Here is a 465,574-nt window from a genome sequence, read left to right as displayed (position 1 = left end):
CTGGAACAAATGCATTTAGCCTTAAAGAACATGCACATCAACCAGCGAAGAAAAAAATCTTACTCATTAGAGCTTGAAATTGCCACAATCTGTAAAGCACAGAGAGGAAAAGAAGCCTTACCTGCCTGCCCTGTCATCGGCTGTTGGCTCTGTCTCGGGACCTGGAGAGACCTGGAGGGACCAGAGCCTGGGATGTGGCAAGATCCTCCTTCAGAGTGGCTCTCAGAGTCCCCTGACCTCCTCTGTCGGGTGCAGATCTCAGAGGCAATCAGACAACCGTCTGCGTAACTGCTATAGGAAGGCACACATCTGACTCTATATTTGATGTGTTCCTTTGGCTCTGACCCTGGGCGCTGTTTCCCGGGCTGAGTCAGGCTGGTTCTGCACCTTCTGTGAAAGAACGTTGCCTGTAGCCTGAAATACACAGGACAGCCTGTTCTCAAGGCTCTGACCTTCAAGGGTAGAACACTTTTCCATTCACACAGGGATAAAAAATTGCAGAAGAGAAAACAGCATGTGTCTTGTGGGAGGTTTACAGGAACACCATGACCTGACCTATGTGGACAAAGGATTCCGACACCAAGACGTCTGCAACCACCAACCACACCCCCTCTCCCCCTTTATCGTATGAAAGGAGCCTGGATTCTGACTTGGGGAAGATGGCTCTCCAGGACATGAGTCCCCCATCTTCTCGGTCCACTGGCTTTCTGAATAAAGTTTGTTATTCCTTGCCCCAACACCTCGTCTCCCTATTTACTGGCCTGTCGTGCGCTGAGCAGAATGAGTCTGGACTCGGAAACACCACTGCTTCTTTCAACAGTCACAGTCTCAAATCCCAAAGCCCCCAGAGAAGTGACAGAGACAGATGAAGCGGTCACCTGGGGGCTCTGTAATTAACCCAAGGAGGTGTCGATGCCCCAGCAAGGGCACCAGCCTGGACTCACCTCTGATCAGCCTCTTCCATGTCAGAAAGACCGCTGTTCACTGAGTCTCTGTGTTTTCAAGGGCAGCAGGAATGGTCACTTTTAATACACTTTCTATTTTAAAACGGTTGTAGGTTTACAGAATTACTGCGAAGGTGGGAGGGAGCGTTCCCAAACACCACACACCCACGTCCTCCCCATTGTTAACATCTGTCAGGTGCATTTGTAGCACTTTGTGAACTGATACGAATATTTTTAAGTCCAGACTTTACTCAGAAGGATATATGGTTTACAAGGGAAATGTTCTGGGATTTAAATGCTGATCATTGTGGTCGGCAGGGTAACTACAGACGTCCTTGCCCCCCACCAAGGATATGTACATTCCAAGACCCAGATTCTGTGAATGTCACCTTACATGGAAAAAGGGACCCTGCAGATGTAATTCACTTAAGGATCTTGAGACGGAGAGATTGTCCTGCGTCATGCAGGTGGCCCAGTGGAATCACAAGTGTCCACATGAGAGGAAGGCAGGAGGGCCAGAGTCAGAGAAGCAAATGCAATAACAGAAGTGGACGTCAGGGATGCAGCCCTGAGCCAAGGATGCAGGCAGCTTCTAGAAGCTGGAAAAGGGCAGGGGAGCAAAATTTCCCCCTGAGACTCCAGAAGAAACACAGCCTTGGCAACACTTTGATTTTAGCCCAGTACAATCCATTTTAGACTTCTGAGTTGCAGAACTTAAAAAACAAATTTAAAAAAATTGTGTTGCTTTAACATTAAATGTGCAGTCATTAGTTTCAGCAGCAAAGGGAATGCACACACTCACGAATCCGACCAGAAGGAAAGCACTCTGCCAGCCAAACACAGGTCCATCCCCAGGCCTCCCACGTCGCAGGGGCCCAGTGCCTGCTCGGGGGTCTCCCCCCTGGACGGCACGGCTCCTAACGGGAAATGAGATTACACCCTCTCCTGCATCACAGACCCCGGTGTCATCTCCGGCACAGAGAAGATGCTCAGTAGATGTGTGTTAAGTGGATGCTTTTAGCACATTAAAAACCACTCGATACATCATTAAACTCCTCAGACAAGGGGTAACGTGTATTCTTTACTCTCCTTGGGTAAAAAAGTGTCTATCTCCGGCCACTTAGGGCTCCTGAAGTACGTATCCTTACTTCTAAGCTGCTTTAAGCACATCTTTGATTTCTTATTATGGAGCAAAATGGGACACGTACTTACAGTTGGCAGCTGGCGTATCATTACCACCGAAGTAACTATGCTTTTGGAAATGGTACAAGTGGAGAAAGCAGTGTTTCAGAGCTCACTGTCAGTCCTTCCAGTTTCAAGGGTCTGGAAGGAAAAAAAAAAAAAAAAAGCTCCTTGCCCTATTTTCAATTTTTTTGTAGATAAGACTTTACCTCTGAAGCTTTCCGTTGGTTGGGCTCAGGCGCCTGGGGTGAGTGCCCCATGGGCTGAAATCTGCACAGAGATACTGCTCGGCTAAGAGGAGGTCCGTCAAGGCCATCATCCCCCCACTGGAGAGGCTGGTGTGTTACCTCCCTTTAGCCGTTCACCCTTTGGAGAGAGAGATGGATTCGGTGTGAGAAGACTGTGACCGAGTCCAAGTTCGGATGGCTCACCACACGACAGGCTGGAACAGTGAGAGATGAGTTGCTGAGGCAAGGAATAGCGACTTTGTTCAGAAAGCCAGCAGACCCAGAGGATGGCGGACTAGTGTCCCAACGAATCATCCTCCTTGAGTTAAAATTCAGGCTTCTTTTATACTAAAAGGGGAAGAAGTGAAGCCAAACGTTTCCTGGGTCCTGTCAGCCTCCGGAGGGGGTGTGTTAATTTCTCCCTTCCTGCGGTCGTTCCCAGGGGGGCCTGGTCAGGATGCTCCCTGTGAGCTCAACCAGGGTGTTTCAGCTTAACATTCATTACCTGGGAAGCAGGGTTCCCAGAGATGGACCATCATGTAAAGTTTAAGCTTACAGGCAACATCCCTTTAGTGATTCACCTGTAGCAAAAGCAACAGAATATGGAGGTGAACATAAAAGAAACAGACCCAGCGTGGCGTGAGAGTTGTTTCTCCCTGTCACAGGACCGCACGCACGTGAAGCACGCAAACCAGGGGTTGAGTACCGACGCCTCGGCTTTCCTTCCCCAGAGAGGCTCTGAGGGAAGAAAGGTCTTCCCGGACTTTGCTCCCCATCCCCGTCCCCTCTCCCTCCCTCTCTGTAGGACCTCACTGTGCACGTTCCTCCTGTTCATGGAAGACAACCGCTGGGCCCCGTCCAGGGTCCCCGCAGAGGCGGAAGCAGCCTGTGGCCTAGGGCGTCCCGGGCACATCCGCTGACGCTTGCTGCCGTGCGGTCCCGTGCCTTCTCACACACCCCTGAAGCCTGTGTGGTCGCCTTTAGTCCGTCACTCCCATCATTTCACGGCTGCGGTTTCAGACTTGCTGCTTTGGGGTTGTATTTCTGAGGATCTCGTTCTTCACAGGCACCCAGGAGAAACTTCAGTGGGTCCCTGAGTGGCAGGCGTGGCTTCAGGAAAATCTGGGCTCTCGGTTCTGGTTCTGCTCTTACCTGGTTATGGCCAAGGTCACCCCCCACCTCCCCGGCCTCTGTATCCTCATCTGTTTGAGGGCGATGATTCTATCTGCCCATCACAACTGTGAAGCTGGTACGCTCCCGGCTGCCAGCAAATGGCAGCTGTAATTTATCAGTCATTCATTCATTCTTTCATCCATCAAACCAGCATTCGATCATGGTCTGCTAGGTGCGGGACCCTGAAGTTACCAGGCTTTCGATTCAGACTGCGCTGGGTTCAAGCCATGGCTCTGTCGCCGACCACCTGGATGAGCTGGGTCAACTCATCTGCCCTCGACTTGCTGCGTCCGTGTCCCCCCTGTGGAAGAAGTGCTAAGGTGGTCCTGGCCTCAAAGGATGGTTTTACAAGGAGACTGACTGCATGCAGAGTGTCCTACGCAGAGCTGGCGTTTAGTAACATTCAGGTAATAATCCTGAGGCCATCACAATTACAGTGAAGCTCGGTCAGTCTGCCTCCGACCCTATGCGCTCACAACTGTGCAAAGCTGCCTACAGAATTATTGTTAGCAATCACAGATTGCCTTCAGTTGATTTCCGTTATTCAGGCAGGCTACGTCTTTGATGCTGGTGGGTCCAGTTTTGTCCCTGCCGGAGCTCTGGGGTCACTCGTGGGAGGGAGATCACGGGGAGAGGGGCTGCAGTGACAGGTCGGGTGTTACAGCTCTCACAGGGAATTCAAACTGCTGACTCGAGGCCCTCTTAGAAAGCCTGGGACCGAACCTTCCATGAGTTTCTCCTGACACCTGCTGGTCCTTTTGCTCCCGGTCCAGTCGCTGATGGTGAGATCCAGCGGGTGGTCACTCATGACAGCGTAAGGCTCTGAACTGGGTTTGATAAAAGTCTGCAGGATAATAGTGTAGCTTCTGGGGCTGGCAGTCCAGTGCTTTCCACGTATGCCAAGTGGAAACACACACACAAAGCTGCAACGCCAAGTAGAAGATGTTGTGGTTGGAACAGCACAACATCTGACTGTGGGTCCCAGTTTTGGAGTCTTGTCCCTTAAACCTGTGTTCAGTTCCTGGCGGCTGAACGTACTCAAGTTAAATAGCCCCTCTGTGCTTCCGTTTCCTTGTCCGCAAGCTGGGACTGACACAGGGCCTGCCTGCTGGGGTCTTTACGGGATGCGGCGAGTTAAGACATACACAGTATTAGAACAATTCTCTGCACGTTCCTTAAAAAAATGAGAGCCATTATTAACTCTGAAAGTGTGAGCACATACAATCCCCCCAAAAGCTACTTAATCAATCTGATTTGCTGCACAGCATAATGTATAATCTCCCATTTATAAAACCAGATTCCTAGCGGGTGACAACAGCTATTTCCTTTCTGTGTGTCTTCTCTCCCCAGAGCCCGCAGCGCTGCGGACAGCTGCGGGCAGCTCTGGGGGATAATAAACGTGGTATGTATGCCAGCTTCTCTGATCCCCTGCCTTTATTCTAAAATATGGAAAGGCTTGGGCGTAAATAAGGCCGTGAAGCCTTTTATCGCTCCTATTAACGTGGAAATGTGCTCGCGTGAGGCGCTCGCTGGTGCCCAAATCACCCCTCCGCCGCCGCCTTGCACGCCGTCGGGGAGAGCGGAAGCTGGGGCTGCTGCAGCATCACTCGCTAACAAGGACGCGGACGTTCGCGGCCCGAAGAGGTTTTAGTGGATTCGCTGGAAGCCCCTCCGTGAGCTGGAGGGTCTCAGCTGGTGACACTGGCCATGCACACTCACAAGGAGTGGTGACTGATGAAAACCAGAGGGTGTGGCACACCTCACTGCCAGCATTTGGTCAAGAGAAGTCACCAGCTGGAGCGGTCCTCGTTTCAGGAGGCAGCGTGAGCGGCGGCGGCACATGGAGGGTGAAGCCTGAGTCCTGTCACCAGGCCGTCAAGGGTTAAGTCCTGGCGCCACTGCTTATGAGCTGTGTGACCGTGGTGAAGTGGGTCACCCTCTCTGTTTCTGCATCTGTCTCTTTATCTGCAAAGTAGGAATGATGGTAACAGTACCCATCTAGTGAGGCCACGCTGAGGGCAGAGTGGTCCAGCAGGCGGGGACACTCCCAGAGCGGGAGGTGAGGAAAGAGTTAGTTACCACCACCATCATCAGCGCATTAGTTAAAGTCCTCATAGGAAATGCACAGCCCACATCGAGTAGGACGGGGTTTAAGAAAGGGAGAACTTAAATGGACTGTTCAGGACGAGCAGATAGGGCCCGGCCCCACACCCAGGACCTAGCCTCAGACGCTAAGCCACGACACTCCCCCGACCCCGACGCCCACCTCAACCAAGGGGAAGGGCCATTTCCAGAGCAGTGAGGGTCTCCCATCCAGAGGGAGCTGTGACCTCTCTGTAAGGGACCCAGATGATGCTAAATCGAGGAAGAGTGGGGAGAGAATGAGGCCATAAATCCCCTGAGCGCCCATCTGGACCCCCAAATCCCAGCGCCTCCCAGTGGAAAATCTAACCAGAAGCCAGCGGGTAGGGGCTGGCTACGGAGAGCTCAGCCTCCGGGGCTCAGGGTCGTGCCGGGGCGCTGGGGCAAAGAGCAGATGTGGAGGGTCCCAGCCCCAAGGCCAGTGGCCCTCAGACCACCTGCGCCCTGGAATTGGCTATGCAGTCAGCATGAATAAACCGAGCAGACGTTAGCAACGTAGCCGCGTACTCCACTGCCGGGAGGTGCTGAGGGGACATAAATGCTTCTCCTGTTCCCAGTCTGTGAGAATTACTCAGTGCTTTTGCATTGCGGTTCTGGGCCAGAGTCAGGAAGACGGGTAACCCTCACAAAAACAACCTGAGCAAAGACAGGGACAGCAACCACATCTCTATAGTACTTAGCACCAGTCACGCTGTCATGTGTTTGATCGCACGGCAGCCTTGTGATCGCCTTGCTGTCAAGTAGATGTTGATGCCCATTTCAGAAGTAAGGAAATTCAAAATGAGGAACTCAGTCGGCCAGGATCAAAACTCACTGCTTCATCCTTGTTGAAATTTCTTAGAGAATGCATGGAGAAATGTCGACAATATGGAGCCGAGGTTAAAAGAACAAGATGTACAATTTACTTATCTGTTTGTTTTATTCAAATAATAAGTTGAGACATTCTGTGGTTCATCAAAACCTGTTCCAGACATGGTGGATCCAGCAGGGACCCAAACAAAGTCCTGTCTCTCCCTGAGCTGTGGTTGCTTTGGAAAAAAAAGTCTGGAAGTTCCTCAGAAAGTTAAAATGAGTTACCATATGAGTCAACAATCACAACAGAAATGAAAACATATGTCCGTGCAGAAGCTTGAACATGAGACTGTTAGAATTAATAAATGAATTCAGAAAAAAAAGTCGCAGGATAAAAAAAAAAAATCAACATGCCAAAACCAGCTGTACTTCTAAACATTAACAACAAGTCATCTGAAAGGAAAGTAAGAAATTCATTTACAATAGCATCAGAAAGAATAAAACACTTATAAGTAAACGTAACTAAGGAGGTAAAAGACTTGCATTCTGAAAACAACAAAACACTGATGGAAGAAACGAAAGGAGACACAAACAAATAAAAAGACACCCCAGGACCCAGTGGAAACGGTTAGCTGTGGAAGGAAGGTGTTCACCTGACGTGCTCAGAAGCCTAACTCGTGAAGTCCACAGGATACGATCACGGGATTAGATGAATAAGACACGCTTTGGAAGGGTGGTTTGACACAGAACGCGGAGCACTGGTGGGAGGGCCATTCACTCAGAGGCAGCATCTTCTAGAATTCTGAGACAGCGACAGGACGCATCACCCATGTGGGAGGAGGAGTCTTGGAACTGACTGTGTTTAATTCCGGAATAATTCGTTTTCCAACCAGAAACTCCAGGCACCAGTGGCAGTATGGTGGCTTTCAGACACCTTGGGACCAAGAGGAAAGGGCTTCATTTGCATATAAATTAAATTTGCATAAATATTTCAGCAAAAATAAATAGAGCCAACCACAGTTTTTGCCAGGATTGTTCCTCTCGGGCATATGTTCATAGAAGTGGCCCGTGTTATGTTACTGTGGGCTCTCCAGCTGCGAAAGCTGGACGCCGGCACCCAGGGAAGGACCTGGAGACCCGCCCCGGGAGTAACGCACGTTCCCCGGAAACAGACTCCCGGACAGAATGAGTTAAGACGTTTTCATTATTCCACTTACTCAAATCACTACTGAAGATGGCCCCAGAGTTCTTCTAGAATTCTCAATTGTCTAAACATACCCTCTGTGAGAACAGAGTGAAATCTGGTTCTAATTAAATTCAGGCGATAGGGAGGCGGAGGCAGAACAGGACAGAAGCCAGCAGTCTGAGCGGCAGTGAGAGCCACGTGCAGAATGCCTGCTCCCCGCTCCTGTGCTTGCCACTGAGCCGCTCTCGCTCCCTGCTGCGGGAGGTCCGCGAGCATCCTGAAGGGGCGCACAGAGCCGGACTTCAGGTGATGGGGGGCAGCGTTAATGATTTTGGGTCAAGCACATGGGACAAGACAGCAACTGAAGGAGCCCCAGGCAGGGCTGGGACCCAGAGCCCAGCCTCTGGCACGTCTAGAACAGACCTCAGATCTACCCACGTGCAGCTTCTGGGCCACCGGCTCAGGGATGGAGCGTAGGGCCCTCAGGTGACTGCAGATGGCAGAGGAGAGGCCAGAACAACCTCCCTCTCGTCTCTAGAAGGCCATTCTCAGGGAATTCTACAGAAAGGAAGCCCCCTGGAGATGGGCGGGGCGTGGGTGAGGCCCCTTTGGAAATCAGACGTTGCACAGGCTCATGATTCCGTCCAGGAGCCCAGGAATGAACTAAATGTCTCCTTTCCACCTCCCTCCCAGTCCTGTATAATCAACTCCTCTCCATTTCATACATTCTAAGTGTTCACAGCTTTCCCCCAAAACGGGATCTTCAGTAACTCAGTCTTACAAAGACTCCTCAATCAGAGCAAATGCATTTTGAACACTCATACTTGTTCATAGTGAGGTGTGATGCTCAAGTCTGGGACTGCTTCTGAAATGCAAATCGCAGGCTATGCAAAATAGCTGCAGATTTAATGAGGGGGCGTTTCCAGCTGGCATGGATTTTTCAGCTTTTCCCTGTAGAGAAAATGGCTAGCTAGCAACGTGATTTTTTTTTTTTTTCTGATGGAGGTACTGGGGATTGAACCCAGGACCTCAGGCGTGCCACTCATGGGCTCTACCACTGAGCTCTACCCCCACCCCAGCGATGCGATTCTATATTTCTATTTTTTAACCGTTTTTTAAAAATCGAATTATAGTTAATTTGTAATGTTGTGTGTCTGTGTTACTCAGTTATATATATGCACATATATGTTCTTTTTCAGACTCTTTCTTATTATAGGCCATTACAAGGTATTGAATGTAGTTCCCTGTGCTGTACAGTAGGACCTTGTGGTTTATCTATTTTATATACAGTAATGTGTATATGTTAGTCCCCAGCTCCTGACTTATCCCTCCCCTCTCCCCTGTCGTTGTCCCCTTCGGTGACCATAAGTTTGTTTTCTATTTACAATTCCATTTTTCAGTGAAGCTAAGTGGTTGGCACACAGTGAGAAATCAATAAAATGTTGTTGAATAAATATCACGGAGAAAGGCTCACAGACCTCAGGCCATGAAGACACCTCTCTAAAACACTCTGTGGTTGTTACTCTGATGAAACGTGGCCCCAGCTTTCCCAGCCTTCCCCAAGGGGTATCAGAAATCTGGAATTTGATGCCAAATAGCTTTATTTTTTAAATGTGACAAGCAAGTCACTTTTCCTTAGTGTGTTGCAGGTCAACACTGCATGAGGCAAGTAGATAACAGACAAGCCTCAGGGGGCAAACACACCCTCCAGACAGCAGCTGACGAATCTCTAGATTTGGGAACTGGTTTTGGATTTGGTCTGCATTGAGTTGTTCCAGATGAGCTGTCCTGACACTGCTGGGTTCCGCCTGATAGGGCCGGCAGTTGCTGGTTCTGAATATTTTTCACAATGCTCCTAACTCACGTCCAGAGAGACCATCGTTCACTACTTAAGACCTGGACCCATGCCGGTGCCTGGAGGCCTGTAAGGATGCACGTGGATAGCTGACTATAGCGCACAAATGACCCCCGCCTAGTAAAGACGTTATCTGCCTCTGAAATGGAACTATTTCCACCCTCCACTCACATCTTGGCTTTGCAAGGGTTTAAACCTCAGCTTTGATCCATAAATTCAAGAAGAAAAAATATTAATAGGAACTATTTAAAAATATATTCTAACCAGAAGCCAGACTCCCTCGCTGTTGCGTGGGCACGGTTCCCCTTAACTTAGTGGGAGTTTCAGTACAAGTGGATCCATGCTAGGTGCTCACAGTCTGGCTGAGTTTTAATATTTCATGGACCATCTCAAAACCCTAAATAGACTCTCAGAAATGTGTTTTGCAATATAACAAAATGATAATCAAGTCTGACTTAGAGGCATCCATTTTTTTTCTATAGGCAGAAATGAAGCAACTGAGAATTTCTTCTAACTCTCTGTATTACTGTTCTCTGCCAGTTCAATTAAATGCTGTCGTGTGCACAGAAGAGGAATAACGTGCTTTCCCTCGGGAGGGATTGAGTCAAATGAGCAGGGAGGGCCTTTTAATGGATGAGAACAGTGAATCAACAGCCACGAGGCCAGTCCTTAGACATCCGTGGGCTTTTATTGCATTTGAAGTGAATCACAGGCAGTTTCCTACATTGGAATTTAATTTATCGGTTTGTTTTGTTTCTGCACAAATCAGCCAGGAGGAGGTGGTTTTCTGGAGGTTTTCTGCTGCACAAGGGCAGATACCACACTTGTTCAAAAAAATGAATGTTTTAGGGGGAGGGTAGAGCTCAGTGGTGGAGCACATGCTCAGCCCGCAGGAGGTCCTGGGTTCAATCCCCGGTGCCTCCTAGTAAAAACAAACAAACAAACAAAAGAGTGTTTGCTCGTCCCCTTTCACAGTGCTGGGCTCATAGCTGGTGCTCAAACCACATCATTTGTGTTTTAAGGACTTCAGAATTCTTCAATATACCGGTGTTGGTCAGAGGTGAGGGGATGCCCTGGAATGATCGTGAACTTAGCAGCTAGTGATGTGTGTCTGTGCCCTTCCTCGGAGACAAACCTACAGACCCCACATAGGCGGCATTTCTCATCTGGAAATGACATGCTTGGACAAAGTCAGTGCTGCCAAGACAGAGGGCATGCGCTTTGGCTGCAATGCAAGGTGATTTCAGGTGGCACCAGTCATGACATTAAATAGCATTCTGAGGATTTACTCTCCATTGGTAACCGCCTTGAGCCTTCTTGTGACACGGAGGACTAGTCTCTTCTGTGACAGCAATTTTTAACACTTTCTAATCTCTTGTTTAACAAATGGAGATCTGATCCAGGCTCAGAATTTTGGCAATATGACTATGGAGCTAGAATTTTATAAACGTGTTCATCTTTATTCGTTTTTAAGGCAAGACACGGCAATTTTTCTACTTGGAGTTCAATAAAATGCCGCGTTTTAAATAAATGGATTTAAGTACAACAATGTGTCAACTTATAAATACTAAGAAATAGAACAGGGGGATCTCAGGCGTGGGGATGTTTGTAGGTGGTACATAAAACACAGATACTCATGAAACACTGCAGACTGGTCTCAGGACCCTTCTGGTCTTAAAATCACATCTTTCTGTGTAATATCTGTTCACCCTCTCTTCCTCACTAGAAGTGTCCTAACTTTGGGGAGTAGGAAAAGTGTATCTAAACAAACCTACAAACAAAAACCACACGTAGTGATTTCTCTTGCAGGTAGACATTACCACGTGATTCCACCCTGGCCAATAAGATGGAAATGAGGGTTGTGAAGTTGTAAGATGAGCCATCCAAAGAAAACTGTGGTAAAGAGCTGACTCAAATCACAGTTGTCCTTTTGCTTTTCTCACCCCCTCCCTTTTCCTGTCTGGAATAGTGAAGTGATGGCTGGTGCACAGACGCCATCTTGTGATACTGAGATAATCTTGGGAAAAAAAGCCAAAGAAAGACAGGATGTGTGTGGATGTTGGTGGCAGTAATGCTCCACTGCACTAGCCCTACTGCCTACCTTTGGACTCTGTAATATGTGACAGAAAAATAAACCCCCGTTTTGGGAGAGATCTATGTTATCTGCAACTGACCAGAATTCCTAGTTGGCAAATCATCAGTGTCCCAAAACATCCTTAGTTCCTACATGTAAAGCATACATAATCCTTACCCCATTATTCTACTCACACTCACTCAGTCAGCCTCCCAAATCGTCATCTTTAGTGAATAACAGAGTTATGTTTATTTCTCTTTGTTTCACATGTCAGTGGGCAATACTCTTTACAACCAGGAAATCCCTGATAGTTCCCTTTGGCGAGTCCAATTCCTAACCCAAGGGGACTCATGGTTTGTAAAAGGCCAGCTCCCCTGTGAGTCCTGCCCTGCCTCCTGCCTCCCCACCTGAACCGAACGAGGTCCTCCCCGGACAGAAACATCTCCGCTTGCTGCTGATCAGTGAGGATTACCTGTCAGAGCAGCATGTGTTTCTGAGCATCTAATAACAGTGTGAAGCATCTTCTCCCAAGAGGAACGTGACCATATTAAAATGAAGCCACACCAATCCTTAACAGAAATGAAAACAATTTTAAAGCCGTGTTTTTGGAAACAGTATACGCTGGTTTCCATCGAGCCCCTGAGAAAGCCCAAGAAATCACGGAAATTGAAAGATAACGCCTGTCCAAACACGTGCTAAATTCCCAGCACTGCTGAAGTGGTGGAGGGTAGCGGTGGTTGACGGGATTTTCAATGGTTTGCCATCAAAAGCTCCCTGTTACAGTGAGACAGCACTGGGGGTGGTTTTAAAGCCTGAGGATGCTTACAAACAGAGCTGGGTAAGTTTCAGCTCCTCTAACAGCTTTTGAAATGACACATCAATTCTATTTTTTTTTTTTTTACTGCTTTCATCAATATATTAAGAAGAAAAACATTTCACAAACAACCTTTAAAAAGCTTTTAGCTTAATCAAATTGAGCTATTGAAAAACCAGACCTTTGCAACACGAATAGCAATTCTTTTCAGAATATTAAAATGATTAAAAATGGTAAGATCACCATGTTGATCCTGCTTGGATATTATTTCTTCAACTGTGAGCTAATTCTCAGAGGTAAATGTCAATTAAAAAAATAATATAGACAAATGGAAGTCAAGTTTTTCCCCCTCTAAAAATAAAATTATTCCTTCCTTCTCATTTTTATGAGAGTGATAAAAATCAAGTGAAAGGTCTCACTCATTTCTCCAGCAAAATTTGCATTTGCCAGTCATTAGTGTTTGGTCTTCCCGTACAAATGTCTATGTGCCTGGAATAAGAATGCTATTATGTAGAATATTTGGTGGTGAAAACCCTTCCAAAAAGGGAACAAATGGGATACTGGATTAAGTTAAAATAACTTATCCAGGTAGTAAGCTAAAATGCCACCAGCTGCCAAGGAAAGCAATATGAGTGAGATGGTGGGCGATTATAAGGCAATAGGGAATAGTGGCGACTGCGGCCAGCAGGGTAGCTCATGCCTTGCCCAAAATGGGGCAGCCGGGACAAAGCTCCAGAGACTCTCTGTGTGAAATCTTCAGTGTGCGGGGAAAGGTGACAAATCCCTTGTATTTTAAACACTGTCTGAACATCAACAAAACCCCACTTCTATGGCCCACATCCCAGCCATGTGTCTGCATGAGACTCAGTGAGCTCGGTCCCTTAAGGACTAGTGAATAATCAGAGATTCAGAAAAAAAGAGGGAGCTCCAGTGGGAGTGGGCTACTGGTCTCAGAAGGGTAAGAAGATAAAGAGATGGCATTCCATCTTCAATATTCCTCCGTTCTGGAAGTCAGTCTAATGGCTGGAAGGAGGATTGCGCTGAATCTCATGAAAGATGGGGCACCGTTAGCGCCGTGTTCTGTTACCAGCACACACGGAAATTTGCACTCAGTCATCCCCCATCTTTCTATGTAAGAATAACCCCCCTAATTTTCCTCCCTTCTCCCCACCAATAGGCAGGAATCCTAAATAATGAAAGCCAGTTCCTGCCACTTGGCTCTCACAGCCTATGTTGTGTACACAAGTCTCTTAAATTATGTTTTATGCTATAAATTTTATATATATACATATAGTCACAGTCTTTGCAAGTTTGGATGACTCTAACCGTAAATGACAGAACTATAACTCACAATGGCTTAATCATTAGAACATTTTACCCCCCTGACCTAACAGGAACTCCAGAGTAAGAATGACTTCAAGGCTAATTGTTTCAGAGGCTCGACATTGTCCTCAAGGACCCCAGTCCTTCGCATTGTTCTGGTCTCCATTCTTGGTGATGCCTTGTCTTCAAGATGGCTGCAGGTGGATGGCTACTGCGTACCACAGATTGCTGAATTCCCTTCTTTTTTAAGGCTGAATAACATTTCATTGTGTGTGTGTAAAGAGATACACACACACACACACATATATCACACTTTCTTTATCCGTTCATCCATCAGTGGACATTAAGGTGGTTTCCACATCTTAGCAACTGCAAACAGTGCCATGGTGAACACAAGAGTGCTAATATTTCTCCGAAATCCTAATTCGCTTTTGCAAGATGACTAATTTCTTGAGAGCTACCACACAACACTGTGCCTGTGGTTAGCGACACGGTATTGTGCACTGAAAAAAATCTCTGAAGAGTGAAGATCTTACGTTCTTACCACAATATGAAGAAAAGAAGAAAATACTGTTTAACAAGCTCTGTATCTAAAATATCCCAATTTGACCTATTTTTCGGTCAGAGAGCAGCGCCTCTCTCTCTCTGTATTGCCATCGCTCGTGTCTGAGAAGCCCATGTGCTTCAGGTCACCCAGATGGCTGAGCTTGGTCCAGAGGCTTCTACGGGCCGTGAGGATAAGATAAAACTCACCATAAACAGCTCACACTTATTAAACACCAGCAAATGTCAGGGGCTCTGTAAAGGACTCTCACCCATCTTCTTAATCTTCTCACCCCCCCTGCCAAGGAGCTAGTGTCATTTACACTACTGCGTACTACTATGCTACATAGCAGTGTACATACATTCATATATATGCTACTCCAGATGAGGAAATTGAGTATTAAATACATTTCGTGACTCACCGCATGGTAGATGGCGGGGTCTGGGTGGGGAGAGGGGCCTTGGGGACACTCAAATCTGTGTTTTTAACAGTATTATGGAGACAGAGGCATCTGATCATTGGAAAGACAAATGCCAGCATTAAGCCAGGGTGTGAGTGACATTTTTCAGAAAAATAAGTCTGGAAATTTTGCCCAGTTACTTTAAGGGACTTTTGGGAAAAGCTGAAAATTAGAAGCTTGCTTCAGTCCCTTTAGCTCCGTGTTGGTTAGAAATTATAATATAAGATTTTTTGTGTGTATTTTTTTAAAAACAGAGGTACTGGGGATGGAGCCCAGGACCTCGTGCGCACTAAGCACGCGCTGTACCGCTGAGCTGTGCCCTCCTTCTCAGTTAACAGATTTCTAAGGGACCTCGTGGACTCAGGTGCTTGGCGGGAGCAGACTCCTGGGCTGTAGCTGACAAAGAGCTGGAGAGATTGGGAACGTGTTCCTGAATATTCATACGCCAGTTACCATGAAACTGAAGGTGAAACTTAGCCTGGTGTGTTAGCACCGTAACATTAAGATTAATCGAAATAATTTATCGAAAAGAGCAAAGAGGTTTTCCAGATGTTAAAAAGGCTTGTTTCAATAGAAGCAGGACCGCTGACTCGTAACCCTGAGATGATGAATGCATACTCTGGGAAGTGATGTTTGTTAAGATGACTACGGTAGAAAAACACGCTTGATCGCTTATGTAGCAAACTATATCCTCCACAGGGAACTGATTTAATCTCTCACTTTGGAATCATTAACTTACAGCCTGTGCCCCCCATCCCCCCGAGTTTATTCTGTAACTTCAAAGCTGTCGAAGTAACCTGACTCCGTGTGCCGGTGGTGAAGCAACATGACTCCCTGTCTGGACTCCCCCCCAATAACCCGCAGATAAACCCCTGGCAGCCCGACCACGCTCATTACCAAGACGCAGTGCAAGTGTGCATCCCCCGCCCCCCTGTTCTCTCTACACAAACACAGTCCTGTACCTCCATGTGCCCATCAGCGGCTTGTTCTCCCCACCAGGGGCTTGTAGTCGCAGGGACACAAAAACTCGCAAACTTGAACCCGCGGGGGAGTAGGTCCGTGAGCGAAAGCACCTTGGTGAGCCCTGCGCGCAAAGCGTTGTCCTGGGAGTCAGTAACGTCGGAGAGAGTCTACAGATGCAACTGATCTGCAAGTGATTTTTTAGCTAGGGGAAACCGAATAGCGTGGCACGATCTCCTGCCTCCGTTTCCGCGTGCGCAGTGTGCGCCGTGAGATGCCGCAGGTGAACCAGTTGCTCCCGCGAGGGCTTCTAGTCCCCTAAACGGTCTTTTCATAACGTGCGCTGCCCTCTACCCAGGGGTCTTCCCAGGTGCTTCCGCCCTCGGATTCGCCAGGAAGGGCTGGGCCGGGTGAGTGTTTAAGAACATCGCCTCTGGCCAAGGGACCGCAGTGTTCCAAGGAGATCTCACAAAACGGTTCTTCACCCAAGCTGTTTCTATGACGCTGAGGGTTTTTCTTTTTTCTTTTCTTTTCTTTTCTTCCCTTCCCTTCCCTCCCCTCCCCTCCCCTCCCCTCCCCTTCCCTTCCCTTTATCAGAAAGTTTAAAGAGCTGTTTACAGAGAACTGCCCGCACTTTCTGTCCCCAGGTTGTTTCCATGTTCACAGCACTCTGGGCCCTATTTCCCCATCCGTGGTCAGTGATGTTTTCCAGAGACAGTGACGGATGAAGTGCAAAGAGATTCTGTAAAACTGCGTGAGGAGCAGGTGGCGCATTCATTCCGCCGCTGTCCAAGATTCAATTCAGCGGGTGAACCCTGGTGCAAAACTCACTTTAATGAAATGCTTTTTGAAAATCATAACGGGGGAAGACGTGACTGGCATCGCTGTTCAGCAACCATCCGCGAGGGTACCAAACCGCAATTACATTCCGAAGACTAAAATAAAAAAAAAAAAAGCTTTGTGCGAATAAAACAAATAAAAATTATTAGGATTTAGATGGGCAAGGACAGCGGAATTTAAAATGCTCATCTTTTATTAATCGATGCGTTTTGCATAAGCAGTTTTATTTTACTAGCTTGAGCCAACATAACTCCATTATTTCACACAATCATGGGAATAATCGGGCTATGACACTTTAATGCTGTTTTGAAAAAGCGTAATTTTGCAGGGGCTCAGATGAGCCAAGTTCACTGAGCTGTTTTCCTAACTTCTCAGTGACAGACTCTCTCTGAGACCAGTTCGCACTGACCAGTGGTTCCCGTGCAGCTGAGTGTGACCACCTCCCACCTAAGAGTCCCACTTCCACTAGGTTGTTCCCAGAGTGAGGAGGACGGAGGACCGCGGCACAGGACAACAGGCCGAGTTTAGACGGGGATGTGCTCCGCCACCCGTAAGCTTGTATCTCCTGAGCTGAATCACATGGCGGAAACATCACAGCAACAGGAGCGGCTAACCACAAGGAAACCAGAGCAAGCTGGTTCAGCTCCAAAAGCCCTGTAGCTCATCACCATCTCATTACAATAGCAAGCTCTCCGCCCAGCGGTGCCATGATGGTTCGAACTGCTTCCCACCCAGATGCCAAAGGACCAAACGAGGGCAGAGAAGAGGTGGCCCCCCCGATTCCAGGAAGACCCCACCTCTTCCCAGAAAATCAATATATGTGCCTCCTGCCTCATTAACCTGACCTCTGGCCTTGATCGCTCACCCCCCAACCCCATGATAGGTTGATTTGCAAACTAAGTCCCTGCGTTTTCTGACCGTTGAATACAGTTTGTGCTGTTTCAGTTTCGTTACTGGGTGTGTGAATCCAAACGAGAAGAGAACCTTCCCCACCACGGTAGGGGCTTCGCCCGTCACGGTCCCAAGTAGGGCTCCATGCCACCAACTCCGTAACAGTTCCAGGTGAAAACTGTACTGGAAGAGATTGATGGCGATTAAACGTCACAAGAGAACAGACGATTGAACTCTAAGGCATAACAAGAGAACATCTACGAAACGGAACACAGAGAGAAAACGGATTCCCCTGACACGGAGGGAGCATCCGTGAACTTTGGGACAACATCAAGCAGCTTAATGTGAAGACAGAGAGGGAAAATGAGAAAAGAAACATTTGAAGAAATAATGGCCCATAAACTGTCCAAACATAATGCAGACTATACACTCACAAATCCAAGACCTCAACAGACCTGTATGTGACCATATCCCATCTTTACCCCACACGGTGGGAAGCACCACAGACAATCGGGCAGCTGAGTGGACTTAAGTTGTCTCAAATGATAACTTGGATGAGACTGGTTCGGTTTGGATCAAATGCCTTTTATTTTATTTTATTTTTAGTCTCACTCTTTAGAGAATTTGTTCCATGTTTTAGTATCAAACATGGCAATAAGCAGCCACTCAGGTGAGGAAATTTTACATCAGTGAGAAAATTCACCATTGGGTAATTTTAGTGGGAAAGTCCTTAAAGAGGCATTTTGAGGGGCTTTCTTCGGGATGTGGAAACTGAAGGGAGCAGAGGTAGCCAGTCCACTGATAACTATGGAAATTGCCATGAAAACCATGCATAGTGCTGAGGCCAGGAGCTCTCCAACACCGACCCTGACTCTAGTCGCAGGCCTAAGTCACGTGATCGTCACACGTGTAAGTCACGTGATCCTAGTCGTCTCTGTTACCTTCTGATTCAAGGGAGAATGGCTATTTGCTTCTTTGTTTTGTTTTGTTTTTAAATTTATCAAATCTTTTTTATTATGGATATTGTTACAGCAGAATATAAAAATTAAATGATAAAAGTTTCTTCTAAGAGTACAATTTAACTTCATCTTTAAAAAGTTTATCTTTTTTTAGAAGACTATACATACTCAGGTAAAAAAAAAGGCTCTTTGACTTAAATTTATGACTTCAGAATTAAACTCTAGAAATAAATGCTATGGCCATCTAAAAGTTTATATTGACAAATTGCATGCATTTTCAAATTATAATGCAATATTTGCACACAGAATAACTATGTATACATCTCACTTACGTGGCTGATACATAGTAGTTACCCAAACTGTCTTGAGAAATGAGGTTTAATACAGATCCAAACTAAACAGATCAGTCTCACTTACAACATATCTTTCACAGCTAATAAGAGAGAATCCAAACATTTGCTGGATATAAAAAACAGCCCCATGCTTCGCGGTGTGTTCTGGGAATCCCAGTACATTTTTAGGTAAGAGATGCTGACCCTGAGGGAGCTCACTGCTGTGCTCACGGGCAAAGCTGGAGGAACTCTGGTCCAGAGGAGGGGACTGCCCTCCAGCCACTGGCCTCAGTGCAGCTCAGTTGGAGATCTGACTGAGTGAGAGAAGGCAGCCTGGCCGCTTGGGAGGCCTGCGTGGAGGCGGGGGAACAGCTCGGCTTTAACACGAGGGCCCGCTCCTGGGGAAGGGGCCATCCGGACTTGGTGCTCGGTCCCCTGGCTGGTGTGTAAAAGCCCCTTGTGATGTGCTGGTTCTTGTGACCTCCTCCAGGAACCTGAGCACGTTCAGCATCTCCGCCATCTCTTCTCGTACAGACTGCAGGGGTCTCTCTCTCTCTTCAGCTCTTGGATGAGAAAACTGATTTCCTTCCTCGAGCTCAGGCTGACTGTCATCAGCTTTCTGTAGGTGTCAGCGAGGCTTGGTGTACTTGCCGGCTCCCTCTCTAGCCTGGCGTCCTTTACAGTTGTCTCCATCCTGGCACACTCCTGTTTAGCCACACGGAGCTTGTTGATGAGGTGGCCTTTCTCCTCAATCTATGCAGCCAGTGTTTTTGCCAGTTGCTTCTCAGGTCTTCCATTAAGCTGACTTCTAACAGACTGAGTAAGTCTGAAAGTAAGTAAGACGCCCACCAATAAGGTTAGGACAGGCGGACTCACTGCTGCCTCCCAGAGGATGCCCTGGAACATGAGCTGAGAACACAGGCCACTGGGCAGCAGCAGCACCAGGACCGCACCCAGCTTCCTGAGGATCAGCCCGAAGCCAAGCTCCGCAGAGGGCGGCAGCCCCTCCAGTGCACTGACCCACCCCGGGCTCTGCACAGTTACCGTGGATCCCCAGCCACAACAAGCCCCGGGGGACACCCCAACATTCCGCCTGGAACCCAATCGGCAACTGACATCCTGGATTGGTCAGTCATCCGGTCAGCGTCGGTGGGGAGGAGGGGGGCCTGTCAGAGGAGAGGGCTGTAACTAAAATGTCATCCTCTCCATTATGGTCGAATGGCAGTTTTTTCTCACCTCTTTTTGTGTTTACATCCATATACAATAAAAATATAGTGAAATGTGTCAATGTAAAGTTTATAATTTCACAGATCTTTCAAATTCCTAACCCTCGACAGTATCAGAAAAGTCAGTGTATGAACCGTATGTCTGAGTCACATCCAATAACACAGAATCTATACCCTCTGTCACGTTTCACCTGAGGTTCACCCACTCTCACGGCGCACATCCATCAGTTGGATGTTGGCCAAACTTGACAAAAATGGAAAAAAACACAAATGTGTACTTTGCCATCTGTCCCTTTTGCTCTAAGTAATGTTTTTAAAGCTACAAGTTTTTATCTGACTGCACCAGACAGTGGCTCTTTGGATAGTTAATTTCAGGCTTAACGTGAAGGGACCACTGTTAGGTCTTAAGAACATAGACTCTTGTTTAAATTCCAGCTCTGTTGTCAGCTGTGAGTCCTCCCGTGAGTTACTTAAACTCTGTGTGCCTCCGCGTCCTCATCTGAGAAATGGGACTATGAATACTAAGTACTTCAGGGAAGAGATGTAAATATATATATATATTTTTAATGGAGGCACTGGGGATTGAACCCAGGACCCCCTGCATGCTAAGCATGTGCTCTACCACCGAGCTACATCCCCCCACCCAGATGTGAATGGTCTTGAAGGCATTACTAACACGTACTGTAAGTTGAATTACTAAGAGCCTGTTTGGTCTGTGCCAGCCACCGTGTGCCTAGCTCCTATTAAATCAGCCCCACTGTGTAAGTCCCAAGTAGCATTTTTTCCCCTTCACACCTGGTCCTTCATAGGCCACAAGTGGCCTCCTTCTCTCCCTTCCTCAGTGAGACATTTGATGGTGAAATTTCTTAGTTGGGGCAGGAATTGAGGGGAAGGGGACGGACGCATCGATCTTAGCTCATTTAAAAAGAAGAAGTTCACATCGAAATGGGTACCATGCCTGAAACCCTCTTCTCCAGCATCCCCGCCCTCACTCAAGTGCCACTACCAGTGAGCATGTCACCTGCTATCCTGCCAAGCTATTCACCCATCCAGGCTCAGCCTGGCCCTGCCCTGCTTCATGATTCCTCTACATAGAGCCTAGAACCATCCCACAGCCCGTGTGGTAGGTAATAGATGGCGCTTGGGCACGGAGCCCCACGAAGGGGGTTAGTGCCCTTAAGAGTCAATGAGAGCACTTCCTCCCTCCGCTCTCCTCCCTGTGAGATTACAAGGCGATGTTGGCCGTCTGCAACCCAGAGGAGGGTTCTCACCAAGAACCCAGCCACGCAGTCACCCTGATCTCAGACTGCCAGCCTCCAGAACTGTGCGGAACGTGTTTCTGTTGTTTAAAAGCCACAGAACGTGGTATGTTTGGTTTAGCAGCCAGAACCAACGAATGCAGGATGTTCACAGTAGCAAGATTCACAAGAGCCAGAAGACGGAAGCAACCCCAATGCCCATGATTGATGAGCGGGGTAAACAATAAACAGTCTGTTCATGCAACAGAATGTTACTCAGTCATTAAAAGGAACGAAACAGTGACACCTGTTACAACACAAATGAACCCCAAAGCCACGACGCCAAAGAAAGAAGCCAGACACAAAAACTGCATATTGCAAGGTTCCATTGATACAAAATGTCTGGAGGAAGCAGATCTGCAGAAACAAATGTAAATCAGTGATTTTCAGGGAAAGAGCAGAGGTAAAAATAAGGAGGGGGCCTTACTGAAAGGATACAGGGTCTCCCTTTGGGAGGGAGTAGAATGCTCCTCAACCAGATGGCAGTGGCAGGACATGTGAACGCACTTCATGCCACTGAACTGTGTACTTTGAAACAGTTCCTTTTATATTTTGTGAATTTCACTTCAATTTCTTAAAAATGCAAAAAAAAAAAAATAACCCACACGTATTGGGTGACAGGAGCCTGACAAGTCCCCACTCTGCAGGGTAAACTCTGCTGGATGGGCTGTGAGTTGAACCCATCAGTCTGATGATTTTAGGTTTATGCTTTAAAATAACACTCTGTGCAAATACCGACCCCCCATAGGGGGTTCTGCCATCAGAAATAAGATTTACTCCAGAATCCCATGGCTTTATGAAGACTCCATTTTAACAGTTTCTAAAAGCATCAGTAATTCACTGCCACGCAGTTTAGGTATGTTTGTGCTATAAAACCAACTTCCCTTTCATCGTCCGTACGAGCAAATGCTGCCTCCACTGTGGCTGAGGACGGGCACGTCCTAGGCTAGCACGGGTCGTTTTAAGTACTTTAAGGTGCAAACTCCACCATCAGAGGGCAGGGACAGAGATGCAAAGTAAGGAAATCTCAGGAACCACGGAGACTTAGATTTTGGAAGGAAAGGAGGTGAGACTCAGCTGAGTGCCGGCCCGTGGGATGCGGGCCAAGGGACAGACAGGGAGGACTAAACAGAGTTGTTAATAAACCCAAAACGGCTTAAAGACTTAACCACAAGGCAAGGCACCACAAATCTCCTCGGAGAGAACACAGGCAAAGCATTCTCTGACATAAATCGTAGCGAGATCCCCACAGGCAATGGAATTTAAAGCAAAAATAAACAAATGGGACCTAATTAAACTTAGGAGCTTTTGCACAGCAAAGGAAACCACAAACAAAAACAGAAAAACAAAAATGTTACTGTGACATCTCCCTATTTGAAAACTTTTTAATAACTGGTTAAATACAATTTTTTTTTAACTGAGCACTTAGAAGAAACCCCCACTGGGGGACAGATCAACCCTGAACACTTCCCGTCAGCGGACTGTGGAGCACACACTGATATTTTACTGGAGTTTTCTAGTTTCTTTTAATTTTTTTTTTGATAGGCTTCATTTTTTTTTTAAGAGTGGTTTTAGGTTCACAGCAAAATTGAGCAAAAAGTAGGGAGATTTCCCATATACCTCCTGCCCCTACAGCCTCCTCCCTTGTCGACATCCCACACCAGAGGGGTACGTGTTGTAATCAGTAGATCTGCCCTGATTATCGTGGTGCACGTTTACCTCAGGGTTCGCCGCGGTGTTGTGCCTTCTGTGAGGTTTGACTAATGCCCCCCCACCACTACAGCATCACACAGAAAAGATTCCTAACCCTATGCAGTTTCTTTTTGAGCTTATTGTGTTATTAGAGTGAACAAAACTGGTTTTTTTTTCCGCTTGAAATCATTATGTTTCCAGCCCTCTGCAGCTGGATTTAGAGTTGTGGGGAAACCCAGTTTTGCATTAGAAATCACACTTGGCTTGAGAAAATTAAGAGCCTCCAGTGTGAGAAATCAGAGCTGAAAGAGGTCGCTTTGCAGGAGTTCCGAGTGCATGTAAACCTGTTCCACTCCCCCGGCAGACAAAACTGTAAAATGCAGGTCAGGTCTACTTAAAAAGGACTTAGCTAAAAAGCTGTCCATAAAAATACTTACGATTGCATATTTCATTTGATTATTACAAGAACTGACATGATTGTAAGGTAATTCTACTGAAGTAAAGCGGAATTCTAGAGTAACCATTGGGTAAACAAACATTCCTGCCATAGAATGTCTTTACTGAAATGCTACTTGAATCAGATGAATATAATTATGCCTTCCTGTCTCCACTGAGTGTTGATTCACTGTCATTTGCGTATAAGTGTTGAATTTAGGACGGCTGTATAAGACAGGAGATTGCAAATTGGCTGGCAAGTCATGGTTCTGAAATACTTTGTGTAGGGAAAAAAATCCTGTTTTTTCGATTTTTGGTGAAATCCTCCATTCTTCAAAGTTGAAATCATTATTGGGAAGGACACAGAGAATATTTCAGAGAGTAAAGGTATTCTAGTTGTGAAATATTATGACAACAGAGAGCCTCACTAATTGTATTAGGTGGTAATTTTGCAGCTTTCTGTTTGCTGTTACAAACTTGATTTCTTCTAGTTGAATGAAAAACAGGGAGAATTCCTGAATAGGGACCACAATGTCCCACTGTGTTTTCTCCCTTTCTGAAGTGACTGACAGACTTCTATTGAATTTTTTTTTTTTAGATGCTGTTTAAACTTGTTAAGTGACAATAGAGTTAATAGTGATGGTCTCATCAGAGGCCCCGGCAAAAGTTTCACAAGATGCTGCTGTTCAAAGCGCAACGGTGAAAAAAATGTCCACCGACAGATGACTGGATAAAGAAGCTGTGGTATATCTATACAATGGAATACTACTCAGCCATCAAAAAGAATGAAAAATGCCATCTGCAGCAACATGGATGGACCTGGAGATTGTCATACTAAGTGAAATAAGTCAGACAGAGAAAGACGAATACCATATGATAGCACTTACATGTGGAATCTAAAAAAGGATACAAATGAACTTATTTACAAAACATAAAGAGACTCACAGACGTAGAAAACAAACTTATGGTTACCAGTGCAGTCCCTTCTAATGCAAGCATGTTTAAGCATTGAGAAAAATAGTACTTCTACAGTCCTTTCACAGATGCATGAGATCTAGGACCAGACACACTAAATGGCACACCTGAGGTCACACAAGTAATTTACAGAAACGCTATCTAAATCCAATCGTGGACCCCTCCTGTCCTGGGGTTTTCAACCTTACATTCTCTAACTCCCTTCAATACCCATGGCAGAAGGAAGGAACTGCAGTGGGATTCAGTGGGAGAAGTTCATTTGAATCTAGAGGGCAGAGGGGACATTGTTTTGGAAGAAACTGAGTTTCTGATAGCATTTGAAGGATGGGTGGGGGTTGGAATATGCCCCAAGATCAGAGATGTGCATTCCAGGGAGGAGAGTGAGAACATTCCAGGAGGGGGCGCTGGCAACCTGCGGGCACGGTGTGACTGTCACACCTGAGTGTGACATCCGAGAAAGACCACCAGGTGGCAAGGAAGGGACCCATGTCACATACCTGCAGACGACCCAGCCCTACAAACGCTGCAGTCTGGTGTGCGTGATGAGAACCGACTGGGACACACACAGGGCAGTAAGTCACACAGGGATCAAGGGACAGGCAGAAAGTCATTTTGCTGAAGTGGTATAGAAAAAAAATGTGGAGCATTTTGACTTACATCCTTAAAACATCCTTAAAACAATTGAATCACAGATTCAAATCTTGATAAACATTCTGTTATAGACTGAATATCTGTGGCCCCCTGAAATCTGTACGTCAGAGCCTAACCCCCAGTGTGATGATACTAGGAAGTGGGGCCTTTGGGAGGTGATTTGGTCATGAGAACAGAGCCCTCATGAATGTCATGGGCATCCTTATAAAACAGACTTCAAGGGGCAGGGTACTGCTCAGTGGTAGAGCACGTGCTTAGCACGCACGAGGTCCTGGGTTCCATCCCCAGTACCTCCGTTAAAAGAATGAATGAATGAATCAATCAATCAATCAATCAATCAATCAATAAACACAATTAACTCCTCCCCCAAAATAAATAAACAAAAAGAAAATAGTCGGATAAAAAAATTTTTTTTTTAAAGAGAGACCTCAGTAAGCACCTCTCCCCTTCCACCAGGTGAGGGACACGACCAGAAGACCGAGGCTAGGAGCCAGGAAGCGGGCTCTCATCAGACACTGACTCCGCTGGCATGCAGCCTCCAGAGCCCTGGGAAGTAATTTAGCATTGTGTGTAAGCCACTCAGTCTGGGGTCCTCTGAACGGACAAAGATACACTCTTTTTAAGAAATCAGAACCCTGCCGACAATGCTAACTTCCCTCGGGTTACCACGCCTCCCTCCTCCCCTGTGCGCAGGTGTAACCGTGGGGACCAGTTTGATGTAGGGGCTTCCAGGTCGTTTTCTGATTTTACTAACATGTTTGAACAAGGGTAGGAATTGAAACATACGGGGCTTCTGTGTGTTTTTGTCTGTGGCCTGTCCTACTGTGCGAGCTATTCAGTGATGAGCCTTAGGAGTTCTTTTGACCTCAGTATTGGTAACTCTTTTTTTTTTTTTTTTAATTTCCTCAAAGTAGTTCGTGGAGATATAAGAGTTTGATGGACATTTAGGCTTATTTCCCAACTTTCCACTACAACAAAACACTCCACAATGGGCACTCTCGGGCATAAATGTATGTGAGATTTTATCTTGAGATATTAGAAAATGTTTAATTGAAGGGCCAGAGGGTTCACCCATTTTAATTATTTTAACACCTTTATTATGGTATGATTTCTGTACACTAAATTACACGTATTTCAGATGTACAATTTGATGAATTTTGCTAGATGTACACACCCATGAAATCAGGACAGCGAACATTTCCATCACTCCCCAAGAGGTGCAATTTTCAAATTCCCAGTTTATCCCTTCCCACCCCCTTTGCCACCTAGTAACCATAAGTTTGTTCTGTTTCCGTTTTGTAGATAAATGCATTTGTGCCCTTTTTGTTAAGATTCCACATATAAGCGATATTATATGGTATTTATCTTTCTCTCTGTGACTTACTTCCCTTAGGACATTTTAAGGTTTAAGAGACACTCCCAGATGGCCCCGCACTGTAACTGTGTCAGCCCCTCTTCTACCAGTATTTAAGGACACTCCCCAGTTCCTCACAGCTGGCCAGTATTTGATATGATTAGATTATTTCATCCCTATGATTTTCATTTGCTTTTTGCTGAATTTTAGTGATTCTGGTCATATCTGCATGTTTACTGGCCATCTGAATTTCTCCTTTTGTAAGCTGCCTACCCGTTCTTTTTGCCCTAATAGTCTTCAAAGGGAGGGGACCAGCATCATCCTAGGGGCTCATACTAGTTAACGATATTGAGACAAAACTGTGTGACTAATGGTCTTCGTTAAAGCACTAGGAAGACCTAGGAGGTCCATCACAATCACTTTTTTTTTTTTGGCGGGGGGAGGTAATTGGGTTTACCCCATTTTTAGAGGAGGTCCTGGGGACTGAACCCAGGACCTCGTGCGTGCTAAGCACACGCTCTACCACTGAGCCCCACCCTCCCTCCTCTTCATAATTAATTTTTGATAAGCTCTCACTGTGTGTGAGGTGTCATGCAAAGTGCTTGACAGCTTTATGTCCCTACTTAATCCAACAGCAGCCCTGTGTGAGAGACTGTCATCCTCTTATGACAGATACGAACCTGGAACTTGGAGAAGTCACTTGTTTAGGCTCACAGGGTTAAGGCCCACAGAGGTGCGATCAAAACCAGAGCACGCCGTTAACCAGCTTAAATGCCCTCGGTGTCCGGGCTGCACACTACGAGACGGGGGAAGAGGGATAAAGAGACTGAAAATCTCACAGAATTATGAATCGAGGAAGCTGAAAAGTTTCCAACTGGCTACCTGAAACAGCCCAAGGTTAATTTTTTTTCAGTACATCCCTCAGTGTTCTGGATCCATCACCAAGGGGTAACAGGTTAAAACTTGAGCTTACATTACAGCGTTGTCACATTCAAGCTGGGTGACCTTAAGCAGCTCTCTTATGCTCTCCGAGCCTGTTTACGCATGGGTCAATGGGAACAATATTTCAACCCTTCAATTCTAAGGTATTTGTGCAGATTTCAAAAAAAAAAAAAAGATCATGATACAGAGTAGTTAACGCATAGCCCACTAGCACATGCACAGTCATTCCGCGATGAGACTGAAGATAAAAATTATCAGCAGGAAGGAGCCGGGGTGTTTACGAAGCCCACAGGGCTGTGTGCAGAAGGTCAGGTCTGACTCTTGAGCCAAGAGAGGATGCAGCTTAGAAAGAAATGATCCAAACCCTCCGATGTCACAAAAAAGAAGGTGTCATTTCTGATCCATTTCAGCCTGAGCGCCAAAATGTCATCAAATGTAAAGGCTCATTTTTATTCTTTGCCTCCACTAACCTCACCTCAACTTCTCCTTAACACAGCAGACAGGCTCCCCGATAAAAGCCAATCTTTCTGCAGTCAGTCATGCCCGCCTTTCCACTGGACCAACTCGGTCTCACGCCTGCGAGAAATCGGACCCCCCACTCCTAAAGCCGCAGCCGCGGAAAGAGCCCCCGTTCCTGCGTGAGCATTGCTCTTCCACGTCACCCCTCCCGCCACAAAGCTCGCAAATTGTTTTCCACCCGTTTCCAAAACTAGAAGGACTCTCACCTGAAGGAGGATTTGAAATTGGCCAGCCCCCTCAAGACATGAGCTTATTCCGTCAGCACTGCTCCCTCCTCTCTCCTGCCTCACTGGCCTGGGAGGAGACACACGCCCCTCGCGACGACAGACACACAGGCAAAGACAGCCAGCACGCGGGCGGCTCACCGCTGTGCCCCAGCTCCTCCCAGACACCCGCCCTCTCTCCCTCCCCTCTCTGCAGCATCCTCTCTTCCCGCAGCCAGGCATGCCATTCATAAACACCAACACATTCCATCCTCACCTCGGGTTTATTTCTCACCAGGCTTTTATTGACACCTTCCACTTTTTTGGATCTCAGAAGGTGCTGCAGACGATGCAGCCCACCCGTCCTCCTTCACGGTGCTGATGGGACAGCCGGGGTCGCTGAGGACCAGCCATGCCCTCCCTGCACACATCACCTCCCAGGGGTTCTTTCATTTGGCATCTACTCCAACCCCGTTTCCCAGACTGACTTGCTCGGTCAAGGGGGTGGTCAGTTGGAGTCAGGATTTGAACTCAAGCAAGCAACCTCCGAACTGTGCATTTTAACCATCACACCGCCGTCTCAGCGCTACAGCCCCGGGAGCAGGCCCCGGGGCGACGGCTCCTGAGCAGGCGATGAAATGAGGACGTGAACGTTACCGAGTCCAGACTTGCTCTGCTCAGCACACGGCGAGCCAATAAATCAGGAGACGAGGTTTCGGGACAAGGAATGAGGGCTTCACTCGGAAAGCCAGCAGGCTGGGAAGGTGGGGGGCTAATGTCCTAGAGACCCGTCTTCCCCGAGCCAGAACCCAGGCTCCTTTTATGCTAAAAGGGAGGGGGTGTGGTTGGCTGGTGCAGACTGCTTCGTGTCAGAACCCTTTGTTCTTGCACCTGTCCTGGGAGGTCACGTCAGTGTTGCTGTAAACCTCCAAGACACACTATTCTCTGTTCTGCAACTTTTTCTCTCTATCTGAGTGGGAAAATGTTCTACCTTTAAGGTCAGAGCCTTGAGAACAGGCTGGTCTGTGTATTTCAGGCTCTAGGCAGCAGGTGCAGAGCCAGCCTGACTCAGCCCAGGAGGCAGAGCCCGGGGTCAGAGCTAAAGGAGCAGACCTCGTATGGAGTCAGATTGGTTCTTCCCTATTAAACCTCCAGGTCAAGAGAACGGGGAACCAGGTCAGGGAAGGAAGAAGCCAACCAGGGTGGGATTTCAAACAGTCTCACGAGGGGGACCCCGTCGTGACTCCAAGGGGAAGACTGAGGGAAACATTACACCTTAGCGGTCACCTCACCTGGAGCAAAGGAATTGGGCCTCACATGCGGGTGCCACAGCCCCCAACAGAGGGCCACGGGAGGCCCTAGTGTCCACATGAAAAAATTACATCTCCTCTTAGTTCTGTGCCCAGCATTTCCACACCTTATATTTGACGCTCCGCATCAGGAAATGTGGAAATGGGAGCTGTCAGCCACTGGCCAAATCCAGCCCAGATTATTTTCCGTTCACCCAGAACACCTTTAAATACTTGATGGGCTCTGGGAGGACACAGAGTCCGCTCAACCCCGAAGCCCCACCGCGCCCTGCTGCCTCCGCGCGGCCCGCCTGCCCAGCACCTGTGCACAGCGAAACTCACGGCTCCTCTCTCACGAACGGCTCTCACCTATCAGACAGCGAGTTCGGAAACGGGAAGAAGTTTCGCCATACGTATGTTTTCTGTCCTAAGTAACAAGCAGTCAATGATACACAGTCGTTTTTTCATATGACTTTTTAATAATTAGCAGGGTCTATACTTTTTAAATTATTATTTCAAGTGTTATAGGTCTAGGAACTTCTGCCTTCGGGCTCTAAAATCTACACTGTCAGGAGGTTTGGCAGTGCTGAAAGCTTTTCAGTCTTTGCTCCCTGTGTAAATTCAAAACACTCACTGACTGTACTTCAATAAAAAAATATATAAATTGCAAAAAAAATTAAAAATTAAAATAAAGAGATATCTGCACCCCGCCCTCCCCAAAACCCAACATTTAGTCTACCAGTGCCCAGGCTGGGCTGGACTGCAGGACACCAGTCTATGCCAATTCCCCAGGGACCACCTTACAAACCTAGAAGTCTCATGTTCCTTTGAAATAAGCCATATGGGGGGGTGGGGGGGGTAATAGCCTAGTGGAAGAGTGCCTGCCTAGTACGCGTGGGGTCCTGGGTTCAATCCTTAGCACCTCCACTAAGAAAATTAAAAAGAAAAAAAAATTTAAAGAGAAATAAGCTGTATAGTTTATTGCAATTGTAGCAAAAGAACAGAAATGCTACTGTCTGTCTTTGTACCTTTCCTCTGTGTGTGTGTGTGTGTGTGTGTGCGCACGTGTATGTGTTAGTAAAAACACGGAAAATATTCTGGTTAATGTTCAGAATATCACCCGGAAAGTGAGATTCGAGAGGGGCAGGAAGACAGATACACTAGTGAAAAACACACTTTAAGGTCTCATTTACTTCGTATATTTCTAGACTTTCCTTTTGCAAAGCTGTAGGGCTTGCTTAGTCTAAAGAGAGAAAAAAAAAAAAGAACGAGCTTTTGGAAACAGCGCTTGCCTGCCTGTCACACATTGCCACCTGGAAACCCCCCCTCGCCCACGGTTAGCGCCATGGACCTTGAAAGATAAGAGGCGAACATGAGAATTTATCAGCAGTGCTGGGGACTGGGACTATGGGCATTGCTGCAGTGTAAACACCTTTGAAACATATTTTTCCTACAAAGGTGACGCTCCTGACAGCGCTGATTTATTCTGTATATTCTGCACTCACTTATTTTTCACAAATACTCTCTCTCTTTATTATACTTAAATAAATCATGTTAACCAATGAAAATAACCTTGTGTGTCCACACTCACGACCAAACGTGGCCTCCCTGTTCTAGTTTTAGCATCAGACACTTTGGAACATGAGAAGTCACCGCTGAAGTGTCTTAGCAGGCGCTCGCCTCAGAACAGGGAGTGACGCGGTGTCCCGAAGCATCTTTGAGCTTTGCTGTTGCAGCAGATGGTGGTCCTGACTGCTGGGCAGAAGCACCCCGGGCCTCTGGGACGCAGTCATTTCAGCACGCCATGCGGACCCAGCCCGGGCTGCACCGACACGGGTCGGCCCTGCTGGGGAATCTAAACAACGCGCGTGGAAGGGAACATCTCAGGGATGAGGTGGGAGGACCAGAGCTCCCAGCACGGACGACCTGCGTGGTTGTGCCTCCTCTGATCAGGGTCTGCAACTTACCCCAGAACAATTTACTGGAAATACGAGCTAGTTAGGAGTCGTTCAGAGACGAGAAATGGAGAAGCGAATAAATAGGAATGATTATCTGAAAAATAAGACTCAGAGCATGGATTTCAAGTACGAAATGGCACAAAGGCGTCTCTGTTTTTCGTCTCTGCTGCCGAGGAAGGTTATGTGATGTCATCAAGAACATCCCACGAATGCATCTCCATTAATTTTCTATTTAATGGGCTCCACCAGTTCCGCATTTGACGCTTTTTGTTCCCTTTATCCTTTCAACTAAACTCCAAAGATAAAAGATACTTTAGTTCAAAGCAATATGGAGTCCCTCAGTGAGTAAGCCACGTATCCGAGTGTAATGTTCACAAGGAGCATGAGACGTCCTGTTCTTTTCAAATCTCCACAAATCATCCTCTTTGGGGAACCATTAGCCTTTGTGATCAAACTGAGTGGCTTTTGCACATACCGAAAAACACATTTGCACAGGTATACAACTGCCGAGCCTATAAAAGAAGCCAAATATTGAAAACCACTCATGGGACTATAGGAGAGTTTGGTATGACAAAGCTGAGTTCACATAAAGTTTGTTGTAAGTCTGAACGGTCCAGTCCGGGTCCCACGCATTGTCCCTGTGTGTTTCATGGGTGCTGTTTCCAGGGCCCCTCCCCCTGCACATACAGCCAACACAGTCAGGGGAGGAGGACGAGGGGCAGGGGGCGCTCAGGCCAGCTTGGCCACTGGTGCACTGGCCTCGCAGTCAGTAGGCCAGGATGGAAATCTGAAGGATGCGTTAGCTGGCGTGGAAGATACAGTGAATTTCTCTGCCCTGAACTTCGCTGAAACAGACCGTGGGTCTGGTACCCCAAGGGGAGAAGCAGAGGTCCCCAGGCTGGGAGGCCGCACGCAGCAGAGCACAGGGGACAGGTCCTTTACACTGGCCACCCTGGGCTCACACAGGTCCTGTCCCCACACGGCTGGAGTCAGGGTGAGCAAGGCACTCAGAGGCCCTGTAACCCAGTCCTCCGCTCTACACCTGCAGGAGCGCTGGCCGGGTCTGACTACCTCCATCTCCCTGGCTGCCTGTGGAACCCAGCCCCCGATCTCCGTGCCAGCGTGTCCAACGTCACTGCAAGGCACAGCCATCTGCTACATAAACTACCGCAAGAGCCTCCCAGCTCCCCTCCCTGCTTCTCCGCGTGAGCATCCTGGCCGTCCCCACATGGCAGGGTGTGACGGGCGTCGAGCTGCGCTGTACCCTTTACCTTTGTTTCCTTTCAGTGACCTTGCCTCTCTGTTTTTTCCTGCTTTATCGAGCTACAATTGACAAGTAAAAATTGTCTACATTTAAGGTGTATAAGGTGACGATTTAATACACATACACGTTGTGAAATGATGACCGCAATCATGTTAAGCAGCACATCCACGGTCTCACAGGTTCACTGTGTGTGTGTGTGTGTGTGTGTGGCGAGAACACATAAAATTTACTGTCTCAGCAAATTTCCAACAAACAATACGGCATTATTAACTACAGTCACCACGCCGCTGATCCCCAGAGCTTACTCAGCTTACACGTGAAATCCCCATTTCTCCCGCCCCTCAGCTCCTGGCAACACCATCTACTCTCTGAATCTGTGGGTTCAACTTTTTAAGATTCCACCTGTGAGTGTCTGGTTTATTTCACTTTGTGTAATGTCCTCAATGTCCATCTGTGTTACCACATATGGCAAGACTTCCTTCTTTTTATGGCTGAATAATAGTCCATTAGACAGACAGACAGATAAATAGATATGCTGGCTGGATGGGTGGGTAGGTAGATAGATAGATAAGTAGGTAGGTAGGTAGATGGGTAGATAGATAGATAGATGGACGGACAGACAGACAGACAGAGAAACGGATGACGGATAAAAGCCATAACGTCCCCCTCAGTACCTCCCACCACTCGAGGATGAAACCCAAGCCCCTCAGCGTGACTGCAAGAACCTGCGGCCTCCCGGGGCCTCCCTCAGCAGGTCTCATCGGAGGTCACTGCACCACATTTGAGTTTCCTGCTTCAGAGGGATTGCTGGACCGTGTGGTCACTCTATTTTAGTTTTTCAAGGAAACTCCATGCTGTCTTCCACAGTGGCTGCACCAATTTACCTTCCCATCTACAGTGTAGGAGGGTTCCCGTTTCTCCACACCCTCTCCAGCACCAAATAAAACCTTGAATGTAGGAAACCACATGCAAAATAAGTGTATTCTTAACGATCCCACCTTTATAGAGCTGTGAAACAAGCACAACTTACTTGTGTGCTGGGAGGATGGGAGAATGGTTCCCTTCAGAAGAGCGGGGGCCAGTGGCTGGAAAGAGGAACTGTGCCCACTGTTGTCTGTGTCTTGACCGTGGTGGTGGTCACACGTGAGCAGGTGTGTGTTTACTATGCGATAATTCAAGGCACAATTTACTAATTGTCTCTGTGTACGTGTGCGTGTGAGTGAGCACGTGCCTGTGCTTTGTTCTTGCACACACACAGATGATGAGCGAATTACACTTTGCTAAAGCAAATACTTACAATTGATATGCACATTATCCACCCCACTGCGCTAACAAATGTAGAAAAATTACTGGAAGGAAAAAAAACGCTCCCTACCCAGCACTCTGTCTCTTCAAAACAGCTCCATAAACACCAAAGGTTTTACTATGAATTGTGGGACATTTTCTTTCTAGAATGAGCAAAAGGAGATTCAAGTCAAGGTTCGTGAGTCAGGAGCTGCATCCTTCTGAAGGCCCTGCGACAACCACACCCTGTCTATGAAATTCACACTGCGTCGCTCCTTGGCCTACATTTTAGTGGATGGGAGGGAAAGCGGAAGCTTTGACACATCTGCCTGCAAGCAGAGAGTACCTATCTGGACTATTTCACATGGGTTAGTCTTCTTGGATGTTTTCCCACCACAGTAAACACATCCACAGGGAGGAGCCGGCCCAAGGACAATGAGGTTGGTGGAAACCACACTGTGGTACTGACCCTGCAAAATACAGACACGCTTCTGTTAAAATCAGGTGCTGAGTGTACTGTTAAGGACCAAGCGGGTCTCTTTTGTAGACCCTCAGCACCCTCACCTCAGCAGTGGTGCAGCGCCACACGACCCGCACAAGGGACGGGCGGCCCCCGGCAGAGCCCCGTGACTCAGGCCGTTCAGCCTGCACTCATGCTAACTTTCCATTCCCCGGGAGCAAAAGCAGGCGTGCCCTCTCTGTTCTTATCTATTATAAAAATTGGTTTGGTTATTGGAAAAAGAAAAAAGGAAAAATGGCATTTATAGAAAAGACGGCTCAGCATAAAAGTGAAATGTTTTTTTTTTTCTGACAGTCTTTTGTTCCTTTTCGTAAAAGACGCTTTTTTTCCCATGAGCCATCAGAAGGGCACAAATACCAGAACCTTAGAGAAGTGCACGCACGGGTGTTAAGAATGAATTTTGACTAAGGTCGAACAGGACAGAGAATAGTAAACACAAAATATGCAAATAATGCAGATCATAAATATGGAATTTTTAAATAAATGATGAAAAATCATAATAATGTCAAACGGTGGTAGGAAAACGGTATTTGAGTATCCGAGGAAAGGCATTTACACTTGTATTCATTAAATTATGTACCTGATTCCTGTCTGAGTTTGCTTACATTAGATTCTAATTTATTTTCTCAGGATGCAAACCATCTTCTGTGCTAAAATCAGCTTAATATCAGCAAATGGAATTTCCCTCTTCTTGGTTTCATTCACCAGAGGTGCTTAGCACCGAAGGGCTTCTGCCAGAAACAGCGGGAGCTTCCCCCCACCCTCAGCGTCTGCCCAGAGCCCTGCCTCCCCAGAAGCTCCCGCCGCCGACACGCCTCACAGCTGCTGGCACCCAGAGGCTCCAGGGCCCGCTCCTGTCGCGTGGAGACAGCACTGATTCCTCCAGCGGAGACGCTGCTCCGTGTTTCCTAGCACGTCCGCGTCAGGGAGAGCCTGCTCGCACCCCCAGGAGCCCACAATCTCTAATTTGAGCAAAGCTGCCTTAAAACTTGAACGTGGTCCTGATTTGAGAATCCGTCTGATGCCAAGACAGCAAGCGCGTCAGGCCTGATGAGGGCTGATACGCTGCGGCGCTACTTGCTTTTGAAGCAGTCATCTCTGCGAACCCGAAAATGCCTGAAACCCAGAGCACGCTCAGCAAAGGAGGACGGCAAATGGACAGAAGTGCTCCCGAGAACTGTAAACTGAGAACGCGCGCCAGAGAGACATCGAGGCGCCACCTCACACCCGTCAGGCAGACAAGTGAACAAGACGGGTTAATAACCAAGGGTTGGGAAGGATGCAGGGAAGCTGGGCGTCTTGTGCCCTGCTGGGGCGGAGTCAACCCGGTGTGGCCATTCTGGAGAGGAAATGAGCGAATCACAATTAGAGAGATTCAACAGATGCGTGCCCTCGATCCACAGCCATCCTTGCATTGGGCTGTGCGTAAACATGCGTAAGAAAAATCATCTCAGCGGGGAGGGTGTAGCTCAGTGGTAGAGCGCATGCTTAGCATGCACAGGTCATGGGTTCGATCCCCAGTACCTCCATTAAATTAAAAATAATCATAATCAATCAATCAATCAATCAATCACCAACCTAATCCCCACCCCCACTCCCAAAAAGAAAAATCATCTCAGAGCCGTTAGTGTGAGCGAGAAGATGGGAGCGATTTAACTTCCTGTAATTAAAGAATGGGGATGAAATGGATACACATGCTTATCACGAAATGCAATGCAGCAATGAGGACAGACGTAACATACCAACAACGACGTAGACGAGTTTTGTATCAAGTGAAATATTTGGAACTCTTAGGGAACCTTTGAAGGAGTGAGATTAGGGATTTGAGCCACCCCGTCTCCTTTAGGCAACAAACCCAGTCTCCTTTGATCATTTTGAATCGGGGTCTTTATTTCTGCCATATTAAAAAGAACTTAGAATCAGAGTGGCTTTCTCAATAGTATGTTGTAAGTCAGAAAATCAAAGAGCAACACATTAAAAGGTAGACCACGGGGACAGAACCGAGAGCCAGAAATAAGCCCATGCGTATGCAATCAACTGACGGAGAAGGGGACAGAGATAAGCCAGTAGCAGGGGCTCCAAGAAACAAGGGAGGCTGTCACCGGCAGAAAATCACATTTGAACTACCTTTGTAGAAAACAGCGGAGCCCCTGGAAAATGCTGTGGACCTCCCAGCAGAGCCTGGTTTTAAAAGCCCTGGTCTGACAGGTGAGCACTGGGGAATAATTTAGAAAGGGATTTGTAATGAGTTCATAGTGTCCTTTTTTTTTTTTTTTTCAGATTCCACATATGAGTGATCTCATATGGTATTTTTCTTTCTCTTTCTGGCTTACTTCACTTAGAATGACATTCTCCTGGGCCATCCGTGTTGCTGCAAATGGCATTATTTTATTCTTTTTTTATGGCTGAGTGGCACAGGGAACTATGTTCAATATCTTGCAATAACCTTTGACGGAAAAAGAAATATGAAAACGAATATATGTATGTATATGCATGACCGGGACATTGTGCTGTGCACCAGAAGTTGACATGTTGTAACTGACTGCATTTCAATTTAAAAAAATAATAATTTAAAGAAAGAAAGGAAGGAAGGAAGAGTTGGGAAAAAAAGGGATTTGAACCCTAGTCCTGTCTCAAGGACACATGCCTGAGCCTTATTCCGTGCATCCATAGATAAGACCCACCTCTCAGGACTGTTTTATGAACTAAATGAGATAATACACTGGCGAGCCCTTGAGGACATCATGCGAAGTGAAATAAGCCAGTCACAAAAGGATAAAGGATGTGGGGTTCCACAGAGGCGAGGTACTGAGACCAGTCAGATTCAGAGAGACAGAAGGAAGAATGGTGGTTGCGGGGGCTGAAGGACAGGGGAACAGGGAGTTGTTTAATGGGTATGAAGGCTTGGTTTTGCAAGATGTGAAAGTTCTGGAGAGCTGACGCAAAGCACGGTGAATACAGTTAACACGCTGGACTGTACGCTCAGAGATGGTTAAGACGGTACGTCTTCTGAAACTAACATTGCAAATCAACTACACTTCAGCAAAAAATAAAATTAAAAAGATGGTAAGTCTTATTTTTTTTTAAATCACAATTAAAAACCAAAATAAATAAATAACAGAGAGACAGTACAGAGCCCAGCTGCCCGGATGCAGTGAAGGCTGCGTACCCGATGGTGCTGTTACTCCTGGTGCTGAACGAGAGCTGTGTTTGTAACAGGTCTGGGGTTTTCCAGAACAGAGGTTAAACACAGTTTAAAAATTAGGGCTGTTTAATCTGCTTTCTGACTTTCCCCATCCCCTGCAAAGGAATGTTTCATTGTAGCTGGATCCAAGCAACAAATGTAGGTGAGAAATACAAAAGCTAAGGAAGAAAAAGAAAACCCTGTGGGATTTCTGGTCTGTAGGAAAGAATGTTTTCATATTCTTGGGGAGAGGACGGCAAATCCGAATGCCTACAGGGTGCTTTTCTTGAAATCCGCATCTTCCAGAGCTGATCACTGGCACTTGAGAAAGACACAGGCAGGAGGAAGAATCCTCTTTCCTCTCCAATGATACTGTCTCATCACGGGAGAGAAGCGGGGTATGCGGCGCGGGGAGGTGGGGAGACTGGCAAGCTGGAGTCGCTCAGGGCACACCCTGCTGAAGCGACCCAGCAGCCTGTGAGGATATACAGGCTGCCGGAGCCGGAGCTCCAGATGCTCCACGAGACAAAAGAAGTCTGGAAGTTTATGTAAGATCATCAGATATTCAAATACCGACTTGAACATGTCTGAAACCCTTTGGGACCCAAACACAGCATGCCACGTGTCTGTGGACCAAACCTGGTTACAAAGAAGAGGTGTAACTCTTTCTTCAAGTCACAGACAAGGAATCCTCTATCCAGCCCCCTCACCATTCGATTTGGACCTGAAGTCCAGAGAGAGGAAAAGACTTACCCAAGGTCATCATGAACGAAAAATGAGTTTACACATAATCCCACGTCCTCAATCCAGGACTCTCCCAAAGCAGAAGGCAGGGCTCCAGGGGACCTCAACAGGCTTACCCCTCTACGATGGGGCAGCTGCCCTCACATTCATGAAGCGCCTCCAGGGCACAGCTGTGAAGTGACATCTATAAACACACAACACTGGGATTTACTTTGTTACTAGTAAAGTAACATTACAATGTGTTTTACAGGGAAAACACCATTTTTTAAGTGCGAGCCTTTAAGGGAAACTACATTTTTCACCTTCCTGCTTTGGCGTTTATTCGCTTTAAACAAGAAGCCTCAACAGTGGACGTGCTGCGGGTGGCTCCTGATCTAAGAGCAAAGAGCAGACCTGTGGTGCTTACGTTTTTGCATCTGTAAAGTAGGGATGGTGTAATCACCCCCCAGGATGGTGGTGAGAGGTGAACCCATGGTGTGAAATTGTTAAACCTGCCACAGTCACTCTCAAGCAAGAATTCATACCTCACACATTTAAAAAAAAAATTGATAATGTACCCGCATCCAGAAAGAGAAAAACAGACAATGAGTCCTTCTCCAACAGTGTGGGCTAAGGCAGAAGACGGAACTCTCAATCTTTTATTCCAGTAAAAGCATCATAGCCATAAAAAGCAAGTCGAAATGTTACAGGAATGGCAGGCCAGCCAAGACACAAGCACCACTCGGGGGGCCGGCGGGCTCGGGCTCTGAGCGCCTCCAGAAAGTGTGAGTGAGGGTTCACAGGGTCGCTTACAAGCTCGGGGCCCATCAACCAATAGGGTGGGTACAGCCAGGCAGTGTCATAAAAGGGGAAGCAAAGTCATCTCCAGTAACCCAAAACCGGTCTAGCATGGCGAGACTCAATGTCCATGAGCTGGCCCGGCCCCGTCTTGGCCAAGCCCACCTTTTCCTTCTCAATTCCCCTTCTTGATGCTCTCACAGCCCAGGGCGGAGCAGGCACCATCCTCCATCTGGTGCAGAGGCTCATAATGGGAAGCTAACATCTGGAGCTTTATCGCCTCCATCCGTTCGCTGACGAAACGGGTCAGGAATTTTAAGATTCAGGGCCCAAACAGCAGAGCTGCACTGGCCAGGAGCAAGGGGCTCATGAGCGGTGCCGGCCAGGAGGCCCAGCCCCAGGGTCCTGTCCATGGGCCCGTGCCCGAAACATGTTTCCTCCGTTCCGCTCAGTCCCATAACTCTTGGACCACCCTTCTGACGAGCCCTGACTGGTTGGCATAGAAACAGCACTCTCCGTTTAGGAAGAGGCACCGTCCCCCCTCTCTGGCCGAGAGCTGGCCCGGGCCCCTCCTGTTCTGTAAGACCACCTCGGCCAGGGAGTCAGTCTGACTCTGCAGAGCCCCCAGAGTTTCTGCGATGCGTCGGAAGTCCTGACTGAACTCCCCTGAGAGCTGATAATAGTGATGAGAGGGTGAGGTTATGCCCCCGATTCCCGTGCCCGCCCCCGTCGCCACTCCCAGCCCCACGAGCAACGGGATTCGCTGCACGGCCCGCTTTGCTCTCCGAGGCTGCTGGCGAGCTGCAGCCGGAACAGGGAGGCTCTGGCTGTTGGGCAGAACGCCCACCCGGGGGGAGAGGAAGGCGAGAGCACACAGCCCTGCCCAGTTTGCGGGGAGGCAGCGGTAGGCAGACTTGCCGCACACGAAGTAAGCCCCATTATTAGCGCACCACCCCCGGGTGGGCTGGCAGCCCCGGCCCACACAGGGAGAGGTGCTGTGACACTGCCTTGCGCTCAGACTGCCCCCTAACGGATTGGTTCCGTTGTGGAAGTAACACTCTGGTGCCTTGTAGGCAAGCCGCACCCAGTTCAGCCTGGGACTCCCAGAGGCGGAGGCGGCGGCGCCGGCGGTCGTGGTGAAGGCCTTCGTGAGGTTTGCCACGGGCAGGGCCAGGTGCTGGACGGGGCCGGGACGCAAGCACAGCCAGCAGTCCCTAGCCAGGTTTGGATTGGAACGATTAAGGATTCCATGGACCGCAGCCAACAGCCCGGCTACTTGCGGAGCTAGATTCCGAGGCTTGGCTAAAGGCTGGAGTCCTGCGGGCTCCCGGGCAGGCAGCCGCTTCTGGCGCAGCCTCCGGCCTGCTTGCTGGACGGCCTGCCGGCGCGCCTGGTCCTGTGCCCCTCCTCCATCACTCATCCCGTAGTGTGTGTGCTTGGTCCAGCACACCGGCTTGCCGGGCGCGCCGTAGCACTTGATGCCGGAGATGGAGGAAGCCTTGACCGTGCCAGTCCAGTAGGATCTGCCCTGGTATGTGCACTCTGAGGCAGAGTCATAGCATCGACTCGGCTGATAGGTGTAAGCTGTGAATACAGGTTGGTACTTGGTCCACCTGTCGCCTGGTTCAACGCAGGTGCATCGCAAAGCCCAGGGAAGGGAAGGCATTAGCGCCAGTACCACCAGCCTTGTGACTGTCTCAGCCATGCTGCCGTGGTGACAGAGCCAGTTGTGACAAGGTACAGAGGGCTGTCCGGACCTTCCGGCCTATGCGCCAGTCAGGCGGAGCAGTGCTGGCCAGCCCACAGCTAGCAGGCGGGCCAGTACAGCAAGTGAGGAGAGGGGCAAGGGGGCACGGGGGGGGCACGTCCGGCAGCCTCTCCGCAAGCTTCGGCCGTGCGCTGACCAGCCAGCCTCCGGGTGCGGCTAGAGCAAGGCCTGCAGTCTCTCTCCTGGGCTCTCCAGATCTTGAGCCTGACTGGGTCTCCCGGGACGCTCTCAGCTCTCCAGGGGCCTTCTGCCTGGGGTGGGGCCACCGGCTTAATCCTGGAGTGATGAATCCACGGGACGATTCCTGCAACCGTAACAGCCGTAGGGGTAGTTAACACAACCTCCCAGTGCCCCCTCCACGTTGGCCTCAGGAGCTCCGTCTCCCAGCCCCTTACCGACACTCGGCCTCCCGGCTTGTGGGGAGGCACCCGGACCCCTAGTGAGCCGGGAGTTCTATCACCCAACCCCAGCTCTCCCGTAAGACCTGTCCTAACCCTTGTAACTGGCGGTGGGGCTCTAAGTGGGGTCCTATCTCTGGGGTCCTGCTTCCTACTTTGACTATGGGCGGGGGCGGGAGAATCTCAAATGGGGAGTATCCCGTGTTAAGTCTTGGGGCGCATCGAATTTGCAACAGAGCCAAGGGCAAAATGTCCACCCAAGGGAGCTGAGCTTCTTGGCTGATTTTGGTTGTAATCTGTTTCAGGGTCCCGTTCATTCGTCCCACTTTGGGGTCGATATGCTGTAAGTTCCAACGGATGTTCAGTGCTTTTGCCACTTGTTGCACAACCTCCGCCATGAAGGCGGGTCCATTGCTGGACCCGATGGAGGTAGGCACTCCAAACCGAGGAGTGACATCTCTGAGGACAGCCTTTGTGACCTCTCTTGCTTCTTCAGCCCTGGGGGGTAGGCCTCCACCCGCCCTGTGCGATGCAGATGGAAGCCAGCAGGCACTCATACCCCCTGCTGGGCCCATGCTCTGTAAAGCCCACTTCTAAGCCTTCGAAGGGAGCAGTCCGCATAACTGTACTCCCGCTGGCCCGGTGGGCCCTTGCTTTGGGTTGTTTTGGGTGCAGAGCAAACAGCGTAGAGAGACTGATGCGCACTGAGAGTGGGGAGGCGAGGAATCAGGAAGTACGGCTTCAGGAGGGTGTCCAGAGCCGTGTCTCCCACACGTGTGGCTTCATGTTGTTGTCTGACTATGCGGTAGGCCAGGCGCGCTGGGACGGATATTCTCCCACCTGCCATGGCCCACCGTCGTCCTACCCGTTTTTCCCTTGTTCAGCCTGTGCCCGCTTGTCTTCATCGTGGCTATACTCTGGGGCAGTGCGGAGCTCTGGCGCTGCCATAACTTTGTTCACCAGATGTTCTCGGGCAGCTGCCTCTTTTGCCTTTTGATCAGCCAGCCTGTTCCCCTGGCTCACGGGGTCATTTCCTTTTTGGTGTCCCTTACAGTGGATAACAGCCACTTCCTTCGGATCCCATACTGCCTCCAGTAACTGCAGAACTTCTTCTTTGTTCTTGATTCCCTTTGCCCAGCAGTCAAGAGTCCTCTCTCCTTACAGACGGCTCCATGTACATGTTGGGTTGCAAAAGCATATCTGGAGTCTGTACATATACTGACTCGCTTTCCTCTCCCTGCCTGGACCAGAGCCCAGATCTCTGCTCGTTGGGCGGACCAGCCCGGGGGAAGGGGTCCTGCCCTGATCACATCGCAGGCTGTTGTGACAGCGTACCCTACCCGCCACTGCCCATCTTGCACGTAACTGCTGCCGTCCGCACAGAGCTCCAGGCCTGGGTTCTGGAGGGCGCGCCGGCCAGGACAGGCCTGCTTGCGTATGCTCCTGCAGTGACCTACTCACAGTCGTGGCCAGGCTGCCCTTCCCCTTCGGGTAGGTAAGTGGCTGGGTTTAGGGTTCGCACAGTCTCCAGGCGCGCCCTGGGATTCTCGCATAATAGCCCCTGGTAGTGGGTCATCCTTGCAGTCGTTATCCGCTTGTAGCCTTGCCGTTCATCAGGGTCACCACGGAGTGGGGCACTTTTACGTTTAAAGTCTGCCCCAGCTTGAGTCTGTCTGCCTCACTGACCAGGAGGGCTGTGGCAGCGAGCGCCCGTAAACAGGGTGGCCATCCTGATGCTACAGGGTCCAGTCTTTTGGACAAATAGGCCACAGGGCGCTGCCATGGCCCCACGCTCTGAATCAGGGCTCCAAGAGAGACTCGGTCTCTTCCGTGTATGAACAGGCAGAATTCCCGTGTCACAGCTGGCAGGCCCAAGGCCGGGGCCTGGGTTAATAGTTCTTTTAGCTGCCTGAAGGTATCTCTTGTTCAGCTTCCCACCGGAGGGTTTCCTTTCCTGACCCAGCAGGTGCCTCGTAGAGGGGCTTGGCTGTCCTCGAAAACCCGGGGATCCAGATCCGGCAGAAACCGGCTGCGCCTAGGAGCTCCCATAGTTTCCTTTCCGTTTGCGGTTTTGGTACAGCGCCGATCACTCATTTCCGTTCTGGCCCCAAGGCTTGGTGTCCTTCTGAGATAATGATATTTGACTGTCGTCCGGAGTAACTCCAGGAGGGCTCAGAGTCCCTCTCCAACAACCTTCTCCATCTGGACTGGCCAGTAACAAACCGCCCACATACTGGGGCAGGGGGCAGCTCGGTGCTTCCCCAGGGAATTTTACAAGGTCTGCGGCTGGCACCTCTCCGAACAGGGTGGGTGAGTTTTTAAACCCCTGGGGGAAGGCGCGTCCTGGTCAGCTGGGTTTTCCTCCCTGCAGGAGGATCCTCCCATTCAAGTGCGACTATGTGGTGGCTCGCCAGCGAGAGCTGAAGGCAGGAGAAAGCGTCTTGAAGGTCCAGACGTGTGAGCCATCTGGCACCTGTGGGAACAAGGCCTGGAGACTATATGGGTTTGGCACCACTGGGTGTATGGTGACGGTTACTTCGTTGACCTTCCATAGGTCCTGAACTGGTCTACAGTCTGTTCCCTCCGCTTTCTTCACCGGGAGCAACGGTGTGTTCCAGGGGGATCTGCGTTCAGTTAAGGTAGGTGCTGTGTGTGCTTCTGGATTCCCAGGTGTGCCTCGCGAGGCACAGGGCGCCGCCTCTGCCCGACTGGGTAGGTCCAGGCTCGAGGTCAGTTACTAGTGGTGCCTGATTACGTGCTAGGCCTGGCGGCCCACTGTCAGCCCGGGCCGATGGGAACTCTTCCAGGAGCCCATCAGGGTTTTTCTGGGATTCACTGTTTTCATACAAACGCCACTCCTCCTCTCGGGGGACGGAGACAGCCAGGGTCATGGGCCTCCCCGGACGGTCAGGTGGGCTTGTTTTCCGGGGACAAAGGTAATGTGAGCCCCCAGTTTAGACAGAAGGTCTCTTCCGAGCAATGGTATCGGGCATCCAGGCAAGCCTAAAAGTTCATGTGTCACGAGATGGCCCCCTACTTGGCAGGGTCGTGGCTGGCAGAAATGGCGGGCCATCGAGTCCCCAGTAGCCCCTTTAATGGTCGCCTTTTTCTTGGTCATGGGGGCTACAGGTTGGGTCACCACAGAATATTCTGCTCCCGTGTCCACCATAAAAGTCACTGGCTGGCCCCCATCAACATCTCAACCTCGGGCTCCAGGGGGCCCAGGGGCCTGAAGCCCGGTCCTTCCTATTCCGAGTTGATTCCAGCCAGTCCGACAAGGTTTTCAGTGGCGGCTCCAGGTGGTAGGCAGGCTTCCTGAGGGCCGCTCTCTCCCTATCCTTTCTGTTTTGGGCACTCGTCCTTCCAGTGTCCTGTCTCCTGGCAGTATGCGCACTGGTCTCGGCCCAGGGGCATCCACGGTTGGGGTCCCCTCTTCCGGGGTGGTGCAGGATTCGGGCTGAAGCTTGTTTTCCCCAGGGCTGGGGCAGGGAGTGCGGCTTTCTGCTTCATTCGCTGGTCTGCTTCTCGTTGAGCTTCCTGCTCTCGGTTTACGAAAACCTTGTTTGCTACTTCCAGCAGCTGTGTAGCATTCATCCCTGCGAACCCATCCAGTTTCTGGAGTTTCCGGCGTATATCTGGGTATGATTGGGCTACGAAGGCAGCGCTGACCATCTGCTAGTTCTCTTGGGCCTCAGGGTCAAACAGAGTGTAGACTCGGAACGCTTCACACAGTCTCTCACAGAAGTCAGTGGGGGTTCCGTCTGGCCTCTGGGTCACCGTGGTCGTTTTAGACATGTTAGTTGGCTTCTTGGCTCCCGCTCTCAGCCCTTGTAGGATGGCCTCCCGGTGCTCACGCAGTGCTTCTCTTCCTTCTTGGGTGTAAAAGTCCCAATCTGGTCTGGTGTCAGGGGCACGTGTCATGGCCCACCCCTCAGCATCCATTGTGTCCCCAGGGGCTCGGCCCTGCAGCCATTTTCGTGCTTCAGTGAGAATGCGTCTCCTCTCCTCCATATTGAAAAGAGTCAGAAGCAGCTGGCAGACATCTTCCCAGGTGGGCCGGTGAGAATGGAAGATAGACTCTACGAGATCAATCATAGCCTGCGGCTTTTCAGAGTAGGAAGGAGTGTGATGGCGCCAGTTGAGAAGGTCTGTGGTGCTAAAGGGTTGGTAGTAGAGTACGGGGTGCCCGGGCTGAACAGTCCCGTCCTCCCCAACTTGCTGAGGCCCTTGTGTCTCCCGCAGCGGCATTTGGAGGGCCGGTGGTGCTGGCTTCCCGGCTTGTGCTGAGCGGAGTCTCCTTCCTACCGGCTCAGGCTGGGGGCTGGGCTCTGCCTCTGGGTCCTCAGGTGGGGGAGGTGGTGACACAGAGGGTGGCGGTGTCTCCAGTGGGACGGGAGGTGTCTGTGCTCCGCCAGCATACGGAGTGGGTAGGCACATCTTGTCCTCTGCGTCTCCCTGGAAAACGGGCTTTTCTCTGTCTCCTTGTCCTGGACCGGCTGAGCTGCTAACACCTTGCATTGTCCAGGTTCATTTGAGCAGAACCAAATCCATGGGGGTAGAGTCTGGGCGATATTCAGCCAGGAGTCAATATAAGGGAATTGGTCTGAGTGGCCTGGGGTTCTGGTGACTATTCGATAGACTGCTCGCACTGTCGCTGGGTCCAAAGTTCGTCCTGAGGGCCAATTGACTCCAAAGGTCAGCCATTTGAGCTCACACAAGGTGCGGGGCTTGCCAGGGGCCATTTGGACTCCAGAGTCTCCCGTGAACCCCTTTTTGAAAGTCTCAACCATGCAGTCCAGGATGGGGGGCTTCGACTTCGAGCCTCCCATTCTATTGAGGCGTTTTAAGGGTGGCAGGCCTGCTGCTGTGGGTGCTCGGGAAGGCAGCCTTTGTATCTCCTCCTTCCCCGCTCCTCAAAGCACTGGAGCTCCCAGAGGGACCGCTCTCTTCCCGGCTCTCTGAGTCGCCTGAAGGCTAACTTGGTCACGGAGTCAGGGTTCCAGCCACACCTGGCGTCTCTGAAGCCTAAGGCAAGAGCCAGCTCCAGGGGCTCCCTCACCAAACCCTCCCTGCATCCTGAACTCCCGTACCAAGGGGCTGGGACTGACGCTGATGGCCGAACACACGGACCAGAAAGGGGACTTCTAAGGCCGGGTGAGCCCGGTCCTCAAGAAATCTCTGTTCTGAACTCAAGCCCTGAGGGTCTGGGGTTGGGCAAAAGGGACACTCGTTGGGTCAGTTCAGGAGCTGGGACCGCAAATCTCAGGTGGTCTGTGACAGGGTAAAGTAAGAGATTTTCTCAAAGAAATGGCGTCCTAGCCTCCAGGAGAACAGGGGGCGCTGATTCATTGGCCATTTTATGTCCCTTTCCCTCCCGGTGTGGCCACCCTGTGCCGGTGTCACAGACAAGACAAGGCAGGGTTTTCGCTGCATCTGCCTGGCTGCTCCCCTCGCGGGGACGAAGGTGCCTCTGAGCTTTGGCGGGTCAGTATAAGCCGCTGACTCCGATCGGGACCCTGAGGGACCGATACCGCCCTGAGCCGTATGAGGTCACCACAGAACCGCAGGTTGGGACTCACTCGAACTCCGTAGCAGAATGCCATGGAGCTACAAACTCGAGCCTGATCGCATGCTTCACAGGCCGCACATTCACTCACACACACAGACACACACACACACACACACACACACACACACACACAGGTTAACTACAGCCCTCCCACACTTCCCAGTGTCCTGTCTCTCTGCAGGAGGGGATCCGCCTCCTCTTCTGTCCACTGGGACGGGACCTGATTTCATCCCCGGGGTCCTACCTTGTCCGGTCGGTTGCCTGGTGAGTCTGTCTGTCCCTCCACCGAGTCTGGCTGAGGTCTAGCCTCACGGGGGGTGAGCTGCCGCCACAGAAGAGAACCTGTAATACCGCTGAGTAGCGCCACCTCATTCGTCGCTGGAGTCTTGTCCCCTGATTGGCCAGAACCACCAGTCCAGCGGCTCAAGGGGCCAGCATGGTTGAATCTCACTGGGGCCTCCAGAAATGTTACAGGAACGGCAGGCCAGCCAAGAAACAAGCACCACACGGAGGGCCGGGGGCTCAGAGGGGCGACGGCTCCAGGGCTCTGAGCACCTCTAGGAAGTGTGAGTGAGGGTTTACAGGGTCCCTTACAAGCTCGGGGCCTATGAACCCATAGGGAGTACAGCCAGGCAGTGTCATAAAAGTGAAAGCAAAGCCACTTCCAGTAACCCGAAACTGGTCCAGCAATGTGAAACTGAAAATTCATGAGTTAGCCCAGCCCAGTCTTGGCCCAGGCCAACCTCTTCCTTCTCAATAACTCAATTCTATATTCTTAAAAGAATTAACTTCAGTTGCTCATAATTGGTTTAAATGTTAAGGTTTGCATAATGCATGATTTCTTTATTAAAAAGGCCACAGCAGAAACACATATTACCCGTTTCCAAAAAAGCCCCAGGAAAAAAATCCTTCCTGTGGCCTCAGATGATTTAAAATTGATCTCCTATAGCTTGTCCTACTTTCATAGTCTTAACAGCGGACAAAATAGCTCCTTTCAACGTTAAGTCAAGCGGTTCTGAGGGCACAGGGTTGAGTTCTGCTGCTATTTTTAGAGTATACTCGCGGGTTTATTCTGTCTCTCCTTGGTAATCCTACTAGAGAGAAGATGAAAGGCACTACAGCATTGATTTCAGATTCGCTTATGTGCCATGAGCCTTGATTTTTCCAGGGATGAAACGTGTATGCTAGGCAGACGTGTCTGTCATGGTGCACGCCTGTGTGTGTATCTGTGGTCAAACGCACCGCACAAGGGAATTCACAGTTGTGAGGCAGACCAGGCACGTCTGGGGACGGGGAGCTGGTTTTACCATGGCTCCCAGCAGAAGGAAAGGGCTCTGCTTTGCCAGTAAGTTTCCTCTGATTGTCTGCTGTCAAGCCCCGTGCCAGGATGTGGCTGTGGAAATCAGAAAACAGCGAGAACACAGCCCCGGCACCGTGGTTCTGATGGTCTGAAAGGGAGGACAGGTGACAGGTGAAGGCGTAAGCACTGTCCAAGGTGGACGCACAACAGGAGGGTGTTGGAGAGAAGCAGGCGGACACTAGCTTGTGCGCGGGGGCCTCCGCTTTCCTGTAGAAAATGGGAATCTGGAGATTTGGAGGAGGCGGGTTTTGATTTGGGTCTTGAAGGATGCTTTTGTCCAGAAAGGATAAGAAATTCATCCTTGGTTGATGGAAAACAGGGAGGGAAAAACCATTCTTCAATACTTGATACAGAAGAATCCTTCGCCAGTGGGAAGCAGGGAGAGTTTTCTCAGCTGGTGAAACTTGATGGATGGGAAAGGAATGGCCCTGTCCCACCTCAGGACCAGAGATTACTGACTTTGCTTCAAGGCCCATTTACCACAGATTCAAGAAATATTTTATAATAATGCAATGACAATGTCTCACTGCAAGACTGTCTCCTATGTCTATGTCTCTATTTTGTGAAGCTCTTGACTCCTATTTTCCAGTAAATTCTAACCAACCAGATAGGTCTGCAGTGTTAGGGCAGTAAAGGGATTTTATACGGAGAACTCCAACTCAGACACCACAGGAAACATTCCCAGGAGCCGAGGACAATGATGAAGGTTTTCCTGGTGCTCCAATAAAAGTGACATCATATTATTAATGCAGGAGTAGAGAAATTAAAACCTGCCCTGTCAACATGTTGAAGTGTCTTTACAGGTTAGAAAAGGCCTCACCTAACTCGTAAATCTAAGTGTAACAAGTGTCAGATTACTGATCTGAGTTCTGCTGGGCTAACTCGTAAATCTAAGCTAGTAAGTGTCGGTTTGCTGATTCCCTGCTCCTGCTTTTTGCTAGCCAGCTGCATTTTCAGAGACACATCTGGCCTTGGAGTGTCAGTTTGCTGCCTCCCTGCCTCTGCTTTTGTGATAAGGATGCTGCTAAAACTGTTCCATGCCTATTGGCCACATACCCCAAGCTTGTAATTAACCCTATAAAACCTCATGCACACATCTTGGGGGTGCTCAGAGCTCTGGAGCAGAAGCCCCTCTGAGCCTGTCAGCGTAATAAATCTGAATACTCCAACCCTCCGAGTGGTGCTTGTTTCTTGGCTGGCCTGTTGTTTCTGTAACACTGCAACTTTCCCTGGACGCTTTAACTTCAAAATCAAGGGAATGGGGAGGATAAACAGCTTCTGAAATGTCCTCTCTGAAAACAGGAAGGAAACTGCCCTGCACTGAGCTCACTCCCGAGCCTCCACGGTCCATCCGCTTTGCGGTTCTCACGCCTCTCTGCACGGCATTCATCCCCGCAGCTGCCCTGGGAGGTGGTTATTAGGACTCCGATTTTCCACCTAAGAAGGCTGAGTTTGGGCAGAGTCAACGCAACCCACAGCCGAGATTCAAACCCACATCGCGGGGCTCCGGAGCCCAAGGGCCCGGGTTTGCACCAGGCTGTGAGGCTGGCTCCTCACCTGCAGGACCCACAACGCCCCGGGCGCAGGAGCTCGCGCGGCGTGGGGGCGGAGAGGGGAGACCGAGGCGGTCACAAGCAAGAAGGCCTCGCCGCCCGGCCGGCGCGGCAGCCACTCCCCGGGACCCTCCTCCTCCTCCCCCTCCCCCTCCTCCGCCACGGCCCCCCCGCGGCGGCCCGCGCTCCCATGGCAACCGCCTCCCAGCAACACCCCTCCCGGCAGCAGGGCCGGCGCATGCGCACACGCCAGGCGGCGAACCCCGCCCGAGCGCGCCCTCCGCCTCCGGGGCGCGGGCACCTGGCTGCCGGGGCCTTTTCCCCCAGAATCTCGACGCCGTTCTCCCCCATCCCAGCCGGGACCGTGCTCGCCTGTACCTGTCGGTAAAAGAATCGCTGCTGCTCCTCAGCCCCCTCCTCCGTCACCACGGTAGGCGGGCCCCGGCGGGCGCCCGAGGACAAAGGAGCCCGCGGCCGCGAAGGTCCGGTCGGAATTTCCCGCCGCGGCGCCGGCCGACTGGCCGCGCGAGGGGCCAAAACGCGAAGCTGCCGGGGCCGCCTCGCGCGTGCCCCCTGGCGGCGGCGCCGGGAAGGGTGCCTCGCGGCCGCCTGCTCCCGCCCGGCCCGGGCCAAGCGCCACGGGGACCCCAGACCCAGCTCAGTGCCCCGCCCGCGGGTAACGTCAGGTCTCGGAAAGAATGGGTGTCTGTGTGTAGGGACAGCGGCACGCAGCTCTTCACTGTAAATTGCATGCAGCTGTAACCTCTGCAGGCCTTGCAAACTCTAGTGTGGGTTTTTATAATTCTGTCACCACACCGTCACAGTCAAACCACGGATAAATGCTTGGTTTCTACCCCATTCAGCGAACAAACTGCTCACCCCATTAACACTGACGAAGGAGTATAGGTCTGACCCTAATGTTGGCTGATTTTCCTCTAAATCAAAAACTAAGTAACATGAAACTGAAAGTCAAAATAAAAAAAAAAAGAACAGATTTACAATGTCAATAACTGAACTGTACACAGAATCAGATGTGTGTGTGTATTTTTAATACCTTATTGTCTTGTGAGCAACAGCAGATTCTTACTTCGAAGCAAGAGTAAAGCAAAGATACAAAATCTGAAATGATTTTCAGGTTCTTATTGATTTAAACACATGGTAGTTGACGGGCAGCTGCCACCTTGGCACTGAGCTTGGAAATGTCATGCCAACAAGTCTTGCAATACAAGACAACTTTAAAAAAACAAACAAACAACTTCATTTTCACTCTCTGCTTCAGAGGAGAACGGTCATCTAAATTTCCTAATCATTTATGGCCAGCTAAAATACTTAAGCCAATTTCAAAATACAGAGGGCAATTGATCAAATCCCAAGCTGAAAAACTGCTTCCCTACACAATGTGAAAATACTGGGAGCAGGAAATTTTATCACAGGTCATTTGTGAGACCAGCGTAGGTTATATCGCAGTGTACTGTTATAGACACACATTAAGGCTGCAATTTGAAAAGAATTCCATCTTTGTAGATAGGAGAAAATTCAAATCAGGTACTCAAGGAGGTATTCTTATATATTTTATAATTTTCTAAATGCTAGAAATCCAGCATTCATTCTTAAATAAGTTTTTGAATGTATGGCAGTCCCTTAATCCAAAAAAAAAAAAAGACAATCAGAAGACAAGAAATATTGATAACATTCAAACTGATTTTGAGACAGCTTTCATATAGATTCTGTTATGCTCGATGCGGGATGTATCAACTTTGAAAATGATGAGGTTAAAATAAATAAGTGGTGGAAGCCATGTTAAATGGGAGCTTAGTGGCTGAAGAAGGCAGTAGAGTCCGTGTCTTGGTTATCCGGGTGTATTTTTAGTACATAGCACAGGCACCATATTTACTAAATGAATGAATGACCAGTAGATATGAAACTATATGCATGAGCCAGATTAAGTGAGAGCAATTTACAGCACAAATGAGAAGGCAGCTAATGGTGGGTAAATACTGAGGACACAGGCTCCACTCGTGCTTCTGCAACTAACTCATCCCATGATGTAGGAGAATATCACAGTCTGAATGTCACTTAGACCCCCTGTAAGGTGGGGAACTTGCCCGCGTAGCCTGGAAGGCCCTGGATTTCCATTCATGTCATGATTTTCCAGGGTGTGACAGGTGCGCAGATATGCACTTAAGATTTTGAGCTGATGCTGTGACTTAGAAAGCTTTTTTAAGCTCTATGCCACTTGTTTTACCAAAATCAGAACAAAAACGGAGGCGGCTACTCAGTTAGACTCTGTGAGCCCCACCCACTTTGTCACAGAGCGGGTTGAGGAAGCATTCATGGAGCGCCGCGTGTGTGCAGCAGGGCCGTGGAAACCGTCCCGGGATTCAAGACTGCAGGGTAGCGGACACTCACTGTGCAGGCTAGATTGATGAGCGTGAGTGACCCGGGTTTCGTGGGATAAGACCATAATGTGAGCCCAGCAGGTGCCTAGCTCCACCTGGCGGAGCGGAGGACGAGCAGGCACGCAGGGCATCATGGGAGATTCCTCAGAGGATGCGAGGACCGCAGTGAATCCTGAGCCAGGTTTAGCCTCCGAAGTTGTAACGTGATTTTGCGGGAGAAGAATCAGTAGAAACAGACCCATGAATGATAGAAATGATGGCCTTTCCATTAAGAGCATTAAAATAGTCACTATGAGTGTGCTCAACACACTCAAAGATTGAAGGAAAAGTACGATGTAATGAAAAGGAAACTTGAACGGTATATATTAAACTGCCTTATGCTGCCCTCGGGTCACTGGGGCTCTGTTTTTGCTGGTTTTTGTTTGTCGTTTGTTTCTTTTACACATCTTCTCCATGTGCTTCCTTTTTTAAAATCTTTTTCTTTGGATTGAGGTGTCACAGTGTCTTCTTCTGCAGGGCCTACACAGCTGTTAACCCTTTCCATTGAGATATTTGGTTAGAAATTATATATTTAATTTCTAAATGTGATTGGAGTCTAAAAAGGAGAGATGAGAAACAGGATTCAAAAATGATTGAAGACATAATGGCTGAAAATTTTTCAAACATGACAGTGATGAAGCACAGGGGCCAAAGAGACAAATAAACCCAAAGCAGAAGAAACATTAAAAAACAGTGTTTGCACCCATCATAATGCAATTTCTGAAAACAACTAACAAAGAATGAGTTGTAGAAATAGTAAAATTAAAATATATACATTATGTCCTGTGATACAAATGTAAGATTTTTCATCAGAAATTAGAGTCCAGAAGACCATAGAGTAATAGCTTTAAAGTCCTGAACAATTAAAAATAAAAGCTATTAATCTAAACTTGTATACACAGTGAAAATATTTTTTAACAATAAAGGCAAAACCATGACTTTTCAAAGGCTGAGTGATTCTGCTGTATAAAACCTCCAAAAGGAAACTTAGTCTCTCGTGAACGAAAGGGGACCAGAGTAGCTCAGAGTAAGAACCAAACAATGATAATCATGAAGAAGTGAGAGCTCAGGAATTTGGAGACGCTGTTCAAGGGCTGTGGAGAAGCACACGCCCTACAGGTGGTAGAGGACCGCCGTGGACAGTTGGGCAGGTTGTGCATTATACAACTCCAGGGGGTGCCATTCCTGTTCATCCGCAGCCATCATGGAGTTCTACGTTTTTCACACCAGGTTCCTTGCAGATTGCAGCAACATGTTTTAAGGAAGAGTGGCTTTTTCTAACTCATACTTAATAGTGCCATTGGGATAGCTGTGCTTGAAATGGGAAAGCACATGCTAAGTGGATTTGATAGTATTGTCCAAAATTCTGTGTATTTTAAAAATAAGTATTTTAAGGACAGAAAGTTTCGTTGTACAGAGCAGAGGTATCTGGAAGAAGCATTAGAAATGATTAACAAGGGTTCCTCCTTGAGAGTGGGTTTTGGAGGGGCCGTTCATTGGCTGGATTTCGCTTTATATTTATGTATAAGGTATATATTGCCTTTATAATGAAAACGTTAAAATGGCTATAAACGTTAAAAGCATTTTACAACACTGTACATCGACCGTACTTCAATAAAAATTTAATTTTTTAAAAAAGCACTTATTCGATTGGGTTTTAAAGTTAAAATGCACACTCGAGTGTTTCAAATACATGAAAGCATAGTTTAAACATTGCATAAATGAGGTCATAGACTCAAGGTATGTTTTCAGGTTCTGCTGCTTTTACACCCTTTGAAGACCCCCAGACCTGGGGCACACTTCTTTCTTTTAATTGACATATAGTCGGTTTACAATGTTGTGTTAATTTCTGGTGTACAGCATAGTGAGTCAGTTATATATACCTATATATTCCTTTTCATGTTCTTTTTCATTATACGCTATTAGAGTACTGAATATAGTTCCCTATGCTCTACAGTAGGACCTTCTTGTTTATCTGTTTTATATATAGTAGTTAACATCTGCAAATCCCAAACTCCCAGTTTATCCCTTACCACTCCCCTGCCCCCCTGGTAACCATAACTCTGGGAGTCTGCTTCTGTTTTGTAAATAAGTTCATTTGTGTCATTTTTTTTTAGATTCCACATATAAGTGATATATGATACTTGTCTTTCTTTGTCTGACTGACTTTACTTAGTATGACAATCTCCAGGTCCATCCTTGTTGCTGCAAATGGCATTAGTGCATTCTTTTTTATGGCTGAGTAATATTCCATTCTATAAAAATACATCTTCTTTATCCAGTCATCTGTTGATGGACATTTAGGCTGCTTCCATGTGTTGGCTATTGTATTTAGTGCTGCTATGAACACTGGGGTGCATGTATCTTTTCAAATTAGAGTTTCCAGTGGATACATGCCCAGGAGTGGGCTTGCTGGATCACAGGGTAACTCTTTTTAGTTTTTAAAGAAATCTCCACACTGTTTTCCATAACAGCTGCACCAAACTGCATTCCCACCAAGTGTGGCAGGGCTCCCTTTTCCAGACCTGGAGCAGACTTACTGCAGCAAGCTAACTTGCCAAACTAAGTGTTCTCTGCTTAATAATTGACCGAGAAACTTCTCCTTGTCCATGGGAACCAGGGAGATGCCAGCTTTCCTCACTCCTCCCATTTTCAAGTGATGACTGATGCAAGGTGCAGTCCTGTGCCTTCTCAGTTTATTTAGGGATGTGCGTTAGATTAAATGGAAGGCTGTCCAGTGACGCATCTGACACAGTTCAAATCCACGTCCTCCTGGGAACTGGCTTTCATTAGCTGCAAGGAGGAAGCCCGGAGTATATCAAACCCATGCTCAGAGTTCCCATTAGTATTGAGCAAGTGAAATTCAGTTAAATGACATGTCACCAGGGTTCCTGCAAGGAAGAGTGTGTGCTGAATGTTGAAATGGATTCCCCAGACCCTTCCAGAACCCACCTTGAGAGAAAGATAATGGGGACAAATTGTTTTAAGTCCAACTTCAGAAATGCAATTAAGGGCTGCCTCGGGCTGCTGTGGCTTTTTCCGTGTGATTCTGAGGCACCTTCAGAGTTTGGAATGCTTGCCAAATCTGTGAACCTTTTTTCCGCCCCTAAAGAGCTATTTGTTCAAATTACTTGCCTTGTAAGCAAGGTTCCAAAGTCACTGAGGGAGGAAGGACGGGGCGAGCTTTTGCTTCCTGCGGGGCCCCGTGCGCTTTCAGAAGCGTGGTTTTGCTGTGTTAGGTGCGTGCTTGGGGCGCCCGCTCCCTCCACCTCACAGATAAACAGGAGCCGCGACAGAAATCTTTCTTCCGTTAAGAAGATGGAGGATTTAGGAAAGTGCTTGCAACTGGGAGAAAAAAGCTACTGGCTACGTTTTTTTTTCCCCAAAACGAAATACAGAGGGGGAAGAAATGTCTTCATTAAATGTCTTGAATAGTTTCGGAAGGTGGCTACTGAACATCTTCCACGGTTGCAGCCCCGCCGGGCGTGGCTGTGAGGCCAACTGATCAAGCCTGTACCACCCTGCGAAGTTTATGATTAATTGCTTTGCAGGAGACTATGGGCCCTGGATCTATTACTCAGGTAATAAACAGAGAGAACAAATTAATTACTGCATTGTGGGCTTTCCAGCAGACTCTAAGGAAGCTCTGGGTGGGAGACAGGAGGTGGCAGGGGGAGAGGGGGACACTGATCCTTGAACTTTGAAAGAGGAAAATGATTTGAGCATCACTCGGAAAGAACAGTGCATCTGAGGCCTGCCCAACAGTGGCCTCCGGCCGCAGTTGCAGGAGGAGACACACACGTCCTCAGTTCTCCAAATGAAACGAAGCAAGCTCATTCACTCAGTGAGCACTTACGGAAAGCCAGGGCTAGCGATGAATTTTCTACTTTGTGAACGACTGGAGAATATAGACAAGCCTAGAGGTGTTTATTACACATTAAATGCCCTGTTATGGTTTGAGCCCAGGGCCGTGGGAGCCCGTGGGGAAGTGTCATGTAGACCTTCCAGAACATCATCAGCCTGAGCTTGGACTCCCAACCTCCTCACTTAACGTCATTCTTTCCAGGGTCACGGGTGTCACGGATCACACCGTGGTTACGGCGCCCGTTCCTGTAAGATGCAGTGGGAGTCTTTCCCTCCGCCAGAGAAGCGCCCACGCCACCCTGATGACTGACACGGCCTGTCTCCAGGCAGAGGGGTCAGGCTGGGTCCTGCATCTGAGAGGAATGAATGGGCGGCAGAGCCTTTGTCCAGGCTCCACCTCCAGGTGTCCTGGAGTTTGGTTTCGTTTTTTAAGCAATCAGATTATCCAGCCCCAAGCAGAGAGGCTTTCTTAATTTTGGAAAGTCATAAAACAGTCTTAGGAAAACTTAAGGAGTTATTTCCAGAACAGGGGACCCCAGCGATGACTCCTTAAAAAATGAAATAGTGGGAAAGAAGCAAGGCTGGGGGAATGCTGGGTGAGCAAGGGTGGTCCCGGCAGAAACAGCAGAGGCTGCAAAATTCTGGAAGATGAAAAAGTTGGTTCAGAGCTTTTAAAGACTTCAGTTTGGCTGGAGAAGGGGGATTCGTGGGGAGACAATTCATGAGGCAGCACAGGGTAGCAGATCCCACGGGGCTTGCTGACTGCCTGAGGTTTACAGCCCATCCTGGAGCGAGGAGGAGCAGTGAAAGCTTTTAAACCCGGAGAAGCACTGTCAGGATTATACTTCAGAACATCGCTCTGGACGACGTATGAGTCGGCGGGACGTCAGCCAGGGACCCAGGCAGGTGTTGGGGTCAGGGATGACGGGTCTGGAGAGGATGATCAAGGTGGTGGAAAAAGAAATTGGGTGCATTCGAGGAACATTTAGAAGGACTGCGTTGCATTCATTTCAGTTTCCAGAACAGCGCAGAAGAAAACTGTAAAATGTAAGAATCTCCTCGTATCTCACCAGGCTCAGGAATCCGCGTAATCAGATAAATACACAGCCTCCCTTCCACTAGACTGAACTGCCTCGGGTGGGGTCCGCCTCCTTGGGCACTGAAGGGGGCAGAATGCAACCAAAGTCGTCATCTGGTACCGATTGTAAGTACCAGTACCAGAACCCGTTTATTAAAAAAAAAAAATCAGGAGGAAACATTATGCAATCCTGGTCCTGCGAGTTGAAGCGGTTTGTGAACACTTTCCAGCTGGTTAGCCTGCCTGGGAACCCAGGCAACAGGAGACACGTGAGGTCTGCGTTTCCAGTGGATTTCTCCCCACCTAGGTTCCAAGAAAACCTCCTCCTGATCATCTGACCCATCCCCTGAGATCACTGATTGTCCCAGCACAAAGGTCTCTGCTGCCCTCTGCCCATCTTGTTGATCCGTCCGTGGTAAGCGGCCACTCCATTTCCAGGTGACCTTTCGTGTAAATCATTGCAGGGAAAGGACCCCACCCCTCTGCCCGCCCCACCACCCACAATCCAAGCAGCCAGAAATGGTGTCAGTGCCTCTCTGTCTCAGGGGATGCTCTGCTGGACGGAGCAGAATTCCAACCACGTGGTTCCCTCATCTCTCCCTTGTAAACACCGGGAGAGGCTGCAGCCTCTTTTTCTATAATTTGTCACTTTCCCCAACCTCCCAGGTGGAATCCCATTCTCTCTGTGTCTGTGAACCGTCTGTGTCTCTGTCCTCTGGGGAAAGCAGCTTCCCTGCTCACCTGCCCTCCCCACGCTGCTCCGTGTGTCTCCCCTTTTGTCTCTAGGGAGGATAGCACCCCACTCCCGACCTCCTGCTTCCTCCTCCTCTCCGAGGGCCTCGGAACGGCCAGGCACCAGCATTAAGGTTCCGTGGCAGAACCGAGGCTGGGACCAGCGGGTGGAAGCGAGCTAGGCTTGGTTCGGGCGCATAATTGTAGGGGGTGCCAAGACACTCACAGTCAAGACAGATCACTTAACAATTCAATCCTTTAATCATTGTAATATGTGAAGAAGTCAAAATGAATGCAGAAAGTTGATGATGGACGCAAAATCAAAATGTGAAAGACAGAGTTTAACAGAGCCAGGCTGGGCCATGCTAGGGCTGAGACAAAAGGAAATGTGTGCCTCTATGTACAGGTTTTTATGTGTGTTTTAGTAGTTTGTGGATTTAATTAAATATTGATGAGTTTGCTTCCATTAAGCTAGGAAAGCGAAATTATAATAAATCATGTTTGGGAAATAGATCAAACATTTAAATTTAGAAATAATATCTTGAGTTTTAATAGACCAACTTTTTAATGTACTGATAGTTTTCCAACTGGAAAAGACAAGCGTGAATAAGAGCCATTAAAATATGTACCTTTTTGTGGAGAAAAGGGAACCCTCCTACACTGTTGGTGGGAATGTGGTTTTGTGTAGCCCTTATGGAAAAACTATGGAGATTCCTTTAAAAACTAAAAATAGACTTATATATGACCCAGCAGCCCCACTCCTGGGCATATATCCAGAGGGAACTCTAATTCAAAAAGATACATGTGCCCCAGTGTTCATAGCAGCACTATTTACAACAGCCAAGACACGGAAGCAACCTAAATGTCCATTGACAGATGACTGGATAAAGAAGTTGTGGTATATCTATACAATGGAATACTACTCAGCCATAAAAAATAAAATAATGCCATCTGCAGCAACATGGATGGACCTGGAGATCATCATACTAAGTGAAGTAAGTCAGAAAGAGAAAGAAAAATATCACAGGATATCCCTTATATGTGAAATCTTAAAGAAAGATGACACAAATGAACTTAGTCACCAAACAGAAAGAGACTGACACATAGAGAATAAACTCGTGATTACCAAAGGGGAAAGCGAGGGAGGGATAAATTAGGATTATGGGATTAACAGATACAAACTACTACATACAGGGTAGATAAACGAGGTCCTACTGTAGAGCACAGGGAACTACATTCAATATCTTGTAATAACCTGTAATGAAAGGATATGAAAAAGAATATATATGTGTAACTGAATCGCTGTGCTGTACACCGGAAACTAACACAACACTGTAAATCAACTAAACATCAATTAAGACAGGAAGGAAAGAGGAAGACATGCATGATTACAGAGAAAATAATTTTCATTTCTAAACCGTATTTACTACTCATCGTGTTGTGGCCATTCTAGGCTTTGTAAAAGCCCAGTGCCTAAATTTGAACATTTCGAATTACGATGCATAACCCAGTGAGCTCATACTAAAATGGGAAATTCCCTGGGACGGCGTGAAGCCCGTCAGATGCCGGGGCAGCCGGCACGACGAGGCAGAGAGCCCGTCCCCACGCAGCGCGTCCAGCCCGGAGGCGGGAAAACTCGGGCCGCGCAGCGCCCCCATTTCCATCGTGCTTCCCGGGGGGACAAGCGGCTTCTGTTACGTCACAGTGTTTTCCTCCCAGAGGGGCCCGCGGACTTCCATTGGTGTCACTGCCCGCCGACAGATGGGGCAACAGGCTTGGCAGAGTTGGTGCCACGCACGGGGTCGAGGGGCACAGAGCAGCACGGCTCACGAGGTCACCTGACCGCAAGCGCCCCCCCCCCCGCTCCCCCCGCCCCCCCTCCGTGGTAGCAGCCCCGCCCCTTAAGCCCCGCCCTCCTCTTCCTACTCTAGAGCTGCCCCTGGTTTATCAGGGCGTCTTCATTTTGGAGGAAGGTTGTGCAACCTTTTCCCTGTAACCGTATCATTTTCCTTCCAAACATTATTGATGGAAAACAAAAGCAAGCATGTGGGCTTGAGAATAGATACAGGAGTGATCCACAGCCTGATATTTTAACCCTCCAATCTTTTATTTCCTCAATTAACTAATTGAGTCCTTTTGGAAAGTTCTGGTTTAAGGTGCAGATTTTTTTGTTGTTGTTGTTCCATCTACATTAAAGAGAGGAGTGGTCCGAGGAGGGTAACTGTCGGTCAGTGACATCAGGACACAGTAACTTCGTATGCTAAGAGGTTTACCCTGATCTGTTTAACCTAAAGGAAAATTGTTACAGTCTTTTCCTGTAGGTGTTTTTCCATCAGAGTTTGAGATGCAAAAGTCAGTAGTTATTTTTCTCATGACAGTTTTCAACCTCCAGGAGAACAATTGATAGAGTCACCAAACTTTAAAAAGCTCAGAAGTGCTTGTTTGTAAATCACGTCATGTTTACAGGGAGATTAACATTTAGATGTTGCAAAATAAAAAGAAGTCTCAGATGTTTGGTGTTGAGAGGCAGTTTTTGCAGTTCTTGAGACAAAACTGCCTTTATTGCAACTCTATTTATTAAAAAGATAAGATGCAACTTTAACAAAATAGGAATCCAAAAATGCTAAGAAGAGTGTGGGCTTCAGAATGAGGTATGCCTATGTGCTCATCTGGCTTGCCTCCCACCTGAAACGTGCCTTTTAGGGGCAACTTAGCTGCAGCAACGCCCTGTTTTTATTCTGGGGGTGGGGGGTCGAGGGGAGGTAATCAGGTTTATGTATTTGTTTTTTTAATGTAGGTACTGGGGATGGAGCCCAGGAAGGCGGGGAGGAAGACCAGGACTAGCTCTCGCGATGCTTACGTGGGTCTGGTCTGGCTGCTATCTGCGCGCCCATATCCCTTCGGCCTGGGTAGGGGGGCTTCTTGGACTGCGAATGGTGTAGCCCATTCACCAGCTCACCTCTAGTGGGTCCCGGAAAAGAAAGCTACCTTGAGTGAAACGACCAAGCTGTGCAATGTAGGAGGCAGGACCAGGGGAAAACCCGGGGTCCGTCTCATCCTAAGCCTGTGTAATAAGGACCCTCCGCGGCCTGGGCACCTCTGGATGGATGCCCTGAAACACTGTCGTAATTCCCTCGGCACACGTGGGGAGGAACCGGTTTTCAATGGTTATGATCCAGGGAAAACGGGCGAGAAGATGGCCATGTCCCAGGTCCCAGGCGAGTCCCTGGGACGCGCCCCACCAAGTGAGGGTCCTTAGCTTTGTGCAGGAAAAAAATTTAAAAATGAGTCATAGTTGAGTGAAAGTAAGTTTATTCACAGAGATGCACACTCCATAAACTGAGTGCAGGCCAGAGAGGCCACAGGCATGGGGTGGGTGTTTAGTTTAAAGTAAAAGACAGGACAGAGTGCCAGCTGTCCCAAAAGGCAGGAGAAAGGCCGGCCTAGGAGGCACATGCTACGGGCAGAAGAGGGGCCGTCTCACTCAGAAGGGAGAGCGATGGCCCCCGAGCCTGGGGTCGGCTAGGGAAAATGAGATCGGATGCGAGGTGTGGGCGTTGTCAGCTTCTACGGGCTCAGTAACTTCAGATGCCAACAAGTGTGGGGATTATTCCAGCTACTCTGGGGGAGGAGCTGGGAGTCCCAGAAACTGGACCCTCACCAACTTTCGGACCTTTCATGGTCAGCCTGGGAACCATCCTGGCCCCTGTGGGAGGGCCACTTCGCAGCTACTGTATTTCAAGGCGCGTATGTTGAAGCGCAAGGTCCACTGGGAGTTGAATCTTCCTCCATCGTGGGGCTAATTACCGTGTCATTCTTTTCACGGCTGTGGCCCACCCCCTCCCCTCCTGTCTCAGTTGAGTCAGTGGTGAGGATGCCAGGGGATCCCTGCTGTCCTGGGAAGTGGGCTGGAACAGACCTCAGACAAGAGAATGAATGAGTACCCGCACCTGTCTGTCCACTCTCAAAACCCAGGCTGAGAATGGCTTCCCCGGGGCTGCCCCTATTCGTGCAGGGCTCCCCCACCTCCCTCCTAAGACGGAAGCCAGGTCGTCCTCTTATTTGCACCAGACAGATGGAAATCCTGAGGCCCAGAGCGGCCTGGAAATGCAGATCCAGTGTGTGTATTCAGATTTAAAATGTGCATTCACTTAGCTGAGTGAATGATAGCACAGACCGTACTCAAGCATGGAGACGCAGGAGTAATTAACGAAATGCATCACTCGGAGAGGGGGAGACGGTTTTAGAAGCATTTGTTTTTTGTTTTCCATCACTTTATGGTGAACATTTAAAAAGTAAAAAAAAAGGAAGAAGAGCTGAAATCATCGTAGAGTGAACACCCTACATCCAACATGAAGTTTCGAGGGCTGTTTATATCCTGCTCCGTCTGCTTTCAAGCTTTGTTTTTGTGTTAACAGCTAGCTTTATTCTAATTGACTTGTCAGAGAAGAACTATAATTAGCACATGATGTGAATCATTCCGTGGATATTTTGACTTAGGACAAACTGAGAGTGAATATTTCAGTAAAGAAGGCAAGTCTGTTTAAATGAAAGCCGTCCGGCGACCGAGCAGTCGGTACCCACCCAGGGCAAAAGTGGACGGCGGAACCTGAGACACTGATTCCGGTTTGAGGAGCGGAGTCTCAGACAAATGAAACACCTGAAGTGGGGAGTGTTTTACCAAAATCTTTGGCTTTTGCCTTAAAAAAAAAAAAAGTCTGTAATACTAAAATCAATGGTGAATGCCTCTATGGTGTATTTCAAAAAATGTTAACATGATTTATTTGTAGATTTAAAGCCCTTTCTTTCCAGCAGGGCCTGACATCTGCTGACACACAGAAGCCAAAGCGCTCCCAAATCTGACGCGTGGACCCCTCATCACTGAGAGGTCTGAGTTCTGGGGGACAGGGAGCGGGTACCGGTTCCAGCGTTCACAGGGATTCTCAGCAGCGGCAGCTGGACGGGGCACCTGCTCAGCCTTGCGCAGCGGCCGTGCTTTGTTCCCGAGGACTGGAAGGGATGCCACGCAATAAACCTTGTCACGGGGCAGCTGTGGTCCCCACTCCCCTGACCGCCCCTCACCTCCTCTGTGGAAACACCATCCATTTTTCCCTTCTATTTATTGTCTCCTGTAAACACAAGAATCCGGATGAACATAACAGTCAGCAAACAGCCTGTGACCACATTTCTATAACTGAAGGAAATCAGTGCGAGGACAGATGAAGTCTGAAGGCATCATGAAATTCCCTGCATTGTGGTCACAAGGGATGGTCCACAGCCATTTATTCAGTGATGTGTTTATTGCCTGTCCTCTCCTGCTGACCCCGTTAATCCTTTTTGCCTAAGACCCCTAGGAAGAAACGCAGGTACAGAAACTTAAACCCAACATCTTTACAAAATAATGTCAAACATTGTAACGTACAATATACAACACACCTTATATTCTATTCTATTCTATTCTATTCTATTCTATTCTATTCTATTCTATAAGTTCAATTGGTTGAAGTGTCATGTCCCAGTTTGAAAGTTCCACGGGACTCTAAGCTGGAAGCTGGGACCCGGCTAGATTTGCACACAGTCGCACCCCATTAGCCACCTCCCTGCCTGTCATCTGGCAGGACCTCAAACAAATGTGTGTTGCCAGTGCGGACAAAGGATGTCACCGCCACTTCAGTAAACAAAGGATGTTGCAGCCTGGCTAGTAAAGCCCTCAGCCACTGCAGTCACCTCCCCGCCAGGGGACTCTGGATGGAGAAGACAGGACACTGGCCCAAGATAGGTGCCTTTCAAAGGAGTAATTTCAGTCAGCCCAGAGTCTTGCATCCTCCCATGCATGGAAAAGCGCTAAATTCATTAACTTGAGATGCCTGGTTTTTCTTCAATTAGTGGTAATCTCCTGATGTTTGCCTACCTGTTTACCTGTTTGGGGTTTGTTTGTTTTGCAGAAACTCCTATACACTCTGGCTCCTTCCTTACCTCTTCTGAGGGGGTGGTCCCTCAGAGGCACCTGAGAAGCTGGGTTCTGGGTTGAAGTCCTCAGGAGGTCCACAGAATAAAACATAATTCTCAACTTTCAGATTGTGTGTTTTGTTTCAGTCAATGCCTGCATGAGTGAAGGAATGGATGACTCTGTGCTGGGCCAGGCACTGGGAATTACTGGTGATAAGTATAGACTTGCTCCAGTTGCTTTCAGGGAGCTTACTGTCTGATGAAGAGACTGGAAAAAAAAAATAAGAAAACAAAATAGAAATGATTACATAAAATACCATCAGATAGTCAGTCAGCAAACCTCAAGCCACCAAAGAGCTGGTGGTTGTGTGAGACGATGCTAAAGTCAGTGCTTGATGAGTTGCAGAAACTCTTGTTCAGACAAAGTGTCCTCCGGTGGCATACTGATGACTGTTTCTGCTCAGGGGCCCTGTGGGGTCCGGGACAGACACACCTCATGTGGCCGGCAGAATTTTCAGATGACCTGGGATACCCACCCCCGGGTGTTACTCTCAAGATTATTCTGTATCACAAGGCAGAGGGCCTTTTGCAGCCGTAGCTGAGGATGCTCCTCAGTTGACCTTAAAATGGGGGATTATCAGGTGGCCTGATCAGAGGGCAGGCGCCCCTTAAAAGCAGAGCGCTCTCTCCAGCAGGAGAGGAGGAGGAAGTCAGAGAGGATGAAGCGCGGGAAGGTTTGACGAGTTGTTTCCGGCCTTGGCGGTGGAGGGGCCACGCGCCAAGGAACGTGGGTGGCCTCCAGGTGCTAAGAACGGCCCCTGGCAACAGCCAGCAAGGCAAGCCCTGCAGTTGCAAGAAACTGGACCCCGCCAAGGTGCTGAGTGAACCCAGAAGCAGAATCCCCCCCGGAGTTACAGGTAAGAGCCCGCCCTGCTATGTGCAACACTGGCCTTGTGAGAGCCTCGGCAGGGAGCTCAGCTGTGAGATCAGGAGCCAGGGGTGTGCGTGTCACTGTGTTACCAGCAATCAGAAGCTAATACGTTCCTTTTACAGGTGGAGCCAGGCTTGGTGGGACCTAAAAGCAACACAGTATTGGTAGCTCTGTTTAAAAGAAGAATACAAGAAGCTGAATACAGAATTAAGTATAGAAACTGGGAAGGGGCCACCTCGGTGTCACAGTGACGCTTCCTCTATGTGTGGTGTTCCATCCCATCCAGTCCCTTTCCTCAGTCTCAGAAAAAAACGAAGCTCCTCCCTACACGGGGCCTCGGACATGCTGTTCCCTTTATCCGAATGCTTGTCCCTCTCCTCTCAGCTGTGTTACCTGCCCTCCCGCTCTCAGACCTCAAAGGAAGCCTCACTGCCTCAGAAGGACTTTCTCTTCTCTCCCTGTCTGGATCCAGGTCCTTGGTCCCCTGTCCTCCTCTGTCCTTGTCCCGCGCAGGGTCACATTTGTACGCGTGATCATTCAGTTCAGGTCAAAGCCGTCCCTCACCCCCCCCACCCCGCCCCCGTCCCAGTGCCTGAAGCAGTTCCTGGGGTTGGAGTCAGCCTAGGACTGGAGGTGGTTTGTCTTTCAGGATGTGGTCGTGAGAGCGCTTTTGTCAAGCACGCGTTTGAGAATGCTCATTATTCCATATGAGTCAACTCCGGCTGGTTTCCTGGGAGCGCTCACAGGAATGGCTGCAGGTGCGTGACAACGCCTAGGAAATGTACGTGCAGGGAAGGCGAGACTTCGGTGTACAAACCACAGCACGCACAAGTCAGTTACTGTGTTTTGGCTTGAATGTTTGCAAAGTGAACATGCCCCATGTTCTAAATTGCTTTGAGCACAGCCCAGAGCCTGGGGCGTCCTCCTCCTGCAGCTGCGGTTTGAGTCTTGTCCAAGTGGATCTCAGCACTGCTTCTACTAGTCTTCTGCTCCTGGCCATTGCGATGATGTGTCTGTAGAAGACGACATGGAATTTGTTCCAAGTTTGAGTTGAAAAGTATTCATGGGAAATGGAGAAACATTTCTCTGTGGGTCAAATGGCAGTGTCACTCCCAGGCTGTCTTGGCCAAGCCTGAGCCACCTGGAGATATAAATGAACCCAGTGACAGATGCCACCCTGACAGTGAACCAGTGTCATTTTCAGAAGTTACCTGAACCTTGGGCAGCGGTGGTGTGCTAGATTCTGTACAGGCGGGGGAGGGTCTGAACATCACACACTTCCCTCACCCATAAGCTGTGGGGCCGATCCTGTTACCGAGTTGCCAATAAACTTGGAGACAAGGTGCTGGGACAAGGAATAGTGACCTTTTTGGAAAGCCAGCAGACTGAGAAGATGGTGGACTCTTGTCCCAAAGAACCATCTTCCCTGAGTTAGAATTCAGGCTTCTTTTATACCAAAAGGGAGGGAGTAAAGTCAAACACTTCCTGTTTCCAGTCACCCTCCAGAGGGGTGTGTTAATTTCTCCCTTCCTGCGGTCATTCCCAGGGGGGCCTGGTCAGGATGCTCCCTGTGAGCTCAACCAAGGTGTTTTAGCTTAACGCTCATTACCTGGGATGCAGGGCTCCCAGAGACGGGCCAGCATGTATAATTTAAGTTTACAGGCAACATCTCCATAGTGATTAACTTGTAACAATACAAGTTTCGTCCCCCTTACAGTCCCTCCCGAGGACAGTTGAAGACAAGTTGATGTGGGTTTACAGAAGCTCGGGGGAGGTTCGACTGTCTTAAGAATTGGCGGGTGGTGGTGATTGGTGATCCCGGTTCAAACCCAGCCTTTGATTCTTACCGGCTGGGGGGTCTTAAGCTACTGAAGCTTCCGCACTTTTTTTTGCCCTGGATGAGAATCAGGTGCCCCTCTCAGAGCTGAGGGAGCTAAGTGAGAGCTCCCATGTCAGTGATCAGAGTCACTCAGGAAACACTAGTCACGGTTAATATTACTGTTTTCCTATTGGACCCATTTTTTTCTAAAGCTTTGAAACCACCGTGGCCTCTGTCACATGGATGTAGGTTTGCAGTGTCAGGGAAATGCTTTTCCCCTGGGGTTCCGGCCTTAATTGATCCACATGTAATGTCTAGCAGACCCCTGACACCGTTTACCAACAGTTGGACAGCCTTCAGCAACTACTTTTCAAAAGACATGCGTAACAGGGGGCTGTATTCAGTACCTTGTAATAATGAAAAGGAATGTATACACATGTAACTGAGCCACGAGGCTCTACACCAGCAACTAACTCAACATTGTAAACCAACTGCACTTCGATTAAAAATAAATTAACAAAAGGCGCGTGTAGTCTCGCCCTCAGGAGGGTATTTATTTAGTAGTTGGCCAGCTGGTTTTCTTTGGGCACCGTATTCATTACCTAGGGTCCCTGCGACAAAGTACCGCAAAGCGAGGGACTGAGAAAGACAGAGGTGATTCTCTCAACAGCTCTGGGGGTCAGAGGTCCAAAGTCAAGGTGCTGGCAGGACTGGCTCCTTCTGAGGGCTCTGGGGGAGAACTTCTGCTCCAGGCCTCCCTCCGGCTTTTGGGCTTGCCCACGAGCCTCGGTGTCCCTTACCCATTTCCACCGCTGGTAAATTTCTTCCAGTTCCACAGGGCCATCTTCTCGTGTGTCCTCTCGTCTTCTTAGAAGGGCACCGCTCGCTGGATGTGCAGCCCGCCTCCATCCAGTAGGACCTCGGGTAGACTAAGTTCAGCAGCAAAGACCCGAGTTCCAAGTGAGGTCACGTTCGAAGGTTCCAGGTGGACACGCGTCTGGGGGAGGAGGGGCACCGTTTAACCCAGTACAGGCACCGGGCTCTTGATCTCGCCGGTCACCACCCAGACTCGAGCTTTTCATAGGCCTCTTTCTGGGGATGGGAAACAACGTTGGTATCGCTGCCCGGCCGGCTTTCCTCTTAATTAGGAAGCGGGGCTCACAGCTTACTTGCAAGTGGTGGTGGTGGAGGATAAGAAGCCCCTGACAAGATAAACTAGAAGATAAACTTCAACCAGGCTCTTTGGAAGCCTGTTTCCCCACATGTTTCAGACTGAAAGCCGACGGCAGTGTCAGCTGTAATTACCTGAGCCCATTACACAGCCGGGGGCAGGTGGCACTTAAAGAAATTGTGCAGAAGCTGAAACTGGTCTCACTGGTTGGAAACGCATCCTAAAATAGACCGGAGCCAAATCTGCAGCCAGCAGGTGAGGGAGGGGGTGCGGAACAGGAACGTGACAGGCAGAGCGGCTCCAGAGCCTGGAGGAAAGCGGTTTCCTTCTGACCCATCACCCGAACTCCTAAAGGGGCAGTTTCGCGTCCTTCTCTTTCAGACCGTTTATCGCCATCATTGCCCACACTGTGCTCAGGACGTCTGTGTCCCGCCCTGATCCCCTGCTAGGAGCGCCCCCAACTACGGGTCTTCAGCGCCAGCCCCTCCAAGGACAACCTGAGAGTTGCCTTTCCTAAGGCCAGGCCCTTCCTTCCTCACGTCTTCTGACTGGTCCATGCAGGGGTCTGTAAGCCCAGCCCTCTCCCTCGCACTGGGGACAGCTCTGCTGGACCAGCCGGTCCCAGAGGTGATGGGAGGGATCCGTCAAAGCTGCCTCTGGGCCTGCGGGGTGATCACATCTCCCCCCGGCTCTGTCCTTCATCCTTTCCACCCTCCCACAGGAGATGGTCCCAAGCATCTCCGCGCTAAACGTCACCTGAGAGACTTTCCCCGGAGCCCGACCTGCAACGTCATCACTGCCGACGTTTCTCGAGCATTCAGCCCTGCCCGCGGCCAGGCCTGGTGCTGAGTGCAAGGCGGGCGTGATCTCCGCACAAAAATAATCTGTGCGGGGTGTGTGAAGTGCGTGTGACACTGAGGCCCAAGGACTCTAAGTGACTACCTTGTACGTGGTGGATCTGGGACTGAACCAGCCCTCATGACACCAGATCCTCGCACTGTGAACGCTCCGCTCTCCTGGTCCCTGACGCGCGACACCAGGTGTGTGCTCGCAAGCTCAGGGGCTCGCGCGTCGTGCCCCTGGAAGGGCGGGCGGGGAGGGCGGGGAGACGCTCTTCCGCCTTGCGCAGCTGCCTGAACTGCTGTGAGCAGCCTTGAACTTGCGTCCGTATCGCAAAATGAAAGAAGCCACTCTGGAAAGGCCACATATTGTTTGATTCCCACTGTATGACATTCTGGAAAAGGCACCGTGTTGCCCACGGAGAAAAAGGCGAGTGGTGGCCAGCAGTTGGGGGGAGGGGAGGCATGAACCAGTGGCGCGCGGAGGACTTTCAGGGCAGTGAAATCGTCCCCATGAGGCCATGGCGGCGGCTACATGGCATCAGACATTTGTCCAAACTCACAGAACGCGCAGCCCCAGGCGAGAACCCTCGCGTAGACCGCGCCCTTTGGCTGGTGCTGACGTCGGTTGTAACAAACGCGCCCCCTGGTGGGGGTGTCGGCAGTGCGGGAGGCTGTGCATGGGGGGGCGGGGGCGTAAGGCAATCTCTGTCCCTTCCCGCCAGCTTTGTTGTGGACCCAAAACTGCTCAAAAAAAAAAAAAAAAAAAGTCTTAATAAACAAACAAACAAAAAATCAATTGGCAATGGGGAATATCTAATAAAGGATATGATACATTTTATCATTTGTAAATCACGTGCTATGTGGCCCTTATCAGTATAATGTCCAATAAACTTCAGAGAGCTCATCATTATTAAATAATCTGTACGTCACTGTGAAGGTATTATTTTGGATACCTAATTAATTCTAATACATGCATGAATGGGTTCTTTAAAAATAAATCTTGGTAGAGCAATAGCGTATATTAAATATGTATCCAATAAATATTTGTGGGATGACTTTATAAGTAAAATGAAAGTCAGTTCATCATAGATTTGATCAGCCGTAACCTGCTTAGCCGCCCCTCCTCCTGCAGCCGCGGTACATGGGCTGTCCCTAAGACGAAGCAAAATGCCTAAAACTGGTCATCGATGGTAATGGTTTTAACCTGAAGAGCTATGCAGACCAAACGGCCCATAAATATACTGGAGAATAACGCATATTTGTCTGAAATAGCGTTCTCTGAAAAACATAACACACATCTGGTTCGTTCAAGATTCGAGGGCAGAACAGCTTTCAGGTAAAATATCTCATTCTTCTGAAATGGAACAGACCGCTTGTGAAACGAGAAACAGTTTAGCGTAGAGTTATTAGCCCACCCACGCAGAGCTGTGGTCAAGCCAGTGCCCCAGGCAGCGTGGGTGCCCCGGAGTCTGATGGGGACTTGGCATCCCTGAGTCCGGCCTTTCCCCCTCCCAGGGGGTGGCGGGAAGACGTGGATCTTCCCAGGAAGCTCAGATACGACCCGGAGCACACAGTGAGCATGCTGCTGCCGTTTCGTTCATTTGAGTCTCTCGGGTCACACTGAGATCAGTGTAGGGCTCATGTGTTGCACTTTAAACCCATGAATCTCCCTGTTCGCAAGATGACAGCAACTTCCAGCCTCGAGCCTACATCCAGCTAGAGATGAGCAGCAGTTGGCTTCTAGAAGCTTGATTTTCATCAAGGTTATCCTCAGAGCTGTTGGGCCCCCCAGCTCCAGCCACCATCTCTCTGCACTCTGCCCGTGGAGATCTGACCTGCGTGGTCCCTCAGTATCGGCTGGGTTTGGTCGCAAGCCCCAGCAAGAGACCGGAAAGAAGGGGGAGCACGACCAGTGAGGTCATCTCAGGCTGGCTCTGTCGTGGCAGTGACAGCTGCTCCTCTGATGGCAGCCTGCCTCACACGACTCTTCCATTTTATGGGGACTCTCCTGTCCTTCACCCTCTGGGACCATGGGTGGTCTCAGTGATGCTGGTGTTCGCTGCAAATCCCTGCATTGTCCCAAGCATCTCCCTGCACCCGGACGGTTGGCATTAGCCCCTCTGGAACTATACTTCCCTCCTGTCTTCCTCACTGGCGTGTCCTGGTGGAGACCCTGACTGACACACCTACTACCTACATCACTGATGTTTGGCACCCACTTAATTTACTGGCGCAGAAGAAAAGACACCCTCAGTGTCACGATCGGATACAAAAACCTGTTCATAAAAGAGAACCCACAGTTTATCTGAGGCAAACACAGATCCTCCAATTACAATCGCTATCAAAGCATAGAACTTTCTAGAACAAGGATAAGCGTGCCAGCCTCTGTCCCCAGCCTCCTCAATCTGCAAGCACAGATGTCAAACCTTAAGGAAAAAAAAAAACAGAACCTTTGCCTTGTTCTCTTAGCTCACTGCACTTACTGTTATTTTTTAAATGTCTTAGATTGCCTGCCGAAATCTAAAAATTTGAAATTTTCATCTAAAAATCCAAATTTCAGCATCCTCTTGAAACTGAAGAAACTGACCGCACTGGGGCCCTGCCCCACCCGACAGCCCTTCCTGGGACTGACAGCGGCCCCTCCCCAGCCGGCGGGCACCGTGCCCTGCAGCTTAGCTGTTCTGCAGCAGGTCCCCCACTGGCCCAAGGGCAGGCGGGAAGTGGGCTTTGCTGCCTCTGCTCCCTTAGGCTCCCGGAGGTCAGGTAACCCTCAGTCCTGCCGAATGGGCCCCTGTGTCCTGAGGCTCCAGTTCTGGTGTGTCGGTGGGGCGATGAGCCACTCCCCGTGGATGTGTGGTGTCATGAGAGTCTTCCGTGCATGTCCTCGGTAGCCCTCCGCACCCAGATCAACACTTTTGCCTAGAATCGTATCCATTTAACAACAGCCTTCCTCTGTTCCACTTAGGTTAGGCTGATACGATTTCCCCACTGCTTCCTCGTACCTCTGTCAAATACATCCATTCGCTGTCACCGTGGACTTTGAGCCAAACCCAAAACATACACTAATCTTTAATTTATAACAATCCAGTGGTGCCTGGATGTCATTAAATCATACAGGACTAAAAGGCAGGCTTAGGTTTTAATCAATCCCAATATGCATTCAGTAAGACCCACTTAATTTCACATTTCTTCAGTGACTTGAATAAAAACTAGCCAAGGATTGTCGTTGGCTGCCAAGGGTGTCACCTTGCTTAGACCCTGTTAACAAATCGGTTGTTGGTTCCCAAATTTGATTGGAGAAAACATTTTCTATTTCAAACAGAAAAATGTATTTTACTCACTACAGAAACTTTTGCTCTGAAAATGTAATCATAGAACTGCTCATTATTTATTCTGTTATTAAAGAATTACATTCCATTTACTTTGTAATAGTCATTTTACCCACCAAGTGAAGAAATGAAGCAGGATTACAGGAATTATAATGATTGCTCGCTCTCTCTCTCTATATACTTATTGTGTGTATATATGTGTATATACATATACATACAGGTGTGTATATAGGTGTGACCATTACATATGTATGTATATTATATATAGCAATATATAACACTGATGTATCATATAGCAGCAATATTATTTTGTGTATATACATACATATATGTATATAATATATAGCGATGTATATTTAGTGCCAGTATATAATATAGTGGCGATATTACTCTGTGTTTATACACACGTATGGACAGGGTGCCCTCCACGCCAGGCACAGGCATAGCGCTGAATCTCCGCTAGGAAAGACCCACATCTCCCCCAGGTGCACGTGGAGGGAGAACCCGCCAGGAGCGGCACCTTTCTTAAGCTCAAGAAATTCAACTTCAGTGGTGACACTCACCCACGTGCCTGCCTCACAAGGGGACGTTGGCTGGCAAGAGTGTTCCAGGATGGATGCAGAGGGCAGGTGACCGGCCGGGCAGCCTGAAGGGGACATGGACGGCCAGTCTCCACTTGAAGACACGGATGTGGAAGATCACTGAAATGTTTGGAGGTTAGGGGACCAGCCTCGTTCTGGACTCCTCACCGCAAAATCGCTGAAAACAAAGCCATGATGTGGGGGTTTGGTTCTAAAATTGTATTCCCAATAAAACTGACACTTTCACTATATACACTTTAAAAGCAAACACACATGTATGCGTGGGCGCACCTACACAGCATGAAAAATCTGCTCGAGATTGATTTATTTTATGAAGAAGTTGCTCTTTTTTTAAAGAACTGACTTAAGAGTCTGAACTACAGCAGTTGAGGCTGAAATACTTTAACTGGGAATGTTTTGCTCCCTGGGAAAGGGCACGCTGAACGGCCATGCATTTTCCCAGTTGAGGGCATCACTTCTAGGCCATTAACTTGGGCCCAGTTCAAGTTCCCCAGGACGGACGGGCCCCTCCCACCCTTTCCTGGGCTGTTCATCACTGTCTGCAGGTTTGTGGAGGAGTCAGGGATGGGGCCCGGGGCCCGGGGGACAGGGCGTTCCAAATCCCACACGGCCCTGCTTGGGGGCCCTGGTCCTCGGGGACGCCTGTTCCCGGCAACGGTGCTGAGAAGCGGGTGGTAGCCTCCATGGCGAGATGTGCCGACTGAAATGAGTGCACAGCCTGAAAGTTGAAAGTTATGTTTTATTTGACGGGAGGACTCGAGCAGGATGACAGCCTCTCAGATCGCTCTGAGGGACTGCTCTGAAGAGGTGGGGGACGAGCTAGGATATACAGCAGTTTTACAAGAAAGACCAGGTAGTTGGAACAATAAAAGATTACTTGTTAACTAAAGAAACCAGGCATCTCAAGTTAAAGAATTTAGTGCTTTTCTGTGTATGGGAGGGAGCAAACATTTGTGCTCATTGTATTCATTCCTTTGACAAGCACCCAGCTATCTAGGGCCAGTGTCCTGCCCTTTCTTGTTCTGAGCTCCCTCAGAGGGCACCACTGGGAGTGGCTGCACAGGCCGGGCTGCAGGCTGGTCTTCACTGGGGGGTGGCGGCAGCCGCTGAGGACTTGATGGCTTCAGCATTCTTTGTGTACTGATACGGCTTGCAGTATTTTTCGATCACAGATGTCAGTCCCTCCCGCCCCGTGTGAGCAGCTCCCACCCCCGTGCTTCCACCAGGAGGATGGGTTTCATGTGAAAAAGAGGAAAAAAACCCAGGGAATCCCTGTTCCATGAGGCTTGGTGCCCAGCAGCTGTCACTAGTCCATGGCTCGGGTTTCTGTTTGTGTCAGGAATGATGGAAAGTGGCTCCAAGAGCCATTTACAGTCCTGGGACTCTGGCATCCACAGAAGGAGGAGGCCCCCTGAGCTGCTGTGCCTGGGGGGTTTTATGACTTAATGCAGAATACTGAGAATCCCTGGAACATTGAAATAGGGTCTCACCGCAAAGGAGCCTGGGGAATGTGGTCTAGCCCCAAGGGAGGCTGGGAAATGTAGTCTAGTCCCAAGGGAGGCTGGGAAATGTAGTCTAACCCCAAGGGAGGCTGGGAAATGTGGTCTAGCCATAGGACTATGGGAAAGTGAAGGGAGTTTGATGAAAATACTGTCCCTTTCTCATCCCCAAACTAAAGGTCTTGAGCTCGTGATTTCTTCTCTCCCAGCCCGTAGTTATTAGGCCCCCCTTCCGTCGACCAAGTGTCTTCCATCAGGGCTGGACCACCACACAGCCAGAAAGCCAAGTGTGGCCACGTCGCACTTTGGAGGCCAGGAAAGTTTCCCTTGTTTGCTGCCTTGCAGCTCACCCTGGGGAGAAGGTAGAACTATCAGAATTTCAGAATGAAAGGCACTCCTGTAGGACCTCAGTCTTATCAGACCCTAACATTCCTTAATGGTTTGAACAAACAGGGGAACCTGGATCAAATAATTAATTGCTTAAGTTGACGAGGGTGGTGCTAGACCTTACTGGGGAAAAAGCAGTAACGTTTTTAAAAGAGAAAATCTAACCCACCGCTGCAGATCTGGAAATAAAACCTCCTTCTTGTAATTCTCACGGTGGCTCAGTGTTTATCAGACAGCAGGACTAGCAGAAAAAGAAAAAGAAAGAAGAGTCACATTGAGAGTCGCCATCACCCAGAAATTTCATCAGCCTCTTTTGGATTGGACATTTCTGAGAACCTTCACACCAACCAGCCTGCCATCTGCGATGGGAGAGCCGCATCTAAGGTCCTGGGTTCGTAGGCTCAGAGTAAAATCCCTCGTCCTGGGACGTGTCTGTTTGTTTGCTGAGCCTTTCTGTTTCGTTCTTTGATCAGGAATGACGGGGGTTCAGGCGGCCACACACCTTGCTTCCCATCATCATGGTAGGATGGCCTGAGGCCCCAGTCCTGCTATGGTTTCCCTTCTCAGAATTCCGTCATCCTGACGCCTGGCCCACCAGAGCCCCCTTTCGGATGCATTTCAGATATGCCCTCCTCTCTTAACTTTGCCAAGAACACAGTGACGGTGTGTGGATGCACGTCACCCAAACGTCATTCACTCCAGGTCATACTGTGTTTTACAGTCTTTACCCTCAGAACCGTGTTCTAAAAAGCTCCCCAGGCTGCTCTCGGCAACTTTAATTTACTTTTTTGTGCCGGTTCCAACTGATAGAGTCTGACTCATCAATCCTGCCCCTACCTAAACAGTCCTGCCCACCCCACCCACACCCAACTCACACCCCACTACCCACCCCCATCCCCGCCCACACCCCGTCCACACCCCCGCCCCATGACTGCTCAGGCCTCTGGGTTCTTGACGCCTTAAAGCTGTTTCCAAGCAGAGAAAATACTGTTCACAGCTACTTGTTTTGTTTTTGTTCTTTTCAATATTCTATTTGCTAAACAATTGCCAAAATGATTTTACGAAAGCCTTGAAGTTCAGCTGAACATTTTTAAGATTCTATTTATAAAACTGTTATTTTATAACCTTTTAGGAGGAAGTTTTAATACGTTAGCAAATTAAACGCCTTTAAATGTTTCAAAATACATTAATAAATTTAACATATCTGGCTTCTTTTTAAGCAATGTATATGCCTCATTAGCATGGAAGGCTCTCTTAAATACTTAAACAGCCCCAGCAACTCTAATAAATAAACGTACAGAGGACCCTCAAGTTCTCTTAAACATTCCAATCTTGTTTATACTTAGGTAAATTATTGTACAATTGTCAACTTTAAATCGCAAACTAAAATTAATTGCTGGGGAGGGGGTGAGTATAGCTCAGTGGCAGAGCGCATGTTTAGCACGCAAGAGGTCCTGGGTTCAGTCCCCAGTGCCTCCATTAAAACAAACAGAAAACAGAAAAACTTTTTAAAAATTAATTGGTAAATTCTCTTTATTAGCTGGAATCACAAGTCTAATCTCTTAATTAATGTGACAAATTATCTTTAATATTATAAGCACTTTACATACAAAATATTCCCCAACAATATTTAAGCTTAACACAAAAATATTAATAAACAGGCCTGAATTACGTCAGCATCCCTTTTTTCATTATTAACCTTTCTGGATTTTAGACTCACTAAGGAAATAATTTTACCCTTTCCAGCAAATTGAGGTTAGGGACCTAAACAAATTGAGTTTTATCTCCTAATAATTAGTATGTTCTTCTCAGTGGGCTGACATTGCTCGTGGACAAAAAATTTTTTTGACCAGAACAGGTGATCTGGAGCCTCCAAGCAGCCAGGTGACGGTTCTTCCCACCCGGACAACCCCATTCATCTGTTAGCGAATTCCAACTTGAGTCTGAACCCTGCCTTCCAGGTTTCTTCACCCCTGACCAGATTCAGCCGATCTACTGACTTGTTTCTTCTGTTCTGAACTCTCGCCATGTTCCTCCTGCCTCGGCAAGGCCAGTGTGCCTTCCGATACCGGCATGACTTCCACGTGGACTTGCCGTTTCTCCCACGCTTAGCTTACGGGCTCCTTGCATGCCTGGCGTGTTCCCAAAGGCAGGTGCGTCTGGGGCTTCGTCCGCCCACCCCCACCTCCCCACGCTCTCATGAAGACCTCCAGGGTCCTCCTTTCAAACCCTCACTTGTTATTCCTCTGTGGCGGCACCACCTCCTGATGGGAGGGGTGTCCAAAGATTCGCGGATCTTTTTAAAACATCTCCACAGCTTCCACTGACCCAGTTGTGATCACCTTTAGCCAGAACAAAATAAAAATGGCAATGACAGTAATTGTGGTTTATTGAACTGCTATTCAACAGAGAAAAGCTGACACAAAAGGGAGAATGTGTATAATGTCTTACTTGTTTTAATAAGTAGTGGGTGATTGTACGCAGACATTTCATTTCTACTATTAATTGCACAGCTATATTCCTTTTTTTAAATTATTTTTTTAACGGAGATACTGGGGTTGGGACCCAGGACCGTGTGCACGCTAAGCGTGAGCTCTACCACTGAGCTCTACCCTCCCCCTGCCCTACCCCGTATACCTATATTCTCAAAGATTGGAAATAATGATGAAATGAACTCATTCCACTGAGCGGAAGTTTAAGAATGAGTTGGAGTCTGAAGTACTAAATCGTAAGGGCTTAAGACTACTGGTTATAAGCGAGTCACTAAGGTCAACCAGGGTCTTGAGATTTCAGTCATTGCGCGAATATCTGCCAGTTTCATTTCTACTGTTTAATTTTGAATTCTGAAATGATTGCAGATTTTACAGGAAATACAGAGAAGGGACACGCGCCCGTCACCCTGTGGCTTCATTTGGCGTCGAGACAATCGCAGACCTGGACGTTGAGGTGGGAGTGGCACACAGACCTCCTTAGATCCGCTTCTGCGTCACACTGTGTGTCCCAGCAGCACAGGTTCCCGTTCTCACCACTGAGGGTGCTCCTTACTGCCCATCCTACCCCACTCCCTGGAGTTCCTGCCCACCCCAGCCTCCCTCCCCTTCCCTTGAATCCATGTCTGGTACTAACCTGCGCCTCCAGCCTGCACTCTGCGCTGTCGGGAGGCCTTTGTGGGTCTGCTTGTCCCAGCACAGTCTCCCCCACACCCTAACTATGGGGTAAGGACCAGGTTGGATCCTGCTCATCTCTGAGCCCCCATCTGCTGCGGCATCGAACACGTGTCCCATAGATCCATGTCTGTTATGAAGAGGGGTCACCGGGGTCTCAGAGGAACCCGTGCAAATCAAAATGTCCCCCTTAAGAAACCTCAAAAGAGTAGCAGCATCAACTGGATACAGAGCACCAGGACGGAAAATTGTGTTCTTGGATAAAATCTCCCATAAACAGCTAGCCCTTCAGCACATCGTGTGACGAGGTCAAAAAAGCTACCAGGAAAAAGGGAAAACAACTTTACATTTACAAAAAAAACCCAAACCAACAAACAAAAAAATATGTTTTCACACACAAGGGGGTGCCACGTTTAGGATTCAGAACTGATTCCGCAAATTAGATGAGGTTCTTTTAAGACGTGATTAGTTATCCACACCAAGGCTATTTCCTCTCTAGCCCCCTAGACGTTTAAAACGATGTTTTTGACACGTAGAAAAAATATGTCCCACACTTTACTTCCAAATAGGCAAAATATCAACTTGAAAGAAATCGTTTGTTTGCACAACCCAAGGGGAACAAAGAACAGGGGTGAGGAAGCTGTGAAGACAGAAGTTCCATCTGGTGGGGAAATGTTACCTGTTGTTTCGTTGCTTAAACAAAGCAAAGAAGAAAGAAGAAAAGCACAGAGGAAGAAAGGAGGGAGGGAGGGGAGGAGGGAAGAAAATTCTATGGGAATACTAAGGGAATATTTTATTGCCTTTCCCAGGGAGCGAAGATAAAGTGGAAGAATGGCTTTCCCCTGGGCGTAGTGATTACATGGAGCTCGTTGTCTTTAATCGATGCCACTAAAATTAGAAATAGACTCAGGCGGAGTTTAGATAAATATGTTTAAATTACTTTCAATGAATACTTTAAAGGTATTTCATAAAATCTTCTGGAATACCTTTTGTCTGAAGGATGTCGTGCTGGAAATCCTACCGCAGCCTTCCTCTGGGGCTGCGTCCTGTGACTCTGCATTACGTAGTCAGTGTCCTGAATTGAACAGTGTCCGCCAAAACATTCCTGTCACCGGTAACGTCAGAATGCGACCTTGTTTGGAAATAGGGTCTTTGCAGGTGCGATGAGTAAACATGAGGTCATGCTGGATCCAGGTGGGTCACAGAGACAGTAACCGGTGTCCTTATAGGAAGAGAAGACACACAGAGATACGGACCCGGGGACGGGGGATCATGTGACGATGGAGGCAGATACTGAAGTGGGATGTGGCCACAAACCAAGGAACACCAGGGCCACCAGAAGCTGGAAGAAACAGGAAGGATTCTTTTCTAGAACCTTCCGAGGGAGCACGGCCTCCCAATGTCTTGATTGCAAACATCCAGCCCCCAGCACCAGAAGAAATAAATCGATGCTGTTGGAAGCCGCCCCGACGGAGGTAATGTGTTACAGCAGCCTATGGAGCGCATGTCATCAGACCACAGATGTTTCTGGAGGAGTCAAGGCCAGGCTAGAACGTCTTAAGTGGGGACGTCAGGTGTCAGGTCAGGTGGTAGCCAAAGGTTAAGGACACTTGGGGGAGATAAGTTCTTTCTTCACTAAGGATCCGGGGGAAATTGCCCTCCTTCTGCGCAGGGAAAACACGATCCAGGGCGGCATGTGAGTTTTCAGCACAGGTCCTTCTTAAACCCTCTGTCTCCTGACTCTGCCCTCACGTGTGTAGAAGACAGACGGGGGGGTGGGAGCGGGGCTCTGCAAAGCCGGGCTTCCCTCTGAGTTGCCCCTGACCATCCTCCCATCCAGGAAAGCTCGGAGCCATGCAGCGTGACGCTTCCTGGGAGGGGTGGCCCCCGCTCTCCCAGCGGGAGCCTCAGAGGCTGGAAACAGCCACAGCCGTTCTCCCTGGATGTGGGGAGGCCTCGGTGAGACGATGGCTCGAGGTGTGGATGGACCAAGTGTACGCGGGTGGGAAGACTGCCAAATCAGGAGGTGAGAGAGCTGGGGGCCAAATCAAAGTCTCCCACGGGAAGCCAAAACAGAAACCAAAACACCAATTAAGGAGAAAGGTACTGTGTTGCTTTCCAAAGCTGCTGTAACAATGGTGGCTTAGAACAGTAGAAATTTATTCTCTCAAGGTTTTGGAGGCTAGAAGGACAGAATCAAGGCGTGTGCAGGGCCGGGCTCCCTCTGAAGGCGCTGGGGAAGGGCTGTGTCCCAGGCCACCCTCCTGGTTTCTAAAGCCTTCGCTTGTAGCAGCAGAAACTCAATATTCCCCTGGCCTTCCTCCTGCGGGCATATCCGTCTTGACACCCAAGCTTCCTTTTTTATAAGGACACCTGTCATAGTGGACCAGCCCACCCTAATGACCTCACCTTACCTTGACCATCTCCAGGGACCCTATTTCCAAACAAGGTCGCATTCAGAGGTGCAGGGGGCACCTTTCTGGGTCACACAAGTCAACCTCCAACAGGTCCTAAACTCTACGAGACCTATATATATATATATATATATATATATATATATATATATTTTTTTTTTTTTTTTTCCTGCAAAGATTTCTCTCTCATCTTAAACATACAGCTTCAGGGCATGCAGCTCAGTTACTTAAATCAAGGATTATGCTAATTGAAAATTTGCAAGTTAGGAACATTCTGAAAATTCTTAACGGTGGGGAATGAGAAGCCCTGATGGAGTTGAAACGTTTCAGCCGTTAAGGCCACCATTTGATTCACGTGGCCTCGGGCGAATCAGTCAACCTCTCTGACCCTCCCTCCCTTGTCTGCCAAATGGGAATAACAGGTCGGGTTCTTGAAGTTGCTGGGAAGATTAAATGGGATGACATGTTACAGAAGGTCTGCGACGCGGCCCATGTCTGTAAAATATCCCTGCTGTTGCCAATATTATTAATAACATGGCCCTAATGATATTATCACTATTGCTAATAATAATAGAAAGAAATACGGTGAAGGGCTGCGTGGTTCAGCTGGAGGCACCGCGCGCCCCCTGGTGGCAGCACACGACAGCCCGGGTTTTGGTTCTTTCCCAGGAGAACGGGCTGCATCACGGCTTCATCTCCAATTATCAATTGAAAAAAACGAGAACCGATTGTCATTGAAATTCACAATTGAAAGTATTAAAGGGGAGGTCTTGATGCTCCCACTGGGTGCTGCTCGGCATACGTCAAGGAGGGGGTGTGCCTTATCTTCCCCCAAACCACCTGTCCACGTCCTGGTTCCCACGGATGGAACCTGGAAGGGTTAACCTTAGTCTGAATGCACTGCCTTTTCTTATGTATCGGGCCTGGCGGTGACGTAAATGTTTAATAAATATTTGTGGCGTGAAATAAGGAAGAATTTACTATTAATAATATCAATACCTGATATTTATTGAGCCCACTTCTCCTCTCAATGGATTATCTCAGGTGTCCCGGGGGCTGTGACATGTCAAAGAAAGTCCGTGCCCAGAATATCCGTAGGAGCAAAGAACTCGGACTAAGTCATGACTCAGTAGAAATTAACTTCAAAGTGGGCTGACCATGTGCATTTCCAACCTTTACAAATGCTGAATGACTGCATTGCAAAGCGGATTCCCGTTAAGCAGAGCCAGCGGGGCAATGATGCCAAAGAATTTATCACGATAACTGAGGAGCGAAGCTTATAACCCATGCAGGACACGTACATTCCCCAGGTGGATCTGAGATCCCACCCACACCCTGGCCACAGGTAGGTCACTGAGCTCAGAGCGCCTTCTGGACCACAGACCCGGGCTGCATCCTGAGCTGAGGGCTGGAAGATTTGGTTGAATTCACTGGGCTTTTTTTTCTGTGAGTCAGGAAGGGATACCTGCCTGTGTCATCAAGATGTGCACCTAAATTTTAAATGAACGGATTTACAGTATCATCCAAATAAATGAAACCCATGGGATCTAAGAACATAACCTTTAGGGTTCTGACTGGGGCTGAGTTAAACTGGAATCAGACCTCTGGACTCCCAGAGGGGCAGCGGCCACACCGCAGCAGGGAACCATGGGGGAAGAAGCTTAACAGGTGTGTGAGCCCCAGTTTCCCTGGCGTCACGCTGGCACCTGCAGATGTGACCCCTAAGCTGAAGTTATGAGCAACTTACTACAAAGGAGAGCGGCTGAGCAAGAAAGGAACCCACAGACAGAAGAGTAGAGTCAAGAGACTGAGGGCAAAACACCAGAATGGGCCAACGAAGACCTTTGTGAGTTTTAACAGTATTCATTAGCAATTCCCACTTCTTAAAACTGAGACCCAACGAATACATAATCTCCTTTAATTCTCTCCCGCCAAAATAAGTCCTGCTGCCCCTGCAATTGTTTGTCTGCATAAATAAATCTTTCCTTGCATGTATACTCCTGAACAGTTTGGATATAATATAAATAATTATAAAACCTATCACTAAGTCAAAAACATATTCTAAGCGAGACCCCCAGGTCCAAAGACCATTTGGCAGAGATCATTCTGAATCCCATCCAAGGGCCAGAGATATAACACGTGAGAAGGCCAGGGGCTGGTTGAAAATTGATGTGGTCACAACAGGGTAATAAGTGAATGGGAATTTGGATCCTTCACCTGAGGTTTAATTTGATGTATTCCTTGTACCAAGGAAGCAAGAGCTGAGCGCTTCCGAGTTCAAGGCTCTCAAGGAAGCCGCCCAGGACCTGGAGGAAGGGCCTGACCCTGTTTCACCTGTGAAGCAGACCAGGACTCAGCCTTTCCTTTGAACAGATCTGGGAATAATGTAGCTTTCAAAGTGTCACGTCCCGCCTGCCCTTGTGGGAAACAGCACGCGTCTGTGTCCCGCCCTCTGCCCCTCAGCCGGCTTTCTTTGCTTCTGCTCCCGGTCCTGGCAGTTCGGGTGGGGCGGCCTGCTCGGAGACCCCAGGGCCCCCATCCATCACCGTCCTGCTGGGCATCCTTGCTTTTTACAGCAGCCAACGCATCCAAAATCTTTGGCACTTCCGGCAGCTCCCGCGGAGTCTGGAAGCGCACCCGGACCCTGAAAGAAGCCCCTCCCCACCCCAGCAGATGAGCTTTGCTCCCAGAAAAGGCCCAGGAGGGGCGAACCGAGGATGAGGCTGGGCGGGGAGGAGAGGAGAGGAAAACAGAGGACGACGCTGCTATTTTTAAGTGGAACATTCTTTTCTCTTTAGACTCCGCGCGCGGAGCGGCGAGAGAGGCGAATGCCTGCTGAAAACGGATTTTTATTGACAGTGAAGCGCTTGTAAATGGGGGTCTATTTTTACTCGCGCTACAAAGTCCTGCTTTGGGGAAACAGGCCTTGATTGGCATCAAGCTTTGTTTATCTTCTCTGCGCCATTGTCTCCGGCAGCACGAGACGCGTGTGTGTTTTATTTGTTTAATCAGGCGGTTCCGTCTCCTTCCCTTTGCCGGATTCCAGACTCCCAGTTCGGCAGCGTCCTCTGAACAAGGAGAGGAAGGTCCCCCGGGCTCTCGCAGTTCTGCCCTCGGATCATTTGCAGCAGGACCGCCCCTGCGTGTAAGGCTTCGGCACCACCATTAGCTGCTCCAGACCCCGGCTCATCCCTTGCCATCTGGAGGACACCGGGGCGGGGGCGGGGGGGGGGGGCAGCCAGGGAGGAGCGAGGGTCACGTTCCTCAGTCGGAAGCTGGGGGTCCGTCCAAGTGTGCTCGTCGCGGAAGGATCCACCGTTGTCGGGGCTTCTGGCATGTTCCCCTGCTGAGCAGCCCTTTCCTGTTTCATCTGAGTTCTGACCAAGTTGAGACTAAAGGTTGAAGATGGGGGAAGAAATGCAGCCTTGGGGGGGAGGGCATGTAGAGCGCGCACTCGGCATGCGCGAGGTCCTGGGTTCCAAACCCAGGCCCTCCGCTAAAATAAACAAGTAAATAAACCTAAATAAATAATACATAAGTACATAAATAAAACCCTAATTACCTCCCTCCCAGACCCCCTCCAAAAAGGAAAAAAAAATTTTTTAAACAAAAAAAGAAATACTGCCTTAATAGACGGAGTCTGTTACTAGGTGAGCGATGCCCTCCCCTCCCCCCACAGCCACGCCCACATTTTCTAACCCCTGAACCCCGTGAATATGTCGAGTCACTGGGTGGAGGGGCGCTCAAGTTCCACACGGGGATTAAGGCTGCTCCTCCGCCTTAGGGGGGTCCTGGGGTAGCCCCGCTGGGTCCGCGGGCATCCTTGGAGGAGGGAGGAGTCGGGGGGCGTAACTGTGGAAGAGACACACGGGGATGCGCGTTGCTGGCTTTGACGTTGGAGGAAGGAAGGACTGGGAGCAGCCCTTAGAAGCTGAAGGAGGCACCCCAGTCCAGAGCCCACTTTCCTGTCCCTCCATCCCAGTAACCCCTTCCCTGCAGGTAGACGCCGGTCTGTGTCGCCTGGGAAGACAAAGGCACTTGGAGCCTGAACCAAAGCAATGCAGGGTCAGCCATTCAGAGGATGGATCCAGCCCTCAATCGGAAAGCATCCCTTGGATTCTCCCAAAGCGCATTCATCCACCTTCAGGGAGAACCTGAGTCTTGTAAATGCTGACCTCCTGACTTACTCTTGTTTGGAAGCTTGACACTGTCTCTGGGAAGTTGCAGACCCAAGACACCTCACTTGGTGACAATAGTGCTTCAGGTGAATTGGTAAAGGGCACCAGCCTAAAGGATGGACTCAGCTTAAGCCTAGGCCCTTGGTTTGGCAACTGGAACACAACCAAGATTTAAGTTCCACTCATCCCTTGAGCTGAGCACCCTTGTACAGTGAACAACCTGCACAACTGTATGTGGCAGCCCTCTTTTGTGCTGACTTAGAGCCAGATTGAGAAGGCTCACTGTTTCCATTCCAGACCCCTCAGAATCTCACCTCATGACCCTTCCAAGGCCTGGCTCGTTCTCAGCACTGGACCAAAGAAGAGTCCTGATTATTTTACAGATAAATCCTGCCTCATCCACCTCCTCCCACCTCACTCCCCAGTGTCTTTCAAGTGACTCCTCCCTCACTGAGTTTGCCGCACACCCCCTTCAAGGGTTAACTCTCAATAAAAAATGGAAAGATTAGTGTTGACTGAAAAAAACAAACAAACAAACCACACACACACACACCCTAAAAGTTGAGTTATTTTTTATTCGGCTGACTTACGACGACTTCAAGCCCAAGATACAGCCTCTCAGATCTTCTAAGAGATGGCTCCCAAGAGGTAAGGGGGAGCCAGGAAATATAGAAGTTTTTGCAACAAAGACCAAGTAGTCAGAACATCAAAAGATGACTGTTAATTAAAGAAAAGCAGACATCTCAAGTTAAGAAACTTAGCATTTTTCTATGTGTGGGAAGATGCAGGAGTCTGGGCTCACGGAAGTCACCCCTGTGATGTGCACCTCAGCTGTCTGGGGCCAGTGTCCTGTGCTTTCCCATCCTGAGTCCCCTCTGGGGGCACCATCGAGCGGAGGTAGTGGCTGAGGACCGATGGCTGTGGCGTCCGCTGTTTACTGATATGGCAGGCAATATTTCCATTCATATTAGCATCTTGAAAATAGTTCTTTACTCTGGAAAATGCTCTGGTCAAGGAAATGTAAGAGACTTGAAACTGAGGGAGGCAGAACATTCTAGGATCCTTGGGTCCTACTGAGACAGGAAGGGGGCAGGGCACAGACATTCAAGGAGTAACGCAGCAATTAACACCAGGATGGCGGAAGATTCAACCCCAGGAGGTCCTGAGGCTCAGGATGGTGGGAGATGTGACGTCTAGCAGACCTTGACCTTCATTATACGCCCATTGTAATATACACGCCCACGGGCACCATGGCAGCCCCGAGGCTAGCACAAAAGGTCAGAGTGGGAAAGGGCCAACTTCCAGGGAATCTCAGCCCCTTCCCCTTAGACTGGTCCTTCCACTTATTAGCATATGAAGCCACCAAGCCCATAAAAACCAGCAACATGGCGCCTTGCGGCCACCCCCCTCTCACTCTTCGGAGACGGCCCGCACTCTGCCCATGGAGTGTGCACCTACTTGTACTCTAATCTGAGCACCCAACCCCCACACCTCGTGGTCCTTCTCTCGCCTTTTGATGTCTCTCTCTGAATAAATCTACCTTCACTCAACTGCGGCTGGTTCTTGAATTCTCTCCTGCGTGAAGCCAAGGACTCACGCCTGGCAGGGCACGTCCCAGGGGCTCAGCCGAAGCCTGGGACCCAGCCCTCCTCACGCCAAGCGTCCATTTTTCCTGCATCACCCCCTCAGTGCATTTGGATCCTTTATCTAGTCTTCGCTTTGGGGTGTCAGGTTCCAAGGAATTAGGGATGCTGGGCCGGGATGCCAGAAAAATCCCAGTCCCCAGTTGAAAAAAGAAACGTTTCCGGTGGCTGTCATGGGGGTGGGCGACGCCCGGAAAGTGAGCACCAGGCGGGATGTGGCTTCGTACCCACCGCGTGTCACCTGTCATCGCTCTGTCTGCCTGGCTGCCCAGCGTGATGCTGTGAGCACAGCATCTTTGCGTGCAATGGGGTCGGGACAGCACAGGAACAAAGCCTGCTTGAGCTGAATCCTGCCATCCCGCGCCCTGGCCCTGCAGCCCCTGCAAGGTTTTGACAGCTCTGTGCCTGTAACGCAGGAGGAATGGAATCACCCACCTCTTCGGGAGGCTGGGAGGATTTAAATGAGTTAAAATGTATTCACATCCTGTGATAAGGAGCCCAGCGTGGAAGTGAGCTCAGAGCGAACACGACGTGGAGTTGGCTCCAGCCCTCTGCCCGCTGTCGCTCACACTGAACTGTCTAGGTTTTTGGGTACCTGGAGGGCATCGCAGAGGATTTCAGGACTGGCTGGTCTGCTGAAGCTTCAGGAAGTGTAAGTCGTCACCGCTGCCTCCCTGTGCTATGCCCAGCCTCCCTCTGCCGATGACATCTCCATCTCAGACCCAGAGCTTTGGGTCCTCGCGGCATGTCTCCATTTGCAGGGAAGGGTCAGCGACCCCCCTTAGCTGGAGCCAGGCTAAGCCAGCGGGACTCCGACCGCGACTCCGACCACTGAGAGGGTCTCCTTGCCCGCCCTCTGGGAACAACAAACATGTGAAAATGGGGTCACCGTGGGAGCATGGCCTTTACGGAGAAAGTCAGAGTTCAGTGCCAGACGCAGCCAGCGACGCCTCCGGGGGCCAAGAAACTCCCCTGTGTGCCAACTCGGTGTCTGCAAGTTGTCGCAGCGCCTGGAGAGCGGCTGTCCTGTCTGTTCAAATCTTCTGCCGCCGCATTAATTCTAAGAGGACCCACAGCTTTCCCCACGTGGGGCTATTTGCGATTCCTCTTGGGCCGAGGGTGGCTGAAAGGCACGCCGCTCGCCGAGCGGGCGCAGGTAACGCCCGGGGCGCCACGTGGGCCGGAGGGTGGCAGGCGTGCGAGGCTCTGATCCGGGCAGGTAAATCCCATCAGCGCCACTCCAGGCGGCCATGGTCAAGTCCCTCCGTCTCTCTGAGGGTCAGTTTCTTCAGGGCTGAAAGGGCATGAATTTGAGTGTCCGTCCTGCAGGGCAGCTCCCGATGGACATGCTTAATTCTTCCCAAGGAGACAGAATGGGCGTTGTCACACCTGCAAACACTTGGATCAGATCATTCTCACTGATATGAAGTGCTCCTGTGTCCTGTCGCTCTGTAACAGACCACCATGGATGCAGGCTTAAAACTGTAAGTGTGTTACCTTACAGTTCCAGCGTCCTAAAATCAGAGCGTGAGCAGGGCTGTGTTGCTCTTGGAGATTCTCGGGGAGAATCTGTTTTCCTGCCTTCTCCAGCGTCTAAAGGCTGCCTTCCTTCCTTCCTTCCTTTTTCAAAGCCGCAATGTAGGGTCACCAATACCTCGATGTTAATCTCATCTCTGACTCTGATCTCTGACCCGCCTGCCTCCCACTTATAAGGACACTGTGCTTGCATCGGACCCGCCTGGACAATCCAGGATCATCTCTGGATTAAGATTTTAGGTCCTTAAATTAAGATTTCAGGACCTGTAACTGAATCACATCTGCAGAGTCCCTTTTTTTTTCCCCATGTAAATGAACGTCTTCACAAGTTCCTGGGATTGGGACATGGGAGTCTTTGGGGGCACCGTTCAGCCTACCATAGTACTCACTAGTCATGAAATGACCGGTAACCAACCCAAATAATTATGAAAAAAAAAAAAAGAAAGAAAGAAAAGAAAAGAAAACAACGATCTGCAGTCAACAAATTCCTCCAGTCCTCGCCCATCTGTACACACGTCAGTCACCATGAGAAACAAGATCACACCCCACATTTAGTGTCAAATTAAACAACTAACTATTGATTAAAACCATATAGGGGGAGGGTGTAGCTCCTGTGATAGAGTGCTTGATTAGCATGCACGAGGTCCTGAGTTAATCCCCAGCATCTCCACTAAAAATAAATAGATAAATAAACCTAATTACCTCCCCCCCAAATGTTAGCAAAATAAATAAATAAAGATTTAAAAAAAAAAGAAAGAAAGAAACCATATTGATCCACACAAAGGCCTGTATACAGCTGTCCATGACTGCTTACTTGTAAAAACCAAAATCAGAAACCGCCCAGGTGTCCCTCACCGGGGAAACGCTAACCATACCATGGCATCGCCACTGAGCACGGTTCGGCAGTCAAAAGGGCTGGATTATTCGTACGCGTTGAGTGAGTCTCAGAGGCATTGTACTGGTCACAAATCAACAAAAACCAAGAGCAACAGATCGAAAGAAGACATGGAAAAACCAAACAAACAAAAAAAGGAACACCCACAGCCCTCCGCTGAGTTGGGGCAGTCCAATTTTGGCTAGAATTCCCCCCAGTTCCTTTAACTAATCAGGCCCTAGACTTGTGTTTCCAAACCAGCACTTTGCCTTGTCAAATGGAAGCCTTCTCTCCTCATTTTGTGGGCACCCCAAAAACAAGATGATGATAAAAACTGAATTTTTTTTACATTTTGTATTGATCACAGAGCAACTACATTAAAACACACACACACACACACACACACATACTGGTAATTTATTTGCAATGCAATTTCTTTAATTACAGATACACAGCAAGTTTCTACTGTAGAACGCAGGAACGCTATTCAATATTTTGTAATAACCTATCATAGGAAAGACCTGAAAAGGAATGTACAGGTACATGAATAACTGAATCACTCTGCTGAGCACCTGAAACTAACATGGTGTTGTAAATCGACTCTACTTCAGGAAAAAGAAGAAGGAGAGGAAGAGGAAGAAGAAGAAGGAAGAGGAGGGGAGGGGGAAGGGGAGGAGGGGGAAGGGGAAGGGGGAGGGAAAGGGAGGGGAGGGGAGGGAGAGGGGGAGGAGACTGGTCTGCTGGGCCTATTCATTTACTTTCACCACTCCTCATTTCTCCCTTCCTGCTGTTCTTGGAACCCAAGCCCAGCACGAACAGTGACCCCCGTGACCAGAGCTCACTCACTGTGTCCAGAACTCGCTGTGCATTTACTCCACGAGGAAGGAGCATCCTTGGGGATGCTGTGAGGCACATCAGAGTCTCCTGTGTCAAGCTCTGTCCCACCGCCGGGAAGCACTGTGTTGGCTTCTGCAGGAGGAGACAGGTAAAGGCCACGTGTCACGTCACGGGGTGGTGGTGGGAGAGCGTCTTCACAGCAGGTGCGCACAGGGGGGTGCAGGTGGCCCGTTGTGACAGCCAGCTGCAGAAGGTGGCTTTGGCTGAAGAATCAAGCAGTGACAATGTTCCCTCTTTTCCCCAAGGTCTTTGGAGAGCCACAAACTTCCCGAGAGTTAGCTCAGACTGTCAATTGCTTCAGGGGAGTGTGGCCAGGGTGTGAGAAAAAGAAAAATCTTGTCTAAAACCCAAAGGTCCACTGAAGGGTCTCTCACTGGCTCACAAAAAACAAATAGTTCAGCACAAGGTAAACTAGAGAGTCACAGCTGATGGCCGCCACGCCGGGTAGTGGACCTGGGTACCAGCTTTGAGTGGGGTACCCAACGCCGAGGGAATGAAATCTGGGGCAAAAAGCTTCAGAATGGGGTAAGGGCTCCACCCTTGAGTGGGGAGACCTGGCTTTCCAGGGGACTGAGGACAAGGGGAGGGTGAAGACGATGGCCAGTATTACCTAACTGTCTCAATGGCAGTCAAACACCCTTCCATCCCGATGCCGCACCTGGCCGCCGGGTCCGAACTCTGCCAGCTAGTCACCACGCTCCCTCGGCGGACCCTCATTTTCCTGACTTCTTTGCAGCAAGGAGGTCACGGGGCCGTAGAGAACAAACCAGACATTCTGCTGAGAGGCTTTGGGGAAAACCTCCTAATAATTTTATATATATATACATACATACATAAAGCTCATGTGTTTTTCTTGCCCACTTCCTTTCTGTTTGTGGCACGGTTATTGGGACCTACTGCTTGGCGCTCCGCCTGCTCGCTTGTGACCACGGGTGACCACCCTGAGGATGAAGGCCCACAGGGAGGCAAGAGAGGGTTGGTGGGGATGATATATGCAGGATGTTTATTCTTTCAATCTCTTCTCTTTTTTTTCTAACTGGACAAATAACTCATGTTTACCGCTGAGCCATTAAAAAAATACAAAACAAAAGGAAACAGCAAACAATCCATCAGTTCTAACCTGAAGACGTTAATAATTTTCTTTCTCTTGATCTTTTAGATCATCTCCCTCCCGTCCCAGAACCAGGGACCACACTGCATTTTTCAGCCTCTCTCTTCTGTCTGGTCCAGCTCCCCCACTTCCCAAATTAGGGGGAAAAAATTAGCTCTAAATAACCTCCAAAGCTTAACTTCAAAAACACTCCTCCGGGGGGCTGGCCTCCTGCACGGCGTCCTGGTGGTTACAGGCAGGGAGGCCCCCGTGGCTGTGCCCCAGTGCCCCCGGCAGCCCCGCAGAACCCCGGTGCCCCCCGGAGGGGCTTCTGTGCGCACGCAGATGCTCACTTGTTTGCTTCTCGCTTGAGTCTGAAGCACCATCTCTTCGGAGGCTTGGCAGGCGGAGGAGGGGACGGCAGTTTAATGCCAAGATAATCCAGTCCTAGTGGCAAGCCAGCCGGCTGAAGGACTGAAGTCGTTGTGACCCGAGAGCTGGCTCGGAATGCTAATTAGGGCAGGAGCACGGGGGCTTCTACGGGACCCTCTCCGGCAGCACAAAGAAAGCAACCTCACTGCTGATAAGGGGCGACTTAACAACCGTCGGTGCAGCTGGCCATTACGGGGCCTGGACGGAAGGTTTGGATGTGTTCTGATGCGGTGGGAAGATTGGGTTGAGAAAAAAATAAATAGATAAGGAGAGTAAAAGAATGTTAAGAATTGCCTTTAGAACTACTTTGATGTCAACATAACTCGAAAACATGCTGCTAAAATAAGACTCCCAACCCTTTATGGAGGCACCGTCATAAACACGTGCTGAGCTGAACAAAAGCCCAGAGGCTACTCTGGTTGAGCTTGCTAATGTTCGTGTGTGCTGCACTGTTGCACTTTTTAGGTCTGTAAATCTGGGCTTAGTAAGGAGGGAGGCTTGCTCATTTAGCAAAAGCACAGACAGAGCCCCGACGCCGGCAGAATGGAGCGACAGGGACGTGGCCAGAGCGCGTGGTGCTCGTAGCATCTCTGCCACGAGACGGGGTGGGGCCAACGACAGGCACAGTGAACACAAACGCATCACCCTCTTTGGGACAAATGACGCTTGTGAAGTCAGCGATTAGCTTGTTTATCAAAAGCGAGGCAGTCCTTATCAGCGCCACTGTCTGTGCAGGTCATACTTATTACAGGCTGCAAACAACAGGGGATGATGACATGATGAGTTTGGGTTGGGGGAGTTAGTCCGCAGAGGCCGGGTTATCTAGAGACAGGGCAGTGCCTAGAGACAGGGCAGTGCCGTGGGTAAGAATTTTGGGGCAGAATCCCCCGTGTTCAAATCCTAGCTTGGCAGCTGCTAGCCATGCGAACGTGAACACGTCTTGATCTCTCTCCACCTCTGTTCCATCCTCTGCAACATGGCAATGATGATGGCAGACTGAACTCAACAATGGACAGTGGTGAGACCATCGATGACAGTGGAACTCTGACCCCCCACAGCCTGGAATAGTCAGGACTTGATCAGTGACTGTCAAATTCTCTCTCTCTTTTTGAGATATGAGTGACATACAACATTATATTAGTGTCAGAGGCACAAGGTAGTAACTAGATATTTGTATCCGCTGAGGAATGACCCCCACAGTAAGCCTGCTACCGTCTGTCACCAAAGCCACAGATTCTTTTTCCTTGCGGTGAGAACTTTTTAAGACTCGCTCCTTAGCACCTCTCAGATCTGCAGCGCGATATTACTAACTGTAGCCACCAAGCTGTACACCACGCCCCAGGACTTGTTTATTTTATACCTGGAAGTTTGTGCCTTCTGACCGTCTTCATTCGTTACACTCAGCCCCACCGCAGCCCTGCTCTGTTCTGGCAGCCAACAGTCTGTTCTCTGTGCCTACAGATGTGTTTTGTTTTATTTATTCATTTGTTTTGTTTCCATACTACACATGTATGTGGGGAAATCACACAGTATATGTCTTACTCCGTCTGATTGACTTCACTTCGCACAGTGCCTTACGGGCCCATCCATGCTGCTGCAAACGGCAAGACTTCACTCTTCCTTACAGCTCTGCAGTGTCCTATTTTATATATACATATAAATATGTGTGTGTGTGTGTGTATATATATGTATGTCTAATGTATTGATGGACATTTAGTCAACTTCTCTTATTTTTTTAACCCTACCTTCTGGTTAGTCCTTTCTGAACCAAAAAGAGCAAGTCAAAATGTTCCCCAAACCCATCACACAGGTCGCCCCACTTCTAGAGAGCCCACCTCCGGCTGCCCCAGCCAAAAGCCTCCCATCTGGACACACCTGGAAGCTTCCATTTTTTCCCACGATAAAGCTTCCCGCCCCTCCAGCCCGCCTCGGAGGGGCTGTGTCAACCCGATGCAAACGATGGCGGCTGACGCCCCGGGGGCGAGCTCCGGACAAACAGGCTGTGACCGTCCGTGTGCGCGGCCTTCACTTACCCCTGCAGGGTCACAGCCGTTCTCGAGGCCGCCGCGAGGATGCGGGAAGCGCATAAACATAAAGGGCTTTCGGCCCCGCCCAGCCCCGTGCAAGTACCTGTGACTCCTGAAGGACACGGATTTGAACGGCGGGCGTCTGCTTAGGTGTGGCTTTTCTTCAGGAGTCAACACCACACCGCGGCAGGGCCCGCGGCTGGCGCAACCCGCAGGTGCAGGGCCGCGGGTACGGAGTGACCGCAGATACCGGGGGACCACGGATGCGGAAGGCCCACTCCTAGGGTAAGCACGGATTTTCAACTGCACAAGGGTGGGCGACCCTAACCCCCCACCGCACGGTTCAGGGGTCAACTGTACTGGCTCAGCCCACCCGATGGTCCCCTAAGCCCTAGACCTTTTGACAGTAGCCAGCAAGGATGAGGCACCCGTTTTCCGCTCTGCCCAGCATTCTCCTGAGGCAATGGACTGAAAGCTTAGCTGCTGCTTGAAAGAGGAAAGGGGAAATAGAAAACAAAGCTACAGGAAAAAGTGAACACTTCTGAATAACATTTCAGCCACCTCCATGGAGACAGCCGGCGGGCACCTCCGTCCTCTGTGCACACATGATCACCCTCAGAACCCGACCGCATAGGAAAGTGACTCACTCACAGGGCCGGCGACTTTATCCTCAAAAGCAGGGAAACACATCTCTGCTGGGGCCAGACGGAGGGGGTGAGCCGCATTCAGGGGGCTTCTCTTGCTGTGACCATTTGATTTTCCTGGAACCACTGAGGCTCAGGATGAAGGTCCCACAGGTACAAGAACAGATCTCCCGAAATTGGTTTGTTGGCCCCAGTGTTTTTGTTTTTTTTTAATTTATTTTATTTTTATTTTATTTATTTTTGAAGGGGGAAGGTAATTAGGTTTATCTGTTTACTTATGTTTTAATGGGGGGATGGGGGACGGAACCCAGGACCTCCTGCATGCTAAGCACGCGCTCTGCCGCTGAGGTACACCCTCCCCCATGCTGACTCCAGTGCTGATAAAGTGTGTTGCTCTCTCCTCTGCAAATCAGAAAGTGAAATCGAAGAAGCAACGCTTGAGAAAGATTTTTGATAATTTTTAATTTTGAGAAGGGTATGTTTGCTGATACAACTATTCCTGGAACTATTAAGAATGATGAATATAGATAACAACACCGTATTATAGTCTGGAAAGTTGCTAAGTGAGATCTTAACTGTTTCCACTACAAAAAAAAAAAAAAAAAAGAAAAGAAAAAATAGTAGTTATGTAAGACGGTGGACGTATTAAGTGACCTTAATGTGGTCATCATTTTGCAACATATACCTGTATCAAATCATTCACATTTTACACCTGAAACTTATACAATGTTCTAGGTCATTTATATCTCAATAAAGCTGGAGAAAATATTTTACAGATTGTGACAAATGTGCAGGATCAATTTCTGGAAAACTATGGCGAGACATGTTTTAGTACATCATGAGGTGATCATTCTTGCAAAATAATTTTTCCAAAAATATTTAACTCTTTCTCCAAATCATTTAGGTATGTCTGAATTTAGTTTAAAATGTGAGTTGACACCAAGGCATTTTAACGTTTCCTTGCACATCTGTAGTTTATGGAAATCTAACAAGAAACCTAAAAGGGCTTCATGATTCGTTTATAATTCAAAACATGCTCGATCTTCCATTAAAAGCAACACTTAAATTTAAATGGTGTCTCATTAATAATTGGCTCATCAGAAAGATCATATGAAAATACTTTTTTCCTCCATTGAATGCAATGATCTTTAAATTTAGCATCTGTGTCTAAGCCTGTGGATATTTGGTTTGCAATGTGGCAGGAGTTTTCAAAAGGAGATTCTAAGCTCAGAGGAATTCTCTAACTCCCTGGCATGCTTTATTGAAATGTCCAAGTGCACACTTTCATTTGGTAATAATTTACTGGCAAGTTGCAGTCTTTGCACAGATGTCAGAGAACTGGGCTCCGGGGACTGGCAGGCAAGCCAGACTCCCACTGCAGGTCCCTGTGCCGCCATCCTGAGCCCAGTCCTGGCCCCACTGCCCGCCCCGGGCTTCTGGACCCCCTGGGCTGCCCCAGGCAACCGTGTGTGTGCAGGTGAGGCAGCCCAGCCAGGGCTCGGTCCCCACACTGCCCGCGGCTCTCATTCAAGCCTCACAGCAGTTTCCTTCTGCTCATTTTTCTTCCAGAATTTGTTCAGCTCATCCCCCAGAGTCACAGTTAACCCTGCCTCCCCGTTCTCCTCGTCAGCCACGAGCACCATCGGCGGACTCTGCATCCCAGACGTCTGGGAAAGGAAGGAAAACGCAACCCAGGCTCTGGCACAGGACCTTCTCTCAGGCCACGTCTAGGGGGCCGAGAAGGCTGCCTTCCCCTTGCACAGTCTCCAAGGGTGGTGACTTGTAAGTGGGTGGAATAAAGGTTGAATCATGTACCTGGCCCCACCCTATTAAACGCACTGAGCATCACCACTGCCTGACAAGGGTCCCTGGTGCAGACACAGGGTAACACGGGCCGGCCGAGGACGACTTTATGTTCCGTGAGAGAAAAGTCTATTTTCACAACAAAAGGATCCTGACCTTCCGCTCTCAAGTAAGACTGTTGATCGAAGCCCGCCCACTGGGCCTCCCTGCTTGACGCTGACCACCATGGGGCTCCTTCTGTTTAAAAGGAAGAAAACCAAACCCTGAGTCCCACTGGAGCCATGATGGGGGGACAAAGCAGCCTGTGCTCTCTGCTCTGGAGGCAGCGCGCCACAGGAACCCAACTGCGATGGCTTGCGATGCACACTTTGAGGCAGAGACCTGGGAGACCGCTGGGCACGAATTCTCTCTCCCTGCCTCTGGATGCAAACCTAAATATTCCGAGTTCGAGACACACTTCTCTACATAAAACGGGTAAGCAACAAGGTCAGACTGCACAGCACAGGGAACTGTATCCAACATCTTACCGTGACCTAAAATGAAAATGAGAAAGAACATGAAAAGGAGTCCCCGTGTTACAGGCAGGACTGAAACAGTCCGCTGTCCCCCAGAAACGGACGCCACCCTGTGAGCGGGCTGGCCTGCACCAAACAGGTATGCAAGTAAGTAACTCTGAAATTAAAAAATAAATCAAAACCAATAAAACAGTTAAAGAATTACTAGCTTTCTATAAAACAATTACTTCACCTTAAAAATCATTTTTTTTTCTAGGTAAAAGAACTTGTATTTATTTTTTATATCAGTCATAAACTTTGTTTTGGAAAAACTGCCCTGAATATTCAGCTGTTGTTTGAACCTGTACTTTTTATTTTATTTTATTTTTTGGTGAGGGGGCAGAGAATAATGACTTTATTTGGAAAGCCAGCAGACTGAGAAGATGGCAGAGTAATGTCGTGGAGAATCATCTTACACAAGTCAGAATTCAGGCCCCTTTTATACTAAAAGGTTGGGAGGGCTGTGGTTGGTTGTTGCAAACTTCTTGGTGTCCGAATCCTTTGCTTTTGCAGCTGTCCGCGTAGGTCAGGTCACGATGTTCCTGTCAACCTCCAGTAAGACAGATGTTGTCCTCTGTTGAACCTGTCCTTTTTAATTGTTCCTCTCAGTGTAGAGTAATTTACCTGTTAGGATCTCTGAAAACTATTGTTTTTTAAAAGTTGCATCACACCCGGAAAATCACAGAGCACGTTTTTCTTTGACAATATTCTATGCGTTCATCTTTTAATGGTCTGCACATCTACCCAACGCTTGTATCTTATTTTTACTTTGAAAGATGTTCGTGAGGATACAGAACTGAATAGCACCAAAACCAAAATGACCGTGGCTCTGGGGTGACAAATTTCCCAACGATCTGGAGTGCAGAAGAACCAGACGCTTTTCTCGCTTTTCCGAAACCCTGTCCCTCCCTCATCTCCAGTCCTCCAGCCAGACCTGCCCCACCAGCCTCCCCATCTCAGTCAAGGCCAAGTCTGTAAGGAAATTCACCAGGCCAAGACCTCTTTTACTCTCATAGCCTACAACCCGCGACCCAGTCCAGCCCCACGGGCACATGGCCTGCACAGCCACAGAGGGTCCCTCACGGGGAAGGGGTTTCCTGCTCTGCGCTGCCATCTTGAAGTTCTCCGTCATCTCAGAATGAGGGGCCGGACGCCTTCATCTTGTACTAGGCCCCGAAAGTGATGTAGCTGGCCTGGACGTCACCTTCAAACTCTGCGTGGGCCCTGATGGCGTCTCAGCTTCGCATGTGCTGACACCCGGGTCCTGGCCCCACCATCTGTGCCTTGGGTGGCCGCAGTGGGCCCTTCAAGAGCTCTGTGCTGCAGCCCTGGTCTACGGTCTCATCTCAACAGCAACCAGATGGTGTCACCCTAGTCAGATGCGTCCATCCACTGGCCCCCGGCTCACCAGAGTCCAGGCCAAGGTCCTGACGGTGGCCTGACCTTTCTTGGCCCACAGTTTCCCCTCTAACTTCATCTCCCTCCAGTCTCTCCCTCTGCCTCCTCACAGTGCACCAAGCAAACTGCACGAGCCTGCCCCAGGGCCTTTGCACGGCTTATGAACATTCCTCCTCCAGGCACCCACGTGACTCCTTCATTTGCCTCTTCAGGTCTTATTCAATGGTCACAGTGAGGCCTTCAGACCCACGTGATTAAAATGAGAAGGATTCCAAGGTTAGCAAGTCAAAAAATAGGACCCTGATTAAATTTGAATTTCAGATGAACAATGAATTTTTTTCAAGTATAAGTATGTCCCCAATATTGCCTGGGACATATATAGACTTAACACAGATCACTTTTTCTGACTCTTGTATTTTAAACTCAACACCCCTCCCACCCATCAGCTGTGGCCCTTTTCTCCTTCTTTATTTTCCTCCAATTGGACTTACTGCCGCCTGACTGGCTATGTATTGGTCTTAGTTATCTATTTTTATTCCCTGCCCGTCCCACCACCAACCTTGTGGCTCGAGGAGGGTCTGTCACCATTCCAGCAGGACTTAGAGCCAGGTATCAGGGACAGCCAGCTGCCAGCCGCTCAGAGTGGTCCCTGAGATGTATAACCACTGACCCAGCGCTCCTGGGGCAGCCGTCCCCTGCCTCGTGCTCAGACAGCAAAGAAGGGAGGTGGCGCTGGCCAGTCCCTTGATGCTGTCTCAAGTTCCTTCCAGAAGCTGGCTGTGTGCCCACCCCAATTTCCCCCAAACACAGCCTTTTTATTAAGAACCCTCTGGTTTTTTTTGGCTTAAGCCAACTCTAGCTGGTTAATACTACTTGTAACCAAAGAGATCTTTTTAGCACTACAAGGACCCCAGGGGAAAGGACCATAGAATCCTGCTGAAACTCGGGACACTTTTCCCTCAGTCTAACCCTAACTCGTGCAGTCGGTTCCTTCCTTCTGCGCACAGGTCACAGCCGCCGTTCCTGCAGCTTCTGTGGACTCCTGTGTCTCCAGAACGGCTCTTGAGAGTTAGCTTAAAACTGCTTTTAAAAGGTGAAGTTTATTGTCGTTTATACGGAGCACGGAATAGGATTCAGCTTTAGAAAGGAAACGGACGCATTGCAACATGCATGACCCCCGAGGACGTGCTGCTGAGGGCAGGAAGCCAGACACGGAAGCTCTGACACCGCGCGGGTCCGCCGACGGGCAGCCACGCGGGAGTCCGGTCCGGTCCACCGGGAGGCGGGGGCCGGGGGCGCAGTTTGTGCCTGATGGGGAGGCGGCTGGAGTGCGGCAAGACGAAAAAGTTCTGGAGAGGGATGGCGGTGATGGGCGCACCGGAGCGTGAATGCCCTTAAGGCACTGCACGGGGCATTCAAAAATCACTGAAATCCCAAATTTGATGTTATGTATATTTTGCCACCATAAACAAAATAAAGCTTGGTAACTTTTTACAAATGGATCACGTGAGGACCCAGCTCTTTGGTGTTCGCCCTGCCTGTGTCGCCTGCCTCTCTTGTCCCCCAACCACCATTTCTCTCCTCCCCCTACTCCTGCCCCTTGGATCCCCAGCTGGCGCTCATCGGCTTCCCCTCGCAGAGCAGGAAGCCCACTGTGCATCCTCTCTTGGGACCTCGCCCCCTCCTTTCGGCCTCTGTCTTCTCTGCACCCTCCGTGGGGCAGGGACCGCCTGGAGGCCGCTCAGACGCTCCCCGTGGCGTGCGTTAAGCAGGGAGCCCTCCCACGCCCCGCCTTCCCAGGTTCAGGCATGCATCGGTTCCAGGACTTCTCCTAGCAATTCATGGCTTTTTTTTTTTTTTTTTTAATCTTTTGGGACCCTTGCAGCCACCAGCACTCACAGAATGCAGGGACCATCCTGGACCGTGGGACGGGAGCCTCCATGTCCATCCTGGAAGGGAGACAGACCCCAGGACGTCTCCTGGGTTTGTTTCTCGTTTTAAAATTCTTCACAGTCTCCTCTCCACGCAGAGAGAAACCGGGAGTGTCTCAGGTGACTCTTTTCGGTTCTCCTGCCCTCGCACCAGAACCGTGGGGGTGCCCAGGGCTAGGCCAGCCTGTGGAGGGAGATGCCATCGGCTGTGCATGCGTTTGCTGGGCAAGATGCAGGCTACCTGTGCTCTGAGCAACACCCAGGGGCCCAGGGTGGCAGCTGTCAGCACAGAGGGGAGGGAAATTCAAACCTTCCATGCGTGTGGATGGTGACCCGTGTGCCTGGGGACATCATTCAGCTCTACCTGTTTTTGTTCAGGAGAAACAGGGCGTTTCACTGCTGGCTGGGAGCATTTATCCCAGAGCCAGCCAGATTCCCCACAGATAGCGTCCCCGCCAGCACTGCCTCTGGAAAACAGAAGTTACCTGTGCTGCAGGGAAAAAAAAAAAAAAAAAAAAAAAAGTGCAGTGGTGTGATTAATCCCCAAGATGCTCAAAGCAGTAACAGCCAAAATACAGGTGGAGGAGGAGTGTGAGGTACCGTTCTGTCCATGAGTGTTTTCCCTAATGTAAGAAGGAGGAGACTGACTCGAGCACTGGCAAGAAGGCTTCTGTAAAGTCAGATGGTCCGCACATCACGCCAGGGAAAGTCGCCTGGAATTTCAGAAAATGGAAGGAATGATTCTTCAATCTTACCCCTTCTTATGCTTGTTCTAAGAAATTCTTGAATAAAAAAAATAACACCTTCGCTGACTAAATGAGGTTTCTAAGCAAAAAAGGCATTTTTGATAGTTAAGGTTTCTTTAAAAAAAAAAACCCCAAAACTGCAGTGGTTCAGAGTTTGGAGCAGAGAAAGTTTTATTGCAGGGCTGGCAAGAAGGGGCAGCTCATGCTCAAAAGACCCGAACCCCCCAAAGATTTTGGGGGGAAGACTGAAAATATAAAGGATGGGCTGAAGAATGTGTGACCTTCCCCTGCCTGGCTGGTCGGGGGGTAGCGGGGTGCTGTCCAGGCATCTCAGTCATCAGCCTTGTGGCTCCCGCCAGTCCGAGGTCCACGTGCCTGTGCTCAGCCTGAAGTTAGCATCCTCCACCTTCGTGGGGGCCTTCGTTGCGGTAGGAGATGTGTCTCAGACTGCTCTGCCCGCCCCCCAGGAGGACCCAGGACCCTGCTTCCTTCCTGCACTGCTGTTCCTTGACAGTTCCTGCTTTGCTTCTGTGTTCCCTCGCTCCCCTAACTGGTAACTGAATCTGCCCTTAATACTCAGGGAAGGTCTAGGAGGCTGAAGCCTTTTTCCTACAAGCAAGAAACAGGGGACACAGAAAGGCTTTTGTGCCTGGGAGAGCCCCCCCCGCCCCCAGGGTCCTGCTCAGCTTCACTTCAGTTTATGGCCATGCACGTCATACACTGGGGAACTGCAGGCTGTGGGAACCGTGCAGCCCCACACTGGGCCGCATCCCCGCTTGCAGCGCTTTTGGCTTTTCTGTTTTTACTGCTCTTCAAAAACAAGTCCGCTCTGCAGTCTCCCTGAGGCCACCCCCAGAGGCCTGTCCCTCTAATTGGATGCTTAGCAGCTGCTGGGAGCTAAAAAAATCCAGATAACCTAGACGAGTGATGTTGTGGGTAAACAGACTCTGAAGTCTTTTGCAGAGAAATGTTATAAAATGTTTTTTTTCTTTTTTGGGGGGAGGTCTTTCTTGTTAGGTCGCATTTTCTCAAAATGTTCAAGATGATTGTGGTGAACACATTCAGTGATGACTTCTCATCACCAACTCCAAGGAGCTTGAGGTCAGAGTGGAGAGGGGACAGGTCTGGCTTCTGGGTCCTGCAGACCCAGGCAAGGCTGGATTTTTCTCAGATTGTTTTGCGCCCCCCATCTCTCAGCAGTGCTTAGCTAGGTTGTCTGCAATCTCAGGCAGCCTCACGCTTGCAGCCAGCATCCTTCCAGCTCAGCGGCCCCTGGAGGGAGCGTCTCCGTGGCGGCAGGCAGAGCAGGAAACCTGGGACTGATGCTTCTGTGTATCCTAAACCCAGAGCCGTGAGCAGCAGAGGGAACAGGCAGAAAAAACGTCGTGGGAGCTGTGAACAGCTCTGGGGCCAAGAGGTGGGTGGTGACCGTCCCCCACAGCCCCCACCAGATGGACCGGGAAGACGGGAGGCCGGGTCCTCACAGGGATTTGAGCCACCTTTACTGAGATGTGGGGGATGTTACCGAGTGAACAAACACAGATGTTCACAACTGCCTTTAATTTTTCTCTTTTGCCAGATTCCCCACCCTACCCCATCATGTGTTTGTATATCAGGAAGCTGCCCGGGGCTCTAATCTGAGCTGTAAATGCAGATTTGGTGTCAGTGAACCATTTCGCCAAGCCTTAGTTTAAGCGTTTCTATCATGGAAGGTATCAAAGGAATATTCTGGACTGCAGAGAGAAAACCAAAGGTGTTGCTGTTGGCCGCGGCAGGTGGGCGGGCGGCCAGCCCAGGCTTGTTCCTGAAGTCCCCCTGGGCGATGTGGGAAAGCACCCCTCGGTGGAGACGTAATCTCAGCTCGCCTCCGGGGGCTCCAGAGGCTGAGAGCAGGAAGGGGCAGGAGCCAGGCAGCCCCTCGTCCAACCCTGAAGTCCTCTCCTTTCATATTCTTCATCTTACCTGTTTGCTGTTTAATAATACACGCTCATGTGTCTTTCCCTTCTACTTCCTAATTTGTACCCTAACATGCAGCTGGATTTCTTAGAATCTATGCAGGCAGAGCAGAAAAGGCAACAGTTCTGTTTCTCTCTCTCGATTTGACCACGCAGCATGACCTTAAACGACTCTAATACTATTTTGCGTTCGCAGCAGAAATAAACCGAAGGCGACAGATAACATTTAGGTCATGCCAAGTTATTTTGGTTTTTGTCTTCCCCCTAACCCAATAAAAGTGCAAGTCCTCTAACAAAAAAATCTTTCCAGGCAATTTTAAATATGGCAGAATAATAGAAAAGGGTGGCATTTGTGATTCAGGCTGTAGCCATCATTTAAAAACCGTCACTAACACATGTGTGAGTAAACAGACCCGTTTTTATGTGCTGCCGAGAGCTGATGTCATTTCTGAGACGCTCTTAAACTGAAGCATTGTTGGCTAAGCAAGTTGGTAGGATCAGATCCGTGGGTGGAAAAAATATTAATGTCGCCAGTGTGAGTCTGAGTGTGTCGTGGGGGGAGCTAAGACCTAGGGGTGGCAGAGTCTCTTCCAAAAGAAAATTCTGAGATTCTTGGATGTGAAATGCCCAGTTTCCCCAGGACTTGGAGTTTACCTGTAGCATCTGTGCAGGTCAAAGAAATGAAAGCATTTAGACTGGAATGAATCAAAATCAGTTTCAAGGGGGGTGAATTTCAGCTTGCAGGTTAAAGCTTTGTTCCACACGAGCCCGAACAAACACGTTGGTTTTCCAGAGTCAGCAGCCCAGGAGATCTCAGAGCCATCCTTTCAAGGAGGGTTGACAAACGTATTCCATAAAGGACCCGAGAGTAAATCTTTTAGGCTTTTCAGGCCAGAATGTTTGTTGCAACTACTTCGTTCTGCAGGTGCAGCAGGAAAGCAGTCCTAGACAGCAAATCGGTGAACAGGCACGACCGCATCCAACAGACCTCACTTACACAACAGCCAGGTGCCGGCTTCGACATGAGGACTACAGTTTGCTGACTCCGATTGAGGAAACAGTCCTCTGTTTGTTTCTGTCTATTTTGCATTTTTTTAAACAAATGTATCCACAAAAAAAAAAAAAAAGAAGAAAAGAAAGAAAGGAAATCCCCTCTTGTCCACCACTGCGCAGAGACTGGAGAAAAATAATATTTTGTTTAGGGATTTAATAGGAACTTGCAAGAAGTAATTTCCAAGCTTGGGTCTTGATTATCAAGGCTCAGGCTGGGGTGTGAGCTCCACTTCAGGGTAGCTGAGGGAAAGGAATGACCGTCGTGGCAAAGGGAGACAGGTGAATTTTACTTTAGGGTTAGGGTGAGATTGGGGTTCAGGATGGGGTTAGCAGAAGGGAGACAGGTGCAGGCAGGGATCGGCAAGCCAAGAGAGGCCAAGGCTCACGGCACAGACATGACCCTGGGATCCTTTAAGAATCCAGATGCCGAATGTCCAGTTTTGAGTTCTCTGAGGGTCTGAAGGTTCCAATTATCCACGTCTCCAGGTCTTCAGCAAAACCTGCGATACACATCCAGAGGCTTTGGGAGGGTGGGAATTAGATCGAGAATTAAGGAAATCTAGATGTCCAAATCCAGGATATCTGGGAGACAGTGGCAGCCTCACCGACAATCGGACGATTCACAAGCTGATCTGAAATGAGCCGGGGGAGGAGGCTGAAGACAGGGGCGGGGAGGGGGCTTGCAAGGTGGTGGAAAGAGCACTGAGCTGACCACCACCCGTGGGGCCGGGCTGGAGACCCCTGGACCTAGCAAATCCGTGTACTCAGCCTCCATCCGAGTGACGGTGCCGGTCCTGTTACTCGCTTGTCGGTTTGTTAGGAAGGGCGCTTGCTGGACTACGGACAGCTGTTTGCACTACGCGGTTCTGCACTGAAGGGAGATGGTGAGAACCATCGTGTCCACTCGTTTTCTCTTTCTCCAGCAGCTACCAGGCAACTGCGCTGTGCCCCGGGGCGTCCCTGCAACATTATTACCCCTGATTTTTTTAATGAGGAATGAAAAACACAGAGATTGCACGTCATGTAAGTCCTACATGGAGAACGGAGGTTGGATTCTTTCATACCTTTTGTTGGGTACCATCAGTCCGCCCATCCTTGGAAGGAGCCCCAAGGGTGGAAAGGTGGACAGCACACACTCCCCGCCCTCAAAGAGCTCACCCTACACCAAGGGGCACAGACACACCAAGAGGTACGTAGGTGTCACTGTGGAGGGTCTCTGAACCCCAGATTTCTTGGGGGGCAGGACCTGGGTCTCTACTTACTACTAAGTCCAGTGTTCGGTGTCCTGAGAACCCAAGAAATAGCCAGGGTGTGATGGAATGAAAAACACACATGCATACCGGAGCTAAGAAGACACGCCTGGTACACACTCCAGACAAATAGTTATAGTGAGGTTAAACAAAGTGAAACACATACAGCTCCCAAACTCCACCATGCTGCGTGACCAGGGTTGGCAAAATGATGTCTTATATGCAGGGAAATCAGATGCTGAGTGACACCACCACCCCGCCTGTCCAGACCAGAGATGTCTGAGAGGTAAAGGAACAGGATGCAGCCGAAAGCTGGAAATAGGCCTTATTATTTCCATTTAACTGGATCACCTGGGAGCACAATACAATGATGCCTTTATTTTAAAAGATGATTTTTGTTTTAGTTTTTTTTTTTTAATGCTACTGATGGATGTTCCTAAATATTGGAGCAAATGAAAAGCAGAGTAATACTATTTTTTAATTTTTTACACAGCCAAGTGCACCAAACCAAGGGCTTTTCCCTCCAAGATCCCAGAATATTAAAAAGGAAGACTTGCCAAAACAAGATTACAAAAAGTGGGACATCACTTGAATATTTCTATTTAACAAATTAACTCTTGTGATAGAAAAAGAAAATACTATCTAATTGTGAAATTCCCCAAATAACAAAAAGATTGGGAAAAGGTATTTATAGTACACCTCAGGCAGTATCTGTTACAGGTTTAAGGGTGTATGGGATGGTTTCTCTCAGCCCTGTTAGTATATCTCTGAGACAGAATGCATAATAACCACATGTCAATCATATCTAGTCTAAATCTTCAGACTTTTGTGAATAGGAGGCCTTAGAAAAACAGATCCTTCCACCATCTTTACTCAGTAACAGGCTTTGCAAAAAAGGGGAAAGGGCTTCTATTCTTTAAAAATCTTATAGAAAATCAGGTACATTTGAAAAATTTCTTTTTTAAAAAACCTTTCCTTTAAATGAAATAATATATGTGAAAATTCTCTATAAATATTCCTGCAAGTTTTAAGTGTCCTTATTACTTGGTTTCTGGAGAGGAACTTTAGCTCCAGATAGATACTAAATATTACTACACTGGAATAATGTAAATCAATAGTAAAAAAAAAGGTAGAGGGTTATCCTTGACACTGGAGGACATCCTGGGTTTCCAGGTGGTAAAATTATGTATAGACAAATAGATCTATAACTTATATGAAATGTGAAATCTTTGCTTTATGCATCAACCAAGAAGAACACTCACTCCTGAGCACTGATGAAACTGAGATATATAGGCAATGTGCATTCAACATGAAATAATCTTGTTTTAGTCACTTCATCTTTCATAATGTTTTATATTTTCAAATCTTTATGTTTAGTAACCCCAAATATAAAAGGTAGACCTAAAGCTTTTTTACTTTGACTTTGGTAAAGATTTTATAAATAAGGCACCAAAAGTATCATTTATAGGAGAAAGAAAATGGGTAAATTTAGTCATGATAAAAACTTGAGTTCTAGGAATGATGCTGTTAAGGGAAGAAAAAGCCAAGCCACAGGCCGGGAGAAAAGAGTTGTAAAAACGTATTTGAAAAAGGGTTTGTACCCAGAGTATATTAGGAACTCTCAAAATTCAGTAAGAGGAAAGCAAAAAGCTTAAAAAAATGAGCAAACCATTTGGACACCAACCCAGAAGATGCACAGGCAAAAAATCTTCATCATAATTAATCACTAAACAAATGCAAATTAAAATCATGAGATAATACTACACACCCATTAGAATGTTGATTTTAGTAACAATACTGAGTGCTGGCGTGTATACAAAACACGGCAGCCACTCAGGAAAAGTTTGGCATTTTCCTATCCAGTTAAACATACACACGTTCTCTGACCCCCAAATCACACTTTCGATATTTACCCAAGTGAAATGAAAACTGTGATGCCACCAAAACCTGTAGGCAAATATTTGTAGTAGCGTTATTCAGCATCACCCAAGACTAGAAACCACCTGAATGTTATTCATTTGTTAAATGGATGAAGTATGCCATGCGCGGCCAATGGAATACTACTCAGCCATTAAAAAGGATACGTGTGAAAACACAGATCAGAGGTTTTTTGAGATTTGAAAAAAGCTAGACTCAAAGGTCCCCATATTGTGTGATTCCATTTATTGGACTTTCTGGCTAAGGGACAACTCTCAGGACAGAAGCATCAGAGGCTACCAGGGTTAGAGGTTGAGTTCCAAGTGATACAAAGGAATTTGGAGAGAGTCCTGGATTATGGTAGTGGTTACAAAACTATAGACATTTGTCAAAACTCAGAATCGTGCACTGAAGTGGGTGACTCTTACTAAGTATAAATCAAGCTACAAAAGAACAAATTCAATGCCACCGCCAAAAAAAGGAATAAGGAGATGGACTTAGGCAGGGGTGAAAAAGATTAAGAGGTAAGAGGAAAGAATGAACATAATGTATTTATCAAAAGAGAGGGGGTGAGGGAGAGAGGAAAGGAGGGAGGGGGAGGGAGGAGGAAGGGAGAGAAGAGAATGGAGAGTTAATAGAGGAAGAGCGAGGTCAGCAACATTTTGTGGTTCCAGATACGATGGCACGATTTGCATCACCAGCCAACGTCCTATATCCTAAGGTTATGCTCAAAGTCGTTTTCCCTAAATCCAGATTCCTGAGCTACCCTGGCAAGGTTCTGCAGCCCCGCCAGGTCCCTGCCCAAGGGCACAGTTCTGATTGCTTCTATTTTCCATCCTATTAATAATATGAAAATCTAATCATCACTTCAGATACTAAAACACTCTCCCGTACATTTCACAATGTGTCTCATTGATTTTCTGGCTTTTAACTGTTCCATCAAATTGGTAATATTAATAATATACCCCCCCACTCAGATCTTGGCTCAGGTGAGCCCCCTTTGCTCATGAAGAACCCACCGGCTCCGGATGGGTGACAGTCGGAACGGGCTGTGGGCTTTGTCCACACCCGGCTATTCACCCCGAGCTTGGCTCTCCGCCTGGCCACGGACCTGAGGATGCCATGTCTTTGGGTAGATTTCTGTTATCAGCTCTTCCCCAACTAATTAAAACCAGTTGCAAGTCAGTCTGATTGGTACATTGGGTTCTAACCAGTCCACAAACACCATTTTTCCTGTGCCTTCTTTATACCCAGATGCACATCAAGTCAAAGGGTAGAAGAGATGTTCCCTTCACTGAGGTCGGTCATAACCTTACTGGGAAAACAAGATTCACTCTGAGTAAGTCAACGCATATACCTGATTATTAAATGATGTCGTACAAACTGCAAGTAACAGAGGGGGTTCAGGGAAGAGAGGTGAGCCCGGGGTCAGAGTGCGCCTTGTGTGAAGCCTGGGCTGGGACTCGAGATGAGATGTGCAGGGAGAACGGGGAAGGGAATTCCAGGAAAGAGAATCTGATCCAAATTGATTCTGTACCTCTGTTCAATTTTCCTGCTGAGGACAGTCATGGTTGAGAAGCAGAGGCTTAAAAAACCACGGACCAGCTCCTCCCTTCCCCAAAACACACCCATAGCCACCGTCTGCCCCACATGCCCTTCTCAGCCGAAAGGCAAGGTCGACAACTGATTTGTCCAAAGGAGCAGTCGCAGAGCGACAGGAGGAAACACTGTCCCGTGCATCTCCCTCCCTGACCGCAGCCCAGAGATGCTCGCCCGTAGCACACACTCTTACTCACTGGGTGGAAAAGCAAAGGGCGGTGTTGCCTTTCGAAGTTCGTGTCCAAGGCGTGGGCTTCTCCATGCCCTTACAAATGTTCAGGTGGATATAATTCCTTTAAAAAAAAAAAAAAAAGAAAGAAAAAGCCTTGGCTGCTAAAACCACCCTCTGTCCGTAGCCAAGTCCTGGGCACCTTCTTGGTTTGGGACGTCACCATCGTTTCATCGCCAGGCACACGCACCACGACAGCTGGCTTGTTTTCCAAAATGCATCCACCCTGCTCAAAGCACCAGCTACCTTACCACTTTCTCAGAGATCACCATCCCACGGGGGTGGAACTCAAGACAATCAAAATCCTTAGGACGGAAAAAAAATAATGAGAAGTCACTGCATACCATTTTGACTATTAAACTGAGGAGAATGAACATCTCCCAATTACTGGGATTTTTTTTTTTTTTTCCGTTTCAGGATTCCCAGCAAAACCAAGGACTTAGAATTAAGTCCTGCCTCGTACAAGGCTGGTTTAACGTAGTTACTTTGGCAGGTAACGATGATCCGTTGTAGACGTAGTGAACACGCTAGCTTTTTTCTACAATGCTGGTGGGTTGTAATTTAGTTTGTAAGTCATGCCACCAAGCTGATTACTTACATTCAGACATCACAAGGCAAAAATTACTGGATCTTCTAAACTCATTTACTAATGCTAACCTTCATGAATATTTCATGGAGAGCCCGGAGACTGAGAATAAGTGTGTGAGAGAGGGAAATTTATATGTGCGGAGAGTAAATTTTGCATTCTTTGACATTTAGAAGGAGAGTCGCGGTGTTTGTGTCCATAGTCTGCTTTGAATCCAAGTGCCCTTTGAGGGAAACTCAGAAGTGACATTTACTTGCTTGTGCTTCTAGGTTTCGTAGCTTACGCGGATAATGCATAATTGATGCCAGACGTCATTCGGCTCAACAAAAACTAATTTCGTTTATCCCCTTCCAGCGCAACTTCAAACACACATACGACAAGCCGTGTGGATTCGGGGCTGGGGTGGAGACATGTGTCAGAGCACAGTAAAGCTAGATGAAATGTTTCACTTTGGTCTTTTTAGGCGTCTTCAAATAGGATTTCTCTTGTTTTATGAGTGTCTTGATTTATTTTCTTTGAAATCGATCTTTACTCATTAGCAGTAAGCAAAGTTAGATGTTCACGTATCAGAGATAAGAGACAGTGAACCAGGGTAGCTGTCCCATGCCCTGAAATGTCTATAACACTCATAGCATTAAAGTGTAATTACTGTCCTCTTTCTATAATGACAATCTTTGTCATGGAACCCTAGGTGTGCCTGACCAGTTTAAACACTCAAATGTTTAACAGATGACTTCAGCAAAATGGTAGGACAGGAGTTTTTTAAAAATTGAAGTACAGCCAGTTACAATGTGTCAGTTTCTGGTGCACAGCACAATGTCCCAGTCACGCATACACTTATATATATTCGCTTTCATATTCTTTTTCATTAAAGGTTATTACAAGATATTGAATATAGTTCCCTGTGTTGCACAGAAGAAACTTTTGTTTTTTTTTTTAATCTGGGGATAGGCATTTCCTACTGTCCTCCCCCCAGCGACACCTCCATGTTTATGGCAGCTTTATTCACAGCAGCCAAGAGGTGGGCTCAACCCAAGTGTTCACTGACTGATGAATGGATGAAGAAGATGTAGCATGGCCATACAATGGAATATTATTCACCCTTAAAAATGATAACATATGCAATACCATGGATGAACTTCGAGGGCTTTGTACCAAATGAAATTAGCCAGATAGAAAAGACAAATACTGTATGATCTCACTTTCATGGGGAATCTAAACCAAAGAAAAGGTCAAACTCATAGAAGCAGAGAGTAGAATAGAGGTTACCAGGAACCGGGGGTGGGGGAAATGGAGAGATGTTTGTCCAAGTGTGGAAACTTCCTGTTAGAAGATGGATACAATCTAAAGTTGTAAGGTATAGGATGGTGACTACAGTTAATTACACTGTGTGTACCTGACACTTGCTACGAGAACAGATCTTAAGTGCCTGCACCACACACACACACACACACACACACACACACACACACAACGTACCTAAGCCTGTGATGGATATATTAAGTAACCTGAGTGGTGATTGGTTCACAAAGTACACATAAGTCAAATCACTTTGCACTTTGAGAAGGTACAATTTTATTTGTCAATGGTATCTCAGTGAAGCTGAAAAAAAAAACATTTAGGAAGGGCGGTGAGTTGGGAAGACTTTCACCAACAACCTGAGATGTGTCAGTAAATCCCTGCGGGGCACTTCCAGGAGGTCAAGTCTGCGGAAACCCACCGGCTTCGGCAGCTGAATTTACGACACTGGAACAGACCCCCAGGTGCTGTGTTTCAGGCGTTTGTTTTTTTTTTTCAGGGGGAAAAAATGGAGTTGGCGTTTTGAGGGCTGTGGCATGTCATTGCCTCCCTAATTCTTCTTCCCCATCTGGGAGGAAAGCTGTGTCTCTCGGCAGAACGAGAAGAGTGGGTTCAGTAGAAGGAAACGCACCTGTGGGGGAAAAAGGTGATTTTCCGCAGGTCTGAGGGTCACCCTGCTCAGCAGCCATGCTGGGCTCCACGAAACCCTGAAATAAACGGCACCCCTGGGCTTCTCCAGCTTAAAAAAAAAAAAGATGAAGCCTGTATCTGTGCTAATTAGAAAGTCATATACATCCATTGTGTTTGGGGAGGAGTGGAATCTCAGAACGAATAAACAAGGAGACGCCACATCCTTACTTCTAACCTCGAGATAAACGCAATTTAAAGTCGTGACCTACTTCCTGCCAGCCGTTCATTTATATAAAACGATGTTGTAAAGAGATTTCCGTATTCTTTTTTTTTTAATTGCATGGCAAGCATTTTGTACACTGGGAAAATATCTTTGAAGTGTTGATTTGAGGAATCTGTTTTCAATGTCAGTAACTATGATAAAATTATGAGTTTGAAAAAAAGCTGCCAAGAAATGAATATAAGACAGTGTTCATCATTTCATGACACGTGTCCAGTATCTTGCAACCACCCAAGCATCCTCCTCCCTGTACACACTTATTCCACAAGGTGATGTTTCTGGAATAGTGACTCATGTGACAGAGGAACAGAGGACTCACAGCCTAACCTAGGCGCCTCTAGCAAAAAGCCTGCTGCCATGTGTGACCCAAAGTGAAACACCCTCTGGCTTCCAAGGGGGCCCTGCTACCTCCTCGATGCTCAAAGTCCTCTCTCCCTGCACTTCCCAGGCTGCAAAAACCCAGAAGCCTGGCTCAGGCTGCAGAGGTGAGGTTGGGAGTTTTACTCTCAAAATAGCAAAGTGGTTGTTTTTTTTTTTTCAAGTTTCAATGATCAAGCTGATTTTCAGAGCCATGGGCCTCTAATAGTAAACAAAATGGGTCTTTGATAATAACTCTATCACATCTAGCTTGAAAAAGACACAGACACAGCGTCTTCCCTGCCCACAGCCCTCTCAGCCCCACATCCAGGTTCGCTGTTTTGCCATTTACAGTAATAAGCACACGACTGTTTCTAATGGAAGTGGAGTCGATTTACAACATTGAGTTTCTGGTGGACAGCACAGTGATTCAGTTATACATATATATATTTTTTCTTTTCATATTCTTTTTCATTATAGGCCATTACAAGGTATTGAATATAGTTCCCTGTGCTCTACAGTAGGACCTTGTTGTTTATCTGTTTTATATATAGCAGTTGGTATCTGCAAATCCCAAACTCCCAATTTATCCCTCTCCACCCCTTCTCCCCACTGGTAACCATAAGTTTCTTTTCTATGTCTGTTATATATCTTTGTTTTGTGAAAAAAGTTTATTTGTTTCCTTTTTTTTTTTTTGATTCTACATATAAGCGATATCATACGGTGTTTCCTTCTTTCTCTTTCTGGCTTACTTCACTTAGAATGATGATCTCCAGGTCCATCCATGCTGCTGCAAATGGCATTATTTTATTCCTTTTTAATGGCTGAGTAGTATTCCACTGTGTGTGTGTGTGTGTGTGTGTGTGTGTGTACATATATACATTTTGGTTGCTTCCAAAGACATGATTATTAAGTCCCGAGAATCACTGGGCAAAATTGTACCCTCTTTGGAAGCCCCCAGGCTCCACCTGGTGATTCCCCTCTGCCCCCGCCACACTGATCTCTGTCTCCCGCTTGGCTGGGAAGGGAGGGAGTGGGCTGTCTCTGAGTGGACCCCGTGGCCCTAGGATGGAGGGTGGAGAGTGCCCAGGAGTGGCAGCCAAGGCTCACTGAGCACCGGAGTTTTCCTTAGCTCCAATGGAGAGTTTAAAGCCTGTGCCAGAGAATCCTGCAAGAAAGAGGAGAGAGAGCCCTGCCAAGAGACCAGACTTCCTGCGGGTCACTGCCTGGGAGCTGAGACAGAATGGATCCCGTTTAGAAACAGAAGTAAGCGTGGCGCGGGGCAGTGGGGGTGCCTATCAGAACCCGCGTTTAGTTATGTATTGCACTATTGGGGCAGTGTGATAGGCAGAATGCCCACCGAACTTCCCCCCAAAATGTCCATTTTCTGACCCCTAGAACCTATAAATAGATATGTTATCAGGGGCTTAAAAAAAAAAAAAAAGACTTTACAGATGTAATTCAGTGTCCAGACCTTGAGATGGGGAGAGGATACTCAATTATCCGGATGGAGATTATCCAATCCCACATCCCACAAGCCCTTTAAATCAGAGGACTTCATCCAGAAGGAGAAGAGACCACCAGAAGCCAGAGACTGGAAGCCGGAGAGGGAGCTGAGGTCAGCCACACGAGGAGGCGGGGGTGCCGGCTGGACTTCTGACCCAAAGAACCAAGATGACCCAGGTGTGCTGTGTAAGCAGCCATGTCTGCAGCTGAGACAGGAAACCAGTCTGGGGAGGGGAAAGGACCTAGCCTTACACCTGCTGCCCGGAGCAGGACTGGAGCTGGATAGGGCGGAGCCCTCCCAACACAGCATGTGATACACCAGAAACCCTTCTTGGACTTCAAGTTGTTTCACCCCCAAGACAGCACAGACGCTGGGCCTTCAGAGAGCCTTCCAGAAAGCTCTGCGTTTTCCTGGAGGAAGCAGGGGTCCCTACTGGATGATCAGACTCTGAGAACGAGGAAGGAGGGGAATCAGTGAGTTCAGTGCAGGGAAATCCTTATCTCATCAGTTTCTCTACATCCTTCTAGGGTTTAATGCTGAAGCTTTTCATTGAGTTCAGCTGCCTCACGCAGCTATTTCTTTGGGGAAAAAAAGATATTTTTCATTGTTTAAATAGGGAGTAAAAAAAAATCAATCTACATAGCAAGGCCATTTTTAAAGGCTAATTTGGTGGAAATCATAGGAAGAATGTAGAAAATCAGTTTTTCCCTCCTAGTGTGGACCTGAGGTCTTTTCTATTTATATGCAAATATCAGATGCCTGAACTCATCTTATGTTTTACAGTTTTGAAATACGGCCTATTTCATAAACGTTAGATTAATGAAGTCCTGATAAGATAGTGAGGGCTTTAAGAAAGCGGTTTTAGGAGATGCATTCTTAGAAGTACATTCTCCAACAGGTATGTCTTTGTATTAAGCCACAAAGAGAATTTTAACTTTTAAATGTGATCTATTCTGGTTTTTTTTTTTCTTTTTTTGTGTTACTCTAAGAACACGTTGATCCTTGCTTAAAGAAAAATAATTAAATGTGACATTTAAAAAATAGACACCAGCCTTGTAGCAGCAAATCCAAGTAGCCGATACTCCAGCTTTGCTTGGAAATGTCTGCAAACTTCCCTTTATGTAATGACCTTCTGTTCAGAGTCTTTTCTTAGTTCTGCAGTATTTCCCTGGGTTCTAGTTGATTGCCTGAGCTTTAGCCGTACTTAACTCCCCTCCTTGAAGAAAAATATGATGCAGATTAGCTGAAATACTTGTTTTTAACCTACTGCCACATCATAATAAGTTGCAAAGCGCTTTGGTTCAGGCAGAAAGATGGTTTACCCCAGAGAGTGGCTACTTGGAGAAAAGTCGGCCTGATTTGTAACCACCTTGCTGCAGGAAGGCCGTGCAAGTGAATTCAGCCTTATTTCTATGGCTCTGGAATATGGCCGGAATATAAGCCAAAGAGAAAACAAGAAAGGAGGCCTTTGACTGGTGTTCCAGGTAGATTTCAAACCCAGAGGCGGGCTGGGGAGGGCGGGGCTGCTGCTGGAGGTTCTGCACGGACTTCAGACCCCGCCTGGCCGGCCACATGCAGCAAGCTTCCGCCCCTGCTCCTGGCAGCTGGCCCTGCTGAGTCTGAGCCACGCGTGTGTTTGCTTGCATATTCAGGTTCAAAAATAATTTTTTTTTAATTTAAGTATAGTTGAATTATAATGCTGTGTTAGTTTCTGGTGTACAGCACAGTGATTCAGTTATACATGTATATCCATATTCTTTTTCATATTTTTTATCACTATAGGTTATTATAAGATATTGAATATAGTTCCCTGTGCTGTACAGTAGGACCTTCTTATCTATCTGTTCTGTACATAGTAGTTTGTATCTGCTAATCCCAAACTCCCAATTTATCCCTCCCCCCCTTTCCCCTTTGGTCATCATAAGTTTGTTTTCTATGTCTGTGAGTTTATTTCTGGTTTGTAAAAAAGTTCATTTGCATCATTTTTTTTTAGATGCCACATATAAGTGATATCATATGATATTTGTCTTTCTCTGTCTGGCTTACTTAGCATGATCATCTCTAGGTCTATCTATGTTGCTGCTAATGGCATTATTTCATTCTTTTTTATGGCTGAGTAGTATTCCATTGTGTGTGTGTGTGTGTGTGTGTGTGTGTGTGTGTGTCACAACTTCTTTATCCTTTCACCTGTCAATGGGCACTGAGTTCTGTATTCCAGCTGCAGGGGAGTCTAAGAAAGCAAGTCGCTGGCATTTTCAGTTTTTATGGCAACTGACAATCTGCAACTCACATCAAGATTTTGCAGGTAAAGAATTACCCAAGCAGAAGAAAGGATTTCAAATGCTTCCCATGTTTGTGAAGGAGGCCATACCAATGGCTTCGTCCCTGCTAATAAAACTCCAGTTTTACTCCCAATGGCAGTCACATAGCCATGGAAGTAGGTGACCCCCAAAGTTGCAAAGAGGAATCACTGGTCTAGACCGGTCCTGGTGACCCTCTTTCTCTCTGCCCGTCCTCGGTCATGGAGCAGGTAAATATGAAATCGGCTGGAGGCATCTGAGAAGACTGTGGATAGAAGCTTTCTTCTCTGCTTGATCCACCCCAGCCTGCCTGGGATGCTTGGGGCTACATCACCCAGAGAAGAAAGTCAGGAGGTCACGGTCTGGGGAGCCACTGCTGTGCTATTACAGAGCTTCTGAGCCCCCTCACCCTGCTCCCTCCACACTTCTGAGTTTAAGCCATTATTAGTTGGGGATTCTGAGAGGGAGCCGGGATGGAAATCAGGGAATATGACCCCAAACCCTTCCCTCCCCAGTGAACATCCCACCCGTTCATTTGCATGCTCTATGTAACCAGCTTGCTGAAGCAGCTCAGCACAGCCGCTCACCTGAGTCTGCCCGCACGCCCCGGAGAGCATCACTCAACATACCCTCACTTTGTTTTCTTAACCTCCGCATCTGGTCTCGGAATTCTTTCTGCAACAAGACAAGAACCTAATCTCTGGCAACTCCAGCGGGCCTGGCCCCAGTCAGGTGGGTCCGTGAAGTATGGCTCCCCCCACAGGACAGGAATCCAGTGTCACTGGACTCCTACTGTCATTGCCCACCAGTCCCTGGTGACTCGCTCATTTGAACTGGCCCATCTTCCTCACTGTGAGCATCCAGGAGACAGCTCCACACTGGCTTCTTGGCTACACCGTCCAAGGCAAGTTTATGGGAGGCAGGTAGCCATTTGTCTGGACAACTTGAAGCTTTCAGGTCAAGAGCCCATGGGGGCGGACTGGAGTCATCTGGTCGTGAAGAGTGATCAGTCAACCTAGGACCCCCCCCCCAGTGCAGACAGGGCATGCTTTGGAAGGGGACAAAGCAAAAGTCACATACAGGGCACCTACTCTATGCCAGGCACCGAATTTTCAGAGGGGAATTTGACTTTTCCCACTGTAGGGGGAAGAAAACACAGGCGCATGGGTGTTACCCGCTGAGACACTGAATAGACACACAGAAAGTGAGCAGACTGTGGATGACTCTAGAACTCCGAGCCCCGGTCTTTGCAGGAACCTGGACAGGGAGCCAAACCGCCACCTCCACCCCAGCAACCAGCTGAGAACGTCCGGAGCTTTGGTCAACAGCCTCCAGCGTCCCTGTTTTTGCACCTCCTTCCAACTCAGAACCAGAGGAAAGCTAAACTTCAGGGGATGTCGATTCCTGGGCAGCGTGGACATCAGCTTGGCAGTGTGAAATTTCAGCAGAGAATGTAAGCTGCTTTATTTCAGTAAGATAACAACTAGCTTGTATAAATGTTTCTGGAAATGCTCTCAGTTCATCCTCATGATAATCCTTAAAGGCAAGTTCCTTGAAGATCCCCATTTCACAGGGAAGGAAACAAAGGCTCGGAGGTGCCCACGTGTTCAAGACTGCAGAGCTTGGACCCCGATCCAGGGCAGGCCAATTTCTCCTCCCTCGGACACTTGTCACGAGGAGGCTGGAGGAGTTCAAGAGCAGCGAGCATCTCCTCTCAGCACCAGCAGAGGGCCCAGCACTCCACGAGCTGGTACCCGATTCTAAGCTCTCTGCCATCTTCTTGCCTTTCAGACAGGGTCCATTTTGCTTTAGACGAAGTCCTTCACGATGTGGGGAACCATCTACAAAACCAGGAAGACTGATGGATGGGGAACGAACCAGTGGTGCTTCTGGTGTCTGAGCATCCCCACAGGACGTGCAGGAATAGAGAAACGGGTCATCGTGCGGCCAGAACAAACCACAGGCCACAAATTCAGGCGGTCAAGATGAAAAACTGTTTTTATGTAATTCCAGTTTCTGCTCTGAGCCTCCACTCTACCTTCATCCATTTGGATGTCCTCAAGCAAGATCCTTGCTTCCTCGTCTGTGACCCTGGGCACTGCAACCGGACCCACAGCACGGGGCCAATTGGGTTACCTGAACCCGTGTACACAGAGCATTTGCAAGACTGCAAAACATGGTCTTCATTGTTCTCCATCACTATTTTTGTTTTTGTTTTTTTATTGTTGGGTTTTTTTGCTTTTGCTTTTTGGGTTTTCTTATTTTTCTTTCTTGTTTTCTGGGTGGGGAGGTAATTAGGTTTATTTATTTATTTTAATGGAGGTGCTGGGGACTGAACCCAGGACCTCGTGCATGTGAGGCATGCACCCTACCACTGAGCTACACCCGCCCCTCACCCCCATCATCATCATCATTGACATGGGTCTCCCCTGCTTTTTCTAAGAGGTGTTTCAGAATTCAGGGAAGCGTGTATGGACTCTTGGTTGTATGGTCCACGTCGGCATCTGGCCCACGTGGCTTCCCCTGAGGTTCTCTCTTCCGCCCCTGCATCCCAGGTAACCGGGGCCCGCAGGTTGCTCTAACTAGCCACCTGGGGCTAGCTAAATTAAAATTCAATAATGCTAAAACTTCAGTTGTTTGGTTACACTTGCCACTATTCAAGTGCTCCGTTGCCATGTGGGGCTAGTGGCTGCCAAGCTGGATAATGTGCATGCAGACGTTGTCATGGATGGTTCTGTTGGACAGCCCTGGTCTACACTGCTCTTGTTTCCTGAAAGGCCCCTCCCTGCCCAGTAAGTCTCTGTCTCTTTGCTGGTGTTACTGGGCACACAGGGATCCATGCTGCCAACCCCATACCACTATCGGCAGCTAGAAACTCTACTTTTGTGAATATTGTGGTATATGAGATTATGGAAGAAATTAAGAGAAAATTGGCTTTGGGAAAAATGTAAAGATAATATTAGCAAGTATAATTATTTTTTGAAAAAACAAGCTGGAGTCTTTTTTGTAAGAAAAATGTACAATTCAGTATTTAGGAAATATTTATGCTGCGCTCTGTGTTCAGTGATACAGTCGCCATCTTCTCTGCCCATAGCACGTACTGGATAACAGTTCAAATGAAGATTAATTGAAAGATTTTACTTTGCCAAGAAAACAGAAGCCTGCGCTCATTAATCCTGGTAACTCTGTTCTCTCTTTCTCGCTCTTGTGATCATTTCTTTGGGTTTCGTTTTTCAGCATCTTTACAATTAGATTTTTCAAAGTTTTAAATGCATACTTAAGTGGACTGAATAACGAAGGTAGAAAAACATATGAGAGCAGAACAGGTCCAATATTTACAAAGTTTTGCTAAGAGAACTTATAATTGGTTTTTTAGACTAACTACAGCTTTCTTTGTTTTTTTTTTTTTAATTGCCTCTCCAGAAGACCGTTCTCCAGCCTGCTCTGTGTGCCAGCACACAGACCTAAGGATTTCATGAATGAGTCCCATACCTTTGGTTTTCCATGGGGTTTGGTCAAGGAGGACCTTGGCTGGAGAAGGGAGGGAAGCAGAGAGATGTCCTGACACCCCTTCCTCTGGCTTCTGGGCTGCAGAGGTCCCTCAGGCTGGCCGTGTGCCACATCAAAGCTCCCTGCCCCTCTCAAGAAGGTCTCCTCCTTTCCTCTCCTAACCTCTCCCTGCCCTTGACCCTCTGGCCTGGGGGAGGGGAGGGCAGCTCCACAGTGACAGTTACTCAACCATCCTTGGCTCCACGCGCCCACGTGCAGGAAAGCCAATCTACTGACACTGGGTGGTGGGGGAGGAAAGTGTAGTGTTTATTTTAAGGCACCGGACAAGGAGAATGGGCACCTGGTGCTCAAAAGACCTAGACTCCCTGATGGGTTTCAGCGAAACATTTTTAAAGGCCGGGCGAGGGAGGGGTCGCAGGGTATGTGATCAGATCATGCACAGTTCTCTAACCGGTTGATGGTGAAGTAACAGGGTGATGTCACAGGGGTTAACGTTATCAATTCTCAGGCTCCAGTAGGTCTGGGGGCTACGTGCTCATGGTCATCATGGCGTTAACACCTTCCACTGGGAGGGGGTTTTAGCTTCTGTAAGACAACTCAGGCAGTGTGCGTCAGATACTGTGATCTGGGTGCTCCAGAGAGGAGCTACAGCAGAGGACATGGGGGTGGGGGTCCCGGGAAGACCCTGTAGGGTCCCGTTTGGTTACAATTTGAGATGATTTCCCATGCTGTTCTCTTTCTCAGAGATATGAGAGCCCTTGGACCCCAGGTCTTCCTGTTTTGTCCCTTTCATATCTCATTTTTAAGAAAAACAGGAGCTGTTTTATTGTGTATAATCTTACCTGTATTAATACATAAACTTTAAAAAGTTGGAAGAAACGATGATGTTTACCAAAAATAATCTAAGCTACTGCAGCAAGACCAAAGTCAATTACTTAAACCCCAGACAATCATTGTCCACCCATTCTTCAGCTTATCAGGAAGCCATCACTCAAGCTTTATGTTGGGTTATGAAACCATTCGTCTTACAAACTTCATTAAGTCAAAATAAGAAACAATGTTTTCTTCAGCCGATGCTCCCTTTTTGTCACCCAGACCTGTCCCCTAAATATTAATCTACTGTAACGCGCAAGCTTTATATCCGCAAGAGTTGCCTCCAATTACTTTCACCTTGGAAAGCCACAAGGGCAAAAGGCTGCGTTCCCACTGAGTTTTTAAATCGCAATAATTCAGGGCAAAAACAATTAACTTCCATGCAGGCAAATACATGGTGTGAAAGTAAAGTAAATATTCAATAACGGGAGATGGAGACAATTTCTCAAGACGAAGCCCGGGTTGCTGACGCCCACAAGCGCACCCAGCGCCACCCTGTGCGGACGGAGGGCGTGCACGCCGGAGCCGAGCTGTAACGACGGGGAGGGCGCTGTCGGCCCCGGTGCGGGCTTGCTGGGCACGTAACTCATTCCACAGGAGTGGCCCAAGGCGAGGTGAAGAGACCCAGGAGCTCTGGGCCACCTGAAGCCCCCTTGTCACTCTTCCTCTGGATTCTTGGTGAGGCAGGAGGGGAGGCGGCGGGGCACAGCCATGAAAAGAATGACACAGCAATTGGCACCAAGGTGGCGCAAGCCTCAGCTCCCAGTGGACCTTGAACTTCAATACACGCCCATTGAAATACAGCAGCTGCTCAATGGCCCTCCCACAGGGGCCAGGACAGTTCCCAGTCAGACCATTAAAAAGTCAAAAAGTGGGTGATGACCCAGTTTCTGGGACTCCCAGCCCCTTCCCAAAGTAGCCGGAGTAACCCTCGCACTCGCTAGCATGTGAGGTTACCGAGCCCGTGAAAACTAACAACCTCGCACTTCGTGGCCTTTCTCTTGCCTTTGGAGACGGCCTGCACTCTGCCTATGGAGTGTGCATCTACTTTTACTTTAAGCTAAACACCCCCACACCTTGAGGCCCCGCTCTCTTGCCTTCCGAGGCAGCCCCCACTCCGCCTCTGGAATGTGTGTCTCACTAAATAAATTAGCTTTCACTCTGCGATGGCTCGCTCTTGAATTCTTCCCTGCGCGAAGCCAAGGACCCTCCCTTGATGGGGCGCATCCCGGGGACACCGCCGTCCTCTCATGCCCCACTTTCCTCTATCGCTGGGATTCTGACTTCAGCTTCAGCATCTGCGGTTTGGTACACTGTGTCAGCTGGGTTCCCAGTGTGGTCTTACGAATATGTTCCTCCATTTCTGTTATCAGTGTTTGCTCAGTGCCTTTAGCGAAGGCTCTTACATCACAGCCTCCATCAAAACAGCCAGAGCAGCTCGTCAAGTTCGCCAGCTCCTGGATTCACCGCAGGAGAGCCTGATTCAGAGGGTTCGGCGGGGTGGGGGCGGGGGCGGGGACGGCCCCAGGACGTGCATGCTTTTTCCACAACAGCCCAGCAACGTTCTGATGCAGGTCAGGGCAGCACGGTGGCCCCCGGAGTCGGTCACCAAGTATGTCCAGGTCTCCACCTGTGAGGTGTGTCCTGCCCTCTGTGGCCAGTACAAGAGCCACATAACGACTTCTGGCCAGTGGACTGTGACTGGAAATGACATCTGCTGTGTCAGAGCACGACGACTTCATTATCAGTTGTCCAGACTCTCCGCAGCTCTTTTTCTCCTCTTCTACGGTGACTGGCAAAGAGGAAAGGATGGACACACATGCCCCGTCATACTCTGTAAATATCCTGTAACTAAGATACAATCTCACATAAAAATGGAGAAATTCGTCAATTGACTAAGATTATGTTTTTCTGCCGTTTTGAACAATAGGTGCTTAAAACCGACGTTGACTTGTATGAAAAGAATGGTTACATGTCTTCCAGTTGAGCCGATGTGCTGAGTTTCAGTCCAGGACCAGCCGGCGCGAGAACACCATTTTCTCCATCTCATCACACATACTCCAACTGATACATGGTTCAGGGAACGAGGAAGACGCAGCAGGCGAAGATAAGTCTTAACATCAGGGCGTTAAGCATCACTGCTCTCCCCCGGTGACGGATGAGGACAGCTTAACACCCTGCGTTTGCTTCAGCACCAACTTATTCAGGAACAGTCTACAGTTGGATCATATCCACTCAGGGCTTCCACTGACCAAGCACATAGAAGGGACCAGGGAGCCCTTGTACATTGTCTCACTTCGCCCTCAAACCTGTGGACTCCACATCTACTCAGGTAAATGCCATTCAGTATTTTTCTGCTCTGAGTTGACCTACGAGCAAAGTGCCAAAGCCGTTGTTATGTGTATGGAATGGAAAGTAGGTGGTAATAACCTTGGAACTAAAAGGTGTGGCCGGCAGAGGGCGGAAGTTAGCCTGGGTAGGGAAGGAGGAAGAGGGCGCTGCAGAAGCTCTGTTATCTTCCCCTCGCACACAGAACCCGAGGCCCTGACTAGCATCGGTGGAACAGGACAAAGAATTTAGAGGGGCACCAGGAGGACGAGCAGCAGGTGACCATCTCAGAGCTGCCTTTCGGAGCTGGAAGGAGAAAGGCATATGAACATGAATAATTCCCATCTTTCCCAAAAGGGTAAATGTTCTCTAAAGCTGTTAAACATGGAAATGACATTATGAGCATATTAGAACATCCTGGAAGAAACAGGAGAAGCAGAGCTTCAGAGCTTAAAAGATGCTTCACAGGCATGGAGCTCAGTGTGAGGAGGGGTAGAATGGTGACTTCTGGATTTCGTCAAACTTCTGAATGATGAGTTAGCTACCATATACAAACATACCAATACCACAAATATATGTCTTAAGGAGGCAAGCAGGCAGTGGTTTGTTCAGGTGCACACAATCTGAAAGAGTGAGTGTTTTGGGGAAGCTGTAAGTATTTTAACACACTTAAACCGTGAAATATTACAAGATACCCTTAAATTTTCTCAACATTTAAATTTCATCTCAGTTGTGTGTGTGTGTGTGTGTGTGCTTATTTTTTGGGTGTCTATTGATACCTAGCCTAAAATCCAATCATTTTCCTGGGAGAAAAATTCTCCACCACTCTACTTTTCATTCTGAAACGTGATTTAAAATTTAGCATCCTATTTTGATACGCTCAGGTGCCCACCCGAGACAGAAGCGGTAGGCATCTTGGGGGAAGCCCCAGTACATGTTTCCACTTCTGGAGTCCTAGGTGGTGAATCTCTTTCTCCCATGGCCAGCTTAGCTCTGAAGGGTCGGGGGAGAGAGACAAGTGGACGTTTCTGCTTTGTTAACCAGCTGGGTGGAGCTGTTAGCATCACCATACCACTGCGGGTTCTGAACTCAATTCCAAGCCAGATGAGGGTGAAAATGGCCTTTTTCATTCTTATTCATGTACTGGCAGGGTTGTCTAAGGTCTCTGGGTTGAAAAAGAGAGAAGAATCTGGCAGATTTGAATATGCCAAAGTCTGCAGGGTGCTTGCAAGTTTTACAAGATCACCATTTCTGTCTTACTGCCACGTTGTCTTACTTGAAGTCCTTTCGAGTTCAGGGAGCAAGGAGATTCTGGAACCCACAGGATTCCCATAAGACAGATGCTCATCCACAGAAACTAGTAGGAACCCAACTCTAGATGCCTTGTGCTCTTCTGATTTCACTCCGTATGCCTCTGACATCCCTTAGAGAGGGCAGGCGCCAAAGTTGATTACAACAGTTGATTTAATTTTCTATGAATCAAGTTCTTGCAATGTGAGTGACTCCAGACTAGCTGCATCAGCTGTTACATTGCCTCTCCCAGACCAGGGACCACACACATTCAGACTGATTTGATTCTCTCTGGTCTCCTTGAGTCTCAGCCTGCAGCCCACAGAGGTGATAAGCGATGAACAGTCTTGAGGTATCTAATTTCTTTTTAGCGGGTGATGTGAGCAGGAGGGGGAAACAGAAAGAATCCTTCAGTCACAGGTTACTCGGTGACGAGACGGCTGATTAATTTTTACCTTGCACAAAGCCTGGGGAAATTAACTTGATAAGCATCTCACCTCCGCAGACTAAGTGAAACTTCCCGATCAAAGGAATTATGGGAGGGGATTGTTAAAAAACACAGACGCCAGGTGCTACCCTGGGAGACCCTGGTTCCTTAGGTGTGAAGAGGGGCCCAGGAACTGGTACATTTACGGAATCTTAATGTAATTGTGAAGGTCGTGCCAGTTCAGGGAACCCTGCCCCGGGAACGTGGGCAGGTTGGGATGGGCAGACAAGCCCATTTCTCTTCCCTCTGGGCTCACCCGGCTAGTTCAGGGTCCTTCTTAGCTGAAGGTCCTTTCCTTAATTACCTTAACTGTTTAACCTTGATTACGAAGTTCCTTTTGCCCTGTGAGACAGCATTCACAGGTCCTAGGGATTAGGGTGCAGGCATCTTTGGGGGGATGTTAACCTGACCACCATCGGCAGGATTTGGGTGGGGTGGTCAACCTCTTCATACAATGGAGAGAGAATGTCCCGAATTAGGAGGGAGAGTTCTAGGAACATTAGGGATTTTTGCCCCACTCTGACCCCCAAGAGATCAAGCCAAACGGAGATGCTGAGTGATTCTTTTTATACCACTTCCAGATCAGATGTGCGTTTCAGGGCCAAAGCACTGGTCCCAGATACAGAATGAGCACAGAAAACATGACTATAGACTACCCTGTTGACTGCTTTTCTCTGGCTCCTTTTGGTCTCTAAGATAAACTCCAAAGGAGCCACAAGCTTGCGGCCAATTAGATGTGTTTCGTTTTGCCAACCCCATGTTTATCTGAGCACAGCACAGGCAGCCTGAGGTTTGCTGCAATCCCCACCCCTCCCTGGTGTCTCCCGTGGCCGCAGACAGATGCCCGACACCAGCTGAAGCCACTCAGCCAAGCCCTCCGGCCCACCTCTCAGCTCCATACCCTCTCGTCCTCCACATCCTCCCCCTGGGCTTCATCCTCGTGGACCGCCTCGCCATTTTCCAAAACATGTCGCCTTTCACAGCTCACTCCCTTCTCCTCATCCATGGCTACCCCTTTCTCCACTTATTAAAACCCTCTTTATCTCTCGTGGCCCGTTTCAAAAGCCGTTTCCCGTGGCAAGGTTTCCCTAACTCTCCCGAAGCGGGGGCAAAGCCCTCTTCTTGGTGTTACCACCCCCTCCCTGTCTATACACCTGGGACCCCAGGCTGTTCCCACGGGAGGGTGGTCGTCTGTGCCCACGGCGGTCCGCACGCTGGAGACCAGCGCCTCCGTCGTGCTCACTGCACACAGGCTCAGAGCCGAATTCCAAGAAGAGACGATGACAAAGTGGACGACGCACCGAGGAACGCGGTTGTGATGACAGTGAAAGCCAGCGAGAGAGAGAAAGGACGGAGCTAAGGGAGGCGGAAGAAAACATTAAGGACAGAGAGAGTGATTCACACTAAGTTGTCAAAAATACTGTTTTTGGATTTAAATCTATTCAGATGATTGAATCTCATTTAAAAAAAAAAATCCAGAGCGATAATAGCTTCACCTGCCACGACCCAGCCGCACGCAACCTGCAGGGTAGGATCTGGAGGCTCGTGAACATCAGATGAACCACTTACTTCAACCCAGTAACCGTGCTCATCCAAACCCCAAAGCACTTCTCCGCTGGTCACTCCCCAGGTCCAATTTCAATCAACTGAGCAACACGTGCGGAGAAGCCAGACATGAAGTGCCCAGCACGGGTGAGGGAGCATCTGAAATATTTCTCAAGTAAAGGAAATGCTAACGGCCCTTTTGATGGATGGCGAGTGACTTGTGTCACCTTTCTCCGGGCTAATGGAGAGGGGGCCATGCTGGGTACCATCTTCTCCACGGCCCCTGCCCTCCTCCATCCGCGGACATATCACAGTTCCAGCCAGGCTAAAATTCCAAAGGCCACGATATGTGTTTGATTTAATAGTGTGACACCAACCAAGAAAAACAAGGCCATAAAAAGAAAAAGACACGTTGCTCTCCTAATTCATGTCACTGGAAAGACAGTAACAAATGGACACGGAAAGAAGAAGGAGCAATTAGGAGACTGGACGCCCAGAGTGGCCCTGTGTGAGTCTGCGGCTGGTGATGGACGGCTGTGCGAGCGCCTTTTAAACCTGAGTTGAGGACCCTTCCTCTGCCCTGGAGGCAGATAAGAGTAATAACCCTTATGTATCGGTGCCCAGCCTCCACGTGTTAATGCTCAGGAAAATCTATGAATGGTTTATTCGATCATCTTTTCTAGATGAGAAATGGAGACACAGAGAAGGCTGAGAAATTTATCCAAAGCCACACAGCCAGGAAGGGGCAGAGGATGGGTTTGAACCTAGGTGTCTGGTTCCAGAAATGATGGCCATAACCACCACACAGCACAGCCTTCCACAGGATCAGAGCTTTGGGGAGCAGGCGCCCGAATGATCAGAAAATAGAAGAGTTCAGGTGGTCCTTTGACCCCCACGGAGCCAGGTCCGGTGATAAACGTGCCCAGTCGGCACTCGTGCTTACCTCGACCGCCTCCCCAGGCCCCCCCAAAGGACGGGAAGGACAATGGGGGAGAAACAGGGCATAAACACAGGGGGATGAAGCAAAAGGGGAGAGGGGACATGAGCACAAATGTGGGAAATTGGGAAAAGCCTGGACCGAGGGTAGCTGATTCTAGAAAGAGCTGAAACTCAGGCTGCCACTGGGGAACCCCCCACAAAGCAAGTGCGCTGCAGGTCAGGGTCCAGACGTTCGAGGCGCCTGTGTGTCTGGGTTCAGCAAATTAAACAGAGCCAGATCATGCAAGTCTTAGAGTCTGAATCACACCCTGGTGACTCTTCCATGGGCATCTCCATCAGCCCTGGAGGCAGAGACCCAAATTCTAGTCCTGTATCAACGAGACAACATGTGAACATCGAGTGTTGCAAATTAAACATACTGGGCTGTGTCTCGAAGTCTCAAGCATAACCTAGGTGAGAAGATACTCGACATTATGAGCTATTAGGGAAATGCAAGTTAAAACCATGATGAGGTAACACTACACACCTATTAGAACCGTAAAAACAAAACCAAATGAAACGAATACGATCAAGTGGTAGATAAAGGGCCTTATACAAAGATTAAGTATGTCTTGAGACACGGGTGATGAACATTTGAGAATATAGTTTTCAAAGAATTTAAATGTATAGAATAGTCAGGGATGTATTTCATGAAAAGACCTTTACAATGAAAACAACAAAACAATGCTGAAAAAATATTTTAAAAGCCTGAATTAAATTAAGGGAGAGATGTAAAGTATATTCATGGACTGGAAGACTCAGGATTGTTACATTGTCAATTTCCTCCAGAGTGGTCCTTAGAGTAAACACACTCCCAAATAAGAGAAATACCCCAAGGTATGGCGGGCACACATTTTGTTTACATGTCCATCAGGTGATGGGCATGGGGTGCTTCCTCTTTTTATGAATGAAGCTCCCAGGGACATCTGTGTACAGTTTGTGTGTTCTCCTTGCTTCTTGCTATATGTTTTCAATACACTGTGTAATTCGAGCGTTTTAACTGGGTCTGCGAGCCCTTCTGATTTGTGGCCCCTAGAAGGGCTTGTTTAGCGGACTGTCTGGAGCCTCTCACTGCATCCTGATCATTTCCCTGTGTGACCAGCCGGGATGCTGCCTTCCAGTTCCTACTCGGCTATGAGAAGGTAGGGCCAGTTCGTGGGCTGTGACTAAATGCAGACTTCAGTGCCTGGCCCTCGGCGCAATGAATAAGCCTTCACGAGGAACCGGAGAGGAGCAGGATATGAATGAAGGCTTCCAGCGCCAGCGGATCACAGTCCAGCTCCTCTGACCCCGGGCTGGCGAGACCACACACACTGTACCCTCACGAGCCTTGGCAAATGCTAAGCGCAGTCTTGCCTCCCTTCGTGCAACCAAGAGGCTCCTCCTGCAAAGCCAGCGCGCAGAGAGCAGACACCCGTGTGCGCAGGCGCGCGGCTGCAGACAGGCTCCCTGGTTTATGAATAGAATTCCTGAGCGGAGCTCAGCCAGTGGGAAACTCGCACGGGTCACATGACCACGGCTGAGCCAATCACTGCAGCCCAGGGGCAAGCCCTTACCCTGATTGGCCCGGCGTGGTCCAGCGACCACCTGGAGCGCGTTTGGATTCGGAGTCCGGCGGGGATGGATCCCCAGTGAAAATCTTGGTTTGTTTCCTTAACCCTGGGAAGGAGCTCAGGCAGGAATAAAAAGTACTCCCGTATCCGTGCAGGATACTTGTAAACATCTCTCAGTTTTCAGGAGCGTTTGGCAGTCTGAACTTAATTTCTGGAAGTATTCATTAGACAGCAAACCACAGTACAGCCCTTCAAGCAGCAAACGCTTTTCATCAGTTTATCCTGTAAAGTACTTCCTTCCGAAGAAAACAGTGACAGACAGACATTTTCTATGGAGACGCAGAAAAATGAGTGCATACACATACATACACACACACATGCACACACACATACACACACATACACATACACACGTAGACACAGACACACATATGCACACATATACACACACATACATATACGCAAGCACGCACATACATACACACACACACACACAGACACATATACACACATACACATGCACATACACACACACATACACACACATACATATACACTCATGCACACACATACATACACACATGCACATACAGACATACACACACATACACACAGACACACACATACACATATACACACCAACACACACGTACACATACATACAGACACACAGGCATACACACATACACAGACACACATACACACAGAGACACATACATATACATACACACATACACGGACATATATACACAGAGACACACATACATACACACATACACAAGATACATACACACATACTTACACACACACACACACACACACAGACAGGAGTTTGAACAAAGACCTATTCTAGAACATCAGATGCCCGGACGTGCTTTATTCCGGGGGTCACTGCTATCTGACGCCCCACTGTCCATCACCAGTGTGTGCACCTTTCTCTCCCCAACCCTGTTTCTGAAACGCCTGCTGTGATTAAGAGTTTGTAGGAGATTTTTCCCAAAGCCGCCTGCATGGATGCATCTTTCAGAATGTTCAGTAACCCAGTTGTGACACATGCCCTTGGACCGAGTCTTTAAAGACCCCTGACATTTATTGACAGACAGTAATTAAGAAGAGATGACTTCTGCCACGTGCGTGACTTACCTCTGAGTCATCTTCTCCATCAGCGTTCCCTCCACATCGTCCTCTTCAGGAAGGCAAGCTGCTCTACTCAGTGCCACGGCGCACTCACCCCGGTGCACACTGAGGACCGCTCTCTGCTCTGTCTTCCTGGATGGGTCTTGAGAATGTCCACGTGGGGGAGGGAGGCCCCGGTCGCTGGTACTGAGGGGTGTGTTCCCAGAGAATCCAAGCCGTGCAGTCAGAACTGCTCAGAATTAGGGTGTCAGGAAATGTGGTTTTCTCAGGCACCGTAAGCAAAGGGTGATGGCTTAACTTAGTGTCCCCATCTGAGGGGGAAATGTTGGCTTTCGACAGCGAGGCCGTGAGAGTAGACTTCACCGGATTCCCCGGGGTGACCCGGGTGGTCTGGACACCCGTCTCAGTGACAGACCACAGCCCCCCATCTCACCCTTCTCACCCTGCGGAGTCTCTCTTCTCGTGATGAGCTCACTGTGGTGAGTTCAAAGGCCGCATCCTTATACGCCGTCCGCTTCCAACAGTTTCTTCATCTTCATGGCCCTAAACACTTTTCCTCGTGTTCGTTAGGCCACTCTTGGTTGCAAATGTGAGGAACACGTTTAGCCTGATGATCAAGTATTTTGCTTCCAATTCTCAGGCTGAGGGCACACAGCACCGAAAAGGGTGAGCCCTGGACAGAAAAAAAATCAAACTGATGGTTACCAAGGGTGAAAGAGGGCGGAGGGATAAATTAGGAGTTTGAGATTAGCAGATACAAACCACTACTTATAAAATAGATAAACAACAAGGTCCTACTACTGTACAGCACAGGGAACTACATTCAATTTCTTGTGATGACCTATAATGGAAAAGAATCTGAAAAAGAATATATATGAATATAGTATTAACTGAATCACTGTGCTGAACACCAGAAACTAACACAACATTGTAAATCAACTCTACTTCAATTAAAAAAAGAATTAAATAAATTGATGCACATAAAACAAACAAAACAAAATAACAACCAAATGGATGAGAAGTCATTTTAGGCCTAATGGCTATCAAATGCCTTGAGTGTCCTGTTTTCTTCTGAAAGTTTTATGGTTTTACATTTTTTTGGTCTCATGTATATTTTGTGCACCATGAATGTTGGTGCCCTGCGTACGTTCAGTGGATCTCAGACTTTTGGCATTTGACACACCTGGTGGTCTTCACTTGGTCCTTCCCTCCGTTTTTGTCTGTTTTTGCAAGCAATGCTCTACTTAATTTTTCTAAGCACAACACACCCCATGTTTAATTTCTTTGATCTGCTGCATTTGTTTCTTTCTCTTGTCTTCCGTAGCAGGATGGAATATTCTCAACTAACACCATAAACGCACAATGCAAGTCTCGAGCCAGCTCTCCGTCTTCTTCCCTTCGGGGGACGCCATTTTGGATGCCTTTCTTTGGGATGAACACTCATCCCATCTGGAGAGACGGAACATTCCATCCCTTCTATTGAAGAAGCCCCCAAAACCCGTCTTCCTTCTGTGCTGGTTCTCCCTGAAACTGGAGTCCGGCCAGTGGCTGGAGGCAATGAATGTCCTTCCAAACGGCTCTTCCCTCTGGGAAAACCCATCAGAAGAGGGAGAGGACTGATTTCAACTGGTTTCAGCCAGATAGGGGCTGTTTAATAGACCTTGGACACATGGCTTCTGTCCATGAAGAAGTGGCAGCCTCAAGGGGTCTCCCAAGCCGACCGGAAAATCAGGCACCAACCCAATAAAAGAGTCTGCGGTGACTGCTTCGAAGTCTGCGTGTGACTCCAGACAGCAGAATGCCAGGCCAAAAGAGGCTTACACATTGGGTTTAAAATAAGAGGCTTAAATAAACAGGTGGTTTCAGGGTTGGTTTGGTGACTCAGTGAGCTCAGGGCTCTGGATGAGCCTCTCTGTGACGCTCTTGGTCTTTTCCTCATAGTCACAAGAGGGTTGCCACAGCTCCAGCCATTCAGTCCATCTAATCCTCATGCAGCACCACACAAAAGCAGAGCTAAGGGAAGGAACCTCTGTTACATGTCTCTCTCTCTTTCTATTAGAGAGGATAATGGTGCTCAGAAGCTCCAAGGATTCTTTCTGTTCCGCCAGCCAGAACTGAAGGAATTCTCAAGCCCCAGCTTTAAAAGCAGCTGCAGTAGTGGGTACCTGGCATTTTCACCCTCCATAGAATGACAGAGAAGGACTCTGAAATAAGGAGAAGGGGCTGGGAATAGCTTCTGGCTGGGGAATCACAAGCCCTGAGGTCTGTATGGGCAGGCCATGTTTGTGTATGTCTGCATCCCAGCTTCTTCCCAGGAAAACAGGAGGGGCTCAGTGAGTCCACACCAATATGAACAGCACTGCCCCTCAGGACAGGGAGACCAGACCCTTTGGGGTCACTTTCCTGCAGGGCACCCATCAGCCTGAGACGCCCCCATTGGTCGGGTTGGCTCCCAGTGAGCTCCAGACCCTCGTTCCCTTGTTCCCACGTTTTCATCCCCTGCCCCCCGCCCCCACCCCCCGTTGGACCTGCAGCATTTTTGCTCATCACCTCCGACAAGTTACCAGGCTGGGAAATCTTCTAAGTTCGGTTTGGAGTTTGAAAACAGATTTTATTTTCTAAATTCATCAATAAAGAAACTCATCCATAAAAGAATAACCACCACCGAGAGTTTGGGAAAAGGCTGCTCTGACTGGGGAAATGCATTCCTAGGCGTGGTCAACAGCTGGGTCCTGCTTGTCCAGATTAGACTGAGCCCCGAGAACCTGCCTGCCATATTTCTGCCTGGAGAGTCGGGAAGACAAAGGGAATCCTCTGATTCAGGAAGAACCAACAGAGGGGGAGACGTTTGTCACTAGCTAAACTTGGGCCTCGGTCAGTCCCTGTCCTTGTGGGAATACACTCTGCGCCCTCCTGTCTGACCACATCCATCTTCTGATGATCCCTGACACCTCCTGGTGGCCGTTCCCCCTGGACTGACGGTGGAAACCAAAGTACAGCCTGCGGGAGGCTTCGACCCGAGAGAGAGGAGGAGCCAGGCCCCCGCCAAGCCCAGCAAGGTCACTTCCAGATGACCCGCTGGCCTCGGCCTTCACCGCAAGGAACCCACACAGACAACAGGGGCAGAACAGTGGCTTGTGCCCCTCACCTGATTCGCCACTCGCCCCAGAAAGGTCAGACGCACCTGCTTCTGGCAGGAGAAGTTGCTCACAGCTTTAATGAAGTGGGCAGGGCGACCCTGGGGTCTACCAGTTAACAAGGACCATATTTCTCAAGTGAAGGCCAGTCATCTGGCCCTGACAAGCGTCAGATAGCATTTCCATCTCCTCCTCTTCCCTCCTGGCACGGGGTGACAAGTACCGTCAGAGCTCCTTTTATTAGTTTTTGTCCAGTGTGAAAACTGAACCCTCCTGCGTGTCCATTAAGCCTCAGTCTCCCTAATCATCTCTCTTTTCCAGAATAGTGTTCTCAGGCCTCTTTGAGACAGAGGAGACAACTGCCTTCCTAAACAGAGCAGGTAATTTCCCTTACCCGACCCGCATCATCCCCAACATTGAGGTATCTCTGACCTCCCTTGATCTTGGCTTTCAACACCTCCGTCTGCAGGGAGGAAAATCAAGTGCCGACAGTGTCTGCCAGTTCCAAACAGCACCTGTAAATGCCTGCAGTTTCTTCTTACCTGGAAAAACGGAAACCACCCAAATAGAGCAACGCACTGGGTGGCTACCCAGATGGTGTGGTCATCGAGAGAAGTGCTGTATGTAGATGCACCACGTAAGGCATCGGCTGCTGTCATGAGAGCATGGGTGAGCGCCTGCCAGGCACCGGCCCAGGGCCAGGCATCCTTATGTACCAAGCGTGCTCCCGCCATGAGGAAGAGCCTTGGACAAAGGCAGCCATGAGGAGACCTCAGCCCTGAGTCTAAGGGAAGGTATTTCTGAATTGCCTTTGGAGAAAACTGAACTGCACAGAAAGAAAAAGAATCTGACACCCCGAGTCAGAGCTTAGGGTGCCAGGGACAAAGCGAATTCGGTGATGCACGCACCAAGGGAGGCTGCGAGGACACGGAATTCCTGTGCACGTGGGTCAGGCCGGGCTAGGGAGCTGGCGCTGGTTATTCCAAAGTGGGGTGGGGCAGGTGAGTCATGTCTGGACAAAATCTCCCAGTCACTTGGCACTGAATACCCAGCCCCGATCCCAAAGACTCAAGTACCTTCCGCTGGTGGTTAATTTAACTCCAGGTCACTGCTGAGAAAATAACTAGGTCTTTTTGATGAAGGTGACAGACGACAAATACGCAAAACAGAGAAGCATCACAGATCTCAGTGAACCTCCTCAGCGGTCGAACTAGCCATGTAAACATCTTGTGAATTCGGACTGACCTCATTAACCGTCTCTTAGTTTCAGATACGAGACACAAGGCTCTGAAATGACTGATTGTTCCACTGACTCCTACTGGGCACCTGTGAATGACGGGGTGGCGTTTAACAGACTGCAGGTTTTCTAACAAATGTTTAACCCACACTTGAAGCTCTGGCTTCAGGGGGTGTGGGAGGCTCAGGGAAGTGAGCTTCCAAAAGTCTGACTTCGAAGAGAGACTCGGTGACGGTCAGATGCAGGCAGGGGCTCAAGGCCATGTTTGTCTGAACGTGATGAGACCCGTCGACTTGGAACGAGAGGGGACCCAGGAGGCTAACAATGAAATTCTGTCCACGAGTGCCAGTGGGTGGCAACGGTGCGGGCAGGTGCTGTGGTTTTTAAAATGTTTCCTAATTAAAGGCCTGTTAAAGTGTGACAGTGTGCACCTCGGAAGAAGGGAACACAGGAGGAGCCGAGGGCACGCGGGTGACAGTTGAATGCTGCCTCCTTGATGGTCACTTTCTTCCCTGTACCTCTGGGCTGCATTTGAGGTTCTGAACCTTCCCCCATGTCAGTCCACGTGTTCAGAGTGAGCCAGTCCCCCTGCGAGCCCCGGGACCCAGGGGTGGGCACCGCATGTCCCGGCCGGTTAGTGTCGGATCTGCTGCTCTGACTTGCGGTCTTGGCTCCAAGATCCAGGGATGCACATTCGGTGAATTTTGCTTGTCAGACGTACAGCCATTCCAGCAAACCCTACAGCGCTTGGCGGTCCCCAGATGGACCCGCAGCTCCTTCAGTCCCTCTTTATGGCCCTTGATGCTAGTCATGAAAGGTGGGGGAAGGCACCACAGAACAGAGGGCTATGGGGTCTTGAAACTCTGAAACAGGGATCTGGGGGGCTCAGATCTCAAAGTCAGGCGTTTGTGGTGAAACAGAGCAGGACCCGAAGGAGCCCTGCCAGGGCCAACCCCACCCTCCCCACCCCGAGTCCATCGCCTGCCTCTTGCCTGTAGAAAACCTTTCGTCAAAGAGTAAGTTGAATCAGGGAAATAAGGAAATACGGAAGCAAAGGGAAATCATCAAGCAAAACAAAATCATGATAGCTCAGCCGTTAGCCCAAGTCGGCGACCTTGAGTTCCTCCTCTGGGGCTGTAGGCAATATTCTGAGCCACGGCCTCTGAGCTGTCCTGCAGACACGGGAACCTCCACCAGGTGGGAGAAGTGAGCTCCGTGCTGACCAGACTGCAGCCAGGACAGAAGCTGCCACAGTCCTGAGAAATGGGAGCAAACTGACCCAAGAACTAAAGACGAATGTGCTTAAAACAGACAAGGCGACGCTGATCAGACCACTGCATGGCCAATGGCAGGATGACTGTCAGAGCCAACTGTGCGGTTCTGCGCGTAGCCCCCTCCCTCCCTCTGCCTGTGCGCCCCTGAAGCTCCTCTTTAAAAGCTCTTGCCCCCTAATTGTCAGTGGGGGTTGAGGGGCAGCTGCCCTTTGGACAGGAGCCTGCCCTCCCCGGGTTGCCAGCCTCCAGAGCAAAGCAACCCTTCCCTCCTACCCGCACGTGCCTCTGTCTGTGTTGGCCCTCCAGCAGCAGGCAGCCAGACCTGCGTGTCGGTAACACTGGGTCCTTCTGACCACGCCCAAGGATTATTATAAAGTACACGTTTAGCTGCACTTAGCGAGGGGCTACAGTCGCTTACATATAAATTGGGGTCCTGGGAGGCTCACTGCACAAGCGACCTTGGCGGTCAGCTTGTGTAAGCCCTTTACTACAAAGACAGGGAAGCGGGGCCCACGTGGCAAGTAAGTAACGCGAGGTCCAGGCAAAGGCAGAACCAGGAAGGACCTGAGGTCGCCTGGGGTCTGGTTTGGGAAAGTTACGGTCAGTGCAAGGTGCAGGGGAACACCGGTGGAGGGAGGTTATGCAGCGGGAGAGGGTGAAAGCTGAGTGAAGGGGAGAGGGACCCTCACCCCAGCCCTTCCCGAAGCCGAAAGAGAGGAGGTCACTGGGAGGTCCCTGGGGACTGGCTTGCCTTTGTGCCCGGCCTCCTTCCAAAGCAGACCATTTCATGTCGCCGACACACCCTCGGGAACAAGTTCTGATACACTGGCCTCTTCTCCTTCACGTGCGTTTGTCACTGGTGTTTCCTCACCTTTTATAATTGTCCAAGCAAACCTAACTCCGAGCTCTCGATTCCTCAGCCTCATCCACCCCAACCTTTCAATCCCTCTCGACCCAGATAACAAGTGAGCCTTAGCCCAGACGTTTACAGCTCGTGACCCAGAAGCAGCTCCGGGGCCGTGCGCGTGAAGAGGTGACATTTACAGAAAGGTGAGGAGCGTCTTCAAAATGCAACCAGCCAGCCCTGAGTTTATGAATTCTCCAAGGGCGAGATTTAGGACCTTCTGAACCTTGGGTCGGGCTCAGGTGCAATTTGTCCCGTGGTAGATCAATTCTGCAGGTGCCCTGACACCCAAGACCCCAGGATAATTACAGACGGACCCTAGGGGCTGATGGTTATTAGCATTTTTTAGCATTATAGTACTGTTTAAATTAAGGCATGTACGTTGTGTTTTTAGACATAATGCGATTGCTCCCTTAATAGACTACAGGCTCGCGTAAACATAACCTTTACACATGCTGGGAGACCGAAAAAGGCGTGTGAATTGCTTTGCGGTGATAATTTTTTATTATTTATTTATTTGACTGCTTTACTGTGGTGACCTGCGACGAAGCCCCCACTATCTGTGAGGTCTCCCTGTAAATGCGTTGATGTCCACTGGCGACAAGGACAATAAAGGAGTTAGAAAAGAGAATTCAGCAGCGCCGAGGCTGCATTTTAAGGGAGGTCAGGGAGGGTCTTACTGAGAAAGTAGTGTGTGAGTCCTGCGTGATCATGAGTCATGCAGGGACCCAAGGGGATAGGGAGAGAGGGCCGAGCCTGAGAGTGCAAAGGCCCTGAGGCAGGGAGGAACCCCAGGGAGCAAGATGGCCCAAGAGGAGAGGAAATGGGGAAAGCAATGGGAAACGGCTTTGGAGGAGTAACAGGGGTCCACCTGGGGTGCATCTTTTAGGTCATTGTAGAGACTGCTTTTTCTGGGGTGAAATGGGAGGCACCTGGGAGGTCTGTGTTGGGAAGTGGCATGGTCTGACTTATTTGTATCAAGATGACTCAACAGTATTCTGAGATAGAATGCTGCAGCAGAAAGAATAGTGGTCCCCTAAACACATGTCCCCATCCTGACCCATGGAACCTCTGAATCTGCTAGGTTACCTGGCCAGGGGGAAGCTAGGATACGGATGAAATGTAAATGGCTAGTTAGCTGACTTTGAGGCACACGGATTCTCCAGGGTTGTCCGGGTAGACCCAACGTAATTACAAGCGTAAAGATGGTAAGGCATCTTTAAAACAGTAAGAAGAGAGCAAGAGAGAGTCAAAGTGGTGCAAAGTGAGACAGGCTTGACGGACCGTCGCTGGCTTTAAAGGTGGGGGAGAGGCGCCAAAGGATGTAGGAAGCCTCTAGAAGCTGGAAAGGCAAGGAATGGATTCCCCCCTAAAGCCTTTAGAAAGGGGTGTAGCCCTGCGAATTTGATGTTAATCTCAGCGACACCCATTTCATCAAAGGTTACAGTTCTGGCTTCCAGAACTCTAAGATGATAAATATGTGTTGTCTTCAGCCACTAAATGGGTGGCAATTTGTTCAGGAGCAACAGGAGACTAGAGTAGGCATGCTGGGGCCAGTTTGCCACAGTCCCCACCATTACCTATTACCCCTCTCCATTTCAGTTATTTCTATTTCCTGCCTGGCTCCCATAGGCACGTGAGTATTCAAACTCTACCTTAAGCCATCAGTCTTTCCCTGAAACCTTGACAGCCATGTGCTTTCCGATGACTGCGGGAGTCAGTATTTCTTTGCTGCATAGATCTTCATTGGGGAATGGGGAATTGTCAAAAAATGGATATCAGTCATTGACATTCTCATTACTGTGTCACCATTTTAGTGTTGCTGAGGATTTCCTAACATTTCACCCCAACTTCCCAGCCCTCCTCCAGAGCTGCTCTGTTCAGCTGGGTTTTCTCAAATAACTAAGTCTCACAACAGAGAGAGAGAGACTATTTCCTCGGGGGTGACCCCACTGGACATGCGGAAGAGAGAAGTGAGCTCATAACATAAAATGCAGTCCTTGGGGCATGCTCGTCCAGCAGACTGTGCGGAGAAGGCTCCTTTGAGGCGGGGGTGGGGGGGTGTGGTACAGGTGGAAAGACAGTTTTATCCACATTTGATGGACAAAGGAATGAGCTACCTAGTCTAGCCAACTTTGCGAGAGCCACACAGCAAAGCCACCACGGAACCAGAAACTCCTCTCTCATCCCAGAGGCTCCCCCACTACGTTCTGCCCTGCATCTTGGCTGTGACTTTACAACCAACTGCAAAACTCCTGACCCAGTGTCCCAGAGCCCACCCCGTCCCTGGGGCGAGAAACAGCTCCGACGTGGCGGGCAGCCCTCTGCCTAGCTACCTAACCCCCAATGCCCCCCATATAGTCATTCTCCACTTCCCAGATTCTTTATTTTTATCTTCTTAAATGCACAAGCTGTCCCAAATGCGACTTAAACGTTAACTGCATGTGTTTCCTCTCCTTGGGGGAGAAATCTTGCCGCAATAAAATTGAAGCTGTTATGGGCACCCAGAGAGTCTGTCTTTCCAATCCCAAATATGGCATAAAACGGCAAATATGATGTGCCTGGAATCTTCATTGTAAATGACAAAGTCTTGAGGATGACGCCCCCGGGATTTTGAAACACTCGAGGAATCTACTTAAGATCATCTTTCGGCAAGGTTTACGATGCAGCTGGTTGAATTTACATGTCTAGCCACGCGGTCTGCACGGTTGTCTCTTTGAAGAGGCTTAGCACGTTGCGGTGGCAATGTTAGAATGGATCGCCAGGTTTGGGAAAGGAAAGGCATGCATTGGAAAAATCTGGATTCAGCTTGCTCATTTAGTACAAACTATCATAGTCCAAGGCATTTCCCTGACTGGAAAAAAAAAAAAAAAGCAACTAGTAACTACTTAACAGATCCAGGCTTTCCTTGGGGGGTGATGAAAAAGTCCTGGAACTAGTTAGCAGGGGTCGCACAATCTTATAAGCGGTCCCCTTAAAAGGGTTAAAATGGCAAATTTTATGTTGGGTGTATTTTACCCCAATTAAAAAATAAATAAAACCACAGGTGCTAAAAAGATCTGAAAAGACAGGGCTTCATTCATTCACCCATCCAATCAGTGAGGGTGGAACACCCGGGGCCTCGGGGACACAGCCCTGCACCCGCTGGAGGAGAAGTCCAGACTGTCCAGGCGGGTACAGCGATTGGACCCTCAGCAGCTGGACTACATGTGAGGTGAGGCCATGAAAGGGCTGGGAGGGCAGCACAACCAGGGAGGGCGATGAGGCTGAGACGGAGCGAGGGCTGCCGTTGGGGGGGGGGGGCTTTAACACCGGTGCTGGCTCCCCCGCCCCCATCGGAGGCGGGCCGAGAGGGCAGGTACCAAGCAGGGAACCTCCTGGTGAGCTCCAGGAGCAGGGAGGCATAGCCTCCTAGGATGCTGCGTCCTTCAGAGGGAAGGAGGCCCTCTGAGAGGTAACTGGGGTTCCCTCCTGCCCCACCCTGCGAACCACAGGGATTTCACAGCCCTGAGCCCCGAGCCCCACGCTGGAGACTCCAGCCTCGGTCCTTTCCCCAGCTTGTCTGCAGCACCCAGAGCCCCCGGCCCTGCCCGCCCACCCACCTGGGCTGAGCCTCATTCCTGCCTCCCGCCTCCTCCTTCAGCACGGATGGGGCTTGTGCACGTAGCTCAACGTCAGGTTCACAGCCGGGGGCGGGGGGCATTAGAATGACCAGGGGAGCTTTCGGAAGTGTCTGACCAGTGAGTCGGGACCTGTGGGGCACACCCTGGGCGCTGGGCCCGCCAGACAGTCTGAAGGTGTCACCGCGGTTTCATAATGAGCCACTCTGTTCCGTCTTGAGAAACACACACACTTAACCGCTCTCTTTGGATAACGCATCTTAACCTGAAAGAATGACTTCCTTGTGGAGAAGGTGAGATTCAGTGACACCCGGCAGGGAAGAGATTCGTCGGGGGGAGAGACACCGGTAACCCCACTCGGACACGCGGAGACGGGGGCTGTTTTCCCCGGGAGCTTTGCAGAGCCGTGTGTGGAGGGCGGCTGGAGTGGCTTCTGTGCCACTCTGCTGCGTGCACCTCGGGTGGGGAGGCGAGCGGGCCTGGGTCCTCCTCCAAGGAGGAGCACGCGTCTGCCTTTCTCACTACACCCTGGGCAAATGGTGCTCCCCGGACTCGTGCCCTCAGCGGCCCCGTGTGACCTCATTTCCCCCTCGCAAGAGCAATGAGCTAGATCCTCTTAGTTATCCTCACTGGCTGACCAGGGAGACAGAGGCACAGAGAAGGCTACTAACTTGCAAAGGTCACACAGGCAGTGAGCTCAGACCCACAGTTTGGATGCAGGCCGGGAGGCAGCAGAGCTCACCCTCTGAATTGCCCCACGATGCTGCCTCTCCCTGACTGTCCCTGGCTCCCGGCAACGTGGACAAAGTTCCTGGGGTTGAGGATGGGCATCTCAGTGGTCCCTCCCAACAGAAAGACATGGACTTCACAAAGGCTGGGTTTCTCGCTCACTGGGTGGTGGGACTGAAATGCTTTCTGCTCCAAATGCAAATCAGCGGGGTCCCTCTCCTGCCCCAGGCTCCCTCCCCTTCCTCCCCTCCTCTCTGCTGCTTCTTCGTCCATCTCACAGTCTCCCTTGTTCAGTGGCCATCAGGGGCTGTCTCTTTCCAAGTCAATGAATCCTCCCGGCAAGCTTATGAGATCAGATTTACGATCACCCCCATTTTACAGAAGGGAAAACTGAGGTTCAGAGATATAAAGGAAACTGCCCAGAAGTTTCCACAGAGAGTCAAGGGCCAAGATGGTGCCCAAAGCCCAAACGGTCCTGGCCAGAGCCCTGCTGTAGCTGCCTGACTGTCCCCCCCCCTTTCCTTCCTCCGCCTCCTTTTGCTCTTTTCCTTCACCCAGGGTGGGTATGTACGCCCTTATTTTTTAATAAAGGAAGATGAGGCTGGGTTAGGGAAGAAAGGACGGGAAGTGAGAGGGAGTTAAAAATCACTTCTCCTTGTTAACTGACTACAAGGTTCTTCCGGGTGCCCTGCAGCTGTGGCTCCTTACGCAGGCAGCTCCAGGCTGCACCGTGGCGAGAACGCCTTCGCAGTCATCACGCAAAATCTATTTATTCTTGCCTGTTCGCGTAGACGAGGTCCACCCTCCTCAGAGCTGCGTGATTAAAGGGACAGCAGAGGAGAGAAGGCGTTCTTCGCAGAAGCGAATCTTGCAGACGCTGGGGCTCTCCCCTGCGTCCCCAGCACACCCTTGGGGAGCTGTCGCTCCTCCACCTGGAAGAGGAGCGGGGGGGGGGGGCCGCTGCTGGGGGTGAGACTTGCCCTTGGAGCTGCCGTGGATGCCTGTTGGTTTCGCCTGTCCGCTGTTTCCCTTTGGGAACCGGCCCCACCCTCGCCCCCCAGCCAACGCCAGTGGTGTCTTCCTGTTCCCCACAGGTCCTGCCAGCTGTGCGCTCAGGGAGGCTGTGCCCTCTGCATCCAGCTGGCCTTGGCGCATGGACATAGGAGCGGGGGATGGGAGCGGGGCCAGCAGGACCTCCGCTCCCGGCCCTCCCTGCGAGGTCTTCCCAGCTGGGCTGCATCTTTCTACCACACCGCCTACCTGATGACCTTAACTGTGTGGCCAGGGGAAAAAAAATGTGATCACCCACCTCTACTCCTTCCCCAGTCCTGCCTTCAGATCCTGGGGCGGGTTGAATGCTGCCCGCCCCCACCAAAACTTACATCCAACAGATAAACAACAAGGCCCTTCCGTACAGCACAGGGAACTCTATTCAATACTGTAAGAGCCTATAATGAAGAAGAATATGAAGACGAATGTATACACGTACAACTGAGTCACTCTGCTGTAGACCCGAAACCAGCACAACACTGCAAACTGACCACACCTCAACAAAACAAACAAAATACGTCCACCTAGAGCCTCAGAGCGTGACCTGCTTGGAAACAGGGTCTTTGCAGATGTAATTCAGGTAAGGATGGAACTGCGACCACCCTGGATGAGGGCGGCCTTGAATCCTGCGAAAATACCCTCCTAAGAGGCCGAGAAGGACACGCAGACGCACGCAGGGAAAAGGCCGCGCAGAGACAGAGGCAGACGTCGGGCGGATGCGTCTGAAACCAGGTGAGGCTCGGGGCCACCAGGAGCTGCAAGAGGCAGGAAGGACCCTCCCCTAGAGCCCTCAGAGGGGGCGCGGCGCAGCCCACACCTTGATGTCGGACTTCTGGCCTCTGGACCTGGGAGAGGGGAGATTTCTCTGTTTTAAGCCACCCAGTGTGTGCTCACTGGCCGCAGCCCGCTCAGAACGCTGTCTGACACACCATGTCTTTGTACGGTGTCTGCGTTTCCCCCAAAACATACCAAAATCTTTTTCTCCACGGGTGACACTGATGAGAAGACATCTGTTTATTCACGGAAACGGACACGATGCGCCCCCCCGGAGGGACGTCGCTGGCAGTGCCAGCCCCCCTGTGATCTGTGCAGCTCAGCCTGAGCCCGGGAGGGAGGGCAGCCCGGGCTGACGGCAGCGCCAGGTCTGCGGGAAGACCCCGGACCCCCTCCGCTTCTGTCTTCCCAGTTCCAAAATGTGCTTTTGTCTGCTCTTCATTTGTGACAGAGTCTCAGGCAGCCTCGCTTCCTGCCAGCGCCCAAACCAAGACAGCCCCCCAGCAGGACCCCAGGACCTTCGTCACTCGTGCTTTGATTGCAGGCAGGAGCAGTGATTCTAAGAACCCACAGGGTTTTATTCCACTGTCGCACCGAGGACGGGCAGGATTCTACGCCCTTGCACGGTCGCCGGCACGTGCGAATGGGGAGAGTAGCTTGCTGCTAAGTTTTCTCTGAGTATTTTTGGGCAGTGGTTTCCCAGGGGTTCTGTTTGCTTCTTTGGGACAAAGATCACAAAGTAGGAGCCAGAAGCAACCTCATAGGCTCGCAGGTTTTTTTGTTTGCTTGTTTGTTTGTTTATGTTTTTTGGACTTTTTTTTTAAAAAAGCTTGTTTCACACCAGAAACTAACATAATATTGTAAGTCAACTATATTTCAATTGAAAAAAAAAGAAAAAAAAAAAAAAAAAGAAGAAACTGCCAAACAGTAAAATAAATACATGAAAATTAAAAAAAAAATCAAAAGCTTTTTTCATGTTTTAAAGACATTAAATTAGTGGCCAACATTCATGCCTTAGGACACGTTACATAAAACTCAGGTCAGTTCAGCCACTCCAGGCCGTCGCTCACACAAGGCAACACTGGCCACAGTTGAACACGACCTGCCTTTTAACCCAGACGATGTATGTCAATTTGCCACAGACCCCACCTCTCCCTACTGCCTGCTGCCTGCTCTATTTGACCCTACCCGACGGGTCTCTCTAGATCAGAGGTTGCAGTCTCGGATCCAGGCACTGCTTTATTCACATCTTTTTCACCAAATATATCTTTAAATATGGACATTGGGCCAAACGCTGTTTTATGTGCTGAGGAGGCAACAGTGGGCAAGACAGGCGTGGCCCCTGCCCTCAGGAGGCCTCCATTCAGACAGATAACTCAGCTCCCAGCGTTATGTGACAGAGGGGCAAAACTCAATATTTGCAACGCCATCCCAAAGGTTTGGAATTTGTCTTACTGGTTTCGCCATAAACATAACGAAGTTTCACTTCTTGGGAGCAGGGCATAAAGTTGTAGCCAAGCCGGAAAGTTTCTCACCCAATTTCCGTTTTATTTGAGGTTCTTATTGGTCTCAGGAGTGTTCAATATTCTGTCTGAATTGCCAGCATCCTTCTGTACCGTCTGGATCCCTGTGATACCCTACTTGGTCCCTCGGGATCACAGCGATCCTAAAAAAGGGACATGCGTTTTGAACTTGCTGGCACTCATTAAAATTCTAATCCAATTAAAACTCCTTCCTCAGCCTCCAGAAACTGCAAACTCGGAATCTGTGTTTATCGTCTAATCAGAAGGTTGACTAACAAAACTTCATAACGTTTTTAGATGGCTCTTTGATGTATTTGAGGAAATAACCCGTCTTAGGGTTCATCAGTGGTTCCTTTCAATTAGGAGAGTGCCTTATACATTCACTAAAGTTGCCTGCTCTTCTCAGCATCCCTCTGTGTGGGTTCACACCCTTGGGAGCTTCCTGGCTGGAATCTGAAACTCGTCCAGGTACCCGGAGGGCGGAGAGAGATGGGAAGAAAGACAAAGGCATTCCAGGTGGCAGGTTTAATAAGTAGGGACTTCTCTCTGGGGCTTGTCTTGGTCTTTGCCAAACAAGGAGCTCTCAATCCACCTGCCTGCCCGGCAGCATCTTAGAGTTCACAGAAGGGCCGCCTGGGTTCAGGCACCACCCTGTCCCGAGGTCTCCACCACACCTGCTCTATTGATGTGCACCCTTGAAACGGCTCCCACAGTGGGCACAGGAGGCCACCCCAAGGACAGGGCAGGGGGGAGGGGCCTCCAATGCCCGGAGCCAGCTCACGGGTCATCCGGAGGTCCTCTCCGAGACCTCTTCCAGCTGTAACTCGTACCTGTTATAGAAAAGCAAAGCATTTCTGAAAAGTGCTTCCTTCCTGGAGACCTCGTATTTGAACAGCATTTGTAACTTCTCTCTGAACTTTCATGTCTCTTTTTCCAACGTGAACTTCAAAACCACCCCGTCAGTTACTACGGCAGGTGACATCGCCCTTGCTTCCCGGGAGGTGACCTCTCCCCAGGGATGGAGGCTAACAGTGGGGGGTGTGGCCGCCCCGCCCAGGCTGATGTGAATTTCCACCTTGGTCAGAAGGTGAAGTTTTCTCTTCTCACCCCTCACCCCAAAAGGTGTCCAAACCCTCCACCTGTGTTCACAGTGCTTGCTGTGTCTGGGGCCATTAGGTGGGGTGACATCTGCAGGTGACATGGCCGTGGGCAGGGGGTCCCCATTCAGGCACAGCTCAGCATTAAGTCACTGCAGCTGAGTTAGGGCCCCTCCTCCCACAGGGAGCCCCGCTCAGCCCCTCCGTCCCTTCCTTTCCACTCTCAGTCTCCCCTGCCTCCCACCTCCTCCTTCCCCTCCTGTCCAGTCTGCGGGGACAGAGAGCACTCCACCAGCAGGTATCTGGAATTTTCTGTCTCAGCCCAGCTCAGCGTGGGCTTGGCCTCACCTCTCGGGGGTGGACCCTGATATGGCTCTTCTGGCCGGGCCACGCGGCCACAGCCTGGCACTCCGCTCAGAAGGGCCACGAGGTGTGGCTACTGTTCCCTGCCCCAGGCACCCCCGCTGGCCAGAGATAAGAGATGCTGTGGGAACGAGGACCACTGAAGCATCCACACGTGCACACCCAGACGTGCAAGGGGTTCACACGCATGGGGTGCAACTATGACCAATGGGCGGTGGGTGTCGGGGGTAAATTCTTCTTCCCTGTGGCCTGCTCTCAGACCCCCTCCTCCTCACCCCCTCTCAGAAGCCAGGCCCACTTAGTCCTGCCGGATGCCAGTGAGCAGCTTGGCAAAGACCCTCCTCCCTCCTGCCTCCCCCCCGTGTGCAGAGCCTAGTGAGGGAAGCCTGCTGAGACATCACAGGGGTCTCACCCCTGGGCGTAGTCATCAGCGGGCCTGTGACCCAGAGTCTAGTTAGATGCCCCGCAGGAGGACATCTCTTCCTAGATAAAAGGCCAAACCTCGTAGGAAGGTATATTAAGTTTCTGTCGCTGCCACAACCAGTATCTCAGACACAGCAGCATAAAACAACACCGACTTGCCAGCTCCTAGTGCTGGGTGTCGCGGGTCCAGGTGGGCTCAACTAGACTCCCGGCGGAGGGTCTCCAGCAGCTAAAATCGAGGTGTCGGCGCGGCTGGACTCTTACCTGGAGGCTCTGGAGCAGCACTCCCCTTCAGGCTCACTCAGCTGGTTGGAATTCAGCTGTGTGCAGTTGCAGGACTGAGGTCCCGCTCTCCCTGCTGGCTGGCTGTCCTCTGGGGCCACTCGCTCTCAGCTCCTAGGGAGGCCCACATTCCATTAGATGAGGCCTGAGGTGGGAAGCCGCATAAAAAAAGACCGGCAGGACCCCCGGGCAGGGCCACTGCTCTCCTGCCGGCACCATCCGGTTCCCTGGCCCAGAGGCTCTATCTCACATTTTGCCTCTGAAACGGCTTAGTTCTAGGAAAGTGGAACTTACCCCTAAAATTCTATTGGTTCCCTGAGCTCACTCGTGATTGGTCCATTTGTAGTACTTCATTTGCATGGAGCTCACTCCTGATTGGTTATTTCTTTCACTCCTGATTGGTCCTTTCCCTCACTCCTGATTGGTCCATTTCTCTCACTCCTGATTGGCCCATTTCTACAAAGCTTGTTCCTAATTAGTCACCTTTGTTATACCTTATTTACATACGATATTACAAAATGTTACAAAGTCTAGACTGGTAGCCTATAAAAGCCTGTGTAAACCTACAGATGGGGTCCAGAACTTGGAGTGTTAACTCCTCTGGGCCTGCTGGCATGAAAAACTGAGTTCTCCAACCCTCCAAGTGCTGCTTGGTTTCTTGCCTGGGTCTAGGTTGCTGTCACAACTGAGCTGCAATGCTGAGCTATAACACTGAGCTGTCACACGCTTTTATGCAACAGGCCCACTAAGAAAACCTCCCTTTCGATTCATGCAAGGTCAACTGATTTTACATCTTGATTATCTCTGCAAAATTCCATTCATCATGTAAATATAATCACAGGCAGATAGTCTATCGTATTGACAGTGTCTGAGATGAGGGTGGGAAATCTCTGGGGGTTATCTCAGAACTATGCCTTCCACAGAAGGCCTTTTGATTTTTTTTTTTTTTCCCCTTCCCTTTTTCCTACCACCTGGAACACAGGCTTGATGTCTGGAGACACAGCAGCCACCTTGCAACCCTGATGCAGTCAGATGCTAATGACGGTGGCAGAAAAACAGAACTTGGGTCTATGTGACACAATCAAACCACGGTACCACTTCTGAAATCCCTACCTCTTGATTTTTATTAAATGCTTCAAAGATTGGTGGGGGAGGGTATAGCTCAATGATAGAGTGCGTGCTTAGCATGCACAAGGTCCTGGGTTCCATCCCCAATACCTCCATAAATAAACAAACAAACAAATAAGTAAAAAATTAAATAAACCTAATTACCTCACCCTACAAAAAATTTTTTTTAGTACTTCAAAGAAACTCTGATTTACTTCAGCTACAACTTATCCAGTGTTGGGTGAATTCCCCCCAATGCAAGCCTCTCTGATACTCCCGACCTGGCCCTTTCTGCTTTCCATAGATGTGTAAACCCACCCAAAGCTCGCACAGGTCTTCTTGATCAGGGATGGAGTTGGTGGTGAGAGAAGCTTCCAGGCCTGCTTCTCCTTCAATCCTCGGGCACTCCAGTGTCCTCAGCGACGGAGCCCACAGCGAGGGGAAAAGAGAAGACACCTTCTCCAGGACTCCAGTTTCCGCAGGTGGCTCGGTCCAGCCCAGTTTACAGACCCACCCTCTCCTCCTCCCCCCTACCCCCTCATCCCACTGCACGTCTGAAATCAGAGCAGCAGCTCCCACTGCAAATTGCATCATCTTGTTCTATGCATTTGCCAGCGAGGAGCCTAACGAGGTCAGACAGGTAATGTAATTCTCTCAGGCTCCCCTGCCATCTCACTAAGATGGAGCTTGATGTGATTTGTATTTTATAAAGCAGCCTCGGCATCGTGGCTTAACAAGAGCTTCCCTTTTCAATTGGAGCGTGGACTCTCACCTCTGCGTTTGTTTGTGTCATCCAAGAGGAATCTTTGGTCTTTCTTTTTTTAATTGAAGTATTAGTCAGTTACAATGTGTCGATCTCTGGTGTACAGCATGCTGCTGTCATACATACACATACACACATTTGTTTTCATATTCTTTTTCATTATGAGTTACTGCAAGATATTGAATATAGTTCCCTGTGCTGTACAGAAAAAATTTGCTTTTTTAATATAGATTATATATGTTAGTATTTGCGCATCTCAAACTCACGATTTATCCCTTCCTACCCCCATTCCCCCTGGTAACCATATATTTGTTTCCTCTGTCTGTGAGTCTGTTTCTGTTTTGTAGATGAGTTCATTAGCGTTTTCTTTTTTCTTTCTTATTTTTTTATTAGATTCCACATTTGAGTGACAGCATGTGGTATTTTTCTTTCTCTTTCTGGCTTACTTCATTTAGAATGACAATTTCCAGGTCCATCCATGTTGCTGCAAATGGCATTATTTTATTCTTTTTTATGGCTGAGTAGTATTCCATTGTATAAATATACCACAGCTTTTTTATCCAGTCATCTGTTGATGAACATTTAGGTTGTTTTCATGTCTTGGTTATTGTAAACATTGCTGCTATGAATATTGGAGTGCATGTATCTTTTTGAATTAAGGTTCCCTCTGGATATATGCCCAGGAGTGGGATTGCTGGATCATATGGTAAATCTATCTTTAGTTTTCTGAGGAGTCTCCATACTGTCCTCCATAATGGATGCACCAATTTATATTCCTACCAACAATATAGGAGGGTTCCCTTTTCTCCACAGCTTCTCCAGCAGTTATCATTAGTGGGCTTTTGAATGATGGCCATTCTGACCAGTGTGAGTTGACACCTCATTGTGGTTTTGATTTGTGTGTCTCTGATAATTAACAATATTGGGGGGAGGAGAGAGGAGGAGAGAGAGAGGAGAGGAAAAAGAGAACATGCATGTATTCGAGTCCCCAGTTCTAGAAGATGCTCAGCCCAGCTCCACGCTGCTCTTCCTAAAGCTGGTAATGCAGGATAATTTTTTTCCCCCATTTTTTGGTGGGTTTCTGCCAATTTCAACCAACCAGCCTGATCCAGCCAGCAGGAGGAGGAGGGGTGAATAGCCAGTTTTGCAATTAAAGAATGCGTTAATGACTGCCTTCATCTCGTCCGGCACATCACAGGAGGCTGCCCAATTTCAGGGGGAATTCTCATGCAGATGCTGGAATAAGTATCAGTGCGCATCTGTTGATAAAAGATGACACCACAGGCCCTCCCTTCCCTGCCGGGTCTCCCGGGTGCTGACTGCTGAGAGGCAGCCTGTTAAAAGGCAGCGCTGTGCAAACTCCCATCCTCACACGGAGTCCGTGAGGAACTCCCGCTGGAATATTACAGCACAGGGAACAAATGCAAGTCTACGTGCCCTTGCCCCCTGCCCTGTCTCAGCAAGCGCGTGCCTCATCCGGGCATTCTGTCCTTCACAGCTTCTAGAAATTAAAATATTTCTCATTATAGGAAATTGTGACAGCTGCTGACTGTAATTTGCAACTTGCTGTGTATTTGAACCATAATCTGCAAAATAAAACATTGGCACGTATTGACAGCCTCATTGGGAAATGTTTCTGGAGGATGGTTTTGCTTGCCCGGTATTAATTTTCCTCCTGTGACAAGCATCCCTGCTTTCCTTTTGGGGAAAGACTCTTCCTTCCTTCTCACTCTGTGTGGCGTGTAGGGTTAAGTCTGTTTCCCGGGCATGAGGGGATTGCAAGACCCAGGCCTGGCCAATCAGAGCTCAGCTCCTGACGGACCGCGGTGATTGGATCAGGATGAACACGTGACCAAAGCTACAACCAATGAGATGCAGCCCCAGGACTTGTGTTCCAGTTGCTAGGAAACAAAGTATGCATCTTTACTGAGGCTGGCGAGCTGGTAAGGTGCTCCTCTGGAATCCCCGTGGAGGGCCACGTCGGGCCATCCCACCTGAGAGAAGAGCCAACTGAGAAGACAAGAAAGGTGAAAGGACGTGAAAAGAGCCTCGGGATCTCTGGTTGAGCCCCAGGATCCAGGCAGGCTTAGGGCCACCCAACCTCTTGAATAATAGTGGCAAGAACCCATAAAGTCCCTTTTTGGAATCAAGTAGTTTAGGTTGAGTTACTGTCCTGAAAGCAAACAAAATTCCCAACTGGCACCACACACCGTTGTTCCGTGGAATCTGAAAGACTATGGAGAACTCAGGTTCAGTGGAAGGAGTGCCAAGCCAGAACTTCGATGATCTGGAGTTACTAGCTCTCTGGGCCTCAGTTTACTCATCTGCGAAATGGGTCGACTAATATATATATATCACCTCCTGTTCAGTCAAGAATTAACTTTGTTCTGGTTTGGGAGGACTCTGTGGGGATCCCTGCATGAGAAGTTGGGAGACTCAGAAAGATTCAGCAAATTCACCCCTGGTCAGAGCTTAAAACAGAACCTGGCCTATTGTAAATGTTAACACATATTAGCTCTGGTTATTTTTGTTTATTGGGATTCGGAGGAGGAGAGCATGGGCAGGGGCTGCAGGGAGGGGCCAGGGTTGCTGAGGGCAGGAGGGAGGTTCTGACCTTCAGAAGCGGTGGGTTCTGTTTGCCATGGAAGATGCACCCCAAGACGGGAAGTGACTCCAGAGTCAGGCATCCCCTTCACAGGGGCAGGGGTGCCCCTGCCCTGTGGTCCCCTTATCCCAGGCTCCGTGGTTCAAGGGCACAGAAGCCACCGTGCTGACGGGGCGGGGGAATCTCAGGAATCACTGTGCTGTCTTCTGGCTCCATTGTCAGCCTCTCCGGAAGCCCTGGGGCAGACTTATTTCTCGCTCTTAATTTTAGTGCTGACCTTCTTTGCAGACCAGTTTCTGTGCCCACACAGACCTCCTGGAGTATCTTTTCAATTTCCCTCTCCGGGCACAACAGGATCAGTGGGTGTTAGTCACCTCCACCTTCTCGCAGCCATTCAGCTGTTCACAGTAGCGAAGTTCTCAGGCTCAGATTTAAATGAATATTCTACACTTTCCCCTCGTGCCACCAGCAGCTTCTAAGGTCCCTGTATCACCTAAAAAGGGCCCAGCGAATGTTTATTGTTGATGCAATGGGCATATGTCCCACCTTTATTGGGATAATAATAATAAGAAGAAGAAGTAAGATTTTTTTCACCACTTACTATGCGCTGGTCACTGTATTTCATGAGTCACACATATAAGCCTCATATAATCCTTAGAACCTTCCTATGAAGACAACATTATTAATATTCTATGTTACAGATGGGCAAACTGAGGCTCTGGGAGACTAAGTAAACTGTAGAAGTGAAGCTAAGAGGCAAAAAAGAAACAAAAGTCGGCGGAGGAAGAAAAAAGAGATACATCAGACACATGATCCTTTCACTGACTCTGGATTCAGCCATACCTAAAGCCACCTGCATCCCTGAACTTCTCATTTGTGGGAGCAAATCAATTTTCCCTTCAGTTTTAGGTTATCTGAATGAGTTCTAACAAGAACAACCTGAACGGTAAGTATAATTACCCCAAATTTTAGTAATCTTTTAAAATAAGGCTGAGAGGCGAAGTCCCTGACCTAAGGGGTCCACGAAAGCTGGGGTTATCCTTATCTTGCTGACCGTGAAAGCTTCATCTCCTAACCAACTGCCTGGTACTCGCCTTTGGCAGAGGTGAGAAGGAGGGGAGGACAGAGAAGAGGGAAAAGGAAGATTCATTACACAGCTAAGACGTGGAAAAGGCAGGATTTTAATTTAAAGTTCATTTGCGTCTGTGGGCAATTTGAAAAAACATATATCATCCCTCTGTCTGAATGTATCCACCTCTTAGGTTTTCCTCTTGAGCCGATGATCACTTGCTCTTAACTGCAGGAACACAAAGCACTGGTTTCCCCTTGTCTGGTCACCATGACCTTACTGCTGCTTTCAGCCCAGGAAGCAGAACCATCGCTGATTCTTTAAGCATAGTTATCAAATGCAGGAATGAGAGAAACCACTGGGGTGGCCAAAGGAGGGGTTTTAGGCTCTGCTTTCGCATATGCCTGGCTTTTGAATGGCAAATAATTTTGGATTGTTTTCTGCACGTTGTAAATGTTATGCTGTGGGGATTCTGGATTCTGCTATATTCCTCAAAAAAGTGTTAGCGTTTTTGTTTCGGCTGGCGATCAACTTAGATGGATGCCCAAAAAATGTCTCCTGGCCTGTGGCTCAAATCAGCTCAGCACCTTTAGTCTGCATGAGGTTCACGGGTCCTCCAAAGACATAGGCGAAGCTGATGCACAGAATTTGAGGAGCTTCCTTTCTGGCTCTGACCACGATTTGACTCCTCCCCTTTCCTGTCCGGTGGCTGTGATTGTTCCAAACTCTGTCCTCTGGTTCTTCAGACCAGAAAGGGTGAGCTTCAGTAGGAGTAACAGTTGTCCTAGGCAGCAGTGACCGTGACTTCTTGGTGGAAAAGCCACAAACCCGGAGAACTTTCTCCATGCCTTTTCCTTTTCCCAGACGTCAACTCCCTTCCGGAATCTGCCTGCCTCCTTTCATGCCCCAGAACCGTCAGGAAATCTGTCGTGTTCACGTGTGTGTTTTTGTTTTGCATCGGAGGCAGAATTTCCCAGGGTCACCTGTGTGGAGATCCATCCAGTGGGCATTTAGTTGGCCACAGCGGGTGCTGAAACGCTTCGTATACACTTTGAACAGTGGACCCTGGAAGCTGGGCACTTCTGCCTTCCCAGATTTTCCTGCAAATTCCAGTATGTTCCCCTGAAGATACTGAAAGCCGAGCCTTGTCTTGAATCATGGGTCAGTGCTTCAGGGAAGCGGGCTGGCGATTTTTGCTTATCCTCCAACTCCCCCTTCTGGACTTTTTAATGTCTCTACGATTATATAAGGTCTCATTCCTCAAGCAAGTTCCCTCTTCACAGTGGTTCTGCTTCTCTCAATGGACCTCAGCTAACAGTGGCATTGGCGTTCCATCAGTCAAACACAATGCCAAGGACAAAGAGAAAAATCTTAAAAGAATTACTGAGAGAAGACTTTTCAACAGAAACAACAAAAGGCAAAAGATAGTGGAATATTCTTTATATTTTCCAGCTCTTGGCTAAAAATGTCACTCTGTACATCAGTCAAATACAAATGCCAAAGAGCTTCTGGATTTATGTGTAAATGATTTTTCTTCTCACCAGCTGTGTTTCTAGTCCCGCTGGCGGGGGCTTTAATCGCTCTCCTGTCCACTTAGGCAATGGCTTCAAGTGGGAAATGCCATCTGCAGAAATCCTATCAAAGATGGGCCCCCCTCCCCGCCCAGGGAGGATCTCGACCTGACCTCACAAGTCAGAGGCAGAGAAGCCAGTCGTGGCCAAGGTTGCCTCTGGGGAAGAAAGACACTCAAGAGTGTGAGATGCTGCTGAACCTAATGGCGCTCTTAGGACGTGTCTGCCACTTTGCTGAGACCCGGAAATCTCAGCTTTGCTTGCTTTTTTTTTCCCCTCGGCCATCAGACTATGCCAGCAGCTGCCACCAGGGGGCACTGTTGACTCTGTAACCATCGGAGGGAGCAGAGCTGTTTCTTACGTAAATTAACGGAATTGGCCTTGCATTGTTCCCTGTGTCAAAACAACACGATTTGGGCAGTTTTCCATTTGAAGCTCAATCTTTTTGTTGTTGTTGTTGTTGTTGTTGTTGTTGTTGTTGTTGTTACAGGCCATCAGAGAGTTTTCAGGGGAGTCAAAAAAAATGCAGGGGCTCTGGCTACAAAGCTCCTTTCGTTATGTGAGAAAGATGGTTGAAAACGGTGAGTCATAGTCATAGGTGAGGAGTGTCCCTCCTTCCCAGAAACTGGCTTGCTCTGCCGTGAATCTTAAGCAGCGCCAGAGCTTAGGACGCCGATCACGGTCGGCCAGGATGGGCTTTAAAAGGCAGATTAATATTGGAACTTAAGAGCTGTGTTGCATCCCGCAGTGGTGGATGCGTTTGGATTGAATTATTTCTTATGAAAAATGCAAAGTTGAGGTCCTAATGAGGAATGACTATAAAATTGAAAAAAACCAAAACAAAACCGAACCCTTAGAGGTGAAGAGGATGAAGCCGATACAGCAGCCGAATCCATCACAGCTCCATGTCAGTGACCTTGGAGCTGGTTTCATCTGTATCTTCTGCCTGGTGGTTACGGGGATCACCCGGGAGTAACAACTGCTGTTCCTGTTTCTGGGCCGTCCTATGTTCCTGTCTCATTCTTTCTCCCACAAAGACTCTGTCCTCCTGGCTTTCTTTTCCATCTTCACCGTTAATCTCCCAGCATCTCTGAACCCTGTGACCATACCTCCTCAAACGTTATCATTCTGAATTTATTCAACAGTATTTCTGGAGTGCAGGGTGTGTTCTGGCTCTGTCCTGGGTTCTGGGGAAATGGTTGTGGGAAGAAAGACTTTGCTGAGTGGGGACATTTGAAAGGAGAGGATAAAATAGCCAGGACATGGAAGCAATCCCACTCCTGGGCATGTATCCAAAGAAAACTCAAATCCAAAAATATACATGCATTCCAATGTTCCTAGCAGCACTATTTACAATAGCCAAGACATGGGAGCTACTTAAATGTCCATTGTCAGATGAGTGGACAAAAAAGATGTGAGATATATATATATATATATCTATTCAATATATATATATATTGAAATATTACTCAGCCATGAAAAAGAATGAAATAATGCCATTTGCAACAACATGGGTGGACCTAGAGATGATCATACTAAGTGAAGTAAGTCAGACAGAGAAAGACAAATATCATATGGTATCACATATGTGGAATCTAAAAAAAATGATACAAATGAACTTATTTACAAAATGGAAAGAGACTCACAAAGACAGAAACAAATTTATGGTTACCCACAAAGATAGAAAAAAGTTTATGGTTACCAAACGGGCAACGGGTAGGGAGCGATAAATTAGGAGTTTTGGATTAGCAGATACACACTACTATATATAAAATAGATAAATGACAAGGCCCTACTGTAGAGCACGGGGAGCTATATTCAATAGCTTGTAATAGCCTATAATGAAAAAGAATCTGAAAAAGAACATATACATACATATGTATAAATGAATCACTACATGGTACGCCAGAAAGTAACAAAACATTGTAAATCAACTAAACTTCAATAAAATAAAATATGTTTGAAAAGGAGAGGAAATTAGAAGGAGGCGACATCAGGGAGGGAGAGCAGCAGGTGCAAAGTGTCTGAGGGGAGAAGGAGCAGAGCCCGCACAGGGCAGAGAAGCGCGGGCAGAGTCGGTGGGGTGAGGTGGGCAAGGAAATCACTCTCACCTTCCCCGGCTCTTACCACATGTCCTTTGTGCCTGTTTTCTGGTGTCTATTCAAGGTGTTTGTATATGTCTGTTATCTCCCCCATGGCACTCTCTGAGGACAGACCCTTTAGCCCAATGCTCATCCAGAGCAATCGCTGAACAATGGCTTATAATCAAAGAATGGTGAGACGTGGAGAGTGTGATTCCTGCAACAAGACCCGATCATCCAAAAAGGAACAGGGGCGCAGCTGAGTGGGTGTCATGCAATGGATGTCCATGCCTGGTGTTGCAGTGAGGATGGGTTATGTTACTGCTCAGTAACAAACAACCCCCAAATGCCAAGCAGGCATCACTCATTCAGTCTGTGTGTGTGTTCGCTACTGCTTGGCTGGGGACTCTGCTCACCCAGGTCATGGGCAGACACCACCCTGACTCAAGGCAGACGCCACACTTACTCACTCTGAATATCGGGTTTAGTGACGGGTGGGTACTAAATGATTTTTATTAATGGACTGCATGGCAAACTCTCCAACATCCTGCTGCTCCTGGAAGGATGCGATGCACGGAGTGTGTCTAGGATTGCTTTGTGTTGAGACGCAGGAACGAGTTTTAACTTTGGTGAACTTTTCAAATATTCATAGTTTGGATAATAGGACTTTGGGTAAATAGGTAGGAAGTAGAATGAGGGAAGGGTGCAGGCAACTGCTGCACGGAACATGGCCCACTGAGGCACAGCGTTGAGATGATCTGGGGGCTTCTCAGGGATGCAGAGCAGTGAGCGACTGAATCAGAATCATCACGTTAACACGTTCTCAAGGCGACACATATGCACAGTGAAGACTGAGAACCGTTTACTCCGAGCAGGGATCCTAAAGCCAGGGTAACTGAGTCTGAACCCCAGCTCTGCCAGTTACTAGCTCTGTGACCCTGGATACGTTCCCTGAACTCTGTGTTTCAGTTTTTTGGTTTGTCTATAAAGAAGCAAAGTCATAGGGTTGTTGTGAGGGTTCAGTGACTTAACACGGCAGCTACCAGGAGGGAAACAGGATTAGCATCAGGTGTGGGGACGTTTGAGCATTGGTCCTAGAAGTTGTTCTCAGAGGCTGAAGTTCACCGCATCCTACCTGGGGAAGCTGGGCCTACGTTCTCTCCAGGGGCAACCAACCTCCCTGGAGGCCGAGTTCCAGGACAGGCGCCAGAGCAGCCCGAGGCAGCGGGAGTTGTCTGCGAGGTTAAGCGGAAATCTGAGAGGAACTGTTTTTCAGAGCTTGCTGAAAATAGAAAGGTCTGGCAAATGAAACCTGATACAAGGCGCTGGCCTAAGCCGGGGGCACCTCACGCAGGTGACCAGGACACCCAGTGTAGGGAACGGGCAGACCTGAGCACACTCTTGAACACGGCTCCGTGGAATGAATGATTCCAGATTCAACCCCACTTCTCCCACTTCCCGGCTGGGTGACCTTGAACAAGCCACTTAACCTCTCTGACATCAGTGTCCTGGTCCGTAAAATGGGATAAGAGTATGGATCCGTAGGGTTGTCAACAGGGTTATTTGGCAATTAACAAGCACCTAATAAATGTGATTGTCATTAGCGTGGCTGTCAGTCAGCATCATTACCGTTACCCGCGAAGGGAGCCGGAGGTGGACTGGGAATCTCGGTTTCCGCGTTTGTGTGACGGGGCTGGTCACCTACGGCTTCACCAGAGTCATTCTTCGGACAAGTGCTTCTTTTTGTGCACATACTCACAGGGTTTGGGAACATGGGGTGAGCAGGTCAGCCTTCCCCGCCTCCCACCCCCGAGCTGACCCGGGATGGGGGGAAGACTCAGAGAAATAAACACACACATGATCAAGACTGAGGTGGTCATGGCGCCCAGCGCAAGTTCCCTAAGAGTTATATCCTTATCGCACGGTCCGAGGCTGGAATGTCTATCCGCGTGCAGGAGGGGTGGGGGTGTGGAGGGAGGCAGGACATGTTGCCTTTGCATCCTGCTCCCCCCCACCCCACCTACTCAGCCCCACCTGAGCCAGGCTGAGATCCTAGAATTTTCTCAAAGGAGAGAGGATACAAAGGTTACGGCTCTTATCAACGGAAAGTCCAATTTTAACTCCTAGTTGGCAGCTGCGAGCTGATGACGCCCCTTCCGGGGCAGGCGGGGAGCTGATTTTTCAGTGCCACCCCAGCCATGTCCAGGCAAGTGAGTGAACCTCCTCCAGGCACCTCAGTTTCCTCACCTGTCCCAGTGAACCCCCAAGGCTGCTTCCCCACCCACACCCCCCAGTCTTTCCTACCTCCCTAAAGGGTACCTGGGCCTAAACCCTGGACTCTTCCTACTTGCCCACAGCCCACACCATCCATCGGCAAGGCTTTGCCTCCCCCTTGAGCAGGCAGCACAGTGGGTCCCTGCCTCCACTTCGCCACCCCAGCCTGCCTCCCCAGTCCGACCTGGATAGAGCAGGCGGCCCGCCCACTGTCAGCTCTTAACTGGCCTCCAGGCTTCCTCTGCTGCCCCCTACAGGCCGTGCTCTGCCAGAGGCCAGAGCGGTTTTTCTGAAAGAAAAACGTCTTTCCTTCCCCTCCCTCCTGGCCTTGGCGCTTTTGGTTTTCTCCTCCTATGCCTGGAAAGCGCTTCTCCCAGAAACCTGCGGGTTTACCCACTCCATCTACCCTCGCTAAAGCTGCACCCCTAAATCAGACTTCCCCTTATTCTGTTTTACTTTTATTCATCGCACACATCACTGTCTTGTGGGATGGATTTTTTGTATATTTCTTTAGCGTCTGTCGCCTAGATTGTAAGAGCCACGAGTTTTGGACCTTTGTCTGCTTTGTTCACTGCTAGAACCCCATATCTGGGCCTGACGAGTGACAGGCAGTAGACAAATATTTGTTGAACGAGTGAGATGTCAAAGGAGAGTAATGGTGCTCCCATCACTATTAGTGTGAGCATTAAATGAGATGGTGTCTATGTACATTAACAAAAATGCCAGCACAGAGTGCTGAACACATGCCTGCCTGCCTGCCTGCCTGCCTTCCCTCCTTCCCTCCTTCCTTCCTGTTTTTCGCCTCTAATAGCATGCACCGTAGTCAGGACTTGCCATTAGATCTGCAGGACAACCACAGCTGCCTTATGAGGCCAACATATAGCCGTTCTTTTCCACGTTCTTAGTAATGCACACCAATGGGCCCCTGCCTAGAGGCAGGCCTTTTAAGAAGTTCCTGAGCTAAATTCACAAGTTCCACCCCTCATTTTAGGCAATATTAAGAATCTGGAATTGAAGCACGAAGAACAACAACAACAACAGAATAATCTGAACTTGCCTTTTTGACTTACAAACCCCGGGCAGATGTGGAAGCAGTGGGTTTCCTCTTTCCAATATCTCCTCTCTCCTATAAATCATGTTAATTGTCTCCATGTGCCCACAGCCCGCAGGGAGTTTTGCAATAGCCTTTGAGGAGATTAGTGGTCTCTGATGTTGGTTATGAAGTTCAGAAAAGCATCTGGAAGTAATATAAGTGAAGGAATTAATGATTTGGGGGTTAAAAAATACATGCCTTAAAAAAAATAAATACAGGAAACTGTTAGCTCAGGGATGTCTACCTTCACACTCCTGTTTGCGGGGCGGGGAGGGAGTTAACTAAAAAAGAAATCAACCACATTATCCCTTTTATTTTTTTGTTTGGTTTTGTGTGTGAGTGTTTGGTTTTTAGAAGGCCACGTGGTAGATTAAATGAGATTTGCAGAAGAGAGGCACCCATTACCTGCGTATCCTTTTGTGCATCCTGGAAGAGGCAGGAAGGAGTCTCTCGTAGGTGATCCTCGGAGACTCCGTGGTTTCAAGGCACATCCGAGACTCGGATCACCCGAGGAAGGCAGGTGTCCCCGGGGAACTGTGAAGAACATTTATCTGATGGAGGCTCCTCTTCTCCTTTCAAATTTTTGCATATTTCCCTGTGGTTTGTTCAGTGTCCCTGTTTCTGATTATTTGAAGCATGGTGTCCCGGACCACAACCTGCATTTGGCTTTGCATTAAAGAGGGTGATACTCTGTTAAAAGGAAAGAAATGATGTGTGGGTGGAGGGTCTGGGAAGGGGACAGGGAAGCAAATTGTGAACCTACAAAGGAGAAGAGCAGGGGAGCAGTGGGCATAATTTGAGGCCTTTTCTTTTGTTCCCATAATCAGACAGGAAGGAGAGAGAATGCAGTGGACCCAAGCTCTCAGGAATGATGGGGTATGCTGTGTTTCTCACTGAGGCTGGAAATATTTAAATGAAAAATATTTATTCTCCAGAGACTTTCAGGCCAACAAATAAAAATGAGAAGGAAATGTGCCTTCCATTTTAGGAGCCTGAGTCTGCTTTATGACTGCCTCCCAAAGTTGTGTGTGAGCTAGCTGGATGAACTGAAGAATTGGGCAATTATCAGCCTAGTTCATTTAAAAAATGAAGTCTCTGCTACCCAGGACTGTCGGAACCAAGGTTTTACGGTTGTCTTTCTGGCCTGGCTAGTTTTCACAGCTGCCATCCCCCGAAATCAGGCAAGCACAGTGGGCTAAGAAGACCAGAGAGCCCCCTTCCTTCTGCAGGCTGTCGGGAAGCCCAGGGGCACCCAGCTGGGAGGCGGGGGTCCGGGGGTGGGGGGTGCCCTGGGAGCCTTTGCCCGCCCCCAGGTTCTCCTTATGCTCGGCTCACGATCCCCTGTAACTGCACTGGGATGGGAGAAAAGGATTTGCGGGGCTCACAACCCTTCACTTCTGTTTTTTCTCATCCAATCTGGGATTTTTTCTTTTCTTTTGAAATTCATTCCTGGCTCTGGTGACCAGGAGTAATGGTGACACGTGACCCAGTGGGTTTCTTTTCCTGGGTTGGACTGAGTCGGCCTGGGTGAGAGCTGGGCCTCTGAGCCCTACCCCTGAGGAACCCAGGACCCCTAGGGACCCCCCAGGCGAGGCTGAGGGGTTTGGGGAAGCGCACCGCTGGGGGAGGGCTGGGGCCCCAGGGCAAGGCGTCTGGGCCCAGAATGCACTGTCTTTCACTCACGGACACGAGGGGCAGTTGGGGTCCCGCATCAGCAACCGTGCAGGCAAACAGCTGGGATCCAAGCGAGGAGGGAGGGCGGCGCTCGGAACATGGGAGAAGGGATATCGGGGACAAAGTGGGGTAGCGAGTCCTTGTCTGAATCTGCAGAGAAATAGCTGTTGCAGGCGCAAGTCTGATTGAGGAGGTGGGGCATTCCCCCGGCCCCTAACGGTTAATAAAAATACACACGTGGGGTGGGGGGTGTTTGCGATATTCCAACAGTACAGAAGGATATGTGGTGGAAAAAGAACCTTTCTGTCACCCTGGCTTTCCAGTCCCCTTCCTGAGACACCGTGGTTGGCTTGCTTCACACACACACACGCACATGCCTCTGTAGCAACTGCGTCCCTCTTGAGTCTGTTCTGCACGTTGGTTTTTCCCACAGAAGCATCTTTCCGGGAGATCTTTCGGCATCAGCTGCATGGAACTTTAAATTTCAGATGTCCCCAGCTTTCAAAGTGAAAAATCGTGGGACAAGCTGAAGTTGAGGTGCGAGGAGTGAAGACCCCTCACCCCCGGCCCGCCTCGACCCCCGGAGGTTGTCGAGGGTCCAGCTCCTTCTGGAGCGGCGGTACCTGCGCGGGACTCTCCCGGACGCGGGGGGAAGGGCGCGAAGGCGGGAGGCCGCAGGGAGGAAGAGCGACCCCGCGTGAGCACCCGCCCGCTCCCCGCGCGCGCGCGATCGCCTTCCCAGCGCGCCTGCTCCCCCACCCGCCTCCCGCCTCAGGCCAGGGGCGGGGCCAGGGGCGGGCCCTGGGTGGGCGGGCCCGGTGGGCGGCCCGGGAGGCGGGGCGGGCCGCTGCTGCCGCGGCGGCTGGAGAAAAGTTGTCCCGGCCAGAGCGCGAGCCGCCGCGGGATCCGGAGCTGCCGCGGCGTGCTCCCGGCAGGGGCGGGGCGCGACCACCGGCTCCGCAGCCCGGCCGGCCGACTCGCTGCCGGGGGTGGCCCCGGGACATGGGACAGCCGGCGGGGGCCGCGAGCGGGCGCTGCGTCCCGGGCGGGCGGCGGGCGGCCTGAGCTGCCTGGACGCAGGATGCGCTCCGAGGGCGCGGCCCCCGGGCGGGTGGCGCCGCTGTGCGGGGCGCTGAGCCTGGTGCTTGGAGCGTTGCTGGGCAGAGGTAAGGCGGGGGGCGTCGGTCGCGCGGGCTCTCGGGAAGTTCCCCGCGATCCCCCGGACCCCGGGCGTGGGGAGCCGAAAGGTGGGGGTGTCGTGGGGACCTGGGTGAGGGCGCCGGTCGCTGGGCATGGAGCGGCCCCTTCCTGAGATGAGCGAACCCAGTTGGGCGCCGCGTAAGTGAGATAGGGGCGAATTGGGCAGCTCCGGTATCTCCGGGTTTGAGGTGCTTCCCGAGGGTGAGGAGGGGGCGTGGTTGAGGGACACTCTGTGTTTGTTCAGCGTCCCCGAGTCCCGTGAGGACTCAATCCAACCCCAGCGCAATCAACGTGGAGCTGGGGGTCCAGGAGCGGGGAGCCGCGTTCTTTGCGTCTCCTTCCTCCACAGCGTGGCATGCCCCTCCTCAGCTCACTGGGACTGGGACTGGTGACCCACGAGGGCAGACCAGGCCCTCTGCGCCCCCTCGCCCCCTCCGCGGGGTCCCGAGGACCAGTGTTGGCCCACGGAGGAATGCGCTGTCACCGCGCAGTTCCTGGGGATCCCAGCCTGGGAGAAACCCGAGACCCCTTCTGGGGACCATATGTGTCCAGTGTGGTCTGCAAGTGCGCAGAGATGCCGCGCGGGTGGGAGAGCCGGCGGTGCATCTCGGAACCTGACCTGGGCCTCCCAGCAGCTGGGCCTGGGTCAGGGGTGGCTTTCGCCTCAGTCTCCTCATCTTTACAGTGGGAATGACCACGGTGCCTTGGGCTTAAGAGAATTCAGGCAGAGAAAGCTGAGTGCCCAGAGAGCTCGCGGAAGGCTGATATTCTTAGGCCGGCTGCGGTTACAGGCGTGTGGGGCCCGGGCCGGCGGCGGGAGGGCCGGCGAGAAGGGCCTGGAAGCCCGGGAGCCGCCGGCGCCCCGCGCCTTTCCAGCCGGGCACGGGCGCCCGGGGCCGCGGGCAGGCAGGGAGGCGGGAGAAGGCGGCTGCGCGCCCCGCGGCCCGCCCGAGAACCGGGACCGAGTCGGCGCGTGGCAGACGGGGGCGCCGCTTTTCCGCTGCCCGCGCGGGGTCAGGGGGCTCAGGACCATCCGGTTAAAGCGAGACGCGCACGAGTGTCCCTGCCCTTCGCGCCGCGCCGCGGCTCCGGCCCCAGCCCCGGGCCCTGAGCGGCAAACCGAGTCCAGCCTGACGAGAGTCACGGCTCTCTCCCGCCTGGAGCTCTCCAGGCTGGGCTGGAAATGCATTCGGAGAGACAAGTTGCCAACTGATGTTAAAAAGTAGCGTTTGCTTTTCAAAAGTCATTGCGCACTGGCTGAAATTCCAGAAAAATCTACTTTCCTTAAGGCTACAGGTTTCCAGACACACCAACCAGACAAAATTGCTGTTTTAAATAATGTCCCTTTCTCCCAGGAGCTCCAGGTAAACAGGAGTGTGTGTGTGTGTGTGTGTGTGTGTGTGTGTGTGTGTGTGTGGGCACGCGCACGCGCGCACGCCTGCGCTTGGGCACGTGCGCGGATGTGAAGGGATGGGGCACACTTTTCTGTTTTATTCCAAAGGGCAAACATATCTAGAATCTGGTGCCTTAATTCTGCTGTTAGCTCTGGGTTCCATCATTTCTAGGACAGTTTCCCCAAATGTAAAATGGTCGTTCAAAAAAACCCCCCCAAATCCTTCTGGAAACACTTCCAGTGATGTTTGAATGGATATAAAGCCTTCTGTAGAGGGGGGTGGTGTCACTTTAAATTGAGCGAAGGGTGACAGAACCCCATCAGGTTTTCTCCCTCTGTGAGAGGTTTTAATCCGGTTAGAACTCTGCTGAATGTGCTTTTTAAAGTAAGTTGTGGACTTTCTTAATCAAAGCTTATATTCCTTTTCTTCCTCCACAGAGAGGATGTTCCTTTTGATTTGGAGAAGTGGCCATTAGAAATGTCCAGGGGCAGCGATTTGTTGGAAAGTGAACTTGGGAATTTTGTTTTGAAGATGGTACTTAGACAGAAAGGGGTTGGGGGTGTTGGAGGTAAAAGGGAGGTGTCCCACCCCTCCCCCCAGGCCGCCCCTCCCCCTGGCTTCCTGCTACCTCCGCGTGGTTTTCTCTCCCTGCTTTTGCTTGACAGTTTTCACCACGTGGTTTGGGGGCTTCTGGATCTGCAGCTCATCCTTTGCAAAATGTTTTTCACTTTCTCATTACGGAAAGTGGCAGTTCACTCCTCCCTTTGAGTCTTCTGCAAAGAAAATGTTTGCTCCCTAAGATTTCCTATAGAGAGGAAAGTCTTCTGACCTTTGTTTACATTCGTGCTGTCTTAAAAAAAAAAAAAAACAAAAAAACCATCACTGACTCTTCCTGCCCAAGGATTTCAGTGCTGATTTCTGGAATCCTTGAAACCACTGGTCAATTTTTAATACCGATTGTAAGTTTATTTTCAACTGTGGATATAAGGCTCTGTAATTCCTCAGGGTTTGGAACAGAATCATTGCTCTTGAGCGGTTCCATAAATAGGCCAGGACATGGGAAGAAGGGAATCTTCCTAAGATGTAAGATATGGGCTGAGGTCGGTGTCGTGAAGTGTCCTTGAGTTACAGTTTGAGGAACTGGCCGGGTGTAGAGCAGAGGAAAGGGCGGTGGTGGGCTGAGACGGTGAGGTGTTGTGATGGTTGTCAGTCACATGGTGACCCCTGGGAAAGTCACACAGGCCCGGAGTCTCTTTTCTGAAATCTGGGGCCAGATGTGTTTCCGATTCGGAAAGCAGGTAGGTAGGTAGACAGACGGCGGCACTGGGTCATACACGAATATTGCCTAACGTGTGGGCCGGGCGTGGGGTTGCACCTGAAATTGCTGCCATGCGGCATTCTGTGTGAAAGAGTCACAGAAAGGAGGATGAAGTCCCCGAGGTTGAGGGCAGCCTTGGTCACCAAGTGAATTAAAAACCATCCAACCTTTGGATTGTCAGAGTTTGGGGATTTTGAACTGCCGATTTGGGATTTGGGGCTGGGCAGATTTCACGAATAGGAGGAGGTTGTGGGCACGGCGGGGAGAGGTCCTTCTTGGCTCCCCCAGTGCACTGACGCCGGGCAGTGCTGGTCACGCCTTGTCCGACGTACACTCGAAGTCCACGCGCGCTGGGCACCCTTAGCACACGTTCCTTCTGCCCAAGTTGAAACTCCCCCCCTGCATTGGAGCCTCTCAGAAGTGATTTCAGCTTCTCGGAAGCCGTGCTGTGAAAACACCAGGCTCCCGGGCTGGCCCCGGTTCTCTGCTCTACACCCACTGCCCTTCGACGAGCGCTTGCAAACTTCAGGACCCGCAGACAAGCACTGTTCTGTGCATGATGTTAAAAAAAAAAAACCTATCAAAACTGAATGGGCTCCCCCAAATTGGGAGAATCCACATAGCAAAGTCGGGACTCCCAATTTCCCCGAAGACTGCGGGTGCTCTGCCAACCGTGGGTGTGCAGTCCCCAGGAGCAATGTCTCGCCAGAGCTATGCGTGGGGGTCCCCTGGCCCTGGAAGGGGTGGTTATTCAGGGCTGCTCTTCCCTCTCCTACCTGCCTGCCCCGTCCCCTTGGCCATTTGAGTTTGCCCCTCCCAACCTTCTTCCTTCATCTCATTGTTAATCACAAGGGTGGCTAGAGTTAGACAGAGGAGAACTCAGAACCTTCAATTATACGAGTAGTTAGCGCTTTCCTGAGCAGGGGTTAAAACGAAGCCTTTGAATGTATTAGATATTTCATACATCCGTAGTCATGAGAAGCAAGGTTAATAAAAATGAATCTTTGGTGTATTAATTGGAGTGAAAGGGAGTACTACTGAATTAATGGAATAAATGGAAAGTCTGATTGATAGAATATTCTTACAGCAACCTACTTTGTGGAAAAGTCAGGTTTATTAATAAATTTGCATATGGCAAAATCCACCGTTTTGAGGCCAGAGTTATAAATTTTGGTAAATGCACATGGCCGTGTAAATACCAACACAATTAAGGTACAGAACATTTCTGTCACTCCCCAAAATTCCTGGTGCCCCAGGCGCAGCCCCTGGCAACCACTGATTTGTTCTCTGTCCTTAAGAGTTTTGCCTTTTTCATAATTCCATAAAAATGGGATCATGTAGTATGCAGCTCTGAATCTTGTTCACGTGGCATGATACATGTAATATTCACCTGTTAGTCGTCTGTTCCGTTTTATTCTTTTTAAAATTGAGATACAGCTGATTTACAATGTTATGGAAGTTTCAAGTGTACAACATAGTGATTCAAAATTTTCCAGGTTATTATCTATTTATAGTTATTATAAAGTATTGGCTATATTCCCTGAGCTGGACAATATGTCCTTGAAGCTTATTTATTTCATGCATAGTAGTTTGTACCTCTTACTGCCCTCCCCCTGTTTTGCCCCTCCCCCTCCCCACTGGTCACCACTAGTTTGTTCTCTGTATCTGAGAGTCTGCTTCTGTTTTGTTTTATTCATTAGTTTGTTTTATTTTTTAGATTCTACATATAAATATTATCATACAGTATTATTGTTTCTCTGTTTGACGTATTTCCCTAAGCATAATAACCTCCAAGTCCATCCATGTTGTTCCAAATGTCAAAATTGCATTCTTTTTCATGGTTGAGTAGTATTCCATTGTGTATACATGCACCACATCTTCTTTATCCATTCGTCTGTTGATGGACACTTAGGTTGCTTTGATATATTCGGTATTGTAAATAGTGCTGCTGTGAACATTGGGTGCATGTATCTTTTTGAATTAGCATTTTCACTTTCTCTGAATATATGCCCTTGAGTGGAATTGCGGTGTCATATGGTAGTTCTATTTTTGGTAGTATTTTGAGGAATCTTCATGCTGTTTTTCCACAGTGGCTGCACCAATTTACATTCCCAGCAACAGTGCACCAGGGTTCCCTTACTTGCTAAATCAAAACTGCAATGGGAATCACCTCACACCTGTTGGAGGTTTATCATCAAAAGGGCCACAAATAGTCTGTTCCTTTTTAATGCTGTATACTAGTCCACTGGATGGATAGACCACCATTTATTCATTTCCTGATTGATGGACATTTGGATTACTTCCGTTGTTAGGTGTTTATGAAAAATATCACTGTAAATATTCCCAAACAGGTTTTCATGTGAATGTGTTTTCATTTCTCTTGGGTAATCCTAGGACTGGGATTGCTGGGTAGTATGATAATAAGTATATATAACTTTATCAGAAACTGTGAACTTTTTCCAAACATGGAAACGTTTTGCATTCCCATCAGCAAGTTGTTTTGTATCATCTTTGTGACTTAGGGGGAGGGTACAGCTCAGTGGTAAAGCAAGTGCTTAGCATGCGGGAGGATGTGGGTTCAATCCCCAGTCCCTCCTTTACAAAACAAAACAAAAAGCAATGATCAGCTTCTTTGTAACTTAATGTTCTCTGTTTTGTTTTGTTTTGTTTGATTTTTGTTTAGCAGTACTAACAGGTGTGTTGCAGTATATGTTTGAAGTTTTAACTTTCATTCTATAAGTAATGATGTTGAGCATTCTTTCTTGTGCTTATTTGCTGTCGTTATATTTTCTTTGGTGAAATGTCTTTTTCAAATCTTTTGTCCATTTTTTTATTGGTTGTTATCTTCATATTATTGATCTTTGAGGGTACTTTATGTATGATGGATACAAGTCCTTTTTCAGATGTGTGTTTACAGATATTCTTTCCTAGTATGTCTTTGGAAGAGCAAAGTTGTTGGCTTTTTTTTTAAATAAAGTTTGGTGTGTTTATTTTTTTTTCTCTTAGTAATTGTGCTTTTGGTGTCACATCTAAGAAATCTCTGCCTAACCCAAGATTCACAAGGATTATCCAAATGTCTATAGTGATGTTCAGGTATCTTATATTCCTGCTTATTTTTAATCTTTTTGTTCTGTCAGTTATCGAGACAAGTGTTGAAATCTCTGACTATGTTGTTAGTTTATTTACTTTTCATTTCAGTGCTGTCAGCTTTTCACTTATGTATTTGGAAGCACCATTTTAGGTCCATGCATGCTTGGGACTGTCATGACTTCTTAGTGAACTGACTCCTTTGTCATTACACAATATTCCTCTTTATTTTTGGGAATAGTCGTTACTCTGAAGTCTGTTTCATTTGATATTAATATAGCCACCTCAGCCTACTTTTGATTAATATTTGCATTGTAATATCTTTTCTGTCTTTTTTTTTTTTTGGAAAACTAATCTGTGTCTTATATTTTATGTTGATTATTTATAGAGGGCATTTATTTGAAGTTTGCCTGTTTATCCAATCTGATAATCTCTGTCTTGTAATCATCATGTTTAGACCATTTATATTTAATGTGATCACTCATATATTTATATTGAAATCTATCATCCAGCTTTTTGCTTTATGCTCCATCAGTTGTTTACTCTTTTCCCCTCTTTTTTCTGCCTGTTTTCCTACTGGATGTATTTTTTATGATTCCATTTTATCTCCATATTGGCTCATAATTTATACCTCTTTAAATTTGAGTCATTGCCCTAAGGTTTACAAAATATATCTTTAATTAATCAAAGGCTGCATTCAAGTTATGTCATACTGCTTTATATGCTGTATAAGAAATTTAAGACAATATAGCACCAATATTTTTTTTCCTTTTCAAGCATGTACATCTTACACCCTGGGTCTAGCTAAGAAAATTTTTACTTAGAGATTATTTGTATATACTTTGAAGAAGGATACCAATTATGTTTAACTGGCTTACCTTTGTTTCTGAGTGGGGACTTCTGATAGCCTTGAAATAGGACTTTATTCTTTCCTGCCCGTATGCTGAGCTGAACAAAAGTGCTTCTGCACCTTAGAGATTTACAAGTTACTGCCTTTAAGGAGAGGACAAAGGTAAAATACAACCCAGCCAGAGTCTGAATTAGCAAAGTTTCCAAGACAGTGGTTATAGGTATCTCCCGGAGTGGGTGAGTCCTTGTCTTCTGCAGTGCGTACATTTCTTTCTTTTTTCTTCTTTTTTTTTCTGTTTAACGATGCTCTCAGTGGTATATTAAGAGTGTTAAGTCCACATTTGCAAATGTCTGGGATCCTAGGTAACTCAAAGACTTGATGTAGAAGACCATGTCTTCTCTACATAAATTTTTATTATTATTAATTATTATTATTATTATTATTATTATTATTATTATTATTATTATTATTATTGTGTAGTTGACATATAGCATATTAGTTCCTGGGGTACAGCATAGTGATTGGACATTGACAGACATTATGGATTGGTCAGAGAAGTCTAATAACCATCTATCACCAGACAAAGTCAGTGCGATAGTGTTGGCTACGTTCCCCGTGCTGTGACTGATTTATTTTACAGCTGGAAGTGTGTACCTTGTAATCCCCTTCCTTTTCTTTTTTGTTTTTCGTTTAATTGAAGCACAGTCAGTTACGATGTGTCACTGTCTTGTGTGCAGCCCAGTGTCCCAGCCACGCATAGACATACATACACTCTTAATCTCCTTCTGTAAAATACTTCGTCTCCCTTGCTCAGCACCCTTCCTGTTGGCAGCAATCTGGCGAGCTCTCACCTATGGATTAATTACGGAGGGTCAGTGTCATCAAAGCAGAAGGATGAACTTGAGCATCTGTCCTGCTAGGCGCTGGGCGAATTGGTCAGAAGCCTCTGGTGCTAGCAGCAGAAACGCATCAGGGCCACCTAAGGAGTCAGGGGTTGGGAGCTTCTGGCCCTGAAGGTACGGAAAAGGACTCGTTTCCTGAAAGTCTGAAATTTCCTGCTCAAGATCCCTTGTAGTTACAACTGTTGTCAGGGTGTCACTGCTGGGAGACAGGGGCCCTGACCGTTGTATTTGGTTTTATCTGCGCCCGTATTTTAGATTCCAGAGAAGAGAAACCCAAGACCTTGACTGAACTTTATACTCATCCAGGAGTCTTGAAGGAAAGCTACTCCCCAGTGGGCTGAACCAGGATCTTTCTAGGGAGGGATGGAGTGGGGTGGGTGGAGAGCCAGGGTTGATCATTTCCACTTTTTAAAAGCTCTTCGGGCGATTCTCAGGTGTTTCCAGGAAGGAGAACAGGTTCCTTAGGGCCGACTCTGTCTGGGAAAGATGAAGACAGTCTGATGGACAGCTCCACCATGAGTATTCAAGAGAGAAGTGATGAATCTCTTTGAGTTAATTCTTATTTTGTGGCTGGCTTTATTCCTTTGGTGACTATGTAAGTTTAAAAAGCGAAAGCTCTGAACTGTCCCTGGAAACAATGAACAGTACATATATGTAAGTTTAAAAACATATGTGCAGTGAGAAAAAGAAAGAGCTATCAAGCCGTGAAAGACATGGAAGAGACTTGAAGGACAAATTGCTCAATGGAAGGAGCCAGTCTGAAAAGGCTGCGAACTGTACGATTCCAGCCAAATGACCTTCTGGAAAAGGCGCAGCTACAGAAACATTGAAAAGATCATGGTTTCCAGGGGGTGGGGGAGAGGGAGGGAGGGAGGGAGGGATGAACAGATGGAGTGCAAGGGATTTTTAGGGCGATGAAATTACTCTGTAGGATACTGTAGTGGTGGCTACACGTCATTATGCATTTGTCAAAACCCATAGAATGTACAGCATCAAGAGTGAGCCGTCATGTAAACTACAGACTTTGGCTGATAATAATGTGTCCATGTTGGTTGATCGATTGTACCAAATATGCTGCACTGATGAGGGATGTTGAGGGGAGGGGAGGGCTGTGTGGGAACTCTGTATTTTCGCTCAATTCTGCTGTAAACCTGAAACTGCTTTGAAAAAATGAAGTCTATTTAAAAAAGGGAGACGTGTATTCCTCCCAGAGAAAAATAAAAAAGCTGTTCCAAAGGAAGGCGGGAGGGAGGCTGGACACCTAGTATGTGGGTGGCGAAAACTAGGGGAAAGGATGGCTTTGCAGTCCTGCTTTGTGGGACTGTGAGAGTATCTCAATGGAAAAACGGGCGTGAGGTACTTAACACAGTGTGTTAGTTTCCAGAGGCTGCTGTGACCAAAGACCACAAGCTGGGGGGTGTAATATGACAGGAGCGTCTTCTCTCACAACTCTGGAGCCAGAAGTCCACACTCAAATGCAGGCAGGGCCCTCCTCTCTCCAGGACTCTGGGAGAGAAGCCTTCTGTGCCTCCTTCAGCTTCTGCTGGCTTCTGGCGTCCTTGCCTGCGGCTGCCTCCCTCGTGTCCGCCTCCATCTGCACGTGGCTTTCTGTCTGATAAGGACCCTGGTCGTTGATTTAGGGCCCACCCTGCTGCAGGATGACCTCATCCTGAGATCTTTAACTCAGTTACATCTAAACAGACCCTGTTTTCTCCAGACAAGACCTCATCCAGAGGCTCTGGGTGGACTCATCCTTGGGAGCCCCCACTCAGTCCATCACACACGTCAGATTTGGCACATAGCTAACGTCCAGTAAACCATCGCCATGATCGTACGCGTACTTATCCGAGAAGAATCATCCCCAAAATCCAATAGAAACTGCACGTGGCTATTTTATAACATCCCTGAGAATAATGTAAGAAGTAAAAAGAATGAGAAGAGGCGTGGACTTGACATTGTCAGGGACCAGGGAAAGCTGCCCAAGTGCGAGGTGTCCGTTTATTATCAGCCCAAACAGAGAGCCAGCGCTTCATATGCTGAGACGTCCCTTGATGTACTTCACGCTTAAATACAGCTTAGACCTAATTCCATTTGGCTTAGTTCCCTGATGCTCTCGATACTGTCTTAAACAGCGCTCCTCCCTCTGGGTTCACAGAGCCATCAGAACCATCCAGGGCAGCGCCCGCCCTCCCCCGCCTCCGTGGTTCACTTTTCCACCCGACTCTGCAGTTGACTCTTCCCGTCTTTCTTGCTCAGCTGGTCCCTCTGGCCCCTTAATTACCACGTGCGCTTTCTGCCGCGTTTCCTCGCCGTCTCTGTGGACCCGGATGCTGTAGAAACGTGGATATAACACTACCTACTTTGGCACATGGCGGCGGATTAGCATTCCTTTGAGGCCATAAGGGATTCTCTTATTCTCCAAATAAACAGAGGAACTTAAAGACCATCACCCCACCCCCAGCACACACACAGGACAGAAAGCTAGGTCTGTTCTTATCATGGAGTTGCAGCTTGGTGATAATTTAAGACAAAAACAAACAAACAAACAAAAAACCTCACACCATAAATAGGAGATGGCCCTGGGAGCATGACTTTGTCTCCGTTGGAAACAATGAGGTTGTGTTTGAGGCCCCAGGACAGCTTTTCCCTGCGTGCTCATTGGAAATGGTCTTTGAATACGCACCAAGTCATTCAGTTACTTAGCTGCAACCCCTTTAAGTTACAAATGCTGAAAAACCCAGCTTAAGCAAATGGTACCAAAGCCAAAAATAAGAATGAAAGTAAAAATAAATAAATAAAATAGGGGGATTGTTGAAAAAAAAAAAAAAAGTCGGGTCAGGTAACTGCAAATATCAGGTAGGCTTCAGGCATGGCTGGATCCAGAGATCAATCAATGTCACTAGACGCTGTTTCTTTGCATCTCTTGTCTCCTCTCTTCTCTGCATTGGCTTCAGTTCTGAGTGGTCATCACTGTCACCTGCAGCTCAAGTTTACATCCTAGCCACACAGCACACTCCAAAAAAAAAAAAAGTGACTTCCCAGATGATTGTAGGAAACGTTGATGGAGTGAATCTCGTGGTGCTCGCTGGTGTCCCTGGCTCAGCCCTGAGCCCGTCACTGTGATGGGAGGGAATGGAGTTTCTGACTGGTCAGGTCTGGGACACATCCGTCTGGGAGCCTGAGGTCATCTCCATCCGAACTACAAGGACAGAGTGCAGAAGGCATGGCTTCTGAAGACAGATTGGGCTGTATCAGCCTCAGGGAAATGGATGCCCGGCAGGCAGGACCCCATCCCACCAACCAAATGGTCAAAGCAAAGGAAACCAAAGGCCCGTTGGTCGGCTGCCTCTCACAGGGCTACTCGGAGCTCTTGTGGCAGCCCCCGCGGGGGAGCCAGCCTGCTCCTCCTGCTGTTCGTGGCATCAGCAGCGAGGTCGAGGACGCCCACCTCCCAGCACACCTCCAGTTCTGGGTGGCCTTCTCTTGGTTTCCGTCTGCTCTGGCTCCCTGCCTTTCATTCATTCATCCCTCCACCAGACACTTGCCAGTGCTGACCGTGGACCACGCACTGCGTCAGCACATCTTCCCTCGCTGGCCCCTCTCGCAGAAGAGACCTGCCTTCGCCCGTGAGGGCTGAGTTCCCGAAGCCGATTGGATTCCAATGCCTCAGCTGTGGAAGGCAACCCAGAAGGGCCCCTGCTCTGAATGAAGTCCGTCTTCATTTATGAGAAAAAAACACCCGCGGGCACGTCTCCACCTGGGTGTGCCTGCTCTCCTCCGGCTCTGTTTCCTCTCTCCGGCCTCCTAAGTGGCGATGTGCTCTTTGCTCTAATTTATAGAACTCGTTTGGGTCAGCACGCGGCCTCCGGTCACCATTCTAAACCAAAGAGTTTCCATTTTCAATTGTAACCAGTGAATGGACCCACAGAGCAGACTTTCCTCATCTGCCTTCAAGCTCAATGTTTTCGTGGATTGTGCGAAGGCCCCTGCCATGGGGCAGTCATCCCCCCGGCCGTGGCCTGGCCCTCGGACACCTCTCCCCCCATCAGTGACAGGAGGTGTCTGCCAGCAGGGGCTTTGGCTGGGAGAGTTGCCTGTTAGTCCTGGGGTTTGCACTCCCATTCACAGAGGCAGGAATTCTGCAACCCTCGGCTTCTTACCCATCCTCAGGGTCCGGGAGTCCTCTGTCTGGGGGGGTTCCATTCTCTCGAACGTTCTGACCTCCTGCTCTCCAAGCACGCACGTTGCTAAGGGTTTAGTACTATCAGTTTCTTTTTATAATTTTTAAAAATTGAAGTATAGTTGATTCACAATGTGTTAATTTCTGTGTTACAACATAGTGATTTAGTTATACATACACATATATATTCCTTTCCATATTCATTTTCATTCCAGGCCATTGCAAGCTATTGAATGCAGTTCCCTGCTCTGCACACTAGGACCCTGTTGTTTATCTATTTTATACATAGTGGTGTGTGTCTGCTAGTCCTGACTCCCAGTTTATCCCTCAACCGCCGACCCCTTTCACCCCTGGTAACCACAGGTTTGTTTTCTCTCTGTGAGTCTGTCTCTGTTTTGTAAAAAAGTTCATTTGAGTCCTTTTTTTTTTTTTTTTTTTAGATTCCACATATAAGTGACATCATATAGTATTTTTCTTTCCCTTTCTGGCTTACTTCACTTAGAATGACATTCTCCTGGGCCATCCGTGTTGCTGCAAATGGCATTATCTTGTTCTTTTTATGGCTGAGTAGTATTCCATTGTGTATGTGTGTGTGTGTGTGTGTGTGTGTGTGTGTGCGTACGCCACATCTTCTTTATCCAGTCATCTGTCAGTGGACACTTAGGTTACTTCCATGTGTTGGCTGTTGTAAATAGTGCTGCTGTGAACATTAGGGTGCAAGTGTCTTTTTGAGTTAGAGTTCCCTCCAGGTATATTCAATGGCAGTGAATCCACAGAGACAGTCCTTACTGTAACACCCGAGAGGAAGCCCACGAGGTCCTCCATCCCCAGCACGCGCCGCTGCGTCTTGGCTGGGGAGGTCCCCCACTCAGACGTCTCCTGACCAGCAGTCAGATCATGCTGTCTTCTGCTCAAAACCCTGTGGAGGCGCCTATCATATTTAGAGCAGAGGCTGCCATCTATTCAATGATCTACAAGGTGCTACATGAACTCTGAACCCTTAGCACCTTTCTGACCTCATCTCAACCCCCATGCCCTCACACACACACGCTGTTACAGTCCCATGGGCCCCCTTGCTGGAGCTCACCACCTCGGGTGGGCTCCCACCTCAGGGCCTTTGCACATGCCTGCTGTGGGGTCACATCTGGAAAGTCACTGGAGCTGCTGTAAGCTGCTTCAGGTCCCTGCTCAGAGGTCCTCTTCCCCATCCATGCCACCTGCTCGTCTCCATTATGGCACTTTCTGTGCCCCTTTCCTGTTGTGTTTTCTGTGCGCTTACCGCCATCTGATAGCCCATAGATCTGACTTACGTGTTAAGCCCTCTTCCTCTCCCCTGGAATGTAAGCTCCATGAGAGTGGAATTTCTTTCCTGTTCTGTTCACTGTTGTGTGTATCTGTGCTGCATCCGCCCCGGTGCTTGGCACCCTTGAGCCCTTAGTAGTTGGTGAATGAATGAGCAAACAACACATGACCTAATTCTGTCTTTGGCTTCTCGCAGTGTCTTTCTTTCACCCTGAGCTCATCTCTTAGCTCCTGATAGCTCAGAAAAGTGGGGAGGTAAGTTTGGTGTGCCGGAAGTGTCTGGATAGCCACTGTTTTATAAAGGGGTCTAGCTGAGAACAGAATCCGTCATTACCCTTTCTCTCCGTCCGTCACTCCAGAAAACTGCCCCTTGGATCAGAGCTGAGAGTGTTCATAGCAGGTGCGTGATGCTCAAACGAGCTGGCCAAAGGCAATGCAGGCACTGACTTCATTTCTAAGTAGACATCCTTCTCCGTACTCTCTGCCTCTTCCTTTTAGGTGAGCCAAAGGAGGGCCCCCTGCTTTGCAGATAATGGGTTCCCAGAAATGGCCACGTGAAAGAAATCAAGAGATCAACTTAAAACAGAGACCAGAATTTCGCTGTAGACAAGGGAAAACATCCTTGATTAGGAGTTCCTCTTAACAACTGAGTAAATACCGAAGTAATGGCAAGTGACTGCAGATGGGTATAAGATGCCTTATAAGGTGGGTGATGAAATTATGTTAAAGTAGTCATCAGTTATAGTTTGGTCCAGGTGTCCAGTGATGATAGCACAATGTTTTTTCTTTGGTTCCTTGCTTTGCCCATTACAGTGCTGGCTTCATTTTTAGGCTCCACGCCGTGGCTCTTAGCAGTCCCAGGACCCCACCTTTGCGAGGTCACAATACCTGATAAACCCAGGAAAGGTCATGCTGTGTCTCTCTGGTCCTGTTTGGTTCATATGCCGTTTCTGAGCCAGCTAACCTGGTCTGTAAAAGACAACGTGCTCCAGTTACTCTGTCTGGGAGCTGGGGGAGGAGTTTGCGAGGCTCAAAGTGGGGCACAGAGGAGAACTGGGCTACTGCTCCCAGAAAAAGGATGAGTGATTGGGGCCATTAAAAAACCAATAAATATTCCTACACCACCACATTCGGGAGCGTGAGCGACACAGGTCGGGAAGACAGAGGAGAGTCGTGCAAACGAGCTGAACCTCTTTTCCGCTGAGCCACCTCCCTGAGTCGGTGTCTGCGAACAGGAGGCAGCATCGAAGATGTGTTTTCCTGCTTGGGTCTGTGTCACAGTCGCCTGAGCCAAGGATACGCAAACATCATTTATCACTCACCGGTCAACCCAGCCCTGTCGTCAGTATCAGAGACAAAACGAGATGCAAGAGATGGGCCTGAGTACCGGCTGCAGACACAAAGGTGGGACCCAGGTGGATCTGGGTTTGGCAACTCAGGACCTCAGCCTCACCTGATCATTCCTGATCGGGAGGCAAGAGCAAGGCTTGGCGTTCACGCCAGCCTGAGTCCAGTCTCTGCTCCATTGTGTAGAGATGGGCGTGCTATTTAATCCCCCCCGAGCCTCAGTTTCCAGATCTGTGCAATGGGGCCAGAAAAGGTATCTCACAGAGCTATGGTAAAGGGTCCAATGGGCTCCTGTATATCTGGCTTCCCCCATCCCCCCACATTTGCCCACATTCCAGACACAGTCTCCGTCCTTCTCCAGCCTGCTCTGTGCCCTGGGAGGCTCGCTTCTGCCGGGGGCAGTTCCTGTGCTCGCTGCCTGAAGTGTGGGGTTGGCAGGAGTGTCGGGGGGCACTGGGGGAGGTAGGAGAGCAGGAGGAGAGAGAGGCCACGTGCTCCCTGTGCCTCTGTCCCCCCGTGACTCTAACCCCTGTCTGGAGTCCTCTGTCCAGGGCTCCTGCCCTCCGTGGGGTCGGGAACACTTCCTTCCCCTCCTGTCTCCTTAGATGATGGTGCCGTCCCCCTGTTTCTTATCTTTAGACCCCCAGCATCACTTTCGTATTTTCTCCTCAAGGATTCCCTCCTTCATGATGCTTGAAGCATCTGAGTTGGGTTCTCTGTCCTCCTGACACTGACATGTATACAAATAACACTCGCTCTCGCACAGCGGAGAAGAGGTGGGCGTGCGTCGTTGCTGGGGTTACACGGGCTCCAGCACAGAGACGAGTTGTGCGAACCGGCACCTAGAACCGTGGTCCCCTGAGCTGTCTCAAAGTACGTGACACAATAGATGCCCACCACCCCTGAATATTTGCCGTGCGTTTCCTCATCACAAAGGTGTTCTCTTCCAAAGCCACGATGCCACATGACAATCGGGAATAAACGTTGCCTCCTGACGACCACACAGCCCTCGGACCCTGATTCAGTGTCCCCTGTTGTCTCAGTAATTTCCTTCACGTCACGGGTGTTTTCCTTTAGTCCTGTCCTGAGTGTCGTGACCTTGGCAGTGTTGAAGATGACCGGTGACTTACGTTGTGGCTTCTCCCTTGGTTGGGGTTCGTCGGACGTTGCTTCAAGCTTAGCTTCCAGCCACACACCTCTGGCAGGACTGTCCCGTGAGCGGTTGCTCTGCTCTTCCCGTTGCGTTTAATCCGGCGGCGTATGATTTAAATTTGTCACGATATTAGTGACGCTCACTTGGTGAAGGTGGTGTCTGCCAGGCTTCTCGGCTGCGAAGCTGCCCTTCTTGACTTTAAAGACGAATAAATATTCTATGAAGAGATGTTCAGAGACAATGCAAATGTTCTGTTTCTCATTAGAATTTCAATATTTCATTTATGAGCGTATTGACAGAACGGGCTCATTGCGTTTTCACTCCGTGCCTTGTGCTTCATTACTTCCGCTGTTTATTTTGATGCTCAGAATATCCCAGCTGTGGCCAGTGGGAGCCATTTAATCATGGCTTCTGTGCCCTTCTGAAGTGTCCTCAGTAATTTTTTGAGCACTTCCTTCCTTTCCGGATGTAAGAATTTCCAGACTCATCTTGCCACTTCCCTGCCCCAGTCCTAGAATCAGCTCAGTTCATCCTGAGTGGAGAACGGTGCTTAGGAACCAAGATCTAGGCTCCCGACGTGCTCACTGCCGTCCGGGCGCGCCAGTCCTCTCAGTGGACAGAGCCAGGGAATAGCTGCACACACACTAACACTTCTGTGTGTCTGTGTCTTTCTCACAAACCAGGAGTTCACACGGGTATCTCAGTTCTAATCCAACAGCACGAGGCTCGTTGTAGACGTGTCCTTTCTTTATTTGTATCTCGTATCTGTGTGCAGGTCTTTCCCCCTCCCCGGTCCTCTCCAGCCAACCTGGAGCTGGCTGCCCTCCTCACCCCACCAAGGCTGGGACGCCCCGAGCTCCCCACCCCAAGTGGCCGCTCTTCCAGGCCCTCGTCCTCTGACACCCGCTCGGAGCCACTGCAGCCACTGCCCCCCTTCCTGGACGCTCGTGATGGTGGTGGCCTGGGCTGTTCTGAGAGGGGGAGCGTCTGGTTTGTAGTCTCACCTGGATTTCACTGTTCCCTCGTCTTAGAAAACGTCTATGCGTTTCAGACCAAAGGAGCGTGCTGCAGGCCCCCTGTCTCCAGGCGCCCGTCTCTGCCCAGAGACGACTGTGGGCCCCGTCACACTGACCAGCTGCCTTGCTTCCGAAGCTCTTTGTCCACAGGGTAAAGAAAGAATATGTGATTCTCCTTCCATGTTCCCTGATGTGCATCCGTGATTACTAAGACACCAGGTGGAGGGGACCCTAAGTGAACTCAGTTAAAATATTTTTGCATTTGTAGTACCTGAGAAAGGAGAGGGCATTTTTTTTTTTTGTGCATCTAAACACTTTTTTTTTTAAATAAATGAGTGGGGTTCTAGAAGGATCTTTTATGTGACAGATACACTCACTTATATATGTTAACTGACTGCCTCTTCACAGCAACCCCAGGAGATGAGTGTGGTTGTCATTCCTGTACCTGTGGCCGTCAGACTCTGAATGATTCCAGTAAACCAGGAAATCAGGGTTATTAAAAATGTGAAATGACCCAGCTTTCAAGTTTGGGCAACACATTCAAAATAGGTTAAATGTGTTGTGGCTTCAAACGCCTGGGCGCTGGCCTTGGGGCAGTTGGTTTGCCCGCCCCGCCTTCAGCCACGCAGCTTTGGTAGGAGGAGCGAGGTGCTAGGACGGACTCAACGGGAGCACAGTCGGGCGAGGCTCCGGCAGCACGGTCTGCAGAGGTGCTGCTGTCCCCACCCAGGGCACGTGGTTGGAGTTGGGAGAAGAGCCCGTCCCAGAGGAAGAGATGTGCTGGTACCAGAAGAAGGGAGAGAAGGGTTGTGAGGCAGACCAGATTAGTGTCCACCGAACCGGGTCCTGTTGAGCGTGGCAGAGGCGGGAGGATGCGCAGAGATGCCGGGCGCGAGGTGGAGAGCGGGCCTGAAGGGGACGTTGGCTGTAGCACATGGCGACGCGTCCCCAGTACCTCCGCGCCCGACGTCTGGGCAGAAGCACGCTTCTTTTCCTTTACGTGTTTAAATCAGGGTTTCTCAGCTTCACCATTACTGACATTTGAGGCCAGATGATTCTTTGTTAGGGGAGATGTCCTGCACGAAACTAGATGCCAGTAGCGCCCCCCAACCCCACCCCAGTTATGACAATCAACAGTGTCCCCAGGCATTGCCAGACGTCTCCAGGGGGAAAACTCGGCCCTGACTGAGACATACGGGTTGAAATAATGCCCACGGTGTATAAAGTACTTCCTGTACCACGGTGGGTTTTTTTCTTAAACTTTTTATTTCAAAATAACTTGAGACCTTAAGAAGAGTTGCAAAGCCATACAAAGAACCCCATGTACCTTTCACCTAAACGCCCCCAATTTAACATTTTACCATGTTGGTTTTACCATTCGTTCTCTGTGTATGTCTCTTTGTCTTCCTCTCTATCTCTGTATATTTTAAAAATTTATATATGTTTATATATATATATATGTCTTCTAAACTAATTACATTCATAATTGGTTGTGGACATGAATGCTCTGTATTCAGTGTGTATTTTCTTAAAACGAGGGCCTTCTCTTACATAACCGCTTTTCAGGGATAAAAATCAAGACTGTGACATTGTTTCCAGCGTGATTATCGGTTATCTGTGTACGTACTTTATTTGAATGTTGCAAATTGCCCTGTCTTGTCATTTGGGGCAAATTAAAGCTCAGTTTTCCCTGGTTCGGAATCCAATCCAAGATCACATGCCGTGTTCGGTCGTCAAGTTCCTTCAGTCTCCTTAAATCACAAACACTTCCTCAGCATTTTTTTTTTTTTTTTTGGGCTTTCATAGCCCTGAGAAGCGCAGGCCAGTTTGTTGGCCCATATTGATCTGGAAGTAATAGCTGTCTTCAGCGTGCGTCAGCCTGGCCCTTCCGGACGCCGAGTTCTGCGTTGGGATGATTATACGTTTGGAGTAATCTTTGTGCCACTTACATGTCCTCAGTGGTCCCTGCAGGACTCACTCTTCCCTTTAACGTCCCGATCAACCTGGCAGAAGGCCTCACAAGCGGACTTGCGGGAAACCCCCTCTCCCCCGGCTCCTCCCCACCATTCCAGCAATTTCTGGGATGTTCGGACCTCAAGGACGCTAGGTTTCTCCTGCCTCTGGCTCCTGATGACATCCTCTTGCTGAGAGTCTCCCAGAGACAGACATCTGGGGGCACAGTGGACTCTCTGGCAGGGGCGCTGCATTTCCCCCGGCTGCGGGGAGGGGACCCTGCACCCTTTTTCCCCAGCACAACAGGTCGTGCATTTTAACTCTACGTCCGGGCAGGTGAGAGGACCACAGGGGACCCTGCGTTGCGGCTGGAAGCAGTATCTCTGTTACGGTCATGGATCAGACGCCACCCTGGTCCCAGAAGCCTGGCACACGTGCTCGTACCCGAGCATCACCTGTTATGTGAGCCCGTTGTCACAGCCTTCCCTTCAGTGCCTCCTTCCTTCTCCCCGCTGCCCTCGCTGCCCCAGGCGGGCCCAGCTCTGCTTGGTTTTCCGGCTCCTGATGAAGCTCTTCCACACACGCGGAGCTCACAGCCTCAGGACTAGACGTGAGCTTTTAGCCCCGACGGAATCGAAATTCATATTTGGGAGAGAAAAAAATAAAGTCCCTCTCTCTGCGGGGCAGAGTCCTATTTGTACATCCATTTGCTAACTGAACACAACAGTTAACATCTTCATCGGGTTAAAGGGGACGTCCCCGTTTTCCCCGGGAACGTTGGGGACTTGGTTTGTAGGGATGCAGCTGAAAGCACACGCGCGCACACACACGCATACATATGCACACGCGCACGCACACATGCACGTACAGATACACAATGCACACATATGGACACCCACACACGCGCATGCACGCACGCGCACACACACACGCGCATATGCACGCACGCGCACACACATGAACACACACAAACTCATAAAACTCTTTTTAGAGGATTTTTTGAAAGATTGGAGGTATGCCCAAGAGGTGTATTTAACTTCTCATCTTCAAAGACAGAAAATTGCTCATAACGTTTAAATCCGTGTTTCCTAATTTGCAGTTTGTCCTAAGTGATTCGCAACCATTTTTGCCATAATTAGCATCATCTCTACTTCCATTTACTTAACGACAGTTTTTCTCTATCTCAAATTTTTTCATCTGAGCTTTGCCCTAAGCAACAGTTTCCACGAAAGTCACTGTTTCACATGCTAATTGCATTTCCCCCCCTAAATATTAAAATAAATACATAACTGCTAACATGTTTAAAAGTCCTTCTGAATTTACCCCCACATTCTCCCATCCTCCCAACTTTTGCAAACACTGGCCTGCGGGCAGGAGCAGATGGCAGCGGGCAGATTTGACGTCTGCTGCTTTTCCCCCACCCCATCATTTGAATTTCCCGGTTGTGTCCTCTGTCATATAACTTGGAACCAGAGCTTCCGGGAAAGGTGGGTTTAAAGACAAAGAAAGGAATATTCTTTGCAGTAGGACACTTGGTAACAGGGCGCTGAGAATCATGAGTAATGAGTTATCATACTGGGGCTTTCGTCCACTAAATGGTTACCCGTTTTGAACCTCCTTAATTGGGGGTTGCATTGTTCCAGACCTGGCTGTCATCAATTCACCAGCATGGAAGGCTGCGTTTCTCAACTTTAAACATATATGCTCTTTTCAGATAAGTCTAAAAAGCCAGAGTGTTTCTCCTCACCTTCTCCCGGAGGGGAATACGGTTCCTCAAGAATCCTGTCCTGTCTTCCGCAAGCCCAAAGAACTATATATATATTTTAACTTGGCCTTCTGTGAAACAGAAGTGGTTTTCCGATTTCCCCATAGGAGGTATTGAATAGCATCCTGAATGCTAAACGGACCCCCAGGATTCTGATGTCCACACATCCCACCCCCCAAGTTGAGAATGGCTGGCACGAATGGACGTTTCCATCATTTCAGGAAAGTAACCAGCTGTAGGCGAGGGTGCCGCCCTCCTGGCGAAGACCAGCACTGCAGCCTTTGGACCTGGACAACAGCAGGTTAACCTGAGCAGAAAGGGGGGACCATGAGGGAACTGTGGGATCTTAAGGGAGGTTCTGATGGTCTGAGCCAGTGGCAAGGAGGAGATCCCAGAAAGCTTCCGATCATCCACCCTCGGACAAGTTAGCAGTTAGAGGCGAAATAAAACTCACAGCTGTCACGCACTCATGAGGCGTTTTGAAGTCCATCCCTCCCCACCCCATCTCGCCACCCTGTTAATCCCATAGTTCAGGGGTCCTGTGTCTACCTGCCAGATGCCACCGGCACCCCCTCCGGCTTGTGACAGCCAAACACGGCTCCCTTCATGGCCCGCTGTCCCCCTCCTCTGGTGCTGAAGTGAGGCTAGGAGCCAGGAAGCCGTTCCAGCTGAGTGAATGGAGCCCATCCCTGTAGGAGGAACTGAAGCTGACACAGACCAGAGACAAGGGAGAGTCTGGAAGGGGCTTGAGTCCCTGGCTTACTTCCTCTTTTCCCCAAGGCTTGACTGATCCCTGCGCCTTGATGGCGTGCCCTGCAATTTTTCCCCTGGACGCCTGGAATGATTGACTGCCCGTCTGCCCCCAGGCCCATCTCTGCATCCCCTGCTCACGTCCCATCATTGGGAGCTGCTCCTCCCAGGTTCCTGGATACCTACGTCCAGGAGGAGGCAGCGAAAGGGGCTGGGGAGAGGCTGAAGGGGAGAGGCCGAAGAACCCCTTTCTTTCTCCTGTCTCCCTTCTCATGCAGCCTGTGGCCCGGGCTGGTCCTTCTCAGGGACTCTGGCAGCCGCCAGGCAGCCCCTCCCTCCCTGTCCTGTTTTGTGCCCGGCGGTTGGCTCAGGCCTCGGGAGCACCACTCCCGGCACTGCCTCTCCACCTCAGGAGCTGATGTCTGGGTGCCTCACCAACCATCTTTGGCTTCTTGGCTTTTGCATCTGTGTCATCGAGTCCTGGTGTTCAAGTCCCAGTGTCAACATAACTCAAACAGTTTCTGGTTTTTTTTCACACTGGATCCAGACAAAATAACCTTCTTTTTTTTTTTTTTTTTTTTTTTTTTTTGTCCTCATCCACGTTCAAGTTCACTTTCTGCTTCTTGCAGCCAAAAGACTCCCGACCAAAAAGGGTGGAAGGAAATGTATTTAGGTGAGGCCCTCGGACACAGGTCCGTCTCCTCAGATTCCAGTCCTTCTGCTCTCCGGGCCGGGGCCAGGTACAAGGGGCTTGCTCGCTCTGCCAGCACCTGCGTGGGGCGGACGTGACAAATGGAATTGTCTTGTTTCTCCCACTGGCTCTGTTAGAATGTCAGCTGCCCGAGAGCCGGGATTTTTCTCTTTTGTCTTCACTGGAACGCTGGTACTTAGTGCTGGGCACATAGTAGGTGCTTCATGTATATCTGTTAACTGAATCCATAGGAATGCAGTGAAATCAGCTTCGCGGGTTGCTACCAGCTTTGCTTTTTTATTTTTTATTTTTTTGGTTAGGTGGATAAATGCCTCCAGCACTGGCTCTTTCTTTTTTTTAACTGAAGTATAGTTGATTGACTCTATGGTTGTGATGGCTTCTGGTGCACAGCAAAGTGGTTCTGTTATACACACATGTATGTATATTCTTTTTTCAGTCTTTTCCATTGTAGATTGTTACAAGATATTGAGTATAGTTCCCTGTGCTCTACAGCAGGACCTTGTTGTTTATCTATTTCACATATAGTAGTGTGTATCTGCTAATCCCAAACTTCTAATTTATCCCTCCCCCATCCCCTTTCCCCTTTGGTAATCTGTCTATGAGTCTGCTTCTGTTTTGGAAATAAGTTCACTTATATATATATATATATTTTTTTTTTTTTTTAGATTCCACATATAAGTGATATCATATGATATTTGTCTTTCTCTGTCTGACTGACTTCACTTAGTGTGATCACCTCTAGGTCTGTCCATGCTGCTGCTAATGGCATTATTTCATTCTTTATGGCTGAGTAGTATTCCATTATAATATACGTACTCACATATATATGTATTTTTTAATAAATGGGATAGAACAGAAACTGTCTGAGTATATTTCACATAGTAGGTCTACATATTCTGTTAGTGTGTGTGTGTGTGCATGCTGACTTGCACTGTAAAATGCACTTCTTGTAAATGATCTTGATAAAAAAAAGTTTAAAGGCAAGGAGCAAGACTGCAGGTCAGCTTATTGCACGTACATGGTAGGCAGTTGTGTAAATCTGAGCACGTAGTGTGTCCTGAATTCTTCTCCATCAGCATTGCGGATCCACCTTAAAATCCAGGACCCTGGCCCTTCTCTGGCTTTAGCATGCACTTCTCCCTGGCATGAACCCCATTTTCCAGCCCTTTCAAATAACTTAATTCTGTAACTTTAGGATACTGTTTTATGCAAGGATGTAGCTTGTTCACAAACTTAGTAAGGTATTAAAAAATAAAACCTTTCAGTGATAAGAAAAGTCACAGGGTAAGTAGGTTTTATTTCTTGACTTTAATGCAAACTGTTGCTCCCTCCACCCTGAGCTTTTGCTTAATGGGACATCCCCCTACCCTGGGGGCAGAACACTTGTATTTATTTTTGAGCTGGCTCCATGCAGAATTTCGAACCACCTGGGGACACCCGAGTGTCCCTGTCTATTTGTCTTATGAAACAGGACCAATCATTCCTTCCTCTTTAAGGATTTTCTTTGGCTGCTGGATGAAGACGGAAGCTTGAACTTGTTTTCATTAGAGGAGAACATATCTCTTCCAGAAGTGGAGATCATTCGTAACCTCTCGGGCCTCTCACTGTCCTTGTTTCTCAACCTGCTAAGCTCAGGGATAATTCTTGACGACCAGGAGTGAAGTTTCTGGTGACGGTTACAGCCTCCCTCAGAACAAAGTCGAGCGAGTGTCTTGTGCATCCTCCCCGTCCCCTCCCTGGGTTTTATTTTAATTGCCGTTCTCTCGAAAAGCGTGATTCCTATTAAATTATTCATAGTGGGATAATGTTTATGCGATCAGAGTAATTATTATAATTATGCATTGTGAATTTTCATAATTAATGACCTCACTCCAATTTCATTTGGCACAGAATATTTCCAGAGGGGGATTGGATGATTGGATCTCCTGGGGCACCGGGATAAAATAGAGGGGCGACCTGTCTTGGGTTTTGCTAAGAAGTAGAAATTTTAGGCATTTGCCTCAAGGACTGGGGGTGGGAGCTGTCTTGAGGAGATGCGGAAGGAGTGGGGTCCTTCCCTCAGAGGGCATCAGAGGCTCCCGCTCTGCATCTCTTAGCAACACCCCCCGTGTGAGGTGCCCAAAGACATCCTGGGCGAACAGCAAGGTGACCGGGGGAGAACGGCCACAGGGCTCACTCCCCAAGAAGCTTTTGACCAAGACTGGTCCCCGCCCATCTCTCTTCTTACCCAAATCTGCTAAAACCACCCAGCAGTGGTCAACAGCAGCGAAACCTCTCCCCGTGCCTCCTGGGGGACGTTGCCAAGGACACAGCCTTCAGCTCACTTTCAGCCCCGATCCCTGAAAGAGGACAGCGTGCCCCGTCCAGAGAGATGGCTAGCGGCGTCCTGAGCGTGGAGAGACATTAGACATTTTACAATGAATACTGTCATCAGATCTGAAATATTTGATTTTAATGCCTCAGTTTCTCCATCTTTGGCTTGTATCTGTGGGACCGGTGTTTGCTGTAAGCCCCAAATAAATATCTCGTGGGGCTATTCCCAAACACCTTTCCCCTCCATTATTCCCTCTGGCCTCAAACCGCCGTGAGAGGAAGTGGACCACACTGAACTTCTGACATCTGGGGCTTTCTGGCCCCTTCCTCTCCGCTCAGTGCGACCCAACCCTTTGCTTGACTCTCAGGCTCCTTCCTCCACGTGCTTGTCAGTTTCCTCAAGGAAATTTTCAGGGTCAAGCACCACCTTGGTTTCTGCCAACTCCTGCTCCCCTGATTTCGCCTTCTGGGTCCATGCAGAGCACTGTCCTCTGCAGATCACAGCTGGCTGTGCTTTCTTCCATCTCTCCCTCTGCTCTGTGACTCCTCGAAGGCGAGGACCTTGCCTTGTTAACCTCTCCAGGATGCCGTGGGGTATACAATGTGCAGTAAGAGTGAGAGATTTCTTAGAAGAAAGAATAGGCGGTCTCCCCTGTCCCTCTCCTTGTCTCCATTTCTTCCTTGTGCCCAAGCCTCCTTGTCTCCTATATTTATTGCACTAACACTGCACTTCAGAGGCTGTTTGACGGTTTGATCAACAGACGTATGGCCTGAACCTGGGAGAGAACCCACTGGAGCTGATCTGGTGTTTAGACCAGAGCTTGGCATTCAGGTATCATAATTAGGGTGCTTAGACCAGCCAGTAAAATCAGCTTTAATGCAACCCAGTACAAACTCCAGAAATAGGGCGGTTTGCCCTGAATTGATCCTGTGGCTGATGGTTGCCCTTTAATGGCCAGCACCGTTGGGTCTTTTTCACTACTTCCTCAGGGCCGGCTTCATCCTCAAACTGATTGTCCTCGTGGTCCCGGGATAGTTGCCTGTGGCATTCAGGGTGTGTGATTTATTTCTTTAACGGCTGGAGGGAGAGACTGGCTTTTGGAAGGCTTTCTTTCAAAAAGTGTGGCCGAACCAACACAGAAGTTCCCTCTCTTCCTGTCTTGCTCATCATATTTGAAATTCAGAGCCGTTCCTTAGCCAGTCACAGGGAAGGGAGCTGGGTTAGCTGAGACAGATCAGAACCAACCCCTGAAACTGAGCATGGTGATGGCCTTCAGTTAAATTCACGGCAGAGACGGTGGCAAAGCATCGGATCTCCTGATATTTATCGGATCGCAGATGCTTACCTCCGTGCCCCTTGGGGAATCACCGAATTTAGACCAGACTTCCCAAACCTTTGCATGTTTCACCAAGACTCATTCTGTGGCCTTTGGATGGAATTAATCCCATGGTTTTATGGACGTGGGAGATGCAGCTGTAGGGGTTTTTTTTTTCTTTCCCTCCTCTAACTGCAGTGGACATAGATTAGTCTTTGCCTTTTTAAACTTTCATGATTCAACCAAAAGAGTCAAGAGGTTGTTTTCAGGGGTTGGACGGGCCAACTTCTCACTTGGCACCGGCTTGAAGTGAAGAGCGGCAGGTGGAATAAGTCAGTGCAGTGAGGGAGATAATGTGGTATCGACTGCTTGCCTCTGGCTAATTTTCTGTGCTGTGAATGCCACGCAGAGGCTGGGCTGGACGGGATGGCCCCCCGTTGAATTGGGGCCCGTCGCTGTGAATATGATAGGTTTGTAAACTCAGAAGGGCTTTAGTGTGGAGCCAGATTTATTTAAAGTCATAAATGGATTATTGGATTACTTCTTGGTCATGCCTCTAAGTAATTTATGGCCTCTAGCGCGGCTCCTAGTCTCTCATAAGCAGCGCCTCCCCAGGGTAGTGACTGTCTTGCCTTAATTAATGCTGAATCTCCCCTGCTCTGTTCCTCCTGCGCTGCGTTAACCTTTATCTGGGGCCTGCGGTCCCGGCTCGGCAGGTACCCTGGACCTGAACTGGGAAGATGAGATGTTAATTCTAGGCCCTCCTCTCTGCAGAGAAATCCTTTTGGAGAGCGTAGAATTACCTATTGATTGTCATCTTTTTAAAAATCTCATATGAACTTTTTCCTTCTGACATCCACAGGATGCTAGGGGAAAACTCGCTGAGTGTAATGGTTTGTTTTAATTTTAAAACATAGTTCTCAAAACAGAGAGTAGAATGGAGGTTGTCAGGGATTGGAGAGGGGGATGAGGGAAACGGGGAGGTGTTGGACCAAGGATACAAACTTGCAGTTCTGGAATCTGATGTCCAGCATGGCTACTCTAGTTAAAAGCACTGTATTGTGTACCTGAGAGAGCAGATCTTAAATGTTCCCGTTACAAAAAAGAAAAAAGTCATTCTATGAGGTGGTGGTGTGAACTCACCTTACTGTGGCGATCGTTTCATAAAATACACGTCTATCAAATCACCACATTGAACCCCTGAAACTTACAGTGTTATATGTTAATTATAGTTCAGCAGAGCTGGGGCAAAAAATAAAATAAAATAAACATAATCCTTTACCCTAGATCTGATCAAATCCCTTAGAGAGCCCAAACATTGCAAACAAATTATGGGTCCCTGCTCAACCTGGCTGCAATTTAAAAATACAGTGCTTAGCCATAAAGCAAAAGAAAGAAAAAGTTTAACGAAATATTTATTTTCTCATGCTTCTGACTTTAATATCAAATGCTTTAGAGAAACACTTCCTTGCCCTTTATTCTAAGTTCCCTGATTTGCTTCTGCTTAAAATAGCTGTAGGGTAATGCAGTGTTGTATTTAGCCGTGAGGGTCTTTTTTTTATTTTAATTGAAGCATAGTCAGTTTGCAGTATTGTGCTAGTTTCTGGTGTACCGCGTAGTGATTGAGTTACACACACACATATATGTGCATTCCTTTTCATACTCTTTTTCATCACAGGCCATTCATTGCAAGGTATCGGTTATATTTCTCTGTGCTGTGCAGGCCTTGTTGTTTATATGTGAGTGTGGTTTTAAAGGTTACAAAGTATTTTCAGGTTTTCCTCTTGTTTTATCTTCTCAGCAACTCTTGGATGGGCATCTTTCTTCCTTCCCCGAAACCGGGTTCAGGATGTTGCCGGAGAGAGCCTTCGAGAATGCACGCCCAGTCGTGCTGTTCCCATGCCGAGCCCCTCCCGGGGCTTCCCGGGGCTCTGAGCCCTGGCCCCGGATGCCCTGTGTGGTCTGGTTTCTGTCCAGCCTCTCAGACCTCGACCCCTTCCACTCTGCCCCGCCCCCAGGCCTCAGCCATTCAGCTTTGTTTAATCTGCCAACTTTTCTACCTACTTCTGGGCAACTCGCCGTTTTGATTTTTCTGTGTTTCTTTGCTTCCATTTTTGTTTTGAAATAATCACAGAGTCGCAGAAGGTTGCCAGGCATGGTGCAGTGGTTACATCTCGCGTAGCGAGCGGGTGACCTCAGAGCCAGGAAGCTGGCACTGACACGGTGGCAGGTGTGGACCCCTGCGCAGAGGCAGATCTTAATCGAACACACTTCTCTCTGAGAAGCCTGGGGTTTGGGTGGATCACAGGCTCGACGTGTGGTGGAGAGAAGCTGACTTCTCTCCGGACTTGGGGACCTTGGTGCCATCACCTTTCACAGAGCACGTGGAGGAGGTGTGGGCGGAGGGAGGGAGGGAGGGAGGGAAGACCTTGGAGGTGGGGGTGGGGAATGAAAGAGGAAAGAGGAAAGAGGGAGGGGAGAGGAAAAGAGTCAGGGGCTGACAGGGACGGAGACACAGAGCAGAAGACAGAGACCTGAGCCAGCTGTGGCCGCATCCGGCTGGCCCTCCTGTCCCCGCCTGTGGTGCCTGCCACGCCGCTGGGCTGCGGTCCACAGGTGCCCCTTGAGTAGGTCTTCCCTTTTCAAGAGTGGCATCCTTTTACTTGCATCCAAAGAGTTTTCAACACCAAGCATTTTTTTACATTAAAGTATTGTTGACTTACAGTGTTGTGGTACTTTCTGGTGATTCAGTTATACATGTACACATTCCTTTTCATCTTCTTTCTCAGTATAGGCTGTTACGGAGTATTGAATGTAGTTGCCTGTGCTCTACAGTAGGGCCTTGCTGTTCATCTGTTTTATAGACAGCAGTGTGTATCTGATGATCCCAAGCTCGTGATTTATCCCTCCCCAGCCCCTTTCCCCTTTGGTCACCACAAGTTTGCTTTCTCTGTCTGTGAGTCTGTTTCCGTTTTGTAAATGCGTTCATTTGTGAATTTGGGGATTCCATTTGTAAGGAGGAAGAGACAACATGTTAATTACTGGGGTGCTGTCCCCACCTTGAAAATTATTCTCTTTTCCCCAAATTGGCCAAGCCCCCGAAGGCCTGAATCCTGGAGGTACTGTCAAGCCTGAGAGCTGAACACATTCTCTAGACTTCAAGTTTCCACTGAACTTTAGATGATTCTGTGGCTTTGTGTTGTGGTTTTGTGGCTTTTTTTTTTTTTCATTCAGAATTAAATTATCTGGAATGACGAAACCACAGCTGTTAGACAGTGGGCATTAGATGACATTTAAACATCATTATCTTATGTTCTAGTGGGAGAATGGGGGGGTGATTAAATGCAAGATCCCCCACGGCTATCTGATGAGTTCCCGTTCGCAGATCGCTTATTCTGAGAAGACCCCTCCCGTCTCTCACAGAGATGCGGTGCCAGCTGCGTCTGCGTCTGCGTCTGCGTCTGGGTGTTTTGAAGAGGCTGCTCACTACTGGCAGAGGTTTCTAGTCCGATCCTGAAAGTCCTGAAAGTTTGCCTTAGACGGACAGTGCCTGGACCTGACGGACGCCCGGCGATGTCGATACCGTCAGTGTCAGTATTGCTTTAGGGGCGCGCTCAGGGAGTCAGGACTCCGTTTTCAGGGTTTCCTTGCGACTTGGTTCAGGCGTTCAGAGCCTCTCGGGCGCAATGAGTGAAGTCTGTCTGAGTCTGTATCCACCCCAGGAGTGTCCTGTTCGGTACCAGCGACGGGAGGTACCACCTTCCAGGTGGGAATGCAGATTTGCCATCCCAGGAAAACCTTCTGCCCTATTGACTTCAGCTTAAAAGGTTTACAAGGGAAGAGCACAGCTCAGAACACTCACCTCTTTGCCCTGTTGGAGACATTCTATCATGCAACGTGGCGGTTTATGCCTTTTCTTTTGTAATGGGTTTTTTTTTTTTTTTTTTGAAAGGCTGAAGGCAGACCCTCATCCCTGTATGAGGTGTAACGTTTATGTGACAGCAGGATTTCTGTGGCGAGTATGCACCCTTTGTTAGTGTTCGGGCTCTGAAGCCTTCAAGAAAGGCATGTAGAAAGAGGTGGTCTTTGCTAATGTCCACCGAACCTCAGTTTTCCCATCTGTCAAATGGATTATGGCTGAGGTTTGGGAGAAAAGCAGACATGAAAGGATTAAAGAGGGTTGCCACGGTCTGAGTGTTTGCATCCAGCTGCAACTCCTATACTGAAATCGTGACATCTCGGGTGATAGTGTGAGGAGGTGGGGCCTCTGGGAGGTGACTAGGTCATCAGGGTGGGGCCTTCACGAATGGGACTAGTGCCCTTTTACCAGAGCTCCCACAGGGCCCTCCAGCTCTTTCCACCATGTGTGGACAGCCTGGAGGAGAGCTCTCACCAGAACCCGACCATGCCAGCTCCCTGATCTCAAACTTCCAGCCTCCAGAACTATGCAAAATAAATTTATAAGCCACCCAGTCTGTGCTCTCTTATTATAGCAGCCCCCAAAGGGCTCAGAAAAGGTCTCTCCAAAAAGTTAAATTACTCTGGAAATGTGAGGTGGGTTTTTGCTTGTTTCTTCTTCTGTGTTGCTGCCCCCCGAACAGGGTGGCGTTGCTGGTATGTGGGGAAGGTGTGGGCGAGCCACCGCTGGGTGCGCTGGGGTTCTTTGGCTGTAAGCGAAGAAACAGCTCCGGCTGTTGTAAGCAAAGAGGATCATGGGCTCATCCCTAGCATTGGGAAGATGCTAGAAAACCCTGAATTATTGTTACAGGAATCAAAGGAAGGAACTGGTGGAAGCCTTTCACCATCGCTGGAATGAATGACCTCCTCTCTGGCATCCTTAAGGTTCAGAGACTTTTCGCTGGAATCCAGGTGGCCATAGTGGGACCAGGTGCCCACTGGTTACATGGTGACATGGTTACCATGAGAAGAAAGCAGCTTCCTGGGACCTTGTCAGCTTGGTGGATGGACTGGTGGAGGGGGGGAGGGGTGGCATCGTTCCCCCCTTCCCTCCCCCCAGGAAATCAGTGTGCTGTCCAGAGGGAGACAGGGTGCTAAGCTGTCAAATGCACGAATATTCACCCCAGCCTGGGGCCAAAACGTGTCTTAGAAACATAGGAATGTTTGAGTAAATTCTTAAATTTGATGCTAAGATGTTCAAAATCGTCTGCACATAAAACCCGAAGCTCCAGCTCTCAGAATTTGAAAAGGGAAAAAAAAAAAAGATAGCAAAGCTATCAGGGGCCCATATTTTAATGTGCGTTATTACATTTCACAATTGTTTTTGCAGGATACATTTCTATCAGGTGACAAGAAAATGAGGCCGGATACTTCCATAATCTCCTGTGACCCAAATGTGTTATGAATTCCTTCATCCAGTTTTAATATAACTCTAAATTATTCCTCGATGTCTATTAATAATTAAGGGAAGCAAAAACCGTATTATCTCTTAATGGCATTTTGACTTTTTCGTTTCTTTCTGGAATTAATGTTCCCGGTGCGTTTCTCGTGATGATGTCAGGATTCTTGAAGAACTCCAGATCCCCCTGTGCTGGGACTTTCAAGCCCTTGGTTCGCGAGTCCTGCTCTCACGTGGGAAGTGTCTCTTTCCCACTGACCCTTCACTCCAGTGGATTTTGCTTACACGGAAGTCACTGCTCTCTGAACAACAAACAGATCATCACCTTTTTTTTAAGGGGGGTGGTAACTGCCCCTCCTTGTTCTCAACCCCTTAGTATGAGGGTCCAGAGGCAGTCACATGACCCCAGACCGGCCAGCGAGAGCAGTGTATTTCGTTGGAGTTAGAGATTGGCAGATTCGCAAAGTCAGGCCGTTTGGAGGCGACGGATAACAGTCCTGGGACTTCGGCTACAATAAGTAGGAGATGCCTTTTCTTTTTACCTGGGATGTGAATCTTGGAGCCACTGGTTGCCACCTTGCCTAAAATCACAGCCCACACAGATGGAAGCAGCCTGGAGGGTCCTTTCAACATCCCCTGAGCTCTTCCACCCCGTCCCTTGTGGACCACGGCATTTCCCCCCCTGAAATCCCATGGTCTTCCATCTCCGGAGCTCATGAAATTCCCTTCTCCGCTTAAACCTCACTGAGTGAGTTTGGTTTCTTCTGTGAATTTCTGAGTCTTTTCAAGATCACTGCCCTCCTCCAATCCTTTTTTTTTTTTTTTCCTTTTCATTCTTGTAAATCAGACTCTGGAAATTCATTCCCTTTTGCACATCCTGGGAGCACGTTGCTTAGGACAACAGATGGTGCTGGGGAAGGGAATCGAAGAGATACAGGGACCAGTGTGCAAAAGGGAGGCTGGAACCGTGGCAGGCGAGTTGCTGGCACTTAAGAAGGCTGCGCGGGGCGGATGGAGGGGCAGGGAGGAGGGAGCAGGTGTGTCTTAGTGTGAAGTCAGGCTGGGCAGGGAGGGTGGGCCGAGAGCTGCCGTTCTAATCCTCGGGGCCGGTGGCCTTTATTGAGCACCCGCTGAGCACCGGGTACCCGGCTAGAGATGGGCTCCCTGGTGCCTTCGGAGGCTCTCGGGACAGCTCCGCAGGAGACGCCAGGAGTCTTCCGTTCTCCTCACCTTGGACCCGAGACCTCCCTTCGTGTGAACTAATTAGCTCTTAGGTTCCATTACCTTGCCTCTCTTGGTCCCCAGAGAGGAAAATGGCATGTAAAGAATGTGATGGAAAACCTTTTCCTCCAGCTGTGGTGACGGGGTAATTGCCATCTCTGTGCTGGGATGAGGCACGTCTTTGGGACAAAGCCCAGCGGACACTTGAGGGGGGTTGGTGTCTTCTCTCAAGAAAGGAAAGGGTCCTTTCAGTGATCCCCTGGGATGCTGTTACCTGCCTCTGCTGAGATGTGGCGCGGCAGGGATGGATGATGGATGGAAGAGACTCAGATTCAGAGCTGCCCCGAAGTTTTGTATTTGAGAGTCATGCCCAGGACTGAGAAGCCAGAAAAGGAGAACGATGTACGTCTTGCTTTTTTTTTTTCTTCTCTTTTTGTCTCTATGACATTTGGTAAATTACCTAGGCTCACAGTGTCTCAGAATCTTTGTAAACTAGAAATGTGTAGCTCACAGTAAGCACTGACACGTGCATTTTTTCAAATTGAGGTGACATTCTCACAACATACAATTAACCTTTTTAAAATGTGCAGTTCAGCAGCATCAAGCATATTCACAATGCTGTGCAACCATCACCTCTCTTTAGTTTCAAAACTTCTTCATCACCCTGGAAGAACATGGGTACCCATTAGTGCTCGCTCCCCAGTCACCCCTCCCCCAGCCCCTGACAACAACTAATCTACCTTCTGTCTCTATGGCTTTGCCTCTTCTGGGTATTTCAGATAAAAAGAATCACACAACATGTGACCTTTACATATGATTTCTTGTACGCAGTGTAATGATTTTGAGGTTTATCCATGTTGTAACATGTTGCAGGTTCCCATTCCTTTTTCATGCCTGAGTAATACTCCATTATATGGACCTACCACACTTTGTTTATCCAGGTCATCAACTGATGGACATTTGGGTTGTTTCCACCTTTTGGCTGTTGTGAATGGTGCTGCTGGAGCTTCTGTGAACAAGTCTTTGCCTTTTAATGATGAGGATGATGAATATTATTATTAATCATTTGTATTAATTATATAATGAAGTAAATACTATTTACTTAACTCTATTAAGTTACATTTTTAAGTACAGTTGATCCTTCAACAACACAGTTGTGAGCTGTGCAGGTCCACTTATACATACATTATTTCCAGCAATAAATATTACGACACGTGATCCAGAGTTTGCACGTGACCCGAGGATTCGGACCGTCGGATTGGGAGGAACGGCTGATGCGGAGGGCAGACTCTAAGTGACGTCTGGATTTTTGCTGTTGTTCGGGGCTCCGCTGTACTACTGTTAACTTTTTGCATTCATACTAAGTGTCATACTATTCATACACGTTCACAGAAGAATGTTAATGCTCTTTACCAGTAACCACGTGACCTGCCTGCAGAGCTGGTTAGAGGCAGGCACAAGAAGCCAGCTCACTCCTTGACTCCCCGCATTTCCCGAGGGCTCCATCCAGCAGCCTCCAACGCTCTGAGGCAGCAGGGTCCAGACTGCTTTCCAGCCATGGCTTGTTGACGCCGCTGAGCTGGAGGCGAAGGTCGTGTGTTAGTCGCACAGCCAGCAGTGGGTTGTCCCCCTCCCGTTGCATTCTTCCTGGTACTCAGGGTAATTACAGAATCGTGAGATGTCACCTGCTCAGTGAACTAGATGCCGGCCTTTTCCTTCCCTCCGTTGTAATGTGCCTGGTGGGGAGCTGCTACGATGGCCCTACATGAAAACGAGCCAACGGGGATGGTAAGAAGGGGGCCCACGTCTCTGGCTCTCTTCTCTGCTATTCATTTCTAAAGGTACGAGTCCGATGTGTCGCCATCGTGACACCGCTACCACCAGACGCTGATCGGGGTTGATTAGGTTTGCCCAGAGCTGAGTTTTCTTCACCCACCACACTTCCAGCATCATTAGTGTGGTCTTGCCCTGCCCTGTGGGACAGGTGCCACTGTGCAAGCTGAGGTCAGTGCTGCTCAGCGGCTGCCCGTTCTGCACGTCACCTGCCCCTGCAGAGGACTCACCTGGTGACTGCCTCATCTCCTGGGCTGCCCGCTCAACCTTCTTAGCCAGCAGGGTCCAGCAAGGCCCTGCTTCTTTGAGATCTGCAACCCACACCCCGCCTTCAGCCTTCACCAGCTGCTGCAGAGTGTGTTTCCAGGCGGTGGTTGGCTCTGTTCTGTCAGGGTGACTCGAACTCGGAAGCTGACCTGCATCTCTTGGCCTCATTTCAAGCTTACCCCAGGTTGACTTCATCAGGATTCAGGGTTACAAGACAGAAACCCAACTCCAAACTGCCTTGAACGGGGTCCTGATGGACTCATCATTCTCAAAGTCTGACAGTGGAGATGGTTGCAGGTATGGCTGGCCCCAGGTGCCCGAAGGATACCTTTGAGAGTCTTCCCTCCCTCTCTCGGTTCTGATTTCTTCCAGGTCGCTTTCCATGGTGATGTAAATCGTGCCTCCCTCAAAATTCATGTCTGCCTGAACCTCAGACTGTGACTTTGTTGGGGAGCGGTCTTTGCAGATAAAGTCATCCTGGGGCACGGTGGGCCCTAAATCCAATGACAAAAGCAGGGGGAGACTTGGGCAAACCGACACACAGAGAAAGTCGTATGACAAGGGAGGCAGAGTCTGAAGGGATCCGTCCACAGCCAGGGAGCACCAAGGGTCCCCAAGAACACCAGCACCCAGGAGAGGGGCCTGAGATAGATTCTCCCTCAGAGCCTCCAGGAGGAACCAAGCCTGCCCACACCTTGATTCCGGACTTCCGGCCTCCTGAGCTGTGAGAGCGTAGCTTTCCCTCCCGGTTGGTGGTTCCGTGTCACAGCCGCCCTGGGAAAGTAGCATCTCCATTGCTGGGCTGGTCCTTGCCCAGTGGAACCACAGGTGGCTCCTGCCTGCACCAGGCTCACCACATGCAGACCAGGCCAGGGAGGAGACACGCCTTTTCCCTCTTTGTGATGTTTGCCCAGTGGAAGGACCGCCCAGGCCACGCGTCCAGCCCCCTCCTCAGCCCTCCACTCACTCGCCGCCCGGCCGTGTGGAAGGAAGAGGCGTTCGAGAGGGGGAGGTGGGCCTCAGCCCTCCCTGCTGCCTTCTCTCCAGGCCTCCTGCCCGCAGGGCAGGGTGTCCTCCTGTCTGCTCCGGGCCGGAGGGCAGGCTCCTGGGGGAGATGGGTTTAACCCAGGGGAAGCGGAGGGCGAGCCCCTTTGGAACTCATCCCAAAGCGACCGCTGCAGCGATCCCCGTCGTGACTACCAGCCCTCCACTGTCAGACTCCTGGGTGTAGACACCCCATGAGGACAGCACAGAGAAGCTAGGGGACGGGTCCAGGGTCACCCAGTGACATAAATGGCACCAGGCCCTCTGTCTCTGAGCCAAGAATCCCCACCCTCTCTGCCATCCTGCACACGGTCTCCCGGAGGCAGACTGGAGACCCAGAGGGAGGCAGGGCGCTTTTTTCCTGGAGCCCAGAACTGTCCGTCTTTATGAAGGAGCCAGGCCCCTCCCTGACAGCAGGACGGCAGGTTAGCACAGCCGACAGACGCAGCGCTCGCCTCTCTGCGAGGTCCTGCAGGTCCTGACTAGGATAGGCTTAGGAAAATTAGGACACAGCCCCTGGGGCTGCGGGCGGGGCCGGCAGGGAAGAGGGGAGGACTGGTCAGCCTGGGACCCTGCTGGGAAGGGTGGAAGGAGGGCACACAAGGTGATTTCACAGCGCAGAACCACAGTGACGGTGCGGAGCCCGGAGCAAGCGAGTTACAATAAGGAAGGTGCAGAAATGGCTGAGCGTACGGGGGTTCATTTGTTTTATTATATTTTTTTTCCCCTGAGAGAATCTTTGAGTTCCCACAAAGAAAAAAAAAAAGAAAGAAAGGCCTGCCCCCTTGTCTGAGGCCTGATATTCTCCTTGTGCTGCAAGTTGTCTGAGAAGTTGATTAAATCCATCACTCACAGCTGAGAAGAAAGGGTGGGAAACCTTAGAAATGGTTAGGGTCCCTGGGAGACACTTGAACTTGGAATCCATTTAACGGCTCTTGGCACGGGAAGCAAACAAGAGTCTCTCGGAGATCAAAGGACTTTTATCTCGCGCGTGGAGAAATCTGTTTCTTCAATCACTTGCTGTTGGAGCCAAAAACATCCCCAAAGTGAGAAAAGAAGGAAGAAACATTTTCTCCGTTTCTGTCCTTACGGCCAATCAGAGTGTTTGCGTTCCAGGTGATTTTGGAGCTTTATAAGGAAAAAAAAAAATTCGTGGGTAAAGGCATGAATTAACAGCCGACTTTCCGACCTAGGTGTGGAGCTCACTGTGTCGCTGGCAGAGAGCTCGCTGACTCACCGACTGCTCAGTGTTCAACGAAGAAGCTGCGATGGGAGCCCAGCGCTGGGAGGACTCAGAGGCAGAGAGGGCTGAACAGCGATTCCCCCCCAAAGCCAAGTCCACCTAGAACTTGAGAACGTGGCTCTATTAGGAATCAGAGCCTTGGCAGGTGTAATTAGTTAAGTTAAAACGAAGTCACACTTGTTAAGACGGGCCCTGAATCCAGTGGCTGGGGTCCCTGTGAAAAGAGGACAGGGAGACACAGACGGGAAGGGAGGCCCCGTGGCCGTGGAGGCAGAGGTCGGAGTGACGCCTTTACAAGCCAGGGCACGCCGGGGCGGCGGGGGGGCCCCGAGAGGTCAGAGAAAGGGAAGGGGCCCAGCCTCCCCTGAGCCTTCAGAGGGGGGGTGGTCCGGCCGGCGCCCAGATTTGGGGCTTCTGGCCTCAGAGCTGTGAGAGAGCAGATTCCTGTTTTTGCTAAGGCGGCTGCCTTGTGGTGCCTTATTACAGCAGCCTCAGGACGCTAAGGTGACCCCTCCTTCGGGGGACAAGAGGGTGTCCTGCCACTCCTCCCTTTTTCATGGACTCAGTGACCCCGTTCCGACCAGCCGCCCGCAGACCCTGCCGATGCCCGCGGTCAGGGCAGCTCGGGGCGTGTGGGCCCCTAGGTGGGCTGCCCGTCCCAACTCCACGTGTAAAGGCCCTGGGGCACGTCTCCCTTCCCCTCCCTGCCCTGGTTTCCATTTTCCCTCTCTCTGCAATAAAACAGACCCAACAGATGTCTTTGAAGGTTTGGGGCTGAGTTTTGGAGACACGCCTTTTCCACTCTGGGGGAAGAAACACAGCCACCACTGTCTTTACAGGGGACCTGGGCTAAGGTCGGCTGTGTAACCTTTGAAGGAAGCTGGGCTCTGCATTTGAAAATGCAGCTCTAGAAAGCCAGGGGAACCTGCCTGGTGGCCCTGCGCGTTACAGATGCGGAAGGACCCTGATGCAAACTGGAATGAAGTTCTCCCATGAGCCCCTGGTGCCGGGGAGAAAGCGACTGACGGTGTCTCATTACTGTGAGCAGTTTCTACGTCACTTGTTTTTTTTTTTTTTTAAATATTTTAGTGTTACATCATCGTGGTTTAATTTTTGCCCCATTTTTATTTTTATTTTTTGACCACAGGTGCAGCATTAGCACCATCCCTCCTGTTCCACGACACACTTCCTTCTTTGTGCCGAATGTGTCAGCCACTTGTATTTAGATAGTAATTTAATTAGCTATGTTTTAATAACGTCCTGAGCACCTGTGAACCCCATCACGCAAAACAAAAGCCTGCACCGTGGCAAGCATCCATTCAACCTGAACTTTTTGAGTTGTTATCCCACCATAAGCATTTTAAAATGTAGTTACATAAATATTCTGAAGGCTTGATTTTTTTTTTTCTGTTTTCTCAATAATTAGACTTTTTCCCAGACATACCTTTAAATACCAGGCAGGGGTTCTTGGTGCTCAAAACCAAATAGTTCATGATCATCTGCTGGGTAAACTGTTTCTTCTCTACTGATCTGCACCCAGTGCAGTCACGTACTCTTTTTCTCTTTTTCCTAAGCAAAATTTTCTCCTTTCTCAGCTGCGGAGCAAAGCTAGGAGGGACCCAGGGTGCCGTGTGGTTATATAATAAAAAGAAATAAGAACAGACACTCAGTAAGCTCAGCTGCTAACACGTTTATCTTTTTAAGCCAGAGATGTTTATGAAGTGTTCTGCAGTTCCAGATCGTGGTACTAGACGTTCAAATCCCGGATGATAAAGCCTGAAAGGACAGAAGTAGTTGTCTCGTATCTCTCAAGAGACACACTAACCAACAAATGAAAGATGAACCAATCAGCCTAAAAGAAAGTTTGAGATAATCTATGTTTCTCTTCTGTTTCCTTTTACCTGGATCCCCTTAGGGATTTTGAGAACCGCCGTGCTGTGTGGGGGAATAACTTTATACAGTGGTGGGAATTGCAGAGATTCCTACAAGCAAGTAAATTCTGGCTCTGCCATTTGTTTATTCTGTGATCTCAGAGATCAAAAACACTTTATCGATGATGTGGTATATTGGTGAATTCATGTCTGCCGGAGGGGTTTCTTGAGGATGGAATGGGTGTCAGATGAGGGTTTGGCTTTTGAGGACACAGTGAATAAACTAGACGTGGTCCCAGCTCTCGAGCTCACCAAGGAATGAATCAGGAACAGACGTTTGGAAGGGGTATTGACTTTGACTTGTGTTTGAAGACAGATTCCTCCAGGACCAGTCTGGAGTTCTCCCCTTCCGCTGCACTGGACCACAAACAGCTCTTGATCGGTCATGGAAAACAATTCCGAATTTCTAGCTCTCCAGATCCCCCGGGGAGCAGGTGCTTGGAAAGTTGTGTTGCTCGCATTTCCCTGGCTTTGTAGACGTAACCAACCACTTGGCCAAATGCCCATTAAAAATTATTTTATGTCCTTAAGGGGTAAGTGAAAACACACACTCCCCCAGAGGAGCGGTTGGGCGTGCCAGAGGATTTTGTGCAAGAACAAGGGTCATGATGCGTTCCCACGTGGTGTGACAGCAAAACAACCTCAGGAGTTAATTACATTCTTAATTACCGCTTTGTGTAGGATCAGGGGACTGTCATCTGTAGCGTAATTGAAACCCTGCTGAGATCACGTCTGTTGCCAGCTAATTGCGTGCCATGTTTTCAATGAAACTTTAAATAAAAACCACTATTTCGTTTGTCTGAGCTTTAACTAACTGACAGGAGGAACTTAGTCGGGGATTTGCCAATAGACTGGATGTTTGGAAATGGTCACTGAGAGATGGGTGTCAGTCTCGCACAGCAGCCTTCACCTGTTAAACTGTGGAGGCGCTTATGGGAAATTCAGGAAAGAACCCCGAATAGGAGTAAATTCTTCCTCTGTGAGAGGATGGGTGTGTCCGGAGAAAAGGGTGCCAGTTGGGAATCAGAGGTTGCGGGTTCCAGCCCTGCGTGGCTCCCTTCCTCACTATGACCCAGAGCATGTCAGTCCTTCTGTAGGACTTAAGTGTCTCCATCTGAAGAATGAGAATTGGGTAGGTCCTAAAAATCCCTTTGACTGAGATAGCCTACCTTTGTGACTTGGGGTAAGATGCCCAAGGTAGGGAGGGGTGGGTGTGATGCTGGGCATGTGGGACACAATGGTTAGGATCTTAACTCCCTATTGTTCCTTGGGGTCCTGGGTGGTCAGCAACAGGGACTCTCGGGTTAACCTAATAGAGAAGGAACTCCCGGGAAGTTATTAGAGTCATCAGCACTGGTAGAAGCTGGACACAAGAACCCTGCTACTGGTCTAGTTAACAGAAACCCACCAGCACTGACCCCCACATCTCTGCGGCCCCTCCCTTCTCTCCACCCAAGGTCCAGGATCCCTCAGGAGAGGCTGAGCACCAACCATGGCTCACATGCTCTGTTTTGGGGGAGGGAGTGCTGACCCTTCCCTGACAGCTGACCGCCCTGCTGAGTCTCAGGAGACCCAGGAGAAGCAGTCACCATAATCCAAAGTCAGAGTCCTGTACCTATAAGAGGGAGGATTGAGTCCTGCGCCGCCCAGGCCAACAAACCGCTTACTGTCCTTTCCATCTCGAACCTTCTCAAACAAGTATGTGGTGTGTCTGACTTCTGTCTGAGGAAAAGAGCCCTGCCCTGCATGAGACCTTAGACATTTCCAAGTGATAAAAACGTTGGCAGCAGTGTTTAGAAAAAAAAAAAATTGTCAACATAAAGATGGTGGATCTCAAAGAAAAGAAAAGGGGGAAAAAACCAAACCAGGCTTCCTGAATCATTTTGCCCAATAGTCTAATCAGGCGACCTGAAGCCAGAAATCTGTTGTTAGAGGCACTTCTGTTTCTGTTCTTGGGGGCTGTTTTATCTAAGTGCACTTTTCTCAGATGGATGGCCCTTGTCGTAAAATCAATTGATTTTATTTCGCTCGTCGAGCTGCAGTGAAATGTGAGATTGAGTGAGATTCCGCCTGTAACTTTTCTGATTTTGCCTGTGACTTTCCCTTCCTTCTTTCTTTTCTTTTTTTCCCCCATACTTTGCTTGTTTGTTTTCACATTTTGAGTATCTACAGACCTTCCTTTGGTAGAACTGGAGAAGTCAGGGTTTTTTGTTATTGTTGACTTTGTTGATTTGGGAGCATGACTTTTTCTTGAAGCATTTCTTGTGCCAATATACTTAGGATTTGTACCTCTTTTCTTTCTAGTATTTTGCTGATTGCTCATTTGTCTGGACAAGATGGGTAGACAGTACACCATCCAGAAGGTGGCGATATCATAAGCGAAACGATAACGAGGGGTTTTAAAGTAGGTTTCTGAGAAACTGAAGACCATCATCAGTACCCATTTCTCGGATTGTTGACATGAAGTCCTTGCACGTAGGGGTGTGTCAAATGGGACTCTTTGGTGGCCTGCAGTAGAAACTGACTTGGGATAGTTGAAGCAAATAAAACCTGTCAGAAGCCTGTAAGGGATTCACAAAATCTGGCTTGGAAAATACGACAGATCCAAGGGAACTTCGACCATGACCTGCAAAAGGGATATGCTGTTCAGTGCACCGTTCTTGAAAAACAGACAAACCAATGACCCCAACCATTTCTTTGGCCCTTATGTCACTGTTAATGATTTAAAAACCTGGGGAAGGAGGTCTGTCAGCAGGGGAGTGGTTAAGCAAACTGTGTTCCATCTACGCCATGGAATACTATACAGCAATGAAAAGGAATAAGTGAAGACGTGCCACGGCTTGGATGAATCTCCAAGGACATATACTGAGTAAGGAAAAGCCATTCTCCAAAGGTTATGTACTGTGCTATTCCATTATTTGAAAAGATAAAAATTTAGAAACAGCGGGGGAGGGTATAGATCAGTGGCAGAGCGCATGCTTAGCATGCACAAGGTTCCAGGTTCAATCCCCAGTACCTCCATTAAAAAAATAAATAAACCTTATTACCTCCCCCATCCAAAAAAAAAAAAAAAAAAAAGAAAAACTGGGGGGAAAAAACAGAGGTCCTTAAAAAACAAAACAAAACAAACAACAACAAAATTTCAGAAACAGAACAGCAGACTAGCGAATGCAGGGCTTAGGATGGGAGTGATGCTGGAGGCAGATGGGGTTACAAAATGGGTAGCAGGAGGGAGCCTTGTGACGGAACTCTGTGTCTTGACCGTGGCAGTGGAAACGTGGACCCATCCATGCGAGAAGATCGTGTAGAATGAAACGCAAGCACAGGCACGTGTGACGGCAAACGGGGGCGGCCTGAATAAGAATGGCGAGTCGTATCCACGTCGGTCACCCAGTTGTGATGTGCAGTGTTGTTTTGCAAGATGTTGCCATTGGGGGACTCTTGATAGAGTCCATGGATCTCTCTGCACCATTTCTCACAACTGCATGTGCGTCTATAATTTTCTCAAAACTTTCTGTTAAAAAAAAAAAAGACATTCCAGGAGAGAGTACTCCCTTGGCCTCTTGCCTGCTTTTAGCAGGAGTGAGTGGAGGATGTGGGCGAACAGGAAGCCAGGACGCTGGCTCGTCTAGGGTGGCGGAGTATATCTCCCCAAACAGGCCGTAGGAATATCTGCAGCCCAGCATCCTCCCAGAACCTGCGACTTCCTGGTCAAAAGGGAAAGCTGTTCCTCTTCCCCTGCAGCCTGGGCCGCCTTGTGATCTTACATGACGCCTCGAATATACTGGTGATGCTGTGTGACTTTAAGACCAGGCCATAAAAGGTGATGTGACCTCTCACCGTCTCTCTGTCCTGAATCACTTGCCCTTGGTACGCACCGTGTTGTAAGGAAGCTCAGGCCACAGGGAGCGGCCACCTGCAAGTGTGCCGGCGGACGGTCCCCGCTGCCAGGTAGACCAGCCACGCGTCGAGGGGGTGAATCTCCGGCCGATTCTCATCCCCAGCATCGGCGCCACCTCCCCGGATGGCGTGCGGTGCTGAGATACGATATCGCGGCCGAGCCCCGCCTGGACTACAGATGCCTGATGCAAAACGGACGTTGTTTTAAGTCAGAAGTTTGGGAGAGGGTTTGGAACACCGAAATAAGTAACTGGACCTCCTTCTTTCCGATCGCTGCCTGCGGTGGGAGAGAGGAAGTCTCCCGTTGGGATGATGCTGGAGCACTGAAAACAACATATGGCTGCTCCGTGGGATGTGGACCAGCTCTGTCTCCTCACTCACCCGTCACTTGGAAGAGCTCACTTCGGGGGCTCGGGGAATTTGGAGGACATCAGTGACCTGAAGAGATCAGGACCAAGAAACTGCCCAAGAAGATCTTTTTTTTTTTTTTTTTTTGAAGCACCTAGGGGGTGCTATTTTATTGAATATTCCGTGCATCAATTATGTGTAAGCATTAAATAATCTCTAGCTGCAACTTTCCTGTTTTCTTTATGGCTTCTTGGCTCTTAACGCGGACTATTTCAGCCTGCTGCTTTGTCTGCATCGAAGGAGAGGCATCCACTGAAATGATAAGCAGGAGGAAGAGACTCAGGGAAGGTTAAATATGCAATATTATTATGCAAACTAAAGCAGAAGGCATCCATTCATTCAGCATATATTTTCAAGTGCCTCCGCCGTTCGAGGGCTGCAGATACAGCCGTAAACACGTTGGATAGGGTCCCTGCTCCTGTGGGCTTCATATCCTGGTGGAGGGAGACTGAATTAAACAGACAGAGAAACAGACCAGCTAATTTTTTTTTTTTTTTTTTTTTTTTGGTGAAGCATTGAGAGCATCAGGGGAAAAAAAACTTTGAGAAAAATGCAGAATTCAAACGCCAACTCCAGGAGAAATATTTCAGTGAGGACCTGGCTCCGTGCAAGTCAAACAAAATAGGGGCCAAGAATTCTATCTGTTCGAAGCAGCTAAGTTTCCCGACCCTGGGCTGATGGGGAATGTGGAAGACCGAGTGTGAAGGCCATCAGCTGAAGACTGGCCCAGAGCCGCTGGACGGAGAGAATGGGGGCCCACCGGCCTAAAAGGCGAGGCTGTCAGGCGTGTGGGAGGAGGAATTTCAGCCGAAGAATACCCGCAAATTGTGGTCCAAGAGGGAGGTGGGGATGTTCAACCTCCCTTCACAGCCTTACTCGTTTGGGGGCCCGGCTGTCCTTTATTGTTAATATAAAAATCAATATAGCAAGAGGCGAGTCTTTGCTGCGATAATATTGGCTCCTTTTACCAGGCGTGTGGGACGAGATTACTGACAGACGCACCGCTGTCGCCTCCCCGGGCTCCAGATAGGATCTGCGGGCTTTGCCAGTGAGCACGGTGACAGGGCATGCGTCCTGGGCCAGTGGGCGGCCAGTCGCGGAGGAGAATGCCTAATTCCCTGGCAAGACCTCATCCTGGAGGGAGCAGGGGCGGCAGTGCCTGATTGAGATGCTCTGCTGCTCTCCGGCCAGACTCTTCCCGCGGAAGCCTTGGTACCTGTGTGCCGTGAAACCGCTGCGGGACACAAGGGAGGTGGCAGCGGTTAAGACAGGAAGGGAGGACGAAATGAAAAGAAAGAAGGGAAGGACAGGAGGGAATCCACCTCCAGAAAGGAGGGCTGGCTCTCAGGCAGTGCCTTCAGAAAACTCGCCCTGAAGACTCGCCCTTTGGTTAAGATGCAGAACTTTAAATAAAGGGACCTATCGTGGTTGCATTTACCCAACTGGGCCCTGGGCCACATGGAGACTCGTTTTTAAACACGTGTGTCCTGGCTTAGGGAATCCCTTGTGGGACCACCTTGATCATTGCCAGCACAGTCCCTCGTCGGTCAGCCTGTCCCCAAACCCTCCTCCCTGGGGTCAGCAGTGGAAGCACCACAGGGAAGAACACATCGCAGTTTGTGGGAGCTGAGATTACACAAGGGCACTTTTATTGTCTCTTTTCAGATTATAAAACTGATAGAATAAAATAAAAGCCAGCAGTCATCCCCACCCAGGAACGTCAACTGTCAATACTTTTTATGTGTTTTCTGCCAATTTTTCTTAATCTCATTTCTTAATGCTCGTTTGCTCACTCATATATGCGTGTGTATATATATATATATATCGATGTATCACAGAGGTGTGTGTGTACATATGAATGACTGTACATTATTACATGCATGTGATAACATGCATGGAATATCTAACATATATATATATGTGAACAATATATACCAAGTTAAAACTGGATGGCATTTAAAGGTTTTCAGAGGCTTGTTGGTTTTTATTTTTTATTTCTGGTCATTTAGCATCATTTGGGGAGCATGCCTGACTTCAAGAAATTATCTTTGGGAACAAGACTTTGATGAGTATATCTTAGATTCAGTCACATAGATGGATGTTTTTGTTTGTTTGTTTTTAAATGTTTAACTTTTTTTAAAAAAAATAAAGTTACTGAGGACGGAACCCAGGACCTCGTGCCTGCTAAGCATGCACTCTACCCCTGATCTGCACCCTCCCCCACCTGGTATTTAAATTATTTCCAATTTTTTACCCTTCTAACAGTGCATAAACAGGCTTCGATGTGCGTCGCCTGTCACATTGTTTTAGTCAATCAGTACAAATTCCCAGGAGTAAATTCCTTACGTGAAATTCCTAAAAGCAGAACTACTGAGTTAGAGCTGGGAAGCGGCACCTCGAAGACCCTGCCGGGTGACGCCTGATTGTCTGCAGAGAGGCCACGCCGGGCCGCACGCCCACCGCCTGTGAGTCGCTGTCTCATAGGGATTCCTTTATTTCTCGCTTCCATTCATTGTCTTAGTAATTACTAGTGTTGTGGTTGTGCCTTTTGTATGGGGAGATACAAAGAGATAAACTTAGAATAGGCTCATGAATTCAATGCCCAGATAATCTCTCGGGAGTTTAAAATAATGGCACAACCGCCACGGTCACAAGTGTCTGCATCTGGTCCAAAATTGGACTGCGGCAGAGAGCAAAGAGGGAACCTGAAGGGTGCCGCGCTCATCGCACATCATCTCCCCTTGTGATCACCGTCAGGGGTTTGTTGTGGTCCCTTCAGAAAAGAGAACTACGTTTGTGTGTATGTGTGTGGGTTATATACCTGTACAGGTATATATATATATATGTATGTATATATATATATATTTAAAATATGCAGTTTATATATATATACTCTTCTTCACTCTGATTTTCAATGTGTCCTGGAGATGTTTTCATTTGAACTTCCCTGCATCCTTTTAGCATCCTTGGCCAATCCCTTATCGAGGGACAACTTACCTTGATTTCCAGTTTGGAGCCATTGCCAACAGGGACCTGGTGACCCCCACGGTACCACCCTGTTGGTCCCCCTCATGATCTGGGCATGCTTTGCTCCAGCAGCCTGACCACCAGGCTGTCCTGCCACCCCACACCAAGTAGGAAAAGCATTCTAGTGACATAAAGGCATCTCCACTGGGGTTGTTGGACCGCTAGAAGCTTCTTTCTTTGAGTGTGGGTCCTGCTGTGGTGACTGCTTACGCCTGAGTTCATGGTCCCACATGAACAGGACAGGTGTGAACCCTCCTTGACTGCAGAATTTGTGGGATAAATGAATGAGTGAATGAATGCACACTTTTTTTTCCCCCCAAAGATAAGCATCATTTCGTCCAGTTAGGTGGAAAAAAATATCATGTGTTCCACTGTATTTTTTTTTTGACAAGTGTAAGGGAAGAGTTCATTGCCTTAAAAAATGCCGAAGAAAGCGATAAGGCACAAATCTGTCTTGGCTTTTGATCTCCACTCATCCCCACCGCCTCCCTCAGCTAAACGTCCAGCCTCCTTGGACCGTCCCTTGTCTTGTCTTCTGGATCTGAGAAGCTCGTTTTACCTGGCCTGGCAGGGCTGTGCCTTTCAAGCCACCAGATCTGCTGGAAGCAATGTACAAAGATGAGTACTTCTGGACTGATGCTCACCCACTTCCGGGCCACGTGTCTCTCCGAATGCAGACTCACAGATCGTCCCAGATCTTCCGAGGGGTTTGTGTTGTGGGTCCTGCCCCAAGCCTACTGGTGCTTAAACAATCAAAGAATCTCAGTGTCTGTAATGCAAACTGTAGGGGAAGGGAGGAAAAAACGTGCTTGGACACAGCTCTGACCAAGACCTGTCCAAAGCCTGGGTAATGAGTCTGTCACCTTCAGGGAAGGAATATTGGAACGGCCTCTCTGTTAGCCCCTGTGGGACCTGTACGCCCAGGGCTGTGCAGGGTGGGAGGCCGGGAGCAGAGAACTTTGGAGATTCATCCTGTGTCTTCCTGGCTCCAAACTCTCATTAGTTCACTGTGTGTGTGTGAAGTAATATATATATACACAAACACATATATACACACACACACACACACAAACACATACACACACACACACACACACACACATATATGTATATATATATGTTTTTCTCTCAACAACTTAGTAAGACAGCACTCAGGAATTAATTATATTTTCAGTAAAGCAGAGCCTAGTTTTTAATTTTGATTGATTGATTTTTCACTGGAATTTGCTTCATTCTGGGAAGCTGAAGATTGCTTGTGTTGTAGGGAAAAATGTTAGAAAATGCAGAAAAAAAAAGTTAGAAATTTTAGTGGGGGAGGGTATAGCTCAAGAGGTAGAGCACATGCTTAGCATACATAAGGTCCTGGGTTCAATCCCCAGTACCTCCTCTTAAAAAAGAAAAAAAAGAAAAAAAAAACTAAATAAATTTTACTGATTTTTCTTCTCCCATTTAGGTTTTCTCCCCAACCCCCTTGGCTGTGTCCCATGTTGCCTCTGGAGGCAGGTGGTGATTGGATAGCTATGTTTTCAAATCTCTTTTTAAGCTGAAGTGTTTCAAAATAACGAGCCCATCAAAGCTTTAATATCATTTTTTTGGGGATGATCTAGTAGAAAAAAATAATCAGTAAGTGAAAAATATTGGTCACATGTGGACAAGGCCAAATTGGGACTGTGGATTTCCAGTGACTCCAGGAAAGGAAATACCGCTGTAGAGCTATGCCTGCCCCGAAGCCGGTTATCACATAGGAGGGCGGAGACGCCAGCTGCCTAGGGCGGGGACACCCAGCTCTGGAATATGCCGCTTTGATTTCGGCCAGCTGCAGAATAGCCAGGTTGGTTTGGAGTCCGGCTACCCAGAGCTCCCTCTCCACTCCTAGGGAGCAAAGATTCGGCTAAATGCTGTGATTTACCTTCTGTTGTCCTTGTCGCTCTGGGCTTTTTCCGCATGGCTCCCTCTCTGGTGGTTTCCATGGGAACTTTCACTGCTATCTTCTTGAGTCTGAGCTTTCTGCCTTGGGCCCCGGGACTTAGAAGGGAAGGGACAGCCCTGCTCCGTGAGTGACAAACCTGGTGCAGACGTCATCGGCCGAGGAGGAGGTTTGGTAACCCAGGGATGGGAAAAGCATTTCTCTTTGCTTCAGTGAAGTCATTCCGTATCTCGCTCTTAAAGGCCCCACTATGGCTGAACTTGGGGATTATTTCGGAGATGAGAACGCCCGTGTTAGCAGAGTTTGATTTTTTTTTATCCTTTCTGTTAAAGAAAAAAAATTTCTAATACCCTGATCTCAGTCAACTCCATTGGGGAGTTGGGAAGAAAGGAAAACAGTTGGGGAGGCTGAAGAATAATCTTTTGAGAGCCTGGGACCGCAAAGCCTTCTGGGCCATTTGTGTAGCGCCAAATGCATGGGGTCGAGGTAGGTCCACAGGGGGAGGATTAACTTTTATTGGTTGGTGAAGGTATCAGTTCTTAGTGGAGAAGTTGCTCGCGTCTGCGGCGGTGCCGGGCCCCCGCACTTCCTTGCTGCTTTGTGTTTGGAGACAGGGAGATGGTTTGAATTATCCTGCAGATGGACGGCCCTTGATCTTCTAGATGGTATGCGAGGTCTGGCAGCCCTGGAGGCTGGAGGTTTGTGCAGCCCTCCTGCTGCTTCTGTGATGGAGAGTCAGGGATGTCGGGGGCTGGGGAGGGGCGCCCAGCTGGACCCCGTGGAGGAGGCATGTGGAGGCCATTAGGCTGGTCCCGAGATGTCTGGGCAGCTAAACAAGAAGAAAAAATGTTCCTCAACTGTATAAAGCCAAGCGTTTGGCTCAGATCAACCCCGTTAGAGGAGCTGAGCTTTGGTTCAGGGTGTTGGAAGGTTCCCGGGGAAGCACCGGCGGTGGTCGAGCTCCTGCCGGCTGCATCCCCGAGATGCGTGCGTGTGTGTGCTTGTGTGTGTACGTGTGTGCGTCTGCTTCTCTGTCCTCACAGGGCAGGAAACTCTCTCTTTGCCCGTAGGCGAAGGCCTCTTTTGTTCCACTGGTGTCTGCACAACACCAGAGAGAAGTGAGGGTCTGGTTGAGCCAGAGAGCAGAACGAAGCATCGCTCCAACCCACCTTTGTGTGTCAAGCCCTAAGAAAACAAACTGCTTATTTATCTGAGTTCAACTTGATCTTAAGGAAAGAGAGCCCCTCCTTTGGAGCAGACACAGCCCCTGGGTGCCTCTCCAGGGAGGCAGGCCCGTGTGCACATCAGCACACTCACATACAATGTGCCAGGTGACTGACTGCCCCCAGCTGAGGCCTCCGGGAAGCTTTTAACAGCTGCCCACGTGGTGATTCTGTTTACAGTTCCATTGTCCCTGGTAAAGAATTTGATTGAATAAACAACTTGATTCTCCAATCTGAGGGTTATTCCTCTCAGCTGTGTGTCCCCTTCTCAGCTAACCTAAGGCGTTGGACTGCAGACCCAAAGTGTTTTTTTTTAAGTGTCTGCCTCTAATACATCTGTGGTCACCTGACTGCTCTGCTTAATTAGAATCTCTCTGTTACCTTTTGTAAATCAGCCTCACAGGCCTGTCATCACGCTTGTCCCCTGCCCCCACTTTGAATCCCTAGCAGGAAAAAAAAACCTCTTATTTTAGCAGAAAACGTCATCCATTGGTTTTCTGTTAGGAGGGAAGAATTTAAAAGGGAGCTGTTAGTAGGGGAAGGTATAGCTCAGGGGTGGAGTGCATGCCTAGTGTGCATGAAGTCCTGGGTTCAATCCCCAGTACTTCCATCAAAAAACAAACAAACAAACCTAATTACCTACCCCCTAAAAAAAATTAAAAAGAAAGTGAAATATAAAGGGAGCCGTTAGAAACAGCAGATTTCCATAGGCACAGCTGGTACCATTTTCCTATTATAAAGATGAAAAAAATGGCTTTAAAAAAAAAGCAATTAAGAAATAAAGATGCTGTAGAGAATGTTACCGCAAATGTCCATCACAAAGCTACAAACGTTAAAACTGCATCATGTTGGCTTCAGATCTTTTTGTAATAAAAAAAAAAAAGAGAGAGAAATCAAACATGGCTGACGGTGTTGAAATCCGCTTTGCGCCCTCCCCAGAACGGCTCCTCCTCCTTCCCTCCGTCCCTCCCTCTCCAGAGCCAGCCACCCACGTGGATCTGGTGTTAATTTTTCAGCCTCTGTCTTGGAACTTTTGCTAAGAGAGGCATCTCCCCCAAGTAACAAAGTTCTTTAGCTTGTTTTGGAACGGGGCGTACGCAGTAACACCGTGTGTCTCTCCAGTTTGACTTGTTACCCAGCAGGGATGCGCTGAGGCGCCAGCCTCGAAGACACTAGCTTGTGCATTCCCGCCCTTGGGCCTCCCTCCATTCTGGGACGGCGCCCTGTGCCTGCAGCCAGTTCTTTGGTGACAGGCGCCTAAGACAGTTCTGGGTTTTCATGATTGCATTTAATGATGCTCCAAGTAGCAAGAGCACATGGGGGCGGCTTCTCAAGGAGACTGTCACCCATGTTTTCTTTATGTCACCGAGACATCTGAGCCTCTCGCAATGAGTTCTTCTGCTTCTTGAAAGGCCGAGCCAGGTGACTTGCGCGAGGAAGGTCGGTCTCCTCCATCCTCCGCTGTCCTTTTCCTGTTGTTAGAAAAGCTTTTTCTACCCCCCCAGCCCCCGGGACTGTCATCTCGAAATATTAATACTAAGAGCCACGTCAGTTTGCTGCCTCCTGTTTCAAAATTGTTAGCAGCTCTTCGCTGAACAAGTATTTTCTCTCTCTCATCTCTCTCTGCTGTGAGCAGCAGTGCTGTTCTTGGAAGTGACAGACCATACAGTTCTCACATGTCAGGGTTCTAAGCCAAACCCCTCCAGCGCTGCCTCTGATTTTCTTGAAGGATTAAAAATAAAAGGCGATCGCCCTCTCCCCAGCCGTTCCTCCAGCAGCTCCTCAGTGCACCTGTCAGCGACACCCCCCCCCCCCCCCCCCCGCCGAGGAAGGATGCTGTGTCCCGGGGACGGGCGCTCCCTCCCTGGGGCGTCTGCCGTGGAAACAGGCGGGTGTGTCCCAGAGCCCGTGATCTCGCTCTTTGTTTCCTCTGGAAGGGAGATTGGGTGTGTCTCCGTCGTGGCTGAGATTAGCTTTATTCTTCAAGGAGCTACAGTTGCCTCTGGAAGTCTTGCCACGTGGCCTGGGATCTTGGAAACCTGCCCAGCGGCTTTGTGGAGGCCCTCCACCCTCTTGACGGCACAAAGTCCGCTGTAAAGTTGTGGGTCTCGGAGGCCAGTGCTAGAAAGTACAATGCGAGGGGTACACAGGATTCTGCTTTGGGAAGTCAGGTTTAGAGGTTTGCTGGTTATTTCTGTGTGTGTGTGTGTATGTGTGAGTTGTGTGTATGTGCGTATGCAGGTGTGTGACTGTGTGGCCGTGTGTGTTTGCAGGTGGGAAGAAGAGGTGGGAGAAGGAAGCCACTGCCTTTCTCTCAACTCCCTGGTTTTCGTGACCGCCTCCATCCCACCCCAACTCAACAATTCGGACACCTCTGGAGTTCCTAAAAAGCTGGAAGCAGTCTTAAAACCACCTCATTTCATCACAGAGATTCAGCTGCTATGACCAGTTGTGGCAAAAATATTGAAGCAGCCACTGTCCTAACCCCCCTCCCCAGCATCAGCCCAGCCTCTCTCCTGGGACCCCCACTCCCACCCATGTCCCCCCAGTTCAAGGCATGAAGGGGCCTGGCAGGAGGGGCCCAGGACTCCACTCTGATTCCTCAGTGCTCACACCTGATGCATGTTGAATAGTTCCACTCCCTCCCTGTTGAGCCTGGTGTTTTAACTCCCTGTAGAGAATATATAAACAGTTACTTCTAATTTCATTAGCAAAAACCTTTCATCACGTTTAGTTTCTTGACATTAAGCATTGGTTGTTCATTGACATTCTTCTTCAATCTTCTGATACACAGATCTAAGGCTACGAATTGTCCTTTCAGTGCTGCGCTGGCTGAGTCTCACCGTGAGTCTCTTAGTTCTAAAGAGAGGTTTCCATTTTATGTTTCTTATTTAACTCAAGAGTTATGTGGGTGTGTTATGAATTGCTAAAGTTAGGGTACTGATCCAGAATTTTTTTCTAATTCAGATCTGCAACATTGGATTCATGTAAAACTTTAAGGAAATCCCATCCCTTTCTGTATTTTCAGCTAGATTTTGTGCAAACCTAGATGCTGCTCATTGGGGAATGATTAATATACCTTGTGATAATTATGTGATAGTGAGATAATTTAAGGACCTTGGAGGTAATATCTGACTTTTTAACTTTTGCAAAGAATTGTAGCCATGTGTGTATCCAACAAAATATCTTATTTAATTGATCAACCATATAATAATCATTTTGTAAATTTGAACTTTATACAGTAGATGCATAGTGCCTTTTTAAATGTTTTATATATTGGCATTCGATTTTTTTTGGAGATCAACCACTAAGAAGTCACTGATACATCCTAACTTCCCATCATTACATGGAAGGAGGCCAAGAAAGATCAGGAACAGCCAACGTTTGTAAAAATGCTTGCTATATTTAGTCCTGCTCATACTTCGATAATCATGTTCAATTAACATTGTAGCTAATGAAGAAGGTCCAATAGTGACCTTCATTTTATAAAGGAGGAAAATCGAAGACAAAAGAAGTAAAGTAACTTATGTGGTTCACTCAGTGGCTGAGTGATGAAGCCAGAATGAACTTGCCAGTCCTCACAACAGCCGCCCTAGGTAGGTACTTGAATTCCTCCCATCTACAGATGGGAATGTGGAGGCACAGAGAGGGTAAGACACTTGACTAAGGACACTCAGCCGGTAAAGAGGCAGCGGGGTACAGTGAGAAGCTGGGATTCCAGTCTAAGCAATCTTCAGGCGCTTCACCCTTTCCTGGATGGACAGGGGAAGAGCCCGAGCCTAACTGATCCCCCTTCCCCTGTGTTCTTCCTGTCACTCTGAGCTGTCTCTCCTGGGATTATTTCATTGGAAACACAGAGTGGAGACATTCTCTTGGCTCTGATCCTTAATTATCCACAGTGCTTCATCCCGGCTCGTTAAATTAGATCAGTGGGGGGAAAACGTGTTATTTTGCCTCTGTAGTATTGGAGTTTGAGTGATCAGGGTAATTTTCCATTATAATTTTGTGTTTTAAATAAATAGAACCCAGCTTCATTGTGAAAACACTTGTCTAATATTGGGCAATAAATGTTTAAGTGATTTTCATTTAATTACCATTCCTAGTATGGCTCTGGATAAAATAGAATTGTTTTTGAGCTTGTTCATTAGACGGGGAGAGGCTGAATTTATAAAAATGTGTGCGTGCCTCTATTACTGCATTTGAATACGCGCCTATGGAAATAGATACTTATTTATTTATACACATGGTCGTTACAGAATTTGGTGAGGAATAGAATTTTTCTCCACACAATCTGTAGTTCTATGGGAGGGGGGATTTTGCTGACACTTGCATGCCCATTTCGTAACAGAATGTCTCCAGTTAAGTAATTACACCATGAAGACGTCCCAGCTGCAACTCTATATTTAAAACCGGTTACTATTCCTAGCAAGACCATTCTTTTGAAAGGTTGATAAGTCATTCCTTTTTATTTTGCTCTCAAATTTTAATATAAAATAGGCATCATTTTTTCTTACATATGCAGCCATTCCTCCAAAGGGTTTACTACTGTTGTTCCAATGCTGAAGGATGAAATACACCAACCGTGATGAGAAAGAAACCATCTTGGTTAGCCATCTGTCTGTCCCTAAGTTGTGTTCCCACTTCCTCTTTTCAGGACACAGACCCTACGTAATTGCTATTTCTTATGCAAAAGTCCCCATGACAGAGCTCATCAGAAGCAGTTGAAAGAACCCCACGTCTCTGCCATCCTCTTCCTTTCTCTTCCAGGAGTCTGGAGCGAGCACACCCCCGTCCAATTTCCATGGAGTCCAGAGAGGCTTCCTGGAGGAGGTGGCACAGAGCAGTGTGTGCTCCCCTCCCCTCCGGGCATTTGTGTCGCCATGGGTCTGAGACTCCGTTGCTTTGGGGTTGAAAGTTGCTATTTTATCTAGAGTTTGGCCTCTTTCCAAGTTGGCGTGACAAGCTGTAGTCGAAAGCCATGGAAATCAGAAACCAGTCAGCCTTGAAGGGAGCAAGAGGAACAGACTGTAAAGAAATTCGGCTCAAAGGGAGGGAGCTGCAGGAAGAGATGGGCCGGGAGTTTCTTGTTTGCATCATCTTCTTCTTCCTCTTTTTTTTTTTTAATTTTTTTTGGTTTTCATGGTCTCTGATCTTGTTAGCATCTTCTTTCATTACTACAGCTGTTTCTGCAACATTCTGCCTGAGGATTATAGCGTCTGGTTTATTATATTCAACGAGGGAATGACATGATGGCAATAATTAGCACTGTGCTGGGTGCCGAGTCCTTGATTATCCTTTCCCATTGTTCCCGGAGACTCAGGGTGTGTTCACAGCTCAGCCTCCTCAGTGACTGGGCTTTTGAGCCGACGCCGAATCACGGGGAGGCTTTAGAAGAGAGTGTAGATTTTTCCAAGGTGGACCTTCCACCACATTTCCATCCTTCCTCGGTTTCTCAGTTGGAATGTCACTGATACATAATGTCTTGAAGCCATGCACCTTATCAGCATAGAGCAAAAACCGCAGAACCTTATCATGGGGTTTCTGGAACCCAAGTTAGCCCCTGCCTGGAGCGGTTCTGAAAGTCCAGTTACAGGGGCAGAGCCAAGGAGGGTCCTGGGGTTTGAACGGTCCTCGCCTGGCGTCTTGCGTTCTCTTGTTCCCTGCTGCCCTGGTAATTACATCAGCCTCTTCGCTGTTTCTTTTCTTTGGGAGAGTTCACAGCACCCCTTCTCGTATTTCAAACACTCTCTGTCGGGCTCCTTATCCCCATGTTTGGATGATTTCCTGTCTGCTTAATTCCTTCCTTGTGGAGCTCTGGAAATGGATGCATTAACTCAAAGGTAGATTTTTTCACCCCCATCCCAGTTCACAGACATGCGCGACTTGGATGCTGTAGTAACACTGAGGATTGTAACACCCCGGGGAAGATCAGAGGTGTGATGTTCCTGAAACATGCACCAGGAAGTACACAGCCCGCGTGTCCCTAGCTTCACACTTTTCTCTGCGTTAACCTCGTTGAGCTGCAGGGCAGTGTTTGACACCTGCCTTTTCTGCCTTGGCTTTTTAAACCTGCTTCTTGGAGAAGCTCTCAAAGCCATATGACCGATTCCATTAAGGACCAGACTTCGTGTTTCCTCTTTCATAGGTAGACCAGGTGGGCTGAGCAGCTGGGGCGATCTAAACATAGCGCCCTTTGGATGACAGTGAGGGGGTTACTGTTTGTCTTTACAGGTAGAGGCAACACTCATGCGCGTGGGCTGATTGGACCGTCACGTGAGTGTGCACGTGGAATAGTGCAAGCTTAACTCTCCAGTCGCCAGTGTTGTGAGCTCAAGGACTCAGGTTAGAGATGGTTGCCACACACGTGTTACAGACTGCTCCGACCGCGTAAATGGAAGATGATTATCTGGCGCTCGTTCTGTTCTGGTCCATCGTTAGTACCTCTAACGGGGAGACAGGGCTTTTATTAAAACCTGTTGAGACTTGTTGCATAGGGTTGTTTATCCTTGTAAGAAATGCCTTCACATGACTTGGATTTGGGAGCATCTCAGCAAGTACCTGTCTGCTTTCCAGACTCCTTCTCAGCGACAGGTGTCGCTTCCTACCATTGTCCTCTAGTGGCCGGAAGGACACCCTGGATTTGCCACCCTGAATCACCCATTTTAATAAACTTTGCCCATGAAGAAAATCAAACGATCAAGCTACTTAGAATTACCTGAGAACAGTCAGAATTAAAAAGGATTGCCTTCTCTTCCTAGGTGTTTCTGGAAGAAATCAAGTCCAACATTAAAAAAAAAAGTGCTTTTTAAGAAAACTTTCCGACGCTCAGACTCTTGGTGTTTGGGTTGCCTAATTCTGGGTCGGAGCGGTTCCTGCCTCGCGTGAGTTGATGTCGCAGTCCGGCTCTCCAGGCAAGTGTGCCAGGAGTGACGTGGAGCCCCAAAGACAGCGTGTCTTGGGTAAAGGTGCAGAGAAGAAAGTAAAAGACAAAGCTATTCAGAGAGGAAATTGACGGTGACAGCCCTGGTCTGCTGGGGTCCACTGTGACCCCAGAGCTTGTTTCTGGCACTTGCGTGGAAGGAAGTAATGTATGTTCTCAGAAGCCCGGGGGTAGAAAGGCAGGTTGGCTTCTTGACATGACAGGAGTGTATAAACCCAACAGGAGCGGCAGGGGGACCCGCCACTGGTTTTTCCCCCAGAAGGGCCCCAGGCGGTCACTCTTGGGTTTGAGTGGCATTATTGCTTTACAACATTCTAGGCACGTTTGTATACTTTGGGGGTGATGGCCATCTCCTTGCCACTCTTCTGAAGAAGCAACATTCCCATCACATCCAATTTATATACAAAGAAAAAAAAAATCAACAATCCGCAGAATTAGACTTTTGGTAATTTGCACGGCTTCCTCCTTCTTGTCCATCAAGTGTTTGTTCAATGTCACCTTCTCAGAAATCACCTTAATTAAAATTGCAGCCGATAATGTCTGTACACCTCCTGGAAGGACTCAGATCCAGAACCCTGACAACACCAAATGCCGGCGAGGATGGTGGAGCCACGGGAGCTCTCCCTCCCTGCCGGTGGGAATGCAAAATGGCGCAGCCACTTTGGAAGACAGTTGGGCAGTTTCTTACAAAGCAAAACATAGACTTAACATTATTCCACAGCCATGCTCCTTGGTCTTTATCCAAATGAATTGAAAAGGTAAGTCCACACAAAAACTTGCACACAGATGTTTGCAGCAGCTTTTTTTCCTAGTTGCCAAAATTTGGAAGCTACTAAGATGTCCTGCATTAGGTGAATGGATGAACAAACTGTGACACATCCAGATAATGGAATATTACTCTGTGATAAAAAGAAATGAGCTAGTGAGCCTTGAAAAGACCTGGAGGAATTTTAAATGCATGTCGCTAATTGAAAGAAGCCAGTCTGAAAGTAGGCGACCTACTGTATGGTTCCAACTCTGTGACATTCTGGAAGAGGCACAACCATGGAGGCAGCGAAAATGATCAGTGGTTGTCAGGGGCTTGGAGGGAGGCGAGGCTGAGTAGGTAAAGGACAGAGGACTTTTAGAGCAATGAAACTATTTCATATGGTCCTCTAGTGGTGGATTCATGACCTTATGCATTTAACAAAAGCTTTAGAACTGTGCAGCCCGCTGAGTGAGCCCTAAAGTAACCATGGACTTTCATGAACAATAACGTATCAGTGCTGGTTTGTCAGCTGTAACACATGTACCACATGAATGCAAAATGCAGGGAATAGGAAAACCTTTCTCGGTGTGTCTGAGAGGGGAGGGGGAGGGGAGGTACACAGGACCTCTCTGCACTTTCCGCCTGATTTTTCTGTCAACCTAAAGCCGCTCTAAGAAATTAAGTCTGTTAAAAATGCAGCTACACGCACCTCCTCACTTCGCTTCTCCTTATTTTGCCACAGCACTTAACAGTTTAGCTGTTATAAAATGTGCTTATGTACTCAGTGCCTTGTTTTTTTTTTTTTTAATTGAAGTATATGATTCATGATGTCATGTTTCTGGTGTACAGCACAGTGATTCAGTTACGTGTACATAGATTCACTTTTGTATTCTTTTCCGTTACAATTTATGACGTGATACTGAGCACACAGTTCCCTGTGCTTTACAGTAGGACCTTGTTGTTTATCTGTTTTATATACAGTAACGTGTATCTGCTAATCCCAGACTCCTAACTTATCCCCTTTGGTAACCGTGAGTTGGTTTTCTATGTCTGTGAGTCTATTTCTGTTTTGTAAGTAAGTTCATTTGTGTCATTTTTTTGATTTCTCATATAAATGATATCATACAATATTTGTCTTCCTTTGACTTACTTCACTTATATAACATGTAGGTCCATCCATGTGGCTGCAAATGGCATTATTTCATTCTTTTTCATGGCCGAGTAGTATTCCATTTTATAAATATACCACATCTTTTATCCAGTCATCTGTTGATGGACGTTTAGGTTGCTTCCACGTTTTGGCTGTTGTATATAGTGCTGCTATGAACATTGGGGTGCATGTGTCTTTTTCCAGTTAAGAGTTTTTGTCTTTTCTGGATATATGCCCAGGAGTGGCATTGCTGGATCACAGGGTGGTCTACTTTAGATTTTTAAGGAATCCCCATAGTGTTCTCCGTAGTGGCTGCACCAAACTGCATTCCCCTAAGTGCCTTGTTAATATTTTCCCCAGTCCCTGGTAGGATGAGAGCCTCCTGGGGCAGGAGTCTGTTCTGCTCATCGAGGGAGGCACTGTGTGCCTAAGCCCAGTGCCGAGTACGTGGTGGGCATCAGGCAGATATCACGCAGGGGGCAGACAGAGGCCCAGAGCAGGCGTTCTCGGTGTGCCCCTCGCACCCCTGCCCAAGCCTTTGCCTGCCTTTGCCTGTCTCTGAGCAGTCGAGTGGTTTCACTAGATCCTGTTCTCCTTATTTCCCTTCTTAAGATAAATGCATATGTATGTTGTGTGAGTATATGTACATTTTTTCTTTTTTTTTTTTTCCCTGCACAGAAGATGAAATCCATCCCAAGGTCTTAAGATTTATTAACTGTTGCCTGAGCCGTTCCACACGATGTCAGGGGAGGAGGCAGGCTGAGTCTCCACTTAGAAGTACCCTGCGCAGAGGTCTTTGGGTAATTCCCCCCGATTTTGTAAAGATGTTGGTTGGCTTAAGTGATTAGCTTGAGATCCTTAAGGAGGACTTAACGTGAGCATTTAGGGCTCTTCTGTGTCTCTCTGAGTGCCCCTCCTGGGTTGCCTGGATTTTCACATCTGGAAGGCAAATTTAAAAAGGGCTTCCAGCCTCTCCGCCTCGCTGCTTATTTTCGGAGCCCTGTTGGAGCGTGTGTCTGGGTGGGGGGTGGTTCCTTCCTTCAAAGCGCTGGAGGTCAGCCTCCCCCTGCAGGCATGCGGTCTGGGTTCGGGAGACCTGCCAGGCACCTCCGAGGGCCCCCAGCTCTCAGAGGCAAAGAGGATCAAGTTACGGAGGCTTCTCCTTTTAAGTTCATCCGCGGGGGCAGGATGTCAGCCCAGGGGGTTGGAAGTCTGTCTCTCGCCTGGTCTAATCTCGCCTTTGCCGGTTTATCCAGAGGAGCCAGGAAGTTCAGGGCAAGGAGGGGGGTCCCCAGATTTCATTTCACTCCCCTATCAAGTGCTGTGGGTCAGAGCAGTCTGCTGTTCACATCATGTACCTGTTCTGCCCGGGTCCAGCTGAGGGCCGCCTTTCTCCCCTACCCACTTCCAAGGAGGAACGCGGTCCCCGCGGCCGAGGGAAGTCGGGTGGTCCAGGGCACTCGGAGCTGCTCCAGCTGCTGTTTATTGTCTCCCCACAAAGATGTGGCTGCACAGGGGGGTCTGCATCCCGTGTGCCCCACTGTGGGTCCCTCCACCCCCCACCCCGTCTCAAATACCAGTACTTTATAAGAAACTCCCTGCGGTTTTCTGTGCATCGGAAGAGGTGGTCCTTCAGAGCCTGGACCCCGAGCCAGGGAAGAAGGAAAGCCATGGAGACTTCCTCCCGCTCCAAGCAACTGCTGGGCAACTTCAGACTCGAGGACCACCAGCACACCCCCCCACCCCCCGCAGCCCAGAATGCTACTCAGAAGTTCTGGAATCTTGGCAGAACTGTGTCCAAACAGCTGTCCTCTGGAGGACGATTCGGGACCACCTCCTCTTCCTGTTGCTCTAACGCAGACATGGTCACGGATGTACGTCTTTGTGCAGTTGCAAAGCAAAAAGCAGGCCGTTTGGATTTTTCTTTTGAGTTTACAGGGAGCTTTCACATATCTCCTGACACTCAGGCAAGGTGCCAGGAGCTCCTTAAAATGACCTTGCCGCTATTCTGTTTGGTTTTTCATTGACAAGAGACACTGGGTGGGAAATTTGATGCACTCAGGGCCTTCAGAGTTAGGGGACACAGTAGTCTGCACCATCAGGGAAGCTTGCCCAGGAGTGACATTCATACGGAAAGGTTGTTTGACCTTTACCCTCCCCTAAAATCATCTTCTCAGGTTTTCTGCCTGCTTCTGTTTACCGACTTGGAAATGCCAACTACAGCTCCTCATTCTGAGATTTTTTTTTTTCAAAAGACCCATTATTTTATTAAAGCTAATGTTGACGTCAGCAAGATGACAAGGGCATTTTATTTTTAATATATAAAGAGCTGCTGCAAATAAAGAAAAAATAGAAATAATGTTGTAGGGACATGAACAGTCAAAGCAAGGACCCAGTATATTAAGCAAATCAATTGACCAATCACTCTGCTAATTTTGGCATTAGTTGTCTCCACTGACCCAAACTGTTTTTTTTTTTGGCTTTTTAAAAATACTTTAAAAAACAACTTTAACTTCTTTTTTGGGGTGGGGTAATTAGGTTTGTTTGTTTTAAGTATGTTTTATTTATCATCGTATTATTTAATTATTTTTTTTGTCTAAGGGGGTGGGGGAAGTAATTAGGTCTATTTATTTTTGGAGGAGGTACTGGGGATTGAACCCAGGACCTCATGCATGCTAAGCATGCACTTTACCAATTGAGCTACACCTTCCCCCTGTTTGTTTGTTTTAATGGAGGTGCTGGGGATTGAACCCAGGACCTCGTGCATGCTAAGCACACGCTCTACCACTGAGCTATACCCTCCCCCTTGACCCAAACTATTAACTGTGTACTGGAATGGGGTTCTGTGAAGACCAGAGGAAACGTTCATCCTTTGCGGATATACACGTGCTCGTGATCTTGGTACCGTCTGCTCTTTCTTTGAGTCTCTGCCGGTGGAGACTCTGACCAGCTTCTGTACTGTTTTTTTCCTGGAGGTCTAGGATGGAAAGGCAAGCTGACCACGTTTGCTCTCTTTCTTGGTTGCCAGGAGAATTCTCAGGAAGAATTTTAATTTGGAGTAGTAAAGGAAGATAAAAATCTGTTGGTGTAAAAAAGAAATCACTGTCATTAGTGACTTTGTATCCTCCAAAGGACTTAGACATATTTTAGCTCCATGTTTTTAAGCTCAAGGAAAATTGTGTAGTTTATCAGGGAAAAAGGCTACGTTACCCAGTCTCTCCTGGAGCTTTGTGGAGCTAATTAATCTTTACAACAGATATAAATGGATGTGGGATGTGCAAGTTTTAGGAAATGTCTTTAAAAGGACTGGGGACGGGCTTCTTCTCTTTTCTTCTTGCTGCCAGTTGGAATGTAGACATGATGGCTGGGACTGGTGCAGCCCTCTTGGGCCATGAGGTAGAAATCACAGGCAGAGAATGTGAACCTGTGGGTCTGTCCCATCGTGGAACTGTCACACCATCCTGGACCACTTCGCTTCTTTGGACTTTCAACGAGAAAGAAATACATTTCTATCTACTTTATAAATGAGTTTTGTTCTGAGTGAGCCTCACCAATATGTATGTATTATTCTCTCCCCGTCTCCCTCCTTCCCTGCACCCACATCTGTCTTCAGTTCCAGTGCCACAACCAGCTCCTCCTCCCTGGTTACAGGTTCTCCCAGCCACAGTTTTTTCAAGTTGTTTGATAAGAAGAGGGAAGGGAAGGAGAGCCTCCTTTGGTACTGAGCCCTTTTTCAGAGCACCTTTCTCACTCCCACCGTGTGGAAGTATCAGTAGGAGTCAAGCTATCTTGACAGCGTAAGAGAGAAACCCCCCCAGACTTGTCTGAAGCCAGAGAACGGAGCTGGGGCACCGCTCCCAGCTGAGCCCCCCCCCCCCCGCCCCCGGCTGAGATGTCACTCGTTGCTCTCAGAGGGTTTGATCAACGGGCCACCATTTCCTCCTCCTTTCTCTCCTGTGCTGCGGGGGTGCTTAAAAAGCCGGGCCAACGTCGAGAAGCCTTTACATCTGATTACACTCTGAGAGCCGAGGCTCCTCTCTCGGCTCCTCTCTCGGCCAGATGGGTTTTGTTTCTCCCGGCTTTGATCCTCCCAGGGCCGGGCGCGGGGATGGAGTTCTGCTGCTCCCCCTCCCCCTCCCCCGGCCCCTCTGCCTGGGGATGTTTTCTGTTAGTGGGCAGACAGCTTCCCCCCTCCCCCCTTCCTGCGCGGTGAGAACCGGCCCTGGGCAGCGGTGATGTGAAGGCACTCTGACCGCTGAGTGGAGAGGACACCGAGGGAGGGTGTGTTTGTGCTTTTCCGAGGCTCCCAGCATCCCGTTCCTGGTGCCGAGTAAGCAGGGTCTCTGAGACGTCCCCGTGGAGCCTTAGCAGACGGGAGTCACAGGCTCTGGGTGCAGGTGGCCGAGAAAGTTGAGGGTCACAGATGCCATCAGGTGGTGGCCGGAGAAAGTTAAGGGAGGTTTGAGGGTTTGGGAAAGGAGCTACTTTCCTATTTCTTTAGATATTCAGAAAATGCCTCTGTACTAGTCCAAGTAACTTTTTCAGAAGTCTGGAGAATTGTTGGACCTTATCAGGTATCCTAGTCTGTGATCCAGGAAGTGATTGAATTACTCCACTGATTCTTTAAAAATAGTTTTATTAAGAGGTTTCCTGGCAGCCCAAATGAAAAGGGAAACATGATGAGATACCCGATTCTCTCCTCCAGAGGAAAAAAGTCAGCAATGTGGTGGCAGCGAAAGTTTCCTGGACGCAGGCTTGGAAAGGGGGTGCGGGTGTCTCTTACAGAACTGAGGTGCTTCTCAGACTGTCGTCTGGGACCCCGAAAGCCTGCTCCTTCTTACAATTCTGTCGGTGCTCGCTGATCCAGGAAATGCAGCTGTGGCTTTCCAGAAGCCCTCTTCCAGAGCACTTTCTTAACAAAAGCCCAGGAAGTGGCAACAAAGGAGAGTTCAGGAAGAGCCCTTTCATTTAAGGTCCTTACTTTGCTGGATTGCCCCTCCCACAGAGGCTTTTACTGGGAGGCACGCTTCCCAGGGGACGGTGTCACCGGAATGATGCTCTTTGCTTGCCTGTGGTGCCCAAGGGCAGAGCGCAGGGACAGCCTGGCTCTGGGCCCTGTCTCTGCCCGACTCTGTCACCTGGAGTGGGTGGCTTAGGCTCCTGGGGTCCTGCCTTTCACCCCATGGGGGCAGCATGAGGATGAATGAGGGACACGCTGGGAAGTACTGAAAAGCTGCCCAGCGCAGAGACCCACGGGCACAGAGATGCCTGTGGTAAGCATCCCTCCATCGCTTCGTTATTATTTGCAACCTGTTTTTCCTTTATAAAAAGATACCTTGTCACTGGAGCTGCCTGATACGAGGAGACACATGGAGTTTGACACATGGAATTCTTAGAAAGATGGGTGCTCTGCTGGTGTTTCTGTGCAAGTGTCGATGTGAACAAGAAGAGAGGTGGCCCCGTGGTGGTGGTGGGGTGGGGCAGGGGGAGGCGGGGGTGAGTCTCTTCACCTCCCAGGAGCCCAGTTGGAATAATCTCTGTCTGCAAACTGGGGCGTCCTGTGCACACTTAACTTGGATGAAATCAGCTGTGTGTGCTCAGGCAGAGAGACGGACAGATGGAGGGACAGACTGTCTCCCACTCATGCCTGCGCCCATGTGTGTGCACCCAGGTGAGCACCTGTGAATCAAGATGCCTGAACCTTCCCCCTCCCGTCACTGCGCCCAGTAGACGAGGGCAGAGGCTTCCTTCTTCCCTTCCTTCCTTCCTCCTCTCCTTCCTTCCTTCCTCCCTCCCCTCCTTCCTTCCTTCTCTCCTAACATGGTACCTAAACTCAAATTTATGGCTTCATCTGGGGCTCCGTCAAGAAGAGGAGGCTCTGCTGGGTGTAGGAAGCCGAGGAACTGCCCTGGCCTTCGTGGGTGATGGAAGAGGATTTTCAGGAGTCCTTTTGGCTCTGTGTGGCTCGCACCTTCCCTGCAGACTTCCGAACATGCGGCGACATGCTGTGCGGGCCTGTGGAGCCCTGCACCGGGGCTGAGAGGCTTTGTCGAGACTAAATGAGGGTTTATACTGGCTGGAAGCTGCTGAGTCTGGGGAGCTTCCCCGCCGCCCATTCCACCTCTCCCTCCACCCACACCCACCTTATAACCAGGTGGCCTGAAGCCCAGACCACGTGGGGCTGGTGGCAGGTACCTCTTATGAGCTCTGCTACCGGAGAGAACCGCTCCTCGTGAGCTCTGCACACGGCCGGTGAACCGTCCGGTGGGCAAACCGCCCTGGTTTGGGGAACTTCTTTCTTGGTGATGGCCACCCCCTGTCCCTCCCAGTTAAGTCGAAAGACATGACGTCGGTAGGAGGAGAGGAAAACTCTATGGGTTATTACGTGTTAAGCCAGCCAGAAGCCCCGGAGAAGAAATGATCTTAGCATTGAAACAGAGAAACCTCCATTTTCACAGGCAGGTGGGGCCACGAGGATGAGTCGGAAGTGCAAAGCTGGCCGAATTCTCGCAGCTGTTGGCCTGGAAAATCAGGTCTTATTTGAAACAGCTCTGGTTGCCAGCCCTTAGTACATCTAGGTAACGAAGGATCAGGAGGCAGAGACGGGGAGCTTGCCAACAAGGGGGACGTGCCAATCCCACACGGATGCTCTGAGAGGACAGAGGTCTCAGCGGGGCGCGGCGCACAGGGCTGGACCCGAGGACCGTCCCTCTGGCTGCAGGGAGACCGTAGCCCCTGGTGAGGGATGCCCCAGGGGTTGCTTCTTACACGAGGCTACATTTGTGGTCCTCGGAGAAATCCCGTAGTGCGAAGCCCACCATTGTTTCTCACCTGGGCGGTCACGGAGCCTCTAGATTAGTTCCCTGCTGGCACATCCGCTCGTGTTCATGCTGCTGTCAACCCAGTGATCTCTTAAATCTCAAGTCAGTCCATGTCCCCCATCTGCTTGACACCTTCGACACCTCCCCCTCACTCAGAATAAATCCCAAGTCCTTACAATGCCCCGCTGGCCATGATCTGCACCGACCTCCACACCTGCTCCCCATCTTCTCCCCTTCTCCCCTCCACACTGGCCCCACACGCTTCAGTCAGGGTCCTACCCCAGGACCTTTGCACGTGCTCTCTCACTTGCCTCCAAAGCCCGATGTGCTCTGTGTTTGTGTCCTCTGGGGCTGTACGTAAATCCCACCTGCTCAGTGAGGCTTCCTTGTTTAAAGTTGCCTCCCCACACTCCTTTCCCCGCCCCGCTGCCTTGTCACCACCTCGACCCTCTGTGTTGTTACTTATCTTGCTGAGTGTTTGTTTTCCACCACAAGCGGGTCGGTATTTTGTCTGTTTTGTTCTCTGCTGTGTCCTCAGCACCCAGAACAGCACTAGGCATCCAGCAGACCCTCAACAAACATGTGTGGGATGAACGGATAAGTCTGTGAACGATCGCACGCATGACTCAGCCCTGAAATTCCTTAGGGCTTGAAAAGTCGGGTTTTGTTTTTTTTTTTCCCCTACTCTTGGAATGGATGGCTTTTTTTCTCAGATGGTGGTCCAGAAAAAATATTTAGCTTGCATTTCACCACCACGTTGAAGAAAGTTGAATGAAAAATGTGTCTTTAAAGACTAGAATAACCAGACACCAGGGGAGGTTGACACTGAAAGCAATGAGGGTTCTGAGACCGACTAAGTAAATGAATAAAACTCCAGATCCTCTACCTCAGCCCTCTCCCCGGAGCACAGAATCACAGCGCGGGGTCCCCGCAGGATGCGTGGCACTCGACATGATTCTCTTTCCTGCAGAGTTGAATCTTCCATCAACCCAAGGCGGTGACCCCACCGTAGACACACGTACAGAAACATGGCCTTTAAACTGGGTGGCTTTCTTGCCTGCTCCCTCCGGAGGAAATAAATGATTTCTCTGACCGACCTCAGCTCCCAAGAGGAGAGGATACAGACACCCAGAAGTTACCGAGTTGAAACACAAAGCGGGAAACGGCGGTGGTTGGTGGGGGGGGGGCTTTGCATTTAAGTAGCTTCAACACTGTAAGTAGTGATTTTCCAGCCCTGGACAGGGTGCTTCCTGCTTCCATGGGAAACTCAGGTTGCTGGTGACCATCCCTAATTTCTGGAGCGCTGAGGAACCAGCTTCTAATTCGCTTGTAATGAACCGTGTGTTAATGCTACAGCCTTCTGCCCGCCCCGGGGCCCCCGCGCCGCGTCCAGCCTCGTAATGAGTCTTGTCGGCTCTGCGGCTCGCCTTTCTGGGGAGGCTGCTTTTGTTTTTCTGCTAAAAGTGCACTTATGTCCACGTAACGTAGAGATGGGTTTTACAAGATAAAACTAGGGCATGGAAAAGTCTCTCTCTCTGAGTCTTTCTCTCTCTCTCTGCCTCTCTCCATCTATTTCTCTCTCTGCTTCTCTCTTTCTCCCAACCCACACACCTACCTTAAATATCTCCAACGTTGTACAAAGAAACCCAATGAGTTGAGTGTGGAATAACAGTGTGCCCCTCCTTCAAATGGAACAGGTGTTTGGGCATCCAGGTGTCCAACCTGAGTGCATCGAAGTGAGAAGGGAATTCTCCAGGGCGGGGAGTGCGGACCTGAGGCCCAGCGCCCAGGACCTCTCTGTCCCCCTGGCCGTCACTCCCACGGATCCCTGACTTATATCTGCAGCCCCTTTGCAGGACTTGCTTTCTTCCCGAACCGCACCCCTTGAACTCATGGAGGCTGCCACCCTAGGGTTTCCCACACCAGCTCCATCACCCCCAATATGTGTGGGTTAGTTTTGGTCCTGATGCAATCCGATTGCTCAGTTAAGAGAGAGGGGTCCCCGCCCCCATCGCCAGGAACAAGGCCCATCCAGTCCTGTGCTTCTGTGTATTTCTCCTGCGCTTGGAGACGACAGAAGAAATGTGCGCCCCCAGCCCCTCGCTGGTGCCTCCCGGCCCTCCACGGCACGGCCCGTGCAGCCCCATCTGAGCCCCTGCTGTGGAATTTGGGGGTGCCGTGGATGGGACACGGGGACTGCAGCCCACGCGGGCCCCCGTGGTTCTTGGTCCGCGGGGCCACTCACGTCAGCGTAATCGTGCTGAGGTGCCGCCTCCAGCCCTTCTGCGTGGCAGGCTGCCCAGCGGACCTCCAGCACCTTAGGAACGTTCTCTTCCTTCCTGGGCACTCACATTGCTCTTGCTTATCCAACAGACGCCAGTCGACAGACAGGCCCTCGATTGATGCTAGCTTAAAGAGAGCGGCTAACTAGCCTTTAAGCAGGATCAAACTCATTTGGAGGATGCTAATGGGAGTGAGTGACGTTTCAGAGGAGGGAAGGCCAAGTACGAAAGTAGAACCCAAGAGGGCTGGTCATGCAGGATGTTTTAATTTTTAAATAATTTCCGTTCGATGTTGAAAACAAACTGATGGTCACCAAAGGGGAAGTGGGAGTCTGGGGTTGACAGACACACACTGCTCCATATAAAGCAGATAAACAACAAGGAACTCCTGGATAGCCCAGGGAACTATGTTCAATATCTTGCAATAACTTATTTGAGAAAAGAATCTGAAAAAGAACAGGTACATATGTATGTGTAACTGAATCACTTTGCTATGCCCCTGAAACTAACACAACATCGTAAATCAACTGTACTTCAATTAGAAAAGAAATTATTTCTGTTAAATTGCGAGAATGATCATCCCGGCGGCGGGTCTGAGTGAGCCGTGTGTTGGTTGGCAGGGATTGGCCGTGTGTCTGCTTCGTGCTGGTGTTTCGCTCAGCACCAGATGTGCAGGAAGAATGCCTGCCCGCTCTTGGTGACCTTTAGTCTGACAGAATAATCTAACGTGAGATGGAGAAATCTGCAGTAGTAATTTAGATCGATGCATCGCGCTTGTGTGCGCACACACAGCCACACACCGAAACCGGTGTGGTGTGAGAGGGAGTGAAGGAAGCAGCCAGAACTTCACGGGATGGTGGAAATGTGCTTGGTCTGGACTATCAGAATGAGGCTAGTGACCCCGAGGAGCTGAATTCTTAATTTTATTTAATTTAAGTGTCAGCGGCCGTGGGTGCCGGATGATGACAGTCCCCGTGTTCCCGAGGGAACCACGTGTCCTCCACGCTGGCTCCCTGAGATCAGGTGGAATCCACCTCCCCGTTGACTCCTTGGAGGGGCGTGGATGTCAGGCCCGAACCATCAAAAAAATCGGATAACACGGCTGCAATGAGTGGTGAAGAGAAATCAGTCAGGTGCCCTCTTCGTGGAATGTGACTCTTCTGCAAGCGTTCGGAACTGACTCATTCAGGGCTTATAGCCCAAGGGACTCCCCGTCAGTGGAAGCCCTTTGGATCTCAGGAGCTACCCTAGTGGCTCCTCCTTTCCACGCCTGCTTCCGGGACCTCCTCCCCAGTTCTCCAGGTGCCCCCCTCCAGCTCTGAGGGTGCACAAGTCCATTCTTCCTCTACGCACATGAGCCAGCATTGCGTTCCTCTGCCTGCAAGTGAAGACTCCAGCTCCCAGCATCTCCTCGATGGCCATTCACTTGCTCAGCGTCCACAGGCTGTGTGCCCGGCGCAGCTCAAGGTGTGGAGGACCCAGAGGTTAAGACAGAGTCTTTGCATTTATGAAGCCCAAGGTGCAGGATCCGGACAGAGAGGACGTCGTGATACCTGATTTGGATCCTAGTAATTCCCAAGTAACTCACCTCGCCTGTGTGGGCCTGGGTTCCCTCCTCTGTAGCCCAAAGGGTTGACCAAGGTGGACCGGAAGGTTCCCTCTGTCTCAGAACCTGCGTCACTCCGAGGCAGAGAGAGGGCGGATGTAACTGAAGGTGTTCCTCGGGAGGGGAGACACGTGAGGAGAACGCTTGCAAAGTCCCAAGCACGGCTGAGTTCTGCTGCCGGCGTGTCGGCCGGAAGTTCCAAGGATGTCTGTGGATCTGTGCGGGCATCTCCAGTGAGCGGGGACCAGGGAAGACAGAAGGTGCCGGCCTGGCCCTTGTCGTCACGTCGCCCTCAGCAAGAACGGGCCTTTTGAAGTCAGGACGTCCCTCAATGGCAAATGTCTCCATTGGTGGTCTTGAAACAGCTAGTAATTGGGCAGAGAAAATGCAGAGTGACTGGCGGGCTTGGCGGGGAACATCTTGGACTGCTTTCAAGCAGTTCAAGGCGCGACAAAAACTGAAATGTATTTCTGCAAGCTCCTCTGTCTTTTAAAATTTTTTTTAATACCCTTGTGCCTGTGGGAGAAGGTGGAGGACGTATGCTTCCAATCCCAGAGGACTTAGCTCTCCAAATTACACTCCGGGAAAAGGTCTTTGATGTGTAGCCATCCTGAGGCCTCGTGACTCGTTTTGTTAAGTCCCTTTCCTCCCAGCCTTTTTCTTTTGGAAAGAGGAGAGTGCTCTGGGTTTTTGTTTTTTTTTTTTTTTTTTTTTTTTCCATTAAGAGACAGATGTGAATTACAGGAAGGTTTGAAACTCCAAGCTCAGGCGGTTTCAGCAGGTTTGAACCGTGGGGAATTTGTTCATCAGAGTGAGGAAAGATGAGGAAGCCAGGCACGCTGCGATCTGGGAACTCTGGGGTCCAGGGACACCGAGTTTTGTCTGTCTGTCTCCCCCGGATTTCTCAAGGAGAGGACCGTTTGCTTCAGACTCAAGAGCCAGTCCCGCCCCCGGGATGCGACTGCCTCCATCCACGCCGCACTCTCGTCCTGGGAGATGGTCGGTTTAGCGAAGCGGTGGTTAGGGGTTCGGCTCAAAAACAGCCCCAGTGCCTTTCCCAAGGGCCAAAGGGTAAGTTGCTAGCAATAGACATCAAGCAAAACGGTGCCTGAAATTCCACGACGGGACAGTAAACGTGGTCTGGGGCTGGGGCGCAGGGGAGGGCGGCCTCACCTCCCCTGAGTTCTTTCAGCCTGTTCGAGGACCTCTCGGTAGCCACCCATCCGTGATCTGATCTCCTGTTATGAGATTGTGTTAAAAGGTGAGTGTTTTCATCTCAGGAAGAGATTCGTTAATGATGTGACAGGTTAGAATCTAGTTAAGAGCTGCAGCGGTCGCCTGCTGAGCGTGTGTCCTTGACCAACCTCTCATTTGGGGGGTACTGCAAAGACCCACCAACAGAATGCAAAGCAGTGCGGTGTCTTTTACAGAGTGAGTTTTCAGATGGAAACGAAGAGGTTCCTAAAACCCTTGAAAGTGACTTGCTGTCTTGGGTGAGTTGCTCCGATCATACGCAAAACCGCTGCAGACAGAGGAACGTCTGGTGGTTTCTACCAGCCCACCACCGAAGGAGGGAGGATAAAGCCAGAATGACTCGATTACTGAGAGGTTCCTTCAAGAGACTGATGAAACGCCCGGAAGCCTTGGCCGGAAAAGGCCTCTGTGACTGAGCTGCGAAAGTCAAAGGTAAATAAAAACCTGTTTATAGTGCGAACCGCTCAGTTTTGTACGAGTAAGTCAAGTCGCCATTTTTTTTTCCCCTGAAAATACCATTTCATTCTCTGTTCTGAAAGTGAGCACATGGTTTTAATTACAACCTACGTTTTGTTAAAAGGCAGATCGAATGTGATTATTTTCATAACTTTGACTTTTCAAAAGAAAATCCTGGTCGTAGCCCTCTCCCCCGACCGCATGTCAGCTATTTAAAATGAATTTGAAAACCTGGTCGGTTCTTCTGCTAAAACAAGCCCTCTCAGGGTTCTGAGAGGGAGAAGACAAGGCAGGTGGCATGGGGCAGTTTTCCTGGGGTGAGGACTGGGAGATCCACGTGGAGTCACATTGGTTTGTCTGGACGTGGAAACAACCCAAATGTCCATTGATGGATGATTGGATAAAGAAGATGTGATATGTATAGTATTCCATTGTGTATGTATATGTACATATATATACACAATGGAATACTACTCAGCCGTAAAAAGAATGAAATGGTGCCATTTGCAGCAACATGGATAGACCTAGAGATGATCATGCTAAGTGAAGTAAGTCAGAGAAAGACAAATATCCTATGTTATCACTTGTACGTGGAATCTAAAAAATAATACAAATGAATCTATTTACAAACACACATGCAATGGAATATAATACAGCCATGAAAAGAAGAAACACCTGCCATTTGCAACAACATGGATAGACCTTGAGGCATTATGCTGAGAGATAAAAGTCGAACAGAGAAAGACAAACACCATATGATCTCAGCTATATGTGGAATTAAAAGCGTTGAACTCACAGAAACCGAGAATACAAAGGTGATGACCAGGGGCTGAGGGATGGGGGAAATGGGGTTACAAACTCCCGGTTGTAAGATGAATGAGTTCTGGAGATCTAAAGTACAGCATGGTGACCACAGTTAACAGCACTGCGTCATATCCTTAAAAGTCTGCAAGAGAGTAGGTCTCAAAGGTTCTCACCAACTCTCCCCAGAAAGAGAACCGTGTGACATGACGGAGGTGCTACGTTACTTACTGAGGTCAGCCTTTAACAGTATATACGTGTATCGAATCATCACATCGAACGTCTTCAGCTTACACACTGTTATATGTCACTGTATCTCAATAAAGCTTGACAAAAAGAGGGGTGAAGTTTTCGGTGATGTCGAGTGTTTGAACATCCGGCCAGCGGTGCGGGAACGCTCAGTGAAACTGTGACTTGCTGCTGTTGCCGTAGTCCCCGTGCTGTTACACACTACACTTCACTATTACACTATTACCGTTTCTCATTAAAGTGTAGTCAGTTACAATGTGTCCGTTTCTGGTGTGCAGCATCGTGTTTTGGTCACACGTACACATACAGGCATTTGTTTTCATATTCTTTTTTAAATACTAGTCCTATTATCAACTTACCAACATAACATTTTTACTGTTAATTAGCGTCTTTACGAATTTGAACCTCATCGCCGTCCGTATACTTGCACCCTTGCCAGATCCCTTCCCTTTGAACCCAAAAACGTATTACATCTGGAATTTAGCTGTTTCCGTCCTCCCTCTGATCGTGGCGGTGTATTTCGGAGCACCCTCCTAACTGGGAGCGAGGGTTCCCTGAGCCCTCAAACCAAATAAAATGCAAATCTCCAAGGCGGGCTTCCCCCCCCTGCCCTCGTAGTCGTGCTCCGAATGGTGTCTGAGCTTGTTTTTTTTTTTTTTTAATAGGGGGCCTTTAAAAGCTCCCAGGGCCTCCCGAAAACCCCCAGCCCCCTTTGTCCAGATGGGGACGGAGGTGGCCGGGCTGCCCCGTCGATTGTGTGCCCGAGGAGCCCTCCCCGGGAGGGCTGTGATTTATACGCGCAGGCTTGTCACCGGCTGAAAGGAAGGGCCACTTTTTCATTTTGATCAAATGTTAGGTTTGAAAGCCACCCACTGCTGTAAACTCAGCTGGATCCGCGGGCCGAGATGAAACACATTGCCCGCTTTGTTGCCGAGGTGGCGTTTGGGGAAGGGGCTGTGAATCACTTCCCTTTGCCGGGCTCACAGAGACAAGATGTGTGCTGGCAAGGGTGGGACGCGCCCCCTCTCCCTCCCAGGGCCCAGGATGCAGGGGGCGCCGTGATCTGCTCCTCTTTGCTTCCCCTGGGTCTGTCCCCCGCCGTCAAGCTCCCAGGGCCCCAGCCGTTGAAGGAATGGGGCTGTTTGGTGCAAACTGTTAGCACCCTTCTCCCAGCATGGACACTGGCACGAGGCAAACTTGCTTACTTCGTTTGGCCCTGTCCAGCAGGATGGGGTTTAGAAAAAGGGTACCAGTGTGTGCCCCCAGAACAGGCAGTCCCCCTTAACGACATCCCAGCTTCCCAAGTGGACAGGGCTCTGTCCCCAGATCACAGACCTTTCTGATGGCTTCCTGGATCCCTGGCGGCTGTCTGACCTTTCAGTAACCGGGAGGAGAGGTAGGTAGCTCTCGTCTCCCTCCCATTCATTGTGTTTGAGCTTGTGTGATGGAAATGTGGTCCGGCCCCCCCAGGCAGCAGGGGAAGTAGTGGGACAGCCCTGATGATCCCTTTGGGGGTCTCAGAATCCCCCCTGTGCAATTCAGACGCTTCCTGGCTTTGCTCATCTATTGAACAGGCATTTCTTAGGCGCGTGTTGTGTGCTGGGGGCTGCATGATGGAAGGGGGCCACCAGCCTGGAGTAAGAAGGGCGGGGTCCCCCAGGATGCCCCTGTGGACAGAGACAGAAAATAAGCATGTGCCGAAGTAGTCAAGGTGAAGTCAGAAAAGTCTAAGCAGTGGGAAGGAGATGACACAGGTGATGGGACAGAGAGGACCTGGAGAGGGCCGTGGATGCGAAGCTCCTGAAACAGTGGCGTCTGGGAAGGGCTTCCTGCAGAGGGGACCTTGGAGCTGGGAGTAGACAGCCAGGGGAGCGCATCCCAGATGGAGGCAATGATGGACAGAGGCCTGAGGTCGGAGGGAATAAACCCCCCTGGGCTGTACCGAAAGGCAGCCAGTGTGACGGGGCTTAGAGCTGGAGGGAGTGGCGAGGTCCGACTACTGAGAGTTTTGGAAAGAATGCAGGTCTGTTTCAGGAACAGTGGGCTCCAAAGACGTGTCCTTCTTGGAGCAGAGTCTTTCAAGAGAGTTTCCCTCCAGAGGCGACGTGCCTGTGCTCGTTGGTGCAAAATGGCCATCTTTCGGGGAGAAAGCTGGCTTTTCTGGTGGGTCATCTCTGGTAGCTGAATCCAGGCGGCAATCTCCTCTCTGCTCCCTGACCCCAAGGGCTGGGAAGGGATGCTGATGTGTGTGTGGATCCGCACAGCCCCACGAGACACGCCCCACCTCGGGTTGCTGACCTCCCCAGCACACGCCTGATGCTCTGCAGACACTGCCCTCTTCTTGGATGATGACATAACCGGTTAGCCGGCCCAGAAACCTTGGAGTCACCCCGCCCCAGCCTGCCTCCCGCGGGTCACAGTCCTGTGTCTCCAGCCTCTTTGATTTCTCTTGAATCCTTTCTTTCCCTAAATCCACCGCTCTGTTCAGCTCCTCGGTATCTCCTGCCTGGACAGTTGTCTGCATCCTCTGTTCTTTTTTTTTTTTTTTTTAAATACTTTTATTTGGACATAGTTGTGGATTTACAGAAGAGTTGTAAGAATAGTGCAGAGAATCCGGTGCACCCTTCACCCAGATTCTCCATCTGCAAATGTCCAAGTGTTAACGTCACCACATTGGCTTCTTTTTCTCTCCCTCTCTCCATATGCATGTGTGTATAAATATATATATATACACACACACACACCGTATCTATAGTATATAAACACACACACGCTTTTGTTTCTGAACCATTTGAGAGTATGTTGAATACAGTCCCCTCTTATCCCTAAGTTTCCTAAAAGCAGACTTCCGCTTACATCACCCCTGTCTCATTCAAATCAAGAAATTAACACTGACATCATACCGTAATCAAGCTACAGACCTTACTCAGGCTTCCCCCGCTGTCCCGCCATAACCGTCCCCGCCAGTGGTCTTTATGGCAAAGGAAAGCCCCAGACTTGCCTTCGATGGTTCCGATCCTCCGTTCTCCTTCAGTCGAGACCAGTCCCTCGTCTTTCTTGCTCCTTTTGACGAGTAGGAGGCAGCTCACTTCCCGGGATGTTTCTCTGTCTGGGTCTAACTGATGCTTCCTCAGGCGTGGATGCACACTGTGCGCTGTTGGCCGGCACACCTCGTGGGAGATGGGTGTTGCACCCGCCGTGTGTGCTGTCCACCCGCCCCCTTCCAGGCAGGCTGATCATTTTTTTTTTCCCCCACTGCAAGGTCGCTCGGTGGAAATACGTCGCTTTATCGTACTAAATACCAATTAAGTATTTTATGGGGAAACACTTCAAGACAACATAAAGACCTTGTGTAATTCCTCAGACTGTTGGTTTTCACATCCATCGATGATTTTTAATGCCTAAGATAATTATCACGGTGGTGGTTGCCAAATGGTGATTTTTTCCCCCCCTAACTTGTCCCTTCCTGTCTTCCGTCTACACATGTCACTAAGTTTGGGGCTGCAAGAGTCTCCCTTACCCCCGTCTGTCTGTGTATTTAATTGTCTACTTATCTCTGTATTTAGATTAGCTCATGATTCCTTATTTTCTTCAATGGCCAGAAGCCTCTTGGAATAGTCATTTTTGCCTTTGCAACTGCAGATTTAGTCTGAAAAAAGGATGTAAAAATCTCATGAATAATGCATACAGGGGTGTCATGCTGAAACACTAATGTTTTAGATCTATTGGGTAAAACAAAATGTTATTTAAATTAATTTCACTAGTTTCCTTTTTACTTTTTAAAACGTGGCTACTAGGAAATTTACTCTATTTTGGCCCATAGGTGAGGCAATGCTAACTGCACTTCCACTAGACCTGGGACGTGAAGGAGGTAATGTCATGCAGGATGTTACCAGGGCCCTTGCTTTCTACGTGGTGACTTGGTGTGAATTGGAAAAGGCTGCTTCTTCTGTGCAGGATAATACTGAAGGAGAAAATAGCCCATCTTCCAGGAAGACTGAGCCCCCAGCTGTGGGCATGTGGAGCGTGGAGCAGAGTTCAACCCCAACTAGGGTCCTCTTGGCCGGGAGCCTTTGTGCAGTGCACAACCTGCACAGCTGCACATAGCAGCCTCGGACGAATTTGTCCCCTCTGCTCTGCTGCACGGCTGGAACCGATGCCATCTGGTTTGGGTCCCAGGGAGCCTTATGAGAAGCCAGCTTACCCAGCGGGTAAGACTGCCATCCTTGGGGTCAGATGTGCCTGAATTCCCGTCGAGCACTGATAACTACCAGACATCTAATCTTGGACGGATGACTTCCTTAAATTCTCTGTGTTTTCATTTCTGCATTAGGGAAATAGCAACGACAGTAACAGGGCCCTGAGAGTTTGGTGAAAGACTGAATGACTCTGCCACCTGCCCAGTCCCTGCCGCAGTGTAATCACTCCACAAACGTCAGCTGCTTCTGCCGTTAGGACTGTGCTTGTTTCAGGGTGGGCGTGAGGTCTGAACAGATGTGCTAGAGGAAGAAATTTTGCTTCTGGCTTTGGGGAGTCCTCAGTCCATCAGTTGGAAAGTCTCTTGCCTCCTTGCAAAACGATCCTAGGGAATGAAGACCATGCTTAGGTAACTTTATGATCTCCTGTCTGGAGCGGGTACTGGCAGCCCATTCTGCAGACAGGGAGACTGGCGGTCCGGGCGTCCTTTCTCGAAGTCGCTGCGTCGACTTAGAGGAAAGCAGAGTAAGGGCAGGAAGACGGGCTCTGGAGGACTGACCTTGCCCCCAGACTGCCGACAGCTCGCTGCCTCCAGAGAGTTTAGGGCCGATTTAGAGAGAATACTCCAGGGGTGCGGAGTATTTGCTCAAATGTGTTTCCTGAGGCTCTGTAGGGGCATTTCGGTGTCCTGGGGGCAGCGGGGCAGGAGTAGGTGGTTGTCACTTGTAATTTTTATTTACTGGGATACTGGTTAAGTCCAGGGAGACCCTCAGTTTACGTGGCGATGAAGATGAAAACGAGGGGAGGATGGTGACCCTGGTGATGGTGGTAACCTTGTTGACTGAGCCCTTTTTTAATTGAAGCAGAGTTGATTTACAATATGGTGTTAGTTCCAGGTGTACCTCAAAGAGATTCAGTTATATATATGTGTTTTTAGGTTATTTCCCATTATAGGTTATTACAAGATACTGAATACAGTTCCCTGTGCTGCTGTCTATAAAGGAGATAAGCATCGAGCCCTTTCTCAGGCCTGGATGCTCTGTGAACGCTTTACAGAGATGATCTCACTGAAATTCAAAACAGCCCCAGGAAGTTCTGTCTTAGTCCCCTCTTGCAGCTGAGAAAACGGAGCCTTAGCGGGGAAGGGGGTATGTCACCTGTCACCTGTGTTGGCCCAGGAAGAATGTGCTCTGTAGTCAGACCTCCCAGGTGAGATCTCGGGTCCGGGCGCCTGGCTCCTCAACGCCGAGCAGATGGCGTCAGCTTCCGGAGCCTCAGCTTTCTCCTGTGTGAGACGGGGAGATGGCAGCATCCACGTCGCACAGGTACAGGGACGCAGGGATGCTGAGCAAGGTGCAGCAGACGAGCATCGCACAGGCGCGTGTCACACAGACAGCGCCCAGTGGTTGCGGCCCGTCCGCGCTGCCCCTCGTTTGAGTGAAGGGTCCCTCGGTTCTCATCTGGGTGGAAAGAGGCCCCCTGCCTGGGACGTGCTTCCTGTTCACAAGTCCGGGCCTTGGGACAGACGTGTTTCTTGCTCAGAGGAGGTGTCTCGCCCGGTCCTGAGGCTGGGGTGGCCTGGGTTTTGAAGCCGTGCTCTCTCGGGGGTGTCCTGACAAGGGCACTCAGGTCCTGGGTGGATGCATGGTGACTTCTTACCTGTTCCTGTCGTGCAGACCCTCACACCTGCTCCTGTGTTAGCCTGAGCGTCCTGGGGGACACGCCCGTGTACTTCCAGGGTTTCCCAGGCTAACACTCCACCCCAGCCATGAGTGCGGGTTTAAAATCCAGAGTCAGGCTCTCCGCTTTATTTCTGGCTGATCGAGCTTATGTTTCTTGAAAATCTCTCGTTTCTTCACGGATTTCCCAGCCTCCACCTATCATCTCCCATCTCCATTGCTGTCCTGGGGGCCCAGGCTTAGACTGGCAGACGCCCCGGTGGGCGAGCCCGCTGCCGGGGCACCAGGAGTGCGGGGGGTCGATGCCTTCCTGCGTCAGTCTTCTGGCCTGTGCGTGATGGCCATCCCGCTCTGTGGTTCCGAGATGGCTTCCTTTGGGCCACAGTAAATGCTTGAGGTGGACTCTTCCAGGTGAGCTAAAGGCGCCTTGAACATGGCACGGGCGTAACCGGGAAGTATTCCCGTAGTGGACAGCGTCCCAGTGAGGACCAGGTGTGCCCAGTGTGGCTTGTCTGAAGCATCTTCCTGCTGCGGGCAGGGTTAAGGGGACAGACAAGCTACTCTGAGATACCCAGGGGTACACAGCTTCCCTCCCCTGTGTTGAGAGCTGGGAGGGAGGGCCTGGCAGGAGGGAGATATAAATGAGGGAAGAAGCATCACCCACGGGATGACGTGGAAAGGCAACCTGCCCTCTCGCTCTCCCCACCCTCTGAGCCAGGAGGTCAGGGAACCAGATGATGGCCCCGTGGGGCGGCTCCCGAAGGCGCAGAGAAAAGCAGAGAATGGACAGGAGCTAGACGAGGAATTTCCAGCCCAAATCCTAAAACTAACACACCGTCTCATATTTATTCATAGAGTTCAGCCTCTCCTGCACGACCCCAGAGTAATAGCAAGCACTGGAACGGAGCCTCGTCTGCCCCAGGCATTGAGCTGAGGACTCTCCGCCGACTCGCTCACTTAATTCCCACAGCAACCCGTTGAGATCGGTGTGATGTCCTTGTGTGGAGAGCAGCGATGAAGCTGTGAATTGCAGTCTGTGTGTTCTGGCTCTAGAATAATCCATCGGCAGAACGCTCAGGAGCCTCGCGTGACGTTAGCGTGAAGGAATTTAGCGTCAGGAGGATGCCGTGAGCCGGGGGTGGCATCCTCAGGTGGGCGGAGTTGTGCTGGCGTGGGGCTGCTGTGGCTTTGCCTAAGGAGGGTCTGTCTCCACTTTTCTGGTAACGACACCTGCGCTTTCCTGGGGCAACGGCCCCTCCCTGACCCTCTGTCAGTGCGATTCAAGTACAGCCGACTTTTACCCGGCTCCTGAAAGGGTGTGTGCCCCACGCCTGTCCAGTCAAAGCGTTCATCCCCTGGCCAGAGTGACTGGTCCAGGGGTGGGCGTGACCACACGTCAGGCCAGTCAGAGCCCATGAGGCTCATCCTGGTTTTTATTGACTCTGTTGAGGGTGAGGTGCATCTTTCCGTCGGGAATGCTGTGATGGTACCGTGTAAGCTTCCAACAGCTGGCATCTTTTTTTTTTTTTTTTTCATTTAAACAACCTTATTGAAGCATAATCTACATACTCTGTAATTTACCCTTCTGGGTGTACAAGTCAGTGACTTTTAGTCACTTGACTGAATTGTGCAACCATCACCGTGACTCAGGTTTTAAGGCGTTTCCATCCCCCTGAGTAAGGTCCCTCCTACTCCTTTGGGGTTAACCCAGAACCCCACCCCCAGCCCCAGGTGGCCGCAGGGAGGTCCTGTCAGAGAGGAGGGAGGCGGGGACAGTGAGGCTGACAGATGGAGGGAGAGCGAGTCCTATGAGATTATCTGAGCCTGTGGATCTAGCCATTGCCGAGTCTTCGTTCCTGGAATTTCCATTTGTTGGAGGCAATACAAGCCCCTTACCTGTAGAAATGTGTGTGTGTGTGTGTGTGTGTGTGTGCGCGTGCGCATGCATGTGTGCATTTGTGAGCTAGTTTGTTGTTTTCTATCTCATGTAACTGGAAGTACCTTGACTTTCATATCCAAATTATAAATTATACTTTAGATGGAGAGAGCCAGAGACAGGGAGAGACAGAGAGGAGAGAGATCTCAAGGTGAAATGAATGAGTGTAAAAGAGAGAAGAAAGGGTAGGTTTGGCTGGTGACAAAAAAAAAAAAAACCCACCGAGATATGATGTAATTCCTCCCAGCGAAGCCGGGGATGAGCTCACTGCTCCTTTGCACAGTAAACTCTGGAATGCCTGCTTATCAACTTCTTACATCATGTCCTGTTCAAAAGGCAGACTCACAAAGATGCTGACGAGACAGGCAGATGAAGTAAGTCAGAGTAAGAAACACGAAGCCAAGGGGAGTGTGGGCTGGAGGGAAGGAAGGAAGGAAGCTGAAACTAAGAGCTCAGTGAATGAAATGTTTAACATGAGGATTTGGGCACAATTAGCAAAGACGGATGACAGTCGATCCCCCGGCTTTATAATAACCAAAATTAGCGGGGGGAGATATGCCTAGCTTCTCAAACATGACGTTTGTAAGTTTACGGAGCCAGCCAGCTGCTGCTGGCCTCTCTCGAGCCGTGTCGTGCTGCAGTTTGCTGATAGCAGTTTTCAAGGGGTCAGGGTGACACCATCCGTGGGGTTGGATTCTAGTTCAGAGACTAAGGGCTCTGGGCTGCGTACCTTGTGCTTGGCGCTAACGTTAGGCTAGGCAGGAATGATCTGGCTGCAAGTAATAAGGCTTAAAATTGTCTTTGAACAAAGAACTCTGCTGGGGACATGCCGAGTATTTCTAGGCATGGTTCAGTGACTCAAAGATGTCTTCAGAAGCCCAGATTCTTTCTATCTTTGTGCTTGGCTTTCCTCGGATTTTTGGCTTCTTCCCTCTGGATCCGATAGTTATTTCTGTCCCTCTAGGCATCACGTCCTCGGTCAAGAAGGGAAGAAGAATGGGGTCAGTCCTCTCTGTCCTTTCTTATCAAGAAAGGGAAGGCCTGCCCCATAAGTAGATATGCCCTTAATTATCACTGACTGGAATTGGATCACCTGTCTAAGGGAGGCTGGGGAATAGAGAAACCATTCAAAGGGAAGGTGACTGGGGATTGACAGACCGATTATCCTCCCATTGCTGAACTCAACACAATCAGGACCAGTTGGCAAGGGAGGAAAAGGGAACGGGTATTGGGTAGTGAGCACGCAGTGTAGGCTGAAAAGAATATGATGACTGCAGCCACCTCCTGGGGGGATGGCTTCCCCCTCCTGGGCGTAGGACCGAGATGTACAGTGTACCACGGGGCGTGGGAGGAGAGCCCCTGGCCCACTGGGCGTCGGGGAAGATCCAACGTGCTGCCTACTGAGCCTGTCTTAAAGGAAAGTCACTTGGAAATCGGGGAGAGGAGGTGGAGAAAGGGTGCAGCCGGTGGAGAGGCACGAGCCGAGGAAGGGGAGTCGAAATCTGTTCAGTGTGTTGAAAGATGCTCCAGCAGTTTTGTGTTCATACGTTAGGTAAGAGTCAAGGAGGAGAGACTAGAAATGGAAACTGGATGCCTGGGGACGAGGTCAGGGGTGGCCTGCATGCTCTGCTTTGAACTTAGATTCTATTCCTGGAGTAACAGTCTGCCTTCCATGGCTTTAATGGGGCAAGTGGTTGGATTTGAAATACATTGCTGGTGAGAACTTGGGCTCTGGAGCCCACATTCCTAGGTTGAACTCTTACTTCTCTCACCTGCTCTCTCTGTGCTTTATTTTTCTCATCTCAAAGGGGAAAAATAAGAGTGACTGCATCCTTACGGTTGCAGTGAGGTTTAAGTGAGTTAATCCAGGTAGAGCATGAAGAATGATGGCTGGGATATGGTAAACCTTAACATGTGGGAATGATGATGGTGATGATGGAGATGGTGAGGATGGTGATGATGATGGTGGTGATGGTGATGATGGTGGTGATGATGATTACGAGATGGTGATGATGGTGGTGATGATAGGAATGATGATGATGGGGATGGTGAGGATGATGGTGATGTTGATGGTGATGACGATGATGATGGTGGTGAAGGTGATGATGGTGGTGATGATGATCACGAGATGGTGATGATGATGAGGATGGTGAGGATGATGGTGATGATGATTATAGGGGTGGTGATGATGGTGATAAAATAGAGGTTGAGAGACAACTGGGAGGCTACCGTAGTGGTCCGTATGAAAGATGGTAGGACTTAAACTAGGACACTCTAAAGTGGAGCTTGTGTGTGACCTACAGGAGGAAGCAGAGTTTCAAAACTTGCTGATTACTGGAATGCAAGAAAGAGGCGTCAAGAAGAGCTCTGAGGGTGTGGGTTTTGCTGACCAGGCACAGCTACTGCTGGCGGTGTCCCTCAGATTCGGGCCCGAGGGTGCACCTGCAATGCCTGAAAGCGTGTGTAGTTCAACACAGTGAAGGAGACGCAGGAGAGTGTGGGAAGGACAGCCAGCATTTGCAGCTTGGAGACACCTGATGGGCAGTAGGTTGATCTGAATCATTTGCTGCTCATTTGATGTTCATGCTTCATCCAGTATCTCCTGAGCGCCTTTCATCCTAGAACTGTTTCAGGGAACATCATGTAAAACAAGATACAGCCCCTGCCCTCCTGGAACTTATCTTCTGGAGGGGAAGATGCAGTAAACCAGTAAATGAATGATCACATGATACCCATCGTGCAGAGATCAGGATACAAAAAAAGAAAAAATACTAGAGCAAGGTTTCTCAGCCTTGGCACCACTGACCATTGACTAGATGGTTCTTTGTTGTGGGGGCTGTTCTGTGCATGGTGAGATGAGGAACAGGATTCCCGGCTTCTACCAGCTCGACACCAGGACAAGCTCCTGATTGTACCAACCAGAAGTGCCCTCAGGTCTTGCCAGTTGTCCTCTGTGGAACAAAATTTCACTGGTTGAAAAGTGCTGGGTGGGATGGAGAGTGACTGAAAGAGAGTGGGTGCTGTGTCCACTGGGAAGTTTAAGGGGCATCTCCCTGTGTGCGTGTCCTAAGGCCACCGTGGCAAATTACCCTCCACTTGGTGGCTTAAGACACAGGAATGTCTGGAGAGCAAGAATCTGAAGCGCAGCTGTTGTCAGGGCTGGTTCCTCCTGGAGGTCCCACGGGAAGGCTCTTTCCATGCCTCGCTCCTCGTTTCTGCTGGTTGCTGCAGACCGTCCTTGGGTCGCGCTGCATCACTGCAATCTCTGACCCTCTCTTCATTGACCCTCCTCTGCGTTTCTCCTCTGTGACTATGAAATGTGTCTCAGAAATCCCTCTCTCTGCTCTGGCAAGGAAACCAGACACTGGATTTAGAATTCACCCTAAATCCAGAATGGTCTTGTGCTTGGGATCGGGAACTAAGTGTATCTACGAAGACCCGATTTCCAAATAAAGCTCACATTCGCAGGACCGAGAGTTAGGACTCGGGCATATTTCAGGAGATGTAGCGTGACCCTCTGTGCTCCCTGAGGAGGCGACAAGCAAACTGAGATCCAAGTGAAGTGTGGGAACGAGGCACCCAAAGGCGTGCGTGGGCACGTGTGCGAGTGTGATGTCCCAGCAAAGGTGGATTCGAGGCACCAACGAGAACGGGTGCGTCCAGGGGAGAATGGTGACCACTGGCTCTGGAGAGCAGGGAGCCGGGGGAGATTTAGAAGGTGAGTCTGGAGAAGCAGGCCAAGGACAGACCATGCCGCGCCGCACGGGCCCTGAGAAGAAGTCTGGGTTTTATTCCGAGTGCAGTGGGGAGCTTGGGGCTTGTAAGCAGGGGTGTTGCTGCGGGTTTGTTCTGGTTTCCGTTCTTCCCTTCGGAGAAGGCTTAGGAAGATAGTGATGACTTTGCAGCTGTTAATCATCAGAAAGCTGTAATCACTAAGAGAATGTTTGAAATCATAAGTTAAGGATTTTTAGAAGGAAGTGAAGCAAAGAAATACTGCGGTAGCCGGCCCTAATTATTTCCTGGGCTCCGAGCAGCCAGGTGCCTTGGAGAGATTATTTTTCTCCCTCTGATTTATGAAGGTCTCAGGGTCTAAATTTTGAAACTGCTGATGGAATGTGTTCTGGGCTGGTGGGACAGGAATCGGAAACTTTTCTACTTGTTTCACCATAAAATTTTTTTGATTATTTCTCAAGGTCTTTTTTTTTTCAGTATAGTTGATTTATAATAGTGTGTTAGTTCCAGGTGTACAGCAAAAGTGATTCAGTTTTTTATATATATGTATCTATATATATAATTTTCTCAGATTATTTTCCATTATAGGTTATTACAAGATACTGATTATTATTCCCTGTGTTATTCAGTAAGTCTTTGTTTTTTTATCTATTTTATATACAGTAGTGTGTGTCTGTTAATCCCAAACTCCTAATTTATCCCTCCCCCCACTTTCCCCTTTGGTAACCGTAAGTTTGTTTTCTATGTCTGTGAGTCTCTTTCTGTTTGGTAAATAGATTTATGCGTATTCATTTTTAGATTCTACATATAAGTGATATATTTGTCTTTCTCTGTCTGACTTACTTCACTTAGTATGATCATCTCTAGGTCCATCCATGTTGCTGCAAATGGCAGTATTTCATACTTTTTATGGCTGAGTAATACTCCATTGTATAGATACACCACAGTTTCTTTATCCAGTCATCTGTTGATGGACACATAGATTGCTTCCATGTCTTGGCTATTGTAAGTGGTGCTGTGAACATTGGAGTGCATGTATCTTTTTGAATTAGAGTTTTCATCTTTTCCAGTTTTATACCAGGAGTCGGATTGCTGGATCATATGGTAGCTCTATTTTTAGGTTTTTTTGAATCTCCATACTGTGCTCCATAGTGGCTTCACCAATTGATGTTCCCACCAACAGTGTAGGAGGCTTCCTTTCCTCCACACCCTCTCCTGCATTTATTATTTGTAGATTTTTTTCATGATGGCTATTCTGATGGTGTGAAATGATACCTCATTGTGGTTTTGATGTGCATTTCTCTAATAATTAGTGATATTTCCCCTCAAGGTCTTACTAGAGAAAAAAAAGCCTTCAGAATATCTCTTTGGTTAAGTGCCAACTTCAGATATCAAACAATCATGTGATATTTGTTACTATAAAAGGGAAAATAAGGGTCATGGACTTTACTTTAGAGTTTAAGGGGATGAAAACTCAAGAACTCGAAGCATTAGATAAAGCACTCGGATTCCAGAGGTCTCAAGGCTTGTGTGTCAGTGTGTGATTTGACTTACCGACAGCCGATCCAATTGTCACATTCTTTAGAGGTGTGGGGAATGTGAAAGCTTAGAACAGTGCTTTGACTGTGGGAGGCATTCCAAAAAATTTGTCAGATGAATGAATGCTTATTTCACTGGTGAGAAGACGTAAGTCATAAATGGTGTTAATCTTATTTCATGGTGACAACAAAAAACTCAAGAAGAGTGATCCTTTGCATGCATGGACACGTGCCCCAAGTTGGGCATGAAATGCGGGTCTCTCTTACCCCCGTTCTAATGGTGCACGTTGCCCCTCCAGCGTGGTCCCGCAGGGCGTGCCAACCACGGCAGGCGTTCAACTGTAGAAGCATCTATTTCTCCGATGCTGGAGGGAGAGGCTGTTGGACTCACTGAACGAGGAGATTTTTGTATTGTTCTCTGCCATGATGCTTTCCTGAGACATTTTCCCAAGGATACATTTGACAACATAAATATTTTGGCCTCACGAGCTAACTGTAAAACCTGCCTACCACACCAGATGTGACACCTTGGCACGGTTTTAAAGGTCTTTTTCAAATTGTAAGTGATGGCCCATTCACAGGAGGCAAGATCATTTTAGTGGGTAATTTTGTTAAAAAGGGAATTAGAATAGCATGGAACAGAATGGAACCAACTGGAACAGAATATTTCAGGGTAGAACAGAAAACACGGAACACCACAGTGTGAAACTTGGCTCTTAGTGAGATGAATTTATATGCATGCGTGTGAGTCCTAGTCGGGATGAACATGTTTCAGACTGTGGGAGACACCCCCAAACGGTTGAAGACTATTGGTCTGCTCCGCTTTCCAGATCCCCACTGTCGAGGTATGAGGCAGAGAAAGCCCTTAGATTGAATGGTTCAGGCTCATGAATAGTCAATGTATAGATTTTTAGAGTAATCAACACTTCTCTGGAATCTGATTTTCATTCCTTAAGAGCATTGTTCCTTCTCTTGGGCTGGCAGTTGGAGGTATGAGGGTCACTCTGAGTTCTAATATCTCCAACTTGATATCCCACATTTCCTCTCTGCCCACGTCATTCCATCAACTAGTTACCTGTGCTTGTGTGAGACCCAGAATTGGGCTCTCTGTATGAGAACACCCTCAGAGCAGATCCAGGAGCCTGAGTGGTTCAACAAGCCTTTTAGGATTGTTACTGTACCCATTAAACACACACACACACACACACACACACACACACACACACACTTGGAGATTAAGGAAAGAGGTTTTAAAAAAGCACTAAGCACCTCTATTCATTTACACCTTCATTACCCAGCAGGGAGATCAAGGCTTCATAGAACAAACATATTTGATGCCACTCACAGGGTTTGACAGGAGAACACAGCTTCTAGGATGCCCTCCTCAAAGGGTTAATGGACACTGTTACGGTGTCTCTCTCCCTGAGTGATCGCAGCTGATGGAAGGAGTTGTCATAGTGATTCTCCAGGCTCGGTGAGTGGGGTGGGGACCAGTTCACGAGGCACCAAAGATGCCTGGGTTTCCCTCTGCTGCCGACAGTGGAAAGGATGGCGATAGTGGGCTGGGTTGCTCCTCGGAGCAGTTCATCCCATCCCAGGTGTGCACCACGCCTGTATGTACGGTCCGGTTCTTGATGGTCAGAGACATGGGCTGAAGGGTAGATAGGTGGTGGGAGAGAGAGAGAAGATTAATTTCCTGGGTGATTATACAAAATAGCTGAGTGACAGCCTCTGCGTCTGACTCTATCTGCTTTGGTAAATCAGCCCACACACCCCAGGGGGTTCCAACTGGTTTTTCTCTGCGAGGCTTTTTTACAACCTATGTTAGTTTCCAAAGGCAGCTAGAACGAATGACCACAAATGGGTGGCTTAAAATCACAGAAGTGTAGTCTCTCACGGCGCCAGAGGACAGAGCCTAAGCCCCGCCCCTCCCAAGGCTCTGGAGGAGGGTCCTTCCTGCCTCCTCCAGCTCCTGGTGGCTCCTGGCTTTCCTTGGCTTGTGGCCACCTCCCTCCCGTCTCTGCCTTCTCTGCACCTTCTCCTCTTATGTCTCTTAAAAGGACACTTATCACTGGATTAAAGGTCCACCCTAGATCCAGGATCGTCTCGTCACAAGCTCCTTAACTTCATTCCACTTGCAAAGATGGCTTTCCTAGGGAAGTAAGGTCATAATCTTAGGTTATGAGGTTTAGGAGTGGACAGATCTTCTGGCAGAGCCACCATTCAGCCCACTGAACAACTGAAGAAAGGAAATAGTCTAATGGGGTCAGAATAGTTATGCTCCATAATTATGTGCCAAGTGTATACACTGTGCTCTGAACAGGGGCAGTGTGTTAGGACTGGCAGAAATATAAAGGGGCCCAGCTGGTGAAGCACTCATCAGATCCCAGCTCTGCCTCTGATGAACCCGGGGCCCTCAGGCCTGTCACTGAATCTCAGCATGACTCAGTTTCCTCCTCTGTAAAACCTCCTTCCCTCAGATCTTCTCCTCAGTCAGCAATCTCTCAGTGAGATTATCTCTAATCACCTTATTAAAGTCGTGCCAACCCCTGTCACTCTGATGTTCCTTATTTCATTCAACAGCATTTATCCAAATCTCACCTGCATGTGGTTTTTACAGTAATTTTTGCCTATTGTCCTGTTCTCCCAACAGAGAGGACGCTCCAGAAAGGTAGCATTTCTGTCTGTTTTGTTTGCTGTTCTGTCCTAAGCGCCTGGAGGAGGGCTGGCACACTGTAGGTGCTCAGAAGCCGTGTGTTGAAGGCACGTGTTGGGTGGGGGGCAGTGGGGGTGCTGGGGGCACTTCACTTCAGCTGAGGGTATGAATTAAATTGTTACCAAACCAAACTTGGGGCCTATGGCCTGTCCCGCAGCAAAGCCGGTCTACTGACAGTGGGTTGTGATGAAGGAAAGTACAGCGTTTATTGCCGGCACCCAGCAAGGAGAGCGGGCAGCTCGTGCTCCGAAGACCTAAACTCCGGGATGGCTTTCCAGGAAGGGTTGCTATCTTTCTTGTTTTGTTTTGTTTTGTTTTGGGGGGTGGTAATTAGTTTTTGTTTGTTTATTTATTTGTTTGTTTGTTTATTTATTTATTTCATGGACGTACTGGGGATTGAAACCCGGGCTTCGTGTATGCTGAGCACATGCTCTACCACTGAGTTGCACCTTCCTCGGGAAGCGCTTCTAAAGGCAAGAGAGAGGGAGAGGGTGTGTGATCCGTGCATGTGCAGTTGTCTGATTGATGGGGAGGTAACAGGCCGATGTTTCAGGAATCTCCATCCCTGACCTTCCGGGTTCAGTGACCCGGAGTCTGTGTGCTGGTGGTCGGCATGCTGTTAATTTCCCCCAGCTGGTGGAGTTTTCAGTATCGGCCAGACAACTGAGGGAGAGGGTCCAGGATGTTATCTGTGACCCCTGAGGAGGGGCTGAAAGTCCTTGACTTTGTTGTAAATGTTAAACTATTACTGTTTTCTCTTGCTTGACTTTTTCCTTTCTTTCTGCATTTTCTCACTTCTCTGATTAAATTTGATCTTCGGAACTTGGGGAAGGCCTAGGAGACTGATGCTTTTGCACAGAGAAGAAGCAGGGCTTGTGGGGTAGGAGAGTTTGGCGGTGGGGAAGGGGGGCTGTCCCCAGGGAAGGATCCTGCTTGGTTCCAAAATCAGAGAATCTACATCAAGCGTTATAGCAGATCTTATGTAAACGTGAGCTCCCCTTCCTTTTCTCCTCCCATTTCTTGAATTACTTCTTCCACACAAGCTCCGCCATGCCTTGGGTATCCATTCACAGTAAGAAACAGGCCACGGGATTTTAAATACTCTTGTAGCACAATGTGTCCTCTGAACCTGTCTCTTCCAAGGCAGAGATATAGTGAGAAATATCGCCAACACTCGTTTTTGCTGTTCCCCACAGTAGTTCTGTTCTCAAAAGTGGCTGTGGACACTGAATTAGCGAGTACAAACCATTGCTCAGAGGGGAACGCTGCAGGACCAGGTCCCTGTGGGCCTCTGGCCACAACGTCTTTTGTCAACCAATCAATACAGAACCTGATTTTGTGTGTGTTTCTGTTTCAAGACACCTGATTTAATATATCCTGTGGATTCATTAATGCTGAACTCACAGCCAACACGTTATTGTAACTCACGCCCAAATGAAGCGTGTCTGACACACGCGTTTTCCCCAGGAGGCACGTCGCAGCCTCTTGCCCTCGGGAACACGCGCCAGCCCTTCAGCCCCGTGCTGTTTTAAGTGGCAGGATCAGCCAACACAAAAGGGCAGAAAAACGCGACGTGAAGTTGCCCACGAGAAGGACGCTTGTTTACATAACGGTCTGCGAACTGGAACAAAACAAAGGGTCATCTCTCCAACCTCAGCTGGGAACCTGCCCTTTCAAGCCACTCAGAATTTTCTCCACTTGGCATGATCGTGAAGGCGGCTCGATGACTGGTTTTTGCCTCTGCAGGTAAACTTCCGCGAGTGGGTGGGCTCGCGAATACGGAATCCGCGAGTCACGAGGACGGCTGTGGACCCCGCGCGGCCCGGGTTGAGGAGTTCCCCCTGCCCTGATTGTTTTGTATTCCTCTCCAGTCAGTAGGGTCAGATACTCCTCGGAAAAATGAAGCAGATAATGCTGAACATGTGTCGTAAGTGGGGTGGGGGAACTTCCATCTTTGCAGAGAAACAGCTTCAGCGAAGCTGTTACGGACGCTCTTTGGTGAAAGGGCTTAAAATAACAATCGCCACGAACGCCTGTGGCTGCGAGGAAGGCGGCCTGCTTACCCTCCGTCCTCCCAGCGAGTAACGCCTAGGGTCTCCTGCCTGGGAAATGCTGTTTTTAAGGACCCCGTCTGAAGGCTGCCATCACAGGGCAGGCTCCGCGGAGACAGATCGGACAAGGAGCCTGCCCAGCTGGGAGGCTGGAGGGGACTTAATACCGGGGACGGCCACAAAGAGCGGCTCAGAAGGAGATGACATCTGTCAGCTTGAGAGAGCGCCAGGGGCAAGACACGAACTTCAGTGGCTCAAAGAGAGCCCTTCTCAGAAACTTCCCTTGCTTTTTGAAAGCAATGAAAAGCAGTGGAAGCTCTCTCCACCCCGTAAGAGGAAAGGCATCTGCCTTCGAGGGGAGGACGGCCACAAAGAGGGAGCCGTCCCGAGGTGGTCCAGGGCTCCAGCCCCTTCTCCTTGCCCACGACCTGCAGAAGACCCCCACCCCTCACCTCCCCCCACCCCCCGCACACACGCACCTCGCTCAGACGTGTCTTTTTTGTTGTTGTCTCCTGTATTCGTTTTTTTAGCTTTGTTTCTAAGAACACAAGCAACGCATTAATACCGTGATGGCTAAGCTAATTGCCCGTTGCCTAGCAACCCGCGGCCACTCCAGGATGCTTCGGCCTCTCCATGGGCAAAGGAATCCGCTGTTCTGAGCTTGTCCTGAACCCCCGGACCCTTTTCACACTTTGCACAGACACAGATACGGGCCCGTAAGAAAAAGGAGCGCTGTTTTCTGAGTTTTGGAAACATGTATAAATAGCACCATCACGGACACACTGTGTGCCCTTGGTCTTGAAGCTTAGGGCACTTTTAACGTCTGTGTTGCTAAATACAGGTCCAGATCTTGCCGACCAGCAGAGCTTCTGCAATGGTGGACACGTCCACTGAGCACGGGAAGTACAGTGAGGGGGGGGACAAGGAACCGAATTTTAAAGTTTGTCTAATTTTGGCTGATTTGCATGTCAAGAGCTGCACGTGGCTGGTGGCTACTGCACTGGACCAAGCTCAGGCTTAGGTCACTCTTTTCACTACTTTTTAAGCTAACATTTCATTTTATTTTTTAAATGGAGTCTAGTCAGTTGACAATGTTGTGTTAATTTCTGGTGTACAGCACAGTGATTCAGTCACACACACACACATATATACTCTTTTTCATGTTTTTCATTATAGGTCGTTACAAGGTATTGAATATTGTTCCCTGTGCTGCACAGTAGGACCTTGCTGTTTATCTATTTTACATATAGTAGTGTGTGTCTGCAAATCCTGAACTCCCAGTTTATCCCTCCCCACCCCCCCTCCTCCCTCAGTAACCATAAGCTTGTTTTCTATGTCTGTGAGTCTCTTTATAAGTGAACATGTTATTATGGCAGACGTCTTCAAACACATACAGTAAAGAGAGACTCATATAATGAATTCCCATGTATTCATCCTCCAGCTTTAATCGTTGCCAGTGTGTCACCATTCTTGTTTCTAGATTCCTCCTTTTAACTTTGCACAAGTGCATTATGTTTCCGTCGTCTTTCTTGTATTAGTAGACAGGCATTTAGGTGGTTTCCCATTTCCTGCTAAAAACATGTAAGGGAGTGGACCTCGTTGCATGTTTCTCCCAGTGCGTGTGGTGTGTGTGTGTGTGTGTGTGTATTTGTGGGTGCATGTGCATATGTGTGTATGTGTACGTGTGTAAATCTGTGTGTGTCTATGTGTGTGTGTGTGTGTGTATGTGGGTGAGGGTATATATATCTGTATCTGTGGGTGCATGTGTATGCACATGTGTGTACGCATATATGTACATATGTGTGTGCACACGTGTGTTTCTCTAGGGTGGAAATTTAGAGCTGCTCATGAGGTGGGTGTACATTTAGCCTTCGCAGTGCCAGTTACCCATCCATTTCTGTAAGCAATGAAACAAACCCAACACTGAAACATGGTCCAGGCCCCGGAAGAGCTCATGGGGGTGCCCACCCTGTCCACCCACCATGACGGATGCTTGAGCCATTTCCCGTGGTTCTCAGCCTCTGGGTGTCCCTGGATTCAGGGCAAGATAAAGGCAGGTCAGATTAATCACACAGAGCCCCACGGGTCTCCGAGTCACTTTATCATTCTTAATTTCTCTCTCCACACCCCTCCCCAGATATTTCTCTTTCCTCCCTCCCCCGTCCTGGTCTCTGCAGGGCAGGGGACCGTCGGTGCTGGTAGAGGTGACTTGAATGAGTTTTTCCAGGCAAGCACTTTCCCATAAAGACACAATTAATGCAGGAGGGAGTCAAAGCTCAGGGATGGGAGAAGCTAAGCCGTTTTGCTTTTCCAACAGCACACAGAGTTCTGCTCTCCTTCCAGGAACCTGCTGCTGCCACTGTGCCTTTTTCGCCAAGAAATGCCCGCACATGCGGATGGTGATGGATTATCTGCGTAACTGTGCTTTTTACATTACTAAGAGGACTGGCGTCCCTTTAGCTGCCGTGCATCCTACGGCCCAATCGCTAATACCGAGGGGGGAATGTAGCTAAGCTGCTCAGTTTAAAAAAAGAAACAAAAGAAGAATTTTTTAAAACTGACAACACAAAGCAGGCAGTCAGGTTGTAGAAAAGAGAACAAAGCAAAAATCAGGTGAGTGACCGAAATTATTATTACAGGGGCCGAAGTCTGGCTTTTTCCTCCTTGGAAGACAAAGGAAAGTGTTGAGAGAGTAAATCGTGAGTTGATTAACTCAGGTCGTTTTGTTTTGGGTGCCGGAGCCCGACCCGGGTCGGGAGGCGGGGAGGAGCCCGAGCGGGGCCCTGCTGGCAGGCGCTGGGGGTACAGGCAGCGCCAGGACGGGGTCTGGGTGGGCTTCCGGGGAGCCTGCCTTGAGGAGCGGGGCTGGCCTCTGTGCTGGTGTCAGCGGGATTTGCTGTTTGGCTTCCATCAAGGGGAGAGCGGTCAAGAGCTTTGAAGGACGCCTTTCAGGGGCGAAGGGAGGCATCCTCGTCTCCCCTGTCAAAGATCCGACGCCAGACTTTCCGTGATTCTGAGGGAGGTGAGCCTCATGGCTTTCCTGCCACCTCTGTGAGGCCACAATTTCTCATCCCAGGAGATCCCCCGGGGTCTCCTGAAGTCTCGGGGTGGGTGGGGGTCTTCCTTCTTCTGAATCTGTCTTGTTTGGCTCTGATCCCTGCACACCTTTCTGGGGATTTCTGGGTTCACTTAATCAGGCTCATTTAGGAGGTTGATGCTTGCCCCGCCCCTACCCCCGCACGGTGGGGGCACCAAAGACTGGCGAGGGGTCTTCGTGCCCCTCCACTCTCCAGCGATGGCCACCAACCCTTCCTTTTCTGACACCCACAACTGATACATTAACCAGCCTAATGCTAGACTCCGTGTGAATGGGGTGCCCCTAGAAACCCCTCCAAGCACGACGGGGCCCCATCCGACTTCTAAAACCTTCACAGAGAACCGAGCCACTCATGTCAGACTGGGAGCAGGGCAGGGCCCCCATCTTGATTTTCCTCACTTTGCGTGTAGCTGAGACCCCTCATGGGCTGGTGCTTCAGCCTTTTTACAGCCGCATGTAGAATATTATTAAAAAAAAAAAGGGCTTAGGTTTGAAATTTGAATGGCTCTCAGTTGGAATCCTATATGACTAGAAAATTAGTTAACCTCTCAGCCTCACTCTTCCTGTCTGTGAAACGGAGAGAACAAGAACCTAGGAGGAGGTTTTTTGGGTTTATTTATTTATTTAGGGTAATTGAGATGTAACTCACATAATATTACATTCATTCCAGGGGTATAACATAATGATTTGATATTTCTGTATCCTGTGAAATGATGACCATGCTAAATCTAGCTAATTTCCATCACCACTACAGTTACAAATTTTCTTCTTAGAGTGAGAACTTTTAAGATCTGTTCTCCAAGCAGCTTTCAAATACACAACACAGAGCACTAACCATGGTTGCCGTGCTGTGTTACATCCTCAGTACCTATTTATTTTTTAACTTCAAACTTGTCCCCTTCTTTTTAAAAATTTTAAAACATGTTTATTATTTTTTTAATGGAGGTACTAGGGGTTGAACCCAGGACTTCACACATGCTAAGCACACTTGTTTTTTTAACCACTGAGCTATATATAGCCCCACCCCTTAAGTTTGTCCTCTTGACCTCCTTCACTCATTTCGATAATCCTAGGAGGATTAACCATTTCACAATCACCTATTTCGATAATCCTAGTGGGATTATTGAGAACCTTAGAAACACAAACAGCAGCTCCTAGTGCAGTGCCCAGCGTGCGATCAGCCGTCATCCGATTTTTACGGCCACCTGGAATTTTGTTTTCGTTTTTCTGTTCAAGCCAGCGTCCATATAAGAATACCCATTGCGAGCTGTTTGTGAAGTGTGTAAAGTCACCACTCCCCTTTCTGGAGGATGCATTTGAAGATTCACTCCATCGCCTTTTAGATCATGAACTTTCATGGGAGGATTGGAACTTAGGAAACTGGAAAAGGTCTGTGACGTCCTAGAGCCAGAGAGGAGCTGTAAGAAACTCCGTTTGTGCACTGACCTCCTTCCTTAGAGCCTCCACTGCATACAATATAACACACCAAAAATAGCCAGGGGAGGAAATCTGATTTGCAGCTCGATTTGCTAGCACAGCGCGGGAGTAGGTGGGGCGGTTTGAACGTGGGTGACGGTTGCCCCACAAGGTGGCTGTGCACATCGGCTGGGGTCTTACGGCCTCCCTCCTGCTTAGAGCTGGAGCTGCCAGCCTCCTCCTGGCCTGGGCTCCCTTTGGAGAGAGCTGGGCTGCAGCCCCAGGGGTCTGGAAGGATTTGGCCCTGTCTGGCTGGGAAGTAGACGGTAGGACCCCTCCTGCCCAGCCCTGGAAGTCACGCCTGCTGGGGGTGCATCATACCTGTTAGTTCATGGGCACTTTACTGAACAGAGCCTGGGGTCAGAACCCTAAAAGGCTCCTCGTTCACCAGACGAGCTTTAATCCGAGGTGCGGCTGGGTTCTGCAGCTCCCTCCGATGGGGCTGCTCCCAGATTCGTTTGGAACTCACCCAGATCCATCTGCGGATCTGACACGGTTCTGTCTTTGGCCAGCATTTAACCTGTTATCTCCTCGACCGCTAAGAGGTCAACGTTTGCCTTTCGGCCAAAGTTGGAGGGAGGGGGGCCTCTCTGTTTGGTCCCCTTCAAGGTCATCAGTACAGGGGCTCTCCAATCCATGGCACCCCTGAAGGAGGCTGCAGCCCCCCCCCAGGAATTCTCCGTTTCCCCTTCCCTTGTGTTTCCCCCTAATCTGCACCCGTCCTTCCACAAACCCTGCTTCTCTCTGCCCCATGGGGTAGGAAGCAGAGTCCGGGGAGAGGAGGCTGCGAAGAGATTGGGGGAAAGATGAGAAGGCACAGTCGGCCCTTGAACAACCCAGGTTTGAACTGTGCACGTCTAATTACGTACATGATTTTTTTTTTCAATAGTAGATCCTGCAGGACCTTGTTGCTTAAAATTAACCACACTTCAATAAGATTTTTTAAAAATAGTAAATACTGCCGTCCGGTATCTGCACTCCCTTACACCCCCGGATGCGGAACCTTGGACAGGAAGGGACCAGGGAGACGCGGCGTTTCAGCCGGGCGGAGGGTCAGCCCACCCCTGAGCCAGCCCACCTCCCGCGTGGGCCAAGGGTCAAGGGTGGAGCAGTAATGAAAACTGCGCGGCAGCAGGCACCTGGCCGCGCCGGCTCGGGGGCTGCTGGGCCGGAGCGCGGGCCCTGGTGTGAGCCCCCCGTCTGGGAACCGTGTGACGGAGGCGGCCTTGGTGTCGTCCCGCGTCTTGCAGACGGGGGCGTGGCGGTGAAGAAAGGTGGGCGCTCCGGCCGTGGGGGGCCCGCCAGGGAAGGATGCCGCCGCCGGGACCTCGGGGCGCGAGATGCGCGTGGCCCAGGCAGGACCCCGCTGTCGCCTTACCTGGACCGCCCCCCGCCCCGTGTGCGCGTCCGCGTCTCGTCACCCCAGGCTGTGCCGTTTCTCTGTCGCTCGGCTGTGGTTCCCAGCACAGCGCGCAGGCCTCTTCCTTCCCCGATGCATAGTGCAGCCTAAATTTATGTTTGTTGAATGAATGAATGAAAACGGGATTGCAAAGCCCAGAAGCACAGGTGCGTTGTGCTCCCTTCTGCCCCACCCCCCACCCCGGCGATGTCCCATTCGGGACCCGCTGGACAAGTAGGGGTGTCTGGCTGCCCTGCCCTCGCCCCGGGGGGCTTCACCCCGGGCACGGGCACGAGTGGCTCACTTGTGAACTCTGTCCTCGAGGTCGTTCCAGATGCCAGATCTCTGCCCAAGGAGATGTGGCCCCTTGGCCGAACAAGGGCCAAGAAGCATCAGGCATCTGGAGGAAGCGCGCGCCTTGCCCTGGGACCGGCAAACCCTGCCTTTGCCCGTGAATCACTGTGCTGTACGCCAGAAATTAACACTACGTTGCAAATCGACTATATGTCAATTGAAAAAAAAAAAGACATTTTAGAAATTTTGGAGGGAAAAAAAAAACTACAGCGAGGTGCCGGCACTGCGGGAGAGCGCTGGGGTGCTGCTGCGGGGCTGGTTGCTGCAGGGCTGGAGGACTGGGGGTCTCGGCTGTCTGTGGCCTGCTGGTCCAGGACCGGATGGCCGGCCACTGCTGGCTTCCCGTTGGCCTGCGTGTGGCCGCAGACCTCCCGGGCCTGGCCTCCCCGGGCCCCCGAGAGCGCGCCCTCTGGTGGCTGTGCCTGGAAGTGTCCCCTGAGTCCCTGCCCTGGATTCCTGCGTGGGCCGCAGCCAGGACTTTCTGCAGAGGAAGTCAAGTCTTCTAGAACGTCCAGTGCCCCCTTCACTGCAGAGCGCCTGGACTGAGGCAGAGCATCTGGGGCCTGTTTGTTTGGAGAGCTGGGCTGGCTGAGCTCCCCTCCTCTGGGATCTGCAGGTGGAGAGAGGACCACACCCCTCTCGCAGGTGGGGGGCTGGGTTGGCGTATGCAGAGATGCAGGGGCCAGCCAGGTGGGGACCTTGGTGACCTGGAGACAGAAGGGGGCAGCTCCTTCTTGGCCTCAGCCAGCTGCTGCCAGGCACGCAGGCCATGCTGATATTGCCAAATTCCAAATTTTCAAACAAAATTAAGAATCTCAATTTTTGTGCGCTCATTCTAATTTCAAAGGACTGGCAACCCACCTTCACTCCCTTTGGTCATCTCTCCCTCCCTCTTTCCATCTCTGGCTCCCTCCCGCCTTCCATCCCTCCCTGGCTTTCTTTTAAACGTTGTGCCTTGCCATAAGCATGTCTGAGGACCTGCCTGGCCCCCTGGCCTCCAGTCTGAGAGCCCTTCCTCAGAGAAGGTCCCCCTGGATCTGAGCTCCTTGGCTCTGATCAGCCTCTCCACCAGTGAAGCATATGCCACTGGTGGAAGCGCCAAGGTCCGGAAGTCCCTCCGGCCTGACTGTCACTGCCAGCAAAGCTGCTTTGTGGGCTGCCCCAGGAAGGAGATTTAATCGTCTCCCAAGCAGACGGAGCCGTGCGCTCCCCACCGCCGAGACCACGCCCCCCATTTTGTGTTGTCTGCTGTTTGTTTTGGTTGCCCTGGTTTTGATGTCATCGCTGGGAGTATTGTGTTTCTGCTTTTTAACAGAGTGTTGGCTTCACACGTAGCTTGAGGAAAACAGTGGCAGCTGCCTAAACACACACCAGATCCTAACTTCACAGGAGGCAGCTCCGAAAAAAATCTGTGCAGGCAGCCAGAAGGAGGGGATGTGCTGGATTTTTGTCAGGCTCTGTGACTACCTGTGCAGGCTGGGAGAGTCCTGGGGAAACCAAGACTGGAGATGCTGCTGGGGCAACGGGAATTCGTTCAGGGTGTTCAGGAACTGGCCGCCTGTGCGCATGAAAAGATGCTCCGCGTCACTAATTATCAGAGAGAGATAAATCAAAACTATCGTGGGGTACCACCTCGCACCCGTCAGAATGGCCATCATCAAAAAGTCCTCAAGTAATACGTGCTGGAGAGGGTGTGGGGAACAGGGAGCCCTCCTACCCTGCTGGTGGGAATGCAAATTGGTGCAGCTGCTGTGGAAAACAGTATGGCGGTCCCTTTAAAAAACTAAGAATAGAGGTACCATATCATCCAGCAATCCCACTCCTGAACATCTATGCAGAGAAAACTGTAGTTCAAAGAGATATCTGCACCCCCGTGTTCATAGCAGCACCATTGACAACAGCCAAGCCAACAAGCAACCTGAATGTCCATCCACAGATGAACAGATAAAGAAGTTGTGAGATGTCTGTCTGTCTGTCTGTCTGTCTATCTATAATGGAGTACTACTCAGCCATAAAAAAGAATGAAATAATGCCATCTGCAGCAACATGGATGGATCTAGAGATGATCATACTAAGTGAAGTAAGTCAGAGGAAGACAAATATCATATATCACTTATATGTGGAATCTAAGAAATGATACAAAGGAACCAAACAGAAACAGACTTACAGACATAGAAAACAAACTAATCGTTACCAAAGGAGAAAGGTGTTTGAGATTAGCAGGTAAAAACTACTGTATGTAAAATAGGTAAACAACATAGCACAGAGAACTATATCCAATATCTTGTCATAACCGAAACAGAAAAGAATCTCAACAAGAATATATATATTTGTATATAACTGAGTCATTGTGCTGTATGCCAGAAACTAACACAAGATTGTAAAGCAATTATACTTCAATTAAAAAATTAAATAAAATAACTATAAAAGAGAACAAGGAAGCTACTGTGTTCTGATCAGCCATTTTAAAAAGCCAAAAAAAAAAATCCATTATGGAAAAGAACTGGCCCCCAGTGCTTCACAGGGCACTCACCCATTCATTCATTCGTTCATTCGTCCTACATGCGGACACTGAGCCAGGGTCTGTTCTGACACCCAGAGCCCAGAATTCTGCTGTGCACGGGACCTGAGGCAGCTGGCCGGCAGGGTGACCTTTGGAGACGGGCCTTTGGGGAGGTCGGGAGGCTGTTTTTCACCTTTTCTCCAGGACTGCTCAGTGCGGATCTCAGGGGGATGGGGGTCCCCTGGGCAGAGGCTCACTGCAGGGAGACTGAAGGAGTCCTGGGGCCCCTGACTTTTTATGCAGACGTCTGCTCAGCCGGCAGAGGTGTTTCCCTCAGGAAAGGTGTCCTTAAGACTTCACCAGTGTCCCCCAGGGACCCAAGACCCCAAAAAAGGACTGAGTAGCTCCTGTCTGTGTGCCCAACGTGAGGTGGAAACAGCAGGAGCCCGTATGAGGTACCTCCTGGACACAGGACCCTGTTTTAACCATTTTATAGGCCCTGACTTATCGACTACCTCAGGAGGGTGGTATGGGCAAGACACGTGTCCCCATTTTCCAGATAAGGAAACTGAGGCACCATGAGATGAAATGCTTGCCCTAGGCCACAAAGGGGTGGGAGGGTGGGGGGAGGCAGGATTGTGGCCCCAGGCTGCACTCGAGACCTGCCCCTTGGACCCAGCCCCACCCTCTGCTTGCAAGGCCTGTGGCTGAGAATCGCAGGACATTTTTTTTAATACATTGTTTTATTTTTTTAAAACATTTTCTTATTGAGTAAGTCATTTTACAATGTTGCATCATCGCTGGACATTTTTAAATGGTTGCATTTTATTTATTTATTCTTAAAATTTTTTTATTGAAGCATAGTTGACTTGCAGCGTTAGTTTCAGGTGCACAGCAAAGTGATGCAGTCCTGCGTGTGCACAGATGGCTGCATTTGAAATGGGTGTGTGAGTACTTGCATCAGACTTGGTTTTGCCTCTGGGTCTGAAGTACCAGCTACCTGCTAACACCCGCTGTCTGGACCTTTAAGAAGAAGTATGCTGCTGGTGCCTGCCTCGCTCAGCCTCGCTCACTCTCACCGTCGTCTGCCTGTCTCTCTGGAGACAGTGTGTGCGCACGGCACAGGCTCTTCCCTCCAGGAGGAGAGGGAGTGGGTGCTTTCAAGAACTTGGGGTGGGGGGGATTTCTAGAAACCACGGCAGCAGCCCCCAGGATAGGTAGTTGCCATTCCCATTTCATTGATGAAAAAACCGAGGCTCATGAAAGGGGAGTCTCCTGCCCAATAGCTAGGTTAACAGGCTAGGATTTCGACTTCAAAGCACACGTCCTTCCAAACCTTGTGCTCCTCCTGATCTGAAGGAGTTTCTATTCCAGTTTGACAGGCAAGACTTGAGCACGAGAGAGCCTGACCTCAGAGCATCCTAGAGGACCACAGTGCCTGGACAGAATGTGGGTAGGACAGACAGTCAGGGAAAAGGAAGGGCTGGTGCTGGCCAGAGATAGCAAGGAAGGCTTCCTGGAGGAGGTGAGGCAGGAACAAGTGGTATTCAAACTGCCTTATCCAAAAAGGGAATTTACATGCTCCTCTAGCTCCAAGCTGCAGTTTGTAGCCTCAGGCACAGAAGGCTCAGGGTGCACCAACAACGTGGTTAGGAACATCTGCGAGTGATGGAAACCTGAAAATGGGTGGTTGAACAAATGAGGGGCTTTATTGTTCTTATAAAACAAAAGGTCCTGAGAAACTTCTTGCGGTGACAGGCAACCTCTCAGCCTCGGTCTGTACAACAGCACTGGATCCGTTCCCACCTGTCCAAGGAAGTGACTGGCCATGGAGACCCTCAGCCTGTAACGCTGAACAAGCCCTGTCTTTTGAAATATCCCCAGACTTCTCCCTTGTCCCCTGGACTGTGAAGTGTACCAAGGGACCAACTGGAAAGGCTCCCCCCGCGTCAAAATTCCCAGCTTCATAGAGCACTTGTCAGTCAGACGCTGCCACGAGAGCCCCTCCTTCTGCCCCGTAAAAGTGCCTCTCCTTCCTGAGACCCTCGAGCCCCCGCTGAAAGGGAGCTGGCAGCCGGTGGGCGGGCCTCCTCACGGCAGGAGTATGAGTCAACAGCCGTGCTCGTCTCGGGGTTAGCCTTGTCTCTGATGGGCCAGAGTTTGGTGGTCCAGGTTGGAATGATGCTTCAAGATGCCAGAAGGGACCCAGACACTGAGGAAGCCACTCCTCCCAGCCCCCGAGGGCTCAGCCTCTCGAAAGGAGGAGTATCAAGGGACCCGTGGACATACTTATTATTAAACACACTGCAGGCAGGGAAGAGAGTATTTCACAAGAACTTTTAATAACACAGGGAGGGGGAAAAAAAACGGTTTGCCAGAAAAATAAAGCCACAGATACAGCTGGGCAGCTTGGAATTACCTTCCACACTGGGACCACGGATGCTCACAAGGAAAGTCGCCTGGTCAGCCCAGTGTCCGGTGACCCCTTTCTGGTCCCACAATGAAGCTGAGGCTTGTCGGGCACACGCGTGTTTCTGTGAAACTCCCTGCCATCCTCTTCTTGAAGCTGGGGAGGAGAAACAGCAAAGAAACCAGAGGGGAACCAAGTCATCCTACCTTTAAATGGGGCACCTGTTGAGAAACCACACCCGGAACTGTTTATACACCTGCTGTGCTGTGTCCAGCGGCCGGGTCAGATCGCCCCAGCCCCGCTGCCGAGGGAAGCTGCCTGAAAGCACTTTTCACTGCACGGCGAATGTGCGAACACCCTCTCATTTAATCAAATCAAACCAAACACCCTGTAGAACTAAAACGTGTGTGACCATGCGAAGAATCTCATCTCCTTGCAGGTTAATAATCTCTTTTGGAAGCGTGATATTACCATAAAAACTCCTCCTGAACATTTCTGTGTAATGTAGAGAGACAGACGACTGCGTTGTGTTTCAGTTTGTTCTTATTTTAACATGATTATGGCCTGAAATTTGTTAGTGTTGATAAATTTTTTTATAAATATCGATAGTGATACGGTGACTTGGAACATGAATATCTGAACGTTAAGTATGTTAACATAAATGATTTGGTACCTGTGTGTAACTGTGTGATAACTGCAGGTTGTCTGCACAGTTTCCTCCCTAGCAGCCCGGTAGTGGGGGCATCTCCACCCTCCCCTACGGTGGAGGCTGCCCCCCTTCTCCCAGCACCCCTCAGCTCTGGGGGGTGTGGGTGCTGCTCCCCCTTCCTCAGGTGAAGGCTTCTGTCCCGTGGCAGAGAGACAGGGGTCTGGGTGGCGCTCTCCTACTTAATTGTTAGTAAACTCCAAGCTTTTTCCCTTGTGCAGACATTTTTTAAATTGGGGTAGAGTTGATTTACAATGTTTCTGCTCTGCAGCAAAGTGATTCCGTTACACGGATACACGTGTCTCTGTTCCTTTCCAGAGTCTTTTCCATTATAGGTTGTTACAACACATTGAACACAGTTCCCTGTGCCCTTCAGCAGGTCTCTTGTTGTTTATCTGGTTTATATACAGTCGTGTGTGTCTGTTACTCCCGAACTCCTAATGCGTCCCTCCCCCTTCCCTTTCCTTTTTGGTGACCACCAGTTTGTTTTCTATGTCTCAGGCCTTTTTGAGTTTGTGAGTTTCCAAAGGAAGGTGCGTCTTTCTGGGACCACTGCAAACTTAAACGGCCTCCAACTCCCAGCTCCAGCTGTAGACCCCGGCAGGGCCAGTGGGAGGACAAAAGAGGGTGTCTGGGTTCTATAAAGGATTCAAAAACAGCAGCAACACTGAGTGAGGGTTGGCCTGCCTTCCCCATCACTGCCGAGGGCAGACCCCTCCTCCGAGGTGCTGGCCAGCCTGCCCCCTCACTTCCCCTCTCCGCCCGGCCAGCCCCTCGGCACCGCCTCGTCACGTGACCACCACTCACCCGTGAACAGTTATTAGGGCATATCGTCTCAGGTGCGGTGTCACGTTTGCCTGGTTATTTCTACCCGTCTTCATCCCCCTTCTGTGGCCCGTCTTCTCTCCTGGGATGAGAGTCCGATGAGTGTGATAGCCATGCTGTTCTTGTTGTTTTGTTTTTGTCTTTTGGGAAGGAGGTAATTAGGTTTATTTATTCATTTTTTTCTTCTTTTTTTTTTTTGATCTTTTTGTTGGGGGGATGTAATTAGGTTTAGGTTTAGGTTTAGGTTTACTTACTTTTGATGGAGGTACTGGGGCTTGAACCCATGGCCTCGTGTGTGCTAAGCGCGCGCTCCATCCCGAGCGGTAGCCTCCCCAACCACGCCTTTCAGTCTGTGTATTTCTGACAGAAGCAAGACAGCGTGAGCTGCAGCGAAGCCTCCCAGTTAATGTTTATCGAACGAAGAGCGTTCCTCATCACATCCTCCGTTGTCGCTCGTTTTTTGTTTTTCTGTTTTTTGGGTTTGTTTTTTTGTTTTTTTTTTTGAGATTGATGTTGAGCCCAAGATCGAAGTCTTGCCCCTGCAATATTAAATAAGAGCGTTTGAAAGCTCAGCCGGCTCTTCAGTCAAACGCAGGATATTAAGGATCGTTTGGCTCAAAGTGACGGGAAGCGCATCTCAGCCGGGCTTAAAGCGGTGAGAGGGAACAGCCAGAGACCCCCGGCTTCCGGCACGGCTGGGTTTAGGCTCCGCAGCTCTGGGCCGTTCCCCCCGCCCCCCACTGTTAACCTGGCTCTCAAGCTGGGATCAGCATCTCTAGACCAGCCCAGCGCTGGATGGAAGTCGTCCTCTCACCATTGTTTTTCCCCCAAGCTGGCGCTCCTCCTCTCCGTAGGAAAACACAGCTGGATGTGAGACGTGAACTCAGCATAAAGCATATTCCCTGAAGCAGGATGGCATAGAGGTGAGCACATGGGTCCTGAGTTCAAATCCTGATGCCAGTCGTCTTCGCTGGGTGGCGCTGGGGAGGTTCCATAGCCTCTCTGAACCGCAGTCTCCCATGTAAATAAGAGTGCTTAACACTTAGGGTTGTTGAAAGTTTACAAGATTGATATGCAAGATGCAGTGCCTGGACCTACAGGCTGTTACTGGCTTTCGTCCCTGTGTTCACCCTCCTGTATCAATAACTCAGATTTCTTGACGCTAAGATTTCACCTTCCGTCTAAGGGTTGTTTTTTTTTTTGTTTGTTTGTTTTTCTTCCCCTTGGAGTGTTCAGAACCCTCCTCTCTCAATTCTCCATCCTTTGTGGACGCCCCGGTTTAAACGTCCTCCTTCACGATGCGAAAAGTGAAGGGCGATGTAATGAAAGAGAAAACGCCTTCGAGTTCCTGATGAGTCGCTCCCCTATTTTGTTGACTCAGCCATCAGGAAAGCATTTTCTCCTTCGGAGCCTGAGACTTCTTATTAATGTAATCATCCTAAACACGGGTGTAACCAAACAAAGCTACAGATGCGAGCTGGCAGGCGGACGCGACTCAGATGTGGGGGGAAAAATATCAGATGACTCAATGGGTGACAGAGGGTTTTTTTTTTAATTATCTGCAATTAGTGGGAAAGAAAATATGTGGCCTATATTAAAAATAAGCTCTTTATTTTTTTGAGGGGAGGGAGAAGCAAAACCATCCTAAAGACCAGGAATGCTGTTCCCTTTTATTTACATGAATGGAGATAATTGGGACTCTCAGGATTAATGTAAGTTTCCACCATAAATAATAGCACCATCTGCGACACATAGTTGCTTCCCCCTCTGAACAGACACAGCAGAGCATCCCCGAACCATATGCCGTACGGACATCAAACGCAGTTACGTCAGTTCTGCCGCAGAAGCTTGCATTATGCGGCTCTAAACCCCTGCTGACGCTGCAGCCTGATCATTTTTATTTTTCATTGTTGCATCCATTTCCAGTCTGTTTTGGAGGCATATTAAAAGCCGTGTTTACACTTTGGATCAAGGAGATAAACTTGGAATATTAGCTTGTGAAGGGCCCTTGGAGAAAACACCAAGCAGGTCCTCTCGTCTGCAGGAAGCGCATCTCTTTTGAAATGATTGGGGAAAATCTGTGTTAAAAAAAAGAATAATGCTTCTGCTGTGATGATTCTCTGAAATTCAGCTTTCAGCGTCCGTCAGTGACGTTTTCCTGGCACACGGACACAGCCACGCTCACGTCTGTTTCCGGCCGCTCTCATGATGGAACAGCAGGGTTGAGCAGTTGCATCAGAGTTCATTCAGCCCTATGAAGCCTAAAATACTTGCTGTCTGGGCCTTGACCAAAAAAGTATGCTGATCCCTTCTTCCTATGACTTGGGAAGCAAATAATCGCAGTCTGGACAGAGCCAGGGTGTATCATTTTATATTTTGGCTGGAAGTTAAGAGAAAACGTCTGTGCCCTAAGGTCGTGCATTGGTTCCCATACCAGGAGGGCGGTGGGGAGGCAAGACTCAGGGTGCGTGTGTGCAGTGGTCCCTCGGTGTTGCCCAGACCCCAGGATCCCACCGTCCTGGGATGCCTGCCCCAGCTCTGGCTTTGCCTCGGGGTGTCACTTCAGTTTCGGCATGGATGGCAGTATTGGTGGAGTGACCTGGTCCCACGCTTGCCTCTGGGAAGAAAGGCGTTTGCTTCTGTGGTTCTCTTGGGGGTGAGGGCTCCTCTCTCAGAAGTCCCAGCAGGCCTCCCCTCATAGGTCTTGGGCCCAAAGTGGCCGAAGGCACGTTTCCCTGACCTCAGCACCACTGACCTTTGGGGCCGGACGATTCTGAGGTGTGGGACTGACCTCTGCATGGAAGGTGTTACCGCATCCCTGGCCCCCGTCCACTAGACGCTGGGAGCGTCCCCCCACCAACCATGACAGGCACGATGTCGCCATATGAGTGAAGTCATAGCGTGTTTTTCTCCATCTGACTCACTTCACTTAGCGTGATACTCTCATTGTCCATCCATATTGTCTCCATCGGCAAGATTTCCTTTTTCTAGCTAAGTAGTATTCCATTGTAGCTGCCTGTCTGTCTGTCTATCTATCTACCACCTATTTATCCATCTAGATGGACAGATTTCACACATTCATTATCCATTCATCCCTTGATGGGCACTTCGGTTGTTTCCATATCTTGGCTGCTGTCAATAATCCCACAGTGAGCATCGGGGTGCATGTGTCTTTTTGAATTGGTGTTTTCATATTCTTTGGATAAATACCCAGAAGTAGGTTGGCTGGATTGTAGAGTAATTCTAGTCTTAATTTTTTTTTTTTTTTGAGGAATCTCTACACTGTCTTCCATTGGCTACACCATTCTCCATTCCCACTAATGCATCAATCAACCAACTAACCAACAACAACAACAAAAACCCAGAATGAGTCAACAAACCAAACCAAACCAAACAAATATGTAGATACGGAGGACAGAGCAGCGCTGACCAGAGAGGGAGGGTGACGTGGGTAAAGGAGGGTCAGCTGTGTTTGGTGATGGATGGAAACCAGTTTTTGATGGCGAGCACATTCTAGGGTATAATGTCATACACGTGAAACTTACATAATGTTATAAGTCAGCGTTACCTCAATTAGAGAAAAAAGTTTTAAAAATTAAAAAAATATATATATAAGCTACATCAAGGGGAAAAAAAAGTCTCTAGATATTTCCAACTGTCCCTCACGTGGAAAAATTGCCCCTATGTGAGAACTTGGGTTTAGGTGTATGTGTGTAACTGAACCAGTTACTGGAAACAGGTCTGGAATTACCCTATTTAAACCAAGGATTGGCAAACATCGGACCGTGGGCCAAATCCAGCCCCTCACCTGGTCTCGTGTGACCCACAAGCTAAGTCATGGTAATGGAAACTGTAAGAAATGGCTACATTTTAAACACTTATTTAAGTTCCTATGTAACATCGAATTTGCCCCTTAGTCTGCTAAGTCTAAGGTATTTATTAAATACCACCTTAAGGAAAAAAAGTGCCAGTCCCTGGAGCAGACCAGATCATTGGTTCTCAACCCTTTATACAAAATAAAATTAAATTCATAATCTTGTCACCTACCCAGAGACATAATTAAAAACCAACAGTATAAATAGTGCCCTGATGATGAAAAACACGACCGCAGCAATCCACGGTAAGGTAATATTTTAGCGTGTACGTCTGTCTGGAAGATCAGATGAGGCTGTCAGGTGCTCGCCCCTGTGCTTAGAGGTAGCTCTGAGTTCAGGCTGGTGAAGCTGCATTTGGGCTGTTCTTGGACTACACAAGCAGACTGGGTGTGGTTAATACCATCCTCCAAAAAGATGGACAACTTTTTAGTAAACTTGCATCAACTCAAAGTACTGTCCTCACCCCAACAGTTGCCGTGCTGGAAAATGCACAGGATATTATGCTGTTGCCCCTCCCTCAATCTTCAATACCCCAAATGCCGTCTCTGGTCAGCTGAATATTACCCCCCAGAGATGTTTATTTCTCAGTTGTCAGAACCTCTGACTGTGTGACGTTCTCTGGCAAAGGCACTTTGCAGGTGTGAGTCAGTTAGAGATTGTGGGGTGGGGAGAGGATCCTGGATCAGCCGGGTGGGCTGCTGCAATCACTCAGGTCCTTGTAAGAGGGAGGGAGGGCGTCAGAGGGAAGAGAAGCTGCAAGCTGTTGCTGGCTTTGAAGAGGGAGGACCGGGCCGGGAGCCAAGGAACGCAGGCAGCCTCTAGAAAATGGAAAAGGCGAGGAAACTGATTCTGCCCTGAAATCTCCAGAAGGATCACAACACTGCAGACCCCTTCGTATTAGACTGCTGACCTCCAGGACTATAAATCAGTATGTTTTGTTGTTTTGTGCTACTGAGTTTGTGGTAATTTGTTACAGCCACAGTAGGAAACTAATATGTACACCATCTCACTGTGGGTCAGGGGAGCTCTGTCTTGAGCCAGTCAGAGCCCCTCCTGGATGTGGGGCTGGGGCCACATTGCAGGGATGGATGGGGAGGGGTCCAGCTCACGGCCACCACGGGGACCATTGGCCAGGCTCAGCCTCGGGGAACGGCAGAAATTCAAATGCCAGCGCACTTAAACGATTGCATTTTTAGATTTAAAACTTTGCCTGGTAAGTATTTCCCTCCTGCCTACCCAGGGCACCGTTCTCATGCTGATAAAGTCTACGCTTTTGGGAGTCTTAGGGAATTTGTCTTTGAGAGGCATGACTCCTTGGCTCCACAGCCAGGGCCCTGATTGAGTAACACCTGGGAGTGATTATGGATTTCTCCCAAAGAGCGGGGGGGGGGGTACCCCCCCCAGGGCCTTCTCGGGGGAACACAAGTACCTGCTCTTTTAAAGTAGAGTTTCACTGTTTCGAAATTGCAAACTGCACTATGTAATTTCAGCAGAGGATATTTGGGGGGTACGTTCAGAAGAGGCACTGGAATCAAATAATCCACTTATCAAGGTGCCTTTTGTTTCAAGAAGAAAGTAGCAATGCACCATGTTTAGCAGAGAAGACAGTCTGTGTCTGGCCAATGTTCATAAATCGCCAACTGTGGCGGTGGGGCGGGGCGGGGCGGGTGGGGGAGGAGGAGCCCTCAGAGGGCTCCGGCCGGCTGGGGTTCAGGTAAGCGGCAGTGACTTGGGTTTTCCTTGAGGTGTGTGAGGGTTTGGCAGCTGTCTGACACCATACAGGTGAACCGGCGCTGTCTAACGCAGGAGAGGCACTGGAGTCGTAAAAAGAGTTCCCCTCCCCTGATGGCACATTTCTTCTCTCACGTGGCTGTCACCTAGTTTTGTTTTTCATGAATTATGGTTATCACTTATTTTTTTTCACATTTCTGTAGCCTGAAAACCTTTTTACTGTAACTTACCGGGGATGGAGGTAACGATAAGGTAATCATGCTAATCATATTAACAGCAACTTTCCCCAGTGACTAAGGCATGCTCTGCCAGCTGCGTGCTGTGCTTATGGCTCTAAGTGAGTTGGCTTTGATAGGATTTCCCAGCAGAGAGATGAAGATAAGGAAACTGGAAAGTTTAAGGTATTAAAAAAAAAAAATCCTGCCTAGTACACTGGGGGCAGGGATTTATGTTTGGATCTTGTGTGGCCTCAGAGATGCTCTTAGCCACTAGGATCCAGTTCCCTCACTGGGCTGGACAGGGTTTGGTTAAAATCCTTCCTTTGTCCCTCTGGCAACTGTGACACACCACTGAGCACCTTCCATGAATCAGGTTAGATCAGGGTTCCTCATTTGCAGCACTCCTGGCATTTGGGCCTGGGCGGTTCTCTGTTGTGGGTGGGAGGGGCTGTCGTGTGCATTGTAGGATGTTAGCGGCATCTCTGGCCTTGCCTCGCCCGGTGACAGTAGCATGCCCTCCCCCCTAGTTGTGAAAATCAAAAATGTCCCCTGTAGGCGCTGCCAGGTGTCTCCTGGGTGCAGAGTCACCCCTAGTTTAGAAGCACTGATGCTCTTTAGGACAAGGCTTTTCAAAATTATTTTTTTAATTGAAGTAAGGTTGATTCACAGTATTATATTAGTTTCAGGTGTACAGCATAATGATTCAGTACTTTTATAGATTATATGCCATTGAAAGTTGTTACAGAGTCACAGCTATCATTCACTGTGCTGTACAATGTATCCTTGTCGCTTATCTATTTTATACTTAGTAGTTTGTATCTCTTCCTCCCATAACCTTATCTTGCCCCTCCTCCTCCCCTCTCCCCACTGGTCACCACTGGTTTGTGTTCTGTATCTGTGAGTCTGTTTCTATTTTGTTATGTCCATTCGTTTTATTTTTTAGATTCCACATGTAAGTGATGTTATACAGTATTTGTCTTTCTCTGACTTATTTCACTTTGCATAATACCCTCTGAGTCCATCCATGTTATTGCCAATGGCAAGACTCCATTCTTTTTCATGGCTGAGTAGTATTCCATTGTATATATACACCACATCTTCTTTATCTGTTTGTCTGTTGATGGACACTTGGGATGCTTCCATATCTTGGCTTGATGCTCTTTAGGAAAGGCTTTTGCATGCCCTGAAATAGCACCTCTCGTGCATTTGAGCTGTTCTGGGGGGATTGTTTTTATCTTATTTAATTGATGAAGAAAGCCCGACCTAGCATTTTCACCAAGGTACCACAGCATCCATGGCTGCATTCAAAGCAGCAGCTGGCCCCAGCCCCACTTCCTAGACTGACTTCCCACTCCTCCCACACCCAGATCCTGAGCTTTCCCTCGGCCCATCCTTTGTTCTTGCTTCCCCACCTCCTGGAATTCTTCCCTTATTCCAGTCACCCTCCTTAGAGCCAACCCAACCTTCATATGACAGCTCAGCGAGAATCAGCTCCAAAGAGGCCATCTCGAGGAGTGGGGTGTACTCAGCGGTAGAGCGCATGCTTAGCACGCATTAGGTCCTGGTTTATCTCCAGTTCCTCCATTTAAAAACAAACAAAGAGCCCATCTCGGTCAGTACATCCCAAAGTGAGCATCAGGATGGAGGTGGAGCGTTATGTTGGCTGGAGGGTCGTTTCCCTGGCGTTGTTCTGTCTGGGTGCTAAGCAGAGTGGACATCTCCTGCGTTCCCTATCTCAGAATCTCAAAAACTCAATTTCCGGCAGTGGCTTTGCAGGAGAGTTCTCTGATGAACAGCTGATGGAGGACACAATATCCCCAACACCGACAGGCAAGCACAGATAAAGAAAATGGATAAATAGGAAGGGAGACAGCAAATGAACGTGCCGTCAGCGGGGGGGCCAGATGGAAAGGTGCAGCTGTCAGCCACTCCCGCTTCCCCTCTCCTGGCCCTTAGGAGACCAGCATCCGACTTCTCCAGGGGCATTGCTTCAGATCAGTAAAAATTACTCAATCATCCTGTCTTTCTGGGAGACGCTGCTGTGAGCCGATGAACCAGAATCAGAGCGTGGCTATCTGTCTGTGTTCCACCAGGTCATGGCCGCCGTGGGCTGGTCTCCTTGCAATCAGCAGATAGAGCATCAGGAGGGAAATGCACCAAAGGCTGGGGATCACCTCTGCTCCCTTCAGCCGCTAGACTGGGGCTCCCCAGATTGTGAGATGAGCTTGGGAGGTGGACAGTGTTGCAGCCCGTGAGGGTGCAGACGGGCCTCGCGCAGCTCGGGGAGGGGGGTGGGGGGGAGCGTTCTCGTGAGTGAGTGTCCACGAGGCTGGGTTGCTGGGGGTGCCGCCCCGAGGTATGGAACCCTCTGGACCTCACAAATGAGAAGGCGCTGTCCTTTCCAGTCCCCTCTGAATTACTCTGACTCCATCAAGGAGAAGGTCTCATTTGCTGTGTCTTTAGCTTCTTCTGCTCAGTGGCCTCCTGGTTCAACGAAGATGCGACAAACTTCAGGCTCAGGGCCCTAGGCTGGCAGCCATTTGGGACGTGGGCTCTTGTTTTTTTTTTTAATTCATTGTAGGATTCTCTGAACAAACATAGGCATTACTTCATGGATATTTAATAATCTAAATATTTTATTTAATGTGTTCATTCCTAATGAACTCGCCCAGTAATTAACAGTACATGAATGTATGGTCGATGGCGTGAGAATGACGTCTGGATGTCTGAAGCTGAGGAAATGCCACCGTCCGTTGGAAGCACTGTGTGTGCAGAGAGCTGTCCCTGGCGGTCCTGGGCATAGATGGGCGCGATGAATTCTTTTTTTTTTTTTTTAAAGACTTTATTTCTTCAGAACAGTTTTAGGGTCACAGCAAAATTAAAAGGAAGGTACAAACTTTATGTTCGTAACCACCAGACTAGACCCCACTCCCTTCTTTACAGTATCTGCATCTTCTTGGCTCAAGCTGTCTCTCCTGGGCTGTTAAAGTTCAGCTCTAGTTTCAGCAGGAAGGTGTGAGCCAGGCCCTCTCGGTTCCGTGTGAAGGATGATGAGTGACTTGCTTGAATAACGGGAGACCCTACGAGGGGAGACACCCACACACCGTGCCCACTCCGGCTCTATGTCACGGAAAACAAACTCAGCATTTGCTTAACAGCAAAGGTTCTTTTTTTTTTTTTTTTTTAAAGGCTTTTTTAAAAGCTAAAAAGACAAAAAAAGTAGGGGGAAAAGAGGAATTTCCATCTGCAGGCAGAGTGAAGCATGATGATAACCCTCGCTGACAAGGCTCCCCGTCACGGCAGGCACCCTACACCAGCGAGCCTTAGCATGCTGGCTCCGTTCCTTCTGAGAGCCCTGGGCCCACTACCTTTTCTGAACAAATGAGTCTTTAAATCTCTGCACTTTGAGGTTTAAGAGCTTTTTCAGAGAGGAACGCATACATCAGGTGTAGCAATTGGTCCGTTGGTTTGTACCAAATATTACACGTTGCTTCAATAGTGAATGACTTTCTCTAAAGACGGAGAGCCAGCACCTCTCCGGAATGCCGAGCAGGGCGTTTGGAGAGTGTGTTGCCCTGGTCCTGAGGTGCCTGGGTGGGAATGGAGGTGCTGGAGTGTCTTTAAAGGGAGGGGGCGAAGCGCCTGGGTTAACCTGCGACCTCGCCACAGCGCCTCAGGGCAAGGAACGGGCGAGAAGGCTGCTTCTCTGAAAAGCCGCCTCGACAACCCAGGCCCATTTGGCTGCAACACCAGAGGCAGCTTTGATCCGTTGGGCAGTGCCCCTCCTGGGAAGAGGAGGACGGGAACTTCAGGGGAGGGGAGCCCGGGGCCGCCCCAGAGGCCGGATGGGCACTGCCGGCGACTGTTAGAAGCAGGGGCAGAAGGGAAGGAAGGGACATCGGAGGAGGTGAAGGATCCCTCGCAAACCCAAAGGTACCCGAGGGTCCAGCAGCAAACAGCTAAGCGAGGCGGCCTGCTGGGTGTCTTCTCTTATTGTTGCTGGCTGGGCAGCCAGCCTCAGTGTTGCCAGTTTCTCCCGTGTTTAAAGAGAAGCTGGAAACCCAGATACCTACCAGTTTTTAAAAAATGGTCCCTGTGCAGCACGATCGTTTAAAATACCGGGGGCAAGGGTATATAGCTCAGTGGTAGAGTGCATTTAGCATGCACGAGGTCCTGGGTTCAATCCCCAGTACCTCCACTAAAAAAAATAAAAATAAAAAAATAAATAAACCTAATTACCACCCCCCGCACACCAAAAAATAAATAAATAAAAATAAAATACCACGGGCAGAACGAAACCCACCTGCAGGCTGAGTTAAGCGCCATTAAGTGAGCAGTTTGCCGTCTCCCGGTTTGCCGTTATGCAAATGTTTTTTTTTAAATTTTTACATAGGCAAATTTATCATTTTTCAGTTGCCTATGGCATTTGAGTCCTAATGCCATACAAGCAGGTTATAGAGGAAATCACCCACTTTTTCACCTGGTACTAAAAATGTCATTTCCTTTCATCTGTATCACTGCTCCGTGTGGAGTTTCTTCTTGTATATGGTGTGAGGTATGGATCGGATTTTATCTCTTTTTCCCCCAGATGGCTAGCCAGATTCCTCAGCACTGTTCATTGAAAAGTCTGTCTTTGTCCCCTGATTTGTGGGGCCGCCTGCATCACATACCGAATTGCTAGGTAGACGTGGGCTTACCGGTGAACCATTTTAGTCCACTGGTCTGATGTTTTTATTCCTGTACCAGTCTCATGAAATACGTTTTAAGCTCACGCAAGCTGTTAAAGGACCACATCCATCCCACACGCCTAGGCGACTCACCAGCTCCCTGTTAGGCGGGACTCCATGCAATTGCCACGGCCCAACAAATCCTAACATACAAACATCTCCACTTCGTATTCTTCAACCGAACACAGGCATGTCGTTTTCAGAGCGTGGAGTTGTTTATGGGCTGATCCCCAAAGGAGGGTGAAAAGTTCTCACCAATTGGCCTTCAGAGTGTTAGCCCCCTCGTTTCCAAATTGCTTGAAGTTACCGCTCACTGCGAGGTGACTTCCAGCGAGCCCGGCAGTAACCCCATCCTTGTCTTTTCTCTTCCTCCCTTCTCTCCCGCCGCCCCTGTAGTGATAGAAGGCCGCGGGGTCCCAGACGACCGACCGAGGGCGTCCTCGCTGCCGCCTTACCTGCCCGTGAGCTACCGCGTGCTCAGAGCCGACACCGCCTTCTTCCTGAAGGAGACCAGCCAGGACGTGACCCGCAACTCCAGCCTGCGGTCGCGCGTGGAGTCCTTCTTCCCCTACAGAGCCCGGCGGCCCCCGGCACTGAACGCCAGCTATGGGCCTTTCTCGGTGGAGAAGGTGGTGCCTCTGGACCTCGTGTCGCCAGCCGGCGCGTGGGGGCCGGCCGGCAGGTTCTCCCTTAACTGGAAGCTGAAGGCGCACGTCCTGCAGGAGCGCGTCCACCTGAGCCGGCCCCGCGTGCAGGTGCTGCTGCAGCTGGCGGGCAGGGACTGGGACGACCCCGGGCCCGCGCCGCGGCTGCCCTGCCTGCGGGTCTTCGCCTTCCGGGAGACCCGGGAGGTGCGCGCCGGCTGCCGGCCGCAGGGCGACCTGGGGCTGTGCGTGGCGCAGCTGGAGCTCCCGGCCGGCTGGTTCGGGCCCCCTCCGCCGGTGGCGGCCGGGAGGCGGAAGGCGGCCGAGGCGCCCGCGGGCGGCCCCGCGGTCGAGCTGTACTACGCCGTGCAGCCGGCGGACGCGCGCGGGGACTGCGCGGGCGGCGACGTCAGGAAGGGCAACGCCATCCGGCCCGGCAAGGACGCGCCCGGCGAGAGCGCGCCCCGCCTGCAGAGGATCGGCGCCGCCGGCCTCTTCCGCGCCCCGGACGGCGCCGCGCTGCGCGAGGTGCGTGTGGACGGCAACGTGGCCGTCTGGCTGCCCTCCGGGCCGGCCAAGCAAGGAGACGTGGTCACTGCGCGTGTCGCCGTGGCCAGCAACTCCACCGTGGACTTCTTCATCCTGAGGTAGGTGCTCACCTCGCGGCTGGCACGGCTCCTCTGGGATCGGACGGGAAGCTGGGGCTGCCGACTAAAGACAGGTCCCCGCCACCTGCCTGCTCGCGGATGGAGGAGCTCAGGGCGGAGAGCAGGAATGAATGGGGCGCTGCGCGCTCCGGGGAAAAAATGGGCAGGACAGGCCTTCAGATAGTTAGATATTTTCAGGAGATTTTATGAGCCCAAATTCTTGCCTCTCCTCCTATCTGGAAAAGCAGGGACATCATTAATGGTGACATCTGCTCCTGGTGACCAGCAGCAAGCCTGCGCCAAAATGTGTGCTTGGCTGCACGCCCCCCCTTCACTAAAATCACGTATGTACCGACTCTCCTCTGCCTCTTCGGAGCAGGTCCGCAGGACAGTCTGAGATGCTGTCCCCGGGGTTGCTGTCCTCATTTTGCCCCCAAGAAAACTGAACTCACAACTCTCACAGTGGATGTTTAAGAAGGATCCATTGTCACCACCTTCAGGGACCCTCTGGCTTCACAGTGGAAGCCAGGCCCCAGGTTTTAGCAGCTCCCTTACATTGTATACCAGGGGCCAGGGAAGGAGGGCAAGACTAAATGAGTTCCTCTCTTTTGGCCTTGGATTTATTTACTCTTGAACTTGGAGAGGGGTATGACTTTTTATTAAGCTTTAAATTCTTCTATAGATGTGCAGATGACTTGGTTGCGCCTGACCGAAAGTGTATACCCCGGGGGCCCCAGAAAAGACGTAGGTATTGTACTATGCAAAAAAAGCCCAGGGTAATATCTTTTTTTTTTTTTTTTTTTTTTCCTGGTGGAGTGAAATAGTGCGGTTAGTGGTTGGGAAAAACCCCATTTGTGAGTACCATTCAGCAATGATTAAAGGAATCTGCCCAACATGAAGTTTTCAGCAGAGGTATTCCATCTTAGTTAAAAAAAGAAAAAAAGTAAACTGAATTAAAACAACAGCAAAATAACCCACCTACCATCCCCGCTGCTGGGTCAGCAGACGACACCAGAGCTGTAAGGGGCTGGCTCCGTCACGCTGCATAATGGTTCTAAAGCTTGGTTCAGGAATGCCTGTTGTCTGAGATAATTAATACTGGGGGAAAAGCCACTTAAAGCAAATCCTCTTGAAATGTGGCCCAGGATTTCATGATAATGAAAAAAAAAATCTGCTTGAGATTTGTTTAAAAGATAAAGATGATAAAAAAAAATCAGGTTTTTTTCCTGTTGTCATTAAGAAGGGCTTAGGTTGTAATGGTAGCTACGCTTTGGTTCTTTTCAGAATACAAAATTAATCCCATGCTGTCTGAGTTGCTCAGAAAAATACTGGCAAGGAGGAATGATAGCACGTTACAGGCGTCTTTTATTTTGGTTTACCTTCTGTTGTGTGGCAGTGGGAGTGGCCCTTTTTAAAGGGTTTGTTTTCACAAAACACAGTCAGAGGTTTTCGTATATTTTTCTCTTGACGTGTCTTCGTTCTTTGGCGTCAAATGATTCTCTTCTAAAGCGTCTGTCTCGTCACCATCCTTGTAACTCTTCCTTTCAGTTCTTAAGTGGATTAATGTGCCCAGATCCTGCTTTGCGGTGGTTGTGGGTCTGACCCAGGGCTTTCGGGAAGCGGACTTCAGTGGTCACACAACCCTGCATCTTTGATGAGATGTAAAATGTGCCCTCTGGGGAATTCCCATCAAATTTGCATTGTCAGCCTTAGGGGTCCGCATGTCACCTGCTGACCTTGTGGTGAAAAGGGATAAACTCAGTGTCTTAGAGGAACTTTCTTAACCTTGTGATGTAACTGCGGGGCCAGAAGAGTAGATATTTGGATCAAAGGGTCCAGGTTTGCTTCCTCCTGCCTTGGATGGGGAGAGATGCTGATCTGGAAAGTTCAAGGTCCATTTCCACGGGGTCCCCTAGCACCCTGGCTCGACGACGCCCTGCTGTTGTAACATGCGCACGTCCAGCCCAAGCTTTGGAAGGGATGTTCAGGCGACAGGGAACCGAGGGCATGTTTTAAAATTCCAGAGTCATAACTGTCTTCTCATTTGTACTTTTTGAAATTTGTTTTTGTTTTATCTGATTTTTTTCCTTTTTTTTGAATTGAAGTATGGTCAGTTTACAATGTTGTGTCAATTTCTCACCCTCAGCATCCCTCTCTAGAAATGCAAACTCTACTATCACTGGGGGGTGAGCATGAGTGAGCCAGTGGGCCCCTACGTCCAAGGTGTGGGGCCCCTGACCCTGGCTTGTTGGAGAGGAAAGGCTGTTCTCTGTGTTTTTTTATCACAAAGATAAGGATGGTGGTGGAGAACGTGAGTCCTGCTGGCCTCAGTCCTGGTCCTGTCTCCTTTACGTCCTGGCTTTGCGACTCTTGGCAAGTCACCTAATCTGCATGTGCCTTGGCTTCCTAAATCAGGCGTGAGCCTGGTACTTACTGCCACGGAGATGGGAGGATGCAGTGGGCTCCTGTTTATCTGCAAGGTGCTTCTCACTGAGTCTGGCGTGTAAACGTGCCGATGTGAACGAATGTGGGATGTCACTCACAGGTTGTTTTGAAACATCCATCAGAACTTCAATAAGCATTGAATTCTGCTTTAGCAGTAAAAGGACATCGTGCTTTGCATAAAACAACAGCAACCAGGTTTGTACTGAAAGCTGTATTGATTCTCACTTCACCATGATTTTGTTCAAAGAGGAAAAAAATTGTTTTGTAATGACGAGAGCCTTTGGGGCAGAGAGGATAATACAACGGCATGGTTCTGGGTTGGATGTTACTTGGTGCTGGGAACATGGCAGCCCGATTTCTGCCTTCCTCATCCTTCCACCCACGGATCCGTGTCCTTGGGGGCGGGAGGGGGAGGGGAACCAGAGAGGCAACAAGGACTCCAAGACGTCCTGCTGAAGGATGGGAGACTGTGGATAAAGCAGGCGTTCCCTTTCAGGATGACACCTTTCATTTTCATTTAGTTTAAATTCATTTTAATTTTTAAAAGTAGTTATTCTTAGGAAAAACATTCAGAGAGAAAATACAAAAAGATGTGCCCAGGTGTGGCAGAATAGTGACGTTCGCATGAGGCTCCCTGAAGCCTGGGAATCACCACTCTCTCCTCCTCATAAGAGGGGCAGCTCATGGAAACCCCTGTTTATCCCGTTGCCCCCGAGGATGGCTGCTGGTTCCGTCACAGGGGACATCCATCTGTCCCCTTGCCGGAACCCAGCTGAGGAATTCACGGGGGATTTGTGGGGAGGCCTTGAAAGACCCCTCCTGACCCTGAAGTCCAAAGGCATTCTCCATCAGCTCCCGGGAAGGCGGCTTTGCGCGACAAGGCCGTGATGCCTGGAGAGAAACCAGACTTCTCGGGGGTTTTGGAAGGGCCAGCCTCACACCCGGAGACTTGGCCTAAGCCTCCTTTACAGGACCGGCTCCACAAACTGCGCTCTCTTCCCCAGGCTCGAGGATGCAGCCTGCGTTTTGTTAGCCGCCTCGTGCATCAGATTCAAAGGCCACCCCTGCTTTAGGATCCCGTCAGTTCCTGGGACTCAAAAGCCAAGGTGTGGAGGTTGCACTTTGCTTCCTGTGAATAGAACATTATTTTAGGAACCCGTGTTTTGGAAAATAAAAAATGAAATGGTGACCAACATACAGGAAAAATACCTAAACTGGGTATGTTTACAGTGGCCTGTAAACAGATCGGTGAGACAGAGATATTGGCCCCTTGTCGATCAGTTTAGGGCTCAGCACGTAATAAAGGGGCAGTAAGCACGTGTTGAATTAACGCAGAAGCAAATGCCTCATGTCAGATTTATATCAAAGACCTTCCTCTTCGTGGACGGTTTCCTTTGTGACCTGCTAACCGAGGCTCCTTGAAATAAAATCTATTCCTTACGCCAAGCGTAAGCGTTGCACCTTAATCCACGGGTTTTCAAAACACATTGACAACAGGTCATCAGCCCTGAAGATTCCCACTGCCTTCTCCGCGAGCCTCGAGCCCCGGGGTGCTGCGGAGCATACTTCTTCCTCGAAGCAAGCCCTAGACTGAGTTTGCGGAATCACTCCCTGTGTCGGGTCCGACGTTCACTGTCACCGCAAGTCACAGGTGTCGGGCAGGCAGATGGCTTCTGACCTTGGGGATGCGTCAAGGGCAGACCTGGGGACACACTGGCCCCACCTCTGGCCTCGTCAGAAAGCCACTGAAATTACTCCCCAAGGAAGCAAAGGTGGGGGAGGTGGGCTCACTCAGCCTCTCCCATTTAAAATAAGCTTGCTTGAACAAAATCTGCGATTCGGGAAAATGGAGGGGAGATGCTCTCCCCCGAGTGTGGCTACTCCAGAGCCCTGCACCTCAGTGACTGGAAGCAGGGAGGCTAAGAGAGTCACGGAGAGGCGCCCCTCCCTGCAAGATTACATTCTGCTGCAACCAGGCGTTGACGCATCGCCCGTCGTCCTGTGTCGCATCTCGTAAGGGAAGAAGCATACGGACGGGTTGAGGGTTGAGTCTACGCCTGCGTCTCTCAGCCTCGGCAAGACTGGCATTTGGGGCAGGATGAGTCTTTGTCGTGGGGCGTCCCGTGCACCGTGGGGAGTTTAGCAGCATCCCTGGTCTCCACTCAGTGCATGCCAGTAACACCTTATCTCCAGTTGTGACAACCCAGTTGTCTCCAGACGTTGCCAGATATCCTTGGAGGGGCAAAATCACCTCGACTGACAACCCCTGGTCTACGTCTGTGATGCACAAGGGGCGTGGCTAGCCGGACGTTTGTCGTGGAGATCTGGGTGGAAAATGAAGACATGGTCTGGCTCATTCCCAGGCATTTCTCTGACCAAAACCTGCGAAGGCTGTGTCTCTGCAATTTCCCTTCTAACAATATATTCCTTCATTATATCTCTTCCCCACCAAGAGCTCAGTGTCCAGCCGATACAATCACTTAAAAAGCGAAGGATCCAAAATATTTCAGAGGTGATTGAGAAAGAGAGGAGACAGGACGCATGACACCATCCATCTCTGATTCCGTCAACCTCGGGTAGTTATCTCGCCAAGCCTCCCCTCAGAGGTAGCTGCCTCGTCAGCGCAAGTTGCCAACTCCCCAAAAGCAAAATCAGAAACCCCTCCATCTCCTTTTCTGCAGGGTAACTGACAGCGGAACACCAATTTGCGTGGCTGCTCTGCCCTGGGCTGGGTAAGGTTTGCCTGCCAGGGCTGCTCATGGAGACTTCAGGCTATAAATCCCAAGAGCTGATTTTTCCTTTTTTACGTAAAACGTGGTGGAGGAAGGAGGTGGTCTTGCCAGAAGAATCAGAAAGGAGCAGACGAGAGACTGGGCTACGCCAAGCATCCAGCCTTCAGCAACCTTTGCTTTGCGGAGACAAGACCACAGAATAAGGGAGCCGTGCGGGGTCCTCCACTGGGATGCAGGGGGTGCCTGCTCTTTCCCAGCAGTTGGATGTGGGACCTGCTGACTCATTAGTCCTGTCCTGTTGTGACTGGCGGGTGTGGGCACCGTCACTCTTGTGAATAACTAACGTTCCCCCCCAACCAAGCCAGCACAGCGTCATGCGTCCTTAACAACCACCGTGTGTTCCCAGCATCTCCCAATAAATAGACAAAAGGATGCAGGCGGGGAAGGAGCTTTTAAAGAGATATGCTGAAGGAGGAAGGTTTTGGATGTGGGAATGTTGAGAGAAGCATTATTTCTTCCAAGCAGGCTGGGGTGGGCAGGGGAATTCATTCCTAGAGCCGCGGTGTATGACCAGGGAATGCAGGCAGAGTCCAGAGCCCGGCTCTCACCACCTCTGCAAGGATTTTGTGAGGGGCGTCTTGTACAGGCAAACCTAGTTCCCAGCCACCCAGGGCAAAGGGCAGAGTCTCAGGATCCCATCTGTAGGTGGATTCATGGGGCATCTTTCCCCTAATAGACTGGAGCGTCACCGTTGAGTCTACTGACAATTATACACAAACAAATACACAAAGCACGAGAGCTCAGGGCAGCGTTATTCACAGAAGCCAAAATGTGGAAACAACCCGAATGTCCATCAACCGATGAATGACTAAGCGAACTGTGATGTATTCACTAAGGCACTAGTATGTGGCCATAGAAAGGAATGAATTATTGGCAAGGGCTACATGGGGGTGAAGCTGGAAAACACGGCACTGAGTGGAGCCAGCCAGACACGGGAGACCCCATGCTGTGCGAGCCTCTGTGTGGGAGTTACCTAGAACAGGCAAGTCCATCAAGACAGACAACGGACTAGTGGTTGCCAGGCCCAGTGAGACAGATGGTCAGCGGGAAATGACTGCTAAAAGATACAGGGTTTCTTTTGGGGGGGGGTGAAGATATTGTGGAATTATATAGTGGTGATTGTTGCAAATTTTGTGAATATACTAAACACCATTGAATTGTATCCTTAAACAAACAAACAAACAAACAAAAAAAACCCAAAAAAACAAAAAAAAAGAAAGATTTTCCAAGAGAAGATGTATGGCAGAAAATGTTATTAGTGTTGACCTTTTTTTTTATTGCCTCTAAACTAGCCACACGGTAAACATCAAACCCATTTAAAAAAACAAAACAAAGCTCTAGTCTGCGGAGGCTTTTTCTGTCGAGTGACCTAATGGTTAGCTGCTTTTTTCACACTTAGGGATGTTCTTGGGATCTTGTCAGGTGGACCCTTTCCCGCTGATACCAAAGTGTTTGTTGCACTTAGCGCCGTGCAGTGTTCAGAAGCCTCCTCCACCATGTTTCTGGTTAATGAGAATGGCCAAAGCAGGGACCACCTGGCTGTAGGTGGTAAACTGAGGTGCCTGTACCCGCCGGCCAGGGCACAGAGACGCGTGCAGCTTTCTGGGAGTGCCGGGGTGACTTGAGAGGGCCTTAGCAATATCAGCTAACCAACCCCTGTCATCTCAATGAACCAGCCCCCGAAACCACCCCCAGATCAACACATGATCTAGAGACCCGTGTATCACGTACACACAGTTCTCCACCTCCGCCCCGTGGAGAGGATGCAGCTACTGCTGGTGGGTACCAGGCAGACAGAGGGGCTCACGCACTGTTTCTAAAGGCAGCAGTGTCTTCTTCGCTCCCAATAATCATTGCCCCACTGGAACTGAAGACCCTTGCACCCAGGTTTTGAAGAGAAGCTGGAAACGTGGGCCTCACGTAGCATCTTTCAGACAGAATCACTCCACAGCCATCACGGTGCCACGGTGCAGACCCGGGGACCGGACTGTGCCCGGAGGCTGCCGTGCGGCAGCTCCTGATCTAGGAGTCAGGACCAAGCAGAATGTGTTAGTGTCCCGGGACGGCTGTAGCCAATCGCACCAAACTGGGTGTCTTGAAACAACAGAAAGTTTTCTCTCTCACAATTCTGGAAACCGGAAGTCTGAAATCAAGGTGCTGGCGGGGCCGGGCTCTGCCTGAAGATTCTAGAAAAGAGCCCTGCCTGGCCTCTTTCCGCTGCCAGTGGCTGCTGGCAGGCTTTGGCGTTTCTGGGCTTGTGCCCGCATCCCCCTAGTCTCTGCCTCTGTCTGTACCAGCCTTTCCTCTGTCCCTCCTCCGTGTCTGTGTGTCTCAGATCTCCCCTCTCCTATCAAGAAACCAGTCATTGGAATTTAGGACCCACCTCAATCCAGAATGATCCCATTTTGAGATCCTTAACTCATTACATTGGCCAAGACCCTATTTACAAACAGGGTTGCTTTCAGAGGCTCCAGATGGACGTGAGTTGGAGGAGGGGGCTCCGCCACCCACTACAGAGAAGACGGTCTCCTTGATGTATTCTGGAACCTTCCACTGTGCCATCTTTGGTCCTTTTGAATTGCTACGTGCCCCTTGGCAGTTCCAACTGATGTTCCCCGCCGTGGGAAGGCCACGCTGTGAATAGGAATCGGTGCCTTTGCCACGTGGAGAATAAACCCTTCTCCACTGGGTGAGTCCAGACCTGCGCGCTCAAATCCATTCCCCTAATTTCTGAGCACAGCCTGTGCGTGTGCTATTATAATTTAATATTGGGGATTTTTTTTTCCTTCCCCCTTGATCCCTTTTGTGTCTGAGGATACAAAAAAAATAAAAAAAACCTTCAAAGGCAATTTCCAGATACCTGGCTTGGCCTGGATAATTATCAGCCCTGCATTTCCAACAGAGCTTCAGTCTGCAGGGCCAAGTGGAAGCCCTTGGGAGTGACTTGACTGCCCCCAGACTCGTCATGAGGGGGACAAGACCCTCAACCAACAATGGAGTCGGCCTGGACTGCAAACCTGGAGCGCCTTTGGAAAATTCGGGAAGCCCATTTTCCCACACTCTCGTCTAAAACGCATTTCCCTGTTGAATGTCTCCCAAGGAAAGGTTTGTTTTCACTTTCTCCAGCTTGTCATTTTAAATGTACTCTTCTGGAACAGAGAAGAGGAACAATTTTCTTTCTGCTTGGGAAGAAGTGAAGAAATCATGTTTCCTGCCCGGGGCCCCCCCTCCCCAGCTCCCCCACAGCACATCTGGGTTGCCAGGCAGCCCCGGCTTCGGTGAAACATTTGAGAGCGATTTGTCTGTTGTGGGAAACATTGAAACCAAATTGACTCCAGCTCCGGGAGGAGAGAGAAGAGGCAGAGCCCTCCTGGTCGAGTTCTGCCCCCTTTGTTCCAAGTTCTTTCAACCATTTAAAAGGCATCTTAGTTTTCGAGTTCCCCGGCTGTCAGCTTTGTCTGTTGCAAGCAATTCAACACATGCGTAAGTGGCCCTGTGACAGACCGTCCCTTTCTAGCTGGACGTTTTTGAGAAGTGAGGCCGGCTAAGGGAGAGATTGGTGATTGCAGTAAGAGGATGGAGGATTCTAGTATCCTGGCGTCCTGGGGCGGATTTTTAGGAGCTGATTTGCCGCCACTTGGTTTAATGTCAAGTCCCTGCTCCAGGGTTCCTATTTATCAGAGATTTGAACTTTTGCTGTCTTGCAACCCCAAGAGTTTATCAGCTGAATTGAAATCTCAGAGAGGGGAAAAACAATCTTACCTGATTCGAAAACATTCTAATTGCACTGGTTCACTAAGTTAAACAAGCCGGATAGAGGAAGACAAATGCTGTATGATGACACTTACACGTGGAATCTAAAAATTACAGCAAACTCATGAATATAACAACAACAACAAAAAGAAGCAGACTCACAGATACAGAGAACAAACTAGTGGTTACTACTGGGGGTGGAGGAACAATCTTGGGGTGGGGGAGTGGGAGGCACAAACTGTTGGGGGTAAGACAGGCTCAAGGATGTGGTGGAGAACATGGGAATAGAGCCAATATTCTGCAATGACTGAAGATGGGACATTTTCAGTTAACTTTAAAATTGTATTAAAATTAATTTTTTTAAAACTTAAGAACGAAAAAATGTGGATAAAAATTAAAACAAAAGAAATAGAGTCCTTTCCATACCAATCATCATCATAATAAATAATGATACCTGTCTTGGAATCTTGTCACTGTTTCAGCTTCCATGTTCCGTGTGTCTGGCGATGTTGAGTCTGTTTCTTGATTTATTAGTCCTTTGTGTGTTCCCAGGGCCATTTGGCTCCAGTCTACTTCCAGAAGTCCGATGCACTTTTTTATTCAGAAAGGGGGGGGAGGGGTCCTGAAAATTAGACCATCAAGACAGACAGGAGGATGTGGTGCAGGAGAGGCTAGAAGGGAGGGGGGACCCGGGCTGTGGATCTCAGGACCAGTTACCAGCCATTTCCCCAGTTGAGCCCAGTGACCTCACTCCCCTACACCAGAGTCCCGCTGCCCTTCCCCGTCTCCTCTTTCTTCCAGAGCAGATCCATGTTCTCAAGGCCTGCCCTCGCGACCTTGGTTAAACTTACATCATGTAGGACTTTCTTCCTCCATCTTCTTGCCTCGAGGGCATCCAGCCAGGAAGACCAGCATCCCAGACCTGCATGGAGGTTGTCCCTCAGGTGGAGCCACCTATGAGGACAATGCCTGGAAGAAGAAGGAGGCCGGAGCTCACATCTCCCTAAACACACCAGCATCCATGGGCGTTGTGCAGTCACTCTGGGCATACCTTCCTGAAGAAGCCTTCTCTTCTTTTGTATTCTTTTCAGAAGGATCTTTAAAAAATGGGAATTGCTACAACAAAATAAAGGAACACGTCGCCTTTTCAGCCTTTTCTTTCCAACATTGCCTGGACGGGACAGGGGCTCCTGAAGTCAAAATCCTGGCTGCTTCTGGGACTGCTGGTTGGGAGGCCCTACTGGGCCTCTAGAATTTTTTTTTTTTTTTGCATATTTGCATAATGTTTGTCATTCATTCATGAGTAACATGCCATGCAGTTCTCGCAACAACCCATCCTGGGATTCAATCTCTTTCACTTCATCATCCAAATCCCTTTCTTACACGTTGTTAGAACTCTCCTGGGGGCTCTCTATGTGATGACCCCCAGTGGTTCCCAGTTCCCAACATACTGAGAGTTTAAAAGGGGTTTTTCTCCTAGGAAAAAATTAGGATGGCAGCTATTGAAAAGAACAAAAAAACAGTAAATAGCAAGTTTAATGAGGATGTGGAGAAATTGGAACGTTTATGCCCTATGGATAGGCATGTGAAGTGGTGTAGCTGCTGTGAAAAACAGTATGGTGTACCTCAAAAACTGAAAATAGAACTGCCATATGATCCAACAATTCCTCTGCCGTGTATATACCCCAAATAATTGAAATCAGGATCTCAAAGAGATATTTACAGACCCGTGTTCATTGTGGCATCACCCACAACAGCCAAGAAGTGGAAGAAACCCAAGTGTCGGTCAGTGGACACAGGTATAAACCGGATGCAGCACGGAACGCTATCCTGTCTTAAAAAGGAACGAAATTCTGACACATGCTGCCACGGGGATGAATCTTGAAGATATTATATCAAGTGAAATATCCCAGTCACAAATGATAAAGTGATAGATACGGTATGATTCCACTTATATGAGATGCTTCGAGTAGTCAAAATCATAGAGACAAAGTAGAACTGTGGTTGTCAGGGGCCGGGGAGGACAAGGGGGGTTGCTGTTTCATGCGTGCAGAGTTTCGGTTTTGTAAGATGAAATGAATTTACAGAGATGGATGGTGGTAATAGTTGCATATTATGAATGTATTTAATACCACTGAACTATATGCTTAAAAATGGTTAAGATGGTACATTTTATGGTATGTGTATTTTACCACCACCATCACAACAAAAATTATTCTAAGTCTTTGAGTCTCCTTGGCTTGGTTTGAGCCACAGACCCATCCTGGACCCATTTATTGTGAGCAACAAACTTAAACATACTACCCTCAGAGTTGGAAGTGGTGGATTAATCCCAAACCAACTTGTTGACTCAAAGTGTAGGCAGAGTGGCTTGACGAAGGGCAAGTTGAGGTGCAGGTACTGGAAGAAAGAGGGTTTGGATAGCCAGCAGGAAAGAGCAGCATCCCAATAACACAGGGATGGAGGTACGAGCTCCAGAGATGGACGACTGAATTCAGATCCTGGACTCATAGTTTCCTAGCTGTGCAACCAAGGCAAGTTCCTCAGCCTCTCTGTGCCTCGATTTCTGTTTAAGAATAATAATAATAACAGCACTTACTCCTAGGGTTATTGTTGCAGCTTAAATGATAGAGAAATTTAACATCTGCCTGGCACATATTAAGCACTGAATACCTATTAAATTATTATTATTATTGCATTATTATTTTTTTATTATTACATGAGTTTTTCCTCAAGTTACATGGATGGTCCATTGTAGCTACTCTGGGTTGAGAGCTCCTAGTTGCAGCTGAAAGTACTCTAGCCAGTGAACTCCCACCTCTGTGGCTGCATCTACATCTTGTAGGTGGAAGGATGCCATTGCGTTCGTTTAAGTAAATCAGGGATCGGGTTTACCCGCTCCCGGGGGAAACTTGGAAATTATCAGATGTTTTTAGTTGTCAAAACCGGGGAGGAGGTTTCTACCACCGTCTCGTGGGTAGAGACCAGAGATGATGCTACACATCCTGCAATGCACAGCATCCCTTCCTGCCCCCATCCAAGAATATTCCAGCTCAGAATGCCAACCAGTCATGCCAAGGTTGGAATACCCTGAGGAAAACAAAGGGTTGGTCACCGCGTGCATCGGTACCACTGTAGGTTACCACCAGTTGTCTCTCAGGCTTAAAAGCCAACTGTGGTTCTTGGGAGTCAGGAAGGGACCCAGGAACATATGGTGGAAGCCATCTGTCGGGAACATCATGGCCTTGCCCGGCAACTCAGGGAGCTCTGCGTCTCCCAGATGTTGGCAGCAGATAACGTGGCCACATGCCACTGAATCAAGGCCAGTTTCCATGTTTACCAAAGTGCGAGGATCCAATCTGGTTAGTCTGTACTTTGTGATAAGCATATCTGAATATTCCTTCTTAAAAAAAAAAAAAAACAGAAAGCAGCAGCAAGGAGAGAAGGGCTTGGACAGCACCAGAGAGGTTTGTTCAGTTCGGAGCCCACCCCTCACGTCCCATTGACCGGAAGAGGGTCGCACGTCAGTTATCATTCATTCCATTACCGGTTAACGAGCACTTCCCGGAACGGGCTCCGGAGGCAGGGGCCGGCCCCCAGAAGTGATGGGCCAGGGTCAGCGTGTCTCCGATGGCAGGGCTAAAGGCTGAGGCTGGCTGGCAAGCCCAGATGTAGCATCCGGATCGCGCGGGAGGGCGCGGAGGGTGGAACGTGGCGGCTGCATCAGGATGGGCGCGGGGAGGGCGCCGTCCTCACCTGGCTGGGCTGCTGGGTACAGGCTCGGGGAGCCGCCGGGCCCCCTCAGGAGCCACTCGGACTGCAGGGTCGCTGATGAGTTCAGGAGACTGCCTCCCTATTCCTAGTCAACCTAGTGTGGGTGTTTACCCGTTTCCCCCCCAACCCCGGGGTTTAATATTTTGATATAAGAAGTGAGGTTTCGTGCCTTCTGTGCTTCTTATTACATTCGTAGTCCATGGTTCTCCCCCAGATTCAAGCCATAAAGAGAACACATTATATTCATTTCCATAGGGATCGGCTATCATAGAACCTAATGAAAAAATGGAAGGGAGGGTACAGCTCCGTGGTAGAGTGAGTGCTTGGCACGCACGAGGTCCTGGGTTCAATCCCCAGTAGCTCCAATTCAGAAAAAAATGTCAGTGAAACTCTTAACTTTTGAATCAGACAAGAAAATTTAGAAAACTCTTATTGATTTGTGCTTATTCCAAAAACTTAGATACACTTTTCCTAAAATGAGGAGACAAAGCAAAAAATAAGTAGGTAGGTAAGTAAGTAAGTAAGTAAGTAAGTAAATAAATAAATAAATAAATAAAAGCAACCGACAGAAAATTGCAAGGAGTTCAGTGTCGGTGGGACTCCTGAGCGTTGAATGACATGCTGAGAAGTTAGGGAAACCAGAGAGCAAGGGACAGCTTTTCTCTCCTTGTGGGTGAAACACAGGGGCAGGCAAGATCTCTAAGTTCTCCGGTGCCCAGCGTGGTAGGAAGGAGCAGTAGGGTGAAGTAGATGTGAGATTTCTGGGCAAAAAAAAAAAAAAACCAAAACAAAACCCTTAGCCCCATGCAATCTGCCTTATTTTCTGCACCGTGTAAAGGGATAGAGAGACAGCTAGAGAGATGCTGGCTTGGAGGTCGGGGTAAACAGGGCACGTCGTGGACTGCCTGTGAGGTCGCTCTGCTGAGTTAGAATATTCCTTTGACGTGTATGTGCCTGGAGAGCGACGCAGGCCACTTGCAGATGCCACTGTGGCCTGATGCCACGAGGGCTGGGTGCCCCCACTCACCCTCAACCCCCCAAAGAATGGGGATGTTCCTCTGGGATGGGAACTGCCCCCAACCAAGAGGAGTTCAGACTAGCGGTTCCCCACCTTGAGTGGGCATCAGATTATAAATAATGGCTATATTACCTTAATACATTCAACTAATTAATATACTTATTAATAATTAATATGTTGTATTGACATAATACATTAATATATTTGTTAATAATTAATATACACCCATATATTTTAAATAATTAATAGATTTGTAAATGCATGTAATTAAAATGAGGAATATTAATTTTTTCAGGAGGGATGTATACGTAGAGACAGAGATAGAGAAACAGCGAGAGAGACAAAGACAGAGAGAGACAGAAACCAAAAAAGAAGCAAAGTCATACATGGCAGGTTTTCAAAGTCTGTCAGTTGAGGGGAAGGTTAGGTGGGCATTGGTGGTACGACTCATTTTCCCATGGCTTTAAAATGTTTGAGAAAAAAAAAAACTTTGAAAAAAATCCAATGTCTGAATCCTGCGCTAATCCAGTTAAATCAGAATCTCTGGGGACATGCCTGGGGATGGTCAGATATTTTTAAATATCCCCCCAGGTGATGCTGATGCAGTCAAGGCTGAGACCCACAGCCATCTCTCCAGACTCAGGTTTTAGCCCCGTTTCCCACACTTGTTGCACTAAAGCGTTGCACCATCTCTTTGCAACATCAAAGCTCATTCCTGCCACAGGGCCTTTGCACCTGCTGTTCTGGCTCCCTGGAATGGTCTATCTTCTGTCTGCAGAGAGTGAGCTCCTTCTTGTCACTCAGGAATTGGCTCCCATGGGATCTCATGCCTGTTCCCGTTCCTCCATGCCAGATAGGAGCTCACCCTCCTTCAAGTTCTCCATAGCTTTCTGCTTTTACTGCCTTTTTTGTCATGTGTTGTCTTGGCACTACCCTGGATGAATCTGCAACCTTGAAAACACCTGTGCTACGTGCCCAGCCCAGTCCGTGCCGTCGTATTCACCACAGCATCTCGCAGTGCCACATGGAGATATGCGCTGTAAGGGTCTGAGTCTCGGGTGATCTCAGGACTGCACGGGAAGCTTCTGTGGCCCTATCAAGATGTCCTTGGCATTTGCAGACAAGCGAGGGAGCCAACTGGTAGTGAATGAAGTGCATTTTCAGATCTCTGGTCATTTGACTGCCAGTGACAGTCACAGTTGTTTAAGAAGAGCCTGTGAAGTGGGAACAGGAATAACCTTGGACCCTGGCTCTCAGGTTGGGTCACATTTAGGCAACTGGCTCTTCCGGGAAGAAGTAATCTCAACTCTTCTTTGGCCAAAGATAGTGGCAATAAATATCTTTCCTGTCTGTCCAGAGTAAAGGACGCACACTCCCTTCCTGGCACAGACAGTATTTGTCCGCTCCCCCACTGCACTCGAAATGTGGCTTGTGCAGTGAACCCTCTCAGGACAGACCATTAAGACGTGATCTTAATCAAATAATTCATTAAGAAATTATATTTTTCAGTCTGACGAAGATGGGAGAGGCTAAAAGGAAGAAATTTAAACATTACACAGAGGCATAAAGGCTGTTATATCAGGGTCTCCCTTCCTTGAGGTTAATTGAAGCCACTGAGAGCATTCCCAAGAAAAGGATGGAAAGTTACCCGTATCTGGAACGGCCTCATACAAAATTCTGAAATTCCGGCACCTGGCAATGCCACTTGTCCTTAATTCTTGAACTGTTTCCAAAAAAGCAGGCACCAGGACTGTTGCTATGGAAATCTCTACTGGGTTTTTTTTTCCGCATGAGAAAAGTTAAAGAAAATTGTTGCTTGAAAAACACCTACAACTTTTTTCTTTGCCTCCAGATTGCCATCACTTTGGCCATCTAACTGGAACGGTTCAGGGGTGTGCACATACGAACCGAATGAAACAAAGGAAACAGATCAGAAGAGAGGGGTGCAATTTGCAGGATTCAAGTAGCCTCTTTTCCCCTGTCATTTCTTCCCCTACGGCTGTGGTCTCTTAGCCCCTGCTGTCTTCTCCGCTGTTTCACTCGGTGTGTTCAAAGCCCTGGGTAGACTTTAAGCAGAGCCATCCCCATGATGAGTGACAACGGTTGTTGATATTTAAAATGTTCTGTCTCAGTTCCAGGGCGCTCTGAATTCAGAGAGGGGCCAGGAGCTTTGGGGAGCTGGCGTCCTTCCAAAAATCTTGGCTTGTCTGCTGGGGTAGAGCAGCCGTCCTCTTTGGTTCCGGGGCCTGGCCCTGTTCAGACTAACTGGCTGCCACTGAGAAGCACGTCCCGGGCCGGCGTACGAAGGACTCACCCCGAGTGCCTGGCATCCACGGAATCTCCGGGGAGCGTGTCTCCATCCGTGTTCTGGCACTCACTGCACAGTCTGTGTGGAATGAGAATGAACTCCCCATAATGGGGTAAATGGTGATGAAAAAGTCCCCTCTGGCTTCTAGAATGTCCTGTCTTCAAGCACGGCCGAGCCCCTGTTGGTAAGACATGAAAGAGGAGACCACAAAACACTAAAGATCCACAGCGTTTGAGTCACCATGAACGTGCGAGGATTAATCTCCGTCATCTTCAAAGCCGTGACAGATTACTAGTGCTGCGTCTTCCCGTCCATGCCTTTGTCTCCCCTAACGCTATGAAAGTGAGATGCAAGGGAGAACTGCCTGGGAAGTGAAATGATCCAATATACAGCTTTGGTCAAAATTCTCTAGCCTCTCAGATAAGTTAAGTCTGCTTTCCAACAGATTGAATGCATGACTCTGCCCATGGGCCGGGCGAAATTGTCACCAGTTCTAAAGCTGTAAGAATCCAACGGCGGTGACACGTGGCGTAGACTTCCCTCAGTCCTTGTTTGCTGAGCTTGAGCCTCAGAACTATGAAGTTCTAGATCCCTGGCCTCCAGGGCTGCAGACGAACTTGCCGGTCTTTGCGGCGGGTCTCCACTGGGGTGTTGAGATGCTCACACACCAGCAAGAGCTGAGCGTCCTACCTCTGGCAGCACTGACCTTAGAGACCGCACGTTTAGGGATGCCAGACGTCCAGGATCAGAAGCCTCCCGTCCTTCCGTTTCCCCAGAGGCACCTACATTTTCCCCATTGCATTCATTTAATCAACCGTTTGGCGAACGTCTGTGGACTGGATGCAGTCGTCGCCAGGACGGAAGCAGCACGGGTCCGCTCGTGCAGTAGATGAGCTCCGTCAAGTGGAATGACTGTGCACTCCGAGGCTGCCCGTGCCCCTGATTGCTGGGCGCCCCACCGTTATATTAGGTGCCTGCGCTTCAGAGGGGCTGGGGTCGTTCAGGCTCTCCAGCCACAGTCAGGACTTGCTTAAAGAGTGATGTAGTAAGAAATAGCCTTTTTAAAAGTAAAATACCCTTCATGTTTGCCTCTGGGGACCGATTGCTCTGCTGTTTTCTGAAAAAATGGTTCCAGAGCCGCAAATATAAATGACTAAAGAACGTCCCCCACGAAGTCCAAGGTCTAGGAGAGTATATGGCTTTATGTCGTTATTTCAGCCACTTTTTTCACATGCATGCTAATATCACCCCTAAAACAGGTACCACGAATGCCCAACTTCTGAAACACATGGCCTGCAGAGCATTAGAGTGGGGACAATTAGGACTTTTTTTTTTTTTTTTTTTTTAGTGGTTACTGATGAAAACAGACCCCGGAGGTCTTTTTAAAAGATTGAGGTGAAGCCAACGAAATTATTAGATGACCACAACTCACCAGGAACTTACTGTGTGCCAGGCCTCCCGTCTAAATATTAAATAAATGCATGGATTGTACTAGCTTGTTAAGTCCTCAGAAAGGCCCTGTGAAGTAGGCTTTGTTGTTATTATTATTATTACTTTATTGTTATCTTTACGTTAGGAAGGAGGAAATGGAGGCATTGAAAGTTTGGTTACTGTTCCACAGTCACGGCTAGTAACCGATGGAGCCGGGATTCGAACCCCCGTGAGAAAGGTACTGAACTGAAACGTTTTAACAGTAGCTTTTTCTAATGATAAACCACCCTGGGAGCAATAACCGTTTCTTTGCCTGGTGATTCTGTGGGTCTGTACCCCGTGCTCAGCTGGGCAGTTCTTCTGGTCTTTGCTGTGTGTCTGAGGTCAACTGTCAGCCCGGCAGGTTGGCTGTCGGCTGGGGCGATGGGGGCCTCAGGGCCACGTGTGTCTCATCATCGAGCAGGCCAGCTGGGGCTTGTTCACCCGGTGGTCTCAGGGCTCCAAGAAAGAACAGAAATGAGGCCCAGACTTAAAATTAGTCCTGTGTGGCCTTTGCCCCCTTTTCTTGGCCACAACAAATCACAAGGCCATGCTGCGCTCAAGGAATGGGGAAAAGAGACCTCATCTCTTAAGGAGAGAACTTCAAAGCCACATTTACAGAAGGACTTGTTACAGAGAAGGAGAGAAGTGTGGCCGTTCTCAGTCTATCACAGGGAATAACCCGAACATGGAGTGATACTTTTTGTTTCTCTTTTATTAACCCAACTCATAAAAGCATAACTTTGTACACAGCTTTAAGGTCTGGGGGCTCGAAGAAGTGTTTTCTTGGGGCCTACATAGCATTTTTAAAGCTATGGGACTAAAGCTACTGTTAAATCTTTTTCGTTCAGTTTAAGAAATTTTACTGAAGAATCTGCCTTTCTGTGTTCTCTTAAAAATCAGAAGCTCTAGGGGGAGGGTGGAGCTCAGTGGTAGAGCGTGTGCTTCACAGGCACGAGGTCCTGGGTTCAAGCCCCAGTACCTCCATTTAAAAAAAAATTAAAGAAATAAATCAACTTAATTACCTATCCCCCCCCCAAAAGGCTTAAAAATTGAATTTAAGGTTCAATTTAAAAAATAAAATAATTTTTTTTAAAAGAAGTAGAAGAGAAAAATCAGAAGATCTGAGAACTGAGCCCGTATTTCTGCTTCCAATAGTTTGGTGCCAGCTCACGGATGCTTGGCAGGGCTTTTGTTTTCTGCTCCATCCCGGCCCCCAGCCCTCCCTGCAGGGCCTCCGAGACGAGCCTTCCTCACTTACTGGAATTATCTTCCTGACCCCTGGAGGTATTTTTGCTTGCCGTCCCTGCTTGAGCAGCTCGGGAGCTCTGAAGGCTCCGGTCTTGGCTTCATCAAGTTAATTGAGTTACCTAACTCCTCTGCGAGAAGCAGGCAGAACAGAGCGCTTCCTATGAGTCTCCGCTTTGGGTCTGTTTCCAGTTTATTAGGATGACTTCTCCATTTGGACCGAGGCCAGGAGGAAACCTCACTGCTGTTTTGATGTTATCACGATCCCATTATGGAGGCGGGCATGAGAGGTGTCCACCATGTGATGTGTGCAGATGCCGTCTTCTCAGGGCTTGGCTACGCACGTCCTACTGTGTGTGCCCATAAGAGTACAAGGTGACACCGCTACACATAATCCCAATATCTCAAAACTGGCCAGGATGTTCTGGCAGCTGCCTGCCTTAGCTGGGCAGCGAGGAGAGCGAATAAAGCTGCTGGTTCCTGGCGAAGTGACTGGAAGGTTCCACGTGGAAACTGTCCTGGGAGACGAAGGTACACTGGACACACGGAAGCGGACATGTGGCCACGTCCTGGAAGAGTGGAGTCACATTTGGTACCCAGTGGGTTCCAGAACCTTCCGGCGAGAAGTGCACCGTGCCTGTGAGGATTTGGGGATCCCAGCCCACCTAATTTCACAGACAAATTTCCAAAACTAGCTTCAGGGTATGGAGGCAATGTTCTGTGCTTGCTTTCTTTTTTTTTTTTTTTTTTAATTGAAGTGTAATTGATTTACAGTGTCAGTTTCGGGTGTACAGCCAAGCGATTCAGTCCCGTGTTCTGTGCTTTCTGGAGGAGAGCTTTGGTGATGAAAATGGCTGAAGTAAGTGTGTGCTCTACAGCGGAGCAGCCTCTGGCCCCCGGTCCTTATGGAACCCTTGAAATATAAGCCAGTGAGATGGTGGCACTACATTTGGGATTGTATTTCATTCTAACTCACTTTAATTCGAAAAGCCACAGGTGGCTACTGGCTGCCACACTGGAGAACACAGAGCACCCAGGGGGAACCTGGTCTTAAACCCTGACTCCGGGGGTTCAATGTCTAGAATAAGCAGGAGCATGGGCCCAACTCCTTTGACGGTTGCAGTTCCACCGAGCACGGCTTTGAGAGCAGCCTGCTTCTCAGCCTGCTTCTCACCTCTGTCCCCCAGCCCTGCAGCAGAGAGCGTCTGCCAACAGTGACTGTCCTGTGAAGGCTGAGGCCCACTGAAATGCCGGGCAACTCCTCCCAAAAGCATGGTGAGCACTTCCTTGGTGATAGACAAAATTTTAGTTACTTTTTGCTCATCTGACTCATGGTCATTTGTTTTCATGTGCGTAAGGAGAGGAAAATTAGCTGATTGAGCTATTGATGGGATAGATAAGAGTTGAAGCTGAATTTCTAAAATATCAGTTGGATTGAATTCATTTACAGCAAAACATTACATAAACAGCGAGGTAGTTTGTCCTCAGCTATGACACACGTTGCAAAGTCCGTAGAAAAAGAGCTGAAGTTTGAGAAGTGCTGATGTAGACACAGGCACTTTTTGTACTCTGAATATTGTTTCTTTTTTCTTTTCTTTTCTTTTTTTTTTTTGGAAACAGATGCACATGTCTTAAAACATAAAATCCTGCCCTTCAAACCTTTGTGCAGCTGAGTGAACTACGTTTTATTTCTTCTTGTTTCATTTGGCTTCTCTTGTCTTTATTTGGAGGGACGCCGGCAGCATGAATATTCATGATGCTGTTAAAACAAGATTTTTATTGAAAACAAAAATGGATCCGAAGTTTTGCATTTGCGCCTCCCCAGTCAGAAAGTCAAAGCCCCATTGAAGGCTCAGTATCAGAGATTTTTGGTGATTTGCTGGTAACTTTTGCCAAGGAGGCAGGTTTTCGGCCACTGAGGTGTTATCCCGTTATGGAAAAAAAATTTTAAGTATTATATTTATATACCTTCCTTTTTCTGCCCTTGAGCATCAGAGGAAGAAGGTGGTTAAGGAAAGGAGGAGGGAAATACTTATTTTCTGGTTGTCCTAAGAGAAGAAAAGAAATGGTCACCAAAAGCTCAAAAAGGTGCCTTTGATTTCTCCCAGGCTCCCTTTGCGTTCCGATTTCGAGAAAATTGATTCTCTTCATCTTTTTTAATTCGTGTGTGTCTCCACCCACTACCCTTTGCAGGAAAGAGGGCTGCACATTTTGCGAGGCTGATTTATCAATGCGTTATTCATTCTCCCGCTTTCCAGCAGTTCAAGGCTCCCCATTTTTCATCAGACCCATTGTTACTTGGCAGAAAATAAATACACCATCAAAAATGTATTGCGATACCGACTAAAATATGAAGAGGAGTGAACACTTCGCTTTGGGTTTGTGCAAACAATATTGATTTATGAGAAAGAAATTCCCGGGAGAGTCTTGATAATCAAACAAGTTTATTCTTGATGGGTGGGGGTGAGTGAGAGACTTTTTTGAGCCATGAATCATTAATTTGCTCATTTATGCCTTTAGGTGATACATGCTTATTAAGCCCCTACTAAGTGCGACAGAACAGACCAAAAAGAGTCCAGCCGGAGCTTAGCATTTGCTGACTAGGCAGGCAGTTCTCAGACAATAAAATGTCGTACCTTAAGAAGTGGCCAGACAAAAATTAAACAAGAGTCAAGCTTTCTTAAGCATGCTCTGACAAGTTTCATATCCAGAAATGATTTGGAAAAAGAGAAGGAAGACAAAGAATGGAAGAAAAGCAATTTTCACAAGTGCACTTACGGCCATATTCCGGAGTGTGGTTTGCACACGCCTGGTCATTGTCTTGAAAACGATCAAAATTATGGAGTTAGGGTTAGGGTGACTTTCCATTGTCAGGAAGAGATGCAAGTTCTCAGGGGTGGGTACAGCTCAGTGGTAGAGTGTGTGCTTAGCATGCATGAGGTCCTGGGTTCCAGCCCCAGTGCCTCCGTTAAAAATAAATAAATAAACCTAATGACCACCCCTCCCCTGCAAAAATAAAATAAAATAGTTTTTAAAAGAGAGACATACACGTTCTCCATTCATAATAGTAGCATAAAGTTTCATTTCCCAGTAAATTTATTAAGTCAAAAAGGCAGCTTGTCATAAAGACAAACATAAAGTAAATTGTAGAACGTTTACGTTTGGGTTGGGAATACACGTGGAGCACGTGGCTCTTCCGGTGAGCTGAATACATGCCTTCTGTCCAAAAAAAAAATTAGAGAAAGAAAGGCAAGACAATTTGTTGGTTCTTCAGTCGTCGCCGCGTGACAGGAGCCCCTGTGGAGGTGGTTCGTCGCTGGGGAGCCCACCGCGCCGAGACTCACCGACAGCGTGGGCCGGCCCCGGATCCCCGAGGGCGCCGGCCTCCGTTCCTTGCCCCGCGCGCTGGGTCCCTGGCGCGCCGCGCTGCGATGCGGGCGCTGGGGCGACGCCCCCGCTCTGTCCGCCGGTTCAGCGCGGCTTCTCTCTCCCCCTCCAGCCTCGAAGGCGTCGTCCCCTCCGTCTGGTCTCTGCAGCCTCTCAGGACTTCAGAGAACAAACAGGAAGTTGCCAAGCTCAAAACCAGGGGCCAGAATCAGGGCGAGGGCCCCCGTCTGGCCCGTCGTGGGAAGCGCTGCGGCTCCAAGCCCCGCCGCGCAGACCGGGCGGCTTGGCGGAAACGTGCCCACCCCGGGGTCGGGAGCGCGTGGCGCCCGGGGAGTCCGGGAAGCGCAGAGGGAAACGCGGGTGCCTCCGGCTGGAGGGCGCGTGGACTGGAGCGGCAGGCCTCGGGGGTCGGGGCCGCTTCAAACAAGACGGGACAAGAGGCGAATTGGCTCTTCGGCCATTTCTCCGAAACCAAGAGGGACGGGAGGGTGGGGGTGGCAAGATTCAACACCTTAGTACTTAAGGCTGATAAACCATGTCAGTATGGAGAGAGACCGCTATAAAAAAAAAGGTGGGGAAATGTGTGGAGACGATGAGTCAGGAGGTGGAGAAGGAGAAACAAAAACTAAATGAAACAATTTAGCTACGGGGTCCTTTTTATTTGACTGGAAGATTTAGTTTAGCCTCTACGTACTTTTTCCCCATCTAGACCAACAAGGAGGTGGACTCGATAACTAAGTTTTACATGTGAATTTGTTAGGAGACTATATAAGAATCTCTTAAGTACGTTTTGCACGTAGAATACCAATAGAAATGATTATCATTTATCAAGCCTTTATTGCATGCCAGGCACCATGTTCCTGCTTTGTACAAATTAACTCGCAGGAGGTTAACGCATCGAATTTTCCAAAGTTGTGGAAATTACTGCTGGTTGCCTCCCCAGCATCCATTGCCTCCACCTCCACAGATTCCTGGTTTAGTTCGGGGTCTTGCTGTGTTCAGCCTTCCTACCCAGCCATGTGCCATAGGGAGTGCCAACCCCTCCCCCAGCTCTGGAAGCTGGTGTGATCGATTTCCTGGCTACTACTGTGATATATAAATTACCCTGCAGTGTAGACGCTTACAACCACCATTTTATTAAGCTCCTGGTTTTCCGGGACAAAGCTTGGCTGGGCACTCCTCTCTTGGGGTCTTTCATGAGGTTGCAGAGGTGTCAGTTGGGGCTGAAATTATCTGAGAGCCGGACATCCAAGATGGCGCACGCCGTGGCTGGGAGTTGGCCGTTGTCTGGGAGCATGGCTAGACTGTCAATGGCAGATCTGTACTTGAGCTGTCCAATACGGTGGCCTCAGGGTGGTCAGATTCTCACGTGGCAGCTGACTTCCCTCAGACAAAGCATTCTAAGAGATCCTTTTTGGACCTAGCCTTGGAAATTACCTGCATCCTTTGCCATTCCCTATTGGTTGAATCAATCATAAAACCCCACTGGAATTTACAGGAATGGATGTGAATAGACCCCCTCCCACCTCTTTTTGAAGAGTGTCAAGGAATTGGGGAGCATGTCTTAAAACTCTCAAAACTGGTCTAAGGAAAACCCATTCCTTTCACCACTCATTGATTCAGGAATAGACGTGGGTCCTGACTTGCATCATTTGAGGGAAAGTTCCGTTCTTTCTCTGGGTGTCGTTCATTGTGTCTGATGTGACACCCGGCATTCAGCAGCCATTGTGCCAGCTTGAGGATGAAGCGGGTGTGGGGTGTGGCAGAGAGCAGAGAAGAAAGGAAGGGGAGTCCATGATAACTGATTAAACCTTTGGGGCATCCAGGTCCGAAACCACTGAGCTCCCTGACCTGGGCAGGTATGCATGTCTTCATCAGTTACACCGGTTTCCGTTGGGGACATTCCTCTCGTCTTGGCAAATAGGCCTTAATATCGAACTCTTCTGACATTAGTGAATGGGAGAAAATGGTCAATGGAGTCTTAAAAGGTGTATTGGAGACCTCAGCTTTGGTCTTTACCCAGATCTTGGTGACCGGGCTCCGAGACTTTGGCCTCTCACGTCACCTCCGTCAAACCCGTTGCCTTTGTGTAAGGGTCAGCTTGCTATTTGACAGTACCACTTCCATGTCCCCCATTTACGTCCCTTCACGCTGAGTGTTTTCCAGCTCTTTCTTCTTCCTCCTCTCTCTGTACCTCCAACTCCGTCTCTGGTCACCTGCCACCTCGCCTCTTCTCTGCTTGGCTTTGATGTTTTAAGACGCCCGCAGGTCCTTTGCCCACTTGCCACATTCTTTGTAGGAAGCCTGGAGCCCTCAGGGTGTAAAACCTTGTAGGGGTGTGCAATAGCAGTTGTTCAAGCATTTCCTCTCAGGCTTAAATGGTATTTCTGGGAGCTGTACATTTATTGCTGGGCATAAAGATTAAAATTAGGTCAAGGTGATTAAAGGAAGACTGTTTTCTATTTAAAACGTGGCACTGAGTGAATATGAAATGGAACGTGAAAAGGAACGCCACAGAATCCTTTCACCTCCTGATATTTGTAGAATTCATTTAAAGAGGAGATGACTCATCTGGTCGAAATTAAATCTGAGCCCAATAAATAAATAGATAAACAGGTGACATCCTCCGCTGTTTCTCAGCAGGGCAGCGGGTGTGACCGTGTCCAGTACACCTGCGATGATTGCTCCTCGCTGGATCTCGGTATTTAATGAGCGGCCCATAGTTGAAAGACAGGTGCTTAATTATAGCATCTGTATCAGTGCATCTGCTTCATGATCCAGGAGGTGCTCAGTCTGGGCATCGCCCTCCCCAGGGAAAGCTCTTCATCTCTCAGTGGAGGTAACTAGGGTTGCAAACCACTGTAGGATTGTTACTTGCAAGTGATCAGAGGGCACATGGGAGAAACATCGGGAGGAGGGAGGGACAGCATCCCACGACAGCACAGGTACTCCCCCCAGGAGCCCCACAAACCTCTGCTTAGTCCCCAAGTGTTGATTTCTGGAGCCCTGTCATGTCCCACACCTTTGTCTCCTACCCCATGACCGTGGCCACCTGTTCCAGGGTTTGGCAAGTTGCTGCAGGCTCTGTGGGTCTTCCTCTTTTGTTGGGAGGGTCACCTAAAAGGAGCTGGGCGTTTGAGTCAGGCACACTTGTCTCAAGAAGAGTGATAGCTGAACTCTCAGAGGATCCTGGTGAGAAGCGGTCTCCTGTTCATGAACACACATCACGGGTCACCGAGGCCAGGACTGCCCTTGACTGGGAACTCCCTAAGGAGAGAAACGGGGTCTCATTCATCCCAGCCCTCTGGACCAGCTTAGAGGAGAAGCCAGGAAAACATTGGGTTGAATAGAATTCCCTTCAATCGAAGGTTCAGTCATCAACCAAATGAAACAGTCCTGCAACCCTCAGGATTCTTTGCTTGAAGTGTAAGTGGCTAATCCTGGACCTGGAGGTTCAAACTTCTCAGGGGTCAGCAAACTAGGACCTGAGGGCCAAATCCAGCTTGTCACCTATTTATTTTATTTTATGTTTATTATTTTTAATTGAAGTATAGTCAATTTGCAGTGTTGCATCAATTTCTGGTGCACAGCACAGTGCTTCAGTCCTACACAAACACACAGATATTCCTCTTCATATTCTTTGTCTCTACAAGGCATTGAATACAGTTCCCTGTGCTCTACAGAAGAAATTTGCTGTTTATCTATTTTATATATGGTAGTGTGTATCTGCTAATCCCAAGGTCTTAATTTCTTCCTCTCCCCCTTTCCCCTTTGGTAACCCTAAGTTTCTTTTCTCTGTCTGTGAGTCCGTTTCCGTTTTGTAAGTAAGTTCATTTGTGTCTTTTTTTTTTTTTTTTTAGACTCCACCTATGAGCGATCTCATATGGTATTTTTTCTTTCTCTTTCTGGCTGACTTCACTTAGAATGACATTCTCCAGGTCCATCCTGCCACCTAGTTTTATGCAACCCATGAACCAAGAATGGTTTGTCCAATTTTAAGGAGTGAAAAAAAAAATCCAAAGAAGAATAGTGTTCCATGACCCGTGACAACTACACGAAATTCCTATTTCTCAATAACACAAATGAGGTTTTCTTGGAGCGCGGCCGCGCCCCCTCCTTCCGCATCCCCTGTGGCTGCCCCCACGCGGCAGTGACAGGGTGGCGGAGCGGCGGGAGACCCTGCTCCTCCTCTCTCTTCCCGCGGCCGCTCAGGGCACTGCCAGTGCCAGAGACGCAGCGCTGACGTGACGGCATCAGGACAAACCCGGTGGGAATTTGTCCCCTCTCTTATTACACGATCCCCTCGGTGTTACTCCTCCACCTGCAAGGGCCACCTCAGCTCCTCTCCGGCCCTTTCCAGAAAAAGCTTGCCAAGCGCCCCACGAGAGCCCGTACGGATTTCACAGCGACTCTAAGGTCATCGCAGTAAGATTCAAGTGGATGAAGGGAGTGGGGAGGCGATGTGGGAACCTTCTGGCTTTTCCTTAAGGGAGAAGAGAGCGAGTGATGTGGGGGCACCACTTCTCTGGTTCTTTCTGTCTCCCATGGGCAACTTCAACCCCGAAATAGGATAATAAAACCAAAGCAGGCAGATAGATCCAGAAGGAGGCTTGTGCTCAAACAGGTATCTTAGTGTATCCTGGCTTCTGGCACGTGCCTGAGTATGGGTAGCCCCCCTGCCCCTGCCAGGTCCTCAGGACAAGTCGATGTGTAACAAGGGTCTCCAGTCTCCCTGTAGAAGGCAGCCAGTTCTGCCCTTTTGAAATCGGCCTCCAGACAGAGCACAGGTGGGTGACTTGCCTTCACGGGTGGCAGAGGAGGGATGGAGGGAACCGGCTACCCTCCTCCTGGTACCCACTGAGCCAGGGAATTAAACTGGGAAAGGCAGAAACTTGAGGCCATAGAACTGAGTTTTTTAAAAACAAGGGTTCTTCCCTCTCCCTCCTCCACCGTGACTATAGAGTGTCAAGGAAAAAAAAAAAAATCTGAATTTTTGGTACTCAGAGTAAGTTTGAGATAAGAGGAGTCTCAGGTGTGTTATGGCTTGAAGCAAAGAGTTACTCGGTAAATAAAACACAGCTGTCAAATCCAATTAAGTGGGTCTGCAGTGACTAGAATTCAGTGTCACTGCAGACCCAGACTGTCTCCCCAAATGGTGGTGGCTAATTTCAGAAAGAACAGACGTGGAAGCACGGGTCGGCCACCTCGGCTTGGGGTTGGGGTGGGACGGTGTGTGCCTCTTGTCCATCAAGGTTGCGCTCTGGCCCCTTGAAATGACAAGGAAGCCAGTAAGCAGGAAAGGCTGGGACAGACTTAACATTCATTGTGAGAGAGAGTGACTTTCTCCTGCCGAGATGCGACGTTACGTGAATGTGAACTTGCCGGCGACTTACACTGGGAGGTGGAGCAGATTTTCCACCATCAAGTCATTTTAATCAGCAAAGGAGAAACGGAAGACCTTGTTCTGTGGGTGGTGAGTAAACACGACTTCCATTTTATGGGTGCCTGTAGATGACAGGATGTGGGCTCCCCGCCCTGCGTGCTGGAAGTCAAAGAAACAAAGACAAAACACGTAGGGACTAGGGCGTGACAACAGAGGGCGACATGCAGGCGAGGGGGAGCAGGTGTCGGGCCAGCCAGTGGAGACCTTACCAGAGGAAAAGGGAAGCAGGCCAGGGGGCAGTCCCTGGCTTCCATCGGCTTGGCCTGCCGCAGTTCCTTAATTTGAAGGTGAATGACCAGGGAGAGGAAGTGTGAGCATCAACATCTTGGACCTCTTTGTGCTATTTTTTAAGAGAAAGTTAATGAAGACATGTCTGAAAGAGATAATAATAACGTGGCACTATTGGCGCCCTTCTCAGTGACCCAAATTAAAAAACCATTTATCTTCTCTGTGTGTCAGATGCACCTCGGTAAGTTTGCTCCTGGCAGGTGTTAATTAGGAGCGGAGAAAAAGAGGCAATTGGCATTGTAAAATTTTTTCCTACATGTTCTCTTTCTCTTCCTTCAGGTGCCACAAGAGACCAGACGGGGAAAATAAGATTGTGCTCTAGGAGGAGTATAATTAACAAAGACGAGTGGTAGGATCTATGGGTGATTGATATACAAACGCATGTTTCATCTGAAGACATTTTAAAATACTTTGAGTTATTTTAAAACTATAGATTAACCCTCCAAAAAGAAATAAAGGAAAAGGTCTAGGAAAGGATTTGGCCTAAAGAATGTCGGTTTGAGACCCCTAAAAAGTGAAACAAAGTTTTCGTTGCACCTCATTTCCTGGAGCTCTCTCTTCACTCCTCAGGACTGCTGTGCACAGTTGTACAGGTTGTTCACTGCTCAAGTAGGCTCAGCCTAGCAGATGCTGGGAGTAGCCGTCGTTACTTACCAAGGCAAAACCCATAGATCTGCATATGCCCAGAGGAAACTTTTTTTTTTTTTTTGTAATTCGAAGGCGGTGTATGTGCTAGTGGCCTGCCTTCCCCACTGAAGCTCCCAGAAGAAACTTCACCCTTGCTTTGGTTCACTCCCCACAGCCCATCTTTGTGAACTCCATCCTCCAGGGGTAGTGGAGTTCCCAGCCTAGGGCCCCCTTATAAGAAGGTGTCTGAGTTAGATAGTTCAGTGCCATCTGGATGCCACTTTGTTCTAAATCTGGAAGGTTTCTGCTGCCAGTTAAGTGCTCCATCAAATGGCAAACGCAACCTGCTTTGAGCATCTGGCTCCCACTAGTGTGTCCAGCAGAAGATGGGAGGCTTCCTCGCTCCGCAGTCTAACCTCCTTGGCGCTCTGGGAATAAACAGTTTCCCCTTTGCATCAGTGTTTACGAAAGCAAGATTGAATATAGTGGTCTGTATTAAGAGACAAACAAAAAAGTAGTACCTGGGATAATGATGGATGCCTTTTTATTGTTCAACATAGAGTTATCGAGCACCTACCATGTGTTAGATGCTTTCATAGCATGTCTGTGAATAAGACAGTCCAAGAATCCTGTCTCCCTGGAGCTTAAATTCCAGCAGCAAAATACATACAATAAGTAAGTCAATGAATGCAGACGTAAGATAATTTAAGATGCCAGTGAGGGCTTTGAAGACAAGAAAGTAGGATTGTGAGAGTGGTTACTTTTGATTGGGTTGTCAGGGACCTGCTTCCTGAGCAAATGACATTTCAGAAGAATATGAATAACAGGAAAGGTCTGGCCATATGAAGATCAGAGGGGAGGGTTAACCAGGTGGTAAGAATGACCAGTGCAAAGGCCCTGGGGTAAGAGCAAGCTTGGCCCATTCAAAGGACAGAAGGGTGATTGTGGCTGGAGTGTTGAAAGAAGACCGGGAAAGTAGGCAGGGTCCAGAGGAGTTTATATTGTACAAATCACACAGTGGGAATTCCTGAGCTCTCTGCTCTGTTCCTGTCTTGTAAATACAGCCTCACATTTGGATGGATCTATTCTCCATCTCAAATCACATGGATCAAGCAAAACCTTGTTCCCACTGTCAATGCCACCCCGCAAAGAAAGCTCAGCAGCCATGCTGTCTGCCTGTGCACTCATTCTCCATCTCAGTGAACGCACCACTCTCTGCCCCCTCGCTCAAGCCCCAGGCCCACAAGTCATGCTGTATTTCTCCTTTTTTACTGCTCAGCACGTCCTGTCTACTCCATTCCAGAATACATCCTGGCTCCCACCCTAGCCCTTCACCTCCTCCATCATCACCTGCCTGGACAACCTCAGTGCAGTGTGGTTGCTCCCCAGCCTCAGTCCCACCCTATAATCTGTTCTCCACATGGCAGCCAGGGAGATTTTTATATAACATCAGTCAGAACAAGTCAGGTCCTTCTGCTTGAAGCTCTCCACCATTTTCCCATCACATTCCCATCACAACGAAGTCCCTCCCTCCGTTCCCCAGGGATCCAGCCACGACTTTGCATCGTATTTTGTTTTCCTCCATGTGACATCCCACGGGCAGGGGCTGACTCCTGTTTGTCTTGTACCCCCAGCCCCCAGCACCGTGCCTGGCACACAGCAGGTCGTCCAAAACCATTTGTCGGTTCGGCGAATTGTCTTCCGAAGTCACGAAGAGTCTTAGATAAGTGACTCGCTGGGAGGCACTGAGACGTCTTCTCTCTTATAAAATCCAGGAACGAGGCAATACATCATCACAGATAACCCCTCCAGGGGGATTTAAAAGGTGGGATTCAGGCCAGATCCTGGTGGAGGCATCTGCTGATCGAAGGAAGAGAAAAAGACTGTTTACAAGAGGCAATTGAAATGATCCCTGGAGAAATAACACTGAAATCAGGCTCTTTATTTCCCTGTTTGAGCATTCATTGTTTCCCTTGCAGCCCGTATTCCCAGAACCGTTTGCCACGTGACGTACAAAAGCTAAATATTTATATAAAAGCTAAGCTTTTACCCAGGTGAATACATGAAAGGGCCCAGCTGTCCTTCTTCCCACAGAAGGAGAACCAGAATAAGCCCCTTCTATTACTTTTCTTTTTATTTATGCTTTTTTCATCTCATGTAGGAACTTCTAAGTTCCCGAATCCACAGATGTGCCCCCAAATGTCCAAAGGGTCGTGTGTGTAGGAGCCAAAAAAAGCAATGACCTGTAACCTTTATTAGAGTCTAGTGATATTTATTTTGGAAGATGATGACTCCTTTGGCTTGAAGGTCTGAGTTAGGGATGCTTTGGGCTGCAAGTAGCCGAGTGTCCGAATAACAGTGGTTTAAACAAAGACTGGGCTCTTTTTCTCGTGGAGCAGCGCCCTGGGAGATGGGTAGCCCCAAGCTGAACAGCGCAAGCACGTCGAAGCTTTGAATTAGCATATCTGCTGTGCCCTTCATGCCTGCACGTGGCTGCTGCGTTTAGTATCAGGCGGGTATTCAAGCAGGAGAAAGGGAGAACAGACAGCTTCTTATCAGAAGCAAAAGCTAACCCAGGCGTCTCCTGGGGACTTACGCCCAAATGTAGCCAATCAGAACCACGCCCCATGGCCTTGTCTGCCTGTCACGGAGGCAGGAGAGATGAGTGCTTCTGTCTTGCAGCTTCTGTAATGATGGCGGAGGGGGTGGTTTGCCAGAAACCCCTGCTTCCATTCCCTTAGGACAGAGCTGTCCTTGGAGGTGGCTGCCCAGCCAGATGCCGCGTTCCAGTCCCAGTTCCTCTTGCATCGAGGAAGGGCAGTGCCCTGCATCAGGACTTGCTGGTGTAAGGGGAGCAGAGCTGGCGTGCGTCCCTCTCCCAAGCTCAGTCTTGCGACCCATCCCCGCTCTGTCGCCCCTCATCTGCCAGCTGGATGCAGAGGATGCTGAGGTCACGATGGCGTGGGGGGTGGGGGGCGGTGTGCGTGGCAAATTCCAAGATGGAAGCAGCCTGAACCTCTGAACAACCGTGTGCGGGAAACCCACGCACCGATCATGCACCTGCATTGGACCGTTGGTGGGAGTAACAAGTCAACTTCTCTTGTGTAAACCACTGTGATCTGGGCACGTGCGCATTTCAACAGCTACCGTCCCCATAGTTAATGCAGGAGTTCCAGCAGGTGAGGAGGGAGAGCTGGAATAGTTTAGTCACCAGCCACCAGTGTCAACCTGCTAAACTCTGTCCAGACACCTCCCAACCTCTTAGCTTTCTCCATTTCTATTGTGAGTCCTGGCGACCCTTCCAATGGAGAGTGCTCGCCCTGCGTGCAGAAAGCATGTGCATTGAATGGTTGCTTCCAAGGTGGATTCCTGAACTGAAACTGCAGCGAGGCAGGGACGGCCTTGAGTGTCACTGTCTCCCCTGGGTACACCCAGCCCAAACCCCAGTAGGGCCCACACATTGACGGCAAGGGCCCGCCCCCCAGGGCTTAGCTGATTGGACCAGGAGTGGTGATCTGACCAAGACTGGGCCAATCCGCTTCTCTCCTGGGACCCTTGGAAATAGAAAGACAGCCCATAGCTGGGAAGGCTGTTTGGACCCCAGGGCACTGTTTGGGGGCAGCCTTGAAGGGGACACAGGCTAGTGAGTGGGGTGCAAAGAAGTGACCTTTCAGAGGGACTTGAATGGGGCGGTATAATAATGCAGGTATCAGGCACGCTGCTAATTGGGAAGGAAACTCTTCCTTGCCAACTGTTTATACCCGCTGTCAGCTCACACTCTGGGCATGTTTGGGTGGTTTCTTCCCTAATCGCTTTGTTTGGGAAATTTAAAAAGATGCCGTTGGCATGCAGGGACAGCGAGGGAACGGCAGCTGCCAGAGATTTTCTTCTCTGCACCAGCAGGAAATTCATATTCTTAATAAAAATGCCAAATTGTCATGTCTTGTCGAGAGCGAACATTATGGAGTGTTTGATGATAATGGCTGTGCTGGCTTGGGCTATTGCTTAAATGATTGAATTAAATTAGTTTATATTTTAACGACGTGGCTAATCAGAGGCTGATTGTTATGGGTGACCGGGAGCCAATTGAGCTAAGTTTTGTTTTCCTTTCCTTTCTTTCACATTGTTGTCATTATTCCGTGAACTGGAACAGATTTGCTCCAAACTGGCCTCTGGACCTCTCAGGAGCAGGAGTCCGGCTCAGATTTGGAAGGTCCCTAAGGAAGCAGGGACCTCCCCAGCACTGGCCCGGGGCTGATTTGGAATAGGTTCCTGGATCATTTGCCTGAATGCTTTTTAGGTTTTTGCAGAAGCGAGTGGGAGAGAGCAGGAGGGGCAGCCGAGATCTGAGCCCTAATGTGTGGTCTCTGATCAGCTGCATTAGGGACGAGCCTTCGCTGCCCCTGGCTTTCTACTTCTGCTTCTGCAAAAAAGCACATGCATCTGTCCATCTGTCCACCCGTCCATTCATGCATCCAACAGACATGTGATGTGTGCCCATCTTGTGTTCGTGCCTGCCCTCGTGAGGTTTACAGTCCACTGGAAGAGACGGGCATGGATCTGACGGGCACACGGATACAGCAGTGCACAAAGGGGACTGTGCCGGGTGCTGCTCGGGCGGTGACAGGAGGGTCTGGCCACGCAGGGACTCAGAGAAGGGCAGGACAGTGTCTGAGGACAGTGTGGTGCTGGTCAGCACCCCAGGTTGAGCAGGGGCTGGCGCACCTGTTCGGGCAAACCCTTGATAAGTGGGACGCGGGCATTGGTTGTGCAAAGAGTGGTCCAGACAGAAAGACCAGTCTTGGGCGGCCAGGATCATGGCAAGTTAGAGGCACTGCCTGACTCCTTTGTGCGGGGGCCCTAGCGAGGCGGGGGTGGGGGTGGGGTGGGGAGAGGGGGCTTGGACCTTCTCCCAGGAACACACGGAAGTGATGGAGTAGGGAATGGGTCCGATGTCAGTCTTCAAAGAATCACTTTGCCACAGCAAAGACTCATTTGGGAGGTTTCTAGGTGTAACACCGATTTTAGGTGATCCATAAACATTTTAATCTACGTCATTATGTATTTAGTTGTCTGTGTATTAGGGAAAAACTATCACATAAAAAAATCAGTGATGGTGTGGAAAAACATAAAAATGAGTTAAAATACGAGTTAGGGTTCTCACAAAAAAACTATGAAAATGCTCAAATGACTAACTATAGAAAATATCAGACTGTACATTTTTTCTCGGTTTCTCCCTAGCTCTCTAATACTTGGGTTGTTTAGGTCTTAGAACCACAAAGAATTAAAACTCGACCCTCGTGGGCCAACATACCCCTTGGCAGAAGCTAGATCAAACGCTTAAGGGAAGCAAAAAGGAATTACTGACTCCGGTTTCGTAACAGAGGGAAATGGAAATGTATCTCTCTGGCTTCTTAATTCTGTCCTGGGAGTTGAAGCCATTTATAGAAAAGCTTTAGTATCTCAGATAAGATGGATAACCATTTAAAGCGGGCTTTCCTCACTCATTTTTCATCATACGGAGAAATACATGTTGCGTTAGGACTCAGAGCACACATGCAAGTGTGAGCGTACAAATGATACCGTGTAACGTGTGTGCTTATGTAATGTCTTTATGCATTTGTCTGTTGCATATATATATATATATATATATATGTACTTGTGTATACGTGTGTGTTTGCATGTTTCTGTCTAAAACCAAGCTTCTCATAACAACACGTACTTTTGCCTTGTGTAACAAACTTGATATTTGTTTCCCGACCAATCCTCCTTCATTCCATATAAAAGCCTGCTTGACAACCACTAAAACGATTTCAAAACCCAGAATGGCCTGCCCCTGGAAAAACACTGACTCGAGAAATTCTGGACCCGCAGAAGACCAGCTTCTGAGAAGCTGGTGCAGAGCGAGGATGGGATGGATGCCAGGTGGGCCAGTGGCCATGAATTTCGTTTTTGCTGGCTGACGAGAAGAGGGAAAGTCACTCACCAGGGCAGAGACGATGGCTTTGCTGACTCGCCACTCTGTCCTGGAGGCGGCAGACGACGTCAGAGCAGTGAACAGAAGGGGCTGTTGCCTCCTGTCTGAATTTCCTGCGGTTCCCTGGCCCAGCTTTGGCCCAGCTTAATTGATTTCTCTTTGGTTTTTCAGCACAGGCAGGGACTAAAGCATCTTCCAGGGTCTTTGTCATCACCTGCTTCTCTGTCACCTCCTGGTCTGGGAGCCAGTTTTCCGTGAGCCACGCCCAGCTGACCAGGTGGGGAGGAACCACAGGCTCTGTGAGACTGAATTTATTCTGCAAGAGGAATGCCTTCAAATTTTGATGGCTCCCTACCATACGATATCACCTATATGTGGACTTTTAGAAAAATGACACAAATGAACTCATTTACAAAGCAGAAACAGACTCACAGACAGAGAAAACAAACTTACAGTTCCCAGGGTGGGTAGGGGAGGGAGGGATAAATTGGGAGTTCAGGATTAGCAGATACACACTGCTATATATAAAACAGATGAACAACAAGGTCCTACTGTACAGCACAGGGAAATACATTCAATACCTTATAATAACCCATAATGAAAAAGAATATATATATGTATGTGTAACTGAAATCACCATGCTGTACACCAGAAACTGACACATTGTAGATCAACTCTACTTCAATTAAAAATAAAATAAAATAATTAAATTTTGATGGATGTCTGCAATTGGGCAGGCAAACTCTTGTCTTAGAGTAAAGGGCCAAAGGGTACGTATTTTTATCTTCGCGAACCAAAAGGTCTTGGTCACGACAACAACTCTGCCGTCAGATTACAGAAGCAGCCGTAGACGGTGCAGAAACGAGTGAGCGTGCTGCTTTCCAATAAATTGCACTCACAAAAATAATGAATGATCTTTTCCATACTTAATGTTTTTCTGCAATAGACGGTGTTATAAGCGATCACCCTTGGCGCCGTGGACGTTTTAAACTGCATCCTTGGTCCTGTGCACTGAAGGATGGTCTGCAGCCCTGGCCTCTGCGCACTACATGCCAATGCAGAGACCACCAGAAATGCCTCCAGGCGTCGCACCGTCCCCCAGGGGGACAAGCTCACCCTCGGTCAGTCGAGAACTCTTGCCTTAAACCCTCCACTGTTACTTCCCTTTGTGTTGTATTTTGTGTGTTTGATCTCTCCGGCCAAGATATTCTGGCATTCGTTTGGGGCTTTGGATGGGCAGACTGCGCCTGGCTGAGGGGTTAGCTTACAGGATTAGTTCTAACTATGGTCTGAGTCTTTGGTCTTCGATCTTCGGAACAAAATGGGAAGGTGTAGTCAAGCCCTGCTCCTGACTCTGGGCACCACTAGGAAGAAGAGAGATAGGTATGGAAGATGAGAGATTTAAAAGTTATCTGTACTAGACAGATTTTAAGTGGGAGGAACGTTTTCAGGGAGAAGCAGCATCACATGGCAAGGTGCTTGTGTGCACAGATCCTGGGGTAAGACTGCCTGCGCTACGTCCGGACTCCAGCATCTCCTGGCTGTGTGACCTGGAGCTAGCTACTTGACCTCTCTGTGCCTTGGTCCTCTCGTCTGTAAAATGGGAATAATATTGAGCTTTCCTGGTAGAGCTGTGTTGAACATTGCGTGTGTTGACAACTCAAAGGGCTCAGATGGTATCTGGCTTGAAGTAAGCACTCTGTCAAGTGACATACATAAATAAAAGGGACCATTTAATGTCCAATTTCTGGCATCAGTAAATTAGGAAATTTGGAAATAATTTGGTTCAGTGTGGAAAGCTGTGTCTCGTGTGCCCTGAAAATCAAGCCAAGCTACAGAGCTTAGGCTGGAGGTGGTTTGCGGTTAATGCTGATGAGACATCATTCTCCATCAGTGACAGTGTTTCCCGGGGGACACGCACACAAGTCACGCAGTGGGGGGGTTGCTGGTGTGCCCAAGGCCTCCTGAGGTCGACGGTCTGGGAGGAGAGTGGAACTCCGTGCTCTTAACAAGCTCCTGGGCCGATTCAGGACACCAGCGTGGAGCCTGGCACTTGGGGCCACGGAGGATGGAAGATGGAAGAACTCGGTAGCCCCGTGCACCCCTCCACCTGTAACGCTGGGATGAGGAAGCCGTGTAATCCCCCATCTTTCCCTCTCTGTCCCGGATAATGCACGTGCTCTGTAGGGTGTTAGCAGTTCTTGGGCAGAAAGGACCCACAGCCCCAGAAGTCTGGGAAATATCCCATTAATCAAAAGGAGCCAGGGTTTATTCCTGGACACTTGGAGCCTTGATATAAAGGCTCCGGGCAGGGTTGGGGGCACCGTGGGTGGAAATTTCCCCCCTCACACACACACACTTCTATCCACTATGTGTTAATGTTGCACAGCTTGGGAAAGGCCACCTTTGATAGCCCTCCCTCCATGTCTGGGCTGAGAACTTCAGTGCAGCTGAACAGCTGGCAGAAGATTTGATGATGTCAAGGCAGGTCCTCCGTATGTCACGTCCTCAGTGTCGCAGCCCTGCTGTGACTTTCAAGCAGGGACGATTCCCTACTGGAATTAGGAAAGCCTGTGGATCCAGCTCCCCTGGATTGGGAACTGAACAGGGGGCACAGGACCACGAGCTTCAGGGCTCAGCTTTGATTTTGTCCTAGTCCGTTTGGGCTGCTGGAACAGAATGCCATACAGACTGGGGACTTCCACCCCAGGCATGTCCTTCTCACGGTCCTGAGGCTGGGAGTCCAAGATCTAGGCGCCTGCAGGTTGTGTGTCTGGTGAGGACCCTCTGCTTGGGTCATGGGTGGCTGTCTTCTCTGTGTCCTCACCTGGTGGGAGGGACAAGGGAGCTCTCTGGGGTCTTTCTTACAAGGGCACTAATCCATTTGTGAGGGCCCCACCCTCATGATTAATCACCTCCCAAAGGCCCACCTCAAATGCGATCACTTTGAGGGTTGGGTTTCAACCTGTGAATTTTAGGTGGGGCAGAGACATGTAGTCTATAGCAGCCTTGATTCATATAAGAGCAGACATGCCAAGCTCTCTTGAAAATGTGACCTTCAAGACAATTTTTCTTGCCCGGCATCTTTTAGTTATAAAATGGCACCTCATGGTGTCACCATTCCTGAGGTTCATGTAGCCAGGAGTCTGGGATGTACACAAGGGCAGGCCCTGTGTAGGCTTCTGAGGGCTGCCGTCACAAATCGCCCTCAATGTGGCGGCGCAAATACAGGAGAGACACGCATTCCCTCACAGTTCTGGAGGCTGAGAGCCTGTAATCTAGTTTCGGCAGGGTTGATTTCTGCTGGAGGCTCTAGGAGAGAATCCGTGCTTTGCCTCTTCCGGCTGCTGGAGGCTCCGGGTGTTCCTTGGCTTGTGGCCACATCCCTCCCGTCTCTGCCTCCATCTTCACATGACTTCTGTGTGACTCGCTGATGGATTTAGAGCCCACCTGCCTTAAGCCCGCATGACCTCATCTTTTCATCCTGAACTTAATTACATCTGCAAAGACTCTTCTTCCAAATAAGGTCATAGTCACATAGTTTCTGGGATGTGGACCTATCTTTTAGGGGTTCCCGTTCAACCCAGCAGAGGTCATGTCATCTTGAAAACTGCTGTGAGGCAATTAATCACAACCTGTTTGAGTTGACATCTCAGATCCGTCACATGACTTCTTTGCACTGATGGACCATTCTGCCATTAAAGTCTAGATCGATGGTTCTGAGACTTGAATGGGCATCATTATATCCTGAAGGGCTTAACCTGCTCAACGAGAAGACATAGGTCACTGGATTCTGCCCCTTGTCTGATCTGGCCAGCCTAGGGTGGGACCTGGGCATTCGCATTTTTAAGATGCTCTCGGTGAGGCTGATGCTGTTGGTCCAGGAACCCGACTTCAAGAATCACTGCCCTAGCCATTAGGGGAAACAGGATGGAGGTTCCTTTAAAAACTAAAAAACAGACTTACCCTATGATCCAACAACCCCACTCCTGGGCATATATCCCAGAGGAAGCTCTAATTCAAAAAGGACACATTCACCCAGTGTTCATAGCAGCACTGTTTACAGTAGCCAAGACATGGAAGCAACTTAAATGTCCATCAACAGATGACTGGATAAGGAAGTTGTGGTATATTTATACAATGGAATACTACTCAGCCATAAAAAAGAATAAGATAATGCCATTTGCAGCAACATGGATGGACCTGGAGATCGTCATTCTAAGTGAAGTAAGCCAGAAAGAGAAAGAAAAATGCCATATGATATCACTTATATGTGGAATATTAAAAAAAAAGGCACAAATGAACTAATTTATAAAATAAACACAGACTCATAGACATAGAAAACAAATTTATGGTTACCAGGGGGAAGAGAGGGGAGGGATAAATTAGGAGTTTGGGATTAGCAGGTACACACTACTAGATATAAGACAGATAAACAGTAACATCATACTGTACAGCACAGGGGGCTGTATTCCGTATCTTGTAAGAGCCATTATAAAAGGAAATGAAAAGCAATATATGTATGTTCATGTGTGACTGAAACATGATGCTGTGCACCAGAAATAGGCACCACGTTGAAAACTGACTATACTTCAATTTAAAAGAAATAAAATGAAAAAGAAAAACTGCCTCATAGGTTTTCTCATGAAGGAAATCCCCCAGCATTCAGGGCCCAGAGTTTACTGGGGGTCTCTGTCCCTGGATACACCTCCAGGTCCCTAAACCATTGCTTAGAAGCTTCACTGCCTCCAGCACACATGGATGCTCTGGAAAAACATCCCAGCAGGGACACCGCCCGTGCACGAGGACCGCCCGCCGGCCGCCGACGGCGCGGCTTCAGTGGAGACGCGACGTCCTTTACAGCAAAGCAGAGCAAAGCACCTTAAACCCAAACCCATTTCCTGACGGACGATCGCAGTGACAGCAGAGGTAATGTTTTGATATTTGTCGGAGTAATTAGAAGGCCCAGGAGAAGGCTCAGTGCAGTGGAGGGAGCGCTGACATGCCTGGGGGGGAAATTACAGTATAGCCTGGCTGTGACACTCCCTGCAGCCCCTTATTTTTGCCGTGAATTCCGGATTTATGACTGCATCTCTCCTTTGAGCCGCGGCCTGTCGAAAACTTCACAGTGGCAAGCTGCGCAAATTGGTGAGAAGTAAGAAATCTCTGAAAAATAAACCCGCCCCTTTCTTAAAACATAGCAGCCTGCTGCAAAACTCCAGGAATCGCCCGTGTCTGGGTTTTCTGTTTGTGAGTGGTTGTCAGACCACGTCCTCTGTGGAGTCCTCGTCCGCTCAGGACGATGGGCCGCCCAGCAACTTCTCCATGAGGGGGCAGGAGCGCAGCAGGGAGGTCATACGGAAAGGAGCAGGGGGCGGGGAGGTGAGGATATGGTGGGAGTTCTGCAGAGCAGCCCCAGGAAGAGCAGGGCAGGGTTTCAGCCCCATGAGCCCCATTTCCAGAATTCAGCGCACAGCCAGCAGGTGGAGAAAGCAGGTAACAGCACCAGAAGACCAGGGGTGGCGGGGGTACAATCGTAACAGCCCCCTGCCCACCCCTCATCCTATTTCTTGGGAGGCCAGGAAGTTACTTGCAATTTTTCTTTTTCTCTGATAAAAGTGACTCGGGCTTGGACACAAAAAGCCACACAGTGTATTTACTTCCATTTGATTTAGACATAATCTCATTTATACCATACGTCCCGAATAGAGAAACCCGCAGAAGCAGCAAGTAGATGAGAGGTTGCAGGGGCCAGGGAGAGATGCTGGGAGGAACCTGCTGACAGACACAGGGTCCTTTCTAGGGGTGATGGAATATCCTGGAATGACAGAATGGTGATGGTTTCACAGCTCTGTGAGCATGTGCGTACACCCTGACTACACTCCAATGCAGTGAGTCACACGGTATGTAAATTATATCTCAATTTCCAAAAGCTTGAGACCGTACTGAAGACCTCTTTCTGCAGGGCGGGGCAACATGCAGAGAGAAAGAAGGCAGAGTGCTGTCAAATCCCATCTCTTTTTTGTTTGTTTTTACATTTTTGCAGCTTTTTCAGATTTTTAGCTTAAAACCTGCATTTGCCACATGCTGAATACGTGCAGGGTGCACCCGGCAGGAGCGCGGTCACAGGGCCGTGCGCATAGCCTCGCTGAAGCTTCCCAGCTCTCCCATGGGATGTGGGTTCTGCTCGCCCCATTCCACAGGTGAGGAAACTGAGGCACAGCCTGCCTGGGGGCCCAGAGCTGGCACGTGAGCATGTTGGGATCAATCTGGAGATGTAGCAGGCCCTTTTCCCTGCTTACTTCCACATCTTCCAAGTGCCTCAAGAGCCTGCAAGGAATTTCTGCCCTCCCAGTGACTTTCCCTCCATAACTTTATCTGGGCAATAAATCAAGCCACCTTCTGGACCACGGGATGTGAGTTAGCAACTGAGCACCTGCCTCCATCTTGGCAGGCAGCAAAGGGCAAACTCACCTTTCTGGTGGGTCTCTGATAAGCCCTGCGCTCTTCCCCGAGTTACCTGTGACTGGCAGAGGGCCACCAGAAAAGACTCTCCGTTGATGAATTTGCTTGGAACCGAAACGGCAGAGTCGAATATCTGTGCCCACGAGATACGGATTTCGCCTTCGTGAGACTGGGTGCCATCCCTGGCAATTTCTGGAAAGGATGGTAGAATTCACCCGGCAGCCCAGAGGGAGCAGTCATGGAGATGGCCTCCCCGCTCAAAACGTGTGCGACGCAGGATGAAAGCAAGCCGGCAGAAAGAGGCTTAATGATTCTGGGAGACTTTAACAAGAGAGAAAGGATGGAGGAAAGAACATTGCTCACGTGGCTTGCAGCTGCCTCCAGCCTGGAAGAACATTTTCTGTCTACATCATAACATCATGTAGGAAAAATCCTCCTGTCTGATCTGATGTTGATGGTGCCTGTGAAATACATTTGTGTTAGAGGGAAAAAAAAAACACGCACACAGAATTTGCTAAAAGTCTCTATCTCACTTTAGCTCTTGAGATCTTAGTAGCCTGTAACCCAGTGTTTCCCAGCCTTACCTGCACCATCCGATCACTTTGGGGAGCTTTATAAAAAATTTTGTGCCTTGGGAGGGATAAATTAGGGGTTCAGGATTAGCAGACACACACTACTATATATAAAATAGATAAACAACAAGGTCCTACTGTAGAGCACAGGGAAGTATATATATTCAATATCTTGTAATAACCTATAATGAAAATGAATATGAAAAAGAATATATATATATATATGTATAAATGAATCACTATGCTGTACACCAGAAATTAATACAACATTGAAAATCGACTACAATGAAAAAAAGAAAGAATTTGGAGAGACACACAAGCTCTAAACACATGCCTTTCGTTATGAATTCCAGATTTACGACTACATCTCTCCTCTGAGCCATGGTCTGTTGAAAACTTCACAGTGGCAAGCTGCACAAATTGGTAGCAAAGTAGGAAATCTCTGGAAATCACTTTTGCTTTGAGTTAGAGTTGTTTTCTCCAGCAAAATTAGTTTCCTGCTGATGGTGTGCTGACATTTAACTTAGTCAGTTAGTGTATCAGCTAGCTACTGCTGTGTAACAACCCACCCCCCAAAATAACTTCAGAGGCCTAAAACAACATTCATTTGTTGTTTTTTTCTATTGTGAAGTCTGTCTGGATGCATCCTGCCGCTAATCTTGCTGCTGGTCTTGGATGGCCTCCCTCAGACATCTGATGGGCAGGTGCTCCCTGCAGGGTAAATCTCTCAGCAAGCCAGTGTGGGGGATGTCTTCTCAAGGCAATGGTAGAGCAAAGGCATCCAAGGCATCTCGAGGCTGAAGTTTGGAACTGGCCTGCCATCCTCTCCATCTTGTTCTGTTAGAGTAACTGTGGCTGAACTCAGAGATGAGGAATAGGAAAGGACCCACTCACCGCTCACTCACTGGAGAGGCACTGCCAACCACACATCAGGGCTGCAGAAGGTGTACAGGTGAGGCGCGCCTTCCTGCTGAGTGACAGGGAGAAGGCTTGCTAAATGCAAGTTGGTCTCGGTCACTCTGTGATGGAGGTTGATGTGACTGCATGGTCTTCACAGCAGAGAGGAGGGTGATGGTGTACCGAGACCATGGCGCTCTCTTGGTAGGTCTGCAGGCTTGTCCTCCGTCCTACCAGCACAAGTCTCTCAGGGCGTCGGGGTAGTTTCCTCTCAGGGTTGTCACAGTTTGCAAACTCCGCTGAAACCCGAACAGGTGAAGCACCCCCGTCAGAGAAAAGTAGGTCAGCGCTTCATTTCCTGCACAGCCCGCGCACAGCACCACATGCAGATAGACGCTTAATGAGTGCTCATTCGGGGTGATTACGCCTGCATTTCCATCCGCAATTTAGCCATCAGCTGTTTATTGAAAAACACTGATTGTCTTTTTTTTCTTTTAATCTCTAAGCTCTTATGGTCCTTAAGGAAAGATAAATCGTGAGGCAAACTAGCAAAGGCTCACTTCTGCCTCTTTTGACTTCAGGAGGCCAGCGAGGCTGAACAAAAGACAGGTGCCCCGCTTTCAGGGCAGACCTCCTGCCCCGTGTGTTGGCCCAGAGAGCTCCCAGAATTTGGCTGGCAGGTGTCTTACCCACGACTCTCCTTTTATCCCAGGGGTAGGGATGAGTGTTCAGTTCCCTCTCATCTTCTGCTTCCGATTCAGCCTGAAAAGTTCTCACCCGTTCTGTTCTTCGCGATGACCTGGGTACCATCTTAGAGCTCGCCAGAGGATGATGGAACAGCGCCCCAGCCGTCGAACACTCCAGTACAGCCTTCGTCTCCAAATGACAGCGTCCGGCAGAGGCCAGGGAGCCCCCTTACTTCTGTGCTCACCCTCTAGGCTCAAGGGTGGGTCCGATGGCCCCACTCACTGAATCACCCCTATCCCGCGCTCCGGCCTTGAGTTGTGAGACCTCACGATGGTGGCTGTGGTGGCTGGAGGTGGCCGTGTTGGAGATACTGCCTTCTCTTCTCTCCTGCTTTTTTGCATGCTTGGGAGTTTTCACAATAACAAGCTGAGAGAGAGATGGCACACACGCTGGCCTGTGACAGTGTCGTTTGAATAAATCCCAATCATTTCAGTGTCTAAATTTAGGGGACATGGTGTGTTGGTTAAGAGTAAGATTGGGAAACCGTGGCCCACAGGCCACATCTGGCCTGCCTCCTGTTTGTGTATGGCTCCTGCGCTCCGAACAGCTTTTGCAGTTCTAAATGACTGAAAAAGATTTTGAAAGAAGGTGATGTTTTACATCAAGTTAAAATTATACGAAATTCAGATGTCAGTGCCTATACGGAAGGTTTTATCAGAACCCAGCCATGCCCGTTTGTTCTGTATTGGTGATGGCTGCCCTCACACTCTGATGGCAGAGTTGAGCAGTTGCAGCAGAGACCGCAGGTCCTGAGAAATCTGAAATATTAACTATCTGGCCCTTTGCAGGAGACGTCTGCCGACCCCTGGCTATCAGCATAAACTCAGAAACCAGACTTGCTGGGATGAGCCCCAGCTCAGCTACCCACTTGCAGTGTGACCTTGACCCCTGCTGTGCCTCAGTATTCCTTTCTATACAATGGGAACGATGGTGCCAGTATAGTCGTATCCTTCTTGTATGAATATTGTGAGAATGAAAAGAACTAATATATTTTAAGGGCTGACAACAGTGCCTCACCCATAAAAATCATCCTTTCAGGGACGTGAAAAATTCTGCCAAGAAAACCCTTGATGGGAAAACGTCTGAACAAAATCTCCTATTTAACCTCCCCTCCCTCTGTGAACCCCCAGAATTGGCAGACAGTAGAAGCCAGCCTATTTGACCCATTTCTGCTTCTGTAGTAACTCTGTTTGGACCTTCCTTGCCCAATCTGGATTTCTTCTCTGTGTTTCTTAAGCTGAAATGGACTTTAATCAGCACTGAAGCTTGTAGCAGAAATCTGAAATGGTTAACAACCTTCTATCAGATGCCAGGGATGTGGAAGGAGGTGCTAGCATCCCAGCCCAAAGCAAAACCAACACATCCATGCGCTCGGGAACCAGGAAGGGCTCGCCGTCTGCTAAGGCTCTGGACCCGGTGAACGCAGACACGGAGCCTTTCCTGGGGTGCCCCCCACCCCACGATCCAAGTGAGAGAAAACCTCTCTTCTCTGAAGTCCTCATTAGAGCTGCATTTGGGGAGCCCCCAGGCACCCCGTGGGGTAAGATTTGTCATCCTGATCAAGGGTAGGGACCTGAACAGAGCATCCTCCATCCCATACGGTGCCAGGCTGGCAGGAGCGGGGCAAGGTGCTCCCGTGGGAGAAAATGTGAAGGCCATTTGTTCAAACCGCTTGGGCAAGACTGACTCCAACACGCGCACCTTCCTTCAGCCCGTAATTCCTCGGAAAGGACTCAGCTCTTTGGAAAGGCTCAGAGGGGTGGAGTGAGACCTGTGTTATCACTGTTCCCAGCTCCTAGTGGGGGCCACGGCGTTGTGCTGGGCAAATAGTAGGTGTTTAATAAATGTTAAGCTGAACGCCTGAACCAATGGGTGAGTGCAAATTGCTGACGGAGTACCGGCTTGTGTTCTGTCCATTCTGCTTTTCTGGCTCTCTGGGTGCTTAAATCGATCATCGCTGGGGTGAGAGAAAGCTTCTATCATAGTAACAGTGGTTAAAATAATAATAACATTAGCAGCTCACTCAGGGCTCCCCAGGAGCCGGCTGGGGCTCCCGCACTGGCTGGCAGTAAGTCAGAAGGTCCTCCTGGCGACCCTACTGATCGGTGTCAGCTGGAGAAAACGAGGAGGGTTTCAAAGCGGATTCACAGTTGCACAGTTAGAAGGAGTGGGGCCAGGGTGTCAGCTTGGCTATCTGGCTTTACAGCCACCTGTCTCAAGCTCCCTTCGGCATCGACGCTGTCAGAAGAGCCGGCACCACGTCCAGAGCACTCCCGAGTCCCAGGCCGGTGCTCGGTGCTTTCCCAGCCTCACCCGCCAGAATCTCCCCTCTCACCTGAAGCAACCCCCCTTGTGCCCACTTTACAGATGAGGAAACTGAGGCTCGGGAATACACGAGGTGGCAAGGCACGAGTTTTACCACCCTGCAGTTGGATTCTGGAACCAGCATCCTCATCCTGCCTCCTCCACCAGGGACGTTTCAAACCTTCAGCGTGGCGTGTGAGTCTGGATGGTGATTCCAGGATGGCACTGAACTGCGTCGCTGTACCCCAGAGAGAGGGGAGGAGGACTTGGAGATCTGAGCCCTTAGGACTCTCTGCTCCACCTGCCGGAGACCCCGTTTCCTCGTGGGCAAATGGATGTGAGATCACATGAGCCCTCGCAGGGTTGTTGCAAAACCCCAGCAGAAGGAGGGTTCGCGCCTGACCCTTCTGCTTCTTTAAGATCAAGCCCTACTGCTCTCAAAGCCCCGGCTTCGAGGTTAGGAGCCCGCAAAGTCCCCTTCCTTCCATGACCTCCCCTTGATCCTGCAGACTGAGCCACTGGGCGGGGGGGGGACGACCCTGAGTTTCCCACGGTGGCCGCCTTCTGTGTCCTAGGACGGGGTCCCATGTTCCTTGGGAGTGCGTATGTCTCCTTCATCCCCTAGAACCTAGCAGGGGACAGGAGCTTAGCGCCTACCGGGATATGTGATGGAATGTGGGGGGGGGCGGAGCCAAGGGCAAAGGATGTTTGCCCAAGATGGGGAACAGCGGCTACGGTGGTCAACGAGCCATCTGTGCATCGAGGGAGCTCCAGGAAAGTCTCCCCACCCAGGATAATCAACCTGCAGACTCAACCACACGGGTGTCCCTGCTCCACCACTTAACAGCCGAGTTAGTGTCGGCAGGTTCTCACCATCCCTGTTGGTAAAATGCACTTGCTGTGAAGTTTGGGATAAAGCCTCAGGGCCTGGATCAGAGGAAGCCTTCTGGAGGTGTTTGTTAAATGCATTTCTGTGCATCGATCCAATGGCCGGCCGGAATCAGGAGAACTCGGTCTCAGGGCCCTGCGTGAAATGTGTGGGAATTGCACCAGCCAGTTTTGCAACATAGCCATCCTGAAAAGTGACTTACATCCAAGGACAGGGAAAGGAGGTGGACATTTGATGTGAAACAACTCAGAAGTCTTCACATGTTAAGAATAATTCACCTCTGATAGAGATTACAATCTCCACTCAACACTGGAAAAAAAAGCTCACAAATACTCAAACCTCATACCTCCTGGTGATTATTACTGTAGGCTACGGCCATCTACAGTCTTGAGTTATTTGCACCTCTTGTATCCAGATGTTGGCGATACCACATCGGAGGCTTCTCAAGTGTCTTCCCAGCCCTGTTCAGAGTCTTCACACTGGCAGTTTGAACTCTGCTCTGCTGGGAACATTTCCACCACGAAAATGAGCAAAATTCTGCCTTGGTCTCCTCCCCCGCCTCCCACCCCAGACCCCCCTTTCAGAGAGCGGGTGGTTCAGTTTTACCGGCACACCGCCGGGCCAAATGACTGCCTGGTCTCCAGCCGCCCCCTTTAAAACACAGAGACCCCGAGGGAATGACATTTTAAGTGGCTTTGACCATTCACGTCTCAGCGTGAGAGGTTCGACCAGATCACGGGAGCTGGCCGAGGTCCTGAACTCGGGAGGGGGCGGACGGGGGTGCGCGGCTCCAGGGAAGAGCTTCTGCAGGAGGTAGTAGGTGGCAAATGGATACCGCAGGTTTCCCAAGAGCACGCTGCCCCCCCCCAGGCCACTGCAGTGTCCCCGACCTCCCACTGGTCCTGCGTGCTGGCCCCCTCTCCTGCCCTGACGTCTGCCGGCCCAGAACCCCTTACTTCTCCTGGCCATCGCTCTTCCTCTCGGAGAGGGAATGGCACCTCTCAAATATGAAGAGAGCTATCAGATAGGAAAGAAAACAGCCCTTGGAAGAGAGTTCAGTTCAATTAAAGAAAACCTTTGTTTTTTCCCATCTCTGCCATATTAAAAATTTTTTTTTTGTTTAATTGATGTAGAGTTGATTTACAATGCTGTGTTAGTTTCTGGTGTACAGCATAGTGATTCAGTTATACATATATGTATATATTTTTTTCATATTCTTTTTCATTTCAGGTTACTAAAAAAATGACTCAAGACAGCCTTTTTTTGGTAGCTAGAGGTGAACTCCCCAGAAACAGGCTTTCTCCTAAAACAAACTTCTTTAAAGAGTTGGAGCAGAGCGTCTCGGCCATCCAGAGAGGACAGGGATTTGGGCTTTGGGTTGGCATTGTACTAAGGTCACCTTCTCATTCTAAGATGGTGGTTCTCAGCTTGGGACGGGGGGCGATTTGTCCTCAAGGGAATTTTGAAATGTCTTAAGACTTGTCAAAGGAAAAAAATGCACAGTCTTATAGTTGAGAGTGATACATTCCGCAGACTTTGTGAGGAATTAAGATCGCTCTGCGGGACCACTCCAGAGAGGCAGGGGAGGAGCCAGGATATATAGGAGCTTTTGCAACGAAGACCAGGTAGTCGAACATTGAAAGATGACTGTTAATTAAAGAAATCCAGGTATCTCAAGTTAGGGAATTGAGCACTTGTCTGTGTATGGGAAGATACAAAAGTCTGGACCCATTGAAATCATTCCTTTGATGTGCATCTAACTCTGCAGGGCCAGCGTCCCGTGCTTTCCCATCCCGCGCCCCCTCGGGGGCACTGCTGAGGGTGGCAGCAGAGGCCAGGCTGCCTGCTGGTCTCCATCCGGACTCCCCTCCTGCTCACCATGGGGGGTGGCAGTAGTGGCCCATGGTGTGTTGGCCGCAACGTCCTTTGCTTACTGCTGTGGCGGGCAGCACTGGTCACTCACAGACATTTCTTGCTGTCACAGTGCTACTGGCTTCAGTGGGCGGAGGCTGGGGAAGCCACCAAAGTGTCCCAATGCACAGGAGCCCCTCCTAGCAAAGATGGACCCGCCCCCGAGCGTCGGTAGTGCCGAGATTGAGAAACTTGAACTGGGATGCGATGAACCCTCTGCTCTCGGCCTTAATAAGTTGACACGGAAGAGTTTTGAGTTCCCAAACTGTCGTTTCTGCCCTTGCCCGTCACCAGGCTGAATCCCAATAACGCGCTGCTGGGAGGGGACGAGGTTTCCGAGGGGCAGCAAAGCGGTTTTCCTTCCCTCCCATCTTCATTTTGATTTTTATCCACTCTTTCCTTTACGGCAAGTGTATGTCACATTTATAGCTTGTTATGCTTCAAGGCAACATCTGAGATGTCAAGTTCAAAAAAAAAGCCTCTCCCTGGATACTCGGAGATTTCCTAATGGGGAGACAGAGACTGACACGTTGTGGGTCAGTTTCATTTTAGAAGTGGGACAGGATCATTCGCGGGGACGGAGTCAGAAAGTGGCTGCCCGCCCGTCGGTGCCTCCTGGGCCGAGAATGTTCATTGTCAGGTGGGCTCTGTGGTGAGGCCTCTGTTAGACCCACCTGCTCGTTCTGTTTTCCACACTCTTAGATCCGAGTGTTAGTATCTTCCCCGGGCCCTTGTCCCCTTTGTCTGGAGCCCTGGGTGATACTGTCTGACTTCAAGACGTGGCAGCATCCCTGGGGCAAGCCTGTCTCCACACTTCCAAGACCAACCCCGTGGGTGTCAAGGCTGGACCCGGGGAAATCTAATATTTCTCAGGTAGGAGAAAAGTGATTAAGGGAACTTCCGAGGTTGGACACTAAGAATGGAAATAAATTGGGTGGAAATTGACCTGACATGTGTCAACCCGCGGAGAGGCCAGGAGTCACCCCTCCCAGCAAGCAGGGCGTCTCTGCTCTCAGCCTTTTAGCCTGATGGGTTTTCCAGACCCTCGCCTGGCGGGCCCTGTGGGTCAGCGAGACTCTGAAAAGACTTCCTCCTTCTGTTTCCTTGACAACACCTTCCTTCTTGCTCGCCGCCTCGCCTCTTTGTAGTCTTACCACCGCTGAAGACGCAGCGACAGGTGAGTTACACCGTGGGAGGGGAGATTTTGACAGGGAGGGCCCCTCGGACCTGGGGCAGCCGGGACGGAGTTCCGACCACCGTTCTAGCTCGCTGTCCACGCAGTGTGAACCCAGTGCTTTGCGGAGAATTTACAACACCTGCCCACCCAGGTAACTGCAGAGACTCCGGGACGCATTTTTGGATGCTTTGCGCACACGTGCGTCTGTGCACATACACAAGTCGGCACTTTTAGTGTTGGGATTACTGTGAAATCCAAGGAAGGAAAAAATATCAAGGAGCTATCATGCTCCCGAGGGTGGGAATTCCTACTCTCGTCTGGAAGCTTACAACCTAAAGCCAGCTGACAGCAACCGGGAAAGAGCGGGCAGCAGGACGTCCTGGAAATGCAGGAGGCACAGAGCAGGGCAGGTTTCTGGGCCGGTTGCTTTGCTCAGAGCTGGGACGCACGCCTCATTTCTTAGCTCCCTGCGGTGGCCGTGCGTCGGGCACGGAGGCGGTGTCCGGTTCCACGGGGCTCAGTGCGGCTAGCTTCCTTCTGTCCCCTGCCCTCCCCTCTCCTCCTGGTTCTAAGGGGTGCCTTCGGGTAACATTTATTTCACCCCCTCCCTTGGTCTCCATCATGGTGCTGCTCTAGCTCTCCGATGGAGGCTTCAACCAGAATCCAACTACTTCTTAGCAATTTTGCACCAGCTCCCCGCGAGTGACCTAGTTTTCTCTCTCTGGACTTTTGCGATTGTCTTTTTGCCAAACAGGCACCATGAACAAACACCTTAAGTCCTGGTCGTTACGTCACAATCCGTGTAATCAAGATAACAGTGCAGCGTCTGCCCCTCCCTCCCATGGGATCATTTATTAACGCTGATCATCTCCCTCTGTTTAGCGATTACTGCACGCCAGGCACTCCCAGGGCCTTATTTCATTTAATGCACAGCGTTGTGAGCTCTTCCAGGTAATAGAGCCATTTTTCAGATGAGAGGATCAAGGCTGGCTTTTCATGACTCAGCCCCACAGAGCGCAGTCAGTCAGACGAGGAGCTGGTGTGCAGCCCAGCCTTGGCTCACTCCACAGACGACACTTTTAGCCACAGTGCTGCTCTCTTGGGGTTGGGGCAAGAAAGGGGAGGTGTGAGGGCGAAAGTAAACAGCTGCTCCACTGTAGTGACATTTGTTATCAATGTTACGGTTCAGGACCTTCGGCTGTCTGGGGCTTCCTTTTTTTTTTTTCTTTTTGGAAAAACAGCTTTGAAGTTGATGGATTTGGCTGCAACCGAACATTTTGGGCATCTTAATAAATTCTGAATTACCAATGGATTCTGTCCACGAATTTAGCTTCGAGCTGCCCTGTCTTGTTGAGCACAGAGCAGCACACGTGGTCCCGGCGGTGTCGGCCAGCTGATTGTACCCAGGGGGGTGGGGTCAGGTGGAGGGTCGTCCCCGCACCGCTTCTGGGACGTCTCTTTGGCTCAGGTTGAAATTCTAAGCGTCCTGATCTCCTCCCTAAGAGTGGCACGTGCTCGAGAAACTTTTCTTAAGCCATTCGGTTCCTTTTCACCTGTCATCAGCTTGCTCCTGGTCCAGCTCAGGCCCTGGTGTGCTTGACCCTGGTCTCCACACCTGATCTGTGAGCTCACTCTTGTCTCTCACACCTGGCACTCATTCACGTTGTGCTCCTGGACTGTCTTTCTGGCTCCTTCTCAAGGACTTTGGGGTGCATTAGTGTCGCCAGTGCTCCCCTTCTGGTTCCTCCGGCCGTCTCCTGCCCTAACTGCGCTCCCGTTGGCTACCTGCCTGTGACTTCTGTGGCTCTGCTAATCCCCGCTAAGGGACATTTCAGGTGGATCCGTCCAGAACTGTGGTTCTCGCTCCTTCTCAATCATCTTTCTGGTCTCTGGGCTAACTCACTAGGATTTATAAGTTCTACAAAGATCTAAAATTGTTGTTACATTTTAATTTTGGTTAAACAATCTCCTTAGATAAATGCAATCTCTATAAAAGCAGGAATCTTTGTATATATTGCTTACTATTAACTATAAAATAAAATCCAATGATCGGGAACAAGACAAGGAAGTCTGCTCCCTCAGTTTCTATTCAGCATTTCACTGTAGGTTCCAGCCAAGGCAATTAGGCAGGAAAAAGAAATAAAAGGTATCCGGACTGGAAAGGAAGGAACAAAACTATCTCTGTGTGCAGACGGCATGATGGTGTATGCAGAAAACCCTAAAACAATCAACTAAAAAACTATTAGAACTAATAAAAGAGCTCAGCAAGATTGCAGAATATAAGATCAATATTAAAAATTGTATTTCTCGAAAAATAACTATTTCTCTCCACTAGCAGTGAACATCTGAAAGTGAAATTAAGGAAACAGTGCCATTTACAATAGCATCCAAAAATGCCTAGGAATAAATGATTTCAAAGAAAAATAAGTCTTGCACTCTGGCAACTACAAAGAACACCTGAATAAATGTGAGGCACCCCGCGTTCTGGGACTGGAGGACTGAACTATTGTTAAGGTAGCAATGCTCTCCTGAAACTGAGCTGCAGATGCAATACAGCTCCTGTCAAAATCCCAGCTGCCACTCATGCAGACATCTTCAGGCTGATCTGAAAATTCATATGGAAATGCAAAGGAACCAGAATAGCCAAAGTCATCTTGAAAAACAGGAACACATTAGGAAGGCTCACACCTCCTGATTTCAAAGCCTTACTGCAAAGCTTCAGGGTGGTTCTTAACAGAAAAATGACACAGCGCCAGCACAAAGGTAGATAGATCGATCAGTGGAATAGGATTGAGAAACAAACCCAAGTATTTATGGTCAGTTGACTTTCAACAGGGATGTCCTTGGGGAAACCACATGTCTTTCAACAAATGATGCTGGGGCAACTGGCTATCCACCTCTGATGGCACCAATTGTGATGGTTAATTTTATGTGTCAGCTTGACTTGGGTTAAGGGTGCCCTGATAACTCTAAAATATTCCTTCTGGGGTGTCCGTGCTGGTGTTTCCCAAGGAGGGCAGCATTTGAATGAGTAGACTTAGTGATAAGCCCCACCCTTACCAGTGTGGGGGACACCGTCCAAGCCACTGAGGGTTCGAATAGAACCAGAAGGTGGGGGAGGGAGCATTCTCCTTCCCTCCTCTTGAGCTGGAATGTCCATCTTCTCCTGCCCTCGGACATCAGAGTTCCTGGTTCTCTGCCATTTGGACTCCAGAAATTATACCACCATCTATATTTATATGGTGGAATACTACTCAGCCATAAAAAAAGAATCAAATAATGCCATCTGCGGCAACATGGATGGACCTAGAGATCATCACTCTAAGTGAAGTAAGCCAGAAAGAGAAAGAAAAATACCATATGAGATCACTCAGATGTAGAACCAGAAAAAAAGAGAACGAAGAGGACACTATGAACTCATCTACAAAACAGAAACAGACTAGCAGACATGGCAAACAATTTTATGGTTATGGGGGAAGGGGAGGGGGAAGGGATAAATTTGGGAGTTTGAGACTTACAAATGTTAGCCACTATATGTAAAAACGGATTTCAGAAAAAGTTTCTGCTGCATAGCACAGGGAACTATGTATCTTGTATTAACCTTTAATGAAAAAAAAAATATGAAAACAAATAGATGTATGTGTATGCGTGACTGGGACGGTGTGCTGTACACCAGAAACTGACACATTGTGACTGACAGTAACTCAATTAAAGTTAATTAACTAATTAATTAAAAGAAATTATACCACTGTCACTACCACCAGCCCCCCATCACCACCCCCAAGCTGTTGGACTTGGACTGAATAACACCCCTGGCTTTTGTGATTATCCAGCTTGCAGATGGCGAGCAGTGGGATTTCCCAGCCTCCGTAATTCTGTGAGCCAATTCCCACGAGAAACAGCCTCTTCTAGAATCAGTATCTATATCTATCCTGTTGAATCTGTTCCTCTGAAGACCCCTAACTAATCCGCCGATGGGTGACACCCACCAAAGACCTCGTTGGGGGGGCTTGGCCGCCCCCGCCGAGGCGGGGAGCAGCCTTCTCTCGCACAGGAAAACGTCCGTCCGCAGCGCTCTCCGCCTGCTCTGCTCTCCGGAGCCCTCCCGGGCCGGCCCCACTTAACCAGTCCCAGAGCACTTTAGAAGGCCGTGTCAGTCGGAGGCTGGCATGATAGCGCTGCCATTACCGCAAGCATTGTCGGAACGTGAAGGGGAAAGCGTGTCTCGTTATTCAGGTTCTCAGACGCGATGGCATCAGGCCAGAACGGTCCCATTAACTCTCTGGTCCTTACTTTGGATGCTCGGCACCTTTGAATAATCGTTTCTTTTAAAGGAAGTGAAGAAAAGTTGAAGGCTATCATTGACCTCAATACAGCTGAGTTTCTCACATCCAAAGGTGCATTATCCACGGACGAGGCTTTCGGGCTTTGTCTGACGGGAGTCTGATGTACAGTTTTTAGAGTCAAGAAAATTCTCCCACTTCTGGTTCAAAACAATGGAGGATTCAAAGTGCAGGCCGGGAGGAGAAGTCTCTGGCCTTGTCAGGAAGAGCCTGAGGACACCTCCCTGGGTCCGATCTCTGCTGAGTTCTGTGGTCGTCTTTTTCTCCCAATGGACCACTGATTTATGCCTCTGGGCCTTAGTATATGTATCTATAAAGTGAGGCATTGAACTTCAGTCTTCCCACCTTTTTATATTGGCATCGTCCTAGTTCGGTGCATTGAAACTACAACAGTAACACTGATAGGTGACATATATTGGGCGGTTACAATGTGCTTCTGTATCGCTTGCCTTTGGTCCCCTCACCAGTGCTCTGAGGTAGTGTCTGTCAGCCTCCATTACACAGATGAGGACATGGAGGTTCAGAGAGGTTAAGTATCTTGCCCCGGATCACACAGCTATGAATTGTCGGAACCGGCGTTTGAACATAGGTCTGACTGTCAAGTCTTGACTGTGGTCTGACTATCCACTGCTATTGAGCAAATCACCCCAAAACTTAGTGGCTTCCAACAATGCAACCATTGTATTATCTCTCATGGTTCCTGGGAGTTGGGAATTTGGGAAGGGCTCGGCCGGGTGGCTTAGCTGATGGTCCCACTGTGGTTACAAGCAGTAGGCAGTGGCTTGGGGGTGGGGCCACGGCATCTGGGAACTTCTGGGCTGCTCCCCTCTCCTCCCCCTTCCCTCCCCCCTCCCGCCCAAGTCATCTCAGCCCCTTTCCTTGTGGTCTTTGCGTGTGAGTCAGTGGGGCTCCCTCACAACACGGTGGCCTCAGGGATGTCAGACTGTGACCACGGCAGCTCAGGGGCTCCAAGAACAAGTAAACTCAGGGACATCGTAGATCTGAGTAGCCTTGTATGACCCGGCCTTGGAAGTCGCACGACGGTACTTAAAGCAGCACCAGCACGCCCATTTGGCCCAAAGAGTCAGAGGAGCCCTACTCACGACCGACAGGTGGGATGTGCGCGCCCACCGCCGCATGCAGTGGAAGTCACCGCTGGCTGCCTCTGGAGACGTCAGTCAGCCACGGCTCCTACGTCTGCTTGGGATGCGTGACAGAACTCTGAGGCTGAAGGGCCTTCCACAACAGAAATATATTTCCTCCAAGTTCTGGAGACCAGAAGTCCGAGATCCAGGCGCCAGCAGGCTGGGGTGGGAGGGCGCTGTCTCTGGGCTGCCGTGGCTGTGACCTCCCGCGGCCTCTTCTCTGTGTGCGTGCGGAGAGACAGCTCCCAGGCATCTCTTCCTCTGGGAGCATCCTCCCCCGGGACAGACTGAATTCTGCTGCCCGCAACTGAACACCAAGCTTAAGTGCTTAGACATTTTGTTTGTTTGTTTACTCTCCTGGTACAAGAAGTGTGGAGGGGAGCAGGGCTGGTCCAGGGCTGGTGCAGCCGCTCAGAACGTTCTCCAGGACGCGAGCCCCTTCAGTCTTTCTGCTCCTCCATTTTTACTGTGTGCCTTTTATCCTCACAGTCAGCAGGTGGCTGACCCGCCTCCAGACATCACGCCAGCATTCCAGGTACAGGAGGAGGAGTGGGGAGGGGTTTGGAGCCAGCCAAGCCTCGGTGTCTGCCACACCTCCTGGGTCTGAACCTGCTCGGCTTTGCCGTCAGCATCTCCAAGAGCAAAACCCCGCAAAGCAAAAAGACATTAGATGTTTATTTGGATTTTATCCCCGCAGAGGAGCAGGTGCTCAGTTCAACACGGGGGATAGATTTTGGCTTCCCTTGCGGAGTTCTAGACGGAGGAAACCAAAGAGTGGGTTTGCCGGGACTGCAGGAGCTACTTCAAGACCTGCCAGGTTCCCTCCTTTACGAGACCTGGAGACAGAAGGGAAACTCTGGTGGGGATTGCATGGGGAGGATTTGGAAACAGTCCGTAAGTCATCAACCTTAAACAGAGGCATGGCTGCCTGAGACCAGCGCCTGGAGGTCTGTGGACTTCCGTTGCCTTCACTGCCCGGCTCCCACCCCTCTTCTCCTGGAAGCAGCCCCTCCCCGCCACTGCTGGTGACCCCCACCCCTCCTCCACTCCCTGGGACTCCGGGGCTCCTGTCCTCACCCCCCCGGTGACGTGGAATTGGCCAGTCAACATGCTTCCTCCCCACTGGCTGCTAAGATTGCTCCAGAAATGGGCACGTGCCCTAGGTGAGAACAGAGTCCCGGTGACGGCTGTCTGGCTGTCATTGTGACCTGGGTGTCTCAGTAAGGCTCCCTCCCGGGACTTCTTCTGTGGGTGGTGGGGGAAGAACACTTTCCCTCCGCAGGGATGGTGGACTGGTGGTGGTTGCCGCTTTCACTGCCTCCTGGAAAGATCGTGCCCCTGAAATGAAGCCCATCCAGCGGGAGGCGGAGTCAAGAGAATGAAGCCAGGTCCTGATGACTCCCTTGTTTTCCTTAAATCAGCCTGCATTGAGCTTCTGATGCGCAAACCCAGAAAATCCCCCACCGACACCGGGTGCCCTGCGTCGTGGGCGACCCCCTCCTGTTTCATGTTTTATTCCATTCCTCACAGCCTTCACCGGGAGACCTAATTGTCCTTGAGAAATGTCGGACCACACTGGAGAGGAAGGTGGGGATTTTAGGATCAGGAGAGAGAAGAACCTGAAACCCTTGCACTTACTTGCATGTGACTGTTTGTACAGGCTGTTTCTCTTTATAAGACCAAACCATCCCCGAGGCTGCGTCTTTCAGATGAGACTCCAAAGGACAGGGTTTCTCTCGAGGCAGTGTCTGCGTGCTTCATTTCCTTGGATTGTCTTTTAGAAAAAAGCTCCAGAAATGTCGGTGAGAAATCTTTGGAAAAATCTCTTGACTCTTGAGGGGATAGGCTAGGACTCAGAGCCGCTGCCCGTTTTTTTGTGTGTTTGTTTTTTGTTTTCTTGGACTGCTTTCCAGGGGATGCCAGCTCAGCCAGTTATCCTAAGAAATCAGATCGTTTAAACATTTTATATGTTTCAAAAGGTTAAAAAAAAAAAAAAAGCTCTCCTGCTGACAAATTCCTGATAAAGTGAGCCGACTGTCCTGGGGGCACGTTTGGAAGGAGATGTGGATCGCAGGTACTGATTATGATCAATAGGATATTGACTGGGGGCTGGGAAAGTGAGGGGATTAACACGCGATCCGTGGAGACGGTGAAACTCACCAGACGTAGCGCCAACCAGCTTGGAGCATCTAGGTTCTAACGTATTATCAGGTCTCGGGATACTGGCCGAATGTTAACTGTGCTGCAGCTCCGTCAGTCCTGACAGTCCTGCTCTGGCTCATATTGATGCCCCTGGTGACCTCGGAGATTGTTTCGTCCTTCCCACCATAGATGCAAGGGAGAAGAGGGCGGGTGTCAGAGGCTCTGGTGCCCGGGCGCCCCAGAGCGTGGCTCCTTGCCGCGGGGCTGTGTGCATCGCCTCTTCCTGTGGCCACCACAAATGTTCTGCCTCACTCCCGAGCCTCTGTGCTGAGTGGGCCTGGCTCTGGACCCCCCCCCCCAAAGACCCCCTTGTGTGAAGCTCCTTTATAACCAGCCCCCCTTCTACCTGGGAAGCGCTCCTTGCTCCCGAGACGCCTTCTTAAGAGCAGCAGCTCTTCATTTTCCCCCTTTTCTACCTGGTGTGCCCCCCTCCCCACCCCCGGCTGCTGATCCCTGTGCCTGCTCCTTCCCTCAGCTCTCTGGGCTGGAACATGGATCGCGGGCTGGGCGCTATCGCGCCGTCCCTCCGAGGCTGCCCGTGAGCCCTGCTGGCCTCCGCTCCTGTCCCGGGTGGCTGATTCACCCCTTCCTCAGATGGTTTTGCATGGAGCTGACTTTTTGGAGTTGTCAGTCAGCCCAGACCCTGATGTGAGATTTAAAGAACTTTTTTTTTTTTTTTTTTTTTTTAGTTTTGTGTTTGTTTTGTAAACCAATGTTTATACCAAGACCTTTCCGGGCAAACACATTCCCAGTTGAAACACCAGCCTCTCGCTTCCTGATACGGAACTTGCTTGCTGTCTGAAATTCTTTCCACGTGCTTATTTAGTTTGTAGGAGCCTTTTACCGACGTGTAACGCACATACGGAAAAGTGCATCCACCTCATGTGGGTGATTTCCATAACGTGAACACTCGTGTCACCAGAACCCGGAGCAAGAGACAGGCTGCCACCAAGCCCCTAAAGCCACTTTACGTGCCTTCTGATCACTTCCAGTTGACCCCGTGCATGTCCCTGCCAGAGTAACCACTATTTTATTTTTTTTCCTTCCAGCTGTATCACATAACTGACATTCAGCACAGTGTGAGCTTACAGCGTACAGTGTAATGATTTCATGTAGGTACGTCATGAAGTGATGGCCACCGTCAGTTCAGCGAACATCCATCATCTCACAGAGATATAAAATTAGAGAAACAGAATTTTTTCCCTTGGGACGGGAAGTCAGGGTTTAGTCTCTGAACGACTTTCATACAAAATGTACGGCAGCGATGATTATATGTGTCACGTGTCACATCCCCGGTACTCACTTACCTTGTAACCGGAAGTTTGTAGCTTTTGGCTGACGTCGTCCAGTTCCCCCTCTCCCAACCCCCGCCCTTGTCTCCAGTAGCCACAAAATCTAATCTCTTTTTCTGTAAGTTTGTCTCTTTGTTTGTTTGTGAAGGATCGTTGGCCGACGACACCACGCTAATTCCTGATATACAACATAGTGATTCAGTATTTCCGTACGTTTCAAAATGATCACCACGGTGCGTCTGCCTGTACATTTTACCCCCATGACTCATTTTTTTTTTTCCCCTAAGTTTGTACCTCTTACTTGCCTTCATCTATATCCCTCCTCCCCCACCTCCTCCCTTCTGGCAACCATCTGTTTGTTCTCTGTGCCTGTGGTCCTGTTTTGCTATGTTTGTTCATTTGTTTTGGTTTTTAGCTTCCACATGTAAGTGAAATCGTACAGTATTTGTCTCTCTCTGCCTGACTGATTTCACTTAGCATAATACCCTCTAGGTCCATCCGTGTTGTCGCAAATGGCAGGATTTAATTTTTTTTTAATGGATGGGGAGTATTCCGTTGTGTATAGACACCACTTCTTCTTTATCCATTCATCTGTCAATGGGCATTTAGGTTGCTTCCATCTCTTGGCTGTTGTGAATGACGCTGCCATGAACGTAGGGCTGCAGAGGTCTTTCCAAATTCGTGTTTTGCGTTCTTCCGATAAAGTAACCATTGCTCCAAAGAAAATTTAATGGAGGTGGTAGAATCTCCTTTTCAAGATGTATTAACCCATAAGAACCATACATATAATTAAAACTTACTGAGATCTTACTGTGTGACAGGTACTGGGAACACCACGTACATTAACTCATTTCATCTTTAGAGCCGTGCACGTGGAGTGGGTGATGTTATTATTTTTATGAGTGGTCTCATTTAGTCAGATCAGGAGACAGACGCAAGGAATCCATCCTTCTATTTTTTTCTCATGAGTTTAAACTAGATCTGCAACTTTTATTTTATTAAAAGATCTCACATCTGTGTCCTTTTGAGTCAGAAGGCAGTTTTTACTTGGGTTTTTTTTTTTTTTTTTTTTTTTTGCAGTGAACGGGTTGATACATTTGAGAGGTAATAACAACTAAGTAGGATGTTTGAGGTCACATGCAATCAAATATTGAAGCAAGGATCTACCATAAAGAGGATGCTGGTATCTTCGAGGCAGACGTGGATGGAGACGGCCCAGGGTCAGCGGTCAGCACAGACAGCGGGAGACGTGACTCATGAGGCAGTCTGGCCAACTCCAGCTCTTCCTTCAAGGCTGAGCTCAGTGTTGGACCTTCGTGGACGCCCCACCTGCTCCTCCTACCCACCGCCCACCGCCTCCCAGCTCTCCCTCGTAGAGGGTCCCATGGCGTCCTGTGTGTCTGCCTCACGGACTGCTCACCATGGTGTAACAGGAAAGAACCAATCTGACTCCATATTTGATCTGTTCCTTTAGCTCTAACCCTGGGCTCCGTCTCCTGGGCTGAGGCAGGCTGGTTCTGTGCCTTTTGTAAAAGAATGTCGCCTAGAGCCTGAAATACACAGGAGAGCCCCTTCTCAAGGCTCTGACCTTTAAGGGTAAAATACTTTGCCATTCATCTAGAGATGGAAAGTTGCAGAACGGAGAAAAAACATTTGTCTTGTTGGAGGTTTATGGAAACATTGAGACCTGGCCTACGTGGACAGGTGCAGGGACAAAGGATTCCAACACCAAGAAGTCTGCAACCACCAACCACACCCAACCCTTCCCAACCCTCCTCCCCTTTTAGTATAAAAGGAGCCTGAGTTCTGACTTGGGGAAGATGGTTCTTTGGGACACTAGTCCCCCATCTTCTCAATCTGCTATCTTTCCAAGTAAGGTCATTATTCCTTGCTCCAACACCTTGTCTCCTGATTTATTGGCCTATTATGCAGAGAGAAGAACGAATTTAGACTCAGTAACAAAGGTAGTTGAGTTTCGTGGTTATTTGTCTCCCAACAAAAAAGAAACTTTATGATGGCAGGGCTCCTGGCTGACGAGTTCACCTGTCAGTCTGGTACCCAAGCCATGGTGGGTCTCAGAAAATGCTTGTGGGATGAATGCATGAGAATGAGAAGGAGGGTGAGAGAGGAGTGAGTGGTGGGCTGGTCTGGGGCTGCATGAAGGACCACATCGGCCCACAGGGGGCACCCGGATAACGTGCCCATCTTACAGCTAGTAGCTCGGAGGACGGGGCAGGCACCACTACAGAACCTGCCATGGACTCCGATCCTGCAAGGAGATGCCCGGAAGGAGAGTAGGTGGCTGGGGAGGGAACCAGCCTGCTCAGAGGGCACACGGCCTATTTGGTGACAAATCTTTCCTAAAACTAAGGTGTGTACTGAGTCAAAGCCATGAAAACATTTTTCTGCTAAAAAAGAAAAAGAGTGTATATTCCATTATCAGCGAGTCAAATGAAATGACTTTCCTTTTTCCTGTTTTTGTCTCATTTTCATTATGCCTTGGTCTTCACTGACCAGAGAGTGACAGAGAGGAAAAGCAGCAGAAGGAGGCCTGAAAGGTTAGAAGCGGTTACTAGGAGGCTAACCAGCACCCCTGCGTCGGTCGCCTGCCCACGGAGCCGCGGCAGAGAGGATGCTGACGTAGTCGAGGGAGATGCCAGCAGGCTTGGAGTGTAGGGAAGGGGGGAGAGCCGGTGCCTGGGTTCATGTCCCTCCTTGTGTTTGGTAGTTATCTGCTTCTTTTTGTTTTGTAACTTACTCTTTTTCTGAAACCTGTGATCCCTCTGGGTTGACGCCAAAATCCCGAAAGCCCCCACCCTGTGAACACATTTCCAGGCAGATAAAACAGCGACCAGAAGGGACCTTCATCAGTGGTCAGTCATCGGTAAAAAGGAAGAAAGAAATGCATGGCGAGGCACCTGGCAGGTTGCTGATGCACTCGGCCAAGAAGGAGGACCCCTCATTGCTTTAAAACTGATAGATGAGTGAGGAGACGCGCTCGCCTTCTGCCCTGCGTCGTTTTCGGGGGCCCGTGTCTTTCATGCTCTACCCTAGAGGGCCTGTTCTGACGTGCACCCCACCCCCCACCTTTGTGAGTTCTGGGAGCCTATCATCCAGAAGGTTCGCCCGGCATTTTCTGCATCACCGGAGTTGCCTGGCAGCGAACCCAGAGCTCTCTGGCTTTGGGCCGGCTTCCATCAGATGGGATGTGACCCTGGGAAACCACAGTTCCCACTGAGTTGCCAGAGGGGGCAGAAGGCAGAATGGTTGTGGGGGTCTCCCCGAGCGGGATTACAGGAATTTAGCAGGCTCTGGGGTGCTAAGAGGGAGGGCACCGTGGCTGAGCGTGCACTCAGGCATCCTTCGCCCGGCCTCCGACACGCCCCGCAGTCTCGCAGAGAGCCATGCTTGCTGCTTCTGTCCCCCCAGACAGGAGCTGGCCTGTGAATGGATGCTCCGTGACCCGCTGACCCATCTGTGGCCCCCGTGTGTTCCAGCTGTTCCACGTTGCGTTTCTGCCGGCCCAGAGCTGTCCCCTCCGGGTCCTGCTGGAGGCCCCTCCCTTGACAGGCTGACTGCCGTGGAAATGGGGCTCCTGCGTCTTGCACGCCTGGCTCTGGTGCTGTGGCCCCAAGGTTTCCACAGGTATTGGCGGCTGGAATGAGAAGGAGTGTCCGGATCCAGCCACGCTGCCCACCAGGCAGGACTCTGCCTGTCACGTCTCCTCGGTGGCAGGCGCTCACTGCCACCTGCCAGCTCAGTTGCTTGCATGCATTCTGCAGATGTCTGTGAAGCATTTTTCATACACCAGGCACGTGTTAAGCTGGGCAGCTGACATCCTGGTTCGGGAGTGAGAAGTCAGCCCAACCTGAGTTCGTGGAGGGTCCGCAGACCACCCTCACCTCTGGCCCCACCTACCCCGTACCACCGTTAGGGTCCAGAATTCATCAAGGATTCACAAGCCCCCGGATGGCTGTTACACTTGTGGTTGGGGTTTATTACAAGGAAAGGTACAAACTACAATCAGCCACAGGGACAAGCACATGGGCAGGGTCCAGAGAAGTACCCCCTGCACAGGTTCCAATTGTCTCCCCTGCGGGGTGAGCACAGTGTGACCTTCCCGACCTCGACGTGTGGCAACAGGTGATGCTGCCAGGCTCACCTGAGCCTCGGGGTCCAGCGTCCGGACTGGGGCTCCATCCCCCAGAGCACGGCCGACCTCTGTCTCCAGCCTCCCAGGAGGTCCAGCTGACTGTGTGTGATGCCCCCTCCGGAGTCGCACTGCTGGGCTGGTTCCAAGTGGCACCCCTCCGAGTCACAATGCTGCTCTCTGGCGGGTCCCGGGCCCCATTCCCACCAGCACGACACCTGGGGCTTGGAGATGGTCCCCTGGGAGCCTGGAGGTGGGTGCACTTTTGTTTCTGCCAAGACCACCTCCTCCCAGCCCCTCTCTGGCCCGACCCTCCCAGGCTGCCGGGTGCACCCGGGCGTCCCCTTGGGTCTGATTCGGACAGCCGCAGGAGCCCTCCCAGAACCCAGGTCACTGCTCTCGCTTTACGGCATAATTTTTGCAAAAAGAAATACCCAGTTCAAAAGTCGTAACGGTGTGGAAAGACAGGCAAAGGGACGTCCTGCTCCCCGTCCCTTTGTGTGGCCGCCTCACGCCCCCCCACATCCCTGCCCGCGGCAAGGGCCCTCACATTCAGTGTTTCCTTGTCTTCTTCCAATTCTTGTTACACAAATAGAAGCAAATGCATTCGTCTTCTCTTTTTTCCCCTCCCTTTTTCTTACATAGGCGTCAACACTCTGTCCACACTGTCTTGGGCCCCCCTTTTTCGCAGACAGTGTCTCCTAGAGTTTTTTCCACATTGGCACATCTCATTCAGTCTTTCCATTGCCACATAATATTCCGCTGGGTGGAGCTTCTGGAATGTAGCCGGTCAAGGAGAACTTAGGTGTTTTCCAAACACCTGTTATTAAAAATAACGTTTCAAGGGCCTACCGTAGGGCACAGGGAACTGTATTCAATGTCTTGTCATAAGCTACAATGGAAAAGAATCTGGAAATACAGGTCTAGATACATGTAGGTACCTCACTGAATTGCTTTGCTGTACACCTGAAACTAACCCTGGAAATCAACTACACTTCAATAAAAAAGAAAAAATTAATAAATAATGCCCCCAAAAATGTTAGGGTCATGTGTCAGCACATAGCTTTCTACCCATGATATTCACGTCTGTGTGTATCTGCAGGGTAAATTTTTTGGTGGGGGGTAAACAAAGTTTATTCTAGGAAAAGCAACTCACTGAGAGATAAAGCCATTTCAAAGTTTACATATATGTACCGTTCATTGCTTCTAAGAAGAGTTTAGAGCTTTAAGCTTTTTAAACTTACATAATCATCGAAGGAATAGAGCCAACCACAAAATAAGGATCAACAGAATGCGGTGATCCAGTTGTAAAGGGCAGTCACGTGTGCCCACACATATTCAAGGAATCAGTCATCCAAGTTATAAATAATAAGTTATTTGTGTCCTTTTTTTCGATTCCACTTGTAAGTGATCTCATATGGTATTTGTCTTTCTCTGTCTGGCTTACTTCACTTAGAATGACAATCTCTAGGTCCATCCAAGTTGCTGCAATTGGCATTATTTTATTCTTTTTTATGGCTTAGTAGTATTCCACTGTGTGTGTTTGTGTGTGTGTGTGTGTGTGTATAATATATACACACACACATACACACCACGACTTTATCCAGTCATCTGTTGATGGACATTGGGTTGTTTCCATGTCTTGGCCGTTGTAAATAGTGCTTCTGTGGGGGTAAATTCTGCACAGCAATTTAAATAAATAGGTCTGCTGGGTCAGAGGGAGACTCTATAATGTGGGTGGATATTGTCCGAGGTCCCTCCATGGGTTGCTCTGTGCTGCACCCCCACCAGCCGGGGAGAGTCTGTTCCCCTGGGGCCACCTTTGGATTCCACTTGCCTCCATTTTTGGAAAGACAAGAGCCAGGAATGTAGGATTTTTCTGTGCTCTCAAGCCAAGATCATTTAACAAACATAGACACTGAGCCCCAATTGAACCAAGCAGAAGGGTAGGCAGTGGGATTCCGCAGAGTCCCCTCCGCGTAGAGATGACCTTTTGGTGGGGAAGACACACTGAGCATATGATGAGCGGTGGGTATGGGGGGAGCAGGGCCAGGAGGAAGTGTTCGCAGAAGAGGAGATACTGGCAGGTGGAGGTGAGCAGCGTCAGGTGCCGCTGTGGGCTCTCCGAGGAGGTGACATTCGTGCAGAGACCTGCCCGCAGGGGAGAGACTGTTCCAGGCAGAGGGACCCGCAGATGGAAAGGCGGAGAAGTGGGGAGGTGCTTGGCAGGAGGAGGAAGTATTGGAAGACCTCCCTCCTCCCCCCGAAATCCCAAGTGTGGGGGAGGGTCAGGACACAGGCTACACCAGGAATGAAAATCACCTCGCTTCCTGTATTTACATATAATCCCATCACAGATTCTGAAACAGAAGGCCTGTCTTGATTCCTTTCCCTCTGCATTTGTCAGGAAGAGAGACATGACACTAGGTAGACACTGTCTGCAAAGCCACCGTTTAACTTTCTGGAAGAGACTCAGAGCTCTGGGGCTCTGACATCTCGGGCAGAATTTTGCCGAGCGAACGTGCGGGGAGTCCTGGTTAACTGAGAGAAGCATCCCGGCTCGTTCAGGTGCAACCGTGACATCTCCAATTATAATGGAAATTTTGCTCCTGGGAGAGGCAGCGAAATGCTGATGAGAGGAGATGACAGGTACAAAAATGAGATGTAGGCGCTAGAGAGACTTCTTTCCCCTGTAGAATCGTCTCGGGGAAGCGAGGACTTTTTCTTTAATTGAACAAATACTCTCGGATACTATGTCCCACCTCCCTTTGGCAAAGTCCCCACGTGCACTAGGACACAGAACCGCTCAGCCCTCCTCCTTGCCGGCAACCAAAAGGTGATGGAGACAAAGCCACTTCAAAGGACAGACAGCGCCCAGGCCAGGCTGTCCTTGCAGCAAGCGAGACCGCGGGGACGGCGGCATTGCTGTCTGCGTGATCTAAGTTGGCTTCACCTTTCCTGATGTCTTCAGGCTCAGAAAGCTTGCCGGGCTGAATAACGAGCAAACAGCACAATTAGAAAGGCCACCAGCCTGTTCAGCACACAAAGACGGGGCTAAATCCCTCTCTTGCAAAAGTGTTGATTTCATCCATGAAGGGAGGGTGGTCCAATCCGAGTTTAGGGCATCCCTGAAACCCAGGCACCAGCAATGTTTATGGAAGAATTTTATAATTGGATAGTTCAAAAGAAATTGAGGCAGTAATTATGGGGGAGACCTGTTTCTATTTATGTTTACCAAGCACTCTATATATTCACCTCAACTGTGCTCTAAGCACCTTGAAAATACATCCTCACTTAATCCTCCTAAGGATTTAGAATATAACATGTCTGCAACTCTCTTCATTCTAAGATAAGGAAACTGAACCACACACAGAGAGAGAAATTCATCGATGGTCAGACATGACTTCCTGACACTTATTTTATTGTCTTGTCTTATTTTGATTTTCACACATCTGGAAAGCAGCAGAGGGTGGATATAATGACACAACTTTTTTCAGTGCTTGGGATTTCAAAGGTCTGATGGGACCCCAGATGCAAAGGCTACACCCCAAAGAACAAATCAGCGTGTTGGCTGTTAATATGGGGGGAGACCGCTGTGAGCAGCAAGAGGAGACAATCATGAAATCCAGGAACTGGGATTCTTTCCACGCCTTCACTGTGCAGACGGAGGCATTCATGATCACGGGAGCCCTGGTGTCCTCATCAGAGATGATGTTCGTCCACTTGCAAATATTTCAAGTTGTATTCAGCACGGGGGTAGAAGGTGAAGACAGCGGATGAAATTGCCTGCTCTACTTTCTAGGGAGGGAACCCAGACCATAAACAAATTAAGTAAATAAAATATGTCGGTTGAGTGGGCAGACTGTTGGCTGATCCTGGGTCCCCGCAGAATAAAACACAAGATCATAGGCACTTGAGTGGAACAACTTTGCAGAGTGTCTGTGCTGCCAGGACAGAGTTTGGGCACTGATCGTGCAAAGCTATATAAGCCTCACCACGTGTATAACTTGACCCCTAGCATGTTGGACAAGTTTTTTATTACAATCGAGTAAACTTTCGTAGCAGACTTCTTTGGTCAACTTACCAACAGCCATTATCAAATGCTTTCTTCCTTGGATGGTAGAGATCACTGTATAATTTATTTTTGGTCATTCAAATATACAGATACTTCCTGGGAAATGCATAAGGAGAGAGGCATCAACAGATAGCTCTCCTGCATCACCAGTTCTGCACCCACGACCTGTATTTGCGCTTGATAACTTGAGGATGTGATACCAGGAGCTGCGGCACCCTTTTTGTGAACATGAGTATTCAAACTAAAGTGCACTGAAGATAGTCAAATACAAGGACCGAAGGCTTGTTGGCTCTGAAATACTAAAAAGCAGAATTAACTTGGGACTACCTATCCACCTTTGATCCAGTTGTCTTTTGTTTGCAGTTGAAAGTATCTTTAGTTGATATATTTTTAAAGCAAACATGGTCCATTAAAATACAAAGACAACCACAAAAAGACTTGATGAAAATGTTTATAGCAGCTTTATTCATAATAGCCCAAACCCAGAAAAGTAAAGGTGTCATCCACAGAATAAATAAACTGTGGTATATTCAAGCAGTGGAACCCTCCTCAGCAGTAGAAAAGAGCAGAAATCTGGTCCATGCAACCACATGGATGATTCTTATGTACATGATGCCAAGTGAAAGGTGTCATGCACAAAAGATGATGTCCTGCATGACTGCACATACAGAAAGTTCTATAACAGGCAGCCTAGCCTACGGTGGGGAAAAAAGTCAGGACACTTCCTAGATGTTAACCAGGAAGGGGGCCATGAGGGAACTTTCTAGGATGATGGTCGTGTTCTGTACCTTGATAAGGGTTAAAGTTGCATAGGTGGGTACCAAATGTGACTGCTACAATCTGTGCGTTCCATGGTATGTAAATTTTGCCTCGAAAGGGAAAAAAAAAAGAACCTTAAAAAAAGATTGAGCTCAGGTTAATCATTCCCATGCTGAAGTTGTTGAGGGACAAGTTGTAGTGAAACACTTAGAAACGCATACAAAGATTAGGTGGATGGAAGGGTGGATGGATGGAAGGATGGATGGATGGATGAATGGGAGGATGGATAGATGGAAGGATGCATGGAAGGATGGATGGATGGAAAGATGAATGGATGGAAGGATAATTAGATGACAAAATATAATGAAATGCTAACGGTAGACTCTAGGTAGTGGGTATATGAGTGCTGACTGTTCAATTCTTTCAACTCCTCTGTATGTCGGAACTTTTCACAATAAAATTGGAGGAGCAGGACGTTAATTAATGTAGGCAGTGCAGAAGATGTTACTGATAAAAAATTTTTTTCATGGTTTACCTGGCAACCATGTCCTTCCTACGGTGAAGGCAGTGTTATGGAAATGAGATTTGGACCTAGGAGTTGAGATGAGCCGGGGGCAGGGGGATGTTATACTTGGGACTATCCTATTTACGCAAAGCTTCGTGTAACACCAGGGAGGCACGTCCCTGACAGATGCTACCAAAGGAGCTTAGCTCCAAAGACCAGAATAAACCTGTAAGCCAGGGACCTAGCGATTCAGTTGCGCTGAAAGTTTCCTCGAGGAACATTGAAATTCAGGTACCGGATGACCTCAGCCTTGGGGAAAAGCATGGTTAAGCCCCAGCCTTTTCTCTTTTATTAGAGTCGACAGCTTACGTGGCACAAACAAATGTGCCCTGAAGGCTCTGGGCTTAGTCTCGCCCTTGCTGGGGCCCCTGGTGGATAAAGCTTATATCCTCTAGACCCCTGATTCATTTGTGCAGAAATGAAATAATGCGACGACAGTTAATGAGATGGGAATGGAAAACACCGGGATGTATGTTCCAGGAGTCTTTTATTTGGAGTTGTTTAGCCATTAACCCATGGGTTTTTCCAGCTGGAGCTTAGACAGGGAGAGAGACAGGGAAGTTCAACGGTGTCTGTATTGTGTGAGCTCCGGACCATCCTGTCCGCAGGCGCCCAGCCTACGGTTTCAGTGACTTGGCGTCCTTTAGGGAAAGAGAGATGCTGTCATTCAGAACGACGCCTGTCCCTGGGTGGACAGACCTGGGACCCAGTGCTCTGTGCGGACCCATCGCTGAGACACCAGGTCCTAAAGTGGTCGTGTTTTCTAGACCCACGCTGGGGACACACTGATGTGACACGTGGTCAGACAGCAGGGGAGGAGATCCGAATGCCACACCAGCTCAGGAACGCTGGGCTGTGTGTCCCCTGTAGCTGTGACATGCGCGTCCTTGTAACATCTTGTCCTGACAGCTGTGCACACAGCAAGGAGGGAGAGGCCACACCAAGCTCAGGGTTAATCCTTGGACGTCTGTGGGGATCATAGGAGCCACCCAGCTCTGCTTCCGTAAGTATGATTGGTTTCTCAGTCTGCTCATCGCAAGACCAGCCCCAACATAGCCTTCGCCATGAAGACTTAACAGCTCGCCCACGCGCCCTGGCAGACCTGTCCCTCCCGCTTGTGTAGCCCCGAGCCTGTGCGTTTCCTGTCAGGGCCCCTTCTCAGTATTGCCGAAGGAAACCGAACGACCCAGCAATGCCCCTTCTGGGAATATACACAGAATGACTGGAAGCAAGGACTCAAAGGAACATTTGCACACCAGTGTTCACGGAAGCTCTGTTCAATGGCCCAAAGGTGGAAGCCACCCCAGTGTCCATCAGTGGATGAATAAACAGGGCGTGGTCTATCCATACAATAGAGTATTCCTCAGCCTTAAGGAGGAAGGAAATTCTGACACAAGCTGCAACGGGGACAGACCTTGAGGTCAGTAAGCTGCCACAAAGGACAGATACGGTAGCTCCCACTTCTAGAGAAAATTCATAGAGTCAGGAAGTAGAATGGTGGTTGCTGGGGGGAGGGGGGGAGGCACTGTTCAGTGGGTGCAGAGTGTCAGTTTGGGATGAGCAGGAAGTTTTGGGCGTGGATGGTGGTGCGCGTTGTACAACGCGTGAATATACTGAATGCCGCTAAACTGTACACTTAAAATAGTTAAGAAAGCAGACTCGCAGATGTGGAGAACAAACTAGTGGTTACCGGGGGGGAGGGGCAACATGGGGACGGGGGAGAAAAGGGAGTTATCACGGGATGATATGAAATCATGTGTGAAACTTCTGGAAGTTGTGAAGCACCATAGAATGGAAAGAATCTCTCATTCAGTAAGAAGGTAAATTTTAAAAAATGGTTAAGATGGTACATGTTATGTTATGTGTGTTTAAATTTTTTTTTTTTTTTAAAAAAGGAAATTGATTCACTCTCTTAGACACAGTCTGGTGTTCATGCTAGATTCAAGCAGACCTGGGCCAGGGGGTTGAAGGCTGTCATCGGGTTTCTGCCTCTTTCTTGCTTTCCCAGGAAAGTTCCACGAGGTAGATCAGATGCCGCCAAGAGCTTCAGCTGCACAAACTTCCAGCTGAATGACCTTGGAAAGGGGATATTTTTGCCTGTTACTGCAGCAGAAAAATCTGTAAAGAACTCTGATTGGTCAAGCTTGAGGCATGACTCATCCCTAAACCCCTTGTCAGGGCTCAGGGACGTGGCAGTCACGGCGGGTACAAGCTGACCGACGCTAGACCGACACAGAACGGATTCCTCTGAGTAAGGTGTGGTTCTGCTCCCAGCAAGGAAGAGCGGTGGTAGGGAGTCAGGGTCCACTCTACCCTTGATGCGAAGGACCTTTTGGAAGACAATTGTAGCATATGTAGAGCACAGTTCTAGTCACCATGTAATTTTATATCATTGGGGGTTTGCATTCAGAATATTAGCAGCGGTAGAAACGGTCTCTCCAGGACTTCAGTGCAGCCACGTGACGTCTGTAAGTCACAAGAGCCACTCTTGCACACGTGGCGTTTCCGCAGAGAGTCCCCCCCCAGCTGGTGTTAGCCCTGCATACCCCGTGCACAGGCGGTCACTTACGACCCTGGGTATTATGTCTTTCTTCTGCTGTTCCCCTTTTCTCCAACCAAGAATATAATTCTAACCCTAGAAGACAAACTCCGGGGCTGAATTTATCAAAAAGGAAGCTACAAACAGTAATTTGGGAATTGGGAGAAGACAAGCCTGCTCATTAGAATTCTGCAGGAAGGAGCCCACGGTCATGTTTCAGGTTGAAACGTCCTTCTAAAGCGGACTTCGGGGTGGATGAGTTTCTTTGCTTTCATTTTCTTTCTTTTTTTTTTTTTTTTCCTTTCAGAAAGGGCACTTGTGCAATCAACAAAATTCTCTATAAGGCACATGTTGGATCTCTAAAAATACATGGGCTTAAATTGTAAATGCCCACTCATCCGGGCAAGAAATGCTGTTTGTCACAACTTCTAGCAAAAGTGGTCTTTTATTCCTCTTTGCCTGCAGTGCCCTGTGAACATGGTAGTGCCTTTCCTTGAGGAGTGGAACCAAAGACCCCCGCCCCTTCTATCTGTTCACTGTGGCAATTGTTACAGCTTGATCTAGAAGGAGCCCCCAAGGATAATCAGTGAGACAGACGCTTTCTGAAATTGATTCAACACCCGGCAGCCATGCTCCCTTCTTCACTGCCAGAAGAAGCCTGGTGTTGTCTGGTTTGCAGGAAGAAGTACCCTGATCTCAGGAAGACAGACCCTGTAAATCTTGAACTCCCAATTTATCCCTTCCCATCCCCTCCTCACCCCCCGGTAACCGTAAGTTCGTTTTCTGTGTCTGTGAGTCTGTTTCTGTTTTGTAAATAAGTTCATTTGTCTTTTTTTTTTTTTTTTTTGGATTCCACATATGAGTGCTATCATATGGTGTTTTTCTTTCTCTTTCTGGCTTGCTTCACTTAGAATGACGATCTCCAGTTCTGTCCATGTTGCTGCAAATGGCATTATTTTATTCTTTTTTATGGCTGAGTAGTATTCCACAGTATAAATATAACCACAATTTCTTTATCCAGTCATCTGTCAATGGACATTTAGGTTGTTTCCATGTCTTGGCTATAGTGAATAGTGCTTCTATGAACATTGGGGTGCATGTATCTTTTTGAATTAAGTTCCCCTCTGTATATATGCCCAGGAGTAGGATCAAATATACGTATGTTCATGTGTGACTGAAGCATTATGCTGTACACCAGAAATTGACATAACATTGTAAATTGACTATACTTCAATAAAATATGTATATATACAAAAAAGAAAGTTATGAAAAACTGCAAAAAAAAGAGGCTTCTACTGTCTTCATACCAGGAAAACCACATAAATACGGCCCCTGCCTTTTAAGAGTTCACAATCCAAGATGGCAGGTTTACTTGGACCAACCTCCATAAGCTTCTCCACTGAGAGCAGAGAATAGACAGCCAGCCAAAGTGCTGAGCGTCACAGAATGAGGTCCCTGCAGGTGTGGCTCTGGGTGTTTGTATTTTGGGAACCAAGTTCAATGCCAGTCCTAGGGCAATCACTTGGAAAGTCAGTATTTGTTGAAATTGCTCCATAAGTATTTCTGAGCACCCGTCATGTACCAGGCACCATTCTAGACCCTGGAAACACTGTAGTGAACAAAGGGCCAACGTCTTGGCTCCGATGACGTTTACATTGGTGGGGAAGATGCATTAACAAATAATAAACAGTTACGTGGGTCGGGTGATGACCAAGGCTGTGGAGGGAAATAAAGTGCGGTAAAGAGACAGAGAAGATAGTGTACGTCTCATTTTATGCAAGCCTTTCTCAGGTGGGATTTGAGTGAAGAGGGCGTGAGGATGCCAGCCATGTAGGTATTGAGGGAAGGGCACGCAGGAGGAGGGAACAGTAAGAACGGAGCTCAGAGGCAGGAACACCAGGAGCTTGACTTGGCTGGATGGTGCGTGAGGTTTGCACAATGAGGTCAGAGACTTAGCTGGGAGGGAGAACTGGGAAAGCAGGCCGTGTGGGGCCCTGAATGAATAAACAAGAGTGGAAAGCATGTAGAAAGCAGATTTGAACCCAGGACTTGAGCCCAGGTAGCGGACTCCAGGGCACATGCTTTTAATGCCCTCCCTGCACTGCCTGATTCCTGGAAAGCCCATGCATTTTTCTGAAGTGTCTCTTGATCACCCTCCGGACAATCCCTGTTGCAGCTAAGAAAGGCACTTGGGGACGTTTGTGTGAGAACTGGAAAGCAGCAGTGGGCGGTCCCTGTGCCCCGGATCGCACCTCCTCACAGGAACCAAAGAAGGATGAATTCTGGGGGCATCGGGGGGGAAGGGGGCACCAAGGCTGCAGCTGCCTTGTGGTGCTCCCCTGCCCTGGGGCTCGGTGGGGCTACTTCCTTCTCAGCTGGTTATCAGGGAGGAGTGTTCACTCCCCTGCAGGAGAAAACAGTGCTATTGAGAGACGTGGGGCGTGTTCAGGGGTGAGTTAGTAGGTCAGCCTCATCAAAAATTCATGGGCCAGCTGCACAGAAGCCATCTTCCTCCCACTGATGTTCCTTCGTGACTGGCCACTGACTCTCTCAAGGAGACCACAGACACCGGCAAGAAGTTACTTAAGGAGCCATTACGGATTTGATGGATGGGCTCTCTGGCCCCTTCTGGTTTTTATTATTAATACATTCTTTTGCACCAGTGGTTTTCTTGACTAAAAAACAGTCTGATTCTGATTGCATATGAGTTAGGAGTAGCAGTGTGCGTGTGTTACCCCTGGACGATTTTCCCGGCCGTAGGAAACGTGCGACCAAAGGGGACATGATTTCCAAGCCAACACTCCGGGATGGACCACCAACCCCTTTCCTGGGGCACAGGCTGGCCGGTTGTTCTAACGCGGGTACCAGACCACACAGATCAAGCACTAACTCTGCCACTTAACTCCTGCGTGATCCTGAGCACGTTTCTTTGCTGCTCTGCGTCTCTGTTTTCCCTCACCTGTTTGAAAAAGGGGCATAGTCTCGGAACCTACCCAGTGAAATTGCAAGGAGATCTTTTATCGTTTTTTAAGACTCTATTTTTTTTTTGAGCAGTTTTAGATTCACAACGAAATGGAGAGGAGGGTCCACGCACAGCCTCCCCCATTTCAGCAGCCTCCCCGTCAGATGATACGTTTGTTACAACTCACGAACCTACATCACCATCATCATCGCCCAAAGTACGGAGTCCCCCTTAGGGTTCATTCTTGCTGTTTGCTGCACGTCTAAGGATTGGGACAAGTGTATCCATCATTCGTGTGTCATATAGAGTGTTTCCACTGCCCTAGAAGTCTGTGTGCCACCTGTTCCCAGCCCCCACCCCTGGGAATGACAGGTCTTCCTATTGTCTCCAGAGTTTTGCCTTTTCCAGAGTGTCACAGAGTTGCAGGCATACAGTACGTAGCCTTTTCGGACTGGCTGTTCCACTTAGCGCTATGCAGCTGTTTCTTCCATGTCCTTTCATGGCTTGATAACTTGTTTATTTTGTAGCGCTGAATGATATTCCTCTGTCCGGGCATACCACCGTTTACTTATCCATTCACTTAGCAAAGGACGTCTTGGTGGCTTCCAAGTTTGGGCATTTATGAATACAGCTGCTGTAAGTCTCCATGTGCAGGGTTTTGTGGGGACATAAATTTTCAGCTCCTTTGGGTAAATACCAAGGAGGGCAATGGCTGGATGGCATGGTAAGGACCCGTCAAACTACCTTCCAAAGTAACTGCACCGTTCTGCATTCCCGCCGGCAGTGAATGAGAGTTCCTGTTGCTCCACCTCCTTGCCAGCATTTGACAATGTCGTTGGTCTGGCTGGGGGCCATTCGATAGGTGTGTGGTGGCGTCTCGTTGTTGCTTTAATTTGCATTTCTCTGACGACATGCTGAGGTGTTGTTGTTGTGTAAGGAATGCATGGAAAACACTTGACAGAGAGCTTGGGTGACACAGAGATTTTAATAATACGTTAGTTGTTTGCTGCTCTAAGACATCCCCCGAAACACAGCAGAGCACAGAACCCACGGCTGGTCCCTTCCCTCCACAGAACCTGGTGAGTTAAGGCAGCAGGCATTTTGACTTTGATTTCTGTTGGTGAGCCCACAGACACAGCCTGGTGAGTCCCGCCTTCAGAGCTCTGTGTCCTCGCTTGCCTGGTCCACAGCGTGAACTTCCCTCCTGGTGGTTTATTCCCCCATAATTAAATTAGCATCGTGCCAGCGCCCTCTCTGGAACAGGTAAGGTGAGACCCTAAAAGTCTCTCCTGTCTGCGTGTGTAGGCTCGCCGCGGAGTAACCTCAGAGCAACAGGTGCACGTGGTGTTCGGGGACACGCGTTACCGTTATTCCGGTAATTAGACCGTGGGGTCTTCCGCGTGCCAGCCTCGCTCAGCGGAGCTGTGCAGTATTTCTCACTCCCTCAGCATTGAGAGTTGGGGCCAGATGATCCTCTGCTGTGGGGGCTGTCCCGTCTGTGCGTTGTGGGACGGTCAGCCTCTCTCAGCCTCTGCCCGTTGGGTGTCAGCTGTACCGTGTCCTCCTAGTGTGGCAATCAGCAACATCTCCGGATAGTGCCAAATGTCCCCTTGGGGGCAAGTCTCCCTGGCCGAGAACTGCCGCTTTGGAGCAGTGCTCAGAGTGATGTCTGGGCAGACGGTCTGTAGTGGGCTGGGGCTGGGACTCCTCCTTGAACGCGCAGCGCAGATGATCGTTGCACACAGGGCTGGCTGGCTGGCTGGCCTGGCTGGAGGGACGGGTTCCCGGCCTCAGAAAGAGTTGCACTAAAATGCTGAGGCTCTGCAGGGATTTAACTTCGAAGCTACAAGTTCACTATACACTTTGATCCTTTCCAGAACTATACATCTTCTCAGAGCCATCCTAAACTGGAGTCCAACCGGAGTTTCTAACCGAGCCGTATATCATCTCGCCCTGCCCTGTGTGGTGCTGATTTATTACAGTGCTGTTCATCCCAGAAATATTTGTAAAGACTATGTTAATATAAGTTGACTCCATCTGGACTCGGCACATGATACAAGGGGAAATACAGAGCCCCACCCGTGAAGCCTAAACCATTCCATCTGCATCGAACCACACTTCTACATCTAACAACCAATTTAAGGGACAGGCAGCGGAACAAATTAGGTGGCAATGCAAAGACACCATCAGATAAACGCAGAACGTGCCTATTCTGTAGGACACAAGCCTGACATTTCAAAAGATATCAGTTGTGTGTATAAAAGGGGGGCGGTACCTGGTAATATCATAAAAGAGACTTAAGAACACAGCAGCCAAGTGCTAGATGGGGAGGGACCTCGTTTGGATTTTGATGGGAAAAAAAAAAAACCCAATTATCTAAAACAGCCTCTTTGAGGGGACTGGGGACATTTTTACATCAGGAAATTTTAAATTTTATTGGGTATGATAATGGTAAGGGGATTATGTGCTTTCAGATTTTGGAGTGTCTATGAGTGAAGTGGAATGAAGCCTCGGTGCTGGAGGAGGTAGAGCACATGCTTAGAATGCATGGGGTCCTGGGTTCAATCCCCAGCACCTCCTCTTAGAATAACTGAATAAAGCTAATTACCTCCCCCCGACAAAAAAATTTAAAAAAAAAAAATAATATAATGGTTCACCAAACTTTCTTGAGAGCTGCCCTTGGTGTGTTACCAAAATGCCAAGGAAGAGTATTTTATGCTGGATGTTAATATACAGATTCCGTGCTGAACTCAAGGCGAGGGAACGCCTCCGAGGAACCGTGGGGAAGCAGGATAGGGTTAGTCACTGAGGGATGGGTAGACGTGCTCTGTTGTTATGGAAACATCACCACGAACTTGGAGGAAGTGACCGAAGACTGGATGGGCCATAGATGGAAGACGTCTCAAGATACCCCTCAGGCTCTCAGCCGCCAACAGAAGGCATAGCCCAAGTTTAATGGAAAATATTTATTATTAAAGGAACCTCCTATAGAACTGGAGGCAGGCCTGAGGCATGCGGACACCAGCTTTTTCACCTCTGGGGTTGAAGGGGTCGGGATGGGACCTGTGTCACTGAGCCTGGGGAAAGCGGGAGCCGGGAGGTGGGGCTGCCCCAGTCATGGTGCCGATTGGACGGCAAGAGGCGCCCCTCCCCTCTCCTCCTGCCCATCAATCTGGTATACGTGTCTCCCATTGGCCAAGCCCCACTGGACCAGAAGGGGAGAAGGTCCTGCTTAGGGGCCAGCCACCAAGGGCACAAAGTGGAGCAACAAAGGGCAGGAAATAGATCCGGGGGCGGTGGGGTGGCGGTGAGAATGGGGAACCCTCACCAGGAGTGTCCGGACCAGAGGTGACTTGATGGGAACGGAGCGGGAATTGCCACGCGTGATGCTGGGAACCTTTTCCGATGGGAATCGCCTCGTGTAGCACTGATCCAGCTGGCGCGCCGCGCATGGCGGGCTGGTGCAGGTTTCACAGCTGGTCCTCCAAGGGGGACAGACCCTGATTTGTAAAGACTAATTTCTTTCTAAATACTCTCACCCTAATCAATTTCAAACTTCCGCTGTGACGTTGCTGAACACAGAGCTGAGAATTGGTGTCCAGTTAGCATTGCCTTAAATAGAATTTCCTCCACCCAGATATGCAAACACAAGCTCAAGACCACAGATCATTGTAAATCGTGGTAAAATAATTAGGGAGGCACGAGTTTCGTGTATTTATTACGTTTGTTTCCTAACGTAGGTTATTCCATCGTAGGTTGGCATAGCTTATGTTTGAATAATTGCTGTGTTTCACAACCAGCTCGCGAAATTCCTGCCAGCTGGACAGCCAGCACGCCCCTGGTCTGTGCTGACCAGCCGGAAGCGTCAAAGGAGATCTGGTAGGCGTGGGCGATGGAATCAGGAGTTTTTAGGAACAAACCTCCGAAAGCAGCCCATTGGTGTTTATTTTATGAATGAACGATTCTTGTGCCAAACTTTGAGACCAGAAGAACCTGGGGGAAGAAAAAAAAAAAGAAAGAATGGAGCTTGAAGCAGAGCAATGCTTAAGAAACCCCAGTGTTCTCCGAGCTCCGGACTTGGCTTCAAACATTTGATGCATTGCTGATAAAGGAATTTTCCTTGACACCCAAGATCACAGGCAACTTTGAGGCAGCAAAAGGTAACGGCCAAAAGGGGGCAGGGTCTGATAAACCACACAGAGGATGAAGCAAGACCCTCAGTTGGAACAGTGTTTGACAGCTGTCGTTTTCACAGCAGACCCGAGAGCTGAGGAGCGTCTTCCAGATGCACTGGCAGTGGCTGCCGCTCTCAGTCCGTTAGGGAGCGAGGGATTCTCTACGCAGGGGAACCAGCTGGGTTTCAGGGGCCACACACACCTTTTTTATTTTTTATAATCGCATTGGTGACAAACGGAGAAGTTTTCGCAGGCGCCCAAGCTCTCGCACACACACAGCTTCTCCAGGGAAACTGCAGTGGTGACCACTGGACATCAGTTGCACCTTTGCATCGGGTCTGTGCCTCCTCGCTTCCCGGGGCCTCCCAGGGTCCTGGAATGGGAGGGGCACGGGGTCCCCCGAAGCTCAGGGAGTTGCTGGTGGGATGGGGTGTCGGTGTTCACGGTGTTCCTGGGGTGGGGACAGGGAGACAGAACCCTGCTCGCCACTAAATAAAACAGGGAACAGGTGTGTTCACCATTTTTACCGCACAGGGCTCTTTGGGTTACTCTTCCCTCCCATGCTTTGAAAGATTGTGTACTACAGCTGCATTTATGAAAGAAAATTCTGTTTTTTTAAAAAATTATATGTATACTGGTGCTTCCCTGAGCGTGCTATACATGCCGGTAGCAAGAGATTCTATTTTATGAGATTCATGAACAGACATGTTGTTTTTTATTGGTACCATCGTGCATTTTTTTTAATGTGCATTTGGAAAAAAAGCAGTTTGGTTTTTTATTTGCGGTCATCAAGCTAGTTTCCTTTTGAATGAGATTTGCTAAAGTAAAGAGAAAAGGGAGGTGGCTCATTTCAAGAAAAATATTAAATAGAGGATATTGCAGAGAGTGCATGAATAGGTCAGCAATTTTGAGGGTGAGACTTGGGGAAACCCATGTGGATGTTACGCATGTATCTGACCTGCACTGAGCATCTCATCGGCTCCTGGTACCCAGGGGAGCCACGCAAACGTGAGGAGCACGAAGAGCAGCTGCATCATTTAGTTACATACGGACCCTGACCCCAGACAAAGGTTTATGTTCCGGCTCCTTCCTTGGAAAGCAGGCATCCTCAAGTTTATCCTCTAATGCACTGTGTCTTTTTTTGTGTGGGGTAGGGGCAGGAGGTAATCAGGTTTATTTATTCATTTATTTATTTTTTATTTAATGGAGGGACGGGGGATTGAACCCAGGACCTCGTGCGTGCTAAGCACACGCTCTACCGCTGAGCTGGACCCTCCCTCCCAATCCCACTGTGTCTTAATCCTGACTCTCACTGCAAAGCTTCTGGCCGAGGGACCCAAACTCCTGCCACGGCTGGTTCCTTGAGCACCCCCTGGCCTCATCAAAGAAAACACCGAGTCAACAAAATCCATCTTTTAAAGCGTGTGCTTTGCTGCCTGCTCCGTGGCTCCGCATCCCACCCTACTCGGAGCTGGAACCAGCCGCTGCGCCAGTCAACAAGAATCCTCTGCTTTTCTTAAGCTCTTCGGCGGAAAGCACAGTTTGTAGCTTCAATGAAACCTGGAGTCCTGAGCAAAATCCCAATGCGGCAAAACCCAGTTTCAAGCAAAGGCACATTTCGTGAGGCAGTCGCGGTGGGGGGCGTCCCTGCGTTAGGACAAAGCACGGGGCGGGGGGCATGCTAACGTGCCTTCACCTTCGTACCTCCCTCTCCTCTGTGGCCAAGGCGGCAAGACAGCAAAATCATTTAGCCGATGATTTTAAAGTGAGACTGGGAAGAAATTTCTAAAGAAAAAGTGCCTGCTGCCACTGATAATGATCTTGCTGCTCAGGTGAGGGTGGGGGTGGGGTGATGCTAATTTGGAGACCCTTGAAAGGTGGAGCTGTGGTTGATCACCGCCTCCCGCCCCCTTGTTTCCCTGACAGCAAGCACGTTTGCTCAGCTGTGTCTAGCCTGTTACTCACGAGGATTTACTTCCTCCACCTTGTGAGGTTAGCAGCACTGGTGTGTGTGCGTGCATGCGTGCGTGTGTGTGTGTGTGTAATTTCTTAAGCTATTACTTTCATGAGATAACTGCATGGAATTTAGGGAGTCAAATAGTTCTGCAGAGCTGGTTGGTAAAAACCATATGTGACATCCTCAGATTGACAGAACTGCAGTGATAGGGAGCGGGTCAGAGTTTGTGCGGGCTGAGTGGTGGGAGGGCATGGCTTCTAAGGAGTAACTTTAGGGAGTGTCTTTATGGTGATGGAATGCTTCCGTATTCTGATTGTGGTGATGGTTACTCCAGTCTCCACAAGTGATGTAATTTTGTAGAACTACAACCCCACCCCCCAAAAAAGTGCATGTGCAAACAGGTGAGATCTAAATAAGGTCTGAGCCTGAGTGCATAGCATTGCAGCAGAGTTACTACTGGCTCCAAGCTCGTCCTGCTCGCCACACGACAGGCCGATAAATCGAGGGATGAGTTGTGGGGGCAAGGATTCGCAACTCTATTCAGAAAACCAGCAGACCGAGAAGATGGGAAGATGGTGGACTAGTGTCTTATAGAGCCATCTCGCCTGAGTTAGAATTCAGGCTTCTTTTACACTAAAAGGGAGGGAATGATGTCAAACACTTCCTGGGTCCGGTCAGCCTCCGGGGGTGTGTGTTAATTTCTCCCTTCCTGAAGTCAGTCCCAGGGGGGCCTGGTCAGGATGCTCCCTGTGAGCTCAACCAAGGTGTTTTAGCTTAACGCTCATTCCCTGGGAGGCAGGTTCCCAGAGATGGACCATTATGCAAAGTTTAAGCTTACAGGCAACACCCCTTTGGGGATTCACTTGTAGCAAAAGCAACAGAATACAGAGGTCAAGGTGAAAGAAACAGATCTAAGGTGGAATCAGATTTGTTCTTCCGTGTTAGTGTCAGTGTCCACGCTTTGACAACGTACTGTACTGATGTAAGACAGTGTCCCAGAGGGAAGCTGGTGTAAGAACTCTATAATTTTTTTGCAACTTCTTGTTAATCTCAAACTATCAAACTCTTTCAAAATGAGTGGTTACTTTTCAAAAATACCGCCATATTCTGTTCCCTTCCACAGCCTTTCTCCCTGTACAGAGGCAAAACTCTGACTTTGTTTGATATTTATGTCTGTATCCCTATACGACACAGTAAGGCTGACACTTCATTTATTTAGGCTACATCTGTAAATTTCCCTCCATGAAGAGTAAAGATCTCTCTCTCTCTTCTCCTCCAGCCCTTTCTGTGTCTCCACCCCACCAATATAATAATCCTATTTTGTCTAGATTAATAATCAAAGTTTAAAATGTAACAAGTGCATGTGCTAATCGCAGTAAAAGCAAATATCAAGTGGTGATGACTTCGGCTTTTCTGCATAATGATTTTTATCATCAGAATTAAAAACGAATTTGGTGTTATTCTTTTTCTTCCTTGTCTGTGCTTTTAGCTCTTTCGTATTCCCAAACTCTTTGCTGATGATCTGAGACTCCTCTCAGAATATTTTCACATCAGATTCATTAGGAAATTTCCAGTTTCCTGAAGACTTTGCTGCAGAATCTTCCCCACGCTGGCCCTCAGCTGCTACGCGGACCTCCCTTCCCCACCAGCCACCTCTTTACCATGACCCTCCCGTGCGTCTCCGCCATGCGTGGGACCTTTGTTTCTTGGGTCTCGTGAGTTCTCTCTGCGTTGACCCCCGTGCTGGATACAGTCCATCCTCAAGTGGTTTTCTGAGCAAGGGTGTAGGTTTTTGGAGAACTTGCATATCTGGAAACATTTTCTTCATTGTGAGGCTGGACTTCAAATACTAGTTTGGAAATCGTTTCCCCTCGGATTTTAGAAGCTATTTTTTCACTGGCTTCTGGTTCCCGGGGTGGCTGTTGTGAATCCTGAATCGGTTCTGCTCCCTGACCCTCTCCTCAGTCTGGAGGATTGCAGAGCCCACCTCTGTGCCCAGGGTCCTGAGCTGAGTGAACCTTGCGTCTTAGTAGGGGGAGGACCGGTCCTCACGCTCTGCGCTCATCACCCAGGGGGCCCTTCCAGTCCGGACAGTCACACCTTCTCCTTTGGGGAAATTTCTTCAATTGCTTCATTAATGATTGCTCCTCTCCCTTTTGTGTGTTTTATATATTGTTCAGATGTTGGACCTCAAAGTAATCCCCTTTCCTTTTTTCCTATCTTCCATTTCTTTGGGGTTTTTTTCGCTACTTCCTAAGACAAATGTCCTCAACTCTTGCCCATCAACCATTCCACTGACTTTCCATTTCTGCTATAATATTTTTAATTTCCAGAGGCTAATTTTTCCCTTCTGTGTTTTTTAAAATAACGATACTTTTTTTAAAATTTTGAATTGATGTATAGTTGACTTACAATGCTGCATTAATTTTCTGGTGCACAGTATAGTGATTTGGCGCTATATATATATATATATATATATATATATATATTCTTTTTCCTATTCTTTTCCATTATAGGGTCATTACAAAATATTGAATACAGTTCCCTGTGCTCTACAGTAGAACCTTGTCATTTATCTATTTTATGTATATAGTAGTTAGCATCTGCAAATCTCCAACTCCCAATTTATCCCTGTCTACCCCCTTCCCCCCCTGGTAACCATAAGTTTGTTTTCTATGTCTGAGTCTGTTTCTGTTTTGCTCTGTTCTGAATGAATAATTTCCTTGTGTCATTTTTTTCTTTAGTTTCCACATATAAGTGATATCACATGGTATTTGTCTCTCTCAGTCTGACTTACTTCACTTAGTATGACGATCTCCAGGTCCATCCATGTTGCTGCAGTTGGCATTGTTTTATTCTTTTTTATGGCTGAGTAATATTTTGTTTTATGTCTCACATCATTTTTGTCCGCTCACCTGACAGCAGACATTTAGGTTGCTCCCATGTCTTGGCTGTTGTAAACAGTGCTGAATAGCAATCTGCTTCTGTTTCATAACTGCAGTATCATCTCTGATCACTCTGAATGTGAATGATTGTGTATTTTTTTTAATTACGGTCTCGCCTGCATAGGCTTTTTTTTTTTTTTTTTTTTTTTTGCCTTTTTGGTCTCTATGACATGTTGAAACTTTTCTTTGTGTTCAAAAGATTCTTGTTGGCTCACATGAAAAGATTCGGGACTAAAAATCCATCAGAAGCTCTGAGCCCACAGGTGGGACTTGCTGACTACAGGTTTTGCTGAAAGGTGACTTGAGAGATGTCAGTGTCAGAATCGAGTGCTCTAGAATCCGGCCTTTTTCCTTGAGGGTGAAGGTCCAGCTTTGGGGACAAAAGCCCAGGAAGCTCAATGGTCAGTGTGTGTAGTGTCACATAGGGCTTCCATATTCAGCACAGATCACGGTCTCCCGGCCAGACAAGGCACTCTGGCCGTTGCCCTGCTGCAGGGAAAGGGAAGAACATTTGCATCTGGCTGTTTCATAAACACACTTTTCACTCATCCTCCTTAGTGTGGACATCATTGACTGCCGCCTCTAGTGGTGCCCCCGGTTCCTGGGACTGGGGGATTCCGTGGTATAAACTCTGCTGGCTCTTAGTCTGTCTCGCTGGTGGTGCACGACTAAGTTTAGAAGTTCAGCTTACTGTTTTACCCACTTGTACCCCTACTTCCCAGTTCCCCAGATCACTGACGTTTGCCGCACCTCTCCACCGTCCCCACGATGTCCCCACCGGCCTGGGTCTATACCTTTAAAAACAGTCCCCTCAAGCCTCCTTTAAGTGGGATTTGGGAAGAAAGGATAAGTTGGTATTTATGTTCAATCTGTTCAGCAGTTTACCGATGAGAAAACTGAGGTTCAGGGAGGCTGAGCCGTGGCCAGAAAACAGATCTAAAAGGAACGCTTTGCCTTTTTTTTTTTTAAAAGTCCTTGGTTTAGTGCACTTGGCTGAGTTTGTTCCCAGAGGAGACTCGGGAAGTCACATGAAGCAGGTCGGAGACCTCCCTGGAGCGGCACAACAATGACTGACATTTATGAAGTGCTTGCTGTACACCCAACACTGTTCTGACCTCTTTATACGTATTAATACAGTTCATCCTCACAGCTTGTGATTGGGGGTTACTGTTCCATAGCCATTTACAGAGGAGGAAATGGGGCACAGAGAGGTTATAATTTGCCCAAAGTCACACAGCCACAGAGTGGAGAAACCAGTATGCACCAGGGTTTCTGGACCTGGCACTTGGGACACTTTGGACTGGGTAAGACTGGATGTGGGGGCGGTTCTGTGCACTGGGGGTCTGTTTAGCTCTCCCCACCAGATGCCAGCACTCACCCCACCCATGAGACAACCAAAAATGTCTCCGGTATCCCTACATGGTCCCTGCAGGGCAGAGTCGGCCCTGGCGGAGAATGGCCGGCCTGGGCAGCCCGACTTTTCTCCTTCCCCATGGCTGCGCTGCTTCTTGGTTTGGGGACCACCCAGGGACCCCTTCCCTTCATCCTGGGACCTGAAGAGCGAGTTCCACGATTCCTGGGTCTGTGGGTAGATCCCCTCCCCACCCCCGGCGTGACCACCCTCCGGTGCGCTCTGCGCCAACGGCTGTGAAAAGGGCAGGCAAACGGAAGAGAAACCAGCGCGCACGTGCGCGCGCAGCCCGGCGGAACTTGGGCACGCGTGGAAAAGCCGAGTCGCTAACCCCCTGGCTCTTTCTTGCCGCCTTCTTCCCCGCAGAGCCAAGGTCAAGAAGGGGGTGAACATCCTGAGCACGCGGACCAGCGAGCCCCGGCAGTGGGACGTCAGGCAGGAGCTGGGGAACGGCGGCAAGCACGCCACCGCGGCCGTGGTGTGCCAGCGCCTGGCGCCCGCGCGCAACAGGTAAGCGGCGCCGCCTCCCGCTGCGCGGGCGTCCCGGGGGCCGGATGACCCAGCCCCCGCCCAAGCGCCCCGCCTTAGACTCACCTTAACTGCTGCTCAGCGGAGCTACTGCACCTCGGCCGGCCGGGAAGTGTGGAGACTTAGCATCACCTGTTGTACCGTCTGGCATCTCCGGCGCGGAGGGCGGGGCCCGGAGCGAGCGGGAAGGTCGGTGGGTCGGGTTTGGGAGCAGAGGCTGGTCCGAAAGGTCTGCTCTGCTTGGCGGAGGCGCACTCATCCTCTTCACCCGCACTCCCGTCCTGGGGCTGTGTCATCCCCGCTGCGGGCCCTGGGTTACCAGAGGCTGCTTTCTTTCAAGGTGTTTGTCCTTTGTACAAAGGGTGTGATACTGTAACTTGTAAAAAGAAATATGTATTTGGTTTTCATCCCTGTTTCTGGCACAGAGCGCCCAAAACCCTTGGAATGTCTGTGATGAGCGCATAAAGGTGACTTTTTTTTTTTAAATGTTAAGAAGGTGACTGTTGGAAAGCCGCCTGGCTCACCTTAAGATGGGAGCTGGTTGCCAGGGGAACCCACCCTGTGATTGGAGCGTTGGAACTTTAAGTCCCACCCCCTGCCTTGGAGGAGAAAGGGACTTGAGACTGAGTCCAGCGCCCAATGGCCAAATGATTTCATCAGTCGTGCCTGTGTAATGAAGCATGGACAAAAACCCAAAAGGACGGGGTTGGGAGGGCTTCCGGTTGGTGATCACTTGGAGATTCCGGGAGAGTGGCACCTGGAGGGGGCGTGGAAGCTCCGTGCCCTTTCCCCCTGCATTGCCCTCTGCACCTCTCTTCCATCTGGCTGTTCCTGAGTTACATCTTTTCATAATGACCAGTAATCTGACAAGTGAAATGTTCCTCTGACTTCTATCAGCGGCTCTAGCAAGTTAAGGCAACCCAGGGAGGGGAGGGTCATTGGAACCTCCGGTCTATAGCCAGTCAGTCAGAAGGCAGGTAACAGCCTAGACTTGCAACTGGCATCTGAAGGGGAGGGCAGCCTTGGGGGGCTGAGCTCTTAACCAGTGGATCTGATGCTGACTCCAGGGTGATAGGCTCAGAACTGAGGTGAATTGCCGGACCCCCAGCAGGTGCCAGAGAATTGCTTGATGGTGTGGAAAAAAGACACACAGCAGAACTGGTGTCAGAATCCTAAAGAAAGAGACTTAGTCTTCAGCAAGGAGGCATTTAAAGACAGGAGGCGGCTATCGGTGGCAATAATGCATAAGGATGCTGTACGGGATTCTGTGTAGATATCCCAGGTTATCATTTAACGTAATTGCTTTTTGTGTACAAAAGCAGCGCATACTCATTTTAGAATATTTGTAAAAACAGTGATATGAGGACAAAACTTAAATGATATACCAATAGCCCCCTTCCACCTAAGAATAACCTACTGCTAACACGCCGGTTCATCTGCTTCCCACGTTTTATACAGGTGTAACATCTGTGTATAGTAAATTACTTCCTTTACAAATTTGACATCATTTTATATATATATATATATATATATACGTATATATATATATATATATATACATATATATATACATATATATATATATACATATATATATGCAGATATTTAAGATACTTTAACTTATATTGCTAACATCTTCTTCTGACATTAAATATTCCTCAAAAATATGTTAATATTCCACCACATAGATTTAACATTATTTAAATAACCTTATCCATATTTGTGGCTATTTAGGTTGTTTGTAAGTTTTATTCTTTTAAAAAAATTTTTTTTATTAAAGCAGTTGATTAATAATGTTAGTTTCAGGTGTACAGCAAAAGCAATTCCATTATACATATATATACATATATATATATATATATATATATATATTCTTTTTTCAGATTCTTTTCCATTATATGTTATGACAAGAAATTGAATCCAGTTCCCTGTGCTGTACAGTGGGTCCTTGTCATTTCCCTATCTTACGTATGGTAATGTGTGCCCAAGCTTTATTCTTACAGCTAATGCAGCAATAAACCATCTTCCACAGGAATCTGTGTCCATTTCTCTTTTTGCTTAAGGGAGCTTCTTAGAATCAGAAAAAAATGTGATCATTTTTCAGGGCTCTTGATCCATTCTGCCCGTGTATTTTCTCAAATGGATTAGCACGAGGGGCAAATACTCAGTTCCATTATCGGACGTAGTTTTCTTAAGTGAACTCTTCAAGGCTGCCAAGAAAAACTCTGCAAATGCTCCACTTCATTTAGAAGCATCCAGTTCTGTAACCTGTAAGAAAAGAGAGTGTGCATATGTATATATATGCATATGTGTATATATATATATACATATATAAAATATGTGTGTGTAAATGAATCACTCTGCTGTACACCAGAAACTAACACAACATTGTAGATCATCTATACTTCAACAAAAAACAAACAAACAAAAAAGAAACATCCAGTTCTTTCATCTGTAAACCCCCCTCCTCAGTCCTTCCTTCCACGCGTAGCCAGCAAACACATCTGGGGTCCTGAACCGCTTTTGGATCAAACACCAGCCCTCACCATCATTAACCTAAGAAGCGTTGTTAGTACGCCTGGGCAGGGGTGGGGGGGGGGGTGAGGATTAGGTGCCCAGATGTTTCAACTCATGAAAAAATGGCCAGAAAGAAATGCATGTGCGGGACCTTTGTTCAAAGCAGGAGATCAGAGGGCAAATTGAATCTCCTGAATCCAATGCACGTGAAGTCTAATTAACCCACGAGATTAGTGTTGATTATGCAGATGAAAGTGAATGGGTTAATTAACAGGCAGCCGATTTATGTGTGTAAATAGTTCTTTATGTCACAATCAGAGGGAGTCTCGAAGTGCAGCGGGTAGGGCTTGCTGTACTCTGGCAAGTCCTGAAGAGTCCCGGGAGCGATCCACTTTGGTCTGCGTCTTCCAGGAACTCGATGCTTGGGGCTGTGCTTGTGTTTGCTGAGACACTAAACCCTGTGCATGGTTTTCCACTGCCAGTCACGCTGGATGTCCCAGTAGAGGGAGCTGTGTTTCAATTCCAGGGTTTCCTCCCTTTCGAATCCCAGAGTTTTAAATGCCATGAGTTAGAATCAGACTGGCCTCAAGCTGGGTGGTTGCAGGGTTGAGGCTGGCTAGTCCCTGCCTACTCCCCGGTTTCTTAATGTGACGTCTTAGAAGGCAGGTGTTGCCTTTGCAGAAGAGCTGATGCATCAGGACTGGTGTCAGGGCTGTGCTGGAACCATTCAGTATCAGCTCCTGAGAGCTGATTGGGTTGTACGTATCTCTTTCCGACTCCTCATCTAGTGACCGTCAGAATTTACACCACCAGTATTGGCAAACACCACAAACCAGGACTTTTTGCCATTGGAAAGCCTGTTCACCGGCACACTGCCAATGAATGTTCCCTGCTCACTCCCTTCCTCACCTAGACTTCCAGGAAGCATTGGTTGGGACATCCAGATGGCCAACAGGCACATGAAAATATGCTCAACATTGATAATCATCAGAGAAATACAAATCCAAACTACAATGAAGTATCACTCCACGCTGGTCAGAATGGCTGTCATCAAATAGTCCACAAATAATAAATGCTGGAGAGGGTGTGGAGAAAGGCACCCTCCTCCACCGTCAGTGGGAATGTAAAGTAGAGCAGCTACACAGGAGAACAGTATGGAGGTTCCTTTAAAACCTGAAAATGGAGTTACCATATGATCCAGCGATCCCACTCCTGGGCATGTATCCAGAGGAAACTCTAATTCAAAAAGACACATGAACCCCGGTGTTCATAGCAGCACTATTTACAACAGCCCAGACATGGAAACAGCCTAAATGTCCATTGACAGGTGACTGGATTAAGAAGATGTGATATATTTATGTTATGGAATACTACTCAGCCATAAAAAAGAATGAAATAATGCCATTTACAGCTACATGGATGGACCTAGAGATGATCACACTAAGTAAAGTAAGTCAGAGAAAGATAAATATCATATGGTATCACTTACATGTGAAATCTTTAAAAAATGATACAAAGGATCTTATTTACAAAGCAGAAGCAGACTCAGACACAGAAAAGAAACTTATGGTTACCCAAGGGGAAAAGTGGGGGGAGGGATAGACTGGAAGTTTGGGATCAGCAGATACACACTGCTATATATAAAAGAGTTAAACAAGGACCTATTATATAGTGCAGGAGACTATATTCAACATCTTGTAATAACCTGTAGTGGAAAAGAATCTGAAAAAGAATGTATGCGTGTGTGTGTGTGTGTGTGTGTGTATAAAACTGAATCACTTTGCTGTACACCTGAAACACTTTAAATCAACTATGCTTCAATTTAAAAAAAAGTGAGTATTGGTTGGTTCCCCTAAGTCTGAGGTGCTGTGCCCTGTGCCAGGTTGATACCCACTGGGTCGGATCCAGACTCTGTCTTCAAGGAACCTAAACTCTGTGGGGCACCAGGGACCAGACTGACCACAACTCACAGAAGGCCTTTCAATGACATGGAAGGTGCAAATCCACAGGGGTGGGAGGGCTTACTTCCCTCTGCCTGGAGAACAAAGGCCAAGTGTATTTGTTATCTCTTACTGAGTAACAAAACACCCCAAAACTTAGAAGTTTAAAACAACACATGTTTATTATCTCATCATTTTGTCGGGTTCAGGATCCAGGTACATCTTAACCAGGTCCCCTTCTGGAGGACATCACATAGGCTGCAATCTGGGTGTTGGGCAGGCTCAGCGATCTCACCTGAAGGCTCAACTGGGGAACATCCTCTCCCAAGCTCATGGGGTTGTCAGCAGGATTCAGCTCCTCAAGGACTGATGGACAAAAGGTCTCAGATTCTTGTTCCTTGCCAGGCATCCCCCTCCATCAGGGCAAGCACCTGAGATGACCCAGGGAGAAAGAGAATGTTAGCAAATGCAAATCAAGTATTTTCTAACTGAATCTTGCAAGCGGCATCCGAACACTCTTGCTATGTTCTATTTGTTAGGAGCAAGTCTAGGCCCCCTTCAAGGGGAGGTGATTACACAGAAGGGTGGGTACCAGGAGGCAGGCATGACTGGGAGTCACTCCACACTCCTACCTCACCTTATAGCATTCTTCAAGTTGGAGAGGGCTTCCTGTAGCTGTGGTCTGCAAACTCTCCTTGACGGTCAGAAGGAAAGAACTAAATACTTAGACACAGCGAGTGAGGGCATTTCAGGTCCAGGAGGAAGGCGGCAAATGCTTAGATGTGTGAAGTCAGGAGACCGTGTGCAGAGAAGGGTGAGTGATGCTCTTTGGTTGGAGTGGACACATCAAGGAGGCGTAGGGACAAATATGGAAAGGCAGGCTAGGCTAGCTAATGGAGTGACGTGAGCCACGGACCCGTAGCTTAAACTGGCATTTCCTTCCCCGTTTACACCTGTCCCAATTTTCCAGTCTATTTGCCTTTTTATTGAACGTAGGCCAGTTGATTAAAAGAGAGATTTTATGGTTCTTACCTGTATTAGTGAATGTTCTTAGATGTTCCTCAAAATGATTATCCTGGCTTATTTAAGCATGAGAGGGATTTATGCCAAAGGATATGGCTGGGAAGGCTGCAGAATCAGCTTGGAAGATGGACAGCATCAGGGGAATCTCAACAATAGCTGGGAACTTGCCCAAAATCATACCTCATCGTGTCCCCCTCGAACCACTACTCACTTCAGAGTTTCCTTGAAATCAACTTTTTATTGCTCTGATTTTTAAAAATTCACCTTCATTTTTAGTATTAATATCCCTCAAATTATTTAAGGTGCTTTTATTAGGTTCCAATGTACATTACAATGAGTACAAAACTGTAAGAGCTATTTTAAATAGTTTTCCTTCGTGATTTAAACGTTGACATAATTGATGTGTGTTCTTATCATATAAGGAAATATAGCCAATGAATCACCTAAGGTGGTGGTCACCGCCCTGCCCAGGTTTTTCTTAAAATCCCTTATACTGCTTCTGTGCATCCATGTGGCTGTATCAGTCAGTTAGTGCTGCTTAACAAAATACCCCACATTGGGTGGCTTTTACAACACACGTTTATTTTCTCACCGTTCTGGAGGCCAGAAGCCCCAGGTCAAGATGCCGTCAGGGTTGGTTCCTGGTGAGACCTCTCTTCCTGGCCTTCTGGCCTTGACCTTCGTGGCCTGCGGGCGCTCTCAGAAAGAGAGAGCTCAGGTGTCTCTTCCTTCTTGTAGGGACGCCCGTCTGATCAGATGAGGACCCCATCTTCACGACTCCATTTAGATTTAAAAATTTTTTAAAAGCCCTGTCTCTAAATGCAGTCACACTGGGGGTTAGGGCTTCCATGTTTGAATTTTGCAGTCGGGGGACACAATTTTGACCGTAAGATCTAAGATCCTGCACCTGCGTCTGTCAGAGCAGTACCCTGGGGCCTCTGGGACCCCCCTCCCGTACTCGTGAAGATTTCCAGGAGGGCCTGGGAGTTTTCCTCTTCCCGGGTCAGTCCTTGACGGGCGAACATGGAGCAGGAAGGCCCCATCCCTCTCCTGCAGCGCAGACGGCTCTGAACTGTAAGTGAGCGTCCAGAGCTCCCACGCGGGCAGGCTGAGGAGGGGACGTTCTCTGAAGCCATGCCTTTCCCCTTCGTGAACTGTGTCCCTCTCCCTTCTCAGTTTCTCCAGGGAAAACTCCCCCTCATCAGTCACTTCCCAGTGAATCCTCCTCTTAGGGTTTGCTCCTGGCAAACCCAATCTGGGATCCTCAGAAACACAGGGGTTCCTGCCTGCTCCCCAGATGAAACAGCCTCTTTGGTGTACAATTGGGAGGGAGGCCTTGGAAGGAGGACCATCAGTCCAGACCGCTGTTTTGTTGGAACACTGTCTCCCAGTGGCCCAGCCCCTCTGAAGGACCTGTGTGCTCTGGTCCTGAAGCCGTGATGTAAACCCCCAGGTCCAGGAAGAGGGCTGCCCCTGGCCCTTGCCCACAGCTAGCCATGTGCCGTTTGGTTTCCACGGCCCTCCACGAATGTTTTAGCAGTCTGAGGCTCTCAGCAATCAGGCCAAACCAGCTCACGCCCTACGAGATGGTACTTCATCCTGCCAGGGTGTGAGGCCAACGGAGCAATTCACATCCCATCCAAAGCCCCGCACGTCGGCGCTGAGCGCGTCTAAGTGCATCAAGCATGAGGCGGAAGCCTCTGTGACCACAGGCAGGGAGGATGAAAGGATGTGGATGGTGTGTCCCAGCACAGGGGCACGCTTTGTGGTCCTCGGAGTGGACGTTCCTTGGGAAATATCTTCCACTTCCCCTTTTCTCTCCCTTCCCTGTCCTGAATCTCTTTTCAGACCTGGGTGCCTGGGCTAATCTGAGCGGCTGGGGATGAGTTCAGCAAGAATTTCATAAAGCCTGGGAAGTGAGCCCGACATGGAGGGAACTGGGGTCACCTGGACCCCAGTGTTTCACCCTTATCTAATCTTTGCTTCTGCCCTAAGCTTTCTCTGAGCCTCACTCTCCAAAGTTCATTCCTTCGGGGGAAATGCCAAAAATTAGGGTTTTCTTTAAACTGTGGGCATTCTTTTAAGTTAACCCGATGCAACCTTCACGGCTGTGAGCGAGACTGGCTCCCCCTTCAGGGTCACTGCAAGCCACCTGCGCAGCTCCCAGCCTGGCCACACACACCCCTCCACCATGATGTTACCCACGGAGCACCTTCATTTAAGTGGGTTCCCTTGTGCATTTTCAAGGTTCTACGTTAGGTTTTATTATTAATATGTTACTGTTCGGGGGAATAGATCTCTTCGGGGAAGCAGAGGATCTCAAAAACAGAAACTTAAATAAAAGTAATAGTCTGTATGTTTCACAGTGCTTGACCATACAGAACAATACTCTGCGTGTCTCACGGCGCCTGGCGTTTTACAGGATGCTTTGTGTACGTTACTCCGGGAACTCTCTGCCGTGGTTTCGTGAACAGAAACCAGGCCAGCGGGCAGGTAAAGAAAAGAAACGAAGACGCTCAGAGGGAAGAAGCAACCAGCTGAGTATTTGTGCCAGTGATTTAAAAAAAAAAAGTTTTCTTCTAAAATAACTTTCATGCCTGTAAATACGTGGGAAAAGGTCATAGTCATCGGATGAATTAAAGATAAGCACAAACAGATACAATTTAAACATACAAATGTATTGACGTCTAGCAACTAGTGTGGCCAGCGGAAGGTTCTGCGCCTGACCTTGGGGTCAGCAAGCGCCCAGCGGGTGTTGAAGATACGCTAACCCCAAACGGAGACGTCTGCTTTTTTCTCCATTTTTTTCCCTTTTCCTTCATCTTTTTGTTAACCTTATTTTCTTCGATCCCAGATTTCACTTTTATAACCAGAAAAACGTATTCAAAAACACGTTTTTAAACCCACATTCCACATCTTATTCAACTATTACCATGCCTGTGCGTAGAAATACTTTTGGGATGAGTCTGTGGTGTATTCCCAGTGGGAACTTAACATTGCTCAAACTGAGTTTGTTAATTGGCTGCCTAACAACTTAAGTTAACAACTTAACCTAATTTATTTCGAGAGCCCCCTATTGTAGGGCGCCTTGGTGATCTGTTCCTGACTTTTTCGTATAAATAACTCAGCGGTGCACATTTCCATGCCTGTATGGTCCCTCTCCATCTCCCCCCTTGTCCTAGGAGACGGCAGGGGGTCAAGAGATGCTACAGGTGAGCCTTGCCAACCTGGATTACAGATGCGGGTGTTCGCTCCACGGGCTGCAAGCTGAGAGGCTGCCCCCATGGAAATCAGACCAGTTAACCAGGGGCTGCAGGCACAAAGGAGCCAGACAGGTGAACAGAGGAGGCGAGCCCGGCGTGCCAGGAGAGGCAGGTGGAGAGCCGGACAGACTGCACCCACCTGCGGGCGACACTGGAACCCTCCCAGGTGGGACCGCAGGCCCTGCGTTGTCCAGTCTCTGAATCTTTCTGGGACAAACAGGGAGGGTAGAGCTCAGTGGTGGAGCACGTGCTCAGCATGCATGAGGTCCTGGGTTCCGTCCCCAGTCCCTCCGTTAAAATACGTACATAAATAAACAAGCAAATCTTGCCCTGCACCACGCCCCAAAAGAACAGCTAAAAATCCAGATTGTAATCTCCCAGTTTTTAAACATCTGCTAAGATTTTTAAAATCACTGTGCAGCTCAAACAGAAGGAATATTGTTCAGGAAAATCATCCATCAGGGAGTGAAATGTTCAGAAGTGGGCTGCCTGGGCCAATCACACGTCTGTTTTGGCTAAAATCACACCTGCTTTCTTTAGGGGGTGAGTTGCCTGGATCTTTAAGGCATCAGATCTGCAGCAAAATAGCCTTCCTGGGCCCAGGCTGTGTGTCTCTTTCAGAGGGACTTGTTAGTGGGGTCAGGCCTTCCAAAGACTTGATTCACCATCACTGTCCCCAGATACATGATCCCTTCTAAAGAGAGCCAGTGCCAAGACCCTCCCGTGTTTTCCGCGTGTGTTGTAAGCACTGCCTGTCCTCCGTTCCTCATCTTTGCTCATCCTTGGATTTTGCAAAGTGTGAGCCCTACCACGTCGCCTACCTGGGGCGTGGTGCTCCCTCCTCCCTGGCTTCTGGTTTGCAGGGGTGGTAGTTGAGCCGGCGTTCTCCGGCTGGTCCAAACGGGAGACAGCCCCGGGGTCCCCGCACCTCCATGACAAAACCAAATGACACCCCCTCACTCTTCCCTCCGCCTGGAACAGCGGCCGCCGTCCAGCCCCCAGGCCGCTCGGTCATCACGCTTCAGGGATGCTCTGTGCACAGGGGACAAGTAAACCGGGCAGGTGGTCAAAGGAGACGGGCTTTTCAGACAGCGAAACTCGTGGAGAACGGGGAGTAAGACGCCCATCAGGACGCCTTTAAGCGCCTCAGTTGCCGACCTTAAACTCACAGCGACACTCAGTGCGTGTTTCTGGAGAATTCTGGACCATGAACGTGCTCCTCGCTGCCGAGCGTGAAGCGTTTCAGCGGCGCTTCGGGGACACGGTGCACTGCGGTCATCTGCTTTTCCCCGAAGGAAATGGCTCAGCCTGAGTTCTTTCCTTAAGAGAGATTTGAAGATAGCACAGGAACTCTGCCAGGCAGACTTCCCCGAATGAAAATCTCCCAGTCAGTGACATCAGGCATGGATTTGGGGTCCTGAAAAGAAGAATTCAGAAGTGTCCCCACTCAGCCCACCTTAGATTCACAGCAGCCTCACGTCAGCATCCGCGGCAGAGAATTTAGGGATGCACGCTTTGCGTGTGTGTTCTCCGTAAAATGTTCCCTTTCCTTTCACTCTCGGCTGTGGCCAAGGGTAAAGCCCAAGAAGGTTGAGGTGCTGGGTGTTTCCTGGCATTTATAGATGCTAAACTCTCCCCAGGGGGTTTGCTGGAAGCCCCTGGGGGTGGGAGAACGGGTAGGGCAGAGGCTTCAAAGGAGCCTGAGAGAAGAGGTTTTCCTTGGAGACCCAAGAGCTGGTTCTGCCATCGAGACTTGACCTGACGTCTGAGATGACCGTCTGGTTTCTCCGTTGCTTGGTGCTGTTTGAAAGTAGGACATCCAATCATGCTAAGTGAGGGAAGTCGGACAGAGAAAGACAGGTACCATGTGGTATCACTTATATGTGGAATCTTAAAAAAAAAAAAAAAGGATATAAATGAACTTATTTACAAAACAGAAACAGACTCATAGACATCAAACTTATCAAACTTATGGTTATCAAAGGGGAAAGGGGGAGGGATAAATTAGGAGTTTGGGATCAGCAGATACAAACTACTGTGTATAAAAGAGATAAACAACAAGGTCCTCCTGTAGAGCACAGGGGACTGTATTCAATATCTTGTAATAACCTATAATGAAAAAGAGTATATAGACACACATACGTGTAACTGAGTCACTTGGTTGTACACTGGAAACATGGTAAATAAACTACATGATTATCAATTTTTAAAAAATGAAATAAAATTTTTTAAAAAGGAGAGCGTCCGTGGTTTACCATCCCGTCCAGGCCGTGGACAATGGAGGGGACATCAGCTTCTCCAAGGGGAACCACCAGGCTTCCAGAGAGAGGAGGTAGATGCTGGGAGTCAAAGCCAGCGCTTGGAGCATGGCCCCCCGATGGCGGACGCGCTGGCCACACCATCAGCGTTGTCCCCAGACCCTGCACAGTGGTGTTAATATAATCAGGTTTCAGATGGTGGCCCTGTGCTTTCCGAGAGTGTGCTCAGTGGACGGGGGCTCGACACCCCCCTCCTGCCTGCTCCTCCGGATCCCACTACGCTCCCAGTAAGAGGAGGACTGTTTGTCTCCTGCCCTTGAAACGGGGTGGGCTTTTGCGACTGGCCTGGCTGCCCGTGTACGGCTGAAGTGATGCTACGTGACGTGGAGAGCTAGGTCACAGAGGAGCCAGGAGGTGGTGTCTCAGCCAATCCCGTGGCCCGAGGCCACCGTGGTGTGAGAAGGCCCGCCTCTTCCTTGTGGGAAGACCACAGGGAGACGTCCTGACCGAGGGAGAGGACGGTGTGCAGCCAGCCAGCCAGCCGAGCCCTTCCAGGATGCTTGATGCACAGAGACAGTAAAATGATCATTTTACGATACCAAGTTCTGAGGGTGACTTGTGACACCACAACAGGTTAGCTGGAGCCCTGGGTACCCGGAGAGGTTGAAATAAGCCAGCCTCACACAGCTACTCGGGGCCGTTTGATCTCTGTTCCCCCTGATTCTGCTTCCCTGCCACAAGGAGGCGACTCCTAGCTGAAGACATGCAGAGGGTTTGTCCTCTTCCACCCGAGGACCCTTCCCACTGCCCTGCCCTGCATCGCCTCTAGCAGCTTGTTGCCTGGCTTCGTGCACCCAAGCCTCATTTAAATCCTTTTACTCCCAGAATGATGGGTTTTCTGCTTGCTTCCTTCCGCTGCAGCCTGATGTGGCGTCCCCAGCCCAAACCCAAAATGTGTAACGCAAATATATCTCTCGGCATCTGTCCTGAGATGACTCGCTGCATCAGTTCACGAGTCCGTCAAGTTCTTGCCAGACCCGGAATTAACTGTGAGGGGGGGACGCGGGGCCGGCGTTCCGGCCTCTGATGGGAGCAGGTGCATTTCAGAACTGTGATCAGAGACCCCATCTGACCCGGAGGCCTGGGTGACGTCGTCCTCCCGAAGCTGTCCCTGCCTTACTGGTCCTCAGAGAGCGAACCAGGTCCTCGACAGGGCTGTGGGGACACGTCGCGGCTCTGCGTGTTCCACGGGACGCGTTCAGACTCCCCCCGGCCATCACCGAGCTGCCCCGAGACACTGGACTTAGCCGAGCCGTCTAAACCCTTTAAGTCCGGGGACCCTGGTCCAGATCGCGGGTCCTTCTCCTGTCTGACTGGTCTTCATCAGAAAGTGGCTCACGCCAGTGGAAGTGAACTATTTCCCTTTTTAGAAAATTTAATGTTTTTTTTTCCTGCACCGAGAGCAAAAGCTTCGCGCACGTGGCGCTCCCTTCCCCAGTGTCCCGTGAGTGGCGTGGCGCCTGAATCCCGGAGTGGCCTCGGGGGCCGGCCGGGCCGCGCGGGCTCTCTCCTCGGACACTGTGTGATTTTATGCAGATGAATTCACCTCCTCGGGTCTGATCTGAAAGCGAGATGACAAAGAGCAGTAGTAGCTTCGTCATGGGGCGCGTGTGGGGAGCAAAGGAGGCCGTTCATGACAAGGGCCCCCGCAGCGCGCCGGTTCACGTATTTTCCCCGGAGCAAAGCTTTCTCACGTTCTCCCTGGCTGTCTCACGCCCAGGCTTCCTGGCCCCGCAAGAGTAACAGAGGCACAGAGCTCCCTCCCGACGGTGGCCCTCGTCAGTCGCTGAACCGCGCCGCCCCGCTGCTGCCGGGCCCGCCTTCCTCCTCATCCCCCGCTGGTGCTCGGGGCTCACGCCTGATGGAGCTTCGGTAGCGGGTTGGCTGCGGGCTTTGCCTCCACCCTCAGGGCCACCTGGAACTTAGAAGGGGTGGCGAAGGCGCGCGTCAGAGGAGCGGCAGCAGCCTGTGGGCACCTGTGGGTTGACCGTTCCTCGCCTTGACTGTTTATAAGCCAACCCCAAAGGTCTAAGGCTTTTGTAACTTGTCACTTGACTAAGGCACATGTTCGCCTTCTGCTTTTATTATGTTTTACTCTCAATTTGTTTGGGGCAGAGGGGGTAGTAGGTAGCACATTCACACAGTTTCAGCCTCAAAATGTAGACAAACCAACATGCAAAAATGTACCCCTGCCCTCTGCTCACCCAGCTCCCTTCCCCGGAGGTCGTCAGAGCTCACACTTTATCACATTCCTTTCCAGAGATATTTTATGCGTATGAACACGAACACACACACACATACACACACACACACACACACACACACACACACACACACACACACACACAGAGTATATATGTATTTCCTCACCTACTTCGGCTTTCAACAATGTTGCTTCTTTTTCCTTCCACCTAACAATGTACCTTGTAATTTTCCGTGTCAGTACACAAAGTTCTTTATTCTTTTTTTTTTTTTTAAAGCATCATGTATTATGGCATAGGGCTTCAATTAAACTGAACCAACATCCTTATTTTTAACTGGTCTTGGGGTTATACCATCTCTTGCCTGGAAATGTTACTTTGAATCACCTTGTCCAAACACCATCTTGAATTTCTGGGATTGTGCCTGTGAAACAAGCTGCAGGGGTGAGCCAGCTGAGTGAAATGGTCTAGGCGTCTGCAAACGTTGTGGGTGCTGACATGTCATGCAGAAACCGCACCGCTTCCCGCCGCCGTCGCCCTCACTCACACATTGCTAACAAGTTACCTGATCTCTTAACGCTCACGTGTGATCTCCTCACTAGTGACTGGAGTGGAGTTTTAAGATGCTGCTGCCAAGCCACACCAGTGACTCCCGGGAAGTTCTAGAGGCGTCCGTGGCGCCGGGACCTGCCGTGTTCCCAGAGCTTCTGTCCTGTGTGTGCGGTGGGTCTGCTGTCCTGACAGCTGCTGATGAGCATGTGCGGTGCACGGGCCCCCACTGCGTCTCATCTAAATCGTCATCTAATCTGTGCTCTCTGCTGTAATCTCTCTTCAGTCCCAGCTCCCATCTGTTCTTCTCAAAATGGCCAAAGTCTTCTGTTTAAAACATAAATCAGATCCTGGAACTTCCTATTGTTTCAGCCGTCCAGAGCTTCCCATCACATCCGAAATAAAATCCCGGCTCTTCACCATGATCCCCGAGACCCTGGGTGATCTGGTCCCTGCCCGCCTTCCTGGTCTTACCCTTTATGCTCCTCACATCAAATGCTCATCTCCTTCCACCCTGGCCTCTGTGGGGCCTGTACCTCATGGGCCAAGCTTGTTCCTGCCACAGGGACTTTGCACCTACTATTCCCTCTGACTGAACTCTTTGTGTGGCTGCATCATTCAGATTTTTAGGTCTTAGCTCACTGGTCACCTGTTTCCTTTTCTCTCTAGAGCTTACCAGGGTGACATTACCTTGTTTGTTTACAACTGTCTCTTCCCACGAGAATGTAGAGTCCAGGATGGAAGGAAGGACCTTGTCCATTTTGAGTGCTTACATCCGTTCCTGGAACAGAGCAGGGACTGAAATACTTGCTGGGTGAATAAACCCACGAATGGTCTTTGCAACAATACCTTGAGTTGTCTTGGTGAAGAATCAGGATCGGAGGGTCCTTGAGTTCAGAGTGTGAGGAAGATTTGCTGAATGACTGAATAAATGAATGTTATGATATAGTGAGTTAGAGCATGTTGACCCATTGTACAGATGGAGCAATAGGCTAAGAGGGTCTGTGTGAGCTGGGAGAACGGTGTCCCAGGAACCAGTGATGGGAGCCCCAAGGTTTAGGACGAGGCATGTGAGTGGAAACCAGTCTCATTGTGCTCCGTGCTTCCTTACCCCGAACCTACTCTCCCCTCCAGTTCTCATCCTCTCTGTGACAAAGGAGGGGACATACCAGTCACCCACTCAGGGATTTACGAAGCAGTTTGTATATGCGGGTGTTGTGCCAAGCACTGTCGGACATACAGACATTTTCTTAAGATGCCATTCCAGTTGGCAAGAACTTCACAGCTTCTCCCAAGCCTGAGGCTTGCTAGTCTTAGGAAATACAGCCCTGCTTCACCTTGATCTCTCATGCCAGGCTGCCGCGTGGGCCTTGGGGACCTGCAGGGAGCAGAACAGCTTGGGCTGTGCCCCAAAAAGCTAGCTTAGGACCCCAGGAGGCTTCAGATGTTGCCTGCTGAATACCTGCTAAACCCTCGTGGTAAGGAATCTTCTAACTCCATGAGCCTGGTTGGAGGGTCTCAGAGTGGGAAGCTGAAGTTTTGTGTTTGTATTGAGTAATCAGATAATTACCCTGCCAGACTCTGACCTCATGGAATTCACTGTCCATTTGAAAAGATGGAGAATAATTGAGTCAGCACACCAGGAAATACTCAGTAGCGGCACTGGCAGATGCTGTAAAGGAGAGGTGTGTGAGTTGTAAAGCACTATGAACTTCAAAGAATTTTTCATTCAATAAAAAAAAAGTTTTAAAGGAGAAGGGGAGAAGACGGGCATGGTGTCGGAGAACTCACAATAGGAGGGTGCATTACTTCGAATATGGGTCAGTCGCTTGTAAACGTGATCTTGCTGAAGGCGGTGTAAGTTAAAGGAAAGAGAGAGCGTTGTTTGTCTGTGACATCGGCGCCTGCGCGGTTTGGTGCCTCGGCTCGGCTCGGCTCGGCCATCAGGAGCCCGGGTTCCTTCTCTGGTTGCTGTGGTTCCGCTGCGGGCTGCCTTCGTCCGCAGGATCCAAGGTGGCGCCCCAGCCTAGCCAAGGAGAAGATGCAGAGACGGAGGGAAGGGAGGGCAGAGATGCCGGACTGCAGGGAAGTGTTTCTGTCTTTATCTAAAGAACGATGAGACGTTTTTAAAATATTTTGAGCAGGATGTGGCGGCAGATCGCGCTTATGTAGACAGTATTACTGATGAACGTGTAGGAGATGGACTGGGAGAAGCCGTCCCAGGAGATACAAGCATTGTATTAGACCAGAACAATCAGCCATGATAAGGGCGAGCTGTCCGACTTGTCTCCCCGCTGCCCCCTTCTTCCCCGCATCCCTGCGGGACCAGGGGCCCCATCCACCCTCTCCTGTGCCGCCTTCCACATCCGCTGGTACCAAGCTTGCTGAAGTGACAGCCAGACTCCCTGAGCTGGTCAAAATACTTGAGCTTATTGTTCAGGAGGGGAAAAAAAAAGAATGTGGAAAAGAGGCAGCCTTTTAGCCCAGAGAGATTATTCCGACAACTTTAAACAGTCCTCCAGACTCCTTGCTACCTTCTCAAAGGCACGGTGACAGGTTGTTCCGAGGTGGTTCTGCACGCCTTTCCTGGAGAACCTAATAGCTTCCTTCTTTCCGTTTTCCACATCACATTAATTCTTTATAAGTGGCCCTTATTATTCCTTACTTGTTCCATCTCAAGTGCAGTATTTTCTCACCAGCGGTGTGTAAACTAGGCCAGCTAAACGGCAAAGACACACCATCCATCATGCCTTTAATTTTCCACCTTGGGGAGGAAGCACTGAGGCTTAAGTTAAGGATAAAAGCAAGTCACCTTAATACTTCACTGGCTCTTTGGCTGAGGCTCTCACCCTCCCATTTCTGCACCGGGGCGGACAAAAGGAAGCCCCTCTCTGGAAATTGCAGGGGTCACCACGTAGGTTTGCGTCACTTTGGATACAAGGGTCTGCTGGTGCCGTAGAGCCTCCCCACCCCCGACAAAATCATTGATTTAGCAAGAAAGGACTTGATTTCTTTTTTATTTAAACATTTGAATTTAAGAGGCAGGTCCACTCTGCAAAGGCGTCAGGGGTCAGCCTCCTTCCAAACTGTTGCCCCATCACCCCGAGGTGTTGTGGTGGTGGACACAGTCCAAGGTGGTGCCTCACCACGGAAAATTCCAGCCCACAGGGAGGGGCAGAGGGGGAGCAGAGGGCCTGCCTCTTCTGTGCAAGGGCAGAGCCCAGAAGTTGCACCTGTCACTCCCACTCCCACCCTGCGGACAGAACGCACACACATAGCCACACCTAGCTGCAAGGGAAGCTGGGAGGTGTCCTCCTGTAGCCTAACTGGGTGACGTGCCAAGCTGGGGGGCGTCATGGAAGAAGGGCAGAGCTAGTATTCTCAACACCACAGGGACTCTGGGGAAAATGCAGAGCATGACTATGGTGGAAGGAAAACCACGGTGGAGCCGGGAGACCAGGAAGAGCGGGTTACGCAGCCCTTCCGGAGGCGAGGCCCGCGTGCAGAGACACTTCCTCCCGGCTGCCTCCGCTGTACCTGCGTGCTCAGAAGAGGCCTGAGGGTGAGGGCACAGATGACGTGAGGACGTCTTTACTAAGCATTGTGGTTGCTTCATTCCCTTCCCAAAACAGCCCTTAATAACGTCGTCTTGCAACCATGGAGAAGAGCTGTCCCCTTGCAGGCACAGACCAGATGCCTTTCCTGGAGCCCCGTGGTGCTGAAGACCCTTGGTTTAATGGTTCACATGGGAGGCAGGGGGTTCCAATGAGAAGGACGGAGCTGACATGTATGAAAATGAAAGAAAAGAAACCATCGACATGCCTGGCAAGCAAGGACATGCCCTCCTCTGGCTTTACTATTTACGCTCATGCCCTGTTCTGCAAAGAAGTTTAGGTGGTTCACAATATTCTCTCCAACGTGGGAAGCCAAAACAAACTTCCAAGAAACAAAGAGCTTGCTGGGCATTGTTCTAAGCACTTTATACATAGTCCTCCAATCTCGACCTGTTTACGAAGTAGGAACTACATTTATCCCTGGTTTGCAGACGAGGAAACGGAATGGGGCAGGTTTACGCAACTGGTGCACGGGCGAGCTAGAGTGTCAATCCCGGCGGTCTAGCCCAGAGTCAGGGTTCTTAACCTCCCGCGACAACTTGACAAAGAGAAGATGAAAGCACGAAAACCAGGTCAAAGCAAGAACGAGGCGGATCAACAGAAGGGAAGCCAGGAAACCCCGGGCCCTGGCTGGGGCGGACCAGCGGCGTGCCTCCTAGTCTTCCAGCAGCCCTCAGTGATCGGAGCTTCCAGTCGAAAGATTCTAAGTGCCCAGCTCTCGGGCAAATGGAAACAGTTTGTCCAGAGAAAAGTGTAGTCAAGGTGACACCCGAAACGAACCGCTGCTGTGCGTCCTTTTGTGCAATGTGCTGCAGGCTGCGGTGTCGCTCATTCATGGGGCACATGCTGTGGGATGCTTCTCGGCACCAGGCTCTCGCTCTTCGAGACCTAAATGCGCTGACTAGACTAAGACCCTTCTGTCTCATGATTTATAGTCCAGAGGAGAGAGAAAAGAGAGAAAGGGCGGAGGGACAAATGAAGGTATGGCATGTCAGAGGAAGACAAGCACACTGCGAAGTACTGAGGCGTGGAAGGGCTCGCTGGCCGAGTTTAAGCTGTCAGCTGAGTCCTCTTGGACAAAGTGATGTCTGACACTCGAGTAAAGTCCCAGAGGGAGGCTCCTGGCTCTGCGGGGAAAGGGTGTCCCGGGAAGAGGGAGAGCTAGCTGGATTTGAGACCCTGCTAGGTGTATCCAAGGACCAGAAGTGTGGCCGAGGCAAGATGCATGAGGGCACAATGGGGGGGGTCAAGGTCAGAGAGGAGACAAGGGGCCACTCATGATGTTACCAGTCAGATCGAGCATGTCAGGGGTTTAAGCGGCCTGAGCCCTCTGCAGTCTCCTCTCTGCGGCCAAAATCACGTCCGGATGTGGTTTATGAAGACAGATGCCAAGAGCACGAACGAGCTCTCCGAGGGGGAAGCAAGAAAAAAAGCTTGCACCCACCGCGTCAGGGGTGAACGTCTGTGTTTCTAACGAATGCACGTCAAAAGAACAGAGCAGAGATTTTCATCCCCAACCAGTGAAGTGTGGAGGAAGGGTGGGTGGGAGGGAAGAAAATAAAATAAAAGCACAATTGCCATTTTCCATTTATGCCATCAGCTTTTCATTAGCCAGGTGACACGGAGACAGAGCCTGTGCTCCACGTGGCCTGCGGAGGGAGCAGTAAAAGCTGACAGGTAATTCGCTAAATCAAGACAGTCAGCAAACATCTGTTGAGGATGATAATATTCAAGGGGTTTCATTGTTTCTAGGAAACCTTAGTTATGCTGGGCTGGGATTAATTTTTCATTGTCTCCAGTTTAAAGGGGGACTGCTTGTGCAGCTGCCTCAAATAGAACCTTGATTGCATTCTGTCTTTTGCCAAAATCTTGAAGACCAAAGGGGGAAAAAAAAGTTAAATAAAATCAAAGACCTACTTCAGATGTATTGAAGTCATCTCTTTCTTTCTTCACCACATTCTCTTTTGATCAGTTCTTCTGCTCTTGTGTGATCATGCGGTTAACAAGAGAAGGGAGCAGAGAGGTTGAGGAGTCAACTCTGGCCAAACGTATTAGGCAAAAACCATGAAATAGCGTGTAAACCCGGACTGAATGCAGCCGGGGTTATTTTCTCATCATGAAGCCCCTCAGCAACAGGAGAGGAGCAGAGAGGTAGAAATGCAGGGGACTGAAAAATGCACACACGCACGCACACACCGCCGTAGTCACGCTGAGAAGAGCCGCAAGCCACGTCCTGACGTTTCATTGGAATGCCGCCACTGCGATGTGCTCTCTGTTGTCAGTTTCCTTTGCAAATAATTAACAACACTTAAGCGCATTCATGGGCCTTCACAAATCTTGTTTTGACACGCATGTCAGGCAAAGCTGCTCTGATGAATGAGTTGGGTTAGACTTCCTTCCAGAACCTGGTTGGTTTTTTCCTTCTTTTTCTATGCAGTCACTCCCCTAATGTGTGTTTTGCTGATGCCAGGAATGGAAACCAGACTACAGTGGCCAAACCAAATAGTTGTTTTTTTTTCCCCTTTTGACACAGCATGAGGTTCAGGGTTGATGCTAGGGCCGGGGGAGCTTTAGTGGCTCCACACAGGCGTCAGGGACCCAGGCATCTTCTCTCTTCCAGCTCACCCCCCTCTGGCATGTGCCCGTACCCCACCCCACCCCCGTCACTTTCTCATGCTCACAAGATGGCAGCCATACCTCCAGGCATCTTATTTGTGTTCCAGGTGGGATGGATGGGGGGAAGGTGTGAGGAAGAATCAATAGGTGAAGGCCAGCCAAGTCTGTCTCTTTTGATTAGAATAATACTAACTTTCATGGCTGTCATCATCAAAATGTCCACAAATAATAAACGCTGGAGAAAAGGGAACCCTCCTACACTGCTGGTGGGAATGTAAATTGATGTAGCCACTATGGAGAAGAGTGTGAGTTTCCTTAAAAAACTAAAAAATAGAGCTACCATATGACTCAGCAATCCCATTCCTGGCCATATATCAGGAAAAGATGAAAACTCTAATTCAGAAAGACATATGCACCCCAGTGTCCATAGCAGCACAATTTACAAAAGCCAAGACACGGAAGCAACCTAAGTGACTGGATAAAGGAGTGGTATATCTATGCAATGGAATACTACTCAGCCATGAAAAAGAATGAAATAATACCATTTGCCACAACACTGATGGACCTAGAGATGATCATGCTAAGTGAAGAAAGTCAGACAGAGAAAGACAAATACCATATGATATCACTTATATGTGGAATCTAAAAAATAATACAAATGAATCTATATATACAAACCAGAAATAGACTCACATACAAAATAAATTTATGGTTACCAAAGGGGAAAGGGTGGGAAGGATAAACTAGGAGTTTGGGATTAACAGATACACACTAGTATACATAAAATAGATGAGCAACAAGGATTTACTGTATAGCACAGGAAACTATATTCAATATCTTGTAATAACCTATAATGAAAAAGTATCTGAAAAAATATGTATGTGTAACTGAATTGCTCTGCTGTACACCTGAAACTAAGACAGTATTGTAAATCAACTATAGTTCAATTGAAGTATACCATAAAATTCACCCTTTTAAAAGTGTAAAATCTTTTTGTATGTAACGGATTTGTACAACCCTCACCACTACCTAATTCTAGAACATTTTCATCACCCCAAAAGGAAACCCCACATCTATGAGCGATCAATCACCCAGCCTTCTCTCCCACCTCCTGCCCTCACCCCGTCCTGGTAACCACTAATCTTCACTCCATCTCTGTGGGTTTGCCTGTTCTGGACATTTCATACAAATGGAATCATACAACATGTGGCCCTTTTTGTCTGGCTTCCTTCACTGAGCATCGTGCTTTCAGGGTTCATTCATGTTTTTGCACATGGCAGTGTTTCATTCCTTTTTGTTGCTGAATAATATTCCATTGTATGGATGGACCACATGCACCTGGACACTTTCCCCTGACAGCTTTCTGGAGGTATAACTGACAGAATTGTATATTGAAAGAGTACGGTGTGATGACTTGATATATGTAGATGTTGTTAAATGGTTACTACCACAGTCAAGTTAATTACACACACCACCTACTCACAGCTACCTTTTTTTTTTTTTTTTGGTGAAAATGCATAAGATCTAATCTCTTAGCAGATTTCAGGTATACATCACAGTGTCACTGACTACAGTCACCATGCTGTACGTTAGATCCCAGAACTTACTCATCTTTAAATTTTTTTTTTAATTTTAGAACTTATCCATCTTAATAACTAGAAGTTTGTGCCTGTGGGGCCAGCATCTCCCCATCCCTGCCACCTCCAACAGCCTGTGGCAACCACCATTCTACCATTTCTATGAGTTCAACTTGAAAAACAAAATTCACATATAAATAATACCAGAAGGTATCAGTCTTTTTCTGGCTTATTTCACTTAGCACAGTGCTCTCCAGTTTCATCCACGTTGCTGCAAATGGCAGCATTTCCACCTTTTTCGTGACTGAATAATACTCCATTGGGTATATTGACCACAGTTTCCTTCTCTGTTCACATCAGCTGGGGACCTATGCTCTTAATCCCGTCTTTTGTTGTCTCTGGTAACTGCTGGGAGAAAAACTGGCAAATTAAGAGTAGGGGATGTACCAACATTTATACCCAGAGGCTGTGGCCCCGGTCAGTGTGGAAGGGGAGAGACAGGGTTTGGAAGACACGCCCTCCTGGAGCCAGTGGCCCTTGTCTCCCAGGCTCCCTTGGAACCCAGGCTAAGCTCCCGTGAAGTAATGCACTGAACGCTGAGATCAGCATCTGTTCCCAAGCCTTGGAAACACTCCTCTTGTAAGCTAATTGGCCCATGAAGGGATCGGGCAGCGCCTTCGGGCGCTGGGTACCCTGCTCTTATAACTCAGCCCTCCCTCTGGCCTTGCCCTGCTGAAGTGGCTACTGAGCTCTTCAGAGTTTCATGACCCTTTCTTGGGGTCACGAAGAGAGCCTCTGCCTTTAATCCTCCCCTCACTGGGGCATGAGATGAGTCCTCCTCCTTCCCATGAACCAGGCGTCACACTTTTGGTCCTGCCCCCGCTGCCCTGATAAAAGCTGGGAAACGCCCCTTCCTCGATGGTGACCTCGTGTGACTCTGCGGTGACTCTGGGGACCCGCAGCAGGGTTTCCTAACGCCATCCGTGTTCTTTGCCGAATCCGCAGGAACGGCGTGCTATCATTCCGTCACTATTTCAAACTAAAGCCAACTCATTTCTTTTCTTCTTAAACAAATACATTTCAAGAGGAAGCTTTCTGTTATGACTGAATACGGAAAACCCACTCTCCATAAATAGAAGGCAAACATAAAAATAAATGCAATTAAATTCTTGGCCTGGGGCCCACTCCTCTCCCCGCCGGTGGGGACTTGAGAGCCTAAAAGCCTCCCCTCCTCCTCTCTGAATGCCCCAAGAGAGCTTTCGTCTTAATCCTTCTCTTTTGTAGGAAAGGAAGGATGCATTTGAAATTAGAATGTAGGTCATGCCTTGAAGCTCAGCAAGCTGTGTGCCTCCCACCTCCCGCCCCTGGAAGCTCCCGCTTAAAACCCATCTTGAGTGATCACTGCCGTGTGGGTGCCTGGCTCCGGGAGCTGTTGGGTTATCAGATGGTGACTTCTTGCCCTGTCATTCAAGGCCTCATCCGAAGGTCACTGTCAATCCCTATCTTCCTCCTTCACCAGCCCTCCTTCATCTCCGTCCCAGCGCCCTGGGTGCCCATTCATAGCTTTACTCTTCCTGGTTCCAGAAATACTGGCCCAAAGTCATTCCTGCCTTTGAAGCCTGCTTCTTAGCTGATGAGTGATTATCCAGTGCAAGTTATTTCCCCCAGTACACCCTTCCCTCCTATGAAGCTTGCCTGTGGCCGGGAAATTTTAAGGTTATGTGTTTTAAAAAAATAACAATAATAAAGTTATAATTAGGAAAGCAGCAATATCGTAAAAAGGCATTATTCCAAACAAAAGCGATGGGAGGTTCTTATTTTTAGGGGGTTATTCATGCCACTGCCTTCTAACAATTAAATCAGTTTCCCCAGGTCTCTTCAGAAGGATGCTGCGGCTACAAACAAGTACACACTGACAAAGAGACATCAGTTCGTGCAGGGAAGTGGCGAGTGGCACCATCTTGCAATAGTGGGAATGCTGCAGGAATGGGGCTCAGCCCCTGGAAGCGGCCTCTGTGCCGCTGGGTCGCTGGAGAATGGGTCACGAATGAACCCCCGCTGCTGGCCTTTGTTGATAAATTGTTTCCACTTGAATGTCTTCCATTAAGGGTGTATCAGTCATCATATTGATATGTTACTGTGAAAACTGTCGAAAGACTGACACTTGGTGCAGATACACTGGGGTTGGGGAGAGGATGAACCTATTACTCACATGACCCGCTCCTTCTCCTATGAAAAAACACCTTGATCTCTGGTTCTCTAGTCAAATAATTTTGGAAAATAGTGCAAACTTGTATCCCCTTTCTTGGAGCATCCCAGTGCACATCACTTAGTAAGGCTCTGATAAGTCCTGCAGGATGGAAACTTTTTGCTTCCTGAATGTATTGGGTGGCAGAACCTCCCCCCGCATGGGTACCCCCAAGGAGCCCGCTTAGAGAGGTGATGTGTTCGCTGTGTGCTCTGTGCCCTCCTCCGTGCTGGGCAGGTGACAGGGAAGGAGAGAAGGATGAGGAGCCAGAGTGAGGCTTTCAGTCTCGTTTGGGAGATAAGGCTACTTGATGCTGACCTGGAATTAACCCGGATGCCCGTCCTGATCCACTGGGCTGACGGACCCAGAGGCAGATAAGCGTGGTCTGGGTGCCGTCAGGCAAGGCTTCATGGAGGAATGTGAACTGCTCCAGGACTGGACAGGCAGCTTAGATTTAGGTAAAGAGGAAAGGGGAGGTCAGGGAGAGGCAACAGCTCAGACGATGAGACCGCGGAGCATGGCACTCCCAAGCAGCGAGGAAAGATTCAGGCAGAAGACAGGGGTTCAAGGACCACCACGTGCGCTGGCTTTGGGACCTTGACAAGATGCGTTCCTCTCTTCAAGCCCCTGTTCTCTCATCTATAAAATGGGAATCATACCGTGGAGAGTGGTCATAAGGATGAAACAGGTTACCCATGTAAAGATCCTGGCACAACCAAATTCTGCTTCACCCCAGTCTAGCGAAAGGGAGACGCAGATCTCAGCACAAGCTGGAGAACTGGATCATGGAGGCACTTTTCCCTTTTTACTCCGTGAAGAAGTTGTAACATTCCACACGTTTTACCTAAAAAAGTCTAAATTTCTGAAGCCTCTGGCAAAGGACGGAGGTACATTCCACATGGCGTTGACGGAGCAGGAACAAGCAGCAGCTGGGCGTGGCCGCTCCCTTAGCGGCCGCCCTCTCGGGGGGCTCATACCCCACCCCACCCCACCCCGCCTGGTACACTCGGTGCTGGGGCTCACCTCCCCCGCGCAGGCATTTATATTTTCACTTCGGCTCTAGTGACACTTTGTTTGACATCTTTTCCAAAAGTTGAGGATACTCTGGAGAAGTAAATGGAGGTCACATTAATGGCGAGATCACTGGGTTTCTAGACGTCGGGGAGAAGTTTGCACTGGAATCGGGGGGCAGATACAGAATGTTTAGTTTGCAAATCACAGTGAGCTCCCAAACACAGCCAGTCTCTGCACAGACGTAGAGCACGTGTCCACCCCGAGGGCTCTCGCAGACTCCTGCTCCTTGAATCTGAACTTCTTTCCTAGTCTTGAAAACGTGAAGTTCGCCGTTGTAATGACCAGCCAGGATATTAGACACATTTGAGACCCAGCTGGAGTGTATTTCAGAGCCAGGCAGCTGATGTCAATTTTCCCGAATTCGCATCTTCTCTTTTTACTGCATTAGCTCGAGGCGGCTCTGGTTCAGGGCGATCCGAGCTGTGCCAAGTCATAAAGGAACAAAGTTATGAGGAAATGGAGAACGCAGATGTTTTACGCACGTTACCCCAAAGAGATGAATTGGGGGTGATGCATAGCTGATGGTGCCATTGAGAAAAGCGGAGGCGAGGACCACGTGTCCGCTCAGCAGACCCGAAGTAGCTTCAACCCCACGACTCCCCTCTGCATTTTCTCAGCAAACGCCGCCCCCGACCCGTGCGGCGGACAGCGAGCAAGATCACAGCCGGGAAAGATCAAAGTGCCACCGTCCCAGGTTCCCGTGACCGCAGGGCTTTGATGGGGAGACAAGCGTAGAAAGAGGGGGCTGACAATATTTGCAGCCCACGACACAGACATGGAGCAGAATCAGGCAGAAGAAAAAGAGGAACAACTCGATGGAAAACAAGCAAAGACTATGAACGGGATGTTGGCCAAACAGGAAATCAAAGTTACCAGTAAACTTAAGGAGAAACACTCGGCCAGCATCCCTGGGAATTCGGGACGCGTACGTGAAAACAAGATGCCGTTTCTCGCCCATCAGGTGAGTGTCAGTTCGAGCCCTTAATAGTCTCTGCTGTCGCTGGGGGTGCACGAGCAACAGAGACCCACATGCCCTCTGTGGGGCTGTCCGCCGGTACAGACTCTTTGGAAAACAGTCTGGGGTTTTCTGTTCCACGTGCGAGCGCTCAGCTCTTGTGAGGCAACTTCCTGGTGGTTACACTCGCGAAAGAGCATCAAGATTTCATTCACGGAGAACTTACTTCTAAAAGAAAAACGTTGCAAGCAACCTAAAACTTCGTCAACAGGGAAGCAGCTCGTTAAATCAGTATTTCCTGTTGGCTTCCAAATACCTTTGATTTTGTGTCCTTCATGGTAAAGCATTTCTGAGCATGCAATTCAAATTTGCATAATTTTATCGGGTTATAGGGATGTGGAGTCTGTGCTGCTGTAAACTCTAAACCCTATAAGACATTTTTGAAAATGCAAAAGACAAGTAACACAGAGCAGGGGAGATTTCAGTGATGGAATTCTAGGTCTCGCTCATGCAGGGTATTGGCGTGGGGGAGGAAATATTGGCTTCAGAAAAAGTTTCTCCAAAAAAGGAGAACTTTGAACCGAGCACTGAAGGATAAATAGCTGCTCCCCACGTGCAAAAGGGTTCCCTGTGCAAAGGAACAGATTCATTCAGGCGCTGGTCCTGCCCCCTTGGTCCTGCGTGATGCTGGGCACAGGAAAGTTACAGGACCCCCGAGAGCTGTGTCCTCAGCTGGGAGCGGCTGGAGCTTAGAGCACGGAGGGAGTCTCACCACTCTTTCCCCATGTCCTGTTAAGCGGCTGCCCCAGAACCCAGCTGGAGGCCTGGCAGCCCTGCTCCCAGCAAACGCCCTAGATTATACTCAGCAAGGACTCAATAAGCTTCACATCGCTTTGGCCCCCCTGCCCAGGGGGCAGTATTGAAATATCGCCCACCCTCTGTGCGGTTCCCGGCAAAGAAGAGGTGGGGGGGGGAGGATCCGTGAAGATGTCTCGAAGTTTTAGGAGAACATGCCTGTAGGAAGACATCCCTATGCATCTTCCACCCTGAGAGAGAGAGAAGCAGAGAGAAAGGTCCATGCACCTTGCTGCCCGTGCCCCCCAGGGCTTCTGCGGCGCGGTGAACATTGGTCCTGCTCAGACACGTTTCTTCATTCCAAGCTCAAGGGGACAGCTGGACTGCTGTTGAAGGGAGCTGGAAATGCGGGTGTTGACAATCATTCTGACATCACAGTCGTTCTCGGCCGCTGTTCCCCAACCCCGCCTCCAAAACCTTTCCGAGAAAGCCTTTTGATCTTGGCTTGACTCTGTAGGAAGGAAGCACGAACCATGATGAATTCATGAGGAGCTTCCTGGAGCTTTGTGCTTGAACGTTGCAGCATGGCCCAGAATAAATGTCACCTCCTCCAGGAAGCCCTCTTTGGATCCTAACAAAGGAGAAAGTTGATTGTTCCTTCCCTTCTTTAACCAGAACGCTTTTAACCAGCTCTTCTGGCCCTCGGCACATTTCCAGCAGAAGAGCTTCTTTCCAGAACCTCTCCCTCCTCAGGCAAGGACACTGCTGGGAGTTGGGGTGTCTTCCTTTTATATGTATTTGGCTGTCTTTTGACTGATGTATGGGGTAGCTATTGCTGTGTAACAAGCAACCCCCTAAGTGTATTTTTCAACAACTGTTCTCTGTGGCTCATGACACATCTGTCATCTTGCTAAGTCCCAGGAGGGACTGCGGATGTCACTTCCCTTGGCATCAGCGAGGGGGCAGCTCAGCTGGGTCTGGAAAATGCTGGATGCCTCCTTTCCAGCGCTGGCTGTTGTCAGCTGGGAGCTCAGCCAGGGCGAGGGCCGGCGGGGGGGGGGGGGGGCTCGGGTCCTCTCCTCGTCCCTCTCCCGCCGCCAGTGTGGATGCCTCCGTGCGGCCGTCTCAGGGGAGTTGGAGGCTGGCAGACACTCCTGCCTCTTATTTTTTCCCAACCGCTTTGTTCGGGTGTGATTGGCATGGGCAGATCTGTACAGATTTAACGTACGCGACTTAGTGAGTTTGGGAATACGCATGCATGTGTGACATTGTCACCACCACCAAGGCCATGGGCGTAGCCTTCGTCTCCCAAAGTTTCCCCCCATCCCCCTTATCATCACCGTCATCTTAGTCTCATCACGTCTTGTGTGTGGACGTGTGCTACGTCTTCTTGAGGCTTAGGCCTGGGGCTAGCACAGCACTGCTCCTGACACGTTCTCTTTGGCAAAACCCATCGCAGGCCCAGCCTCGATTCATGCGGAGCTGCTAACCCAGGCTGAGTCCGTGGGGCGTGGTTCCCTGGGGCCAAAATGCATGCGTGATCAACGGATCAGCTGTCTTCCCGCCTGTAGCCGCGACACCGACTGTGGTCACCTTTTTAAACCCTGAGTTCTGGAAGCTAGAAGACACAGATGTGGGAAACGCAGGTTCTAGGATATTGCTACAGAGACCGTGATCTGATACAACTTCTTTGAGTTTGGTCATCTCTAGGTCCATCCATGTTGCTGCAAATGGCATTATTTCATTCTTTCTTATGGCTGAGCAATATTCCATCGTATAAATACACCACATCTTCTTTATCCATCTTCTTTATCTGTGGATGGACATTCAGGTTGCTTCTGTGTCTTGGCTGTTGTCAATGGTGCTGCTATGAACACTGGGGTGCAGGTATCTTTTTGAACTACAGTTTTCTCTGCATAGATGTTCAGGAGTGGGCTTGCTGGATGATACGGTAGCTCTGTTTTTAACTTTTTAGGGGACCTCCAGACTGTTCTCCACAGCGGCTGCACCAATTTACATTCCCACCAGTTAGATGAAATTTTAAATTGCCCCAAACCTAGGAGCCAGGAGGTCCCCTTGGAGGAACCCGCAGCACGTTTGCTCACGTGCCCTGATGTTAACAGGGAGTCGTCTGTAATAGACTGGGAACAACTGGTCACGTCAATTCTGGTACTTTCATCACAGGGAACATTATAGGGCCATTTAAAGTGGGTTGTATCTGTAGCTACCGATCTGGAATGTCCTATAAGAAACACCGTGACGTCAAAAAAAAAAAAAAAAAAAGGCAAGGCACAGAGCAGTGTGTGTGCGGCGGGCTAATATTTGATGCTAAAAGAACAAAGCTATTATTGCCGCCTCTGTATGTGATACAGCTAACACGTGGGTGAGGCTTGGGGACATTCTGCCCAGGGAAATGAGCCGGTCGCAAAAGGACTGACGCTGCAGGGTTCCATTCAGAGGAGGTTTCTGGTGCCGTCGGGTTCACAGAGACTGAAAGCGGGACGGTGGGGGCCGGGGCGGGGGGCCGGGGAGGTGGGGGTTAGTGTTTAGTGGGGACGGAGTTCCAGTTTTGCAGGACGAAGAGCCCGGCCGCTGGTGGTGGGGATGCTCACACAACAAGGGGCAGATTCTGAATGCGGCTGAGCGGGACACTCAAAATTGGTCAAGGCGATGCATTCTAGGCTGTGTGCATCTTCATACAATTAAAAATAGAAAGCAAAATGAAGGGCTGTGTTTGCAGGCGGCCAGCCGGTCTCTGGTAAAGGGATCTGAGAAACTCAGGGTCAGGTTTGGGAGGAGCACTGTGTGCACATGTTCTCTTTCGTCTTGTCTGAATTTTTGTTACTGTGCGTGCGTGTTGCATTTAAAAGTATCTTTAAGTGTCACCAGAAGGTAAATAATTACAATATGGCCAAACATCCTTTAACAACATAATATAAATTTATAATGTATACGTTTATGTGTAATTTATATTATGTATTTATATTAATATATTGTGTTTCTGTAAGTAGAGTGTATGTTATAAAGATGTATTTAGCGGTGTATATTTAGCAATCTCTGACCTAGTTTGCAAGACCCGAATTCTTCTGTGATGTGGTTGAAAGGATGGTGAGCTGCAGGGTGAAGTGGGGTTCGGACTTGTGTTTTTCCACCATTACATAAGCAGATACAACCGCCGAACTGCTGTCTTTACTTAAACATCCCTTAATGATGTGGGAGATTCTGCCTCCGCATCCTCCTTTTTTCTCTTTCATGCCTCTTGTGGAAAGAAAATTGTGGCAAATATTAACCAGGAACTAAAGCGAAGCAGGAAAGATGTTTCGTCTTCCACCGAGGCGATGTGAGCGCACACTGGTACTTACTGAAGAGACAGACCGCACGCAGCCAGCATCCCAGGTTGACAGTTTTGTTCGTTTCTCCCCCAACGTCTCTCCAGCCTGAACGCGACTCTGCAGCCGCGTGGGGCTCACGTCCTGGTGACCCTCCCGCGGCCCCAGCAAGCTGGCTTTCTCTGTGGGTGCAGAGAGCACAGGGAGGGAGGGCGTGCACAGTGCTAGGGACCAGGAGACCCCACGTCCAAGCTCCTGCTCTTCGTTTGTCACTTAAGGCAAGATTCACCGAAGCTTGAGGCTACGGAGGAGGAAGGAGACGGAGGTGGGGTTCCCGGGGCTGCTCTCAGAGGCCGTCTCCTCCTGGTGGTGGTGTTGGCAGTGGGCGTTGGCAACGGTGTTCACCGCCAGCCAGATAAGGCGAAGTATCACACGAGCTGCCTCTGTTTGGGTCATGCCCGTGGGGACATCAAATCAGTCGAGTCACAGAGAGACACAGTGATCTCACGTCCCTTGTTTTCTGAGTCCTTCTGAGGAGGCAGATGGGAGGGCAGCCCTGGGGCTCACGACTGTCCTGCCGCGAGGTCTGACGAGCGGTTTCCACCTGGTTCACTTCCCATTGGCAGGTGGCTCTTCCTTCCAACTTGATATATCAATGTAAAATTCTGTGATGAACAGGGGCGTGTAAGTTTAAGGGAAAAGTGAGACCGTTTACAGAGAAAACGCAAAGCTGTGTACCTAGATTTGGCCACAGGTCGTGCAGGTGGTGGGTGTCTCCACATTTGAAGTTTGGAGACCTGCAAGGCTTTTCATTCTGGTAAAAAACCCTATGGACTGGACCCTGGGTACATCTCATTTAAAGACGATTTAAGCATCCAGCTTATGGGAAAATAAAGCTCAAAGGGGAAATAGCAGATAGCCCTAAAGCCCCCTTCCAAAAAACACGTGGCTGAGTGTTTATCTGTCTCCGTATTCATTTGTGACTAATTGGAGGAGCCCTTCAGCTGTGCACTGGGTTGCAGGAGTGAAGCTTTGACCTGGCATGTGAAGGGCAGCAAAGAGAAAGTCAGGGATTGTGTTGGCAAGCTTTTGGGTCTACTTCTTGCGCACGATGCAAAGTTTCCCCTGTTGGGCGAGGGCAGACTGAAGGGCTCCAGGCTGGAGCTGCCTGGCTGAGCTCTGGGGACCGGATGACAGACAAGGCATGTCTCGTGCTCTGTGATAGGCACCAGACTGCCATGCCTGTTCCCTGCTTTGAGAGGCACCAAGTGACTCTCCAGCTGGGCAGAAGCCAGGGGCAGCTCTCTCCATACAAAGCACACAAGGCACAAAGCAGGAGTTCTAACGGCGTGTGAGGGCCTCACTGACCCACCGTGCCCTAAGCAGCTACCCTGACTCTAGCCCCGGGACGGCCTTCCTTGGCCCTCAGGGTCAAGTCCAGGCCTGTCTGCATCCTGCAGCCCTCTGCCTAGCCTTCATCCACACTCACCCTCACTCCTCTGTTCTGCCCCCCCACCTCAGGACCTTTGCACATGCTGCCCTTCTGCCAGCAGTGCTTTAGCAAACCTCTCTTCATCTCTCAGACTTCAGTTTAAATATCCACGCCCTCTCAGGCATTCAGTTATAAGACAACCCCCCGCCCTGCCCCGCAACCAGTGGAACAGAAGTTCTGTGATGTTTACCTTTCTCATTCCACCCACACGTCTAGCAAGGTGTTGGGAAGTGAATGAATAAATGATTGATGGAATGAATGAATGAATGAATGAATTCTTCACGCTTCCCACAAGCTGAATGGGGACTGTGACTGGACATTACCCAGCAGATTTCCACTCAACATAAAGCAGAATTTCCCCACCATCAGGCTGCCCACGGATGAAATTGGCCGCACCAGGAAGTGCCCGGCTCTGTCGCAGCTGGACCCAGGGAGCCGGGGCTGAGGGGCTCACCTGTCAGGACAGGAACACCTGCTGGAGGGACAGGAGCAGATGGCTGACCACAGGGCCCCCCCAGGGCAGGCACTGAGTGCCTTTCCTGGTGGACCATTTAACATTAGGGTCCCGGCCCTGCCATTTGTCACTGTCAAGTATCGAGATGCTCAGGGAGCTGTGAGAACCAAGTTCCCTTTTGTAGCAAGCCTGGCTCTGCGGTGGGTGCACGGACGGCAGTCATGGTCACGAGGGCTCCTAAATCTTCATATTTCCGCCCCGCTTCCCCTCTCCCCTGCTTCCCTTCCCCTCCCCCCTCCTCCTTCCCTTCCCCTCCACCCTTTTCTTCCCCTCCATCTTTCCCTCTCCCCCTCCTCCCTTGCTATCCTTCCCTACCTCCTTCTCTCTCTTTCTCTCCTCTCTCCTCTCTTTTCTCTCTGTTCAAATTAAAATTAGAGAAAGCCCTTTTTCCTCAGCTAAGCTGGAAGCCCACTGCTTTTTAAATTTTCACTTATCTATTTATTTATTTTAATTGAAGTATAGTTGCTGTCCGATATTATATGTGTTGCAAGTGTACAGTACAGTGATTCACAATTTTTAAAGGTTATTCTCCATTTATAGTTATTATAAAATATTGACTGCAGCCCCCGTGTTGGGCAGTACATCCTTGGAGCTTATTTTAAGCCTAATAGTTTGTCCCTCCTCATCCTCCACCCCTGCCCTGCCCCTCCCCCTGCCCTCTCCCCACTGGGAGCCACTAGCTTGTTTTCTACATCTGTGAGTCTGTTTGTTTTGTTCTATTCACTAATGTGTTGTATTTTTAGATTCCACATATATCAGTGACATCATACAGTATTTGTCTTTCTCGGTCTGACTTATTTCACTGAGCATAATAACCTCCAGGTCCATCCATGTTGCTGCAAGTGGCATTGTTTTATTCCTTTTATGGCTGCGTAGTATTCCATTGTGTATATATTAATACACCACGTCTTCCTTATCCATTCATCTGTGGGGGGACACTTAGGTTCCTTCCATACCTTGGAAGCCTAGTGCTTTCAATATCCAGGCCAGTTCTGTGAGGGGTGTGATGTCACCCCCCGCTCCCCGCAGGTCTCAGCACAGAGACACTTTCCCAGCATCACACAGTTAGAAGACAGAATTCAGGTTTTTACCTGGATGTGTCCGACGGCGGCATGGGAATTGGAGGCCAGCAGATCTGGGTTCAAGCCCCGCTTTGCGAGCTCTGTGTCCCCCCTTACTCCGTGTGAGCCTGAGTGGGACCTCGTTATAGGACCGTCCTGAGGACTGGGGGAGCTGACGTACAGTGAACACCCAGCGCCAGGCGGATGCATCGTAAATCCCAGTTCACATCTCTTTCCCCACCTAATCCACCCGTTTCCAGCTCAATGGACACTTTCGAAGAGAGGTTTATCAAGGTGGTTCGTGCCAGTCATTCCCCACTCTCCTGGCTTCTCCCAGTGCATTCGCACTTTCCTCTCTCTGATAGCGTTTTCCGTGCTCGCCTGCAGAATCGTGGAGACGGTGGTGGCTGGGGTGTTAGGAGCCTGGCTTCCAGACACTGGCTCTCCTCAGAGCGAGACTGCTGTCCGTAGCTCCAGGACGAGGCTCGCTCTGAGCCCTTGGTGAGGGAAGGAGAGGACAGGGAAGTCCGGCCAAGTGAGGACCGCTCCTCCCACCCGCGGCTCCGTAGCCCCTCTGGGTCAGAGCAGCCGCGTTCCCAGGCTAGCCCCGAGTCTCCTGCACAGTTCAGCGCAGACTCCCAGCAGGCTCCCTGCAGCCTGGGGGGCCGGAGGCGAGGAGACCTCCCTGTGAGATGATGCGTCGTCAGCCACGACCCCTGGAGCATTCATCCAGGGCTCGGTCACAGGTGTCCCCTACCGTGTTGATCTGTTCATTGTCACTCCCCCACTCCCCCTCCTGCGCCCCCCAACATGCACACACTAGAATGAAGCCTCCAGGAGAAACAGGATCTTTATTTTCTTGCGGCTGTGTGTCCGGTTCCTCAAAAATCACCTTTGCGTCTTGCAGGCAGTCGTTAGCTATTTCTGGAAAGAACGCATGTTGACCGGAGCAAATGGAGGTGGCCGGAGACCTCCTGGTCCTGCGCCTGGAGGGCTCAGAGCCGCTGTCCCTCGGCAGCAAGGCTGGGAATCGGAGAAAGTAAAGGAACAGCTGTCGAGGCCACTTCGCAGCAACACGTTGGAGCATGAAGACTCTGGGATTGAAACTAGTTTTCGGCAAGGAGGTTCGTTTCCATTTCTGGCGTGAACACAGGATTATTCAGCTCCCCGCAGCCCTGGGTCTGGGGAGTCCACCCAAACAGAGTTCACTCTAAGATGAAATTGCAGCCTTTAAACTGATTTCTCAAAGGATGCGGTTCATTTCAGCATCGCTCCTCTCTCTTTGGGCAGCTTCCAAGACACCTAAGAATGGCTTTTTCTAAATTGGAGGTCCCCTTGGATTTGCCTCAGCTAAGTAGTTACGACTCCCGTGCTTGTGATTTGAAAAACCGCCCTCCCCCCTCCGCCCCCGCGGCTGCTGGAAGGGGACCAGATCTGGTGGTGGCGGCATCCTTTGCATCTGAGGAGGGAGAGAGCTGCCTGCCAGCAAGCATTCCTTTCTTATGATGGATCAAAACGGTCGGCAAAGCTGGAAGGAAAAACATGGCTCCCCAGAGAACCGAGCGGGGAAGTACTGTTTTGATCCTCCGTTTACTTTCCCGTCCCCTGCATTTTTCCCTGAGATCCGATTCTCTTGCTGTGTCTGGTGATGGCTCCCAGGGGAGACATTTGTTCATGGCATCCGCCTGCCTTTCAGGCCAGACCGCCTTGGTGTTAGAACACAAGGAACTGTTCAGAGATGAAGGAGTTCGATGCGGCTCCGGGTAACTGGAGGAAGGTGGGGACGTCCCATGATGCTGTTTCTCTGGGCACTGGCTTCCCAAAGTGATGACATCTGTCTGACGCGGGACACACACCACTGTGTCATGCCCAGGGTATTAAAGCCTAGCACAGAGGTTATCTGGTCATTTGACCTCCTTTTACAAAAGTGGACGCTGAGGCCCTGGGAGGAGCAAAGGTAAACCAGATGTCTCGGTCGGGGTTGTCCGTCGCAAAGCAAGAGATACCAGATCTGGGTGGCTTAAGCCAAAGGGGATGCATGAGGCAGAGCAGGCGGTCACAGGGTCACAGCAGGCAGAGGGGTGGACTTGGGAGTGGGCAAGAACCAGCGAGACACGGGGGACCGGGCAGTAGTTGCCGGAGCAGGGGCCGTGAGGCAGAAAGAGATCAGCCGGAGTCGGACAGAGTGATGACTTCACTCAGCCATCCCTCCCTTTTTCTCTTCTTTGCAACACTTGTGCGCAAGGTCCCAGGTGGGCACGTCCACCTGGTGAAGCCACCTTGGCCACGCAGCACTGGGAAGATGGAGGAGTCTGCCACTTCACCTTTGAAGTATGTGTGTGTGTGTGGAGGGGGGTAAAGTCCAGAAATTAACCTCTCGTCACAGCTCAGCAGAAGCGGTGAAGGCTAATGCTCCAAAAGGAAACAGAAGAATAAAATCATGTCATTTGCAGCAACATGGTTGGGCGTGGAGAGCATTGTATTAAGTGAAGTAAGTCAAACAGAGAAACACAGATACCACATGATATCACTTATATGTGGAATCTAAAACACTGACACCAATGAACTTATCTACAAAACAGAGAGAGACTCACAGACATAGAAAACAAACTCGTGGTTACCACGGGAGTCGGGGAGGTGGGGAGGGATCAACTGGGACTTCGAGATGTGCAGATACTAACTGTTATGTATAAAGTGGATAAACAGCGTCCTACTGCAGAGCACAGGGAGCTATATTCAAGATCTTGTAACAGCCTACAGTGGAAAAGGATATGAAAAGGAATATATATGCATAGCTGGACCACTACACTGTACACTAGAAATGAACCCAGCACTGTAAATCGACTACACTTCAATTTTTTTTAAAAAAAGGAAACAGCCACGCTATTAAATCGCAATAAATTGGGTGGATACTGGGGAGCTCTGAAATGGCCAGTCCACCAGGGCCGCCGCTGGTTCTTGATTCCCGACCCCGTGTTCTGTCACCCTGGGCGCATTTCATGTGGGTCCCAAGGCGGATGGGGAGCATCAGGGGAAGAATCAGGGGAGACTCTGCCTCCCCCCCCCCCACGGAGCACGACAGCCCCGGCAGACGCCAGCGTCGCCACTCAGAAGCCCTTCCTACTAAAAGCCATTTGTTAACATTGACTGAGTCCAATGCTTTGTTATCGTGGCAGTACCGGCCACCTGTGTCACTGAAGACTTGACTCTCCTGGATGGAGATAGTTCTTTTCAGCTCATCTATTTCCCTTCTTCTTCTTCTTTTTTTTTTAAAGCAGTCCTGGAAAAATACTCGAGTTTTTTTAAAAAATTGAAGTGTAGTTGATTTACAATGTTGTGCAAGTTTCTGGTGTGCAGCACCGTGATTCAGCTATACATATACACACATATGTATTTCTTCTTTTCAGATTATTTTCCATTATATGTTATTACTTGAAGTTGAATATAGTTCCCTGTGCTGTACAGTAGGTCCTTGTTGTTTATCTCTTCTGTATACAGTAGTGTGTGTCTGTTATTTATCCCCCCTACTCCTTTCCTCTTTGGTAACCGTAGGTTTGTTTCCCATGTCTGTGAGTCTATTTCTGGTTTGTAAATAAGTTTCCCCCTGGTTTTATTGAGATATAACTGACATACAGCCACCGTGCAAGTTCAAGGTGCACAGCGTGGTGGTTTGACTTACGTACATCACGAAACAACTCCTGTGATGGGTTTAGTGGACACCCATCATCTCATACAGGCACAACATCAGAGATAGAAAAGAACGTTTTTTCCCTGTGATGAGGACTCTGAGGGTTCATTCTCTTAACAACTTTCACTGACGATGTCCAATGGTGTTAATTATCTTTATCATGTTGGACATTACATGCTAGTCCTTTTTTGTCCTATAACCAGAAGTTACCTTTTGACTACCTTCATCCAATTCCCCGTCTCCCTCCAGCTCCGGACAAACAGTTCTTAACCCTGGCTGCACATGAGCAGCCTCCGAAACTTTATCCAAAAAAAAAAAAAAAAAAAAGACGGTATCCAGGCCCACCACAGACCAGCTGAATCTGAAGGGAAGAGAGGAAAGTGTCTTTTAAAAAGCATCGGTGTTTTGCAAAAGCTCACCTTGTCATTCTGTTGTGCAGCTGGGGTTGAGGATATTAAATAGATGGGCAGGATTGTTAGCATAAATTCTTCCCGAATGAGGATGGGGTGGACCCCTAGATCTGGAGAGAAATGGTAGGAGCAAGGGTTAAACTGCTTTTTCAACTTGGGCAGAAGCCCGCCTGCTTGGAAGGTGCCAGGGCAGCTGGATGTGACAGAAGGGAACAGGGGACGAGCATAAAGCAGCCCCAGGACACGTGGCATCTGGGTCCACTCTGGCCGGTCCCCTCCCTGTGTCTTTAGCCAGCTCCGTGGGGAACTGATAGCAGGTCTGTGGGAGCTCTCGTGGGGGTCTGGGGCCCACTGCGGACCACGGCGCATCCACTTCTGTATCTCTGGGACCAAAGCACGTGCCTGGCACACGACGGGAGCTGGGCAAACGCGGGGCGGGGACGGATGACTGGCTGGACAGCTGGGCGCTGAGCGGAGCGCGCTTCTGCTTTGAAAGTAAAACTTCGCTTCACCCCCTCTAGTCCTTTTAGACGCGGCAGTTCCTGCTGCCACAGAGACCCTCAGCTCATCAATTACCGGCATTAACTGTAAATTATGCCCTTGCATAGTTAATCCAGCCTCTTCATTATGTAGTTAGCGGTGCTCAGCAGGCATAAAATTCAATAGCAAGATTTGGAGCAGATCCACCGTCTGTCTACTGTGATATTTGGAAAACGCCAAGTTCTAGTAGCGGACCTCGGAGCGTGCCTCTCCTGTAAGGTCCCCCACGGGCTCTGCTTCTAGTTGGGAAGAGGGACGTCACATTATCAGGAACAGGGAGATAAAGTCCCGGGGCCAGGCTCAGAATGGTCACTCAAAAGACAATTGCTCCACCATATTCAGCTTCCACTAACACATGTAGTGGGTGTATTTCCAATCTACCAACCCGGTGTGCGAACCATATAGAAAACTCCATTCCTTTGTCTGTCATTGCATTCAAGATCTGCCTTAAGCCCCCATTCTACTTGGTAGCAGAAAGGTTAATCTGGTTGATTCCAAGTTGGCTAAAGCATTTCAGGTTTAAACTCAGTTGGTTCAGTCTTTCCAGCTCTGTCTGAGTTTCCTCAAGAATGACCGAGGTAGGAAGGATGATGACTTTGGACTGTAGGGGAACCTTGGGTCTTCAGACATTCTCGCTCATGGCTTCATCCATAGGGGTACCATCCTGTGCTAGGACATGGTCTTGGTTCAACACTGACCTTCACAAAGTTTCCATGTTTTTTCTACCTGGTCTGTGAGTGCACCATCCATGACATCTTTCCCACCCATGCTCGTCTGCAGGAGACCAGCTGTCTCTCTCTCTCAGCTAGTTCCTTCCCTGGAACTAGATGAAAATTCCATTGCTTTCCCATACCACTTAGGAGGCTGGGCGGTGGGGTTGTTGGCTCCTTCTCAGGCCCTCCCTGCCCCTGGCATCCCAAGATAATCCCATTCTACCTCTGCCATACCCTGCTGGCCAAGTGCACAAGAGAATCTAGGGTCACTTAGGAATCAAGTGGAAGGCTTGTATCAGTCAGAGTCCATCACCGGGTGACAAACTGTCCCAAACGTACCATCTTGAAAAAAACTCTTATTTCTCACAATAAATGGGAATGTTCTGGGAAGTTTGTCTGTTGGTTTTTCCCAGGCTCTGATATGGAGCTATGTTTATCTAGGACAATAGCTTGGGGCCAGGATGGCTGGAACTCTCTCTCTCTATGCGATCTTGCATCTGGGCATCTGGGCATCTTCCTGGCCCTACTGGACCTCAGGAGTGGGCTCAGTGCTTTCCCTCTGGAGTAGGGACCACTGTGGCAGCACCGGGAAGCCAACCAGGTGGCCAGAGAGCCCTAAGAACCTTCTGAGTGTTGTGTGGGGCCAGGCTTCTACCCCCTGGACCTCTGAGGCCCTCTTAGCACCTGCACTTCCTAAAGTGTGGCCTCATTCAGCTAACATTTCAGCAGCTTGAGAATGAATACATCCTACATTCTTCATAGGTTGAGTCCCTGTAGCCACGGACTCTACTTCAGGAAACTGCAAATAAAAGCCAGCAGAAATGCAGGACCACAGCTGGGCCAAGGCCAAGGGAGCTCTGCAACCACTGTGGGGGACTGTCACACAGGAGGCGTCCAGAGGAACTGGAAGCCTCCATGCTTTCTCCCCACCTTTCAAGAGCTCCACTTGGCCCACGGTTTTGTTCAGCTTACCTGTGTCCATCTCATCAACCCATTTCTTTTACTAAAAGAATTTTAATTTGCACAGCTAAGTATCGGGCTTCTAGAGTGTGTTTAACCTACACACTTATCTCCCTACATATGCACGACACCTGCAAGACCATTATCTATGTCCCCATTTCGGGGATGAGGAAACTAAGGTTTAGAGAGCATGAGTATGAGTAATACTCATGAGTATTGAATAATGTCCCGAGGCTAAGTGTGAGGTTCTTATCTGGAGCTTTGACTCCAAAAACTCATCACTCACACTTATCCTCCACGCATCTTCAAGGGAAATAAGTGATGGGACCTGCTCTGGTCAAGTTCGGGCACAGAGCTGGGTGCAACCTTGCTGCCTAGGAGGGGTGCTTGGGTCAGGACCCAGGGACCTGGGGTAAGGTCTTGTTTCTCCCCACGTGCTGTGTTCAGCAAATCCCAGGACACATGGCCTTAGGAGGACAAAGATACACAAGTCCTGCTAGGTCAGTGAACAGGAGCAATACTGCAGCAATAATTAGAGCTACCACTTGATGGAGAATTGCTATGGTCTACATCAAGCCCCAGCATGTTATACCTTTTATCTTTGCAACAACCTCCTGAGGTTGGCTTATCACAGATCAAGAAACTGATTCTTCTGCAGGTAAACTGAGTGGCTCTTAAATGTTGCTGCAGATGAGAACCACCTGGGGGGGTCCCTAAGAGTCCCAGTTCCCAGGTCCCACTGCAAACCAGCAGAAGTAAGATTCTTGGCAGGGGACCCAGACATCAGCATTTGTTAAAGGCCCCTCCACCAGATAATTCAGATTGTCACCAATGTTGAAAACCAATGGGGCTCAGTAACTTGCCCAATATCACATCCCTATTAAACAGCAAAGTCAGAATTCAAACCCCATTGTGTCTTATTTCACAGCCCATGGTTGGAACACCTACGCAATAGTATTGCTGCATAGACACTAGGAAGCAAAAAAAAAAAAATAATCATAATTTAGAAGCAAAAGGCTTGGTGCTCACAGAGATAGCACCTTTTTTTTTTTGTACAGCAGTAATGTTCGACCTTGGCTGCACATTAAAACCACCTGAGCTTTAAAAGTGCTAATGTCTGAGTACCACCTCTTGAGATTCTGATTCATTGGTGTCGATAGTTTTTTTTTTAATCTCCCCTGTGATCTTAACATTCAGCCAAGGTTGAGAGTGGCCACTGAATAGAAAGGGAAGACTCAGGTTACGTCCTTAAGGGTTGCAGTTCTCCTTCGAAGCAATGTCATCGGCATCAGTATGATTTGCAGTAAAGTACGCTCTTTCCTCATCCTTCTCCATTTACCTGAGACTATAAATTTTTAGGCTTTGGGGACGGGATGGAGAGAAGGGGAAAAAAAAAATTAAGTCTGAACTTGATCTAATCCAAGCGCGTCTGGAAACAGGGTAACCTTCAAAGGCTTTCCTCCTCCCCCTGCCCTTCACTGATACCCTACATCCTGAATTCTGCCCTGTATGCTAATTGCAGAGAGCAGGGATGGAAGAGGTGACTCTCTCAATAACACAACAGGTCCGTGCTAACCGCCCTGACAGATTGGATTAGGGCGTGTTATCTCAGCCCAGCCAATCAGGCATCCCCACTCAGCACTTTGAATATGGGATAAGTGGTGCCAAGAATCAAGGACGGCAAGTAGGAAATTCGTTTTGGCATCAGCAGTGGTGTTCCGTCTAAAACTGGTTTTGTCCAGGGTCCTCACCTTGTATCTTTCCTTTGCTCCCACTTATTCTCCGTGTCTTTTCTTCATGCTTCCTAGTGATTTTGAGGCATTTGCTAGGTTCCCATTTCTCTGTCGGTCAGCTCAAGGTGTTTTCTGTTGCTTGCAACTTGCAGCCCAAAGCAATATGCTTCAGCACCGCGGAGAGCTCCCAGAGATCACCGGGGCACTGGTGGTGCTGCCACTGGGGTCAAGGGGACTATCTGATAAAGCCTTTCCCAGAGGGAATGTAGGTGTCCTTTGCCTTCATGAAATACACATGAGGGAAAGTGAATAAAGCAAAGCCTGGGCCACATGGTTCTGTTCTCTTGGAGCAACTTCCCCGCTCTAAGGCTGATTTCTTCATTTTGTTAGTCTCATTTCTTTCTGCAGGCATTAAGCTGTCAACAGTGGCTGAAGACTTTTGAGCTGGAATTCCTTGCATCCCCATAGTGGGGAGGCAAAACCCTTTTGGCTTCTGAAGATACCCTGAGGCTTCATTTTCTTACAAGACAGACTTCTAGAGCTAAGAGGTTTGGTAAATTGGGTTTCCAGTGGTCCAAACTTTATTGTGACTATTGGGAGAATTTATTTGCTTTTGAGTAAGAGCTTTTTTTTTTTTTTAAGCCAATTTTGAAAATTTCTCTCAAGAGTTACTGCAATAAGTCTACACTATTGATTTACCAAGTGGTGGTTCTTGGGGGCTCTCTGGAGTCACTTAAGAGTTTAAATTCCTCTCTTCATTACTCCAACAATATCACGAGCCCCATATAGGCTGATGTGGAGGGCTCTTGGTCCCTTCAAGGGAAAGGCTTAACAAAGGTTTCATCTGGCTCAGACGGACCCCAGTTCGCAGTGAATGACAGAGAGTCAGCACCTATGCCCTGGCACGTTCTCGGGGACATCCTGGACCAGCCCTAGAGGGGCACATTTTAAAGGTGGCTTTCGACAGTCCAATCTCAAGTCACAGCGAATGAGCGTAGGGTCAAGTCCTGGTGAAAACAGGAGGAGCTCACGTTTGTTGGCGTCTGGCAGTGCCAAGTTCTGTTCTGAGTGCGTGAGACGTGCGTGCTCATTTATTTAATCCTCACGTCAACTCTATGAAAGGGGAAGGATTCGAGTTCCCACTTGGCAAGTAGCGAAAAGGGGGCAGAGCCACCAAAAGCAGCCCAGCTGGTAGCGGGTGACGCCACCGTCAGGAGGTCTGTTTGGAAGCAGGCAGCATATGAATCATGGCACTGGCTGTGCTCCCTTTAAAGGCTTACAGGGCGTCTTCTTGGTTCTAACCACGAACCTCCCTCCTTCCCCTTCCCACTTCCTTTCTTTATCCCTTCTTTAATAAAACACTCCTTGCATGCCCAGTATTTATAACCCTGCATCTGCCTTTGCTGCAGCAGGAGTGAGACGAAGGAGAAAAGGGCTGTGTAAGGACCAACCCCAGCCCCTTGGCCAGTGCCCCCCGGGTACACTAAGGGTCCTGAGGACCACCGTTTGGACATCTCCACACTGTGTCATATTTAGGGCAGGGGTCTTCCACCTGAAAGACGGGTGTAGGTTGAAGGCACATTGCAAACTCTCTAGTGTTATCACCCTTTTGAAGGCATCCCTTTGGGGCCACGATGGGATCTTTGGACAACTGGATTTGTGCCACATCCAGGACGAAGAGTGAATTCCTTGTTGGAGAGAGTCTGTCAGATAAACAAGCAGCTACTGGACGTTCCCAGCGAGTTCAGCCGGTAGCCAGCTCTGCTGCAGACAAGGACACACCAAGGGCAGGTGTTCTTGCTCAGAAGGCAGGAGCAGGCCCCTGAGATGAAGGCATGTCTTCAGCCCCGAGCAGGGAGAGGCTGGCCCGAGCACGTGGGAGGGATTTCCGGAAGTGGATTGAGCAGACCCAGGTCCCTGCGGGCTTTAGCTGCTGGGCCACGGACCCCAAGAAGCCCCTCAGTTTGCAGACAGTTCAGACTCCAGACATGTCTCCCTCATTTCCCAGGACAATAATTCACTCTTGAGATTGAACAGACCGTGGCTTCACGTTCCAGGCGCTGGATCTGTTTTCCCCCCACCCCCAGAGGGGCAGCCGACATCTCATAAATCACTCTTCTCCGGGGCCCCACTTCTGGCCCAGAGAATCGGAAGGAAGATTCGTGAGTCCCGGTGCTCTGGTGGGTGTCACGACTTTGCTGTTACCTCCCGCCCCAGCCACTGAGCCGGGCTGAGGGTAACGGGTGAGCAATCAGCCTTCTGGCCGTCGGGCAGGCCCTGAGTTGAGCAGGTGCATCCCTAACGGACCCTCACCCCCAGCAAAGGGCCTTCTCCGCCCCTCTTCACAGTGGCACCAGCGCATGCTTGGGGTGCAGTGTTAGCATGTTTCTTCCTTGAAGTGCTGTGGAAAATCCCCCTCAATTCACTTTGAAAACACGTGGCCTTCCCAGAGGCTGCCAGCTGAGAGAGTGCTGACGACCCACCACTTATAGCAGGACTTAGCCCAGAGGCGCGGGGTGTGGGGGGCACCTCAGCCTGGCTTCAAGGCCTGACCAGAGCCCTGGCCCACCCTGCAAACCCAGCTGCATGCCTGGGGTCCCCTTCCTCCTTGTTTCTACCAGTATGGATTCATTTGGTTCAAGAGCTCCCGAAAGCTTCTCCCATCTTCTCTTCGCTGACCCCCTAAAACAAGTGCTGGCGGATTTTTTCAGTAAAGGTCCAGATGATGAATTCTTGAGGCTTTGCAAGTTATACATTACGTGACATAATTATTCAGCCATGTGCTTGTAACACGAAAACCGCCAGAGACGAAACGTGATCAAGGTGGGCAGGGCTGTGTGCCAGTGAAACTATTTACAAAAACAGGCAGCAGGTCGGATTTGGCGGACAGACCACCGTCTGCCCATCTCCGTCCTAGAGCCGGTCCCTTGGCGTCTTGTCATTTCATACTCAGCCCCCACCCGAGTTAGAGGAGGATGCCGTTGAGAGCACGGGGCTGGGGAGCGAGACGGACTGTGTCAGCTTGATTCTGCCACTGACAAGCTGTGTGGATGCGAACAGGGGATGTTCCCTTCCTGGGCCTTCCTTCTGTCAGCTGAAAAATGAGATGTTTGGACTGTCAGTTGTTCCCCAAGCGTCAGAATTGTTAAGGCGAGCTCTCTAAAAATACATCCATGTGGGCTCAGCCCAGATAGAAGGTAAGGCCAGATTTCTTAGTTGCAGATATCAGAGTCCCATTAGCTAACTAGTCCTTCTAAAGCAGAAGAGATTTCATTAAAGGAGACCAGGCAGTTCCAAGAATCTCTGGGAGAGCCTTGGAATCCAGTGTATTTACTCCCCAGACAGGGACGAGACAGACAGGGATGAAACACAGACAAGAAGGGCGACCAGCTCTGCTGAGGACTGTTGCAGCACAAGTGTCACCTGGCATAGTGCGAGGGCCCGGACGCCAGAAACACCAGCCCAGCGGCCCCGGGCCAGCCAGGACCACGGTGCTTGTCAGCAAATCCTGAATCCCTTCCCAGCGGCTCTTTCGTAACCCATTTCTACATCTCAGTCCCAGAAGAGCATCTCCGACAGGGGGCACCCCTGCTCCAAGCCTGCATTTAGCTGCAAGGGAGCCTGGCAGTGTAGTTTGCTGCTCATCCGCCTCTGCAGGGCAGGAGGACGAGCCGGGAAGGGGGTGAAAGGTGCTGAGTCAGCTGCTTACGGTATCCGCCACACCGGACTTAAAGGGGGTCCGTTTAGTGCCAAGGTCATCCAGGTTCATGCTGTAAGGGTGAGGCAAACCGGATCAGCTCACTGTCTGAAGAGCTGGTGAAAATCAATCCAGGGGACTCATCAATCCGTATCCTGGTTAAATGCTCACAGCTGAAGACTCTTTGCCCAGACCCTCCTCACCAGGGGGCGCTGTCCCATCCCAGCCGCCTAGGTCCATGACTCGTAGTTGGTGCTGTCGGGTACTCTGCCTGACAGGTGTTTTCCTCGTCCTGATAATTAATAAGTTCCAGTTGTGAGGAGGAGGCCAAAGGGACGGAGTGGTCCTTCCACCGAACAGAGTCAGCTTAAAGCTCTTTTCCTTTGCTCTCTTCCAGAAGCAGCGGTTTATTCAATGAGGTCGTACAGATGAACTTTGAAATAGCCAGCTTCAGCAGCCTCTCGGGGACACAGCCCATCACCTGGCAGGTGGAATACCCACGCAAGGGGACCACAGACATCGCTGTGTCTGAGATCTTCACCAGCCAGAAGGACCTGGTCGGCATCGTGCCCCTGGCCATGGTAAGACTCGTGTGATCAGGGGTGCTTCTGTGGTCAGCTGTCTGATTGCACCCTTGGGTCCTTCCTAGGATGCTTGCTGCATTTGTTTTATGGGATGTCTGCTTTCAAAGCTTTCCATATCCCTACAGCTTGGAAGTTGCTACATTCAGTCATCCAGGCTTCCCCAACTCCAATTATTTTCACACCGGCTTCGGGACATGTGCCCTTTCCCTGTACCAAATTTTTAGTCTTTAGTTACTTTTTCTTCTCTGTGTCTACTCCAGTTCCTTTTTTTTTTTTTTAATGTTCCTTTTTTATAAGGAAACTCTAGGCTGCTGTGTACATTAGGATAAATATGGTGTGCTGCTGCTCCTACAAACACCCCCAAAATCTCAGGTGTCTAAGACAATGTAACTTACTCTTGCTTATACCATGTGGCTTAAATGGTAGGGAGCTCTGTTCCACGCAGTCCTGCGGGGATCTAGATGGATGCATATGTCGTCGCCTTAGCTACAACATCAGGAACTCATGGCCTTCTTGGCCACAAAGACAAAGGAACAGTCAGAGAGTCACATGCAGGCTCTTCTAAGCAGTGGCCGACAAGTTGCATGTGATTACACACATCCCATTGGGCAGAGGGATGTGTCCCGTGGCCCCACCAGATCTCAAGAGGGCGGGGAAACATGGATGCAGGGGAAGAGTTCGATGAATAACCTGGTCTCTGCCTCGCTATGCAATAAGTCGAAATAGGACATAACACAAAGACAGTCTGTCTACGCAAACCCACGTTACCGACTTCAAGCTAGACCCTGTGCGGCTGGAAATAAGGAAGGAAGGAAGAGAAGGGGAGGGGACCAGATTGTAACTCTGCCTTGTGGCCACTCACCCACGTCTGTCATGTCCTGGGGCTCTTCTCTGGGGCCATTCCTCGGCGGGTGCGCAAGTGTAGAGACCCCCTCCTGGGGGGTTTCAGAGAGACGGGAAGTGTTCTGAAGCATAGCTCCAGCTGTCTTTGCCAGAATTCGCCCTCATGGACACGGAACTCGGCATGGATGTTCTAAAACCAACAGCTTTGGTATAAGTGGGCTTCATTGCCACCAGGTTGAGAAATAGATCAATTAGAGTTCTTTGAGCTACATGTGACAGACCACCCAACCCAAATTGGCTTAAGCACAATGAGAGCTTCACTGGCTCATGTAACTTCAAAAGTTTAGAAAAGTGTTTTTCAAGCGTTAATGTGCGTGTAGGTCACCAGACGATTCTTCTCGGATGCAGATTCTCATTTACAAGGTTAGGTAATCTTTTTTATTATCATTGAAGTATAGTCAGTTACAGTGTGTCACCTTCTGGCATACGGCACAATGGGTTGGGTAGTTTTTTGTATATTATATATATTTTACTGAAATATAGTCAGTTTACAATGTTGTGTCAATTTCTGGCGTACAGCACAGTGCTTTGGTCATACATGAACATACGTATATTCGTTTTCATATTCTTTTTCACCATAAGTTACTACAAGATATTGAATAGTTTCCTGTGCTCTACAGTAGAAACTTGTTGTTTATCTATTTTATATATATTAGGGGATATTTTTAAAGCTCATAAGTTATGTCACTGCCGCTGGTCAGCAGACCCCACGTTGAGGACTAAGGATGCAGGTGTGCAAATGATGTCATCCCGGAACATGGTGTCCCCTTCTCAGCATTGTGTTCCTCTTGGTTAGAGCCACTATCTGGGAGGTTCTGTCCTCAAGGTGGCTGCTGGCAGTGCCACATAACATTTTCATAGCATCGCGCCCAGAAGGAAAAGAGTGAAAGGTCTCATTGCCAATCACCCAAGCAAACTCCTGGGATTGACTCTGATTGGATCTGATTGGCTTGGCTTGGGTCACGTGTCCAGCCTGAAGCCAATCACAGAAGCCAATCACAGAAGCCAAAAGAAAGTGATGCTCTGATTGGTTGGGCCTGGGGAGCACCTCCCCCTGGAGCACGTTTGGAATCAGACTGAGAGCTGATAGGCATGGTGCACGATGGGAAAATCTGTCTTCCACTGAAAGAGGGGGAAATGGACACTAGTCAGACACAAACAACAGATGTGTGCTACAGAAGGTATTCCGTACCATGGGGATTTGTTACTACTCTGAGGCTGGGGAGGGACTTCTCTTGACTCTTCTTGTCCCAGAAAAGGCATCGACAATCTATAGTCCATAGGCCAAGGTCAGTCTGCTGCCTATTTTGGTACGCCGTGCAAACTAGGGATGGCTTTTGCATTTTCAAAGAGCTGCATTTTAAACGGTTATGTAAGTAGCTTCTTAATATGCTCAGTTTTGCCTCTTGGCTCACAAACCCCAAAATATTTTCTCTCAGGCCCTTTAGAGAGAAAGTTTGCAGACTTCTGTCATAGGACACCAACATCAATTCTAGGGCCTAGCTCCTACCCTACCTGTCCCAAAAAGGTGGGACATGCAGACCCTGTGAAGAGTGAAGTCATCAGAAAGATACGAGATACTATTCGGACCAGCATTTCAGGGAACCACAAGAGAGCCCTCTCTGAAGCAAGGCGTTATCGTTGTGCATTGTTCCTGTGATACATTTAAGGTAAAATGAAATGACTACTCCTGTCCCATCCAGAATCCCTTTGTTTGCAAATAGCTGTAAATGAATTCACACCGGCTTCACCCGAAAGGTCACTGAGCCGCTCACATCTGCACGAGTGAGCTCAGAGTTCCGAAGGCTGGATTTAAGAGCTCAAAGGATGTCATCATTTCACGTCCCCTCGAATGTACAACTTGACCTCAATTCTGCAAAGCAGTGTGGACAATTAGGAGCACTCCTAACAAGCAGACAATAAAAGAGGCGGTTTGGAGGAATTTCTATTCTCTTCTGTATTTTCCAAGTTTTTTTTTTTCCCTAGAATGAGCTTTTGTATATTTATAAGCAGCCAAAACATAAACTTTTATTGGAAGGAAGTAGCAAATACAACTGCAGCTTGACCAGAAGATGAGAAATTAAAAAAAAAAAAAACAACTGAGCAAGAAGCAAGTCCTTCTGTTCCCTGTTAGCAGCCACTGAGTCAATCGGTCGGTCTTGAGAAAAATTAATTCCCCCAACTGTTGTTCATCCTAAAGAGAAGCAAACTGCAGAGAGGTAAAACGGAGGCTGTCCGGATGGGAAATGGGCCTCGCTGGGGAAGTTCTCGCCTTCAGATCAGGCCTTCTCAAAGCCCGTTCCTAAATCCAGGAAGAAAGCCGTGGATCCATCGATGTGATGTTCGGCTCCCTTCTGTCTCACTCAGCAGCAGCTCCGACCCCCAGGAAGTAAACGAGACGGAGGGAACAGAGGACAGGGCGCTCAGCTCTCCAGCCGAGTGGCCCCTCGGGGCGGGAGCCACCTGAATCCCACTGCGCCCCCTCCCCCCGCCCCAGCACTGCCCAGTGTGGAGAACGCGGACCCGCAAAGCGGCCATTTGCCCGCCCCTCTGTCAGGCCTGCAGCCACGCGACCCCTCCCGCGTGCGGGGCAGGAAGGCTCGAGGGCCCAGCCGCACGGCCTCCGAGCATCTCCCACGCCTCCAGGCCCCGCCCCCTGCTCTCACCGCGCCCAATCAGCGGGGGAGGGCGGGGCCTGGCTGCGAGGACCACGGGCGCCCCAGGGCGGCCTGGGACCAGCCTCCTCGCGGAGACAAAGGTGCGTCTTCAGCTCTCGGGGTTCAGTTCTTCTTTGACGTCAGAAAAAAGTACTCACGCTGCAGCTGAAACTCCACGAGCCGAGGCCAGGCGCAGCCCTGTGCGTGGAGTTCCTGCATGTTGTCTGCGGGGCTGCTGGTCTCTTTTCAAGAACAAAAAGGCGCAGAGTCCACTGGAGCGCACCCTGGTGGGCGGGCGCTGCGGGGGTGCCTCGTGGGCGATCCTGGAAGTCAGCAGCAAACAGACAGGGCTTGCCCTCGTGGGGCTGACACTCAGTGGCCGCTGGGGGGACAGACAGACGGCAGACAGGACCGGGTGGTGATGAAATGCTGTGACGACGAATAATGCAGGACAAGGGGGAGCACTTAGCAGTGTAACCGGTTTCCAGTCCTGTTAGTGTCTCAGAGTTTCTTCTTGCCCTTTATTTAAAAATAAAACACTGAATGTTATGCCAGAGAGGACAGGGACGTCTGATTTCAGCAGGTATAGGAAGGAGCCTTTTGCTCCAAGACTGACTTAAACCTGGATTGACTTGCCTGGGAGGTGGCAAAGTTTACCCGGAATTTGGGTGGGTTTTTTGTTTGTTTGTTTGTTTGTTTTGCAGGGAAGTTAATTAGGTTTAATTGATGAATTAATTAATTTTTAATGGCAGTACTGAGGATTGAACCCAGTACCTTGTGCATGCTAAGTATATGCTGTACCAGTGAGCTGTACCCTCCCCCTACCCGGAATTTTGAAGAGTATCAAACAGCTATCATTTTTCACCTTTGCGAACTTAAGATGAAATCATTTTCCTTGACCCCTGAAACGTGGGGACTTGAGGGTTTTTTTTTTTTTTCTGATTTAAGCTTTCAAAATTCCTAGAATGTGCCCATCTCTCTCTCTCTGCATAAAATCAAATTTCAAATAAAGTGGCTATCTCAAGGGCTGTTTAAAGGAGAAATTGCTACTTGTTCTCAAGCCTGCAAAGCGTTCGTCTTCATCTTCATCTCTCCGGGATGCCATGGAGATTCATTAAGGTATGGAAGATCCCTGGAGCCACTGGGCGGAAAGTGCAGCTAGAGAGGAGTGTGGGGAAAGGGCCAGCAGCCCTGCGGCCCTCTGCCCTGCTCCGCCCTGCTCCCAGCCCGGGGGGCTGACCTGAGTAGAACTGCAGCCCCCAGCTTCCCTTGCCCTCTGGCTCCTGGTGGGGCTTAGTCAGTGGGAGGCACCAGAGGAGACTGGACAGAGCAGAGAGTCACCGTAGTGGGTTGAATTATGTCCCTGCCACAGACATGTTGATGTCTGATCCCCCTCCCACCCCATCCCACTCTCCCTACCCCCCTGATCCCTGACCCCGTGCCTATGAATGTGATCCTATTAGGATGTGGGATCTTTGCAAATGGGATTAAGTTAAAATGAGGCCATAAATCCGATGATGGGCGTCCTTCCCAGGAGAGTGGGACTTGGAGGAGACGGCATCTGAGGATGGTGGCAGAGCTTGGAGTGATGTGTCTACAGGCCAAGGAAAGCAGGCTGCCAGCAACCTACAGAATCTAGAACAGAGGCGAGGAAGGGTCTCCCCTAGCACCTTCAGAGGGAGCATTGCCCTACTGACACCTTTGATTTTGGGCTTCCAACCTGTGGAATCACAGAGAATGAATTTCTGCTGTTTTAAGCCACCCAGTTTGTGGGACTTTGTTACGGCACTTCTGGAACACTGATGCATCCCTGTCCCTCCCCATCTCCCTCCATCCTGTCCCTCCCCCTCCCCATCCCTGCCCCTCCCCCTCTCCTCCCATCCCTGCCCCTCCCCATCTTGCTGCCAGGGATGTGGTCCTCTGCATACAGCTCCTGTCTTGTCAAGGAGTCTGTTTCCCATGGTTCTTCTCTCTCTGGGTACCAGCAACTGAGCTGTTTAATGCAGGCTCCCACCTGGGACAGGTGTCTGGGTGCTTCACCCTCCCTGGCTCTTCCCTTTGATCCTGCCCACAGCTCAGTCATCACACACTCTCCAGTCCAGCCCTTCTGAGTGGACCATCTGTTTCCAGCCAGGGTCCTGAGGGATACATGCTCTCGGCTCTCCTTCCCAGAGAACACACCGCGATTATGCTCAGTCTGTGTAGGGAGAGGTTAAGGGGTCTCATTGGAGTATCTGAGCCCTGTGGTCATATTTTTCCACCCAGCGGCATCCTGTGGCTACCTCTCTGCATCCTTCGCCGTTGCTAAATTCAGAGAACCAGACATGGGGAACGGAACGTGCGTTAGCAGGCCTGTGCACTGTAGAGATGCTGTTGGATCCGCTTGTCAATCTGCAAGTGATGGATGACTTAACTCTGCTGTGGGGTCCGTGGGGAGGCATGCTGGCAATATCCTGTGTTGGAGAGAGAGATGAAGGCAGGCACTTCAAAGAACCGAGGGACATCTCCTTTGACGGGGATTGGAGAATATTATTTTTTAAAAGACAATGAAAAAATAATGTTTTATTGTTTCCCGAAAACACCCTGCCCTGATCTCATGCTCCCTCTCCAACTTGAAAATTTTACATTTGTAATTCTCCAGGAGTATTTTAAGGATGACTCCTTAGTCATTCTAGGCAATTGAAAAATATGTGCTCGGTTGAAAAATAACTCTCTGGGCAGAACAAGTGTTTCCTTGTCACGGCTGGGGATTTACTTTCGAATTAAATGTAAGACTAGCCCTCCCTCAGCTAACCAGTGCAGATTTGTGCCTAAGGAGTCTATCTATGACTCACCGGAAGCTGTTTTGACTTGGTGGTAATGGTTTCGAGGTTGCTGATTAATTGTCCAATAAGTGGCACCTTCTCCACTGCCTGCCACGCAGAAGGTGCTCCAGAAAGGTGCTCATTATTGCCTTTCATATTCTCATCACCGTTACCTGATCTTGAGCCTCCCCATCAGTAGAAGGAAGGGGTGGGAATGAGAGATGGCAGGGGAGTTAGCAGGCCAGCTCGGTCTTCCTCCGCGCCCTGAATGTCGGTCGGAGCCCGCGAATTATGAGATGGAGGGAGGGAAAGCCACAAGCCACCTTCTCACTTTCCACAACGTCCACCTACCACCGAGTTTGTCGTTTATTTAGTATTTTTCTCTTAGTAGAGAGCAGTAGAGGAATTGGGAGCTCAGCCTTGGGAACCAACTCTGTTGGCGTGAGTCCCAGCTCTGCTTCTGAATGGCTGTGTGAACTTGGACAAGTGGCTTGACCTCTCTGTGCCTCAGTTGCCTTCTCTGTAAAGTGGGGGTAAATATAATCACAGACTCATAGGACTGTTCTGAGAACTAAATGTACTTCGAACTCCTTGCCTGGCCCTGTGACGCCTTCAGGAAACGCTGGCTTTTTTGACTTGAATAGTTTCATGCATGAGGCACCTACTGTGTGCCAGGCATTGTTTTCTAGGTTCTGGGATGCGCTACCCACTCGGCATGTTTGTCCTCGGTTCTCAGGACCGTGTGCCGAGCCCGCCCCCGATAGGCTCCGCGCCATGCCGGGCCCGCCTGGTCCCTGCGGACCCCTCGCCCCGGGGCTCCCGCGGCGCCCTCCCGAGCGCCCGCGGTGCCGGGCTAGCGGGCCTTCCGCTGCGATGAAAGTACTTTCATCGTTCCCTGACTTTCTCTTCCTTATGTTTTCATCTGTTTACATATTTATTTCCTGCCTCCAGCAGCCCTTCTCCCATCTGGAATGCCGGCTCTGCGACCTCTGGGACTTTGACTCTGTTTGATTGTGGCCTTGAGTCCCTTACCGGTCCGGTTATTGCCTATTCCATCGCGTACTGACCACGGGCCGGCTGGGCGCCGGGCTTCAAAGAACTGCCTGTACCTGTGTCCGGCGTCCTAGAGATGATCCTGCGGTGTCACTTTGAATGTCCCCTGTGCTCCTAGGTCCCTCGTTCCCTCCTGCTGCTGCTAACCTAAGACGGCAGGTTCTGCGGTGCAGACACGCGTCCGGTCAGTTCTGCCAAGTCTCAGTGCCCACCAGCCGAGGAGTCAGCCCACCACATCCTGGGAGTGCTGGCTCCCAGTCAGCTCCATGGGAAGGAAGCCAAGAATGGCCTGGAAACTACTGGACAGGCTAACAGCCAGCCTCTTGAAGACTCCAAGTGGCCAGTGAAATGCTCCAAAGGAATAATGGATGGTGGGCTCAGAATTCTCTTGTGTTGTCTCTCAGACAGCTCTCAGAGGCAGCTGCGCCTCCCCACCTTCCCAGTTGCTCACCTCTTCCAAGCCACCGTATCTCCCTGCTTCTGTCCTGACCCCCGACAGCCCAGTCCTCACCTTGAAGCCTGACTAGATCTGTCTCCTCCAGGCTGTCATGCATCTGACAACTCCCACTGCACTTTCAGAAAGAGAGAGAGAGAGAGACAGAGACAGGCAGAAAGAAAGAAAGAAAGGAAAGAAGGAAAGAAGGAAGGAAGGAAGGAAAGAAAAGAAAGAAAGAAAGAAAGAGAGAGAGAGAAAGAAAGAAAGAAAGAAAGAAAGAAAGAAAGAAAGAGAGAAAGAAAGAAAGAAAAGAGAGAGAAAGAAAGAAAGAAAGAAAGAAAGAAAGAAAGAAAGAAAGAAAGAAAGAAAGAAAGAAAGAAAGAAAGAAAGAAAGAAAGAAAGAAAAGAAAGAAAGAAAGAAAGAAAGAAAATGGAGGGAGGGAAGAAAGGAAGACAGAGAGAGAAAATTACAGTGGGCCTCACCAGAGCTGAGACAGTCCTGAATGTCTGGCCCACAGCTACTCTCTGACCTAATGACCTTCCCGCCTCCCCTGCCACCACATTCCAGCCACAGGGCCTTTGCACTTGCTGTTTCCTGTGTCTGGAGCCTCTCCCTCAGATTCCATACTGCATGTTCCCCCACATGAATCTGCTCAGGCTGATTCAGTGGCCTTATCACAACCCAGTGGCCCTCTCTGCTCTGACTGCCCTTTCTTTCACAGTGTGACAGAAAATCCCAGGTTTATTTGTGTGTTCATGGTCTGAATTTCCCCACTGGGATGTCAGCTCCAAGAGGGCAGGGGCCACTCTGTCAGCAGCATCTAAAGCAATGCCTAGCACATAGTAGATGCTGAATAAGGAGCTGTCGATTGAATGAATGAATGACCCATTGAATCAGTCCTCCCCACCCAAGTGTAAGCTCCTCCATGTAAGGGACCCTTCTCTTTTCCATCATGTGGTCACCAGCACCTGGCTCTGCTCCGGCCAAAAGGACATTGCTCTGGAATACTTGTTGCCAAAATTTATCCAGCCTGAAGGAACACATGTGCTTCTTTTTGTTGGGCGCGTGGTTAGTGGGGCCAAGGGTAACATGAAACAACCATCAGCCTTTATTCTGTAGCCCTATGATTGGATCGGCACTTGGGGCAGGTGAGAGCATCAATCTGTGAATGAATTAATAATTCATTTTCAGTCACTGTCATGCAGGACAGAAAAGGCAACATTTTGGAGGAGTGTGTGGTACAGAAGCCCTTGGGGGTCCCCGAGACCCTTTCAGGGAGGCTGAGACGAAAACCATTTTCATCATAATACTGTAATAGTTATTTACTGATGTATAACAAGTTACCCCAAGATGTAGTGGCTTAAAATAGCAACAAAGAGCCAGGAATTCAGGACCAGCTCTGCTGGAGTTGGGGGGTGGGCAGTTCCGTCTCAAGGTCTTTCATGAGTTTGCAGTTGAGATGCTGGCTGGAGCTGCATCATCTGAAGGCTTGACCGGGGCTGGAGGGCATACCTCCCAGTGCCTCGTTTCCATGGCTGGCAGGTTAGATCCTCTCCAGTGGGTTGCTTGAGTGGCCTCCCAACGTGGCAGCTGGTTTCCCCTGGAGACCAGAGTGGAAACAGCAAAGCCTCTTATGACAGCCTCAGCGATCACACACCCTCAGTTCCCTGTATTCTGACCCCATCAACCGTCTCTGATTCAGTGTGGGAGAGGATGACACACGGGCGTGGCTCCCAGGAGGCAAGGATTACTGGAGGCCATTTGGAGAGACTGACTCGCCAAATGCAATGACGTGATTTGCCCTTTTCACTCTCTGTCACAAGTGCGCAGAGGCATGGGACGGTGTCTTCCCTCTTAACAGCTAATGCAAGGTGTGCTTTTGTCATCTTGAGTTTCCAGAAGTTCCGGTTTTAATTTCTAATACAATGAGTATCGCTCCGCATAACCTACGTAAGCCATAGCTCTTTGGGATCTGCAGTAATTTTTAAGACTGTAAAGGGACCCCGAGACCAAAAAGTTTGAGAGCCCCTGACCTGGTAAGGAAGGCTGGGAGAGATGGGTACTAGAATAAAAAGACATGCTTAGGGAGAGGTGAAGGCCAGGCTTCGTCTTCCTGAGCAAGCAGTTCTTTACAAGTGTGCCAGTTAACTGTGAGCGGGGATTTTTATTCATTATGTATCTTTCCAACTAGAATCCTCTTCATGTGACTTTCCCTTCAAAAAAATCATGATTAATATTCCCAAGGCAATGGGAAAACAGCCAAAAGGAGACGTCAAGCTACCTGTAGTAGAGGCTTCATGGGCAGAATGACCTGTTGGTTCATTCCTTGAACAAACTGTTATTGGCTGTCCACAGTACGCCAGATGAATGTCCTAGATTTTGAGTAACCAAAATAACCAAGGGTCCTGCTTAGCTGCTACATGAATGAACATGCCCTTCATTAATGACATCGGAAGGAAAAGAGGCTGGGCTGGGTTTAGAAGCCTGACTTCTCTGTCTTGGGAAAGATGCTGTGAAAATAACATGTGTGTTTCCTCTTCCTAATTCGTGTCCTAAGGGAAGGTCCAAACCACTGGTCCAAGCAGAGTCTTCATGCAGATTAGAAAGAGGTTCCCCTCCATAAGACACTAGACTCCCCTCTGTCAGAAATTATACTATATCTGTGATGTGAACGGGGAGCCCTTGTGCAGTGTGAAACCTGACCAACTGTACTTGGCAGCCCTGCCTGGACTTATCTGCAAGCCAAGTAAAACCCACTTTCCTTAGTTACAGGGGAAGAGATGCTATCTAGCTGTTGTTCATTCTTCTGTCAGTTTCCCTTTCAACCTCATTTGAGGTTTTAGCACCAGACTAAGGGCTCTGATTTTCGCCTTGTCTGTGTCAAGAATCTAAAGTGACTGTTATTAGTGGCTTGAGGTTCTTGGTGTGCCTTTTACCTCCTTCCCTTCCAAAAGGGCCTTGAAAAGGTGGGATTTATTAGAAAACTAGTCTATGAGAAGTTTATAATTCCTTTCCAATGACTACTGTCAGGCAGTCCTGGCAGTGACGGCGTCCTCACTCTTGCTGATAAATGCTGGCTGGGGTGGGTGTACACTTCACCCACAAAAAGGATAAATGATCAAGTTACTCAGAGCAGGAACTTTAAACCCACTCACTCTCATCAGACCTGAAATTCACTTACAAATGCGAATATTATCTCAGATGCCTGCTTGCATAATATTAAGAGATTCTAAATAACAAACTTTCTAAGATACTGCATTGTGTTCTGTAATGGAAGAAAAGGGAAAAAAAAATAGTTTTCCAAATGCTTGTAGAATCTTTGCTGTGCTCTAGTGCAGACATCACCGACACCAAATTCCCTGCATACTAAAATTTCTTGAGAATAAAAAATGAAAGGAATTGTTAATGGAATTTCATTTTCAAGAACCTTAGGTGGGTGCCGATTTGAATGAGAATTCATCTTGGTATTTTGCTTTATAAATTAATATAAGAACATCTAGATGAAATGAGACTTTTTTTTGTCTCCAGCTGGAGTTTGTCACGGAGTTTAAAAAGGTCAAAATCGGCACATTCATTTATTTTATTGAAAAGCGTTCCCTTTTGCCTTCCAAACGCGCAGGTGAGAGGGTTCCAGCTTTCCCTTTGAGGGACCACCTACGACCAGGTTACATATGAACCCCTGAAATGGATCTCCATTAACTCAAAGCAACCTGCCGCGAAGGTATAACCCCTCGCGGCTGCAGTCAAATATTCGAAGAGCCCCGGGCAGTTTGTAATTCTGTTTCTGACTCTAAAGAGAACTCCTGAGCCGTGGCTGACCGAACGGATACCGTTTACCCGGCGCACAGTCCTGCCGAGCCGCCTCCCTGCCCCAAGTCCTGCCCCGGATGAGAGTTGCCCTTTGCTCACAGGTTATGGGAGAGCCCAAAGCTGAGGGCAGAAGTAGTGCGTGCTGCACGTGGTGCGTTCAAGGGCCCCGGAAGGTGTCCCGCCACTTCCTGATTCTCCCCCAGAAACCCCCCTCCATCTCACCTCTATTACTCCACTCACTCAGGGTGGACAGCCATCCTTCCTCCCTGTAGCCAATCCAGAGTCTGAGAGACCAGCTCAAAGGCTGTAGCTATGGTCTAAGGCTTTTCTTTTTTTTTCTTTTTTTTTTTTTTTACTGTAACCCTTCCAAATTACTCTTGCTGTCTGATTTTTAGGGTGTCACCCCTATGCCCCTCTCCTCTCTGCAAAGAGCTGGACTGGATGCCTTTCTTGGTCCTGTGAGTGGCCAAAGGCCACAATGAGTTGTAACCCCCTTCCCTGACATCTGCTCAGCAGTCTACAGTTTATACAGTACTTTCCCGAACTGGTCTTGTTTTATGTTCATCAGTGTCAGTCATGGAAAATCCTCCGTAGAGGCAAACATCACCAGTGTCCCTCTGAAAATGCGGCCGTGTGGTCCTGGGGACTCTAACCTCATAGGGCCAGAGGCAAAAACTAGCCAGACTCTTCAGAATCTGTAGCCACCCCAGTTTGGTGAATTCGTGAGATCCAAGTTTGCTGAATCACACTGAGATTCATTTCTGTGATAATAATAATTACCACCTCCTGAGGGCTGGCACTGTCCTAAGGACTTCATCATCATCCCTTCATGTAATCCTCATGGCAGCTGCTTCGGCAATGTCTGAGCATAGATCATCTTCAGTTTGTGGGCAAAGAGCAGTGAGGCCGGTGGGCGGAGCTAACATTCCTGCAGTTACACAGCTTGGAAAGGGTGCAAATGGGGTTTGAGCTCATACCCAGCTCCAGTGTCTGTCTTCTTCAGCTTCATACTTTATAGTGGAAAATATTTACGATAAAAGGATGCACAGGAGGAGGTGAATGATGGTGAAGCTGTTAATGATGGTGGTGGTGATGATGATGGTGGTGATGGTGGTGGTGGTGATGATGGTGATGATGATGGTGATGATGGTGGTGATGGTGGTGGTGGTGATGGTGGTGGTGATGATGATGACAATGGTGGTGATGATGGTGGTGATGGGGATGATGGTGGTGGTGATGACGATGGTGATGATGGTGGTGATGGTGGTGGTGATGGTGGTGATGGTGACGGTGGTGGTGATGATGACGGTCTTGGTAATAGTGATGATACCATCTCTGAGAACAGCTAAAAGTCAGATCTGATGAATAAGAAGGTTGGAGAAAGAGAATAACGTCTTTGATTCAAAAGGAGCTGTCAATTTATTGAAGAGATTTACTTCTTTCCTTCCTTGTGTTCCAAGTTCACTCTGACAGTAGTTCCCAAGGGTGAGCAGCGACAACATCTCATACATGGGTTCCTCACAGGAATAGATCATGGCCTTCCCGTAGGGTGACCAGTCATCCCAGTTTGCTGGGACTGAGGAGGTTCCCAGGATATGGGACTTTCAGTTTTAAAACTGGGGCAGTTTGGGCAAACCAGGATGAGCTGGTTTATCTACCTCCCAAATTGACTTTGTTGCCACACACAGGATGTGTATGGTCCACTGTCATTATTTTAAGACCATCTTGTTGCTTTATAAGCAGAGATTCTTAACTGGACAAAAATCCTTTGTCTTAACGCAGCTGGAAAATGAGTTTTGTTTGCAGTCCGTACATATCAATTGGAAGATTTCACACAAATACGTTCAGATTCCTGACTTCTCTTGAAAGAATCAGAAGATCCGGCAATCCGTGGCCCAGATTTTCACGTGACAGCAGCTAGTGGAGTCCTTTGGACCAGCATAAACTAGGGTCTGCAAAAGTTTCTGCCAACTCTGTTTCATCCTTTTGTTTTGCCTGCCTAAACTCTGGAGGCATCTCAGCTGAAATAACGCACAGGATTTGCACAGTGCTCGGCATTTAGAAAGTACTCAGCTGTCTGCGTTTATGGTGCCTTCTCAGTAACTGCACCTCTTAACCCAAGCGCACTGCAACCAGTCAGCAGCAGAAAGGAACGGAGTGCTGGCGCGGGCTGCAGCATGCCTGGACTTCGACGGCATCTTGCTAAGAAAAAGAAGCCAGCCCCGATAGTCTGCATGTTATGAAATTCCATTGATAGGAGATGCCGGAATAGGGAAACCCAGAGAGAAAGAAAGTAAGTTTGTGGATGCCCGGGCTGGGAGGGCATAGTGGTGACAGCTGAGAGATACGGGGTTTCTTTTTAAGGGTGATGTGCTATGAAAGTTATTGTAGAGATGGGACACCACTCTGTGGGTCTGCTCAACACAATTAGGTTACACGCTTTAAATGGGTGAATGGTATGGCATGTGAAGTGTATCTCAAGCAGTTTTTTTTTCAATTGATGGAGCCTAGTTCAATTTCAAGTGCAAATGCTGCACCCCTTTGAGGTCATAAATGTCTGAAAGGATGAAGAGAGATACAGGAGGCTCTCGGGGAAGGCGTGAACCCATCCCTGGGGAGAATGTAGACCCTAGAAGTGAAGAGCCCGGGTTTGAGTCCGGACACCCAGGACCGCCAGTCCACGCTGGTACCCGGGTCCTCCCCACTGCCACGTGATGGGTCGCCCTTCACGCATCCAGGTCCAGCCTCCAGGCCTTTGTCTACACTATCGTCCCCACTTGGACACGTCTTCTGTCACCTCCCTCACTGACCCACGTCCACTGTCTCCTTCTATAATAACAGTAGGCCAGTCACAGCAGACGTGTCTCCCAGTATCACTACCAGACTGGGATGGATATGGCCAGGTCCTGACCCCCAGTCCCGAGGAGAGTGACCTTATTTGGAAATGAGGTCTTTGCAGATGTGATTAAGGTGAGGATTGAGATGGGATCGTCGCAGATCAGGGCGGCCCTAAATCCGACGAGCGTCCTTGTGAAAGATGGAAAAGGAGACACAGGAACACAGAAGAAGACCGCATGAAGACGGAGGCAGAGACTGAGGGGTGCGGCCACCGCCGGAAGCTGGGGGAGGCAGGAAGGACGCTTCTGTAGAGCCTTAGGAGGGAGCACAGCCCGGCTGACACCTTGACCTCGGACTTCTGGCCTTCAGAACCGTGAGAGAATAAATGTCTGTTGTTTGAAGCCACCAAGTTTATGGTTCTCTGTCACAGCGGCCTTTTTAAAGAAGAGGAGGCTGAGGCCCAGAAAGGCTTAGCAACTTGCCAAGGACACACAGCTCATGAGCGGCCGACTGTGGTTTGAATCAGGTGCTTTGTGCTGCGATCTCCACTCCACCAGCTGGGACGGCCGGGCAGAGACCCAGGAGGGGTTTCAGCGAGCGTCAGACAAACTGGGAGCAGCGACTGTCTGACCGTCTCCAGGCTGTCCCCACCCCTACGCCTGTGATCATCTCTCACCGACCCTCACAGACCACTGCTTCCTTGCATTTGCCAGAAAAACCGCAGAGGCAACAAAAACAAGCTCTCGTTCCCTTAATCACTTGAAAGAAAGAGGCAAGATCTCTCTTCTCCCCAGGCTCCTATTTGTCTGCGTCAGGAACTGCATGCGGGACACAGGACTTTGACGACCGGATGACCGCGTCTGCTTCTCAAAATTAAATCTGCCCAGCCGAGCCCAGGCAGAGGAAGCTGGAACATTTCCCCACTAATTTGCAAAAGGTCTGCATTCATCGGCGGGCTCAGCCCAGGGGCGGCCGGGGGGCCTCGGGGCTGCTGCTGTCTGGCTCAACCCTCTTGATGTGGACCTCACGTCCTGGTGGATCCTCGCAGACTTCTCAGCAGACACACTCCTTAACGATTAAGGAGGAGAGCAGGGATGCTCGGCCCAGCCAGCGGGAGAGACACCACCCAGCCGGCAGCTCTAGTGCACGTGCCGCGCCAGCAGCAGCCAGAGGATGCTCTGCGCGCCCTGGAAACCTCCTAATTCAGACACTGCATTTGCTGGTGTAGACGAGGGCCAGATACTTTTTTTTAATCCTGATTTTACGAGGAAATTAGAGATAGTGGCATGTGAAATACTTGTAATTTTAGATAGATGATAGATAGATAGATAATGAATTTAAATGGTTGGCAGCATAAAACATTTTATTGTTATGTTTGCTACATTAAGCTTTTTCTGACTACCCTTCTCATTTTCTTCAGATTTTTTCTTTTTCATTTTTTTTCTTTTTTTGGTTGGTGATAGACCAGAATGTCTCCTTGCTGTCCTATTATCTGGTTCTTTTCAAATTCTCTTTAACACACACATTAAATTTGATGCTAGAGCCATGGTTCAATGACCCTGAGCCAAAACCTACCCTAGTCATTCATTTCATCCTGGAGTGTTAGGGAAATTTAAATACGACAGAACTAGTCATCGCGAAATGCAAATTAAAGCATCATTATGCTTGCTAGAATGGCTGAATTTTTTTTAAATAGACTATACTTCAGTTTTTAAAAAAAAGACAGATCATCTCAAGTGTTGGCCTGGATGTGGGGAAACTGGAATCTGCCTGTGTCGGTGGCGGGAACATAAAATGATAAGCCGTTTGGCAGTTAATCAACGCATTACGTGCTCGCGTGCCTGCGAGCCGGTGACTCTACCCCTAGCTGTCTGAGGAATGGAAACCACCTGCCCGCCCGGAGACGGGGGGACAAACATTGTGACACAACACTGCTCGTAACCGCCGCAAACTGGGATCAGTCCAAATACCCGTCCACTTGGGAAGCGGAAACAAATTGAGGGACAAAGAACAGAACACTGTTTGGCAGTAAGAAGGGGAAAAAAGCCACTAAGGCAGCAGACAACTTGGAGGAAAGAAGCCAGGCACACACACACACACACACACACACAAATTACATATTGTAGGAGTCCACAGTAGGAAATTTCTAGAAAAGACAAAACTTGCGAGAGGGGAAGCCCGTCGGTGACTGCCTGGGGCCCGATGCAGGAGCAGAGATTAACCGCCGACGGCCCAAGGGGAGCGCAGGCTGATGAAAGTGTTCGGAGGCGGAAGAGCGGTGGCGGTTACCGCCGCTGCGTGAGGCCACGGACGTTGGTCACACCGCGCAGTTACAACGGGTAGGTTGCGTAGTGTGTGTACTTGTCCTCAAAAGGGCCCTGGGGCCGTCAAAGGGCTCGGGGAGTAAACTGCATTCTACTCTTAACCCGGGGGATGCAGGTTGTGGCTTGCTTGTTCAGAAAAAGTCAGGAACTGGGGAGACCTCTCCGTTTGCTGCGAGGCCGTGTTACCGATCTCGGCCACTAGGGGGTGCTGTCACCCATTGCTAACGAGGGAGACGCTCGGTTTTCAATGTGTGATTGCAGCCAAGGAGGATTCATGGGGCGTTTTGGAGAAACGTGGGCAGGCAGTGCTGAGAGCAGCATGAGTTCTCTGTGCCAACAACTAGCGTGGTATTCACTGGGCAGTGAGATGTGGGAACCTTCTGGCCGTCGCCGAGGCAGCCCACAGACTCAGAGCGGACCCCTGGCCCTGCCCGTGCGTCCCGGCCCCTGGAGAAGGCCTGGGATACCAGCCGTGCTTGTGCCCAGACCGCCGAGCGCTGGGGCAGACGTGGAGCCGGGGACGCGCCCAGCTCAGTGAGGGTCCCTCCCTCCCATCACCTCGCCACTGCACCTCCCCCCAACCCTGGACCAGCTGGGTGCTCTCGGCATTCACCTGGCAGCATCTTCTTGACAATGTGGGGCGGCCCCTGTTGCCCAGATTCAGTCGTGCTGCCCGTCCTGTTCCTGAGTCTGACCACCCGTTCTGGGACCCAAGATCCTTCTGTCAAATTCCCTTTGGCTTGAGTTGTGCAGAGTTCATTTCTGAGCTCGCAACCCCAAAGGCGCACTTGGTAAAAAGCTCTCTGTGCGATTTGGATGAGCACCAGGAAAGCCCCTTCCACGACCCTCCCCTCTTAGGCCCCACAGCTGTGGGCTCAAGATCTCACCATCAGTGCCTCGTGCCTCCGAGTTAGCATCTCCCTCGCCCTGGGGGAGCCCAGTGGCCCTGGCAGGGGCCTCCAGTTAGCTCAGTGCATCGTGCTTGAGCATGAGTGTGTCTACTGGAGAGCTGGCTGTGTCCACGTGGACGCCACGCTGGCTCCTTTGGGGGACTTGTCGGCCTACGTCCCGACTTGCCGGCTTCCGGAAGAGGTGAGAGCTGGGATTTAAGCGATTCACACAAAGCTTATTTATCATATTCACGCAAAGCTGGGTGCAGGTCACCCTGGGCTCTGTTCTATCCAGTGGCTTAGGGATTTGACTCATGCCATCCTGCACCCAGCGTTGCCCCACCAGGGAGAGAAAACAGAGACCTGGACTATTTACAACAGCCAAGACATGGACACAGCCTAAGCGTCCATTGACAGATGACTGGATAAAGAAGATGTGGTGTGTGTGCGTGTGTGTGTATTACATATATATAGTGGAATACTACTCTGCCATAAAAAAGAATGAGATAACGCCATTTGCAGCAACATGGATGGACCTAGAGATAATCATTACTTAAGTGAAGTAAGTCAGACAGAGAAAGACAAATATTATATGATGTCACGTATATGTGGAATCTAAACAAATGACACAAATGAACTTATTTACAAAAGAGACTCACAGACAGAGAAAACAAACTTACAGTTACCAAAGGGGAAAGAGGGAAGGGGGATAAATTAGGAGTTTGGGATGAACAGATGCACACTACCTTATATGGAATAGATAAAGAACAAGGATTTACCATACAGCACAGGGAACTATATTCAGTACCTTGTAATGGCCCATCATGGAAAAAAAAAACCCGAGAAAGAAGAGCTGAATCACTTTGCTGTACACCTGAAACTAACCCAGCTTTGTAAACCAACGACGCGCCAATAAGAATAAAAAGCAGAGAGCTGGTCCGCTGGCTCTGACCTGCCTCAGCCCAGAAGGGAAACACACCAGCTGCCCCCGCATGGGTCATGGGCCACAAGGGGACTGGGATACCTGACCTCAGTGACTCAGGAAGGAGAGGAGGGCTGGGCACGGAAGCACACCTGGAATATCTCTGACACCAGCTGTGTGTTGTTGGTGACAGAGACAGTCCCAAGGTACAGGAGCAACACAGGTAGGACCGGCCACTTCTGCCCGCTCCCTAGTGTCCCTGGGGCAGCCTCTGCCCGCAGGACTGGCCTGTGAAACATCCTTGACTCACAGCCATTGCATCTGTCTATACTTCCGTGAGGCAAAAAGATCAAAAACAGAAAGCGACTACATCGTTGAGAAATAAAGGACATATTTCTCAACTGCTGCCTTTCTTGCAAAAAAAAAAAAAAAAAGTGACATCTCGCTGGGAAGTTGATGTCTCGTATTCCGTGTGCCATCCCAAAGGGCGGTTCCGTTTAATAACTCAGTTACAGCACTGGACCTTCTGCCAACTCTTGCCTTCTTAAATTGAATTGTTTTTTTGTTTTAAATGAACATTTTGGAATAGGTTCTCCATCTTGTATTAGAAGCCAATTGACGGATAACTCGAGTTCGGCTCCCGCACCCCAGTTTGCGCTGTGAATGAATTGGAAGTAAATGAGGTGGGAGTTGGGCTTCCCTGTAGTGACAGAAGCCAGAATTACTGGTCCGTGGGCTGCCAGCCCGCAGCGCTGTTAGCGTCCGTCCTCAGGGATGGAGGGAAATTTGCTCCGCTAGCGTTCGGGACAAGCAGCAACTCCCCAGGACTGATCTGTTAAATGGTTTGCTGTTGCGAGTCTGTGTTTCTCCAGTGGTTAACGGCTGGCGGAAATTCAGAGATGCAGTTCGAGGAGGAATGAGGATGGCGACCAGTGCCCTTCGCATCTTCCCCCACCACCGGGAAACCCACCTGCCTGGACCCCTGCGGGTCAGTTCCAGCAAGACCAGCGTTCCGACCCTCCGGGTGCCCCCAAGGGACTCTTACAAGAGTCTCATTTAAAAAAAAAAAAAGAATTATAAAAAGTACCTTTCCAACAACAGCAACAAAAATTAATTGCTGGAGCTCTTCCAACCAGAGACCGGGGCGGCATCATGACCACCCACCCGAGAAAGTGCAGGACCTTGTTCCCTACCCTCCGCTTTCCGTGTGCCGTGGGTGCAAGCAGGTGCAATTCAGACTCTTTCCCTTTGGAACTGGCACAGGCTCCCGCCTGTCAGGACAGACCAGAGGTGCATTGCTGACCGATCAGAAAGGACGTGGGCTGCCCCTGCGCAACCCCGCAGAGTATCAGTGCTGGGTCTGAGTCCGCGTCTATCGGGTCAGACGTGCAGGACAAAGCATCGCTTGTTTTCCTACAAGTCACCCTGATTTCTGACTCTCAGACCAGTAGGAAACAAGTTCATCCCAACCCTTGGAGCTTCTGTCCCTCCACATCTTTGTAACCACTCCTGGCTCCCCCGCTGCCGCAGTGAGGCTGATCTGGGTTCGTGGTCCTGAGCCACCCGGGTTCCCCCGAGCCTCCTTCCTTCCTGGATTGTGGTCTGTGCACCCACAGTTGTCGCTACGCCAAACCCAAGTCCCCGGCCTCATTTCCAAGGCAACGACACCTTCTAGGATCTCGAGTTTGTTCCCGAGGGAAGCAGAGCAAGGTTCCTCTTCCTCTGCCTAATTCAAGGCCGTCTTCAAAAAGCCGGCCCATTCGCTTCCCCTAAACGCTTTTAGAAACTCAGACTAGAAAGATTTACGGACAGTCTCTCTCTTCCGCCTGCCCCCCGGACGTCTGTGGAGCTCCTGCACTGGGGATGGAGAAGAACAGGGTGCCTTCCTTCAGGGAGCTTCCACCCAGACACGGCCCCGACCTGGGGTGCAGTACAGTGTCCTGGGTGGGCAGCACTCCGGGGCGCCCAGTGGAGAGTGGGGGTGGGGAGGGATGGGGGCGGGGAGGTCACACTTGCACAAAGACACTCGAGGGTGGGGAAGGAGCCACATGGACGTCTGGGGAAAGCGTTCCCCAGGTACAGAGATTTGGTCGTGTTCAAGGCAAAGCAAGAGACGGTGGTGTGTGGAAAGCACGCGGAGGGGAGAGGAATGGGAGGGGCCAGGAAGGCCGAGGGCATCCGGACCCTGCAGGACTTTGCCTCTCACTCCATGTAAGATGCGAACCAGGGGTCTCATTCTGGTGCCAAAGGGCACACCCCACCTGCTGTGCGGGAAGTGGATTCTCTTGAAATAGGATCCAGCCACCGAGGTTAGAAAGTGCTGGAATCCAGCACCATCCTCGTCCGCACATCAAGGGGTCTCTTGTTGGCTGCGGGGTGGGATCTGTGCCAGGAGCAGAGAGGCGCCCGTTGCACACAAGGATCCTTTCCTGTTCCCGAAATGGGAAGGGAGACAAGTCAGCCGCGCGCACCCCATTGATTTGTGCGTTGAAAGTCGGAAGAGACGCGCGAGCCAACAAAGGACGCCTGTGCTAGGGAAGGGTCAGCCGGGAGGGGCCGCTAATTAAGATGCAGCTCGAAAGGCGGCCAGTGGACCGAGACTCTAATTAATGAGACACCGTCTAGGAACGTCCAGGGCTCGGAACATGGCGTCCTGGGAGCCACAACAGGCGGCATTCACGGGAGGCATTCACGGCATGCCTGGGAGTGGGGAGGGGACGGAGGCGCCGGGACGGGACGCCCGACCCGTGGTCGGCGTCCCCTCATCCCAGCCCCTGGCCTGGGGCGGAGGCGCCTCCCTGCCTCCGTCGCTTGACAAAATGCCCATAAAAGTCGCCTCCCTCTCCCAGACGCCGAGGCGGGGACGGCACAGGAGTGAGAAGCACGCTTGGGCCACTTTGGAGGAAAGACGCATACATTTGGAGGATTATTGCAACTTTTCCAGAGCAAAGAAGTTAACGGTAATTCATCTTCGGGAAGGGTCTGTATAATCATCTGGTTTTTAAAAAGCCGTTTCCCCATCCCCACTCCTAGGCACACAGGCCAGTGAAGCCACAGCCTTCATCCACGCAAAACACGTGTCCTCAGATGCTGGCGGCAGCATTATTCGTAGGCGTCAAAACGTGGCCCGCGAACAACCAAACGTCCATCAGCGGATGAACGGAGACGTGAAATGAGGTCTGTCCATATGCTGGAATATTACTCAGCCTTGAAAAGGAACAGAATTCTGACACAGGCTACAGCACGGATGAACCGTGAAAACATGGTACTGAGTGAAATAGACCAGACGCAAAAGGCCGTCCAGGGTGTGCTCGCCTTTATAGCGAAGTACCAGAGCAAGCAACTGCGCAGGGACAGAAGGCAGACGAGGGGTTGCCGGGCGCTGGGGGGGGGGCGGCTGGGGGTGACCCCGCCTGGACGTAGGGTTGGGCTGATGGAGATGCTTTGAAACTAAATGCAGGTGATGGGTGCGCTGGCCGTGGCATGTTCCATCCGTGAGCGGCATCTGAACTGTATCTCAGCAGTGCTGGCTGTTTTCAGAAGACCTTTCCTGAGATGTTTAATATATGCTTTTGCTTTTTTCAAAGTCAACTTACAGTGTGTTTAGGGGTATTACTGTCAGATCGTGTAGGGGCTTGGAGCCTGGGCTTCAGGGCCCGGCTGGCCAGGGTCCCGTCTCTGCGCCCCTCCTCGCCTCCACGCTGGGAAGCTGTAGATTCTTTTGCAAGCCACTTAAGCTTTCTGCGACTCCATTTCCTAACCTATGACGTGGGGAGAGTTGAAGTACCTGCCTCATGGGGTCGTTTGGGGGCAGGAAATTAACCAGCATGTGCCAGGGGGCCGGGACCAGCGTGCGGTGCTTGGAAAGGCTCACCACCATGGTGGGCTGCGAGGTGGCCGTGCGGTTGGTGCCGTCCCTGGTAATGACAGTGCCGACTGGCTAAGTTCAGCGTCAGCTCAGAGGGCTGTTCTGCATAAAGGAAGGCGCTCCTGTTGGGGGGCTTGGCAGTCAGGAGACTGGACGGGTCAAATACAAACCCCTGGGCCTCAGTAACCACTGTTTCCACTGTGGTAACATCGCCCCATTCCCTGCTGCCACACTGGCACTCAAATGTGGCAAATAATCCCCAGGAAAGGCCCCTGCCGAGGATGAAAGAGGGGCTCGGGGATTCCGTGATGCTCCCCGCAAAGGCCGAGTTAGGGTCCTCACCCTCAGCCTCTGCGAATGCGGCCTGACTGGCACAGACGGTCTTCATCTCAGGTGCCACCAACTCAAGATGCGACCACTGAGATGAGCCCCCGTTTGGTAGGACCGGGGGCCTCATGAGAAGAGGGAGGTTCAGACACAGACACGCACAGGAGGAGACCGGGGGATGGCGGGGGCAGACTGGACTGGTGCCAGGGGGACCGAGGGCTGCCAGCCTCCATCAGGAGCCGGGACAGGCTGGGGGGATTCCCTGGACAGATTTCAGAGGGAGCGCAGCCCTGCCAACACTCCAGGACTCCGGGCCTGCGGAGCTGGGAGAGAATCCTCTCTGTTGTTTTCAGCCACCCAGGTTGTGAGCCCTAGAAAAGGAACACAAACGTAAACGTAAGTGATGGTGATGCTGACGATTGCTGTGGATGCCGGACACGCTGGCGACGCCCCGGGAAGTACCGGCTGGTCTGATTACTTACGATCGTCCCTGGGGACCTGCGGGCTGGCCAGTCGGCTCTCCCCGCTCAGCTCAGAAAGCCTCCCGCAGCCCTCTGCTCTGACATACTGGCCTGGATACCTTCTGTTTCTGGACCTGGACCCTCACTGGCCCAAGACCCTGTTGTTAAGACTTCTAGAAGGAATTGCACCGTGAAGACGCGCAGAGATGACAGAGGAGAAGTCTAGCTGAGAGCGGTCGCCGCGTGGATGGACCTGTCGGGTCATAGGTGGAGGAGGCCTGGCCTCTTGCTCCGTAGGTGTGGGGGGAGGGAGCCTACCTGCGGGAACGCCCTCTCCTCCCCCCAGCCTCCCCACCTACTCCTGGTCCTCGCTTCTCCCGGAAACCCCCAGCGCCTGCAAAGCAGGAATGATGAGAACATGAGCTTCCGTTTCTCCATCAGCTGTGCATTTCCCTGTCGGCATCTCCCGGAGCATTTTTTTTTAAATCAATTCCACCTCCCCCCCCCCAAATTGTGCAGAACTCTTGGGGATCACTTCCTTAGGAAACGGGTAGGGAGGGGGCAGTGTGGTCGGCTAGCAAGTCCCACCCGGCCGGCTCTGTCAGGCCTGCCGTCCCCCCCACCCACCAGTAATGAGGTGTCCCTTCTCTCCCTGGTGAGAAAAACTGCAGCGGAGCTGGGTGTCTGCACGCAGCCTGGTTAGAGGGAAAATTACGTTAGAGGGTGGGATTTCAAGAGGTCACCCCCCTGCAAGGCCCGTGTGTGTGAGTGCACGCGCACATGTGTACATAATGCATTCTTAATCACAGGATTATGTAGATGGCTGGTTGCACCTAACAAAGTCAGCTTGTTAGTCAAACGGCTCTTCCTTGGGCTCATCTGCCCTGGATCCAGAGCCTTCATTTCAAGCACCCTCACTAATCAGCTTGCCGGCCGGCTGCTGAGCAGCCCAGTGCATCATTTTAACTAGGACGCTTTGAATTGGGAAAATGAAGCGCCTTCTTGGAGTAATGTTTCTGGTGCTGTAAATTAGGCTGAATTGTCAGTTGCTGCCTGGCCCTTCTCTCTTAATAGCCCTGCCTTTTTGTTCGGGCCGCCTCTGGGATCCAGAGATCATTGGCTTTGCCACCAACGGGACGTCCACCTTCTCTTGCCTCTTCCCAGAGGTGCCATCCAGAAACCGGACACTCGTTCCCTCTTCCTCTCAGAACCCGAGGATCACCTTCTTCCAGAAGCAAAAAGTCTTCTCCAGAGGGATGGGTGGATGGAGGGGGAGCCAAGATTTCGGCCAAGACGCTTTGTCGACACTTGCGAACCTTGTCCTCTCTTGGGAGTTTGAGGAGGCTGCTGGGCCTGGCATCCTGCTCCAAAGATCCGCACTCAGAACTGGTTTCCATGCCTGAGCCGGAAGTAAGGACAGTGAAACCGCAGAGGGGAGAACGACACGGAAACTAGTGTCTCACAGCAGGATCCTGCCAAACGGACCTCACCATCGTTTGGCAGATGAGAGTTGGAGGGGAAAACCTTTTCTCTGTTTCAGGGGGAGGGGAAATTGATCAATTCTAGACCCCAGATTCACTGGGTGATTGATGCCAGCCGGCTCCGCTTCGCCCCACAGCCTGGGGTCCAGCTCCAAAGCCCCCAGGAGAGCCCACTGCCACTGCCCCCGGGGGTCCTCCTGGAACTGAAAGTTTAACTGAGCGACTCCTCCATCGACTCCCCGGCGATGCTACGTGAGCTCCCAAGCCAGTCACAGTTGAACGCTCACCTCATACAGCAGGGGGGCCGCGGTGCTCAGGGGCGATTTGGTGAAAGAGGGCCCAGAAATCCAGAGGCGCGGTTCTCGGGCTGTTTCCCAGGATCGAGGACGGCGGGGCTGGGGTCCCTGGAGTCGCTGCCTTTGCGCCAGTTTGGTGAGGGCGGGGGGTTCTGCTCAGGCTGTCTCGTCACATTCCCAGAGCGGCCCTGGAGGAAAGTGGGGTTGTCCCATTTTGCAGATGAGGAAAACAAAGCCCCAGAGCCGGCAGGACCTGGAACCCCACGCAGCAAGCGTCAGGCAGCGTGGTGGACGCTCTGATTTTGTCTCATGGAAGCAGTGCCCCCGGATGCTAGCCGCTGGGCTGGCTTTCTTTTTTTTTTGGTTTTCAAAATTGGACCTCTGACCTTCCCAGAGCCGGCCACGTGAGCCAGGGGACCATCCAGCCGTCTCAAATGTCCTCCATCCAACTCCACGGCATGTTTTCCCGACCTCCTGCGCTTCAGGAAGAGACGATGGTTGATTTTTCTCTTCATATACGTTTCCTTTTGAAGCAGGCATTTGCCATGTCAGCCGCCGTGCTTAAGTCTGGAAAGGCTTCATTCTTCAAGGATTCACAGTCACCCTCCTTGAGCTAAACATGTGTGCAGGGAACCAAACGCTGCAGTACCCTGGAAAGACTCATGGCCGCCAGCGGCGACGCACTTATAGAATCAGCCGATCCCAACACCCCTTCCTGTTCAATGCACGTGCCTGGGCTTTAGGGCAATGCTTCCTGCGGGTCCAAAGCCGCCGGGGTCTCCCCCATGCCGTGCAAATGACCGCAGTGCGATGCAAGTCCACCCACATCCGGCAAAGGATGCAGGCTTCCGGGCAGGGCAGGTCATGGGGCTGAGGTTCAAATTCAGCTTGAAACATAGCAAATCGGAGGAGGCAACAACCGAAGAAAAGCAGGGAGGACCATGACAGCAGTTAACACATACAAGGATGCTCGGCTCTGCGAAACAGAATGACTGGAACACCGAAGAATTAAGAGACACCCTTGGGGCACGTCCTGAGAGCCCCATCACTTTGAGAAGATGATCTCCTTGTTCAGGGCTTGGCGAAGGTTTTCTGTAACGGGCTAGACTGTAAACATGTTAAGTTTTGCAGGGACACAGTCTGTCACATACTCTCTTCCCTTTTTTTTTTTTTTTTAAAGCCTTGACAAATGTAAACCATCTCTCAGTGGGGCGGGCGTAGGTCAAGTGGTAGAGCGCGTGCCTAGCATGCATGAGGTCCTGGGTGCAGTCCCCAGTGCCTCCGGGGTAAAACCAGATAAATCAATAAACTGCATTACCTCCCTCCTGCAAAAAAAAAAAAACCAAAAAAAAAAACCAAAAAAAAAAAAAAAACCAAAAACTTAAAAAATCATTCTCAGCTCATGAGTCTGTATAAAAACCGACCACGGGCAGGATTTGGCCCCTGAATCTTGCTGATGGATGAGTCCATAAAAGTCTAATGTGCCCAGAAAGTTATCTGCCAGGCTCTCTTAGTCACCTCCCCGCTGCCGGGCAAAAATGTGAATTAATTGGTTAAATTATAAAAAGTGAATTCTGCGCGGCGGGCGCGGTTGCACTGCCTAGCGCCACCCACCCAGCACTGACGGCGGGTCGGCCCGCCGGGGGCGTCCCCGGTCGCTGAATCCGCTCGAAGCCGCTTTCTTCAGAGAGAACACGGAGATCTCCAGCTGCCGACCGCTCCGCGCCCCCCAAATCCTGACATTGCTGTTTCAGGCGACCCGTGTCCGTGTGCTTGCTGCGTATTGTCGTTTTGTTTTGTTTTCTCTGCCTGCCCCGCTGCCGCCAGTAGAGAACAGAGGGTCCCAGGAGGCAGGGTTGGCTCTTGTCCGTCTGGTCGCCTTGTCCCAGGCCCTCGCGGTTACGCTTAACAGCTGCCCTTCTGTCAACAAAGGCTTTGCATCCAGCCCTGACGGGGATCCACACACACCGTCGGATTGCATCTTCACGACAACCTTAATGATTCCCAGGTTCACAGCCCCGAGGAAACTGAGGCTTGGGGAATTTCAGCAACAGCCAGGCAAGAGCAGAGGCAGGACTCAGGCAGTCCCTTCCCGTCTTCTGGGTCTTCAGCCTCCGAGCAGCAGGAGGCATCATGTGGTCTGGCCCTGGAGGTCCACGTCCAAAGCTGGCTAGACGGCCTCCGGGCTGTGCATCCTGGACAAGGCACTTAACCAGCTCGGGGCCTCAGTTTCTCCATCCAGAGACTGGGCATAATAAAACCACCTGCTTCGTGGGTTGGTGGTAGAGATGAAAGGTGTCAGCCACACCTCGGACGTAGGAAGGGCTCCCCACATGTGATCTGTTTTATTATTATTTCTGTTGTTATTGTTATTCTATACATTGAGAGGGGTTGTTTTCTGCTCTCTGGGACCTTTTAGATTAAGCCCACCTTATCCTCAGACCCTCATGAGATTTGCACCCCCAGCGTTGGTTTAGAAGACCAGGCATCTGGTCTTTGAGCTGCAGGTGTGTTTTCTCTTGGTCCTGTTTCCCGGACGAGTAAACTGAGGGTGGGCAGAACTGGTTGGTCTAGCTGAGGTCACAACGCAGCCAAGAGGCAGAGCCAGGTCTGAGTCCAGCCGTGGCCTCTCCGTGGCACCAGCCCGGCTCCCACACACTTTTCCTTCTCTTTTTAAACTGAGGTGTAATTCACATGCCATAAAATGCACCATTTTGGGGGATGAACTGTAGGGTATTTGTTTATTTGTATATGTATTATTTATTCCCTAAATTTTTTACTTTTTCTATTTTTTTATTGAGATAGAGTTGACATACAATATTATATAGCTTTCAGGTGAACAACATAGCGAGTCACAATTTTTGAAGGTTATACTCCATGTATAGTTATTATAAAATATTGGCTGTATTTTCCATGATGTACAGTCTGTCCTTGTGGCTTATTTATTTCAGCCATAGTAGTTTGCACCCCTTCCTCCCCCACCCCTCTCTTGACTCTCCCGCTTCCCTCTCCCCACTGGGAACCACTGCTTTGTTCTCTTTATCTGTGAGTCTGCCGCTGTTTTGTTATATTCATTTATCTGTTTCATTTTTTTTTCAGCGTCTCCATACAAGTGATGGCATACAGTATTTGTCTTTGTCTGACCTATTTCACTTAGCAAAATACCCTCTAGGTCCATCCACGTTGTTGCAAATGGCAGGATTTCATTCATTTTTGAGACTGAGTAATATTCCATTATATATATAATATACACCACATCTCCTTTATCTGTTCATCTGTGGATGGACACTCAGGTGGCTTCCATGTCTTGGCTGTTGTGAAAGGTGCTGCTGTGAACACTGGGGTGCATGCATCTTTTCAAATTAGAGTTTTCTTTCTTTTTTTTTTTTTTTTTTTTTGGATACACACCCAGAGTGGAATAAAATGCACCATTTTAAAGTCTTTAATTGAGTAGTTTTTAGTACATAACAAGGCTATGCAACCATCACCACTGTCTAATTCCAGAACATTCTCATCACCCTAAAAATAAAACTCATACCCTCCAAGCAGTCACTCAGCATTCCCTCCTCCCCACCCCCCAGCCCCTGACAACCCTCCATCTGCTGACCACTTCTTCTGATTGGCCTGTTCTGGACATTTTATATAAATGGAATCGTACAATGTGTGTCTTGTTGTGCCTGGGTTCTCTCACTCAGCATCTGGTTTCAAGGTTCATCCATGCAGTCGCCGGAATCAAAATGCCATTCCTTCTTTCTGACCGAATAATATTCCACTGTGTGGGTGTAACCCATTTGTGTGCTCGTTTCTCTCCCTGAGAAGCCCCCAGGGAGCCCGTAGTGGGGATGTCACACCCCCTTCTGGGTGAATGACCCATCCCCCAGCTGGTTGGACTTGTCTCCTCTTCGCAGTCAGTTCACCCCAACTCAGCCTTTGTAACACACCAGAAATAACTGCGTCCTCTATTTATTTAAAAATTAAAAATCCAATTTGTGAGAAATAAAGGAAATGACCCAGCCAATTTACACGTCTGAGGGCAAATCAAACAACATGTGTTTTATCTGAAGCCTCGGGCTTCTTTCAATATAGCAATGACAGTGATTTCAAGTACCTGGCTGTGTGGATTCTTTTCAGAAACCAGAGCAGTTCCTGGTTCATGATGGAAGAGGGCAGAGGGAGGGAAAAAAAAAACAGCCAAAGCAGAGAACAAACATTTAATAACATGAAGCGTCCAAGTGACAGTTGTGCTCAGTCGTGCTCTGCGAGGCTCTGAAATGGTGTTGGTGGGCGAGATCTGACGTTAGCGGGAGGCGACGGGAGTTGTGCACCCACGTGTTTTCAGAGGGAGGGCTCCCTACTGTGACTTGAGCGTCTCGTAGCTCAGGGGGCCCGGGAGGGAGGGCAGTCTGCAGCCTGGGCTCTGGAGCCGGGCTACATGGCAGCTAAAGGCAGGTGCACCTGCTCCCGGCCTGCCCTGCACAACATGAGTTCTTCCGGGTCCGACTGGAGTTTCAGGAAACACGCAGTTGTATGCATTTCTGGAGAGGGTGTAGAGAAAAGCAGACCCTCTTACACTGCTGGTGGGAGTCATTTGGTGCAGCCACTGTGGAGAACAGTACGGAGTTTCCTTAAAAACTAAAAATACAGTTACCATGTGATCCAGCAGTCCCACTCCTGGGCGTGTATCCAGAGAAAACTCCAATTTGAAAAGACACCTGCACCTCAGTGTTCATAGCAGCACTATTTACAACAGCCAAGACATGGAAGCAACCTAAATGTCCATCGACAGATGACTGGACAAAGAGGCTGTGGTGTACATACATATATAATGGAATACTACTCAGTCATAAAAAAAGAATGTAATAATGCCATTTGCAGCAACATGGATGGATCTAGAGATGATCATACTAAGTGAAGAAAGTCAAAGACAAATATCATATGATGTCACTTATATGTGGAATCTAAGAAGTGATACCAATGAACTCATTTACAAAACAAAAACAGACTCACAAACATAGAAAACGAACATGGTTATCAAAGGGGAATGGGTGGGGGGAGGAATAAATTAGGAGTTGGGATTTTCAGATACCAGCTAGTGTGTATAAAATAGATAAACAACAAGGTCCTGCTGTAGAGCACAGGGAACTATATTCAATAGCTTGTAATGACCTATAAGGGAAAAGAATATGAAAAGAAATATATGTGTTTGTAACCGAATCACCTTGCTGTACACCAGAAACCAACACAACATTGTAAATCAACTAGACTTCAATAAAGGTTTTAAAGACGCACTATTATTAACTGTGGGCACCATGCTGTGCATTGTCTGCAGAACGTATCCATCCTATAAATGAACAGCTGTGCCCTCTCACCTGCATCTCCCTTTGTCCCCCAGTCCCCGCCCTGACTAGCACCGGTCTTCTCTCTGCTTCTCTGAGTTCACCTCTTGTCTCTAGATCCCACCTGTAAGTGAGACCCCACAGGAGCTATCTGTGTCTGGCTTGTTTCATTTGGCATAATGTCCTTCAGTTTCATTCATGTTGTCACAGAATGGCAAGATTTTCTTTTTTTTTTTTTAATGCTGAATAATATTCCATTGTATATATATTATGTAGATGTATATATCACATGATCTTTGTCCGTTCGTCTTGCCGACAGACACAGGTTGTTTCCATGTCTCGCCTACTGTGGGTTATAGTGCAGTGAACACGGGGGTGCAGGTGTCTCTTCAAGACAGTGATTTCTCCTTCTGAGGATGTGTTCCCAGAAGTGAGGTTGCCGGATCATGTGGTGGCTCTAATTTTTAACTTTTTGAGGTGCCTGCCTACTGGTTTCCACGGTGGCTTCACCAGTGCACATCCCCACCAGCAGCGCACAAGGGGTCCCCATCCCCCACATCCTCGCCAAGACGTCGTCCTTGACTTTCCGATCGGGTCCACCCGAACAGGTGTGGGGAAATGTCTCTGTAGTTCTGACTTGCATCCCCCTGATGACTAGTGATGCTGACCATCGTTCCCTGTACCCATGGACCATGTGGATGGATGTCTTCTTCGGAAAAATGTCTATTCAGATGCTTTGCCCATTTTTTAAATTGGGCTGTTACGGGGTTTTGTGCGTTTGTTGCTATTGGGTCGTATGAGGGAAGGGCACAGATTTGAGATGTGGAGAAGACAAGCCTGTAGCTGGGGGTCTGCTCTACAGAAATAACATACCAATTAACGAAGTCTAACAGGAGAAGAGAAGCAAGAGGTGGAGAGACGGGGAAATTAATTGCAGCGCGTTTTGAGAACCAGGTTCTAGCGCTGCCCGAAGCCAGAATCACCCCCTGGGTACTTGAGTTATACAAGGCAGGGGGTCCCCTTGTAGCCGAGACTGACTTGGGCTGGATTTTCGCCACCAGATGAAGTCCCGACAAACACGATACTGTGGTTGAGTGCTTGCTCGCGTCCCGCCATCCACCCCACCGTGCCGTCCAGCTGTGTGCGCGTGGACTTGTCGCTCTGGCTCTCTGCGTTGTAACCCAGTGACGGGAACGTGCCGGATGCACAGCAAGGGTTCTGTAAGCGGCTGTGAGATCTTCATGGACGGCGGGGATTGGACAGCTGGAAAGAGTGAGAGAAGATATGGTCCAACCACTTACTCTGTAAAATGAAGAAACAAAGATCCCCAAAGATGAAGAGATGGCATCCAGGTTACGCAGAAAGTTAACGGTGAAGCTCAGAGGAGAACCTGGGAATCCAGACTCCCAGTGCCCACCAAGGACTATTGATCAGAAAGGGGGTTCTTTTATTTTATTTTTATTTTATTGAGTTATAGTCATTTTACAATGTTGTGTCAATTTCCAGTGGAGGGCACAATTTTTCAGTTATACCTGAACATACATGTATTCATTGTCAAATTCTTTTTCACCGTGAGCTACCACAAGATCTTGTATACATTTCCCTGTGCTGTACAGGATAAACTTATTTATCTATTTCTATACATACCTGTCAGTATCTACAAATCTCAATCCCCTAGTCTGTCCCTTCCCACCCCCTCCTGCCTGGCAACCACGAGTTTGTATTCTACGTCTGTGAGTCTGTTTATGGTTTGAATTTATGTTCATTTGTTTTCTTTTCTTTTTTAGAGTCCACATATGAGCGATCGCATATGGTATTTTGCTAGGAAAGGAATTCTTAAACACGGGGACCTTTGTCCCTCTGCTTAGCTGGGTTATCCGGAAGACCAATGCCTTCCTCCTCCACTGGGCGTTTCTATGACTATTAATTTCTGCTCTTGAAATTGACCTTGGTCAATGAAAAATATCTGATGTCCCACCAGTCTTAATCTTGATGTAATTCAGGTTAGGGATAGGAAGTGTTAGAGAGAGGAGGGTGTGTGTGTATGAGTGTGTGTGTGCATGCATGCACACGCATGTGTGTGTGTGAAACACTGCAGCAACCATTAGAAAGCTAATCACAATTAATCCCCAAGGGAGTTTGCTGCTTTAATGAAGCCATTAGCCAAAGACCATTCTGAGAAGGAAAATGTAAGACTGAACTCTGAGCGCATTACCTGTAATGAACCTGAAAATGGACTTGGGGAATTTCTGCGGTATTCTTAGCGTCTGTAATAACCAGTGTGCGAGCTGGCTGGATTGCAAGTCCGGCTCCAGGAATCCTGTGAACCCAAGAGGAGACGTGGCAGAGGGTTATTTAACAGCTGGCTGATGGGCACCAACATCAGAGGGAGGCTGGGACTCTCTGGGTAACTGATGACTCTTCCAGCTGCGCTCTTGTTTAATGCAAAAGGTCATTTCTGTGTCAATTGCTTCCCTAGAGGAAGAACTGAGAAAATCTCTTGCCTTGCATCTCTTGCTTTAAAGTGGAGCCACATTTCTGGAGAGGGACTTGGGGGAGAGATTGACCCAAAGGTAAAAGGTGCCGATGGATGTCCCAAAGCCACAGACCCTCCTTCATCTTCATTCAACCGTATAGAAAAGGCTTACAAAACTGCAAGCAGGGAGTGCCTACAGACTCAAAAGAGAAGGCGTTTTCTTCATCACTTTGCAAATCGCAACGTGCATGAGAGATGCGATGCCAAGTCGTCTTGCGGGAAGTCAACGCAGGCAGGATAAACCAAAGTCCCCGGAGTTGTGACGGGATGGGCCACCACGGGGCCGCACAGAACGAAGCCCGGTGGTCTGGTGCCCGGTGCCGAGGTGTAGTGACTGTGGGCGTGTGGGGGTAAAAATTACCCGACTCATTGGTCCTGTGGGGAGTGTCTCTCATTGCTTGTCTGATGGGACGTCATCCATTCTGTGTTCTTCTGATAACACGGTTCTGATTTTTTTTTTTCAACACTACCTTTTTCCAGTTGGAATCAGTCTTGGTAGGCATGTCAGTCAAAGTGGCCCCATCCTCCCCGGGGTAAAGGGTAGGGCACCGTGATGAAACCAATGAGACTCTCTCTCCGGAAAATTTAAATCTTAAGCAGAGTCACTTAAGGATGGAGATGGCTGAAGCCACTCACTCCACTTCACCCTAGAGAGGCTGCCTGTCCTTTCTTCTTTCCGACATCATGGAAGCTGTTCTTGGCCCAGCCTTTCCAGAAGCTTCTTTAGCTTTTCCTTTGCTCCCATGAGAAGCCCAGGACGGTATCCCAGTAAGAATCCGTGCGAATTTCCCGCTGCTGCTGTGGCAAGTGAATGCAAATGCACTATAGTGTGGTTCTGGAAGTCAGGAGTCAGAAAGGATCCTTCTGGGGCTACAGTGAAGGTGTCCACATGGCTGTCTTCCTGCTAGAGGCTCTGGGAGTGACTCTGTTCCTTTTCCAGCCTTTTGAGGCCGCCCGCATCTCCTGGGTCGTGACCACATCACTCTGATCTCTGCCTCCATCACCACATCTCCTTCTCTTCATCCAACCTCCATGGGTACCTTTTATAAGAACTCTTATGGTTGACTCAGAATTAAAGATTGGAAGCTCAGGGCTCCCAGACAAAAGGATGCCAAAGCTGAGGCCCGCAGAGTGAGCAGGGGTGAGCCAACTGAAGAAGGGAGAAGGACTGTGTGGTACTTCCAGGGGATTGTGGAGAGATCAGGACGGTCGAAACCAAAATGGCAGACCGAGGCGAGGAAGGAAGGTGAGCGTCGAGGCTGGAGAGGAAAGCAGGAGAGGCATCAGTAAGGGCCTGATCAGCTGTAGGGGATTTAGAATGTTACCCTAAATGGAATCTGTAGCCATTAAATGTTTGTAATCAGGGGACAGACACCGTCTGCAGGGCTGGGGTTTTGAGAACAGGTCATCATCATCTCAAATGCTGCAAAACGCACATCGAATCAGATGAGGACTAAGATTTACAAGCAGATCGTTGGTGACCTTGGTGAGAGCAGTTTACAAAGGAGGGTGGAGACGGAAGCCAGATGACGTTGGGTCGTGATATGAGTTAGAAGCGAGGAGATGGTTACAGCTCTTCAGTAGAGTAGATATTTCATGTGGGCGGGGAGTTTCACCAGCTGTGTTCTTTGTTGAACCTCTACTCCTCAAAGCAAAACCTTGCATGTAGTTGACCCTTAGCAAGTATGTGCTGAGCAATGAATCAACTACTAAAAAAAAAAAACTATGGTTATGTTGGGTTCACCCCAGGTAATCCAGGAGAATCTCTCCATCTCAAGATCCTTCACTTAACCACAAGAGCAAAGTCCCTTTTATCACGTCAGGTAAAAGATGCCCTGGAGGGTCTGGAGATGAGAACTTGGGCATCTTAATGGGGAGGTGCCGTATTCCACCTCCCACCGCCCCTTCCTGCTTAAACCCGCCACAGTCCATTTCTGTTGCTTACAACCAAAACTTAACCGTGTGCAACTTTTGTGTGATCTCTGCAATAGAGAAAAAGAATAAATATTTTTTGATTTTGAAAACTAGGAAGACCATCATAAATAAACTGAAAGTCAGTTGTGGAATGTTCTTGGGAAATGGTGAAAGAATGACCCTTAGCCCAGGTTCCTAAGGTAAGTGCTGGTGTGTCTTGTCTAAACAAGGACAGCTTGGCGCACACCTTTGAAGTTTTCCCAAGTGTCTGAGAGAACCGAACAGCTCCCCTGACCCAGGTGTGTCTGGCTCTTCCGGCAGGACACTGAGATTCTGAACACCGCCATCCTCACAGGGAAGACTGTCGCCATGCCCATCAAGGTGGTCTCCGTGGAGGAGAACGGTGCCGTGACGGATATCTCGGAGTCCGTGGAATGCAAGTCCACGGACGAGGATGTCATCAAAGTAAGTGATTCCTATTCGCTATCTGGATTGAACTGAGGGAAATCCCATCCAACTAAGAAAGTTTAGCCTGGTGAAATAAGAGGTTCTATGGGTTGGTTTATAGACACAACACTTCTGGTGGATTTCCCCAGACTTTGCCATTTCCATCTCTTAATTTAACGGCACACCAACCTAGTTTTCATCCAGCGTGCACTGGACCATGCGTCAAACCCCAAATACCTACAGTAACCCAGCAGGGGATTTAGGGGGGTGGACTGGTAAATCGGACATGCCCAGTTCTAGGAGGACACCAATAGTCAACTGCTGCCAGGTGCGGCCGCGTGCAACCATGAGTTCAGGATTGCTGTGTCTTCAAGACATGCTGTAAATTCACATCTTATGTAAAAGTCACCTTGTTTTTCAGTGTCGGCAACCAAATATAATTTTTAAAAAAAAAAACTGCAGTGGACAAAAAATGAAATGCAGAATCCACCTGCAGCATGGGTCTGGTCCACGGGGCAGCCATTGAAAACACTATTCTATCTGTTGGGCAAATTATGAACCTTGGGCCAAATTCAGCCCGCCACCTGCTTTGTACATAAAGTTCTGTTGGAACGTGAGCACTCAGATCTATTTCCATGTTGTCTGTGTCTGCTTTTGACTAGTTTCCACAGAGACCATACGGCTTGTGAGTCTAAAATAGTCACCATTTTGCCCTTCCAAGGAAAAGCGTGCCCAGGAAATCCTCGTTCTAGAGGCTACGTGTCTCGAGGGGAGGACCCTAATTCCTGGTCTTTCTCACCACCCACAGTACTTGCTTAAAGAATAAGACAGTGAGGGTTCTTACAAGCCAGAAACTAAGCATTGGGGCTTTCTCTATATTTCTTGAAAGCAGTAGACACATATGCAGAAAAAAACTTCAGTATCCCAAAGGAAACATCCAGATAATACTTTTTTCTCCCCTCAAATCGAGTCTGACATAGAGCAAATGGAGACTATTCTCTGACGCTAAAAGCAACACGTGTGAGTGGAGGAGAACCTTGCAGACCACGGATGGGGAGGGCTGGGGCGGGAAGCCCCGCCCCCAGCAGGGACAAGCGGCAGCCCTGCGTTGCCGAGACCATCTCCCGCACGTGGCGCCAGCAGCACACGGCGACGCTCCCACGGTTAACATTGCTATGACCACCTTCCAGTAGGAGGCAGTAAAGAGCCCGTGTTTTAAGTGTTTTAAGGAAGAGATGCTTTGTTTCTCAGTCACCCAGAAGTGATGTAGGGGCTGATGGTCGCCCTGAGACCAGAGTGCTTTCCAGAAGACCCCAGAAGCCCGAGGGAGGGTGGGGCGGGCCGGGGGGCGGGGATAAAGTTCTAAACCGCTCTGTCCAATAGAAATACAACGTGAGCCATGTCTGGAACTTAACTTCTCTAGTGGTCATATTCAAAATACATAAAAAGAAAACACGTGAGTCTGATTTTTAAAGTGCATGTGTTTAACCACTTGTATTAAAAATATTATTTCAGAGGGAGGGTCTAGCTCAGTGGTAGAGTGCGTGCCTAGCATGCACGAGGTCCTGGGTTCCATCCCCAGGACCTCCGTTAACAAATAAACCCAATTACCTCCCCCTCAAAACAAACAAGCAAATAAACAAACAAAAGAACAGCCCGAAAAAAGCCTGGAAAAATATTATCATTTCAATATGTAGGCATATGAAAGTACCACGTTGAGGGTACCAAGTCTTTCAAACCCAGTGTGGGTTTTACACTCAGAGCGCACCTCGGTCGCAGCCCCACTTCACGGGCTCCAGAGCCACACGTGGCTCGTGTCTGCGGTATCGGGGGGCAAGGCTCTAAGCCCCAAGGCAGGAGTTTGCAACCTCGTGCTCTTAATATCTTGTGCTGGATAGTTGGCTGTTATGGGGGTGTCCTGTGCCTTGGGGGGCGTTTAGAAGCATCCCTGGCTCCACCCCATGTATGCCCGTAGCACTCCGAGTTGTGACCAACAGGAGTGTCTCCAGGCATGACCGAATGTCCCCTCGGGGCAGCGTCACCCCCATGGAGAGCCTGCTCTGAGGGATTTCCCCTCTGATTCTGGCTGGAAAGTAACTTTGGGGGGAGGGGGAGGCAGGAAGCAGTTGGTTTGGGTCTGGAGTCTCCCCTCCCCTCAGCCATAGTCACATCCCAGGTCCTTGTGGATCACTGGCCTTTATTACTGGTCTGCAGTCTCCCTCTGAGGGCCAGGGCCCTTGCTAGGGGTGACCCTCGGAAAGGACGCCCCAGCACTGATGACTCCCCTAGAGGAGTGGGTGTCCGCCTGGTTCCCTGCCAGAGCCCAGAGGCGACTTCGCTCCCGTTGTGTGTGTGACTCTGCGTCGCTGCTCTTAAAACGGATTTGAGGTGGAGCCCGTGATGGATATTTCCAGGAAGGGAATCAGTTTCTTTAGGGAAAGAAATGCCTTCAGACTAAAAATGGCCCCCTGCAATGACTTCCGAGTCGACCCCCCTGGCTGTTGGCAGAACGGTGTGAAGTCTCGAGTCAGCAGAAGCCTGCCCAGTAAGGATGTCCGAGCGGGCGGGTTTGGCATTCGCAAACTGCATCCCTGGTACCCAGACTCAGCCTGCGGTTCGCGGACTGACGCGGTGAACGATGCTCCAAGAGCCAGCGTGGCGCAGCTGGGGATGCCGCGGACGGAAGAAAGGAGAAGGAGCTGGCACATAATGAGTGCTTTTTCAGTCCAGTTGACGTTTATTGCCCACTCCACCTCAAACCGCACCCCAGCAGCAAATACATCTCAGCGTATACAGAGGGATTAAAGTTATGCAAGCCCTATTTCCTACAATAAAATTAAATTTTAAGTAATCCACGACAGAAAGCTGGGATAGCCTTAAATTTTTGAAACCTTAAATAGCACAGCTCTAAGCAGCATATGGATCAGACATTTTAAGAGAAATTGAAAATTATTTTTGAACTGAATGAAACTAAAAATGCAACGTATTAATATTTGTGGAATGTTCTGAAGGTATTTAATAGAAGATAATTTGCAACAGTAAGTCCTACCTTAAAAACGAGAGAGGTCTACCTTGAGAAATTAAAAACGGCAATAAAGCAGAATATGAGCAGGGGAAAAAATAGACGAACGATCAGAGTGGAAATTGAAGGAAAAAGAAAACCAAAAATAGACAAATTAAATCATACCAAATGTTGGGTTTTTTGGGAGATTAATTAAATCCATAATCCAACAAGGATATAAGACATAATTAGAATGTCACGAATGGGAGACATGACATCACTACAAACTCTATCTATATTGAAAGTATTTTAGGAGACTATGATGCAAGTTTTATTCAAATAAGTTTGACAACCTAGTTAGGCCCGCGAGGTCTGGGATTTGGACAGACCCGAGTCCTGTAAGGTACCCTGAGGCTCTGAGATCCTGCCCTACGTGCGGGTTAACAGATCAGCCTGTCGCAGTTTGCTGGCAGGAGACGCGAGACTCCTGGATCAGAGACCGAGGGCTAAGGGGCATCTCCATCTTCCTGCACCTAAGCTCCAGCTCCCACAGGGTCACGCCGGGGTCCGGCGACACCCGCCACATGCAGCAGGCTGGGCTGCAGAGAAGGAGCCCCAGGCTAAGGGACGCCGAGCCTTTTATAACAGGCGATGTGGAGAACTGAATGTCTCCCCACAATTCCTGTGCTGAAGCTCTGACCCCCCCATGTGATGGTATGGGGGCGGGGCCTTGGGGGGGGTTAGGTTTCGATGACGTCTTGAGGGTGATGGGGTTAGAGTTCTCAAAAGAGGAAGGGACGAGAGTTTGTCCTCTCTCTGCCATGTAAGGACACAGCAAGAAGGCGGCCGTCTGAAAGCCAGGAAGGGGCTTTTACCAAAACCTGACCGTGCCGGCGCCTTGAGCTCGGACTTCCCAGCCTCCAGCACCGTGAGAAGGAAGTGTTGTTTAAGCGTGTCCCCCCCGCCCCAATCTGTGGTGTTTGGTTACAGCAGCCTGTGGTGACGTGGACAGGCAGAGAGCCTGCCTCCTCTTCTCCCGGAGACAGACAGTGTCTGTTCCATTGGACCAGAGGCCTGCCGGCCCTTTGCTCCAGGGGGGAGCTCAGCAACTCGCTGCGTGAACGCCCTCGCAAAGATCGCTCAGACAAAGGCCGTCGAGTCTCTGCTGGGAGGATGCAGAGAAACGCCAGACTCTTACGGAGAGTTTCCTCCAGCAAGTTCTTCCTGGCTTGGCCATTTCCCAGCCACGCAGCCTTGGGTCTCCTCCTTAGGGACGTGGGGACCGTCACAGCACCTCGGTCAGAAGGTCACTGTGAGGATGAAGGAGCTTCATTAGCTAAGTGAAGGACTTGGCCTGGAAGCCCACACACGGAAAGGACTTCACTCTGCGTCAGGTAACCCCCCGACGGCCCTGTTAGGTAAGCCAGGGGTCGCAGACTGGACGCCCGCACGTCTGTTTTGTGTGGTAGGAGGCACAGGGTTGCTAAAAAAATTAGAACTGGATGCAGCTTATTTCAAGCATATGATTCAGTGACATTTTAGGAAATTTACTGAGTTGGGTAACCATCGCCATGACCCAGTTCTGGAATATTTCTGTCATCCCATTTACTGTTAATCCCCATTCTGCCCCTCGCCCTGGGCAACCACTAATCTACTTTCCGTCTCTGTAGATGTGCCTTTTTGGGGGGCATTTCGTATAAATGGACTCATACGGTATGTGGTCTCTCATTAAAACAATTCGGTGATCATTTTGTCCATAATCTCTTTTGACACGTGTATGGATAACCACGGAGAGAGGGATCATTTTGTGATTATGGGATCATATCATACAATTTCTTTTAACCACGGACTTTTAAAATGGGCAGATCTACAGACACACACACACGCGTGCACGCTGCAGCAAACCTTTCCAGCCCTCAGGGAGGCAGTGTTAATAACGATGCCTCTCTCCACGCACATATGATCATAAAACACACCCGCATGAAGACATGTGTATGTATTTTTTTAAACACACACAAAGAAGGGTTTTTCTGCCCTAGTTTGTTTTGCAGCTGTCGGGTCACATCACACATTATACACATTTCTGCCCCGTCCCCCCCACCCCTCACCTTGCGGTGCCTCGCGAGCACCCGCACCTGGTGGGCACTTGGAAATGAAGCTAGTCCAGCGTGGGGTGTGTAGGGACCGCAGGTGTGGAGGAGGCTGGTCTGCCACGTGTCCGGTGTTAGGTTAGTAGGAGTCCTAACGTGTGAGTGGAGAGGCCCTTGGACGTTGGCATCTGTGTGTGGATGAACGTTCAAGACACGAAAGAGCGACGGCCCAGAGAAGGGCGAAGATTTGCCCATCGAAAGCCTGGGGACAATACCAGGAGGGCAACGGCGTAACAGGAATGAGCCCTTCCAACAGCCACGGAGCTGTCGCAGAGTAGCTCCTTCACTCGTCCACCCACACTCGGACCTCCTTGAAGTCCACGTGAGCCAGCGGTCGACGACGCGGCCTGGAGTAACATGCTGAGCACGTGGTCCACGAAGCAGTGGTGTCTTAGGTTCAATGACATAACGGTGTTTCCCGCCACCACGTAATGATTTGTTCAACAGAGAATCTGGCCATTTTCTCGGTAGCCATTCCAGTGGTTGAGGGAGCAGACAGAGCAGACAGATAAGCGTATGACAGGTGGTGACGGGGGGGGGGGCCCGAGGAGCTGCGGCAGGCGCTGTGCTAGAGCGTGGCCTGGGGGAAAGGGCGACCCTGGACAGGCTGGTCACCAAGGGAATTCCTGACTGCCAAAGCCTGCTTTTGACTGTGTGTCCCTGACGTTCGCAGACAGTACCCTGTCCATCCCCTCATCCGAGCCTGCTGGCACGAGGGCACCCCACCCCGTGCTCCCTGGGTGGCCCCTACCCTGGTCTGCAGCCCTGCGTGGGCTTTCCCAGAAGCTCCTCGAGGCCCCGCCCACGACAGGGTTGCAGAGACTTAAAGCATCATTAACGAAAGCTCGTTTACTGAATTTCCAGTGCAGCCTGTCTGACCCCCAGGGCATGGTTCCAGCTAATGGATCCCAGCGCAGAGCTAAAAATACTGTCTGTGGGCAACCGACAGGGCCCTGCTCCCCCAGTGACCAGAGGAGTCTGTGTTTGCTCCAATACGCGGAGGGCGCCCTCCCACAAGCAACAGTCTTGTTTTCCCCTGTGCTCTGGCTCCCATCGGCACAAAACTTTCTCCCTGCTGAATTTATTATTGACGCCACAAGCTCCGAGTCCTTGACAAAGCTAAGTTCTTTAATAACAGCCTAAAGTTTTTTTTTTTTATTTAACTGAAGCACAGTCAGTTATAATGTGTCCATTTCTGGTGCTCAGCACAGTGTCCCCATCATGCACGTACATACAGATATCCATGTTCATACTCTTTTTCATTAAAGGTTTTACAAGATATTGAATATAGTTCCCTGTGAAATTTGTTTTTTTAATCTGTTTTTATATATAGTGGCTAACATTTGCAAATCTCAAACTCCCAAATTTATCCCTTCCCACCTCCTTCCCCCCCCACCCAGTAACCACGAGATGGAAGTGTTTAAAGAGTCCTTGAGATAGATGACCACTGTGAGTGGTACCCGACCCCACCCCACCCAAGCAGGAAGGGAGGCAAACTTTTTTGTTTTTCCCAAGGAAGGGAGAGAGTTCCTCATTTGGGCTTCTCATCTCCAGCAGGCTCTGGAAGAAATGCTGAAAGGTCTTCGTCCACAAGAACCATTTGGTTCTAAGAATGAAAAAGTCAGAGGAGTCCTCGCCATCGGGCTAGGCTGAGGGACGCTGCCCAGCCATGTCCCTTTCTGGGCCGGGGGTCTCCAGCATAAAGCGAGGAAGTTCCTTCCATGACAGTCTCTCCCAGCACCAGAGTTCCCTCCAGCTGGGATGCAAAGCGCAGTTTAAATAGCGTGTGTAAGAGCTTGCCCTCTGCCACAGACAAGTTCTTATTGAAGCCTCAGTTTCATTCACTTGCAAAATAAGTACCAACCTCGTGAGACTGTTGGGAATTTTAACATAACATAACAAAGATGTGAAGCACACAGGACGACGCATTCAGTCATTTCTTTTTACTCAGGTGGTCCTGGAGCAAGGCTTCCTCCCAGGGCTAATGGCGCCCCCACCCCGGGAACATTTGGCAGTGTTTGGAGGCATTTTTGGTTGTCACACTGAGAGCGAGAGGGCGCTACTGGCCACACCGGTGGCTGGTGGCTACCCTGCTGGACGCACAGGTGTGGGACATTTTTCACTATCACAGAGAGTGCTTTGGGAAACAGAGACCCAGAGCCTTCAACTGGTAGGGACTGAGGCAAGCATTCGTTCCTGGGAGAGGCTGATAGGCAGAAATTAATGCCTGAGACTGACCAAGGAAGAGCAGGTTGTTCTGACCCTCTGTCTTAAGCTACCAAGGAGACCATGTCCTAATAAAGGACTTTTCGCAAAAGATAAGACCGTTTATTCACGAGTCAGATTTCACTTGAGCCAAGGGAGGCTCCGCCTGGATTTGCTTGACTAGGAACAGAGGTTTTGAAGCCCCGGGGATCCTGCAGCTGGGAGCAGATGGCCCTTGCACTGGAGAAAAGGTTCTGGGCAGCTCCATGAAGCACAGGGTGCAGAGGTCCAGATTGGAGTCACATATCTGGCTTGCTTTGGGGGAGATTTCAACTGGAAAACAGTTCTCCTCCTGTGTTAGGTTTTTTTTCTCCTGCCAGATAGTAAGGTTTCTGCCCCCTTTGACCCCTCTGTGAAATCCATCTGAGAACCAGGATTTGGTCTCCAGCAGCTCCGTGCGCCAGCCTCCCAGGGCCCCATCATACTTTTATTAAGGACGGGGCAGCAGCTGAGTGACTCCCAAGTGGCTTAATAAGTAGGGGGCGAAACTGTCTTATAAACGAAAAGTCTCGGGCGGCGTAGATTTCAGGCACAGGGGGACGGAGAAATCTGCTTCTCTGCATTGCTGCCTTTGACTCTCTAGACGTGGCCGCTGGAGGCCAGAGGTCCTCCGCTTCCTGGGTTCAAGTCCAGCAGAAATGAGATGCTACTTTCAGCCAGAAATCCTGGGACTTCCTGTCGCTGGACAGTCACGTGGCTCCCTGGGCCACGCCCTGTGGCCCGGGCAGCGCGATGTGTTCTGAGTACAGCCCGCCGGGTAGCTGAGGTCAAGACCTACTGAATGACATGGAATGAGCGTGAAGATATGGGGAGGTTCCCCAGAAAATACTTTGTTTTTTTTTTTAACCATGTGAATGATGTTAGGCGGCAAAAATGACAAATGTCCACTGTATCTGGGCTGGAAATCACTTACTCCCGGTTTACTGCGGCTTTTTCCACGACCCTCGACTTCTGAGCTCTCAGAGGGTCACTGTTCACCGTGCGGTGTCAGCTAAATGACGATGGTGCCTTTTGACATGTGCCCCATCTTGACCGCCTTGCTGAGAGGCTGAGGGAGAGAGATGCATGCAGATGGGTCTGGGCTGGCCCAGCGGGATGTGCCCCTTATATCTGAGAGCATGATTTTGGTTAACAGACAGTGTGACTCAAACTGAATTAAGAAAAAGGAGCGGGGGGGGACAAGTTTTTGGCTCCTATATCTGCACGGTAAGCACTTTCAGGAACAGCTGGATCCAGGCGCCAAATGAAGTAATTGATCAGTACTTTATTTGTGGCCCTTTGCCTCTTGGCTCAGTGTCCTCTGTGCTGACTGAACTCGCAGGCAAGTTGTGCTGTTCCACGGTGGCTGCAAGTGACAACAACGCCGTATCTTTATGTGTCGCATTCCAGCAAAAAAAAGCAAGTAACTTTTGTCTAGTCTTGCCTGAAAAACTCCTGAGTTTCCCTCCAGCTGGACCAGCTTTAGTGATGTGTTCACCCCCGAGGATCCCAGTGGCCAGAGAGATGCGAAGCTCTGATTGGCTTAGATCATGGTCACAAGACCCTGCTTTTGAGGCTCGGGGCAGAGTTGCGTTCAGACCTTAGACAGATGGAGGTGGGGAGGGGAGAATCCCCATATGCATCCAAGGCCGAGGCTACCGGAAGAGGACTGGGTGCCTGGAGTGGGGGCTCCTCTCCTCCCAGCCCCTGACTCTTTGCCACCCACCCTGTCCCGCGACACACACACACAATGGTCAGTGTGTCAGGAGATGGGCAAGTTGTTCAGCTCAACTGAGATGGTCTTTACACAGCAGATGCTGAATCAGAACATCAAGTCATACATCTTAAATAGAGACACTTTGATAGGTCAGAGATATCTCAGTTAAGGTGTTTTTTAAAATCAAAGAAGGATTTTTTCCTTCAAAAAAGACCACGTTGCTTCTACATGTTCCTTTTAGCAGGATATGCTGAGAGGCTGAAGTCAGGGCTCTGCCCTTCCATGGTTGTTGGGCACAGTTACAGGAGACAAACTTTTCAGAAGAGAAGGAGAGAAATACAGTTTGATAAGGTGTTTGTCTGTTAGTGTCTGGGGACGGCAGGAGGTCACAGAGAGAAAGAAGGCTTGATCACAGACTTCAAGAACTTTCTGTTTTATTCATTGTTATTTTTAATTCAAAAGTGGAAGAACTGAGATGACTTTCCACTGATTAAATTGGCAACAATTTTTTAAATTTTTTATTTTATTTATTTAATCATTATTTTTGAATGGAGGTGTCGGGGATTGAACCCCGGACCTTGTGCATGCTGAGCATATGCTCCACCGCTGAGCTGTGCCCTCCCCCACCAGCCAGTGATATTTTTTAAGGGAGCATTTCTGGAGCTGGACAACTGCTTTCAGATCCAAGTCCAACTCCCACTAGCTGTGTGACCTTGGACAAGTGAGCCAACCTCTCTGTGCCTCAGTGTCCTCCTCCGTAAAATGGTTTGCATGAGGACCAAGGGAGTCAGTACCTATGTACTCTCTGAACAGAATCTGGCAGACAGCAGGCGCTTAATACATGCTAGATCTTCTTATCTTCCTGGGACCTTCTTCCCCTAAATCTCTCAGGCCACCACCTTCCCAATAGGTAGGATCCATTTAAACGTTACCTCCCCTTCCCGTTTTCTTGATTTCCTTTTTCTCCTGGCATTTATTGACCATGGTCACCTCCTTGTCAACTCGTTACCACCTATCCCCACATTTCCAAAACGGAACGTCTCGAGACAAGGTGTGTCTCCCTCCTGTATCACCAGTGCCTGGAAGAAAGGCTTGTTAACCAACAGTAACACAGGAAGTATTTGTGGAAAGAACCCTCGTTCGGTAGATGAGGAAAGGGAGACAGAGCAGTGAGGGCTCGGCCACGACTCCGACCCAAGCCGGGCTCCTGGGCGCACATTCGGAGCCTCCAGTGAGGAAATGTGCCTTCCTCTGGGCCTGACGCCCCGGCGAGGGTCCTGCTGTCCTGTCGGCCCACGTGGGCCAGGCCCCCCCACCCCCCAGACCCGAGCCCAGAGCTGAGAACCACACAGCAGCCCTTTGCATTGTCAGCCGGAGAAGGTGTGATTTATCGCAGCACAGATTTCTGCCCGGATGCTTGGATCCCGTTTGGCCGTCCTCAGCGAGGGGCAAGAAGTCAAGGGGGGGGGGGTGCCCAGACACCATCTCAGAAATACTGCCTTCCGTTCCTTTTCCCTTTTCTTCCCGTCCAGAGATGTCAGAAAAGTGGCTGCCATGCACTTTAGTAACGAAGGAGCTGCTGAAACAGCAGCAGGCCTCCTGCAAACGGAAGATTTTCTCTCCGACAGCTGCAGGGGGAGGGCAGGTTGTGGGTAAGATGCTAGATGAGCCAAAGTTCTGGGGGAGAACAGGAGGCAGAGAAAAGAGAGGGGTCCTCACAGCGCAAAGCTGGAGCCGGGCAGAAGTCCCCACCCCCGGGATGAGAAGCTCTGATGCAGAGAATTCCCGAAACCACTGGCCCTTCCCGGCCCTAGGAGCAGGGCTCTCCCAATCTGGCTCTCCTCCAACACTTCAGTGGCCTCTCCACTGACTAAGGAAGGGAGAAAGAGGACAGGATAGAGGGAGAATGAGTGGGGAGGAGGGACGAAGAAATAGGAAAGCTCCTGAGAGTTACAGGCAGGGCCGCCTTCACCCTCAGCAATTAGCAGAATCTCTCAGTCAGCTCTGCTGCATAACAAGTGACCCCGACATTCCATTGTTTAAAGCGGTAACCAGTTCCTTCTGCTGATGCATTTTCAGGCCGTCTGGTGGTCTGCAGGCTCAGCTCGAGTGGACCCCTTGCTGCAGGCTGGGCTGTGACAGGGTCCAGATGCCTCCTTCCAGGTCTGGGCTGAGAAGCCTCAGCTCTGTGAAGTTCCTCTCGGGGCCGAGCTCACGGCAGCTGGTGGAAACACACCCCACCCCTTCAGCCTGAGCTTGGATGGGGTGGTGCCCCCTTTCTCTGCGTTCTCTTTGCCAAAGCTAGTCACGTGGCCACGTCCGTCACGGATGGGCTGTAGAGTCAGGCTGGCCACGGTAGCAAAATAGGGATGGGAATCAAAACCAACAACTCTTTTCACAAAAGGGGAAGGGAGGAGGGGAGGGATCAATTGGGAGTGTGGGATAAACAGATCCACACTACTATGTACAAAATAGATCAACAACAAGGACTTACTGTACAGCACAGGGAACTGCTTTCAATAGCTTATCATGGAGAAGAATCTGAAAAAGTGTATGTATGTATAACTGGATGCACACATGTATATATATAACTGGATCACTATGCTGTGCACCTGAAGCTAACACAACATTGTAGATCAACTATGCTTAAATAAAAAAACAAAATAAAATACAGATTTCCAGGGGGAAATTTTTAAAAATTAAACAAGTAAAAATAATGTTTTTAAAAACCCCAACAACTCATTCAGAGCAGAGCCAGTGAGCATCTTGGTTAAGAGCAGAGCTCTGGGGTTGACTGTTTTAAATTCTGACTGACTGACCACCAGCTGTGTGACCTTGGGCAAGTTACATCACCTCTCTGTGCTTTTGTTTCCTCGTTTGGAATATGTATGCGATTTTAAAAAGATGCAGCCCTGTTCACGGTGAGGTTTCAGTGAAATGATTCGTGTGACCTCTTAGAATGGTTCCTGGTTCACTGCAAGCCCTTGGTAAACATCTGTCGTTGTTACAAAACATGCAATGGGGGAGGGGCAGCCCTGAGTGTCCCCCGAGGGAGGGAGTAAGGAGCCAGGTGCCTGCGCACCTTTTCTCCACCCAGGGCACATGCCGTGGTTGCCTTGGCAACACTCTGCTCTGGGGATGTTGAGACAGTTTCTGGCCATTTAGTTCTCCATTGAGAGACCCTCATGTTGTTTGCACACAAAAAATAATCTTGCAGTCTCCCCAGGGCACACTCCCCAGCCGCCCCTGCAGCCTGCTTGCTCCAGGAGCGCCCAGGCCAGCCCCTGACGGGGCAGGGTTCACGCTCTGCATACTGCCCTTGGGAACGCCGTGCAAAAATAAAAGCTAGGAGCATAATCGCAAAATAAGTAAATAAATGTGGGCGCTCAGCTGTGACAGGGGGTGGGCTGGGGAAGACCAGGGAAAAAGCAGACATGGGAGGGGAGTCAGCCTTTGGCGGGTGTGGGTACCTCTGGGGCTGGCTTTCAGTACCCCCAAGGCCAGCTGCAGCGCCCCCAAACCCTCCAGTCGGATCTTGTGAGGCCAGCAAGGCACCAGGGTGGGAAATGCAGGCGTTTTCATGGGCTCAAGCTGGTAATAGAATTGAATGCAGTGGTTTTTCAGTGCTGGTAACTGATTTGCTGTTTGGTCAAGTGAGACCCACGAGTCATTCATTCATTCATTTTTCAGCATACATTTCTTGAGCACCTGCTACGTGCCAGGTACCATTTTAGGCACTAGGGACACAAATCCTTGTCACCCTAGGAGTTTAGGTTCTTGTGAGGGAGGACAAAACATATAGGTAAAAGGTGTCGTGTAGGAGATGGCAGTAAGAGACAGAGGAAAATAAAGCAAGAAAGAAGGCAAGAGGGCGTGGAATGTTGCGATTTTAAATACAAACGCCTGAGAAAGGATCTCTGAGAACTGACAGCTGAGTAAGGCAGAGTGTCCCAAGCTCGCACCGCTGGCACTCGGGGTCGGCTGGTTCTTTGTTGTGGGGGCTGCCCTGGGCAGTGTAAGGTGTTGAGCTGCACCCCTGGCCTCTGCCGTTAGATGCTGGTTGCCCGTCTTCCAATTATGACAACCATCTCCCCTAGTTCTGACAACCAAAAGGAGCTGCAAAGATTGTCAGATGTCCCCTGGGGGACACAGCCGCCCCTGCTTGAGAACCACTGGATTAAAGACCTCAAGGCCACAAGGAGCGAATCATGCAGACAACTGGGGAGGCATCTTCAGGCAGAGAGAAAGCAAGTGCAAAGGTCCTGTGGCGGGCACATGTCTGGTGTGTTCAAGGACCTGCCAGGGGCAGAGAGGAGACGCCCAGGGAAGGTAACAGGCACATTGGGGGGAGCTCGTCCTCATTCAAGGGTTTTGCTGGAGTTTAAAAGCGTTCTTTGATTCACAAAAAATTTTAAACATTAGTCGCAGATTAAGAAGACTATTAACATAGTCTTTTTAATTAAGAGACTATTAAGGGAGGAGGGAAATAGTTCAGTGGTAGAGCGCATGCTCAGCATGCAGGAGGTCCTGGGTTCAATCCCCAGTACCTCCATGTAAAGAAAAAAAAAAGAAAAAGAAAACGCTAGGGGTCTCCGTGTTGGATGTTCCTGAGCCAGTCACCCTCGGGCTCCCACTGGGCTGCGGCAGCGGGAGGCAGAGACTGGCGAGTGGGGGGAGTCAGGCCGCACGTTTTAGTCCCCGGGCCCCTTGCAGGCTGTGAGCTGGCTGCATCCTCTACCAGGGTGGGCGGGCCTCTCCAGCCGGGACAGCCCCGGCGCCCAAGCTGCGGACAGACCCCAGTCCCTGAAGGGCCCACCTTAAGCTGGTATGACCTCATTTAAACTGATTACACCTGCAAAGACTCTATTTCCAAATCAGGTCCCACTCGGAGGTCGGGGGTGGACAGGCATTTTGGAGGGTGCCGTTCGTCCCGCTGTCCCCGCCTGTCCCTGCTGTGCGTTGCCGTGTCTTGCTGGTTCCCTTGAGCCCTACCCATGCCTTTGTAAAGCACCTCTGGGAAGCCCTCCTCAGGTCTTGGGTCGAGCGTACCCTCGGCTCCGTGCCCAGACTCGGTGTGCTCCCGGCCCTCCAGGTGGGCTCACTGGGGACGGACCAGGAGACGGAGGCCAGGGCAGCTGGAGGAAAGGGTCTGAGTCGGTCCGTGCCCCTCTCTCAGGGCCCCCACTGCCGACAGGAATGGGCATGACCATGACCCTAAGGCTCACGTGGCAGGAAGGACGACTTCCCAGGTCACAATCTCACACTATTACCTGCTAAGACACCATGATTGAAACAATCTGCTCAGACCCTGCACCGGCTGTCGTAAACCTGTTCTAGTCCTCACCCCTCTTCCCCACCTTGGGCAGGCAGCAGCCTCAGTGTGCCTCAGTTTTCTCATCTCAAAAATGGGGTCATGATTGCCATCCAGAGCTCTAGAAAGGACCGAGGGTGAGAAAGATGAGGAAGGCACTCTGCAGATATGAAACAAGGCACCAGGGCAGTGTAAGGGCATTCGATATTCTGTGTTAACAGAGCAGGCACACAAACTCAGGTGTGCAAGGAAATGTAAATCATTTTTTCTGTGTCTGAACTGCATTTCTCTTCGTAACCCCCAGTCTCCTAAGAGGCCAAACCCATACCCAGATTCTGACCTCTGAGCACATGAAGTTTGCCGTGCTAATTAGAGAGCTGAGTAGAGGTGCTGAGTAAGCACTTTGCATTCCGGAGGTGGGATCTGGGGAGTCATCAGCACAGAGACGGTATTTAAAGCATCAGAGCAGGGGGCAGGGCATCGCTCAGCAGTAAGAGTGCGTGCTTAGCACGCACGAGGTCCTGGGTTCAATCCCCAGTGCCTCCATGAAGTAAATAAATAAATAAACCTAATTACCTCTCCCTCCCTGAAAACAACAAATAGTTAATTAATTAAAAATAAAGCATTTGAGCTAAAAGACCACAATAATGAAGGGAATGTATATGGACTGACTGTCTGGGTGCCCCCCTAATTCCTGCGCTGAGATTCTGAACCCCAGTGTGGTGGTGCTAGGAGGTGGGGTTCGGAGCGGGGTGATGAGGTCGTGAGGGCCGAGCTTTCAGGAATGAACTAACGCTCTTGTAAGAGGCTCCAGAGAGCTCCCTCGCGCCTTCCACCAAGTGAGGACACAGGTAGGCGCTGACACCATCCGTGAGCCAGGGAGGGGATCTCACCAGACCCCAGACCTGCTGGCACCTTGATCTTGGACTTCCCAGCCTCGGGAACCGTGAGAAATGAAAGTCTGCTGTTTAAGCCTTCCCGTCTCTAGTACTCTGTGATGGCAGCCCCAGTGGACTAAGACAGGATTTATAAGATGCTACGGACACATAGAAGAAGGGGTAACTGCACTATTTCAAGGAGCGAGTCTCCCACCGTGGTCCCCGGACTGGAGCGTCAGCATCCAGGAACCTGTTAGATGTGCACATGGGGGGGGGGGGGGGCCCAGCCCAGACCTGCTCAATCTGGGACTTGAGGGGCAAGCCCAACAGTCTGGGAACTCTTGGCAAGCCCTCCCTGATGCTCGTTCAAGTTTGAGAGCCCATGTCTTGGGCAAAGGCTCCAACAAAAGTTGCATTGGATGTCGATGGCTGACCAGCCTATGCTTCGGCTTTCCCCGGAGAAAGTGGGTCCCCTGCTTCTGCTCTGGGAGGGAAGTGACGTCCTCAGGAAGTTGCCAAGGCCTGAGTGACAACAGAAGACGTCAACTGACCCTGTGCCGTTCAACCAGAATCCACATGACACCCCCCCCCAGCGCCCCCCCATCCGGATTCTTGAGCGCGGACATCCGTGGCTGATTCAGTGGCCACCAGGCGTTCAGAGGGGATAATTTAAATGTCAGAGTGAGCAGGGGCCAGCGGGCAGCTTTCTCCATGGGCAACCCACCCACTAGGAGAGAGGGAAAAAGAAAAAAAAAAAAAGAAAAGGAAAGAAAAAGAAAAAGATTCCCGGAAATGAAGCCCACAGACTGAAAAGATTCTGGGATGGTTTTCAGTTCCCGGCTTGCAGACGAGCCGGCTCATTTTGTGATGCCGTGGTTCCCACTGCCGGCCACTTAGGAGATGATTAATGCATCCTGAGACTTCCGCAGACATTTATGGCACCTTCTGGAATAACAGTGACAATGACTCTATCATGCACCGCGGCTTCCTACCCTCGGCGTTCCTCTTAATTATTTATATATTCTGGAGCGGCCAGGTTCCCTCCCACCAGAGCTCAGAAAGGTAATAAATGAGGAAAGTCAATGGTCTGTAAATTAAAACATTGATTAAAGAAGCGATCACTGCTGTGACTCTGGCTGGGCTATTATGCTGTTGCCGGCCCAGATCCAGGACAGTGTTTACATGCTAATGACAAGTCTGGGACGGCGACTAAAATTGGTTTCCACCTTTAATCAGTATGTAAACATTTTTAAACCACTCTTGACCATAAGCGAGGGGACCCATCCATGTCTCCCCCTCCCCACTGCTCCCTGCCACTGTCCCCAGCAGATGGAGGGAATTCTCTCAGCCCAGCCCTCGCCAGCTGCCCCTCCGAACAGAAGTGTGCGTGGAAGATGGAAATTGGGCCCAGAGTAGCCATCCGCAGTTTCTGGAAGCTGGGGGAAGAGAGGGCGATCGCAGGAGTTCACTGCTCAGCATCAGATGCTATTTAACCGGGGCCGTGGACCCCCTGAAGGAGATGCCGCTCCTTCCGGCGTGTGCAGCCTGGACAGGAGACAGATTCACGAACTGGCTGTTACAGCTTCGTATGGAAAGTGCTATGGGAAGAGTGCGACTTCATTAGCTCTGAGATGTGACACGGAACTGAATGTATTTGCATTTCCACAGCAAGACTTCGCTTTCTATGTATTCTCAACGGAGTTGGTGACCCCTAAACGGTTAGGAAACACTGCTCTAGAGCTTTCTGGAAGTTTTCAAATTAACTTCTTTTGTTTCCACTGCTCTTGGCTCCATCTTATCTCAGTCTCTCATACCTCCTCTCACCCCAAGATCTTTGGTTGTCTTGAAGCAAGAATTCCCATGAAGAAAGGGCTCTGTCCATCCAACCATCCACCCATCCATCTATTCCATCCACTCATTTACCCATCCATCCATTCAATTCATCCATCCATTCATGCATCCATTCATTCATGTACCCATTCATTCATCTACCCACCCATCCACTCACCCATCCATCCATTCATCTATCCATCCATGCATGCATGCATCCATCCATTCATTCAAGTACCCATTCATTCATGCATCTGTTCATCTACCCACCCATCCACTCACCCATCCGTCCATTCATCATCCATCCATCCATTCAGTTCATCCATCCTTCCATCCCTCCCTCCATCCATCCATCCATTCAGTATCCACTTTGCCGAGCTCCTGCTTCATGAGCAGCTGGTATGATGAACCAAGAGATCCGAGAAGAAAAAGATGTACTCGTTGCCTTCAGGGATTTCACAGCTTCGTGGTTGATGGTGGACACATGGGGCCAGTGTAAGTTACATCCCTTAAACTTGACTATGCAAGATGGGTCATGTTGTTTCTCTAGAATCCAACTTGATTTCTCTTTCAGTTTGCAATTCATTATGGTGGCAGAACAGGATCCCAGTCTAATTTCTAGGAGACTTAATTGCTGTCAAGGTGGTTGGGGCAGGGGCTTCTAGTCTTCAAGTTTCTGTTCACAGCTCCTAGGGGACACCTATTATCAGTCGGAGTCCACGTGGGTCACCTCTGATGTGGTTCCCCACCCCCTGCGCCCGCCATGCCTGCCCAGGCACCCTCCAGCTGTTCTGTGCCGCGTGACAATGTCCATGAAGCTGTGAACAGATTCATCTCCCCAAGGGCTTAGACTTTGGAACATGAAATCTAGATGCTTGCAGACTTTTATTTTTATTTTCTTCGTTTTTGTGTTTTGTTTTGCTTTGTGCTCTGTCTTGTCTCTTTCCCGAGGCTACGCTCTGCTAGAACTAGGAAAAGTGAAGGGAGGAAGACGGGGGAAGGAAACACAGGTTGTTCATCACCAGTGCAGGGCTGCCATTCACAGGATGAACGGTAACAGTGCAAATGCATACACAGTTCTAAGCGGTTGCGGAGGTGCCCGGCCAGATCGGGCAAACAGGGAGGGAAGATGTTCCCAGGAAAAGGGAACCACATGTGCAGAGGCCTGGGTGTGGAAGAGAACCACTGGGGCGGCGTGCGATTGGAGCCGAGCTGGTAGGCACCGGGAGGGCCACGATGGAGAGGAAGGCGGTACAGACTCTGGGAGGCTGGACGGGGCGGGGCCTGCGTGTGGCTCGTTTCCTGCAGGACAGACCCCTCTGACGCCCACGTCGCGTTCCCTGGGTCCGCCCACGGCTCAGGCCCAGCTCCAAGTGCAGGCTCGAGTTCGCTTGGTGAGCTTGCACAAGCCCCACCTCAGGCTGCTTCTGCTGTCTATCCAGGGCCTGTGTCCCAGCCTGGAAATGCGGGGAGTTCCCACGCAGGGCAGGCCTCACCCAGCGAGAGGCAGGAGAGGAGCGGGTCGATGATACTTCTGCCTCTTATCCGGCAGGTGGACAGTTCTGTAGGCTTTTCATGGGGCCCCAGAAAAGTGGAGCCCAGTAGTCATAGCAGCAAAAGGAAACAATTTGCCTTTCTGCTGCGTTTGCCTGTTTCTCTGACTCCCTCAGGCTGCTCCCGGGTCCCCGCTCCCCCAGGTCACCTCCCAGGTAAACCAACTGCACTAAATCCTTGTCTCAGGCTCTGCAGTGGGAACCTACATTAAACGTGCAGGCTTTGCACCCAAAAAAGGGCGAATGGCAGACAGGCGGTCACAGGGGCCTCGTGAACGTCTCCTCTGTCCTCTCTCTGTCTTGGCAGGTGTCCGACCGCTGTGACTACGTCTTTGTCAACGGCAAGGAGATGAAAGGCAGGGTGGGCGTGGCGGTGAACTTCACGTACCAGCACCTGAGCGCCCCCCTGCACGTCACCGTGTGGGTGCCCCGACTGCCCCTGCAGATTGAGGTCTCGGACACAGAGCTGAGCCAGATTAAAGGCTGGAGGGTCCCCATCGTGGCCAGTAAGAGGTGAGCCATCAGAGCCACGAAAGTGACGGCTGTGGAATCTGACCTTGACGCTCAAGGAGCCAGTGCTGGGCCGGCCCCTGGTAGGTGCTGCTGTCACCAGGACCATGACAGGATGCAACGTGTACGTGCCGGCAGCCTGACAGCCCCTCTCTGCCGAAACCAAGGGTCAGGATAACCCAGCCAGGCAGGAAGCCTGCGGGGTGGCCAGGTCGGCATCAGACCCAGTCTTCTGCGCCCTCCCCTGGGCTTCTAGAAGGCTGTCTCCTGAAAGGGTTTCCCCCGCCGCGAAGTCGTGGAGGTAACATGGTGGTCTAGCTCTCCCCGACCCCAGGGAGCTGAGTTTGGGTTTATTTTCTCTAAGCAAAACAGAGATTCCTTTTTCTGTGCTGGATGAATCTCTGTAAGCTTGAAAATCTCTGTGCAGATTAAATTATTGGATAAAATGTAATTGCATTTATACTGGACCATGGGGTTGCTTTTTGCTCTTAAACCAAAAAAAAAAAAAAAAAAAAAAGGCTTTGATTTACTCTGTGACTCTGGATTGTCACACATAGGAGCTTGGGGTCTGATTTTCCCAGCTCTGCGGCCCCCAGTTTAGTTAAATAAGAGTTGCTGCCAAGTTCCCGGCTTCCTGCCCGGACGCCTCCGTCTTAAACCATCAGGACGATTTTCCTGACCGTCCCCCAGGCACCAGGGGCTCGATGTTTAAGGGGTGACTAGAGTCCATCTCCAGAAGAATAAATGGGACGGTGAAGCGGTGAAGCCCTTTCTGCAGGGCGAACGTGAAGGGATTTGGCCGCAGTGGGGAAGACTGCCATGAATCCAGCCAGTGCTTTATAGACCACTTAGTGGCCAGCATATGGGGTTTTCCCATGTCCCTGAGGAGGGCACACCTGGCCCTGGCCGGCTTCAAATCCAAGCTCCGCTGCTTCGTAGCTTTGAGAGTTTGGGCAAACTCCCCAACCCCTCTGCCTCAGTTTCCTCGTCTGGACATGAGAAGAATTACAGCTTCGCCTCACGGCGCTATGAGATTAAAAGGGTCCATCCCCACAGAGTGCAGAGTGGGACACCTCACAAGCATTGTACAGCTCTGTCCAATAGAACTTTCTGCAGTGGTGGAATGTTCTAGAACCACGTTGTCCAACATGGTCGCCACTCGCACACGTGGTTAGGGACCCTCAGGGTGTAGCCTGTGCGACGGAGACCTTTAACGTTCTGATTTATTGACTTTTTTCTACTTAAATTAAAGTGGAAATAGCCACATGTGGTTCTCAGCAACTCAGTGGACAGTGTGGACTTCGGAAATGTTGAGGGGTGTTTAGCTCTCGTGCTTCTCGTGGTGGAGCAGGTACCCCCGTGTGGCCCTGGGTCTGGGGTGCTGCCCCTCGGAGGCTGAGGTGGGGCGCTGCCTTGTGACTGGGCAGTATCTGGGAGTCCATCCCCTGGTCTGAGAGCCCCCTCTTTCCCACCAGGCCCACGCGGGACAGCGAGGACGAAGACGAGGGGGAGCAGCGGGGCCGGGGCTGCGCCCTCCAGTACCAGCGCGCCACCGTGCGGGTCCTCACCCAGTTCGTGTCTGAGGGCGCCGGCCCGTGGGGCCAGCCGAGCCACCTGCTCAGTCCCGACTGGCAGTTCGACATCACCCACCTGGTCGCGGACTTCATGACGCTGGCGGAGCCCCACGTGGCCACGCTCCAGGACAGCAGGATCCTGATCGGGCGGGAGGTTGGGATGACGACCATCCAGGTAGGAGGCCGGAGCCGGGAAACCCCGCCCGCCCGTCACCGAGCGCGGTGCCCGGCCCTGGGGTGGGGGCTGGCGAGACGGGCGGGTCCTCGGGGCCAGTTCCTTGTCCTTGTGATGGCATCTGGGGACACCGGGATGTGAATGTGGACTCGCCCTCTGAGCCCCAGCCTCCCTCCAGATAGATTGGGAAGGTGGTGGCTGCAGCCCTCAGCACCCCAAATGACCCCCGTCTCCCCCAGCTGCTGCTTCCGCTGTTCGCACCACCCCCACCCGCCCCATCCTGCCTCCGAACCTCCACTCCCGGTGCACACGGCTCTGCGCCGCCGCCACCCTCCCAGGAAGAACCCTCCCTGCTCTCTGCGCTGCTCCCGCCAGTGGCCCAGGAAAATGCACCCCTTCTCCCTTCCCTGCCTTCCTTCCTGAGGTCCGTCTGTCATCCTGCCCTGTATCCACTCAACCAGCTCCCTTCAAAATCCTACTGCCTCTTTTTCTCAAGGGAACGTGTAGGACGGTAGGAATTTCGGACAGACAGCAAGGCTTGGAGGGGCCTTTTATTCAGCCCGTCCAGTCCCACCATACTGACTCCACCTTTGGGAGTGTCCTCCTGGGTCCTTACACAACGATGACTGATACACTTTACCATCTCACCTGGACACCTCGCAGCCAACGTCTGGTTTCTGAGATGAGGCGGAGAGTAACGTTGGCAGAGGATACGTTCTGCTGGGGGCCGGAGGGGGGAGCAGACTGTTCATAATTCAGTTCTCCTCAGCCGGTTCCGTAATTCACTCAGAATGTGACTCAGGCTGCACAAAGTCAGTCTGCGTGCGAACCCTCACGCGTCCCGTGAACAGGACTGCTGCGTACGGTTAACCAGGTTGTGCAGTAGACAAGGGTGCTCAGCTAAATGTGGAGGGTCATTTCCTTTCAAAGACAGCATGGGTTTGAATCTTTAATTTTCCAAGAAAGAGAGAGCTGACGTGTCCTGGGGGAGAGGGGAGTTTGTCTGAGTCTCACAGGGGCGCCGTGCGGGCTGGTGTACACGGTGAAGTAGGTGTGTGGCTCCTTCATGCTGTGCTCTGGACCCCGTCTGGAGTGTAGCAAGCATTGCCGGGGAAGGTCCCAACACCTGGAAGCAGGTGTGACGGATCCGTCTCGTGTCCTGCCGACCCTGCAGGTGTTGTCCCCGCTGTCTGACTCCATCCTGGCCGAGAAGACGGTGACCGTGCTGGATGACAGGGTATCGGTGACAGAGCTGGCCGTCCAGCTCGTGGCCGGGCTGTCCGTCACCCTCCACCCCGGCGTGGAGAACAGCAAGGCCGTCACGGCGGTGGCCACCGCGGAGGAGCTGCTGCGGGCCCCCAGACAGGTAGGGGCCCGGATGCCGGAGTTTCGAGGGGAGGCAGGCGGGTTGCGGTGCCTGGTTCAGCAAAAAGGGCCAGAGGTGGGAGGGACGGGGCAGGGTACCCACGTTCCAGAGCAGAGCGGTGCAGGCTGTGTAAAACCCACGTGGCCGCGTGGTCCCAGCAGTGGGGTTTGTGCTGAGCCGGACAAATGGTCCCCAGAGCACAGGGGTGGGTAAATCATCCGCATAACAAATTGTCACAAACCCAGCAGCTTAAAACAACATCCCGAATTCGCCCGTGACTCTGTGGGGTCGGGGGGCCCAGGTGCGCTCAGCTGGCCTCCGGAGCATCAGCCGGCCAGGCTGTCCTCGGGATGCTCAGGGGAGGAATCGGCTTCCACGCTCCCTCGCGTGGTTGGCGGAATCCAGCTCCGTGCAGTTGAAGGCCGAGGGGTCCGCGTCCCCGCCAGCTGCTGGCCGGGAGCCTCTCTCAGCCCCCTTCTCACTCCCCGCACCCGCCATCACCTTCGGAACCAGCCGCGATGCGTGGCATCCTTGTCACGCTTTCAGCCTCTGACGTCGCCTCTGCCACCAGCCAGAGAAGCTTCTCTTCTTCCAAAGGGTCCCAGGACCACAGCAGGTTGACCCAGGTCACCCCGGCAGACCTCCCTAACTGCAGGTCAGCTGTGCGTGCACATAACATAACACATAACCACGGGAGGGCTCGCTCGTGCCCCCAGGTTCCAAGGATCGGGGTGGACGGCTCTAGGAATTCTGCGCTTGCTACCTGGCTCTGTCCCAGAGCATCAGCAGCAGAGACCTGGAGTGCATCCCCGTACACCCAGCGCTCAGCGCTGGCTCCTCTGCTCACCCCTCCTCGGGGCAAGAGGAGAGTGGGGAGACACAGCAGGAAGCAGGAAGCCGTTTGCTGAGAACGGGCAATTAATTCGGGGACGACCCGCATCACCACCTCCCTGGCGCGGGGCGAGGCCGCCAGTCCCCACCCGGCGCCACCCGTTTGTCTTCATCGGCGGGTGGGGATGGCAGGGCCCCTGCACTGCCTCGAGGGGGAGTTTATGGGTGGAGTTCATTCAATCTGCAGACAGGACCCTTGAGAGAACAGAGCTCTGAATCACCCCTGGACATGCTGTTACGTTAAGTATTTCGGAACATCTCATCTCTGGGGAGATCGTTGGCTTCCCCGGAGAAAACCCTGTGCTCCAGCCTCACTGCGACGAGCGAGTGGAAGGGCTCCGAGTCAGTCACACGGCGCGGCTGGGCGGACGGACGCCAACAGGCCCGCGGCGCCTGGGGGCCTTCTTCGGGTTGTCTGCCACCCGGGGGGCTTGTTTCGTGTTAAGTCCGTTCTCCATCTAGAGTTTGTGAAGGAAAATTATCTCAAGGGGCAAAGTCAACCAAGACACACGTCAGCGGTGTTTTGTATCTCAGCCCTCGGCGTGTGGAGGGCTCGACCTTGGGGGAGCTTCTGGGCTCCTCCCTGAGCCAGGCTACCCCCCCGCAGAACGAGTGTGCACCTCGCACGTGGGTGTGGAGAGTAAATGAGCTGCTAGCGGAGACCACCTAGGACAGTGGCTGGAACTCAGGAAGCACCGGGCGCATCTTAGCCGCCACCGTCGCTGTGGCCAGTGGGATAAAGGGGCACCGGAGACGGCCACGCCGCGTTCCTAGACCCCGTGGAGACATCACCTCATGTGTCCAAAGGGACTTCGCAGATGTGACTAAGGCTCCTGGGCTGGAGGGAGCACCGTGGGTTAGCAGAGGATGCAGCAGGCTGAACTCGGTGTCGCCGCAAGGATCTTGGAAGAGGGAGTGTGGGCGTCAGAGTGCGGTCTCCATGCACACGCGCCGGTGACGTCTTCGTTAGGACATTCAGGGGAGCCTCAGCTCACTCAGGGCTTTTTGTGGGGTGTTGTCCCCTGGGGAGGATTAGGTTGGAGCTGGCGTTGCCTGGATATACGTGTCCTCACTACAATTAAGGTGATTTTCTGGTCATGACCTAGAACCTGAGTGAGTTTTCTCCCAGATTCATTGGCCACCAGGTCTGGATTTTGAGTCCTGCCCTTGAGTCTTTGGGTTCTGTTCTAGGAGGGGACAGGGGACAGGCTCCTAAGAGAAGGGGCAATTCCTCCCTCCCGCCTCCCCCGTGGATTTCTAACTGCACCTTCTCCCCGCAGGAGGCCGTGGTCAGCACGTGGCTCCGGTTCAGCGACGGCTCGGTGACACCTCTGGACATCTATGACACCAAGGACTTCACCCTGACGGCCACCTCCCTGGATGAGGCCGTGGTGTCCGTCCCCCAGTCCCGCTCGCCCCGGTGGCCTGTGGTGATGGCCGAGGGGGAAGGCCAGGGGCCTCTGGTCCGGGTGGACATGACCATCGCCGAGGCCTGCCAGAAATCCAAACGCAAGAGCGTCCTGGCCGTGGGCATCGGCAGCATCAGGGTCAAGTTTGGCCAGAACGACGCCGACTCTAGCCCCGGAGGGGACTACGACGAGGCTGAAGTCAAGAACCACGCCAGCGACCGGCGGCCGAAGGGCCAGGACGGGCACGTCCACGGCAGCTCCTCGGCGGAGCGCGAGGAGGGGGCCGCCCGGAGAGGCGGCACCACGGCCAAGTCGCTGCTGGACAACAGAGTGGTCAAGAACAGCCGGCTGGACGGCGGCGGGCTGGCGGGCGAGGGCCAGCTGCAGAACATCCCCATCGACTTCGCCAACTTCCCGGCGCAGGTGGACCTGCCCGAGGCGGGCGGCAGGCCGGGGACCGGCGACCTGGTGCAGACGCCCCGCGGCCTGAGCGACCTGGAGATCGGCATGTATGCCCTCCTGGGGGTCTTCTGCCTGGCCATCCTCGTCTTCCTGGTCAACTGTGCCGCCTTCGCGCTCAAGTACAGGCACAAGCAGGTGCCCCTGGAAGGCCAGGCGTCCGTGACCCACTCGCACGACTGGGTGTGGCTGGGCAACGAGGCCGAGCTCCTGGAGAATGTGGGCGAGGGGTCCCCGCCGCCCGACGAGCACACGACCATCATAGACCGCGGGCCGGGGGGCTTCCAGGAGAGCAACCGCCTGCTTCTCAACGGAGCCTCCCAAACGCCCGCGCGAAGCCGGGTGCCCAGGCCGGCCGGCGCCGGGGGCACGCGGGGCGGGGACCCGAAGCACGAGCCCCTGCACTCGCCCACCTCCAAGAGGAAGAAAGTGAAGTTCACCACCTTCACCACCATCCCCGCCGACGACGGCTGCCCCACCGTCAACTCCATCCTCGGCGGGAACGAGGAGGGCATCAAGTGGGTGTGCCCGGACGCGGGCGTGGGCGCCCCCAGGGAGCTCAGGGACTGCCTGGAGCAGCTCAAGGACAAAGCGTAGGCCGCTCTGGCCGGAGGGCAGCTCCCGGGTGCCCTCCTTCAGTTCCGAGAATCAGGCGGGGCAGGAAGAGGCCCCGGTGGGTCTGAACGGGGAGTGAATGCCTGGGCCTTGTTGGAGGCCGCTCGGGAGTTTGGAAGCCGGGAAGGGGCATTTTTGTAATCAAAGGTTTTCCTAGCAGCTGGCCATGACAGACTTTCTCAAGTCAGTGGAATAAACGGAGGACGGAGCTGATGGAGACGTTCGGCCTGCGGCGAGGCCAAATTAGGAAGGGGATTTTGTGAGTCAAACTATAACCCAGACAAGCTACCAAAAATTATTTGTTAAAAAAAAAATGCAAAAAGACAAATAAAAAGAGACGGAAGTAATCACCTGTTTATATTTCTAATAAAGGAGCAGAATATAAAACCAGGGCCAGCTAAGAGACATTGTCTGTGTTAATTCAGTATTCTTTTCATGAGGACGGCCTTTGACTGTCACCCTGGGGTGGGGAGGAAATGTCTGAACATCGGCTGCCTCTCGGCACAGACCCGAGGATTTTCACCTCTTTTTCTTTTCTTTTTCCACATTTTCTTTTTTTCCCTTTTGTGTTCTAGCCTTCCATTTGGTTTATATTTAATTTTTATTTGAGGATCAAATGGTATATTTTCCTAAATTAAACAAAGTCTATTCCTGTACGTTAGATGAGTTCTGAGAAGCGATCTGAATGAATCCATCATCAAAGTAGTACGTTTGATGTTTTTCCGTTTTCCCTCCAGTTCTGTTGCCATTTGCTGGGTTTTCTGCAATCAGCGGGGGCCCTCAGAGCCCTTCAGGGTGGGAGGGAAACTGCCTTCACGCACCACCACCACACCCACCACAGGGCCCAAGCCGGTGCGGGCACATTGGCAGAGGGCATTCGAGTGGGGCCCAGCCGGCAGCACAGAGCCCGGCCGGGGCCCCCGACCCCTCGTCAGCTCCATCACTGGCGTTGAGGGGAGGCCTTTACACGGAGGAAGACGAAAT

The 465,574-nt window shown here is 49.5% G+C and overlaps 2 protein-coding genes and 2 non-coding genes across 5 annotated transcripts; 2 read left to right on the top strand and 2 right to left on the bottom strand.

The window, feature by feature from the left end:
- Window positions 1–39,055: 39,055 nt before the first annotated feature.
- On the bottom strand, window positions 39,056–50,172 carry LOC105063743 (syncytin-1). Of its 2 annotated transcripts, XM_074356048.1 has the most exons (3): window positions 50,040–50,172; window positions 46,993–47,070; window positions 39,056–41,085 (listed from the first exon to the last, which is right to left on the bottom strand). In XM_074356048.1, exon 3 carries the CDS (start codon window positions 40,716–40,718, stop codon window positions 39,462–39,464), a length of 1,257 nt encoding a protein of 418 aa, XP_074212149.1. In that variant the 5' UTR covers window positions 40,719–41,085; window positions 46,993–47,070; window positions 50,040–50,172; the 3' UTR covers window positions 39,056–39,461. The 2 variants fall into 2 exon arrangements, with proteins under 2 accessions (XP_074212149.1, XP_074212150.1); XM_074356049.1 differs by lacking the exon at window positions 46,993–47,070 and having other exon boundaries at window positions 50,040–50,170.
- Window positions 50,173–116,912: 66,740 nt separating this feature from the next.
- On the bottom strand, window positions 116,913–116,985 carry TRNAV-CAC (transfer RNA valine (anticodon CAC)). The gene has a single exon. It is a non-coding gene; the product is annotated as a tRNA-Val (tRNA).
- A 42,806-nt stretch (window positions 116,986–159,791) lies between these two features.
- Window positions 159,792–464,980, top strand: TMEM132C (transmembrane protein 132C). Its single transcript, XM_074356073.1, has 9 exons — window positions 159,792–160,112; window positions 272,758–273,652; window positions 358,031–358,174; window positions 403,417–403,600; window positions 438,782–438,925; window positions 457,899–458,104; window positions 459,577–459,850; window positions 461,025–461,216; window positions 463,388–464,980. Exons 1-9 carry the CDS (start codon window positions 160,028–160,030, stop codon window positions 464,570–464,572), a joined length of 3,309 nt encoding a protein of 1,102 aa, XP_074212174.1. The 5' UTR covers window positions 159,792–160,027; the 3' UTR covers window positions 464,573–464,980.
- Window positions 292,127–292,199, top strand: TRNAV-CAC (transfer RNA valine (anticodon CAC)). The gene has a single exon. It is a non-coding gene; the product is annotated as a tRNA-Val (tRNA).
- Window positions 464,981–465,574: the final 594 nt, after the last annotated feature.

Source organism: Camelus bactrianus, chromosome 32 (assembly GCF_048773025.1).
Source record: "Camelus bactrianus isolate YW-2024 breed Bactrian camel chromosome 32, ASM4877302v1, whole genome shotgun sequence".
Classification (NCBI taxonomy): domain Eukaryota; kingdom Metazoa; phylum Chordata; class Mammalia; order Artiodactyla; family Camelidae; genus Camelus; species Camelus bactrianus.
This window is presented reverse-complemented; position numbering and strand designations above follow the sequence as displayed.

Excerpts from the sequence above, each read along its gene's own strand:
- TMEM132C (XM_074356073.1), top strand. The coding sequence starts at position 160,028 with ATGCGCTCCGAGGGCGCGGCCCCCGGGCGGGTGGCGCCGCTGTGCGGG. Across the intron at positions 438,926-457,898 it reads CGGACGAGGATGTCATCAAA|GTGTCCGACCGCTGTGACTA; the intron begins GTAAGTGATTCC and ends CTGTCTTGGCAG. Across the intron at positions 459,851-461,024 it reads TTGGGATGACGACCATCCAG|GTGTTGTCCCCGCTGTCTGA; the intron begins GTAGGAGGCCGG and ends CCGACCCTGCAG.
- LOC105063743 (XM_074356048.1), bottom strand. The coding sequence starts at position 40,718 with ATGGCTGAGACAGTCACAAGGCTGGTGGTACTGGCGCTAATGCCTTCC.